The sequence below is a fragment of the Gnatocerus cornutus genome, chromosome 1 (assembly GCF_029298725.1).
Source record: "Gnatocerus cornutus isolate USDA-ARS CGAHR chromosome 1, icGnaCorn1.1, whole genome shotgun sequence".
Classification (NCBI taxonomy): Eukaryota; Metazoa; Arthropoda; class Insecta; order Coleoptera; family Tenebrionidae; genus Gnatocerus; species Gnatocerus cornutus.
Genome location: NC_142233.1, coordinates 28,712,227 through 29,236,303, shown reverse-complemented (window position 1 = coordinate 29,236,303; position 524,077 = coordinate 28,712,227). Strand labels below are relative to the sequence as shown.

At 35.1% G+C, this 524,077-nt stretch overlaps 57 protein-coding genes, 4 long non-coding RNA genes and 1 pseudogene across 74 annotated transcripts; 20 read left to right on the top strand and 42 right to left on the bottom strand.

Annotated features, from left to right (window-relative positions):
* Positions 1 to 1,936: 1,936 nt before the first annotated feature.
* On the bottom strand, positions 1,937 to 8,538 carry LOC148181401 (uncharacterized). The gene is made up of 5 exons (XM_088044502.1): positions 8,356 to 8,538; positions 3,318 to 3,405; positions 3,142 to 3,264; positions 2,253 to 2,390; positions 1,937 to 2,204 (listed from the first exon to the last, which is right to left on the bottom strand). The coding sequence occupies exons 2-5, from the start codon at positions 3,370 to 3,372 to the stop codon at positions 1,951 to 1,953; spliced, it is 570 nt and encodes a 189-aa protein (XP_087900628.1). The 5' UTR covers positions 3,373 to 3,405; positions 8,356 to 8,538; the 3' UTR covers positions 1,937 to 1,950.
* Positions 8,539 to 13,708: 5,170 nt separating this feature from the next.
* LOC148181400 (uncharacterized) lies at positions 13,709 to 15,141 on the top strand. The gene is made up of 5 exons (XM_088042178.1): positions 13,709 to 13,827; positions 13,902 to 14,255; positions 14,307 to 14,523; positions 14,575 to 14,916; positions 14,964 to 15,141. The coding sequence occupies exons 1-5, from the start codon at positions 13,779 to 13,781 to the stop codon at positions 15,079 to 15,081; spliced, it is 1,080 nt and encodes a 359-aa protein (XP_087898304.1). The 5' UTR covers positions 13,709 to 13,778; the 3' UTR covers positions 15,082 to 15,141.
* Positions 15,142 to 15,244: 103 nt separating this feature from the next.
* alpha-Man-IIa (alpha-mannosidase 2) lies at positions 15,245 to 21,010 on the bottom strand. Its single transcript, XM_088050254.1, has 14 exons — positions 20,901 to 21,010; positions 20,636 to 20,793; positions 19,717 to 20,581; positions 19,173 to 19,359; positions 18,760 to 19,122; positions 18,517 to 18,702; positions 18,206 to 18,470; positions 17,991 to 18,157; positions 17,735 to 17,944; positions 17,511 to 17,689; positions 17,331 to 17,464; positions 16,995 to 17,270; positions 16,652 to 16,948; positions 15,245 to 16,597 (listed from the first exon to the last, which is right to left on the bottom strand). Exons 2-14 carry the CDS (start codon positions 20,762 to 20,764, stop codon positions 16,448 to 16,450), a joined length of 3,408 nt encoding a protein of 1,135 aa, XP_087906380.1. The 5' UTR covers positions 20,765 to 20,793; positions 20,901 to 21,010; the 3' UTR covers positions 15,245 to 16,447.
* Positions 21,011 to 21,087: 77 nt separating this feature from the next.
* LOC148181398 (abscission/NoCut checkpoint regulator) lies at positions 21,088 to 22,888 on the top strand. Its single transcript, XM_088050255.1, has 5 exons — positions 21,088 to 21,277; positions 21,323 to 21,495; positions 21,622 to 21,850; positions 21,900 to 22,124; positions 22,208 to 22,888. The coding sequence occupies exons 1-5, from the start codon at positions 21,230 to 21,232 to the stop codon at positions 22,457 to 22,459; spliced, it is 927 nt and encodes a 308-aa protein (XP_087906381.1). The 5' UTR covers positions 21,088 to 21,229; the 3' UTR covers positions 22,460 to 22,888.
* A 23-nt stretch (positions 22,889 to 22,911) lies between these two features.
* Positions 22,912 to 27,435, bottom strand: LOC148181397 (uncharacterized). Its single transcript, XM_088050253.1, has 7 exons — positions 27,246 to 27,435; positions 27,161 to 27,191; positions 26,753 to 26,874; positions 23,766 to 26,702; positions 23,542 to 23,684; positions 23,301 to 23,496; positions 22,912 to 23,252 (listed from the first exon to the last, which is right to left on the bottom strand). Exons 1-7 carry the CDS (start codon positions 27,257 to 27,259, stop codon positions 22,988 to 22,990), a joined length of 3,708 nt encoding a protein of 1,235 aa, XP_087906379.1. The 5' UTR covers positions 27,260 to 27,435; the 3' UTR covers positions 22,912 to 22,987.
* LOC148181396 (uncharacterized) lies at positions 27,281 to 28,992 on the top strand. The gene is made up of 9 exons (XM_088049810.1): positions 27,281 to 27,304; positions 27,348 to 27,371; positions 27,416 to 27,427; positions 27,493 to 27,572; positions 27,618 to 27,915; positions 27,965 to 28,211; positions 28,261 to 28,476; positions 28,522 to 28,757; positions 28,804 to 28,992. Exons 1-9 carry the CDS (start codon positions 27,281 to 27,283, stop codon positions 28,990 to 28,992), a joined length of 1,326 nt encoding a protein of 441 aa, XP_087905936.1.
* LOC148181395 (uncharacterized) lies at positions 28,446 to 30,644 on the bottom strand. The gene is made up of 3 exons (XR_015771032.1): positions 29,281 to 30,644; positions 29,002 to 29,068; positions 28,446 to 28,465 (listed from the first exon to the last, which is right to left on the bottom strand). It is a non-coding gene; the product is annotated as an uncharacterized LOC148181395 (long non-coding RNA).
* A 93-nt stretch (positions 30,645 to 30,737) lies between these two features.
* On the bottom strand, positions 30,738 to 33,150 carry LOC148181394 (uncharacterized). 4 transcript variants are annotated; one of them, XM_088049066.1, is made up of 5 exons: positions 33,013 to 33,150; positions 32,439 to 32,958; positions 32,158 to 32,362; positions 31,749 to 32,072; positions 30,738 to 31,646 (listed from the first exon to the last, which is right to left on the bottom strand). In XM_088049066.1, the coding sequence occupies exons 1-5, from the start codon at positions 33,013 to 33,015 to the stop codon at positions 31,625 to 31,627; spliced, it is 1,074 nt and encodes a 357-aa protein (XP_087905192.1). In that variant the 5' UTR covers positions 33,016 to 33,150; the 3' UTR covers positions 30,738 to 31,624. The 4 variants fall into 4 exon arrangements, with proteins under 4 accessions (XP_087905192.1, XP_087905174.1, XP_087905182.1 ...); XM_088049048.1 differs by having other exon boundaries at positions 32,439 to 33,150; XM_088049056.1 differs by having other exon boundaries at positions 30,738 to 31,491; positions 32,439 to 33,150.
* A 24-nt stretch (positions 33,151 to 33,174) lies between these two features.
* Positions 33,175 to 34,371, top strand: LOC148181393 (mitochondrial GTPase 1). Its single transcript, XM_088049077.1, has one exon. The coding sequence runs from the start codon at positions 33,381 to 33,383 to the stop codon at positions 34,335 to 34,337; it is 957 nt and encodes a 318-aa protein (XP_087905203.1). The 5' UTR covers positions 33,175 to 33,380; the 3' UTR covers positions 34,338 to 34,371.
* An 88-nt stretch (positions 34,372 to 34,459) lies between these two features.
* SdhD (succinate dehydrogenase, subunit D) lies at positions 34,460 to 35,514 on the top strand. Its single transcript, XM_088049099.1, has 3 exons — positions 34,460 to 34,707; positions 34,760 to 35,063; positions 35,169 to 35,514. The coding sequence occupies exons 1-3, from the start codon at positions 34,665 to 34,667 to the stop codon at positions 35,359 to 35,361; spliced, it is 540 nt and encodes a 179-aa protein (XP_087905225.1). The 5' UTR covers positions 34,460 to 34,664; the 3' UTR covers positions 35,362 to 35,514.
* On the bottom strand, positions 35,393 to 37,020 carry PTPMT1 (protein tyrosine phosphatase, mitochondrial 1). The gene is made up of 5 exons (XM_088049089.1): positions 36,803 to 37,020; positions 36,610 to 36,748; positions 35,968 to 36,045; positions 35,703 to 35,915; positions 35,393 to 35,658 (listed from the first exon to the last, which is right to left on the bottom strand). Exons 1-5 carry the CDS (start codon positions 36,814 to 36,816, stop codon positions 35,521 to 35,523), a joined length of 582 nt encoding a protein of 193 aa, XP_087905215.1. The 5' UTR covers positions 36,817 to 37,020; the 3' UTR covers positions 35,393 to 35,520.
* Positions 37,021 to 38,740: 1,720 nt separating this feature from the next.
* On the bottom strand, positions 38,741 to 41,596 carry Hrd3 (HMG-coA reductase degradation 3). 3 transcript variants are annotated; one of them, XM_088049030.1, is made up of 7 exons: positions 41,031 to 41,596; positions 40,571 to 40,978; positions 40,050 to 40,516; positions 39,566 to 39,994; positions 39,305 to 39,511; positions 38,977 to 39,255; positions 38,741 to 38,924 (listed from the first exon to the last, which is right to left on the bottom strand). In XM_088049030.1, the coding sequence occupies exons 1-7, from the start codon at positions 41,284 to 41,286 to the stop codon at positions 38,790 to 38,792; spliced, it is 2,181 nt and encodes a 726-aa protein (XP_087905156.1). In that variant the 5' UTR covers positions 41,287 to 41,596; the 3' UTR covers positions 38,741 to 38,789. The 3 variants fall into 3 exon arrangements, with proteins under 3 accessions (XP_087905156.1, XP_087905147.1, XP_087905163.1); XM_088049021.1 differs by having other exon boundaries at positions 40,571 to 41,017; positions 41,067 to 41,596; XM_088049037.1 differs by having other exon boundaries at positions 40,571 to 41,008; positions 41,067 to 41,596.
* An 81-nt stretch (positions 41,597 to 41,677) lies between these two features.
* HSPBAP1 (HSPB1 associated protein 1) lies at positions 41,678 to 43,369 on the bottom strand. Its single transcript, XM_088038916.1, has 8 exons — positions 43,284 to 43,369; positions 42,923 to 43,227; positions 42,726 to 42,872; positions 42,540 to 42,676; positions 42,374 to 42,492; positions 42,210 to 42,331; positions 42,044 to 42,163; positions 41,678 to 41,998 (listed from the first exon to the last, which is right to left on the bottom strand). The coding sequence occupies exons 2-8, from the start codon at positions 43,100 to 43,102 to the stop codon at positions 41,678 to 41,680; spliced, it is 1,146 nt and encodes a 381-aa protein (XP_087895042.1). The 5' UTR covers positions 43,103 to 43,227; positions 43,284 to 43,369.
* A 64-nt stretch (positions 43,370 to 43,433) lies between these two features.
* On the top strand, positions 43,434 to 47,541 carry Afti (aftiphilin). 2 transcript variants are annotated; one of them, XM_088038900.1, is made up of 6 exons: positions 43,434 to 43,655; positions 43,761 to 43,884; positions 43,935 to 45,070; positions 45,122 to 45,326; positions 45,480 to 45,614; positions 45,834 to 47,541. In XM_088038900.1, the coding sequence occupies exons 2-6, from the start codon at positions 43,761 to 43,763 to the stop codon at positions 47,246 to 47,248; spliced, it is 3,015 nt and encodes a 1,004-aa protein (XP_087895026.1). In that variant the 5' UTR covers positions 43,434 to 43,655; the 3' UTR covers positions 47,249 to 47,541. The 2 variants fall into 2 exon arrangements, with proteins under 2 accessions (XP_087895026.1, XP_087895033.1); XM_088038907.1 differs by lacking the exon at positions 45,480 to 45,614 and having other exon boundaries at positions 43,436 to 43,655.
* Positions 47,542 to 47,775: 234 nt separating this feature from the next.
* Positions 47,776 to 50,877, top strand: LOC148181387 (uncharacterized). The gene is made up of 7 exons (XM_088049742.1): positions 47,776 to 48,013; positions 48,064 to 48,163; positions 48,213 to 48,535; positions 48,581 to 48,728; positions 48,775 to 49,069; positions 49,115 to 49,237; positions 49,283 to 50,877. Exons 1-7 carry the CDS (start codon positions 47,844 to 47,846, stop codon positions 50,866 to 50,868), a joined length of 2,745 nt encoding a protein of 914 aa, XP_087905868.1. The 5' UTR covers positions 47,776 to 47,843; the 3' UTR covers positions 50,869 to 50,877.
* Positions 50,878 to 50,988: 111 nt separating this feature from the next.
* Positions 50,989 to 52,215, bottom strand: LOC148181386 (uncharacterized). Of its 3 annotated transcripts, none has more exons than XM_088037720.1 (3): positions 51,872 to 52,214; positions 51,478 to 51,823; positions 50,989 to 51,424 (listed from the first exon to the last, which is right to left on the bottom strand). In XM_088037720.1, exons 1-3 carry the CDS (start codon positions 52,079 to 52,081, stop codon positions 51,150 to 51,152), a joined length of 831 nt encoding a protein of 276 aa, XP_087893846.1. In that variant the 5' UTR covers positions 52,082 to 52,214; the 3' UTR covers positions 50,989 to 51,149. The 3 variants fall into 3 exon arrangements, with proteins under 3 accessions (XP_087893846.1, XP_087893855.1, XP_087893863.1); XM_088037729.1 differs by having other exon boundaries at positions 51,955 to 52,086; XM_088037737.1 differs by having other exon boundaries at positions 51,147 to 51,329; positions 51,872 to 52,215.
* A 172-nt stretch (positions 52,216 to 52,387) lies between these two features.
* On the top strand, positions 52,388 to 58,344 carry Taz (tafazzin, phospholipid-lysophospholipid transacylase). The gene is made up of 4 exons (XM_088037749.1): positions 52,388 to 52,872; positions 52,923 to 53,051; positions 55,382 to 55,594; positions 55,644 to 58,344. The coding sequence occupies exons 1-4, from the start codon at positions 52,740 to 52,742 to the stop codon at positions 55,982 to 55,984; spliced, it is 816 nt and encodes a 271-aa protein (XP_087893875.1). The 5' UTR covers positions 52,388 to 52,739; the 3' UTR covers positions 55,985 to 58,344.
* Positions 58,345 to 60,254: 1,910 nt separating this feature from the next.
* LOC148181384 (myrosinase 1-like) lies at positions 60,255 to 62,052 on the bottom strand. Its single transcript, XM_088032570.1, has 6 exons — positions 61,976 to 62,052; positions 61,146 to 61,917; positions 60,804 to 61,100; positions 60,620 to 60,754; positions 60,459 to 60,565; positions 60,255 to 60,409 (listed from the first exon to the last, which is right to left on the bottom strand). The coding sequence occupies exons 1-6, from the start codon at positions 62,023 to 62,025 to the stop codon at positions 60,286 to 60,288; spliced, it is 1,485 nt and encodes a 494-aa protein (XP_087888696.1). The 5' UTR covers positions 62,026 to 62,052; the 3' UTR covers positions 60,255 to 60,285.
* Positions 62,053 to 64,425: 2,373 nt separating this feature from the next.
* LOC148181383 (myrosinase 1-like) lies at positions 64,426 to 66,566 on the bottom strand (annotated as a pseudogene).
* Positions 66,567 to 67,162: 596 nt separating this feature from the next.
* LOC148181382 (myrosinase 1-like) lies at positions 67,163 to 68,986 on the bottom strand. Its single transcript, XM_088035012.1, has 6 exons — positions 68,888 to 68,986; positions 68,063 to 68,831; positions 67,718 to 68,014; positions 67,534 to 67,668; positions 67,379 to 67,485; positions 67,163 to 67,330 (listed from the first exon to the last, which is right to left on the bottom strand). The coding sequence occupies exons 1-6, from the start codon at positions 68,935 to 68,937 to the stop codon at positions 67,210 to 67,212; spliced, it is 1,479 nt and encodes a 492-aa protein (XP_087891138.1). The 5' UTR covers positions 68,938 to 68,986; the 3' UTR covers positions 67,163 to 67,209.
* Positions 68,987 to 69,554: 568 nt separating this feature from the next.
* Positions 69,555 to 72,003, bottom strand: LOC148181381 (myrosinase 1-like). Its single transcript, XM_088049789.1, has 7 exons — positions 71,963 to 72,003; positions 71,248 to 71,915; positions 71,106 to 71,200; positions 70,060 to 70,353; positions 69,873 to 70,010; positions 69,717 to 69,823; positions 69,555 to 69,666 (listed from the first exon to the last, which is right to left on the bottom strand). Exons 1-7 carry the CDS (start codon positions 72,001 to 72,003, stop codon positions 69,555 to 69,557), a joined length of 1,455 nt encoding a protein of 484 aa, XP_087905915.1.
* Positions 72,004 to 72,299: 296 nt separating this feature from the next.
* LOC148181380 (myrosinase 1-like) lies at positions 72,300 to 74,218 on the bottom strand. Its single transcript, XM_088038542.1, has 6 exons — positions 74,098 to 74,218; positions 73,288 to 74,053; positions 72,942 to 73,238; positions 72,757 to 72,894; positions 72,606 to 72,712; positions 72,300 to 72,555 (listed from the first exon to the last, which is right to left on the bottom strand). The coding sequence occupies exons 1-6, from the start codon at positions 74,142 to 74,144 to the stop codon at positions 72,444 to 72,446; spliced, it is 1,467 nt and encodes a 488-aa protein (XP_087894668.1). The 5' UTR covers positions 74,145 to 74,218; the 3' UTR covers positions 72,300 to 72,443.
* A 1,107-nt stretch (positions 74,219 to 75,325) lies between these two features.
* On the bottom strand, positions 75,326 to 77,085 carry LOC148181379 (myrosinase 1-like). Its single transcript, XM_088049779.1, has 7 exons — positions 77,045 to 77,085; positions 76,330 to 77,000; positions 76,183 to 76,280; positions 75,836 to 76,132; positions 75,641 to 75,778; positions 75,486 to 75,592; positions 75,326 to 75,437 (listed from the first exon to the last, which is right to left on the bottom strand). The coding sequence occupies exons 1-7, from the start codon at positions 77,083 to 77,085 to the stop codon at positions 75,326 to 75,328; spliced, it is 1,464 nt and encodes a 487-aa protein (XP_087905905.1).
* A 91-nt stretch (positions 77,086 to 77,176) lies between these two features.
* Positions 77,177 to 79,068, bottom strand: LOC148181378 (myrosinase 1-like). Its single transcript, XM_088034831.1, has 7 exons — positions 78,975 to 79,068; positions 78,256 to 78,926; positions 78,114 to 78,211; positions 77,773 to 78,069; positions 77,576 to 77,713; positions 77,425 to 77,531; positions 77,177 to 77,378 (listed from the first exon to the last, which is right to left on the bottom strand). Exons 1-7 carry the CDS (start codon positions 79,016 to 79,018, stop codon positions 77,267 to 77,269), a joined length of 1,467 nt encoding a protein of 488 aa, XP_087890957.1. The 5' UTR covers positions 79,019 to 79,068; the 3' UTR covers positions 77,177 to 77,266.
* A 1,298-nt stretch (positions 79,069 to 80,366) lies between these two features.
* Positions 80,367 to 82,016, bottom strand: LOC148181377 (cytosolic beta-glucosidase-like). Its single transcript, XM_088041422.1, has 5 exons — positions 81,897 to 82,016; positions 81,305 to 81,801; positions 81,162 to 81,259; positions 80,829 to 81,112; positions 80,367 to 80,776 (listed from the first exon to the last, which is right to left on the bottom strand). Exons 1-5 carry the CDS (start codon positions 81,953 to 81,955, stop codon positions 80,686 to 80,688), a joined length of 1,029 nt encoding a protein of 342 aa, XP_087897548.1. The 5' UTR covers positions 81,956 to 82,016; the 3' UTR covers positions 80,367 to 80,685.
* A 336-nt stretch (positions 82,017 to 82,352) lies between these two features.
* Positions 82,353 to 84,157, bottom strand: LOC148181376 (myrosinase 1-like). Its single transcript, XM_088049767.1, has 6 exons — positions 84,041 to 84,157; positions 83,234 to 83,993; positions 82,744 to 83,187; positions 82,591 to 82,697; positions 82,404 to 82,538; positions 82,353 to 82,362 (listed from the first exon to the last, which is right to left on the bottom strand). The coding sequence occupies exons 1-6, from the start codon at positions 84,070 to 84,072 to the stop codon at positions 82,353 to 82,355; spliced, it is 1,488 nt and encodes a 495-aa protein (XP_087905893.1). The 5' UTR covers positions 84,073 to 84,157.
* Positions 84,158 to 84,363: 206 nt separating this feature from the next.
* On the bottom strand, positions 84,364 to 87,627 carry LOC148181375 (myrosinase 1-like). The gene is made up of 6 exons (XM_088031982.1): positions 87,539 to 87,627; positions 86,139 to 86,235; positions 85,311 to 86,085; positions 84,821 to 85,261; positions 84,664 to 84,770; positions 84,364 to 84,561 (listed from the first exon to the last, which is right to left on the bottom strand). Exons 2-6 carry the CDS (start codon positions 86,183 to 86,185, stop codon positions 84,438 to 84,440), a joined length of 1,494 nt encoding a protein of 497 aa, XP_087888108.1. The 5' UTR covers positions 86,186 to 86,235; positions 87,539 to 87,627; the 3' UTR covers positions 84,364 to 84,437.
* Positions 87,628 to 112,105: 24,478 nt separating this feature from the next.
* On the top strand, positions 112,106 to 112,658 carry LOC148181374 (uncharacterized). The gene is made up of 2 exons (XR_015770861.1): positions 112,106 to 112,327; positions 112,395 to 112,658. It is a non-coding gene; the product is annotated as an uncharacterized LOC148181374 (long non-coding RNA).
* Positions 112,659 to 121,929: 9,271 nt separating this feature from the next.
* Positions 121,930 to 123,602, bottom strand: LOC148181373 (60 kDa lysophospholipase-like). The gene is made up of 9 exons (XM_088042544.1): positions 123,383 to 123,602; positions 123,229 to 123,331; positions 123,072 to 123,180; positions 122,901 to 123,026; positions 122,648 to 122,855; positions 122,494 to 122,603; positions 122,264 to 122,446; positions 122,103 to 122,216; positions 121,930 to 122,049 (listed from the first exon to the last, which is right to left on the bottom strand). The coding sequence occupies exons 1-9, from the start codon at positions 123,459 to 123,461 to the stop codon at positions 122,002 to 122,004; spliced, it is 1,080 nt and encodes a 359-aa protein (XP_087898670.1). The 5' UTR covers positions 123,462 to 123,602; the 3' UTR covers positions 121,930 to 122,001.
* Positions 123,603 to 162,332: 38,730 nt separating this feature from the next.
* Positions 162,333 to 272,030, top strand: LOC148181365 (protein prickle-like). Of its 3 annotated transcripts, none has more exons than XM_088031895.1 (7): positions 215,900 to 216,052; positions 219,193 to 219,510; positions 256,680 to 256,938; positions 265,687 to 265,929; positions 269,329 to 269,532; positions 270,163 to 270,755; positions 270,810 to 272,027. In XM_088031895.1, exons 2-7 carry the CDS (start codon positions 219,200 to 219,202, stop codon positions 271,726 to 271,728), a joined length of 2,529 nt encoding a protein of 842 aa, XP_087888021.1. In that variant the 5' UTR covers positions 215,900 to 216,052; positions 219,193 to 219,199; the 3' UTR covers positions 271,729 to 272,027. The 3 variants fall into 3 exon arrangements, with proteins under 3 accessions (XP_087888012.1, XP_087888021.1, XP_087888030.1); XM_088031904.1 differs by having other exon boundaries at positions 215,906 to 215,993; XM_088031886.1 differs by lacking the exons at positions 215,900 to 216,052; positions 219,193 to 219,510 and adding an exon at positions 162,333 to 163,090 and having other exon boundaries at positions 270,810 to 272,030.
* LOC148181372 (neprilysin-2-like) lies at positions 239,160 to 242,468 on the bottom strand. Its single transcript, XM_088031916.1, has 8 exons — positions 241,694 to 242,468; positions 241,494 to 241,646; positions 241,243 to 241,448; positions 241,030 to 241,191; positions 240,744 to 240,987; positions 240,522 to 240,696; positions 240,238 to 240,476; positions 239,160 to 239,961 (listed from the first exon to the last, which is right to left on the bottom strand). The coding sequence occupies exons 1-8, from the start codon at positions 242,396 to 242,398 to the stop codon at positions 239,629 to 239,631; spliced, it is 2,217 nt and encodes a 738-aa protein (XP_087888042.1). The 5' UTR covers positions 242,399 to 242,468; the 3' UTR covers positions 239,160 to 239,628.
* Positions 242,563 to 245,143, bottom strand: LOC148181371 (endothelin-converting enzyme homolog). Of its 2 annotated transcripts, none has more exons than XM_088031960.1 (9): positions 244,939 to 245,143; positions 244,440 to 244,891; positions 244,239 to 244,394; positions 243,977 to 244,197; positions 243,769 to 243,930; positions 243,481 to 243,727; positions 243,261 to 243,429; positions 242,990 to 243,213; positions 242,563 to 242,936 (listed from the first exon to the last, which is right to left on the bottom strand). In XM_088031960.1, the coding sequence occupies exons 1-9, from the start codon at positions 245,048 to 245,050 to the stop codon at positions 242,607 to 242,609; spliced, it is 2,073 nt and encodes a 690-aa protein (XP_087888086.1). In that variant the 5' UTR covers positions 245,051 to 245,143; the 3' UTR covers positions 242,563 to 242,606. The 2 variants fall into 2 exon arrangements, with proteins under 2 accessions (XP_087888086.1, XP_087888095.1); XM_088031969.1 differs by having other exon boundaries at positions 242,844 to 242,943; positions 244,939 to 245,142.
* On the bottom strand, positions 245,177 to 247,563 carry LOC148181370 (neprilysin-2-like). The gene is made up of 8 exons (XM_088049491.1): positions 247,556 to 247,563; positions 247,388 to 247,509; positions 246,747 to 247,345; positions 246,500 to 246,699; positions 246,331 to 246,453; positions 245,862 to 246,283; positions 245,610 to 245,815; positions 245,177 to 245,562 (listed from the first exon to the last, which is right to left on the bottom strand). Exons 1-8 carry the CDS (start codon positions 247,561 to 247,563, stop codon positions 245,236 to 245,238), a joined length of 2,007 nt encoding a protein of 668 aa, XP_087905617.1. The 3' UTR covers positions 245,177 to 245,235.
* LOC148181369 (endothelin-converting enzyme-like 1) lies at positions 247,820 to 250,310 on the bottom strand. Its single transcript, XM_088031947.1, has 9 exons — positions 250,271 to 250,310; positions 250,089 to 250,222; positions 249,553 to 250,040; positions 249,167 to 249,507; positions 248,969 to 249,121; positions 248,675 to 248,921; positions 248,456 to 248,624; positions 248,211 to 248,407; positions 247,820 to 248,165 (listed from the first exon to the last, which is right to left on the bottom strand). The coding sequence occupies exons 1-9, from the start codon at positions 250,279 to 250,281 to the stop codon at positions 247,824 to 247,826; spliced, it is 2,082 nt and encodes a 693-aa protein (XP_087888073.1). The 5' UTR covers positions 250,282 to 250,310; the 3' UTR covers positions 247,820 to 247,823.
* LOC148181368 (neprilysin-2-like) lies at positions 250,452 to 253,012 on the bottom strand. 2 transcript variants are annotated; one of them, XM_088031927.1, is made up of 9 exons: positions 252,829 to 253,012; positions 252,321 to 252,781; positions 252,122 to 252,274; positions 251,855 to 252,075; positions 251,658 to 251,816; positions 251,362 to 251,608; positions 251,145 to 251,313; positions 250,853 to 251,091; positions 250,452 to 250,810 (listed from the first exon to the last, which is right to left on the bottom strand). In XM_088031927.1, the coding sequence occupies exons 1-9, from the start codon at positions 252,947 to 252,949 to the stop codon at positions 250,496 to 250,498; spliced, it is 2,085 nt and encodes a 694-aa protein (XP_087888053.1). In that variant the 5' UTR covers positions 252,950 to 253,012; the 3' UTR covers positions 250,452 to 250,495. The 2 variants fall into 2 exon arrangements, with proteins under 2 accessions (XP_087888053.1, XP_087888061.1); XM_088031935.1 differs by having other exon boundaries at positions 251,371 to 251,608.
* On the bottom strand, positions 253,510 to 256,170 carry LOC148181367 (neprilysin-2-like). The gene is made up of 8 exons (XM_088031994.1): positions 255,665 to 256,170; positions 255,482 to 255,621; positions 255,004 to 255,437; positions 254,801 to 254,953; positions 254,539 to 254,756; positions 254,185 to 254,494; positions 253,966 to 254,137; positions 253,510 to 253,916 (listed from the first exon to the last, which is right to left on the bottom strand). The coding sequence occupies exons 1-8, from the start codon at positions 255,745 to 255,747 to the stop codon at positions 253,570 to 253,572; spliced, it is 1,857 nt and encodes a 618-aa protein (XP_087888120.1). The 5' UTR covers positions 255,748 to 256,170; the 3' UTR covers positions 253,510 to 253,569.
* Positions 262,656 to 263,458, bottom strand: LOC148181366 (uncharacterized). Its single transcript, XM_088041259.1, has 2 exons — positions 263,076 to 263,458; positions 262,656 to 263,026 (listed from the first exon to the last, which is right to left on the bottom strand). The coding sequence occupies exons 1-2, from the start codon at positions 263,406 to 263,408 to the stop codon at positions 262,688 to 262,690; spliced, it is 672 nt and encodes a 223-aa protein (XP_087897385.1). The 5' UTR covers positions 263,409 to 263,458; the 3' UTR covers positions 262,656 to 262,687.
* A 1,154-nt stretch (positions 272,031 to 273,184) lies between the features above and the next one.
* On the bottom strand, positions 273,185 to 274,571 carry l(2)k09848 (WD repeat domain 74 lethal (2) k09848). Its single transcript, XM_088049975.1, has 5 exons — positions 274,487 to 274,571; positions 274,005 to 274,432; positions 273,753 to 273,955; positions 273,505 to 273,706; positions 273,185 to 273,455 (listed from the first exon to the last, which is right to left on the bottom strand). Exons 1-5 carry the CDS (start codon positions 274,542 to 274,544, stop codon positions 273,240 to 273,242), a joined length of 1,107 nt encoding a protein of 368 aa, XP_087906101.1. The 5' UTR covers positions 274,545 to 274,571; the 3' UTR covers positions 273,185 to 273,239.
* A 144-nt stretch (positions 274,572 to 274,715) lies between these two features.
* On the top strand, positions 274,716 to 278,539 carry LOC148181363 (endoplasmic reticulum metallopeptidase 1-like). Its single transcript, XM_088049970.1, has 9 exons — positions 274,716 to 274,879; positions 275,180 to 275,395; positions 275,442 to 276,462; positions 276,509 to 276,726; positions 277,005 to 277,182; positions 277,236 to 277,420; positions 277,469 to 277,621; positions 277,669 to 277,874; positions 277,922 to 278,539. Exons 2-9 carry the CDS (start codon positions 275,195 to 275,197, stop codon positions 278,382 to 278,384), a joined length of 2,625 nt encoding a protein of 874 aa, XP_087906096.1. The 5' UTR covers positions 274,716 to 274,879; positions 275,180 to 275,194; the 3' UTR covers positions 278,385 to 278,539.
* On the bottom strand, positions 278,537 to 279,935 carry ATPsyngamma (ATP synthase, gamma subunit). The gene is made up of 4 exons (XM_088049972.1): positions 279,842 to 279,935; positions 279,330 to 279,639; positions 278,964 to 279,283; positions 278,537 to 278,913 (listed from the first exon to the last, which is right to left on the bottom strand). Exons 2-4 carry the CDS (start codon positions 279,628 to 279,630, stop codon positions 278,650 to 278,652), a joined length of 885 nt encoding a protein of 294 aa, XP_087906098.1. The 5' UTR covers positions 279,631 to 279,639; positions 279,842 to 279,935; the 3' UTR covers positions 278,537 to 278,649.
* Positions 279,936 to 279,974: 39 nt separating this feature from the next.
* Positions 279,975 to 281,859, top strand: LOC148181361 (uncharacterized). The gene is made up of 4 exons (XM_088049971.1): positions 279,975 to 280,641; positions 280,938 to 281,312; positions 281,366 to 281,594; positions 281,643 to 281,859. Exons 1-4 carry the CDS (start codon positions 280,045 to 280,047, stop codon positions 281,840 to 281,842), a joined length of 1,401 nt encoding a protein of 466 aa, XP_087906097.1. The 5' UTR covers positions 279,975 to 280,044; the 3' UTR covers positions 281,843 to 281,859.
* Positions 281,860 to 281,894: 35 nt separating this feature from the next.
* Positions 281,895 to 282,726, top strand: AIMP3 (aaRS-interacting multifunctional protein 3). Its single transcript, XM_088049973.1, has 4 exons — positions 281,895 to 282,058; positions 282,111 to 282,299; positions 282,353 to 282,448; positions 282,497 to 282,726. Exons 1-4 carry the CDS (start codon positions 281,972 to 281,974, stop codon positions 282,644 to 282,646), a joined length of 522 nt encoding a protein of 173 aa, XP_087906099.1. The 5' UTR covers positions 281,895 to 281,971; the 3' UTR covers positions 282,647 to 282,726.
* On the bottom strand, positions 282,678 to 284,013 carry LOC148181359 (uncharacterized). The gene is made up of 3 exons (XR_015771707.1): positions 283,906 to 284,013; positions 282,960 to 283,069; positions 282,678 to 282,913 (listed from the first exon to the last, which is right to left on the bottom strand). It is a non-coding gene; the product is annotated as an uncharacterized LOC148181359 (long non-coding RNA).
* A 2,164-nt stretch (positions 284,014 to 286,177) lies between these two features.
* LOC148181358 (uncharacterized) lies at positions 286,178 to 287,575 on the bottom strand. Its single transcript, XM_088043523.1, has 5 exons — positions 286,835 to 287,575; positions 286,636 to 286,787; positions 286,545 to 286,580; positions 286,365 to 286,494; positions 286,178 to 286,315 (listed from the first exon to the last, which is right to left on the bottom strand). The coding sequence occupies exons 1-5, from the start codon at positions 287,568 to 287,570 to the stop codon at positions 286,251 to 286,253; spliced, it is 1,119 nt and encodes a 372-aa protein (XP_087899649.1). The 5' UTR covers positions 287,571 to 287,575; the 3' UTR covers positions 286,178 to 286,250.
* Positions 287,576 to 290,531: 2,956 nt separating this feature from the next.
* Positions 290,532 to 291,603, top strand: LOC148181357 (uncharacterized). Its single transcript, XM_088039840.1, has 2 exons — positions 290,532 to 290,678; positions 290,971 to 291,603. Exons 1-2 carry the CDS (start codon positions 290,664 to 290,666, stop codon positions 291,433 to 291,435), a joined length of 480 nt encoding a protein of 159 aa, XP_087895966.1. The 5' UTR covers positions 290,532 to 290,663; the 3' UTR covers positions 291,436 to 291,603.
* A 520-nt stretch (positions 291,604 to 292,123) lies between these two features.
* Positions 292,124 to 292,478, bottom strand: LOC148181356 (uncharacterized). The gene is made up of 2 exons (XR_015771731.1): positions 292,433 to 292,478; positions 292,124 to 292,370 (listed from the first exon to the last, which is right to left on the bottom strand). It is a non-coding gene; the product is annotated as an uncharacterized LOC148181356 (long non-coding RNA).
* A 6,292-nt stretch (positions 292,479 to 298,770) lies between these two features.
* On the bottom strand, positions 298,771 to 299,334 carry LOC148181355 (uncharacterized). The gene has a single exon (XM_088050256.1). It carries the CDS (start codon positions 299,332 to 299,334, stop codon positions 298,771 to 298,773), a length of 564 nt encoding a protein of 187 aa, XP_087906382.1.
* A 3,297-nt stretch (positions 299,335 to 302,631) lies between these two features.
* On the bottom strand, positions 302,632 to 303,135 carry LOC148181354 (uncharacterized). The gene has a single exon (XM_088046694.1). The coding sequence runs from the start codon at positions 303,077 to 303,079 to the stop codon at positions 302,780 to 302,782; it is 300 nt and encodes a 99-aa protein (XP_087902820.1). The 5' UTR covers positions 303,080 to 303,135; the 3' UTR covers positions 302,632 to 302,779.
* A 2,316-nt stretch (positions 303,136 to 305,451) lies between these two features.
* Positions 305,452 to 306,164, top strand: JTBR (jumping translocation breakpoint protein JTBR). The gene is made up of 3 exons (XM_088047816.1): positions 305,452 to 305,653; positions 305,715 to 305,860; positions 305,908 to 306,164. Exons 1-3 carry the CDS (start codon positions 305,598 to 305,600, stop codon positions 306,162 to 306,164), a joined length of 459 nt encoding a protein of 152 aa, XP_087903942.1. The 5' UTR covers positions 305,452 to 305,597.
* Positions 306,165 to 306,174: 10 nt separating this feature from the next.
* LOC148181352 (glutathione S-transferase C-terminal domain-containing protein homolog) lies at positions 306,175 to 307,980 on the top strand. Its single transcript, XM_088047802.1, has one exon. The coding sequence runs from the start codon at positions 306,175 to 306,177 to the stop codon at positions 307,861 to 307,863; it is 1,689 nt and encodes a 562-aa protein (XP_087903928.1). The 3' UTR covers positions 307,864 to 307,980.
* A 4,993-nt stretch (positions 307,981 to 312,973) lies between these two features.
* On the top strand, positions 312,974 to 379,398 carry LOC148181350 (ADAMTS-like protein 4). The gene is made up of 12 exons (XM_088041180.1): positions 312,974 to 313,095; positions 333,845 to 333,935; positions 338,006 to 338,160; positions 345,932 to 346,013; positions 346,102 to 346,201; positions 347,096 to 347,259; positions 375,235 to 375,436; positions 376,071 to 376,237; positions 377,066 to 377,321; positions 377,370 to 377,761; positions 377,811 to 378,489; positions 378,695 to 379,398. The coding sequence occupies exons 1-12, from the start codon at positions 313,070 to 313,072 to the stop codon at positions 378,817 to 378,819; spliced, it is 2,439 nt and encodes an 812-aa protein (XP_087897306.1). The 5' UTR covers positions 312,974 to 313,069; the 3' UTR covers positions 378,820 to 379,398.
* LOC148181351 (gustatory and odorant receptor 22-like) lies at positions 331,022 to 333,595 on the bottom strand. Its single transcript, XM_088045085.1, has 4 exons — positions 333,348 to 333,595; positions 332,804 to 333,041; positions 331,224 to 331,925; positions 331,022 to 331,156 (listed from the first exon to the last, which is right to left on the bottom strand). The coding sequence occupies exons 1-4, from the start codon at positions 333,593 to 333,595 to the stop codon at positions 331,028 to 331,030; spliced, it is 1,317 nt and encodes a 438-aa protein (XP_087901211.1). The 3' UTR covers positions 331,022 to 331,027.
* A 13-nt stretch (positions 379,399 to 379,411) lies between the features above and the next one.
* On the bottom strand, positions 379,412 to 380,226 carry LOC148181349 (transmembrane reductase CYB561D2-like). The gene is made up of 3 exons (XM_088049758.1): positions 380,068 to 380,226; positions 379,769 to 379,967; positions 379,412 to 379,716 (listed from the first exon to the last, which is right to left on the bottom strand). Exons 1-3 carry the CDS (start codon positions 380,224 to 380,226, stop codon positions 379,412 to 379,414), a joined length of 663 nt encoding a protein of 220 aa, XP_087905884.1.
* Positions 380,227 to 380,506: 280 nt separating this feature from the next.
* Positions 380,507 to 381,519, bottom strand: LOC148181348 (transmembrane reductase CYB561D2-like). The gene is made up of 4 exons (XM_088049746.1): positions 381,361 to 381,519; positions 381,078 to 381,273; positions 380,732 to 381,027; positions 380,507 to 380,620 (listed from the first exon to the last, which is right to left on the bottom strand). The coding sequence occupies exons 1-4, from the start codon at positions 381,517 to 381,519 to the stop codon at positions 380,507 to 380,509; spliced, it is 765 nt and encodes a 254-aa protein (XP_087905872.1).
* Positions 381,520 to 381,648: 129 nt separating this feature from the next.
* LOC148181347 (transmembrane reductase CYB561D2-like) lies at positions 381,649 to 386,675 on the bottom strand. Its single transcript, XM_088046670.1, has 3 exons — positions 386,420 to 386,675; positions 382,097 to 382,295; positions 381,649 to 382,043 (listed from the first exon to the last, which is right to left on the bottom strand). Exons 1-3 carry the CDS (start codon positions 386,585 to 386,587, stop codon positions 381,736 to 381,738), a joined length of 675 nt encoding a protein of 224 aa, XP_087902796.1. The 5' UTR covers positions 386,588 to 386,675; the 3' UTR covers positions 381,649 to 381,735.
* A 279-nt stretch (positions 386,676 to 386,954) lies between these two features.
* Positions 386,955 to 388,131, bottom strand: LOC148181346 (transmembrane reductase CYB561D2-like). The gene is made up of 3 exons (XM_088041271.1): positions 387,633 to 388,131; positions 387,391 to 387,586; positions 386,955 to 387,345 (listed from the first exon to the last, which is right to left on the bottom strand). Exons 1-3 carry the CDS (start codon positions 387,795 to 387,797, stop codon positions 387,041 to 387,043), a joined length of 666 nt encoding a protein of 221 aa, XP_087897397.1. The 5' UTR covers positions 387,798 to 388,131; the 3' UTR covers positions 386,955 to 387,040.
* A 923-nt stretch (positions 388,132 to 389,054) lies between these two features.
* On the bottom strand, positions 389,055 to 389,844 carry LOC148181345 (transmembrane reductase CYB561D2-like). The gene is made up of 3 exons (XM_088049916.1): positions 389,650 to 389,844; positions 389,408 to 389,603; positions 389,055 to 389,359 (listed from the first exon to the last, which is right to left on the bottom strand). Exons 1-3 carry the CDS (start codon positions 389,842 to 389,844, stop codon positions 389,055 to 389,057), a joined length of 696 nt encoding a protein of 231 aa, XP_087906042.1.
* Positions 389,845 to 390,519: 675 nt separating this feature from the next.
* Positions 390,520 to 392,450, bottom strand: LOC148181344 (uncharacterized). The gene is made up of 3 exons (XM_088048644.1): positions 392,283 to 392,450; positions 390,872 to 391,073; positions 390,520 to 390,824 (listed from the first exon to the last, which is right to left on the bottom strand). Exons 1-3 carry the CDS (start codon positions 392,448 to 392,450, stop codon positions 390,520 to 390,522), a joined length of 675 nt encoding a protein of 224 aa, XP_087904770.1.
* A 6,027-nt stretch (positions 392,451 to 398,477) lies between these two features.
* Positions 398,478 to 400,647, bottom strand: LOC148181343 (uncharacterized). The gene is made up of 3 exons (XM_088032804.1): positions 400,102 to 400,647; positions 398,633 to 398,780; positions 398,478 to 398,576 (listed from the first exon to the last, which is right to left on the bottom strand). Exons 1-3 carry the CDS (start codon positions 400,645 to 400,647, stop codon positions 398,524 to 398,526), a joined length of 747 nt encoding a protein of 248 aa, XP_087888930.1. The 3' UTR covers positions 398,478 to 398,523.
* A 180-nt stretch (positions 400,648 to 400,827) lies between these two features.
* Pex11ab (peroxisomal biogenesis factor 11ab) lies at positions 400,828 to 401,895 on the top strand. Its single transcript, XM_088032812.1, has 3 exons — positions 400,828 to 400,912; positions 400,960 to 401,069; positions 401,118 to 401,895. The coding sequence occupies exons 1-3, from the start codon at positions 400,857 to 400,859 to the stop codon at positions 401,648 to 401,650; spliced, it is 699 nt and encodes a 232-aa protein (XP_087888938.1). The 5' UTR covers positions 400,828 to 400,856; the 3' UTR covers positions 401,651 to 401,895.
* Positions 401,896 to 401,993: 98 nt separating this feature from the next.
* LOC148181341 (glycine receptor subunit alpha-2-like) lies at positions 401,994 to 403,711 on the top strand. The gene is made up of 4 exons (XM_088032796.1): positions 401,994 to 402,663; positions 402,709 to 402,997; positions 403,049 to 403,180; positions 403,236 to 403,711. Exons 1-4 carry the CDS (start codon positions 402,493 to 402,495, stop codon positions 403,703 to 403,705), a joined length of 1,062 nt encoding a protein of 353 aa, XP_087888922.1. The 5' UTR covers positions 401,994 to 402,492; the 3' UTR covers positions 403,706 to 403,711.
* A 24-nt stretch (positions 403,712 to 403,735) lies between these two features.
* LOC148181340 (membralin) lies at positions 403,736 to 445,429 on the top strand. 2 transcript variants are annotated; one of them, XM_088032788.1, is made up of 11 exons: positions 403,740 to 403,811; positions 403,861 to 403,927; positions 404,162 to 404,739; positions 404,927 to 405,211; positions 405,339 to 405,582; positions 405,634 to 405,724; positions 409,457 to 409,514; positions 410,707 to 410,790; positions 420,972 to 421,104; positions 438,876 to 438,975; positions 444,773 to 445,429. In XM_088032788.1, the coding sequence occupies exons 3-11, from the start codon at positions 404,193 to 404,195 to the stop codon at positions 445,184 to 445,186; spliced, it is 1,956 nt and encodes a 651-aa protein (XP_087888914.1). In that variant the 5' UTR covers positions 403,740 to 403,811; positions 403,861 to 403,927; positions 404,162 to 404,192; the 3' UTR covers positions 445,187 to 445,429. The 2 variants fall into 2 exon arrangements, with proteins under 2 accessions (XP_087888906.1, XP_087888914.1); XM_088032780.1 differs by having other exon boundaries at positions 403,736 to 403,927.
* Positions 445,430 to 524,077: the final 78,648 nt, after the last annotated feature.

The window sequence follows — 524,077 nt, the reverse complement described above, 5'->3', positions numbered from 1 at the left end:
TTAGCTGATAATGGAACAACTTTGTAATTTTTAATTCAAACACGTCGCAATTCCCTAAAATTTTAACTTTTTTAAGGTGCCATAAAGATCATTCAAATTTATAATTAGAGAAGATTGTGATTTGAAATATCAAGTTGGTATTACTGACTGTCAAATCAACATATTTGATTTAGAACATGAAATATTTTTCACAGAATGTTACTTTAAGAACGCCACAAAGCAAGAAAATGGAGCTGGGTGAATCGACGATTTCATAGAAAATTTTCCTTATTTTCAAATTAATTACACCAGCTGCACCATGGTCCATCGCATTGTCGATTTTTCGCATCGATTTTTCTTCTCAATCATCAGATTTAACCATACTTGATTAGTACTTCATGTTTTCATGTCTTAAAAACAGTTACTGGAACTAGAGAACAAAAATTTGAATATTTAACTGTTCTTCCGAAGGTGAATTTTTTTAACCGAAATCGAATTTTATTTTATAAAAACGGAGCAGAATTCTTAAAATTTGTTTGAGTTTTTAAAAAAGATTCCTTTAAAACTGGGTAATAAGTAAAATTTCAAAAATAAAAAACAAACTACAAACTATCATTAGGTTTTTAATCTTTTTTTAACTATTTCTTTGGACGCTTGTGGTCTCTTTTGGTTCGGAAGATTCGGAAAAAAATATATAGAGAACTGAGCGCATAAATGACACCATTTGGATTCTTGGAGTCCTGAATATTGTTACGAGAAGATTCTGGAAGCTTCGAGCGCCAGCGCTGGAACGTTCCGCCCTGTTCTAGAGCGAGCGGTTCGTGGAATAATTCTTATTCATACGCGGAACTCCCGAATATTCTCGCAGCGCTCCAGCATTAGGCTAGTGGTAGGGGAATATCTGTATATAGGGGAGTAGTGATAGGATTGGAGGGAGTCTAGTATTTGGAAGTCCTGAAAAGTGGTATAATTGTGAATTACGAAAGTGTTCATAGTGCACAATAAAATTGTTATTGTTATAAGCGAGACTTTTGATTTTTCGGCCAACGTGACAATATCCTTCTAATTCCTAGGACGTGAAATAAAAAAAAAATAAAAAAAAATAAATGTCTACGATACAAAATATTTTTATGAAACTTTTATCTCTCGAAGGATAAAAATGTGGTATTCTATCCAAAATTCTATATTTTTTCATTATTAACGTCACTTTTGACAAAATGTATTGCGTTTCCCACATCAAATTGACAGTAATGCATAGCCGACACTCAAATTGTCAAAATATCAGAGGACTAATGTCCTAAATAAATAGGCCGCGACTGTATAATAGTTTTTTTTCAAATGTTCTACACTCAGCTCCCTAAATTCCCACCAAGTCCGTTGCACATAGCCGAATTTAACATTCAGCGACTGGACAAAAATTCCAAAATGAAATTACAGTCGCGGCCAAATTGTTTAGGACGTCAAAGTCATTTAATTGCCATGAAGTAAAACACCCTATATTAATGTCATTATTACTGTCACTTTTGACAAAATTGATTGAAATTTACACCTAAAATCAACATAACAAAATACATATTTATTTCTAAACTATAATAATTAATTTATTAATTAAACTTCCCACGAGTGTAACTCACCATCCAAATTCGATGTTCGCCACCATCCAATTGTCTTAAATCTTCCGGACGTCAATCATAATAACAAAATGGCATAAATTAATCAGTTTATTTGAAGTGACAGCAAAAATAATGTCCGAAATTCTCTGATGATTTGAATTATGGCCTGTTATACGATCCTCTTAGCTGCTACTATAATTGCCCGCGTCCCATTATTCTCACTCATTAGAATAATTTTTTAAGTCTCCGACATGAAATAAATGCTCTCATTTAGTTAAACGCAGGACGCAAATTAAACGTAGTTTCACAGTCATTGCGTTAATTAAAAAGTACACCTACATTAAGGTTTGTTTTTTTATTAAAATAAATTCATACCATATCTTATAAAAAATATCGTTAATACTCCATAGATAGAGTGCTCTCTTAGTTTAGCTGAACCTGAAGGCGACGGAGAAGCTTTCAAGAGGATGACACTTGGATCGGGTACACACCTGCGACTGTACTTTTTAAAACCAAATTTGCAAGTACACATTCCATTTGCACACTCAATTTTATCATGACAGTCTTGTCCGCAGTAACACTGATGGCTGCTTTCGCACTTTTCGTCCAATACTACAAAACGAGAAAAAATATTAGAAGTCATTGTTAATATAAATTTACCTTTGCTTTTGATGCACTGTTTGTTAAAGAAATGATGAAATGATTTGCAGACACATTTATGGCCTTTACAGAAACCCTTTTGTCCCAATATTGCACCACAATCTGATTTATGTGAGCAGGCGATATGGGGAGTAGCCACTAAAACAGGAAAAAAGTGTCAGATAAAACTTATTAGGGGTTCCTGACAGTTCATGAACCGACAGACGATTTACAGCCGAGAAATGCTACACATTAAGGTTTAATTGCGTGTAAGTGTTGTTTCCTAATTAAAATATACAAACTCATCGTAAAAAGCAATCATAAAATGTTAGAAAAAAGTTGGAATGATGAGGAATTAAGCCAGCGTACATCAGTCATGTGGTAATTATCTGATATCTTGACGCCACGTTCACAAAAAAATTGCATTTTGAATGTGAAAGTAACATTGACGGTTATTTAATAAATGATCCAAGAATCCTGGAGGGTCAAAAAAAAAGAAATTTCTACTGATGCTTTTGTTTGCTGAACAATTATTTAAAACATATTGGCAATTAATAGGTTAATTTGTTGTTCATTCAATTATAAACTCATATCAGTGAAGGGGTAAAAAAGTTCATTTATCATCGTAACAATATCCTAACAGACATTTCCTAACAATGTGTCACAACAAACAACACACTTAATTACCACCACAACTTAATAAATACGTTAACCGCCTCATTTTTTCCTCAAACATGTTGGGTGTGCTTATTAATCTTTCGACGCAACCAAATTTGTTACCAGTAGACACTTGTTAAGTTTATTTTTTAATATATGCTCGTCACATAACAATATTTTGTATCTGACCAAGGTCTTCGCAGTGGCGCCTGATTCATTTTTACAAAATAAATTACTTATTCATTCCACTTACGTTGGATACAATGGTCGTAAAATACCACAAAATCTTCTTTACACACGCAAGTCCCATTTCTGCAATAAGTATCTAATGTGCCGCATTGCTCATTTCCTTCGCAGGGCCCGTGGAGGGCTGATCCTGTGAATTTATGTCTGTTAGACTGGTTTTAATTAAACTTTATTTATATCTACCTGCAGCTGAAACGACCACTACTGTGAAAATTATAAAATGGTTTAGGTTCATCATGTTGATTACGAGAATGGATGACTAGTGATGGATCTGAAAAATAAAATAATTGCATTGCATTAATTGCGAATTGGTTCGGAATTTGGCAAAAGCTGAGAGCAATTCGATATCCATCTATTGACCTAATCTCAGATCGGTATGTCAAGTGGCGGTCGAAAAATTCCTTTTTTTTCTATAGTTTGATGAGTCGGATTTTTTTTACAAAAATTCAAGCTCTGAATAATTCGGAATAAGTAAAACCGGATTCTTAGCAACAAAGGCGCGAGAAAAACCATGCCGCAAACCGCGTCTTTATATCTGTCGTAGTTCCGGGAGCATGAAGTACCGAAAATTCCGGAAAAAATGTCAAAAATATCAAAGTAGATTTTTATTGAAAACAAAAAAACTGAATTTTTGAATTCCAGATGTGTAAGACCGGATTCTTAGAATAGCAACCAAAGTGCCAGACAAACAGTGGCACAAACCGCATCTTTCTATCTGTCGTAGTTCAGGTGATATGAAGCACAGAAAATTTCGGAAAAAATGCCTAAAAAATAAATTTACAGTGAAAATTAAAAAATTAATTCGAATTAGTGGTATGTAATTCCGGACTTTTAAATTAGCAACAAAAGTACGAGAATAATGATAATAAATTAATGAAATATAACTTCTATTTAAAAAAACCTACACCTTAGTACAAACATGGAGCATTTTGTTGCAAAAAATTTTTTTAACATACATATTTAATTTGTATTCTTTAAAAGCAACACAGCAGAAATCAAAAAAAATAAATTATGACACAAACCTCAGTTGGAACAATTTCTATTTAGATGCTCACAAAATAACCCACCATGTACCATTATATTAATAAATTAGACTAATAAACTACCAACGTTAGACAGGATGTTCGTCGGGACGGATTTAATAAACCGCGGACGCTGATCAGCCGATAACTTTTTTTAAGAATATTTTGCACGAGCCAAATGTGTTTTCTATTGGGAAGGTAACTTCGACAAATTACAAAATTATGGAGCAAACAATATAAATTTTACAAATTCTCATTTTGAGGGTGGACTGGTATTTGTGATTTTACAAATTACAGACTTGTAAAAAGTCTAAAACGATAATTTTTGAAATTTTCGTTTTCAAGACGTTTTTAAAGTCCTTTTAGAATTTCTCACTCTCGTAAATTCAACTAAATAAATCATAAAATTTATTTTATAGCCAATAAAGTAGATAAGTACCACCCATAAATTAATTCAACTTATTTTCTATAACAGAATCCAGAATATTAATTACAAAATATTTTTTCATAATTCGACAGAAATCTTGTATTTTTATTAGAAGGAATGTGCCAGGAATATCTTCTCTGATAGCAAAATCGTCAACAGATGAATAACAATAAATTATTACGTTTATGTTACATCAATCAACATGCATAAAAACGTGAAAGAATATAAATATGTTGTCTGTTATATTACACGTGTTTTCGTTTAAAGTTATGATTTCCAGATAAACTCGGAAAATATTTCAGATCATTATGTAAACGCGGACAGTGTTAAATAAGAGCTGAAAACAGATATCGAAATGTTCATAATAATTAATACGCAAGGTCGCAATAAATTACTTCTAGTTTTTCCGCAGAAATTGATGATGCACGCATTGCTCCAATTAAAATGTTTGATCTTTTTTATGGATAAAATGTGGCGGCGGCTTCGGTCATTTACAAAAATAATAAAAATAATTCATTATAACTTAATATATTTTAGTGATGAAAAAACAAAGAAAACAATAAATATAGGATTATTTATTTATTATTGTCGTAAATCTTGCCCGTGTTCTTACTTTGATCAACTAGTAGAATTTACGAGCCGATTGCAATTAGACATTAAACTAGATTAGAAATTGGATTTGATTTAAGCAAAACCAAGCCGGTGCAACTGCCAAGAGGTCGATCACCGACGCGACGTTATTTATGATGCAAATTTGATTGACCAATTTTCGCTCTTAGTTATGATTATGAACCTTATAAGTTGTTCAATGACGTGTATATGCTCCTTGAAGAAAAGTTTGCCTCCATAAAAATCTTTACATAAATGGGTGATTCTACGATAAGAGGTAAATTTGGTGGGAACGCCAACAAATAGAAAAATATTGAAAACATACCTACTAATTACAGTCATAAGCTATTTAAGTAGATTTTATACTTTACAAAGACCATTGATCACTTTGATAACATTTTTGAAAATTAAATTTCAATACCCTGGCGTGTCTCTCACATGTATTCATCTAAACACAATAATGTTTAGTTATACTTTCTTAGATTAGTTTATCATTTAATATTTTTGAATTCATTTTTGTTCCTCACATTTGGTTGTCATTTTTTCTCTAATCTGGCATACTTTCAAACGTTGTAAAAATTGAAATACAATTTATGTGCAACGTGCGTATAATGAGTAGAGTAGAGTTTTACATTTTCCAGCTGTTTGAGTAAAGAATTAGAATAATACAAATAATAATTATGAGTGCCGGCGCGACATATTTGGGTCGATCAAAATTTTCTTGAAGTTTATGTAATGGTGGAAGATTTATTCATGATTTAATTCTAATTGATAAAATAAACAACCCTTGAAAGAATTGAATTGAAAGAAATTATACTTTTTAGTTAGAAAAAAATTACGTCTAAATTTCTCTCTTCTGGTTATTTCCCCTGGCAAGCAAATAACCGTGTAAACTAATATTTTTATAATTTCTTTGATAAACATGTTAGCGTCGACGTCGTATTTTCAAAATTACAAATTTGCGAGAGGTTTAAAAATTTATTTTTTTTTTGTAATTTACTGCTCATAATTTTGGCGCGTTCGATAAAGGATAGGACTTAAGGCCCGATTTCATGTTGAATTGCGGCATTTCAAATCAGAGTTGCGGCGTAGCAACCCCAATCAAACTGTTGCTACCTTAGCAACTCGTCAACGAAATTTTGCGCCACTGACTTGAAATTGGGTCCTAAGATCCCATTTTAATCAAATTTTGATAGTTTTTCCTAAAGACAAAAAATGCTGAGAATCTAAAACTGAATTCATTACACTAAAAATTTACAGAGGGTTTCATTAAAAAAAAATCAAGTTCTGGCCATTTGTAAATCCTGAAAATTAAAATTGTCTATTTTTTACATTTAAGCACAAAATTAATTTGTGGTCAAATCAAGAGAAAGAGCTTGAACGTGTCAAGTTTTATCTTCACATCTCGAAAGACAATGGAGCTGTCAATTTTTAAATCAGACACTGCAACTTAAAAGAATTTCGAAATAAAAAATCATAACTTGACAACGTCACGTCCAAAATTTAAAGGTTGATAGTTTTGAATACGTTACTAAATAACTCATCAAAATCCTTCACTAAAAGTGGTAGATTGCATTTAAAAAAAAAGATGAATGAGGTCCTGCAAAAATGGCGCACTTCAGACAACTGAAATTAATTTTAAGATGTGCATTTTATTCAAACATATACATTCATCTTTTCAAAAGGAAAGGACTACTACGCAAGCTTGACTCACTTTGCATATAGGTCATGAGGTTCGACCCTTTAAAATAAGATAATAATTATTTATTCTAACAAAGCAATAAACTAGCAAAACAATTTGACTAGATACCTCTTACCGTCACCCAAATATTTCACGGATTCAATTTTGAAACTGCCTCATCCTGTTACTCAAAACTTGTGGGACCTACATTCAAGTATTTGGTTACTGCTCAGTTAAAATATTACTTCAATTTGTTACAAGACACAGCTGACACAGTACATCAAATGTACAATACATTTTTTAATTAAATTAAACACTATAGACTTATTTTTTATAGTTTTTTTAGTTAGAATAGAGTAAAATAATGTCCATCTGTTGTACAGTCATCCACTTCATAATTTCAGGAAGTACGAAGTAAATATAAAACTTTTATAAAAAGTAATATTTTTTGTTCCATTTTTAAACGATATAATCTCAAAGCCAGGTTGGCCGCCTAATAAGCCCGGAAATACATGCTGCTCCTGGAGTAGTGTAGGATTTGAGAATTTTTTTGATGACGCTTTGATATAATTTATGAGTACGTTTTTGTATCAAAGTCAGCGACAAAGTGGGATAAGACACATGTGTTTGTTAACTATTAAAATATTAGATAATAGATAATTTGTGATGGTCCGTGTAACCATGAATAGCAAAAAATCCTTTTCAAATTAATAAATTTCTTCAGTTGATGAAGAAAAGGATTAATTGATCATCTTAAGTCGCGGTTTAATTTTATTTTCCACAAAAGTTAATCATGTGGAAATTAGAAATCAAGTAAACGAAAAAGTATACATAATTTTAAAATAGAAGTATTTATTTAACTGAACTTGAATCGTTTCAAAAAATGTGAAAACTTCGGCGATGTATCACACGTTTTTGATAGCAAACAGAAGAATAAAGAAGCCACATACAACTTAAATAAATAAATAAATACACAGAGGCGTTACATGGTTAAACAGCTATATTTTATGGGTTATATAAGATGACGACACCCGGTTACCATTAACACATCATATGTTGTCATCATTGTCTTCTGTGAAAATTGTATTTTTACCTAAAACGTACTTACAAGGGCTTATCGTAATTTTATTTTAATTTTTACATTAAAAAGTTTTAAAAAACAAAAAATATTTCAGGTTTTAGCTACATGGACTTAGATGTCCAAAAAACGATAAAATGGGAGCTCAGATTTTGTAATTTTGTCAACGTTTGTAAAGCATTCATTCATAAGAAATAATTACTGCAATAAATAAAAACAGTTCGTGACCTTTATACAAAACCTGGCATTGTTTATTCTTTCTCCAGTTCATTAACTTAAAATGTTTTCTTGATACGAGCAATTTACAAAAGTTTAGATAATTCCGTCGGCTATTTTCACACAAATCGCAATTAAGTTATTTCCGTTTAAATTAAAGTTAGCGATAACTATAAATTTATACTCACTTTACAAGTCACTATTCTTTAGATCGCAATTATTGTGAAGATAATTAAAATTTCACTATTAAAAGTGTGCGAATGTCACAACTCGTTAACATCTACGTGGATCTCTAGCGAATCCGAAATACCGTCCTCACTGTCTCAGTGATTAAGAGCGACTGTTCAAATACAAAGTTTTCGTTCATTGATAAAGCTATGAAACAATCCTCCACAGCTGGGATCCACATGTACTCTTTGATATCAAGACAAATTGACCAGGTAATTAAAATCTCTTTTAATTTATTAAGCGAAGCGGCATTCCCGAAAATCAAAGTGGAGATTACGAGTTGAGAAGCAATGAATTAAATAGTGTAATAAATTAAATAGTTTAATTTCGTTGACAACTTCAGTAATTTTTACTGCTATTGAACCATCTAACTAATTGATCCTTTTGTTGGAGAAATAAGCTCAATTTAACACACCAACAATCGTTTAATAAGTTTGGGGACCCGTTCTATTTATGCATCCAAACAGCATTTTAGTGGGGCTAAAATAGCATATTTTGTAAATTCACTAATAAGTTAACCGCAACAGTCGCGTGATAACGATGTTTGTTTCCAAATTTACCACTTTTCCCGTTCCAAAATTAGTTTAGGCATTTGTTACGACACAGCCGTGTTGTTGAACTTGAAACAGTTTCCACGTTTTTATTTTCAGTTAAATAATCTTTTCGCGGGAAGGTAGATATTTTAACAAGTGGCAGGAAATCGTGATGGTGGCGGGAAGGATCTGAAAATATTTTTATTTTTAATGGCAAACGCGCGTGAAAATAAGCGCCGCACGTACTTATAAACAGTATCGCGTTTGAATATGAATGAGGGATGACAATTTTTCATTGTCTGTAAAATCAAAATTCTTACCGAGAACCGGAGAATGGGATTTGAGCAGAAGTCGGCAAATAAGGAGTTAAAAACGGCGACCTTAATGATTTTAACACCATCGTTTAAATTAGACCACACAGGATTTTAATTAGGTACTGACATCTGTTAACCGCACGGAATTATAATAATATTTAAGTTACGCTTGTTTAAAAATGTGTGAAATCTGGATTCCCATTTAAATTAATGCAAAAGAGACAAATAATTCACCAAACAAGTCCCATAAATCCTCGCACGAGAGCAGGATAATTCAAGGTAAGGCGATATTTTCCGCATTGAAATTCAATGAAATTTTAGGTTGTTGTGTTTGAAACATAATAGCAATTGCAGTCGGAACATTGCAAACAAAAATAAACAGATGGTTGTTGAACTTGCAATGAGCATTTAACTCAATTGCGGACTAATTTAAACAGTTGTGCGAAAATATAGAATTCTAAGCTAAATTGTTTAGACCGCGCACCTGAAGTTTGTTGAACTGTCATCTTGCATAACTTTTTTGAAGCTTCTATAAGGAATTAGAGGGTCGAGGATTATTGGGTAATGAGATAATGGACACCTTTTAAGCAATGATTTGAAACATTGACTCAAGGATTGAATTAGTATGACGGAAGTTCGCGGTTTCGTAAATGAGTTTGAGTTTGGTACCGCGCTATGGATACAGAATTTTATGTTATAATTTCTTCTTGGTGTGGAAAATTTTTGAACTCAAATTTCGATCTCGGTAAAATTAAATTACACATTACATTACATTACACAAAAAGCGGAATTTGATGTTGGACATTCCTAGATTGTATTGTTTTGTGCCTCTTGGGATTTATGTATTTTCACCGAATTTCGTTAAGCACGTCTTTGAAATTCTTGTCGATTCCTCACGTTTCTCTATTCTGGGGCGAGACATTTTCTAATTTACTTTTATCATCTAACAAAGCAGCACAAAAAGTGTCATTCAATTATTATTATCACTGGCAGCTAATCGAATTCTTCAAATGGTCCATTTCTTATCTTTACATCGAAGCATAGTCACCTAACATGTTTTTATTTTTGGAACTATCAGAAGAACGGGTAGTTTTAAAGATAGTCTATCATATACTTAACGGATCATTAAAGTGCCAACTTAGCAGTTTAGATAAATTTATGTCAAAGAGCTCATCTCATTTTCTGGAACGTTAAATTGACTAATTAAAAATGAGTTGTTGCTAGCAGTGTTTTGATAGGTGTTGTTGACTCATTTCCGTCAATATCAATAGATCACCATTAAAGTTTGACTTTTAAATCGGAATAAATGTTTAACTTCCCACATTTTATTTTTACTTTTAAATTAATGAGAAGTGTCTACATAATTAGTCGGGGTTTTAAATTTTAAAGGAATTTGTCTGTGAAACTAGTGCCTTTCATCTTATTTCTAAGGCCTCTAATTATGAATAAGGGATACAATAAACAAGCGAACTAATGTCGAACGTTACGTAATAAAATAAAAGAAGTGAATGTAGAACAAGATTATTATTAATTTATTAGAACATGAGTTTGACGTCTAAAACACACGATTTACAGTTGTTATCAATTAGATACTATTTAAAAGGATTTGTTGGGATAATTTATTGGCATTTTCGCCCAATTTATTCGTTCTCAATGGGCTGTGTTATTTTTAATTTTAATTCGTTAGGAAGCTCACAGATCTTGAATTGAAGTCTGGACGTCTCTCGTAAAATTTCCTCGAGCTGTTGTAAAGTAATTACCATTATAGTATGGTAATTATAATTGCTGCGTTTTTGCTGTTTATCTACAAAATAAACTACAAGTAAAGCCCCTTCAGAACACTTTATTTTTTAATCATTTTTGCCCTGTTTTTAAGGTATACAGAGTGATGAAAGAAAGGCGCCCATAAGTGGAAGTACCATGTCCTTTTCTATAAACCATCTCAAACCAAAGCAAAATTAATTTAAGCCCATTCCTTTCCACAATATTGGTTTTTTTCAAAGGAAAAACTTGGCAATGCTGCTTAACCATTTCTAATAAAATTTTACATTCGGCAGTCTCCATAACTAAACAACAATGAAAAAATTTCTACAAAGCCAAGAAATGGTATTTTAAACGTTTCAGTAACTTGGTTTAAAGCACTTTTTGTCCTTTTTTTAATACAGAATATCATTAACTGGAAAAAATGTGAGATCCAACAATAAAATTGTTATAAAAAATGTATCCAAACATAGTTTGATCGTTTATAAAAGAAAACTTCCATCTTAGTCAAAAAAGCACAAATTTCGTTTTGGTTTTCAATTTTGGGCTCAGAAAAGAATTAGCTGCAACATGCAGCATGGGCGCCTTTTTTTCATCAGCCTGTATATTTAAATTAATAATAATTAATAATTTTTAGTTAATTCTATTTCGCGACCTGAGAACTATAAGGTTCTAACTAACATTTGCATTAAATTGATCAGTGTTTACGTTATAGTGATATCACTTTATTAAGAATTTATTTGAAAAAAAAGATGGGATCTATTAATATCATTTTGGCTTGTTAAAACATTAAATTACTTCATTTTTATACTTGATAGAAAATGTTTGAAAAATATCGTAAAACAAAGAATTTAAATTTTCACCAAAATCACTTTTAGAACCTTATAATTCTCACGTCGCGATTTATGTCATTCTTTTTTACCTCTATAAATGTACTTGCCATTTATGCAACCATTTATACATGCAGCTGGAAGCCAATCTGAGTTGGGGTGGTAGGGCTATTTATGCACAAGAAATTGAAAATGATTTTAATTTAAAGGTGGAGGAAAATTTAGTTAATTTAAAATTGGAAGAGAAACTCTAAGAATAAGGCGCGATTTCATAATCAATCTGCTTATTGATGATTAGAATGTCACTATATAAGTTTCAGTGCCAGTTGTATAAACGTTAATCAAAATTTGATTATCATCAACTTTTGATTATGCAATTTGATTGATCAAACATCGAATTTTGGGCTATTTGATTGGTCAATCAAAAGTTGATGATCATCAAACTTTGATTAGCCTTTATGCAACGGCCGTCAAAGTTATATCAACTATCACATATCCTAACAGTCAGAAAACAGGGTTTTAAAATCCATTATGAAATGGGCCCTAATCATTATTTTATATTCTATGTTAGGTGTGACGTTAATTTATCAATCTAGGTATCTAAAACCTTTTAGGACGAATTTTATATTGTAGATTTTATAATTCATTTCTTCGATCAGTGTTTGAGGGATTTGTAAGAGTGCCCTAAATGTAGAACCTTAAAAAATTAGAAAAATTTTAGAAAATTAGAAAACTCATAATAAAGATTCTTGTTAATAAAATGCTCATTTTATACATTTATATTCTGCAATATGGCAGATCATATCAAATTTATTGTCAGAAAAATCAAAATTATTTACAAAAAAAGAGTGTCAACAATACATTTTTTTTGAAAATTTTACAAAATATAAATGAGACACGTGAATAAATAAATTTCCACTCAAAAACATAAAATTGCCTTTCGTGGTTAAAATTGATCCTTATTTACTTCTACTATAAATAACTATTATTGGGTAATAATATCGCGACCTGAGAACTATAAGGTTCCAACTAACATTTGCATTAAGTTGATCAGTGTTCACGTTATCAGTGATATCTTTTTTATTTATTAAGCATTTATTTAAAAAAATGGCAAGATCTATTTAAATCATTTTGGCTTGTGAAAATCTTAACTCACTTCTTTTTTATACATGATAGAAAATGTTTAAAAAAATCGCCAAACAGACAATTTAAATTTTCACAAAAAAACACTTAGAACCTTAAAATTCTCACGTGGCGATATAATACATACAATCCAAGAAAAAAAATAATTATGAAGAAACAGCATCACAACAAGAAATGCCAAAAAAAAAAAACAAAAATAGGATTACATGAATCTATGGAAAGTATGAAAAAAGGAAAATTTCTCGGAATAGACGGGCTAACAGCCATGATTAACTACCTCCAACAAGAAAAAATAAGAATGTTGCACAGCGCAATCACCAAAATAGAAACACAACAGTTCAGACTTAACAGACATTTAATTAGAATGAAAGAGAATGATGAGATACGAAAAAATAATATGGAAGCTGAAAATGGAAGGACAAAGAGACAGAGGAGCACTTTAAGGAATGCGAAATTTTCGCTTTGTCGAAGGATTCATTTGGCAAGGGGCGTAAAATAGAAACGTGATGAATAACCAACTTCATTAATGCACCGGAGATAGCACAGATATAATTCGGTAACTTGATTGTATTGTAATAAAATCTACTCGAGATTGCTACCTCTTCCTGCACGCAAGGCTCTAAGAAATAAAGAGTTTAATCGATCACACAATCTCTGATAAATTAATTTGGTTATCTCTATTATTTCCTTTAACTTAGAAAATGTAATCTTATCTAAGATTTATCTATGAAATTCTTATTTCTGTTCATGACTTAAAAATCTCAGTTGATACTGCATTTGTGTTTATGCCAAATAAATAAAAATGGCAAATATATTTGGGCAATACTACTTAATTATATCGATATTTATTTGTAAGTATTGTAATTTTCACTTTTAGATCTATAAAATTGGCAATTCTTTGTGTATATTGTAACATCTGCCGTAGGCTACTCTAAGTCAGTCAATGGCCAAGATCCAGAAGTGGACCCAATTCCTCACCATCTCACTGACAAATCGTACATCTGGAAAACATGTGAAACGACCGACAACCCTATTGTTGTTACAGTAGACGAAGGATATTTCATATCAGTAACAGCCTCAGAAGTTAAAATGTCAGATGGAAATTACCTCCAAATACAAGGTGGAGACGCTTCAAACCTTGAAGCAACTGACGGACGCCTCTTTGCGAATGATGTTGCAGGACCTTTAAAGTATCTGTTTAAAACATCGTCAGTTTATGCATCTTGCAACAATGCACAAACGGGTGACAATACTTTTAATGTGAAGTTTGAAAGAACAGGTAAAATTCAATTTATTTACCAGTACTATTAGTACCAATCAATATTTCCAGGTGAACCAACTACTACGGTTGTAACAACGACAACAACACCACTACCTGTACCAACAACCGATGTACCTGTTTCGCCTTACATAACAGTCAATGTCTTCGGACGATCCTTGGCAGAGTTTAACCACTCTGAAGTTAAAGAGGCTTTCCAAGCATGTGTGGTGGGAATAGCCGTTCCGTACTGCCAAGAACAAAATTTCTCTCTACAGCGCAACATCACGTAATTCTTTTTTTTAAATATAGTTTCCGATATCCAAGTTATTACTTTCAGAAACGAATACGTGATGATTGCTAAAATCAATCAATGTCCCTACAATTGGCCACACAGTGAAAAGTGCGTCCAAGTGGAATTCAAACTGCCAATATTTTACGATGAAACTGCCGGCTATCAATTGAATTCATCACATTTAGAACTTATGTGGGTGCGACGACATGAACTAGACAAAAATACTTGTTTCACAATGAATCAGTTTGAAGATTATGATGATCCAGATTTTGAAAGATCGATAGTGTGGTGGGCAGTCGGCATCACGCTCGTAACTGTGGCTTTTGTTATATTGTTGTGGTTCTTCAGAACATTTGTCGGGAAGATGAAGTCTGCAATTGGAAAGAGGTACGAAAATAAGCGAATTTCATTTCATACAAATTTGTTGATTGTAGGAGTGCCCGGGAGAGTGACAGCGTCTCCATTCTGTCAAGGCAAACAAACAGTGTTTGCTCACTCACTCCACATTACCTACAGGACCATTTGGATACTCCCAAGTTTTTTGAGACTTAAGTTTAGCACGAGCTGCAAACAATTATTTATTATGTATATGAATAAAATTTTTGATATAAATTAGGTTCTTATTGTTTTTACGAATGTTGGATCTCTGAAAATAGAAGGTCTAGAGAGAAGAGTTCCAATAATAGTAATGGTGAAAGGTAATAATACATTATAATAAAATAATCACCCATTTACTAAGTACATTTGAAGCGTTAAAAAAAATTGTTCGTTTATAGTGATTAACATTCTTAACTGGGTAAAATGAGTGGAGATTAAAAGATTTTGTATTTATTGCTTAAATTAAGCAGGTGTTCACACAGTGATGATAAAATGAAAGCGTCCAACTATAAATATTGGCTGCAAAATTGTTATTAATTATTCTTATCATGTTTACATAATAATGACTTCAAAAATAAATCAGTTCTTTTCGTTTCATTGCACTTTTGGTCCAGAAAATGGCAATTATGATTCACAGGTACTTTCTAAAGCGTTTTCTACACAAAGATGAATAATTTTAGCACTAATTTTTCAAAAAAAAACCGTGCTCCTTAATGGCGCGGACAGTCTTCAAGTATAGGAATATAACATTTTATTAAAAAAGTACCCGGCGCATCCACCATTTTTAACATTACTTCATAAATTACGTCACTATTCAAAAAATTCAATAGGAGTAAAAACTAACTAATCTCAAGTTCTATTACAAACACAGACGAGACGTGGAATCTAATAATCCCACAATTTGTAAAATTAAAAAACCTGAAAAACAGAGATCAAAGCCAGAAAAATTGAATTTTTTTAAACCTAAATTATTCCAAACCTGAAAATCTAGCTATGAATCTAAGAACGACACTGGAAAAAATATGAATATGTATAAAGGCAAAGTATTTCAATAAAAAAAGGGTCAATTTAAACCAAAAACTTAAAAATGGAGACAAAATTTCAAGTCTGAGGACTTAAAAATCTCCGAATCTGGCAATTTCAGAGGCGTATCACAATAAAAGAATGTCGCAGCATCAGAATGTAATAGTAGTTATAAAGCTAAGTGTCTGGAAAATAATATCGCCCTCAACATTTCGGTCAAAGGTTCCGTAATTTCTGGCAAGTGCTAAAATTATAACACCTAGTTCCCTCGAGCATTCGAAGAATTTAGTTGCAAATCTCAGTTTTCTCCACTTTAAAACAGTTTAAATTTGAAGCCAACATCATAGCAGAGCAAAGAACTTTTCTTACATTAAGAGTGGAAGTAGTCATAACTATAAAAATGTAACAACCTTGATTTTACACTAACACTAATTAACACAGACAAATTAAACAAAGAAGGCCTCGAACACATAAAGTACTATTTTTTACATGATAATCTCTCAATTGTGCTACAATTTCACCTTTTTAGGACGAATGCTTGAATCTCCATTGGACACATTAATAAATCACCTTTAATGTTGACTTCATTTTTCATTAACATAAACGACAAAGATGTTCTGTGAAGTTTACTTCCGACTTCTGTCGTCAATAATTCACTGATGTTTACCTAAAATCAATCAAAATCAATATTAGGATGTGAAACTTCTTTATTTAAATGTACCGATCCTTGACTTAACGGGAACTGTTTTAACAACGCTTGATCTGCAAAACACAAGTCCACGAACTGACGGTGTATAACAAATCCCACATGATCTTGTCCTTTTAAAGTTACCCCTGTTCTAAGAGTGGGGAGGACAAAATCAACACCAAACTCTGACTTCACACTCAAATATTCGGATTGTGAAACAGAATCTTCATCCTCCGTTCGTAACAAACGAACCATAGGATTTAGTAATGTCTGCGACGCTACATGTGCTGCCAAAGTAGGGAATCCTGAAGGATGTCCCTCTGCCGTTGCCTAAATATAAAAGTAAGATTGTGACAATACTATTAGAAAGAATTACTTGGCATGGATGGGATTTCTGTTCTAAAATAACTCTGAAAACATGTTTAGTCGGATGGTTGTCATGGACGGGTTGTCCAAGACCCAAATTATCATCTTGGTTGAGTCTACGGTCCAGCATTACTTCAATTTGACCTTCAAGTAATGAGCTGGTACCAAGAGGGCTTCCGGTTAAGACACTCAGACGGGTTTTCCCATCTTCAATATATGACATTGAAGGCATGGGATAATAATTCGCTTGAATGGGAAGTTTATGGAAGCGTTTTCTTCTAAGAACCTGAAATTATTAATTCCGTAATGTTAAATGATGTCCCAAATTTTTGGAAACGCAACAAACCTCAAATCCATTCAAATCCGTAAAGAATTCGTCTGAATTTTTTATGTTAGTGGAAAGCCTCATTACCAACTCGAAATTCGAAGTTTTGCTAATATCCACAATGTTTTTAATTTCAACTCCTAAACCATCAGCCCCTGCAACAGAAAACATGTTTCCACAGTCAACAACACGAAAAGATACCTTGGGAATTGTACAAAGTCAGAATGTGGCGGACGTAAGGCAGCTGCACCGTCACCGACGACATTATCGGCCCTTCAATTACATTAACTATCGTATTTTCTATTTGTAAAGGAACAGCGTCTCCATCTGGCAAAAATAAGTAGGCACCACTCCTTTCGGTAGCTTGGCGGACACCATACCTAATAAATCGTTAATTTTTCGTGAATCATTTCAGAAAAACATACTTTGCAAAATCCAAATGGACCGGAACTGTGTTGTTCCCAATTTTCAACGCTTTAAGAAGACCCAAGTTACTGAACGATGCACTAATCCTGTTGTTGTGTAATGTGAATTCGTGGGGACTAGGTGAAACCACCAAACCATCAGCAAACGAAGCTGGAGCTTGGACATCTCCATATTGATTGTAAATCTTAATTGAACTTCGTACAGTTTCCCTAGAATCCACCTTTAAAACCGAGCAAACTCAAAATTGCTACCTACGTCGCTGATTCATATTCCCACAGCGCGTTAATAGTAAAAGTAACTAAACCCAAAGCTGGAATGTGTGGTACAAAAGACAGTTGATACTTCGTATGCGACATGGTGGATCCGTATTCAAATATCGGAGACACTTGACATTTAATTCTGTTGTTCTTCATGTCTAAAACCTGTAAAACTGAGATAAATACAACAGTTCGACGATTCTTCAGACCCACCTCAACGTACGGCGTGGACACATGAAACGTAACCACTTCTTCTCTAGCGAAAGTCAAAGAATTAAAAATTGCAACTCTTTTCGTACGTAATTCTGGCCCGATGGTAATTTGGTATCGTTCAGCGATGGTGTCATGGGAATGTCGCACGTCGTCAATATTGTAAAAGAGAGCGTTATGATCCGGAGTTTCAGCGTCTTTGCCGGACAAAAGGATGTGAGCTGCGTGTTGAATCACATGTTGACAACCTGTTAAAGCCGCCAGCATTCTAAAAAGAAAGTATTACGATGCGCTGAGTCACCAGGAAAACGTACTTTTTTGCGTAGTCGACCACTACATGATCTTTGGCAGTTCCTGTAATGCCATCGTGGTGTTGAAAGAGAGAAAGTGATTTTCTGGCTTCTGAAAGCTCTCTTTCTAAACCCACTTCTCTGTCGGAGATCCAGGCTGAACCTGGCTTGCCGCTCAAGTATGCCAGAGTTAGAATAGTCTCTGCAGCTCTAAAAAATAGAACATTGATATAATGTATAAAGTTAGTTAAGTAGATAGATTTTTACCTTATGTAAGAGAGCAAAATTCTGTCCATTCTCTTGTAAAAAGGCCGTGAAGTGTAATACCCGCTCCAGTAATGATCATCCCGATCAGCATAAGTGAAGAAGTCCCCAGACAACGTGGGAAAGTCCCCATCTTTTTTTTCTTTATGCAGAGCATTAAAATAATCAGTGAGTGTCCCAAACTGCGCTTGCACATTTAAGTTTAAATTCGAATTCATATAATCAAATAATTTCTGATAATTCTCATACTGGACGTCCCATTCAGTCGAATGATCGTATCTGAAATCATCGCCTAAGGGTGCCAAGACGACGTTAGTTTTGTACAACTTCGACTTCTTTCTATACTGGTCCAACAACAACTCCGCCCTGTAACAAACGACAATCATAAAAAGAAATTATTATTATTGAATAAATACCTGGAGGCCACATTTTTGTCTGTTATTTCTTTAGGCGCGACTTTCCAGGGACAATGAAGGCCGTGTCCTGGGAGTCGCTTGAAGTCAAATTGACAGCAGACTTTGGGATCGGGGCCGCAAGTGTGGGGCACATCGTATCCGTAGAAAGGCATCATGTGAGTGAACATGTCGGTGTGGCCGGATTCGTCTAAAAGTTACATAAGTTTTTTTCTTTTACTTGATAATGGAAGAGTTTTTGTGTTTTGTGATGTAAAACCGGCATTCATAACTTTTTAATTAGCCGGAAGTCTTATGTAATGTTTTTTTTGGTCATAAATGTGTAGTCCGTTCTGTGCAAATAATTAAAAAACACAAAATTTCAGCTCCTAATTTCGATTCCGTTGTGTAACTTTTAAAACAATTGACCTGGAAATCCGGTGTGAACGTAAAAAGATAAAATCATTTAAATCGGTGCCAGTATTCTGCCAACACATTACTTCCACGCTAATAACATGATAGATAAAATTTATCAAGCAATTAACTGATTAGATCTATAAAATCTCACCCCACAATTGGCGCCACCGGAATTCCAGCTGTTGCTTGCTCGCCAGTTCTTTTTTCACAGAATAATGAACCCTCTGCATCAACATATTCCTAAATCCCATTTCTTTCAGCAACACTGGCTGAGTTAGAGACATTCCAAATGGATCAACAGCCCAGCTACTTTGAGGAGTATAATTTAGATTCTGTTGTAACCACTGATGCCCTTCCGTCAGTTGTTGTATTATTGAAATCCAATGAGAGTTAGCTTCATCATTCATCACCCAACCCCCCGTAACAATTTCTAGTTGGTTGTTGTGAATTAGTTTTTTAACAACTTCTCTTTCTTCTTCTCCTATATCATCCCACCACATTACAAAAAATGAAATCTCCGCCCAGATAAATTTTCGACGGTGGTCTTCAGGGAGCTTCACTAACATGTTGTTTAAAATGTGCTTAGTTTGGCTTACATAGTACTCTTCTATTGTTTTAATCCAACCAGGATCATTATGGGAATGGGGCACTACAAAAACTTTCAGTTTGTTCTGTCTGTTCCAATCTTTTTCATCAACTTCAATTTTCCAACCCTGCTTCCAGGCACCACCATCAGGATTGTCAAACTTTAATCTCTTATAAACCTCCAACATTTGTATATCAGGTTTAGGAACAAAGTTCAGTTGAAAGGGGCAATTGGTTTCATATAAAATTTCAGTAATAACAGGTTTTGGCTCATTCTTTTGATTCCCTGCTGTGTTTTTGAGAGACTGTGAAAAAGGATTTTGTGAAACCACACTTTTTATAGCATTTTTAATAGACTTGACTTCATTGCCATGCTGGCTCAAGTCATGTTCTAATTGATTGACTCTACTTTCTAAGTTTGAAATTTTTATCTGAAATAATACCATTGGGATTTATAATGAAAAGAAATAAGTACCCACACTCACAGTTTCAAAATCTGGATTTGGTGCTCGTTTTTTCGTAAATTCTGACAAGTCTTTTGCTGAGTACAACATAAACATTACCAGGACGATCAAGACTGCACCGATGAGAGTGGCAGCCTTTTTTAAACGCATTTTGGGGGCTAGAATGATTTCAGAGTATCCTGAAAACGACGAAAGAGAACATGTCAACAGTTTGTCACTACAACATGATCACGACTTTCGGTTTAAATCAACAACGGTTTTAATTTAAAACATTGAAATTACTTACACATTTATTGCTTTATTTTTTTCACAATATTCTCACGACGCAAACACTGTGACAGTTCTCCATGTCAAATTTGACAGCTGTGATAAGCGGTCTGTCAGAATCAGCGCTGCCAACACAAAGTGAAGAAATCTCAGTGAACTTCCAATAAAAACGCTTGAAATTTAGGGAATATTTTCGTATCGGGGACAGAAAAACAATATTGCAACTTAAAAGAAAAATAATCAATTTTACAATCTATTTACCTATTTTTAGTGTCAACACTGTCAACCGTAGTTAATTGGTTATCAGTTATAAATATATCAAATTGCATTTTTCTCGCTATTATTATTATGTCCTGTAACCACTGCAATACCAAGTTTAATTTTTTCCATAAAGAAGTAAGTAAAATTTCCGATTTTCAAAATACTATTTGTTTTCTTCAGATGGGCTGTTCAAACTGCGGACTTTCCTTTTGCAATAAATGTTTAAAACAGAAGTGTAAAATTCCCAACAAAGGCCATAATGAACACAATGTTTGTAAATTATGTTATTCCAAGTTGGCTTCAGGGACTAGTACACCACAGGGAAATATACCACCTCCGGATGCTTTCATAAAGTAATGTTTGCATGACTTGTGTAAGAAGTAATGTAAAGTTATAGCCCCTACCCTCCTGTCCTGTTGGTCCTTGAAACATTGAGGTACTTTACTCCCACGTGAATGTAAATTTACCAATTTTTACAGACGTCTAGAAAGTCTGGAAAATCCCGCAGCCCCGCCTATTCTCATGTATAAACAAGATCCAAAAATCCAAGCTTTACGGACGGGATTATCACCAGCTGATCAAAAACTATTAGACAGATTAGAAAAGTTAAAAGAAGAGAAAGGGCCCCCACCCACTGAGGCTGAGTTAAGAAGAAGACTTGCCAGCCTAAAGGGTGAAAATGATTATGTTGAAGGACCAAGCAAACCTGTAATTAAAGCAAATTGATGGAAAAAAACAGTAATTTTTATTGTTCTAGCTATTTACTGTTGATTCAAGGACAGATCAACAGAAAAGTGACTCATTGTTGGAACAGTTTGTTAATGAAAGAGATATTGAGTTGGCACATAATCCTCAAAATGAGATTGAGGCCAGACTGGCGACTTTACGAGAACAGGGCGTGAGACCAAATGAGGGACCATACATTAGCAACCTACATGATTCAAGCAGTTCAGAGGAGGAGGTCGATAAGATTACTAAAAAGGTATTATGTCAGACAGAATGACTTCAAAAACATAAAAATAAGTATTTATGTAACTGTATGAAATAAAACTTTACGAATTTCAGATTATGGACGAAGTAGCCATAGAAGACCGCTGTCCGAAAAGCGCCCTTAAAAAAATAACGCCAAGTTCTTCAAACGAAGAAGAAATCGACCGATCATCACCGGAGCTTCCGTGGTGCGTCCTGTGTAATAACGACGCCAAATTCCGATGTTTCGATTGTGGAGGTGACTTGTATTGCAGTGATTGTAATACTGAAGTTCATAAAAACTGGGGAGATACCGATCACAAAGTCGTTCCATACAAACCTAAATGAATTTTTATAGGTAGATAACATATTATTACTATTTTTACTACAGAATTACTATTTTGCTTGGAAGAACTCCCAGCTCATTTAAAAATGGACCACGATAGTGGCTGATTGTTGAAATTATATCAACATTGTTGAGTTTTAATTTGTTTTAAGATACTTACATATTTGCTTGTTTTGTTAGATTTTATTTCTGTTTTAAATTATTAGGTACATGAACGGTACGGGCGCGGTAGCAAACCGAGCGCGTAACGTTCGTGTGTTGTATAACGTTTTTTGCGCCACCGATAACAAGTTTTACAAAGGCAGCCAATTGAAAGTAAAAAAGAGCCCAGGAACGGTATAACTCGGTAGTGCAAAATCCACTGTTGGCAAAAGGTTTCCACCAGTTGTTAAATTCGTTTAAGCAAGATACATAACAATAAGAGTTGTAGCGGTAAATGTAAAAGGATTACAAAAAGATTACAATATTATTTATTAATGTATAGTTATGTATAAACGACTCTCAAAATATGGTGTCTTATTTGTACTTAATCACCGTAACTCCTTCATTCTTGGAAGTATTTTCCTTTTTTCCTTCAAAGTAATGTAGTCCTCCAGTTTTTGCCGGAAAGATACAAACAAATCTAAATTCTTCGGACAATTTTCGGCTAGCTGTTTAATTTCATTCTCATTCACTGCACCTATCTCAAATTTTATCCCAATATCTTTCGAATAATTGAAATGCTCCAAATCAGTAACATCCACTAAAACTTTGAAGGCGCAAACTAGCGGTACACTGCGTACCTTGTAAATAACTCTAAAACCAAAACTTCAGCTCAATTCAACGATAAACAAGAAAACTTACCTAAAATCTTTATCCATAGTTAGATTCGATTTGAAAAAATCTTTTTGGAAGGAATGAAACCGTAACATTGACATTTTAACATAGTCCAGGAGAGATAAAATGTCATAACTATCCCCCAAAGCCGATTTTATGACACCACTGCTCAATTTGTTTTTAAATGACTTGAAAATAAACCGTGCAAGTGGTTCCGACGAAACTAAACAAAATTATGATTATTTAATTATATCGATTATATCGTTACCTGCCAGCCTGTTGATAGTTTCAATATTTGTCACTCGATTGGTTTCAACATCGACTTCCACCACGAAGCCAAGGGTTCCAAATAGCGTGGAAAAATGATGAGTAATCCCCTGTGTATTTTCTAGCTTCCAGCAATTTTGACAACTGAAATTAAAAATATAGAAAAATATTGCGGGTCGAGAGGGAGTGGCACAAACTTCCGTTTCCGCGAAGTAAAAACTGTACCTTTTTTGGTGATCCGTAACTCTTGTTTCGATACTTGGACAGGCGTCATCATTTTCTTCAATCGTGTCTGGAGTTGACTCGATACTATCCTGTCGAGTTTTTTTAGTATCTATTAACTCAGGAACTTGCAATGATTTAAAACTGAAGTTTTGAAGGTATCCGAAGATCTGTTTGTTCTGTGTGTTGATATTTTCCATTATATCTGGGACCTCCGATAGTCTCTTGATCTTTACATTTTTTCTTAACTCGATTTTGGTATTTTCATTGCCTTCTGGTTCGCTATCAATGTTTCTTAACTCGGTATTGGATATTTCATTGCTTCCCGATTCAATAACCATGTTGTCTTCAGTTAGTATGCCTATGCTAGACGTGGCTGAATCGTTGGAGCCAATTGGATGTGTATTATCAATGTCTTTATCCCCATCTAATTTCTTTTTCAAAACGTAAGTGTCGTTAATACAAGCGAGTTTATTCTTTGGAATGTCATATAGTGAAGCATCAGGAGAATTTTCAGCGAATGCTTTTCCAATTTCCAAGCTTCCATCAAGGTGACTATCAGCGAGCTCTGGCTTGGAGATATGCGCTATACTTTCGAAATTTAAAGGACAGTTTTCACTCTTCTCTTCCATTCTTGATGTCATAAGCGAAACCAAATCGGGTTTATAATACGTACATTTTAGCAGATGTTGAGTATCGTCAGCACCAGAGCTCAAATTCGTTAAATTGATGTGAAAAGAGGACTCAGGCGTTCTACAAGCACTATTGCATTCGGAGAGAATCCGGGAATTCTTCGGACTTTTAAAAGGCACTGGTTTTCTAAGGGGAATTTTGCATCTACTATCGTTTTTTAAAGGAGTCCGTCTTGTATACCCACCTGAGTCTTTCACAGAATCCAGAAAACTTTGTTGTAAACTTTCTTCAAATTGAGCCTTTTTTTGTGGTGTTTCAAGGGATAAATAATTCTGGATGTGGCTACTGTGATTACCTTCACGTAACGATTTTGACTGGTGCATCGACGAATGAGTGGGAATGTCTGGTGAGTCAAGAGGTGCGAGCTTTAATTGATCATTCTGAGGTATTTTGATATTGTCTTTTCCAAGAGGAGATAACAAACTTAACTCCGTTCCATTTTTTAATTTTAAATTCGATGTTTCAAAAGTAAAGTTAGTACTATCCGCTTTTATGAAATCTAAATATTCCTTTGGATTTGTGGCACGCGAAATTTTATGGGAGGTATCTTTTACCTCATTTACCCCGTTTATTTCTGTTGATTTTCCACGGGTTTTATTGTGGATAGAAGCATCAATTGATGTTTTTATTGGTGATTTTACGGCATTTACATCTTCTTGGTATGAAATGTCCATATCGACCATACTCATTGGTTGATGTTCCATATCGAGCACGGAGTTAGAAGATACGTGTGTCTTCACTGGCATTTGTTCCAAGTTTGCATTCCTCATCTGCACTTGACAAGTGAATTCCATATTAATTTCAGACTGATCCGAAGTTCGAACATTAGCACCGTTTTCATCTTCCAGCGATTGCATGTTTACATTTTTTGTTATTGCTTGACGAGTAAAGCTCATATCATTTGATTTCAACGAAAGGCATTCTGCATCACTCCTAAGTTCAGGCAGTTTGCAAGTAAGCGGTTTTACAATATTCAAATCAACTGGTGTCTCCTGATATCTAATATCCATACCATCTCCTGTCAGTAATTGGTTCTCTTGGCATTCCAGAGCGTTGTTATTCAGTGGTATCTTACGAGTGAATTCCATGTCAAGTGAAGTATTCGTAGTCATATTCATTTGTTCTGGGACCCGCGTTTTCTTCATCTTAACTTGACAAGTAAATTCCATATCAATTTCAGACTGGTCTGAAGCTTGAACATTAGCGATAGCACCGTTTGAATTCCCAAGCTGTTCTACAATTAAATTTTTTGTTGTTGAATGACAAGTGAAGTCCATATCGTTTGATTTTAGCGAAAGGCAGTCTTGTCCACTTTCGGGTGTTTTATAAGGCACCGGCTTAGTATTCGAGTCTGGTACCTTCCGGTAAGAAATATCCATATTTTCATTCATTTTTTCTGGTAATAGCACGTTCTTCGTCTCCCCTTGACAAGTGAATTCCAAATCCGTGTCTGATTTCCCTACACTCATTGGCGAATTTACAAAACTTATACCTTTGGCTGTTTCCTGACATGTAAGATCCAAGTCATTTGTTAAGACTTCCAGGTTTGTAGCGTCATTGATAATATTTTGTGGCAAGTTACAAGTTAGCTCCATGTCAAGCGAAGGTACTGGCAACTTTGGCACCTGACAAGTGAAATCCATATCGTCCACGTTAGCGACAGCTTCAACAATGACATTTATTGGGGCCTGACAAGATAAAAGATCTTCATCAGCCATTTTTGAACTGATTTCGTTTGGAGGCAATTTTCCAGTTAATTCCACATCAATCAGAATTGTGTTATTCTTTGACGGCTTTGGACAGATATTTTTAGCTGGTACTTGACAAGTGAAGTCCATTTCACTTAATCCTAAACTTTCCACAGGATTGGCCTCAGTTAAAGTTTTATCCAGACTGTGTGGTTCTGCTTTGCCAGCGTCGTCTCCACCAAAGCTGACATGTGATACCACACCAGAAGAAATCTTTTTTGCATAATTGACAATACTTATTTTTGAAGGGGGACAGTACGGTATATTTTCTTTATCGATGTAAAAACTTTGTTGTGTTAATTCCATATCCTGGACAAGTACATTTGTACTAATGTCGCCACAAATAGAAAAAAACTCAGTTGATTGTTCAGTTTTAGAACTGGTAGTCATCAAGTGCTCTCGTGATGATTGTGTAGACTGTGTGGAATTAGTATGGTTAACATCTTCTTCATAAGTGGTGTCCCAGATAGTAACCTTTTCTGGATCAGGTGCAAATTGCCTTTGAAAAAACGTTAATTGTGGGATTGTTTTCAAAGAGGCTATACTGACTTTATGAAATTGCTACTTGCAAAGCTAACTCTGCGGGCTGGCTTCGCCATGCTAGTATCATCACAGGGTTCTATAACATCAATTTCCTCAAATGGATTTCGTGATTTGGGGGTTTTAAGGATCTGCAAGCGAAAAATCTTTCAGGAAAGTCCACCATTTTGAGTTACTTTATGAACGTTGGAGTGCCGTAGGAGTTATTCTGCATTTTTTTACTATAAATGTGAATTCAAACAAGAAAACCGAAAAACTCGTTAATGGATGCATAAAGTAGTTTGAAACAGTTTTTGTATATACATAATTATAATATAAGAATTCCGAACAACTAAAATATTTCTACAATTCTCAGCTAAACTACGCCCCTCTTTTATACAACAATAAGTTTAAAACCTTATTGTTGACATTGCTTACCGATGATCTCCGCTTGTTTTTTTCCCGTATCCTTAAAAAATATTGCCATTAACAATTACTACACAACATAACCAAAGCTACGTACTCATCCTGCTCCATATTACACTTGAATATTAAATAATGCACAAAAAACTCTTCACAAACGTAAATAAAACAATTCAAACTTTTGATCGTTGTTGTCGTTAAGTTGAAATTTAAAATGACAATCAGCGTTACCACCACACCGAACGTGGAATCCCTAAATTGACAATCTAGGGACCCTACAAAGTAACTAGCGCGAATTTTAAATTTGTCAATTTTTTTTCTTGACAGGTCCTGAATCTCTTATTTAGAAAATCATGGATTTGGTGGAATTTCATAAATCGTCTCTTGATTCTAGAGAGGAAATTGAACCCATACCAAGCGCAAACGAGTACGATTAAAGTAACAGTGAAGTACGTATTCATTTTTTTTCTAGTATTCTAATTGATAAATTGCTGCAAATCTTAAAAGACTCTGATTTTACTATACAATCCAAAATAGAAGCGTTGGAAAAAATTGATATTACCATACAAATTATCACTTTTAAAATTTATGAAGTGACGCATGATTTTAAAGTTAGAATCAGTGAAGTAGTGGAACAGAGAAACCGAATTTTATCATCTTTTGACAATAAATCGGAATTGTCTCTGATTATCCATGATCTGGATCAAAAAATTTTTGATTTGGAGAAGCAGCTAAATGATAGAATGGCGGAACTGAAGAAACAAAAAATTGCAAGTTTCTTCTTATCCGTGAAGATTTTTAGAACTAAATACGTTGTAGGATTACCAGCAAAAAGCTGAAACTTTCCTGTTCCAACTAGATGGGGATACAGCTCTAATGCAAGACCATTTGAAAGAACTAAAATATGAGCTTGAAGTTACAATTAGTAAAATGTATAAAACACAAGTGCTTCTGCTGAATAGAAGATATGCCCCTATAGTTAATCTCTTAGAAGAACATATGGCTCATTATGAGAAATTAAAACTTAATGGTTGGAAGGTTGAGCAATCCGATTCAAGACTCTCGGGTTTTTAATCAAAGACGATTTTTTTTCATACTAATTTATTAATTTACAGAAATTCTTGAAGGCAACGGTCTTAAATTTACACCTTCTGGGAAATTACTGACGCGCACTGGAAGCCTCCTTACATTTGAGGAAGCCCAAGATAAAGGCTACTTCAAGGAGATACAACATTCTCTTGACAAGATTTTGAAGTTCTTTAGGGAACAAGACCAGAAGCAGCAAGCGTTTGACAATATTGGCTCTGCAGACTCGTCCTCCTACAACGAAAGTCCGTTTTAAAATTCACACTTTCCAATACATATTTATATTACAGCTCTAAGACTTGAGGCCAAAGCGTCATCAGAAGATGTGCGATACTTGAAAGAAAATCTTGGCCAAGCTTTAACTCTTGCTTTGGCCGAGGTAATAGAAAAACAACCTCGCGATCCGATTCACTATCTTGGTCATTATCTATTCAAATATCGCTACAATCTTGAGTTGGACGAAATGCAGAAAAAAGAACTTGAAGGACTGGCTGAGCGAAGGAAAATGGTTGCACAGGAGAGATGGGTAATTTCTGTGTATGTTATTGAGTTGGCCAACGTGATCTTTCTAGAAACGGTTTGTTGAAGACGAAGCTAGAGATATAGTTATTGAGCTGATACTACGTACTGAACAAGCAATTTACGAACAAGAATTGAGGAGAATTGAGCTTGAACAGATGTTAGCAGAGGAGGAAGAAGAAGAAGAAGAAGCTGAAGAATCTCAAGAGTTTCTTGAAGAGGCTAGAGACAAATTTGAATGAAATACTCACGTTCGCTTTTTCAACCAATCTTGTCGCAATATTTCTTCACCATTTTCGACCCTCTCTTCCGAATTACCTGTGAGATCAAATTCTTATTATACTCTTTACGCACAAAACAATGTCAAATAAAAACTGGTAAAAATCGCTCAAGAAGTAAAAAAAATGCCTTTAGTCAGTTTTTCTAATTTGGATCGATGGACGCTTGAATGCGCAAATATGGCTTAAGTATCTTGAGGTAGTGCCTTATTATCTTTCGTGATATTAAAACAATTTTTACAAATACCTCACCTGTAAGAAAACGCTCGTAAATCTTGACGAATGCGGCGAACTGACCCAAAAGATTATTTTTCGAATCGCATTACGACCAAAAACATTACTTGATATCATCATGGACCTCGGCTGGGGACGCAAGTATCTTCAGTTCGTTCGTACATAAACCGACGATGGCTTGGCACTGGTTATTTTTCCGCAAGGCGATATTTCTTTCTTCCATTGTTTTGATTTAACTTTGTCGCTCACAGGGCGGGGAACGTGTTATGAAGAATAAGTTAGCGTGGTCTTTTGGACCATTAGAGCTATGCATTTGAGTTTCCGAAACGATTAAATTACTACTTTTCATCGAGTTGGACTGTGCTAACCAACGATAGTGCTAATCAGATTTGAATGTGCTCAATGTTTTCAATTCTTTCAATATAACATTAGTGAAACATGGGCAAGCCGGAAACACTATTCGCCTTTGCGCGTTTGTTTGGAAAACGAATATAATTTAGATATTTCTAATATTGAATGTAATGTACGCTAGCGCTTGACGGAGTTAAAACTGTATTGAAAGGAGTAATTTCGCAAATTCTTCAAAGTAGAATGGGCAAAAATATTTGATTTAGTTTCGCATACTTTCAACGCCAAAAAATTGTACGTATGAACGCAACTTTAAGTATCTCAGTTTTGTCCTGTAGCTTTGCCATGTTTCTGAACTTTTGCACATCCAAACATCTGCCAGCACTGCAAAATTGTATTTACTATGAGAAAAATGTTTCAGATTAGAAGTTTTGATGTGTAAAGTTTGTTGTTTCATGCAGATTTTGCTTATGTACGCATTCTAAATATTTTTTGTATATTTTCTTTATAAATTTGATTAGAATTGCATAATTCTTCATTGTAAGTTAACCTTCGTTTATTTACAGTTGATAAGATATTTGCACAGTTGCGGATAATTTAGAGTTTTCAAAGAGTATTGACCAACGTCAACGTCATTATTAAAGTATTAAATTTCTTGCCAAACTAATAAAAAACTTGTTCAACATCTTCACAACTAGTATAAAAGTTTTTTTTACATAGGTATATTCTAGGGTGATATTGGACCTATTAACAAAAAAAGCATTAATTAAAGATACAATAAAACTTGAAATTAAACCTTTGTAAAAACGTTCTCTTAAAATCAAAAGGAAATTGGTGTAATGTGCTGTAAAGTATAGCTGATATCTAAATTCTTATCACGGTAGTCACCGTAATTTACAATTTCGGTAAATATTGCAATGGACCTTGAATTCACGCCCTGATATCAAATCATTGAAATGCGTAACGTGGCGCTTAAAACTTGAGCACGTGACCGCTTGTTAATCAAAGGCGATTTGCTAAACTCAGTTTAAGTTTTGGAATAATTCGAGCGCGACTAATCCCGCAAGTGCCGGAATTACTAAATCCATGGGCGCACTGTTAATCGAAGGATAAATGACAAAATCACCGAGATATCAGACAATATTTATTCCAAACAAATGTCAACTATACAACTCACGGATTAAAAGTACAAAAAATTTCTTATGTTGTTATGATTAAAACTAGTAAACGCATTGCATTCGTTAATCTATGGACATTAAAAACGCAGCAGAGTAATTTGGGCGCCATCAATTTTTTTTAGAGAAAATACGCATCTTAAAATTGATCAAAAAATAATTCGTATTGTTTTGCGCTCACGCTGAATTAATAAAATATGGCTACGTAAGATGTACACACAATAGAAGAAAATCGGTTTAGATCTTGAATGCCGTGTCTGTACAAGGACCAAGGCCATCACCGTACGCATTACCACTAAGAATAAAAAGAATATGGAAATGAAAAGAACCGCTGCACTGCGTTTTTTCTCTTTCACATTTATGGGAATAATGCACTTATGAAATAAAAAAAATCTACCTAATCGACACGAAACTAGACTATCCTAGAACAAAAATAACTAAGCTACTTTAGATCAGGTAGATATCTGCAACTGAAAATTTCCAATCTATATAAGGCTAATTGGCGCTTCCATTGCACAAAAACCTACCGCAAATATACAAATTTACCCAAATTTGACTACTGTTGGCGCACTATTTGTCATGTAAAAGTTATGTATATTCACAACTACCTCTACCAAGTCCGTTTTAAGCTAGTATCCGCATGATAGTAAGACGTACCGCACTGAGATGTCGCTCTACTCCAAACGCAACGCCAGCTTAAAAATAACTGTAAATAAAAAAGAAACTTGGGTAAATTACTTACATCTCCTTATATAGAATGAAAACACCATCTAGTATATATTTACACTTTTTCAAATAAATCAATTTAATCTTCATACTAGGCAAAACTGTTTTCAGTCTCAAATCTTGGACCAAAACTTCCTGAAACAACACCTCTTTAATATTTTCAAAAGTTCTCCCAAAAATCTCCAAAGAGGCATCGTTTCGTCATATTTGCTAAAGATACACTCCAATTTGACTTACCCTCCTCTCTGTTGTGGCAGTGGAGGGTAAGCGGCATCGTAAGAACCACGACCTCCTGCTCCTGTACTGTACGAATCTCCGTACGCGCCAGGATTTCCATATGCAGGGGCTGTACCATACCCTCGGTTTTCGCTGTAACCGCCGCTCTGAGGAGGAGGATTTCCGAAACTGCCGCTTCCTGTGCCATAGCCACTAGCTGGGGCACCGGTGGGACCACCGTAACCGCCTGGAGCACTAGCTGGAGGACTGCCGTAGCCACCACTGTAGCCATTGGAAGAGCCCGTGCCGTAGCCGCCGCGATCCGGGAATCCGCCAGTACCACCCCTAAACAACGATGAAATATTTTAAATGACGAGCAATAAATTGACGACCGTGTATTGGAAAAGACTTTCTGCAGACTTTTACATACATTGGTTTGGGTCCTTGATCTCTTCTGCTGTAGAGTTCGCCTACGGGAGCTCCGCGATCGAATGATCCTGGCCCCCTTGGTGGTGGACCCTGTTGATCCAAGAGTGGTCTTCTATCATTCAGCAGTGGCCTCCTATCATCATATTCTGCAGGGGGCGGCCTTCTATCATCAAACTCTCCTCTAGGTCCATCTGGAAACCCATAACCTCGAGTATCTCCATAAGAACGACCATCTGACTTTCAACCCATCGCAAAATACCAACAACCCTACATAAAACTTACCAAAATCGTTACTGAAAGGTCTGCGATCGCCGCCAAATCCACCCCCGCGACGATCATCGTATGCAGGTCTCCGATCCCCATAACCCCCATCGTAACCACCTCGCTGAGGTCTATCATAACCTCCAAATCTATCCCCGCCACCACCATATGGTGGATAATCCCGACCACCGCCGAAACCACCCCCGTTTCTATGAGGCGGTCCGCGAAAATCATTCCTTGCATACGGACCTCCTCTGTCTTTACCGCCTCGCATGGGACCACCGCCTCCAGGACCACGCCTGGGTTTGACACGTCCTTTTTCCACGGAAATTCTACCGCCCATAAAATTCGTGCCATTAAGTTCGGCGATTGCTTTCATAGCAAGATCGTGATCTTCGAGATGAAGAAATCCACATCTGTTCGAGATATCGCATTCTGCAATTGATCCGTACGGAGCAAATAATTGGCGCAAATCATCGGTGGTAACTCCATTAGGAAGGCTTCCAACAAACACTTTCGTTGTGGTTTCAGAACGGCGATTCTGGGGTTGACATATATCACTATCGGTTTTAGGCACAACAGACTGCTCACTTACCATGTTGTGATTTTAAACGCTAATTGAACACCGGCAATATCGTATTAAAATTGAAATGAACCGAAAAGGGCGATTGATGGCGTCTTGGCGTCACCGCAAACAAATACCAACATAAAAAAACAAAACTAAATAAACCTAACATGTGCGGCGCTAAATTTAATTGTGACCCAGATTTTGGTAAAATTATAAATTTTCTGGGATTAAATATTAAAATATAATTCAGGTTTACCTAAAAATAATCATTATAATGGTCAAACTTTTATTTAATCACGAATTAATTCAATCTGTTACATGTGTCAGGTTATAGGTTATATTCCCTGTCAAGAGTTGCCAAAACGTAAAAGTTTCTTGTGCGCTGTTTTACAAAAATGACCCGCCATGTGTCTCCTGACATGTTTAGAAGTGTCTTCAAAACCATCGATAAAGATATTTTGAGGTGGTTCCCAAGCCACATGGGTCGAGGGCTTAAGCAAATGCAACATAAGCTGCGTTCTGTTGACTGCATTATTGAAGTGCATGACGCCCGGATTCCTATTTCTGGACGAAATACTGAGTTCAAGTACACCATAAGTGGAATTAAGCCACACATTTTGGTTCTAAATAAGGTTGATCTGATTGATACAAAATTGATACCAAAGATAACTCAAAGCTTAAGAAACGAGTATGAACATCTCATTTTTACAAACTGCAAGGACCAGCAATGTAAAGGTGTGAACAGTCTGTTTCCACTTACCCAGGATATAATACAACAATCTGACAGATTTAACAGAACAGGAAATGAAGACCACTGTGTTATGATAATTGGAGTTCCTAATGTTGGCAAATCGTCATTGATTAATACCTTACGCATAAGACATCTGCATAAAGGCAATGCGACTCATGTTGGAGCGGCCCCTGGAATCACCAGAAGTGTTTTACATAAAATTAAAATGAGTGAAAATCCACTCTTTTATTTGTTGGATACTCCTGGAATTCTATCACCAAAAATCGACAGTACGGAAGTGGGCTTAAAACTGACATTATGTGCAACAATAAAAGACAGTTTAGTGGGAGAAACGATTATAGCGGATTATCTACTGTTTTGGCTAAATAAGAACGGACATTATAATTATGTGGATTTTTTTAAGCTTTCACAAGCTACTGACAATATTTTAGATGTTTTAACACAAATTAGCATTCAGAATAATCAAACGTTAAAGTTAAGAGACGCAAATAATAGATATGTAATTCGACCAAATTTTGAACATGCTGCTCAGTCAATGTTACAAGCGTTTAGAAGCGGTGCCCTTGGAAAATTTTTACTTGATGAAGACTTGTTAGTGTGAAATTAATGAAATAAATGACATATTCTCATTCAAAGTCGATGTTTGAATTTTCCCGCTGTTCTGGATCGACAGTGACAGTTTTACACATAACCTCAGAATTTGATTCGAACATTATTTATGAAAAAGTAGTGCATTTTTGTGTCGGAAATTGTTAAGTTAAAACGTTAAAAAAAATAAATTTCTCCGATCTTGCGTTTATTACATTAACTTCATATTTTGTGTTTGAAAGTTATTGACGTTTGACAGTTTGACAATCTGACAGAATTAAAAAAATCTCCGAACCTGGAAGCATAAATATCGCAAAATATTCAACCGGTAGACTTTGAAATGGCTTTAACTTTAATTTTACGTAATGCTTCAAAACTGCCAGGTGCGTAATGGTGTTTTTTCCATATTTTTTTTACTGATTACATAACTTGCAGTTGGAGCAGGCCAACCAAATTTTCTGAAAATTGCCGCAGTTATTGTAACAAGAGACCACTCGACTACGTTATGCAAAAATCAGATGATTTTAAGTAAAAATAAGCAGGGGAATTTGAACTTGCTGCCTTACAATGGAGGAATTGCATCCCAAGTGAGAATGATGTCTGCAGATCATAGCAAATTGTGGCCCATTGAAAAGGCTCTGTCTTTGAGCTTGATTGTGTTATTCCCAGCAGCCGTGGCCGCTCCCAACTTTGTTTTTGATAACCTGCTGTCTGTTGTTTCTGTGATTCACTTCCATTGGTAAGAAAAAATGGGTGCAAATGTGGTGTTAATTTATTATGTTATGTGTGTAGTTTTCAACTATTCACATTAACTCGGATACAATTTAAAAAGTTGACTTTGTAGGGGTCTAGAGGCTTGTGTGGCTGATTATGTGCGTCCTATTATTGTTGGAAACTTCATCCCTAAACTAACAATGGGCTTATTGTACTTGATTTCCGCCACAACTTTGGGAGGTCTTATTTATTACAATGTGAGCGATATTGGAGTTGGGAAAACAATTAGGAAGTTCTGGTCCATTAATAGCCAGAAGGCTTAAGAGATTGTTGATGTTTAATAAAGTGCTGTAGTAGAGAACAACGTTTTATTCTAATCACACTATTGTACCAATTTTTTATAAATTGTTATAATAAAATTACCAAGTTATGAAAAGATGTCAAACAATATCACTAATAAATTACTTACAAATACAGTAACGCTAATTATTGTCATTGATGTTGGGAATGTTCAGTTCATAAAAGATTCTTAAAGCTTCTAATTGCTTGGTATGTAGTAAGATATGTGGTCTTTTGTCTTGCATGTGGGTCACTGCTTTTTCTGGGGTCCAACCGTATTTCTACAAGAATAATTTAGTAGTGTATATTGACTTCGTTGCCGTACCTGGATAAGGTAACACCCAACTAAAGTAGCGCTGCGAGTTCTACCAGCTTTACAATGTACATAAACTGTTGGTTTTCTCTCATTTACAGCTAAATTACTATTAGCAAATAAATTAATAAATTTAACGCCGTCTTTAAGTTTGTCTTGACAAGGTGTTGCGAATATATCTGTCGTTGCCAGTTGTAAAAACTCAACTCCGTAAGCGCTCCATCTCTAAAAAGGCAAATCGTTGGTCGTAATTCTAATTTACGATCGGATTTTATACCTTTCCATTATTGGCGAAAAATAATTCGTAATCTTCGTTCATGGAAATTACTGCTTTTACGTTTTCATCCTCTACAAGCTGAAATATAGAAAAGAAACGAGACGGTGAACGAAAGGTGGAACTTATTTGGTCAAAAGAAGTCTATGAAGAAAAAACTGTTACCTACGGAGCTAAAAGTTAATGATCAGTTTAGGAATCCCATAAAACCATGAAAAGAAAAGAATTAACACCCGGACACCAAAGAAACGGATTAGACACAAGCTCGTGATGGAATTTAAGGATTTGTGGCCTTTTTTGGTATGGTTTTCTGCTTCATACATTCAAACAGAACCGTATTAAAAGTTTAACATGGGTCTCATTTTAGAACAGAAAATGTCCACTTTAGTCATTTTAAGGAGTGAAGTGGCCATTTTTTAGTGTTTATTTTGTAATCCATGTTCCCCCTTTCCCCGTGAGACAAAATTTGAAATTGTACAATTTCCACTCCTGTGAACCTTTGTAAGTGCCTCCCAGAGTTCAAGTTCACAGATCGTTCCATTCATGAGCTCTCGGTCAAGGTCACACTATTGACTACGTGTAAAATAGATCAATGTAACATGCACTAAAAGGAACTGAAAAGAAAAGCTGTAAAGATGACTTTACCTGTCTAGTGATACTGGGAAAAGGTAAAGCTCCTAATATTACGTTCTCATCTATCCTGTCATACCAACGTCTTGAAGAAATTTTTTCCATAACCACATTGTAGAACAACGTTGGGTAAAATGTAAACCTCGCAAACATGCTTTTAATTTTTAATATTTTAGGCGGAATGTTTCACTTTTATATGATTTGTCACCTGTTTGTATTCATTTTCGTAGCTGATTGTCTTCCGTGATGAGTTTTGAGCAAATGACAAAGCTGACCCACATTCTTCACTAAAAGTAAGGTTAGGCAGATAGCAGAAAATGGAACAGTAAAACGTTGGTTTGCGATTATTTTTAAGTAATTATGTAAAATGCCATTGCTTGTTTTATAGTAGAATACATAAATGAAGGTCGCAACAAAAAGTTGGAACTAATTACAGCCGATTTTAATTGTTGATAATGACTGGATTTTGTATCATTTTTTATTCATTTATTGCACATTTACACTACAGTGAGGTCAAAATATAAATTTTCAATTTGCAACACAAAGTTAATATTTGAAATTTGGATTCAAACATTTCATTTCAAATTTTATCCTATTTTAAAGGTGTATATCAAAAAACTTTTTTATTTTTCATTTATTGACTTATTCCAATTTATTACATCCAAGTTTCTCGAGTCAGAACTGAAAAAAAACAGTACAAAAAAATTTCATTAAAAAAAAGCAAGTGCGCACATAAAGATAGCCTGTTACACGTAAAACCTTTCATGAATAATTCACTTTCATGCATAGTTTATATTTTTCTTTTTTCTTGTACAAAAAAATTAGTAATTGATGAGAATTTTACCTAGTTAAGCAAATGACCTCATAAAATTCGTTTTTGCGAGAGCCATTGGCAACAGAATTACTTTTCACCAAATCCTCTTTTTCAAGGTGCAAAAGAATTGAAAGCATCTGCTTTGGTCTGTCCTATTTTGATAATTTTGCGGATATATATATGGTCGATTTATACTTCCTTTTGCGCCGAAGGAGGCCCATTTTGACGACTAATACATATTGAAACTCTTTTCCACACAAGCTTATGTCCAGCAGCCATATTACTTCGTTTTTTGGAAATACAAAACATTGTTAACTCGATGTATTTGCTTTCTTTCTAGGTACTTACCGATATGTACGATTGATCTTGGGGAAATCAATTACTTGATACGGCCATAATTAGTAAAATGTAACAAAAAAAAAAACAACAGCCAATACAAACGAGGGTGGGAATAATTTACTACAAAACTGCCCAAGGCCAACACTCCAAAAATCACAGATTTTAGGCGCTACAATACTGATAGCGGTGTAATCGGACAAAAATCCGTTTAGTCTGAATAATTTTTTTATTACTTTTATTAACTACATATTTCTCTCCATGTACCATGTACAATATGTCTTATGTTGCCCTGGTGTAAGGGGCTTAAAATGGAACCCTCACAATGCTGCAAGGCTTGCTGTATCTAACATCAACGTTCGAACACAGGAACGAAAAAGTGAAAGATGAGGTGGTGTCTTCCGAGAGTTAGAGTCCTATGTGTCTTCTGTATCGTCTAATTGCAGTTCGAGAGATCAGTGGTACGAACCGTTTTGAAGTCACATCCCTTTCACCCCCCGTTACAGCACCCTCCAACACTCGGCAGCTCGCTCAGATCAGAGTTAAGGACTTAACTCATGAAGTAATTTTCTAAAACTATCACTGTTATAGTTTGTTTAGCTTTCTTAGTGTGCTTTTAAAACAGGATCCTTTAAAGTGTTGTGTTTTGAAGGGGCCTTACTAGTACAAATTTCAAAACGGCAGAATTCTTAAAATTTTAACTGTTGCTGTAGTGCTGAACAGGCCGACATACTTTGAAATTCAGCATGAATCTTTAAATTCTAAGTGTTTTTCAAAGGTGATTTTTTTGGCTGAAAGCGAAATCTCCTGTGGAAAAAACAGGATAGATTCCTTAATTTTGACTTTTTAAAAAGGCTCTCTTTGGAAAAACAGTGTACATTCGATAAAATTTGACTTTAAGGAAGGGTACTTTTAAAAACAGGGTGGATTCCATAAAATTTGCCTTTTACGAAGGGTACCCTAAAAATAGGGTGAACTCAAAAAAAAAGACCATACTAGTAGTAACATGTGACAGTTCATAAAAAAAAATGTACAAAACGATATCTTAAACAGGTTGCGGAATCTGTGGTCTTCGGAAGTAAACGATAGCAGCCAAGACAGCCGTCAAAGTAGTAATCAAGTACAAATCCCAGTTGGATCCAAACATTTCATTGAAATCAAGGAGATTAGACAACTGACTCTGGAAAGCAAAAATGAGTAAAAATATTCGTATTGATCGAAATTTTCCAAACCTCACGCAAACTGTCCAAACTAAAAATTAAATTAAGTTTGAATAATGCCAGAGCGACGGGAACTTTCGCATCAGCGCTAGTTTCTGCTGCCAAATCGTAGCATCGTTTTGCTAAATGGATGTCTTTCGCCATTCCGAGTCCCTGCTCGTGCATGTAGCCTAAGTTAAACATTGCTTGAGCATTGTGTTGTTGGTCTGAAGCCAGGCGGTAGTGACTAGCAGCAGTTTCATAGTCGACGGGAGTTCCCAAACCGTAATAATGGTAGTCACCCATCTTCACCTGAAAATTTTAAAATAGAGCGATGCTCAAATCGCTAATTTAATTGTACCTGTGCTGCTGAGTAACCTTGAGCTGCAGCCCGTCCCCAGAATAAAAGCGCTCTTGCAAGAGACTCTTGAGTGCTAAACATTGGTACCTCGCTCCTGTCCAATAAAAATGCGGCGTTGCTTTGAGCCACTTCATACCCCAACTCCGCCAGTAACGCGTATTGGACGAAAGCTTCGTTAAATCTATTTTCATTATAATCGGAATGAGCCTAAAAATCGTTTATTTAAAACAACGTGGTTTTCTTATTAATGTTTTACTTTACTTGCATGAGAATTTCTCCCCATCGTCCTCTTTCTGCAACATTCTTAAATAACTCGACAGCTGTCGGACAAGACCTCAACATTCCAGTTCCTTGAGCATGCATTTGTCCTAAATTGTAATAGGCCAAGACATGACCCGATTGAGAAGCCAAAGAAAAGTATTTATTGGCTAGTTTGTAATCTTTTCGTACTCCTAATCCGCTGAAATACATGTTGCCTAGTTGAAGTTGACCATCGACCCAGCCTTGATCCGCCGCGGCCAAAAAGTACTTGTAGGCTTTGGTGTAGTCTTTTTCAACTCCTCGGCCGTAAAGGTACATCAAGCCTAATCCACTTAAGCCCACTGGGTTGTTCAAATCGGAGGCTTTCTTGAAGTATTTGAATGCTGTGTCGTTATCGGCTTTCACCTCGTCACTGCCGTCCAAGTAAATCTGCAAATACAGGAAATTTTAATTTAGTCTCCAGTTTCTTCATTGGTAAAAGTACCTTTCCTAAATAGGCCATGGCGATGGCGTTTCCAGCGTTAGCAGCTTGGGTAAAATAATGCATGGCTTTCTGGTAATCCAAATCAACGCCTCTTCCACCTTGATAATGCAACTGGCCTAATCCAACTTGTGCTTGAATATCGCCTTTCTCAGCGAGTAACTGGTAATATTCAATCAAGTCATTGTCCAAAATTCCTGAGGTGTAGCCGTTTTCTAGTTCATCCAAGAGTCGTATTCTCTGAATTGCAGCGCCTCCACCAAACGATACTCCTTGACTGACTTTATCTGCTACTTGTCTGTAGAAATCCAAAGCTTTTTCACAACTTGGTGCGACGGTAATTCCAGACCAATAGCGGTAGCCCAAAACCATTTGCGCCCAAGTACTTCCGCCGAGCGCTCCAAATGTGTAATGAACCAAAGCTTTAGATTGACTGACGTTTACAGTCAAGCCAGTCGCGTATAGGAACCCTGTAATTAGACGTATTTTTATCAAGTTTCTATCTCTGACTTGCAAAAACCTACCTAAACCCGTGTGGCCATCAGCGTTGCCGGCCTCTGCCAATGACTGGAAAATTTCCTTAGCAGCCTGTAAGTCTTGTTCCAAAGGATTTCCAAAAACCCGCGCCCATCCCACCAATCCCTTAGCTTCATTATTGCCCTTCTCAGAGGCTCTTTGTAACAACTCATAAGCATGTTTCTTATCAGGCCTTGTTTTGTTCAACAGAGCCACCGCCTCCTCGTAAATCAGTTTAGCAGTCAATTCCTCAGTTGTCAATTCTTTTGTAACAACTTCAGGTGGCGGTGGCAATTCATCAACATCTACAGATGTCTCAAGGTCCGTTTCTTCAATCATGACATTTTTTAAACCAATTTCCTGAACCATTTTTTGGATGACTTTTGCTTGGTCAAGCATAAAAAGGTCTACGGCGTCTGAAATTTCATCATTAGCATTCGTGTCCCCTAGAATGCCTTAATTTAAAACCTCTATCCCTGAGTTCCACGTGTACGGTCACCTTACCTTTTCTTCGCTCGCGTTCTTTCGTTAAATCGGGCGCAGGTACTACCTTCAGAACAGAAGCCTCGTCGTCTTCCTCCTGCGACCCCACAAACTTACCCTCTGTCTTTTCATCGTCTTTTTTGTCACTTTTGGAGCTGTCGGGAGGCCCTTGCAATTCCTCTTCTGAGAACTCGCAGCACAGCAAACACACGAAGAGAAAAAATAATAGTTTATGGCGCATTCTGAATACTTTTTAGTAATTTTTGTAATATCTAATCACATACGTGTCCTAAAAACGTCACGACCATTGATTTTTGAGTTTGAGTCTTTAGCTACACGTTCACTTTACATTTTATGGAACACTTCAAGGGCTTTTTATGTAACTCACTTGGCAAAAAGATCATAAATTTGTTTTCAAGATCACAATAATTTTTACGGTTAGCAATCACACACTCGGTCTCGGTGTTTCTTGTTTGTCATATGTGACATTTTCACACTGGAGCTGTCACATTGACAGCACTCTATGTGTATTATTGGTTGCCTAAGTGCAAGAAACTTTTAGTTGAAATAATTTATTTGAAGCCTCAAAACTCCATGATCGGAATTTTATTAGAGTCAAAACACAACACATCTTATTTTAAAAATTTATTTTGTATTAGTTGTACTGTGTCAGGATGTGTGAATGCATTTATTACATCAATTAAATCATTGGCGAAACTATAATCTTCTTCTGGGGTTTCATCTTCCCTTGGAAATCGATTTCTTTGTTTAGTAATGAACATACGGAATTCTTCATCTGAGAGTTCACCTATACGATGTAAAAACGGATTTTTTTTTAAGTATTCCTGTTGTGCAATAACAGCCTTTTTGTCTTTATTGTGACTTGCTTTCATAATATCTTTACATTTTTTAACCAATTTTATTGAACTCTCCATGGTCATGTTTTGTGCATCCTAAAAAAGCACATACGTAACACATAATTTCCGTTTGTATACAACCTCATCAAAATTCGGGTTTAAAATAGTATTCCTCATATCACCTTGGTCTAGATTCATAACTATTTGTGAAATAAAAAATTGAACCAATGATTCCTTCAGTCTGTCCTCATCATCTGTAGCCTGCAGTAAATATAAGAATTCGGACAATTTCCAGAAAAAAACTTACTAGAGGCAACCAGACATTTATACTGATGGCAAGATCTAAATTTTCCACATAATGCCACCACTTGTGGGGCACACACAAAACTTCTCCTGCTTCCAGGATGATTTTTCTGCAACGTTTAACTCCTAAACTTTTTTACGTGGTGATTTTACTTTAAGCTGTTATACCCTTAAAATCCTCAGTTTTGGGGCTGTAGAAATTTAGTCTGGAATATATACTTGACTCTTCATAAGGGACTCTTGATGGTTTCAAATCTTCCTCTGGTGGAAACAAAATCCACTGTTTTCTACAGAAATATGACAAAATTGGTTAAGTGTAATTATTCAATTTTACCTGCCATAGACCTGAGCAATTAAATTACAACCATAAGTGTCAATATGGCATGGAGTGTGAGCTCCTGTTGATCCTATCCATATTGTTGAATCTTCTGAAGACAGCTCAGGAAAACCAAAATTAGCCCAATTGATATTCTATAACTTTACAAATAGATCAACAGTAATAATTAATAAATTTAGTTACATCTCTAAGGGCTTGGATATCATTAAGCCATTCCCTTAGATGTTTGTAGTCAAAGTACATCCATTTATCACTAGTTGATTCTGAATGTGACAAAAACTCCTCAAAAGTAGCAAGTTTTGTGGTTGTACTCCTCTCCCATTGGGGTTCCTTGAATAATTAACTATAAAAAGACGTTAAATGAACTCACAGTTACTCACTGGTGTAAACGACTTTGTTCCACATCGAAATCTCAGCTCATCAGTTTTTAACAGTTCTTGCCAGTCCTGCAAAGTCCACGAAAGAAGTTCCCAGTTCAACTGGTGTTTAATGATAAATGGTTCATTTGAATTCAAAATCAATTCTCTTAACTCGTTGCGGTTACTTGTTTCACTTTCCATAACGAAAAAATAGAATTTCCTCTGGTCACGTGATATATATGGGTTATGTTCTTTTTGTTGTTATTCACAGTTGTTATTGTTCTTTACGTCTTGTCAAAATCGACAAGTTACATTTGTACCAACCCCTAAAAACAAGATTTATTACAAAAGCGTTTTAATTATTTGTGTTAAATATCGCTACAAAATACAAATATCCAACGTGTAGGTGTGAAAGTATTAAAAGTTCTCGACTCATTACCGACGACCTGCCAACAGGTCATCTTATTTAAAATTAGCGCTAAAATTAGTTCACAATCCACGTGATTCCGTACCGATCGCTGATTGGTGACAACTCAATTTGTGGTTAATATGGCGTCTGCAGCTGTCAAGTGTATTAGATGAAATAACAATAATTGTGTAAAAAATAACTTAATGGTATTTAGATCGCATAAGTAAAAAGTTACGCAGTACTATTATAATAAGTTTTCTTAATTTAATTAAAATACCGAGTTAACATTTCGTTTTTGTGTTATCGTGTCTCAGAGTTGACATATTTTACGTTATTAACATTCAGGTAAATGTGTATTAATTGTGGTAATTTTCATTCTAATCGTTGTGGTATTCCTCAAGGTCGTACGTGTTGTAAATAGAATTAAGTGTGTCATCTTTTTTCTCACAGATGTCGAATTTGATTCCACCCTTGTTGAGCAGTTCACCACCTCCTATTGTTGGGCCCATTGATGAAGACGATGACGATGAATTTGGAGATTTTCGAGCGGCTGCAAATTCATATGACTGTGATGGTAAGGTCTCTGCTGTAACTCTTGTATTGGTCTCATTTACTAATTTGTAGAACTTTCTCCACCATCTTCTCCTCAAAAAACACCAGAGAAAGAACTGAAAACTGATAGTTTACAAGTCAATTTAGATATAAATTTCAATAAAAGCCAAAAATTTACGAGTGCGTCAGAAATGCCAAGCCAAAACATAGAAGATTCAGTTATTACAGAAGTTTACAAAGATTTCCAAGATAGAAGAAAAAGTTTGACTGAAATAGATGTTTTTAAAGAGTGTGAAATTCAAGTCAATTGTAGCCATAGTCAATCACAACCAATTTTTATTGATAACAAGGAAGATCTTCCTGACAGTACTTCACCATATGAGGAGCCAGTCAAAGAAATGAACCAAGAAGTGAATGATCAAAATGAGTTTTCTGATCTTCATTGTGCAGCACCCAATTCTTGCAATGATGAGAATTGTATTGATCAAAACACTGAAGTTGGTCAAAGTAACAGCATAATTGAGGAGATCATGTTTGATGCTTTTAGTGAAAGTATCCAGGAGAATACTAGCAATTCTGATGATTTATCAGAAATCAATGAATTCAATGAGATTAAATCAGATAATGAGTGTGTAGAACAATTACATGAAGATATTACAGATGGAGATAGCATGAAAGAAGATAAGTGTGTCTCTGAATCTGGTGATAAATTGAGTGATTTTTCATCAACAATATTACCTGGTAGTGATGATCTAAAATTGAGTGATAATGATGATCATGATGAAGATGATGACGAGTTTGGAGAATTTAGTAAGCCTGTTGAAAATGAAGTTGCGGAAGAGCCAGTCGTTTCAGAAGATGAATTTGATGAATTTGTAAATTCATGTCCTCCATTAACAGAAGATGTTGAACAAAATGATGATGACTTTGGAGACTTTGCAGATTTTTCTTCCCACAATGAAACTCCCACGCTTTTAGCCATTAACGAAAAAAATGCAGCTGATAAAAGCGAGACGATTTTGAAAGATATATTTCCGTCGGTGGATATCAAAATGGATGAATTTGAATATACTGATGAAACTAAAGAAAATACAGTATTTCATGAACTAAAGGATGTGACTGAAACTAAAGCCTTAATTTATCAGTGGTCTAAGTCAAATAGTCAGAAACTATTCTTCAAAGCTTTAAATATTGATACCAGAAACATTGTAAGTGAATTTTTTACTTCACATAAATGGTCTTCAAGGTATGAATTTCAGTTGTATGGGCCTACTTGCAATCCTTCTATGCCCAGGTTTGCCGCCAATCTAGGCTTAACACCATTAGAACCCATGAAAACCGAAATACTCACACCTATTCCCGTGCAAAACGCTTCGAGTCCGTCCAATTCTAGTCAAAAGAACAGTGATATTCCTACAGCACAATTTGATTGGAGCGGTTCAGGACTCATTAATCCTCTTGATTGTAAGTATTTGCTTTAACTTGATCAGATATAGTTGATATAAGTTTTGAACGCTAATATACTTGCAACTTTTTTCCATGCTCACTAAATGGATTCCTTAATGTTTATTTCCACTAATCCTAAACAAAACCTGATGACATATTAAAACACAAAAGACTCACAAACAATGCTCTTAGATTTAGAACAATTGGTAGCTTCATTAGACATTCCTTCAACTACCCGTCCTAACTCTAACCAATCCTCTTCACCATCCAATGAATTGCTGGATGAATGGGATCTTTGGTTGCAATGTAAGTATATGAGGAGGACGTTCAATAGAATGCATGATGCAGTGTATTGATTTTGACTAATTCTGATTTTTGGTGTTCGGTTTCTCAGTAGAATTTCAAATTGCGCGCCTGTAATTTTGGTAAAATTAAAAATTTAATGTTCTGTTTCATATCATTGCATGTATAGTCTATTTTTCTCATTGTTTAACGCTTTTCGTAAAACTCGATGTAATTTTGCAGCAGCGCCATCAGAACTGCGAAACGTACCTGAAGATGCTTCACCGGCACCTGTTCAAACCGACTTCTTGCCACTCAGATCGGACAAAATTGAGACGGCATCAAACTTGTTCGAAACAGAGTTTGCAGGAAAAGAACCCGCAAAAGGGCCAGTGCTGTCAGAGACAGAAAGCAGGGAATTTTCGAAACCATACGAACAATCGGATAATTTCTCTCCGTTTCAATCACCGAAATTAATTCCCTTGCGTGAAACTCACATTTCCGCGGAAGTAAATGATTTAAATAGTAAGCCGGGCTGGTTAGAACCGACTATATTAACACCAGATTTGCCGAGAAAAGAAACTGTCGTAGATCCCGTGGACGACGACGAATTCGACGACTTCCAGATGGTGTTGCCTGAAGAGAAAAGTGCACCAGAAGTGAAAGACAACACGTTTACTTTGTCAGATTTGAGCGAATTCGAAGTACCAAATAAACCAGTTGGTGTAGAAAAAAATGAACAGCCACATAATCATGAACATATCTTTGGAATTGCAATGACTAACAATTCAGATACTCCAGCGGTCCAAAAACAAACTGAGAAGGAGGAAGACGAGTTTACCGATTTTCATTCTTCGTTGCCTCAACCGCAGATTTTAAGCCCACTGAAGCCTGTTGCTTTGGAACCTCTTAAACCAACTCTGCAACACTCTCAGCCTGTAATGCAGATCAATTGGCCTGATCCAGGAGTTACGGACGAAGATATACAAAATATCGAATTGAGTTACTCGCGTAAAGGGGAATCGAAAGGAGTTAGAGAAGTGACTAAAGAGAATTCTTTGGAGGATGACGAATGGAGCGACTTTGTGTCGGTTACCAATCCTGTTAAGGCGATACTACCGGAGAGAACGGCTACTCCAGATCTACCTTTATCAGTATTAAATTTGGGTCAAGTTCAGGCGCCCAAGCAGCCGATTCCGGTTATAACACCCAGCGGTTTGGTTCAAACTAAATTATCGTCAAATATGAAGTCAGTGGTTCAAACTTCGATACAACCTAATCTTTTTAAACCACCACCTACTCAGTTTCAACCATCTACCATTAGCAGTCAATACGCTGCTAATTTCCCTGGGACCACATCTTCCAATAGTCTGTCAACCAACCACGACGACGAAGATGATTGGAGTGACTTCGTTTCAAGTCAACCACCTCCTCAAGTTAATGGGTATCAACAAAAGTCCGGGAAACCGCCCCAAATCAACTGGACAAATGCAACAACTAACATAATCATGAATCCTACGCATTTTGAGACGTTGCAAAATTTCGGAGCGCCCCAAAAGAAGGTTCCAGCAATGCCGACCAGACATGTGATCCCGAGTATTTCCACCATTCCCGATTTAGATTTTATTGCTCCCAAAAATCGGACTAGTAAAAAATGACTAAGGGAGCAAGTTATGCTGTAAGGTGACGGCATGTAAAATGAAATTCTAGTTGAAATGGGTTTAGTGTTGGCTGTACACGTGAGTCGAGTGACATTCCACCTATTTATTTAAAAGCGTGAAACGGACTAGGAAATGTTGAATCAAATTTAAAGTATTTTTCGTTACGTACTTAAAAGTTCTGTTGTATTTACGTTAAACCACCAACTTCTTGTTCTCTTAACGTCCATGTACATATATAAAAGTATTGTTATTTATCATTCCAAATTGTATATAAAGATAATGTTTAATTATGTGGTCTTTTCTCATCAAATCCGCTTGTCCCGTCATATTGACGATCTTGTCATTTTTGATTATCCCTTCACTTAAATTCCAGTTAAAGTACTCAAAAGATATGTGGGGTAGGTAACTTTTTCCTTTCTTTTTTTCACTTTTGCATTAAATTAGTTACGTTTCTGTGGTGTTTGGTTTCCTCAATGACTAGTTCTGACAATTTATTCAAAAGAATGTTTGTAACGGCTAAAATCGATATTCTGAATTCCCAAGTAACGTCAGTCGATACAAACAAAACAGAATGTGTTCATAAAAACCGAAAATGACTTTGGCGAATTTTGATTTATATTATCACATGACCAATCACTACAGAAAAATTAGAGAGGCTAAAGCAGTAATTGATTGTTCGTCTCCTAAAGGTTACAATAAAAACGCGTGTAGCTCCAAATACGTGAATAATTCGTGCAATAGTCGCACCTCATACGGCCCCAGGTAAACTATTTACCACAAAAATGACTTCATTATTCCGTTTTTTGTTTTAGAAAACTTAGATCCTGCTCTCCCACTATTCGACCCTCGGATTGCTGCTTAGTGGACTACCAGAGATGTTTTAGTGCACCTACATGCAAAAAGCCTGATTGGGTATATTACTCTTATGTGTAAACGTTTGGTTTAATAGATATTTTATTAGAAAGATTTTGTTGTTACCAGCGGGACAACATTTCAAAATAAAAAAGAACCAAAGACACCTAAAAAAACACCTCCAGCGCCCAACAATGAAAACAAACAAAATAAATGTTGTGATAAAACATGTATTAAGGAAAAGACAAGGCAAAAAAGTGAAGAACGAAAATCACCGAGAAAGCCGTCGCCAAAACGAGAAAAAGAGGTAACGAAACCAAAAAGGGAAACACAGTCACCCAGACGGAACGAAATAAAAACACCGACGAAACAGCAAAAACAAACAGTACAAGAAATTGAATGCAAACATAGTGATTGTAAACATTGTCAAACGTAAGTTACCCTGAAGAACTGCACCCTTTTAAAATTGGTTGGTAGTTTCAGTAATAATGCGCAAGAATCAGAGTATGTCCATTTCTTATTAAAAATTACCGAAGATATATTAAGAAATAACTTATATACTGAAAAAGAAATGGACAAATTGTTTGAAAGCCACATCAAAGCAAACAAAAATCGCTTAAATGAAGTAAACTGCAGGTCGTTACGAACTTTTATTAAAAACTCAGTTTTAGAAGAGAATGAGGGATCAAATCAAGCAGTTGAAACAAGAACTTAATCTGCCGTTACCTCCTCGAGATGGGTGTGAATGTAAGGAAACAGAATCGCAGTCATCAAAACCGAGTGGCTCTCAAACACCTAAAGCTTCAACTCCGACTGACAAATCAAATTGCGGTTGCGAGAATGGGGCCGATAAACAAAGAGATTCTAGAAGCCGTCCAAAACAACAAGCACAGAAACCGGCTAAATCACCAGAATTTAGGAATAAAAGCCCTTACCGAAAACAGGAAGTGAATAAGAAAAAAATCGGTAACTGATTTGAGTACTCCCACATTGTTTGATTCTTCTTTGTAGATATAACGCCAGTTCCGAAGATTATTCCACCAGAAAAATGCAAAGATCCAGCCCATTGTATTCCTAGTGGGCAAGATCAACCTCTTTCAACCTCTAACAAGGAAATGAACCAGAAAAAAATCGGTAACTGATTTCAGTACTCCCACATTGTTTGATTCTTCTTTGTAGATATAACGCCAGTTCCGACGATTGTTCCACCCGAAAACTGCAAAGATCCCGTCCATTGTATTCCTAAAGGGCAAGACCATCCCCAGACTCCTCCTTCAACCCCCAGCAAGGTCAAAGTGAAAAATAAAAACGGAGAGAGTGACGAAACTCAAATGGTACAATACACAACTCCTGATTCCGAAGATCCGTGCTACTGCAACGTGCCTCTTCAAAGAACTGCGTTAAAAATACAAGTAGAGGACGAAAATGAAGAGTACATTCTAGTAGACGGCCCGGTCTGTATGCCACGGTCTATGTTGGAGACGAAAACGATACCTGTGTTGGTACAAAATGCATCATCAATGGTTATAAATCGTTTTGAACCAGTTTCCAATCAACAAAACAGTCTAGTTTCTGGAGTAAATTTATATCAACAAAGCAGTTTAATGGAGACACACGAGGAGGAGGCTCCAATACAAAGTATAAGTGAAGAATTCAAAAAAGAAAAAGCTGAAAGAGATTATGATATCACACCACAACGTGACACTAGTTTGAGTGATGATAACAAACCACCAGAAACTCGTGAGAAGAATGTTGGTTGTACACCAGAAGATTGTCCGAAGAAACAAGCTTCGTTTAATGACGACAAGTATCACTACTTGCTAGTGGATGTGGCTACAAGCGTATCGAATAATCACATTGGTTCTCCGAATTTAATGTCGTCGAATGAGGTAACAAAACCTACTGTTGAGGACAACGAATATCAGCGGCTAATGAAGGAAGAGTATCAGGTAGACAATACACCCCAAAATGAAAATGAGCCTCAAAAAGTCCCTGATACACAAATTTTGCTTGTAGAGACCGAATTGGCTGGAGAACCGCTACTAACTACATCAGAAAGCGAAAAGTCATCAGATTCTGGTTCAAATATTGAAGATGACCTTATATTTGAAGACGAAATAATGCATGATGAAACAGAAATTAAGAATGAAGAGTTGCCACAGGAAGAAATACCATACAACATATCTGAAAATTCTCCACCACCACGGCCAGAAGAGTTGATGGCCCAACGTCCTTCCATTTTGAAGACTGCAAATTTTCCATCACGTCATGGTGAAGCCCCTAAAGTTAGATATTCTTTGATGGAGAACACAATGCCTGATCTATCTTACTTACAAAAATTGGCGGCTGCTCAAAATCCTGGCGTGGTTAAGAAACATACCCCACTGAAAAATAAATTACTTGACGAAGACAAAGAGTCATTTGAAAAAATTACCAGCATATATGAGAAAGAGAAAGACAGGCATAGTTCACTTAGCCCGGAACATTTAGCGATAATTAATCAATTAGATCAGTTACCTGAAATGCAGGATCAATCAAATGAACATGTTACCATGAATGAGAAAATGAAGGAATTTAGGACCATTGACGAAGAGGATGCTGGAAAGAGGCGATTTCAAATTAGTAAAGAGGACAAGTTTGAAATCAGAAGAGTGAGTGTGGCGGAAATTACAGACCAAGAAAATGAAAAAAATAAGGAGAAATCAAAAACCACTTGCTGCTGGATGGGGAAAAAGAAAGGGAGTTTTAGTTCAGATAATTTCTGATACATTGTTTACACGTAAAGTTCTAAAAAGATTTGTTTGTTAGGAAATAAATAGTTTAAAGATGTTTTATAACTTGTGTTTCTATAAAAATCTGATTAAAAAATTAATACAATAAAAAGATTAGATTTGATATGATAAAAACCATTCTATATTGTTCTAGTATGTACACAATAGCTCTTTTTTGCTGAAAATAAACATTTTACTTCTTAATAATGTAGACACATTACCAACATAATATTAAAACTTTTGCTATTATTTAGCATTGTAAATATGCAAATAATTTAATCTATTATCATAATTTTATCATTTCTAGATGAAGAACAGATACTTGATTGTATTTCAACAACACTGTCATCACTGTCTGAGTCAGAATCTGAAATTTCCAATACATCTGTTGAATTGTTTACTTTTTTTGAATGTTGTACTGTTGGAGTGGTGCCATAAAGGTCCTGCAATAAAGACTGCCACAATTTCAGTTTAGATTGAAAATTCACATTAGGTCCAACTAAGATTTCAAGCTTTTGTTTCACTTCATTTGCACATGAAAGCTCAATCACTAAATCAAAAAAAGTTTGAAATTCAATGTCCAAACATTTATATCATTCTTACCTGCATAGTTTAAATAAAATTCTATAAAATCAGTCACTTCATATGTATCTATGTGCCAAGTTATAGTCCAGTTCAGTTCTAGATACTTGTCTCTCAAATTTTCATTACAACACTTCACAGTAATCCCTCCATCATCCACTTTAGCTATTACATTTCTTTGTTTTTCAAAAACTGTCAGTACAATCAATCTTCTGCTCTCAAATAATTGTGCAAATTTTGTCAAAACTTCAAAGGTTAGATTAATGTTTCTTCTACGTTGCAGGAAATTTTTACACGACGCTATTTCTCTCGAAAGGAGTTCGTTGAATACGTTGATTTCTAGTTTTAAAACTTCTGCATAACTTTCCTGAAAGTTCCAACAGTTATAAATTTTAATTAAATTCTAGATACTTACATATTTAAAAGCAAGGATTCTTAAGGCAATATTTATATTAAATATAGTCAATTCTATTCTATACAGTAAACACACTTTCTCACCAAATTGGTGAGGATGTCGAACAGAATCATATGGCTCTACATTGAATTTCACAAAGTTTATATCACTAATGTCAGCATTAACATTAAATAAGTTCTTGAATTCTTGTACAGTTGGATTAGTACCCATGTTCCTAATCAGAGGAGGTTTTTATCAAAAAATATAAACATTTCTGGGAACCGAAAATAAAAATATTGTTACATTTTTATGGATTTGTTGACAGGTGACATTTCAAATAGTAGTACATAACAGTCAGCATCCATAACATGTTGCGTTTGCAACATTTATCTCTGGTTGATTATCATTTATGTTGTTAATAAAAGATTCAATGAAACGAATTATTTTGTTGTTTTTGATTCCCGTACTCGTTTTATTTTCACTCGCCGTTATGGAGATTCCAAATTATGCCTCATATACGTCCGCGTTTGACATTTCCAAATGTCAAAAGCAAACGTCATCGTCAATGTCGTGCAAGTCGGACAGATCTCGCTTTAATATTCATTCTCGTAACAGGTTCAATATTCTAAATTTTCTCCACAGTGTTCGTGCACTTTGCTCGTTGGGTGGTGCGTGAATACGATTTGTCATATCACTCCGTTACCATAAGTTATTACATAATTCATGTCTGCTCCGCTCTAAATAGATCGTATAAAAAAATTGATTCAACTGAATGATGTGCGTCCGCATGTGCACACCCCCGTATCACATAATTCGCGTTTTAGTGCAAGATTAGTGCTCTCTGACAAGAAATGCAAGTAACAATGACGATATTTTAAACCAATGAAACATGTCAGTTAGTGCGAAAATGGTGTACAATATTGGCTGGATTATTCCCAAACTTCGGGGGCCTACCAAGTTATGGAGTATTGCGAGTACTATTACAGTGGCTGCAGTGGGACTATTTAGCAGAATATTAATTCGTAAGATTGTATTTAAAAAAATTTGATTTGAAATAATCTTTGAGTTTCAGAGTGGTTGAATCGGGCAAAAATACATAATAGCCATATTATAACTTCTACATTGGATAACAGACCGAGAAATGTGCCTCTCATTACGGTCTCAAATCATCACTCGTGTTTTGATGATCCCGGAATTTGGGGTAAGTAGAGTAAATTTCAAGGATCTTAGATGGAGACATCAATGCAATGAAATAAAAATGTGTTTAATGAATGTGGGGTTTGGAGGAATTTTAAATTAAAAACATGATAAGGCATTAATAACAATAAATTATTATTGTTCATTGTGTCAGTATTTTCCAAGGTTTGTTTGTTTTGCGAAAATGTTTACTTTTCACAATTTGGGGTAGTGTTTATTTTATTTTTATTTTTATTCATAAATATTTAACATAAAGACAAATTCCGTCGGTACTCCTATATAAAAGTACTTTTTTATAATAATTTAGTTGTACGTACTTTTAAAATTTGTAGTTTTTTATTAATGAAAAGTTGCTTTCTCATTTAAGTCTGTAGTTATTGATAATAATCATTATTTGATGACACACATTTAATAATGGATGTTCCATTGTGTTCATTGTATACCAGTTGTATGAAATGAATATTTCAAATGAAGGATAACTTGTTGTTCAGGACAGAGGCAATTAACAAAGCTTGAACCTACGGCCCAGTGGTTCATCCGTAACTTGTTGTTATCAATTTTTTTTGTGCAAAACCAATTATATTAATTTGATTGACTTGAATAAGATTGCTGCAGAGATAATAATTTACTTTGAACTGTTTCACATGTGTTTTTCTTCTAAATGTTGAATCATTATCAAAACTATTTTTCTGACAAATTTGAAACAAAGTTAATTTCAAAGATTTTAGTTTTGACGATGATAGAACGATACAAAAAAAAGGTTCTAAAGAAACCGGGCCAATGATCCCATGAAAAGTCCACTAAAATGTTTAAATATGGAAAGTTCTTCATTGTTTTCGAAGTTGAATTTCGATTTTAATTGTAAAACCATTTTTACTACGCATTACCCTATTTGGTAAAAACTGCTTTCTAACATTGAGAATAAATTTTTCTTGAATTCAGTGCATATTTGCTTGTTATTTTAGTTCAAATGATCTCTTTAATTCCATTTTCTTATTGGTTCATAATCTCTTTAATTGCGCCTTTAGGATTATCAAGGATTGTTTTTTCCTGTCCGTCCATAAGTGAATCTAAAGAAATTTGCATGTTACATACCACACTTTGATTATTTTTAAAAGCTAATGAAAGCAGGAGACGAGTTACTACATAATCTGAGTTGAGATCATTTGTGCAAATCATAATAATCGTAAACAATAAAAATAGCACAGTTGACCTTTCATAAAATTCTTAGTCAGTGGAAGAAAGTTCTGTATTTAGTGTAATAACATAGAAATCGATATGCATTTTGTACATATTGCAGCATAAAATATATCATTTTGCGACCACAAACTGCAGGTTATTATACTAACTGTTGACAACGCATTTATTTAAAATTTATCAGTTGATAATAAAAATTACAAAGTTTCTATGGCGTTTTTCGTTAGTTTATTTACTTTTCAACCTAAAACTTTATATCGATAATTATTTATAGATTTTCGGTGGTCGTACTGTTACTCGTGGCCTAAAATGACGCCCCGTCAAAGATATTCTATTTCTAGTGTTTTCACATTTCGTGAAACCACACAATACAATTTCAACGTAATAAAATTTTACGTATGCAACTTTTGTTGTATGGTTTTTCATTACGCTCTTTATTTATAAAATATTGGCTTTTATGGACACTTCTGCTGACCTATTTTAAGTGAAAAGCATCAAAATCAAATTAAAAATCTAACTAAACGGAAAATGTTTTGCTATTTGCCGTAAAACTTCAAGTACCCAGGAGATAACACTCAACTATGTTGTTGCAAGGGCCATAAATGGCGTTGCAAATGGTAAAATAAAATTAACTATAAAGAAATCCAATTCCACGGTTAAAGTTTTTAATTCGTTCATATCAATAAGCGATGCTGATTAAGGTAAAATGAGCGAAAGCAGCAAAAGTGGTCAAAAATTGTCTTGTAACTGTCTGTTTCTTAAAGTACCTACACGACATGCGAAGTAATTATTAGTCGTTAATGAATAAATAATGCATGGTTTTCTTCAAATGAATGACGATTATTATTAACTTTTTAGTATTACTTTAAAGTAGATCATGCCGAAGTTTTTATAATATATTCTGCTTCTGTTTAAATCTCTTTATTATCGATCTTATTGTACTTTTAATAAGACAATTTTTATGTAATATTTTATAATCGAGACGAATGATCAAATATAGTGGTCGCCTCTCAGTATCGACAATCAATTAAAATTTTCCTGCCAAACCAGATTACATATTTTGGTACTCTTTAACTTGTGGACAATTGAAAATAAAATTTTGTATGCAATTCGTACGAATTTTTTAATTTTTTCCAGGTACTTTAAAGTGGCGTCATCTCATGCGTCCAAACGTGATGCGTTGGTCGCTGGCGGCCCACGACATCTGCTTCACGTGCGCTCAACATTCTTACTTCTTCAGTTTGGGCAAGTGCATCCCTGTTATAAGAGGTGCGGGCGTGTATCAGGACGCTGTCGATTTCTGCATAGAACAATTGGCCAAAGGTTCTTGGGTTCACATTTTCCCCGAAGGTTGTCACGATTATTTAAAAAAAATCCGCTTATTTTCGTTTGTCTTTAGGTAAAGTGAATATGACCAAAGAAAACATGAGACTGAAGTGGGGTGTGGGTAGAATGATCTTCGAGGCTCCTATCACTCCGATCGTGATCCCGATTTGGCACATTGGAATGGACGATGTTCTGCCCAACGAACCACCATACGTTCTGAGGTTGGGGAAAAATTTAACTTTTAACTACGGGAATCCCATAGATTTATCTGAGATGGTACGACAGTTGAAAGAGAGAAAAGCCACGGATGTTGAAGCGAGGAAGGAAATTACAGACTTTTTACAAGAGCAGCTATTGAAGTTAAAAGCCGAGACGGAAGAACTACACAAGAAGAATTTTAAATTGAATTTATGATATTTAAACGATTAGTTAGAAGCGTAGGTATTTATTCGATTTTTAATTTTAATAGCGACGTAAAGGGTTTTGTTTGAATTATTTGGGTAATATTGTTAAAAAAGCAATATTGAACGCTAGTCATCTAATTTTGCCATGAATGTTTTTGGAGGTTGATTGTGGGACACTGTGAATGCAATTTACGGTATCTCATAGGTATTATTTTCAGCATTATATTAGTTTCAATTACGGTTTTTAGTCATAACGTCGACGAATAATCTAAAAGGAACAAAAAAAATCTCGACGGCGTTATACGTAGATACAATGGGGGAATTTTCTTGGTTTATGTTTACACGTATCACGACATTTTATGTAATGCCAAAGTTTTCATCACTTCTATCTGAGCTTATTTGCTTTTACATAGCATTACGTTATTGTGATATTTTTTTAGCGGGGAGGGCCAAGCCTAATTGTTAAATTGATGCCTAATATTAACTCTTTTTGACAATTAGACATTTATTGAATTGATAACGCAAAGTAGATTATAGAAGCAATAGAATTTAGAAAATTCTTCTTTTGTAAATTGGGAACTTGAATTACCAAAAATTTTGAAATGGGGCGGTGGAGGCGTGTTTTTTAAGTAAATTAAGATGTAATTGTAATCGTATTTGAGAAATGATTGTTAGATGCATATTTGGAGAAATATTCAGGGATTGCAACAACCGCTTTGGGAAGTAGTAACCAATATGCATTTAAGTGTAGATAAATTGTGAACAAAAATTAAGAAATCGAACAAATTTTTACTCGCATGAGATTCGAAACTTTTCACTGGGCAGTGACTGCGCTACTTTATTGTACAGAACAATGTCCGTTTTCATCATCGACAATTTTGTAAAATGTAATTATGTATGTCGATATAATTTGCCATGACAATCGCACTACAAATGTTAATGGCGGTTCCGTTTTTGATTGTGAAACGTGCCGTTCATGTTCACTGTTTGAAACTCTTTCTGATAGGAATTTACATTTTCAAACTAAAATTGGCTGCGTGTCATGTTTCCAGATTTTGTAGGTTGTAAGCTTATGTAGGAATTTGGGTTGCTTGCAACAAGTTCTTCCAATTTAGAAACATCTCGAATGTGTCTTCTTAATCTTACATTTGTCTCCCTTATATATACTGTTAAATAACTTTGAAAATATGTACATATTAGCTAGTGCTGTTGGTTTTCAACCGTTCGCAATTGTAATGCAACCCCAAATCAAAGTTTTTGTGTCAAAACATCGCTTTGTATCAAAATCAAAACTGCATTTTTGTAATTTTAAAGTTGAAATCAAATTTCACCACTTCACGTTACATTGCTTTATACATACTGTAAATATTTTATTTATTACATTATGTTTCCTGGACGTGACAATTCGACAGTTTTTTTATCATTTTCCCAAAGATTAGATTTATAGCACAAACACAAATTGGGTTCGGTAGAGCCGAACGAACGAGAAATTACACTTCGTTCTAGATAATTTCATTTTATTACTCCATTTTTCATTATCATTTGATTAGCATATAGGTTCGGACGTAGAATGTCTGTCACCAAGCTAAAGATTAGTATTTAAGGCTGTGAACAACAGTCGAACAATCAAGATCAAAATAAGCTATCTAGCCACATTTATTTTGTAGTGGTGCATATTTTATCTTGGATTTGTAGTCTGGCGGATTGGAAGGGAATTGCTTTAGGTGCTTAAACTCGCATTTCTCTAACCCGATACTTGCTAATTATCATTTTATTTGCACTTAATTACGTTCATGTATCGCGTTTCTTGAGGCTAAAAACGGTGCTGTTTATCAAATCGTTCTATAATTGATAATTCTTAGGTGCATTGACCAGTTCAGCCAGACTAGAAATTTTCAATGCACAAGTTCCCAATTACAAAACTAATATTAAAATAGTTTGTAAGGTTTAGGCGGTAACTTATAGTCATACTGGTTCCTTTGGGACTCTAAATAAATGTCTCCCCTATTTTTATTAAACTAGATTTAGTTTTCTCATTTTTATAAGAACAATGTCGATAGTGACGACGAAAATTATTTTGTATGTAATTAGTTAGTATATTTTGAAAGTTTAGCGCGATTTTACGGTTTTTACCCTCGTTACATGTGATTGTTGTTTCGGAACTAGATTTGTTGACATTTGTTGTATGTTTTTTGTTTTTGTACATTCATTTTTAAATTGCATATTTTGATGATACACTTCCATTCCAAAATCATCGTTTACTCGAACAGATTTGTTCGTCTTTGTTAGATCATTTTAGACGTATGTACCTAAATATTTGTTTAGATTGTTGTGCTTTTATTTTTTAAATAAATTCGATTTACTCTATTACTTTCCGCAATTTCGGAAAACGTCTTCGTTATCCCATTGAAAAAAGGCTAATTGAGCAGCAAAAACTCGACTATTTCCAACTCAAATAAAGGGTAAGATACATGTAGGCAACACATTACACACCTGCACAACTTGTTTGGTTTTCTCGTACACCGATGTCATGGAACCTGGCTCAACCACCTGCTTTAGAGCAGTTCTCATGTCTTCAGAACACCTATTCAACTACAACTTGTAGCGCCTCCTCATGTTATGAATTAATTCCGGTCTCATGAATACTTTCGGTATTTGTACAATTGTTGATGTGTAAAATAAATTGTGTGGTGTTGTGAGCATTGTGTGAGTGGTTTTCAAATATTCTTTGGATTACATTGATCAAGACGGATTTTATCAAAGAGAAGAGGGCCTGTAGCAAGTTAGCGGTTTTGAAATCAAGGTCAGCTTTTTTTTAAATAAAGCTCCACTTTGTCTTTTTGAATGGCACCGTAGCTGTGACCAATTGGGTAATAACTAATAAAACCATAATGACGCGGCATTTTCTTAATAAAGATGCGTTTTAAACACGGGTTCGGATCAATTTTGGAGGTATTTGCCCAATACGGAAGAAAGTCGAAAAAATTCCCATATTGAAATAATGAATTAAACATTTTTCGTTATCTGCAAATACGCTTCGTTTCGCTTTACCTGGAAACTGAAAATTTTTCAGCGCCGCGCTAAGTGAATAATTTCACGCTCGTTCGGTGTGAATTAAACCAAAGTGTTAAAAAGCACAAATATGTTGCTAATCTTTGCCTCTCGTAGGCGATGCCATCCAGAAAATTAGTCTTCCCGCAGATGGTATCGCCTGTTCCAGCCTTGATTCATCATAATTTATGATCTGTAATGAGCAGGTATGCGACCAAGAGGCGGCGACTGCCATCACAACGAAGTTTTTAACTTTTTTTACGACGATTTAAATGTAATAAATACTTAAAAGATATTTAGCACTCTATTAAGGGTGGCAATCGCTCGTTTGATTTCGCCGACTAAACTTCTCGTCATGAATTTACGAGCGAAACACTTATTATCTGAATTGTTTTATAGCAAAATTACTTGAGTCAGTTTTACTTTTAAGGTATTGCCGTTTGCCGGTTGTGTGTCTTTTTATATCAAGGGTTTGAAGGAAAAGACTGGATTTATAGGTAGTTAGATATTACGATATCAATAAATTCGTGCTGTGTACGAAGACTAAGCTCATTTAAAATCCAAAGTAGCCTCTAACCGATATATTTATACGGCTGCTTGAGAGCATCAGCTGAGATTTAAAGATTGAGAAACGGGATTGAGGCGACGTTTTCTGGTTAGAAGTTATGTTGCTGAAAGCGAGAGTCATTGTAAAGCAAGTGCTTACACTTTTATATGGTTTCATTATATCGAGATGTATTAGATTGTTCTTTCAAGGAAGTACAAGTATCGTTTGATAGACACTGAGAAGCTCCAAAAAACTTAACTCTATAATTGGTATCGTTTCCAACACATAATTTAGACTTCTAGAAGATCAATTAAGTTAATCATTTCTGTGCCAACAATTAACTGTGAGATATATTGACGTAAATCTAAAAGGAGAAGGAAATTATGTTATTTCAGGCATGAAATGAGTGGCTTTGACGTCTGTCTTTTTTCCTCCGGCGAGCAATTTCTTGAAAAGAGTCCCGGATAATTCCTCTTGTTTTCTTTTTGAAATCTCCAATATCCTCGTCAAGTATATAATTTGGTAGATCACGCGAATGTAATTTGATGTTCAGACAGTGTGGAATTAGCGACGTGGAGGTGGTGCTCCGTGGTTCCCATATACAGCAGTGATTGACCTGAATTTTAGTCTAGACGGACTTGCGGTGTTGGAAAAGTTTTTGTGTTTAGAAAGAAAGAGTGAATACGGTTTTCAATGTTTGTTTTATTTCTGAATTACTTGCAGGTATCAACCACGCATCTAGTCTTTATAACACTTGTGTAATACTTAGCGGAAGCTTTCGGAGTTCTTGTTCTGTTCGGGCTGTCAAAGTCCACTTCGTACAAACCAAACTTCTCCCTAAAAGAGCTTCGTTAGTGAAAGTATGAACTGTACAACGAATAATTACGTGTATCCACTTATCCATTCAAAGTTATCCATCAAACTCCATGCAGTGTATCTTGTAACATTCACTCCGTCTTCTACGATCGCGTCTACTAAGTTACTGAGATACTCCTGAAAGTCAAACATGAAATTTGGATTTTACTCGTAGTTTCCCGCTAAGATTACTCTGTAATAATTAATTCTTCTATCGTCGTCAAGGCCCCCACGGTCTGAGAATCCGTTTTCAGTGATGAAGATTTCTGGATTACCGTAAGTTTTACTTAGCCAGTTCAGAATTTTGCGTAAACCCCAGGGAACCACCTGTTGAAGAACGCATGGTTAATTTATTTACGTTATTATCCGAACTTACTTTGAGCCAAGATGCAGCGGAAGACTCCCAAGATTCATCAGTGTATTGTTTGACATTCAAATCGCTGTTATACCCGATATCGTCAAACGGTGCTTCTTCTTGGGCTTCGGCGTAAAGAGTACTATAATGGTTGAGTGCCAAATAATCATAAGTTCCTTTAATATACACGAGCTCTTCATCGGTGAATTTTGGAAGCCGAGATTGTGGATACCCTTGTTTTTCACTTCTTTCGTCAATACGGTCAATCATAACTTGTGGATAATTCCCGTGGACGATAGGATTTGCGTACCACCCATACTGAACACGCTGAGTAATAAGCGAAGTATTTTATTACGTACTTACCGTAAATTGTAAAGCTCTTTCTGAAGCTTCCAGGTCTTCGTCACTACTACTAGCCGGTTCAAACCACACAGTATCAATGACAATACCAACTTTGCCCCCTTGTTTGGCTCTAAATTCTTCGTCGTAAATGTGATATGCCTTCGCGTGAGCTTGTAGTAAGTTGTGGGTGCATCTGTAGTCTGCGACTCCGGTGGCCAACAATCCTGGAGCTTTTTCACCAGTACCATACCCTTGCAAACACGTTTGCTTAGGTTCGTTAAAAGTAATCCAATTTTTTACTAAATCTCCAAGATTTTCAAACGCAGTTCTTGCAAAATACGCATAATGTTCTGCGATCTCTGGATTTGGCCAACCTCCAAGATCCTCCAGGATCTCGGGAGTATCCCAATGAAAGATGGTAATCAAGGGCTCGATCCCATTATCTATTAATTCTTGCGTCAAGTTTCTGTAATATTGTATTCCTACTTCGTTGATGGGTGTTCCGGCCAAACCAAGAGGAACAATTCTATTCCAAGATAAAGAAAATCGGTAATAATCAACACCTAGGTCTTTTAACATTGCAACATCTTCTTTGTATTTATGGTATGAATCGCAAGCCACGTCTCCGTTGTACTGTTCGGCGATAAAATCCGGAATTACGTGACAGATGCGATCCCAGATATTTTCAGTTTTTCCATCTTCGTTCCAAGCACCTTCAACTTGATAAGATGCGGTTGCGGCGCCAAATTTCACGTGTTCTGGGAACTTGTTTTCTGAAGCTAGCTCAGCTTTGCTGGAATCAGTGAGTAGTAAATTGAGAATTTAAATTTTAAAAGAAATAGGAGTAGTACTTAAGGACAGTCGCCACGAAGATAGCTGAGATGATGATTTTGGCAGTCATCGTGATCGAGACTACATTTCTTGCGAATATTGCAGTATTTATAGAAATGATCTCTACGTTTATTCGTGATTTTTGATTTGTATCTTATCTGGCTAAGTAGACACCAAACAAGTGTAAAACACGGAATTTTTTTTCAAGTACCTTTTCAAATTATGCTTTTAAATAATATGTAACTGACGAAAAATATTTTAAAGGGAAATTTTAATTACCATAAGTGTTACAAAAAGGGAATTGAAATTATTAATATTTTAGCCATAATGACAGTTAGATATTTATTAATATTGCAAATATCTTGCAAGAAAATCCAGCTTACATGATGCTAGATAATGTTATCTTCAAAATTAATTTAAAGTGGTTAGATCAAGTGATTGCTTATACATGTGTAATCGAAGTGATTGATTTTTTCATGTACCATCATTTTAAAGTGTTTTTTGTTTGTAAATTACAATGCGTAATACTCAATGTCAAGAGATAAAAAAGGTGTATCACTGATAGTAGTTAAGTTGTTTATATAAGGTTTATAGGTATAAGGTTTATAAAATGTTTCTAGCATTAAAGGTGGCTAAGAAATTTGCCGCTCATTATAAATGTGAGTTTAGATTTTTCAACCGACATTTGTAGTTAACCTCAATCTTAAAGCAAAGTAGTTTTGAGTTTTGAGTTTTGAAAAGAAAACTGTTCTAATTGTGGTTTGAAACCTGAAAATCAAAAATTTGGACACAAATCCGTAACTGAAACGTTGTTGACGTAAGTAGCATTATGAATAATTTTCAAGATAGTTATAGTCACTATGAAAACAAAGCGGCAAAGTAACAGGTGACAGTGACAGGAATTTCAGAGCCACCCTTGATGCTAGAAACATTTCTAACATCTTGTATTTATCTAACAATACTAATGCCTTTTATTTTATTGTCACAAAAGGTGATTGGTGGTTGTTTCCTAAAATGGAGAAGTATTTGTACTTATTTCGGCCTTTGGCTTCTTGTATTTCGCTCACTCTTGTTTATTTTTCCGACTTATTAGAAATAACGAAAGTGAATTTATTTAATAAATGTTGTCATTACGTTTTATTTTATTGCTTTAACAAAGTTGGCTTCAAAAATAAGCGTGATATCGACCACAATTAATAGATGTACATACATTTATTCGACAGGAAGATATAGAAACTTTTTTTTTCGAAAATTTTCAAATTTTAATTTAGGATATTGTAACATAATTTTTATCAGCAAAAATAATATCTTTCTATGTTTCATAATTCGGGAGATATGTGAAGTTTTAAAAATTGAAAAAAAAAATTTTATATCGAATTTTAAGTAACAAATGTGCGAAAAAAACAATGGCGAAGACCGCATTTTTCCATCTGTCGTGGTTTCGGAGATATTGAATATTGAAAAGTGCGAAAATAAATAACAACAACCCAAAAATTTAATTGACCATAACTCAGTTATTTCTTGTCGTACGTAGACTTTGACCACAGATTTGAAATTTGTATGAAATTCTGCGTAAAATGAGTACGATATAAAGTTTTGCAGATAGAAATTGGTTTTTATGGCAGCGAAATAAAAATTATCTAGTCATTACCACAGCCCTCCGAGAGCTGACCGTACCCACAATAAATCATATTGTTCCGATATTCCACAGGGCCGGGATTGTTTACACGCTGAGAGTACTACCTGCGAGCTACGTTGTAATAGTAAGGGTTGGTACCATCATTCAACAGATAAAAGTGGAACGGCAAAAATTTGTCACAATAAATTCTGCTACAGATTAATGACGACAATATTTAATATTTCTAAATGCATTATCAGATCATTAAGAACCAATAATAAATATAAGTAGGTAGTCTAAAGTAGCTACATATCACATATCCAAAGATCAGACTGTATGAATGATCCAAGATTACAAAAAGTTACTTATTTTTTCAAAGTAGGTGAATTTTAAAATTTTGCGTTAATATTACGCTTCACTACACAATACGGACCTGGGCAAGACCAGCAGCATATTATTTATGACAGGGTAATATTTGCGGTATTGCTCCATTGTTGGCATACTTAACTGCGGCACAATGGGACCCTACCATAAAAACCAATTTCTATCTGCAAAACTTTAACATAAGTTTACTTCAAAAATAGGTGAGATATCGACAGACATAGATTTACTTAAGCAAGAAGAAAGTATACTTTTCCAGCACAAAACCTGATTGGCTAACTCATATTTTTATGGTCGTGTTTTTGGGCTCATAACCAAATAACCTCAACAGTTCTTTATGTTATTGTTGAACTTCGGTTAACAAAAAATTATTTGCGGGTATCGACCAAGCATCTCGCCTTTATTAGGGTAGTATAGTACATGACGGATGTTTGTTTTATTTTCGAATTATCTTTTTTTTTCAACAAAAAATTATTTGCAGGTATCGACCACGCATCTACTTTTTATTACACTTGTGTAATACTTGGCGGAAGCTTTCGGAGTTCTTGTTCTGTTCGGGCTGTCAAAGTCCACTTCGTACAAACCAAACTTTTCCCTAAAAGAGCATTGTGAGTGAAAGTATACGAAGTGGACAACGAATAATTACGTGTATCCACTTCTCCATTCAAAGTTATCCATCAAACTCCACGCAGTGTATCTTGTAACATTTACTCCATCTTCTACGATCGCATCCACTAAGTTACTGAGATACTCCTAAAAGTCGAACATCAAATTTTGATTTTAGTTTTTCGGTAAAATTACTCTGTAATAATTAATTCTCCTATCGTCGTCAAGGCCCCCACGGTCTGAGAAGCCATTTTCAGTGATGAAAATTTCGTGATTTCCATAAGTTTTACTTAACCAGTTCAAAGTTTTTCGCAAACCTCAGGGGACTACCTGTAGAAAAATTTGTAGTAAATTTACTTACGCTACTATTCATGCTTACTTTAAGCCAAGAGGAGGCTGAAGACTCCCAACTTTCATCGGTGTATTGGCGGACGTTCAAATCGCTGTCATATCCTATATCGTCGATCGGTGCTTCTTCTTGGGCTTCGGCGTACACAGTACTATAATGGTTGAGTGCCAAATAATCATAAGTTCCTTTAATATACACGAGTTCTTCATCAGTGAATTTTGGAAGCCGCGATCGTGGATAATCTTGTTTTTCACTTCTTTCGTCAATACGGTCGATCATAACTTGTGGATAATTCCCGTGAACGATGGGATTTGCGTACCACCCATACTGAACACGCTGAGTAATAAGCGAAGTATTTTATTACGTACTTACCGTAAATTGTAAAGCTCTTTCTGCAGCTTCAACATCTTCGTGACTACTACTTGCAGGTTCGAACCACACAGTATCAATGACAATACCAACTTTGCCCCCTTGTTTGGCTCTAAATTCTTCGTCGTAAATGTGATATGCTTTTGCGTGAGCTTTTAGTAAGTTATGAGTGCATCTGTAGTCCGAGATTCCAGTATCTTTCAATCCTGGAGCTTTTCCACCAGTACCATACCCTTCCAAACACGTTTGCTTAGGTTCGTTAAAAGTTATCCAGTTTTTGACCAGATCTCCAAGATTTTCAAACGCAGTTCTTGCAAAATACGCATAACGTTCTGCGATTTCCGGTTCAGGCCAACCTCCAAGATCCTCCAGGATCTGTGGAGTATCCCAGTGGAAGATAGTAACCAAAGGCTGAATTCCATTATCTATCAATTCTTGCGTCAAGTTCCTGTAATACTGTATTCCGAGTTTGTTGATGGTCGATCCGGTTAAACCAAGTGGAACAATTCTATTCCAAGATAAAGAAAATCGGTAATAATCAACTCCTAGGTCTTTTAACATGGCAACATCTTCTTTATATTTATGATATGAGTCACAAGCGACGTCTCCGTTGTCCTGGTTGGCGATAAAGTCCGGAAAGTTGTGACAGATACTATCCCAGATATTTCTAGTTTTTCCATCTTCGTTCCAAGCACCTTCAACTTGATAAGATGCGGTTGCAGTCCCAAATTTTACGTGTTCTGGGAACTTGTTTTCTGAAGCTAGCTCAACTTTGCTGGAATCATGAGTAAAATAGCGAATTTAAATTATAAAAATTAGGAGTGGTACTTGAGGACAGCTGCCACGAAGATAGCCCAAATGATGATTTTGGCAGTCATCGTATTGGAAACTATAGTTGTTGCGAACAGTGCGGTATTTATACAAGTGATCACTTCGATTATTGGTGATTTTTGATTTTTATCTTATCTACCTTAGACACCAAACTAGGGTAAAACACGGCCATTTTTTTGCAAGGGCCTTCTTAAGTTATCCACTTAAATTCTTGACGAAAAATATTCTATTAGGATGTTTTAATTACAAAAGTGCTACAAAAAGGGAAATCAAGTCATTACAGTACAGCCTCGATTATCCGTGCTTCTCGGGACCGGAGCCTGCACGGATAATCGAAAAACATAGATAATCGAGTTGTTAAATTTTTTAAAGTTTTAGCTCTCTGCACTGACTTAAATCTCATTAAACTACACCAACTGTTGCTCGTGAAATTAAATTTTTTTAAGTTTTCTAACATTGGGAACAAAAATACGAAGTATGTAGTTGGTCTTCAATTTGTGTGTTTTTTTGTAATGCACGGATAATCCGCACCCAGATAATTGAGGTTCTACTATATTCTTTTAGCGATAATGGTAGATGTTTATCAATGTTGTAAATATTAAAACTATATTATTATAGTTTTTTCATTAGTTATTATTAGACATTTTGCAAGCAAAATTCAGCTCAATAATGTCATTCCAAGTATTAATAAAATGTGGTTAGATCAAGTGATTGCTTATACATCTGTAATCAAATTATTTTGTGTTTGTAAATTACAATTCGTGCAACTCAATGCCAGTTGTTTATATGTATTATACAGGTGTCCCAGAACTCGCGTCTCAGAGAGAAACGGCTTATGGAGGCAACAATTCTGAACCAAAATTTTGAAACTATAATTTTTTAACTCAAAAAATAATTGAGATAAGACGAAAGGGAGTATGACACTGATACTTTTTTATTTTCTTTTATTGTCTTAATCATCTATAGAAATGTTTACTTTTCCTGTACGAAACCTGGTTGGTTAGCTCATTTTTTCTGTCGTGTTCACGGGTTTGCCAAGTTTTTGGGCTCCTAAACAAATAAACTTTTTTTATTCTCGAACTTTGATTTACAAAAAAATATTAGCAGGTGTCTACCAAGCATCTGGTTTTTATTACACTAGTATAGTACTTGGCGGATTTTTTTGGAGTTCTTGTTCTGTCTGGACTGTCAAAGTTCACTTGGTATAAACCAAACTTTTCCCTAAAAGTACTTCATTATGAATGATATACTAAATCAACGAACAATTACGTGTATCCACTTCTCCATTCAAAGTTATCCATCAAACTCCACGCAGTGTATCTTGTGACATTCACGCCATCTTCTACGATCGCGTCTACTAAGTTACCGAGATACTCCTAAAAGTCGAAAATGAAATTTTGGTTTTACTTTTTCGGTAAGAATACTCTGTAATAATTGATTCTCCTATCGTCTTCAAGGCCCCCACGGTCGGAAAATCCGTTTTCAGTGATGAAAATTTCTGGATTATCGTAAGTCTTACTTAACCAGTTCACTATTTTTCGTAAACCCCATGGGACTACCTGTAGAAGAATTCGTGGTGAATTTATTAACGGTATTACCCAGGCTCACTTTAAGCCAGGATGAGGCAGTAGGCTCCCAAGCTTTATCGTAGAATTGGCGAACATTCAAATCGCTGTTATATCCGATATTGTTGATAGGTGCTTCTTCTTGAGCTTCGGCATAAATTGTGGTATAATGATTGAGGGCTATGTAATCGTAAGTTCCTTTTATGTACACCAGTTCTTCATCGGTGAATTTTGGAAGCCGTGATTGTGGGTACCCTTGTTTTTCACTTCTTTCGTCAATACGGTTGATCATAACTTGTGGGTAATTTCCGTGGACGATGGGGTTTGCGAACCACCCATACTGAGCACGGACTTAAGTAATAAGCAAAGTATTTTATTACGTACTTACTCTAAATTGTAAAGCTCTTTCTGAGGCTTTAAAGTCTTCGTCACTACTACTAGCAGGTTCATACCACAGAGATTCAATGACCATACCAATTCTACCTCCTTGTTTAGCTCTAAATTCTTCGTCGTAAATGTGATATGCTTTAGCGTGAGCTTTTAGTAAGTTGTGAGTGCATCTGTAGTCCGCAACTCCAGTGCCTAACAATCCTGGAGCTTTTTGACCAGTTCCATACCCTTCCAAACACGTTTGTATAGGCTCATTAAATGTACTCCAGAGTTTCACTAAATCTCCAAAATTTTCGAATGCAGTTCTCGCAAAATATGCATAATGTTCCACGATTTCTGGATTTGGCCAACCTCCTAGATCCTCTAAAATCTCTGGAGTATCCCAATGGAAAATCGTAATCATGGGCTCAATTCCGTGATCTAGTAATTCTTGCGTCAAATTTTTGTAATACTGAACACCTACATCATTAATGGGGGTTCCAGCTAAACCAAGAGGAATAATTCTATTCCAAGACAAAGAAAATCGGTAAAAATCAACTCCTAGATCTTTTAACATCGCAATATCTTCTTTATATTTGTGGTATGAGTTGCAAGCAACATCTCCATTTCCTTGATATTTGACATAGTCTGGAATTGTATGACAGATTTGATCCCAGATATTTTCAGTTTTTCCATCTTCGTTCCAAGCACCTTCAACTTTATAAGATGACGTTGCAGCGCCGAATTTAACGTGATCTGGAATTTTCTTTAAAGCTAGTTCGACTTTGCTAGAATTAGTTTTGATAGTAAATGGTTTATTTTAAGTGTAAATATTTGTAGATACTTAAAGACAGCAGCCAAGAACAGAGCTGAAAGGATGATTTTGGAAGTCATTATGAACAAAACTACATTTATTGCGAACCGGGCAGTATTTATAAAAGTGAACTCTTCGTTTATGTGTTACAATTTCTATCTTATCTAGACGGAACAAATGTGTAATTGGCAAAAGAAACATGTTCATAATAGTTATCCACTCAAATTATTGGAAACGTGTGTTTATCGGTATATATTTTTTTGTTTGAAGTTGAATTATAGGTAAAAGTAGTCATAATGATTGATAGAATTATCAAGGATGGAGGGTGACAGCACTTCATAGTTTTTACTATATGTTAGATAATGTTATCTCAAGAATGAGTAAAAAGTAGTTACATCAAATGATTGATTCTACATGAGTAATAGAAATGATTGTTTGTAAATTAATTATAATACGTAAGTACACAAAGTCAAGAGATTAAGTTTCCCAGCAGACTACTTATTCTCACAGAAGATCTTTGTAAATGAGCGACACTTTTGCTCTTTAAGAAAGTACCTCCACTTGACTCGACACTTAGCGCCGCGTACTTCAATGCATGTCTTAAGTAAAACACTATTTTCTGACTTAGAAATTTATTCAATGCATTGAGTTTTATTGCTTTTGACGGTAGATAACAATCGTAAAATAAAGTTCAAGTTTATTCAATTCTTCGCGTTTCTATAACGTTCCTAAAATATGCTGCAGATTTCTTGGGAGTTCTTGTTCTGTCATCACTAGTAAAATCCACCTGATAGAGACCAAATTTGACTCTGAAAATGTCTACAGTAATTAACTGTCGTAGTTACGAAAAAAACCGTACGTGTAGCCTTGACCCCATTCGAAATTGTCCATCAAGCTCCAAGCTGTAAAACCTCTTACTTTAACTTTATCTTCGAATATAGCTTCAAGGGTGGCATTCAAATATTTCTGTAATAAATTAAATTTGAAAATCTAATCAAAAAGACGTAAAAATTACCCGGAAAAAGTCAATTCTTCGATCATCTTCCAACGTCCCAGTTTTGTCAGGGTACCCACATTCAGTTATAATAATCTCTGGGTCATTGTAAGTATTTTTAATCCATTTTAAGCTGTGTCTTATTCCCCAAGGGACGACCTGTGAACCAAAAAACTAACTTTTCTTTCTTAATTTACTTCGATATTACTTTTCCGTCCCATTCCGTTTCGGCCACCCCCTCAACGTGGTGTCGATTCGTCCCAATATCCAACTGAACACTTGGTTTACCAATTGGATCGTCTTCTGTGGCATTTATTAGCCAAGTGTTGTAATGATTAAGCCCGATAAAGTCGAACGTGCCTCGGTTCCTGAGTTTTTCGAGTAAAGTAAACTTGGGGAGGCGAGATTGAGGAAAATTTTCAGCCAAACTTCTAGCAGCGACGCGATTAATTACAATTTCCGGGTAATCACCGAAGACTATAGGATTCGCGTATAATCCGAACTAAAAGACGAGTTATTTATGGGTTTTATACAGGGTGTGTCGTAAGTCGCGGATAAACTCTCAACCACCATGTTTGGAAAGTTAAATATAAAAAAAGTATTTTTGTAAATAGTATGTTTCTTGAGATATTGAGTAGTATTAGTGAGCTAATTTGGCAACACTGTTACTACCTGTGTACCTATAAAGATTGATTTTAATGAATCTTGTTACTTCGTAACTTGCATTTTTGAATTCCGAATTAATAAAATATGTTTCATGATTTCCATCGCACTTCCCAAGCACAAGACTGGTTTGCAGAAAATTCTGCCATGTGAATGTATGCAAACAAGAAAATGAAAAGTTAACAAAAGTCAATTTCATTGACTATTGTTAATCAAATTTTGCAGTTTTCGTAGTTTCATATGTTTTTAACAACGATGTGATTATACGGTGTTGCCATGTTGTACACACCACTTTTTTTTCAAATTTAACACTTTCAATACCCAATACTAATGACGTTTTGATTATTAAAATTGGTTGCATTCGTTGAAAATGCTTTAAAACTTCATTATTGTGGTTACAGCTTTCTTTAAAATTTTGCTGAATTTCCTAATAAAAATGTATTTATCTGCTTGTTACAACTGCTTCTATCTTAAGAAGTGAAACTGATATAAGAACAAAAACCACGTTTTTATGCTTTTTTAAGACCGGCTTTTATGAATTCGTTAAGTTTATCCGCGACTTACGACACACTCTGTATAAACTGAACGAACCTCAAACTGTCTTCTTTGCTCGGCGGCGCGGATGTCGTCAGGACTATCACTCGCAGGTTCGGACCATTCAAAGTTGAGAGTTATTCCAATTTTACCTAAAATATTGAAATAAGTGTGGTGTTTTTATTTTGGTTCAAATTACCTTTTTGGGTGCGCCGGAATTTGGCGTTGTATAAATGATAGGTTTTTACGTGTGCTCTGATAAGAGTGTCTGAACAGAGGTACTCGATAACGCCATTTGGATACACCTCGTTGATGTGCCCCATGAGTTCACTATAATCTTGACACACTACTTTGGGCTCATTGAAAGTAATCCATGTTTTAACTCTGTCCCCAAACAACTCGAATGCTGTTTCTGCATAATTGACAAACAAATTAATAAATGTTGGAGTGTAGAATCCTCCAAGGGCTTTAAACATTTCCGGAGAGTCCCAGTGAAATAGTGTAACAACAGGGTCGATGTCATTCGCTTTTAGTTCGTTTATTAGATTGTTGTAGTACTCCACTCCTTTCTCATTAGGCTTCGTTGCAAATCCATTGGGGAATATTCGCGTCCAAGACAAAGAAAACCGGTAATAATCAACACTTAAGTTTTTGAGCATTTGTACGTCCTCTCGCCATTTGTAATACGATTTACACGCGTCATTTCCTGTCGAGTTATCTGCTGTAAAGTCCGGATTATTGTTGGTTAGAGTGTCCCAGACACTAAGTCCTTTTCCATCGGCATTCCATCCTCCTTCAACCTGATATGCAGAAGTTGCGGATCCGAATTTGAAGTCGGAGGGGAATTCCCAGTTGCCCGATGATACTCTAAATTTGGATTTTTATTAAAGTTATTGGGAATCTGAAGAAGTTACCTGGCAAGGACACAGAGCAAGGTGACCGTTATCACATTCATTTCAACAAATAATGGTTCAAAGTTGATGTAAAAGTTTAAATAATTGCTTTACTACATAATCTATTTTTTACGACAATAGTAAGGGATAACAAACATGATCACATAAATTATAAAGGATTAGAGTTTATTGAGATGGTTTTATTACACATTAAGTATACACGTGATATAATTAGAATTAAAATTATAGCACAGAGATTGCTTTGAATTTTTTTTGACGATAATAGGTAAAGAGTACACTAGCTTTATGGATTTTAATAGGTTTTAAAATTTTTGTGAACGCACGGTTTTGTCTGCACAAGGGCTTCTTTATCAATTTAAGCTTTGGATTTCGACAATTAATTATAAATTGATAAGAATTATTGTCAACACGAAACACAATTTTTTATTTAAAATAAAAAAAGCCACCACTACAATTACATTTTTTTAGGATAGACACTAACCTATTCCAACTTTCTTGTAGCAATAATCCTCTTATAATAGTTTCCGGAATCTTTAAGAGTTCTTGTTCTGTTAGGGCTTTCAAAATCGACGTGGTAAAGACCAAATTTAACCCTAAAACTCATTTTTTATTCAACTTGGCTTAAAAGGAACTAATATCTTACGTGTAGCCTTTGTTCCATTCAAAATTATCCATCAAACTCCACGCCATGAACGCCTTTACATTGACACCATCAAGCCGAATCGCTTCCAGGGTCGCATTTAGGTACTCCTATTATCCAAATCAGTGTAAAATAAATCGAATTCGATACTTACTTTGTAAAAGTTTGCTCGTCTTTCATCTTGCAAAGTTCCGGTGGTATCAGAATGACCGCATTCCGTGATGAAAATTTCCGGATTTCCATAAGTGGTCTTTATCCAATTCAAAGCGCTTCGTAGCCCAGACGGTACAACCTTAAAATCATCGGATAAATTTGGAACTAATATTATCAAAGATCTACCTTATTATCGCTCACTCCTGTGTCTTCCCACTCTGGGTCTTGTGTCCTGTTGACCCTCGTATCGATATAGAAACCAAAATTTGAAGTTGAATCTTCTTCTTTATCAGCCACTTTCCAAGTCGTGTAGTGATTCAAACCCAAAAAGTCGTAGGTTCCTCTAATTTGCAGTTTTTCCGCGAGAGTAAAGCGCTTTAGACGCGACTTTGGAAACTGCTCGAGTCTACTTCTAGCCGCCACTCGATCTTTGACGACTTTTGGGTAGTCAAAGTTGATGATTGGGTTGGCAAACAGTCCAAACTAAAATTATTCAGTTAGGAAAATACTCGCGATAAATTAGGGTAATCACATCAAATTGTCGCCGTCTTTCCGCCGCTTCAACATCATTGGCCTCATTCGTCGCTGGTTCTGACCATTCAAAGTTCAAAGTTATCCCAACTTTCCCTTGTTGCCTTTGTTTGAACTCTCTGTCGTACAAATGGTATGTTTCGGCGTGCGCTTTGAGAAGATGGTACGAGCACAGATACTCTACGACTCCATTTGGGTAGTCCGGTTGAACCGCCCCTAACACACTGTTGAAGTAATGACAGATGATATTGGGTTCGTTGAAAGTGATCCATAGTTTAACATCATCACCGAATTGTTCAAAAACAGTTCTTGCGTAGTTTGTGAAAAAGTCGACCCAGGCGGTGTTGGCGAAACCTCCAAGAACACTGATTTTTTGGGGCATGTCCCAGTGGTACAACGTTACGACAGGTTCTATTTCGTTTTCTTTCAGAGCTTGGATCAGATTTTTGTAGTATGCAACTCCTTTTGGGTTTACTTCGGTTGTGTAAGCTCCGGATAGAATTCTAGTCCATGCTATGGAAAATCGGTAGTATTTGACTCCTAGTTCTTTGAGCATAGCGACATCTTCTTCCAGTTTGTGGTACGAGTCACAGGCAATATCACCGTTACTCTTATCAACAATGAAGTCAGGAGTACTGTGAACTATTCTGTCCCATACGCTGACAGTTTTGCCATCTTCGTTCCATGCACCTTCAATTTGGTAAGCTGAAGTAGCTACACCGAATTTGAAGTCGTCAGGAAATTCCCATTCCTGACTTTGGCACAAACTAAAAGAAGTCATTAAAAAGAGCTGTTAAAAAAGCAAACTTACCCAATAATTAAACAGAGGTTTAAGACTGCTAGTTTTAGTGCCAACATGTTATAATTTTTACTTGATTGATTCTATGAACTTATTTGAACCAATTTGCGCTGTCGTAAAAATTATGTGACAATAATACGAGTTATAGATATAAAATGTAATCCTTCTCAAAGATAACACGTTGGTCATAAAGGTAAATATTTTTTATTTATTTATGAATTTATGAAGGTCGAGTATTCAAAATCTGGAGTTAACATTTTGCTTGCTGATAAAAGTGTTTTTTTGTTTGTATATCGAGGGAGTCGCCTGTTTTATTCCTAATATAGTTAAAAAATTACAAAATTGATTCATCGCAATTTTTCTTCAATTTTTTATAATGGTTTCAGTACTTGTTAAGTCTCTCTTTGTCTCTTCCAGCCATCTTTTCCTTGAACGATCTTTTCTTCTTTTTGCACCAGTTTCTTCTTCCAGGCAACGTTCTAAACAGGACAGTTTTGAATTCGTAATGAAATTCTTTGTAAAGTAATATCAAGACCAAAATTACCCTTCAAACTGTTCAGAAACTGCAGGTTTTAAAATTCAGTTGTAGAATTTAAACGCGATTTCAATTTTTTTGTGGTTGTACCAAATTAAAAGCGGTCCGAATTGAAAAATCAACTCAAAATCCGAAAAGGTACGAAACCATATGCCGATCCAGAAAGTCGGGGAAACGATTTTTTGTAAAGATTTTTTTCTGCCAATTTGAGAACAAAAAATTTATAAAATAATGTGATGAAATTTGTGATTCATCGAGATCAGCTGTTTTATAATTCAGGTGTGAATCATAGCTGCGATTATTTATTAAAGAACTGATCCTATTAATCGGAATGTTCAATCATATATTATCATGTAGGATTAAATCTAATGATAAAATTGTTACTTTATATCACTCAGCAACAACTATCTTGGATCGTCGACATGAAGTTTATTACCTAAGGATTCCATAAAACACGGAACGTTTCGAAATCTACAAGAGTGCAAAATTTATCACTGTTTGTGTTAGCTACGGAGATATAAGATCCCCAAAAAATCTAAAATCTTCTACATTTCGACTCAGTCTTTCAAAATTTTTAATTTCTCAGCAACCACTAATTAAAGTAAGCAAAAAAAGTCACGATTTTTGAACAATTTTTTATTACTGTTATTATAAGTACAAGATATCAGATTAAAATCTTCTTTCGTTCTTTTTTTTTCGCCCCCTTTAAAGAACAGTTCTCGTCCTTGTAACATTTTTAAAGTACTCCACTGACTTTTTAGGTGTACGAGTCCTGTTAGCATCAGTAAAATTGACATGATATAAACCAAATTTAAGTCTAAAATGGTACTTTTAAAACAAAATACGAGTTTCAGGTAAATCGTACGTGTATCCATATTTCCATTCCATGTTATCCATCAAGCTCCAAACCATGAATCTCGTCACGTTAACACCATCTTCAAGAATAGCTTGTAAAGTTGCGTTGAAATATTCCTACAAAGTTTTTGTGAGTACTTAGTACTGACAGAAAATTACCAATACTCTCAAGTAATCAATACGTCCATCATCTTCAAATAGATCTCCCGCGTCTGCATATCCATTTTCAGTAATCATGATTTCAGGATTATGATAAGTGGTTTTAATCCACGTGAGGAGACGCCTTAAACCCCATGGCACTACCTATAACAGTAATTAGCAGTCAATTATATTTATTGTAAATGCTGTTTATATGATTACTTTAATCCAGTCAGCAGCACATCCGATCCAAGTAGGGTCACGATATCTTTCTCCTGCGGCATCTAACTCAATGTCTGGTGTTGTTACAGGCGGCTCCACGCTAGCTTTACCATACATGGTTACATAATGATTGATTCCTATAAAATCGTATGTTCCTTTAATTCTTAATTTTTCAGCCAAAGTGAATTTTGGTAGACGAGATTGATCAAAATTTTCTAATCTACTTCTTTCAGCCACTCTGTCTCTTAAGACTTTTGGGTAATCAAAATTAAGGATCGGATTGGCGTAAATGCCAAACTAAAACGTAAAAATACCGAAGATATTTACTTCTGTCAATTTCAACAAACCTCGAACTGTACGTTCTGATCCGCGGCTCTGACGTCTTCAGGATTGCTTACATTTTCTGGTTCTGTCCATGTAATGTCGAGAGTTATAGATATTCTACCTTCAAAAACAAAAGTTGAGTGTTCTATTGCGTCTCAAATGACAGAAACCTCTTTGTTGGTGTCTAAACTCCCGGTCGTAAATATGGTACGCTTCTGCGTGCGCTTTAAGAACGTTATGAGCACACAAGTACTCAGCAATACCAAGAGGAAAATCTGGAGTAACATCTCCAACTAACCCTTTAAACTCCTGGCATATGAGTCTTGGCTCGTTGATGGTTATCCACAACTTCACCCTATCTCCAAAGAGCTCGAACGCTTTCCTAGCATAATTCGCAAAGTGCTCCACCACCATTGGATTAGTCCATCCTCCCAACGCACTAAATTTCTGCGGTAAATCCCAATGAAAGAGGGTTACCACCGGCTCGATATTATTTTCAAGTAATTTATTTATTAAATTATTGTAGTAATCCACCCCTGGCTGGTTCACGTTTTTTGTGGTGCCATCAGAAAAAATTCTAGTCCACGCAAGAGAAAATCGGTAACAATCAACACCTAAATTTTTGACCATTTGAACGTCTTCTTCCCATCGATGGTAGGAATCGCAAGCCACGTCACCATTACTTTGGTCATCAATGAGAATAGAGCGATTGTGTCCCAATACGTCCCAAATACTGGCTCCTTTTCCGTCAGCGTTCCAACCTCCTTCTATCTGGAAAGCGGCAGTGGCTACCCCAAATTTAAAAGAATCAGGAAATCTCCATTCGAGGGAGTTGGTCACTCTGGAATGATTTTTGTAAAATTTGTCACAATTTCGGGTTTTTACCTTAGTGTGCTAAACAAAAGGATATAAGGTAAGGTCAACATTGTGTGAAATTGTGGTTTATAGTTGGTATAATCCACTTCTTATAGTGGTGAAGATTATGTTAATCTTATCGTTAAAATTCGCACAAGAAAATACGCTTATTGCTTTATTGTTATTATCTAAGTCAGATTATTTTGGTCTAGTTTTTGGAAATAGATGTAGGTTAAATGATTGTGTTAATAACTACAAGACAGTTCTAGCTTTTATGACATTCTTGAAATAATCCACGGATTTTTTCGGTGTTCTGGTTCGTTGGGGGTCTGTAAAATTTACGTGGTATAATCCAAATTTGATCCTGAAAATAAATTTATGAAACTAGCAGGACCATAGTAGTCAAGTACCGATAGCCAAAATTCCACTCAAAATTGTCCATAAGAGACCAAGCGGTGTACGCTTTCACATCGACGCCGTCTTCCACAATCGCTTGAAGAGTTGCATTCAGATATTGCTAAAAAGTAATTTTAACAGTTATTTGTACCAATCAAATTTTACTTGGTAGTAATAGATTCTCCCATCGTCTTCGAAAATTTCATGATCGTCCGCATAACCATTCTCCGTGATCAGTATCTTCGGATTATGATATGTTTTCTTAACCCAGTTTAAGAGGTTTCGCAGACTACCTGGCATAACCTAATCATAAAATTTATTATTAGCTAAGATTAACATCAAGGTAAGTGTAAATTCTGTACTTTGAAGATGTCTAATCCTGTTGGGCTCCACTCGGGATGAATAAACCTTTTTCCACCGCCATCGATTTCTGTGCTCGGTTTTGTTACCGATGGCTCTTCAATATGTCGTACCATTAGGTTAAAATAGTGGTTGATTCCTAAAAAATCGTACGTTCCTTTAATTCGGTTCTTTTCCAAGTAAGTGAATTTCGGAAGGCGAGACTCTGGAAATCCTTCCAGTCTGCTTCTTTCAGCCACTCGAGCAATCACGGTTTTAGGATAATCGTAATTGTAAATGGGATTTGCGTAGAGTCCGACCTGGAACATTCTGTAGAAAAAATTTGGTACTGTGTGGACTTTACATCGAACTGCATGTTTTGCTCGGCTAGTTCAACTTCTCTGGAGTTGTTGGGATTTTCGGGACTCCACCACGTCATGTCGAGAGTAATCGCAATTTTCCCTGTAAAATAGTGTCGGTATGAAATTGTCAAAAATTGTACGAACCGGCTTGCTTGTCTCTGAACTCTTTGTCGTAAATGTGGTAGGCTTCGGCATGAGCTAAAAGGAGATGATGGGCACATAAATACTCAGCTATTCCAAGGGGAAAATGGTCAGTGACTTCTCCAACTGTTCCTTTATATATCTGACAAATTATTCGTGGCTCGTTGATGGTAATCCACGTTTTGACTCTGTCCCCAAACAGTTCAAAGATTTTTCTCGCGTAACTTGCAAAGTGCGGGACAATCATTCTATTCGTCCATCCTCCTACCGGACCGAAAATTTTCGGTAAGTCCCAATGGTACAAAGTGACGACAGGCTGAATCTTATTTTTTAATAAAGAGTCGATTATTTTACTGTAATAATCGACTCCTGCTTGGTTTACTCTAGTAATGTAACCATCTGGAAAGATTCTTGGCCACGATATAGAGAAGCGATAAAAATCGACTCCTAAATATTTTATCATCTTTATATCCTCCTCCCATTTATTGTAAGAATCACAAGCTATGTTTCCATTACTCCCATCGTCGATAAGAAATGAGCGATTGTTGGTGGCGGTATCCCAGATACTGGGACCTTTACCATCTTCGTCCCATGCCCCTTCAATTTGATAAGCGGATGTGGCAACACCAAAGAGAAAGTCTGGCGGAAATTTGTGTGACAAAGTCTCGGTCAAACTGCAATTGTTAGAGAATTATCGAAATTTTTTAACCCAAGGTCAGTACCTGGCTAAAATTAAGAATAATTTGACAAATTTTGATTTTACCATTGCGAACCACTTGCCAGCTGGTTTGCACTGTACTATAGTCTGCAGCAAGACGACAGTCCATCGTTTATCAATATGTTTACATTATTTGCTGATACAGGAGTCCATTCACTGCAGTATTGTTATTCAACAATCGGACAAATTAAATAATTTGGAATCGTTACCCGCTAAGTCAATAGCAGGAACTATAAAAGTCCTTTCAGTTTTCGTTATTTGCAGTAGTTCTGTAATGACTTTTCTTCATTTATTGTCATTATAAAAGTCTATTTCTGTGGAGCATTATTCGCTACGCTTGTCAGAGGTGCTCATAAATTCCCGTTGTTGAATCCGCTATGAAGTGGGCTGCACACTTAATTAACAAAAGGGTAGTCAACTTTGTTTCGATAATTGCATCGACAATAAAATGAAACATGATTGAAAAGTCTGTGTCTGTACGAAATTACTACCCAATTATACAAGTTATTAATTTAAATGTTAATGTTTAGTTTTAACATTCCGTTAAAATTAATAGACTAGACCTTCGTTAACCTTTAAACAAAAACTTTGACAATAATTTAAGTGAATTATTGAATAAATTAGCTTTTCATTAGTAGGTTGGTTATTACGCTATAACAAATTATTCGATTTTCTGTCGAGATTGAAGGCAGTAATAGCCACAACACATTTACCGGACAGTATTGACTTGCAATAATTTTATCTTCGTGTGATAAGTCAAGGACTAAGACAATTTTTGTCTATGATTGCCCTAGGTGACACCATTAAATTTTCTATGTTTGGCAATCATCTACGCCACAGGAAATTACTCGTTGATAATTCTACTGGTGATTGGACAAGAATGAAAACATTTGCAAAGATTAAACTTTTTTTTATTTAATTGGATTTTTTGTTTAAAAATATTTAATATTGCAACTGAAGTGATTAAAGAATAATAAATATAAACGTTCTATAAATGTGAATTGATAAATGGAGATTTATGAAATTTTATTGTTTTGTGTAATGCAGGAATTTTTTTTCAAAAGAATAAGTTTGATAAAAAATTTGTAGATTTTAAACTTTAATTTTTTACTTTACTTAGATTCATTCGATCCGTATCTTCGTTCATTTTTAAATTCTTTTAATAATTTAATAGATTTTAGCTTTTTTTAGCACATGTGAACCATTTCTTTTTATTTTTTACATTCTTCTTAAATTGTGCTCAGATTATTTTATATTTTTTATTTTGAACGTTTCTGATCTTCTTTCTACTCCTATTTTTTAGATTACTGTGTACCATTTCTTGCGTTTTTAGGTCTTAACAATATTTCAGATTGTTTCAATTCTCCGGATTGTTTTATGTTTGATAAATTCTACACTTTGTAAATTATTTATTTCTGATATTTTTGAGAATTTTGTACATTTTTCATAAATGCTTTGTATTGTTTTGAATATATTTAAATTCTTTGAACTTTTCAGATTTTTTGATATGCTGTAAATTATATGAATTCTGCAGGTTTATATGCAGAAGTTAATAAATTCTTTTGTTTTTTTTTTACGGTTATTACAATTTAAGGGCATCTCGTCACTATTGAAACGCCAAATATATATTTTTTTGTTATTCTAGAAATAATTATAAACTAATTACTTGCAATTATGTAACTAAATAATAATTCTCAATTTCAACAACTAAAATTTCAAAAATAACAGTTGTCAGATCGTATTACTACTTCAGCGTCTTGGTAGTTCATTTGAACCCATTGAAGCAAAAGTCCAGAAAGAGCCTCACTATAAAAAATTAGCGTTACGAAAAAAGTTGCCTGAAAATATTGATAATAACCTTTTTTCTTTTGTCCACGTCACTTTCTTCTGTATTTTCCCCCCAGAATCCGCATTCACAGTAGGTTTTCCGTGACTGCCATTTTGATCCTCCTTTATCAAAAAACTGCCTTTATAACTGATCTGCATAAAATCGAAAGCCCCACTGATCTGTAATTTCTCGCCGTAACTAAATTCTGGCAGTCGCGAGTTAGCAAATCCTTCAATTTTACTTTTTTTGGCAACACGGTTCACCACTTTTGGAGAATATCCAAAATTTAATATGGGATTGGCATACAAACCAAGCTAAAATAGTAGAGTCAGAACTACTTTTTAAATTCTGTTGGATATTCACTTGAAACTGCATTCTCTGTTCAGCTGCACGGACATGACGAAGATTGCTCACATCTTCAGGTAGCATCCACTCCAAATCAAGTGTGATGGATATTCTACCTGAAACTTAATTAATTTACAAGAAATAACACTTCCGGAAGGAACCTTTTTGAACGATTCTAAACTCCTTGTCGTAAATATGATAAGCTGCAGCGTGAGCTTTCAAAATATTGTAAGCACACGCATATTCACCAGTACCAGAAGGAAACTCATCCCCCTTTAATCCCTGGAACGAGTTGCAAATACCCCGCGGTTCAAAAAAAGTCACCCATGTCTTAACTCGCTCTCCAAAAATTTTAAATACGGTTCTGGAATAATGCGCAAAGTATGATACCATTGTTGGGTTGGTCCACCCACCTAGTGGAATGAACATTGGTGGGAGGTTTCCGGAAAAGAGGGAGACCATCGGTTGGACATGATGAAGCAATAAAGCGTCGATGGTATTTTTATAATTGTTGACTTCGGTTTGATTGATTCGGTGGGTGAAACCATCTGGAAGAATTTTTGACCAGTCTAGATGGATAAAATGGTAATTTGATATGTTGCGAATTGATTCGTCGGGAGAAAATCTCAGGCATTGGTTCTTCGTTGCACAGCTGCAACTGCAACACCTTCATGAAAAAAAAGTTTTTTTTGAACTGTAAAGGGTTGTTTTTTCTTTCAGAATTTTGATTTAAACTATAAAAATTTACATTACCTAGTTGTCAACACTACAACCAAAATACATTTTTGGAAATGAAACATGCTGTTCGACATTGGAATAATTAATAAAATGAATATGTATTTTGATGCATTAGGTCGCGGCTTGCCCCCAGATAGTGGGGGACAGTTTTAATTTTACTACGAACTATTGATAATGTTTAACAAAATATTACTGCATAATTGGAGTTATGTAATAAGAAGTTGCTTTACTAGTCAATACTAAATTTGTTGCCGTTGCATTTGTAATGGCGGCAGGGAGTTTTGGATCTGATTACAAATTTGCAGAGGGTTAAAAATGATGAGTGGTGGTTAGCGGCTGTACAGCGGTAATTACTTTAATAGCTCGTACATTTTATAGGTGAGATAAGACTTTTATGAGTCTTTTTATATACCTAGCGACAAACAGTTTTTAGAAGCATAAAAATGTCATTTTTTAATTATGTTTCAAATGCTAGTTATTACTGTTGACATAGCAATAAGACAATTTTCATATTTTATTTACTTTTTATTTACAACTACTTCAGGTGGATCTACTTGACGAGTTTGTACCACTTGTTTTAAATATTCTACTGATGTTTTCGCAGTTCTTGTTCGTTGGTCGTCGTCAAAGTCCACGTGGAATAATCCAAATTTTATTCTGCGAAAAAGTAAATAGTTAAACTCCACACAACTGCCAATAAACGTCTTACTTATATCCCTGTTGCCATTCAAAGTTATCCATTAAGCTCCAAACTGTGAACGCTTTTACATTTACTTCATCTTCATAAATCGCTTCCAAAGTGGCGTTAAAATAACCCTGAAAACGTGTGTTATCATTAAAAAAAACAATTTCACAAACATACTTTTAGAAAATCAATTCGCTCCGGATCATCCACCAAATTTACGGTAGAATCATTTTGAGGATAACCACATTCTGTTATCAAAACTATCGGATTTCTGTAAGTTGTCTTAATCCATTGCAGGAGCTTCCGCAACCCCCATGGTACTATTTTATTCCAGTCTGACCCAGAATTCGGCCAGCTTTCGTCTTGATAGCGCTCTGTTCCAGTATCTGCTTTGTAGGAAGGCTCGCCGATCTCCTGATCCGGTACTGCTTTAACCAGCCAGGTACTGTAATGATTCAACCCCAAAAAGTCATAAGTTCCTTGAATCCTCAGCTTTTCAGCGAGAGTAAATTGTGGGAGACGCGACTCTGGAAAACCTTCCTGTGCACTTCGGGCGGCAATCCGGTCTTTGACGATTTGGGGATAATCGAAATTGATGATGGGATTGGCGTACAAACCGAACTGTTGGTAAAATTGATTGATATGAAGTGGTACTATTGGTACTTACCTCGAACTGGCGTCTCTGTTCTGCCGCTGCTTGGTCTTCCGGTGTGTCTGTGGCGGGTTCTGACCACTCGAAATTGAGAGTTATTGAAATTTGGCCTTCTTGACTCGGTCTAAATTCTCTGTCATAAATATGATATGCCTCGGCATGTGCTTTCAATAGGTGGTAAGTGCACAAATATTCGATAATGCCACTGGGATAGGGCTGGCTCGCTTTTCCTAAGAATTCTTGGAAGTCTTGACATACAATTTTGGGTTCGTTGAAGGTGATCCATAATTTTACTCTATCTCCAAACAGTTCAAAGGCTCTCCTTGAATAACTCGCGAAAAGGTCGACTATTGCTGGGTTTGCCAAACCTCCTAAGGGACTAAACATTTGTGGAAGATCCCAATGGTATAGGGTAATAACAGGGTCAATGCCGTTTTCTTTCAGTTTGTTAATCAAATTATTGTAGTACTGCACTCCTAAAGGATTTTCATGGCTTATATAACCATCAGGAAAAAGTCGTGTCCAGGCCAAGGAAAAACGATAAAAGTTAACCCCAGTTTCCTTCACCATTTCCACGTCTCTCTCCCATTTGTGGTACGAATCACAGGCTATATCGCCGGTACTATTATCTGCCACTATTGGTGTTGTGTGTGTGATTCGATCCCAGACGCTCACTCCTTTTCCATCTTCATTCCACGCACCTTCGATCTGGTAAGCAGACGTGGCTACACCAAATTTGAAGTTCTCAGGAAATTCATACTGAGACTTGGCAAAACTAAAATATAAGTGTATATTAAATTAGTTTGATGTTGGAAGTGGTACTTTATTAAACAGCACAGAATTAGGATTTTCATTGTGGAAGCAGTTCTTCCAGTAACTGTCGTTACGAGCACAAAATTTAGTAATTATTTCTAATCTTAATCTTAATCTTGATGTGTTCAAAGGCTTTACATGAATCACACTGGCAGTTTTATACTCTCTTAAATAATAGGTAAGTTTATATTTATTGATTTAATTAGATAAATGCTTATCGGCAAAACATTTAAGCCGTGGTCATAAATTTATAACTGTAATAAAGTTAATAAAGCAAGATTTCTGTCTATTGAGTTTTTTATTATACTCGTAGATGATAATAAAAAAAGTACTTTCAAGTTAAATTTAAGTTTTTATTTTAAACCATTTCTATAATACATGAGAGAAAAGTAAATGTAAATTATTCTTATTCACAATTGTCTACCAGACAACCGGTGGCCACAACGTTTTTAAACCACTTAGCTGAGCTCTTCGCAGTTCTTGTTCGGTTTTCATTATCAAAGTCCACTTGGTAAAGACCAAACTTTTCCCTGAAAAAGAAACGGTTTTGGAGTCTTTTTTGTACAATCAGAGGAAAAACGTATGACTATTATCATTATCAATAGATTAGATTATCAATGACATGTACTTACGTATATCCGCTAAGCCATTCGAAATTGTCCATCAAACTCCACGCGGTGTATCCAGTAACATTAACTCCATCCTCCAAAATAGCCTGGAGAATATTGCTCAAATATTCCTAAAACCAAAACTAAATCTTCCTTCTTCATATAAATTAAACGTTCTTACAGAATAATAGTTAATTCTACCCAGATCGTCTAATTCTCCATGATCTGAAAAACCATTTTCGGTAATAACAATTTCGGGGTGGTTGTACGTTTTGTCAATCCAATTCAGAAGTTTTCTTGAACCCCACGGAACAATTTTAAGCCATCCAGAAGCAGAACTGTTCCAAGAGGAATCTTGCCAGATAGTCACACTTGCGTCGGCATCAAAACTGGGACTATCACCGATCGCCCAATCGTCACTCCATTTTACCAAATTGGTGGTGTAATGATTCAGAGCGAAGAAATCGGCAGTTCCTTTGATGTATTCAACTTCTTCCGCTGTGAACTCAGGAAGTCTGGATTTTGAGTAACCTTCCTTTTGACTTCTTTCGGCTATGCGTTCGATCATAACTTGAGGGTAGTTTCCGTCGGGATGATGAATAGCGTTTGCGTACCAACCAAACTAGAATAGAAATTGTTGTTAAATCTCGTTAATTTTGGCACCACCATACATTGAATTGTATTCTTCTTTCTGCAGCTTCTTTGTCTTGATCGCTGTCGCTGTTTGGTTCAAACCAGTCAGTGTCTATAACGATGGAAACTCTTCCATTCTGAGTGCTCCGGAACTCTTCATCGTAGATGTGGTAAGCCAGAGCGTGGGATTTTAGAACTGTATGTGCGCACTTGTAACTATCAAGCCCATCGCTGTGGATACCTGGAGCAAAACTACCGTACCCATATCCCAACTGGCAAGTTTGTTTGGCTTCGTTGAAAGTCATCCAGTTTTTTACTTTATCTCCAAAAAGTTTGAAGGCAGTTCTTGCATAGTCACCATACTTTTCAACCAGAAGCTCGGTGTTGGGCCATCCTCCTTGATCTTCAAGAGGTTGAGGAAGATCCCAATGGAACAAAGTGACAAAAGGCTCAATTCCATTATCCAGGAGAGCTGTGATCAAGTTATTGTAGTAATCAACACCTGCTTGGTTGATCTCTGAGGTATCTCCTTTAGGCAGAATTCTTGACCAAGACAAGGAAAAACGATAGAAATTTACTCCCAGCTCTTTAAGTAATCCAACATCTTCTAAGTATCTGTGATATGAATCACACGCGACGTCTCCATTGGCGTTATTAGCCACATTTTCAGGATGCTCATGTGTAAAGTGGTCCCAATTGTTCTCGCCTTTACCATCTTCGTTCCATGCTCCTTCTACTTGGTATGATGCTGTGGCGGTACCCCAGAGAAAACCTTCTGGGAATTTCTTGTTAATCGGTTCACCAGAAGTTATGCTGCAAATGTTTCTTTAAAGTTGATGATTAAACGAAAAGAATGTATAGTTTACCTTAGAGAGATTTTAATCAGTAAAACGATTATCAGGTTTAGCTTCATGGTGATAGTTGAATCTTTGCCAGATTATTAACCGAATGATAAGTGGTGCTCTTTATAAATAAATACTCGCAATTATTGAGAGTTTTTGGTGGGGTAACAGATAAAAGTGAGCTGATACACGTGTTAATTTAAGAAAACATCAGTAAATTCGATTGAGATTGATGTTCGCTTTCACGACTCGATTATGAACATAAAATCAAACTGATTTAATAAAAAGACTTTATGAGTAACCATCATTAAGTTTTATGATTTTTGGGAAGAGTAAAGGCTTTATACAACATGAGACTCGAATGGCCTTTTCGGTTTAGTGAACGGGATTAAATTGAAGCTTTTATGGGAAAATCGACGGGGAGATAGCGAAAAACACATTTGTGTTAACCGCAAAAAGTTCGTAAATTAACTAAATCCCGCTTCCTTGTTTCCAGCAGGACATAAGCCTGCGGCAGCTACTAGATAAGAGTGCCAGATTCTAATCCTGGAGCAGGATCAGTGTTTGCAGTGCAACGAACAAAGGAACATTTAACGATGTAGACTGATAACTGGACAAATAGAAGTGAAATTGCTAAAGCTGCATTTTACAATAAAATGCACTTACGTGAAAACCACGAACTATAGAATTAACAGTAAAGATGTTCAAAAGAGATCTATTTTTAGTGCTTCGATACAAGAATAAAATTACAAATCATTGGATATTTAAAATAGGCAAGGAACAATTACGGTATTACTGTAATTTCTGATTGCAAAGAACTTAATAACTCTATCCTGCGCTTCAGTTTTATTTTTATGAATCTTGATGGATTATTTTCAAAAAACGATTATAATGCCAGTGGGAAAGGTGATTGCCTTTAATAATCACGTAATAAATGATGAAGACGTTGCTGAAGCTGTCTTCATTTTAAAATTTAATGTAGGAAACTTTTGTTGACATATTTTGTAGTTTTCCTAACCCATCATCGCTTTGTAACAATCATATTTAAGTGTTTGTGAAGAAAAATTTGATTAGATCCCATCATAACTTTATAATCTTTCTGATAGGATTCTTTTTGGCATTTTCTGTAAATCCGTTATTTTTAGATTGAGTGTTTTTCAAATCTGGATTAAGTGATACTGTTGTTTGCTAAACTTGGATATTGAAGTGGTATTTTGACACTTGACAGGTTGTGTTGTCAATTAGCTGAAGTAGAAATAGGATGCTTTAATCTTAAAATTTTTGAAATCATGGTTTTCTTAAAATATCAAAAAAAAATGTTTTTTTGTGATAAAAATATAAATCGAATTTTGTGGAATTCTTTGAAGTTTTGTTCCATCATATTTAATTAAAATTAATTCATCTTAGCTGTTCAATATACTTACAAAGAGTTCACTTTTCTTATAATTAACTTTATTTTGTATCTACGCTCACAGAGTCACACATAAACAAATTCACTCTTTATTACAATGTATTACTGAAAAATAAAGATCGAAACTTCATCATTTTATAAACAATTAATGACGTAACTACAGTCCTCTAAGTTTATATAATAATTTTTTATAACTAAAATAATTTGTTTTGTACTTCAAGTGTGAAATAGAATAATAACTACTTTAGTTTGCATTGTTTAAGAACAAAAACGTTCGAAAATTTGTACCTTGTCTTCACAGAAAATTAGTAAATATTTGCTAGTCATTGTTTAGTAAACTTGAAAATTGCATTTTAAGGCTGCCATATTGCCTTAATTAATTTAGAATTAAAGTGAGCATTTTTTTTTGCTAAATAAACATTTAATTTAACTCACACAAGTACAAGTACGAGTTGGTGTGATAAAAATTCAGGAAGATCTCATAATTACGTCATACTCTTAATAGTTATTGAATTTATTCTTTTTTTATCTTTCATATGTTGAATTGTTTCGTTTTTTATATACGTTATTTGGCTTATAAACACAAAAGATTTTTTCAGTTTTTAAAAATATTTGCCAAACTGATTACTTGAAATTGATTTACTTCAATTCGATGGTTTAGATTCCTTCGTCCTTCTTTAAATCATCCTAATTTCTTTATATTATTTTCTTATATTATCCGATAGTCCGTCAACTGTTAAATTAATTCAGAATTATTGAGTGTTATTCTTCCATTTATTTAGATTTACTTTGAATATTCGTTTGTTTGGTTCAAATTTCCAGCACATGATCTAGATTCTTCAGATTTTCCTAGATCAAGAAATTTTTGTGTTTTTTTTTTTAAACAATGGATTTTTATTTCATCAATGCATTGGATCTTTTAGGTATATTATAATTATATCTGTAAATTTGTTAAATCCGTTTTATAACTATACCTACACAAAGATTCGTTTTTATTTATATAAGCACAGTATGCCTTTGGAGGTGAATAATCGCATATCGGACAAAACTGGTACATTTCCATTGCTTTCGGTCCATGTGACTTTACTTTATTAAAGGCCTGCAAACATTTTTTGGTCCCAATTTATTTACTCGTTCTCCCAAACAAGGTAAGAAGTAAATATGCCCCAGCACCAACCCAAAAGTGGTCCGTCTGTAACTGCAGAGTTTGTGTATTTCGACTAAGCGCCCCATTGTCTTCACCTTACCATTCCCCCATAATGTAACAAGTGCCTTGCTAAAATTTAGATGAATCTGCTATAACAATACCAATTCACAGGCAGCGTAGTCGCTTTTTCATGTCATCAATGGTTTAACCTCATTGCTTATGCATGAATTGCATAAAGACCATTTATCCCGATAACCGGCTCGAAATGCTAACGCAAAATCCGCTAATTACACGCAAATATCGTTACCGCGGCTATCTGAAGCCCGCATGCTTTTCCATATTGCGAATACAACCCTTGGAATCACGTTTACTTCCCTCACATCCAGACTAATTCAATTAAAAATCACTAGGAATTGTAATTAATTCGACACACGCTCGTCCTGAGATGGAACGTACTGACTCAAAGGACGTATTTGCATAGTGTCACGTTTATGCAGGTATCGGTGGCGGCATTATTTTTTGCCGCCGATTTTCTTTGGAGTGTTGTAAGTGCCAACAGCGCTTCGACTTCAATGGCGATTTATTGCCTTTGATAAACATTAGCACTGCAAAGTGGACGATAACATTTTGAAATTGCAGAAATTGAGCTTTATCTGCGATGGAGGTTACTTGTGGATATAATCGAATGCTGGAATAGTGGAAATGCGTGGGTTTCATAGTAATCCTTCGGTAACATTCAGTGCCATGCATAGATTTAATTGGTCTGGTTTGTACGATAATTATTCTCAAATGATCAAATGCATTTAATTACAGACCTGTTTCCACAGTTGCATTTTTTTAAATATTGCAATTGTACTCAAGAAGCTTGATAAAAATTCTAATTTACTAGACCTGTCTCCTACAATAAAGATCGTGTTGTTATTTCTAAATATCTTCAGTTTTCTTCAATATAAAAAGAACGAAACCACGAGAGCATCCTCACGACGCGACGCCACGCTGCTCCCGGCGCCGGACGTCTAGACGCTACTACACAAAAGGTGGCCGAATCAAATTCCAAGCAAAATTACGTTTTCAGTTTCACAATTTTTGTATTTCTGCGAAAAACATAAATAATCCAGTGAAATCATCCGATATCGTAGATCTTGTTTCATGAGTCATCAAAATGACAGAACAATGGAGCACTGGTGGAGGTTATTCCGGCAGGTGACTTCTTGTAAAACCTGAAAATAATGTCATAACGGCGATTCCTGTGCTCTCACTTCAGTTTCAGGAAGTTCGAATTTTGCAAAAATGACTGCTATTAAAAATAAACATTTCGATATGCTTGTCCAAGGTGAGCGTGCTTGTATCTGTACGACTGAGTAAATAACCTTCCGGATAAGATCTTGGCAAATAGTGACCCGTATAAGTAAACATTAATTTTGTGATAAATTATTTATGATGAATGTGTAAAAGTGCTCGAAGTTGTTTACGACAAATTTATTACTTTTCTAACCGGAGATGATGAAAATAACAATACATCAAGCTGCATGGTTTTTGCGCTAAAGTGTGCAAAGGATGAAGCAAGTAGCTTAATTGTTATATAATGGGCGATTCTAGTAAACTGTTAACTGATTAAAAGACGACATTTTATTGTGTTTTTACCTTGAAGTCAGTTTTAAGAGAAATAAGAAATGACGAAGGAAAAAAAAATTGTGAGACTTAAGTAATGTAGGAAACTTTAATATTGTCTCATGGAGTAGATTAATAAATTTTCGCATACTTTACGATAATAATGCTTTAATTATTCCACTGATTTATGATAGATCCAAAAACGGAAGTCCGTAATGAGACTCTAGGTGAGACCGAGTTCTCATTACATGGCCGTGGTAAAATTTTTAATCAGAAGAACACGAATCATTTGGCAGTTTTTACTGTTAAATTTCATTAATCTTCTCGTACTAATTTCTGGTTGAACTGGTGTTGTTGCCTACACTTCTTGTCTTCTAGTTGGTGTGACATTACGACCTACCTTCCGAAGAATCCTATTTTACATCTTCTAGCGTTACTTCCTTCCACCTGTCCACTGACCTTTACACATGTCGACTACTTGTTGAAAGTTATGTGAACACATTCGGTGTCAAATCCATAATTTATTCGTTCATGAGAGCAGAGGGCATGAAGTTATAGACTAGATTTGCAATGAGATTCAGTTTTACTGAGTACTGAATGGGTAAATAAAATCTAAAAGAAATGGAGAGGTTTGAAAACCTCTGTATATTCGCTTAGATAATCTAATTTAGGGTACTTGAAAATTGAATCTGTAGAATTAAAATTTTAAATATTCCAATGATATCGAACATAAAATATCTAAATATCTATTTGAAGGATCAAAAGATTGGGATTGTAAGCGCATGTGCACTGACGAAAAATAAACCAAAAATAATGAATCTAAAGAATTAAAGATTTTCAAGGACTTCCAAACGATCTAAAAATTTTAAAAAAATAAGGATTCATTGCAAATTTCAACAATCTAGGATATTCACAGTCGCAATGCCATTAAGGAGTATGAAGAAATCCAATTAAATAAAAATATGAAATAATCTAAAAATCTAAATAATATAAAGCCTACAACGGATTTAAAGTGCAGAATATGTAGAATTTGTATTGAAAATACCGAAAAGCAATGATTAATGATCTGAAGAAACTAAACTGAACATCAAAAATTCCAGTTTAAAAGAAACAGAAAAAAATCTTGGGATTCCAGTTCATATTTTCCGCTTTTCAGTTATGCCAGTTTTTATCAAAACTGTCTTTACATTCGATTTCTTTGAAAATAAAGTGAGATGATTTATGCAACAATATAAACGCAAGTGTAAAAATGTATACAAGCGTCTTGGTCACAAAACATTGTAATGTAAAGCGTTTGTCACCTTAGCCACTTGTATAGTCCATGAGATTTTATTGTCATTACAAAGAGGTAAGGTCTTAAAAGGCTATAATTGAGTGGATACATAAAAACATTCTTATTTTAAGAAACAATAAAAAACAATCCACCTCCAGACAATAGAAGTAACACAAGAAGTAATGAAAAAGCTGCATTCCAAATTCGCTAAAGTTTTGCCTAATAATGTTCTCATTTACCTAGACATGATTGCAATACAATAATTTATCCAGTTAATGTTACTTCGTAATTGCTGCAATTATTGCAGTTAATTACTTTGTTCATGTTTTACTGTGTGTACCATATAGTAAAGAAGAGGCATGGGAACCTACTGTGAAGAAGCTATGTAAAATATACGGGTACACAACATATTACAGCATCCAACAAGGCTATGCAGTACACAATTTTGTCGATTTGCAGCCTTTTTCACTGGTAGCAACATAATAAAATTCCAATACCACCTGCGTGGTCGATGAAATAAAATTATTTGACACGTCGGGAGATTTTGGTGTATTTTCCACTAATTGTCCCCCACGGTGTCACCAGCTCGATGGTAAATTATTGACCGGGAGGCACTTAACGAAGTACCAGCGATGTATTTATCACACAATTCGCACTAATGAACCACATGTAACATGGTAAAGCTACAAGTGCACACTTATTTATTTGACCATTACGTTTGGGTGCGGTGAACGGTCATGTTGGACGAGTGCAGTAAATTTGATTGCAAGAACTGCACATGAACATGGATCTGCTTGAAATCGATACCGCCTATTATCGAACACCATCTCAAAATGACATAAAAACTCATTTAAAATTCGATGAATTACCAGTTTGAGAAAACTAGTTCCATAAGAATTTAGTTTTTATGGCGTCGTTAAGGTCTTGCGCTAGTCAGCGTTGGACTTAATTGGAAATTCTAAATTATGTGCCATGTTGCAATCATAATTTAACGTCCGTAAACAGAGTTTTTGTTGTTCATTCAGACGCCTTTATAGGAAAAATTTCGACAAGAAAATCAAATTGAATCGTCGTTTTTAATTTTGTCAATATTAGATGTTCTCATTAATTGGCCAATTTTATTATTGTTTAATTAACTTTAAAATAGGAAAAAAGCGTAAATCAGGTTGTTCCAATTTTCAAACCTTACTTTAATTGGACTTGCATTAAGTATTTGTTTTTTTCCAGAGCTGCATGTTACAAGTTACAACAGACAAAATGTGTTAATATAGGCGGATCTAATTAATCAAATACTCCTATAATAATTAATAATAAGTAAATGGTTTCTTAGGTGCTACTGTTAGATACTTAATCTTAATCTTAATATTATAAATCTACATTACTGAGGGGAGTGGATCAAAACTGTTTCAACTTCCTGTTCTGATTTTTACATTTCGTATTTTTGCTTACTCATATTCCAATTAAAAATCAACATGCAAAGTCCACTTTAAATCTAAAATTAAAACTGTAGGCGTTTTCGTGTGTAAATCTGTCTAATAACAAAATGTTTGCTGCATAAAAGATGTAGGCAACCTGTATAAGGGGCAAATAGGGCACATTTTTTTCGGCTCCTCTTGGAAATAAAAATTTCTAACATTTATGTCTTTCGCTCTATAATTTTGTAATTTGATACAGTAAATAAATAATTCAAAATTAGTAACCTCCACAAATTTCAATGCTCTAGAATGAAAATTGACAGAATTCGGAATTTTAATTAATTAATTTTAATTAATTTAATTAATTTTAATAATAAATGTTAGATTTTTTGGCTCAGTTCTGAAATTTGTGTCTTTCGCTTTATTATGTTGCAACTTGGCACAGTTGATAAATCACTCGAAAGCTTCTCCAAATTTTATAGCTCTAGAATGAAAGTTGACAGAATTAAGAATTTTATTGAAAAATGTTAGAGATCTTTGGCTGATCTGGGACAATGACAATTTCTTAAATTTATGTCTTTCTTTCAATAATTTTACAATTTGATACAGTAATTAAACAATTCAAAAGTAGTAACCTTCGCAAATGTTATTGCTCTAGAACGAAAATTGACAGAATTACGAATATAAAAAAATATATAAAAAAAATATTGTAAGGTCTAAAGGATTGAAAGATTTCAAAAAAATATGTATCTATAAAAGGACAATAATTTTATTATTATAATTTTATCGTTTATTTTAGTTTTTAAGACGACCAGTATTTCATAGAGTTCAAAAATGGAAGTCGTAGTTACTAAGACTCACATGTTTAAACAATTAAGCTTGCATTTTCTTCAGGATTTTTTAACACTAACAATAAGAGGAAGAAATATTATCTTGTTGCCAATAGCAACGTAGTTTAAAAACCTTAAAAAACGCATTTTCATAAAGACTTAAGATTGAAAATCGTTGAAAAAAAAAAAAGAATTTGAAGAATCTAATCTTTTTCAAAGATCTTGCATATTCTTCACTTTATTGTTATAATTATAAACAAATAAACGAGACAGTCAGAACAGACAAGTTATTTTTTTTTCGAAGTTAGCTCACTTTTAATACATAGGTACGTTTAAAAAATTTTATTACACATTATATCTCCAAATAGACATTTACGATATGTAAATAGACTGGAACTTGATTCCTGGGTATGACAGATGTTAGATACAATTAATAAAATCATTTATTAGTTTATTAGTCAGTATGTAGGTAACATCGAAGATGGAGACTGCTTTTGATGACCTTTAAACTTCCTTATTTTCTTGAACTGTATTTCTTACCAGTTTAACTTCTGTAGTAGCTCTTAATTCCAACTGGTAAAATTGAACTAGTTGGTCAACATTTGTCATATGTTAACCAAGATACTGAATATTTATGACTGGAAAAGTTTATGGTCTTTGGCGATTCATAAATCAACTTCTAAATAATCAACAATTAAGAAGCGCATGCAAATTGATTCACGATTTATTAATTTCGTTTTTCTTAATTTCCCATTATAAATAATTTTGCCAAAGATTAACCACTACTTATTAGTAAATACCACTCTAGAACCTTTCATTTTTGGTCAGGAGATATTTATTGCCATTATCTTTTCAAAGAGTCGTGACTGCTTTCATATTTGTAATAATTCTGGCTTGATGATTTTCTAATTTTAGGTATGAAGCAAAATACCTAGCATTAAGATTAAAGACTCGTTGCGTTGACTTAACCCGCCATCTAACCGGATTTAATAATGCATCTGTAATACTAGATGTTAGAACTGTTAGTGAACAAAGAAAATTATGTTACCACTTTTACTTATGGAGCTTTTCCTTGCATGATTGCACACAACACTGTTATGATTTTGATGCGTATTATCTAATTTGAGCTTCAATATATACCATGTATCACAGTTTAAGCTCGATGATCATTAATTTCAAGATTTTTATTGAAGTGGACCGGTGAGCGACCAGAGATGTCAATGCCTGCGAGAATGAATACATTTGATGTTATCAAGTCCGTATGTACACAATACTGGGACATTTCTTTATGATTGATTCTTTGTATTGCCCACTACTCGTTCTTCGCCTTGGAATCGGCCGTAAACTCTTCAGGTGTAGCCAGTTCGCAGATACGCTCGTGTCTTACTCGTTCTCGATTTGTTTACAATAATTGTGTGCTTATTATTAAATTTCTGTTCGTGTTTGTGGTGCTTTGAGTGTTCGTTATGTGATTTGTTGCCAACGGAATATTTATGTGATTTGTAAGTAATAAAATAATCGGTAATTTGTTATGTCAATTTGTAAAAATTTTGATGTTGGCAACGGTACATTCGTTGGGAACAATAGACCTTATAGTGATGGAAATTTTCTCTAACCGTTATCGTGGCAATGATCACCGAGAGTATTACAGTGTTGTAACTTTACTTGTCACAATAATATGATATAAATGTACAAAATTTGTAATTCTGTTACTAAAGATGGTAAGATTATATGCGTTGTTGTACGATACCATTCTTTTAGTGCTTGAAATGGCAAAACTGGAACAAATGGGCAAAAGAATCGGGGCAAATATCTCTATGTTGGTATGACTTCAAGACTATTCAGCTTGATACTGTTGGTATGTTGATATTACATTAACTGTACCAAATTGCAAAATTATTTAGCGGAAGACGGAAGATTAGAAATTTTCGTTTTATAGATGAGCCAAACGTTTTAATTCGGTTCATTTTCGTTCTAGAGCAATGAAATTTGAAGATTACTACTTTTGGAGTATTTATTTACTATACCAAATTGCAAAATTTTACCGCGGAAGACACAAATTTTAGAATTTTTCATTTTCAAGATTAGCCAAAAATGTCTAAAATTTTCGAATAAAATTTCTACGAGTAATTCGGAAAATTTTCGTTCTAGAGCAATAAAATTTGGGGAAGTTGTGAATTTTTATTTATTAATTATTCCAAATTGCAAAATTAAAAAACGAGAGACATGAATTTTAGAAATTTTTATTTGATAGATGAGTCAAAAATCTCCAATATATTCGAATAAAATTTTGTAATTATGTCAATTTTTGTTCTAGAGCAATGAAATTTGGGTAGGTTTCTACTTTTGAATTATGAATGAATTCTACCAAATTACAAAATAATAGGGCGAAAGGCACAAATTTTGGAAATTTGCATTTTCTAGATGAGCTCAAAATTTCTAACTTTTTTCAATAAAATTCTTAACTCTGTTAATTGTTGTTTTAGAGCACTGAAATTTACAGAAGTTACTTCTTTTGAATTATCCATTAATTGTATTAAATTTTAAAATTATAGAGTAGAAGACACAAATTTTGGAAACTTGTCTTTCCCAGATAAGCCAAAATCTCCAAAATTTTTAAGTAAAATTTATAATTCTGTCAATTTTCGTTCTAGAGCAATGAAATTTTAAATGCTTACTACTTTTGGATTATCTATTAATTGTACTAAATTGCAAAATAAAGAGCGAAAGACACAATTTTCAAAAATGAAATTTTCATTTTTCAGATGAACTAAAAATTTCCATCATTTTTAATAAAATTTTAATTTAGTTTTGATAATCCTGGTAGTGGTAACTTATTCGAAGTTAAAGAATATTTTCTCCATTTAATGATTTTGCCATTTTGTGATTTCCTGCAATGATAAAAAAAAGGTAAACAAAATGTCTGCTCAATGTCTAGTCTCTTGCATTATGCAGACAACTGGAAACGAAGCAGATCTATTTAAATGATAAACACTGACGCCGAGTACCAGTTACATACTATAAGGAAGAAAAACATGTTGAATTTTTCAAAATGGTGATGTTGAGTGTTAATTAAAGAGCAGAAAAACCAGATTTTGTGCTAGTCCGATAAGATTGTGGTAAAAATTTATATCTAATTTTCAATTAAAATTATTATCGTTGTAGATTTATAATAATTAGTCTCCTCAAGAAATCTGTTTAAAAAAAGTTTCTTCTAGAACAATCATATTTATCAAAATATATATATATATAAATATATCGTGTGATTCATTAAATTTCCATTCTAGGTGGGTCGTGTATTTTGGACGTGCGTTGACTTCTTGTTTCATAACTAGCAAATCTCGCAAATATTAAGTCGAAACTACTGTAATGGTGTTAGTTACGACATGATTTTTTTTCTCAAAGCCAACTGCGAATGGAAATTTAATGAATCACACAATATATATCAAAATTTGTGCTGAAAGTAAACGTTTTGTCTAAAATGGAAACATATTTTGAAATTTTTCTTTTAATTTCTCAAGTATGTAATTCAAAATAGCCAAACGTCGACATAAAATTTTATAAGAGATTATGCTTATTAGACCCATTTTTTGCAACTTTTATGTAAAACGGCATTAGGGCCGGATTGCTGAAAAAAATAATTGTTGAGTTTGAGCAGGAAAACAGAATTAACGGGAATTAATTAACCATAATAAAGTAAAATCTAGAAAGCTAGTGTTAAACTAATTATGGATAATACTTCCTGTGATAAGGTAAAAAGTGTCCAGAAGAAATACAAAAAATGCATCTCATAAAATGAACAAGGTTATTCTTCTAAGGTATGTTTGATTTATACATTTTTACAATTTGATTCTTTTAAAAAAATTCTTTACTATTGCTCCTTAAAATAATATATTTATTAGAAAAACCTTTAAGATCAAAAACTACTAACAAAGCAAAAAAACTACCAAAATCCTGTCCTGCCAATCAAATATAAATTAATAATTGAGAGAGTCAGAATAAATGCTTCTTTTAAATGACGTGTCTAATTTTATCTAAATTCGATCATAATGTTCCTAAGTGAACCTGTCACATTTGTTAATTACTCCAAAACCACTGTCTTTCGTACAGTCATCTCACGACAATCCCATGCCCAAAAAGCACATTTAGATCAAAGTAAAAAAGTGCTGATGACAACGTGGATTAACTCCAAAGTAGACACATCTCAATCGAAAGACCATTTAGTAGAAAAGGCTCGGTCTGCTTTGAAGTCGTGTAATTGGCTATAAATTCATCAATAAACTTATAATTAATTTAAATATGAAAGACCGACAATATTGGGTTACGTTTAAGATGTCATATGCAAATGTGTAGCCCATGAATATTTATAAACACAGCCATTATTAGGGAGAGAACAGCGAGGAGAAGACCATTTTTAAGATAAATTACATAGTTTGGGTGGTTTCGTACAATCAAAGCTTGTTCCTATCTTAAGATTGCCAAGAACTTGCAGAAATGCGTTGTTTAATGTAGATCCAGTTTGAATACAATAAAGTTGCGGGAATTATTTAAATTGCATGGTTGTTAAGTTATTAACAAGACAAGATGTGAGAATCATTGTTACTGGTGGAATTCTACGGCTAAAGCCGGGATGATTATATTTTGATAAAATTGATGATCTTTTGAAATGCCACAAGAAAGTAAGAATTTTTTGGAATTCGTACTAATTGAGTGAAGTTGGTGTTAATGTGAAACCCGCATTTCAGTTTTATTCACACCATGAAGCATCGCATTTTGTTATTAGCAGACTCGTAAGATTGCTTTATAGTGTAATATGTAAATTATGAAGATAATAAAGAAAATCTGTGTGGGTCTAAAGCAAGCATAAAAAAACTGCAACGCTGCAAGTATCTTTATGATGTATTGCAGTGGTCGCCACGGTTTTCATTTTTATTAAAGATAATAAATTTGTTACAAATAAAGGATTTTCAACACTTCTAACACTTCTTTTCTTTCTGTTGCAGGTGAAATTCTTGTGGGTGCAATGTGACCAATGGTGTTTAAAATGAAACGTACGAAATCTTTAGGTTGGTTACAACAGTGTCGTATTGCAAAAAATAAAAGTAACCATGCCCGCAATTTTGGATATTGTGTTGACGAAAAAAGACCGTGGTCCAGTGCCGAGCAACTTATCAAAAAAAGGTATTAACAATTAGATACGATGATTAGTAAATTCCGTCTTGATAATTGGAGATTAATTTAACGAATTTTGAAAGAGCCCACATTCGCTATCTTGAGTGTTTTGAATTTTTGTCGTTGCGTTCACTGGAAAAAAGCGACGCTAATTATCATAATAACAGTAATTGCACTTATTTGTAAATGAAATTGTTGAATCACCGAGCGTGATGATTGCCGACAAGTGATCGTTAGCGTGATGATAGATTGGAGATTAAGTGATTATAACCATCTTGTGCTTGGATTGGTTTAATCAAGCGTCACCATGTGTTGCACAACTTGGTCGTACAAAAATTAGATCGATGCTGATTGCCGGAATATCAATTAGGCGCGGATTTGACATCGCAGGCTTGTGGATCATCAAATTGAATTAAAATTAAAATCTTTTTGTCACTTCTAGCTTGAGAACGTGTCATTATGTCGTCTGTTTCCAAACTGTGAAATTAAATTTTTCTCTGTGAAGTAGATAAAGAAAGCGTATTTTGGGTTACCTCTACAACACGATCTTTCGGATCTCAAGAAATAATAACGATTTTAAGTCCTTTCATATTATTTCTATCAAATGCCCTCCAAAGAGTCTGATGACTTTGAAATATAGTTTTCGACGCTTCATTGCCTTGAACAGCAACTCTCGATTTCGTTTTAAAAAATCCGCTGTTATATGTGGACGTCTATTTTTCACGACGGCACCAAGCAACACCCACTTCATCCATTCAACTCTCAACCAGTTCCTTCAGCGTAAATCAATTGGATGAATGCCCATTTTCGGAACGAACTCTTTTAACTAATACAGACATTAATCTTGAGCTTTTTAACGAGCCGGTGCACACACGTGAGATCGATGGGTCCGCCATGGTCACTTCCTTTTCCAAAAGATTTATTTCGAATGAAAGCAAAAGTAGAAGAGTGCAACGTCCTGATAGACAAAGTGACATTTGAATAGGTTTGACTTCACAACATTACAAAGACTGTTTGGCTACTCTTGGCGAGGAAACCTGCGGCGATTCAATTAGCATGAAACGCGGCTTGGGACCGGAGGAATCGTCGAAGTGACAAGTGTTTTCTATTCAATCGTTCAAATACCAATTAAACAGATCTCACGATTGCTGCGTGGACGTCGTAACGTAGTTCGGACCTGAATAGAATGGACAAGCGAAAAATAATCATTAATTGTTCGACAAAAAGCTTCGCATTCGATCAATTAGTTTTGATTAGGACGGGATGCAAGTGGGAATTTTTAACAAATTGCCTAAGACTTGTTCTGCCTTCTTTGGGCTTCTAACAGATTCAACCGTTCATTGACAGAGGTTTTAATTGATTTTTCAACAGCCGGGTAAACTCAATGGTTCTGAATAAAATCTCATTCATATTCACTTATAAAAAAGACAATACGAATTACGTTTTCCCAACTGTCGTTCTCAGAACAAATCGTCGGTAATTAATCTGCGGGTGGTCAAAGAATATCTAAAAGTTATGCAAATGCAACATACCTTTCCTAATTAGTGGTAATATAACGAGTATTGTAGACATTGCCGTACTCCGTGAAATTTCTTGGAATTCCTGGAAGGATAATTAAAAATGCCCGTGATGAACATAACATTTGCAATAAACGGATCAACCGCCATAAAAACCCCCAAGAAAAATTTCAAAATAAACGACAATTAAAGATAAGAATGTTAATTTATATCCACGGCGTTAGAAGCCCAAAAGAGGACCAAGATTAGGTTAAAAGCATTCTCGCAACTCGTGCAAAAATGCGGATTAATTCAGTGCAATAATTTAACACCTGCTTTTAAAACAGACCGATTTTTCTTAACTCGCACAATATTATTGATGATCCTTTACTGAACAATTAAGATAAAGTTGTTGGGATAAATGGCCCAATGTTTGCGTTTATTGTTTTTTTTGTATTGTGAACCGTACGCTAATGAATACCGTAAATCAACAGTCATATCTATAGCAGTGGAAATGTTGCTACTGCATTCATTTAAGAATCGAGCACGAAAAAGTGCAATTAACTAATCGAGCTTACGACATTAGTAAAGTGTTTCACATTTGTAAATGTCCGACAGGGATTAGTCCGCGACTTTTTGCACCGTGTGTTGTCAGGAATCTAATTTATGAACTGATTGTTTTTTCCCGATAATTCCGCGGAAACCGTTAATTTTCACACTATTCCTTGTCGCAACACCTGCGGTGCGAGGGCCATCAAGCCAAAAATTACTTAATTAACTCCACTATTATTCGAATTAATTGAAGACATAAATTCCAACGTTTTTTAACTTGCCTCTATTCATGAATCTTTCATTATTTCTTCGAATAACATGATCCAAGCATGATCTGCGTGTCAAACTGCACTTTATTTAAAACATTTTCACGTCGAAACCTCATATGTACCTCATCAGATTTGCTTCTTTTTTCTTGATTTTCGTGCTAATAAAGTAATATAATGGGAGTTGTTAATGATGCAAAGACCGTTCTGTAGTTTTTAACTTGCAAAAATGATAAAGTTACGACCGGACCTAAATGGAAACAGGTCCAGGTGGTCGTCGTTTAAACATTTTTTGAGAGGTTCTTGTTGAAAGGATAATGACAACAGTGATAGTAAAACATGATCTGCTGATTTCAGTACTTGGCCATCTGTTTCCTCTTCTTAGAGCTTGGAGGGTAAATTTGCGATTTATTATGGCGTTTGCAAATTTCAAGTCTCGTTATTTAAATGATTTAACTACAGAGGTTTAAACGTGTCTGCAACTGCCTGTAGGAGTTTAAAGTATACAGGTGTCCCGAAATTAGCCCTAGAGGACTTCATTTAAGTTTTACTTGCCTTTGGTCGTGAGCCTCAATAGTTAAGCTTATTCGCGAATCTCCCAAAGCTATGTTAATAATTGTTTGTATTATTATTCCACGTCATAAATGGGGAGAGAATATCTCCAGCGATAAAAAGCAACTGTACTTTTACGACAGAAAGGAGAACCTCCTAATGGAAACTCTTCAAGCGTTAACCTTAACATTTTTAATTACAGTTAACGACCTTCTTCGGAACGATTAAAAATCCATAATTAAATCGAATCACAAGGTTATGAAGACTACTAAAATTGTAATGGCTTCATACAACTACTTCACCCTCCAACTCTTTACCCTTAAATGGAAATTAAATTATAGGGAGAGCCTCAAACTTGTGTCGTTATGAATTTCGTGAAGAGCTTGGTTTCGAGACACGTGTAAATAATTGGGGAAGAAACAGAAGGGCATTTTCACTGAAAAACAATACAGTGGTGACATTAATCAAAGTTCAGTTTTCTATATCACTATTTTGTCAACGTCAAGGGTTGAAATTTATAAGGAATATGCCAGGTGGTTTTTATTGAATGTTGGGGCATCGAAAAATAGGTTTACACCCTCTCAATGTAAATCCAATAACGGATGAAAGAAATGAAGAGAATATTTCACGAGCCGACGCTCCATATTTTCTTGTCTGCGTATTTTTTTGACATTAATGTTTGTTTTAGCTGCCTGTTCAAATTTGAGGCTGACAGGCTGAAATAAGGAAAGCGCGATGGATAACGATTTCCTTAATTTACATGCCAGCTGTTTGTGTTTATATTTCTTTGGACTGATTTTGTGTGATTGCTGCGTGCATTACTTGGCCATTTTCTTCATTTATCATACTCGGTACTATATAATTACATTAATAATAGCAAGTTCTTGTAAGAATTGAGTTTGTTAAAACCGTTCGGAGTTTGCAATTTTTTAGCCAAAGTAGTTCTTAGAAATCCGCGCACACATACCACTGAAATATGTTTCTCGGAATGCTGTGCTTAATTTTACCAGAACTGTGCTGGGTTCTTGTGCCAGCGGGATTTGGAAATTGGTTAAAAATTCTTTTCTTCTTTAGACCTAGCTAATGAGCAATGTTCCTATTTGCATGCAAACCGTGACTAACAACTTTATTGATAATCGAAACCTTGGAGAACAGGCGCCTTCTTTCTTACCTTGTAAATTATCTGACATTTTCTTCGTCGGGGGAAAGCCAGCGACATTTTAAAAAAGGTTACTGATTCCCTAAAACAATCGAGGGAAGAACCAGTGAATTAAGGAAACGCAACAATAACTCAAGGCAACAAATTTTACAACTTAACTTTAATTGCATCGTTTTAATTAAGAAACCGCAATTTGGTCGCTTTTAAAACTCGCCTGCCATTTGAATTTCATTAAAAATTTTCTCTTCTTTGAATTGTATTAAGGCTTCCGGAGAATCAGTTTCGACGACTTTTTCGTAATTATCTAAATAAAACGAACTGTGTTCTCCCCTTCGTGCTATTCATTTCGGGATGGACGTGGAAACGAAAGTTGGATTGAATGACAAAACGGTTGCGTTAATTAGGCGTTGCAGACAACAACATCGCTGCAGAAATTCATTAATAACATCTGCCGGTAAGACAGGGAACATCTTCGTGGAATCCGTGCTTGGCAAGGAAAATACACGGAAACATCTCCGGGAAGTATTAATCAAAGTTTTTGCTGCACGGAATTAAGATATTTGTTTTAGTTTTGATTTATGGCAGTTCATTCCTTGGGTCATTAAGGGAATGGAAAAAGTTATGGAAAGAAGTGCATGCAACTACAATATTGGGGGAATTGTAGAAATGTTGAAAACGGCATGTTTCTTTCGCAACTGTTGGCTTTTTACGAGGGCGTGTTCAATAATCCCCGGAATGCCATTATAATAACATATGAGCATATCGCGTTCTTTGCTTTTTAATCTTAATGCCTTGCGACAAAGAACGAATTTCAAATAAATACCATTTAATCTACTAAAACGGTTTCAACGAAAGATGAATTCGATAATTTCATACCAGAGCTTTCTACCGGAAAAATTCCGTTCATTTTTAACCTAATTACGTGATACCAGACCATTATTATTCCTCAAAGTCAGAATACCAACTCGCACTGACTTGAAATTTATTATGGCACTTTTTCAAAATAACATTTTTTTATGACGGCGGAAATTTCAAGTCAAAGTTGTATTGTTCTGTGAGAATTAAATTATCTACAGTAACGAAATCGAGCTAATCTTCGGAGGAATGGAAGCTGAAGAGCACTTGATAAGGGATGTTAAAATAATCCACATTCTTCTCCTTAATGGTTTCCCACAGGAATTTATGACGGTGCACCTGTCCATTCCAATAATTGTGCTTTATATTTTCCATTTAGAGTTGTTCTTAGAGGACATTCTTCGATAACTTATCATTGCTAATGTTTCCTTGAAACTACCACAGGCTACGGTTTTCAGAAGCAGTAAGAACGGCACTGCATCTGAAGCAGCTGGAATCGCCCTTTAAATTTGTATCAAATTTCGATTACTTTCGTATGGCAAAAAAACTACTCAACTGGTTCCAATTCCAGTTAAACTTTGTAAAGAAACGGGCGCCATTAAGTAGTGCACAAAGCTCCTATAAATAAAACAAATGTTTTTATTATTCCATCTTGCACATATGTTTCGTTTAAGAACGAAATAGGCGGGTCATCATAACTTGGAGAATGAAAATAGCATTGAATGTGTCATGTTCGCTCAGCAAAACGGTTCCGATATTGGAAAATACTGGTATTTTATTAGGGAAATGTAGGATATTTGCATATTAAGAGCATGTGGGGAAGAAAATAGACTGTTCCCCCTTATTTATAAATTTAGTTGTGTTTTAAAAAACAATATGGAATTGGCCAACGCGCAGGAAAAAAGAGCAATCGTCTAAAATTTATTGCGAGTTTTAATCACAATTCTCGTTTTATTCCTGCTATCTGGACAAGACGCGCTCTATAAATCTAAGGATTAAAAACACTAGCTGGGAGGAAAAGCCGATGGTAATTGCGAGAAATGTCACTTTTTTTCACTTAATATGTGAAATCTTCTAAGGTCTAGTTAAAACTCTCGCTTTAATGAATCGAGGCGAAAGTTCAGAGGTCGTCCTGCTATCAGGAAAAAATATAATAAGTTAGGAAACGGATAAACGGTCCCCAAAGAACGTGCTTAAAAGTTTTATGCTTCCGAGGGGTGAAACGAACTTTTCCATCCGTCATCCCGTTCAAAGACATTTCGCTTTTCTTTCACCCTCTCACACGGACACGTCTATACTTGGTTACGTTGAAATTTACGATCGCCCTAAAACGTTTATATTGCTCGTATATTACGTACTAACTTAGAACTGATTTCATTGTCAAAGACTGTCCCCTGAAATACGTTAGATTTTTTCTCGATAATTATAAAATAAATTCCACGTCAAGGGGAAATTTTGCAGACGGTCGTTGTCTGCGCGACAAGAATAAGGTGGAGAAATGGATCAGGATCAGGAGGGATTAGGACGAGGGCTCGTACAATGTAGGTGCTTTAATGTTTCTATCCCAAACCCCAGTTCAAGCTACATCCGAGCTTTAAACAGTTTAAAGTACGATTGAGCTGTTCAATTCGACACCCTACCTTTGGTAACTCCTTTGTTCCCTCAGGACCACAATTGTATGATTTCACTTAAGGTCCAGATTTAGCTCCAAGAGCAAAAAAGACTAAGTAAAATGGACCACCCTCTTGCGACCTCCCCATTCCTCTTTAAATGCAAAGACTGTAGACTGCATTGAGGCGAAGCTAAAGAAAACGGGCTGCTCCAGTCTGCACAATATTTCCTCGTCAGAAAGACATTGTGGGGAACTCAATGCATAGAATAGTCATTATTTTCAGTTCCTTTAGACTTTGAATTTACAGTGTTGTTTCATGTGTTGCGAATTTCCATGTTTTCGCCGCAATTAAATCTTTCAAGGAAGAAAAAACTCGTATCGATATAGCACATGTAATTCTAGCAACAACCGGTTTGTAATAAGGTAATTGCGGTGAAGAAGCTTTCAGATGGGGTAATCACCTCGGTAATTACTCAAGGTAAGAGCTGGGCGTTTTCAAGACACCACATCATCCCATCTCTACCCATCTGTCTGGTTCCTGCAAGAATGTTTCTCGGATTCTTTGCCGTTCCGCTTGCTAATGGTTTTAATAGCACAGCTTAATACATCACGACTAGACGTTATTGTCTAATAAATAGGAAAAGACGGTTTGTTAAGAGGAAAAAGGTAGGCTACCGCCGAGTGAAATTCCGTGATTGCAGAACACAGAATGTGCAGGATTTTTTCTTACAAGTGTTCGAAGATCGCTAGGAACTGAGTTTACCTACTAGTTTTTAGAGCTACTACTATTAATCATTTCGAACTTTGATTATAAACACAGCAAGCTACCGTCCGAGTTGATAAAACTTGTCTATAATTAATTTATAACACCAGAGTTTATTTATTAATATACCGACTAATTGTTATTGCATGTTGGCCAGCAGTCAAGAACTCGTGAAAGAGATTTTTCTTTTCTCCTACAATGCCCGCTATTCTTTAAATTAGTCCTAGAAACCTATCAAATAATGACGTCTTTGATCCTTCCTTTTTAAGCTTCACTTTTAGGTGCGTCTCGTTCTCTCGAAATAATAAAGAGATCCTTCATGAATATGTTGGATTTGTCGGAGGGAACGTCATCTAAGTCAAACCAAATACTATCATCATCATCATCTCGGTGGGTCGTCCCAACAGTTTTCTCTGTCTTGCGTGTGGAATACTTCAAGTTGTTTTGATCTTACCTGTTTTACCTTTCTAGGCGTATCTGTAGCCACGGTGGTTTTAATACGACTTGTCGTCTTCCAGTCCAACTCATCATCAGACTTGTTCATTTATGTTTATTTAAAGTTAATGGCGAGACTTTGTTGCATTCTTAAATTCTTTAATGGCTGTGGGAAGATTATTCATAGTAGGTAATTATTGTAATAATAATTATACAATAATTCAAATTGCATATATTTTTTGTCTAGATGAAAATATGTGAAAGTGAGTTAGAATAAATTAGCTATAAAACAATTTTGTGAACATTTTTGAAAAATACCGCAAATTTTGATACGAAAATTTTACAAATATGACATGTCAAAATAAATTTTGTTCTAGTTTTGAGACGAAAAACTAACCCTTAAACTGCTTTAATTTTTTAGTTTACAACTCGTTTCTCCATTTTTTAGATTTTCAAATTTTCAGGTCGTCAAGTTTGTGATTCTGTATGTATATGAACTTTAGATCATTTACATTCTTTCAGCATTAAGTTTTAGAAACTTGGATCCTTAAATTATAATAAATTCGTAGATTTCTAAAAAATTAGAAATTCTTAGATTCTTAATTATTAGCAGCTTAGGTTCTTAGATTCTATAATCCTTAGATTTTGACAATTACTCAGAATCAGATCATGATGAAATTTTTAGAATAATAATTGTTCGATTTTTTTTTTTATTTTTGTGTTCTAAAGTTTTCAGATTTTCAGGTTTGTCACTTTATGAAAGCTAAAACTGCATGTGCTTACGATTAGTTAAATTTCTTAGATTTTCCAGCTTTTAGGTTATCAGCATAACAGTTCGCTGTTTTTCTAAACTCTCAGTTTCTTTACGTCTGAAATTCATTTATTATTCTTGGGTTAAGTATTTATATGTGTAAGGAATAGAATCTGAAAAACTGAGGAGACCAGAAAGATCGTGCGTTTAGGACGTTAAAAACCTAAAATTCAGAGGTCCCAAGAAAAGTGAAACAAAAAAATCTAACAATCTGAAATCCTTAAACCTTGAAAAATTAGAAAGTTTTGGAAAAAAGAGTCTACAATGTCGGAAAAGTTACTTAACTAAATCGATTTGAAAGTTAGCTGGTTTTGATAACCTGTTAATTTCTGAAAAAAAACTTTTGGAATTTGAAAATATTTTATTGCTTGGTATTCGTGATGGGCTAAGATTGCCTTATAAGTTGTAAGAATAATAATAATAGTTCTCTTGTGTAATAGTCTACTTTTTCCCAGATATAAGAAATGTGGATGGAAAGCTCTCGTTTCTGTAATAGTTTTACTGCTCCACAATCTGTCTTGACTGGTTTTTCCAGTAAAAAATCTAGCTGACACCACGATGTCCTAACTGGGCACACAGCTGAGTGGAGATCCGATATTTCATCGTCACAAACGTTGAATGGTATTTATATTTAAACCCGATCAAAGCCCGTGTCATGTTTCATTTGATTGATTCTGCTGACACCCTGCCCGTAATTAACAACACAAATACAAAAGCTATGTTTACATCAACACTCGAATAACATTTGCATAAACCAACATCATTACTTAAAAAACTAAAATTCTATCGTTGAACGTAAATCAACATTTACTCATAAACCTTTTCATTCATGAGTCTAAGCTGCTCTTATTTAGACGGTGTTCATGTTATGAATGCAATATTCGCCCCTTAACGTCGCGAAACGCTGATATTATGATAATAGGTTGCGGATTTGCGTCAGAAAAACTGCTATTCGTTGCATTATAAGCGCCCGAAAAGTTGGGAAGAAAACTTATGGCGATAATAAAGTTGAAACTTTTACCTCGACTTAAAGTTTCAAGAATAGGCACTTAATTTCGTTTGCTAAAAGCTTATTATTGTGATAAGAAAGCCGGCTCGATTCGATTTGTGAAACGCGGTGGCTCTCGAACATTGCTCCTAATTAGATGTTAGCTAGTAAATACGAGTCTCGCGGATTTCTTTCGAATAACTTTGCCGACTGGAATGCTGCTGAAAGTCAGCTCTTATTGCAACAGGAATATCTTGATCCGATCGGAGATTACGCTATTATTAATTGGAGGACGCCAGCATGCACCATAGCAATGCAACTTATTTTTAAGATAAGCCATTTGTAAGTTGCTTATTAATACCTGTAACATTATAATTATCTTACAATTAGATGGGAATACGAGAACTTGCGGCGAAAATCCTTTTTCCTGAAGTTTTAACCTTTATTTTTCGAAATGCGAAAATCTCTTCTATCTACGCATCGCGAGTGATTGCCCGAATTTACATAGCTCCGGGATAAGCTGAGGTCGTTACAGTCGCAATCTATCTTGCCGACTTTTCCAACACGATTTTACACTAGCGAGAATCCTTCAGAATAGCTGAAAATGCAGATCGTGACGTTTTAAATTCGCCTCTTTATTTTAGGGGTGGTGAGCGTCGTTACCCTTGATAAATTTTCTTGTTCAATTCGTAAAAAATATACATATCAATACGTGTGCACAGGAAATGGGTATTTTGTTTCAAGTATTACAAATTAATTGCTTTGCATTCTACTTATTGGAGTAAGAAACGTCGCTTTTACAGCCCGCATGAATGCTTGGACAAATAAAATGAAGACTATAACCGTAACTGGTTGAGTTTTTAAGCGATGCCATATTTATTACGGCGACTCAAACCTACTTAATATGTACTTTATGAAGTTTATGATGCATTGGTCTCAAACAGAACCGGAAGTTTTAGTTGCCATATTTTAAAAGCTGCCTTGTAACTTACAGCGCTAAATCAAAGAAATTGCAGCGATGCTTAACCTCGGTAAACTGTAGCAAAGTTTTATTTATTAAAGGTCGAGTTTCCGTCCTCCCTGTATATTCCGCAATTCTTGCAAATGTTGTAAGCTCGTTTCACGCAACATCACGCATAAAATGTCTTTACCACCTTTTTTTAGGTGACGTCAAATCGCAGCGCCAGTCGACATTAGCTTTATCAAGATTATGAAACGAAGAACCGAGAGCCAACAGCAATTTGCAATTAATGTAATGTTAATGATCACGTAATTTATTTGCTCTATCTGAACCCGATTCATAAATTAAATCCTAAGATGCATGTTTCCCGTGGACCCAATTGCCGCGATTAACACACAAAGTGTCCATTGTATGGCGGTTTCTCGTCCTCTAATCACTTATAATAACTTGTAGTAACGCTCTAGCGTGGCCCAAATCCGCGCATATTTCTAAGGAAAAAAAATCAAAAAATAAAGCAATTCAAATATACCGCCACATTCTTGCCAACCCTGGCACAACTATATCTCTAGGCGGCAGCCATGCTTCATTACGTTTTGCGCGCCCAAACCGCAAGTGTGTTTGTCACTATATTCAGGTATTAATTCGTTTTTTTGTAGCTTTAGAAGCAAAAATGGACAAACATAAACAGCATAGAGTCACCTCCGACTCAGAGGATGAGCATGTTTCCCGCAGGAATTTTGCAAAGCGCTTGAAAACCCGGGAATTGAGGTTAGATGAACGGGGCCATCCAGAACCTCAACATCGTGGGTTTTAGGGGGTTCGCGTGGCGATCCCAGTCACATACGGGTAAAGCTCTTGCAGAGTACAAACCCCAGAACCCCGCACTATCCACGTGGCAAACCTCTTTCACCCCAAATTCGTGGATAGTGTTAAAGTGGCATCAATTAACTCCAGTTTCTCAAGATTGGAAATAAAACTGTCGAGTTGCTGGGGCCGGAAATCCTGAACACTCTTGGAGAGGACCCATTACGTCCCCAGCTTTAAGAATTTCAACTGCATCAATCTTCAGTAAAACGGGTCCTATGGTCCTAGGGAGACAATTATGTCCAAAATAGCCACTTGAACAAATTGCTCAGTCCTCAAAGCCCCGTAAGTTGGTTCAGAACGTCCTGCTGTCATCTGCCAACAACTAATTGCTGTCATCCGCTAACAAACCACGCCAGGATTTGACTTTTGCAGGTTTCCAAAACCAGTTGGAAAAGGTAACCGTTTTTCAGGAAAAAACGATGACAACAATTACAATATAAGGAAGGAAACTATGAGTACCATGAACCATGTAGACTCATGTCTTTACTAACTGACCCCTGTCGAAATTATCCGTCGAACGGCGGCAAAGCTTACTTACTTACCCTTCAACATCTGTAGGACAGGTTGTAACAGTAGTACTAAAATGTATTTTATTCAACAGATGTACAAGTCAAAGTAAACAATACAGACAAAGATGTATTACATACTGTTGAAAGCGTCGCTTTAGGCTTATGCCTCTTCAGCGCCGTTGTAGCTTCCATCAAACCAAGTTTTTTTGTTCAGGTCTATGAGAACGTATCAAAGTGGCCAAGGCTATGGAGCTAGCACTCCAAACGTTCAGGGTGTCTCTCAACCAAGGTTTCCAGCTAGGTTTGTTCAAAGAAAAGGGGGGGAGTAAGCGAACCTAAGGAGACAGCCATGGGCATCGTTAAACCGGAGAGCCTCGTCGTATTGAACGAGAGAGTCGCGGTACAAGACGGAAATATACCGTAAGTATATTCGTTGTAGGTGCCACAGCACTCTTCAGAAATGGAAACAAATTACCAATCACTTGGTCATTTCTGATGGATTAAGGGTTAAAAATTCCCTTTCTTAAAACTCCATAACAATCTGGTTCTTCAATCACTAGTCTCTCCAACAAAACACATAGGAATTTCAAGGCCATTGACGATTTAATTCGCAAGGGGACAATCTGATTATGGAACCTCACCCCAAACTACCACTTCTTAGTAGAAAAGCCCTGTGACAGTAATCGGTTCATACTGAACCCTAGAGAGCTGATAAACATTGTTGATTCTTTTCATTTATAATGGAGGACGATCGTACAGAATCAAGTCCATGAAGCGAAGTAATTTTATGGCAAAATTAACCTATTTTGTTGTTTCCGTTCGTAGTGGACACCGAAAGTATCTTTCAGATTTTGGTTTCAGGATATACTGTATGAATTTGGCTGGTTGATTTTGAGCTGAACTCAGCTCTACTGGTTTTTTACTAAAATAATGAGACTCGTTGCAACTTGGCTAGGAAACAAAGGCATCCTCTGTATCATCTATTTAGATGTTACCCCGATAGGATACTTGGAGATACTCACACACAGTGTTCATCCAATCCGATACTAACAACAACTCTATTAGAGGAACTTGGTTTCATTACAAACAGAGACAAAAGTAATCCACTTCTCTTCCAAGACAAATTTTTAGGTCGTCTTTTTTGATACTATCAACATCCTTATTCTTTTACTTGACGACAAGAAAACTAAAATCTCCAAGAAGATTTGATGTTTTCAACGACACTTCACATGTACTGTTGGGACATTTACTTATTGGTTAGCACTTTTGGTATCAGCATATCCAGCAGTAAAATACGGATAGCTCTATGTGCAAATTTTTCAAGGGGAATTTACTTATTTTTCACCAAGTCCTCAGAAAATATAACTCCAATATGTTGATTGCTAAAGCAGTTCACAGGATCTTGAAGGGTGGCACTCGAATATTGCAAAAGCATATAATTCAATACGAAATGAATCACTGGAAATTGAAAGTACGATGCATCCAGCTCAGGTCGGGCATTATGGCTGGTGGAGTTCTATGTTAAAAAGTACGATCTCTTTCGTATATTGTATTGAGAAAAGACTGCTTACAATGTGTTTTATTTCTACTGACAGCTAGGGTGACGACGCAGTGACCAAACTGTTCGTACCGACTGCTGGTTACAGAATCTGGTTTTTAGAAGTTTGCAGGTATAAACTGAGGATATATGAATGGTTTTTTTTTTTTTTTTTGTCTTGTGGAATTTCCACAGTTAGGAACTCCAAAATAGAAACAATAATGTCGCTGAGGCTCAGCAATGAACCAAAAACCCTTTACAACAATGATCTTGAACTTTTGACAGTTATTTAGGTACCAAGTGCTTCGTCAAAATTTACGAAGCTGTAATGAGGTAATGTTTTTCATTGAGAAAGGACAACACAACAGTCTTCTCTTACATAAATTGAAGGGGAATTCACAACTTTTCAGGCTAACAGGAAGGATTGCCAATTTTGCGAGCATAGGAAGATGGTTGGATGCTTTGTACATTTCTTCTAACGAAATGTTTTCGCTGATCTCGATCCTTGAATGATCTCGATGGAAACCAAATTATACAATTTTTAATCAGATTGTACAGGTTTTTGGATCAGTTTGTGTTCAATTTTAAATACCAATATGATACATATTTTTCGTGGCTAAGAGATTTAAATTCCTTAGCGATAGATGCATTTATTTACAGTAACTTGGACAAATTTTTTCTTACCCTAAATAGATCTTTACCGACCAAGCTGAAGGCATATTAGTGGTTCCCAACTGGCCGTTACAAGCATGGTTTTGATGCTGAAGTAAACCTTGTTATTTAGTATCGATTACAGATCAACACACACAATTGGTGGTAGGACTATCGTGAAAAGAAGAAGGAGAATGAAGTCATGCTTGTCTTTCCTACAAAATGTTTTTATTTCCAAAACAATAGTTACGATGTCACAGATCAGCACGTTGCTTTGTTTGGTTATACCAGATTGTCTGTCATTATCCCCTCTTAATAATATATGTACCTAAAGGATCTGTAAGTTGAGAACAGGAAAGTTCAAATATGAAGACGTATGGATGCAGCTTTTCTCCAGTGCTTCAATATATCTTATTTTTGGTTTTAATTCTAAAATCTTAAATTGTTTCATTAATTTGTCCTACAAGCGAGGTAAACACTGACTTTTGGGTACTGCTCATAGGGTGCAAATTTTTTGTTACCAAAATGGAGAGGATAAAATCAAGATTTTAAATGCATTAAACACTAGCTCACAAGCGGATATTCACCCCTGTTACAGCTTCTCTTTTTTTTTAAGAAGATGAAAACTCACTCGTAGCGTCCATTTTACTACGTTACAAGATTTCATTCATGGAGGTATTGAATATTCATTCTTAGGTACCCAGATAAACCTCAGGAAGGCAACTAGTCAAAACATCAGTAGATGGATCAAGAGTACTCTCTCTCTGCAGCTGGTATTGATACTGAGAAATATTCTCATTTTGCAAGACATATGTCTAACTTAGTTGTTAAAAGACAGGGAATTTCCATAGATGTAATTTGGAAGACCGCTGGTTAACAATCCTTGTCCTTCGAAGGGTTTTATAATTGACCTGTACAAGGTACATACCACCTTTGGAAGGAGCATAATTAATAAGGGTAGCATCACTAATTTTTTAGTAAATCCTTTAATCGTATTCACGTATTCTTCCACACATCACTAAATAGTTTTATTTTTTGATGATTGTCTAAGGGAAAAATCGCAACGCAGCTTTAAACATCTACAAGTTATTATAAGTGATTAGAGGACGAGAAACCGCCATACAATTATTTAATCAAATGAATTTAATGAAATTCGATTATAATTGTATTAGGTTTCTCGTCCGAATAATCACTTCCCTCCCATCCCAACATATCTGCCCCAATTGGAGACGTTGCAATTTTAGCTAAATAGGGCTTTATGCTTTAAACATAATGAAGCATGGCTGCCGCCTAGAGATATAGTTGTGCCAGGGTTGGCAAGAATGTGGCGGTATATTTGAATTGCTTTATTTTTTGATTTTTTTTCCTTAGAAATATGCGCGGATTTGGGCCACGCTAGAGCGTTACTACAAGTTATTATAAGTGATTATTCGGACGAGAAACCTAATACAATTATAATCGAATTTCATTAAATTCATTTGATTAAATAATTTTAGCGTAGCTCCTAGCCATTACCTTAAAATGAAGCCCACACAACATTTCTATTAACATTCGGTGGCAGTTACCGGTCAGATTGTAATACAAGCCTAACATTTTGTATTAACTATAAAGTAAGTACATATTTACACGCACCCCGAAGGCCATAACTTCACCTTCGTACAGACGCATAACAACAATGAGAAGAGTTTGATCAAGATTCGACTCACGTGGTGGCGCACTGATGATCAGGCGTGGCGGGGATTACAGATGTTGTCGGTGGTGGCAGAGACGGAATCTTGGGGGCGGCGAACTCACGGAATAATGATGAAGATTAGGATTGGATTTCGACTAGTTCGATTAAGAAATTTTTACTCCCCCGTCGTTTTCTTCATTTTCGTTGCGGATGGGACCGGAATTTTAAAGCGGCTCTTTAAATCCGGGGATTGGATTTTCGACTTTTTGTACCAGTTTTGTGCTTTTCATAAATTCTGATTATTATAGATTATAGACCCCAATACAAAGTCAGGCGTTTTTAATTTTCAATCTATTTTCAATTAGAGCTGATTACTATAATTTAATCCCGGCGGATGGTCAAGGACGGTCGATTTAAATAATGTTTGATTTGGAATTTAAATGGAGTGCGCATTTTAAAACTTTAATCCACTCACAAAATGTCGGTTTTATGTAGTTTCAACGGGGATGCAAATGAGAATTTACGATTATGAAAATTCCTGGTTTTGTGCAAATGCCAGGAAAATATCGAGACCGTACATTTTAATATGATCAACCCAATTCCACACATAATGAAAATGGGATCTACTAAACCTAATTTTTCCTGCAGAGAATTTTTGTAGCCGCTAAATTTGAAATGCAGTTCTGTGATTGGTCATTCAGTGCTGATTTTTTAGACTCTGCAATTTCTGCGGAATGTCGATCAACAACTGTCACATTTGTCAAACTGTCACATCAGCAATAAGCTTGTTCTCGTTATTTTCAGTGCAGGTTTTATGGTTTTTCATCATTATATTTTTCGATTACTACAAACTTGTCGGTTGTTTGTGGAGCCATCTGTTAATCAAAATTGACATGTGTCCTTTACAGGTATCTATTTTATCCCTTTAAAGTTCTGCTGATTTATAAAATTGCTCTTTTGTAAATCGGAAGAAGAGAAAAAATTACACTCACACCTACACGTTATTTTTCCTGCAGAGAATGCGACTCTGATTGGTCATTCGACAGAGCGAGTTACACAATACTGATTTTTGTTGAGGAATGTCAAACAAGAACTGTGTACTTATTATAAAATGATGGTATCGATTAGTAAAAAAATGGACAGATGCTTATGAAACAACATATTAAACAAAATTGACGTTAATTTACTACAGGCATCTAACTTATTCTTTTCAAATTCTACTGATTTCTAAAGTTGCTCCTTTGTAAATTGGTAAATTCCCTGCAGGAAAAATGACGTATATCTGTACCCACATGCTTGAAAATCTCTGTTCATTTGACCTTTTAAAGCCCTCTTGTTTTTAACGATTGATTCATCATAGCCGTCTTTTCAAGTACATGTAGAGGAAAAGGGCGATTCAAATATGAATAGAACTGTTCGTTTATCAGTCAGATTAAAGCACCACACAGACAAAGGCATTATACAGTATCGATCATAAATACACACCGACATTTGGTTCACCATATTTCTTTCGCCTAATTAATGTTTCTCCGTCTTGCCTTTCGCGTCCAAATTCGCGATAAATTACTACAAATCTCTCTTTTTCGCTACTTAACGACATTGAAAGTCCTTATACACGTCATGTCTACTTTTCATGTATTTTAATCACCTCCATTTTTCTTCCTCGAACAAGTTTGCCATTATAATTTGTCTCAGAACGACCGATTTTTTGCGGAGACAGTGTAGGTGTGCGCATGAATAAATTAAAAGAATATTTTAAGCCATAGTGTCAACAAATCTCGATTTTGCCCTTAGGTCACAGCAGTGTGGAAATTATTCACAAGAATCGGTGATTCAGATCAGTGAATCATTAAACCACATTTAATGAAATGCATGATACGACAGACAATTTTCCAGATACCGTCGGATTAATGGGATTTTAAACTCTTAGATGATGTGCACTTTCCGCACACTTTCCTCTTAATCTCCAGAATCACACCCTCGACACTGATACTGATTGATTACGGATAAAATGGCGTTTCATTATTTGAAGTTGCCTAATCATGATTTATGGGACGGTCAGTAGTGATTGGTAAAAAACGTGCAAGTGCAACATTTTATAAATGTTCGGCATTTGTATCATATGAATAAAATAAACATATTAACATGACAGGCAGACCTATCAATCATTGTTTTAATTATTCAGCATTCCTGTTTGGTTGTCTGAAACCAACGGATTTCGCGTATTTGATATAATTAAATGGTAAAAGCTCCAGGAAACATAAATGTGCTACAGTTTTTACTATAAATTCCGAATTGATGGAGAGCACAGGATATTACAATATTATTTCAAAGAAAAGTGCACTTCTAAAAACAACATGTTGCCTGATTAAACCAGGCAGAAATTTATAGAGTTCATTATTCGTCTTCAAGATAATTCCCGCATTTCTTGCCTTTTAATTCACGGTAAATGATTAACATATTTCAAGATTTGGCGCTGAAAGCTACCTGTGGTGAACTGGTAGATTTGTGTTCATGTTTTAAATTTATTTGACTTCGGAGGATCGTGGAATATGTCAAAACTTTTTCTTTGTAGCTTCCTCTCGTGTTGAAACATGTGCACATGAAATAAAAAGTCTGTAAAATTGGAAGTAGCTCGAAGGTGTGGTTGGAATAGTTCATGACACAGCTACATAGTTTTATGAGAACAATTAATATTGCAGACATCTCAAGGTAATTTTCATTGTGCTTGTGGTAAAAACTGGAACAATGCGACCTAGTTTGGTGCAGAAATTTTGAATTTAGATGGCAGATGATACTGATAAATTGCATTAGGTAAAAAACTGTGGAGTTGACCACAGCCATTGATTACAAATCACAGATCATGACCATAACTTTAAAACTTAATCCATGGCATTTCATCAATCGCCGTCACATGGTCCAGTGCTCTTATAAAGAACCATGTGCAGGGGCCTCATATCGCCGTTCAGAAAATTATAGGTTAAGCTCCTCATTTGAAAAATTTACATAATCAGCTCGTAAAACCCAAATAACCTGTAAATGGTTATTTTAGTGCTTATTCATATCAAGCTCAGTGTCCATATGAATATTTTGACACGTATTTAATAAATAACTTTCCTCCGGGTTCACCATATAATTTAATAATAATCGTTTCGTACGCCACACTACAACACAACCACCAAAAGTTACAAGTCATACAACCTGTCGGGTGCGATCATCATCCACTTCAAACTAATTGATTAAATCTCCTTTAATTGCAGCTTACGCCTATCGATGCTCTTTAAAAAAAAATATAAAACTGCCAGCTTCCTCGACAGGAAGACGATGATGTACAAAGATACATCAAGATAACTACTTGGAGGTAGCGCAGTGTCGTGGATTTTTAGCGTGCTTTCGTACGAAGAATAAAACAACTGCGGTAGTTTATCATTTGGAATTATCTTAGATTGTCAATTCTCACAACAGAAGTGAATGTCATGTTAACAGTTTGCTAAGACAGGAGCGCTATCTTCACCAGGAGCACCGATGCAGAAAACAATTTTCTAAATAAAAGCACATGGGTTAGTTACATTCGGAGGCAGGCGGAGGAACAAACCGTGAAATACTTCTGCGGTTTGGAAATTATTGTCGAATTCGGAGATAATGAATACCTGTCGCTGCGCACCTGCAATGAGCCTATATGGAGTTATTAAATTCTGACAAAGAAATTATTCTGGGAAAAGCTGAAGCAAAAGGTCTAAATAAAAGCAGAACTGAAACACAGGCGTTTAACTACTTAGCATTATTAATGTTGGTGCCATGAATTTGCAAATTCTTATCTGGAGCGTTTGGAGGTAATATCCTTCATCTTTAAGCTCCTCGTCGGTGGAGGTATTTGAACAAATATGGAAAAGCATCGGTTGTAGAAAGTGACGGTTTCCATTAACTTGAGTTATAAAAGCCATTTGTTGTAATGCAGTATTTTGTGTAGTGTTGAATTTAAACGGGCGGCAATATAAAAGTGGCTTGCCCTCGGAATACAAATTGAGACAGAGCGCAACAAGAATGCGGTGTACTATTCCAAACTGCCCGAGCAGATTGAATCTATTTACGTTAAACACCTGGGGACATTTTATTTTCTTTTTAGGGGAAACGATAAACATAGAATTTCCACCAAACTCCAACGCGACAATAACTCAGCCTCAGTTTAAATCGGAATATCCTGTTTATTTCGACGGCGCGTCTATAATTTGCCTCTGCACTTTTTTAACGTGCAAATTGCTGTTAGCATGAAAGAGGGAGATTAGCGGTGCTATCGACCGGGTGGTCCTGGAATAGAGCGACTCTTTGGACTTCTTCCGAAGATGGCTGCGCGGACTTTTACAGCTTAGATTCCTTAAACGATTATCTGTTTACAATTAGAGACATTAATTAAAAGAGAATTTAGTTTCGTGAATGTTAACGAAGGAAACGAGTCGTGTTATAGATTTATACGGCCGATTTATGTTAAATGTTACGGGAAGTTCTTGGATGGCGACTGGAGATGAGGAAAAATGTAAGTAGCGGTTCCACGGCTATGCTAATTGCGAACGTTCATTGTGTTCGATTTGTATCTGGTAAATTGCTGAAGGGATTGAAGCTGGGAACGAAGGACGTGTGCAGATAATGCTGACAGAAAGATAAATGCGATCGCGGTTGTATATGGAATGTCGCTCGTTTTGACCAAATATACCAAAAGAGACATAATTCATCGGTGTTAGCACCAATTAGGCCTGCTAAAACCAGCAAGGATATAGCCATAAACCCTTTCAAATTTTTAGTACCTCCTTACTGCTTCCGTGTCATGAGCTAGCTAAAATCGACGTTCTCTCAGTGATTAGGATTTCTTTTAATACCGCTTTGTCTCTTGACCAGCAGTGTGGGTGAAGAATGCGGGGCGAATTATAGCACCGTCCTGCACGGCATAAACAGGTCGTTTACCTTAATTCCGCTAAGGGCAATCGTTTGATACACGACCTATTATGCAAACCCTATCGAGACGATTCTAACAATGGAACTGTTTCGTAATACTAAACAATTTTCGAAAGTTCATCGTTTGTTCTCTTTGAATAAATAACGTTTCAATTATCTCCACTCGATCTCTTTAAAAAACTAATTAAAGGTAAGGGTTATCCTGTCCATCAATCACGAAAATGTGTGACTGAGGCGTCGACCCTAAAGTCATAACTTCCAAGATGCTCAACTTCTCATCAACTTCTGCCGTAATCTTAATCATGGACCTCTCAACTCATTAAGGACGGCTTTTGGAGATGTTCGTCGTCATTGTGTCACAGACAGTGGTTGGAAGGCGCTGCAGGGGGTGTGTGAGGGTGCAGTGAAATTAATTAGATGTAAATGCGAGGTAAACAAAAGTTGGTGAGTTGAGAATTTTATTTGCACGCCATTGTTCTCGTTATGAAAAGCATTTTTGGAAAAAATTACGTACTTGAGAACACATTTCCACAATTTCAATTTAGGGAGCGCTCCTGTTATGAGAGAATTAACATGCACGTTTATTAGAGGGCTTAGAGTTACGAAGATTCTTAGACGAGATTAGGAGAAGAGGTAGGCAACAGAAGCAGGAAGATTTTTATACACAGCCATATTGCAAATATCTGGCGCACTTTGCACCGCATAATTATCACAACAAAGCAAAGTTCAATTTAATTACGAACGGTGCCAATGACTGAAAATGCAATAAAGCCGTTGTTAGTTGCTTTTGTTTGAATATTTTTAATGAAGCTTGTAATTAACTGGGCATTAAATACGGATGTAATAAAGTATTTCATGTAGTCGTCACCTTTCATTAAAATACTGCATAGAGATTCAGCGTTAGGATAAAATTGTGTTTCACACTCTTCTAAGTGAACGTGTGACAAATTATGATTTGTTTAAATTAATAAAATCGTTTTTATATTATTACTTATCACGAAATTACGATAGATTGTAATTATTATCGATTTAATTTATCATTTGTGATAATGTTTGTACCATGAGTACCAAGTAATGATATTTGAGATTAAAATAAATATTGCAATCGTTAATTAATTTGAAATTAAATTGATTTAATTGATTAAGTTTTAATTATTTTTAATTATTTTTTAGGTGATATTTTCCTTGTTGCCAATGCCTTGAACAAGCTCAGATTGGCGTCCAAACTTGTATACAAGTGCAAGACCCACTGCTGCTAACAATGCGATCTTGAAAGACCGCAATTTGTATTAAATTAACAATTAAATTAAAGCAATGAGTTTACTCACTTTTTATGTCTACTTCAGATGTGCCCAGAATGCGATAGTTTGGTGAATCGAAACCATTAAGGTGTTCCGGTCGCACTTTGATGGCTCTTAACAATTTGTTGGCAAAAAATACAAATTTCTGGTTTTCTGAACGTAGCCAGTTTTAAAGAGCATGCGATGCGTCATTGCGGGGTTCAGAAATAGAAATTGGTAATGTAAAAGCTCGCAGAATGTGGACAAAGCTGTTGCACAATGCTTGTTTGCGATCCTGTAACGATGACGCTCTTTTTCAAGCCGTTGAACATAAAGGATAATGCAGAGGATGTATAAGCTAACGTTTGAGTTCCATGCACGATAACAGATAACAAAACCGTCATAGGTTTTGTGTAAAAATTTATTGGAGTGTATTTATAAATGTATGTATATCAAGAATTTTTGAAAATTTATTGATTTTATCAATTAAGTTAATCGCTGTCTACTCTGTTATCAATATTATCAATAAATTCTATTGGAATTACAGAATTGGAAACCCCAATTACGTATTTTAAAAATCAGTCAATTTGCCTTTCCTTTTTGTTGCTTTACTACCAATTTATTGTAGAGAAATTTACATAATATGTAATTCTGATTAGATCTGGATTATGAAGTTGAGAATTTATCAGTTTATCAAGGAAGACACTAATTACTAATTATGTACTAGAATATTTTCACAAGATCTGTCTTTAATAATCTTGTTTTTTTTTTACTTGTCATGGTTTTTATTTACCTGCAATCCATTTATTCCGCCAGCATAATTATGGTAACGCAGTTTTTGCAAATACAGACATATCAACGGCTCAGTATTCGTTTTTCAATCTTTAAGTGTTTCTAAAAAGTAGTTTCAGAATTATACAAGTTCTAAACTCTCATTTTTGTAAGGGCTGATTCTTAGAACTGCCACCTTTTGTTATGTTTTTATTTTTAAGTTTATGCAAGGCAAGAAATAATTCAAACTATTTAAAGTTTCTCCTTTAGAAAATATATTTAGGTAATATTATGTTCCTTTAAAATGCAAAATAAAACTTGAACTTATAAAAGTACTAGATTCATTTGTTTACTGGAGTCAACTCTCCCCGAATGTTGCTCTTCAGAGCCTAAAATTTTCATATGTAAATTACAAGACATTATTTGAATATCCAACTCCTACCAATATTCGTTCTTTGTGAGACAATTTCGGATCCCCCAAAACCACGACCAGTTTAGTAAAAGCCGCTTCTTGTGTCATATCATGCCCACTAATTATCCCAATTTTTTCAAGGACCTGAAATCCAAATTTCTTAAAATGTCACTGTATTTTTTTCCGCGGACCTCTCCAGTTTCGTAGATAGCAATAACTGATCCTTGTAAACAAATTGATGTGTTGACTATTATAACTCCTCTTTTGACTGCATTTTGTAAAACATTGATGATGTCCTCTTGATTTGAAGGAATATTTCCATTGCCATAAGTTTGTATGACCACACCACTCAAAGATTGGAGAAAATTATCAATCTAAAAGTTTTTGTTTTAAGGTGTTTCTATAAGTTTGATTCGTTTACCAAAGAAGCGGTAATTGTGGGAAAGAAAGTTAAGATTCCCACGTTGGTATTCAAAGTCGTATTTACCCCAAAACCGCTTTTGTCTGGTTTTAAAATGCGTTCTCTATAAACTGAAAAAACGTTATCAAATTACAAACTAAACAACGAATTTTACTTGTTATGTCAGCTTCTGTTGTACCAATTACACCATAATTTGGTGAATCGAAAGCAGCAAACAATGACGGATATACTTTAGTAGCCCGGTTCCCTCTTAGTAATTTGTTACCGACAAAAACACACACTTCAGGTATACAGTAAGTTGATAAAATTAAAGACGTTAGAATATTGTTCACTGCATCACTACGATGTTCAAAAATTGAAATCTGAAATTCAGATTACTGGTGCTACCGAATTAAAACTATTATTACCTGGGCACCCGTAACGATGACGGGTTTTTCCAATCCACGAAGCATGAAAGATAATGCGGACGATGTATATGCCAATGTATCAGTCCCATGTAAGATCACGAATGCATCAAAATTTTTGTAGTTATCCTGAAAAAACGTTATGCTTAGAGATAACACACTGCAAATAATTACGTTGATGTCTTTTGCTATTTTAATCCAATCTGTTGACGTCAAGTTAGATGAATCTAGGAGTGGATCATACTCTTTTACTTCATAAATTATAACAGTGTTATCCACTTGGCTACAATTGATTTTAAATTTATGTGTCAAAAAACTGAGAATGCTTTACGGTAAAACCAGTTGAGGAAAGGTGCCCACTTGGGATTTCGGGTCATGAAGCTCAGGAATGCTTCTCAGTCGATCCAGGAAGACACCGGGAATCGGAACGAACACTATAAAAGTGTCTACTTCAAAGCTTTGTAGTTTAGAATTGTTCGTCTTACCACCATCCTTGTTTTTTTTCATCCCAATTGTCCCACCAACATAGAGAACTAGAACAGATTTTTTTTCAAGTTTAGCCATTTCTGCCAAGTGCACGGTTCAATATACTTTGTTTAAATACATAAATGTTTTATTGTGAAGTGAATGATTCAGATCGATAACACAAAGGGAAAAATGAAACTGGGAATTTTGAGCTTATCTAACAAGTGTGATGTAATGAAATGACACTTTCCTTGCTGTGTCAAACAAGCATATGTTAATCAAAGGAGATTGTGAACCCTGACACTGCATGGTGGAAAAACCTGCTGAGAATGGATATATTTAGCACTCACCTTATTTAAGATTATTGCAGGCGTAATTGGTTAGTGCAATTTCGACTAGTAGCACAAAGGCGTGTAAAGAAACAATACGCCCTTAGTTAAATTTGTTGCATCCATAAGTGTCACCTCTCACAATTGCATATAACATTTTAATTTTAAGATTTAGATTACATTTTAATGCTGAAACAAACAGTTATCGTGCGCTACATTTTGATGCAAACTTACTGATAAATAGTATTTGACAGTTTTCAAACTAATTGTCGAACAACTAAAAAATTTAAACTGAGCCAGCCGGAATGGCGGGGAAGTTAATGAGGTTTTCGAGGTTTTCAGCTTTAATTTTCATAAACTTTTTAGCAAATATTTTGAAGTTTTCTAGATTCTCATGTTTCTTGGCTTTCAAGTTCAGAGTTGACCTTTTTAATATGTTAATTTTTGTCTTTTAGGTTTCATATTTTTGAGTTCGGAAGTTTTAGACTTTTTATATTTATTTCAAGTTCCTAATTTCAATTTTCTTTGGATTAGCCAACTTTGAGACATGAAATTTCAACAGATTTTATTTTCGTCGGTGTTTCAGGTTTTTAAATCTGTTGAGCTTTCAAATTACATATTTGGGTTTTAGGTTTTTAACTTCCCAAATGTTTATGTTTTCAGGTACATATTTGATTTGTAATTTTTTGGGAGTTTTACGAGTTTTTGGACTTAGAGATTCTCATTAGATTTAATCATAGACCACGACCTGCTGTATATCTACGGCCTGTGCAAAATCTCATTTCCCCGTAGCAAGAATGTTTTCGAGAAAACGCATTTTTTGCCGAGGAGGGCGCTGCTGCTCGGGCGCTTTTGACAATATTGACAAATTGAATTTTTGGGTTAGTAAGATTTTTGACTTTTGAAAGCTACAAAAAACACAAACGCAGAACAAAGTAACGATCGTAAACAAAGCACACAACGAAAACTTGAAAAAGCAACAAACAACGTGTAATAATTTCAATATTCAAACTTAAAATTTGAAATGTCAAAAACAATGTTGGTAATAAACCCAATATGGTAAAATGTTCCCAAAAGTGCCCGAGCAGCGGCGCTTTCCGAAGCATATGCGGAGAAACAGACTACACGAATGCACAGGTCGTAGATATACAGCAGGTCGTGTCATAGACATTCAGTTTTTGGATTCCATATTTTTTTTTTTGATTCTATGGATTTCTCTTTATTGCATTTCATTTTTTTTATTTCGTACATTTTTTAGATTTTGAGATTTTCTGTACCGCATAGATTACTACCTAGATTACTTTATCCTTTTTTTCTAATTTGCTAATATTTTGTAAATTTTGTATTTACTTTGCTTGAATTTGCTAATATAATCTTTACCAATATTTATCAGATTATTAGTTCCTAAATTTTAAGATTCTAAAATTATGAGATTTTCATTTTCTTATATCTGATTTAAGCTGTATGAAAATCAGAAATTAAGCCTGTCAAAATCAAATAAAATTGTCGAAATCGATGTAAGAAAAACAAACTTTTGAATCCAAGATAGCTCAAGACCTTTTGGCATGTCAAGATTTTGAGGAACTGTAGGAGCTAAAAACAAATAACCCAAAAATTAAAAAAAATCGAAAACAACATTTAGAGAATCACAAAAATTGTAACACTGAATACAGTAGACTTTCGATTATCCGAGCTAATGTGGACTAGCCCTTACTCGGATAAGAAAAAATTCGGATAATGCAAAGGCTGTTTGAAATAAAAAATGTTACACAGAAAATCAACTCAACAACTCAACAAATCAGTCAAACTAATACAGAGCTTTTTTATGAAAATTATTTATTTTTTGGAAAAACTGAGAAACTCAACCACAGGTCGCTCGAATAACGCAGAGACTCGGATAATCGAGAGTCTACTATACCTCTAAATTCGACTTTCAAGTTTCTGCTTATTCTACTTTTTTCAAGATAATAACGAGTGATCAAAAAGTTTTTAGGTTAGGGTAGGCTATGGGATGATTTTTTGTGTCTGTGTTTAATTGCAAACTACAAATTTGTCAAATTGGATTGAATTTTTTGAAAGTTTAGACCATTGAGTTTAACATTGTTAGTATGACTTAATTACAGACGGAAAAAATTGTTCTATAGCCTAACTTATTCTGAAAAATTTTTCATAACTCGTTATTATTCAAATTTAACGTAAAAAGTGACAAATAGTTATTTCGCTGTATTTATTTATATTTATCTTTATGTTATTATTTATATTTGTTAAGCTCTTGAAAAGTTTAATAAACGGAACTAGTTATCGATCAGCGAGGACTTTGATAAAAGATCCGCCGTTAGTCCCACGCGTTCGACGTTTTAATTTAGAGAGTCTACAAAACCAGGAAGTGATTTTTACCAAAGTCTTAAAATTATAGCGCCTCGTGGAACTCTTCTCAAGCAATCATACTATATCATGATCATACAATCGACTTTAATAATAATAATAATAGGTTACATGGAGTTATTATTGTGAAAATCAGCAAGGCGACCGACAATGCGATATTTAACTGTTTGTTTCAAAGATTATATTGTTACATTGTGAAGCTGAAGATACTTATTTATTATGTAGGTATACAACTGAGATTAACATATGATTTAAGTCAGATTTGAGCTGTGCAAGGTGTAAAAATAATGTTATAAATAAACATGATGGTTTAAAATCCAATATAAATGCAGGGCGCTGACATTCTTTAAAAATGCTGTTTCTCATATTGTCGAATAGGTACAAATGTTTCCCGTCAGTTGTTCGTGTCAAAAGAAGCAAGAAATGCATTTTCTGGAAAAATCCGTGCGTTGCGTGCATTGATGATTTATCTCTTTCGCTTCCTTTTTTCTCACTGACGCTGCTTATCCGCGAAAGAACGTCTCGCTCTCTAATAATTCATAACTATAATTATTCGAATACAGCAAAATATTTATCTGACACAATTGTGATGAATGTTTAGAAGCAGCAGGGAACTTTATGTCTAAGTACGTGAACTAGCATTGTTGACTCGGAGTTTCCTGAATATTCAAACGGTAATTAGCTTTAGCAAATGAAAATCTATTATTAATGGAGAAAGGTTAGTGTGCATAATTGGAAAGGCGTCTCTTTACATAATACCTCTCCGACTGTATTTTGTATTGATGCAATGATCTATCTGCAGTTAACACAGCAAATTTATAGAAACTAATTAAATTCAATGGACAGTTTGTTTTGCGGACGAGTCGTAAAGTCTTATCCACGAGGAATGGAGGATGATTCTTTAATTGTCGGAGATATCTCTTCCTAATCGAATAAGATAACGTGGAGTACTCAAACACAAAAAGAAAACGCACCAAGTGCAACAACGTATGTAATTACTACGACTTGACTGTTGGGATTAATGAGGTCTATCTATAATCATATGTAATTTTATTTCTCGACGCATTCTAAAAGCTGCTACAAGAATTCTTCTTCGGCAAGCATTATCCTTTGCTAATCATGTATATTAAACCTGGACAAAATAAAATGTCGATAATCTCCAAGAATGTTCCCTTCGACAATCAAACACGAATCTGGATATTCAACGATGTAGCGTGTAATTTCCAAGGTTTATGCAGACGTAATTACCGCATCAAAATTAGGGTAATTACAGTTTTTATTTGGCGACTTAATGCTAATTATGGTAATTGTTGATTGCTCGTTTAGCCAAAAAACTATAACTCAGCGAGCTAACGAAAGAGGAATTAACGTGCATCCTGCGGCGTCTTAAACTAGCGAGGACAATCCTGAGTTGGAGATTCTTAACTTGCTCTGCTGGAGGTGCTCGGTATCTCCATCATTTTTTTGTCACATAAATTTCAGTTTACTAATTGTAAATTTTTCATCGAGATCGTCCATGAATATTCATGATCCATATCTTTACTTCTCAAGAAAAACATGTCCAATATCCGAGCTAAAGTTGCTTCTTGGCTTTTCTCTTATTTGAACTTATTAGTGAAATAAAAAATAATTTATTTCTCGTGGTGGGCGGACAAGAAAGATGCTCAAAGTCGTCATATTGTGAAGACAACATTATTATCTACATTTCGACGTAAATTATTCTTACTCGCATGTCGAAGGTAATGACCCACAAACATGAGAGTGAAGTTCCATTTCGTGTTTCTAAAACTAGTCATGGGAAGCATTTGCAAGTAAATTTCTTAAAAGTAGTACAGTTCGGGCTGGAATTTTAAGTACAACATGCTTTTTGCATTCACTGAAATATTTCAATGCATCTACCTTTTACATTATCCTAAGAATAAGCCGGTGGTCCAAGTAAAAAGTAAAGGCCTCACATATCTGTCTGGGAACAATTAGTGGCAGAATTCCGAATAAGAGCGATTATTGAACTATGTGAACTTGAGATTTTGGCGTTGCTGACGGAAATAATTCCATTAAATGAAGAACAATGGCGTTGATTGTTACAACAAACCACGTAATGACACTTCAATTCATAGCGTCCACGCAACAAGAGCTGTTGAAAGCTGTAACAGATCATCAACTTCCAAGAAGCCCGATTGTCAGTGACATCAATTAAAAAATTCTTCCGTTTTGTTGGTTTTTCTGTTGACAACAATAAACGGCAAGGACAATGGGAGATTCATTACGAATCGCAGTCGGGAAAACAATGGCCTTTTATGTTGCGCCTCGGGTGCGTAAGGGTTAGTTCTTCGCATTGTCGTAGTTCCACTACTTCCTATTAATCATATGCAATGGATGCAGTGGAGGATGAAGGCAGAATTATACTCTTGATTAAATTATTTTGTAAAACCGGTCGCCATTAAAATAAATTTAAATAACGGCGGCGTCGGCCATAAATGAAGTTCATTGCTGTTGGTTTCTACAGGAATCCGAGTGTAAGAGGCGAGTAAAACAGACCCACATGTTGAGTGGATAAAATAGCGCTTTTCTGTTACTACGTTTGTTATCTTGCACTAACTCTGCATTATATGCAAATGGTCGGTGTAAAAGTAATCAAATGCTTGTTTATAGACTACGATTATGAGCCGGTAACTAACATAAACATCATTGTTCATTCGTTGCAATTTGCTGCGAGTCGGCGAAAATTCAATTAACGGAAAGTAGATAAAGATCCATGAACTTGAGAATGAAACGTTAGTTTTATGAAGATTTTTGTCGCAGGACACGATCTTGTACCGTTAAGGGTACGACAATAACATGCAAGTTTAACTCTTCTAGAAAATCGGATATTTATTGTCACACTTCTTTAAGAGTCAATGGAAATTCCAAACACGTTTTCATCATATTCCTTGATTTTATCTAGGATATTTATTGTCTGCCAGTACAGGTGTGTGAAAAGGAAAGGAGGATCAGATTTAAGACTCTTTCAAGCGCTCCACTGCACACACGGTTTTGAGTAAAAGCGCAAGTGAGCTAGCTAATGATGTTAAAACTAGGTAAAACAAACATTCCGGGAATCCTAATTTATTATTTTTACTTAACTGGATAATATCGTGTGAAATTAACATTTAATGCGCTTAATCTAATAAGAATTAGTTTCCTTAACAAGTTATTAAAATTTCTTTAAATAACTTGAATATGTTACAAGTATTAAATTATTGCAAATCAAATGCACAAGCGACATGCACTCAACACCTCTCCCACGTTTTCTATGCAAGTACGCTTTATTAGAGGTTTTATGTTTTAGCATTTATTTAAATAAAGGTCAACGATTGAATTGCTGAGGTGTGTTCTATTAATATGTTAGGGCTCGTGTCAGTCAGTTTTCCAGTTCATCGTCTTGTACAGAATATATTATTAGGAATACCTATTGATAAATTTGAAACGAAACTATGTATTATAATACACATAATTACAAAATACAGATAGAACTAAAATTTTCAGACAAATTAATAAATTATAATTTTTATGTATCGTATATTCTTGTGGTTGTTCTATTTTTGGATATTTTTACTTCTTTAAATTTGTCTTTATAGCTTCTATTTATTATCCTTCAGATTGAAGTTTTGTGTCTCTCAAGTTTTTTTTATTCTTTCACATATGCTTCTGCTTTGGATCCTCCAATGTAACGACATTTACTTCTTTAAGATTCTTTATTCGTGCGATTTTATAAAAAAAATTAGAAAGGTTTTGCAAAGCCTTTCTCACTAACATACCTTTGACCTTACAAATTCTTTCAAATTTTTAAAATTATGTTGATTTTGTCATTTTCTCGAATCCTTTAATTTTGTTTTCTTTATTATTTTATGGACTCTAAATTTTTCAGTCAAATTATTCAAATTCGGCAAATTCCTTGGATTGTTCAAATTTCTTTTGATTTTTCAAATCCCTTAAATTCGTCATATCTTCAGTTCCTTTTGATCTTAAAAATCCTTAAGATAATTCAGGGTTTTTCAATTATGCCACTCATCTTGCACTTCGACATCATTAGAATATAGGTAGTACCCCCATTCTCTCCATAACACGCACGATATTTAAAGTAAGCAAATTCAAAACTCCCGCCACCCACCCTGTTGGTAGGCCTGCTTACTGGCGGTTCTGTCATTCTTCATTTTCGTGCCATAACACGTTCACGTTTTTTTCCCGAGTTTTGAAGAAATTAGCCAACAAACGTTAGGCAATGGGAAAATATCGTAAAAGAAGACATCGTGACCACAGTTCGAGTTGCAGTCCGTCCCCAGGAGCGAGAGAGCACAGCGAACTTGGTCAGAAATTTCATCACCTAGAAAATGAGGTTATGTTGCGGCGTCACCGCGGCGTCTTCAGGAATTTGACGACACTCTTCGGACTTTCTTGACTCCAGGCTCGTCCCAGAAAGAACAATTGCAACTGCAGTTTATCCTGTTGATTGCGGTGTACTTTAGCGTATACCTTTCCAGTAGACATCGTGGCCACAGTTCGAGCTGCAGTCCGTCCCCAGGAGCCAGAGAGAACTGCGAACTCGATCAGAAATTTCCGTTGCAACTGCAGTTTATCCTGTTGGTTGCGGTGTACTTTAGCGTATACCTTTTCAGTAGACATCGTGGCCGCAGTTCGAGTTGCAGTCCGTCCCCAAGGGCCAGAGAGAACAGCGAACTCGATCAGAAATCTCATCGCCTAGAAACTGAGAAAGAACACAATTGCGCTTTCTTCTTATGGAGATTTGCGTTGCAACTTGCAGTTTATCCTGTTGGTTGCGGTGTACTTTAGCGTATACCTTTCCAGTAGACATCGTGGCCGCAGTTCGAGTTGCAGTCCGTCCCCAAGGGCCAGAGAAAACAGCAAATTCGATCAGAAATTTCATCGCCTAGAAACTGAGAAAGAACACAATTGCGCTTTCTTCTTATGGAGAATTGCATTACAACTGCAGTATATCTTGTTGTTTGAGGTGTACTTTAGCGTATACTTTTCCAGTAGACATCGTGGCCACAGTTCGAGTTGCAGTCCGTCCCTAGGGGCCAGAGAGAACAGCGAACTCGATCAGAAATCTCATCGCCTAGAAACTGAGAAAGAACACAATTGCGCTTTCTTCTTATGGAGAATTGCGTTGCAACTGCAGGTTATCCGGTTGGTTGCGGGGTACTTTTGCGTATACCTTTCCAGTAGACATCGTGGCCACAGTTCGAGTTGCAGTCCGTTCACAGGAACGAGAGAGAACAGCGAACTCGATCAGAAAATTCATCGCCTAGAAAAAGAGGAGTTGCAGCATTTTCAGGAATATTCGGACTTCCTTGGCCTTGAATGAACGCAATTGCGCTTTCTTCTGATGGAGAATTACGTTGCAACTTGCAGGTGTTCTTATTGGTTGCAGTGTACGTTTTTTGTATGACCTAGCAGCGTTGTCTGAGGTGACCTTTCTTCACGTTGCGCTTTCTTCTTATGGAGAAATGCGCTGCAAAATTGCTGATTTCCCTGCTGATTGCGGAGTACGTTTTACGTTACTGAGATTATCTTCTTCAGAGTTGCTTTCTTGTAGAGAATTGCGTTACAACTTGCAGGTTGTCCTGCTGGTTGCGGTACGTTACTGAGACTATCCTAACGGATGAGGTGAGCCCAAGGATGCGCCTGTTTAGAGCAAGAAGTGTTGTCACTTCTTGTGCAGATTCCAGTTGGGGCGTCAACAATAGGTGATCCTGTTCATGCAAATTTGTCGGCGCGTTGGGCCTCTATTCTAACACAAGGTTTGCCTTCTGTATCTCGCTCCACTTTGGTCCCAAATACCCATTGGATGGTAATTGTCCTTTGTTCAACGCGCAAAAATTCAATCCAGAATCAGTCGTCTCTGTCCCTGAATGGGTAATCTATCGCGACACTCGTTAAGCTGGACTTCAAGTTCAGATGAGGCGGCCCTCTTCAATATCAAACGGTTTTATACCACCTTTTGCAAAAGGAGGGGGGGGGGGGGCGACAATGATGTGCAGATTATAGGATGATTATCGGATGCAGCTTGCCTTTTGGCAAAATTACACTCAAATCTGCTTTCCGTCTAGAATTAATTCTCAAACGTTAAAAAGTCGAATCTCGTTCCCTTTTTTGGCAATAATCTTGAAGAACGACTTTTAGGAAACAAAAACACTTGGAAAGACGGCCTCTCCAAGGGATCTGACTTTGTCAAGGCGTCCTTAAAACTGCCGAGGTTCATACCAGCACTGGTCATCCCGTTTGGGCGCACCAATCAGAAATGGACGAAGAATTTTTACCCAAGAAAACACAACTCAAATGATCCGAACCACAGAAGACCAGTCACGGAAGTTTGAGATTAGCAGTGGCGGCCTCCACTGTAAGATTTGCCGAACGATTGCAGTCTTTTATTGATGCTTGACAGTCCATCACCAGCAACTAGACAAATTTGTCGTTGATTTGGGGTTTTAAAATCCTTTTTTTTTTGTTAATCTTCCACACCAAGGTCATCTTCTGCTGAAAGATTGATGTCTGTCTCAGAAAATCAAGCGACTTAGGTCGCAGTTAATGTTACTAAAGAAGGGTGTTATAAATTTATAACCAAGTAAACCAAACCAGTTGAAGTACAATTCGTTACTACTGTTTTACAGTCTGTAAGCCTAATGGTTCTCAGCGACGAATTTTAAATTTAAAACACTTAAGCATTAGGTCTTTGCCCTAAGTTGCTTCTTAGCTTCAATTGATCTAATGATTGCATATTTCTTTGTTTGATTATTCACACTGATAGGCGATTTCTTCGCTTTTGTTTAAATGGAAAACTATGAATATTCGCCTTTACCCTTTAGGTTAGCGTTGGCTTCTTAGCTGTTCAACAAGTTAAAAACTTGTTGTTCTTTGTCAGTTTTATAATAAGATGACTTATTGCTCTTTAATGACACGATGAATCTTGCTCTGGTATCTCCAAGACTGCTAGAATCTTTCAGATTTCTAATTAATATTAAAAAATCAAGTCCATCTTGCAAGGTCGTGAAAATTTTAGGAATTCTTTTGAATTCGGAACGAATGACTGTAGAGTTGCAACCGGAAAAGAGGATCAAAGTTAGAGCTAGAGTTTTCAAAGAAACTTTCTTGCACAATTAGAGAATATACTAGATTTTACACCCGTCTGTACAGCTGTACAGTATGACTGGCTTAATACAAGGTACATGGAAAGAGCGAAGGTTTAGCCCTTCAACAATTTTGAGATAAATATGACGCTCGCATGTTGTTTATCTCCCTCTTTAACAGAAGATTATCTTAAGTGGCAGCTTAAAGTTTCTCTATCAGACTGTCAAATAAAGTCGTTTGACTTTTCAACTGAGACTTACTCTGATGCCTCGTGGACCGGCTGGTGAGTTGTAAATGGAAATCAATGGGCGTTTAGACATTGGATGAAGAAAAAGAAGTGTCACTTCCATTATCTTGAATTCCTAGCACCTTTTGGTCTAAGGTGGTTAGCTTCCGAATCACGTCATGCAAAAATTTATTAAGGCTTGACAACGCCACCGCCGCTCTTAATATAAATAGGATGGGTGGTATTCAATTTCCATTACTTTCTAAATTATCCAGAAGGATTCACAATTTTGTGAGCAGCAGAACTATGGATCTTTGCTTCTTATGCAAGCTCTTTAAATAATGCCATGGCTGTTTAGGAGTCCAGAGGGATACTTGCATTAACAAAATGGTAGCTTCTATTTCCAGTTCAACATACAAACAATGGCGTGACGTGGAAGAAATGTAGTCACGGAGCCACTTTTGCGTTAAACGTTATAGTGAAATCAATAGACAATGTTTTGTCCTTTCTGACATACGAATTTAAGACGGATTTTCGTACGGGAGTCTTAACAGTTTCAATTCGGCTTTGGCCTTTCTTTTTACACCTAAATTAGGTGAGGATCACAGGATTAAACGTTTTTTTAAGCATATCTATCACTTGAGGTCATCAAGTCCCAAGTAGGATAAAGTTTGGACCTCAGTGTTGCCTTAGCACACCTTCGCACAATTTCATTAAACGCAGACATATCTCTCTGTTTTTTAACATTGAAGCTTGCACTTCACCAAACGGAGAAGATAAGACGTTTTGTTTTCGTCTTTTTCCAACTTTCCAAAAGAATGCCTCTTTCGCTACAATTAGTCGAGCCATAAAGGATGTTTTGGAAACAGCAGGTGTTGACGCCTCTATTTTCTCGGCAAATGCCGCTAGAGCCTTTAGGAAAGGACTATTCTTAGGATGGTCCAAAAATCCGTTGTGTGCGGCATTATAACCGTTCTATTATGTAAAATAGATGTGGTCCTTTTGCTAAGGTTGTTTTAAATTATCCCTAATATACGTTTATATTAGGTTAGCCTTATCATTGGAGACACTGACATAGTTTATTTTCATCTTTTACGTTTACCGATATTTATTCCAGTTTTAAATTGAGAATGGAATAAATAAAAGTCGAGTCGCAACGTACTTTAAACATCTACCTATATTCTAATGATGTCGAAGTGCAAGATGAGTGGCATAATTAACAAGATCAAACGAACTTACCAAGTGAAGTTCGATCTTGATTATGCTATCATCTTGCACAGCGACATCACTCCCACCCTTTGCATCTTCAAAAAGATGCAACCCTGATCTTCCCAAGTTGCGACATCGAAGACTTTAAAATAATGACAGAACCGCCAGTAAGCAGGCCTACCAACAGGGTGGGTGGCGGGAGTTTTGAATTTGCTTACTTTAAATATCGTGCGTGTTATGGAGAGAATGGGGGTACTACCTATATTCTAATGATGTCGCTGTGCAAGATGATAGCATAATCAAGATCGAACTTCACTTGGTAAGTTCGTTTGATCTTGTTAATTTTTGTAGTTCTTGAGATTCTTGAGATCGTTCAGGTTTGAAAGATCCTTTGAATCTCTCTCCTATACATCACTGAAGTTCAAACGTTTTTGAATTTCATCACATGCTTTTGGTTTTTGCATTCTCTGGGTGTAGGCTAGATTTATCGGATTCTCCAATGTAACGAATTTGTAATATTTACATCTTTAAGATTTTTATTCCAGTGATTTTATAAAAATTTATAAACATTTTTTTTTTTTTAGATGGTTTTGATCTTACAAAATGTGTTCAAATCCTTAAAATTATTTTTCCAGTCCATCGTATTTTTTTGAGTCATTATTAAATTAAATTAAATTATTCAAATTCAGTAAATTTCTTGAATTGTTCGAATTCATTTTAAATTTTAATTTTTTTTCATAACTTCAGTTCCTTTAGATCCTTGAGATCATTCAGGTCCTTTTAGGATTACAGATATTCTTTCTTAAATCTCAAGTTTTTGGATTATGTCACATGTTTTTTTTTTAGAATTACCACTCGCTAGGTATAGGTTAGATTCTTCGGATCCTCCAATGTAACCAACTTTGAATATTTACATCTTTGAGATCTTTTATAAAATATTTAGATACCTTTGATTTATTAGGTCCTACAAATCCTTTTTTGGTCAAATATTATTATGATATTTTTGATCGTCAAATTTTCTTCAAATCCCTAAAATTATTTAGATTCTACGATTCCCTTGATCCTTTAATTTCTTTACCTTGATTATTTTTATGGACTCTTTAGAAGGTGAAGTTATGTATTCAGTTTTTATAGGTTCTTCGTGTGTTTTTCAAGTCAAATTTAATCAAATTTTTATGATCTTTGAGATGTTTCATTCAGGTCTTAGAGAACCTTGAAATCCTTCCAATTCTCTTAGGATTTTAGGTATTCTATTTTAGATTTTTAACTTTTAGATTTTTACATTTTTTTGTAATACATATAAAAATATAGAAAACGAATGAAATTGAAACTTTAGATTAGAGACTTTTATACAACTTTATAAACTTTTGCCAAGAAAGATTAATTCTACCCGAGAACGTTAAGAATCTGACTATAATAAACATTATCTTTGGACTTTTTTTTGGGTTCTTGATTATTCAAAAGTATACATAATACACTTCAGTTGAAGAGCCTTTTAGGTTAAACATTAATTAACATGCAATTATTCTAAAATTATTCAAGTTTTAATGGAATTGCTTAGACGCTGTTTTTATTTCGTTTTTTACTATTTAATTGCTGTGTTTGTCACACAGAAGCAAGTCAAAAACGACAAAAACTAGTGCTAGCCTATAAGGATATTTTCTATTTTCTGATTACAACAAAGTTGTAATCGAAGGATTATCATTTTGTTTTAATAAAATTAACATAACAAGAAGCTAGCGCTAAATTCCGCAATCGATTACTCATTAAATGTATTGCATAAACCCGTTTTAAGTGCAGATTAATCTTATTCTCTATAAATTATGACTTTATTACCCATGCTGAAATGGTTTCTCTCATATCAGAAATTACAAAGGTGAAGGTAATAATTCATATCTAGGATTACCTGCAGCTCAGGAAAGATGGAATCTCCTTTTCTGAGACCTTTGGATATTTACACCAAACATCAAAACCAGTAGCCAGAAGACTTTCTTCTCCATGACTAATAGTGAAATTAAACCGTGTCAAAAGAATTAATTTAATTGAAGAGATTTTGATTTTAGCGATAATCTCGGACCTTTTCAGGAGCAAGCTAATGATTCACTGATTTAGCGAACTGTTTTTTATTTACCGTTGATGGTTATGTATTTTATGTCAGCAGATTTTTAATGGGATGCTAATTTATGAATGAGATCTTATCAATGCCAAGCTTATATTTAAAAATAGTTCGAGTTGGGTGTGGGAGTTCGCCGATGGACTTGACAAATTTATAATTTGTAGGGTTGAAAGAAGAAGTGCCCGCCCGGAATACCGGATTTTTCGGTATTCTATGCTCAATTCTAGATGGCGCTGCTGTATTTTCGTGCTGGAGACCTTCTTCCACTTTTGAACGTGAGCTGAAAAGATTGAGCAGCAACAAGAAAGCAGACAGGTGAATCTGACCGATCGTGTTTGTTGTAACCGGTTCCGTTCAAGATCACCACATTGTTGGAGTTTCGTTACCCGATCTGCAGACTCCCGAATTAGATAAAATGCTGACCACCAAATAAATTACCACCACTTGTTCTCCTTTTACTTTAAAATTTAATCGCATTTTTGGTAATCAGCACTTGAGTGGGTTGCAAATGTGTTTTTAACAATCTTGTTTTCCCGGATGATAAATCAACTGTACCACCCATGCTACGTATCTTCGAAGTGGTTTCGACTTAACATCGGCAGAATGTTTTTCTTCTTTGTTTTAACCGGTAATTTATTAATCTACCTATCGATTCTCGTTATACGAGATATTACGCTGGTGCTCGTGAAGTATGAGATGGTTGATCCCGTTGGTGGCTAGAAATTGATCAAGACTTCATCGGCTTTGTGGAAATGTTGGACAGCAGCTGCTGTGGGTAATTAAGAGCGGACGAAAATATGTCGCCTTATGTGGAAATTGAAAAACGCGCTTTGGCTTCATTTGCACACTTAATGATTTTCTCGGAGCCATTAACCAGTCCTATAAATTTGCCAGTAATTATTATTGTGATATCACTTCTAAAATTAATTCTTGTGTGGAGAAAAATTGCTGCTACGATAGAATTCTTGCCTCTAAAAATGAATAATTCGTTTGACCATGGAATGATTCATTTCGGATTTTGGAGAAACAGATTTTCATGTTTAGGCGGAAATTCGATTAGACTACGTGCTAAAAATTTTAAATTTGCCAACTTTTGTCACGTATTGGAAATAAAAATACCAAAGAAATGATTATGTTGTCTAAAACTAACATTTTTCAACCTTTAATCAGTTTTGGTTTATCCCCGTTTAGTCGTGCCAATTAACATCAAACACCACTTCTGCGCAAAGGGTAAAAAACCGTTCGAAAAGGGGGATTTTGTCCGCCCTCCAAATCAAAGACCATTAAGCTAATGACAGAATCATGTTTTAAAATTCTAATGCATTTGAAGTTCTGTCAATACGATTCCTAAATCCATCATAACGATTACATTCCTCTTCACCGTTACAACCGTCCTGCAATTTTTCAGTTTATTTCCGGAGAAGCCTGTCCACATTAGGAATGCATCCGGAACGCTGTGTTTGGTGGTCGACAGGCGCTTTAGAAATTGGTTTACGGGTGTCCCCGACCTCATAGCACAGTCGCCCGGAATGTCCCCTGAATAATAATATCGTCGATAATACAGCGCCGGGTGGATGGAAGGGTGACTTTAGCCGACGCGACGTCTGAAATAAACTGAATTCTGGATCAAACCAATTTTCATCCTGCGGTTTTGTCCCGACTTGAAGCAGTCAGAATTATAGTTTGTTTGATTAGGGCTATTGATGTTTAATGGACGGGCTCTTCCGAGCCACTGGCTTTGTTGGTAGGGCGAAAATTTGGTCCCCGGACTAATTTTGTCGAGGACGTAAAACAGTAAAATTCACAGATTTGAGATGAAACTCACAAAAAAAAGTCATGGGACGCAGTCGTTTCTCTAAATAAGCTCCATTCTAGTTCCCTTTCCTGAATTTGTCTTCTACGGGCGTGATCGAATTTCGCCTTCTTATCTGCGAATTGAAGCCTTCTACGTTGGCTGAAAAGCAAGGGCACAGACGAGCAGACAAAAATTGAAACCGCAGGCGTTCTGCATTGTTCTAGAGAAAAGGCTAATAACATTGCCCCGTTTGATTGAATTAAGTGACAGGTCGGTGGGGTTGCACTCAATTAATACAGCTCTCAACAGAGGAAACGAAATCTTCTTCCTACTGTTAACGCGTATTTAATACGACTATTTGCGTGAATTAAGAAATTCCCCGGAGTCGAATTGCAACTGGTCCCTTTCAAAAAATTACCATATGGGACGGGCCGTTTATTATTAAGAACCGAGCAGTAATTCCATTTAGGTCTTGTTTTGGAAATCTCGCGCGAAATTTATACCTCCTTTGTCTTCTTTTAAGGTGAAGAAAGTTACCAAACCGCAGTGTAACGTCTCCCTGTAATTTACATCTTCCGATACCACTTGGTAATAATTTGTAGTGAAAACTGAAATTCTATGGCGAAGACGTGTTGAAAAAACTCCGCCTTTGTTGGAGGCTTTTTCTTCGCGTCACGAATGATTTCACCTGAATTATGTATTAAGTTTTGATATAATTACTGATAATGTTTTATTTATGAAGATGGAGAGCAGGTATTTTGGCTATTTCGCAAGAAGCGCACAGAACATTAATAATTAAAAAAACGTAATGAAGCACACAGAACAAAACGCATGATGAAATTGCGAGATGAGTCTTTTTAATTGAATTTCTTGCTCAATTGGATAAAACAAGCAGGAGCAGGAGGGGTTTTGAATGCCATTATGGAAATTACAGGTACGGGGAAATTAATTGCAGCTTATAAATTAAAGGAGCGCGCGGCCTAATTTTACCAAGAATCTGAACGACATTTTGTATCAAAGTTGAAACTCGTTTGCAATACTTTACTCATCTTGTTGTGGAAATAAAAATATTTAAATGCATGTGAACTTACAAAACAAGAAGTGAAAACTTGCGAACATGAAAATCTTGTTTCCAACGATTATTATCTTTGTTTTGCAGGGAATACCAACATAATTTATAATTAATAACCGCTCAAAATTTGTTGACCGGTCAAAAATCTTGATCTTACCTCTTGATCTGTTGTTTAGTTTTCACAGCGCTACACGTGGGTATGAAAGATTTATGCACATGAAAAAGATGAGATTACAAACTTTTGTCAGTTTGGCGAGTGAGATAGGTACTAACGGAAATGAATTTGTATGGCTTCCAACAAAAAATGCTTATTTTGATTTATTGTTATGTTTATGGCAAAAAACAGTAATTCTGTTTGTAGTTTTGGTTAATTTTATGTTGTCGTAAAGTTACACAGTGCTTGAGACAGTGATACATCTCATACTCAAACAGGAAAGATATAAAACAGATGTAAAATTGGAACTTCCCGTAGCATAACAGGCATTTTATTCCGAAACAAAAAATTCCTTTCAACCACTGATAAATACAACAAAAGAAAATTTCAAAAAAATCCCTGAAAATTATTTAAAAATTTGATCTAAATAGGTAACCAAATATTATCACCTTATTTCTATAGGACCCTAATATCCATAGATTTATTTAGATTAAATTTTCTAGGTCTTTGTCATTTTTTTAGATTTTCTGTGTCGCTTTAGATTCACCAATTGTAAGATTTTCCAGCTTTTCTCACAATTTTTGGTTATTCTCGAGGATTCTTTTGGATTTTTCAAAGTTTTCAACAATAATCAGCATTTTCTCTAAAATATGCAAAGGATGCAAATAAATTGCATTCTGAGACTGCTGAAAGGACCTAGAAAATCAGGATAAACTTTAAATCTAAAATGGTGCCAACCAACGGACTCTGGATTCCCCTTAGATAAAAATTCCGAAGTACAAGAACACCAAAAAGGGGCGAAACTAGTAATAAGAAAAGCTGCGTTGTCTAGAAAGGAGTGCATCCAAAAAGAAAGCAGGAAGTCAGTCAGAAAGGGATCGTCCTGTCAACCTCCAGTCACTTAACAATAAACCGTATACGTCTGTTAGATCTTTTTTAGTATAAAATCCAGCAAATGGCATTCTTTAAAATTCTGTGAATGACCGCAACGAGAAAAAAATTTCAATTGCTTGTCGCGTTCGTCAAGCCAGCAGCAACGCCAGTCAGCGCTCGTCGCTTGGTAATATAAAATACCATGACTCCGGATTCGTCGAGGTTTCCGGTCTAGTGCCAACCTTCTTCGCGTGGGCGTCCCACATCGAGTCTGGTGTCTGCACCGTCGTTGAAATCAATCATCGATCTCGCTGAAAATTCCTCTCCAAGGACAGGCTGTCTTACTATAACTTAATCACCGAACAATACCCTTTCAGCGACTCCTGTGCTGAAATTTGGTTTTGCTGAAGAATACCACCGCATGCGCATACCGGAGCACTCCACGTGGTCGTCAACACGACGGCGCGAGATCCGCTCCAAAACTCCTTCAGTTCTCCTGAAAGCGTTAGATGATGCGGTCGGTGAACCTGATCGGCGTTCCTACACGCGATTCTTCACTCTTTTTCACATTTTGAACCCGTTCTATTGACGATATTCGCAATTGTATAGGCCATTGTGGTGGTCAAGTGCGCGCCGACTTCGATACCATCGACAGAACTCTGGAGGTACAAACAATTGGCAACTTTTCGCTTTTCTGGTTTCTGTTTTTTGCGTTTGTGATGGTTTTGTGTGATTGTGTTGTGTTGAAGTTATCTTTTGGTTGCTGCTTGTTGTGTCTTTTGTTTTGTGTTAAGTGCTTTTTTGACGGAATGACCCCAAAGTCAACGTGGCACCAATGAAAAAAAAACCCGTTCGTTCTTTGCAAAACGCTTGCTGAAACAACCTTTGGATTAATATATTAAGTTACAAGGTTAGTTGGTGTGTGATTAATTGGCGGCTTTGTCCGTCAGACGAGCAAAGGGCATAATCAACCAGAAAGGGTAGCAATCAAAAGTCTGGAATTCATACCGGCGATGTGCTGTAGACGCTGCTATGAATTATTACTGTAATAAAGCACAAAGAACGAAAAGGGTAACTCCCGACATCAGCTTGTAATATTTGATTTTACAGCAGTCACACGTGTCTTGACACGTGTTATTATTCTTTCCTGTGTTCTATTATCACCATGTGCTTTTGTTTGTTGTTTTATCAATCCTGAAAATGGATGGGATTTTCAAACGCTACATTAATTTTTTTATTTACTATTTTTTCACCAGAATAGAAGCTTCAAAGCTGTCGAGCTTTATGCTAATCACTATAATGCTTATTCGACTTTAATTAGTTTTAGCTATTTCGAAAAGTTGAGTACATAAAAGAAGGTTCATTACATTTATTGCTTAAAGTTGGGGTTGCTGTTGCATGCAAATTTTTATTACAATTAACATTCGGAATGAATGAAGAATCCAATTCTACTATTTATTTAGTTACACCTATCCAATGTACCAAAAAAGGTATCAGTTTTCCCTATTCATTGCTAGTTTGTTTCTTCACAAACTGTGGTTCTTCAGGCATTATTTTTAGAAAGTAGAACTTTTTTGAAGATATGCAGCTATTGTAATTAACCTGCATGAAATGTAACAAATATTTTTACATACTGAGATGATTTGAAGAGCGAATCTCATTATCTAGAAAGTAAATTAAAATAGAAAAACAACGTTGAGCAGGTGTCTTCCTTTTGAGGACATACTTTAATTGAAATCTGAATCGAAAAGAAATTTGATGGATGAATTATGATTTTTTTAACAATCATTGGTTTGTAATAAGTCGTGCTTTTTTAAATTGCGCTTTTTGAAATGAGATTTTTTGTGTGGACAGGAAGAGTTTAAATCTCCTCTGATTTATTATGAAAGGATAATAATGGCACCGAATAAATATAACATGTTAACAGTCTGAGGAACTTGATTTCTTGTTAACAGTTGAGGCATAAAAAACCGCCAAAATGGCAAAAAAATTTATTTAAACTGAACCCGAAATTTCGTTGTTGAAATTTAAAAAAAAGTGACAATATTAAAAAATAAAAAATTGAAATGTTTTCAAATTGCATTGAAAAGAAATTACCAGTTTTACAAAATTTGGAAAATTTTGGTTAATTCTTATAATTTTCAAAGTTTCTTTATGAACTGTTGAAACGTTCAGGTTGTTTTTTTTCAAAATTTATGTTAATTTTTTTTATTTATCAGGTTTGTCCACTATAAATGGTGAATGCGCCTACGTTATCAAGTTAAGAATTAAGAAAAATCATACGTCTTTGGCTTCATGTGCACTTAACTCTGAATTGGAAAAGGACATTTGCAAAAAGTGTGTCTGAACGGGCATAAACCAAACCATTTTGATAGATGACGTATTCTCTCGTGATTAACGGGTCGATTTCAAGTTAACGTTAACGCAAAGCATCCGTTGCCAAGGAATGAGCAATGTGATTGGCGTTGCTATGTTGCAAATGGGATTTGCAGTAACGCAAGTCACACTTGAAATCGACCCCTAAGTTTACTTATTTTGTCTCTTAACTTTAAATTTCGCACAATTACTTCCCCAAATTTCAGGTTGAATTTAGCAGAAACCAAACATGTTAGAAATGAGCGAATGATTTTAATATAAAAACTAGAAATTAGTGTTTAGCACATATTTCAAGAAATGACGAGAAGGAAATGAATCTTTTGTTTTAGATTGATTTAGAAAAATAATTCAACCAAATCTGAAATAATTTTTGCATCACGCAATGTTCAAGCACTATTTATAGTTCTTATGTTACAAGTGAGTTGGCCAATCACAGCGCATAAATCCCTAGATAGCTTTCCGTTGCTAAGTTACCTGCGAAAATTTTTTTTTATATTGCACGCGGATGTATGTGATTGGTGAACTTTAAATGCTTATAACTTGAGTAGTGAATACTATAATTACCACATTTTGAGATAAGAAAATCAAGTCAGATTTTGCTGGAGAATTTACCATTAAAACGAAGCGCGAGCATTCTGGGACGCCCATATAAGGTGAATGTAGTGAAATGTCCAAATTTTTCCAAAGACACTGCTTGCGAAAATATTGACCTGAAATTGTTTTTGACCCGAAAACCTCAAGCTCGTGTAAAATTCCTCATTCTTAAAACTTTCTCAAATTCGGAATGTCTCTAAATAGAAGAAATTTTGATAGAGAGTCTGATGTGGGCTAATGAGTTTTAAAAAAAACTAGCCATTCAACACTAATTGTAGCTGCAATTTTTTGCTTCCTTAGCTACGAAGATTCACCTGTACAATATCACAAAATTAGACGGTTCAAATTATTATTTAATGACAGTTTGAAACATGGAAATTACCTGAAAACAAAATTTTTATTTTCAAACAGCAACGACATGATTGGTAAGGAAATGTTAAGTGAAAATTAAGTTTGAATGCACTTTTATTCAGCAAATGTACTACAAATAAAATCTAAATGTGTTTTTAATTCGCGTTGAGTTATTATTCAAATTGGGAAATTACTGCATGCAGACCTATTTGAACTCTCGGTTGTTATTCAGTATTTCAGTCCTAATTTCAATTTTCTTTGACTAGACATCATAAAAAATTCCGGTTCTTACTTTTGAGAGTTTCATAATAAAAATGTGGATTTAACCATGAAAACTGCACGTAATTTATAGGTAATAAAAATGTTCGAATTCTATCCTGGCCAAGTTAATAAAGTCCATTAAGGTACTTATCCATTAGCAGCAGACTTTTATGAAGGTGCAATGAAAATTTCATCGTATTAATTTATTCCATCGTGGTTTCGAATTTATTGTCATTTATCATTCCGCGTTGGCGCAAATTATGATGAATACAACACTGTTATTAACTTGGCGATAATTAACTCGATCTTGTCAATGATTATAAAATTGCCCTGTAATTATTTAATAACATTTTGCCTATTTTAATAACGAAGTATTTATCAATTTTCCGGTACGTTCTCTCTGGCTTTATTGCACTGTGTATACAGCAGACAGTTCGGACAGTGCTTTATGAAGGTAATATTTTAATCCATGGAATTACCTAGCGAGCTGTCTGCATTATATTTCACCTCTTTTGCATGAATAGATGTCCCTGCCGTCGTATTCATTAAAATATATAAATTGGACGCTACGCAGGTGCCAGAGATTGCAAATGTTTCATCCGGAAAGTTGTCAAATCTGATTGGGGGCGGCGACAATGCCGCTTATTTGACGATCAATTGCCATATCGAGAATATTATTCACAGCACTGTACGTCATTTTTCCTACAGATAATTTACCGATTTACAAAAGAGCAATTTTAGAAATCAGCAGGAATTAAAAGGAATAAGTTAGATTCCTGTAATGGATACATGCCAATTTATATTAATAGATAGCTGCCCAAGCGACTGACAAGTTTTTTAGTAATCGTAAAATATAATGATGAACAAAAATTAACATTTCGCAGTAGTTTAAAAAATCAGAATTGTCTGACGAATCACTAAGCCGCATTTTAAATTTGGCGTCTACAAAAATTCTCTGCAGGAAAAATGAGGTTCAATTTATTATGTCGTAAAAAGTAGTTTTTTCTAATTACTTAACGGACAAGATAACAAAAACAAAGCCAACTATAAAAGTGAATGGTATAAAAATTGAGAGACGTAAAGGAAACGGCCTCATTTCTACCACGATAATTAAGTTGTAGTTCTGTGAAAGATGTCGTAACGCTCGTTCAAAGTAGTCGTTGTAAATTTTGAATAAACTTTAAATGACTTTTTTATAACGCGTCGTGAATAGAGAATGAAAACGCAACTAATTTATTACTTTCAATTCGACCGGGCAATCTCTTGACCTCCATTTTCTTCCTTAGATTGTCTTAAAATTTCGGTTTATAAGGAATCGACTTCGTTGCAGTACTGTGAACTCAATTATACAGCTTTCGTTGCCTGTGGTAATAACATGGTGCCATTTGTTGAATGCTGGATCACACTTATCAATCATTACGCCAACGCTGAGATTTCTCGTAAAAGATGAGAAGGTTAGATTTTAATCCTAACTACTGACCTATAACTTGTTATGCCGGTACTTCATGCCATCTTTGAACTGTGAATGTCCGGTGGCTATGCCAAGATCACCGGCGACTCGGTTTCACATGAACGGTGCTATGTGCACTGTTGTGGGGCTTTGACTTGGGGAAAAATATTTGTTTAGTATTATTATAGGTTTTATTGCACAAGGCGATAAAGGTTTTTCATTCTTGGGTGTAATATCGTGGTTTATTTTACAGCCGATGTTTCGATGTAAATAACTTAAAACCAATTATAAATTACCATAGCAAATTTTTTGAAAAGGGGTTTTGGAGATAGATGGAAATGGCTTTATTTACGAAACTGCTGTATACTCTTTATGTTTCATTCTTGACATTAGATTGTTAAAATTCTTTGTATTCAAATGGCTTAAATGTTGGACTGGAATTCATTCTAAAAATATCGTCCAAATAGGGTTCAAGAATCTAGAATATTGATCATTTTAAAATCGTAGAGTACAGTCCACATGCTTACATCTCTTAATTTCTTACAGACTTGGGAGCAACAAACACTTCTCAGTAATTTAGAGCGCCGAAACTGTAGATTTTTTTATATTTATTCAATTACGATTAGTTTGGTATCAGAGATTTTTTGTTTAACTAGGTTGTTTATACCAAAGGTGTATTTTATTGGTTTAACGCGGGTTCCTAATTCTGCGTTTACCGGAGAATTAGGTAGTTTTCTTTTGGTACTTGTTAAATGAATAAAACACTATTTTTATTTTAAATAACGAGGTATATTAATAACGTAAATGGTAAATTGGGTGAAGTATTACAAGAATTGATGTGATTATTGAACGGTGGTTGAATTGGTACTTGTTCTCTTACAACTATACAGAAAAATCTTAGAAAAAAGTAAAAGAAGAGAGGGTAGTTTTATGTAGATGTGATTGGTAGGAAGTGAAGAAGTGGGAATCAGTAGCAGGTGGCTGGATCAGAGTTCGGGAATGTTCATGCTTATTAGTAGTAATTAAAGAAGTATTAATATGGTCAGACCAACAGGATGTAAAAAGTAATAAAATCAGAGTTGGGGATCAAGACAGGGGTGCGGTTTAGACAAGAAGAAATAGCGAAATATTAAGAATTACATACGAGTCTGATTAGAGTCGCAACATAGGTATTCTGTATGATTTTTGTAGAAATGCAATTTTAAATAAATGGGAAACGGTGACGGTGGGTAGAATTCAGTTCTTGTCGATTTAGGGCTTTCTAAAGTAGTTTGGCGTCATTACTGTCACTCTCGAATATTTTGGAAATTTTAATTGACGGACACGACAATGGTGCCCGTGTGACCTTTGTCCCGAAACTGGCATTTTTTCACAAAGACCTCAATCACCTTTCCCACCGACAACCCTTTTGTTTCACATGGTTGATTTATACCATTTTATAAAAACAGGTTGGCGTAGATTCTAGTGTGAGATAATACGAAAAAGTTAACTTGAGCGGCTAGAACAGAAGACGCGTTCGACCTTAACCCACAAGAAAAAGCAAGCGAACCGCCCCTTAAAATTACAACACACAAGAAAATGCCCTACATGTCCAATAATCGATTTAATGGCATAATTGACACTGTAATATTAGCGTTTATTAATTTTTAATGGATTAATCGAGCTGTAAATACATAGAAGCATCGTAAATTAAACTATAATGTCCGAAGCTGGCCGCAAAATGATAGCGGATGACCATAATTCTGTACTAAATATCTCGTAATCCGATGGTAGCAGCCCTCTTGGTCAGATAGATAATTTTGCGATAGGGCCGTGCGTTCTGGAATTGTGTATTATCAATTTTTAGGGGTTGGCGGTGTAGGTAATGTCGTCTAATTAAAGCGTGTGATGGAGGCGGATAAAAGTCAGTTTTTACACTAATCCGTGACGTCCGGTCTTCTGTAATGACGGAATGCTGTTGTAACGACGTGGAATTATAAAAGGTCTTTAGCACTACCAAGTTGTATTATTGACGTTTTTGTTGTAATTTGTATTAGATTTTTATTAATTGATACTAATATAACAGCGTTTCTAGGATGTTCTGAATGTCACTCTCACAGCAGTTATGACTTTAGGTTGCATGAAAGCCATAACATTTGCAAGTAATAAACTACACGCAATTACTTACCTTCTTCTTCATTAGCTTTTTGGTGTTCACTTTGACTGGTTTCATAACTATAAATTCAATTTCCACCTAGAATTCAAAGTCGGTGCTAATAATTTGGGATAGTAGGGTGAATGTTATTTAATTATTCATCCCTTTTAACCATACGGGAGCAGATTAGGATGGATCAGGGGTGTTTGCGCAGGCCAAGGGATAAAATTTTGTACATATCCGCAAATGGTGCTTAATTTTCCCGTGTGTACACAACTGGCACTGGAAGAAAGACTAAGAGTGACTTAAAAGCATGACCAAATATTGACGGCTGGAATTTGAATTTCGCCCTTCAGCATTTACTTTTTCTACGTATAAAGCGGGAGATGTTGAGTTGTTCTTGACAGTCTGTTTAGTTCCTTCTTTTCCTTCCATGTATGTTATTGTCGATACAAGCGTTTTTTAGCCATCTCTTCCTCTTTCATTATGTCGTTTTTATGATCTCATCCTGCCGTCAATTTTTTGCCTTTTCCGTGGCTTTGAATTCTACATTTCCAAGTGTTATAACGATTTTGTGTTTTCCATTCTCTCTGCATTTATTTCCATCTTAATTTATCTATTTTTGAATTATTCTCGTTTTACCTTTTGGTGCCTACAAATGATGCTTTTAAATGATAATAAAATTTGCTCTAAATCTGGCATTCGCAAGTTTACGTCCTTTAAAATGTATAAATTATGTTTAAAAGATTCTGAAATTTGTTCTTAAATACTTCAGGCGCTTGTTAAGTGAATGGTTTTGGTGGTCAGACTTAATAACTTTAAAACATTTTTTTTTTAATTTGAGCTTATCAAATCTTTACAAATAATTAATTTCTAGAATAATTTTAGTTTAATATTTTATTTTAAATAACCGGTTTATTAACATTTACGATTTCAGGCCTCAGTTAATCAAGCTTTACTTCACTTTACCAGAAATTTAGATTTTCAGGTTTTAAACTTCTAACATTCGTATGCAAGCTTAATAAATTGTCGTTTATTAAAATTATCAGATCTTTTTTTGATTCTGAAGTTTTGAGGCTTTTAAATTGATTTTGCTTTTTGGCATTTTCCAATGTTTCAAAATTTTGTTTTTTTACATTAGCTACTTGGATCCTCATTGGATCCTTATTGCACTTTTGTTACATATTTCAGAATATAAAACAGTCGAACTATCAAAAATGTAGAGGAGGTCGAAGCAACCTAAGGAAACCAAAAAATAAAGCTAAAAAATTGCTTGAAATTTGCTATTTATGCAGCCATTCCTCACTGGATCTTTATTGCATTCTTATTATTGCAGACAAATTAAAATGTTGGGAAAAAGAAGTGTGAAAAGTAATTATGACGAACAACTGAGGAATAACTGCATAATTTATTTTTTGGTTTCAGCAAAGCAAGCTGAAGCTTTCGACTTCCTCTACATTTTTGATAGTCCGACTGTTTTATATTTAAGTACCTTTTTTCGATGCATATCTGATGATAATCTGATGACTATCTCCGCACATATTTTGTGAGAAGTTCCTCGGTTTATGGCTGTTGTCCTTTCGTCTGGCTTCATACAGGTTTTACTGTTTCATTCATAAATATTTCATTATACTCTTAAAGTCAATAATTACTTAGTAGTGGGAATATATTATTTACACGCATATCTTGTTTATAGAACCAGTCAATTTCTTATGGAATAGCAATAGTAAATTAACACTTGAGCGGATTAACAAGTAACGGTGTAAGGTCAGAGACGTATTCAAACCGGAATGCTGTATTTTGACTAGAAATTTTGTTTAAATATTTTTTTTAAATACATTTTTGCTATGATCCCCCGCGATAAAATGTTTCCCAACAACTCACGTTCCTACGCCTACATCTAGCGCCTTTTCGTTTCAAATTTGTAAACCAGACACTTGCTGTATTTCGATGATGGCTCGAGGCTTTCTCAGCAATATATTTTCCGTGCGATAAGAAATTAACCGTTTCTCAGCTTCTGGAATCGTTTAGAACTTGTCGCCGTGATCAGATAATGATAATCACTATCGTCATTGGAGATATTTAACATTCTAGGTCTCAGTATGGTGTACTATATGTGGCATTTAAAGATTTAATTGTATGACCCCATCAACTTTGACGTTAATTAATAGAAATCGGGGTTTTGAATATTCTACCTCATCACAAATTTCTAGTACTGACAAATATGGTTTTATTGTCGTTCGTGAATATTCAGAAATAGGAGGTGAACACATGCCATTCCAAATTGGTAACAGATTCATGCTGATCTCACCTAATTAGCGGAAAATGGACGTGTTCTTATTATCATTTTGCTACAAAATGGATTTTAATGATAACGAGGAGACAAAGGTTGGCGCTCCTTGCAAGAGGTTTATAAAAATGCTCTGCGAATTGTTGTTAAATTGTTGTTGTTGAAAACATTTTTTCTTTCCGTAAGTGTCGTGTAAGGTGGATGTAACAATTTTTATTTAATTTAACGACTGCATTTAAGCGTTTATTGTTTGTTGTTAACGTTAGCTTTTATTGCATTTTCCCATCGCAGAGAAGTAGAATAGTACCTAGTTACAAGGAATCTACTCTTTTTTCTTCTGCCAGGCGTAGTTTATGAACTTACTCCCAAGAAGAAAACCGCGAGGTTTTTAACATGGTTCTTCTGCTCTAATTTGGTGGAGTTCCGAATTGCGTGTTTTCGGCTAGTTTTGTCGAAAATTTATGGCTTCCCGGAGTCGGCCTGTGCGTATTAGCCAGGCCCATTCCGATGCATCTGGATTGTCGGGCGCTCCAGGTCAACTCCGGTCAGTAGTATGGAAGTGGGCCATATAGGCCATCGATAAAAAGCACAGCACATGCCACCGTGCTCGAAAACATTTTACGCACGTCCGACCAACACCCCTCATGCTCCCGCACCACCTATTCATAACAATAAAATACTCGGATTTATTAAGTTTCGTGCGACCGGAATCGCCGGATTATACTTTCGGGTAAAACTGCGATGGGGCGGCATGTGCCATGTGAATGGGCATGTGCAACATCTGGGACACGAGTAGACGTTTGAAAATTGAACGTAAATGAGACAGGGTATTGGAACTTCGTGATCATCAAACAAAGAATCGCTCGGATTTTATCCGCGTTGGTGGATTTTCCAAAAAACGGTTTTTAATCCACAACTGGATTTTACAGCCTAATTATCTTTATAGCGCTTCTAATTTGCATATGCGGCTATAAACTCGTACGGGAAAGACGTCAGTTATCAGAAATGGAGGAATTGATGTATTTTTACAAGTACGAGAAGAATTGCTTTTATTGTCTTCCCAAGCCTTTGAAGTTTTCTCGGTTTGTATGTGGGAAACAGAAGTTGAAATTATCTCTCGATTTAAAATTTTTCATTTCTTTTGTTCCAATGTAAATTTATGTTGTTGTTGCACTTGTGATGGTCGATTATGTTCGGTCATGGATGTGGGTGTTGCGAGGTTGTTGTAGAGACGTCTCGACAGAAAATGACTAGTTTTATTGAGGTTTAATGCTAGTGTTACATTGTCATAATAATTCAAGGTTTTCCAATTACGAGAATTTATTTCTAAACGACAAAACAGGTGCATTATGGACGGTAATGTGCAGGAAGATAATTGCGTCGTTTCGACGTTTTTAATCACATCATCCACATTGAGAAATGTTTGGGTTTGTTTGGCACACTTTTTAAAAATCAGTTCGTTAGAATAATTTCGAAGCTTTTAATAAGTCTCTCAAATATTTAATTTTTGCTGAAGTAATGTGACATTTTCCACTGGCGCCACTGCCGTCACTCTTCTCCATTAGTTACCGTGGTCTGTATCCATTAGGTTTCAGCAAGACTATAATTAAGAAAGCTCGCATTACTTATAATTTCTAACAATAATTTATTAAGATGGTAATTGACAGTCGGTGCATCTTTGAAGCGATTTATAGGCCCGCTTTAGATAATTGAACCGCTTATCCGTTGACGTCAAAAAATTAATAGACTGAATATGCATGAGAGTTGGTCGACTTGAGTAAACACCTCGCCAACCACTGGAATTGATCGATTATTAAACCAACACGTTATTTTATGTACAGCAAATGACCATTGTTGTGCAAGAGCAACTTTTCATCAACTCGGGGATATTGCGGATAGTTTTTTGTGTTTTCATTGCAAGCCATTTATCACTGTCTGCCACCGTCACGAGAGTACGAAGCGAAAAAATTCCTTATTTCAACGTTGAGCTTGACTGGCGGTCGTATCGACTATTCTCACATTGTAGTTAAAATAGGAAAAAGTCAGAACATTCGAACAATGGATACAGAAATACTTGATTTATAGAAGCATTGATAAATATTTGATGTGAGGGAACTTTCGGAGTAACTGAGTAAACAGCAAGTAAATTGTGAGAGTGCTCTTTATGCTGATATTTATTAAGCGTCACATGTGTCGGAACCTTGTTAAATTCGGAACTAAATCAATGTAAACATCCAGAGTTTCCAAACTCTGGCACTGGCAAAATAAACAAAATAGTTATTTGCAGTGCAAGCGCCAAAAACACCCCAGCGAAACGAACTGCATGTGAGCTTTTGTCATGAGCTTTCCGCGAGAATACTGTTCAAAAAATATCGTTCTATGATTTTTGGAATTTGATGTTTTTATATCAATTTTACTCTTGGCATTTCATAATTAATTACATTTCACAATTTGGCGCTGTAGGTTCTTGAAAAAATATTTCGCTTCTCTTTGGTCAAGCGCAAATTGTTCTTTTTGATGACAGCAGTATAAAAAAACAGGTTTTCGGTGTCAAGCTTAGACTTTCAATTTTCAGTATTTAAGGTAAGCTTATACATGCCAAGAATGTCGTTTAATAAAAACAGCAATCGTGCTTGAGAATAAATTAAAAATTACGTTTTCTATAAAAAGCAATCCAACCACTAGAGAAAATTAATTAAGTATGTGTGTGTTCTCGGTCTACTAAATTTTGTTAAAATATGTGACTGTTTTATTCCTCTGTTGGAGGAAATATGGCAGTAATTTTGGATTAAAGCGATTAACGTGGCTCTAAAAGTGTTTACTGGCCGGGATATCTTTATTCTATAAAGATTAATTTAAATGCTTGTCGAATTTATTGCATAAACGGCAGATGGGGCTGGAAACAGGGAAGAGAATTTTTTCCATCAGAGTTACGACGAATGCTCGGTTCATTTTACGGACTCTCCAGTCATTTTATGACTGCAATTGTTGCACATACAGGTACAGTTAGAAACGTCATGTGCATCTCAGTGCAAAATTTATCTCTTTGGATTTCTCGTGAATTGTTAGTCTCGGCGGTAAGCAACACAATTTGCGAAAAAGAACAATTTAATTTTTTTTTATTGTACGAATATCACCTTCATTAAAACCGAATTTAATTGACTTGTTGAACATTTGGGGACCGCTGCTCCGCCTTTGCAGGAACAAAATAAACAAACCGTCGTTGAAAGAAACAGCGTTCCTCACTCCATTCCGAACACATTAACTGGTGCATTTCCTGAAACGCTCGTAAATTAAGCACAAATCCGGGAATAGCCATCGTCAGATCCATCGGAAAGGGTAGGAAGAGGAATTCTCTCCAAATATAGCCCTCGTAAATAAACCGATCACAGGTGCGGCGTTGAAATGTCCCGGTGTGTGCCGTTTGAGCCTTTGCCCTCGAGAACTATTCCATTCGCGTTTCGAATCGATCACATTATAGCGACGAAAGCAGCTAGCGACTTTCAATGGCCAACACAAACGGAATTCGAAACGAAGAAGTTCTGCGTGTCTCTGTCGGTGAAAATAACTGTTTCGGAGATCCGAAATTGCGTATTTCCATTTCATGGCGGATACGAAAGACATGTTTGAGGAATTTTCTTGCAATGATTTGGGCCTGTCAGGATGATGGATTGGGCGTTTTTAGGTGGAGTGAAAAGGTGGTTTGGTGAATTACTGCATATTTATTTCAATTGTAAATATTTGCACGCACTGGTGCAATTTTCGCGAAGAACGTGCATATTGTCCGGTTTGTGGAGGGATTTTTGTGGGAACAAACAGCTAGATAAACACTTGGCTCTCAAGTCATTTTACGGAAAAAAGGAGTTGTTTACCTCGAGTGAACGCCAGAAGTCCGGTACGCATTCAGCTTTGTTCTTGTTTTAAAGTGAAATTTTGATTTAGGTGCTTAAAGTGCAAGATACTAAAAAGCAATACTAATACGTAACAGAATCTAGCTGCTAACATTTTTCAAAATTTTATAAATAGACACTACCTTGTGTTTGAATAGTATTTCTTCACCACTCAATAATTTCTTTGTCCCTTTATTTATCGATATAAAAGAAGTCTACTGTATTTGCATACTTCGACGTGCATGAATTCAACAATTCTTCTGCTTGTTTCATATTTGTAGGCATGACAATTAACAAATACGTCAAAGATGATGAATAAATTAGACACTTATTAAAGGGATTTTGTTTAAAAGGTAACGGTAAAATCGAAAACAGCCTAAAAATTATAACCCTTTGGGTCGATAATTTTATTTTTTACAGGTCTGAAGAATTTGTTCTAAATAAGTATGCAACTATAAATAGGAGTTGGATTTTTGATTATTTTATACTTTTGTCAGAATAATACAAGCATATTAATAGTAAAGGAGGAAAATTGAGTTTTCAGATTCGTAGCAAAAAGAAGCGAGGAAAACGATGGCGTAAGCCACATCTACCAATCTGACGTTGATAGTTTCATTAGCACAATTTTTTATAACCCAAACCCCAAACTTTAATCGCTTCTAATTTCGTTATTTGTTGACGTTCTGAAAAATAACCAGATTCTGTGTGAAATTCTACGTTAAATGAGCACACTTAACATCAGTTTGCTTCACAAATAAACGAGATATTGACCGAAATAGGTTTTCAAAGGGTTTTTTCAGGGTAATTTTTAACGAGCTTTTTCGTGACTTACTTATACATCAGTCGAAAGAGGTGCTCGAGATTTATCAACTGGCCAAATCTCATATCGGTAGGACAAGTAGTTTTCGAGAGGCGGTCAAAAAAAGAAAAATTTACCATCAAATTTGGGTTTTTGAGGTCGAATCTTAAAGGGAAAATGCGCGAAAAATACGAAGGAGCAAACCGTTTTTTTCTATCTCTCGTAATTACGGAGATATTTAATTAATGGCAATTTGAAAAACAAAATCCAACTTTCCGAAACTTTAAACGGCCATAACTCGGTTATTTGGTGCCGTATGTGAATTTTGAAAACTACGTGAAATTTTACGTAAAATGGTCTCATATATTTGTTTATTCCAAAAATTAGTGAGATATCGACCTCAGAACAGCTGACATAGTTTTAGTCATGATTTTTTTATCGCCGAAATTAAATGTTTCACTTTCGGAAAATTTAAGAACGAATTTTTAACTAAAAAATTGCGAGGAAAACGATGGCGAAAACCGTATCTTTTTATTTGTCGTAGTTTCCAAGATATGGAGCACCGATGTTTTCTAACATTTGGGCTCTAGCGATTCCCCAAAAATTCAAACGAATTCTAAGCAAGAAAAGCGCGAGAAAAACGATGGCGAAGACCGCATCTTTCTTTCTATCGTAGTTTCGGAAACAAATAACAATAACAATCAATCAAAATTATTTACAGCTTTTATTAAAAAAAAAATTCTTTTGGTTTTCGAGAAATTTAGTTATAACTTTAACTATAAGACGGTTATAATCTCCTTGAAAGAGTGTGAAAAACCTGAACAGAAACACATGTTTTCAGCTTGTTAGGGAAATTGTATTTAAATAAAACAAACACAGTTAATTGATTCAAGATAACGTAATAATTTCTAACACTATTAATGTTGTAAGCCATTTATCCAAATGTCTGAACTAGGAACTATTTCATCGATTAAAATGTTGGCGATTAAAGAACTCCTACGTTCAGCCAAGACACGAAGAAAAGCAGAAGTCCTCATCATTTAATTTAAAACCTACGTCTTAAGAAGACAAATAAAATGAAACCTAAGAAACTTAATAATGGGTAATTCAATAATTTTGTGAAGGCAAGGCATATACGAATTTAATGTCGTATATTTCACGCTCGAGTACAACGAAATTGGAGACTTTGTAAGGGTCAAAAAAGCAGCAGTTTTGTTGGGTAAAAAGTGAGTTTTCTGCTGCAGTTTACGTTTTGGCTCGCTTGAGGAATTCCTATTAGAACAAGCCGTGAATATTTTCCAAAGTCATTACAACTAAAAAAGTACTATGATTTACTGCTTGTAATGAAGTTGTATCGTGGTATTATAAAGCAAAAAACACGTCCGTTTTATTTTAAAATTCACCATAAATATTGCTATATTCTGTCTTGTCGGATTTATGACGAGCCTAGCCGGCAACTAGCTTGTCCAGCACATATAAAATTAAAATATCACCTGCGCAACGTGCTGTTTTCAGGTACTAAATAGATATCTTCACTAAATTAAAAGAGATTCTATTATACTCGATCATTCATTGGAGAAGGAAAAAACCACAAATTTCACGGTGCTCATGTTGTGACGCCTGCGATATTTTTCATGATTAAAAGTTGTGGCGACAGGATTATGTAAATAGTAGACAGGAAGAAGACACCAAGCGGTTTTTAATTGTGGAATTCCATCAAGGTGTCATTTTGAAATATAGGCCTTTACACTTGTAGTAAAAATTAAAGTCTAAATCCCCGAAAAGAAACGCACACGTGGTAGAAACGGTTCACCGTTTTTTGCCACGCCAAAACTGAAATTCGAGAACCAGTAGAACTGGAGAGCAGCACGTATTGGAATTTTTTGATAACCATCAAAACATTTCGAGTTATGGTAAAATTCTTCAATTATCACGAACGACCATAATAATCGAATTAAAAATCTGTAATTATACCTTAGAAGTTCCATATCAAAAATTAATTACTTCTGAAGGATATTTCTATGTATGTGGTTGATGAACCTGTTTCTATCTTTCTTTTAACCTTGGTCGAGATAAACGTGATCGCTTGGTTGCCAGTTGCCGGCAGCTGTTTGCAATCTCCAAGTCCAAGTTATTCAGTCTTTCACATAAATACGCGGAGGCTGAAGAGCTCCCAATAAGACACGTTCCGTCGGATATTGTGATTGCACTTTGATGGAATTGTTGAGACGACTTCAGACGGCACGAACCAAACAACCTTGGCGGCTGTACAAATAAACTATAAAAAAAATCAGGTTTCAATTTATTTATCAAAACTGATCCTTCAATTCGACTTGGTGGAAAGCGGAGAGGCATTTACAAGTTTAGTTGAAGATGCGGAATAAGGTCGCATAAGGTCCGTGTTATAATTTGTTTCTACGTGTTTCAAATAGTTGAATAAATAGCGAGAACTGAAACGGCGTCTCTCAAGTTTGCTCCCATGTTGAAATATCTCCGTTCAATGGAGAGTTTGCGAGCTTTTAAAGGTCTGACGTAATAGATGACCTCTGAACTCTTTTCGGGTTTCACGATGTTTTAATAAATTTAATAAAAGTTGTGTAATTCTTAGATTTGTATGTCAATATGTGAGTAATAAGAATAAGAGAATCGAGTGAAGTGAGTGGGTGGTCCATTATATCAAAACGTTTCTTAATATTGTCGGTAATAATTGATAATTGATATTTAACCTTTTCGATCCGCCTCAGATCCCACCTCAAGGATCGCGAGATTGTTATTATTATCGTTGAATTTTTCGAGGAATAATTTTACATATTATCAGATAACAGGTTGGACGTCGGTACCCAGTAGCCCTTTAATGGAAGAACATGCATAATCAGTTCGTTCCTCATCTCCCATTTTAATAATATGCATAAATTGTAGCTTATTATTACCTACATATTTAGCCATTGCGCTTATGCGTTATTAATGCATTCACGTTCTTCCACAACCATTATTTATGGCGTAACTTAATTAATGGTACCCTGTGAAAACCATAAGTTCCCATAGAACCCATCAAATTGAAAAGAGGAAACGCACGGACTGTTTAGCCGAGTGATACCATCTTGAAACGATAAAAGGGACAGTAGCCGAGAACAACGGTCCACTCAACCTATAAATCGATTTTAATAAATTTATTTCCGTTGTAACTTGAACGACCACAAAATTCCATCGTGAGAGAATCGTGAGAGCAAACATTTGAAATATTTCTCACAAAAAACGTGTACGAGCTTATGTCTTCATTTAAATCGAATAATATCGGTTTTGGTGATTTTGGTATTTGATCGGAGTTATGCAACTTACAATGTCGGAGTGCGTGAAATTACATAATTGCTGCGGTAGTGGTGAACGGATCAAGGATAGTTCCTATTGCTTGGTGGTTTATGTTAATTTCGAGACAATGGAACCCGATTGATTGGACTCATAGCGGTGCTATCAACAGCGAAATTTATTTTATCAAAGAACTGTTCACATTCTACAGGCTGTAATTAATGTTGAAAAAATGCTAATTAGCTTCGCAAAAGACTACAAACTGTATCTTTAATCAGTCTCTGTAATTTTCCTTGTGGACTGGCCGGCGAAAAAACTCGGGTAATTATAGACAACAATTTATCGGCATCAGTTCCGAATCATAAGGGTCATTTTGTAGAGGACATAATGATGATTAATTACTGTATAATCATGTATAATATTTAAATTTTAAATGGAAAGTCTTATTTCCAGCAAGTAGTGGTGCGTAAGTTGGTAGTGGTAGTGGTGGAACGAATATGAGACCATTTGTCACGGTCTTATCGCTGAATATAATGCGATATGAGTTAATATATCGGACTGTCATGTCAGAATCACTGTTATTTAATGGATCCCATTCATTATTGTAACGCACTTAACCTTTGATGGGCTGTAGGTACACTAACGTTGGATTCTGTTCGATTCTTCATTCGTCATGATGGTAACGAGGTGTTCGCTCAGACGTCTTTTTGTGCCATCCGCACAGCACAGCCTCACAATAATTGAATATTAAAATAATAATTGTGTATGCAAAGAGGAGTTTAGCAGTTTTTTTTTGAGATTATTCTAATTAAATTAAGCTCGTACCGGATTTGTGTAATTCCACTTCACTTTCAGGTGTATATCTCTATCTCAAATTCGTAATATATTCATCTATTCATTTATTCATTTTACTGAAATGGTCAGGTACACGTTCGGGTGTTCAAAGCAGTGTAAAGTTTTGATATAATTTATGAGCTAGTTAGTAGATTAAAGTATTGCAGAATGGTAATTATATACGAAGGCAGAGAAGGCACTTTTTTGGCACGAGCGTTATTGTTTTCCGAGAGCTGGAAGGATCGAGGGAAATTAGAAAGCTAGGGTCTAAAAAGTCTTCTCTCTTGTGGTTTATGTATTTACTTTTTTCACTACTAGCACATTTACGTTCACATAGACGAGCTTTCATTATTTAATGCAAATTAATAATTAAATATGGTCATTTGCAATTAGTGAAAAAAATTTTTAGCCTAAAACCAATAAAACAATTTTATTTTTAACGTATACATGACGTTTGTTTGCATCCTCACTAAATGTTTAGTTTACTATAGGCAACCTAACATTCAATTTTTTGTCTACTTGTTGGAGAGAAATTTAATTTTACAGTTTGGAAGCAAACGACATAATATGTTCTCAAGCTATTCATTTTATTTCACTTGTGTTTTATTCTTTGTGGTAAGCAATGCTGTAAGTAAACTCTGGAAATTATGTCCTTTTAAGACTGTTATTATTAAGTAATAAGAGAATTATTCTTGCACATACTTTACATTCGTAATGATTTGGTACTAAACTTGCTGCTGGTCGGAAAACATTAGTACGTTATAACGAGTTGATAAGTGCTTGCAATAACCGATAATGGTCATAATTAGGATCATATTTTCTTCTTATTCTTCAGGAGAGACGTATTATTAAATTAATTTAGTTTTCATTAACAGTATTAATGACATTTCCTGCCAGTCGAACGCTCATATATGTACTGATTGCTCAATAAATTGAGTCCAATATTCAAAATGACTTTTTCTGGTACTGTCAGGTCTTCCATTCTTAGACTCATGTTGTAAATTTATTGTTAAAACTATTTTAATGTGTTGATTTGTTAAATATTGTTTTTAATTTTTACAACAAAAGCACAGCCTTTGGCCGTGCTTGCGCGGTGCTCCGCCCTTTGCTTTAAATAGTTCGCAATCTCTTATAACTGCAGAAAACACTATAACTACGAAAGCGCAGCCTTCGGTGCCGCCTTCTTTAATTTATTTAGCTTTATCCGAACAAAACAAGAAGGAGACTTCAGTTGAACTGCAAATCTACAGTTTTGATCTTTCTAGGATTTGCATACATTTCCTCGGACAAAAATGCCAAAAGTAGAAAAACCTAACAGTTTCGGTTTTACGATTCTCGAATTTTTTGTCTGTCGAACTTTATTTAATTCAGACATGATTCATCACTGTCAGGACGTATAGCTAAAACATTCCAGTTTCTCTGATCGTACTGTATAATCTTGCCATTCGTAATACTGATTATTATTATTTTTTGTTCCAGGTGAGGACTTTGTCATTCCTTTAAGGAGTTCTTAAGGTTGGTGTCACCTCTAATTGGCTTTTTATCTCTATACACATGTTCCTTGGCTCATTAGTCGATCTGCTGTTACTGCAAAGACAAAAAAGTTGCATCGCAGCGCAATTTTCAAACACCCCATTCTTGCATTGAAAGCGACGTGGATTGATTATCGAGATTATTTCGTGCAAGGAAATCGCCTTAAAAACGCGTTTCTGAATAAGTGTGGAGTAAATCGATTGCAATTTATCACCTTTCATAACCAATTAATTTGTCTTAAGCTCGGTGCAATAATAGCAACAAATAAGAGGCCATTTCAGAAATTTGTAACGCTAGTCTCTAATGCTTTGCTAGACTTATTATTATGGAAATTGAAATTGTTCTTAAACATACAGGTTTGTAACTAATCGGCTACAATCATCCTGCCATGTCAAGCGTGAACTCTTGCCTAAGGTTGGGGCTAAATATCATAGATTTTGATTTTTACGGAAGTTGCGGAATTTTTATGGGTACCTTTTACATTGATATTAATTTGATAAGTAATCAATATGTGTTGTAATACACTTGTGGACGTTAGTCAAAACTTGGGGAAACCGTTCACGCGTATGCAGGGGGACGGCGCAGTAGCGGCGATTGGGGTGGGACCACATCGTGGCTCGTTACGGTGATTATGAGATTATAAGAGTGCACTTTCTGGAAGTTGGTAATTCCTCAGATTCGCGAATATTGTTATGCTAAGTGGTAGATGGCGCACAGGTGCCTTCTTGTTATATTCTAATTTCAACGAGTCTTCAAGTACTTCCTTTCTGCGACAGTAAACAACAAACGCACCGTCGTATTTCCAACAGTGAAAATTACCATATAACAGTACTAACGGCTTTCAAACACCGAAACATAATCCTAACAACAGCAATAATGGCACCCGGAATAATACATTCCAAGAAAGGAAACGCCACTGCTCTCGTTCAAAAGTCGTAAACAATTGTGATTTGTTCGCGGTCCAATTGAAAAATCGAGATTCAATCAACTTATTTAAATTTTATGTTAAAGAGAGGGCTTGCATCTTGCCGATATCAAATTCGCCTCTAATCATTGTCGAGCGAAGGCCGGCTTAGTCATCGTCCCCGTGTTTAACCCTCCCGACGCCCCTTTGCCCACACGCACCCTCGGCCACCCCATCACCGGCAGCCCCTCATTCGCGATGTCTAATCACTTTCAGTGTATGTAGAGTTTTACTATGGCCGGTAGTGTTCTCATCGGTTCGGTATTGGAAGAGTTTTTTAAGTGGATGGACGCAGGTGGACATCGCGAAGAGCTTCCTCAATGAGGTGACACACGTCAACAGACCACGTGTTTCAGACAAATCGATAAGGCGGCACATGGGGTGGAATAACCGGCGGTGAAATGTAGTGCGGTGTTACAAAATCATGGCGGGAATGACGCGAAAATTGATAATTCTAGTGTTTACAACGTGTTGAAAATGGAGCACAGACGGTTAATATTTTGGCGATTTTGAAAGAATTTTGTCACCGGGTATGCGATGGTCAGTATCACAGCGACACGGTCATAAGTTCTTAGCCTAGTTTACATGGTAAATCGACCGCCTTCGCCAATTTTTTTCCAACATACAAGACGATCGATCAAAAGGTATTAGCAGTCTGTGTTCCTCTTCAGAAATATCATCCATTCGATACACCAGCTCTGCAGCGTCTCTGAGTCGCCCAAAATCGCCGTTTTATGATAAACGCTATACTGTGAAGTTTGGTTTTATTGGTGGTTATTCGAAGAGAATTCGGTGGGCCCCTTTTAGTGTTGTCCATAAAACCGGCGTTATCGCAATAAAGCTGAAAATTCCATCATTAGACCCACCTTTATGACCCGGTAATTTTTAATGTCATAAAAGAACAAGAACAAAAAACATGAAGGCAGCCAAGCCGCGGGAAAAGACACAATCACCATTGTGTTTGCCGGACTTGCCCCTACCTACGCCGCCGCCGATGGCCAACATTATGATGACTTCACGCTTCGATCTGCAGACTCGAGGTGGGTGCGGGTATCGAAGAATCCTCAGTTCTAGGAGTACTGAGTTCAGGTCGCCGATTTTGAGCAGGTCGAGTTTTCGACCGTTTTATGGGAGTTTGTGTGAGAATTTGGGCGGCTCGCCTTTGCCTCGACACCGGAATTTTGAAGATTTGAGCGACAGTAGGAGTAAATACCTGTCGAGGGACTCGGTGCTTTCGCAGGAATATGAAGAAGTCAACAGTTTAGCGCTGGAATTGCGCAACAAGTTTGGCGACTTCTCCCACTCCACGGAGGTTTCTCCGGAATATCAGAATGTCTTCTTCAATGAGCACTATATGTCCGACATCGATGAAAACGAAGAGATCAAGGAGTTTTCGTATGGTTACAAAACCCCAGAGCGGCGATTGTCGGATAGCACAGACCGCAACTTGCACAACATTGGAAGATATTCGTCTTCGTACAACACACTACCGTCCTTGTCCTCCTTACGCCAGTATAAAAGCCCCCATGGAAGCTTATCCTCGATGAAGTCCTCAGACTTCTGCAGCCCTTCGTTGGGTAAAAAGCCGGAATTTGCAGGGGAACCGTCGAGGGTCATGAAACCACCCCAACGGCCTGTTGTGAAAATTGCAAAGATCAGGTTAGTTTGAGTATTTTTGTCACGTACGTTATTGAACCATTTGTGGATCAATTCCGCACAAATGTTTGGAGGAGATTTTTTCTGCGTAGACTTGGATCGTAAAAAGTTGAAATGACGAAAACAGATATGGAATAAAACAAGTTTATAGATTGTTTTCTTGTTTTGTCTCTCGACGGGCCCTCGTCAGACTTATTTGTATTCGATTGTCGAAGTCTGATGCATTATTTAGGTTCAGTGGACTCGTTCGTATTGGCTATGCAAATTGAAGTCATGCGGAATCACGGCTGACATAATATAACTTCGGCGATAAAGGATGCTTTAGGGTTATGTTATGGTCTCGTTGGGAGCACAGTTCTGATCTTTAATTGATTTTTTAGGCAGTCGGCAGGCTAAACTTGCGCAGATGGAGCTGCTGTCAAGACACTGATACCGTCGCAATTATTTTTTAATTTAATTATAACCCTTTAAAAACACACTTTTTTTGAAACAGGTTTTCGCTTTTTTGCTTTGGTTACAGCAGGAAGTCACAGCCGCAAAAATTGCAACGTGTTTTCAGGTACAAAACAAAAATTATGAGCGCTTTATTTCATTTTAATGCATCTTCGGCAGTTTCTAGATTTAGATTTATCTTTTCTCTCGGAAAAACGATCAGTTTTATGATTGTATTACGCGATTTTATTCCGTTCTTTCTTTTATTCTTGTAGTTAATTACCACAGAGACAGTTCTTGATAAATTATTCAGTGGTAATAAAAAAATAAAGCAACCACTTTCAATGCAAGTAATCCTATCGAGTTTCTTGCGCCAGATTTTATCGCGAGTATTGTTCTAACATTATAGTGCTTCACACATTTTTCACCACACGGGTTTATTCATTCCTTTTAGAATGAAAATAGATTCGCCTCCATTAAAGGACAACAAGGAAAAACCACTATCATTTCAGCGTAGTGAAATAAGTGTAATTTCGCCATCGATAAAGTAGCATACGGTTTTTATGGCTGGCGTGCCGATAAGGTTTTTATGGGATTGTGGTATTAATTTATGTGACCAAATATGGTACATAAATCGCCAATTATTGTTAATGGTACCGCGACTAATCTCAATAAAGGTTATACCTGGAAAAACGTTATTTGCTCGAAAGAGGCGGTTGGTGTTACATTCCGAACCGAATTTATGGGTTTATATAAAACGACGAATAAATTTTAATTGCACCGTTTTATGCATTGTGTGTAATTTAAATTCTGTCTATGGTGAGTCATCGTGTCAAATCATAATATTAACCCCTAGTGCAATACAGCGAGGACCCATCGCACTAAATCTTCATTTATGTCCTTCTACATATGTAGGAAATAAATAGTGGATTGGTCTATTCTAGTTCTTGAGATTAATTCCAGGAGGGGACCACAGTGCGAACTATCATGATAAATACGTCGGAAAATGTCCGTGATGATAAATTTTTAATAACGGAGGGAGCACGAAGAATTCTAATTAATTTGTTGAGAAGCTGTAGATCTTTTGATAGTCTGTCGCGTTGTGTGAATCCTTTTCAAAGCACGTTTCCGCTGCTCTGACGTTGACAAATTAAAAACAAGTTCGTGTGTTTGTAATCCTTTCAAGGGAATATTTTCATTTGGGATTGTCGCAGCTGAATGGAGATAAAAGGGTGAGAAAACAAGAGAAGAGATTTTCATGTAAGATATTTCAAGAATATTTTTGGTACGACTATAAACCGGCCCTTTACAAGATGTTTTAACATAAAGCACCGGTGTGGGTTTTTATAGTGTGCTCGATAGTGTTAACACGCTTCATTGCTGTTTGTAGTGTTAATTATTTAACGGTGGTTTCTTTTTGGTGGCCTTATTTTTTCGTCGTAAAAATCAAACTAATGAAGCGACTGACTAATTTCCCCAGCTTTGCTTATTGAACTCCACTAAAGCGAATGTAAACATCGCTTGTCCATGATGATTTGTTTCCCAAGACATGCGAAATTCATCAAACGCCCATACGCATCAAAGCCGAGCGTGTTTCCCATGCAAAATGCCCAGTTTTTGATGAATGTCGTCCAATAACATGTCTGCAGGAGGAATGTTCCCATCCCTTTGCAGGTTGTGTAACGTACATTAGTCGCTCACGTATGTCGTTAGATGGCAGATCTCTTCTTTAACATGTTGAAGGCTAGCAGCAGTGAGATCTTGTCTAGTCACGGATTGTCATTCCAGTCACGTGGTTATATCGTTATTATACAGGCGATGTAGACGATTGGGATCTCGGGATGAAGGATAGGTTTCCTTATTGCTCCTTCTGGAGCAGGATTTTGACAGGTGATGGGTTCAGGGGTTTAACTTTCGCAATAACTGGTCATCACAACTTGCAGTCGAAAGATGTCATATATGTACGTTGTAGGTGGTTAAAAATAACTGAACAAAGATTATTATTGGTTCTGTCTCGACGTACTGATGCCTGCTGTTCGATTAAAACACAAAGGATAATGTCGGTTGAAAGGACGTTTGTTCATCATGACGATAATAGGTTGCTTGCAGAGAAAAAGTTCTGAATTGTACAATGTTTCATTCATTTCCTGTGGTACCGACTATGAAGTGAATAGTTATCGTTTGATAGACTTGACGTGGTTGTTTTGCCCCAGCTTTGTTTACAAGCAACTATGGTTTATCTATAATTGTGTTCATTTGCAATTTACGTAACTAAATTTAGTAGAATAGAAAGGTTCGCGCGGATCAAAAAAGAAGAGGTTTTAATGGGAGTTTTAATTGAAGATACCGGTTCGGGTACTGCTGTACTGTACTCAGTCTCGGATTATAGCTTAGTGTGCTTAAAGCACCCATAAAGGTCATCTGAACAGTCGAGCAAATGATTTTAAATTACCAAGTTTGCTGAATCACAATGTAGTCATTACCATTTGCTTTTGCTCAGATCTGAAAAGTAAATTTTCCGTAAACGAATCTGCTAAAAAAGTTCTCTACTTTTCTGCAGTGCTAAAATTTGTTCGACTTCATAGAATTTATTATTGGTCTTATTTAGATATAATTATATCGGGGGATTGCCCTTGTGATTTATTCTTATATTAATACGATTATTTTGACAGCACACGTGGGGTTGATCTAACGAAAGCTGTATCCAAATAGATTTATTTTCCCTCACCCTTGTTTCTATTGACTTTGAAAATGTAATATGAAATGTCTATACTGCAAAATAATATCAATATAATAAAATTTGGTCCACGCGTCTTTTAGCCCCAATTTGAAGAGCTTAACTGAATTGCAATCCAACAGTTTTACAGACGTGCAATTGAAGTGATAAAATCATCAATTAACGTAAGCAATGCAACATTTATTTCATATTAGAACAATCATTTTGCATGCTATGTCATGTTGTAACAGCGCAATAAAACTTCACGTTTTGTAACGACATTTAAACCAATGACCTAGTGCCATTAATCCAGCGTACAGAATCGAAAAACCAACACAGTTTATGCATAATTTGGTACTTGAAAACGGGGTGTTAATAACAATGTAATATTCATTTCGTTAAAACGATTTACATTTTATTCAAAGCGTGTAATTTCCGTTTCAATATTTATTAGGTAATTAAGTTTTTTGCATCAGTAGTGGAGTTCAACATTGTGTGTTGAAAGTTTCTTATTTATGGTGATCGTTTAAGAGCATTTTCTTTTGCATATAGATAGAACTGAGTACCGACTTTTGCATTTAGCATAACAACGTTAGTTAAATTAAACTGCAAGGTAATGTAAGATTAAGGCCGTTGAATAGGTTGGCGTCCAAAGCGGCTTTACAATAATCTTCTCATTTTATTGGCCAGCTTGTTGCTTCACCACCATAATTATGATTGAAATTAAAAGAAGCTTTGCCAACAGAATTTATACATGAGAGAGGCTTTTATTTTTTATTGCACAAGCTAATGAGGGATTTTATTGACAGTTGCTATCAGTATTTGCGGACCATTACTCCTACGGTTTGCCGGCATTCCAACCAGTTTTTTTTATCTTTCTCAAATCTTCCAAAAACCATCTAATCAGTTATGAACAAGCTACACGTTTTATATAAGATTAAAATGGATTAATTAATGTTTTGTTGTTAAAGCGAAAGTGGAGCCGTCGCGTTATTAGCCAAGTTAATTAAACATCATCTATGGTGATGGGTAACACAGAAGCTCAAGGCGTATCCGTGGCCGCAGAATTACTCTTCCATCTTCGCATTAATAAAAAATTCCGGACCAAATTCTCATTTGAATTGTGTAGGGTAAAATTCCCTTCTTAGCAGAGCACTGGAATTGAGTTGTAAACTTGATTAAGAAATTAATTCGGAAATGCAAGGCGCATAAAAATCGGCTCCGATAATAAGTTTGATTAAAAAAGCGCAAATCCTGCTTTTGCAAACTTTATGACGTCAGACTGAGTAATTCCGCTCGTTGGGTAATTTATAATTCTCCTTAATAACTCAGGAATATTTCAGTTAGCTTTAAATTAAATATGCAAATGGAAGACAGCTTGTGCCAATATTTCAAGTTAAGTCGTACTGGTAGTGGAAGACATAAGCGGAACTTCTGCAAGGGGGGACAGGCAGTTTTAACTTGATATAATTGCGATAATTGTGGACTAGAAACCATTGCGGTCACTTCACTGATGTGGTTTTGATTTTATTTTGTGTCCTGAAGAATAATTCCCAGTTTTGGGTTTTTCCTCAATTTTGATATTCAATTAGTTTCACCATCTACGCTTCTGGCCTTACATCCGATTATTACGCGTGCAAAAGAGACAGACAGCCTGAGCCCCAAACCCAATGTTACAATTCATTCCCGGTCGAGAACTGCACGTTTGTGTCTGCAAGTCTACCACCACAAAATTTAATTTGGTTGGACGTGACTACACTACCAACTCTACGTGACTACGAAGGCCACCATATTGGAAAAAACCAACCGCTGTGCTATCCCACCGTCATTAGAGGGCCGCCAATTACCGAATTTAATTCCTACAATTTGTCCGCGGCAATTCTTCTTTCATACGCTGTGTTATAAATCTCGAAATTTCAATATCCCGCGGGGAGGAAGCGGAAACGATAGAGGTCTACGCAGATGGAATTGATCCCACACGCGGAGGCTGTCAGTTCAGAAAATGAACTCTTGTCACATATCTATGCTTGGAGGATTCATAAAGTTGTCGCGTACGGCACGATTCTCGTGCATAAATCTAAGCGTGCGTTTATGGCACAGGTGTCATCTGGGTGCTGTAAGTGCCCACGGGGGGCTGGAACTTAAAATTGGTGAAGTGCGAGGAGAAGAATGGCAATGCGTTTGGTAGTCATGAAAACGCACTGGTTTCCATTTATGTGGGGGCCTGAGTTGTATTTTATAATATATTGTTAGATATCGCGCCCTGAGAGGAAACTTGAATGTCTTTTTATATGCGGAAGGTGGTGGAGCCAATAATAAGAATTGCCGAGTCTATAAAAGAATCTGCTCATATGCAGTATCTTTTAACTATCGGGGAAATTTTTCCTTTATTTTTTCCCTGCTTGTCGCAGGCTCTATCGCTCATCCAAAAGTCACTTAAAACACGAAGCAATCGCATCTGCGCCAATGTTGCACATGCTGCAGTCGTCTTCAATTTCTAGTTACTCCGAAACAAGATGGATGTTTTCATCAACCGTTCCAGTCAGAGCACCCTCCTTTTTAATTTACGAACTTAGAAACGGCTTCGCGTAAAGTTAACAAACCCTTCGGAATGGAATATTCGGAATAACAGACACTTCTTCTTTTAGGGACGATGGCAGCTGTCGTAAAAAACGTTGAATTGTCGACACATAAACCTTCAAAGCGTATCTTTACGGCTGTGGATATCGGCATCATTGACAGGATTACGACCGATTCGATCCACAACTGAAAGCGAAATAATGATCTAAACCCACTTCACAAAGGATAAATTCGCTCTGAAACATTTGATACTGTTTCACTTATTAAATCGAAAAGCAGAGAGAGAAATTCGGACCGTGGTGTGAATATTCGTCTCCATTTGTCTCGTCATTTCTCACGTGGCTTGGAAAGCGACAACTCCACCTCTTCTCAAAGAGGACCACGTCGAGTTCAACGACGGCATTCCACAACCGCCAGCAAACCTCATTTACACGAATACAAATTACGTTAATTATTCATCATGTTAGCGCGTTACCTACGTTATGTCGTTATTATTACGGTGCGAATTGCGTCGACGCTTTTACATAAATGACAGAGCACCCGTCACTCCCAAATCTCTTTTCGCATTAACTGAGAGCGAAATGGGGCTCTCGTCTATGACAAAAGGGAAACTGGATTACATTTCCGTACAGTGCACGTTATGCGAGAGATACATATTAATATTTCAGGATGCATCCGATGCAGGCCACACCGGTAGAAATTGCAGTGGATGTGTAAATAGATGTTTTACTTAGAATTTCAAATGAGATGTACATGCAATTATAAATGCTCAATGTCGTGGAGAAAGGAATGCTACATATCTCCTGCTGGGAGCTTCCGCAAAAAAATTGATTATTATTGCTCCAGATTTTTTATTTGATCGGGGAGAGGCAAGGTTCTATGAAGTTATTAAACATCATCTGCTATCGCGACTGCTGTTCGTTGTAAATAACGACGAATATAGACATTGGGCATAGCTAAAGACGCAGCTACTTCTTAAGCAGTTGGTGATAAATTATGAACGCCATAATTCACTAATATGTGACTTCTTCTGTAATAAAATACTTGGATTATCTATTTTACGCATACGAACGACGAGATTTTGTTGTTCAACAGCTCAGTCATGGGGATTTACAGTTTTGTTTTTAAATTTCTTCTTCAAGACTCGTGCGTCTTAGACGTGTTAGATAATTACATTAAAAGCCTTTCCTCTCGTTTTTGCAAAACGACGAGATCAGTTATAACGGTTCCTCTATTGTAGCCACACGTATATCGTTCATGCATTTTAATTTTAATTGCTTCTGGTTTTCTTAGAAGACCCCACAACAATGTCCGGAATATTACCACACTTCTTCCTTTTTCTTCTGGATATGATGGAGGGTGTGTGAGTACAAAGTAATGTAACTCGGAATCAGAACCATAAACCAGCGAGAGATCATCGTGCGATTAAATGTTTCGACGCATTAACGATAACGCTGGAAACAAAAAAACTTGTGTGTTTTATGGTCTCTTGCGTGTTGTTGGTACCATAAATCATCTCATATTGTTAAATCAAGTGTGGTTGATGAATGCTTTGTTGTAGGCTGAAATAATAACATTGTATCCCGTTCTGTCAGAGTTGGAGAAAATGGGACATGTCGCTTCAGGGGGAAATTTTGAATTTTCATTGGCTAATTTGACGCGTAAAAGTGAGAGGTTGTGGTGAAGATTATGAGATTTCAGCGGATTTAGAGGCAACGTTGCCATGAGGAGTTTAGTCATTACTTTCTAATAAGGAACTTCCATTTTAAGAGTCGCGTTTTCTGCACGGAAAAGGATCGAGGAACATCTCAGTTCCAGTACGTGATAAACGACCGCTTTGAGATTCAGAGATATCAGACAAGGCTGTAAGAATGTCAATAATGAAATAACTTATGGTTTACGCCACCTGTGCTCATCCTTTCCTTTAAAAGTCGTGAAAACTACCCATCAACATCCAAACAACTTTCTAGTCGTCAAACTTAATTAACATTGGTGCTAAACCTGCGTTGTTATTCTATTTATCGGAAACGAGATTCGCATTTTTTTATAAACGCCTGCATTTAATAGCCTCGGCTTAAAGCCCAGTTTCTTCACGACTTTCCTCGTTTATTTGTAACCGACGGCCAATGTAATTAACATGTTTTTAAAGATTCCCTCAATGAACTTGCATGTAATGCACGGAGGGCGGCTTTTCTGTTTTTAAATGTTTGTAGCTGCAGGTTATGCGTTCAGTTAATCAGAATTAATGAATCTAGTTTACGAGGGTCGTTCTAAGAGCTGTTACTTAATTTCGGATCGGTATTATTGAGTTACCGAAACTTTCCTTAAATAATGATTGACGATTGTATCGCCTCCCTCTGTCTCCGGTTTAATGAAATCCCACGAATACAACTCGATTTTATTAGTCAATCAAACGGGGAGGCGTAAGAAATTGAGTTTGCGGATTTAAACGGTCGGACATATGCTGATCAAGAACCCTCGTAAAAGCTCCTTGACGAAAGCACACGAAGACTCGGTGCTTTATGAGGAACTATTTCATTTGCATCTTGTTTAGAGCCACTTCGCCCAAATTGGGAGATTTATTTGCTTATTTGAGTTGTACGAACTGCATACTTCACTTAAAATAATTGGAGTTTTAAGACGAGCTTTCAGCGAAATGGTCCTTTCTGTGCCGTTATTTAATAAAACTCGCTAATCGTCGCTATAAAACATTTATCAGATTGCGTCTGCTTGCAAGCGCGTCAAAACGTGATGAATTGCTTTCTGTGTTTGAATTTTTGTACAGTTGCGGATAAATTTTGGTTGATCAATCGGTTTCTAACATGAAAGCGGTGGCGGAGGATAAATTGGGGCACTTGGAAGCGTGAACCATTTCACAGAAGCGGTTCATTCTAATCAAGTGCTGTCGGAATCGTCCCTATTTCTCGACAATCACGATAGATTTCGCCCATTATCTGGAACTCCTGTTGGTATTGAAAACTGGAAAACTCAACAGTTGAAATTAGAGTGAAGTAATCAGTGACCTGAAATGAAAGGAAAGCAGCTTTGGAGCGGCACTCGTCAAGCGCAGCTTCCTTTGTTTCGGTTATTCACTCTGCAGAACTACTTTAAAAAGCTCGTTGTGTCAGTCAGGCTCAGAGAGCTTCGATTTTATTAAAAGTCCGAGTAGAAATATGTCGTTTTGTTGAAGAGGAATTGTCTTTTTGCTCTGTATGTGCAACTTCAACACACGTGCCTCAAAAACGCCTCGTAATCCTCGAAACCGGGCCTGGTGTTGATTGAACGTTGCGTAATCTATTTAACTCACAACACGGCATCGATTCCGGTGCACTCATTTGTGAAAAATAATTACTGGGACGGCCGTAAAATTAATTAACAGTTAATAATGAAACCAGCTTGACAGCTATCATATCTAACAACCAATTAAAATAGTTGCGGATCGATTCACGTATCGAAGAAAAACGATTCTCTATAATTCATATCTCATTCTTCATTGTTCCTGGTGGTGTAGAACATGGTTTGAGTTTGAAGCTTCAGGAGTTTGATTTGTTTGGGTTTGTTTGTCGTCGAATGAAAGGCGCCTCCGGAGGCGCCCGGCATCCCGGACGTCGTCACCATGACGACGGCTAGAATCTGATTTATCTCCTTTCTGTAGCAGTACGTACGTCGGGTTGGCACATCCGCAGAGGCTCTTTCTGGTTACTGTTATTGCTTTCTATCTATATTATTTTCGATATTTCACGGGTAATGTGGGAATGAGCGTTTCTGGTTTTTGTCGAGCCATTATGTGGCGACATATGCTGCAGGAAACGAAAATAATTAAACAAAGCGTAGCAAGGGATTTATACTCAATTAAAATGGTCCGGTAGCTATTTATGGATAGTAAATAAGTCATTATGGGTTAGTTCGATGATCGAAATTTATCGTCTGCCGCGCTATAAGTTATATCCTTTGGATCTAACATAATTGCTTTTTGTGCCCGGTAACTAGAGAAAAGTGTTTATCCTCACTGATGGTTGAGACATCGCTTTTATTGTTCCGGTAGTAAAAGAAACTGCAATTTGTTGCTCCGAGCAAACGGGTTCATGAGAAAAGAAAAAATTGTGGGACGAAAATTAAATCATTTGTGCACAAAAGTGTGTGTTTAAATCTAACTGAGTTTCTAAGTTAATGACAGTAATTCATGTCTGTGTATGGCTTTGGCGTGCATTCTGACGCCAACTTTGGTCTTAAAATGGCAGTATGACTAATGGATCTATTCTCATAATTCTCGGTACCACGCCGCAGCTTACCAATTTAATGAAAACGTGCATATTCTGTATTATGGATGTGGCCAGGACCATAATTAAATTACGACGAAATTGAGAAAAATTGCTATAATAGTCGAATCAATCGGTCATTATTGATAAACGGTTGAGCTAACGGTATAGATTCAAGATTGCACTTATGCGAAATGCCTGGGCAATCTGCATAGACGTTCAACTAAGCCTCTGGGGCCAGAGTGGGTATTTGCAAATTGTCCATTTGCTGATTGTCTAAATTTGCAAAATCTGTAGTAACGGAATCTCATTTTTCTTGCAGAGAATGTTTGTAGGTGTAGAATGTTTGTAGGTTGTAATTTAAAATGCGGCTCTGTGATTGGTCGTTCAGCATCCTGCGGTATGTCAAACAAGAACTGTCACATTTGTCATATTGTCACCAAATTGTAGGAGCAACAGTAGTAAACTAGTTTTTGTTATTTTCAGTGCAGATTCGCAGGTAGATTAGTAAGAAACTTGACAGTTGCTTGTGCAGCCATCTATTAATCAAAATTGACATGTATCTTCTACAGGTTTCTAACTTATCCTTTTCAAATTCTGCTAATTTATAAAATTGCTCCTTTGTAATTCAGTGAATCCTTTGCTGGAAAAATGATGTATAAATTCAAAGAACAAATACTGTTGTCTCTTTAAATCGAAATATGTCGCGTTTCTATAAACCTGTAGCTATGTAATATTTAATTTCATGGTTTTCTTATCTTTACGATTCTTTTTATGGTAGCTGGACATAACACACATCTGTATTGATATCTCGAAAGTTACCATAAAGTAAAACTGAATTAATTTCCCCCATGAAGCGAAAGCTCCTCTCTCTGTTGTCTTGCAGTGTTTTCGCGTTGATTAGCATCCGATTTGATGCTTTCGTTCTAATCAGTTAACGTTACCGACCGTCTCTGGGATTTACATAATTTTACACTTTCGCGAAGAGCCCACACAAAAAGTTCACGTCAATAACAGGACCTCATTTTCACACCATCATTATGCAAACTAGCAGTGTGCACTCCCAGTAAAAGCTGCAGAAGACAGAACAAAGGAGAGAGAGTAGTATATTACCGCGGATTGAAAAATGAGTCCGTATCCTTCAAGTAAATGGAAAAGGTCCTGACAGATGCTCAAATATTCATGACTCGCAACGAAAATTTAATGACAGTCGTCTGCGATGGAAGACATTCGTTGCGCTAATAACACCGACTATTAAAGTTCTCCAGCAAACATCTCGCGAAGTTTATGAAAGCAAAAAGACGCGCAATTAAAGCTCGATTGGCTGTTGTAAGTTTTTTAAAGAAAAGTCAAGCCGACGCGAGCGGTTTTTGTGATTTAAAGTCAACACTTATTGTTGCCCGGAATTATATTCCTATTTTAGACCGTTTGATTGTGACGGGTTTCGCGGGGATATTAATCAAACAGCCGCAGTCGAGCCGGTTTTAACAGTATTGCGGAAAATTCTCTTCTTATGCTAATGGTTTTCCAAAGTCAGGGCGGTCTACAAAGAACCCACCCTTTCAGAACTCTGATAAAGCAGAGAAACTGGCTTGATTATGTTATCTGAGTTTCGCTTCGATGAACTCCTTTGGTCATGCCTTCAGTTTTTTATTGATTATGGCCCGTCTCGAGCCATTCTTTCCAAACTCTATTCAATCGGATCTGATAGAAAATCATTGAGAATGCTGGAGAATATTTAATTTTACCAGACGCAACCCTTTTGCACAGCGCGAAGGAGAGTAATGCGTGCTTAAGTGCCTAATTATATTTAGATCAAAGCATACTTTACATAACTTCACGGTATTCAAGTCTTTTATGTCTTTAATTATAGTAGCTTTGTAGCATTACCGGGCCCTTAAAATGTGGCATTTTTATTTGGGGTTGGCTGGTTTTTGTGCGCAGGTGACTACGCCCCAATAAATACCTGTCGGATGACTTTGAAAACTCACAGATTTCTATAACGAATGCGGCTCTTAAATTTCATCGTGTCATCGGCGTACTGTGTAATTACGTTCGATAAAAAACACTTATTTACAACTTTCCCAATATACAAAGCTGTAATGCTGTCATTTTGATATCTGTTGTTGCAGTGGGCGTGCCGTTTCTTCCTTATCCCGACTTTTTTCTGTGATTAACCAGATTATTTTCGTACTTTGTTAATTTCAACTTGATCGTCATAAAAAGAGTCAGTTTATAAAATTCAATTTTCCACCGCAAATTACACGACTTTAACGAGACAAAAATTTATGACTCAAATTGTGTTCAGTATTATACAGATTCTTGTGCTTTTTTAAAGATTTTTAAAGTACACATTCCAACCTACGTTAGGTACATCGAACCTGCTTCTACGACTTGCTACTTTACAATACGACGAAGTCTTTTATTGCTATTACTATCCTTTGCAGTTCTCGCATATCGCCAGTATTGTGGAACGTTATCTAATTAAAACAATGAAAGAATTGAAATTTGATTATGAACGACATTAAGTTGGTATTATGTACGATAAAATGTTCAAATATCCGGTGTTAAAAGCTTCTAAGATGTTTGCATATGTACACACGTTTAATTTTGTCTCTTTTGTTGTTTGTGGAAGTTTTAGGCTAGGTTTTTTCCCCAGCATAATTTCAAAATTAAAACACTATTGAACTGATTTACGTATATTTATAAAAAAAAAACTATTCGAAAAGTGGAGAGATTTGAAAAAAAAATGTTAAGAGAAACTAGAAAAAGTTAATTTTTATCAATCTACTCAAATTTGAAATTAATATTTTTTGTAATTTATTTACCTGTTGATGCTATTTTTTTTTGTAAAGTTATGGGTTTTTAAAATTTGAAACAGTTTTCTTCTCTTCTGTTCTCGTTTTCATTAAAATTTAGAAAAATTCTGGAGTTTTTAAAAACGTAGTGGAAAAATCAAAGAATGGAAAGAATAATAATATGTATGTAGAAAAAATATGTACAGCATGTCCAGCTGTACAATGTAAGAATATAATTTCGAAATTGAAGTGACAATCAAAATGTTAACTTTATGTAGCGATTGTAGAAAATAGCTATTTTAACAAGTTACGAAATGGTGATAATTTAAGCACTAGTCGTGGTTTGAAGTAATATCCATTTCGCACGCGTTGCAAATAAGATTTTTTCTACAATCGCAGCAAAATGCAAAATTTAATAATACCTAAATATCCTTAAAGTGACAGTTCTAAAAATAATTTTAAAATTGACAGAATTCTCGCCTTGATTTGAGGTGCAGTTCAGTCACGAAAATTTAAGTTTTGACGCAGATTCAACGGTTGGAATTTGAGAAATCGGCGAATAGGCGTGAAATCTGACAAAAATCGATATACCATCTATAGATATAAATGGGATTACATACAAAACGATTTCTTAGGTTTGTACTTACAATTTCAATTGACATACTGTTACGCATTAGTTTGATCACTTTTACGCACTTGGTTCTAAAATATGTTTTGAAATTAAAATGACAATTAAAATATCAATTTTATATAGCAATTCAAAAAAAAATATTATTAAACATTATATTTTTAGGTATTTTATTTAAGGGCCCACTCTTGCTTTATAACTAAATGAAGAATGTGATTGAAATCCGATTAAAACTCGACAAAGAATGCGCTCATTGGCTCGCGTTACTCTTATTAAAGTACTTAACAAAAAACGCACCCAAACAACCAAGTTCATCGTAATTTTTCATTCATTGGCTAGATATCCTAAACTGTTCTTTATTGGATACCTTTTTAAGCTAATTGAAGACATGCACAAAAAACAAACGCTCAAACAAACGAAGTCGAGTTCTGGATTTGATGCTTAACTTTTTATTGGCTTTTGTTTATTGGATGGAAAAGACAACAAAATCTTCTAATTTTTACAGATTTAACGGTTGGAATTTGAGAAATACGAGTGAAAACACTTGAAATTTTACTAAAGTTTATAAAGTATCTATAAATTAAAATATAATAACAATTAAATTGTCAGCTTTATGTAACGATTGTAGGAAAAACAGTTTTTAAATGTTTTATAAGTACAAAACGATTGTCTACTTGCAATTTCTGTCAAAGGGACATACTTTAACGCACTTCTTATGTCACTTTTACGCCCTTGGGTCTTTGAAATTAAAATGGCAATCGAAATGTCTAATTCATATAACGATTGTAGAAAAAAAATATTTAAAAGACATTAACTAAAGAACGAGAATTGCAAAAACCAAAAGGATCTGAAAGGTTTAAAAAAATCGGTAGAATTTGATGAAATTGAAGAATCGGAAAAATATAAAAAGGATCAAGTTGACATGAAGGATCTAAAGTAGGATGCCAAGGATTTCCACATCTCAAAAAATTTTAGAGACAAAAAAAAATTAAGTCACTAAAATGTTGTAAAGAATTCGAAGTAATAATCTCCTGTACATAATAGTAGGTAAATATGGAACAACTGAGAATAAAAATCTGTTAATACATGTTTAATGCATATAACAGTTCAGTAACATCCGTTTTGAATATCATTAATCCATGTTTATAATAAATGGAAATATACCTTTAGATTATGTTAATATTAACGGTTAACATGCTGATATTGCCTTGATCAAAATGATTGTACCGTATTCAATTAATTTTTCGAATAGACACGTGGGATATAATTCACACAACATTAAGTCAGCGGTATTGCTGTTCTCAATAGTTGTACATTTTCAAGTAATGTTGTGATGGATGATGCTGGGGAGAACTATTCCATTTTAAATGTGTTTCCGATTCCGACGAACAGTACCGAGAGATTACATTTGCCCACCGCATCGAACAGACTGTGTTGAATTCCCGAGAGTTATTACGGAAGAAGCACGTTTGTAAATCAAGAATCCTCTTCTAATTAGTGCTTTGAAACGTGGTTAACGATCACCAACGTAAAAACTTTACTGTCGGCTAGAATGTAACCATTCCTGAATTGCAAACCAATAAGCCGCTTTTGTATCTGCTTATCAACTCTGACCGTAAAAATGCAATAGGATATATCAGTATCAGTATAAGGCTCTCCTATCGGTCTTTGCTGAGACATCTAATCTAATCACTGATGGATATTCCTGCCTCTGGCAGACATAGTGAGTGCTAGGCTACAGTTAACTTAGTTACTTCCACCCTTGTCTTGCCACCTCCCTTGCGGTTACTGGAAACGCATTTACCTCTACCGCAAACAGCTCACACGACGTGTTTGAAAGCCCGTCAACAAGTATTTTGTAGCTTCTGAGAAATGGAAGCTGAAGTTGACGGGATGAGTAGGATTCTCAACATCGCGGTATCTAATAACACAAACGGATTCACTGTTTTTGTGAGCTTGGGACTGACAGTGCGTGATTTCTAAACATTCGGAGGGATTAAACAACGAAGCTGGAAATACAGTGGGACCAACTAAATTTAGTTTAAAATACCAACCACACAAACTTGCAGGAATACGGACGGACCAATGTAAGCGGTTTTGAAAGGAAATGAGCTCGGGTTGGGGCTTTAAAGTCCTGAAACGACAAAAAACTGCTTTGAACGTAGTACAGACTTGTGTATTTTTTTTCGGCTCGTTCCTACATTCTTTGTAATTGGAACATTGTTGTAATTACTTTCTAGAAACTGTCTTTTCTTGGATAATAAACGTATAGTTTGATTAACAGTCGAGCTACAAGAATAAGAAGGTACGTATTGTGTTTATGATTCGTGAAACTATTGAAATACTGCCTTTTATACTTTATACAGCTCATTAATTGTACACATAATATTCTAAACAATTAGTAATTTAACGTTGAGAAAATTAACTGAACTTTAAGAACTTAGTAATCGATTTGTTTATCGACCTGAAAGCAATTGTGTATTTTTAGTGTTTGTAATTTGACCCAAGACTTTCTGTTACGGTTTAGCTGATTGTGATTTCACACCTTTCTTTGTAGTTCTGCAATTAAAACAATATTTTTATTTAAAAGAAAGCTACAAGAGTTACTTGGAAACGTACGAAATGAATGCAAAATTTAACCTACTTAACAAAATATGAGAGTTTATGGTTAATGAAAATTTTGAGAATGTCGAAGTATTTTTCAAATGTATCAAATTTCAGATTCTCCAGTAATTTGAACTGATCGTTCAAATTCCTGAAATTCTTCAAATTCTTCATTTAAAGTTCTTTTCTCAGATGCTTTGAGGTTGTTGTGTTTCTACTAGATTCTACTAGATTCTTTCTAAATGCTTCAATTTTTTGAATTTTTTTTGGTCTTTAGATTCTTCAAATGCTAAAGATCTATTTCTGATTGTTTTGAATTCAGGTTCTTTAGTTTTGCTTTAGACTGTATTTTTTTAAGATTAATTGGATTTTGCAATCGGTTTAACCGAGTTTTTTTAATTTCGTCCGATATTTCAAACTCTCACATTTATTAGATGAATCCAATTTTTTGTTTTTTATTTCTCGGTTTTACCTTCTTTATACTTTTCTGATTTACATGTTAAGTTTAAAGTGCTTAACTTTTGCAGCCATAGAGATTGATTAGATCTTTGAAATCTTTCAAGTACAAACTTTTTATATAAGTACATATTTGAGGTTCTTTTGTTTTTACAGATTACTGTTGAACTTTTTTTCTATGTTTTTTATTCCGTAAACTCAAAATTTTAATTCTTTGATTTATTAGAAGTGTTTCAGATCCATTAGTGTCATCAATTTTTTCTTTTTTTACTTTTTCAGTTTTTTCAAATTTATATTTTTCTATTTGAATTTTTATATGTATTTGTCGGATTTTAGGTCCTGTTCGTTCTTTTGTTTATTTGTCTTTGAATTTCTTGGATTGCTTAAAGTCTTTAGATTTCTGAAGTTCATTAGGTTAATTAATTTTCATACAATGTTGTTCAATTATAAACTTTTAAAATCCTTCTTTTGTTCTCAATTTTTCTTAAGTTTGCGTTGTCGGTCTGGTCTATTGTCTTGTTTAATTTTTTCTTGATTTTAATAAAAAAAACTCAAATTTTTCAGAACATCAAAATGGCATCTGAATCTAAAAGCTGTTATTTTCGACATTCAGAACAGTTCACATTATTATTAGATTCTGGAATTTGCTTTTTCAGTTTCTAAGTGTTCTTCCTTCTGAATTTTTCGATTTTCTTAATTATATTAGTTTTCTCTTATTAATTGCACCTGTATAATTCTTGACACCAGCAATTTGTTATGAATAGAAAAACGCGATTCTCAATAATTACGTTCCGCATAAATCTAATACAAACATTAATAAAGTACTTTTCCAGGAAACACCTCGCAATCTCATCTCATCTCAGCCGTTTATGCTAATTAAGAGAACTGTATAAAGTAAATTATAACATGAAAACAGGTGGACTATTTAAATCAACTTTCTTACGAAGTCATAAATTGGAGCGTTTGACAGAGAATTTAATATTATTTAAGCGTCTGTATAAAAATCTTGATGAAAAACAAAACGTACGAGCATACGATTTAATAATATAGCCAATCCTGCCAAATAAACAACGGAGAAAATGCTATTGGCATACCATTATATCTTTGGCGCACGCAATCAGCCAGTCAATGTTAAAATACGTGCTACGGTCGTTGTAATTTCTTACTCCTGGAAGTCACATGCGGTTCCATATATTTTTTTTTTCGAAAGTTCGCTCACATGATGTACGATGAGGTCGCGGTTATTAACTGGTGTATAATGGTCTTCGTAAAAGTCAATTAGACAAAGGTATAGTGTGAGAGATTTACAGGCTTTTAAACGATTTAACTGTGATTAAAAGGACGTAAATGCCGCTGAATAATTATTTAATTTATTTATTTTATTACTGCCGGAAGGACTTAACTGGTTGTGAATGGCGATAATCCTAGAAACCACGGATTTTTTAGTTCTTCGAACCTGAAATTCTCAACTTGGTGCTCAACATCTTCATTACCATATACTCAGTGGCATTCATGTCCACTCAATAAACCACCGCGGAATATCCACAACATCGCTTAAAAATTAATTGCCTGTTTGTTCGGCTCCAACAGCCACGTTTCTAACTTAATTAAAAGGATGTTTTGTTTAGAACTATTTTGTTTGCAAATTCCTCATTTCCACCCCATCGTATTGTCTGAGAATCTCTTGTTTCTCGCCAAAGTCTGCTCGAAACTCAACAACAGTTAATTGTTTCGGCTTATTATGGCTTTAAAGTCAGGTAATAATTTATTAAGGAGAGTGCTACCCTCTTATTATCGACAGACAATGCGGTGGTAAAGATCTCACTAAATGCCGGGGGCAAAAGCCAAAGATCACGGGCTCACATTAATATCATTCTAACGAGCAACTTACACAATGCCAGATTTATCATAGGCAAGGCGGTGGATGCACAGGCACGAAATTGTTTCGGGGCTTTTAAGCCCTTGACGTTATCTGTTAAATGTTGTGTTAATTTTAAGTTCGCAACCATCAGTGGAACGCGTGAGGGCGGGATAATCTGTCAGATTGGGTGCCTCGGGTTCATTAATATGTATTTAGTATATAGAAAATGGTACAAATTACTTCGCTTCTCCGAGAAGTCTGATTCAATTTTTCGAAATTACTAATATTTCAAATTATTCCTCTCGCTCTTATCTGTTAAATGCCGTGTTAATTTAACTCCTGTAATCACTAAAACTGAGCTCGGGCGACGCCTTGTCAAATTTAATCCGCGAGTATATTAATTAAGGAATCATGTGATCCAAGGGCCCGATATCTCTCCTAGAGGAACATAGTTTGCGACGGGTGGTAATCTCTAATCTCACGCTCCCTTCTGATTGATGTCACGTGGCAAGCCGGTTGACAATGTCTAAGGGATGTGAAATATTAGAACGAGGCACGTTTCTTCACGAGGGCTCAGGTGCCATTTCGAAGAAATATTGGCAGGAGAGGTGCACATCTGTCATGCCTATAAACATATTGTCATATTTTTATTGGCGGCGCGCGAATATTAAATTTTATGGTGGCAGGGAGCGATAACACATTATTGTCTTGCGTGGGGTGGATGATCGAATTTCTCCAATTCCGTATTATGTTGTAGGCAACCCATTATACTGCTCAGTTGAGTAAGACATGCGCTGTGGGTGTCGGTGTGTATTTAGTTTTGCCTAAAGTAACGCGAACTGCTTATTTTTGTGCTGGACAGTGTTGCGTTGTAATGAGCATTTTGTTCTTTTGTTAAACTAGCAGCTACTTAAAATACAGTGTTAAGCCTCTGAGCGCGGGCACTTAAGTCTTTAATAGCGACTTATTAATTCAAAGTGTCCGAGTCACACATAACTCTCCGTAATGAATATGTATCATTTTTCTGAACTTCAAGTTTTTGCTTGAAAAACTTGTCATAATGCGACATTAATCTGCGCTCAAGTAGCTAACTACAATCCAAATCACATACATTCTAATTATAGTGTAAAAACTGCACCTCTTAAGGATGTCTAATTCCAGTTCTTTGTTTGCAATTAACGTCCAAGCATTAATTACCAGCTTATAAGGCATTCTAATAAAGTGATATAAATGCAAATCATTTCCTGAATCAGTGCAATAGAACTCCAAGAAGCAGACCGCTTGTACAAATTCGTCGCTTGTTACTATAACCGCCTGTAATTGCATCCACATATCTCATGCGTTTCTACAAAAAAACAAATTGATTCAAATGGCGGTAGGCTCGGAATGAATCTGTTCCAATAGCATAAATAGCTCAGAGCGGTACTTCAAAGGAGCCGCTTTTCTTCTAAGTAAATAATGAGGGAGTTCCCCTAAACGTTTGTTTGGTTTTGATTTGTTGGTAAATAACTCGGGATGATTCTTAAAGGTGTTTGACATGGGGTGGCATTTATCGCCATGGCGATCTAATTCTGGTAAGAAGGGGTGAAGACTCATAGGGACTTTCAAACGTTTAGTTTCATGGAAATCCCACAAAGGCTGTAAATGTGTGCAGAATATGTAAAATATGCGAGCATACAAGCGTTTGATGTTATGGCAGGTGGGAATTTATGGAGGTCTGGGATGACCCTTTTGGACAAGAATTAATAAACCGGGATGTTTAGGTGGTATATGAGGAGGCATTTAAATTCCGTCCTGAGGGAAAACATGTTTTGGTTTTTATTTGAACATTCTGCAAGTTGGCCACCTTATTTCGGATCCAATCCGTCAGAAAAAATTGTTGTTTAAAGAAAAAAATTCGATTTTTTTTAAAGATTCGTTGGCTTCATCATAGCTTTATGGATCCTTTCTTTGATAATTTTAAATAATATGTAGTCAACTTTGCCTTAGAAATGATACACATTCTCAGTACAACATGTTTTTAATGAAAGAAATTGAACAGAATTTTTCTCAGGAGGAATTTTTGAAACTGGACAAATGGCGGAGGCGCCGGGATATATTTATACCCTATTTCGATACGAGTGAAGTTCTGTACCGGAGCCGGTGCCTCATTACAAAGTCCAAATTGCTTTCTGTTATTAAATACATTAACAATTATTCTTTAAAGTTTCCAACTGCTCACATAAAAATCTCATAAAATTTACAACTCGTCGTGAAACGAAATGTTAATGATTATTTAAATTGAAATTACAAGCCGTATTATTGGCGTAAATTAGGGGTTGCTTGTCTTGTATGCACAACGTCTTTTAATAATAATAACTAGTAGCTACAGTAATAACAGTAATTACAGTCAACACCTTGTTACAGAGCTGTTACTGTTCGTGTACGTTATTATCCATTCCTATTATTATTCTGGATATTGTTTTATTGGTCAACCGAGACCTCGGCCCGGATATAACCAACCCTCGGAACGACGGAATTTCGGTCGTTTTATGAATATTAAAAGCACGCGAACAATTAGCCGAACTCATCATCGCAATACAATTCCGTGGCGGTTCTTTTTAATTACATTGCAAATTTGATAATTAAAGCGATGAAAAGGGCCAAACAAAGGTAAAATAAACGCACTGAGGCAATGAACTCACGCATTTATGTAAACAGATTTTCGTTTTGTTTCACCATTTCACGAGCGATAATACTGTTCCATGTGTGATAGCAATAATTTTAATGCACAGAGATAATCTTTTTAGTTCGAGTTAATTGTAATGAATGTCAATGAATTGTTAACAGATACGCAGAATGAGCCTCGTATTAGTCGGTATGGAATAATTTTATTACAATTGTTATAACTACTCGGTTGGGTGCTTGATTTTATGGTATAGGTAGATATAATTTTAGTGCGATTTTTAAACGATTGCACTGCCAATAAATCGTGAAAACATGACGGCTTTCACATAATTATACAAATGCCAGCAGTCGGTAGTAATTATAAAGTTTTATGGCTTGCGCAAATTTATGTGTGTGTGGTTGTTCTTGTTTTCTTAATTTTATAACAGATAAAATTGTAATTAAACCGGCGTAAAAACTGGCCTTGTAAGAGCGAGTTCATGCAGGAATTTCAGGGTGAAACTACACTAAAGGCCATCGATGCAGGATTATTAAAATTTCCACCCTCTCGCGGCATTTATGACTGAATTTTACGTCCGTCGTCACATTTATTCTCGGCGATTTTTGCAAAACTGTTATCATGTAATGCCAAGTCATAAACAAAGATAAAGTACTCCGAACGCATCGTTGTTACGGCGAATGAGATGCTCCTACTGAAAAATGGGATTCAATTTGTCGGCGGCGGAAATTTAGTTTTTTACTCTTGTCGCTCAAGTGCTTCAACCACTTTAACAAAACGTCTTTCCGTCTCTTCCCAAGATAAAAACCGCATAAGCTCGACATCACGACCGTAATTTTCAACGTTGATTCAAGGATTAAACCAACGAAAGAACGGATTATTTATTCAGACAGGATTATGGAACAAGGGAAAAAGTTTAAACTTTTAACATTTAATTTCACAGCTGAGCTGTCGCATATATTGGAAGACTCGCCCTACGCGAAAATCTCCGAAATGATAAAAGTCATGCTGGGAGGATATGAGAATCATAAATTTGTAAAATCCTGCGTCTTGAATATACGAAGGAAGAGTTGAGGATGCTCGAGGAAGGGTGAAGTTTTTGAAAGTTAAAGCTTGACTTTAAGGGTGCTAAGTTGGGCAATAAATTGTGGTCGATGACTTTGAGCTGTGAAATATGGTTCGACGGTTTTAAATTTTTCAGCTGCTTGTGCCGAAGAGATAAAGCGCATCCTGGTCAAATACCCGCTATTTTAATCTTGATTCATTAATATTTTAATGTAGATAGAAGCGGCGATTTAGATTTAATAAGATTTTCATCATTAATTATGATTAATCGAAATTATTATCAGATTAGTTTGCGTTTTTAATATAGTGAGATTAATGATTGGACTTTAATAAATTAGTTCCATGAATCGTCGTGGCTATAATTCGACAAAATTCGTATTTCTCCAGTCAAGAATTATTTACATTCATGCAGGATGCTCGAGTACGTGAATTAGATTTATTTCAGTGGTTTCCGTTGCAAAAATTTGAGGAACAAATAAACGATGTAAGACTCCACAGTGAGTCGGAATAGATCATACCCTGAAGACAAGTATTAAATTGCAATGACTTTATATCAACCTCAAGGCACCGAGCTTTGTGTTCCCATGCCAAGATTTATTCGGTTGCAACACAACAATTCTCTTGTGAAATATTATGTTACATAAAGTACACATCTGCGCAGTTGGTTGTCTATACGAGCTATAAATTTTTCTTAACAGTCCAGAACAAGCTGTGATAAATTCTAGAGAGGCATTAATAAAAGATATTTCTCAACCACTCCTCTCAAATTGATAATTGATACATAATTCAACTAATCAGAGCGAAGGAATTTCCTACCAATTGATTGAGAGAAAAACCTTCAATAGAATTTGCTCATTTACACTTCCTGTAAGTTAATTGATTTATGATATCATCCACCTGCAGGTCTTACAGAAAAAGCTTCTGTTGGAGAAACAAAATTTAATTGAGGGAATAAACAAACCAATCAGTTCGCGCATGGATATTTATGCGATGAAAAGGTCAAAATTAATTAAAACTTTAATTAAACTGATGAGGAAAAATTATTGTTGTCCTTTATTTACTATAAGTTATCTCTATCTATAATGTGATCTTGTTCGGTTGATTGTGATATATTTTGTAATTAACATTGAATTTTTCTTTTCAGGTAAGAATCGCCTTCCAAGGTCTTCTTTAATTACGAAATGGTCGTTTTGGATCCGGGAGCTGTGGTAACTTCTAAATCTTTTATCTGAGTAATTACCAAATTGTTCGTTTCCTTTAAAAAAGTAACCAAATCAGTTGTAATTACTTTCCCAAGCGTGTTTGTCAAAAATTCTATGAAATTCCTCTTTGATTCGACTCGCATAATTTCGACCACACTGTATTGTAATTTCTGATTCTATAACCGTCATTATGGTGTCCACGGCAACATTTTCGATTTAGTTCGTCGTATTACATAGTTCCATCTCATTCGTAATCATCCGCGCTCACAAAACACCTGTACATGTGGAATGCTATTATTTGGTTTAATTCGAGACCTACCAGATAGATACGAGATGGCGGATCATTCCGTCTCATAAAAACTTATTTTGTGGAATATGAGACTATAATCGTTCGCAAGAATCCGTAGAATTTTTTATCAGATCCATATTTACCGCTTCGTAATTACAAAGAGGCGTTTAAACGAAAACTATCTAGGAAATCACCGATTGTTTGTGTAAGAACGCAGACGAATTATCTGTAATAAAGGAAGAATGTAATTAAGACAAGGTAATAATTAGCTTCATGTAGTCTTATTTCGGTCTAATTCGATTTTGCTCCGGACAAATGTCGAGATTCTTCAACGTTTAAAATTGGTTCCACGCTTTAAATTGAAATGTTCAATCGTAGATTAGGAAAAAATTGATCAAGCATTGTTGAGTTTAAATGGATTTAGGAGGAGAATAGGCGAGCAATTCAACGAAGTGATGTCTAAACAAAAATGTGAAGTCAATTTATTGGATTTTGCGGTGGCGAATTAGGACGTTGGCGCCGAATCGCTTTCTTTGATTCTTCTGAATAAGAAAAAATTCTAATAATACTAATTTTTCGACTGTAATAACACACATATGTCGAAAGTTTCAGGACCAATGAATTTAAATAATTTAAAGGGAGAAGAAATCTAGATCGTCTGAGAAAGATGTGAGGACACTAAAATATCTAAAGAATCTAGAGAATCTAAAAATGTATAGGTACAGTCTAAAAATTTGGAAAATTATAGGAATTGAAAAGCAAAGAAACTGAAATACATATTTTTACAAAACATAATGATTGAAATTACGTTTCCTGCAGGGGCCACTGGACTGCAGCCTCCTCGTATAAATATTGTGCTCTTCGGCGTGTACTCAGACGGAAACGTGAAAACAAAATCAATTATCCCTTTCCCATAAAGTAATGCTCAGTTCTATAGCATCACAACTCAGCGCTTCAATTTCCGCCACGGAAATAAGTAATGAAACAGTAAATTTACGTACATTTTAGTTACAGCTACATACCTCACATGAAACGTGAAAATAGATTTCTAACGGATTCCACCAATATATGACTTCTCCTTTCTCTCGTTTTTTGAATCGCGACGTGAAAAAACGGTATTCTAACGGAATCCACGTGCTTTATCCAACTTTCATACTTATTTTAATATCGCCCATTAGTTAGCACTTTATCACTTTTGCTATTTCACGAATGTACGTCGCTTAATTTACGTTTCTCTCTACCAATTTATATGACAACAGATGTTCAACACGTTTTGCGCCATTTAAATTAGTCTCGCTGTTTTGATGAATTGTTCTAATCGCACATGTTTCGATGGTAATTTGAGGTAACTTTGTTGAAAACAGTTTTTGTTGTACATGTGGAGGATTAATCAAATTTTTAACGTTTTAATTTCAGCACTTTTTTTTTTGCTTTACGGTTGCTCATAAAGCGTGCAAAATGTACGCACGGCCATGATAAATTGTTTGTGGTGACAACTCAATTATTATTAAAATTTATTGTGAAATCACCGGAGTAACTATAAACTTTAATCTACACTTAAATTCATGGAAGAGCTTGTAAGGAATTATTTTGTATTATTTGCAACTATTACGTTTGATTGTAAATGCGATAATTGCGACGCTTGACGGTAGAAATGAGCTTTAATCTGCTCAGAGGCAGAAAGTGAGGATTTTAATTATGCCAGAGGACGAAATTATGTTGCAAGTGTCTCATAAATGCGCTTTTTTAGCGAAGCAATTAAAATGTGAGATATTTAATCTCTTTTAGGCAAAACTGAGGATCAAATAAGAAAACAACTTCTTCAACATGAAATTCTCATCATAATTATTGCTTATGAAACACGTTAGCCAAGCGTTACAGTCTAAATTGATTTGTTGTGTGTTCATAATTGAACGATTTCACTCAAACCTACAGAGCTAGTTAAGCAACGATACGAATTCTTCCGTTTAAGAATTCACGATTTAACGGTTTTAAGCTAGAAATGTTCTCCAAATAAACGACACTTTAATCAACACAATTTCCGTTATTTCAGATTGATAGGAATTCGGAATATCCACAGTCAGTTGCTTGTGTGAAGCCGATTGAATTACTTCATGTGAACTGGATTCTTGACGGCAATTGAAGCAAGAAAGATGAATTTCTTCTAACATATTAGAAATAACAGATATTGGAGGGAATTCAGGTCAAGAGTTGTCGGAATGTTTTAATACATAAATAAAGATCTCTCTTTCTTGACCACTTTGCTCATGCTAAAATTATAATCTGTCTGTACTCCGCCCCCATTGAATTTCAGTCAAACTTCCGCACCATAAAAAAGGAGCTACGAGTGCATTCTTTGAGTTTGGTAGCGCAGACTTTCACGGAAGCCACGAGCAGCTACCGATTTAACCTAATTCCTCGCTTTGGTCGCACGAAAAGTAAAAATAGTAACGTGAAAGTGCAACTGTTTCTTATCTTTCGATCTTCTTTAACACGAAAGTCGTAATACTTCGAGTTAATTGGCATTTAAGAGGGCAGGTGTTAAAAGCGTGGCTGGGAGAAGTTATATTTCATAAAATCAGAAAAAAAGTCTTTTGCTCAGCTATGGCTTTAAGACTGCCTTTCAGCAAGTCTTAGATGATCTGTCGTTTGCCGTAAAAGGAAAATATTACCATTAGAAGGCTATTTAATATATCTTGATGACATCGTGATTTATGTGGCTGAAGTATGTAAGTAAGCGCGCATAATTTGACATCAAAATATGTTGGCGACAAATAGGACACGGTTGGAGAGAACTGGACCTTCCGTAGAGCTTTGTTCTGAAAAAAAAACTTTTTCTTTTTATTGTATTTACATTTTTTGTTTTTTCTTTATTCAGTTTCTGTGTAGAAAACGGTCAAAACGCTTTTTGAAATTTTAGTGGCATAGTTTCTTTTGCTTTTTTTTTCTTATCAGCTTGTAGTTTTCTTCATTTCCTGTTTCTGCAAGGTATAATAATTGGCGTCACTTTTTTAATTTGGTACTAAAATAGAGGACCAATTTGAACATTAATTTAAAAATGGTGGAGGAGCCATACCGACTGAATTCATGTTTTAAGTATTTCTAAACTCGAGTCAATTCCAATTATAGCAAGCTGTAATGTGTTGCAAATAGTAGATCGTGCCCACTCCTTCTACCGAGATTTGTCTTCCCGAAGAAAGTCGCATTCTCAGCTCTGCATTTAACCTCCCCGTAACCTCAGTTATGTCAACAACTTTCCTCCCAAACCGCAATATGTCTTAAAATGAGACTGTTTATCTTTTGTCGTTCACATTGTCATAATCTCCCCTTAATGAATGATCTTTGCAAGTGAAGGCACGTTCACGACGCGCCATAAAAATTCGTCCCCTTTTCTTGAGTATGATTAACTTTTATAGTTTCGTACTTATTTCTGTTGGTTGATTGAAATGACGGTCGATATATGTTTCGCTTGGATGCTCGCCTTCACCCAGACTTTTTCCCACCTACAACGGTCCTGCACTCCACTGGGGAGATTTTACGAGCGAACGTTTTATGGTCCTGCAAATCGTTCTCGTTTACGACGATGCTGAGTGAATCAGAGTGTGCTGCGATTTATTTCATAGCGTTTACAAATACGATGGACGGACGTGCAAGAGGTTATTTAGAAACCATAAACTCAATCAATGGAGGGATGTGGTGGACTGGCCTCCATGAATAGGTTTTGCTGGTCTTCATAAAGAGCGACGAGGTGTTGGGAATGTCGCGCTAATTCTATTGAAACAAACCAGAGTCGAAATATAACAAGTGGAACTGTATGTCTTGAAGTGTGGCCCTAATGACCACCGAGAGCTGTTGCAATTGTCGAGCCAGTAAAATCGTCGGCTTCATTAACTGAACAGAATCGTGTTTATGCGACTTAAAAGGGCGCCTTTATGTTTGTCAAAGATAAATTTTCACGATTTAAACGACATCCGACACAATAAATAACAACTTGTACTTTTTCAGTTGACCTTTAGAAATGATTCCATTGCGCCGCTTTACTAATGGAACATTCTATTCAAAACGTAAGACCTCATAACGAGGTGAACAGTTTACAATGTTAACATCACGAATCCGAGCTTTCTGGATGAACTTTCTGCCACCGCATTTTGCACCAAGCATTTTCCTCGTTATCAGTCTTTACTGACCGGAAAGTGGTGAAGCCAGTCGGCGTCGGGTGATAAATTCTGACGTCATGCATCTTCCGGAACGACACCGAGCACAGGTCATGTGACTTATGGCCGAAGAGTGGTTTACGTTATTGCAAACTGTTCCACGCTATTTGTGAAGCGGGCACATATAGGGTGCGGAACTGATAACGACGAAATATACGACATCATTCGCTAACGACTACACCGATCATCAGATTAACTACCGTTTTAATTAATGTCGCACAATTTCCACGGCAGCCATGTTGGTTGGCGGCGCTGGATTTGCTATAATCAGGTAGCTACATCAAATAAGTGTTTTCTCTATGTACCTACACCAAATTAAAAGAATTGTGAAAGTTAATTGTGCATTGTCGCGATTTCTGAATTATGCAAATTAAATTTCACTGTGTGCACTTCGCAATGGACAAAAATGGGAAAAATTAAATTAAATTGTGCATCGGCACCCTTCTTTGTTCGAAAGTTTATAGCCGCATCAAACTTTCGCAGCTCGTTTTTTGGATTGTTTATTAGTTGCTCACCTTTGTGACGCCAGTGAAAATCTAATAGGAGTTTCACATTAAAACACTTATTTACAGTACAAGCGCCGAAAAATCGTCACTGCGAAACGAGCGGTGTTGTGGCTCGACGACGTAGCCGGAGAGCTGCATGTGAGTGAGCTTTCGCTGTGAGCTTGTTGACAGAGTACTGTGCATAATTTTTAATACTGGTTTTTCTATATTTTTTGTCGTTTCATTTAAAATTGGAAAATTTAGGGAATAAAAATAGAATGTTACTTATCTTTGAAGTGGTAACATAAAATTTCAACGATTTATTTGTTTGTTACTTACGCTCTTTAATAAATCGAAAATTTATTTTAGCCCAAAATGGATTTGATAATTTTACAATTTTAGTCGACGATATCTCAAACTACTGAGTTGCAGAGGTCAAAACTTACACAAAAATTTGATCTATATGTCTTTAGGAAGAGACATTTTGCTGCTCTATATCCTTTAAAAAATATGAAGCTTCTCTTTGGTCGTTTTCGATGACAGTAGCATTCAAAATATTTTTTTAGTTCATCCGACATGTAAACAAATGTGAAAAGAGTTTATTTTTAGTCTCGTTTACACAGGACTCATTTAATATAAATACCTTCATCGTTTGTACTCATAAATCGCAGGAATTTCTTTTGTAAATTGTTTCTTAAGGCGGCATAATTGATTAAGAGAAGCCTCAAACAATTCCGTTTCTGTGAGAGGAAAATGAAATTCCTCAATCGTGAGAAAGTGAAAAATTTTATAATTGCGGAATACCGAAATTTCTAAAATTCTAATGTTGTATTTGGAACAAATGGATATTCTCCGAATTATTCCAAAGTTTTAACCATTGATATAAATATATAAATATAAATGAAACTGAAGTTATGACGCTTTAAAACAGGAACCGGTCCACGTGGTTTGTAAAAGAGCGCCCCAATTACAAACATCCGAGATAACAGGCTTCGACCCTCATTTTTCATTTCAATTTATGACAGAATATTTTGTAATCTAAAACATCCAAAATCTCCAGCAACACACCTACAGCACTTTCAGCAACCGACGAGAAATGAAATTTTTACATGTGATAACACGACCCTTTACCCTAATGAATTTTTTATCAAAGCGGGCAAAATATCAATGCGTTTCGCCGGGCAATCCATCACTTTTAATGGCGACGAAAGTCCAAAAAAGAAATGTAAACTGAGCCCCATTAATTTCACCTTTTTACCCTATCCACCATTATAATTCACCCTTTCCGTCGTCCAGCAATAAATAAGTTATTTTGTTGTGGTTATAAAGCAGAAAATTTACTTGGGCACGATTTTTTACATTTTTTCGGACATTATCAGCTACTTGGTTATTTATTTCTTGTTGGGCAGGTTTGACCTCTCGTAAATTACACGTGAAATTTTAAGGGTTCCTTCAGGAGGACGTAGGGAATTTTACTAGTCAGAAAATTAAAAAACCAACAAAACACGTGTGGTATTTTCAGTAGCACGCGAACACGATATTTACAGTGTAGCAAAACGAGCTTTATCTAGGCTGCGCCCTCTCTGAGCAGTTTTAATTAAGCGAGGTATGGTGGTTCGTGCTTCTTGTTTTTAATTATTTTTTAAGTTGGAATGTTTGAAAGTTCTTGCGGAGATTCGATGCGAAGCTCGCTAATTTTATCATGGACAGCACTTTGCTGGGAAGTCTTTGAAATACTATTACACGAAACGTCTTCAAAGCACTCGAGTTAACAAGTTTATAATTAGATAATTGTAAACAATAGACGAGAATCACGCTAAATTGTCTGTCATAAAAGATTTTATTTCTTCGAGTGTCGTTTTTATTGTTGGTGTTTTATCACTACGTTGCCGACGTTTCGTTATTTCCCGCTGGTAAATTTAAAAACAACGTTGATTGGCTGTTACATAACTGGCATTTAATTGAGAGAATTAGGAATTTTCGTTTGAAATTTCTGGACTCTGGCTTAAACTCTAATGAGGCGATTAACGTCAGATTTGCTTTATGGTCTGTTTATGCAACATGTTTGAGATTCTTCGGGTGAAAAAAACAGTAAATCTCGGCTTCCAACAATGAGGCGATAAGCCTTTGCTGTCCTGTAATTCACACGCGTCTCTACAAACACCTGCCTTATGTACACTGACAGAAGAAAACAGAACCGCCGTGGAAATTTCTGTTTGCAGGCACACGATCTGAAACAGGGGTGGATTAAGCGAGAAAGGATCTGATTTCTCTTTCTTTCAACAAGTCAATACAACTCCCAGGAGAAAAATTGTCATTGAAGGTGCAAAAGTAAAATGCCAGTGTCTTTGCAACTTCTTCGCTGTTGAAGAACGGCGCGGAGTCCGACCCTGGCTGCAACAATTTGAAAGCAAACACACCGTACGTCTGATATATATTATCAAAACAAACGTTTGCTAAAGGAGTTCGTGGAGGCGAAGCAAACATGTAGCACAAACATTGTTCCCGTGCGACTTCAGGTCCTTCGGCACGCTGATGACTTACCAGTTCCGAGTTTTATTAGGATGGCACAACTGGTTACCCTTTCATTACAGTTCGATGGAAGTCTGGTTACCTATTAAAATTAGCGAGCCGGCCACATGTGCAAACTTCGTTAAACTTTATAGGTCTTTATGAGTTACAGAATTATGACCGTCTAATTGAAACGAATTTAAGTTAATTAGTTAATTAGAGCCGCGACGAGACTGAAGGCTGTTTTTAATTCAAACTTATCCTCTTCATGGAGGTGGACGGTTTTTCGAAATTTAAGACGAGGTGGTCATTGAAACGGTTTTAATCAGGGAAGGGCTTAACGAAGTTTCAGGTTTAGAGGTTTTCAGCCACATACTTTCCATGAAATGAAAATTCTAGATTCAGTTTCGATGAAATTCGTTAGATATCCCGTCTATGATTCAATTCCATTCACTATTGAGCAAACTAGCGAGAGTGGAATTCGCATAATTCCTGTGAAACTCTTGTCGATCGTAATCTTCAGCGCTTGCTTTATACCTTTACAGCTATTGGCTCTTCGTGTGGAAAGTAAATGATAATTTCAATTTTTAGCGTTGTTATAATTAGATTAGATCCTGCCTTCGATAAACTTTATCCACTAAAAGCTCCAATTATACACAGTTGCAGATTTTGTAAAGGAAATTGCGTTTGTCTAAAGATCACCTAATCACAGCTGTTACCGGTCTTGCAATCAAAGTGCATGTGAAAATGAGAAACGTAACTGTTATGCAGTGAGAGCGGAACGAAAAATTTCGTAATGGCTAATCTCGACGAACTTGGCTCCAGATTATTGCAAACTTCGATGGTTTCAGGGCAAAACAAGAATTTCATGAATTTTACTCGTAATTATAATTATGTTTTAAGACTTTTATTTTATCTCTTTTTTTTGTACAATTTCACATTTAATGATGCAATTAGGGAGTATTTACAACTTTATTCTTATAATAATGATGTAGTGTGGTCATCACCGACACAATTTAGCAACTTCTGTCATTTATTATCGTTGTGAAACTGTAATTTACATTTGTCGTTTGTCGGCTTATGTTAGGTCTATCCATTCACGTTAATTTAACTACTTATTTTGCTTCACTGGTTTATTTCAAAATATGACCATTTAGAATAAATTGGTGGTTTGGTCATGTTTCTACTTTTTCTTGATTTCCTTCTTGATTTTTCTGGGTTTGTGGGTCAATTCTTTATACTTATTTATTTAATCAGACTTCAGACTTTTTTTGTTTGTCTGTTTTTGATTTTTTAAGTTGTTACTGCTAATTTAAAATTCTTACTTCCTTCTTTGGCTTCACTGAAGCAATAGCAGGTTACGGGATGGAAATAATTTATATAGAGAGTGGAAAATTTAGATGCAAGTTTTGTTATTTATTTTTATAATTAATAGTATTTATTTACCAATAGAGAGAAGACACTTTTTTGGCTCGAGCGTTAATGTTTCCCGAGTTGGAGTACAAAACGATTAGTAATTTATTTACAATTTAAATTTCTGTCAAAGTGACATACTTTTACTCATTAGTTTGATCACTTTAGCGCATTTGGGTTAAAACAATGTCATGTTGAAATTAAATGACAATCAAAATCTCATCTTTATTATACACCATATTTCAACTGAATCTGTGGTCCAAACTTCAACACATGCCCAAATTTTGGGACTGTACACAAAATTTTGTATAGGACTGTATCACCTAGTTACATTTTTACTTTTGTTGGGTTTGCTGTTAATATCTGAAATATTGACAAACACGTCAACCTGACAGAAACCAGAAATTATTTTTGATTTTGCACAACTTTAGATCGTCAATGTTGTTCGTTACACGAAGAACTTTTCCTTTCTTAATATTGTGACTTTAGGTTGGGTATAATGAAACCCCCAATGTAATAGCAAACGGGTTGTAGTTGAACCTAATCTAATCGTGCCAGTTTTTAACACTTTAAGCCTGGAATAGATTAGAGAGAATCTTGCGACACTTCTAGCGCGAGTTCTTGCTTATGTGTTTACACTGTTTGCAATAAATACTGCAAGTTTCTCTCTCGAGAATCTGGTGAGTTCTGGCTTTTGCAATTTTTCACAGACCCCTTATTTGAAAGATCTTGATCAAGATCAAAAATGCTTGTATCCAATGCAGAGAAAATCGCTAGCGCGAGAATTTCCGCGGGTTCCAGGGAGTCAACTTGCAACGTAGTTACATTAGGAACATCACTGTCCGACAGAAACTCAGGCGAGATTTTTCGCAAGTCTATTTCCGCCTTTTGATAAGAAGATGCAATGGGTGCAAGTCATGTTTATATTATGACTTGGCTCATTTAGATTTTCAAATTAAAACCCTTACGTTGAGATGTTAATAATTGCCGACCGTTGCACGTTAAACAAAAAAAATCTTCGAGATTTGAGATGTTGATAATGTCGTCTTTTCGTTTTTATTCAAACATACTCATTAGTTCCACTTGCTTTGTTTCTAAACTTACGAGCAATTAAACGAATCCAAAACGGTCAACTCACAGTAAAATTCGGAAAAACACAAGTATTTTCTTTACAATTTTTGTTTTTAAACTTAAAGATCACGCATAGCACATAGTAGAACTTCTTTATTATTCACTTTGCATCGAATGGGACGCAAATCTTTTGCATTTTCAACAAATTCCTGATTTGACAAATAATGTCAATAATTGTAACCAAACTAATTTTGACACCTCTCCCACTCTTTAAACCATTACCAATTTTAAATAAAATCACTAGCTGTCCAGATACACTCAGCACTTACATACACTTGTCGCCACCAAAATTGGGGCCACAGCTTCAGTTGAAATACCGTGTAGCAATTGTAGTAAAAATAATTTTTAATTTTGGAATTTTGTTGTAAATTTTGCCATACTACAAACTTATAGAGATGAATATTCAAATTTAAATATGTATTTTGGGTCAACTTCAAATTTTTTTTTATTAAATTCTATAATTTTAAAACATTAAAAATGGGGAAAGTTCGAAATAGTTTTGAGCTTAGAGCAGAATTGACAAAGAATTTTTTTGGTTGTTTTTATGGGAAGGTCTTTAAGTTTGGAAATGTTGTTTCATTCTGAGGCATTTTTTTTTTGTGATGTTGATAATAATTACAAACAAAAAACAGTGCACGAAATTATAGAAGCAGAAAAAATAATCTTAAGAAATTTTCACTTTTAGGGCAAACAAAAATATCCAAAAATTTTTCACCATAACTTGCACCAATTGTGATAGCTTTGAGGCTCGACAGTGATATTTGCGGTGATTCCCATCGCTTAGTTGTCACCAGCTTAACTGTGGTTTCAATTTAATATCAGCAAAACCCACAATTGAACAGTTTTCATGCTTTTGTCGATGTAATTTCTGCTTATATTCAACGATTGCCTTTATCGTTTTAGATTACATGTACACTAAACGAATATAAAATCTAGATTAATGAGTCAATTGCGTTCCAGTGGTTATTATTATGCAAAAGAGAAGTTAACTTTCGTGAGCAGCCTGTATTATTTTAAATAGAACTAGTTCAACAATGAAAAAAACGTGGAAATTTACAGTATTGCACGCTAACGAAGCAATCACAGAAATTCGTAAAATAACGCTTCCACAGCGGCTGCATGTCCGCACAATTAAAGTTAACTTTGTAGAGGCTGTTGCTTGGACTGGGAAGAAATATGGCCAGCAGACTCCAATACCTGCACGAAAGAATTCATACACGATAAGCAATTAGAGAGTACTTAATAGCTAATTTGGAAGCAGCCAGCCTCTTCTGTTGTCTGGTAAAATTTTTACCATCCATGCATCTTAATAGCATTTATATTTCGATGCAACACATGCGATATTAAACTGCAATTACCAACGCCTCTAATTAAAAGTGGTGATAAATAAAACTTCCATTGAAATTTACGAGTGGGATGCATACGCTTTGTACAAATATTTTCGCGTAAACGAGTTTGAGATTATGTCTGTGAAATACAAGCTTTGAGGTCTTTAGAAGCGCGACATTTGCTTCAGCTGTACTCTCGGAGTTTGTAGATGTATCTATTCTAATTGATAGAAGAGAGGTGTTTAGATGGGTTGTGCTAATCGAGCCATTACATTAATTAACAATCTTGCGAACAATGGCCTGTTTCGCACTCGAAGTGCCGGTGGAACGGGTTCAAAGTTAGCAATATGCACGTCGTTAGTAATGAGCTGATCCTTGATTAGAACTCTATCGAAATGAATAGATGATATCGGATTCTCCGGAGACCAATACTGAACACTATTCCGAGTTGAGAAACTGCCATGTAAACCATCAAGTTTTGTGTGTTTCTAGCACACGTGTGCATTTAAATCACCCATAATGTTGGTACATAATCATTGATTTGTTTCTCAAGTAATCGTCTAACTGCTCTGTAATTAATTTGAAATTTAATATTGTGCCGGATTTCCTAATGAACGCCTGAATCGATTTACATAATTGAATAAATAGATCCACCACACACAAATTTGTTTCAAGTGAAATGAAGTGCACTGGCCGCCAGCGAAGGTATAAAGTCGCGGTTTTTATGTTTTCCTGTGCGATAAAGATTTGCGTGCCGGACTTAGAATTGGATTCATTTAAAAACAATATTGCATTATCGCGAGCGCAATAGAAACCTCAACGAATTCAGGTTAATAACAATAATAGTTGTTCAATCGTTTCATTCGGATAAATCGTTCGTAGGCATGCAAAAATAGAGTTGCACGTTTGGTGTCACCTTCGTGTTTGTTTTTCAGCCATTTTCACGGTATTTATAAGTTTTATTGTGACCACACCTCGGTTTCAAGGTGGTCGTCTTATCTCGGACAGTTTTGTCTCAGATTGATTTTTAAACTTCAATTCTCGTGCAAGCATTGCCCTTTATAAATATTAATTTTGCGATATCCTTGCTGATGATAAAGATACCTGTAGAGCTTTACACAATTACGGAATTCTTGCTAAAAGGCGGCCACCTCAAAGCCAAGTAGAACAAAAAATGGAATATCGCGAGCAAGGCCATTAAAGTATAGTCAAGTTCGACTTAGCGACATTTTTTCGTCACGCTGATTTTAAACGGACCGAACTTGACTAATTAGAAAGTGATTCGCGACTAATAAGTATCTCTGGTGTTTTTTGCCGAGGCAATTCCTCTAATTTCGTAATAATGGCCGAGTTTCGTTCTGTAATTTCGAATTATTAACTCCCATAATGACTATATTATATCGGGGAACAAAGATATCCATTACAAAAATTCGTTGTTTGCACATGGTAAAAACGCGTTTTCCCCACGTCAATGAGGATGACGTGTGAACAAGTTGAACAAAGAGCATTGCATACCTACAAATCGTTTTAATTCCGTTGTATAGCGATCGGCTTCTTCTGAAGTCTTTGTGGTCCTCCAGGAGCAAGTCATTTCTGTATATTAAAGTTACAAGAAAAATTTTCACAGCTGGACGATTTCTCTAGATAAATCTCCTCGTTTTGACAAAAAAAGACGCGTTTTAATTGGATTCTACGCGCGTTTCTTTCCCATCCATAATTTTGATTCGACGACAAAGTTGATGAGTTTTGAGAAGTGGCCGAGGATCGCTGGGTAATTTACACAATTATACGTTTCGAGATATTGTTTAACTGTTGTGTTGCGTGTTTTCACGATTGAATTCCCGAAAAGACCGGAGGTAAAATGCCGAGCTAATTGGTTCTACACCGCAACGGCGGGATAAAGGATTCGAATCAGTGTCAGCTGCACAAAAATGTTCTACTTGCGGTGTGCAAATGGAATTTATCGATATGTTATGGACAATGTTTTGTGCGCTACAATAAAGCTATAACAGTAAATAACTTGGATGCTTAATAAAAAGCGAAAGAATGCTTTGGTTTGAATACGGCACTCGCATTTTCAATGACCTCAATCGGACATAAATATAAACGTACTTTCATTACTGGGATATTTGCCATATAATTAATTTATTATTTAAATTATTTATATAGCGAATAATTGCGATTGCTTTCAGCGACGCGTGATTTATTAAGACTTTTAGCTGCATTTACATATTCAATATATCTTTTTTACGTGTTCTGTGGTTTTACTTTTGCAAATGAATCATGAATACGGATGATTCTAGGTGCAATTAATTTAAAAACTTTAAATTACGACGAATTTCTTCTTGATTTATGCTGGAATTTCTTTTCTTCTCCGGATCATCAATTCTAAATGTAAACAAATTTCTTTGCCACCTACATATATGAAATGAAAAATCAACTCGCAGTAAAATCTAGTTCATTTATTTGCCCACTAATCGCTAAAAAATATGATAATTTAAGCGTAACAATTCCATATTAATATTTTCTTCATGAGAGAAAACAGTTTTGGCCTCATTTGATCGATTAATTCGTCTCGATATCTGCGATTGTGGTTCTCACACTCATGCATGAATGACCTTCTAAAGAGTGACATAAATGGTGTTAGAAATTATGAATTCTAATGAACAAGAGGTGGGAAACAAAAATTGCAGGATATAGCTCAAGAATTAAAAAACGTTTAATGAATTCCGAAGACCACACAAGTTTTTTTTTTCTATCCACTGCTCTTTAAGAGCAGTTTTTTTTTATACTAAAGTCATAAAATAGTGTATAATCAACATTTTTATGCAAATTCTCGCAGAAAAGACTTTTTTTCGTTTCTAGATTCACAATTCCGAGCTCACCCGTAAATTTGGTGAACATTACGTTAATGTAATTTTTATAATTACTTGGCAAGGTTGTCTTGTTCACATTTACTGGGTTCAGGTAATTACAAACCGGGCAATTTTAACAAAATTTACAAGAAACTGAAAAGTCATGGGAACTAATTACAAGAAAATGTGTAGTTAGATGGGTATTCATGACTTGGAGAAGCTTTTTTTTGCTTTTTGTCACCATTTAGCTCACAAATTTCGCCACAATTTACCTTCGCGGTTTTAATGAAGATGGGAGGAAAAATAATTATGCTCCATTCTCCTCGAAACATTGTTGTCGTAAAGTGAGGAAATAGAAATTTATTGTGGTGGCTTTTATTCCTTGATCTATGACATTTTTATTTATCTAAGTTTTTTATACTCGTAACACGTCAAAATTTCCGAATATTTAAACAAAAGAAAAACTTTGAAAATATTAAAATTTATATTATTATTCTAGACCAAAAGGGGCGAATTTTAAAAGTAGGTTCACCTTTTTTTCATAACAAAATGGAGAATGTGATTGAAATCCGATTAAAATTCAAGAAAGAAAGCGCTCATTGGCTCGCATTGCTTTATCAAAGTTTTTTTTATGACGGTCCTAACTTTTCAATCATTGGCTAGATATTCAAATCTGCTGTTTATTGAATACAGTTCCTAGCTACTTAATTAAAGAAGTGCACAAAAAAAATTAATTGATTGGACATTGCTAACAAAAATACACAAATCAAACGAAGTCGAGCTCTGAATTTGATTAGTAATTTTTCATTGGATTTTGTTTATTGGATGGAAAAAAAAACAAAAAAATGTCCCCAATTACAAAATTGTACGGTAATTTTATGTTTGTTTTTTTGCATATTATGAAGTTGTCATATTAATCTTGGTGGGATTTTTCAGGGTGATCACGACTTTTTAAATTGAATTATCTACTATATCAAACAATTTTGCTACATTTTCAAAAAAATGAAGAAAATGATCTGTAAAATTTTTTTTTGGCTTGCAGATCTGACTTACTTTTGATACTGTTATTTTAAACCGAAGCACAAAATGTGAAACTGGGAAAATGTGTTTTTTTTTCAACGTTTGCGCAAAGACAATACATTCATAATTATAACAACATCATTCATCTTTAACTTTGGCAATTATACCTTCATTAACCATTGAGAAGACATCTGCGTAAATGAAATGAAGGTTACTGCTCTTCCGGGACTATCATAACATCATAATTTAGTGGCAGTATATTCGTAAATGATTTATATGCCACAAACACAAACATCTTCTACATTAATACTTGTCATTTATTACATTGTAGTGCTAATCTTCTGTAAACATAACTCAAATTAGACTTGGATATTTATACCAATCATTTTGATCGTGAGAAATAATTTAGTGCAGTTAAACTAACGTCGATTTTAATAAATCATTATAAATTTTCCTTTGCAATTTGATCCTCGCTTAATTAAAAATGAGTGCGTCTGAAACATAAACTTGCACCAGCAAAACAAAATAATGCTCAATTGTGTATGAATTAATGTGAACTTGAACGCAAACACAGAAGTGACATTCATGCTCGATAATTGGTAATTTACAATATGTTTAGGCATACACGTCCCACACAGCGCCAGGTGCATGAATTAGTGCTAACGACAAGAAGTGTCCTCATCGGAATAAATATTCCGCTCACATTTTTATGAATACTGTTGATGTCCACGTCACGGCTAAAAGTGTGAACAAATTTTATCTCGTCTTCTTCAGGAACCGTTCAAAGAACACCTCATCACGCTACATTTTGTTCAGCAGAAAAACGTCTTCGTTCTTACATTATCTGACGGTCTACTGAGTAATGATTAATATGTTTTTAATTGGCGGAATCTATTTAGTACTGCAGAAGGTAACGCGAAATAACAAAACCACCTGTCTGCTCGTGGGCGTTTGAAACAATTCTATGCGAAAATCATGCAAATTTTTTAATTGAACAAACGACGGATTTAATCGTAAAATCGAGTTTGTGTACGATTCTTCTCTAACGTTAATTATAATGTCATGTGTGGAAGTTATATAGGAGGAACGCTGTGAGGTCTTCATTTTACGGTGTCATGGGAAAATGACTCCACTTCTATAAAATATTGCATTATTTGTTTCGGTACATTGACAAAGATACCTTCGAGAATGTTAAATGACAAAAAACAAATCGACGCAATCATCAAACTTATCATTGGTGACGTTTATGTTGTTTCTTTTATGTTTGATCTAGCACCGTGGACTTTTTTGAGGAGATTGTTTCGACATGCTCTATTATCTATGTTTCTGGTTCGTTTCTACCACGTAATAAGATGAATTATGTGCTATTATGAGGTAGGTATATTTGAACCAAGTCTACAGTAAAAAGTAAAAATGCTTGAAGGTGAAAGAACAAAGTTTTCGAGGTACACAAAGAAGTCAGAATCGCATGGTAATTTCTTCACGTGTTGACTTTGTGAATAACGCGAAATTAAGTGTCCCAAGTTGCACAATGTATGTTGTTAACTTTAAGGTAATTTGCGGGTTGTTTTTAAGGAGTTAACATTAATCATATTGAAAACAAGTCGAAAGTGAATAATGTTATGAATTTAACAACAAATTGATATTGTGGATTTTATGTAAGCATAATTAAAATGTCAATAAAAGTGTTTATGATTAATTTATTAGTTTTCATATTTGCATTTTTTTTCATAAATAAATAGGTGAACTGCATATTTTACATATTTCCTGCGTTTTTTAAATGCATGGTAAGTTCAAACGAGTAAGAAGCAAAAGTCGAGTGATCCAAAGGTTTGAAAAACAGGGTTCTAAATAGTGTTCAAAAAAATTAAAACATTTCTAGAGTAATAGAGAATCTAATGAAACTTAGAAATAAAAAAAAACAATTCAAAGTTTCGAAAAATGAAACGTTTTATGGTACTTTTTCCCATTATAACTCCTAAATTGGTACTTTGATTTTTTTGTGTAATATGTCATAATAAAGGTCGAGATCTCTGCTTTCTAACGTGATGTTAAACACGTTATTATCTATCGTCATTTTATAAGTTACATGACATGGAATATGGAGTGTTTTTTTAAACAAAATTCACATTTTGTTTACTTTCTAAGGTACTATAAAATTAAAATTTAAATGTCTACAAAATTGTAGTTTTTTGTTTAATCTCGTATTTCTAAATAATTTCTGTTAAACTGTTAAAAAGTTGTTAAAAAGTTTTCTAAAATGTATGATTTTGTTCAGCATTAAAGTCATTTTAATACTTAATGTGTACCTAGAAATTAGGATTGATATTGATTTTTAAATGAAATCGTTAAGAAATAACTAAAACTTTTAATTTTTGAAAAACTGCATATGAAAAATCAGTAAAAAGGCATTTTTTTTAAGAGGAGATGAATTTTTCAAAAATATAATGGGAAATAGTAAATCTAGCTATTAGATTTATTGTTTTGAAAGCTTATTAAATTACATTGACTTTTTGAAGCACAACTTTGCAACTTTTTAAGAGACATTAAGGAAAAATAAAATAATTCAATGGCCCGAGTGATTGCAGCGAAGTAAAATTATTTAATCAAATGAATTTAATGAAATTCGATTATAATTGTATTAGGTTTCTCGTCCGAATAATCACTTATAATAACTTGTAGTAACGCTCTAGCGTGGCCCAAATCCGCGCATATTTCTAAGGAAAAAAAATCAAAAAATAAAGCAATTCAAATATACCGCCACATTCTTGCCAACCCTGGCACAACTATATCTCTAGGCGGCAGCCATACTTCATTATGTTTAAAGCATAAAGCCCTATTTAGCTAAAATTGCAACGTCTCCAATTGGGGCAGATATGTTGGGATGGGAGGGAAGTGATTATTCGGACGAGAAACCTAATACAATTATAATCGAATTTCATTAAATTCATTTGATTAAATAATTGTATGGCGGTTTCTCGTCCTCTAATCACTTATAATAACTTGTAGATGTTTAAAGCTGCGTTGCGATTTTTCCCTTAGACAATCATCAAAAAATAAAACTATTTAGTGATGTGTGGAAGAATACGTGAATACGATTAAAGGATTTACTAAAAAATTAGTGATGCTACCCTTATTAATTATGCTCCTTCCAAAGGTGGTATGTACCTTGTACAGGTCAATTATAAAACCCTTCGAAGGACAAGGATTGTTAACCAGCGGTCTTCCAAATTACATCTATGGAAATTCCCTGTCTTTTAACAACTAAGTTAGACATATGTCTTGCAAAATGAGAATATTTCTCAGTATCAATACCAGCTGCAGAGAGAGAGTACTCTTGATCCATCTACTGATGTTTTGACTAGTTGCCTTCCTGAGGTTTATCTGGGTACCTAAGAATGAATATTCAATACCTCCATGAATGAAATCTTGTAACGTAGTAAAATGGACGCTACGAGTGAGTTTTCATCTTCTTAAAAAAAAAAGAGAAGCTGTAACAGGGGTGAATATCCGCTTGTGAGCTAGTGTTTAATGCATTTAAAATCTTGATTTTATCCTCTCCATTTTGGTAACAAAAAATTTGCACCCTATGAGCAGTACCCAAAAGTCAGTGTTTACCTCGCTTGTAGGACAAATTAATGAAACAATTTAAGATTTTAGAATTAAAACCAAAAATAAGATATATTGAAGCACTGGAGAAAAGCTGCATCCATACGTCTTCATATTTGAACTTTCCTGTTCTCAACTTACAGATCCTTTAGGTACATATATTATTAAGAGGGGATAATGACAGACAATCTGGTATAACCAAACAAAGCAACGTGCTGATCTGTGACATCGTAACTATTGTTTTGAAAATAAAAACATTTTGTAGGAAAGACAAGCATGACTTCATTCTCCTTCTTCTTTTCACGATAGTCCTACCACCAATTGTGTGTGTTGATCTGTAATCGATACTAAATAACAAGGTTTACTTCAGCATCAAAACCATGCTTGTAACGGCCAGTTGGGAACCACTAATATGCCTTCAGCTTGGTCGGTAAAGATCTATTTAGGGTAAGAAAAAATTTGTCCAAGTTACTGTAAATAAATGCATCTATCGCTAAGGAATTTAAATCTCTTAGCCACGAAAAATATGTATCATATTGGTATTTCAAATTGAACACAAACTGATCCAAAAACCTGTACAATCTGATTAAAAATTGTATAATTTGGTTTCCATCGAGATCATTCAAGGATCGAGATCAGCGAAAACATTTCGTTAGAAGAAATGTACAAAACATCCAACCATCTTCCTATGCTCGCAAAATTGGCAATCCTTCTTGTTAGCCTGAAAAGTTGTGAATTCCCCTTCAATTTATGTAAGAGAAGACTGTTGTGTTGTCCTTTCTCAATGAAAAACATTACCTCATTACAGCTTCGTAAACTTTGACGAAGCACTTGGTACCTAAATAACTGTCAAAAGTTCAAGATCATTGTTGTAAAGGGTTTTTGGTTCATTGCTGAGCCTCAGCGACATTATTGTTTCTATTTTGGAGTTCCTAACTGTGGAAATTCCACAAGACAAAAAAAAAAAAAAACATTCATATATCCTCAGTTTATACCTGCAAACCAGCAGTCGGTACGAACAGTTTGGTCACTGCGTCGTCACCCTAGCTGTCAGTAGAAATAAAACACATTGTAAGCAGTCTTTTCTCAATACAATATACGAAAGAGATCGTACTTTTTAACATAGAACTCCACCAGCCATAATGCCCGACCTGAGCTGGATGCATCGTACTTTCAATTTCCAGTGATTCATTTCGTATTGAATTATATGCTTTTGCAATATTCGAGTGCCACCCTTCAAGATCCTGTGAACTGCTTTAGCAATCAACATATTGGAGTTATATTTTCTGAGGACTTGGTGAAAAATAAGTAAATTCCCCTTGAAAAATTTGCACATAGAGCTATCCGTATTTTACTGCTGGATATGCTGATACCAAAAGTGCTAACCAATAAGTAAATGTCCCAACGGTACATGTGAAGTGTCGTTGAAAACATCAAATCTTCTTGGAGATTTTAGTTTTCTTGTCGTCAAGTAAAAGAATAAGGATGTTGATAGTATCAAAAAAGACGACCTAAAAATTTGTCTTGGAAGAGAAGTGGATTACTTTTGTCTCTGTTTGTAATGAAACCAAGTTCCTCTAATAGAGTTGTTGTTAGTATCGGATTGGATGAACACTGTGTGTGAGTATCTCCAAGTATCCTATCGGGGTAACATCTAAATAGATGATACAGAGGATGCCTTTGTTTCCTAGCCAAGTTGCAACGAGTTTCATTATTTTAGTAAAAAAACAGTAGAGCTGAGTTCAGCTCAAAATCAACCAGCCAAATTCATACAGTATATCCTGAAACCAAAATCTGAAAGATACTTTCGGTGTCCACTACGAACGGAAACAACAAAATAGGTTAATTTTGCCATAAAATTACTTCGCTTCATGGACTTGATTCTGTACGATCGTCCTCCATTATAAATGAAAAGAATCAACAATGTTTATCAGCTCTCTAGGGTTCAGTATGAACCGATTACTGTCACAGGGCTTTTCTACTAAGAAGTGGTAGTTTGGGGTGAGGTTCCATAATCAGATTGTCCCCTTGCGAATTAAATCGTCAATGGCCTTGAAATTCCTATGTGTTTTGTTGGAGAGACTAGTGATTGAAGAACCAGATTGTTATGGAGTTTTAAGAAAGGGAATTTTTAACCCTTAATCCATCAGAAATGACCAAGTGATTGGTAATTTGTTTCCATTTCTGAAGAGTGCTGTGGCACCTACAACGAATATACTTACGGTATATTTCCGTCTTGTACCGCGACTCTCTCGTTCAATACGACGAGGCTCTCCGGTTTAACGATGCCCATGGCTGTCTCCTTAGGTTCGCTTACTCCCCCCCCTTTTCTTTGAACAAACCTAGCTGGAAACCTTGATTGAGAGACACCCTGAACGTTTGGAGTGCTAGCTCCATAGCCTTGGCCACTTTGATACGTTCTCATAGACCTGAACAAAAAACTTGGTTTGATGGAAGGGACAGCTACAACGGCGCTGAAGAGGCATAAGCCTAAAGCGACGCTTTCAACAGTATGTAATACATCTTTGTCTGTATTGTTTACTTTGACTTGTACATCTGTTGAATAAAATACATTTTAGTACTACTGTTACAACCTGTCCTACAGATGTTGAAGGGTAAGTAAGTAAGCTTTGCCGCCGTTCGACGGATAATTTCGACAGGGGTCAGTTAGTAAACGACATGAGTCTACATGGTTCATGGTACTCATAGTTTCCTTCCTTATATTGTAATTGTTGTCATCGTTTTTTCCTGAAAAACGGTTACCTTTTCCAACTGGTTTTGGAAACCTGCAAAAGTCAAATCCTGGCGTGGTTTGTTAGCGGATGACAGCAATTAGTTGTTGGCAGATGACAGCAGGACGTTCTGAACCAACTTACGGGGCTTTGAGGACTGAGCAATTTGTTCAAGTGGCTATTTTGGACATAATTGTCTCCCTAGGACCATAGGACCCGTTTTACTGAAGATTGATGCAGTTGAAATTCTTAAAGCTGGGGACGTAATGGGTCCTCTCCAAGAGTGTTCAGGATTTCCGGCCCCAGCAACTCGACAGTTTTATTTCCAATCTTGAGAAACTGGAGTTAATTGATGCCACTTTAACACTATCCACGAATTTGGGGTGAAAGAGGTTTGCCACGTGGATAGTGCGGGGTTCTGGGGTTTGTACTCTGCAAGAGCTTTACCCGTATGTGACTGGGATCGCCACGCGAACCCCCTAAAACCCACGATGTTGAGGTTCTGGATGGCCCCGTTCATCTAACCTCAATTCCCGGGTTTTCAAGCGCTTTGCAAAATTCCTGCGGGAAACATGCTCATCCTCTGAGTCGGAGGTGACTCTATGCTGTTTATGTTTGTCCATTTTTGCTTCTAAAGCTACAAAAAAACGAATTAATACCTGAATATAGTGACAAACACACTTGCGGTTTGGGCGCGCAAAACGTAATGGAGTATGGCTGCCGCCTAGAGATATAGTTGTGCCAGGGTTGGCAAGAATGTGGCGGTATATTTGAATTGCTTTATTTTTTGATTTTTTTTCCTTAGAAATATGCGCGGATTTGGGCCACGCTAGAGCGTTACTACAAGTTATTATAAGTGATTAGAGGACGAGAAACCGCCATACAATAGATATTTACATAACAAGTGCGGAAAGTGAGCAATTTAAATTGTCATTGTCATTTGTACAGTTATGTACACTATTTTTCCTACGACCTTTTATCATCAGGAAGAAACCATAAGTTTCGACAATAGTTTATTTTTTATCTATTCTAAATGCCATTTTTCTACAACCTCATAATAAAGTGACGTATTCCACATATTTAGATGGTTCATGTTTTTGTACATCCATTTCCGAAAGTAAAAGTCACTAGTGTGATATGAATATATCCGCACAGACCTGTCAAAACTGATTTGTCAAAAATGACCTAACCAACTCATTTTTACCATTATGCATGTGGTTTTACAGTGAATCGTCTAGATATTTGAGACAAAAATTCAGGAGTTACATTTGTATTTGAAAATAACTGTCAATTTTGACAGGTCTGTGCGGATATATTCATATCACGCTAGTGACTTTTACTTTCGGAAATGGATGTACGAAAACATCAACTTTCGGAGTCATTTAACCGTGTGGAAAATGTCACTTATAATAAAATTGGAATAAAAATTATAAAGAATTCAAAGCGTCATAATGATTTTAAGAAGAATTTAAATAATGTACTTAAACAAAACAAATACTTTTTAGATTGTAAAGACTATGGAGAAATAAAAAAGTTTAAAAACGTCGAAAAGCAATAAAAAAATAAAACGGGTCGTAGAATAAGTTTCCAGCTAAGAAAATCAAAATAAATGGAAAATAGATGGATAATAAGAGAAGATTCATAGAATTAAGATAGAATCTACATCTAGATAGAATCTACAAAAAAAAAAACCGAAGGATCTATCTTTATATGTTTCGAAGGTTGGGGGCAAAAGACATTTTACAAAACATTTATAAAATTCAATAAGCACATAATAATTTTCTGCTCTGACCTATTAGCATAATCTGATATTTTCGTAAACTTTGTTGCATATTCTTTTTTTTTGAAAGAAATGAACATTTTCATGAAAATTACTGTTTAAAAATCTTGATGGGAACCAGGCAACGTTTTTTTTTTTGAGGAATCAGCTAGTTCTTGGAAAGCAATTTTTCGGTTGATTGAAATACATGTAAAATTGGCACAAAAAACTCTTTGTTTTGCCGGATTCCAGAACAACTCTCTTCTAAAGATTTTTGCAAAAACAGTATCACGTAAATACAGTGCGGTCGTTAACTAGATACCAACACAATCACCTTAAAGGATGTTACAGAAAAGCATTCATTATCGTAAAATCTTAGAAAATCTTACATTTTATAACTAAAAAACGTACTAAAACTTTCATTATACAGTAATGTGAATTGCCATCGGCATCCATTTCGAGTTCGTATTTGGCGTTAATCCGTCTATTTAGTCTCGTCTGTACCATGATTCCCATCGATGACTTTTTACTGTTTTAAAGTAAAGTAACGGTTGTCTGAAATTATTTAATGTTCGGTTTATTACCTGTGCCGTCAGATAATTAATAAGTAATTAATACCTAGTGGGTATCATAACTTGGAGAATTTAAATTTGTTGTGGTCTTTGGTAAAGAAGAGTTAATGGGTTGTGGTATCGTGTGGTTTTTATTCTTTCTCGTGGTATTTGTTAAGGATGTATTTAAAATTCATACAAAAATGTGGTGAAAACTAAATGGAGCGTTAATTTTCGTAATTTATATTTTCAAAGTGCAAATAATTCTTCTTATGCATTGAGGCGGACAAACGCTTGAATCATTAATATTCCTTATTGGTGGTCTTTATAATGAAAGATTGTTTGCGTTAACGAAGATATCTGCTCATTTGTGCCCCGCTGTACAAATTAATTTCACATCGGCTTCGACAGCTTTCCTCAGGCATTTTCCTATTAAAAATTCTCATAATTTACTTAAACTATTATGTTATCCTCAATGAAGCCGTTGGATAATTAGCTTGTGAAATTTACAATATTTTCTCTAGGCATAGGCCATGTGAAAGCCGTACAAGAACTTTATTTATTAGTAAACGGTGAAAAGAACTCCTTTGTTTGAAATTCATACCTAAACCATATATTTAGTTGTCATCGATAATTTACAATGAATAAATCACGTGATCTTGTATTTTTGTCTTGATCAAAATCGTAATTGGTTGCCACGGTATTATTTATGCTTTTGCGTGTTTTAAATAATTAATTTCATAAATCTATGCGATATTTATTATTGCAAAGATAATAGAAAGCGATAATCTGTGTCAGTATGTAAAAACAACTGTTTCTAATTAGGATGCATTTATCTTGAAACCAACCACCACACTCGCAAGCTAATTTAATTCCACCATTCTCCCCGGTAGAAGACTTAATTGATAAGTTAATTAACTGCATAAATTCGTTTTTACGGAACATTAAAAGAAAATTATCTTGAAGCAAGCGACTATTAAAATATTAGCTGATCCGTACCAACAGTCATAATAATAATTACAACTATGAAATTCATATTAATTAAAGTATCATAACGAGCTTTACGATGTTGTTCTGGATTGAGCATTTAAAAAAATGTTGACGTTCGTACGTGAATATAAATTGAAGCCTCGTTAAATTTCTTTCGTACTTACCATTCTCAATTAAACGCACTAATTGGATACGTAAATAAATCTGTGCGAATCTCTCCGTTATAGTCATCTGGAGTAACCACAGAAAAGTGCAGCGGTTATCTAAATACTGTATCTATGATTACACATGTTATACATTCCGTATTGATTGTTAACATGCATCATTTCTTTATCTAGATAAGGAAGTTGTGCTATTTTATCTACACAAGGCAAGGATAATGCATGGAAAGTACAATTTTTTTGGTCTTATGTAGAACTGATATGTTGGAACTGTATTGATTGCTGTTATTAGCATTAACTCTCTTTGTTGATTACTAAAATGTGTTTTCTGTGCCAACGCCCAATCAGTGGTGAAAGGACCGGATTTTTAATCATTAGGCGTTGAGAGCTGTTTGAGCAATGCAATTACCTCACAGATCTTGATAGATGCACTGAACATAAAGGTGGACGCTTTTTACTTCTAAATTCATTTATTTTCGATTAATAATAATGGATAATGCGTAAGTTTAATTCGTTACCACTTTTCTTTGTAATGACAACGCGTTCCCTTTTGGTTCAATTAAATTGGGAGTCGGTGGGCGGCATTATTAGGATTTACAGAGGCGCGCGAGAGGGGCTGAATTTATCGTATTTTCAATTTCTGAGTATCTAACAAGTACGGAGTCTGTATTTTCTACAGAGGGCTTTAAATTAATTCAAATCTAAGCTTCAGGTTTGACATTTTTTACAAATATCTACGAAACTTTTTCAAAGATAATTTTTGATTGTTTTTAAAATAGCAGCTTTATGGATGTTATTCAAGTTTTTACTTATTTCTGTTTTGTGTCATTTTACTAATTCTTTTAAATACTGTTGACTTGTCAATTTTTTTATTCTTCCAGAAAAACATTTTATATTAATTCATTGATAAATGAAATTGAATCATAATTTAAAGCCTGAGGCATCTAAAGGTTTTAGGGTTTTCTTAGAACCCAATAATCTATAAATATGCAAGCAATAAAAAAGAAGCTAAATCGAATGGAAAAGCTATGATATCGTAAATTTGAAAGATCAGCGGGAATATTTATTAAGAAATCAAAAGAATTGAAAAAATATATTGAAGCAGCAAAAAATTCTGAAATCTATCGATTAAGCTGCAAAATTTCTCAAAGATAGGAGACAGTGGAATTTCTGGAAAGCCAAAAGAATATTTTTGGAGTGCTCGGGGGAATCTAACATTCATAGCATTAAGAAGAAGCGCAAAACAAAGAGGAAAAATATTGGTGAACCGAAGAGAATCCTGAATATTGACGGAAAAAAATTATAAAATATCCAAAAAACTCAAAATTATATTTCTATTATTAGTTCTACTGGTCATTATGGTTTCATAATTGCATAATTTGCATCAAACCTGTGTCAATTTATTCTACTGACACAAAGGAATTTCTGAAATTTACCTACATAGTTCGTCTTCAAATTCAAAGTTGTTTTTAAATGAATTTTTCTGATTTTATTCTTTGTAAACCTTCTTTATAGGTCCATATTTTCTCATTATTTTTTTTTAAACAGTTCTATTGTATTATTTTCTAGAATGACTTTTCTTAATTTATACGTACCGTTGAGACATAATACAGGCTTTCAAATTCGAAATATCTCCATACGCATTTTTCACCAATGTTTCTCTATTTATCACTCCAATTTACATAATCTTGTTTATGTCGCATTTTGACAATTTTTACAACGTGAAGGTGTGTTGTCATATTAGAATGTGGTATCTGATTTAAATTAAGTCTGTTATCTCTGAAAATATTCTCATCTAAGAAACCTTGTTTGTTATTCGTAATGTACCACGTTACTAAACAGGATAATAACTCAGATCGTCGATTTCTATTATCTATTCCCACTTTCCTGCATCCTTCTATCACATCATCTTCATATCTAACCCATCACCATCTCATACATTCACTGAAAGACACCGACTGTTTGTACAAAAGCAATGCGTTATCTTATCGCACTCGCTTTAGTACTTGTCACCATTCTCACATGTAGCGTAGTGTTTGATAATGCTAGAACTAGAAATTTATTGTAGGTGATGAAGCGTAAACTGTAAATCGTAAAGGCGGAAATCGTCGACTACTTTGTGCCCACAACAAGGAAACGTGGCGAGTTTTAGTAGCGGCAGGCGGGCACGAAGAATTTAATTAATTCGCCCGAATACTATAATTATTATAAATTTATGTTTCTTTCAAATCTTGAGTTTTTGATCTTGAGAGGAAGATATTTTTTCTTGTACTTTCTTTTCCAGGAAGTAATCGATTTTTTTGTTTCAGGTATGTAGGCTGCCATTCCCGTTACTTGTCGTGGTTAGTAAGGCTGAAATTAGAAATCCATTATTTTTACGTCATCGTCAAAGGTAATTATTCTGTTTTACGTGCGAAGTGTTTCAGAAATTGCCCAGAAAAACATAATAGGTCGCAGTCACAACAGAATTATACGCGGCATTTGTTAGCCTCAATTACAAAATTCTATGCAATGGTTTTGTTGTGATGAGTGCCGCAGGAATAATGAGACCACTAATCGAAATAATGTGAACTTGATTGACTTGGTTCGGTTTCACAATGAGGTTTACATGTGGCTTAAATGGCTTGAAAGATGCAGAACTGTGCTGGATTTTATTGAAACGTTGGCGAAGATTTTTATAGTTTTCCTGATTCTGAATCTAAAGTCCATTTTGATCCATCAGGTCTGCATTCAGAGATATTCTTGAAAAGTTTTATTGTACATACATTTATTTTCTTTAGTTTTTCTTTAAAATTTGCAAAGTTATAAAATAGTTTGACAATGTTTTAAGCAATTTAATAAGCTTTCCAACGACCTATAAAACTTATTGCTATGGTTAGTACTTTCCATGATATTTTAAAAAACTGATACCATAACCAAAAATTTCTGTTTTTAACAATTTTCATATGCCATGAGTTTTTCTCAAACATCTTGGCAAAAACTAACTCTCCCGATCACTTCTATAGTTCGATGGGAAGCTTATTTAATTACCTTTCCAACAACATATTATACAGTTTTATGATCTTGCAAGTTTTTAAGCAAAACTGGAAAAAACTAAAGTGAATGTTCAGTATCTTCAAAAACAAACTTATTTCACAAATATCTCTGAACCCTGACCTGATGGAGCAAAACAGAGGCTTCGGATTCAGAATTACGAGGTAGTTTTACTTTAGAAATGCCTTTTCACCTCATCCACTTTCCAGCAAACGAACCCCCAAAAGCCAATTTTTTCTCATTCGTCTTCTGAAGGCGACGAGAATTGTTAAATCTAGACACGCTTCACCAGTGCTAACTGATAATTGCTGATCGCTCTTTAACTAGGGAAGACCGTTTTAATAGCAGACACAATTCCACTTTTTGCAAATCTATTTTACAAGTGAAAATGAACAGTTTTCAATCATAACCTGCTCCATTTACGAGAACAGTTAATGCACATAAGACAAAAACATTTTCTGTTATTTCTTAATCCGAGTTTTCAATTTAAAAGTGTACCTACCTACCGTAAGTACCTTTCAATGTACCGTTTTCCATTACCATCAAGTTCTTTTTCTGAAGAAACTACTAATGTTGGTTTGAAATTTTATCTCGAAGCAAAATCTTTGAGCCTCGATAAAATCAAAATAATTATGATTGAGTTTGCTGTCTGGTAGTCACCTATGGCTGTAATTGGTAATGCGTTGTGGTTGCTTATTGAAGAAAATTATTTATTACAATGTATGTCTAGTCTAGGCATGAGTTCAAAACTGTTGTTGTATGCCCAGTAAATCTCGTCTTTGAAATGCCTTGATATAACTTTGAGCAATTAAAATGTGTAACGTTATCCGCGCGTTGTTTAAGATTGTATACATGTCCGAGTATGTAATAGCGTTGTTGTTTTTTTTTTTTTAGATAAAACTCGAGATAATCTTTTCACCAGTATTACTTCTTTTGTGTCGGTGTTTGAAAATGATAACAGTGGCGGCACTGCGAGTCACACAAACATCGAAATAAGTCGATTTCACGCCTTGATCTTCAACTTTTAGAGAATTCCAATTAATATTAATGAGAACATTCACGGTCGTTTCAGATGTAAATGCGCATGTCGTTACAATTACCGAAAACCGCTAATTAGAAAATTCGCAATGCTGAATTACATATTATGTTAATCTTATTACTCTAAATTACACACCGCATAGGAATGTGGATCAACAAAATTGTATCAATTTAACGTTCCCTAAACATCATATCGGTTGTAAAAGTGGCATTCATCGTGAAAAATCCGAAGGAAGTCTGCTGCAGGACAGGAACCGGAGCACATTGTCGGAGACTTCAATGCTGGCGCAAGGTGGTAACGAATCTCTCCGACTCGCCCCGAACCTTCTTCTGTCAGCGTTCCGGTGCGCCAGTCTCGACCGGCATTTGTTAGTTGACTGATGCTATTTTATTTGTCCGAAGCCGGCTTGATCGTGATTTACCAATCGGTCGACCGCGAATACACCTGCCCAAGGATATATAGTTTCAGTGTCATCCCTCATCTGAGTGTGCCGTGGTGCTCAACCGCGCATTCAAGACAGGTGCTTTAAAAACATGTGATAGTGCGGATTTTAATTGAATCTTTGGCGTAAAAATCTAGGTATGCAAAGTTCTTTGCGGACGACGGGCAATTAAAGATGTGATATGGCTCTACATTGTAATTTTAATAAGGATAATTGTCTTCATTTCCTGCAGACTTTTGTTTTTCTTGGTGATTCATGCGAAATTAGCGCTGGGTGTGTTCTCGATTAGGTTCGAATTTTTAGCTTGTCAGGTCTTTATATCATCCAATTTATGATCAAGATGGTTTCTGCTATTCCATTAGAAAATTCTCATCCCGCCTTAAAAATTTACGGCCCCATTAACGAAATATAAGGAACTCCACCAATTAACTCTAACAGAATCAATACTTCATCTCGTCTAATTTGCATCGGAATTGTCATAAACTCAAAGAATTCAAGGGTGTGACAACAATTAATCGGACGTAAATATTTTGAATCGTGAGACGAAACGAAAGTGGCAGAAGCAGAAAGAAGTCAATAAATCTCAGAGCAGGAAATGTTCCACTGATTAGAAATTAGCTACTTAGATTGTTATGGAACTAAAACCGTTCCTCTACTCTCGATTTATCGTTACGGCGGTCCGGAATTATTTATAAAGCGAACAGCAGTCCTCAAACTTGCAAATGGAGCCTTAATCCTCTGTGAATATTCCATTGACTATAAATCAGACAGTTTAATGGACGTTGTAAGCAGATTATGCGTCAAGGGAAGTTGCCCGTCAAGCTATTACTGCCTAACCTAAATAGATGCAATCGACGAAGAGCATGCTTTATTGAAATTGGTTAGTTGCTTTGTAATTAGCATTAATTACGCGAGATAAATGGTGTAACAATTGACACTAAAATTGAATGCGCGAACCAAAAGAAACAGATGCGAAAACGAAAAAACTTGTAGGTGGAATCTGCAGTACTAAAAACGACCATTTTGAAGGCTAATAGAATGTCCACCTTGGACAAAAAAGCAGAAAAACGATTCTGAAATGTCGCGGGACCTATTTTCCCTTAAAATTCGCTGTAAGAAGTGTCGTGTTTAGATAAAATGAAAGTAAATGCTTAATTAGTGTCACCGTTGAAACATGAAAGTAACTTGACCATCCCATAATCATTTTTTAACTGCTCTTATTTCTGCATTGGCAAAGATGAAAGTTCTAACCTGAAGATACAGAATGCGTTTCAATATTAAAGCAATAAAAATTTCTGGTATTTAAATTCTCAATAGGTGATAATCTTGAATAAATTTCTCGATAATTTATTATTTAATTACAGGTGTACCGGTCCAGGTTTTATAAGTTTTTTACAGATTCCACCTTACTTAAATTGTTTGACAACATGTTAATGGATGCTTAACTCTAGTTTTGGGGATTTTATCTCATTTTTATTGATTCTACAAACATTTCTTTTTGAAAAGGTACACTAAATGAATGTGTTTTGAGTTTCTATTTGCATATTCATTTGATTTCACACTTGATAATAAACAACGAGGTGTTTTAAAACTTGAACGAAGGTTAAGAGCAATTCGCCATTAAATATTGCATCATTCGCGTACGAAAAACGTGCTTTATGTTGATTGAATTTTGCTAAAAATAAGAAAATGTTATCGACAATTTAGCTTTTATTTAATTAAGTTTAGTTGCTTGCCTACTGTTTAGACAATTTGCAGTTAAGAGCTCCCGGAAGAAATTTAACAATGCATTGGTAGTTCGGCTATTAAAATCTCTTTTAACGCCTTCAAGTTTAATTTAAATTACGTGAGTATAACAGCATTTTTCGTTTGTCCGAAAAATTTGAAATTTTTAGTACTTTTGTAACTTAAAGTTTACAAACGTGACGAGAGTAGTAACGGCTATAAATTTTACTGTTGCGAGACTAAAATTACAGAATTTTTAAAGATTTGTTTAAATTGTTGTGCCATTTTAACTATCGGAATAAAAAATTGTTGCAATTGTCGAAAATAGAACTTCTCCAAATTTTATTGTTTTCACGTTAGAATAAAAAATTTCTTCGAAATGGTGGAAATATCTGGTTTGTGCTAATGTTGGTATTTTTTAAATTCGATTTTTTTTTAATATGAAAAATCTAGATGAAATAAATGCGCCATCCATATTTTTTCTTCTAGCCCGATAGTTTTATCGAGTTATTTAGCGCAATGCTACCGTCCGCTACTCGCCGCATCCTGTTTGAAATCCTCAAACAAATTTTACACGTCGTTGAATAACGCAATCCTGCAGACATTAAACATTATTTACACTTTCTTATCACTCCGTATTTGTCGTTTCAGTTATAACTTAAAGTAGCGTTTACCGTTCCACCTGTACGTGTCCTCGAGTAAATATCAACATTTACACACATCGTCGGCTCTGTTAATCCTCTGGGTTTTAATCTCGACGTTAACAAATCTTCACGACGAGTTCACAAAAGGTAAAAAATGTATCCTAATTGGGCCCAATTTTCATCCACCTAACGATTCTTCCTTTAAAAACCTTCAAATAGATATGCTTTAGGCCAACGGCTGTAAATCTTCGGAGCGGCGCCGTTTTTCTTGACCATTTGGGTCTGAGAAGGCATGTGAAGATGTTACGAACGGTAGTGGAGTTGAATTCCTTGTAGGAATTCGGAACTTGGAAGAATGAGTATTTCTTCACAAGTGTTAATTGTGTAAATCGAATATAAATTTACACTTTTCCTGTAAAGCGGCCGTGTCTCGCTTATTTGCACATCGGGTCTTTAATTAGATGTTTTGTAACCGCATCTTGAATACGTCTCCATCCCTCATTGAAAAAACCGCTTTCTGCCCTCATGTCCACACAATTACATTCTTCTGGCGTTGTAATTGCAGTTATTGATGACTGCGTCGCTTTTAATCCCAACAGTGAATAACTAAGTAAAGCGCGAAAACACACCATTAACACTCTTTAAAAACCAGTTCGGAGAAAAAATGCAAGTCTGCTCATTTAAAACAGCTGATTATTGCAGCTAACGAAATGTGGTACTGCTGAAGATGCCTCTCGCGATTTATTGAAAACTCATTCGGTCTGCTGTCGCCCGTAAAAGGAACCTGTTGGCTTTCAACGCTAATAAGATAGACTTTCGACAAAAGCTTATCGATTTAAATTTTATTTGCGGAAAGCACAATAGGATTTCACGCGTTAATAAAGCACCTGTCTGATCGATTGCTTCAGATCCAAAATGAAAAGTGCGACGATACCAACTAACGCGTTAAAACGTGAAAATACTAGTGCTTCTGCCAATGTTTTAATGTGTAAGCAATGGTGGAAAGTGTGTTGGATGTACGGTGACCAGGAGAAGTATTATCGACAACTCTACGGCAAGCGAGTGCAGGAGAAGAAGAAGTACGAAAATGTAGACGACTTGCAAACTTCGAGGGTCTACGAAAACGCCATCGTCACCAAACAACAGGGATTTCATTTCGACGAGGGACGGACCGGGGGTGGAACTCCGGGGATTAATTCGTTAGATCTGACCAGGGAAATTGATGAGTGAGTTGTTATGCATTTTACGACTTTTTTTATTGCTCGTATAGCTGCCTAATCACAATGGATAGCCGAATTTATGTCGATAGTTAAAAATCATATCAATTTTGAGCTTCTTCCTTATTACTGATAAGAAGACTTCGCAGATTCTGTTATTCACTTTACAGTGCTGCATAACTACGCCGTGCTCTTAAGAAATGAATTTTAATTGAATACTGATGACTATGACTGTGATTATTACATTCATGCGAGAACATTTACCTACGGTTTAGAAAAAAGCGAATTTTTACCGCCTTATCGGAGGTAAAGCTGCGACTATGAATATATATGAAACTAATTAAACATTCATTCCTTCGTGCGTAAAAACAATCATCAATTGAGGTCAATGTTTCGTAAAAATGTTTCCGCATAAATCTTGTGAATTTTTTCCAATCGTAAAGGCATGAAAACTAGTTATTTATGATTCATAAACTTATAAAGTTTGCATAAATTACAATTACAAGCTTATAATTAAATGTAAATATTGATAAGAAGAAATACATTGGAGATGCAATAAATATATCTTCACTTTTTATTACATGTAAATAGACGGAAGAAAATGGCTCATGCGCTCACAGGATGAGAAAAAATCTGATAATGGCACTCGGAAGTAGAATATTAAAACTGTTATTAACATTTCTACTGGATCACTTTAACTAGTCTTGTGCCTTCATCAGGTGGAACTTCTCTATTTTCTAATAAATTCTTGTTTGGTTTTACTTAATTAGAGTTGAAATTAATGACAGGCTATAATAAATTGAACCCTGCAATTTATTATAATGTGTATTAAACCACTAGTCAACAAATTCTGGAAAAAAATTGTACTGAAGATTTCTTATTCTTTTTTAAATTCTTGTCGACGTTGTTAATATTTTAAGGCATTTTTTTAAACCTTGCTGTCTATGAACTATCCACTAAATTTCATTGATTTAACTTTAGAATTGTCCAATTTACAAAATTTAACAAAAATGAGAAAGAAAATTTTGAATTTTAAGTTTGACCATAAAATGAAAAGAAATCAAAATTCTTAATTTTTGTTCTAAAATTCTCTAATCTCATAGACGTAATAAAGATATCTAAAGTAACAAATGCACCTAATTTTACTGCTTTATCGTTAAAACTGTCGAATTTCCAAGACTTTAGAGAAAATTTATAATTTTGAAGTTTGTAGGTACCTACCTATTTAGGAATACAAGAGAAAATTCCATAATTCTTTCCTTTTGTTCTAAAATTTTGAACAACGATTTTGACTAATAAAATCATATTTAGAAAGATGCGATTTATATAAAAAATCTTAAGTTAAAGTTATCAAAAGGTGTATTTTTTCCAAATGTTTCATGTAACTTCCAAATTACAAGGGATTATATTGTGTTTAACACCACTACAGAAGGCAGATATCTTTATTATAATGCCTTTATTATAATGTAGTACATTAAAAATCAAAGTACTAATTTATGAGTTACATCCGAAAAAGAATCAAAAAGTTTTTAAAAACCGTGTGTTTTCGAAATTTTTATCTTTCTTCAAAATATCTTCGGAAAAACTAACTCTCCCGGTGACGTCTCTAGTTCGTTGCAAGCCTTACTAAATTACCTTTTCAACGAAGTATATTGTATTATAAAGTTTTATGATTTTACAAATTGTAACGCAAAACTTATTTTACAAATATCTCTTCACTTAAGGAACCGAAACGGGCCTAGAATTCAGAATCAGGAGTCAATTTTACCTCAGAAATGACTTTACACTACTCCAGAGCAAATTTCGTGACGAGATCTTTCAAATTTGATTTGAAGTCGGCATCGTGCATTCGACAAGTTGCTATCACTGTTCCAAACTGATCATTTCCGCGATGTGGTCAGGCTTGAGCGGTTTGAGATTGACGGTCTACGTGAATGAATCCAAAGCAAGCCATCGATCTTGTCTACAAAAACTTCTAATTCGTTTGATTGGAGTAAAAGAGTTTGGGAAAACCATCGCTGAAACTTTGCAGGTCTGGAAAGCTTCCAAACTAAGAAGTTTACTTGGTCCGATTTCTCTCAAGTTGGTGGTTCGTAATTGGAAAATTATAAGCAAAGACTAATTCACGGTGGTGCAAGAAACAGTGAAAACTCTTGTATAATGTATAACTCCTTTTCAAAAGTTTGGAAAAGTGACAATAATAAACGAATTGTGTTGAATTTATCCATTAGAAGAAACAAGCGTGCTTATATGCAGTTACATCATTTTATTGTTCAGATCTTATATGTTACACATATTTTGAGCAAGATCCTGCCGATAAAATACCACTAAAGGTGTTCACCCACATGCGGTAACTATTGATTTTTAATAAACTACAAGAGGGAGGCGATAAAACCGCTACATTCGGTATAAATTTTTGCCGCAATAAATGTCCACGGGCTCTAGCTGGAAGGATTTGATCTGGAATTAGCCCGGAAGCTCAGATTCTAATGACCTCAGCCCCATAAAAGCTCCGGTAATTTTATGTAATAATTACCACTCCGGGTCACTATCTGTATTTTATGGAAGTATCAACGATTTAAAGTATCTAAATCGAACATCTTGGAAGTCCAAAATGAGAGCACCACTCACGTTCATGTGATAAGGCGAATAAATCAAAAATTTTCTCTTTGAATTAGGATTCTTGTTAATTGGGATTAACATGTTGTTTTGCGAGCGCGCTTCTAGCTAATTAATTTGATTGATGTGAGAGGTCTGTTTTTTGAGCTTTTGTAAAACTAGAATTGTGAAAGCGAGACGCAAAAAGTGGGCAATCAAGCAGTGACAAATGACTTCTTGAAATGTCCGTTCTTTTGAGATTCTGCGAATATTTCTTCAGGTAAAGATAAACCCCGACTGTGTTGTAACGTTGTTTAACGACAGACTATTTTATTTATGCTAATGTTACCGTGCTTACATGGTTAATTTCGTGTCAAGCGTTTCATCCTTTGTGCTCTTACGATGTAATCTATAACACTATATTCCTTAGTTTCAATTTACTTCAGTTCGTACAGTTGGATAGAAAAACTATTTCGAAACCAACGTTGTTCTATCAAGCGAAACAAGTTCTTCTCGCCAGGGGTCCGTGTTAATTTCAGCAAAAGCAAACTGATTGAACCAACAAAAATGAATGTGGACTCTAAATTAGACCGATTTGGCGGTAATGAAGCTCTAAGATTTATGAGATGCTCAGATTCACGCGGGCTCAAGATTAATTTCCTTCGGAAATGTTTATTGAAATTACGTTTTTATAGCTGTTGATATCAAATATTCAAATTTTTCATTTAATTATAATTAATTTGGAGTCGTAAATTATTCGACAATAATGGTGGTACTAAATTGCTTAATCATGCGGCAAGGCACCTTATGATTAATCACAGATCAATAATTTCAAAATCAATATCTTGTTAAGATTGTCTAAACAGATAGAGGACTAAGCTGTAATTGGATAAGCTTTCATTTCAAGCTTTATGTGGTCAAGCTGTGTGGATTCTTTATTATATTTCGTGCATCACGACGGACAGCATATTAAATTCCCTAGAATTTTTTAATATACTTCCCGTCAAAATAAAAGAAACCACTGCCACATATGTCGCTGAGGAATCTCTTCAGCAAACATGTGGCAATTAGTGTGAAATAGGCTCGTTTTAGATATTGTGCTTTATCCAATTATTCATCCAGCAACAATTTGTTAACCAGCACTTAAATGAGTTAACACGATGTATGGGTGTAAAACCATGAAAAGCGCGAAACCATCATTAATCTTCACACGTGTTGTCTAAAGGCCTAAAGAAAGACGAGCTGTCAATATAATCAATACATTAAAGCCGTGCCATAGTCAAAAGACATTCCTCCACTCGATTATCTCGCGATAATTCCCGTGGTCGCAGATAAATCCGCGAGTAAGTTATTGATATTTCAACCTGCACTGCACTGTAACCTCGTGACCTCTCCTTGTTTATTCAAATAGGAAGTTACTGAAACTCTAAATTCGAAATTCTCGCTTGGCATCGGAATGAGGAGAACATGAACAAAATAAATTAATGGATTCTTTGCGGTTTGCCGTCTCGCTTTTTCAGCAGGCGATCAACGAGAACAGAGAACGTGACAATAAAGAACCCGGGCAGGAATACATCACATATTTCTGCGAGCTTTTCATAAAGACATGTACTAACAACAAGAATAAAGTTTTTCTTTGACTGCTACTATCAGTCAGAGAAAATCTTAGTTATGGACCGGCGAGAAAAGTTTAATTTTATTCCTGCAAGCCTAACGTCTTGTATGATTGATTGATGGTGACGCCAATCTCTACATCGCCATCAATATTGCAGTTTAATCTTTTAATCTGTGGTCACTAAGATTAGTTGGTACATTATCAAAACTTTAAACTGTCATACTATCAAGGGAATATTGGTCAGCAGGAACAGTTTTTTTGGATCTTTAGTCATTCCATCATCTGCATATATTTGACTTGTAAAAATCCCAATGTGGAGGTCCCCGTTACTCCACGTGACCAGTCTTGTTTTTCAAAAGTAGTTTTCAGGTCGCCGATTATAATATTAGTTATCTATTCGTATTTAACAAAACAGGGTATAAATCGTGCACGTAGCGCGCGGTCACCTTTATGAAAATTGCGTTAAAAATCGTTAATAACCGGTCTCAGTCTTAAATCAATTTTTGATGTCAGCAGAATTAAAAAGTCATTTACAAGAAGACGGTCTCGGTGTATTATTAAAGGCAACTACATTCGATACACGAATGAATCGTAGTAATAATGCTTTCCGACTCACACTCGCGGGTTACTCATTATAATACCATTCTTCGGTGACTTGAATTTAACATAATTACCACTTTGAGCGAAGGGTTATGTTTTTAGTTGCTGGAATTAATTTATGAGGACACTATTAATGATATGTGAGAAATGGCTCGATATAGACACCTGCATGAAAGAGGCCTCAATAATAAACGCCGTTCCGCTGAGTCTCACCTGGAATTTTGCAGTTTTTACGTTTTAATTGTGACTGGAGGGTTGTGTGATTGTTGAGTTTACATCAGTCGTGCTTAACAGCATGCGAAGTGTCGAGTTGGAGACTATTAACTTCAGTTGATTCTTTTCTATGTGTAACGGCTTTTGAAGCTGACCTGTCTACCTACATATTATTCCTAATTGATTTATGTAGAAATATTTCTATAGTTGCTACCGGAACCAACAATTTTAATGTTTACACAAATTAATGGCATTTAGCATGTAAGTTTGAAAAGATGTTCTGAATTTTACTTAATCAAATAAAAAACACGTGCGTTTAAGAAATCTCTTGGGAAGTTTGATTTACGAACTTTCTCTGTTGCTTAAGAGCATCTTTTCTTGGTCGGATTGAACTTCTGTTCGTTGGCTTTTTTCTCAACTAGAATCAATAAAAATATTTGGAGTTTTACTTAATGGATTCTATTTTTTTTTCGACATTCTTAGTTTGTGGAATTTCCAAAATGCGTTTTATGTACCTACTTGAGGTATTTCAAAATTTTAATTTGACTAAACTAAAATATTTACATACTTCTGAAGATGACCTACGACTTTACGAAAGCGTTTAGTTTTAGTCGCTAAAATATCATCCCATACTTTCAGAGTTTCTTTCAATGTTTCAAGATTCTTTGCATGATAAATCTTTCATCATAGAACTCGTTCTTCTGACAATTTATTTTTTTCTCTACCCTACACTGTTTGAAGCTTCAAACTTCTTTCAGATCTTTTAAACTCTCTAGATCCTTTAATTCCTCTAGAGTCTTTAAATCCTTGAGTTGTATTAAATCTTTATTAAAATTCTTCAGATCGTTCAGAGATTTTTAGCCCAAAAATTTGAACAGATAAAAAATCCGCACTTGAAAATTTGGGTTACGCACTTTTGGGCTCTCTTTAGATTCGTTGCATAGATTATCCAAATTTTCTAGAATTTACAGTTTTTCGAATTGTCTATATTTTTACCTTCAACGTCACTGAAAACTTCACAGATATTTTATGAATAGTAACAGAAGAATATATGCACACCTGTCTTTATTTTTTCGCCCGCATGATATTCTTGTTGGCTAATTTATGGTTAAACTTTATGATTCTCTTGATGTTTTGACATTTTCTTACTGGCTAACAATCCTATTACACCTTCTGTAAGATACACAGTTTACACAACTAAAAATGGAATAAACAGTGTTGTGTAACCTGTTTCAAATAGCGTTGTTGCAAGATTACGGTTCTTAAGCTTAGAATTATTTCTACAAACCATAAACATTCATATCGAAATAAAATGTGTAAGAATAAAGCTACTGAGTCTGTGTAGTATATGCAGTTTTATATGGCAGATTTTCAACTAATGTCGTTATAGCGCTCTGAGCCAGTTCTAAAGCTAACCGTGGTTTAGCAACAAGAAATTTTATTCAATATTTCGTATTGATTGGCAATAATCGGCAATAAGAATTTTCTTTTATACGTTTCGTCATCTTTTCACGCCATAATAGGCAATAGGTAATAGAATCAATAATGATAATGACACGGTATAGATTCTCGGTTATTGTAGGTACATGTTTTCTTTTCAAACATTTTTGCTTCATTCGAGTCGTTTTCTCTCCGAAGAACATATCAGTGTATGAAATATACGATTGAGGTGTAGTTTCAATGAATAGACAATCTTGTTACTGCCATACCAAGTGCGACATTCACAGTTAATATTTCACATATTTTATAGGCCAACATAGAGATATCGCGTCCATTTTAGCTTTCTATAAGAGAATTTTTTGGTGTCGAGATTGGTAATAGAGATAGCTTCATCACCGAACAATAGTACTCCAGCCCACCACCTGATAAAAATATTCAAAATTATTCCGCTAATTAAGCAGCCCAAATGAAAACGCAAGTAAACGTCCCAGAAAAAAAGGGAAGAAAATCAGTCTGACGTGACGGTGCGACATTTCCCACGGTTGAAGCAAAATGTACGAGGCGATGTGTGTTGTACAGAGTTAAGAATCTAGCTCTTAATCGATTTGATGCAAGAGTAACAACCATTGGTGACAAATAGGTGTAGAAAAGACACAGAAGGTGTGGCCAATTAAGTCTTTTACACCTTAGTTAAGCGGCTAAACGGGGTTGAGACTCATATAGATCAGTAATTGCGAAATAATGTATGCTAATTTTATAGCTACCACATCGAGCTCAATTTACATTCAATGCACATGTTCAGTTCTTGTAGATGTCTTCGGCTGTTTTAATAATTCATAAGAACAGTTATACGTGCGGCAGGTATATGGAAAATTGTGGACGTTGAGCGAATTTGTTGACGAAATGGTTACAAGCTCCAATCAAAAGTTGGATGACAGCTTGGCAGTATAGCGCCTTTGCTTGAAATTATCTCAGGTATTGACCATCTGTACATATTTACATACCGTGCATACGTAACTCGAGGTAATAAGCAGAGCAGCAAGACTTCAAATTTGCTTACTAATATCTTCTTAATCTATTTTCAGTATAAAAGAAGCATCAATTCCTGCGAAGACTGATAAAAACTGTAATAAATATCTTCAGATACTACCATAAATTCAGGTTATTTTATAATAATTTCCCGGTAGATGAACCAGAAGTAACAGTTAAAGAGCTTGATGGATGCATCACTTTTGGGTTAATTTTACTTTCAACTAAGTCACAATTTTAATTAGATCATTCCAAACCAGTTTATTGGCAACTTACAAAGTATGCTACGCTTTTTATTAATTCTAATCATATTCAATTATAAATTTAAAAAAATATGTGCAATTGCGCGTGTTTCGCGTCACGATGAGGTTCTTAGTATCATTAGACTTGATAACTTGCAAAATCATTTTTTCTGGTAACAGTTCAGAAGCAAAAATAATTGGAAATGTTAAATGACAGCTTCAAGATGGAGTAACTCAGGTTTTCTCTATAATTGTGAGTTTGCTAATAAAAGTTTGTTATTCCGAACGGTTCAGAAACCTGTTTTTCCACCTTAAACTTTAGAGAATTGTTACACCTGTGTGCGGAAATTTGGATCGACAACGATCTGCTGGGCTCTAGTTTTTGTCATTTTTACAAGAACTTAAGTCTGATTTCGGAAACGCAGATTAAATTTTTAGTTGAAGACTAGCTTTAATCTAACATACGATTACACAAGTCGGATTACAGAAAAATATTTTTAGTTTGGGGTTAAATGTAATCCGTGTCTAAAATTTAGTTCTGAAGTATAGCAAGAACTCAACGAAATTTGGATTGCAGAAACGACTTATATTGGATAAAACTATATAGTCTGGGACTAAATATAATTCCACAGATTTGCCGGATGGACTATAGGACGAACTAAATTGACAGTTCTAAGTAGAATAATTTAGGTTACGAGGTATTCCGACTTGTGTATATTAAAAGAATAACGAAATAATATTTTTAAGTTAAAAAGATGATATGCATTTTCTTACTAGAGCTCTGGGTGATCAATTAAACGTGATTTTTATAAATGTGCGCTTAATCTGCGTTTTCTGGAATCTGACAAGTGGGCTACCAGCAAGGTCGCCTAAAATCTCGGAAATGTAGGCTCATGTTTCTTGATTTTTTTTTACATTACCACAAATGCTGTGTGAAAACCACTGACCAAAAGATTGTTTTTTCCGATTTCAAATTTTCAAATTTAAGCATTTGTTTAAAAATTTGATATATCTGTTTCCCCGTTCATTGTAATTTTTTAACCGATTTTGTTCTTCTTAACGACTTTTGAAGGAGAAAATAATTCTTAGACCACTTTTTGACCAAAGTTTGATAGATCTATTATACAAAGCGTTGCAGTGGAAAATCTATACAGGATGAAACATTGAAAAAAACTATGTAACTACATATACATCAAATTCTAGGGATAAATTCTCTGCATTAGTCTGGATAATATTTTAATAGGACGTACCATAATTTGTCACTATTTGCAAATACAGGGCGTTGTAAAGAAATTTATTTCCAATTTCTATCTTTTAATCGTAACTTTGTTATTTACTCAACAATTTAGTAAGTTTTTATAGCATTTGGCAGAGAATAAAAGTCTCTAAATTGGTGAATTCTATAATAGTGGTTAGACAGTGAAATTTAGTATCTGCTACATTTGTAAATATTTAATTATGTACTTAATTAAAATTTTACAGATAAAAATTCATTTTTAAGATTTATGAGATTTATGATTTATCTTAATTAGCGTTTCTGCAGTCTGAACGTTCCAAGATCCAAAGGTATTTCTTTCTGATCATTCTCAGACTTCTCGTTTTCTAAAATTCCTTCACCCACGTCGAGTCAGACTGATTATTTTCACACCTGTCGGAATACATGTGCGATTAATTTTTCATTTATTGTAGGTGTTCAAGTAGGTAGCTGCTTAAACATTTATTTATCACAGCGTTCGTTTCCTTCCACATTAAGTTTTTGAAACTGATAATATTTCATCATCGTGAGTCATAAATCATGTAAAGAGCTCGTATAAATTATAATTAAGAAAATACGATATGAATTGAAATTATGTTTAAATTAAGGAAAAGGCTTCATTTGCCTGACTAAACTGGTTTGCATAAAGTTTAGGCGATGATCAATGTCGTGGAACCGCCTTTTATTTTATTAAATGTTACGGCGTGGTTATTCATTATCCCACAGTATGACTACTGTTGTAACTTTAATTAGCGATTTTTTTAAAGTAAAAATGTTTCCGCGCCACCTTTACACACAATTCTATTACCGCCTGTAATTCCGTCTTTAAACTGCTCTAAAATCCAAAATTTATGAGTCGTAAACTGTGGAATTTTATCCTTCATTACCTTAACTGCCAATGAATATTAAAAAAATTCCATACCTGTGCTTTTGTTCTTTCATCCTTGCGTGTGCGTCTGATTTTCAAAAAACCAGACCCCTTTAATGAATGCACCTCTCCGCTTTAATTAACCGGGTATGAAAATTATGCAAATCGCACCTCAAAATTGAAAAATTTAACGAACATTTTTGGCACAATCATCCAATCGATCGCTTTGTGTTTGCGCCGAAGTGCCTAATGGACGCTGGGAAAGCTTTCAAAGAGAAACGATTTAGGAAATCGTTATCTTCTGTTGTAAATAGTGAGGCTCCAATTCCGTCGCTGGCGGCGTTCAGGGAGTAAGTCAGTGAGGCGGTCTCGGAAAGGTTGCTTCTAACCGCCACTTATCTAAATGGACCTCATCATCAGCTAAGACAAAGGCGCCCAAATCGACCATGAATTCCTCTCGTCATTGCCGCAACATTTTAAAACGATTCGGTCACGAAGACGCGATCCGGAGATTCTTGGACGATGCCAACGAGATGTCTTCGTGAGGAAATCGGGCATGGATTTTACTGCGATAACGGGGAGATTCGGAAATGGAACTTGTACATTGAGAATTGTTGCTCAGGGAACGGAAGGTCAGATTTTTTACCAAAAATAACTACGAGACAATTGGAAATGATTAATGATGTGACCTTCAATCGGAGTTTAGAACTGCGCAATTTTGGGACAACAAGAAATTTTAATTAGCTGCAGCGTAGTAGCGGATATTGGCAAGCAGTATTGTAAATGAAAGATCGATATTTCAGCTTTGGGAAGTGAAGACCGTTAGAAATTGTATTGTTGTTTTAATATGTTAATAAAAGAAAACACTTATCAGGTGAAAAGACCACTCCTTGGTGTGACAAATGGAAAGTGAAAACCTGTTTAACATGTCCGCAGACGTCCTTTGTCAAAAATCCTGTCTATCACCGAAGAAGTTGCCAAGTTATAATTATTGCTGTCGTAACATAACTAAACATGAAACTCTTGCGTCAACTGATATAAGTGTATCAAACCGCCTTCAGGACCTTTTAAGAATTCCAAACGTGTAGGTAGGGTAATCTTTGGTCATATATTATAGAGGAGCTATAATTTGCTTCAATTTTCTTCGAATTTTGTACAAACATCATTGGTATTATCTGTTATTATAAAAATTTAATAAGCGCCCCGTTGTCAGATCGTTGGCGACGATAACGGCAGATTGTTCAACGCTTAAAACTCAGAACTAGCCATAGAATCTCTAACATTCCAAACCCGAAACTGCAAAAATTGATATAAATTCTATAGCCTCTCCAAGAGCATTCCAGAAATACTTGTTCATAAAATCCAAACTGAGTCCCTACCTACTTATTTAAATTTCATGACCTGGCGGAACGAGCACAGAAATCAATTACTTTCGCAGTCTGCTTTGCCTTTCTCGTGCCTCATACTTATTGTTCCAAAAGAAATAAAAGCGATGGTAGTTATCTCCAATGCGATAAACACAAAAGTAGTTTCATGGAAACTTAAAATGCTATCTGTCCGTCAAGGATACTAAAGCCTTCACGGAATTCGAGACTTGGTTGCATCAATTTCTTTTACTACCAATGCGACACGCACACGTTAAAATAAAGCACGAAATAACGTCATTTGATCCGAGCAATGACTGTTTCACCACTCGCGGATTTTATTCATTCATGCTTATGGATTATAATTTTTACACTGCTGTCATCGAAAGATTCTTTGTCGATTTTTAGCTCTTAGTGACAAAGTTAATACCAACTTGTATTTAATAACATTACTAAAATATTTTTTTAAATAAAATTGTAAATCATTATAGAATATAAAAAAAAATGTACAGCACTGTTGCGAAAAGCTCATAGCGAAAGCTCGCTCACATCTAGCAACGCTACTTTTCGGTACTTGCGCTGTAAGTAGCTATTGCATAACCGCAAGGGTTATCCTGTGGTACCAAACAAACTTGCGCAAGATTAGGTGTTGAGTGTCTGAGCATTCCTGAAAATGTAGAATTTCCTAATTGACTGGTTTTTACGTTTGGGCGGTGTAAGTGATACCAAGGATTTAGTTTGTCTTGGTTTTTGACCATAATCCGATTAGAACGTTTCATCACAAGACGCTTTAATGATTTGGAATGGTATGCCATAAATTCCGATGATGGTTTAAGCTAATTCATTTTTTACCGCACGTCAAATCTTTTTTTGATAATTAGAAGATTACATTTCAAATTTTTTTACTGGATGTATGACAGAAATTTTTATTGTTACATCATTCACAATGCTAATGATTGTGTTTACAGGGTAATGAACGGGCGCTAATTAGAATCGGACAATTAGCGACTTGGGGTACTTTCCGCGTTTTTCCTAATTAAGATAATTTGTTAGGTGATGTAGAATGTTGATGATTACACTTTAAGGGGCAATTAGTCAAGCTTATAATATAACCAAGGAAAGGAGGCGGAAAAAAGATCTGCCCCGTAGACTGCTATCCATTATGATCAGTAATAATTCATGGAAGCAGTAAAAAATTCAGGAGATCGTCCCCGTGGGCGAAATAATTAGAAGATACAATAATTCTTGCTTTATCTCGAATACATCATTTGATACCATCGTAAATTATTTTAAAATATCGGTCATTATAATAAACAGCGCTTCTTGCAGTATCGCTTTTACGATCTAATATAACAACTGCTGCACGTCTTTATTTCCGTATTTAATTGTCTTCATTTTGTCCATTGAAAAGTCATGTTCTGTCAAAAACGCCTGATTTACACCCTTTGAACTTGTTTGAAAGGGAATCCTTATTTGCGCTTCCATCCTCATTTGCTGTGAACTTGCTGGGTCAACAACCACTACCATATTGACAAGACGACCAAAGTAAACGTTGTGGATTTTTTACATTTCGTGTTTGCTTTCCCAACTGACTTAATTGGAAAAAATATTTATCTCTGTTTGTCGCGCCACGACAGAAATTTCCGTCTCGTTCCGAATCAAGCTCGATTTTCAAATACTATTGACTTTGACCAGACGTGGAATTTTGTTGAGTCAATACTCAGTTTTTCAAACTCACTGTTTACACAGAGAGCTATGAAATTTACATAAATTTTATGTGTGGTCGCACGTGATAGATCTGTAATCATCACGATGACATTAATTTGAAGATTCTGGTGGAGATTACTAATGATAAATTGACTCTTGATACAACTTTGGGCACAGTAGAGCATCGAGCTTTTATGTCGAGATGTCATGATTATGTACTCGAGCAAGTTTGCAGCTCAAGAATGGCTAAGCTTTCAAGGTCTTCACGATTTTTAGATTGAGGAGCAGATAAGAACTTGTATACAACAAAACGAAAATTAAAGGTACTGGTAGTAATCCCGCTTGGAAGATTACATTTTATTTACTCATCAAAATTGATACAGGATCCGAATTTTAACACTTGAGAAATCTTTATAATGATCGTTACGATGGTGTGCGACATCGTGTTACGGAAATCTCAGTCTCCCAGAATGTTTTTTTAACATTATGCGCCATTACCTTCATGTAAAACGGTCATTAGGCCTGAAGCTTTATCTGATTTAGAGTTTTTTCTACTCCGGTAGATTTTTGACAGATAAAACCCTCGAGGACTAATGCGTTCAATTGATGTTAAAATCGCGGACTTTTGTTTCTCTTAATAAGTGGTTCATTACCCAGACAGGCAAATATTTCAGATAATCATCGCATTATCACCGTGAATACATTATCGCGCAGGTAGCCAGTTACGCACCAGGGGCAACGTACGAGCAAGATTTAGTAGTGTTTCAAAATATTTTTACAAGGATGACATGCTAATAGATGAGGTGTTATTAATAACAATTTTACATTATTCGCTAATTATTCCAAGCCGGCACGTTGTAATCAAAATGAATTATCTTTAAGTCTGAGTGATGATAAAGAATTTCCAATCATAACGCACGTCCGATCGTGATGTTTCCAATCCAAATCAAGCTTAGACGAGCACTGATTTCGAATTATACTTGAACGTCGAAGAATGCGAAACAAAATGGCGACAAAGTGGTAAGTCTTCTTTGGTGAGTCGAGGAAGACCGACTTCCTTGTAGTTAATCATCAAGAACCGTCAACAATATCAATCAAGCGCAAGTCGCAGCCTCCGGAGTCATGTAATGTCAAAGCAATCAACTTAATCGTACTTTTAATTACAGACTGGCTCAATACCTTCCATGTAAACGAACCAGTTTTACTTTTTACCACTTCCAGCTTCACTTTTCTTCGCGGCGTTTCGTGCAATTTTGACAAGGGATTGCTCAATCTCTGGTCGGATTCGTGATGGACCTGTTCTACACGATCTGTGCTATTTAAATCGTCTAGAATTCTAGACGCGTGATAAATGACAAGCCATTATTATGTTAAATACATGAGCCTGTTATTTTATAACTTGCTGGAGTAACTGACGAGTATGTACGGCGTTAAGGGCGTTGACAATGCGATGGCAATTTGTCAATTTGGAAGGAACAAGGCCACAAACACCCATTGCCCCTTGCTTTGTGAAACTTTCTATCATTAATAATAATATGTAGACGAGTGTCATGCACGCAAATTAGATGACGGGGTTCTTTAGGTCGCGCACAGGTTTAATTATGCCTTCTGGACAGTAGCGGAGAGATAACTTTTATAAAATTTGTTAAATGATCCTTCAAACATAAGCACGTTCCTTGGAAATTTGTCATTGGCTGTATTTCAGGTCCCTCGCCTTTATCTTCTTTTTTTTTATTTTTGAATATTATCTATTTTTCTTCAATTACTACTTTCCTGCTCAGGTATTCAATGAAGATAATAATTTTGATAGATTATGCAAACTACCGGTTAATAGAAATTAATTTTTTATGACGTGGTAAGTGTGCGCGAGCTTTTATGTTAGCCATTTTCCTTCCATCAACCGAAATTGAGAAGGTCTTGTCATTTACAATGTAATTTTATAAAGAAACTAATATTCTAATAGAGATGAGGCATATCTTAGACCAAAAAATATTTAGAATCAAACTTTAGCTCAGTTAATTCAATTTTTAAAACTTTGATAGTTTAATTCTGGCCTCATCTTCTTGTAAAGATAAAATGCGTGGTACAAGAACTCGCATTGCGATGCCACCACTGTACCCAGACGTAATTAACTAAAAATAAAACAACATTGTTCATTTTATAGTAGCAACATCCATTACACTCTAAAATGTATCATTAAGAGCTCTCGCGTAAAGTGTTTATTATTTAAAACATGGTTAACATGCATCTAAAGAGGCGGTACTTTAACAAAACCACCAGGCGAGAATCACGTGATAAATTATGATCAAAACTGATTTAAAACAAGAAACAGAACCGTCTACTCATCGCATCTGTACCAATAATCTCAAGTCGTACGTAATAGTTAAACCCAACTTGCATTTTTAGAAGGGTTCTATTTTTCACAGATTTTAAGGATTTCGCTATTTTTAATAAGTTGGAAGACATGAGTAAAATTGTAAGACCGGATTTTCAGCAACAACTTTTTTTTATTTGTCGTAGTTCTGGAGATATGGACCACCGGATATTCCTCTGGCGACAATCCAAAAATTTAATCGCTTCTATTTCAGTTATTTGTTGACGTACGTGAAAAGTTAGCAAAGTTTTAGATTCTGTAAGAAATTTTGCGTTTAATGAGCACCAATTCCTTAAATTTGCTCCACAATTAAGCTAGATATCGATTGGAATAGACTTACATACGAAAAAATTGATTTTCAAATCTGGGATGTGTAAAAATAAGCGAAAATTGTTAAGGATTATAATTAGTATTTCTTCTAGTTTGGGAACCCTAGAGATGGAAGCTATGAAGGTTTCTTAAAACCGGAGAATGCTTACCTTTCTCAACAAAACTAACAGTTGTTGAGTAGTTGGACACAAAAAATCGAGAGCGTTGTTCACCTCACATTTTCCATCTGGTACACTCAGTATGCTACTTATCAATCAAGAACAGTAGCCGAACCGCTATTACGTTTTCCACTAAACCGTCTAGAATGTTTTGTTGAAATTTGAATCGGCTTCATCTCCAGACGCTTTATTTGAATAAACCACCCGATTACTGGTTTGGGATGCGTTCCTTCATCCACTTAAAATGCAATATCTGTAGTTTTCATCTGAATTGCCCGATATCCTGTCTAATTTACTCCGAGATGATTACCTCTGAAGAAAAAAGTGAATCTCAACCACTCATTAACTATGCATATGTATCCCCCGATATCTCGAATTAACATAAGAACGCATACCTAGCGGCAACCGCGCTGGAGTACCACAAGAAAAACCATCATTCAAACCAGTGGCGCAGCAGCACGAATTTTAAACAACCTACACAGTCGCATGCAAGCCTCGCACGTCATAAAAAGGAAAATGACACTGGGGCATACAACCGTTCCATGAGTTTTTACACTAAAAATGTAACTGTGGTTACTGATTAGGTGTATTAGCTCGGCTGGAGGATGGAGGATAACGTGTAGGTGTACTTCCAAGCAACGTTTCGTCATTAACATAACAATCATGTAAACACGCGTGATGCTTTTTTTTGATGGATTTGATTTATAGACGAAGACTATTATTGGTACACGTTGTTAAGTCGTTCTGCAATCAAAGTGGTCTAGTCGTAAAAGATAAATGTTTAAGTTCCTTGCAGTTGTTGATGGAATGTTGACTAGAAAAAGAGATGGCTTTTATAAGCGTACGTGGTGCAACAACCGAAAGAAATTAATATTCTTTGCATGATGGAGTCGGTACCCAAAAGTTTCGGCGCGTTTTACCATCAAATTTTAGGCTCCAAAATTAGGATATTTTTGCACTGAAGAACAAAAACAAATAGGGGCGAGAGTTTAGAAATGGAACGTTGAAATTCTAATACATACCTACAGGAGGATATGAAAAGGAGAACAAACCCAAGCATGTTTAAAAAATATTGGATTAGAGAACTCAATACTAAAAAGTTTAAAATCGTGGAAAAATTGACTCCCGAAATTCTTCTTAATATTTCAATTTCTGCTTCAGGTTTTCAATTTTCCAGTTTAAAAAAATGCCTTAAATTTTTGGACTACTTTAAGAGTTCTTCTAATTCGAGGTTTTCAGGCCGTCAATTCTGTTTAGATCTTTAGATATTGGACTCTTATTAAAGAAGAAATTTGCGAATGTCTACAAATAATTCAAAAATGGAGTCTAATAAACAGGAATTTATCGTTTTCCCACACCGGCTTTTGATCTTCGTAGATTTAAGAAAACTGATTGTTTTATCCTGAGAAAGCTTCATAATCTAAAAAGATGAAAACCGAAGAACTCATAAAAATAGAATTTAGAAACTGCCACTAGAATCTAGAAATTTTAGAGGCGTTTGACAAGTTATTAATCTGTAAACGTGAACGGAAACTGTAAAAATACTGTAAAAAAATAAATAAACAGAAATAGTTAGTAGCCGACGTTCTATAATCCTTATTTTGATGTGTTAAGAGATTTTCGCTTTGCTTTTTAATGAATTTATTCATTTTCCGCGAAACTACATAAATGGAATACAAAGAGAACAACCATTTTTGCTGCACGAAGGCGGTAAACAAAGTGTGCCGACAGATAAAAGTAGGTTCTCATATTTAATTATATTCAATTCCCACTATATGCCTTGCCGGCGTGACCCATCAAAAAGGAGAAAGTCCAATCTTTTTCTGATGACTCACAGCATATGAAATTTAAGAGCAAGCTCAATAGTTGATACGAATATAGAAATCGGTCAAAACCCACGCGTTGATATTTGCAACAGTTAGCTGCTATCAATCTTCGCATTCTGACGACCAAACAAAGCTCATCTACAGTTAACCATTTGAAATCATTACCTGACATGTGTTTGTCCTAATGACACTATCCATCTGATTTTTCTTCTTAAACCATTACCAATTTTAACCCATCGCTTCAACGAATGACCCAACATGAGTCTGATTGGACTCCAACTGGGTGACTTATGACCCGAGAAATAGAACGCACAAGGAAACAGCATCAGTGAAACTACCTCAGTTTCTGTTAATTGCATTTTTATTTATCACCGTTTTAACGCTGCTTTCATGTATTAACGCATTCTTCTTTTGTTGCAGGTGAGTGTCTACTAAGGAATTCGGAAGCTGTAATTGGTAAATTCAACATTGGAACTCTCGGAAATCGGACGAAATTACTTGTCAATTTGCCGTTAATTATGTGACTGGTTTATATGTATTTCTACAATTTAATGGTGATTATTCGAATTAAGGATGCTTTTCACTATCTTTTATTATGCGGTCGTAAATTTACGTGCTGGAATTTTTAATATGCCTACATTTTTGTGCGGCACAGTTGAAATACCACAGAGTTTTAATAATATTTTGGTTAATTGAAGGAGTTTTATCCGGGCAACACATTTTTCGTGGCGTCCGAAAGTTAACGATCACCAGACAACAAATTCAATTAAACCGTATTTGGGATTATAGTAAATTAGCTCTGGTCTCTGAACTCCAAAAAAGTGAAAATTAATTAGCGTGTGATTATAGATTTGAACATATTTTCTATATTTATATTTTTATTGAAAATCGATGCAATAAAATGTTTATCAAGGGCGGTTCAACTGATTTGTTTCCGGCTTTGACATAGGTTTGACATTTTACGCTTTGTACCAAAGAAATCATGTACAGTACTCTCGCAAATAACTCACAGCGAAAGCTCGCTCAAATGCTCTCTATCTAGGCTTGTACTGTAAATAACTAACAAAATAAGTATTGTAATTTGAACTTGGAAAAAGTGAAAATGAATTAGCGGTTGATTATAAATTTGAATTTAATTTATTCATTGCGAGATATATATGTATTCGACGAGCAAAATTATAATTTTACGTAATAGTGGCAGGTGTTTCAATGTAAATTTTTATTTTATACTTCTAGTAATCCGAATGCTGCAATTAAAATTTTACAGTTTTTTTGTATTGAACATTGTTCTTATATTCCTTCTTCATTCCACAACCAGTATTCCCATTAAAGAATATATTAGTTCTTTAGGTAATTATTTTAGAATGCCACGATCAGCCTTCTAGCAATGACCCCCATTTAATAGTCTTCAATAATAATCCATAATAACAGCTTTCGCAGAAATGCGAACTATTATCTTGCACAGAAACAAAAAGATAAAAAAGCGCCTTCACTCTAAACACTATTTTGCATACCGACACGCTTATATAAAATTCTATCATCTTCCAATTAACTGTCTAAATAAATTTCGATTCTAGAACGAATCGAAGTCGTGAGATTTATTTATTGCTTCCTTAACGACAACGAAGAAACTGAAAGACTCCGATAATTAATTAAATAGAAAATTTCATACTAATTATCTGTGGTTCTTAACATTGCATGTATGCTACGGTTTTTCGTAACTGTTTCGATTAGATAATGGTGTCTAAGCTAACACTATCATAAAGAATGATGTGTTCGGAGTAACGGCGACCTCTATGGACAAGTTGCACCTCTAATTAACTGATTCCATTTAAAGATGCGACGGGTTCGCAAGTGGTAAAACACATCTGCGGAATGCTATTTCAATTACTGGAAGGCTTTCAGTTGCCGTTTACAATCGCGAATCGTTCCATGTTTGATGCTGCTGTGTCGTTTTGGGAATTTAGCAGCATCGAAGTTTAAAAGGGAGCAAATTATAGTCAAGACACGTATGGTTAGTGTAAGTCTAACCCTGTTGCTCAATGTTTAGAAATTTTATTTTTAAATCCCGACAATTTACTGTCATCGCATGCCTGCTCACGATTATTCAAACAATTACAAAATTATAGAACAATTTTAATGAAGTTGGGAATTATTATAATTCCATTCTCAGGAACCCACACAGCAATTAAAATCATTAGCTTTTGCCGCACCGTTTTCTTTGCTCAAAAGATATCTAAATCTCAGCAATTACAGAAATTTATAAGCACATCTCTACGAAATAAAAAAAATAGAAACCATTTATTAATAAATTGGATAATAATAAGACGAGCATGTTACAACTACATGTCAAAACCATGATTAATCTAAAGAATCTTAGTACGTGTGCGCCGGGTTCTCGTTTTTTTAATATGTACGATTATAATTAATGTGTTGATACCGTTGTTCGAACAATGAGAAACTATGTGTGAACAGCCAAGAACAATATGCTCCATCATCGCAAGAAAATTACAAGATTTGACATTTTTTCTCTGGATTCATGCTCGATCCGGTAGGACAATTGAAATCTGCGGCAAAATCCGGTGAGTTTCTCACAGCGGAGGTTACAGAGAACGATGGGACGCCATGGTTGGGATCGAAACGAAGTCCAGGTTGTAGTTTTGGTTGGTAGCACCTAAAAGTCCCGGAAGTGATCCAGAATAGCTGGTTCGGGGTGTAGGATAATCCGGGAAGAGTCGACTCGTGGCCATGAGTCCGTGTTTGTTTCTGATAGGCTTTATAGGCCAGGTTCGGGCCGATCAAATCCGCGATGTTTTCTTCAAGTGTGGATTTGGCGTCCTTCTAAAAGTTGTTAAACGTTTTAAGAGAACATTCACGTTATTTGACCGACGTGTCATTAAAATAACGTATACATATATAAAAGCTATTTATAATAAAAATGGGTTATCGATTTATACTTTCGGTGAGTGTAAAAGCGCCGTTAAAGTGTTTCCAGTTGAACTGGACGCTGGTAGTTTTGGAGACTCCACAATTAGAACCGTTTATTTTTGAAACCTGTTTTGATAATAAAATTCTTTTTCGCCGACTTCACATAAATATTGATCCGGAAGCACCTACCGTAAACTCTTTCAGATGACCGGAATAGCTCTTGTAATCCTCCAATAAACACTTAATTTTCTCCTGGTACAATTGAATGGTGTTGGACGACCATCTCAAACCATTCCTTGTATGGTTATCCTCAGCTACAAACCCATGCACGAATTCATGTCCAATAATGCTACCTAACGCTCCATAATTCATATACTTTGGTCGTTCGTAATTGTAAATAACTCCTTGCAAGAACGGTGCAGGTACCACTAAAACATTATTATACTCCACGCCTGGCTGCACTGAAAACAAACCTAAAGCTCTGAAATCCCTGTTATAAAAAGCATTAATGCTCAATATCGGCGTAGTTTGTAACGACTCTTCTGTAACTAGCTTCGTATCCTTGTTGACGATCTTGAAGTAGTTGTCGGCTCGTTTAGCAAAGAGCTTCGTTGCCATTTCCATGATATTATCAGTGTATAAATCGAACTACAATTATTATTACAATGGTAGTAAAAGTTACAAGTACGAGTTACCCCATCAAATTCAACAATCTTATCGAAACTCCCACCGTAAGCTTCATCAGAAGCTCCAATGTGCTCTTCGACTTGTGCTATAAGATTCAAAGACACGTTCTTGGAAATTCTGTCTAACCAGTCATTCGTCCGGACTTTTTCAACAAGTTGTGATTTTATTTTTCTTGCCATTTCTTTAATATCGTTTCGTTTCTCCGGCTGTAGGTGTCTTCTCACGTATGCCAATTCAGCGACTGAAGGGAAACTTATCCAGAGTTTAATAAAAACTAACGACAGTCGTACTCACTAAAATTTCGCTTTGTTTAAGCAGTATAAATGCCTGTTGCCCATGAAAGCATAATTTGGATCGAGAGCAATCAGAAACGATTCGTAACGACCACGTACACTTTCTTTTAAATAACTGCGGAAATTTTCTATAATTTTCCAAACGACGTAATTAGCTTGAGTGCTGAAATTAGATTCGAGAAATTATTGGCGTTATGCACGAAGTGGATTTTACGATTTTGGTGTTCTCTCTAGAAGATTGAGTAAATTTCGGAAATAGCGCTGAGCTCGGAAACGGATTGAAGTGTTTTCAGTGAAGGGAACAGAGGTCTTGGTCATTTCGTTAAGAAAATAAACCCAATTGATCGAAGGATAATCGCTCTGTAATTGCGAAACTTTCACGAGCGCCTCTTTACCATTCTCGTTTTCATCTTGTGCAAACTAAAATTTGCGTATTTACCAATTCTCGAATTAATACAAACCAACCATTTTGATTTCTTCTTCGAATTTATAGACTCTGATAAACTCGTTTTTCGCTAAGTAAGAAGGAGCCCCGAACTCGATCGAAATGTTAGCCATGACATCAATGTAGAATTCCCTCAACTGAAAGGGAAGGTGGATAACAGCTGGAGGACTTATCTAGAACAAGAGCTCAATGTTTGTCACGCCAATTTGTGGTTTCTTACGGCGAGAAGAATCGGACCCGTTCCATTTCCTGCAACCGCAGAAATGCTCAAAAAATTTTCGTACACAAAACCTAGTTTTCGGCATTGTATCGATGATGTCAACCAATTGAATTTTCTTTCGTCCCAAAACCGGCCATGAAGCACGGGCCAATCTCCCAGTTGTTGAATTAAATTGGAAAAAGTGGCGGAATTGTCCGTTTCGATGGCCTCGGTGTTCATACAAGTCTTGTAGAATTTTCTCTGTAGTTCCCAGGCCTTGGGCAAGGGTCCATCGATGGGTTCAATAATCAAGGCGTCGACTTGGTTAAGAGTGATTGCTTCGAATTTACTTAACGGAGTGATTTCGCTCCTTGTCGTGGATTTAATTAAGAAATTCCCACAGACAAAACCGTAAAAGTCCTCGCATGGGTCTATCGATGGGTCGATGAAATCTATGATCTGGGAAGCAGTTTGTATGCATTCATGTGTCATACAAATTCCTCCTTTGTGCTGGGTGAAGGGACTGGCCAAAGCATTGTTGCGCTCCACTGACGAACTCCGCTCGGTTTTGTATCGCAAAGAATTATCGCGCTTCCCGTTCTGCAAATGAAGCACAAAAACCGAAAATAACGCAATCAATAAACATAATAGCAGCACAATCACAACGACGAGAATTTTTTCCAAAATTGTTCTCTTCAAGCAGCAGTTTCGCTTGTATTCCTTCATTTTCGCAATCACTTACACTATTAATTACTATGTTAATGTCCGACGCGTTTTATAATTTTTTGCAGAGTACTTGACGACGTCTTAAAACTAACTGTTTATACGCAGGACTGACTCATCGAACCAATTTCAGGAATTAATAGTTGTGTAATAGAAACGATGGTGGCTACGGTTTAATTAACTTTAATTTAATCGAAAGTAATTAAGACAGTTACACTATCTGACATTTATTCGGAGGATTCATGTTTGAACCTAATTCGCACCGAAAATCTTTGCTAAAATAGGGCGAATTACGAAACGGTCCAACGACTCTGAAAGACTGGATCATGTGATCGAAGCGGCTATAATTTAATTCTGGGACCGGCAAATTACACATCGACGTACCATAAGCCAGCCAGAATAGTTGGTCGTTGCTGAAACTCAATGCGGGCATTTTTTTTTCTTGTCGGTGTTGTTTTAGCCACTTTTGATATGCTTGATACGACAAGTTGATTCCAACGTAATCAGACAATGCTTCTAACAAATTGACGTCACAGTCCATCTGCAATCTTAAGCGTTCTTCAACACTATTTTACGCGAAGCTCACATACCTACCTCCTGGAATCCCGTCAAATCTCTTGTGCAGTTTTTTAAACACGCGATCTTCTTGTTGAAATTATTGTACGTGTAGCTCGGCCACGAGTTAATATTCCGGGATAGCCCTGTGTAGACTCCGTGGACTAAATGATGGGCCATTGTTGTACCCATCGTGGCGTAGTTTAAATAATTGGGACGACTGTCATCGTAAAAAAAATCGTGGAGGACTCCCGCAGGTATCCCTACAAAGGAAAGTTACTTTGTTGCATCGAACGCAATGTGATGTTACAAAGCAGGTTGAAGTTTTGATAAAATCCCATTTCTTGTGACAGCACCAGCTCGTAAAATGAGTACTTGAGATAGTTTGTGTCTTCGTAATGTTTGTTATAGAGCGTTTCAAGCAGCATGTGGAAAATATCCACACTTATCTGGATTATATTCGAAGAGTTAAACTCTAACTAAATCAAGGCTAAGTCAGTTGATTGCTGTTGTAGTGACGCTTTATTTACGTTTCTAAGTCCGAAGTCTTTATCAAACTGTTCTGCAAAATACATTTCTTCAGGGCCACCAATGATGTAGCTGATATTTTGCAACTTATTGATAGCCACGCGTCGAAGTGGTTCGTCCATCCAAGCAGCTTTTCGCAGGTGTTCTTCTAGTTCTTGCAAGATTCGTTCTAACATCTCTTCGATGTGTTGACGCTTTTTTTCCGGGACGTGGCGTCGGACGAAGGCGGCTTCCAGCGTGTACTGGAAACTTTAACCAACTAATTTGGATCAATCGGAAAGTGGTCTTACTATGATTTTGCTTCTTCGAAGCAGAACTCTTCTCTGTCGCCGTGCCATAAATCAGTGTGATTAGTCTTGACGTTGTAATTGTGTACCAACTCCCTGATCGTCTTGGAGAGAAACGGCGAGTAGGCTTCAACCAGCTTCCACATAACATAATTGACTTGAGTCCTAACAATTGACACAAATAAATGCGGTCGTTTACAAAGATGATTACCTTTTCGTCGTTTTTTTCAACAGTTTATCAAGTTCTGGCATGTAGTTTTCTGCGTAGTACGCAACTTGTTGGTCGTCGACGAGTTTCCTTCTCGTAATATGGTTTATTAGCTCCAGCCAATTAATATTTTGCCACTTCTGCTGAACTTCCGTAATGGTTATTAATTGCATTGGTCGGCGTCTATATTTCTCTTCATTTTCGTAATGCTGTTGCTCTATTAACTACACCTTTAATTAGTTGCTGTTTTTAATTCCACACTCACCTTTGCTAATTTATTTTCAAAGTACATGACCTCTGGCATTTGCGATTTCGCAACACTTTCTAACGCTCCGAACGCCACTGCCGTCTTCGTCATTAATTCGACGTACGCTTCTGCCATCTCCTCTTCAATTTTATTGGCGTTATCGGGGATGCCGATCTTAAAATATTCCTTCAAAATTATGAGAGACTACGCTAAACCAACCTCGAGTATAATTTTATGTTGTTGATTCGAATGGACGTTAATATCCAAAAACCAATCAAATTGAAGTCCTGCTTCTCTTAACTCTACCATGAATTCGGCGAAATCAAAGGCACTTTCGTTCCAGTTGTTCACACTGACCACCGGCCATCCTCCTAGTCTTGACAAGATTTTTACAAAAGTTGTGTCATTGTCGGCTTCGATTGCTTCCAAGTTCTTGCACGATCGGTAGAATTGCTTCTGTAGTTTTAGAGATTTTGTGTCGTTGACGTGAACGGGGTCTGAGAGAATCTCTTTGAGGATTCTGGTGGTCGATGGAGGTTCGACTGAGCGATTGTACGCATTGCCGCAAACGAAGTTGTAGAAATTATCACATGGTTTAGCCTCTGAATTAATCAGAGAATGGATGTGGCGAGATGCTCGGGAACACGACAATGTGTAACAGTACTCAGGTTCTGGAATTGCACTGAATGTGGTAGTCTTAAGGGGCATTTTTACTTACCGGTGATCAACAGAACTAAGGTAATCAATCCGACTATTAACGTTAGTAGTACGATCAATGTTACTAAACTTTTTTTCTCTAAAACCGTCCGTTTCTTCCAACATTCCATCATGACACTTTTGCGCTCATTTCCAAATTAAACTGGCCACATATTGAGCCATTATATCTCATTACGAATAAGGCGGAACGATGGGTGTAGGTAATTTAACAGAAAACGACACTGGAATAACGCACGGGCTAACTTCAATTGGGTTTTATTGGCTGGGGTCAACATTAATTAATTTATTTATAAAATTCTCAACATTTGGTCGTTGGATTCATCATCGCTGTTTCTGAACAACTAAAGACGTCGGCGAAATGCCGCGAATGCCGTGCGGACAAAACGTTCTTGTATTTTGACACCATTAGTTTGAATTCGGTTTCATCCTCATCCGTCAGTTTTTTATAGCAGTTAATTATACTCGACTTAATCCAGAACAACTGGTTTGGAGTGTATGTTAAGAGTGGCAACTCAATTTCTTCGCCATTTGTGGTAACCCAGTTTTGGTAGGCGGCATATGCGATGTCAAGAGCAATGATATGAGGGAGCACTTCTTGAACCACGTCAGAACTACCGAAATTTGTCTGCAACTTATGACTCATTAAGTAGCTGTGATTCATGCCATACTCACCGTTTCGGACGTGTTTAAATAGTCGTCTTCAAAGCATCGATCGCTGGCCCCGAAAGCGGCATTCGTTACATTTTTATCACTTTCAGTGAAAATCTGCAAACTTCTAATAAATTCTTTTGCAAGGAGAGTCCCAAAGCTGGCGAAATTTAAGAACGAGGACCGCTCGCGGTCAAAGGCAAACCCATGAAGAACGGAGGGTGGGACGACTGTAAAAAACGCATCAGCTGAGGTACAAATTGACTTCAGACCCACCCATTTTATTCAAGGTGTCGTCGAAGAAGATGTTCATCGTCTTAATCTGTTGAGCCAGTTTTTTCACTTCTGGAAGAACGCCGGTCTGATTGATGTTGCTGAAGAGGGAATTGTGGTAGCACCTTGATCGTTCAATTACCATGTCTATCATATGAGAAGACTCAAATGTCAAATTCCCAAGATTCAAGTAATTGGCGTCTAAAAACTCGTCATCGGCTGTCCCCAGATCCAAACCGATATCAATTTCCGTGGTTTCAAAAGTCGACAAATAGACCTCGCCAGCTGTTGTGTTCCACCACGTGGACTCCTTGATGCGACTTAAAAACTCTTCGCGCACTGCAACCGCAATTTCTGCCGCAGAACTCTTAGTTTCGCCCGTTGCGTACTTCTTGGCGTACTCAATTTCTGAAAGAAAGGGAAAACTGGAACACAATTACGCTTTTTTTCGGTGGTTGCTCAAAGAAATTACTTCTGCTTTGTCAGTTGTTCGCAAAATTGCGATCGACCTGCAACTTTGTCGGTTCTGATCGTCTCAGACATGAAGGGAAGAAAATGTTCGATGATTTTCCAAGCGATGTAAGTCGCCTGTGTTCTACAAGTTTTCGGAAATGTAAAGTGTCTCATTGTCACGTTTTTACCTTTTGGGGGTTCCTTTTACCAGTTGGAACAGTTGCACGATGTAGGTTTGAACATCGAAAGCGACTTGTGTTTCTTCCGTAAACTCAAACTTGTCTTCGGTGATGTCGTTCAACATGTGTAACCAATTAAAGAGCGGATATTCCGTTTGTAGTTCCTTCACTGTGTATAAAATTACGTGGGAATTTTGTTTGCTTAACAACTAAAAAGTGGGGAAAGTATGTCAGCTTTTCACTGTATTTTTCTTACTTTTTTCAAACGATTCTCAAACTCCACAATTTCATTTACGTACACTTTCCGTTTTAATAAAGTGCCAAGGACGGTCTCGATGGTCTTTTGATTCGATTGCTGCTGAATAACTGGATATGTTACTCGAAGATAATTCACGTCCTCTTCATAAACATCAAATTTCAAAAACCACTGAAAGGGCAGCCCCAACTTTTTACACTTCACCATCACGTCGATCCAGTCAAATTCTTTTTCGTTCCAGTCGTGCAGAGGCCATCCTCCGATTTCATTAATAAGCTGCAACACTTTATCGTCGCTATTCTCGTTAATTTCCTTCTCATCATTGCAGGCTTGGAAAAACCGCTTTTGAAGAATGACGAGCCGCGAATCTTGTGATGAAATTGAATCCAAAATCATTGAGCTCCATTCGTTATCTAACTCTTTTTCTTCTGGAGCAATTTGGCTCGTGACTTGCTTTTTAAAGGCATTTTCTAGGAAGTGACCGCAGGCGAATTGATGGAAATCTTCGCATGGATCAATCGATGGATCGATGAAATTGTTTATTTCGATTATCGATTCGTAACATGAGGGGTGGGAACATTCCGAAACTTTGGCTAAAAATAATGTAATTTAATGATTGGCTGATTTTTTTCAGTTTTTACCAATATATGGTGGAATTAGTCTCAAATGGATTATGTAGATTGTCGTTCCTATTAAAATTAAAAATAGAATTAACTCAGTTCGAGTTAGTTTGGCGCAAAACCCTTTTTTCTTATCTGAGGATCTAAAATAAAAAATTTGCATTGTGGAATAACACAGTTTAAACTTACTCTTTCATTTTTGGAAGGTGGTGTTAAACTAGTTTGGTGCGAAACGCGTACATTTTCATACTGTAATTTAATATTGGTTTGAAGGGCTTTTTGATTAAACCGGCAGAGGAAATGCAAATGGAAGTAGGTCACTAATTTCGTGTTATTAATAGCACAATTAAATATAACAATTAACTAAATAAACGTGTCAATTATTAATGCTTGGAAATGGTAACTTGGAGAAGATGTAGCCGCGTAATAAGGAAAAATAAGAAACAAGTCTCATAGTTTACAAAATTTTGCATTTATTTATAGGATTCATAGCTGCATCTAACGAGCAACTAAAATCCGATGCAAAAAAATCGGAATTTTTTACAGCTTCGATAATTCTGTATTTACGAATTTCTTTCTCTTGTAAAGCCTCTTCTTCTGCATCTTCTGGTAGTGGTTGATAACACCAGTTCAAGCTAGACCGTATCCAAAATAACTGATTCGGAGTGAAAGTCAAATTGATGAGAGGGCTTTCCTCTTCGTTCTCTTCCAAATAAGTTTGATACGCCTTGTAAGCCAACTCTTGAGCCATGATGGAGTGGTAGTTTTCTATCAAGGTGAGCGACACATTTGAGTGTTTCTAAAAAAAGTCACAGTAAAGTGAGTCTCTGACGTCCTAACTTACCTTGGATTCTCGCAGACTTTCGATCAAACATTTTCTATTTTCATCGAGACCTTTGTACGACTCAAATTTGCTTCTAGTCGTCAGATGTAAACCGCGAATTAACTCTTCAGCTGTAATAGCTCCCAATCCGGCATAATTGAGATATTGTGGAAGATTTTCGTCGAAGATCAAGCTCCCGAAAGCAGACGCAGGTAGAACTACAAAAAAAAAGATAAATATTAAAAAGTTCATTGATGAGACCTTACTTAGAAGCTCCTCAGTTTCGTCCAAAATGACTACGAACTCTGAATTTGACTTATAAACCGAATCCAGAGCTTGGATTGTCGGTTCTCCGATCAGCTTCATTTTGGAAAAGAAAGTGTTCAGAGACCAGTCGATGATCATTTGAATTACATTTTCAAAAAAGAATTCCAGCTGTGGAAACCAGTCGTTAGATCAAATTAAACTAAAAACTTCTCTGATACTTTTCCTGTTTCCACATGGCTTGTCAGGAAAACATCTTCAAAGATCTCATCCGGTCCACCGATTATAAGTTCGAGATTTCCGTAGAAATCCAAGTGAGATTCTCTGGTTCTGTTGTTCCTCCATTCCACATCTTCGATGAATGTCACAATTTGCTCTTTTATAGAGTCCACAAGTTCTTCACCAGTTTCCTGACTCGCAAAATCTCCGTAGTTTTGTAACTGAACAACTTCAGAAACGTGCTTGAATCTGTGGAAACAATCAAAAATCTCTATAAAGTGGTAGATAGCACAGACCGTGTCTTCGTGTCTTCTAGACAGAATTGGAAGCGACTAACTTCTTCCCCAGAAATCGTGTTGAGATACTCTGCGTATCGTTCTCTGATCGGCTGCGATAAATAAGGAGCGAAGCTTTCAATAATTTTCCACAAAATGTAGTTCGCTTGAACTCTGAAATTTTAAACCTAAAAACGTGTTAAACCAGAAAAACTTTACTTCTTAGGAGTCCTTCTCAGGAGTTGGTTTAACTCCGCGATATAATTCTTGTTGAAAGCCACAGGAGCTTCAAATTTCCATTTGTGTGGCAGTTTCGTCAGCGCTTTCAATAAGTTCGCGGTGGTGACATTGTCGAATCTTAAGTACGACATTCTTCTTAAAATAACGTCCGCGTTGCTGTTATTTTCACATATTTGATTCAACTTTATTTCGAAGTCTTTTAAATAGGCGAACTCAGAGTACGTGTCCAGACCTGGCCGTATTAACTTCTCCATGATGTCTTCCCGCATCTCGAAATATTCTTGACTCGGCTTGGGACCGCAATTTTCCGGATGAGAAAGCTACAAAATTACCACAGTGAAAAAGTTACATTCGGGGCGATCTACCTGTAATTCGTAGTTTTCGTCACGAAACAAATCAACTTTGAGGAACCACTCGAAAGGGAACCCAAATTCCCGCGCCTTTAGCATAATTCGCACCCAATTAAAATGTTGATCGTCCCAATCGTTATGTTTTTGCAGGAACGGCCAGTCGCCTATTTCGACCAGTTTTGTAATGACGATTTGGTCTCGATTTTCATCAAGTTCGTCGTTTAAACACGCGCGGAAGAAAAATTTTTGCATTCTAACAGGTCGGGGGTCTTCCGAGGTTGGAGGTTCTACAATGAGAGTCTCAGTTCGACGTTTTATTCTTTCGCGTTCTGCGTTGAGTAAATTGTCTATTTGCTTCTCGTATGCAATTTTTTCGAATTTCCCACAAACGAAGGAGTAGAAGTCTTCACAAGGGTCGACCGAGTCGTCAATTAGATCGCTAATTTGAGCGGAAGCTTTAACACAGACATCAGTTGTACATTCTTCTTTTATTTCTAGGGAAACTTAATTGGGGCGAGATTAGCGGGAAATAAAGGAAGCGAAATACTTACATCCGATGTAGGCGAGAAAAAGGAAAGCCGCGATGACGAGAGCTAAGAGAAAAATTAGCATTAAGCACACTAAACATATCGAAAGTTTATTGCGTTCGCAACATCCATGTGAGCTCATTTCGCTGTCGAGCTGTCTGAAATTTGCAAGTTTTTATTTTAGCGAAAATGCTGCGGATACTTACTCCATTGTCATGTTTATTTTTCACTGCCATGTAACACACTATGGGAATTTCGACTAATTTTAAAGCGGAATTGGAGTTAATTTGAAGGATTTTTTAATAAATTGTGTGAAGCTGTTAATAAAGTTGCGTTCTCTCATTCCGATCCCAACATAGGAGTAGGAAAAAATTCGGTAAAATAATAAAACTTTCAATATTTTATTATCACAACGCGTTTACAACTTAAATTCACAATATCCGACACTGTCTCCGGGTAAACATTTTGGTGCCCTCCGTACAATTATGGTCTGCAGCGAAATTGTGCGAATTTCTCAGAGGACCGATAATTTTAAAACGAGAATAATCCCTGTCGTACTTCGAGTAAATCTTGCTACAAGATAATTTACTCGTGTGAATCCAAAATAATTGTTTGGGTGTAAATTCCAAAGCTGGCAGTTTAGATTCCTGTGGATGCGCCAGTAGCCAGTCCTGATAAGCTTCATATGCAATTTCCGGCGCTACGAAATCTGCCAATAGTTGTCTTATTTTCTTTGGTCTTCTGAACTGTAAAAAAACGTAATTGGGGTTTTCTCGATTAAGATTTACCTCAGAGTTGTGCATATACGAAGTTTCCTTGGACAGGCACTTGACGACTGAATCGAAGGGATTGTTAGAGGAAAGACTGTTGGAATTTTCACTTTCTTTTTCGATCGTGCTTGTATTGTATCGGGGGAAAATGTGTTCAAATATCGCGTGCGCTAATGCTGTTCCTAATGTCGCATAATTGAAGTAATTTGGCAGTTTTGGATTATAAAACACATCCCTTAATACAGCAGCCGGTATCACTAAAAGGGTCGAAATTTTAGTGCTCGTTACCAGAAATATCACTAAAATGTACCTAATGTGTTGCCATTTATAACCGTAAATCTGCTTATATTAACAACCTTCTCATAAAATCCTAGAGTTCTGTTGGTTACCATCTTATTAACTTGTCTGAAATAGCTGTCGTAAAATCGCAGCTTCCTCTCAGCGAGCATATCGATGACACTTCTTGATTTAAATACGAACTGAAATCACGTCGTGAAAAAATTCGTTTTGGTAATTATCACCCTCACCCCGTATACCCCCAAGTCCTCAGCAAAGCCGAATTCATCGAAGACTTGTCGCGGTCCCCCAACTAAAAACTCCAAATTCTCTAATTTCCAAATTGCATTCTGACGAGCGTCCTTATATATCCACGTGGCTTTTCTCAGCATCTGAACGAACTTGTTCCGAATAATAAAAAGCATCTCCTTAACTAATTCTCTCTTCTGTTGAGTCACGTGACGACGAATATATTCAGACTCCGCAATCAATGGAAACCTGTAAGTTAACACTCCGAGGTTAATTGCGGTTAAATGGGACGACTCACTGTTTTCTGCTTTCATTTATGCAAAATTTTAAGCGATCGAGTTCCGGTAGGCGATTGTGATGTTTCTCTTGGAATATTTCGAATTTTTCGCGAACGGGTTGGGAGAGGTACGGCCACAACTCCTCCACGATCTTCCACATCATGTAGTCTGCCACAATTCTAACAAGTACGTCGCATATCTGTATTGAGGGTCTCACCTCTTGGGGGTTCCATAAATTAATTTGTTCAAGTCTCGGACGTAATCGATTACTTCGTCGAAGATTACGTAGTCGGAGCCGATCATGTGCAGCCCTGTTATGTTGTTGATCAGTTCCAACCAGCGGATGTTGGCCCAGATCGCTTGAATTTCGTTTATTGTGGTTTTGGGAAGAGAGCGAAGGGCGAGGTGCTTCTTGCGGCTTCTGTGCTCTTCAGCGAGCTGCAGCGCGGTGCTGGTTATTTATCGTTTATAGAAATTTACTTACGCTGGCCAAGGCGTTCTCAAAGTCGATGGTCCTTCCTGTTTCGTAATGCGCCAGTTTTTCTGGAGACCCCAGTCTAATGGCAACATCCGTGATTAGTTTTTGGCGCGCTAAAACCTCCGAGTTTTTCAGTGGAAACAACGCGGGGACGTCAATCTGTGACAAAAAATTGTCATCGTAGTAGTAACTGAAATTCACTCACTTTTAAAATGTTTAAGCCTGTATCGTTGACATCCTGAAACACGCTGAACTCCAGAAACCAATCAAACTTTAGTCCTAACATCCGAGTTTTTTTAGCAACTTCTGTCCATTCAAAAGTTGTCCCATCCCAGTAAGCCCCCCGTAGCACCGGCCAGTCTCCCACACTAAAAAAGAGATCCAAAAGAGTCTCATCATCGTCCATTTCAATTGACGCTAAATTAGCACACGACGAATAAAAAGTTTTTTGCATAATAAACGGTTTTGAATCTCCAGTTTGCACCATCTCGCGGACCATCGCGTTGACTTCATCCTCAGCATCCAGGGGTGGGTTTTCTTTCCGGTTTCTTGTAAAACTCCCACAGACAAACGCGTGGAAGTCCTCACACGGATTCGCTGATTTGTCAGAGTACCGCATTACTTGCGCTGAGAGGTTGATGCAGTGGTCGGATTTACAGATATTATCTAATTGACAGAAAAATTAAAGGCTGAAGGTCACTGCGCAAACTTACCGTCTCTTTTTCTGTTCACTAAAATCACTGAGAGTGCTACTAGGATCATAATGAGGACGGTCACTAGAAAAACTAGGCACTTGATGAATGTGCTTTTCTGTTTGAAACAAGCGGTCACCATTGTCTTGGTAGCGTCTCACTGGAGTGTCAAGTATTGAGACTGATACTTTTTGGTGTTTTACGGGGCAGATATGCGTAGGAAGAAAAAAATAATTATATTAATCCGACTATTTGTAAAGTGTATAGGTCAGACATAACAGGGAAGTTAAATTCTATTAGAGAGGTTTTCTAATTTACTTAAAATTGGCGTATTCAAATTGGGATGACACCTGCTTTTTAAGATGCCCGGAAATGGAGGTACTGTGGGTCAGAGCGACATTGACATTTTAAAGGATGTTGCAAAAAAGCGTGGACATCGAACTAATTGATGCATTTTCCTTCACACAAGCATAAATCCAAGTAAAATTACTATCATTGATGAAGCTATTACTTTTGCACTGGCAAGTAATTGCAGTAATATAAGGCAGTAGTTTGTCTAACTTCTCCATACTTTATTACTCATGGATCACAATTGGTTCATTTTACACCCATACCAACTGTGTCGGTGAATGCGCACCAATTAAATATGACCTAACTGAAATTACGTAAGAATGCATAATGCGGCCCTGAATTAATAACACGTTTAAAACTGTAACAACTTTTATTGTAAATGCACTTGAATTTCCAGCCTTATTTCCATGTCTACGGACACTGAAAGTCTTTTTTAAAATACTGCGAGCGTTCCACTTCCTCAAATTTCCCGGACTCGTTCTCCGAAGGACAATACATGAAACTCGAATGTATCCAGAAGAGTTGTTTTATAGTGTAATTTAATACTGGGAGCTTTTTCTCCATTCCATTGGCTTGGAGCCATTGCATATAACCTTCATAGGCCAAATTTATCCCCTGTTTACTAATGGAAGTGTTGTATTTCTCTTCCTCCGCTTCAATGATGCCGTCGCCGATAATTCGACCAATGCTAGCAAAATTGACGTAGTTTGGTTGGTCCCACTTGAAGAAGTCGCTGTATACCAAATTAAACGAAAAATCTGAAAGATATTCTCAGCAAAAAGCTCGCAATTTAAAAAAAAAACTAACGCATGATGTTATCCGATGTGTCGAAGTACGTCTCCAACTTCTCCGTGTCTTCGAAGTAACTCTCTCTGACACAACTCTCGGACTTGCGATGAAGACATTTGTAGAATTCGTTTTCCAGGTGAAATTGGATTTGGGTCAACATTCTGATGATTTTGTACGAGTTGAAATTAATCTAAAAATAGGAGAAGTAGCACCGAATTATCAGATTTCACAGTTTACATTTGTAACGCCAGAATTTTCTCCTTCTGGCCCCTCTATGACCACGTCTGCTTGCGCTTCCTCACTTTTATTGTAACTCTGATATATTAAATTGACCGTGTCGTTCAACAACGGGATCGTACTTTCACTTTTATAGCTGCGGACGTATTCTTCTTCGATGACACTGTGGAACCTTCGGATGGTCTCATTGCGACAGTGGTCTTCCCTGTTACCCAGCTCCACGTATTTACTGTAAAGTTCACGAATGTTGTCCGACAAGTATGGTAAAAATGATTCTATGGTTTTCCAAATGAAGTAGTTAGCTTGGACCCTGTAAGAACGGATTAGGCGAGTTTCCCAGGGTTTTGAAAATACCTCTTTGGGACTGCCATCAAGAGTTTGTGCAAGTCGTACAAATAGTTTTCAGAAGCTATCACTACAACAGTTGTGTTCGTGAAAACTGAGTACCCTCTTGTTAAACCGTTGAGGATTTCCGTTAGCAGGTTTTCCGGCCAGAACTCGTTGAGTTTTGCGACTGGTAGTCTGGTGTAGTCGGCATCCTCCAACAAGCCGTCACGAGCGTTTTGAATTATCTGAAAATTATTGTTGTCATTCGTATTTAGTTGAAGATCCATACCCGTGATAAGTTGAGACCAAATATAATCATCTGATTCAATTGTCCCTCAACTGGAGGAGATGCCTCAAGATTTACAGCAAGTTGAGCAATAACCTCTTGGTAATAGTCACTGTTGGACTGAAAGTCCGAAAACTTCGTGTTTGGTGGCTTGATCTGAAAGTGGAGATTCAAGAAGATTGTACTACGCGTGGTATCAGCAGCACCAGAAGCAAATTTGTACCATTCTCATCTTCGTAGTAGTCAAAACCGAGCAACCAGTCAGACTTCACACCGAACCGACGAACTTGTACCATAAAATGTTGCCAGTTGGTGAAACTGTTTTCATTCCAGTCGTTGCCCATCAGCAGGGGCCATCCACCTATTTGAAAAAGTAGACTAGAGAGAGTACTTTCGTTGTCTTGTCCAATAGCAGTGCCATTGATGCACGCTTGATAGAACTCTTTGACTGTGGTAAGAACTGCACTGTCATCTTTGTCGAAATCGCCGGTAATTAGATCATCTTTTCGGTTTTCTTCATGATGCATGTAGTTCCCGCAACTAAATTGTTGAAAATTCTTGCATGGATTAGTCTCAAAATCGAGCGTTTGAAGGAGTTTGTACGACGCTGCGATGCATTCGGGGGTTTCACAGTTATTTTCTGTAAATACTGAAATGAACGAAGGTCGTACCACTGGAACTTACCGTTGATGAAATGGCCAATGATGAAAGCTGCTAGCGCCACCACCACTAGCAGCGCGAGTACCAGGAGAAATAGGAGAACTTTTTCAGCTCTTGACATCACGGACCAGCACTCTTGGGGATTTTTTTCTGCGGCACCCCTGCTAGAAGAGTGGTTTTTACAATATTAAAACGTGCAGTTTTTACCTTTCGATCATTCTGTGTCGATTTTGATGTGAATTCAGATGTAGGGATTGAAACCCAGGTTTTTGGCCCATGTCCAACAACATCGCTGCAAATATAAAACTCGTGTGTGAAGGACGCTTTAAAATAAAATAGTATAAACGAATTATGTCATCTATTAATATTTTCTGTTTACTGTGTCATTAATGCGCCGGTTTAATTGTTACTGACGCAGTTTTACGGCACATTTTTACTTATGTTTTCGAATTCCTTTAACCGATACACGAACTGAGAAACGGATGTGAACCATTAAATACATATTTCATGAAAGTTTTACTTGATGGAACTCAAAAAAAAACGACGAGTTTGCTCTTTACTCACAGCCAGGACTTCTTCCTCAATATTACGTGATCTAATTCCGTTATGGCGTTTTTACTGTTAACAACAACTTTGCCATATTTATCGGCGCAATTTGTTGCGAATTATAGATAATACAGAAATTCACTTTTCACGAGCTGTTAGGTCGCGGCTGGCTATTGCAACTGGACTCCATGGGTATTATTAGAGTTGGCAAGAGGTCAGAAATGTGATAATAAAATTAATTTGAATTTTGAGATGGCGATAACGTGCGTATTTTACACTCACTTTTTGTACGACACGACAGGAATTTATTTTACTTTACATTCACATATTTTATGAATGTCGAATGTTGCAATACTGTTTAGTACCGATCCATTTATGGAATTATAGACCTTTTCACGTGGGGTGTATTTTAAAAGTGTCAGCCATAATTTTTAATATAAATGTAAATTTTTGAATAAATGCTAAGAGCGCGGAGATCTCCGGATCAGAACCAGAGAAAATGCTCGCGGAATGAGTCAACTAAAATCACAGGAATTAAATGTATAAAATGCGATACTAAATTGATAAGACTTTTCAGTTCTGTTATTAATTGACACCACAGAAGTTCTTGAAATTTAATTTATCTCGTCCTTGACTATGCCATTCCATTTTTATTTATTTCCCATTTATCTTGCAGATCCGTTTGCCGCAACTGCCCCTGGCCCGACACCTCGATGTCATCGAACGAAGGAATGAACGCTCCAATTTCACCACCTGCGCTTCCGTCCCCCGGAGGTAAACTGCCATCGTTAGATCCAGCCGATCGGTTTTTAGGGAAAGGTTCGCCCTTTGCACCATCAACAGGCGATCCACAACGTCATTCGCAAAGCGACGATGATTCCGGATGTGCCCTCGAGGAGTATACGTGGGTACCACCCGGACTCCGACCAGACCAAGTAAGTTGTATATTTAACGTCGTTTCGCTTCATTTCTAGGATAAATGATGCATAAATGGCAACCAGGTAGTACGGTTCTTCGTAAGAACGGTCATTGCGTTTTAACCAAATATAGTTAACTTACCACCATTATTTATATTATTGTAATTATATTAACGATCATACTGCCGTTACGTGGAATGTAGATCGCATTATAATTTTAATACTTGGACTAATTACGATTTCTTACACCTCAACGATGGAGGAAATTGGCGATGTTATGGCGAATCGTGACGAGTGAAGCTGGTTACTTGCGAGAAAAATTTAAATGAAAATTGTGGAAATTACTGACCGTTAATTATAGAAATTGAGATTTTTTCCAGGGAGATTACAAGTCTCAACTACCGGTACTTACCTTATAGCATGGGAGCTGTACGGTACTGGACGTACCTCAGATAGAGTACTCCATTTCTTGTATAAATTAATAAAACTTTGAATGATCTAGTATTCACTTGACTCTAACTGAATTATCCCATCATTAATCAAGTAGTGGTACCGGTAATTAATCATTATAAAGTGTTTTCAACCTACGTATTCGTTATAGACATACCTACATGATACAGGCCGTTTTTTCCTTTAGAATTTTTCCATTATTAATTTTTTTTTCAGTACGAACTAGTTCTACGCAATCAAGTTTCAATGCTTGAAAGCTCTCCAGGTCAATTTTCCATTAACAGTTTATCAAAACTGGAAATTAAATCCCGTGCACAATAAAAATATAAACAATTTGATCTCTTGGATTTACCGGTGGCATTTCGCATAATCTGCTGAAACAAGTTCAGCAGCAAGTTCTGTATGCAAATCTGCCTTCAGTTGTCATGTTTGCCGTCAGTCCACCGCCATGAGTCGAACAAATTCGAAGCCATTTTCGCCCAATAGTATATTGTATAACAAGTGTTGAAAATGAAAGATTTCACACGAGTTTTGCAGAATTGAGTCACGAGTGTGAAATCGAATTTTCAACACGTGTTGTACACGATATTTTTCCGACGATCACAAAAATCGCAGAGTTAATATTTATTTTTTTAATTAAAATTTATATTTTACGCTCTTCCACTTGCTAATAACGGTGCAAAAACACGTCAAGTTATCTCTGGGCAAATTAAAACTTGGTGGTCGTCGGAAAATATTTTTTTAGACTTCTAGAAATGACAATTAGCGTTTGACTTTTAAAATATGTAAACATGCTAAAATTAATTATTGATTTATAAACATTTTAATAAAGCGTTTTTGCACATAAGGGAATATTTATGAAATTAATTTGGGTTTGTACAGTACTCTCGCGAAAAGCTCACACACATGCAGCTCGTGTCGCCAAGAGGTCTTTTCGGCGTTTGTACTGTAAATAACTATTGCCGCTAATTATAAAATATGGTGTGCAAGGTTCAATAAATTACTGTGGACTGTATTGTGCAGTGTTATTTACAGGCCGTTTGTCAATAAGTGGCACACTGTAATGAGGAACAAGGTTTGTTACAGCTTGGAGTGTCAACGTGGGTATCCCACTTATCGCGGAGAAAAAAGGACGTCCTAGGAAATTTAAAAAACGCGTGAACGCTCATGATGAGTTGCGATTAATTTTAATAAAATATGCATATTTTGTTGATAGAAATTATATTAACGGTCACTGTATTTCTCGGAAATAACTGGATGAATTGAAAAGTCATAAAAGGAACGACAGTGTTTGACTTGAAGATTATTTCAGTAAGTAATGAGAGAAACTGTCAAGATAACGACCGAAAGATGTAGATATTACGTTGTAATTGCTCTCTAAAATATGTTGATTGAAATGTAGCAGGAAAATTGTCGTTTTTCCACGGTCTGAAACATTCTTTCAGTAAATCTGATAACTATTACACATCGTTTTATGTAATTATAACTAGTTTATATCTTCTCGGAACTACAATGTAAAAATAAGACGGAACAATGCAGTCAGTCATTTCAGTCCGCCGCTTTTCATTTAAGCCCGATAGTTCTTCATGCGCTGCGGTCGCTGCAGACTGCCAAGTTTAATACATCCTGCCATGTTCTGCGGTTGGCTCAGCCATTATTCTCTATTGAGACGCAGGAAGAGCTAGGATAGGACGTATCGAATATCTGTTGCTGAAACGAAAGAAACATGTCTTTCGCCTCTTCGCTTTCCTGTAATGTGCGCTAACCACATCATATCGTCTATCACGTGCCTCAAGTGCAGTATCGAGTTGTAGTCTTTTCCATGGTAATCCGAGCTTGTTTTTACGCGGGATGTAGAAAAAGTTGCTTATCTTAACACACAAGGATGGGTTAAAAGACCAGATAAAGTCTATGACGGGATGTCTTAAGCGTGTTACCTCTAAACGTGTTTCTAGATTTTTAATTTCCAGTATCGAGTACCTCGCAGGAGGTTTTTGTGCAGACAGGCGAGGATAATTAGACGGCTTTATTGCATATTTACGCGCCTTGGAAAAACTTCGCCAAAGTATGCACAAGACACTATTCTCTTTTTCTTGGTAATTAAATCTTTAGCGAAATCTCTAATCATTGCGGTTGATGGGTTTGGAAAATTGTCTCTTTCCTTTGCGGTGATACTGGTTGAAGCGCATTTCGCTCGTTATTAACCTCATGTGTTTCAGACTGATTATCTGTGCACGGTTCTCGTTGACAGCGTAATTAATCAGCAGATTCAGCTAATCGCCTTCAGAGAGCGCTTAATTGTGGGGCCCCAAAGACCACCATGGCTGACAACATTCAAATCGTTAACTTCCTAATTACCGAACGTGACTAAATGAGGTTGCAGGTCACATCCTCCCTGAAAATCATGGCAGGATTGGGAGCAATATTGTCACCTCCACCTGGCACATTACATTCTCATATTCTGACGTCAAACCATAAGTCTTGCCGCAATTGAAGTCCCGTTTTATGTAAATGATTTTTGGAACGAAAAGCGCTCTTATCCCGCTCCGGTCTTTCAGCTCTTCGTGACGGCCCTAGATAGCGTTATTCCATCCGGAAAGCTCCACGTTCAGAAGCGCTAGCCACAAATCGTGCTTCCATTTAATGTAAATTCATATTATAACAATTATTTGAGCATAATAAGAGAACAGCGATGTAAATTGGAATCGTGAGGCTGAGACTTAAAAATGTGAGTTGGACTCAGTGTGGTCCGTCGATATCACCAGGAAACTGCTCGCTGTGCTCTTATTCAAATTAGGCTTTGATCAAACATCACTGAATTAGCATACAGTTTGTATCGGTGCGTTGTTAAACAGAGAATAGTCGATAGGTACGAGCCATCTAATTTAATTCCGTTCGCTGATCGCTCTCTTATCCATCATTAAAATTGCTCGTGTTCTGCTCCCATTAAACCGGATTCGAGACTAATTCGCGCTAATGGTAGATTCCGAACTTATTATGTATCGTTGTGTTGAAAAATGGCGATGCAGAAGTAATTAAGACTCTTGATAAGAGTCAGTAATAGATTATTTTATAACAGTAGGGCTTTATGTGGAATTAGATTAAACTGACTTTTCGCCAAGAGTTATAAAGCTCTCGTAATGATTGCCAAGTCTGAAATTAACGCCGTGTTAACACGAAAGGAGTGCTTTCATCAAACTAATGTAATTTTGATAATAGCTTAGTGATTGGTGCCTCACTACTACATACCGTGCAGTCATAATTTATCTGTTTACGTAAAGCTGTTACATTTTGAGCAAGATTTCTGATAACCCTTTAATTATGCGTTGTTTCGTCATTTACACGATGCAGTTTGTGGTTAAGAACATAATTTGCTTGTGAAACGAAACGAAATAACAGAGCTGCAATTTTCAACTTCAGTGAAAACAATTATCTTTGCATAATTTCGTTTTTATTTTCTTCTGGAGTTTCCAAGTGTTGCGTTTTTTTTCGGCGAAATTTGTAGAAATGATAATCTCAGTAATTCAAAAAAATTAGTTTGTTTTCACTTCACTAAATATTTTGCTTAATAAAGGCAACCCAAAATACTCTTTTTTTACCTAGTTGTAGGAGAGAAATTTAATTTCACAGTTCCGAAGCAGACGACATAATAACGATGTTGTCAAACTAGCAATAAAAAAGAAATTTTAGAAGTTCATGAATCCTCAGAAATGTCCACACAATCAAAACTAAACATATTCCAAATATCATTAGTTTTAATAATATCATAATTTATAATTGAATAGAATAATTACATACATTTAAACGCATAGCTCAGGCTAATTGTTGTTCCCATTTGCCGGAAAATTTACTAATTCAATGACGTTTTAAACTTTGTTGAAATACCAATGATTTGTGTAGAATAATATTTAATTATTGATATTAAAATCAGTATTTATTTTGCCGTAGAGATATATCATGCTCTCATTCGCTCAGTTATGAAATCCGGTAATTATTACGAATTTTGATAGCAGCGCTTGAACATTCAATGCGAATGCCATTATTGCTGGTAATTGCTAAAATTTGCATTATCAGTGAATAATAAATAACTGAAATGCTGCGTATTATATCATTCTAGGTTTATGAGCTTTATGCACATGATTTTGCAATTTCTGCTTGCAACAGTCTGTTTATTTCGATAAAATTGAAATGTGGTTACGCAGCATTCCGATTTTCTTATCAATTTAATCTTCTCAAAAATGTTGTGCCTGCTCCTCCAGCATTATAAAAATAAATGATAACGTAAGTCCTCGCCACTAACATAATTAATAAGTAAAAGGAAAATCGTCCACATCAGTGCCTTCATTTTCGTTTTTACATTCCAAAGCGCTATTCCCGGACATGCAATGCTGGATAAAAAAATGTTTGCATATTAAACGGTTGCTCATCCTGATCACGAAAAAAGTGGATAATTACCAGTTTCCAAGAAATTTCAAATAAGATGCTTCAAGAGTAATGATGTGGCATGTTTTTTGAATCAAAATTTATTTATTAATCTCGTCCACAAATTTATTTACAAGACATGCGTACGATTTATAGTTTTTTCCTAGAGGTCATTACCATATAATTCGATACATGAATTCTCATTCTAGTAAAAACTAAAAGTAATAATCTATGAAGAAATCAAACAATCAGGCATTTATATTCTTTGGACACCTTTCAGTTCTGCTCAATTTGCAACAGTATAAACAAGCGATTCGATGCGTTGCGGTATTGCAATGTAATATGATGGAGGTGTAAAGCAAAATTAAACAAGCAACAACCGTGTCCTGTAAATATTCAAGCTGCTTAAGCAACACTGATAAATGAGCCACATTTAATTTAGATTTTTCATTACTGAATTATGTAAGGAGGGTCAAAGTATATCGCTTGAAAGGAATGTACATAGACTAGTTTCAGGCTTGTATTAATTTTTTCTACCTCCTGCTGTACGATACAAGTTACAAATGTGCCAAGTCAACGCTTAGACAACAGATGAGAGCAAACGATAATGACTGAGAAAGCCCAAATGTGGTGACGAGCGTTCGCACGGTTTTCTTATTCAGTCTTCTTGTTTGCATAATGAAAAACTTGACGCTTCGGTAATTTAACAATTAGAAAAGTGGAGACTCAAGATGCGTTATGAAGTCTTTTTTAAACGTTTGAAATTAAGTCGATCATAATGAGAACTATATTTATACTCATTGTCGAGTGGTAAGATAAGATATCTAAAAAAAAAGGTAATTGAAGATGAAAAAAAAACCTCATCAGGATGTGAAGAAATCTATTTATGGCTTATTTACAAGAAGGAAACTTCAAAATTGGTGGTGTCACAAGTAAAGGTACTTCTTTGGTCATCATAAGCGTAGCTGTAGGCATCGGGGCACCGCTCCTTGAAGAATGCAGCATAATCCACAGGCCAATCGGCAGAATTGCAAGTTTCTGGAGTATCGTGCTCTCCTCGACAACAATACAGATCATCATTAAACGCATTACAAGCTGCCTGGCAACAGACCACCTTCCCTTCATCATTGGTAACCTTCAATTCTTCAGGACAGTCACTCAAAATATCGTAAGTACATTTAGCCGGTTGGCAACTGTACTCGCTACCATCACCATGGCCGCCAAGAGGTGTCATCTGCAACCAAACCATGTCGTATCATAAAAACTACAATCAGAGAACTTACTGTAAGATCGATGTTGAACCCATCAACCAAAGACAAGTCGTAATAGGCGTTGCCATCACCAACGGTGATTTCAGCGAGAGATGCGGGAATTGGACCAGCAGCGCCACATTCAGCGACGCTGTAGCAGTCGGTACGGCCCCAAATTCTACCACTCCATGGATCATTGTACGTGAGATCGACTTGTTCGCCTCCTTGGAGGGTAAAGGGATCGGGGTATTCCGTTCCAAGAACTTGGACGAAGACGGGGGTGTCAGGGGAGTTGTTCTTGATGTGGAAGTCAACTGAGTAAACAGAAGACACCACGTAAAGAAGAGCTAAGAGTTTAGCGAACATTTTGAAGGACTAGCGGATTGGGAGGACGCCACCACTTATAAGCGGTTTGGAAAATCTTATCTTCATGACAAACATAAGTTGAAACACTTGATGTTGTTATTTATAAAAAAGATAACATCTGCACGTGGCTTGTGTTTGGGTACTTTCTTGTTGTTATGTGTGGGATTAAATATTTACATATCAACAAGTTCGGAATGTGCCAAATTTCGCATGAGTGTTGTACAGTATTTTTCCTACAACTCTCCATCTAAAAAAAACAGTGAGGTCACTTTCATGTAGGGTCTTAGGAAAATTTAATTTCAGCCTTTTCGGCTAATAAATTTGCAATTTCCCCCGCAGACCTAATCAAAACCTTTTGGCTCATACGTATATTTTACTGCGAACTTTTGCGTTATATTGGAACGCGTACTGAACCTAAACGACCCTTGAATAGCTCATAACTGCCCTCCAGTGGCTATAACCATAAACGCTGGAATAAAAGCTCCAGACTATCCTTTTATTCCATTATCGCAGAAGTCGGTCTTAACTTTCAAAAATATCGACAGTTATCTTTCGGTGTCGAAGTCGAGTAAGTTCTTCCCTGTGTCGTGCAGCTTTTACAAAGAATTTGATAAACACTGAGTTACGAGGTTATAAAGGACAATTCCCGGAATATGACTCTGACAGGATGCGTGCTACGTTTTTTTATGACTTCTATTTCATTTTAATTAAATTCTTCAGCTGGTTTTCTTTATCAACTTGGAGGCATTAATGGCCCGAAATGTGGAAGGGTAGATTATTTTTATAACGCGCCTTTTTATTAATGCAGGACGTGTTATCAGAGATAATAAAGCAGGAAAGTATAAGTTAATGGTAGAATAACAAATGTAGGCCAGTTCATTAAAGGGAATGAGAATTCATGCTGCTTTCCGTAAATATTAATGGTGTTATGAATTAATAAAAATTTCGCTCGGCTGAAATTCGACGGTGTAACTATTTGTAGTTGCCGGCTATATTAAGACTTTACTTTAGATAAATTAGCTAACTGTAAACGCGTTGATGTGCCTGGATCATAGCAATGATTACGGAAGATAATTAACAATAATTAAGTCTTTTGCAGTCGGTTCCGCCAACGATTGAAAGGATTACAGCTTGAGGAATATTAGCACTAGAAGCTACACACCTCGACTAAAACTTCCAATCACAACGTATTTTGTATCGATAGCATAATAAGGCTCTATCTTTCCCAGTAATTTGAAATGAACATCCCGCATTAATAAATTGACGGAATTGAAAATACCTCCGGTGGAGCAGTAATAGCCCATAAATTACCATTGTCAAATGATATGGTAATAGCTCTTGACTTCCTTCGCAAAACGGTTTGAGGAAGACTAAAGAAGCGTAACCGTGGTTTAATATATTGCACCTTGGATGCAGTTCCATGACGGATTAATTGCAAATATTACCATGAAGCTTTAATTGCACTGCCTTTGAATGCGTATCAAAACTCAAAACAGCAGTTAGAATGTAAATTATTGCCTGTCATTTGACCTGTAGGGCCTTGAATCCAGTTTGCTTGTATTTAAAAGCGTGGCTGACTCTAATCACTACTTCCGCACTACAAAACTGATAAAGTTAATTCGGGTCATGAAGCAATCATAGGTATTTATTATCGCAAGCATTCTGATGGATACAACAAAACTTCTTAAAAATGACGCGTAACGGTTTCGTGTCACAAGTGGAAGCACTTTTGGTTGCATTTTCTCTTTCATGACACTGCATTAATTTTCTGCATATTTTAGCCATTAAATATAGGAACTAGGTAGTTACAACGTAAAAAGTGGTCTTCGATAATTGGGTTTGTAATCATCGTTGCAGTTATTGCCAATTCGCAAAGAATAGTGCAAGTATTAATATTCATTTGATGACAACTTTCATGCAAACTTTATTTGAACACAAGAAACGGCATTACAAGAACTGTGGCGCTTACTTCCTGGTTGTTGAATCTCCGACTATCAAACACACATTTGCCATCTCCATGAAACATTTCTTAGTCCCGCTTTTTTACGACCCACCAGAGTCCCCTAATTTCCACAACCCACCGTCCACACCTGTTGGGTGCAGTGGCCCATCGCCTTTCTTCCCACTTTTCTTATCTATCCAACTCCATTCGTTTATTCGTTCAACTACTACCTGTTGCTCACGTCCGACCTACACCTGAGGACGCTGCTTGACAGGTGGCTCCTTATTATGCCCGCCTTTGTTATAAAAGTTTCACCAATGTTTGGCCTTTTTTCAGGTGCACTTATACTTCAGCGCCTTGCCCGAAGACAAAGTGCCATACGTGAACTCCGTGGGAGAGAGGTACAGAGTGAGGCAACTCCTGCAGCAACTGCCGCCTCACGACAACGAAGTTCGCTACTGCCATGCCCTCAGCGATGAAGAGAGGAAGGAGTTGAGGCTTTTCTCGGCCCAAAGAAAAAGAGAAGCATTGGGAAGGGGGGCCGTGAGGCAGCTGCCGGCTCCCATGCAATGTGATGCTGTAAGATTTTTCAATACAGAGAATTAATTACTTTTAACTGTTACGATTTCTATCAAATCAAAAAGCTGTTTGTAAAGTAGAATGATTTTATAAGATTTCAAGGTTCAAGTTCAATTATAATGTAAGACACCTGTTGCCCTCTCAGTTGTAAATTCGCCCAACAATACCAACACGTAATTTCAAACCGCACCCTACACCCCACAAATGCTATTATTGACAGTTTAACGTACGAATATACCACGCGTAGGTTGTTAAATCTCCTGTTAGAAATTATGACCCAGGTGAAATATGGCAAGTGCTGTACATACCAGCATTTTGCTGTATCCTTCATTTTTACGAAATCCGATATATTCGCGTTTATTAAACTCCACAGCTACTTTCAGACGCGAATGATTAATGCTTTATTGTTATTGAACTGCTGAAAATTCTTTATGACTCTCATTGCTGGGAAGATGGTGGTCCGAGCTAAATTGATGTTCACTTCGGAACTAGTTTTATTCCCCGTTCTAATTGCACCTTTATTAATGGGCCTTATTTAGTCCCGCCGCCTTCCAGTTCATCTATCTGCCAATTTAACCGAAGAACCCATCGGGTGGTAATCACTTAACCGATGCCTCAACCAAACAAATAAATTTCGATCGCAAAAACAGGTTAATCATCGTCTCGTTGTAGGCAAGAAGCCAGTTAAAGGCTCCATTACTTCTAAATACCACCATGGGGCGCAAGCTTAAGACCGTCGAAGCAATTTGACGTGGCCAGTAATTCTTGATTGACGCGATTAATTAAACTTATCCTAATTACGCGGTTGGTGGATCCTGGGGCGCAAGCATCATAAAGCAGTTTATGGAGAAGAAGCTCCAGTTATCAACGAAACCGTGGAGGGTGGAAGGCGGCTGATGGATAATTTCCTTTCTGAAGGATAAAACTTATTAGATTTAGTGAAGAGTATTGTTTGAGGGTCATTAGAAGTAAACGCTTCTTTTATGAAATATTTTACTTCTACCAACTGAATGTAATTCCCGGAGGTATCGTTTTGCTCAAATTGGTGCAGCTTTAATTAAGTTTTTTCCGGTGGTAGGACTACTTGTTTTGTTTGATTCTCAAGAGGACCAAACGCACGTCTAGATGTTGGAACGAATGACCTCTTCAGTTTTATGAGCGTCTTCATTTGCGAGGGCAATTATAAAAATGCAAATTTCGCGTTTTTTTTCATTTGAGCGATAATTGGCGGGCCTCGGGAGCTACCCAAGTTTCTTTGTTTGCAAAATGTTTCTATTTGTTAACAGCTTTAGTTTCTCATTTCATGGATCGACAAATCGTCGCAAATTAATAAAACTTTTAAGAGCTTCGCGGGCTCTTCCGAATCATCGCTTTTCCTTTTAATCCACCACAATAATTTTAATGGTCTCACTTTGCTCAATGCAAACTTTAACCGTCCCTTCGATAAAAGGGAAATGATATTTTAAAGTGCCTACGCATTCGTTTGACGGATTCAAGTGCATTAAGCTCCTTATTAGTCTGCATCTAGACACTTTAGAGCTAATGTAGTAGTTATAATGTCTTGAGATATCCTCCGTGATCGTTCATTTCGGACCATTAATTCCTTAAAACTTCGCCAATTTAAATAACTTGAAAGAATCGTCATTAGAAGTACGACGGAAGTCTCCGAGCGTGACGTTTCACTTTAACTTTTAAAGAAACTAAGAATGTTTAGGTATTTATTGCTACACTTTGCGAGAAATGGATGAAACAGAGAAATGGTTTTAATTTTTGTGAATGTGAGAAGAGTATAGCATGCAGGATGGCGATAATGGTGCACAGTTTATTAACGTCATAGATGTCCTCCGGTTTTATTTATTGCCCCTAATGTGTAACCATTAGGGTTTATTTTTGCATTAATATGCTTCTGCGTGGCTATTAGCCATTCTTATATATTAACATTTTTGTGGATATAAGATAATCAATCCAAGTTCTTTATCGCTTTATTAGTGGCTCAGTTGATGGCCATTAATTGGCGGTCAGGTACAAAGTAGGCGATTTTTCTTTGGGCTACTAGAACGAAATTTATGCGCACTTTACTTGATTTACTCGTTTTAACATCACAAGAACTTGAGAGAGAGTTTAAGACTTTAATTGTCCGTCTCAATTTCAATACACTAAATAGGAATAGTTACGCAAATTTCAGAATAGGAAAACGTAAATGCCAGGAGTAGTTCCATATATGCCGATGGAAGCAAGTGAATAAACTTGGACACGAAGACTTGGTTTGTTTCGCCACAACACCCACAGAACTCCATTGTAACAGTTTATAATAGTGCAATAATTCTGTGAATTTTTCAAGAACACGCCATTATAAATTTTTGCTTGGGTTTTTTAATCTGTAGTCTTAAAGAAATCGTTTTTTAATTGGATTTGCTGGTTCTAAATCGAAAAATAATAATGGAGCTATACAATCAATGGCCATTTCATCGCATGTCCAGCACAATCCAGAACATACAAAGTTAATTAAACCCACCACATTCATTAATAAAATCATCATTTTGCAGCGTCAGATACATCCTGCAACCCTCCACCACCTGTCAATAGCGTAATCCCCAAACACCCAGTTTCTGACACTAAACAACGGGAACTTTTATCTGTTATATCCCTTCGGATTCACATGTGTTTCAGTGCCACGCGAGGATAATTCTCTTCGTTTTGTGGATTTCCGATACGATTTAATTTCGCTGCCGGAGGACAACGCAAGAGGGTTTCTGTATCGTATAAATATGGCACTAATTCACTTTGGACCGCTGATAATACCCAACGTTCTCAGTCTTTCGCTCTGTGGCGTAAATCGCGTCCGTCCTTGTTCTCTTCCTCATCGCACCATTTGTTCTGGACAGATTTATTAGCAACATGAATTCTCGCAACCAGGGCATGTGACAGATTTCTGTGTATGGCGCTGCGCCCCCGATGTTGCGAGTTTTTGCAGCAAAAACTTATGCTGGCGCGTATTGTATGCAGTGTCATTCCTCCTTTTACTACGACGTTAAAAAAAGCACAACGAAGCTGTGTTTTTATCCTGCAGCTAATAAACATAACTGGGCTGATATGACAAGCACAACTTTATGCACGTACAGAATTAATAAACACGGGAACTGATAAAATTGCAAACGTATTTAATTACAGTCAGTTTTTGTCGCCGCGTTCTTTAATTTAGAAAGAATTTCTGCATTGCAAGTTAACAGTTATTTCAGTTGCATTTCTGTACTTCTTTTTTTCTGGTTTGTTAGCGACTAAAACGTTTGCAGGGAAAAGTTAAGAATATACTTAACAGATGTAATCACTTAAGTTCTTGTTTTCTGCTATAATTTACTGTCCAGCTATTTCTATTGCTCATTTCGTTCTTGATTTCAGTGTGAGGAGATGTTGGCTACCGGCGATATTTGCGTTTTCGCATCCAGGGCAGGTCCCAACACCTGCTGGCACCCTGCATGCTTCACGTGCAATGTCTGCAGGGAACTTCTCGTCGATCTAATATATTTCTACAAAGAAGGCCGCTTGTACTGCGGGAGACACCATGCAGAAACCATCAAACCAAGGTGCTCGGCTTGTGACGAGGTAATTATTTTGTTCCCACGCAAAATGCTACAATAACTATGTAAAATGATACGAAAGGGACATTTACATGCGTGCAATTGCACATAAGAGACGGACACTGCGGAAATTCATGCAAACATGGTATCATTTTTCTGAGATGATTGAAGCCGTCTGTAATTTAGAGAGTATAATAGGCAGACGTCTGGTCGTGGAAATTGGAGAGCAGTGTTGACACTCGTGAAGAATTTTCATGCAGAAAACTGGAAGACAAATTATAATCGCATAAGTTATAGAATCGACCAAACCCATCTCATGTCTAAAATGATTACCTGCGTTATAAAAACCATCGAGATGGGTGGTCAGGAAATTCTAATGGGTCAAAATGAAATACATTTTTTATCCGTTTTAAGGCCCCTTTTTTCATCTCATTTTTGTTGCTTCATATCTTTGATAACAATAGGAAATTGGAAGAGTAATTTTAAACTCTCTTCTAGTTTTTTTTCCGGGTACAATCCATTTGACGGATATTAACAAAATTTTTTTGTCTTGTAAGAGACTGGAAATGTGATTTATAGAGGCACCGCCAGCATTCCCGCCTCGGCTACTTAATCACAAAAACGCTTTTTAACTTTTGACATTCTTTATTTCCAGATCATCCTCGCCGACGAATGCACCGAAGCTGAGGGCCGCGCCTGGCACATGAAGCACTTCGCCTGCTCAGAGTGCGAGCGTCAGCTCGGAGGCCAACGTTACATCATGCGAGATGGCCGCCCCTATTGCCTCCACTGTTTCGACGCCATGTTCGCCGAATATTGCGATTCATGTGGCGAACCTATTGGAGTTGATCAAGGGCAAATGAGCCATGAGGGCCAACATTGGCACGCTACTGAACTGTGTTTTTGTTGCCATACGTGCCACACGTCTTTACTGGGCCGTCCATTTTTGCCCAGAAGAGGTGCTATCTACTGTTCCATTGCTTGTAGTAAAGGGGAACCCCCGACGCCCTCGGACAGCTCAGGGCCGGGGACGCGGTTGCCTAGACAAACGAGGAATCGGCCGCCGAGGCCGCCGTCACCTAATGAGTCCAGTACGCCACCGCCGTCGCCTAGTAGAAGACAGAATGCTTCTGCTTCGCCGACAATGTCATCACCGTCGTCGCCGCATGGGGTGCTGCAAATTAGTAGTAATTTGTCGAGGTCTCCGCCTGTGAGGTCGCCGAAGATGGGCAGAAGAGCATTACAAAGGTTAGTTGAGATTTCTTTTGTACCACTCCGATACTAATGTAATTTTTTGTGTAGATCGCCTAAACCTGACCGTTCGATACCCGTCACTCCTACGCCTTCAGACAATGGCAGCACTCTGCAAGCTCTTACCGACATCTCAGTTCCCTGTGAAGATTTGGCTTCTCGGGGTCTCCAAAGTGGCCCTCAGAGTCCTGGAGGTCGAGGTCTAGATCGGGTTCTCCTCGAACGCAACCTGGAGCGCCTCATAAGCGAACGAAGTAATCAAACGCATACTTCTGACCTAGAGAAACTCCTGCACGCCCGTGATAGAAGTCGGGAACCTCTTCATCTAGCTGACTTGAGTTTGGATGATTGGCAGCCCACAAAGATCACCAACGATAATCAAACTGATAAGCCCGACAATAACACCAATGAAAAAGAAAATAACAACACTACCTCTGAACAGACACCTCCACACGCATCATCAATGCCGGAATTAGCCTTGCCCGGTTCCAGCGAAAGTGGTGGTAATTCCACGACTCCCGGGTCCCCGAATAAACGAGGTCGGGGGCTTCTTAGCGTGCGTTTCCAAGGAGATAATGAAGGATTTGAAGCAGATGAAGGAGACAACGCGAGTGTTGAAGCTTCTAGAAAATTCCCAAGAAGTCGGAGTTACGCCGGTAGGTCTCGCCATGTAGATACTTTAGAGAGGAAAGGAAAACCAAGAAAGACCATATCTGAGTCCCAAATGGCCGGAAGCAGCCGACAAGACGACGATGCTGAAAGTTACTGTAGTACGTGCTCATCAAGTAGTTCCAGTGATGATCTGGATTACCAATTGCCACCAAGACGTGCCTACGGAGGCGTGAGAATCTCTTATGTTCCTAACGACGCCCTTGCTTGTGCCAGAAGGAGGCAAGCGACTAGCCAGAAGTCGCCGAGTAAAAAAGGAGCAACGATTGATGATAAGGACAAGAACTGTGTCATATCTTGATTGGAGATTGCCTTCCATTTTTGTAACTGATTGCCAAATATGTATCGCATTATATTCAGGGTATATAAGTTAGGTTGACATTGCCGAATTTGTAGGACCTGCCTTGAAATTGTGCTTCTACATACTTTTGTGTTCTTTTCCATATGTACAAATTTATAACGTATGTATACTTAAATTGTTTTATACCTTTCTATCTACAAAACATGTAGAATTGTAGTTATGTATCATACAATATTTATTAAGATTTTAATATAATCATTGTTTTTACTGTGTATATTGTAAATAAACAGATTTGGTTTTTAATAAATGTAATAAAACTTTGATCTTATTACTATACTAAATAAGGCCCCATAAAATCACAACACTTTTTTAAGGATTCTACCCTGATTTCAAAGGTACATTAAAACAGGAAGGATTTATTAATTAATATGTACCGGCCTTCCGGTTCTAAGCTTATTTTATAAATTAAGTTGAATCAATATCTTCGATGTCCCACATACCGCCACAAAAGCGTGTTGCATATGGAAAAAATCTAGTAACAGCAGTGAAAAAATCCCTAATCTTGAGCCTGCTAAATGCATTCTTTTGCATAAGAAATTAGACAGTATAATAAAAAGTTGAAATTTTTAGTCTCAGAGGCGTTCAAATATTTACCTTCACAGAAGTGACATGTGAAGCAGGCAACTAACAATACAGTTGTCAAGTTACAGTCGAATTTCGATTCGTCTTCTCACATTAGTCCTTTTACAAATTGGAATTTCTTCAAGACTTATGTTTTCCCACATTTGTTTAAGTTTTTGCGCAAAACTAATAACAACAATGTGACGGTCTTGATCCACCGCCGAATAAATGCGAAGAACAGTTTTTACAAGCAGAGGTTTCGTAGTTCTCTTCATTAAATCAGTTGAGCGCTGCGACCTAAAGAAGATGGATGTGACGACAAAGTTGTCTAAAGGCGAACAATTCTTATAGTCTTGTTCGAAATGTGAATTTTATTTAGTTGTGAAAAATGGTGAATGCGCCGGGATAGTTCTGCAGAATTATTGTTGTAATGAACTTCAGAAATATTTAGTTTTGTACTCTACTTATCTTTCTAGGCGTCTCTAGCAATTTTGTTTTATTTTTAGTTAATTCTATTTGCATTAATTACCTTTTTACCTCAATGACTGTGGAATAGTGAAATAGTTCGTTTCTATATTCTAACAACAAGTCGTAAAAACACAAACTTAATTTATTAGTTGGTAATGGAATGACTTACTTTTCTAAATATACGTCAAAAAACATAGCAAAATCCTTAAAAAGTCTTATGTACTCAAACTTAAAATCGACAGATCAAAATACCTTGAATTTCAGCACTGCTTCATGAATCCTTAAAATTTGAACTTTTTATAAAAGAATACTAAAATATCTTTAAAATATTTGATTTTTTAAATATACCTTTGAAAACAGGATTAAATCCTTAAAAAAGTGTTTTAATGGGACCTTATTAGTAGTCTTATTTATTCAAAAACTCATTCTTTACAAGCTTTTCGTTTCCTTTTTTTGATTTCACCATCAGACCCGGACTTCCGTTTCAGTTTCTTTGTGGTATCAGTTATAGTTTCCATGTTGCTGAAAATGTCCTCGTATTCGTCATCAACATCACGTTCTTCTTCCGCAGTTTCTTCTTGCTCTTCTTTAACCATCGGCTTCAGTAGCACCTTTGTCAGATTCTGCTTAAGATAAACCTGAAAACCCACTTTAAATATTTCATTCTTACAAATAACAGAAACAAACTTTATAAACTAATTCTTTAGTTTCTAAATTGTGGATCCTTAAGTAACGGTCTAAACTCGTTGTGGCTACAAACGGATCATTTGGATCACAGGCAATGCTGGTAAGACTACCGGTGAAACTAGTGAAGGTTTTCGCCGATTTTCCAGGCTCTCGCATATCTAATAACTGCATGTATCCTCTGGTTGTACCAACTAAGCATTGTCTGAAAAAAAAAGTTCAAAAAGTGTTTAAAAATTGTAAATTTCTACCGTTGTCTGGTAGTGCTTGTTATACAAGTGTAGCTGGCTTTCTTCTCAAAAAACTTCGCCACTGGTCGCCTTTGCGCTCTTTCATCATAGAGCAAAACATGTCCCTCTTTTGTTGCACAAGCATACAGTTTTTCACATTCTGAAAAACTCGTTATTCCCTTTACAGAAGTTGGAATGGGTAAATTTAACTCGTCGTGGCCCAACTACAAAAATAACGTGAAAAAAGTTGACTTGTGAGACCACTCAACTTACAGATTTAGCCTTAAAGAGACACTTCTTTGTTTCAATGTCCCACGTTTTAAAGTCATTAAACTCCCCACCTGTTCCTACAACATTCTCTCTATTGTTGTTGTGGTTCATTGCCTCCAGAGTCCCTTTTTCTTCCAAATTGATGGAGAAAAAGTCAGACTTTTTCCCGCCCCAAATCGAGATAATTCCATCGTATTTCGCTATGAGGACGGACTTATTAACGGGTGCTAACCCCACAATGGGGCCCTCGCCTTCCAATTTACTGATGGTCTTTGTGTATTTACTCTGAGTGGAGTTGTAGAGATTGACTTGTTCATTCTTGTAACCAATAAGGATTTCGTCGTCGGACCTTCCCCATTCTAACGCTGTAATTTCCGACTGGTGTTCCGGCACGGTAAAAGACACTTTTTCTTCAGGTTTACAGTAACTGCCTGAAATAACGAAATTTTAAAAAACACGTGAATAAGTTGGGTTATGTTGGTTACATTGTAAAACTCCACGAGCTGATCCGACGTAAATACAATATTTGTATGATAAATCCATATTTGGGCTAGTTGTGCTATTCGAAGTTGTGCAATTCGCGTTATTTTAGCAACAAAATGAACATTTTCTCTTGAAAACCAAACAACTGTCAACTGTCAAGCAAGATGTCAGTTTGACACTGACAGGTTCAAAACATAACCCAACTTTTGTAATGATTATTTTGACTTTTGTTTACCGGAGCGGGTCCACTTTTAGAACCATCATTATCATGTCTTTGTGAATGCGATAGGCTCGTAGTTGATAAATTAAGCAATATTTAGCATATTTAAGGATTCCGATATGTGTATCGTGTGTGCCCTGACAGCGAAATTCAACCAGACCGGTGAATAAAACGGGTAAGTTTCGTCGTTTTTAGAACAAAATATGCTTCGACCTCCAGACATTTTGCCAATTTGCACATTTTCGTGTATCCATTTTTTTTGTTGTTTACTTATCATTAAGAACTGTATAATATGAAGAGCTTGATAGCAATCTCGGTCATTATTTGTACAACTGATAAGTTTTTTACTGAACTTAATACCGATACGAGTACTTTGCCTTACATAAGTAATTTACCATCTTTCGTCGCAACATTCAATTCAATTTATGATTAAAACACGTGTAGGAAGCAGTTTATGTCACCATTCCTTTTACAGTGAAATATATTTAGAATGCGCCGGAGAGCAGATTTCACGATGCACGACGACGACGAAGTTGTCGCGTTAGATGGATCAAGAAGAATTACCAGAAACAGCATCCATGGCGTTCCAGCGTTGATCTCATTCGGGCTCATCGCGGTCCTACTAGGTCTGTATGGTCTAGTATACACTATTGATAACACATTGCCAGAACCTCTTAATCTAGATGATGAGGTAAGTCCGATTTGCGTTTTTACCTACTTTAACGCAATTCATGCAGCAAACTCATCCTGGTGCTTTTATAACTGAAAGGGCACGCCACGATTTAAAAATGTTGACAAGTTTGGGGCCTCGTATCGCCGGTGGTTACGAAAATGAGGTCCTCGCTGTTGATTTCTTGCAACGAGAAATCAACTTTATAATACAAAGAGCGCACAAGAATCAAAGACTCGAGCTTGATATTCAAGTTGTGACTGGATCTCATTATATTCATTACAAACCGAATGGGAAAATTGTGCCCTACTCCAATTTACAGAACGTTGTGGTAAAACTGTACGGAATTCACAATGCAACTCAAAGCGTTTTAATCAACTCTCATTTTGACTCCGTGCCAACGAGTCCTGGAGGGAGTGATGACGGGATTAACGTTGTCGTGATGTTGGAGATTCTAAGAAAGTTGTCTCGAGATCAACACAGACCTCTTAATAGTATCGTTTTCTTGTTCAATGGCGCTGAAGAAACGGGTTTACAGGCTTCTCACGGCTTCATAACTCAACACAAATGGGCTAAAGACTGCAAAGTTGTGCTTAATTTAGAAGCTGCGGGGGCTGGAGGGAAAATCATTTTATTCCAATCTGGACCATCAGCTCCGTGGTTGCTGAAGTATTACGCGAAAGTACCACACCCATACGGGCAGGCTGCCGGCGAAGAAATTTTTCAAAGTAACGTGGTGCCATCAGACACCGATTTTAGAATTTTCAGAGATTATGGAGGCTTAGTTGGAGTGGATATGGCGTTCTACAAAAATGGTTATCGATACCATACAAAATACGATGACTTTGAGCACATTCCACTGGGCTCATTCCAACATGTTGGAGACAACACGTTGTCTTTGGTCAGAAGCTTCGCAAATGCTCCAGAAGTTGCGAATCCCAAAGAGAATCCAGGAAAAGTTGTCTTCTTCGATTTTCTAGGATTCTTTATGGTTTCGTACTCACAAACTGCTGCTTCCGTTACGAATTCCATTGTAATCTTGTTGTCGTTCGCCGTTTTTGGCTTAAGTGTTCATAATTTTAAATTAGGTAGGTCTGTTTTAAGTAATTCTGGTTTTTAATGTTGAGAGTACAGGTTACACCAGACAAACTCTTAAATATTTGGTTTTGACCTTTGGGGCGATCATCGGAGGGTGGATAGCCGCTGCCATTGCTGTTTGCCTCACTGCTCTTTTTATTGACAAAATTGGATACTCCATGAGTTGGTATGGAAATCCGTGGCTCATATTCGGACTTTATGTGGCGCCAACGCTAGGGCTGTCTTCAATTCTGCTACCTTTTGTGCAGCACAAGGTAAGTTTGAAGCATGTTAAAACAATTAGAAGGAAAAATGAAGAATTTGCTCTTTGGAACGCTTTTTGTCAAAACGGTGTAATTATTGTATGAGAACAAAGATCGATTTTGATTATGAGTAATAAGTGAACAATGAGCGAAACTGAAAAGTAGGATGCAGACCTACGCTTCCGAGAATACCCATGACCTTCTTATTAGCTATCAATTAAAAAACTAAAACTTTCAAACAAAATTGTTGAAATTGGAAAGACAATTTTGAAATATACTTCTGATTATAGAATCTAAGCCACAACGTCAAAGCACAAATCCAAGCTCACTCTACAAGAATCATTTGGACTGTGATACTTCTGTTTGGGACCATTCTACAAATCAGAGCCATGTATGCCTTACTCATTCCAGTATTATTCAACACATTGGGCTTCATCTTCGTGTACATTTTCAAGTTACAACACACAAGTAATCAAAGCAAAAAAGTTAAAAATTAAAAAACTACACCGTAAATGTTCCAGTACGAAAATGGCAAGTGATGTATGTCATCAGCTTGATAGTCCCAACCATCTTCTTGATGTACACTTCACTAACAACGTTGTCTCTTTTCGTACCAATCACCGGAAGAATTGGACCCGACAAGAATGCAGACTTGCTAATCGGAATGTTGTCGCTGTTGTTCACAATAATAATAACTTCACCCTTTGTAAGTTTATGGAAATTAAAGAAAAAAGTCTTATTTCGCTGCCTCTAGGTGGCTCTCGCGACTCTGGTCCGAAACGTGCGGTACCTTGTAATCTTTTTAGGGGTCATTTTCTTCGCAAGTTTCATCATAATCTTCACTCCGCTCGGGTTTCCCTATTCGGGGAATCCGGATTCCGCGGCTCCGGAAAGATATTGGATTTTAGTAAGTAGTAAATTGGTAGTACCACATCTAACTTAACTCGCTCACAGCACACCAGAAGAGTGTTCCATGATGACCAGGGTTTGGAAATAAAACGAGATTCTGGATATTTTCTGCTCAACATGGATAGAAACTCGCCATACAAAGTGAAAAGTAAAGTAAAAGACATCGCAAAAGCCCGCTCTTTGAACGATGATTGTCACAAATACTTGTTGTGTGGATTACCGCTAGTGCACTCGAAAATGATCCAGATAATGTAATGAAAAGTCTCGTAAAAACTCAATAATTACCTTTTTGTTGTAGTGAACATAGTACCTGGATCCCGGCAGGGCAACCCGTTCTTCCAGAACCGACCAAGTTGGATGTCATATCAAAAGAGGAAATTAGTCCAAATGTACTTCGGTACAATATATCAATAACTGGTCCAGACCGTGTGGGGCTGTACTTCTCCCCTAAAGCTAACGTGAAAGTACTAAATATCAGTCTAATACCGGAAATGCCGGAAGAGTCCGCTGTGTGGAATGGTCGCGAATTGTACTTCATTATACATATTTATGGCAAAGAGCCTGCTCCTCTACAGTTCACTTTCGATGTTCAAGTACCAAATAACTCAAGTGATGTGACGACAGAAATTGCCATTTCCGGAATATTCGTTCATGAAGATAAAAACCATAAAATGCCACATTACGTGCAATTTCTGAACGAATTTCCGGACTGGGCTGACGTCACTGCTTGGCTCGGTAGCTATGAGTCTTGGTGGGTTTAAATGTGCTTATAAAAACTATTTTTGGGACTTTACAATTTTATTGAGATGTTGATGTAACTTCATTTAGACAATAAATTTATTGGATTTTTATTTTTTTAACCAGTATGTAACAGTTAAACCGAAATAAAAATGGGATTGATGTCAGTATCCAGTGACTTTGGGCTTACTTTTTATTCTGTTTGACCCTCACATACAGCGCTATTACTATTAAGTTGAAGATCCCACGTACTTACCTAACCTAAGAAGGATCTTATAGAACAAACGTTTAAAGAGCAGCAGCACCAGAAATAATTTCAATCAATTCTCCGGTGATTACAGCTTGTCTGGTACGATTGAAAGTAAGAGTTAGTTTATCAATCATTTCTCCGGCGTTCTTGCTGGCGTTGTCCATAGCAGTCATACGGGAGGATTGTTCGCTGCAGGCTCCTTCCTTGAGGGCGTAGTACAACAAGGAGGCCAATGAGAATTCCAGGTAGGATTGGATCACCTCATCATCCAAAGAATCGTAAACTGGCAGTTTTGCAGCAGACTATCAAAAAATTACTATGTAAAATCAAACAACTTGTAGTAAACAAATACCTTAACTGCAGACAAACTGAAGACTGGCAAAGTAGAGGTCTGGTATGATACTACAGATTTAAACTGATTGTAAACAATCTGTCCTGAACCAAACTCATAGCCAGAATTCAATACCGCATTAGCAATTTTCGACGCGTCGTTGAAAGTTGGAGGCAAACGTCCGATTTCGTTACAAGCCAAAATAATGTTTTTACCATACAGACGTTGGAGGATCAGCCGGGATTTGTCTCCCACACAGACAACTTTTAAGTTCTGGCTTTCATTGGCCAATTCAGTGCGGATGACACGGGCGACGCTGGTATGGACAGCCCCACACAACCCTGTAACGCGTTTTTAGACAACAATCTTAAATGTTTTAAATTAAACCTCTGTCTGAAGTCATGGCAATGAGGAGTTTGGCTGGCTGGTCAGCCGGAGCCTCAATTTCAGCCTTTTCGTAAAACTGGGCAGCACCACTTCCAATCGGGCGAGTCAGTTTCAGTTCGCGCTCAGCTCTGGAGTACTTAGCAGCTGACACCATCTTCATAGACTGGGTGATCTTCTGGATGTTCTTAACAGACTTCAGACGAATGGAAATGGATTTAAGGGTTGCCATACCCCTCTGTTGTTGTTGGAGTTGCACATTCTGGGTGACCAGAGGTGCCAGACTCCCGAAACGACCCAGCATTGTTGCGATCTGAAAGAATTACAGTTGACCTAAGGATTATGTAAGCAATGTCGTAGAACCGGAATAAAAAGTACGTCAATTCGGGGCAAAACAACCAAATAAGCGTTGCGAAACTACACAGTGGAGGTTTTTACACAATTATTAGCTAGTATGGGCACAAATTATCACATTTTTGGATTAATTAAGAAAATCTTGTTCACGGGATACTAACCTTGTCAATTTCGTTGGCTCAGAAAGAGCCGTGTGCGGACAAAACGTGAACTATTGGAAACCACACGATCCTCGGCCTTATATCCAAGTTCATAGGGGCTACAGTGAAAAATGCAAAATGACGGCAGTGTTACGTGACATGCAGATGGCGTAACGATCGATCTTCTCGTTGACAGCTGTCAGAATTGTCATTTCCATCGAAAAATGTCGAATTTAAAAATATTGAAAACAATTCAGTTTATGACAACCCGGAAAATACTTCCACGTCTTATAAACTACAGTTTCGTAGACAGACGGGCAGTTTTAACGTGTCAGTTATGTGCCAGCTTGCGTCCTAACCTCAAACTGCCACTCACGGCGCTAAATTCAAGAAATCTTTCCACCGAGGTTCCGAATAAATCTCACATAAATGTAGGAACGATAGGTCATGTAGATCATGGAAAAACTACTCTCACAGCTGCTATTACAAGAGTTTTACAAAAAGATGGACTGGCTAAATTTATTTCTTATGATGAGATTGATAAAGCTCCTGAAGAGAAAGCTAGAGGCATCACGATAAATGCTGCTCATGTTGGTTATTGTACTAAAAAGAGGCATTACGCTCATACTGATTGTCCAGGTCATGCTGATTTTATTAAAAATATGATATCAGGAGCCTCACAGATGGATGGGGCTATTTTGGTTGTAGCAGCTACAGATGGGCAGATGCCTCAGACAAGAGAACATTTGCTGTTGGCTAAACAAGTTGGAGTCAAAAAAATTGTTGTTTTTGTAAACAAGGCGGATTTGGTGGATAATGAGGTAAATTTAGAGATTTACATAATGAACAGTTTTTGCACTTTTTTTTTTCAATCGTTTGTTATTCAGTTGTTTGTTGCTTACGGGGAAAAAAGAACACAGTTTTAGATTCTGCCTAAAATTTTTCGTCAAATGAACATTAATAACTGGAGTTTGCTCTACAAACAAACTTGAGATTAACCAAAATACCTTTTTAGGGGGCGTTTTTGAGGCAAAAACGACCTTTAAAACTCCTTTTTTTATATTTTGTTTCAACAATTCCGAACAATGGCTTATTTAGAACTAATTACTTCAAATAGGTTCTAGAATTGGTAGAGTTGGAAGTCAGGGAACTCCTGGATGAGTTTGGCTTTGACAGTGAAAACACTCCATTTGTTTGCGGATCTGCCCTGAAAGCCCTGAACGGCGAAGACACCGACATTGGAGAAAAATCAATCACAAAACTTTTGGGCATTCTTGACGACTACATCCCCGTTCCTGAAAGAGACACAAAGTCGCCTTTCATGATCCCCATTGACAACATGTTTTTAGTACCAGGTAGAGGCACTGTAGTAGTAGGGACAATTTTTCGGGGCATCGTTAAGAAAAACGCCGCGTCCGAATTAGTGGGTTTTGACACCAAATTAAAGACTTCCATTGGAGACATCCAAGTTTTCAAACAGAGTATCCCCGAGGTAAGATTCTTATGTTATGAAAATATCAAAAATGCCCAACTAAAAAATTTTAGGCCAAGGCAGGGGAACACGTTGGAATCCTACTTAGGAACGTTAAAGTAAAAGATCTTCAAAGAGGCATGCTTTTATGTGAAGCAAACAGTGTCAAGTTATCAAATAGGTTCACCGCGAGTATTTACTTTTTATCAAAAGCTGAAGGGGGTAGATCTAAACCAATTACAGGGAAATATATCCAACAGTTGTTCAGTAAGACGTGGAGTGTCTCGTGTCGCGTTGATTTAGGTCTGCAAGTTTTGGTCAGAGAGACTGGAAGTAATATTTTGGTTTTAGATGATGGGGTTGAAATGATAATGCCCGGGGAACATGGAAAAGTTTATTTGACGTTATTATGCAAAATGGTGATGACCAGTGGTCAGACTTTTACATTAAGAGAAAATAAAATCACGGTAGCGACGGGGATTATCACCGAAACCTTACCTGAAGTTGTGATCACAAAGAATTTAGGAAAACTGGAGTTATCAAGTAGTTAATAAAGTTTTTTGATTTAGTTTGTGAATTTAAATACTTTTTTTCTCATTCTAATTCCCGCGTTGTTCTCATGGGATTGGCTAATTTTTGACAGTACTTTTGACGTCTGTCATTTACAATATAACCTAAAAATGGTGGTAAACACAATTAAGCCTTTAAATCAAATTGCTTCATTTTTGAAGGTGCAAGGCGGTAAAATTACCATTGCCGACAATTCTGTATGGTTATTTAAGTATGCTTGTAAAAGGAAAATATAATTTTTTATTATAGCTTCCAACACGTGTCGTCAACAGGAACTCCTGCTCAGGATACATTAATATAATTTTGGATTTACTGAAAGAATCAACTTCCAATTTTCAAGGGTCCACAGACTTGGAAAAAGTTCAAATTAGACAATGGATAGAATACACAGCTGTTTATGCTACCCAAGTTGATGCCTCTTGTAGTCAGATTTTAAGGGTGTGTTTAATTTAAAAGGTTGAGAAACTCATGTTTTATACTTTTTTTTGTAGGAACTAAATGAAGTTTTAGCAACACGAACTTATTTAGTATCTCATAGACTAACAATTGCTGATATTTTTCTGTATTACATCCTTCAGTCTGCAATGGTAAATATTTTAGTTTTTTGGACAAAAAAATAGGAATTACATTTTTAGGAAGGACTGAACATTTTGGATAAAGAGAAATACGTAAACGTGTCACGTTGGTTTGATAATTTGCAACAGGACTCATCAATCCGCCAAACCAATAAATTGATTGATTTTAACACTCTTTATTTAGTAAGTGCTGCACCAGCACGCCACTGAGTACGGGGAGTATTATGTTTAATCAAAAGACTTTTTTTTGTAATATTTAATTTATTAATAAAATACACATCATGATAAGGTCCTCCAGAATTTCTTTGAGCAAACAGAAATATTTAAAGCGTCAGGTAATCTCCAAATATCTCTAGTTCTACCCTTACAGCAACTTTTTATCTGCCAACAAGATAGTAGCCCCAATATGGGTACGCATATGGGTATCCCCAGTAGGCACTCTCGGCGCCTTCAAGATCCTTCGGACCGTCGGGAACTCTGAAAAATGTTCGTTACAGCGTGGAAAATAAACGTGAGGACTTGCCTTCTTGCTACACGAATGTACGGATTCCCAATATGTTTTTCAAGAGGTAAATCGGGGGCTGGGAGTGCCTTTATGACGACTGCTAGTAAGGCGAGCGAAGCGAAAAATACCTGAAAACGTTTAAAAATTGTTTATTGGAAGTAAGGTGAATTGGGGCATGTTTGAACGTAACTAACGGGTCGATTTCAAGTCATTGCGTTAACGCGAATTTGCAACCGTTGCCAAGGTATGAGCAATGTGATTGGCGTTGCTATGTTGCAAATGGGATTTGCAGTAACGTAAGTCACACTTGAAATCGACCCCTTAGACTAGTTGAGAATTCTCAGTAATTTAAGTAATGATAACTTTGATATGTACAAAGGTTACTTAAGTTACTAATATGGTGCACCCATTTATAGTATAAATCCAGTTTGAAGGAAATGAATCAAGGAACGTTACGTTTCGAACTAGCTCATTAGACGGGAATTAACGAAACAACCCGTACAATGTTCTTACATAAATTAATATGAGGCTTTATTAAATTCTGAATTTATCTCGACGTACTTTCGAATCATAGTTTTTAAAATAAATTGACAGATTTTATTATTGCAAAATCGGTGTAAATTCAAACTTAGTCCACATTAGACTTAACCCTGCTACCTGGGGCAAGTTCGAATTTATTTTCGCAACAGAAAAACAACAAAATATTAATTCTGACGCAAAGAACTTTCCAGTACAATAGCAGTTAAGAGGGTAACTGCCAAAAACAATTTCAAACGTGAACACCCCGCTACAACTCTGTTGCTGTCTGCATGTGGCTGCAACTAACCTCGTTCGGTCTTACCCCACGTTCGGACTTACCCCAAGTCACCTTAACTATAATTTCTTGTTCTAAGATTATTTTTCATCAGTAATCGAAAAAACATCAAATTGTACAGTAAAACAGTATTTTTCGTTCAACACTTACCCAAGCTTTCATCTTGATAGTACTGTTAATGCACCAGTAAACTTTGTGTAATACAATAGCAAACCGAACAATGTGAAATCCTTTTTATAGGATCTTCGAAGTTCTTTATTAGGATCCGTCGTGCCACTCATTCATTACATTATAATTGCAAAATAATGTTTTTTACTCTCCCTTCACTTATGAGAACTTATTTAAATGAGATTAATGACGATAATAAATTATTCAACGACATCGGAAGCATACTCGTCTTTCTGTTTTATCAAGGTCTTCACAATTCTAAATTGGACAACAGGGTGGCCAAGCCTCATTTAAATGATTTCTCAAAGATGAGTACGTGAGATACTCTTAAATAAATTAGCGATGGATTACTTTTTATAATTTCCAATAAAAAAAAATATAAACCGTGCAATAAAAAGTTTTATATTGTTTATTGTTCTTCCACAAGGTCATTACAAAGAAACACCATCCGAGTTTATGGCGTTTGTACCGTGTTTAGTCATCTAGAGTCATCCCCGGGTAAAGGAAGCAATTATCAGCTTTTTGTTTGTTATTCAGCATTTAATGGGTGGATTAAATACGGCGTGTAACTAATTTACAAAATAAGAAAAACATCTTGGTACTGCTACTGGATAAAGACGATGAGGTGATGCGTGAGAGGATGGCCTTCGATTTATCCGGATTGGCAAAAAGACAACAAGACAGATGCGCGACAATATCAAGGTCGCAACCATTACCATATAATTGTTGGAAATGATAGAGTATCTGTTTTAACCTTATTCACTTTGCTTAATAATATTAATTTTACCACAATGACTCTAATATGCATGATACGTGCAGTTATGGTCAACCACCGGCTTGTAGGATTGATCCAAGCCTGCGACCGATCACAGTCTTTTGCTAGTAGAAAAAAAATCCTATAAAGGTATATCCTACTTTTTTCATTGTAAAACTTGATTTTTGCAGTCAAATTTTTATTGTTTCCTATTACCAAACCCACCATTCTATTCAACTTCGTGTGCCAGTAAACTTAGCTAAAATTTGAAACTGTTAGTTTACATTGAAGGTGCAAAACTCAAAGGTAAACAAAGAACCTTGCAACTCGACGAGCTAATGGGTTTTTAGAAAAGGTTTAACACTATATACCTACAACAAAATTGTTTTGGTCGTCTGTGTTGCAAAGAGTGTTTTATGATTCTTAATGGCATTCTTTTTGGTTTTATCTCTGTCATTGCTATTTGTTTAAATTGTTTTTAAATCAAAGACTGTGATCTATGGTAAAAAACAAATCACTAAATGCGTACGAAGGAGAATCCAAGAATCAATAAGCTGAGCCACAAAATAAAGTTCAGCGAAATGTATGGAAAGAATTTCACACTCAGAAGAATATGTACATATTTATAATAGTTATGTAAATATCGTAAATTCTGCTATAATGACAGGTTAAAAATGGCTTGAGCTATTATGAAATTAGCTAATTGTTTCTTTTGTGGCATTTTATCCTCAGATTTCCACTTCCTCCTAAAAACAAAATTTTTGAAAATTGATTTACTTGTGCTATGATTTTTTTTATTTGGCCCAGTTAAAAATGCAACATTTTAGAAAAATTTGAATTTTTTTAACTCGAATAAAAAAGCAAAAAGTTCTAAAAATTTACTTGCTTGTGCTAAAATCTGCAGATTAAAATAGTAACTTAAATCTGATTGTTGTAGCACTGCATATAACAAAATTACACCATTTAAAAGAAAATAGTAAAAATTTTTACCTTGTCTTGGAAGCAAAAGTTTCTACAAATCGACTTGCTCTTACTGTAATCTTTTAATTTAGCATAGTTAATTAAGCAGATCAAAATAGTAATCTTTCCAAATCTCATCGGACTAGCACTGCATAAATTTATATTTTATTATTAAAGTAACAGCATTTAAGAGAACATTTTGAAAATTTTTACGTCAATGAATTACAATTTAGGAAATTCTAATGTCTTCAGAAAAGTGTGTGTTGAATAATTCCGTTTCCAAGGCCATATTTGTACCACTGCAACATTTATTTAAACAGAGGAGACGCAGAGTCTGCGTCACTTTTATTTCTGCTAGAACTCCAGACAAGGTATTAAAAAAGTCTCTTTGAATTTTAGATTACAACATTTACAACCATTTCGTGTGCTCACTGTGCGTTTTTATGGAAATGCGATCAGTGTGTGGTGATAAGACTGCCAATTTTAATTAAAAGAGTTATTCAAGGATTAAATAATTTTATTTCTATTCTAGAGACTCGGCAAAATTCTCACATGCTTGAGTAATAAAATAAATAATAAACATATTTTTTAACAATAAAACATAACTTGGGGTTTACTCAAGCTCTAGATTCAAGCATTTAGACAATGATTTGGAAAACTCACATCCATCTTCAATATCTGCAAAAATCAGGACTTAGTATTGACGAATCGCTACAAATATTTTTACCTGAAGTCGACAATCTGGCGAAACATCGTCTCGCTTCACGAAGTGCCCTAATCCGTTTCATGTCGTTCGATAGACGATCTTGAAGCCACTTAATCGTTAAAGTTTCAGACGGAACTCGATTATCATCTAACTGTAAAAAAAATCTATCACTGGTGCGTTTCTCATTTTCACGCAACATACCACTTCCAAATAGCCAAAGACGCATTGACTGACACACTGTGAATATTTACATAATTACGGACGTAAAATATTCAGAATTTTATAATGTTACCTGCGAGTCGTAGTCATTATTATTCGATCTTTTGGCCCGGAGATTTATGTCGAAATTCCTGCTGTATCCTGGTCCAGTGACTCCACGTCTCATATTACCGTTATTTCCATAGTTTCCATAACCATAATTTCTGCCATCGTAGCCATAAGTTCCTGAAAATTGCGGTTTTAGATGGGAAGAGAAGAGTTTGTCTGGTTACCTCCGTATGGTTTCCACTGGTTGCGGTTATTACCGTCGAAGTAACCACGGGTTTCGTCCTTACAGTCGTTACTATATTCATTGTAACCGTTGGTGTACCCGTTGTCGTTTTTATTATTGTAACCATTCCTGTTATTCGAAGAGGAAGTTCTATTGAAGCGCCTCATCCCAGTTTTTCTGTTGTTACTACTATTTTGATCGGACTCGTCTGAATTATCCTCCTCGCTGTAATTCTCGTTATTGTAACGTTTGTTACCGTATCTGTTGCCTCTATTTCTTCCGTTGCCGTACCGGTTACTATTATTGGAGTCGTTATCGTCATCATCGTTACCATAATTGGAGTAACGATTTCCTTGATTATTGTACCGATTGTTACCATACTCGCCGCTTTCGTTACTATCCCTGTTGTTGTAACGTCGATTCGAGTTTCTGCGTCTGTTGGAATTGCCATAATTGTAATTCTTGTTACCTTTCCTCGGCTTGTTTGAGTCTCTATTATTATAATCATCGTCGTCGTAATTATTATCCGAGACCCCTCCACATTCCGACAACAATTTGTGGGTTTCTTGCTTCAGTAAACTTTCTTCGTCGTTTTGTTGAGTCTTCGTAAAGTTATAAACTGACCTCGTGTGGTTCTTCATTACGTCCCCTAGCTTGTTGCCATTGTTCTCTACAGATTCTGATAAATGTGAGAAAATGGAGAAAACCAACAGAAAACTGAGAACGTATGATTTCATGATGGACTAATTTCGAACGCATTCGATGATGGATTTATAAATTATCAAAACAATAGCTGTCAGTAAATTTTAAGAGTAATTGTGGTAATTGCTGATGATGATGGACACTGATGTGTCCTTTTGTTCTTAATTCGGAACAATGTAGTTAATGTAATAACAACAGAAGACAAAAAGGTCGGCCTTTACACAACATTGCGTAACTCGCTGATGAATGGCTCACAAATAATGATAGAGCAACATTCGATTTCGTTGAATGAAGGAAATTTACTTTTACTTTCGTGCGTGCACTTGACTTTGAACTTGCCTTGAAGGAGAAATTAGTTGTAGAAAGAAGACTGGTTCTATTATTAAGCTATCAAAAAAAATCTAACGGGGACTTTAAAGAAAAAATATCGTCATAATAGTTTTGATTATCTATTATTATGATTATGACGTAAAGGTTTAGATCTTAACAGGTTTCAAGCTTTAGTCAAGATCATTATTTTTCTGCAGTTCGTTCAACTATTCACAACACTAAGTAAATATGACGTGCTGAAGATCAGTAAATTGTTCAAATTATTATTCCAATGTAAATTCTTTTTACGGTTATTTTTCGTTATTAGCATTTTGTTTACATTTTCATAGATTTTCCGGAGATGCAAAGTCATGGCACTGAATCATGAAGGTACCACAATGTGAACCGTTTCCCACAAGACGGTACTCTACAAGAATAATTTATTATAACGAATTCAAATAAATAATGTTTTGATAATAGTTAAGCTCAGATTTCCGTTGACATTTTACTTCTATAATTAGAAATGTTAATTTGTCACCATTATAATAAAGAACGAGCTTTATTGAAATAGGGTTTAAATTGTTTTAATGACTTGGAAAATTGAGAAGTGAAAAATAAAAGCAATTCGTATAATGGCAAATACCTACACATTTAATTTGTTTAATGTTAAAAATGGCATTGTCTATTTCAAATATTCTGACGCGTCATAACGAGATTGTTATCCGTGCAAGGAAAAAGAAGCTTCTTTTAATTACACAGTCCATTGCCATTTTGTACATTTACTGGAACAGAAAAAAATTCAATGCGTAAATTCTTTGAAGTCTAATGAAGCTGAAAAGGTTAACTAAATTACTTATATAAAAAGATTTCTCCACGTATTCTTTATCTTAAATACATGTCGTGTAACATATAAAGGACATTTTAGCTATCCAATACATCTATATGATAATGTGAATATGTAATTATGAATCACAAACATTTTTATTACTGGATATTTTACCATGACGGCTACAAGTCTTATTATGCAGGTTACTCATAGGAACAAGCGTTTTATGTAAATTGTTCTTATTTGAATTGGATGTTTCTTGTAGTCTTTGGAGTTCTCAAGTTTCGATGTTTCAAATTTTTAGTTTTATTTTTGAAGTTTTAGACCCTCAAATGTTTGACAGGTTTTTAGACTTTCAAGTTTTGATCTAAAAATAAACTTTTTATTTTCAGATGACATCTCAGGTGCTTTTTTTCTAAATTTTGAGCTTACCAGATTTTATTTTTTTTATTTTGAATCAGAAGTATTTAGATTTTTATTTTTATACATTATCAGATTCAGATATATCCTTTTTTATGGTCTAAACATTTTAGGTTGTAGCTTGTTCAGGTTGAAGATCTTTTGACTTTAAACAAATTTTCTATGTTTACACTTTAAACCTTCTGAAATTCATATTTTTTTAAGTTGTTAGTTTTTCTAGGTTTTTCAAATGTAAGAAACAAAGAACTTTTCAGTGGATTTTCTTCTAGTGTTTTTATTTTTTAATTTTATTTTCCAGTTTTCCCAAAATGATTAATTCTGTTTATTCAATTTTTCACCCAATCTCTAATTTTAAATTTTAATGAAAAAATTTTGTTGATTTTTAACCGAACTACACGCTTGCATTGTTAACGAAGTAAATATTTTTAAAACTTTACTTAAAGCTGGAATGGCCCAACTTGTTTTTGAAAGGTCAATTTTTTATTCCACTTATTAAGTACGTGTAATTTTTTTGACGTTTTATGACTTTCAGACAAGCTTTGTGCTTTTATTATAGTATATTTGAAACCATGACTGTGCGGAATCTGCAATGATTTGCTTGTCTTGATTTAATTGACAAATCTATAAAACTGCTGTTTACATTTCCCTAAGGACATATGACTAATATACCGCAAATCCTTATTATTAAGCAAAATATTATAATTATGGGCCATAATTTTGCAATAGTCATCGAAGAAGACGAATTGCATTGATAAACATCGACGAGAAAAATATCCATTGTTAAGGCGTTAAGAAGAAGAACAAATACCCAAAAATCTACCACACAATTTTTGTGGTACTGTAAACATATTGCTGTAGTGACCAATGGGCTTTTCTGAAGGTTGTGTGATAATTTTTTTAATTTATTGCTCTTGTCTTGTCAACAACCAAATTTTCATTTAAATTCTTTCCTACTCTTTACTACCACTTGCATCACATTTGTTTACGCGTTGCCAAAGCCCGGATTTCCCCGGTCAAGTCAACATAAATCACCAACGTGTCCTGCCTTTTGACGCAGAATATATCCTTGTCTGTCTTATACAAACTGTGAGAAAACCACGCATGAAGAGTATATAAGAGAATATAGATAAAATGACAAATACTGGTACACTGGGAAGAACAGTAATTTCCATATTAATAAAAAGGCTAACACCGCTGAAAATGAAATTTTTCGTTTCACTTACAGAAACCAGTGTTCCATTAAAATCTTTCTTAGAGTTAATTTTATGCTTGAACAATTTCGATACTTCTTCACCAGATAATTAACTTGCAATTAATATTTTAAACATTTAGTTACAATTGACGTTTATAGAAATTATATTAGCGCATCTATCGACGACTCCGGTGAAAATTCTGCCGGTTTGCTTGTAGCAGTTCTTGCAGCATCTTTGTTGAATAGGTGCACTTCTTGGCCTTGACCAGACCCGATTGAAGACAGAGCAGTGATCAGTGGCGGTCATCAGCCTTAACACTTGAATATAAAAGCCTCCACCTCGACATCCACTAAACACATCTAGTGATATCGTCTACAAAGATGGTTCAGAAAATGGTGAGTTCAGTTTTCCTATTTTTTTTTTAAATTTCGGTGAATTTTCTTTGATTTTTGATGATTTTATTATTTTCATATTTATTTTAAATAAATTATATTTTTTTATTTTATTTATTTATTTTTTAAAAGTTAGATAGGTACTTATTATTATTCTTATTATTAAATATAAACCATTCTAATCATTTGTTAAGGAAAAATGGTTATAAATTATTCGAATAGAATAAATGGTTTTTAAATTTTTAAGTTTACCAAAATTTTTTTTATTATTTTACTTTAACTCCTTAAATTTCAGTTTTTCACTGCCTTTGTGGCAGTATTCCTACTCTCATCCTCCTTCGGACTGCCCGTCGAAGATCAAAACCCCCCACAAGCAGTCCAACCGCAGCCACTACCATCGGAAAAGCCACTAGAAAAAAATCCAGAACCACCACAACCACCCATTATTCTTGAAAGGGAACCCGCACAATCAGAAAGTTCAGCACAACCAGAAATTTCTGCACAACCAGAAAGTTCTGCGCCGACAGACTTAGAAGGTGCTCCAGCGGCAGAAGAAAAATCCGATTTAGACGCTGCAAACACGTTCTGGGGTGGTTATTATGGTTACAGACCGTATTATGGTGGTTATGGAGGCTATGGCGGATGGAGGCGCGGATGGGGAGGTTATGGATACGGAAGAGGTTTTGGAGGATGGGGAGGATACGGAGGATGGGGAGGTGGATGGGGTGGCGGTTGGGGTCGTCGGTACTACTGGGGTTAAGTTGTAATTTTTTGTGTGTAATTTATGAAAAACTGGCACCTGAAAGGACAGAGCTGGGGAGAACCGGACAACGGTTGGAAATTAAAGTATTACTGTGGATGTAATTTTAGGTTCATTTAATAAAACGATTCTTGGCAATGATTTTTATGTAATAAATTTTGTAAGAAATTGTTTGTTTTTTTTTATTGTGTGAATGCATTATAATTATAAAAAATAACCAATTAACGAATTTTTTATAAGCTTCATTGAATTCAGTTTTACAGAAATTATGAGATAAGTAACATGCATTGAACTACATTTATAATTAAAAAAATTGTTTCTAATTATGTGCAGCTTAAAATTTAGATGTAGCAGGTCGTATAAAAAACCATTTTTGTGGTAAGTGTTTTCTCAACATCAGTGCTTTTTCTATGCAACCCAAAATACTTAATCGCAAATATCCTTTTTATGTTTGATTTATTGTTACATAACTAGAATCCTTTTTAATTTTTTTTGGCTACTTAAAAGGCTGTTTTTTGAAGGTTGTAAACTCAAAAATATTGTATAGATTCTTTGCTATTGTCAGTTTTCTGAAATAATCCGCTTTTTTCGTCTCTTCCACTGTCTTCACACCATTTTAAATGTTTTATTAACAAATAGGAGTTAAAAAATAAAAGTACAGACTTAAGAATAAATTAAAAAACATTTATTTAAAGATACAAAACATATGAAAACATTTTCCTATTTCAGTAACAAACTTATGGTCTTCTCCGGTTGTTTCTTCGCTCCTGTTGTTTCCTATAAGCAAATAAAGGCTTGAATACAAGCTGCTCTGCCACATGTAGATCGTTCTTTTCATTTTCCTGATTGTACTGATCAATGTCTTCAACGTTAGCAGCACAAATAATTTGGGAAATATTTAGAATACATGTGAAGGTTGCAATAAAAGTGATAATCTATAAGAAAAACACAACGAAGCGAATTATAATAAATACTTCTAAAAGAGTTACGAACTTACCAGAGAAAAATTCATGCTGCAATTGAAACCAAGCCACACTTGTAGATTCGATATTAACAATAATTGGTAATCGACTTTAGTTTGTCGCTTTTATAGCTGCCTCGTGACTTTGAATAAGAAATAAAAACAGAGGTGCTAAGTTATGAAAAAGAAGTTATTTATGAGCTCTGTTCAATATTATGCATGGACCTAGTTGGGTAACAATTCAGTGAAAAATAAAAACAAACCTATTTTTAGTCGCAGTTTAGCAGAGAATAATTTAATTGCACTAAATAATAAAAGATGAAAATTTGTTTAAAGAATTATTACATTTGTATCAGAATTATTTCTCTGGATGCCATGTAATGTGTTAATACAAATAGTGATAGGTCAAATATACAGGGTGAGTCAAGCTTGCGTAGTTTTTCTGTGACGCTTTTATAAATAACTATTTTATATTTTTGAAATGGTAAATGTATATGTCTGAAAGAAATGCATATCTTAAAATTAATTAAAGTTGTCAAAAATGTACCATTTTTGCAGAGTCACATGCAACTTTTTTTCTTTAAATCCTACCATTTTTAGTGGAGGATTTTGATAAGTTATTTAGTAAGCTATTCAAAACTATCAACTTTCAAATTTTTGGTCGTGGCGTTGTCAAGTTATGATTTTTTTCCGAAAATTATTGAAGTTTCCTGACTTAAATATTTACAGCATCATTACCTTTCGAGATATGAAAAAACTTGACACGTTCAATAACTAAACTGCTTTGAGAGATGCTTGATGAAAGTCTAAAACTGAATTCATTACACTAAAAATTTGCAGAAGGTTTTATTTAAAAAAAATCAAGTTCTGGCCATTTGTAATTCCTGAAAATAAAAATTGTCTGTTTTTTACATTCAAGCATAATCAAGAGAAAATGCATAGTTTAGTTATTAAATGTGTCAAGTTTTTTTCTTCATATCTCGATTGGTAATGGTGCTGTAAATGTTTAAGTCAAACACTGCAACTTCAAGAATTTTCATAAGTAATATAACGAGTGGGCTCGAAATTGTCGGAAATTTTTCCGACAGACGAGTAGTTTTTTCGACGATCAATTGCACGAGTGAGCGAAGCGAACGAGTGCCAATTATCTGAAGATACAAAATACAAGTACTGGAGGAAAAAATTCCCACAATTTCGAGCTCCCGAATTATATTCGTCATGAGAATTTAACGAACTGACAAGCAACTGACAGATAGCGTGGTATTTTTGCGTGGAATTGTCACTGGAAATTTCACTAGTGAAAATTTCCAAGAAAAGTTTGCTGTGATTGGTTTATTTGAAAAAATAAATGTCTCTTATTGGTTGAATCTATGGTGAGTTAAATTTTCGGCAAAAAATCATAACTTGACAACGTCACGATCAAAAATTTGTAAGTTGATAGTTTTAAATAGCTTACTAAATAACTCATCAAAATCCTTCACTACCTTCAAAGTAGTAGGTTGCATTTAAAGAAAAAAAGTTGAATGTGGCCCTGCAAAAATAGTGCACTTCTGAAATTAATTTTAAGATACGAAACAGAGGCATTTTGAGGCACTTAACAGTAGATTTTTAAAAAACACTGAGACAGGTAACTGAGACAACACACCTAATTATAACTTTTTACAATCAACTCCCTCTGAGAGGTGAAATATATCCCTTTAATTTTTGAAGATAGATGTAGGACATGACACTTTTTTTGAAAGAAGAAGAAACGAATAATAAATTAATTTTGACAAATAACTCCTGAAAGACTTAAAATGTACAGAATGGTTACAAACAAAATTTGCATGATTGCATGACTGTTAAAGGTAAATACTATCAACATTTTTTTGAACTAGTTTTTTTTAATTGGAAAATAAGTATTGCATGTGTTACCGTAAAGTTCTTTAACAGACCTTTAAAAAAAATGTAATGTCCTATACCTATCTTGAGAAAATGTAAGAAAAAACCATAAAATTAACAAAGTACGTAAAATAAGCTACTACTTAAAAATGCTAATTCATTCTATTCACTAAAATCATAAAAAATGGTTTTGTATGAAACAAAATTGATTTGGTAACAAAATATTCACTCTGTTTTGTCCTTTTTGTCATTATTTTTGTATTTTTTAATTTTTGGGGTGATTTTCACCATTTAGATGGGGTTTTGCCAAAAAAGTTAAAGTAATTAATTTTACCTCTCTCTTGATTGTAAAAATTATAATTACGTGTGTTGTATGTCCCCCTGTCAACTAAAATTGACTTATCTCAGCCTTTTTCTTTTTAATCTGCAGGTAAGTGCCCCAAGGCGCCTGTTTCGTTTTTGTTGGGCCAGTCTGTATTTACTTGACCTAATGATAATGTGTCAGCGTCACGTTCAGTTCTGTTGTAAACACCCAAAACACCAGTAAAATAAATAATTTATTTAATATACATTAATACATTCAAACATTGCATCACTCCGGATCCTCGATTCGATTTTTGTAGATGTAAAACTTCCTCACTCTAACAAAAGGAATCGTAATAAAACTGTGGTCAGAGTACTTCAGATTGTCCAGAATCACTTCTCCTCGAAGTGGATACAATTGACTCACATATCTTCGTTCTCGATGATGATTATCGTTTTTCACTGTGTTTCCAGAAGCAAAATGTTGCAGTTCGCTGTGTGGTCGACAGGAAACGAAACTAATGGTGATGAAAATCACAGTTAACACAAGCAATACTTTCAACATTGTGAAAATCAAACTGTTTAACTTATAACAACGACTGAAGGACTCACATGAACTCGTTGAATATTCATATATATAGCTGCAACAGATTAATGTAATATTGTTAATACTTTATGCTAATATGCAGACTGTTGAGTAACGATTTTTAATAACTCCTTAAATATGAACCATCTAGATTAACTAATCGCGTGAGGTTAATTGCGCAGCAGAAGTCACAAAATCGATTAAATAAAAAATAAGACAGCAAATCATAACTATATGAGATAATAAAACGGAAATCACGCGTCATTAGGTCATTACTTTTAGGAAAAATACTTGTTTATGGAGGAGTGTTTAATATAATTAGATAGAAGCAGTCCTTTTGTGGAATATTTTTTGTTGGTTTGATTCACACGATATATTACACCGTATTTCAACTGAAACTGTGGCCCCAATTTTGGTGGCGACAAGTGTATGGAAGTGCAGAGTGTATCTGGACAGCTAGTGATTTTATTTAAAATTGGTAATGGTTTAAAGAGTGGGAGAGTTGTCAAAATTAGTTTGGTTACAATTATTGACATTATTTGTCAAATCAGGAATTTGTTAAAAATGCAAAAGATTTACGTCCCATTCGATGCAAAGTGAATCATAAAGAAGTTCTACTATGTGCTATGCGTAATCTTTAAGTTAAAAAACAAAAATTGTAAAGAAAATACTTGTGTTTTTCCGAATTTTACTGTGAGTTGACCGTTTTGAATTCGTTTAATTGCTCGTAAGTTTAGAAACAAAGCAAGTGGAACTAATGAATATGTTTGAATAAAAACGAAAAGACGACATTATCAACATCTCAAATCTCGAAGATTCTTTTTGTTTTATGTGCAACGGTCGGCAATTATTGACATCTTAACGTAGTTAAGAGTTTTAATTTGAAAATCTAAATGAGCCGAGTCATAATTTACAAATTACTTGCACCCAGTGCATCTTGTTATCAAAAAGCGGAAATAGACTTGCGAGAAATCTCGCCTGAGTTCCTGTCAGACAGTGCTGTTTCTATTGTAACTACCTCTGCAAGTTGACTCTCTGGAACTCGCGGAAGTTCTCTCCAGTGTATACAAGCATTTTAGATCTTGCTCAAGTTCTTTCAAATTGGGGGTCTGTGAGTAATTGCATAAGCCAGAACTCACCAGATTCTCGCGAAAGAAACTTGCAGTATTTATTGCAAACAGTGTAAACACATAAGCAAGAACTCGCGCTAGAATTGTCGCAAAATTTTCTCCAATCTATTCCAGGCTTTAAAGTGTTAAAAACTGGCACGATTAGATTAGGTTCAACTACAACCCGTTTGCTGTTACATTAGGGGTTTCATTTCATCCAACCTAAAGTCACAATATTAAGACAGGAAGAGCTCTTCATGTAACGAACAACATTGACGATTAGTCTCTAAATTTGTGGAAAATCAAAAATAATTTCTGGTTTCTGTCAGGTTGACGTATTTGTCAATATTTCAGATAACAACAACAAACCCAACAAAAGTAAAAATCTAACTAAGGTGGTACAGTCCTATACACAATTTCGTGTACAGTCCCAAAATTTGGGCATGTGTTGAAGTTTGGACCACAGATTCAGTTGAAATATGGTGTACGATATGTTGTGTTTTCTTGGGTAAATAAATAAATGAATTTTAAAATTATACTCTATTTTTAAGATTCAGTAGGATTTCTTTGCGAAACAAAAAACGTATGTCTTAAATTAAGTATTTATTATAGACGACTGGACAAAAGGTTACAAATTAAATGTTTTTTTTTTGTTTAAGATTATTGAGTATGTAACTTATTTTTGTAATTTCACTAAATAATCAATACAAATGACATTTTAACAATTTATATAATTACAGTATAAGCATAAATTAGTTTAAAGTTGCTCAATTTAAGAACAACTGCGATATTGGATAACATTATCATTTTTATGAAACAATAATCTCTGGAATGATGTTTCGTCAAAGTTTAGAAAACCCTCAGCACACAAATTTGTATAGTATTCTGCCTACCATGATAGTTTATAGACGTTTGAATTTTTAAAAATTTTCTTTAATAGGTAAATATAAAAAAATCAAGTATTTTAAAAAAGTAAAATAAAACAGTAACAAATTCAAGTGACACAAATATTCTACGTTAAGGTAAATTTGGTGGCAGCGTCAACGCTGCTAAAATATTAAAAAATCACGGAAACTTTTTTGTTTTAATTATTTGCTCTAATATTGTGTGTAAACTCCTGATTAGAAACATGCTGGGTTGACGTCGTATTTTCAAAATTAAAAATTTGAAGCGGTTTAAAAATTGAAATTTTGAATAATTTTCCTGCACGCAACTTTATTATTTTTCAACCGATTTTGTACGTTTTTAAAGCGTTTGATACATTACAAAATTCTCTACATTTTATTTGGATCACGTCTTGATAAGCTTTTCTGTTATAGAGGTCATGGAGTTGGGGAATATAAAAGTTAGGATTAAAGAGAATTAATGTATAAAAAAAAACAAATTTTAAGCCGTCGCGTCGGCCTTTTAAAATAGAAAAAAAGTATTTATGCTAACAAGGCAATTAACTCAAAAAAATATTGGACGTTTTTAATTTTTACAATTTCTCTAGATACTTTTAACATAGAATTACTTTTTTTGTATTTTTTTGGAGCGTTTGATAAAGAATAGGATTCTCTATATCTCATTTTTATCAAATTTTGATAGGCTTTTCTATTATAGATATTATAAATTATGTTCAGCTTTGGGATTGGCTATCGTTTTTTCATCTTATCTCGATTAAAAAATTAAAGTTAAAAAATTTTTGTTTCAAAATTTTGGTTAAGAATTGATACCTTTAAATGCCTTTTCTCTCTAATGCGTGAGAACTGGGACATCTTGTGTATTTATTGTATCAAAACTATTAACTAAAAAAAATCGAGTTGAGGTATTTTTTTTTTAAATTTGTCAAAATACCGAAACTTTTACATATTTTTAATATACAATTTACATATACAATATACAATATACAACTCATTTTTTATTTTGATTCTTAAATAATTTTGCATTTTCCATTTTGTAAAAAGGTAAACAAAAAAGTTAATTGTTTAATCTTTTAGAATTAGGAAGCATATTATTTTCAGTCCCCAAGTTTTCAAATCTCTTTTAAAAAATTGAAATTGGACTTAAGCAACTTAATGGCTTAAGCCAACAATATGGCAAAAAACTACAAGATTAACTTAGATTTGGCTTTTTTTTGTTCAAAATTGTTTGTAACATTTCTAGAATACGTACTTTTGAATTAAAACTGTTCTAACTAATTTCTCGATTGAACGCATTTGCTATAAATGTCTATTTTTTCTTTTAAGACAAACCGATTAGAAAAAACTATACAAATTTAATAAGAGAAGTGTATATTTAATTACAAATACAGTCTTTGGGAAGGAAGCAGTATAGAATTAATATAAATACTCCCATACTATCTATTGACATGTATTAAATTATAAAATTATAAATCACAATTGTCCTAGACGTAACTACAATTTATTTTTATTTATTTTTTATTGCACATGCCACACCTTAAGTAATATAAAACAATGACCAATTTAAATTATCATAGGTCCAGGTACCAAAAGTTAACCTCTTCGAGCAAAACCAGGAAGAAAAACTGCCGTTTCAGCGGTATCCATATCTTCTTCGTTAACAGACCTACCAACTCTTCTAGAGAACGATGGTAAGAAAAGCTGACGCTTTTCTCTTTTGAAAACATCGTTTCCATCAAGCACGTCCGTTTCGTATCGAACAGATCGAGTTGGGCGTCTCTTGGCAAATCCAGGTAAAAAGACGTGCCTCCTTAGACGGACGGGCTCTTCTGCTTCCTCAATAGCTCTTTTGGAGATTTTCTCAACTCCGGCTAGTCGAAAGCCATCGTTTGTACGAAGGGATCTCTTCGAAATTTTTTCCATTCCGGTGAGGGATGTTCCATAGTCGCTCTTCAACGATCTTTTGGTGATTTTCTCATTACCAGTCAGTGGTGAATCCAATTCTCTCTGCAGAGATCTCTTTGAAATACCGCTGCTTTCTGGAAGCTCTTCTATCGCCACAACTTCGTACTCAGCCGGGAAATCTTCCAGGACGATGGGGTTTGTCGATGATAGCACAATTGTCGCGAAAAAACACAAAAGCAATAGTGGGCCCATTATAGGCACTATTTTTATATTAAGAGACACTCTCAAGCACAATTTCAGATTTGTTATGATTGACTGAAGAATTTTGGTTCTTATTTATACCCACGGTGAAATTTTGTTAATAGACTCTAAATAGCATTGACGCTTTTCAACAGTCGCTAATGTTTATTAGTTATTAAAATACAAAAGTGTGATAATGTTTTAATTAAATATGGTCTGTACGACGAACGTCAAAGACATGCGATGCTTTTCATTACCTTTTTTGTGCATAAACAAAATTGATTGAAAATGCTTTAGTTCGGGGCGACTTTAGGTCACAATTTTGCTTAAACTAAAGTTGCTATTTAACACAATTGTTCTGACGCGGATTTGCAAGATTTTGTTTGGTTAAACAATTGTAAATTAAAGAACTCGAACTGCGCTCATTTGTAACAATTAAGGTAAGGTAAAAATAGATGTTTTTGTTTATTTTCTGTATTGTTTGTTTACTCAAACAATTAAATGACTAGACTAGTTTAAGAGAAAAAATATTACATTTTGTAGAATTTATAAGCAGTTTCGTAAAATTCGGTATAGATTCATGATTAGATCCTAAAAAATCTAGCCATAGAATTTTAAATAAATTGTACTTCCACCAGATCGTTAATAAATTTAATACATGTTATTGTAATTTTAAAAAGAATTTGAAAAAGTCTAAAAAATTTAAATATTATCTAAAAATAAGAATATTTAAGATTTGTGAAAATCTGGACATTTAAAAAACTCATTATTTGTGTTTATCAATTTTAGAAATAATCAACAAAACGAGAAAGTTTTGATTAATGTTTCCAATTCATATAATCTGTTTAGTTATTTTAGATCTTTTTTCATTAAGTAGCTACAGGCTTTTTATTCTCTTTAGTGCCATAGATTTTATGAAAAATCTGTAAATTTTCTACAATTTTTCTACAAGTTTTTCAGATTTTGCAATTGGATACCTACTCCACAAAGTATTTTTATTTTTGTTTACGTTCTGATTACTTGTGTAGGTACTGTTCAAACTCCTAGAACTTTTAATTCTTAATTTTTCAATTACATTTGAATACCTATTTTTGCGAAGTGGTAATATTTAACGCACTAGACATGGTTTATCCAACGAATATTGAATGAATTTATCCAATGAATATTCACTTGACAGAATTTCCGCACTATTTTTGGCTACGTATTCAATCAGTTTGTACGCGGATTCAAAAGCTGGAATTTGAGAAAAATCGGCGTGAATATGCGTGAAACAAATGGAGGTTCAAAACGATTGCAACTTACAATTATAATTTCTATCAAACTGTCATAAATTATTAAAATTACAATTTATTTCCAAACACCAAATTTCGTCAAAAAATGGTGACGCGCGTTTCGATAGCAAACGCGCGTTCAATTAATCATGATGATTAAACCAGATCGCTCTGATGATGGTTGCATTGCTATCGAAACGCGCGTCAGCATTTTTTGACAAAATTTGGTGTTTAAGAATAAATTGTAATTTTGATAATTTTTGTCAACACCATATAATGTATGTAAACTTATATAATAGTACTTGGTTCCACAAAAATGTAATTTTGAAATTAAAATAATAATCAAAATGTCAATTTTATGTAGCAATTGTAGAAAAAAAAATGATTTTATAGTTTTGTTGTTCCACTTCTTTAGATTCTGTGTGTTGAGTTTTGGATTTTTTAGGTTCTATTTTATTCTCTATTTGTAATATGTACTTATTTCGTAGATTTTTCAAAATATTCTTTTAGAGAATGTAGATTTTTTTGTTTCAAATTTCTTTTTATTTTTTAGATTGTTTGTGTCACTTAAACTGCATTTATTTTTTGACTTTACTTTATTGAATTCTTTAGGTTTCTGCTATTCTTGTGTATTAATTCTCAACTGCAATATTTTTTTATGTAAATAAGTCTCTAAACATAAAATAGATATTAAAATTTAAAATTATATTTCAAGGGAGAGAAGACACTTTTCTGGCCCGAGCGTTATTAAATATTTACCGACATCCGAAGGACCGATGAAAATTAGAAAAAACTATAGAAAGAATTATGTGTTTGCATATTTTATTTATTTTCTCTCGATTTAGAGATGACTACCTAATTTCCTATATTTCTGAATTATTTGTTTTTCCATTTCTATTTTTTGAGCAGGTCTTCAAGTTGTTTGGTGGTTGTATTTTGGAGCCAGGATTTTGGAATGATTAATTAAATTTTACAAATTCTCAACATTTTTTTTCTTTATTTTTTGTGCTTTCTTCAACTTTTTTTTGTATTTAATTTTTCAATTTGTGGTTACTATGTTATGTAGATTCCTAGAAAATTTTTGTCAACGAATAATGTTTGTGGTAGTTCTAAAAAAAGAAGTTACGAACTGTAAACCTCATGCTTTGCTGGAAGATTTGTAAATGATTTTGTCAACAGTGTTATAGCGGATGTCGTTCACATGTCAACAGCCATCAGTATAATCGTATTGACACATTGGGATGATTAGCAAAATGTTACTGTACTAATAAAGTACACAATACGAGAAATGACTGTCCAAAATCTGTAAAACTCAGGAAAAATTCGCGAGAAGAATCATTCATAATCTTGCTAAACCAACAAAATATTCTTCATCGAATAAATCTGACTCGATGATTTCCTCCAATAAGACTACTATTGTTAAGAATTTTAAGAATCCATCAGTTTACTATAAATATGGATAGTAACACGTTTACTCATTGTAGGAATGTCAACAATTCAACAAAAAATCAAAGTTTACAAAAATCATTATCCCGATGTCACAACAGATGAATCATTTTTGTCAAGCACACACCACATGGCTAGAAAACATACTGATTTTAAATTACTTCCAGTTTACCCTTAACCCACTTCCTCCAATGCTACAGATGTCATAGAATAAACTTAAATTGGAAGGCAGTATTTATCTAATTGAGAAGCAATCTTTTTCATTTTCACATGACTTTTATTTGTTCTTGAAATTGATCTCGGCACGAACAGAGCCGACAAAATTGGTTTCTAATTTAATAAAGAAGCGCGGTCATTAGTGTTGAAACTACTTATTAAAAATGACACGCGTTTCCTGAGTGTATTTAAATAAGTCATTTGATGTAGCCCCAGCAATGGAACTTGTTAAAACGTGCTACAATGAAAGGTTGATAAATAAGTGTAGTTTGAGTAAATATCATTAATTATTTCCACGCTTCAGATAATTAATAATAAAAACTTACTTCTCGGAAAAGTAATCTTATCAGGGTTGGTTTAAATCAGTACAAAGTCATTGTATTTTTATAGTATATTCAATTGTAAAAAAATATACAAAACAGTCTTCGACATAACACAATAATAAATAATAATTTAAACAATAACAACTATGATCATGGTTAAATATCAAGAATGAGTATGAGTGAATCGTCCTTCTTCGGAGGTTAAAATCGTGCCCATTTCAGACCTTTTCGGGCGAACCTGAACCTCATGTCATCCATATTATCGTACAAGCTGCTGATGTCCCTTTTAACAATCTCTCCCTTGATCGACGAACTTGCTTCTTCTTCTTCTTCACTGGAAGTAACGATAACTTCACCTTCACTTTCTTCGTCTTCCAGCGACCTCTTCGTTATTTTCTCCGAAGCCGGAAGGGCTATTTCGTTTCCTCTCACAATGAAAAGGTATCTTGCTTGAGTTGCGGTGACAACCATTAAAATTGTAACGACAACGAACGTGTTCATGTTGGTTTTCTTGAAGGTTTTACTAGCTTGAGCGATGATTAAATATTGAAGCTTTAAAAGCCGGCTCCGTATTTATATGAGTTTGCTTACGCAAATGAAGTCGCTAATGTGCAATAATTAATATTTTGTTGGTTTTATCTGTTGAGTGATAATGACTTGTTGCTACAATCTGTGGCAAAAAGTCGGTACCATGAGTTTCCACGTTTTCCAAAAAGGCTAATTTTGGCACAGAAAATTCCAGAAATAATTTATTAGTCATGGCTTTGATTACTGTACGTGCCAGTCATCGCGTCTTACTTGGTGGTGATAAATTGATAACGCTCTAATATGTTGCGAAATTTTAAGACATACTTGTATTATGATTATGCAATCGAATGAATGCATTTTCAATTCTAAAAAAATACTGAGAACATTCGTTTCAACGCTTCTTAAAATAATGTGTGATCAAAATGGATATCCTTGAATTTCTAGAAAATGCAGTTTTATTGTTGGCGATTTTTCGAGAATAAACAGGTAATAATAATAAATATTTGTACAGAGAAAACATGTGATTTTAAACAGTTACATTCTGAATTAAAGTAAACATATTACCAAGGAAATAGAACCTATTTTTAATAACAAATCTGTCTGCAGAGTTTAATGAATGATTACTGCGAATTTATTTTCCATTAAAACTTATCAAGCGATGATAAATTTAACACAATATGCGGAAGATTAATTAATAATTCATTGGAATTATTAATATAAACATTTAAGAAGAAACTTATAAACACGATCGAAAACTTTACAAAAAAAATTATATAATCTACTTGAAAATCCCAAATAAATAAATATTATAAGGCCAAACATTGTACGCACGTATTTTATTTTGCTGCTTTTATTTTATATATTTGTACGTATTTGTATGTTTCTTATTCTTATTGAAATCACCAGTTGACATAATATATCTAATTATTATATTTTTACGCATAAATTCCTCAAAGTTATTTTTAACTTTACGGAATGTTATTTATAACGCTGGCGAAAATTAAATTGTTGACGAATAACTGGTGATATTGACATTAAAAGCTATTGTTTTCTCGTATTGTCTTTACATTCTGATTATTGTGTCATTAGTTGGTGTATGTTCAGAATATTCAACAATTTTCCACCGTAAAACATTTACATGGAAAAATGAAGTATTCATTGTATTGTCTCGTGTTTGGATAAAATTTGGTGTCTATTAGTTTAGATATGTAATATTTATCAATTTTTTTATCATTATTTTGTAAATATGTACAAATATTTTTAGTAGTGTAAAATCTCCTATTCATTGTAACATACCTGTAGTCGAATTTTTATTATTTGTAGTAAAGGCCTAAACGTGATTCGAGAATTTTGACATGTGATTTGGAAAAACCCAGCCGTTAATTAAAATTTGAATTTTAAATGATGTGTAATTTATGAATCATGTGAAGAAGACACTAAAATACTTCTTGATCTTTACTAATGAGTATGTAGTATCATTTGTACAAAATTAAACAATGCTAATTATTCAACAAAGATTGTTTTGAAACCAAAATAATGGCAAATTACTACAAAATTAACAATCACGTAAAAGTAAAACTGCGGATATTTATGTAGAACTCCGGCGGTATCTGGTAATAGAGATTCAAATTAATCTGTTGACAGTTTAAGATTGTGCTAAACGATGACAGATGTTCTGAAGTTGTATCGCAATAAACCAAAACATACCAAAATTTTAACGCAAAAAATATTACGTATTGGCAACATTACTTCAATTTTACGTTTATTCTGCTCTTTAGAAAGATATGATTGATTTTACGAATCAGAAACTACAAATATTTTATTTATATTTTAAGTTGAATTAATTATAGCAGTGTATTAAGCAAGGTTGTGAATTCGTATTTTTTTCTGCATAATTATGACAAGTCTAAAAATCTGCCAGTTTTGGTTTTTAGAGAGTTAGAAAAAAAACATACATTTGACTTCAACCTGAAGCAAAAATTTGGGACTTTTGCAGGGATAGTAATCCTGGCGCATCCACCATTTTTGAAACATCTCCAAATTTATAGGTTTTATGTTTATATTTTATTACATTTATCTAGTGTGTAATAAATTACTTATTATGCATTAATAGTTACAAGCTGTATTAAAACATTGTTAAACTCGAAGAATTCAACTTTTAAGATATCCTCTAGTGTAGAAAAAAATATAAATTTTACCAAAGTGACAAATAAATATGTAAGGCATAATTAAAACGTTTTAAATCTGTGAAAATAAATAAGGCCTAGCACTAAACTATTTTTTACAAACACAAATTTTTTCAACAATGTCACGCCACTGTAGGAGCACATCACCAGTGCGCATGCTCTATTTTGACAAGTATCTGACAAGTGACATGTGCGTACACAAGCAGTTGGCACAAGAAATATAAAAATGCGAATTGTCCTCCCAATAGAATAACGCAACGTGTTGAATTATTTTTTTTTGATTTCTAGTTTAATTAGTTTACAATATGATTGAATCCTGCCCGAAAAAGCGCATGCTACTTGGTATCACATGTCTGGGAGTGTACGTATAAAATCCTAACCTCAATTCTTCCAAAATTTCTAATTTCACGTCATAATTTTAGTTTAACAGTTCTAGTTTTATTTATTGAGTCACATTGGACGGATTCAACTAATCCCAGCAGAAAACGGAACTTCCCAATTGAACAAAACTCAACCTGTTGGGAGAAAGAAAAGTTCGAAATTATCAAAGATTGTGAACCTTGCTCAGGTAAAAATTACTTTACAATATCTGCAAAGTAAACGCGAATGTTTCAGCGTTTGAAATCGCTAGTCAAAGCATTGGAGTTTGTATACACACTCATTTCAAGGAAGTTCTGAGATGTGCTAGTGGAGAAACTGTTACAAGAAGTTGCGATAGAACGGCGTATATCGACGAGAGGACGTTTTGGAGATTTGAATTGTTTATGTCTATAGCAGCTGCCATTTCGTTTCTGTGCGTGTCGGCTAGGAAGAAGGTGCTAAACAAGCGAATGTTGCAGAGAGTACAAAGACAGTTAGCTAATTGCGTCTAAATCAACTAAAATGGATAATCTCTACATCAACGCGTACCAACACGACAAAACCAACTTTTCCGTTGATGTTGAATCACTGATTATCCTTAACATTTACAGAATTTCCGGAAATGATAACATTAAACTGAAAATTAAAGTTTTTGAAGATGAGCCTAGTAGCTCCCACATTATGGTAGACATGAGTCGCGTCACTTTTGAAATTATCGAGGCTTTTCCTGAAGCAGCAAGTTTTTGCATTTGGCCTGTGATTGTTGAGGATAATTATGTAATTGCTGGTCTGTGTTCAGTAGCGCGCCAAATCATAAAACGTTCCGAGAACAAAAAAGTCACTAAATTGTTAGGATTTCGTGACGCTTGTCTCATGGCGTGTAGTGAAAGCTCTATTTGGACTAAATTCTGTGAGGTTGACATGGTATCTACTATCAAAAACGTCCTATCAAACTTACCCGATTATTTCAATACTGACGTTCTAACTCTCCCGCCTGATATAGCAAGATTTGAGTACCACATGGCACAACCTGTGAGGATGCACAACATTTACAAATTTGCAAGAGAACAAAGCGACAAAGCGATCACCAACAGTGTTCCCATTGAGAAACTTGATCTTCACCACACTTTCGGGGAAGGACCGTTTATGACTCTATCAGACGTAATATTGTTTTGTTGCATGCAGATCTTCTTTAAATTATTCCCTGAAGATGGCTTTTCCGAAAAGTTACCTCTAATAATGAGTTGGTTTCAAACAATGAAAGAGAAGAACATAAACAAAATGAAATTCGATCTGAATGTTCTCCAGAATGAGATTAAAGACATTGAAGTGCCTGAGATTGTCAAACAGAGTCTCTACACGGCAGATCCCTCTCGGTACAAACCTGAGAAACGGATTTACACGAAACAGAAAGACATTACTAACTCGTTGAGAATCATTAATAATAACCACATCGAAATTGTTAATTCTTTGTACCCGTACGGAGATGAGGTACAGTTCGATTGGTCTAAAATTCCTCCAGACGCCAACCCAATGAGTGGGGCTCTTCCTGAAAACCGAGCGTACCGGAAATGCGACCAGTTGGAGAACTTGGCAAAAGCTGTAATTAAGCTTGCGGGGTTACAACAGTGTCGTATCGTGGATTTCTGCAGTGGAAGCGGCCACCTGGGGATCCTCCTCGCGCACTTGTTACCAAACTGTACTATTATCTTGGTTGAAAACAAAGAGTTGTCGCTAGTCAGAGCGAAGGAACGAATTCTCAAAATGCGACTAAGTAACATCATTATTTTACAATCCAATTTGGACTATTTTATCGGGACTTTTGATATAGGGGTGTCTCTCCATGCTTGTGGCGTTGCCACCGATTTGGTTATTCAAAACTGCATTAAAAACAAAGCGCATTTCGTATGCTGTCCATGTTGTTATGGTGGTATTCATGATTGTTACCATTTGACGTACCCCAGAAGTTTACAGTACCAGAGTTTGAATATGGACCATAAAGACTATTTGACATTGGCTCATGCAGCTGATCAAACGCATGACCCTAATAACAGGAAAACGACGCAAGGATTTGTTTGCATGGATGCTATAGATACTGATAGACGGTTGTACGCTGAAGGTTGTGGATATGAGGTGCATTTAGGAAAATTGCAACCTTTTTCTTGTACAAATAAAAATAATTTACTTGTAGGAATTTGTGGTAATTGTTAGGGAATAGTTCGTCTGTATTTTCTCTGGTTGTAATTTTGTTGGCAGTTAAAACTAGATGAATGAAAGCATACCTTTTGTATTGTGGAATGTATTTTGATAATATATTATACTAAATGATTCTTGTTTATTAATTTCCGTTTTACCATAGTTTCGTTTTTTGGTTGATGGTGAATTTGATCTGGAAATTAGGCAACACATCATTCTTTCTTTCATAATTTCAATCTACAATTTCACAAGTTATAATTATAAAAGACTTGAGCCATAAGTGGATTTTTTTTTCAAATTTTTGTTTATGAAAGATCTGTACGTAGCACGAAAAATTCCGGAAAAAATATTCATTGAAATATAGATTTACATAGGTACATTGTACATTGTAAATTGAAGAAATGGAATTTTCAAATTTGGAATATGTCCCTAAGACAGGATTCCTATTAAAAAAAAAATACAAGAAAAACGATGGCACAAAGCGCATATTTCTATTTGTCGTAATTCCGGAGAAATGAGTACTGAAATTCCGAAGCTTTAAATTTTTTGTTTTCTAACGACAACTCAAAACTTCAATCACTTCAGATATTTGTTGAGGTACGTGAAAAACAGCACAGTTTTGGATTCTGTTAAATGAATACTTATAACTTTCGCTTTGCTTCACAAATAATCGAGGTATTAACTTAAGTACAAAAACGTCGGTAAATACCTTTGAATTATACACCAATTGAAACAGCAGCTTGAGATCTTTCAAATGGTCAAATCTTAGATCGGTGGGATAAGTAGTTTACGAGAGGCGGTCAGAATACAAAAAATCAACTTATTTCATAATTTGAGTTGTAAATTTATTTTCAAAAAATTGTTTATTAAATTTTGAAAATTTGGAAGCGGATTCTAAGCAATAAAAGCGCGAGACAAATGATGGCATAAATCGCATCTTTCTGTCAATCGTAGTTTTAGATATGGAGCATTAAAAATTTCGGAACATAAAATTTACTATGTAAAATTTTAATCTTTTCTAATTCAGTTATTTGTTGATATACGAGAAAAATTACCACAGTTTTTGATTCTGCGTAAAATTCGGAATTTTCGAAGCCGATATTTGTAAAACGAAGGCGCAAATCGCATCGAATTGAAATATCTTTTTTATTCTATTCTATAAAAAATTAACAATAACAATTAAGCAAAATGTACAAATCTGAGTTCATGTAAAGTATTTACAGCTTTTTAATTAAAAAAAATCAAACATTCCAATTGGTTCTTGAGATATTTTGTTATAGCATATTTTTTCAATCCAATTTCCACAAGCGAAATACGACTGGAATCAGACCCATAAAAATCACCGAAACATCGCAATTATGAAATTGGATCATAAAAATGATAAATCAAATTCCTATCGGCGCAAATAGTGACATATTCACAGTAGAATAATAAACGTTTGCGTTTATCACAGATAAAAAAGGTTAATTTAAAACCTCATCAAGTAATTTCATGTTGTTTATGTGTATAAATGTCCGTGGATGAAAATTATGGTCCTCTGGTATCTAAACTTGATCTCAGTATTTAAATGGGAAATGCAATACATGCACAAATAGAAAAAACAAATAAACATTTAAGACGATTTATCATCTTCTTTGAGAGCTGCTTAGGTAGTAAGTGCTTATAATTTTATTCTTTTTCAACGTGACTGGAATAAGTAATAATCTCGCTCCTCGACTAGCGCGTGATACTGTCAAGAAGCATAACGCATTTCAATAAAATGAATAAAAAGTCTGATAACTTATATCGAAATTATAACTGACGTGGATATCAATATTCAAATTAGAACAATAATGTGTAAAAAACGTCTAACAAATCGTCTCCAGAAACTCGTTAGGAGAAAAAACTAGCTCCAAATTACTAGAAGCGCTAGATATAAATTAAATAATTTTATCATAATAATGTGAAGTTTACTTTTTAAGGCGATGGGGACAGTTCTATTTTACGATCTTTTTATCTGTTAAGGGCCGATTTTATACTATTGTCTTATGGTTTTTTGATAGCAATCCAATAATGAATTCGAGTTTCCGATCAATTACAGCAGCCTAGCGAATGATTTTATTGAAATAGATAGGCCTCATAATAACTTAGAAATAAAACAGTTCGTTTAGTAATTTAGTTTTATGGTTTAATATCAATTGGATATTCATCGTAAAGCTATCTTTATAGTTCGTCCATTCTTTCAATTAAATTTTCTATTTGTTTTTATAGGAATTTCAAGTCGATATGTAGTAACCTAGTGGAGCAATAAAATCAGACATGTGGAATGAATTTGAGGAATTCCGAGGGCGACTTTTCGGACATTTATCATTCAATTAACAACGCTTCCTTTCTAAATTGGATAAAGACAAGATAATAAATGGCCGCGGTTCGCAAACAACTTGTTAATGTTCTGCAGCTTCCCTGTTCGCTTAACCGAATTATATTTCATTTCTGAAAGAATTTCAGTTCGACGGTAATTGTAATATTAAAAGAAACATATCTTTCGTTCTCAATAAACACTACTGCCACCAACAATTTTCAAAGTTCATAGTTTCAGTGTTCGATTATGCGGCACTTATTTTTTTTTATTCTGTGTACTTAATTTCTACAGGGTTTTATTAGGTCTAAAGTTTAAGAAAACAATAAATGGAAGATATTGGTGAACCACGAAATACATTTTAAATAAATAAACACGAAATAAAAATTTAACTATTGAAATCGACAAACAGCAAAACTTGTGGTCTCAAAATAAACAATTTTATTACTTTGATTAACGTCATTTAAATCTAGTATTACACAGATAAAATTGTTAAATTTAGATCGCAATTCGTCTAGAATTTTATAGCGTGTTTGTGGTAGTACTTGAACTTCCTTTATTTTCGTATTGATTGGATTACTTCATATTATCTTAAAATAATTGTTTCCGGGTATGTCTTTGAATGCTTAAATCAATTAATTATTTAATAAATCGCTAAGGCTTTGATATTTTTAGAAAATGAAAAATATTATAAATTTTGAGTTTTAAATGATCAAGAGTAATAAGTAGTTATACAGGGTGTCGGAGAACTCGCGCCCCAGAGAACAAGGCACCCTCTCTACTGAGAAACCCTGTATAAATACCTAGTAAAGATAAATCTTTCAAAAAACGAGAAAAAAAATAACTAAAGACTTAATTTTTGAAAACTAAAATCCAATTTTTTTTAATCTAAAGTAACGTGTTATCCACAAAATTATTATTTAGGGTATACTAAAAAATTTGGGACTCATAATAAATTTTGTAAGAATATGGAAATTTAAAACAGCAAAATTCCTTTTAAATTATTAAATAAATTACTAGACTTTTCAGATTTTCTATAGTTTTTAGATCTTTTTTAGAATCTCTAATATTTTTCTATTTTATTGTTTTCGTTAGATTCTCTTAATTCTTGGATTTTTAAATTTTCATTTTTTTTAGATTTGCCTCAAAATCAATGTTCTTTGTCTTTTTACATTTTTAAATTCTTTCAAGATTCTCGTATATTTTTTTACATTTGTTTGAATCTTTGAAGTTTCGATTTTTTTATGTCATAGAATTTAGCTACATATTAAAATTAATGAAATAATTGTCAATTTTTTTGATTTTTGGGACTTTTCGTGTACAATTTTTTTTTCCAATTTTCAGAAACAAGAAAAAATTGATTCAATAATTCGCGACCTGAGAACTATAAGGTTCTAACTAACATTTGCATTAAATTGATCAGCGTTCACGTTATCATTGATATCTCTTTAATTTATTAAGCATTTATTTAAAAAAATGGCAGAATCTATTAAAATCATTTTGGCTTGTTAAAATATTAACTCACTTCTTTTTTATACATAATAGAAAATGTTTTATAAAATCACAAAACAGACAATTTAAATTTTCACAAAAAATCACTTAGAACGTTATAATTCTCACGTCGCGAATTAATATTTATTAACCGTCATGACAAGGTATAGTTTGCGACATTTCGTACACTCTAAAACAAGCTTTACTCACTCATAACCAAACTTTTAATTTTTGACATATTGATTAAAGTGACATGAGTGATAAGACGCGCTAGGTGCCAAATTTTTCATATTTCAGATTGAAGCAATTGTGGTTTAAACCTTGCTTTGTTGATTAGAGACTGCCGGCATTTTAATATGTAATTGGTTGAAATTTCACGGAGACAGCTGTGAAAGTTTAAAATTGTCAATCATAATGACAATAAAGTATAGATTACAATTATTTTTTTTAAATGTCAGAAAATTTTTGTTTGAAATTCCGTGTCGCAAACAACTTTACGATGATCAATTATTTTCGCCAAATTTCTAGTTTAGCTTGGAGGATACAACTCGCCCAAAATTGTTTGTTAAATCTCAATATTTGGACACATGTCAATCTTGGTTAAATTCCATGATATATGACTTAATATTATCATATTCAATCACTTTGTGTTGACAATTGGAGTTAGTACTTAATGAACCAGCGACAAAAATCAATTTTTTCATGGCCCTGTTGAATGCCGTCACTGAAGTAATAAAAGCACCAAAACCTCTTTATGTGGTCACAATTATCTGACCAAACGGTGTTCACTCTTGAAGTCGTAAATTTAAAGGGATTACTCTCATCGGCCCCTCCTTTTAATCTCCTATAGAACGACATTTTAATTCGCCCATTCCAGTGATTTTTGAGCTAATTATTGCGATTTTCTTGCTTAAATAATGTAAATGAGCCGAAAACCCAGAACCAGTTCTGTTAATTGATCATGTCATTCTCAGTTAGTCTCCAATAATTCACACATGCGCCACGTGTCTCCTCAAAAATTAATTCGAATGGCAATTTTCTTAGGTCGTTCCAGCCACTAAACTTTAGCAATAAAAGCTCATTGTTCCATTTAAAATAATATCGTACGATCTAAGTGCATTAGGTTTGGGCACATGTCGAAATGAAATCTGATTGGACATAACAGAGAAGTTCGTATCGTCTACTGCTATACAACACACGTTTAGTTCCTTTTCGCTCTTCGCGCTGTTAAGCGGACGAGCAAGCTGCGGTGGTCCACTTTTCACACGTGACAGGATATTTCCAGGACGAAATGACACCGGCGGAGATGAGGCTGTAGTTTTGTGGCGGGATTTTTCAAATTGTGTAGTGACTATGTAGTGTTTGTGTTTGTTAGTTTTTTGATCAAACAGGATGCGTTTTCCTGCTGTGATTCTCAGGTAGGTGCGAAAAGGACGACTGTTCTAATTCTGTCGGGTATTTACGAGTGTGGATGGACACAGACATAAAATGCACACCTTCACTTTATGATTTTTTGTTCGGAAGAATCAGGGCATATTTTCATTTGGCATTCCGTTTTCAAGTACGGCACGTTTTCAGTTAATTTTAAAACTTGAGATGTTTACATTATTCTCTATTCGATATTTCGAATGAAGAATTTATGTCGATATTTACAGTGATACGCATGACGCATTGCTCAGTTTTTATATCGTATTTCACCACTCAAATGTCTCTGGTCTTTATTACTTCGATTACTTCAATAATCGAATTAAGAAATGATGAATTTCGTGGTCCCAAGGCCAGGCATGGAAAACGTCAAAGTCAATACCCCAAACATTTTTACTGTTGACAAAACACTAAAAAAAGGAAAACGGAATATTTATAGCTCGCAAAAGTCGCTTAGTTCAATTTACATCTTCACTTGGCTAATCTTTCGTTCGAGCAGAGAACATGCTTTTTTACTTTTACGACAGTGACTAATATCGCGAAACATTTTTTTATTGTTTGTAATTAGTTTTATTACGGCTTGATGTTTACTGTGCAAATTGTTCAAATTTTTGTCGTCATTCGTTTCATTAATAGACGAGAAATTCGTGGTCTGGATTTTACTTTTAATTTCGGTAGAATTAACGCCACATTCAGAGTGATTTATTTTTGCATTATTCACTGTCGACAATTGAAAGAATTTTCTTTCAGCGTAGTTTCTGACTGGTGTGAATATTGATCACGTGTTTATTCAAATAGAATTATGAATTATGGTGTTGGAAAATGACTCTTTTACCTCTTATCGTTTATGGGCTATTATATTGATATTTTATTACAGTATGTTGGTAATTTTTTGGCGTTTTTAGCATTGTTATTTAAATGTTGACAAGTGACAAGGTTTATAATAACTCATTTGTTAGGATTATCAATGCTTGTTAAAAATTATGCTTTTAAGGAATACTCATTAAATGTTATTGTGCAAGCGCAGGGAGTCTCACGATTCTTATTCCTAAAGGGATTTGAACTTTGTCAGCGTCAGGGAAATCAATAGAAGTTTATCGATAAAGATTTTAACTGTATTTGCAACCCACGAGAAGAAATAATAAGAACTGAAGTCTGAAATTAAAAATAACGTTATAACAAATTTGTTTCTTAAAATTTCAGTGTTATAGAATCTGGGAACTTTTATTTGAACTTGAGTTTTGTTGGTTTTAGACCATTTTTATTGGTCATCGTCTGGCACCTTAGAATACTTTGGCGAAAATAAAGTTATTTTAATTTTATTTTAATAAAATTGATATTTTTTAATTTTGAAAATTTTGGAATTTTGTACGCCACACGGAAACCTAAAAATCTTTGGTTTTAAAAACAAGATATACTTAATCTTAATCTTAAACTTAATCTTGAAATTATAAAATCTCCAATTTCCAAATATCAGATTCTAATCTAAGCGTTTATGAAATTAAGTAAATAAATGGAAGAACTTTTGAAAATTCTAGATTTTAAATCGAGACCTGAAAGTCAGTAAAGCTGAATCTTCATGAACTTGAGAATGAAAACCATTTATTTCAATGAATTCGAATCTAAAAACTTCTTAGAACAAATTAATACAAAGTCGTACTAGTGTCACCTACACATTTTAAATATTCTGTCATCATATCAAAGCTGAAGGCAATCTTATTAACATCCTTTTTATGTGACAGTCATTTCGTTATGAGGAGAAATAAATTTCTGAACGTGATTTTATTAGCAACTCCGAACAAACTAACTAAATTCCTCCTCACAAGTGACAAAGTAAAGAAGCTTACAAATTTACGAGGCATCCGGTAGTGCTTTGGTATTTATTATCACAGAATTGTGACAAAATTTTTCATCAGGAAACACTTTATTAATTCCATGAGTGTTACAATCCTACAAAAGTATGGAAAGATAAAAGTTTTACGGTGGGAACTCTTGACAGTTTTGTTCCTAACTTTGTCTAAATTTTTGCTCGCAATAAACTTGTGTGGAATGTGTATTTGTAAAAGCAAAAATATTTGTTGCTAAAATGTTAAATGGCATTTTTATCTCAACATCCTTCATTTTACAACATTTCAATTAGAATGTGTTGTTTAGACGATCCATTTTATTAACGCAATTAGCCTTTTTATGACGCAGTCCGTGAGATTTTCACTTTCCAACACACCACTTCAATTTACACAAACACATTTTTTATACGATATTAAAGTTTAGTGGTGCGATAAAACGATCTAGTTGAAATAAGTTTATGTTGTTTCTCCATTTTCAGTCGAAGAAAGCGAGAAAATCGCATTTCAGGAAATTTGATGATCTCGCTTTCAACAAAAAATCTTATGTGTTTACCCAAACATGTTATCGCAACATGAGATCAACGATTCATTTATCCTCCATTGATGGTGCATAAAAGGCAGAAAAGTTTTCGTAAGTCACGTCGGTGCCATTGTTGGGGAGTAATTCTTTACTTCAACTCAATCATGTGCCATCTACACTTGCTCGTTTCGAAAATAATTAGTTCTTGGTTGAGGCGAACGAAAAAAATCGACTTTTTTTCTATTGTTGTCAAGAGAGCCTGAAATGAATAGTATATCCGACTGCATTTTATGTTACAACTGACAATAAATCACGCAATCATCCGATAATAAGAGAGTGTCAAATAGAGTGGCCCCACATAAATCTTGAACAAAAAGGATCTGTCCGGAATAGGTGCTAATGTGTTTTGACTTGAGGTAATTAATAAAACTCTTCAATCATAGTGGAGCTATTGTTATTTTCCGAGACGAGCCTCAATTAATTTAAAATTATAATTCAAATCGGGGTCCAGAACAGACACCCATTAAATGTATCATAATGTAACCACAGTAATTATCATATCAAATGTTACAGGGACTATAAAACATGCGGAAATATTTCGGAGCGACGTAAAAAATTGATTTTTGACGTTTATAAATGTATCTTGTTACCAGATTTCAAATTATTTGAAGCTGAACAAACATGTAATCATAAATCATAGTTTCCCTGTCGAAATTTTTCTTTAGAAGATTACATTGTTTGAAACAAGCCTGCTTTGTGCGACCACGCAACTGGAACTGAAACGAAAATTTCAGCGACCTTCATTCATAAAACCGAATATTTGTATTAATAGTGTTGTTACGTCACAACCACACATTTTAAACTAGATCGCCTAAGCATCGGTACCACTTTCTTCTTTTAGTATTCCACAATGGAAATCCTGAAACTTTGAAAATCGGTCATATTTCACTCGATGACACAGATTTTTTTGAATAGCTTCGCAGTTTACAAAGTCCCGGAAGATTATTTACAAAAGACAGCTGCGTTGCTAATGTGCAAAGGTGCTGTAACAATTACCGAAGAATGAAAATAAATTTCAAAAGTAAAATTGGAAGATGAAAACAACCTGAGTAGGTTAAAGCAACCACGAAGTGGCAACCACATGGCACTCGCTGAAAAAACGTCGGTTTATCCAAATGAAATGTAACACCAAACACGATTTTTTTGGACGCGTGCTGAGTATACAAATTACAACATTCGCATCAACTTTTCCATTCCGGTCTGTCACCACTGGGTTTTTTTAGTCGGCTCGAGTAGATTTCAGTCATTTTTCAATGTTACAGCCGAAGGTTAGTACTAAAGCAACAAAGAGATCCCATTAATTTAATTCAGACGGTTTTGCATAATTTGGAAATGTGGAGGCGTGTCTTGTTTTCGGTGTGAACCACGAAATTGGGTTGCTGGATATTATTTAAAGAGTTCTTATGAAGGCGTAAAACGAGTTTATTAACAGGCAATATTGCGTTTGTGGTGGAGCGAAAGATGGATTTTACGCTGTGGACATAAAATTTAATAGCGTGTCAATTGTTTATAGAAGTTGTAGTCATTTGGAGTCACTTATTCGTTATTTTTCCTGAGAGGATTTACAGATTTACGACAGAGCAATTTTAGAAATCAGCAGAATTTGAAAGGGATAGGATGTAATACCGGATTCTTAGCAAAAAAATCTGGTTGTTTGTTGTCGAATATGAAAAATTAGCACTGTTTTATATTCTGAGTGAAGTTCTGCGTTAAATGAGCAACCATAACTAAAGTTTGTTTTACAAATTAACGAAATCTTGACCGAATTAGATTTTTAGATGATCTTTTTGGAGTCTTTTGGTGCAAAAATAATGTTTAATAATGTTTGAGTTAAACATTGATCGAAAAAGCAGCTCAAGATCTATAAATTTGTCAAATCTCAGATGGGTATAACAAATAGTTTACGAAAGGTGGTTAAAAAAACAAGAATTAAAAAAAAACATTCTTTGAGTTGTAATTTTTTGATCTCAAAAAAATCACCCATAAAATTTTGGATATATGAGAGCGGATTCTAAGCATCAAAATTGCGAGAAAACTATCGCAAAAACCGTATCTTTCTGTCTGCCTTAATTTTGGAGAATGGGGCATTAAACATTTCGGAACAAAAAATTCACTATCCGAAAATTCAATCTCTTCTAATTTAGTTTATTGTGGGCGTACGTAAAAAATAGGTATTATATGTTTTGGATTCTCCGTGAAATTCTGCGTAAATTGAGTACCAATAACTTAAGTTTGCTCCGCAAATAAGCGAGATATCGACCGAAATCTATTGAAAAAAAATTGAAAATTTTGAATACGGAATAATGTAACACTGGATTCTTATCGGCCCAAGGGCAAAAAAAACACCAATGACAAATGTGACAGTTTTTGTTGGGCATTCCGCTGAAATTGCATGAGTTTAAATATTCTCGTAACGACGAATCACAAAAATTCAAATTTAAAATTTGGCGGCCACAAAAAGTTCTTTACAGGAAAAATTAGGTTTAGCATGAAAAGTCTATACGTTTCGTGAAACACCACAAAAACTTTCATTTTCACATTCCAATTATGTCAAACTAATTAGTTAATCTAAAAACACGTTTTATGCAATGTTCTGAATTCTTATTTATGCTATTCTTGCCAATAAAATTAGATTGAAACACAATTTCTGGCGACAATTTTAATTAACGTTCGCTTTCAGCCCCTCACTGATACCACCTAATGCATTTTAGTACGTTCAGATAAATTTTATGGCCTGCTAAGTCATAATCATAAAAGATAGTCTATTATGATATCAGTCCACGTGTTTCCGTAAAATCAAAAGCTTTAGCGCATTAGCATTTGACGTAAAATGAAGTCCATTTTCTCTAAAGATAACATTTCGGACGAAATGAAAGAACAACGGAATGCATATTAAACAAAATCAATTAAGGGTGATAACCTCTGGAAAAATGTGTCATTAATAGACTTCAATAATCTTTATGTCACCAACAAAACAAATTATTATTTTCGAAGAAAAGAACTGATAATGAAGTATCACCAACATCATAAATTATCACCGCCAGGAAAAAGAAAAAGGAAAGAAGCTTGATTAATCATAATTCACTTATGGTTCGTTATCCTAAATTTGGGGCTTCGTGCGGATAGCAATTTTCATGTCAGCCCGTAAAACCTTTGACCCAGCTGTCTCATCTTTGGAACTTAATACGACTCCTTTAATCCCGTTGTGTCCATGGAATATTAAATTTTGGTGTAATTGAGACAGACGAAAAATAAACGTTTCGATAAGCGAATTACATAAGTCCTGTCGCATCATCGATTGTAATAGGAAATGCACTTGACTTCACTCACAAGAGCCGATGAAAACATTTTAATCTTGTTTTGTAATTTTCTCCTGATAACCTCTCTCTTTACGGAGCGATATTTCACTTCAAATTTATGTCTCTGAAGCCCAACTGTCTACCATTCATAATTCAAACAGATTTATAATAATACACCTTTCCGATAAATCACATTCGTTTCTATTGAACTATCGAGGAAACCCATTTAAAACAATTACAATGTTGCTACCTCCAGACGTGTTGAAGCCACGAGAAAAGTGTAATTTATGGCGGTCACGGAGCACAAATAAATTAGAAATAATGGTACTGATAAAAAAGTACGAGATAAAATCGTTTAGCGTCAATTTTAATTGAGATATTTTATTAACTCGCTGAAACCAAAAATGGAAAACGGGAATTTATGAATGGGCACAGCCACGCCTTGTAGGGGAGAGTTGTTACCTGTAGCAAATCGGGGGATATGGTAATTGCGTCTACCTGAATTTCACACCTGATAAAATGGAGCAAGCGGTTCTATTGCTTTTCTCACGTTGTCAGGTAAATGGGTTTAAAAGAAAAGTTAATTTAATAAACCATGTTCTCTTTGTACTTCAAATGTGTCCAAAAAGGGACTCATTGTCGAGACCTATTGTTTGTTTTAGATGGAGGGTTGTAGGAAAAATAGTGTACATAACTAGTCCGATAGTGTCTTTTCTTAGGTTCCCACTCGTGCGAAAATTTACACTTTTCGCGCTTGTGATGAAAACATCTATTTCCAGATGTGAAATGCCGTGCGTCCGCGCTTCTATTCGCATGAAGATAAATGACTTCTAAAATCGCCATTCATAGCCTTAGAAACGAATTGGTTGCTTAATAACCAATTTGACCATAATGTAAACTAATTGCACTTTAGTTGGGTAATTTACGCAATCAAATTTTGGATTTGTCCCAATTCAATAGAGTTCTATGTGATTATTTAAAAAATTCAATTCGTCCACTTTAGTTAGAAGAACTGTTCCCTTCATTAAATGTCATTCGGTGTTTGGAAATATCTCCCTCTAAAAATAGAAGTTGCGCGATATTCGCTGGTATTTTTTTAAGTTCAGGGTCTGATTCGGGCAATTTTGTGGGTCAAAAATGTCCTGTTTTCAGAGGAGAGCGCTGTAAATTATAATTAATTGCTTCAAATTCTATCATAAAGCAATAATAGTTAAAAGTTTGACGCTGCTCTGGACGATGTAATTAAAATAAGTAAAAAATGCGGGGTCAACGTTCAAATCTCAATTGTGAACTGGACCCATTTATTTATAGTCTCTGCGGGATTACCTCATTATAGAAAACAGGAAATTAATAGCGGAGATAATGCATTGACGTGTTGTTATCTTTAACGTTTTATATCAATAAACCGCACTTGCAATAACGCAATTTTACTCAGACGAAATTAATTAAGTAAATTAATGACGGAAGGTGAAGGGATGATAATTATTTCCAAACCCTTTTTTTGTTGTCGGTCCACTTTTGTCCGGCGGTGAAAAGAAGATAAGTTAGCGGTGCTATTTTATCTTGTGCCAACTACTAATTGAAATAAGCCATACAGCATTTTAATGACTCTCCAAGAAATAAAAGGAAATCGGTACTTCTTTATCGTGGCACCGGTTGAAAGAATGAAAAATTACAATCAGTAGTTTGATTGAAGTGAATTTAGTTGAAAGAGATTGGATCAAGACTGAAGGCACCGAGGCGAGGTGGAAAAAATCGTCTTTAATTCCAATCAATTATAAATCTAATTAATTCGTAGAATTTCCACCAACGACTTTGAACTTCACCTTGAGATCATTCTTTAAGTGGAGGACTTCAGTTATTTTTAAAGACTTCTGGTTTTTGGTAACATTGTAAGCTGGAGACGACTTCAATTTTTAGGCATTCCAGTAATTCAATTTTAAGCTCGGGAAACTTTTCGAAATGGACCAAAAACTATTTAATGTAACCAAATTTTAATGTGTTTACATTTCTAGGGGTCATTAAATTTACCAATAATTTTACAATGAATCCTTTCGGCTTGGACCTTATTGGTTTATTTATGGGCACACTTATTTGGATCACACCTCTCATCGTAAAAATACCAAATAAGGTAATTTCTTTGCTTGACATTGCCTTTTTAAATATGGCATAATTTTGCTATAAGTATGCTAAAAGAGTGTTGTTGTAAACTAAGAAACCCATCAAAATTCCACGGGCACTTGTCTGGTTTTCTTCATGTCTGTATGAGTTTTAATTAAAGAAGGAAGTGCGGATGGGAGCTGCTAGCTGTTGAAATTAGCACAAAACATGTCAGTGATCATTTTTAAAAATCGACACTTGTAGCGGTTAACTTTACATGTGTAGATATGTTAAGTGTATGTAAATGAGGCGGAAGTTTTTCTAGGGAAGTTTTATCTGGTGTTTTTACCAGTGTTATGAAACTATTTCACGCTCGTTACCTCGACTTGTCCAAACAGTTTTATCAACTACCAACAGTAATGCTAAATTAGTTATTTACAGAACAAGACTTCATGGCGAAACGAGCAGTAATGCTGCATGTGAGCGAGCTTTTGCTATGAGCTTTCCGCGAGACTACTGTACATGAATTTTTATACTACTTTTTCTATAATTAATATGTTTTTACTGACTTGCAGAGATGCCAACTTAAATTAATTCCGGAAATATTCTTTTAGTGTAAGTAAAACACACAAAAATGTTAAACTAAAAATATTGATCTATGTCTTTAGGAAAATGACGTTTTTATATCAATAATTCATCTTGGCATGTTTACGTATTTTATAATTGCAGTTCACACCTTGCCGCTTTATATCTTTGAAAAAATATAATGCTTCTTCTTGGTCAAACGCTAATTGTCATTTTCGATGACAGCAGTATAAAAACATTTACATTGAGACTGTCTAACGATATTCAAATTTATTCATTCAAAGTGCGACAGTTCTTGACTTAATTTAATTACTCCGTTTTTGTGACAATGTACAATCCATATTCTACTCTTCATACTAATAAAGCAAAGTTTTGATTTATCGTCGCCTTTGGCAGGCCGTCAGACTGATTCTGGCGTCTAGGGGACTCGTCTCTAAATTTATCTAATTTTTATTGAGAGCACAATTACCACGTCGCCACCGATTGTTCGAAAATATCTCAATTTGCAAGCAATATTGGACGAAGAATGTCTGAAAAAATTGATTTGGTTAATCGAGTGTCACTTCAGTTAATCACAATTTGATTTGTTTCTGGAAGTTAACATCTAAATTCCTTATCTGACGTGTAGATCTGCTTGGAATTTCAAATTTTTCCTAAAATATTTTATGGTTAATATAAATGTAATAAAATATTAGAACACTTTAACGATCTAGAATGTGTGGTCTTGAGATGAATTTAATTTCAAATTACGTTTTAATTTATTAATGTAATATGTTTGTATTGTAGTGGCTTATTAAGATTACCCAGCAATTATTAAAGAGTTATTGGTGCATTCAGTATGATTTGAACCGCTAATTGATCGTTAATTTTTGATGTAAAATTAACGCTATTTTAGAGCGACTTGATGGGATTCTGAGGCAAAAACTTGCTCAGTTTTTTGATTCAGTTCCACCATGAAGTTGATCTTCCCAATCAGCTCTATCTGCGGCCACACAAGGTGCTCTATCATATTCTCCTCGTTGCGCAGGTAGTTATAAGTTGAGCGCGTTATTTACTTGCTGCTGGTTTTCAATACTCGAGTTACTGGTTGTTTTTTCCACCATCGTGGGCGGGTTTCCATATGTCGTGCACCGACTTAAATCACGAAAACGTTGTAGCTTATTGTAAACCGAAGAAGCAGACTGGATTTACAATGTAATCTTGATACGATAAACACAAAAATCGGGTCAAATTTCCTCGACAATCTCGCACTTCCTACAAAATGCTCGTGTTTGTTGAACTTTTCCGGTTTTACAACCTGTTAAAACGCGATGATTTTGATAACAGGCCTCCAGATAACGTTTCGCCGCAGGTTGGGAAACGAAATAGAATCAACAAATAGCGAGACAAAATCCTGGTTGTATCGGCCGCATCTTTGTTTTATGTATACAATATGTCAAAAGCTCACTTGCATTCCTGGGAGAATTTTTTCCGCGGAACTCGTAAAGTTGCTGCTAAAATAAACGGAATGGAGTATTCTGGGTTGGTGTTGCGCCACGGACTCTTTGATGAATTGTCATCTGATGAATTAATGTCGGGTTTTGATGGTGGAAGCTTGTAAACACTTGAACCGAGTTAATTCAAGCGTGGAAGTGCAACGGTCGATCGATCCATCAGAGCCTGTGCTGAACGAAATATCATAATCAGTCTACATTTATGAAGGGATTCTGGAAAGACCAGTATCGTTTCCGCCTCATTCTCTTCGCTGAGGCTTATGCTAATGGACTTCCAATGCCAAAAAAGAAGGCACTGAAGTGCACCTCGCATTTGTATACAAGCCACATTTGAGAATCATTCTGATGCGAAAAATTGAAACTAATCTCCCTTAATGCAAATAAATGGGATTTGTGATGGGCGGATTGTCAGCGTATCTGATTGAAAATTATTGGATTCTGTCGCGAACGTTCAGATCAGTTTGATGACAAGCAGTAAATTTTGCTTGGATCAAGGCTTTTGCTCCTGATTAAATCTTAAGTAAGACGTGTTTCTCCGGGCTGTTTTCGATGAAAATATGTGTCAGTAACGGGGGAAATAATCCCACCAGTTACGTGAAAGAGGTAATAGCTTGGGATTTCTAATTTCAGGAGAAATAAAGTAGATTCCTGCACATGGTACTTATCAAATTGTCTCCACAGGTGTTATTAGGAAACGGTTTTATCCCTATGCCTGTCACGCGATGTTTTTCTCAATTCCTTGGATCTGTGCTCTTACAGGTAAATGATAGGTGGTCAGTAACACCTATAATAACATTTAAATAATGTTGGTGCTCTGTAATAGGTGCTGTAATAAAATAACGATCTTGTATGCAGTAGACTAATAGATTTGGGAAAAAATAAATTACCTCTTGTTTAGTTTTTTGTGATAAGACCCCAAGAGCGTGTAATTTTTATTTGAATTCTTCCATGTTTGCGGATAAGATAATGACAGAGCAAACTGTTACCAAATTCAAAGACAAACTTGAAGTGATAAAAGACTTAATTTGTTTTTTCTCCCAGCTCTGTGTTTATATTCTAAACAGTGATTAGTTTTGTTATTAGAGTAAGTCCTCCTGGCCGTAAATTCGTCAAAGAAGCTCCAAATTAAGAAAATTGAATTACAATTTTGACGTGGATATGTGGAACCTCCCACGCATTTTTCTTTGTATTTATCCTGTGACAAATGGGTTACAAAATACGCGCAACCATCCATCAAAGAAGCTGAAAGATTTATTATCCTTGACCTCCATTTCAATCTTTTTATTTGTAACCATTATAACGCGTTTAATTAGAATGAAAGCACCACTTTTCATTACGGTCAGGTGTTATGAAATTGGAAGAACTGTCACAAGTTGTTGAATGTCGCCAAAGGCCATAAGAAGTGGTTTCATCCACGTGCCGTTTGGGAAGTCCGGGAAATGCAACAATACCTATCAGTCTGTGGGTTGAAAGTTGAATGACCCAATTGATTTCCAGTATGATTAGTTATAGCGATGGCTGTATGAATGAAACTGGCGAAACTACCATCATCCAGATCAATGTGAGGCTGGGCTTCCGGTGATATTCAACAATGATGCGCCAGGGTTTAGTTTAGCTCGCGACCTTTCCTCTAGATTCTTGGGCGCCAAGATTGATTACATTCATTTTTTCATTATTATAATCGATTTGTGGAAGACAAGCCGCCTTCCATGGGCGGGACGAAGATAGGTGTGTTTGGAACCAAACGGTAGGAACGAAGTCTTGCATTCTTTCGAAATGTATTTTTTCTATATCAGAATCTATTGAACCGAACTTGACAAGATCAAAGCCACTTATAATTAATTAACGAGATCGTGGCTCTGAAAATACCGACAAGTATCATTTTCATATTTGTTTGTAATTTTTACCGCCTTGTTTATTCTCATTAGCATCACAGGCAGGAGTTTTTTGTTGTGATTAATATTCATAATTTGGAAATAGCCTTCTGGTTGGTTTTATGGTGAATTTCTCACGTCCATATTACTGATTAAAAACTAATTTAATTAAAATAGCGCTGAAATGGAGTGGTTTTATGAACATATTTGCATCTATTTAAAGTTGACGTTTTATTATATTCCTGAATGTCTACATAATTTATCAAACTGGTCTAAAAGCACCTGAGATACGATTTGTCATGGTATTCATTGTTATGTTTACGCAATTTTTGTCAACCCATAATAATTGTACTCTGTTAGCTGCCATTATCATCTTATTAGCCTACTTTTGTTGTATACACGGATGTCGACATACATCCAAATCATTTTCGACATTTTTAATAAACGGATCTGCCTACGCATCAATCGTTTGTCATGCAAACTGAAGATCTAAAGTACCAAAGAGGATTCTTTGTCTTAAGCGTGTAATTTCAACCTACTATGAAATTTTACCTACTACTATGGTGGACACAGAATCTTGGACAGTACTTTCCTGTCATTTCAAAAAGTCTCGATGTAATCCTAGCTTTATTGTCATTATGACTGACGTTAATACAAAAGTCAAACAAATTTTGAAAACGTATTTATTTCTGCGATATGCCTCCAATAACAATTAATGTGTCGCAACAAGGAAGCTAGAATTGGTTTTGCGCTACAACACTTGGTCATGGGCGAAGAGTTTAGGAGTCGAGTGGTTTTATTATTGCTAAAATGTCAAAATGACAATTGAATCAAAAATTAAAAGTTTGGTTATGAACAAACGTCCTCCGTAAAGCCCGGTTTAGAAAATTTGACAATCAAATGACAATTCTGTACAAGATTCTGTGTCCACCATTGTACTACCCCCTTTTTTTAGAGACGCAAAATTTAAAATGTGGCTTTGCGAGTGGTCGTTTAGCGACTTTTATAAGGCTTATTTTTTAGAAGTCTTGCAATTCCTGCAGAATATTAAACAGAACTATCACAAATTGTTTTTTTTTTTAATTATTTGAAGTGTAGATGAGTGTATGATATTTTGCGATCAGAAAAAAACTTGTCAGTTGCTTTGTAGAGCCATCTATGAAACAAAATTGTCATATATCTTCTACAGGTGTCTAACTTATTATCTCTTCCAAATCTTACTAATTTTTAAAATTGTTTCTTTGTAAATCGGTAAATTCTCAGCAGGAAAAATGACGTTTAGAAAATATTAAGTCAGGACACTAGCAGGAGGTCTTCACTGTTAACATAAAATGGGGTGGGAATAACGACTTGTGTTTACAGGTCGTTGAACACATTTTAATTAATTTAGGAAAATTCTGTCAGGTTTGAAACGGAGGTCTTGTTTGACAAATTGGGTTGCTTTCAACACGCCGACCGCCATTGAAGATTCCATAAGTTTGACCGTAAAGTTACGATATTTCTTATCAGAGGATGAAATAATTAAGATAAATCGGAAATCGGAGCAACTGTCATTCATTCATGTTTTCTAGTGACTGAAGAATGGGTTATCATTTTTATTCAAGATGATGAATGGAGCAAATTAAATCGATTTTTTTTTGTTTTTAAATATTGAGAAGTGGTGCGTTGATGATACGGTAGACGCAATTAAACTAAATCAATCAGTCGGATTTATTACCCCAAAATCGGCGCTTGCGGTGTATTATTTATGAATCTGCTTTTCCGTTTTTAACGAACCGAAAAATTAAAGTCATCGTTTTTCATGCTGCTTTGATATTCCTGCTCATCCTCCTTTCATTAATCAGAGTTTGTTGACATCCCATATATGGTAAACATCGAGTCGCAGAAACTCAGTCACTTCATGGTGGCCTTTTAGTTTTATTGAATTGAAGTTGGCCCATAACTAGCTGGAATTCTTGAGTTGCAATATAGTCTGATGTGTGGCGAATTAGCTGGGCTTGGATCATTCAGTATGAGTCAAGTTCAATTGAGTCGAACATCTGTAAAGAGAATATGTAGAGCAATAAATTTAATCATTTCTAATACATCCAATGACTTTGCAATATCTTTCACGGATATGTTGTTAATATACCGTGTCGATGGAATTTTTATTATCCGCCCATCTAAAATTATAATTGCTGGCTGGTTATTGACGAGTCAATTATAGTTTTTAAATCAACGCTGCCTTCACCCACAATATTTACCATTTATTTAATTAGTGATTAACTGGGACCATGGGTGGTACGAATAAATCAGTCGCATGAATTACCATGGGATCCACTGGGGTCGTCTCGTGAAATCTCCCATCTAGGATCCTCAAGCGGTAGTTATTAGCATTTATGGAGTGATAAGAGTTATGTATTAGCATTTCACACCTACTGGGAATGTGTCATTACATCACAAGACCGAAGCGGAAGATAAAGCTACCGGTATTCATGGTAAACTCAAATCCATTCACGGGCGTAGCCAAAGAGGACACGTAGTACACACGATGGCTTTTGGTCATTTTAGGCCAATGAAAGTGCCTGAAATGTGTTAAAATAAGCGAAAAGTAGAACTCCTTTCACACATCACTGCATTTTCGTGCCTGCTTACTTAAAAAAATTGAATTGATCTATAAAAAATTCGCTCTCTAAGCAAGTGCAAAATTGTAAAGTGTCCAAATGTAATTGTGATGGCTGACAGCGGGTTGCAACCGAAAATTTTTGGCAAAAATTTTGTATTAAACTTTATAGGGAACCTATTTCTACAGATTGTGTAAACGTTTTAAAATAAATTATGTTTAATTACAAATTTTGGTTCTTGAAGTTATGATTTGTTTTATAATTTTCTAATTTATTATAAAATCGATTTTAAGCGAAGTCAAAATCGCAATTAACAGAGTTTACGTTCCTTCTAAAACTAAGTACTTTGTCATAATATAAATAAATGTAATAAATCTAAAGTTATATTTTTATGTTCTGTTTTGATTCGCCTGTGAATCAACTGAACATTGCTCAAGACAGAACTTTAAGCTTTTCTCAAGCTGACCTTTTCCAATAAAGCTACTTTATTCTCTTTGACATCGAATCAAAAAGTTTAAGCAATTATAGATATCAATTCTTCAATCTGCCCACTCCAGCTAACAATACTAAAAGAGCCGCTAACTGACCATTACCTCGTTTGAATCCTGAATAACCAACCCAATCTTGTTTTCAAGATTTATTTCGACGCTCTCTGTGCTTTGTTTTAATAACCACTTTTAGCTACGTTAACATCCAATTTGTTAGAAAATTGGATCGAAAAATGTTTCTTGGAACAGATCACTGTTTACAGGACGGCGTTAATTAAAAAAAATCGATTTAAGACGTGGTACCAAACAAAGTTTATGAGCCTTTTACCTGAAAAAGTTGTCGCTGTTTCAGACGCACCGTTTTATTTGGATATGTAATGTGCTTGATGTTCGTTAACTGTTTAGTTATTGTAGCATTAAAAATAATTACACAGGTGATCATAAACCAAGTTAACGAACTTTTTTAGGTTAGTTATTGTTGTTTTTAGGTGTTCGAACAAGCTATTGGAAAATATTAAGCAAATTAGAAGACGCAGGACTCTTCAAACTCGTATGGGAACTGTTTTAATTCAATTATTATGTAATTTTATAGCCTATTTGAAACCTACTGTAATTGTAGTCTGGTGTTGCTGGAAACATAAGTAGTAGGCAGACAGACGTCTCTCATATCAATGCTTGAGAAGATTAAAGACTGCAGGATGGTCGATTAGAGGCGAAAAGCCATATAATTAAAACTTAGTACAGTTTCATTTCCACCAGGCGAACAAATAACTTGATAAAGCGCCGTCGTGACCAACTATTGTTAAATTAGCTTGAAATTATGTCAGTGTATTTATAACTTCTTCATTGAAATATTATAACGGTGAAATTCCATTTCGCTGCATATTGAAATTCACAAAGCATTTGAATGGCCTATAAACGTCTGTAACCACGTGTGTTTATAAACACGTGCTGCGAAAACTTGAATCGTTACATTCTTGCACACTTGCTTCTTCGCATCAGGCGCCACTTTCATTCTAAGTCACGCAGCTTTTCCTTTCAGTGTTGGATACATGTAGCAGCGCCGCCACTATTTTTATTTTTACGATTTGGCTTTGTTAATGGCACGCAATGGCCAACGACGTAATTTTGGTTTGGGACAAGTGGTCGATGTCTTTTCTGAATTACTGTGCTTTTGGCCGATCTCCAAAAGTAAAAACGAGAGTACGAACCAATCGGTTTTTGTGGTGGAATTAATTAAATAATATGGGAGTCGAAGAATGCGATCAATCATGCAAGGAATAATTATCTGGCGGTTTAACATGTTCCGTTAGCTTGATTCAATTTCACAATCCGGAGCAATCTGTCAAAGGTGCCGTCAGAGCCTCGGAAGATGAGTTAAATGAAATTAATGCAAGCGGGCCGATCGGCGATAAGTTGCTTAAGTTGCTGCACGTAGAAAAATCATAGAGCAGTGAAGTGGCGGGGGTAATGAAGTCGATAAATTATTGTCTTATCTGTTCTTAAAGTGTTGATTTAGCGACGTGTTTTGAGATAAGTAAGTGCAGGCTGGTGTGGTGGTGCCACAACATAAGATAATGTTATGCAGTCATTAGCAAGGGTGCTTCCAAATTTACGAGGGAAAAGCCGCATTTGTATGAGTAAACACCTACCTAATGTAGACCTTTCAAGCTTTGTTTATATGAATTATGTCACTCGTGTAACAATAGAAACAAAATCTGGTTTTACAGAGAGTTATTAACTTTTTTCCAAGACCCATTGAATTTTTGATTTAGTAAGAGAACTTATAATCCTACCGCGCGCCATGTATGGAACGGCCCATGCAACATGATAAATGGGGTAATAGCACACTGTATACCTATTTAAATTTAACAGGATGGTGGAGTCAACGGGACATAATTTAGTTCCTACAATCTTCTTGGATATTACCTATCGAGCACGACAATTCAATACACTACTCAACAAATTTTGGAAAAAAAATGCACCTTAGAAGTCATTTCTAAAGTGGAATGGTCTCTTCTTATTCCGAAGTCCGTTTTGTTATTCGTATTTGCAAATTGTTAAGCAAAACTGAAAAAAATCAAAAGTAAACAGAGATGTAATTAAAAAAAAACTTATTTTGCAAATAAATATCTGTGTCCTGACCTGAGTCGGATTCAAAATCAGCAGGCAATTATAACTGTTGAAATGACTTTCCTCTGCTCCAGTACAAATTTCGTCCAAAATTAGTCGATTAGTGTAATCAATGAACTTTTTTAAATCTCGTTCTCTTGTCCCGTTAACACATTGACATGAGCTCCGAGAATGTAGAAAATTCATAGTCTTTAAGAACCTTATCTTCGATCGATAGTATGTAAATACGGCTTTAATTTTTTTGACGCATTAATAAATGGTTGCTGTAGTATCGAACAGATGCGTCGAAGTCTCAGGGGTTTATCTATGGTAAAATAGGTACCTCTTACAGGAGTGTTAATAACGTGATAGATTACCATCGGAAATTGTTGTCCTAACTAATAACTGAAATAAATCAAATGTACTAAAATCGCACTACAGGTAATGGAGGAACATTCTTCGTCTTCAGGTCGACACTCCTGAAAAATTTGAGAATGGCTCCAGTTGCATATTATGTCTAAATTTGGTTCTGGTGGGCCAAGAGTGGGCCGCGTTGCAAAGAACGGTTTCTTTTATGTTTGGTGAAATTACTACCATTATAAAATTATTGGATCGAAAACCACGTAGGAGAAAAATGTTTTGCTATAAGGAATTGGTAGTGATTTTATTGTGTTCCATCTCTATAAATTATTGCCATTAAAGATTTGGTGGTTTGATAAGTTTTTGTAACCGATGACGCGATGTGATTCGATGCTAATGGCTCTAGATGTTTAAAACATGCAGCCAACATAATACGTTTCTACACCCTATAAATATTCAATCAATCAGGGAATCACCCCGCTGATATGTAAGCTTTTGTATTATGAATGATCTCTAATTTGACCGTACATGACCTACACCCAAAGGTCGTGCAAATATCAGCCATTGGTATTATAAAGAAATGACTAGGACGTTGTCGCATTCCCTAAGGATAAAGAAGCGTTGGCTCTTCTTGCAGCCAGCAACGAGTTCCTCATCAAAGTTAATCGGAATTGCATTAACATAACTAGATATGTAGCTATTGATGTCACCGTCTGAAGAAAATAAAATGTTAAACCATTTCAAAACCAATCACAATTAGACCAAATAAGATCATCTCACCGAGGATATTAATTTCCTGTTGACATTGGCATAACCGTTAAGATTCATAATCGGCGGGTTCTTCTCGATGGCCGTCAAGAACATGTGCACCTCCTGTCGAGTCCGTTGATCGACAGCGCTCAAATTAACATTGAGGAGTCTTTCCCTGAATTCTGGTCCCATTTTTCTCGTGGTCTGATGCCCCTCGTTGCATATAATATAAAGCAATGTCATGCAATAAAAAGCGATAATAAACAAACCAGCCTCTTTGAAAGACAGCCCTTGGTCCATTATCTCCGTCACAGAACCGTAACTTGCCACGATGGTCGTCAATAAAATCAGCAGGCAGTACATAGAGTACATTCCACTGTAAGCTTTACCTAATTGCTGCATCATGTGGGATAAATCCACCCATAAATCGCGATAAGAACCTAACAAGTTTGCGTCTGCAGATTCTAAAGCTTTGTTCAATTTTTGTACCATCCAACCAGCCACGCGCCCTATAGCGAAACAGTTTATGTACCACAAGGAACATAGACCGTTTAACATGGCGAGGATGTGATAGTACCCGAATGTGTGCCAAAGTTGCAAGTCGGTTTGGAGGTAGTACTGGGCCAGCATTACTGCGACACCCATCACCCATGACATCAGGCATAGGACGTACGTTATCACTGTCAGTTTGTAGAACTTTACCGGAATTTCCGTCACTTGGTAGTACTTTAACTGTAACAGATTCGAAAATGAGCGAGCTTAGGGCAGCGTGAATAAATCCAAAATGATGCAAATTGGAAAAAAAACACTAACTTTTTCTGCAATTTTTTTTATAGGCTTTAAAATTTAAAATGCGGTTCTGTGATTGGTCGTTTACAAACTGTCAAATTTGTCAAATTATCACCAAATTATGGGAAAATCAGGATCTCTGCAGGAAAAATGACGTACATTCGGTTTTTAGGTTGCAAATGTTCACTTTGGCAGCTAATTTATTATTATTTAAGGTTGGAATCCTGATGAAATAACTTTAAGATTAAAAAGTTGGTATAATTTTTTCCCCAAAATTTGACATTTATCAATTTTGACATGAAAATTGCTTTGTATCAAGATTATGTAATTAATTTGTGGGAGCCAGACCTTTCACGATCGTCTTTTGTACACCAAAACCTAATTTACAGATACGAACTTTGAAAATTTGTGACATTTGGTGGACAATTGCAACCTAAAGCTAGTGTATAGTCCGTTTAGATTGCAAATGTCTATTTTGACGGCTAATTTTTTATTTAAGAAGTTGAAGTTGGCATCATGGTCCTCCACGAATTTGACATTTGTCAATTTTGACATAAAAATTGCTGAATTTCAAGATTACGTATTTAATTAGTCCGAGTCCTTTCATGATCCAAGTGAAACGAAGTTTTTTTCTTTAAAAACGGTAATAAAAATTGAATTTCAACACATTACAATGACAGAACTTAGTTGATCGCCGTTTGTATTCTAAAACCTAATTCACAAACAGCATTTGCAACAGGAACAAATTACACGATAAAAATTTTGTAATTCGTGCCCTTGGGTGGTCGTTTGCAACCCAAACCAACTGTATAGTTGCTAACCTGAAATCGTGTCCACATATTTTTAAACTTGGCCACCTCCATACCATTCGTCCAGGCCGCCACGGGCAGCAGAAAATGTGGAATTAAGATGCTCAAGAAAATGATCCCGTAAATATACTCATCAAATCTCTTCCCCGGTTGTAGCATCAAGTTTAATCTTTCTTTAAATACCATAGTGACAAAAATTGTTTCTCCTGCGAAGAGAAAGTAGGCGTAAATCGATGTTGACGAAAGCCATCTGAAAGATATTAATTTGTAGCTGATGTCTTTATTATTTCGGTGTCTTAGACGTGTTCGTATTTCACCATAGGAGATAAAATTTATTATGCAAAATGATCATCAAAACCGAAATGCGAGGGTGTAACTATATGTTCAACAACATATTAAAGTTTTGATAAATTGGTGGCTGGCAGTGATGTACTGTGTGTTTTAAAAGGAACTGATTAAGTAATTTTGGGTAAAATGTGATGTGTTTTCTCGTTTATTTTTACCTCCGGGAGCTTGAGAAATCGTGTTAATTTGTAAGTCAAGTGAGTGAATTTACCTGAATGTTGTTTTCCCCTTCATTCGTTCAATCGGCATAATTCCCATGATTTGAAACAGTACCAACAGACTTTTGGTTGTCTCGTGAAAACTGTCGTATTGTTCCAACATTTCTGGATCGGGTTCATTATCCGCGTAAGAAGTCGTTGCAGTGCCCGCTACTTTTACAATATTTTTCCGAACCTCATTTCGCGGATCTAAATAATTGCCCTGTTGGATATGATCATTTTTCTTGTTGGTTTGATTCATGATATCCCGTGTTTTATTGGATATTTCAGACTGAATAATATTCGAGTTATTGGACAGCAGCCTTGCGTGCTGCACCTCATTACAAAGGTGTTGCCTTTAAAAAAATATCATCTTTAATTATTTCGAAGCTTTACAATACGAAGTGATCAATCATTTTAATAATTGGCCGAATTGGTCTTCACCTCCTGTAATTAATTTGCTACACCTTATTCAAATCGTTCCCATGCATTAATAATGTTTTTTTTTCAGGGCGGCGGCAACCCTTATTCTTTTTGATGTCGGAATGATGTACGACTATAAATCGAAGATAGTGAAAGCGCCAGGGACGTATCCTGTAGATGTGAGTATGGTTTTATGGACTAGTTAGTGTGAACATCTCTATACAAATACACCCACTGCTTGTAACTTCCTATCTGATAAATTGTTTCTTCTCGAATTACATGGAAAGCTGCTTTGTTTTTTGTCTTTGGCGAGTAACTCGCACGCCACTTATCATTCGTCTTTGTAGTTGGTCCATCGCGTTCAATTTATCAATCAATCACGGCTCATAACTGTTAAAAATTGAATTCTAGGTTCTGTGTCTTTCTCAAACCAAATAACCGGTTCCCTGCACAACCCACCCCATAAATCACCGAAGAAAGGAGCCAAAACTACAAGAGGGACGTGAGCTATCCTTTCAAACTCCTTCCCGTCAGAGGACGAATTCTATTTGAATGCGTAGCGAATGAGCGACAAATTTCTTTTGAATAATAAAATAAATGTGAAAAACGTTTGTCGAGACAGTCGGAAAAGATTAAAACGGACTTAACTTGACATGGGCGCGCATTTTTCCTGCTTCTCCAATTCTTTCAAAAATCGTTAAGATGTAAACGAAGCATTCGCTCCCTTTAATTAACATTTTACCTCGTAAAATGTGGATTGTTTCGTAACATCAAAGCACAACTGCACACTGAAAATAATTAATTAGAAATCGATTTTCTTGGCTCTAATCGAAGGAAAATGTTTTACATTCTAGCGTCTAATTATCACGAGAAGGAATTTTCTTTCAAAATAACGACGCGGTTCTTCGAAAGTCGTCAAAAGCTCTCGTGCATGCAAATTTTACGCGATCTTATGACAAGCAATTTATTTAATAAACGAAAACAATTTATGACTGCTGATTTTGTGTGGAAGACGAGGAATAAATTTTACACGCACTTTTTAAAGGTTTAATCAATGGAAAGACCTTGACTTAGAAACAGCTGGACGTTCTGAAAATACACGGTGTGTGGGTTTTGCAGTAATTATATACCGCTGTTGGAGAACTAGTTGATGTTGATGGATACGTGATAATGGTCCAATCAAAAAAAACCTAAATACCTATTTTCTGGTCACATTAAACACGGAAGACCGTCATAAATAAAGAGCGGGTTTTGTGGAAAATGTTTGTGGGTCAATTAATTTGAATGAAATAATATTTTTGGGCTAATTTTTATTTTTCATGAAAGAGAATTTCCAGATAACTTAACTACAGAAAAATCGAACCGATTAAGACACTACGACGGATTGAAGGAAAATTGTAAGAAACTAAAAGATTGCATTTAAAATTTGTAGAATAAAAAAATACGTATTATGCAAATATCTAATTATCACTGGACTAAAGAATTGCAAGAGTAACAATTCTATCTAATAATTTGTAAAAAAATTGCAAAATCTAAAGGTTCTCAAAGGATTTAAGGATCCAAATATTAGGCATTGACATCTAAAAGATTTAAAGGCTTCATTCAAGTCATCTAAAAACTTCAAGAAAAAATCCGAATAATTGTAACTATTTTACAGAGAATTTAAAAAAAAAACACTTTATGTCTAAAAGTCTTATTTAGAGAACTTAATGAATTCATGAAGTTACAAGAAACTTTATCTACGACCACCGAAAAATTTATTTTTCTTTAAATTTAAATAACGATAAAATATGAATATTAAGTATGACTTTTACAGTATTGTCCCAAATTCTTCAGTCCATTGCACTTTACAATAACATTTTATCAAACTGCCAATTTTGCTCCTTTGCGCTTACAAATAGGATCATTCTATATTCACATTTAGATTTATTGGCTAGATTACGATTCATCGTTCTAACAGACAGAAAAATCGAAATAAATGGTTCAAAGGAACTGCCACTTTGCATAATTTTTTAAGTCACGTGTCTATTCATCATTTCTTTAATTAATAGATTACATTTATCAAAACCGTTTGCAGGAATAAGCAATAAACTTATAAGTACATGTATAAAAAACGAGAATAGAACAATTAATTTATAATGTGTGCTTCTTTGATTCAGAAGCGTGGATAACAAGCTGTTTTTATGATTGGCTGAATGAAAAATTTGAAACGTGATTCAACTAAATTGGCAAGCCACAACTTGAATAAAGCAGCATTTGACTATTATATAAATTGTTGCTTCATTCAAAGCCTCTGAAAGGTACATCAGGTTAATGAGCTTTACAAAGGATCGAAACCAATTACCAGTTTAATACAATATAACAGCTTTGAGTGAGACGGCGTACTTCATCGATATAATTTAGTATTCTCCATTAAATGTATTATAACTGTACTCATAACAGCTCGTTTCTCGCACATTAAGCTTTATCAGCCGATATCATCTAAATTTGAAAAATACTTCATAATCAGCCTATTGTTGCGGTTGTGAGTATTCCTTCCCCGCTGTTCCACTTCGAAACCATCAAGGAAATCACGACAAATTTTCCTCATTACCATAGAATTAATATCAATCTGAACAGAATTAATTTGAATTAATCTGCTGCTCGGATAAAGAAACCAGTTTTGCCGAATTTTCGGTTTCAGCTTTTCTCTTATTAAAGAGACAAAACGGACGAATTTTGAGGTACGTCGAAATAAATGACAATGAAGATGAATGTGCTACCGTCCACCGGTCACAATGTAAAATGACTCGTCATTGAAGTATTGATTGATAGTGACATATCAAAGGCTTAAATCAAAAGAACAATGGCTTTGTGGTGTTTATTAGGCTTACAGGTTCGAACAAGCGGAGTAACCACGGGTGCTGTCTTGTTACCTGTACATGTTACAAGCACCTGACGCCTCGTTCGTTTTTCTAATAAATTCTCGTCGGGTAAATAAATAAATCCGAGGATTGTCAGTGTCAGTACCGACTTTTGGTTTATAATACCATAAAATATTAAATCGAAGAACGTACATGACGGGCTTGGTAATGGCAGCATGCAAAATTAAAGTTTACCTGGCAATAAATTTTTCTATACATGCATCAAAGACGTTTATAATTTGATTTCTTGTTTCTGTGGTTTAAAACTATGTTGGCTTTCTTAACGACGCTAAATTGTGTTTTATTTTATTAGCAGTCCCGGTCGTAATTTAACTATTATCCTGGATCCTGGGCGATATCTGCGTGCTTTTTCTCATAAATAAACGTGAAAAATCGTGTTGTAATTTATCGGTACCTGTAAATCTGACAATTTGCAGTAAGGTGTTGTGATAAAATATTCCATTTTAATGATAGAAAACGACGTGCATCGATTTTAAAACGTAATTGATGTCTCGTGCATTGTTAGTTTTGTTCTTTTTGCCTTCGATTTGTATGGGCGCTGATGGTTGCTGTCCATAGATAGATAAATGGGTCGTAAGTCTCGTTTATAGCCGAAGTAACGAGCATAGGAAGGCATTACTTCAATTCAGGATACCGCAATCTGTAGTTGTGCACTGCTTCTCAAATAAGAGATGTCACAGTAATGGAAACCAAAGGGAGTCGGAGAGAAACGTTTAGGCACAGACGTGGCGGTTTTGGGTTAAATTTAGCAGAACACATCAAAGGCGCTTTTTTTCTATTGTAAAAATAATTATAGTCTTTGTTTGAGGAGAGTGACAGTGCTTTGGCCAGCACATTGCGCGGTTTCACACTTTACCACATTTTTTGAGTTTGTGTCTTCCGATACATCGAACTTTGTTATTGTCGTCGAACGCGAGATGAATAGCCAACAATCCTCCGATATTCTTTGCACAAAGCTGCCATTATTTATGCTTAACGAATGTACAATGCACAACTCAATTGCGGTTCGCTTTGTATGGATTAAGATGGATAGTACGCATTACAGCATAATTTAAACGGAATAGGACGCGTCTATCTGTGCAAGCGACATCAAACAATGCAAAGGACTGTTTATATGTCCGTTAAGAGGTGTTGTCCTGCACGAAAAAAATTCAATTTCAACGCGACATTTAAATTCACAATAGAATTCCGGAGTGCATTTCCTACAGGCACAAAAGACTCATTATTTTGTCTTGGTGACACTGCAGAGTCGGGTGAAATTAAAGAAGAATTGTTAGATACGCCTTTTGGGACGGTGAATACAAAATGTTTTATGTATTTTCAAGGTTCACAACATGTACCGGGACCGCCAAGTAAAGAAAACACCAAAGGCAGTGGGAGTTTGGTCAGCATGGAGTCCATGGACGCCGTGCTCGAGAAGCTGTGGGGGTGGCGTCACGCAACAGACAAGACATTGCGTTAGTAGGCCTGCTGATTCGAGGTTAGTTGTCCAATTTCGAATTTTAAAGAATGAATAAGGATAATTGTTCATTTGAGAACCTCCACTGATTTATTACATCATTTTCTATTATCATTTTCATCGGTCGGTTCTATATCATAAATCACATTGTAGAGCGCACCGAAAATAACAAGTCTGTCATAATGATTTTCATACTGAATTTATTATTACTATTATCAGTTGCTGGTCAGATTAGTTCGGTTCAAGTCAAGGTGTTCTAAGAATTGTTGTGACTGCCGCTGAAGGATCGCTTAATCTGATCGATCTATTAATGAATTATTATCGATTGATCGGAAAGGAAAGGTGGAGTCTGAATATGCGTAATTTATGACTTAGAAGTGCTTTTTTTATCTGAAGTGATGTTTGATGGATGGTAATGTAGCAGCAATATTTTACATTTGTATAACTGTATAGCTATGGATTTTTTGGGCCTGCCATGATGAAAATCGGTTCAATTTCTTCTAATTAAATTTTGATAGTGTTAGTGCTAAAATTATAAAATTTTGGAAGCATTAATACATACTTCTCCCTTGCCATATTGTGAAATTAGAAACAAGGAGAGTTTCGATTTTTTTATGTATTTTTAGGATGAACTAAAGTAAACGGAAATTTTTGAATTTTTATTTTTTTTATCTACTTTAGTAACTCTATTAACTTGAATGTTATGTTAACAAAGAGATTTACCAATGCTACTTTTTTTTTGTAAGCGTCTATTATGTATCAATGGAAAATTATGAAATTTGGAACTAGAATGATAAATTTTTAATTTTTTTGATGAACTCAAAATTCGTAAATTTTTTGGAGATTCCAAAATTCTACCTCTGATTTTTTATTTTTAAGACGTGTATCTGCTGTGACAAATGAAAAAAAAGTCATTTTAGAATTTAAAATTTAATTTTAGAATATATTAGTGTCATCAAAATTTTCAATTTTTTCAAAATTTATTTTTGTCTTAGAACAGTATAGTCGAGACAGCCAGATTTTGATGAAAATTCGCACAAATAGTGCCTAGATCTCCAATAGAGATAGCGCAAAATAATAACAACTTTAGGGTAGATCAATTTATAATTTTAAGGTAAAGAAGAAAAGAATAAAAAGGAATTTTGGGCTTGGAGTTTAGATGAAATATCGAATTTCAGATTGCGAATAGTAATAATAACTAATAAACATTGTATTGTTTAAACATTTCCGACAACCGCTAAAACTCTGACTAATTAAACTCAAAACGATTCGATTTTTTGAAAGACTTGTCATTTTTAAATGTATACCCTTTGATTTCAAGAAAAATTTTATGAAACACCTTGAAATTTCTTAAAAGTTTAGTTTACTCCAAAGTTTTATTGAATGCGAATTAGCAAATATTGAAATTTCTGGATTTTAAAACATATATCCAATTACGTATTACTTGCAAAATCTGGATTATCGCAGGTCCGGACCACTGCATATCAAATTTTTACATATCAAACTTCTAAAAATATGAAATCTAATAGAGCCACTGAAAATAGTAAAAATGTGCATCAAATCAAAATTAAAATATTGGAACATTGTGTTATTCAAATTTCTTTTTGTTTATTGGCAATTAAAACGACTTGGGCGTTTGCGCTAGTAAATTAATGATCCAGTCTAATGTAATTCCTCACAGACATATCAAAAGTAATTTATGAATTATTATAACTGGTAACAATATTATTACATTAAGAATAATGCCCCTTTAATTAATGTATCGTTGCATTAAGTCAAATTAATAATTAGTCACTTAATGAACCAGTTTGGGCTTGGTCGTATCATTTAGACAGTGGTAATTAATTAGTAGAGAATTCTGGTCGAAAATATCGAAATTTGGAAAAATAAATTTTTAATAACTGATCAACATAACTAATTGCTTCCTCTAGCGTTTACAACACTACTGTCTCTGGATTAGGCGCGATTCGCTACCTTCAGGAAAATTAATGATTTTGTAATCAGACGTTTCAAACAGGTTTCTTATAGTTGGGCTAATCGTGCGCGATATTTGATGTTCTTTGAATAGTCAATTCATAATAAATTAATGATGCAATTAAGATGTATTTTTAAACGTACTGACATGTGTACAAATTGTTGGCAAAGTGAAAAAGAACATTATGAAAAATTGTTGAGGAAACGCAGTACTGAGTCTGCTCTTCTTTTTCACACCAAGCCCATCAAACAAGTCAGCTAAAATTGTATAGGAGTATCTAATTTTTCGGTTGAAATATTTACCTGGTGATTTTCAGGATGACGTTCCGACCTCGTTTCTCGCTAATACATATTTATTTGTTTATTGTGGGGTTATAAATGTCTATAACAGGTAATAATCATGTGTAATGGTAATTGAAAATGCCTTCCAGTGGTGCTTAGTAAGGACTAAATAAGCAATGATGAAATTATAGGTCTGGGAACAACCTTTTTCTTATTACACAAGTGACATGGTACTTAAATTCCAACTAATTCGTCTAATTACAGCAGTCGTGTTTAAAAATGAGAATAGTCATCTAGGAAGATGGACCGGAAAATTGTGTGTAATTTTAAAAGTTGCACTTTTGTATCATCTGGTGGTCGAATTGTGTATTCATGTGGTTGGTCACGCTTATAAACATTCTGAACAACACGCTTGTTCTCACTTTGTGTTAATGTAAACAAAAGCATTAGATGGTTGGTGGAATACGACACGAGAGAGTATTTTATTATTCATTTCCTGCAAAGAACTTCCCTTCAGATAGGCAAAAAGTCTATGAATAAGAATGTCTAAGCTTCTTATCAGACAGAAACCGTGTGATCCTCGCCAGTTTTCCAGTTTCATTAATAGCAGCAGTCACTTCTTCGATCTCATCTCCACTATGAACAACGATTAAATCCATCCAACAATGCAATAAAATAACTACAAAACTTAAATGCGCGGCCGACCATCAGATTGTCGAATTACCAAGATCAACTGCGCGGAAAATTGGGAATTTATTCTGGTTTCAATACCGCAGAGACGGTTTGAATACAAGACGAGATAATTTATCAGCGTTCTTCGTCCTGCTGGAAATTCTACACTGTTCATTTTGATCCGTCGCCAACAGGTGACCAAATTTATCACTCCAACACTGACTCTCAACCAATCTTATCTTTCACGGAACTTTATTGGTTACAACAAAGTTAGGGATTTGTCAACAGCTCGAACTTTTTATTACGAAATGTGTGTGGCGCATATTTTATTACCTTGCTCATATTTAATAAATCGTAAAATTACATCCTGCAAACGATAAAGCGCTTCAGGGCGGTTCAAATTATACGGATGTCTAGTCCGAAACAAGAGTGATGTTTTCTTGGTTTTATGGAAACTCGGGAACACGACAGGAAACTGATGCGGTATTAAAAAATCCTCGAGGGATAATTTTTCATTCTTTTCGGGCTTGGCGCGTCTATTCCTGGAGATTTTTTTTCGGTCTCTTTACGGCTTCTTGCACTTTCCAGGACGTAATGTCTTCCAGGTTTTGATTTCTGAGTGTTTCTTTAACTTTATGTCTTTTTCGACGGCTACTGTTGTTTGAATAATATTACGTTTTCTTCTGTCCAAGATAGTTAATATTGGTTTTCAGGAGTTTGTTCTTTTCTTTTAATAATATTGTCTTCTCCACTTAATTTTAAACTTTTTGTTCTTTATGCTCATATTTTTTTTATCAATTGCCAATTTCTCAGTTTTGGGTTTGTCAGCTTTTCAGATTTATCATTTTTTTCTGTATTCGAGAATTCCTAGATACTTAGTTTTATTAATTTACAAATGTTCTAACTTTTAATTTCTTGTCTTCAGGACCCACACTAAAAAGGATGTAAAAATTTAAACACTAGGGAAAAACGGAAAAAATCAGGAATTTAGATACTAGAAAAATTTAAAACATCTTAAATCGCAATTTCGTAGTTTTGGTGCTACAATTATTAAATTGCAGAGCGAAATACATAAATTTTCGTAATATTTATTTTTAACATTAAGCAAAATTTTTTGTAAAACATTGTGAAATTTAGGAAATTTATTTTCTTTGAGATTTGAGAAATTTTTTCCGAATAAAAATTTGACAATTTATTTTTAAATTCTCGAGGCAAACAGCGAAATTGGAAAAAATATTTTTGCAAAAACTCACAAATTCACAAATAATTTTACAATTTTTATTCGTAATAATTTGGGAAAAAATGTGATCGTGTCAAACTTTACCAAATAGCAACATTCTTGATCAAAATACATAAATTTTAATTTTTTTTTTAAGGTGAAGCATTTTCGTAATTTTATTGGTACAGTTTTTAAATTTCGGAAAGTTACTATTTTTGAGTCAAGGATTAATTCTACCAAATCTTGAAATATTAATCTTGTAAATTTGTATAAATTTGGAAACTAAAGAACTAAAAGACCTAAGGAAAAGAAAAAATTCAAAATGTGAAAACTAGAAATTGGAAATCCAAATATTATAAAGTTAAGAAAAATTTAAGAGTTTCTCAAATTGGAGCATCTAATTCTTCGAAAATCTAGAAATGTCAGAAAATAAGAATTTTATTTTTTTCATGTAAACTTTGGAATAGGAACGAGAACCTTATCACCCACGTCTTGAAAAAAATCAGACTATTAACAATAAAACAAACAGTGCTGCAAGCAATTAATGCAGCGGAAAATGAACCGCTAGGTCAATGTTTCATTTCCTCCCACGAATATTTGCAGGTTTTAAGTGCAGCAGAAATAAACTCACGTGCCTCTAAAAATAGGTATTTGCAGGTGAAGCTAGACTTCCGTAATAACTAATATCTTTAACTAGATGATTGACATCGTACCGCGGAAGTCCTGTTGGCTCTTTTTCCTTCAGTTACATGATTCTCCAGGGGCGAGGCGCCACTTCATTAAACATACAAACACTTGTTCTGATGTGAGATCCGTGGTTTCTTTAAGCGTGCTATAATTGAGGCTGACAGCAAAAGGAACGAAATGTAAGCAGATAAAGGGAGCCCTTTATCATCTTCCAACGCGACCGGTAATTAACTGGAATGACCGCTGCTAAAACGCAATATAATAAAAGTTTAATAAAGTGACGTTTGATGATTAAATTTCTTATTCTTATTAGTTATGACCATCATAACTTGTCTTTAAACACTATCACTGCGTTTAGTGTCATTCGGTATTTTACGGTCTCGTAATTCCAGTTTATTAACTTATTGATTAGGCAAGTATGTAATGGGAGCTCTACAATTAATTGGAATGTGCCATTTTAATTTTATTGTATGTAACAAATCGTAACTTTCGCGATGGTGGTTTATTTGCACATGTTTATAAATAATCCCATAAATTTGCTTGGCAATTAATTAACACGACAGGATGAAATGATAATTACGTGTCATATAAATTCATTTTTGTTTGAAGGCGGATTAACTTTAAGTCAAGAACAAAAAGAACATGAACTTAAGCCGATAAAATTTGCTTGACTTCACTGCCTTTTTGTTCAAGACTTAAGCAGATGAAGCGGATTAAATCTCTTCATTGTCGAATTTGTTTTTTTCAATACACACAAAGCGATGCTGATTAATAAAATTTAACGTAGCGTAAGTGTAAATTGTGATAACAACCCACCATAAAAAAATTATCGCGAATGAGTAGTACGTTCATTGTACTAGACCTTGAGGTGATAACATTAGAACAGGAAGTAACCTAAAAGTTCTAAAAATATCTAGAGGACCTAAGGGGGTACAATTTTATTGTTTCGAGATACAACAATTTAAAAAACTACAGTTTTGTGGACACTTAATTAATTTTTTACAGTTTTAAAAGTTAACAAAACGTGATTTTTTTTCTACTAAATTACTTTCCATTCTTTGTCATATAACTTTTAAATGACAAGAGATAATAACGTGTTTAACACCCTATTTCAGCCTTTATGATAACTTATTATTATTATTATTACATACATTACAACATTAAAGTACAAATTTAGGAGTTTTTGGTTTTTTAAAAATTCTCTTCCTGCGACTACTACAGTTCGTTGGAGGGCTTATTAAGTACCTTTTCAACGATGTATTATGAAGTTTCATGATTTAGCAAGTTGTTGAGCAACACTAAAAAAAAGTAAACGCGGTGTAGTCAAAAAAACTTATTTTACAAATAATATATCTGAGTCCTGACCTGACCGAGAGAACGGGCTTCGGAATTAAAATCAGCAAGCAATTCCAAAAATTGTTGTCTAGTGATTTGTAATAAAAATTTCTTATCACGCATTCAGCATGGAGATAGAATATTGTTTTGTAATTAATGTAAGAGCTGCGTCACGATATGCGGTCTTCTTATAATGTCGGTAGTCAATTTCCGAGGTAATTAGTGCCACATAATGTTGCATCTTGTAAGAAGACAGCATGGAGTCTCATTTGTGTTCTAATAGTAAAAAATAGTAAAAGTTATTAAACATGCAGACAGCAAGAACTTGAGAGATGTTCAAGTGTCTAGTTAAATTAAAATCTACTTTGTCTTAAAGTGGATTAAAGTGAACCTATGCATTTGATGGGTATGTTATGACATAACAGCATAACAGCTTCATATCCAGAGCTTTAAGTGTTCAAAGAGTAAATTCGCTTGTGACAATGTAACAAAAAGTCTTTTTCTTCTGGTAATGAACACCTGTTGAGTCCCGATAAAAAATCTTAGAGCGCTGCTATTAAATTCCTTTTGGTACCTTCTTCGCAAGATATATCCGCATAATCGGGCGTGCAGAATAGAGGAAATGACGTTATCTCACGCCCTGACCACTTCACTGCTCCGGAACAATAAGGCATTAAATCAGTATCGTTGTCAAATGCCAATGTTGCTCTCCATACCACTTGCACGATGTCATCTCCTATTATCGAGTATTTCATTCGTATACTTTTGGTCGGCAATGGTTTCTAAAGAGTTTTAACAAATCTGATGGTACGGTTTAACTACAGTATCAGACATGGATCTTGTTACAGGCCCGTCATTATCGCGGAAAAAATTAATTATTTACTGAAGAGATCTGTCGGTGGTTCCCACCAATAAACATGGCCTTTTTGTAACCAGAGGCGAGACCTCTTTAAAAGTGGTCGCGAGATTGTGCCATGATTACACATATAAGATGGGCGATAAATCACATCTGATCTGTTATTATATCGCGTTTACACATAATTACCGCATGGACGTGTTCTAAGCGACGACTAAATTAGATAAATTTAATTTATTATTAAACTTACTTTGGCGTTTGAAATTTTATTAAGCGAATCTAGCGGGAAATTATGCTTAATTGGGCACTTGTTTGCTTTGATGATAAGAAAATCGTTTCTTTCATGAATTTTTATTAAATAAACACAATATTTTTACTTCCGCGAGAAAAATCTGTAGGATGACCTCCCAAAGTATATTTTTAAGTCTTATTTATTTTAGGTTCTCGCTAATTCGAATTAATTACAAATCGTCCGCCAATTCAGTCCGAAAATAATGAATCTATTCTTGGTCAGCCGGTACTAAAATGTGGTTCGATTCCATACTTTTTACAGCCCGAGGTAGTTAAACAAATACAATTTCTTACTTGTGCACGTTGTTTAGTCGATCAAAAAATCCAAACAGTTCGATCTGTGTCAGTAGTTCAAAATTTTATGACTTTTTTAATTGATTTGATTAATGCGTTTACGCGGGAATTTAACATGACACACATTTCTATTTTCGGTGTGACTTAAATTTTTGTTTAATTAATATCACATATCATTACAGATTTGTCCGCAGACAAAGACGAAGGCGACAGGCTAATAGTTGCGTGGGATTGTATAAGCGGATTCACCTCTGCAATACGCAGGTAAACAAATTCTTTTCCTGATTAATCTGGTATTAAGTGTTCTAGTTTGTTTAACTTTGTGTTGGCTTTCAAATAAATGTTTTTGCAGGATTGTTTAGGGGGCAGTGACTTTCGCTACGAGCAGTGTGCCGCCTTCAATAGCAGGCTGTTTAAAGGGAGAACTTACGCCTGGGTGCCCTTTATTAATGGTAAGTAAATATTACGTGAAAATGTTTAATAAAATACAAAAATACTCCTAATAATCAATGAGTATGTTAAGGTAATAAATAAATAATTATGCAAGTTCAGTTTTTTATTTAATTTACGGTTTGGTAGGACTTTTTTAATGAGACAAATTGTCCCCAAAAACTAACTTAACTACTATTTTAATTTCAAAAATTTATTTATACCTGCGACAAATGCGATTTGGAAGAAAGCTTTGCTTTCCTGCAGCTGTCGATGTATGCAACCAATTATGCGCAAGAAACTGCGGTGCATCTAATTATAAGTGTTGAACGAACTGAAAAGCTACCGAAACGCTGAACAGTCAAACATTAAATTAGATTTTAGATTCTAGGTAGACGTAGGAGCTTTGTTTTATGCATGTATTGCTATAGATATTTTCCAATTTGTGATAGACAGGTAATTTAGGGAACATGAATGTTCTTGAACGTTCGCAGACCGGAAAAATTCCAATTTAAGGAGCTAGGCAATTTATAATACAATTGAGAAAGAATTTCAGTTTCATGAAAAATGGGTTTAGTTTAGTAAACAATGGGATTTTAATAAAAATATAAGTGAACGGCTACTTTTTGAAATTTTGGGATTATCTATCTTTGAAATCTTCCGGTTATTAAAGGAAGGATTTGGAAAATCGAAACTATCAAATTATAAATTTTCGAATCCTTTAATTTTGAAGTTCTTAAATCTTTAATTTCTGAATTAAATGGAAAAAAGATAAAAAAAATCGAGAAAATATAATATAAAATTAAAACAGTCAACCGTCGCTTCGTATTATTCTCAAAAATTTTAGCCAACTATACTGAGAGCGCAATTTTCAATTTTTTTCCACCAACTCAATTTACATTCTGTGCTTTTTCCAGCACCTGACGAATGCTCTCTCAACTGCCGAGCGTCAGGATTTAACTTTTACGCCACCCTCAACAAAACCGTGATCGATGGAACTTCTTGCAATCGTCCTCTCACTTCATACGGTAGATTAGCCCCCCGAGGTACGAAAGGCATATGCATAGAAGGATCGTGTAAGGTAAGTTTGAAAATTTCATTACAAAGTACGTAAAACGCCTACATCTAACACGATGTCTCATTATAAAAGCTGTTTTAACGAGGTGTAACGCAAAACAGCATTATGCTGGAATCTCGAATTATGTCCCGCATTTCGCTTATGATATAAACGGGCATAATTTGCTTGATAAAAAGCATTGATAACGTTAGCCATACTGTATTGTTTCTTGCGTAATCTTTGCATCTATGGCTTGCGGTTAGCGCGATAGTCGCGACCTACAGCTACCACCTCGTTAAAATTCAATCCAGTTCTCTCATACTAGTAATTATTAATACCTTACTAGTGTAAAAATAAATAAATAGCCGGAATACTTCCCAAACGATGCGGAACTTTGTTTTAACGTGAATGTGATAATATTTATTAATAGGTAACAATGTTGTACACGTCGTATTTGATTCGTCTTGAAAATGAAAATTACTAAAATTTGGAATTTAGTGGAGTTAATAGCTCAAAAATAACAATTACCCTAATTTTATTAAAATGACCAAATTTACGAATTTTAGTGTAAGTTGTCGATAATTTTTGCTTCCTCTAAAAGATAAAAATTTCTAAAATTAGTGCTTTGCGTTCTAAAGTTCTTGCAATTTGGTAGAGTTAATACATGGCTAATAGTACCTACTCTACATTATTTCATAACTATAGTATTCAAATTACTAAAAATTACGAATTTTAGTGAAGGAACTCGGAAAAAATGAAATTTTTTAAAATTAATGTCTTTTGTTCCACAATTTTGCAATTTTGTAGAGTTAATAATACACGACTCCAAAAGAACAACGATCCTAAATCTCATAGCTGTAGCACTAATATTACGAATTTTAGGGAAAAATCTCGGAAATTTTTTGCTTGGTCTTAAAAATGAAAATTTCTAAAATTGTGTCTGTTTCACAATGTTGTCATTTGGTAGACCTAATATACGACTTAAAACTAGTAACCTCATTCAAATTCATATCTGTGGCACCAGAGTTACAGAAATTACAATATTGATTGACGGATGTTGGAAATTTTTGCTTCGTTTTAAAAATGTTAATGTACGACTTAAAAGTAATTTAGTAGAGTTAATACACGACTCCAACATAACAACTATCCTAAATTTTATAGCTGTAGCACAAAAATTACCAAAATTACGAATTTTAATGAAGAATTTCGGAAATTTTTGCTTCGTCCTAAAAATTAAAGTTTCAATAATTTGTGTCTTTTGATCTACAATTTTGTAATTTGATGGAGTTAATACACGGTTCAAAAACAGTAACTACTCCAAATTTCATGGCTGTAGCACTAAAATTACCAAAATTTCGAATTTTAGTGAAGAATCTCGGAAAAATGTTGGTTTTTCCTCAAAATTAAAATTAAAATTTAAATTAAAAATTTGTGTCTTTTGATCTACATTTTTGCAATTTGGTAAAGTTAATCCACCGGTCAAACATAGTAACTTCTTGCTATTGCTATTGCACTAAAAGTGCAGAAATTACGAATTTTGTAAAGGACATCGCAAAAATCATCGTTTTAAAAATGAAAATTTCTAAAATAATTGTCTTTTGCTCTACAAGTTTGAAATTTCGTAGAGTTAATGTATGATTCAAAAATAGTAACTACCCTAAATTTCATGGGTGTAGCACTGTAATTACTAAAATTACGAATTTTAGTAAAATCTCAAAATTTTTTTGCTTAGGCTTTAAAATTAAAATTTCAAAAATGTGTGTCTTTTGATCTACATTTTTGCAATTTGGCGGCATAAATATAGTAACTACCCCAAATTTTATGCCTGTAGCACTAAAATTACAAAAATTATAAATTTTAGTGAAGAATATCGGCAATTTTAACTTCGCCTTAAAAATGAAAATTTTCAATTTTAATGTTTTTCGTTCTACAAATTTGCAATTTAATAGAGTTAATTTGTGGCTCAAAAATAATAATAGCCCGAAATTTCACACCGGTAGTACCCGAATTTCTAAAATTACGAATTTCAGTGAAGGATGACACAATTTTGCAATTAGGTAGAGTTAATACGAAATTAATTTATATTTTTTCTTGCATTAAAATAATTCTACAAGCGTAAAATGCGTTTTGTGACTGTCAATGTAATTATTTGTATTCAATGTCGGTGGTAAACTATCAATCGATACAAGCATAAATCGCGTTCGGAATTCATTTATTGCTTTGACTTTCTGTCGTTCCGATGCTCTTATTAGCATAATACTGCCGCCATCCGGGGCAATAATTAAATAAATATACGAGTAATAACTAAGAGGGATAGTAGAAGAGAATTCCTGTTGACGCCTGCGGTGTATAATCGGATCGAGTAAATCCATTGGGTACATAAAATGTTATTTATTGCAGATGAAGTACAACGTGCTGCTTAGATTAGAAACCGGAGGCCGTTGTAATAATCAACTCAATCATAATCGCGTCGGTTGTTTGCATATTATGTTTATCACATAATCGAAGATGGACTAGCCGTTACGCAGTCCGGGTAGGGGCGGTGGTCGTAAACAACTCCGGGTCTAAAGCCGAATTTTTAGATGAAGAAGCTAGAAAAATCTCCACCTCGTAGCTGCGGACGCATTATATGCTCGTATTCCTTCAGATAATGACAGTTAACTGCGTTACAATTAGACCAATTTATTTCAAGTGCTAATAGGCGCTGTCCCATAAATCTCGTTGAAATTGAAAAAAAGAAATAATACCCAGCAATTTGCCAAGACTAATTGCCACTATCTCAAGATAGCCGCCTTCCGCACAGACACCCGGCAAAAACCATCGGAACTTTACACCACCGCGGAAAAATTTTTCTTCAGTTAGATTCATTCTGTTACCTTATCGAAATACAGTTATTTTTACGACCTTGTGTTCGATTTTTTTTTCCAACTTACAAATTTTAACTGGATGTCCATCCTAAAGGCTATTCACCTACATAAACATACGTGGAAAGGCGGCCACCTGAATCTTAGAGTGACTTATCAATGGTCGTTCTGGGTCGGCGGGGGCTAATTTATGGGACTATCCCGGCTTTGCCCTTATACGAACGACTCAGGGACATTCGATTTTAACCTTTCTGATACCTCCGACAATGTGTGATATCATAAATTAGGTAAAGTGGAACGTAAAATGTAGCGGTCCGAAGCCCTAGGACGAGGATTTCTCCCGTTAAAGGTGTTTTGAATTTAAATAACGAGCTCTCGAATGGAACTACCTTAACAATGCAGCTGATAAAAAAATCACCCGTTTGGTCAAAGAAGAGTGTAACATGAAGTTGCATCAACTCAATAAAGGATGCGTGGAAATCTTGAATTTCTTTCAAGCTGTGACATAACTTCAATGCACCAGTAACTTTAAATTACCCATTTTTGCAACTGCTGTGCATGAAAAAAGTACTAATGGAGTCCATTACGTCAATAAAATCTTCAGTTTTTATCGCATTCTTGAAGTTTTTTTTCAGGGAGATGTATTTAGAAATTTCCAAGCACGCGGCTTACATGAAATTAATCGTTATGTAAGTAGTCTTAGACAACTGTCGTATATTTTACCCCTTATACATAATTCAAGTATCGTAGCCAATCAGCAACCAGATGACCCTGGTTCAACCCAATGAATGTTGCTGTTTTTCTGTTAAACCGCTAATTTATATGCACATTTTCTTAATCATGATTCAGTCATGTCAAGCTAAGAAGGATTAGAATAAATCGAAATAATAACACACCATTCCTTTCCTGAAAAACTGCTCCAGTTACAACACCGCCTGAAAAAAACAGGAACAAGACAAATCCTCTTACACGCGGATAAGTCCAACTCCTATTGTTGGTAAGCTGTCGATAAATACCGAAAACAATTTAATTCGATTTTGTCACAAAAGCTTCCAGCCTTATCTTGAAACGTTTCCGTTAAATCAGGTCGAAACTAGTTTATAAATGAAGATTCGATATTTTTATCGAGGAAAATCGATGGTTGGAATTTACTGTTAAGCTTCTGTCGGTTCTGGTAATTTTGGCATGGCCATAAATTTCGATTTAATTTACTCAATTTCCATTCAAACTAATTCCGGATGTTTCAGTGGTCACCTGAACATGTTTAATTATGTAATTTTTCACCGAACGGTCGTAACGATGGAAGCTTTTCTCCAACGTTGTAATTATGTGATTAAGGAAAATATTATCACGCAGATTTAGAAAGGAAATTCCTCGAATTAATTTGCATACATAAAGAGAAAAATGTTTATGATATTTTAATTAATGTTTTGCATTTGTCATCTGTATGTTATTAGCTTTACAATAAATCATAAACAATTTCATGACAAACAGACAAAAAAACATTTACACGTTAATAACTTGTGTCTTTGGGTTTATTGCTGACTTGCTGCCTTTCAGTTTGTTTTAAAATGATTGCGATATGAGCAAAACGACCATTTGGAAAGTCGTAAAAAGGACATGACAAGCAAATCGGCAGCAAAAATGTTAATAAATTATTACATGTTTAAACTTTAGGAGTTTCAAGTGAGTGTAATTTGTATTTCTGGTGTTTCATGAAGACATATCTTTTGTAGTAGATTTATTGAAACTGTGCCATTAGTGTGTGGTCTATTATATGGCTATAAAATGCAAGTTTTCATTGCTTAATGCAGTTAAGTTAATTTGCGTTAAATAACAGCACATAACCATTTCCTATTTGTCGATTACTTAAAGAATTTTTAGTATTTCTTTAGCCATTTTACGTTTAATAGATTTGCCCTAAAAGCGGTAATAAGTGCAATGTACTGCTCTTTTTGTATGTTAGATTGTACAACTTATAATAGTTTCATAATCTTAACAATCAATAACAACCTCATTTGTAATTTCCCCGCAGATTTTGAAAAATTGCCGCCCAATTAAGAACCACGTTTCAGTGACTTTTGATTCGCGAAATTGTACAATCTATAATAACCAATTCGATTCGATTCCCGCTGAAATGTAATCTATACCACTTCCATTTGATGTCTATATCAATTTTCTAAGCAAATGCGGCACCGAGTCGTCACTATATTAATTGCATTTGGCGGCGCATTCAGATAGAGAACAGATGTGAGCTTACATTTTTAGAATTTCGACCAACATTCGTACATTAGATCAATATGCATTCCACTTATTTATAACCGTTCTGTTCTGTTGCAAATTTTGTCTTCACCCCATTATCACCAATTTGTTTATGATATCAACGAAATTTCAAACAGACAAGGACGATGACAGCTTCATCAGACTACGACGAATTATGTCTGTGTGCTTGCATAAGACGAAAGCCAGCGTAAATATGCATGGTTAAAGTAAACACAGGTTTGCGTTTACCGATCGGTTCAAGTAAAGCAAAAGGAAGAACGAGACAAGATCGGGTTGATTGCAGTAAGAAAATCTCAGATTTCAATTCACTGTCAGAGAAAGACGAGGCTTGGAGGCATTAGATCGTTTAAATGCTGTTTACTCAGTCATCTTGCACAAAATACGCTCGACAAGTTGTGGATTTGTCGTTCGCGATTTCACGAAGACCAGGACGTCGATATGTATCTGAATCTCCAGAAAAAGTACTTGAAGGGATAACTCAAAGACACAAACAAGTCTTTGACTTCGAGTTTTCATCACTCGGTGGATTTTTATTTGGACACCCGTTGCAGTTTACGTTCGCCGGCTTCTTTAAGTGTTATTTTTCTTTGTTTACAGTTGCACTCAAGTAATTAAATTGTTTTCAGGAGCATAAAATAGATAAAATGTAAACTATAGAAGTAATGGGTTCATCAGGCACTCATTCAATCAAGCTAAATTTATTTCGCACACAAAGAATATTCTCTCATTTTTGGTGTGCGACTTTATTGCTTCTTTTGAGTCATTATAACTTGCAAATTCATCGCGGAAACATTAACAGTAGTCGCGCCACCATAAAATCAACAAGTTGTGACCTATTTCATATGTAAATATTCGAAAGAAAGGCACTTTTCGTATTTTTAGCAAGGCGCGTGTCGCTTAAGCGAATCTCGAGGTAATGCACTAATATTATTTTTTACGTTCAGTAAACTGAGGAGACAGAGTCAAGTCAAAATATTTAGTCTACGAAGAGGTTTACAATCTTTTATAAAAGTGGATATTCACGTTTGATTTTTAATCGGTTTTATAGCATCGGAAAACAGTAAAAGATGCGTTTATTTCCAACGCTGATGAAGACTTTTCTCGGTTTACTGACCTCTCATTTGCAGGGGTTTGACGTGTGTGATGACAGTTGTGAAGTTGAGTGAACACTTCATTTGCAAAAAGAGGCAGCGAACTGTTTAGACAACTTTTCCAGAGGAATAGCGCTCCGAGAATCTTCTAAAAAGAGGCGAAACCAGAAAAATAAAACTCAAGAAGTAAATTTATTCGTCGGCGTTTGTCTTCTCAGACATCTATCGTGATTTTTTCCAAAACCCACAGGTTCGAACCGCATCAGTTGACAGGATTATTAACTGAAGTAGTAACTTGGTTCGCTTATTAGAAAGCTCTATGCTACCCTAATTGGCCGATTGATATCTTCTTACGTGTATTTAGCTATTTACAGACGCACCTTGCAACGACCACACAGCACTTCCAATCCTGTTCTCGGCGCCACAATATTTTCAGAAGAAATGTTATCGTCGTGCCCTATTATGGCAAAGTTGTGCTTTACTTTGTATCCAGAATCCCCGCTGAATATCTTGTAAATCTCGCCCAACCGAAATAAATTCAATTCTGGTTGTAATTTGTGGCGGTAAAGCGCGATCTCTTGGCTTCTTGATTCATTGAACCGGTTGCTTGAAATGTCTTTATTAGTCCGGGTACTAATGGAATGGCAAATTAGTAAACAAAATAGGGGGCCCTCGGACATCGGTGGACTTTTCAATCCGAAAAATGCGTTGAAATTAATATTTTCTCATTTCTAGAAATTTTGGGAATACGGTTCTATATGGTACGTATGGTTTATCTCAAATATCCAGTGGTGCAATGGAACAGAGGGCAACTCAAACTGCAGAGTTGCGTCTCTCACGCGAAAGCCAAAAGTCCGAAGGGGACGAAACTCTCAATCGCTTTTCTGTCTGAAAGGAGCAGAAAAGGAAGAGGTAGAACGCGTTTTGCTCACTTCATCAGAGCGAGGGAGAGCGCTCAGAATTTACTGAAATAGTAAGAAACTGTTTTAGTGGTTGTGAATATTTTCATGACGAAACAAGTCTGAGAATGTGTTTATTACGGAGTAATCCTTATTAATGTCTTTTTTCACCTGCATATTTTATAGGAAAATCCCGGATTAGTTCTGATTAACTTGTAATCACAACTTGTTTATGTGACAAATTGTCCAGCGTCCGATAAAATAATGTCCCAATCACTCTAACACGGTTCAAGCTGATAGAATTGATTGTTTCCGATAATTCCGTTCGTTAGAGTGACAATTTGAGAAAATGCCTCCGATAAGGCTGTTGATCTTTTGTAATAGATATAATTTTGTAATTTAAGCCCAAGATCAGATAATAGAGGCGATTGCTTAATCGCTGGTGCGGTTTCCGTCATGTAATCGCCCGTACTATCCGACACTCAATATAAATTTATCGGTAAAGTTATTAGCGCCCCGACAATTCAGAAAATTGAGAAAATGTGCGCCTGTTTTACATAAGAGTATGGAGCTTTTTACCGTGAAAGTATTGAATGTTAACGCCGACATTGATGGCTCGTTAACTGTACGTCGGCGGCTATTTAACTTTTGTATTAATTTACGATAGAATTTAAATATAATCAATGCCAATAACCGCGACATTAAAGAATTTCGAAGCGGGAATCTTCCGACAACGCATTCTTAGTCCGTGGGGGGTATTTTCAATGCTAATAGAAATTGCGACAAAAAGTTTCAACATAAAACGAATTTGGATAAATTTAACTGTATTTTGTCTCGTCACTGCTGTCACTTTGCAAGGTCTCTGTGTGAATTATTTCTCGCATTAGAGACATTAATTTTGATAAGTGTTTATGCATCATTACTTTGCAATAATCGCAGCCTCCTCCTTTTGATTCCCACAGGCACAGAAGGAAAAAATGATTTAACGTTGAAATTGCGTTACTTGACCCATTGTGCCAAAGGCCCATTAATTTTTTCCGCTGAAGGGATTTCAACCAAAACAACTTTACGCCGCTAATATCCGATCTAGCTTCTTCACAATATGCCGCATTAAAACTCAATAACCATAAATTTCCTGCGAAACCCGCTGATGAATTGCAAGTTCCGCGTCAAAAGGACAATAAAGACAGCCACTTAGCGCCGTAGCGAACTCGCACAACACATTTTATGTCGTGTTTATCAGTTTATTTATCGTTTTATTCAAATCCCATCACTGGAAAACTTCTTAAACAAACTACTCTGAATAACAGTCATTCGCAAATTATGTGCATCTGGGCGGTCTGTGAAAGACAGGTTCATAATAAGCCAGCTTTTATGTTAATATTACTCTTTATCCTCTAACAGTTTTACCATTGATGTTCGTGGATGAACTTAATTATAAGTAAAATCATTACTTCCATGACATAAATAGCTTTTCCTCATTCTTTCGTTGCAAAAAATCGCAACACTTCTCTAATCACGTCACGGAAGTGGACATTGTAAAAATGTAACGCTTTAAATTGAACAGGTGTCCAGTTAAGACATTTCAATTATCAGTATATTAATGCGGTCTTCTTCAACTTCAAAGAGAGTTTCGAGTCTTGACAGTTAAGTATTAATAACTATTCAGTTACATAATGAATACGATATCTATGTTGACGATATATGTCATAAAATCAAGGCTCAGGACTTTGAAAACAGTTCCAATACCTCGGTCAAAGGACCACAGAAGCGCCTAACTGTTGTTTTATGAAGAACTATATTTTAGCAAATTCTAGTCTCTCGCTCAACCGTAATGACTGATAAATATGCAGAATTCTTAACAATTCTATTGTCTTGTCTTATTGTTATGAAGTTTAATGCACAAAGTCGTAACATTGTGAAGTTGTGTTCGTTTAAAATTCCATTACGTTTGCTCGCTATTTTTATTTCGACTGTGTGAGTGCTGCAAAGGTGCTTACAGATTTGTTACAACAAACGAGCATGTTCTGTAATTGTTTTTACTTCCCCATTCTCTTAATTATGTTCTGGCTACTTCTTTTTGTGTTAATAAATAACTCAATAAACGAGCTTTACGCCATTGAGTTTTTCGTCTCGCAAGTTCCGTGCCATCAACTGCTTAAAAATAATTCGCGAGGAATTAATCACTCGGTTTTGCTTTAAATAAATAGAATTTATAATAGTCACACAACGTACTTAATCTTTCAGTTTTTTTAAATAAGCTAAATCTTCTTTATTTGTGTTTTTACATGTCAGGTTTAAATTAATCAATTTTTTATCAATTTAAATTTGAATATCATTCTGACTATGGAAATTTAGTGATTTTATTATTAGGTAAGTATGCCAAGTTATGACATTTTAGAATTTAAAAGAGCTATTTTAGAAAATTTTTATTTTTAGGGCTTTCCAAAATTTTACAACATTTTCAACAAAATGTCGCAACTTTGATTGTTGTAATGTTATGACAATGGAACTTGCAAATGTTGTTACTTTAGGCCCGTTTATTAATTGTACCAAATTACAAAATTGTGGAATTTAAAAAAGAAATTTTAAAGGAACTGAAAACTCACCATTTTTTCGAAAATCTTGTAGCTTTGTTAATTTTGGAGCTAAAACAATGTAATTTAGTGGTATAACTACCTTTGATACGATTATTAATTATGCTAAATTTTGACATTAGAATAAAAAGGAGTAACTTTAAAAAATTTTTGTTTTTAGGGCTGTCTAAAAATTTGCACTATTCTCTACAAATTCTCGCAATTTTGCTAGTTTTAATGCTATGACAGTGAAATCTTCAGAATTTACAGAATTTTATGGGATTTGATTTTTACTTTTGACCAAAAATTCCCACAATTTTCAAGAAAATCCCGTAGCTCTGATAGTTTTCAAAGTAAAACAGTAAAATTGAAGGGGATTACTACCTTTGATATAATTATTATTAATTAGGCCAAATTATGAATTTTTAGAATGTGAAGGAGCAATTATAGATTTTTTTTATTTTTCAGGCTGATCAAAAATTTTCACAATTTTTATAAAATCTCGTAACTTTGCTAGTTTTTACAGTAAAATATTGAAAATTTAAGAGTTTTCTATTTAAATATGATGGATTTTTTTTTCACGTGAAAACAATTAAATTTGGTGATATGACTATCTTTAAATAGTATATTAAAACACCGAGTTTCATAAGGCAATTTTTTTAGGCACGAATCCAAGTTTATAAAACGAGCGGCAAAGCCGCGAGTTTTATAATGGATGAGTGCCTAAATGGCCTTATGAACGAGGTTTTTATATTATTTTTCCTAATTTGTTCTTGTAACAGAGCTATTTTCGCTATTTTCCAATTCGTTTTCAGTGCTAGAATATCCATTTCGATACGGAATGTTAGAATAGCTTTGTTTCCATAGCAACTTAGGAATTTTTAAGATACAAATTAGGAAAATAATTATTAATTGTGTCGAATTTAAACATTTTTAGAATATGAAAGAGAAATTTTGGAAATTTTTATTTTTGTACAAAATCTCGAGTTTTAATGTTATCACAATGAAATTTAATAGTTTTGTTGGAACTTTACATTCGCTTAAAATTATCAAATTGGACAAATGTGAGACTAAAAAGAGCCAAAGAAAATTAGGTTTTTGAGATCGACTAAATTTCTGCTAATTTTTTTCTTAATTTTATGACAATTTTCGGCCTAAACTAGACAAATTGAAAAAGTGGAGTTGCTATTTGAGACACTCTTCCACGTCACAGAATTTTGGAATTATATAAAGATTTAGAAATGATTTGATCAAATCGAGCCTTATTTGAACGAAATTATCAGTATCAGTTGAAAGTTCTTCACAGCGAAAATTCTAATTAGTGTACAGATTCTTTCGAACGATGAGCGCAAGTGAACTGTATAAAGTGACCTCTTTCTGCTAAAATAAGGAAACTTCACAGTCTCTGACCTGTATCATCAAGAGAACATACACAGCAATTGCATTATATTTGTTCAATGAAATAATCTCTGTTGAAATTGCATTAGACCCTTGCTGTTTATTGTCTCTTCCAACTTGATGTTTGGTATAGATTCCGTCAATCACGTGGCTTGCATTGTAATTCTATTTGCAACTCGTCAATCAATTTTATCAACACCACAAGAAAAATTGTTAGCGATAATAATTTACACTTATTTATCACGCCAACACATGTTTTCACTGCGACTTTATCTAACACAGTTATGAAAAATCTCTGACACTGATCATTTACGAGGAAAGTGGAAAAGAGCAATTTATAAAGCGGCAATAAAGAAGAGCACCATTCTGAATATTGCACCCGCGAATAAAAAAACTCGTAAAGAATTAATAGAAATATAAGCCGAGAGAAAGCAACAGCATTTATGTACAAAGTCTGCCGGGGCTGTCTTATAAATAATTTCGGAGGCAGAGCGGCAGTCGTCCCTTTTTTAATATAAAATATTGCCTTCTTTTAGAGTGGAAAGCGGTTTTGCGAAGGTGCAGTTTCTAGCTCTCTTTCTTCAACAGAAAGTAATTAATTGAATTCAAGTTAATTAAATAATTCTGCGTAATTTTGAAGTTATTTTCTTCCATATGGAGCTTCTCTTTCTAATTTATGTAAAGTGCCCCAACATATAAGTCAACACGATTAGCATAAAATAATTAGACACCATTCTTTAAGAAGTTATAATTTACTGAATTGTCATTGAGTCACTGCACATCTATTTGGTAAATAATAAAATCGGCGTCCCTGAAATGTGCAATAAATTACCAAGTAGCGCAGATAAATATTCTAATCTTTTGCATGTGAAGCGTAATTCTGTAGAGACAGCATAAATTTCACTTTATTGGTTCCCATCGAAAGTTCAAGTGATAAAATGAATGTAAATCGTGCAGGTCCCTATAAATACTTACCAAAGTAATCCCAAATGCAAAAGTGCCATGAAAAACCTGAAACTTTGACTTGTGATAAATAAAAAATACGAGAGAACCTTTCAAACGACGGATGGACCCACAAATTGAAAATTTAGGTCATAACTCGAACTTTTACGAGAGTTTGTTCAAATACTTTTCCTAGTTTCATTGTACCAACTAAATATTTATCAATGGCAATTTCGACGTCTCTTGGTTAAACAAATTCGTCCGCAAAAGCTCGAGAAACTTGTACTGATTTTTCTCCCAAGACTCTTGAAGTCTAACCACGGTATAAATACACAAAAAAGTTGCTCAAGACAGGAATATTTTTTGGTTAATTAACTTATTAAGTGTTTTATTTATCTCAAGGCGGGACCGAACTAGTGAAGTGATACTCTGAAGGTTCTCAATTAGGGAGCTCGTACCCTTATTATTGAAAAATTATCATATCTTCTAGTGTTTAATAGGGAGCAGCTTCTTGAGAAGTCGCTATTAATGATGTAAAATATGACCACTCAACAGAACGAGATTTCGGTTCTTTGTCTTAGAAGTGCACCGTCTTTGGATAACCACGTAAATAAAATAATCTTTGCGTCGCTAATGTAATTATAATTACGAGTAATTGATGTGTTTATAAACAATTCATGCAATTAGTAGCAGTGTGGCTTAGGGGGTATCGGTGTTATTGGCGATTGATAGTATAATGTGATTCGCGACATAAAAAGCATAATTCTTGTAATTTATTTCCATTTTAAACAGCATTATTTTACACTTAATCACACTTTATTACACACAAAAATGGGTAATAATAGCTTGCATAATGATAATTGCAGTTTAGAACTTTAAAGGACTAATATTTGAGGATCATAAAAACACTGCAAATTACAGTCGTAATTTAAAGTAAGTACATTTTACCAATGAAGTACTTGACAGATTAGGTACTTTATTTACGGTATTGAATTAGCGCACGAGCGAAGCGAAATTTGATTTCTTTAGTCTGAAGTCTATAATACCAATAAAATTTCCCAACGAAAATGTTTAAGTGTCTAATTAAACTTCACATTTTTAGGTCACTGTAACAGTTGGTGTTAATTTGTGATTTCTATTTTTACAAAACGAAATGCACTTTATGTCAGTAGTAAAGCTCGTATTTTTATCTAGTCTAAGGCGGAAGGTATCGCTTACAGTAATCTCCTATTTTGTCTTACTTTATACATAATTTACTGTTTTAAGAAGCCGGTAACTACTTCATTATGTAGATCTCCTAAGTCTAAAACCCTCTAAATAAACATCAAGAGACCGGAACAAAATTCCTTGTTCTCCTAGCTCCCGTAGTTCAAGATAGCCATCCTCTCATCTTTTATTGATAAAATGCAAAGTTTTGGAACAACCTCACATCTCATTCAAAACTTAAACGTCCGGAAATGTATTCAGAGGTTATTTTACTGAAAACCACTTTCCGTTTAGCATAATATTACTTTTTATTGCCTCATTTTAACAAGTGAAAACAGCATAGTCAATAAAAATTGAGTACGATGTTTTTACAGTTTCACACATTTAACGAAGTTTTAACCATCAAAAAGTGAAAGAAATTGCGCTGCTGGGAATCAAGCTAGTAGATGTAGCAATGTGCAAATCTTGACGGGACTCTGGAGAATCCGGAGACGAGTTTTACCGGAAAATAGAGTAAAGTGCTACGACTTCGTGTTGTTCTAATTCTGTCTTAATGCAGAGGAGTTTTGGAACTTTCAGAGCAAATTAAGTTTACTAACGTTGCTATAAAAAAGGGAAATTAGCGGTTTAGACATGTATGTTTGCTTGGTACCGAAATTTTGTTGCAGGAGTTGTCAGAATTGCAGGTTTTAATAAATAAAGATTTTTGATTCGTTCTAAAAATTAAAATTTCTAAAATTTGTCTTGTGTTTTGAGATTTGACACTGTAAAGCAAAAATGGTAATTTTCCTGATTTTTCTAAAGTTTTTGAACTACCAGAGCTAGAGATTTTGATAACATTTTTGATTTTTAGTTCACCATTGTATTTTGGTATATAAATTTTCGGCTCTACAAATTCATAATTCGAGTTTTAATTATTTTAAATCGTCGCTGAACCAGAAGGAGGAACATATGAATTAAAAATGAAAATTATGTACATTAGAAATTTAAATACTCGAAGAAAGCAAAAAAAGGAAAAAGGATGAAATTATAAGTTTTTTTTAAACGAGGAGAAATAAAGAAAGAAAACATAATCATGAAAGAGAAGAAAGCAATCTGACATCTGAAAAATTATACAGTCGAACCTCAATAACATGACCAAAGTGACGAATCATAAATAATTAGCTTAAACCGAACTGTCGGCGGCTGACTATTTGTTTGTGTCTCAAAATGTTCCGGTTTAATTCCGGAGTTTCTGAACTAACTATAAAAGTTTGCTATTCTGTTTTGATTAAAATAGTCCTGCTACGTTGTACATACTTGCAATAAAATATAGTCGAAGATACGTTTCGATTATTAAAAAGAAAAATATCTCCACTCGTCAAAAAATTAAAAAAAATATTTTTCATCCTGTGCCATGTTTATACTACATGTCCCCATAAAAAAGCCCACAGCCTCCAAAACCGACCACAAACTTGGCGTCACCGATAAAATGAATTTAGTACCAATGAATCAAAACTGCCAATTTCCTCCAAACGCAATTTAGCTCGCCAGAAGGCATTTTCTAACCCAACCATCCTTTTAATAATAGTGAATGTCTTCCATTTCTGCCCCCGGAAATTGTTACGTATTGATCGAACTTCCGTGACCACAATAACGGATAAAAACAATGTTCCTACCACTCAATTTTTGCCAAAGCCGTGTTTACTTGCGTAGGTAAACACTATAAATTAAGAAGAAGCAGAGCAAAGCACGTGAATCGCCGAAGTAGCGGAGCTTGGTTTCTTGTGGTGTGCGAGCGCGTGCTGTTTGTGGTGTCAGTTCTGTGCTTCGGTCTGCTGCAGAAAGACGCTTCGAATCAGCGCTAGTAGTGCGCGAATTTCCGAGTGCTTTTCGGAGAAATGTAAGGGGGCAATTCACAACTTTTTGCTAAAAATACTCGTTTTATTTACTTTATACATTGTTTTTTTAGTGTCGTTTACCTTCAGAATTTTTTCGTACGCGTTGCTCTATCAAGTTAAAAATAAATTTTGGTGCCTATTTTTATAACTTATTTTAACGTAATATTGGAACAGCTTATCTAAACAGAAATTAATCAAACCCGGGCGGTTTTACCTTGTGAACGTCGCAATTCGATTAAGTGACATTAATTATTCGGAATTGTCATGAATTATTTAAAATACCTTTAAAGTTTGCTTGGGATAGGTCGGGGTATCGATTCGGGTGTGGAAAATGTCAACATGAAATAACGCTGATTATATACATTTTTATATTTTATGAGGCAGTAAAATAGTATTAAAAAATTTACTAATAATTGTTGTACAGATTACACAATTAGTATTACGGTAGTAATTTGCACCGTAAGTACATAATGACAAGTGTTTAACAAATAATCCAATTAGATCTCTAGTTTGGTCAAATTTTTAACTCGTTCGTCGAGAGATAAACACAATACGTATAATTAAGCTTTATTAATAAACATTTAGTTACAACTTTGATGTTGTAAACTCCGTTGTTGAAACCATTAGCATGCGGACGTTGTAATTTGCTAGTTTTTTTTTATCAAATCAATTGAAATTAACAACCGTCACTATTGACACTAATTAATTTATTTACTGCATTACGATTTATTTAAATTTGTCAGTAAATAAAAGGATTTCCATAATTGAAACAATAAATTACGATTAATTAGACACTGTCATATTTTATACAACTTGTATTTACTTTTCTCTTTGTTGATTTACTATGTTTTTTCAAGTTAAAAACAAAATTGGAATTTTATTTTCAGCATAAAACCAATTTAAGTCGGAGTGAACAATATTGTGGGAAATTAATATGATCACTGCGTTTTACGCCGGTCTACTGAAAAAAATTGTACTAGCGAAATGACCAGTCGTTTGGAATAAAATTGACCTTTGATTCCGAATTCGCCGCCCGTTTTCCTCATCAGGTCAGGCTTCAGAAATGTTAGGATTATCAGAGAAATATTTATTTTCTTTGTGTCAAAAATATGAAATTGGTCAACTAGTTATCCGTGGTTGCAAGCCAAAAATTTCAGTATATAATTTTATATTTTTTACAGTATAGCAATTTTTGATCAATTTTTACTTTTTTAAAATAATTTACATTTATTTTTTAAATCGAAATAGGTATCTTTACAATAAGTTGCGAAGTGGTAATATTTTCTGTTTCGCACGAGTAGCTAACAAGGTTTTTTCTACAAGCGCAGCAAAATGCAAAATTTAACGATAAATATTTCAAGTGACAGTTTTTATAATTATTTTAAAATTGACACTACAATTGACAGAATTTCCACACTTTTGGGTTGCGGCTTCAAGCCTTTGACTAAAACAAATAGAAGCAGTATTTAAAAACCATTTATATGGGCGAGCGCAGGGAGCAACTTGCAGTAACGAAATGGACTGAATTATAACAACGTGATGCACCTTGTGGAATTGCATTTATTTCCGCCATTGATTCGGTGTGCTTCTGAGTAAAAATTCCCAAACATGAAACCGATAAAGTATGAAATTTTTATTTTAAACTCAAACGATTTGCCGACGTAACTGGTTCTCAACAAAATAGACGTCCTTAATGACTTGATTAAAATTCCAGAATGGGTGAAAAAACATGAATTCATTTTTAAAAACTCCACCTCCTTATACGGTATATTTACATACATAATTTTAACAAAAAGTGTTAATTTCAAGTCACCAAAACGGTATTTATGTACAATCTGTGACAACAATTTATTGGTGCGTAAAACTACATGTACAGTTCATGTGCACGCTTACGATATAGAGTGTATAAATCTCTGTTCCCAAAGAACAAAAAGTCGGAATGCGTTTTTTGCGATTTTATTATAAACCGACAAATGTCTTCAATTTGGGGCAACGATTTACATCATTGTAGAATTCAATTAAATCTGTGTCCAGTCGGAGATAAGTCGAGAACTAATTTACAGATTGTGCGGATTTATTTTTATATCTCAACAAATTTCGAATGTTTTTTAACACGCGTTATTTATTGAGGTTCAACAAACTTATTATGCGATAAATTTATGACACAATAATTCAATTATTTTGGATTGTCAAGGTCGCGAAATTTTTGCAAGTCAAACTTACGGGTTCTCTTATTATAAAGAAAGTTATAATTTGTTACTCTGCAGGTTTACTTAAATAGAGTTGTTTCGCGAAGTTTTATTAGATACACACTTCTTGTCATGACAAATGAGTTTTCATCCTTTGTGCATTCCGCAGCGCGAATTTAGCCGCAGCATAAAATTACAGTGAATTAAAAATAATTAATTGTACAAAAAATGCAGCCGTGTTAAATCAACCGTGAAAATTATTACAGTTTAGACATCGTAATTAAATCTGACTTGAGTTAAATAGTAATTATGTTTTTGCCAATGTATTAATATGGATTTTATAATTAATTAATTGATTATTTGTAAAGTGTAGGCGATTAATTGAATATTACTAAATCATAATTGCTGTGTTTATTTAGCTCTGATTTTCTATTGAAAAAGTTTTTTTTGGCGACCAGACGTTCCATTTAATTCAACGAACTCAGAAACCAAACTTCAACTTCTTCCAAACAAAAGTTTTATTTTTGTCACTCATTACGCCGATTTTTTGCTATAAGAAAAGCTTGCCAATTTATCGCATATTTCCCGGCTAAACCATAATGCAATCACCACCAAGTCCCTAAATCAGCTCTTTTTATTGAGTTAGCAAACTTGAATTTTTTAAAGCGTAAGCGCCCCTAAATTGCGGTAACTTTCCCAAACTTATGTGTTTTAATCATGAGCAAGTTTCCTCGGTATAAATTTTAATTCCGAATATTGTAATTGGAGGAACCCATCATATCAAGTTGTTTACGTTCGTTTCTCTGGATTTTTTTATTCATGAGAATTTTCACAGAACGTTTAAATTAGAGCAGTAGTGCCGACGCCAACAACGAAATTACTAATTAATGAAAATTTTCATTCAGTGCTCCGAGTTGTGAATTGCCAACTTGACACATAATATGGTCCAGTGCACTGTGAGGAGTGTTTAAATGACGATAAGTTTTCTGTTTAAATGATAAAACTATAAAGTTAATTGAACGATTTGCGCTAATTTAATTTAATTACCATGTGGCCGTCGACTTTTATCGCCTGTATCACTCTCTATTTGGTAAGTAATGCATTTAATGTTTCCAAACGCCATTAAAATAGCTACTGAAAACATGGATATAAAACCAAAAACTTCTTTTAATTAAGACCTCTATTTATGTTGTGCTTTGTAACGACATTTTCGATAGTGTCACTTTATTATTATTATCTAACCCCAATTTACATTTCTCATCCCGAAATTTACGATTTTTCGATTTATTGACGACGACTCCGTCCCCAATTAACCCTCAAACTAATTTCTTTGCTGTATTAACGTGTCAGCGATATTACAGTAGATGCAATCATTCAGCCTAAAATTTTTTCGAGTAGTGCTTTCTAACGAGAACTGTGCGATTTTTTTTTGTCTGAAAATGAAAATTTATAAACATTCTATTTCTTGATCTAAAATTTTATATTCGATACAATTGAACAAGTTAGAAGTAGGAAAGTCTCTAAATATTACTGCCTGCCGATTAAAAATGCCAAAGTTTAATAGAAACTTTTATTTTGAGAGAAACTAAAAATTTCTAAAAATTGTGTATCTAATTTAAATTTTTGTTATATCAATCATTTGGTTAACAAGTTAAAATTAGGAAATTCTCCAAATTTTTAATAGGAAACGGCAGAAATGTGTGGTTTACCTGAAACTAAAAATTCTGTTTCTTGCTTTAAAATATTGGAATTTTACACATTTTTAATAAACAAGTCAAAAGTAGTATGACCTCTAAATATTACTGTCTACGAATTAAAAATATCAAAGTTAAGTTACAATGTGTAATAGAAAAGGTATTTCCTCTAAAAATAAAAATTTTGTAAAAAAATAGTTTCTTATTCTAAAATTTTCTAAATTAACAGAATTGATGAACAAGTCTAAAGTAGTAAAGCCTATAAATATTACTGTCGGCAGATTGAAACTACCAAAGTTACAGAATTTAAAAGAAAATGATAGAAATTTACGATTTTTTCAATTTATTGACGACGACTCCGTCCCCAGTTAACCTTCAAATTAATTCCTTCGCTGTAATTAACGTGTCAGCGAAATTACAGTGAATGCAATCAATTATCCTGAAATTTTTCCGAGTGGTGCAACTCCTCTCCAGCGTGAACTGTACTTTGAAAAAATTCCTACAATTTGAACCGGAGCATGCAATATTATTTTAAGCTGACAAAAAGAATGTCGTGAATTTAAATTGCTAAACAAACTTAATTTCAAAACGTGTTATTATCCTGTTAAAGTCCTTAAAATATAGCCTGAGGATTATTATTATTAAGTCATCGAGCTATTAAATAAATTGATTGCGTAACGAATCCGGCAAGTTGCACTTTTTGAGGTGTGCATAAATCAGTGTTTATTGTCGTCCAATTTTAGACTTTTAGATTAACGCGTTATACAGCGAGACAAGTTTACAGCATGAACCGTCGTAATTACAAACAGTTTTCATTATTCTGGCTTATTATTAACGTGATCCATCTCCAGGGACATCCGCGCCTTTTTGAGGAGTGTCAATTTTTTCTTGTTTGTGCACGAATGACGAATTATTTCGAATCATTTACTGTCAATTGACGTGATAAACGTATAATTCATTGTCAAAGTTTTTTTTCTCTTCGCTCAACACCGTTGGATTCATCAGACGTTTCCACCTCCTTGTGATACATTTATTTTTTAAACTCTCTCTTTTCCAATAAATTACTGACAGTGAGACACTTTTTTGAGTCCTTATTATGGAAAGGAAGATACATCAAATTTAATGAAGCTTTTTTCCTCGCGTTGTTCCCGATCGATACACCTCGCAGAATTTTTTTTATCTGATGTCTTATGTTGAGCAGTAGCGTCAATTTTTTATGGAGCACGTTGAGTGTTCCTTAAAAATTCATCTGCTCGCAAATTTCGCCCGGAAACCAAATTCAACTTTTGCTCTGGATTCTGCACTTGCAGCCTATTTCTGGAAGTGGTCCACAACTGCAAAACATCAAATACGAATTTTGACTCGTTGATGCAACTTTTTATCACATCTCTCATCATCCGAGTGGTGATTCACCTCATCTCAAACGATTTAATACTGTCTTGATGATAACACTGATGCAGTTAAAATGCATCGCTGCATTTTAGTGAAGTGTTAACATACGTATCCATCTAACTTTTTCAAATAAACTGAATTCGAATAACTAAAAACGAGCTTTCTTGAGTTCATTCAACTAAAAGTATTTTACCCTAGTTAAACTAACATTTTGCAAAGTACCCATTTTGCGTGGGTCTTCATTGCTGCCTAGGCGGCACCAGACTCACACTAACCCGCCAGGGAATTACTGTTATTTCATTATTATCTTGCAAACGTGCATCATTAATTCTCCTAAAACACAATGCAAGCTTTGTGGTAAAGAGATAACCACTTGACCGTGCGCGAAACTGCAAAATCTACGTCAAATTCTTGATGCAATTTTTTCTAATCTCTTCGATGCTCTTGCAGCGTTACATGTGTTCTTTTATTATTAGATAGATTATATTTTATCACTACTTTAACGATTGTAAACTGTAATAGCATTTTATGTCTCCAATTCGTTGGTGGTATACAACTGATGTATGCTAGTCGTAAAGATAACCAGCCGAATAGGTAAGGATATTGATCATAAAGCAAATGTCCCATAAAGTGTGTGTGGTGCGTGCCACGATTATTAATTAGATTAATTTCGGTTTATTAAATTAGTAGGGGAAAGGTCAACAGATTTGTTGGTTTATGACTGTTTGAAAATTAAAACTGGCAAAGTTACAGTATTTAATAGAAAATGTAATTAGAGAATTTTGGTTTCTCTAAAAATAAAAATTTCTAAAAATTCTGTTGTTTGTTCTAAAATGTTGTAATTTACTACAGTTCATAAACAGACTTAAGGTAGTAAAACCTCCAAATTTTACTGCCTGAAGACTAAAAGTGTCAAAGTTACAGAATTCTGCCTCTGCAAAGCTGCTTCTATTTGCTTAGGTTTTGTACAAGAACGTATCAATTTTTTGCACTTCTTTCCTATCAACCAGGAGCTATTTAAATAACAATCCACGCCACAAAGTGCATCTTTCTCTTCAATCAACTTTACGTAGGTTTATCGTCGCTGCAGCTTTTTTTTGCTAAACTCCATCGATATGATCTGCATTTTCCAAGCTTACAATGGAAAACAATTCAGTGTATAAAAAACTGACTTTTGAAGTGAGCTCTCTGAAGATTGGTTTTAAAAATGCTAAAATAATAAATGTCTTTCACTGCGTTTCCTTTGTTATCAAGCCGGTTTACTATCCTTCAAATTGAGCAACTGTTAAAATAGCAAAGATTTATGGCAAGTAGGTACCTTTACATAGCTTCGTTATAAACGAGATAATGAAATTATAGTGCAACGACTCTGAAAAATAAATAAACAAAAAAAGTTCGATGTTCGATTGAAATGAGTTCGGAATTTATGGTTTTTACTTGTTCCTAATATAGAGGTATTGTGCTTGCTTATTTATGTTGGTTAACAATTGGGTATTTTCAATAATAAATTCAGTTTGTTTAAAATGTATTCAAGGTTGCACCCCATTCAGGCTTGTTTCGGATGATTTATTTTATGACCTAATAAGACGAGTGGAAATGAATCAAGCTGCAGATTTATTTGGTATTGTTACGCAAAACTGTTTTGTGGGAAGAAGAATATAGCCGAGTAAATTTCAAATTTTAAGAATACAGTTACCGTACAGTTATTTTTTATTTTATGACGCATCTATAGATAAGCTAAATTTTGAGCCAATTTTTACAAGATAATGAGAATGTTTACAAAGCCGAAATTAGATTTCACCGTGTGAGTTCCATAATAAAATTCGTATATGGGCAGTTCCGACAATAAATTTTACATTTCAGTTACCATTTCAGCGCTTTAATGCTGTATTATGGATGTGTTTTCTATTACAAGCGAAAGGAGGTTATATGGTGTTTTATCCTTATTTGTAACAATATACAAACCATTTTAAAGTTTGCACATAATTTACGTATGTAGTTCCATTAGGTATAATGTTGCTCGACAGCTCCAATTTTGTATTTGCATCTCTTCATTCTTGTTGAAAACTTCTCGCCGCGGAAACGCTGCAATTTCATTGTATCCAATTCTGAAGTCACTTTAACAAGTTGTAGTTAAAAATCGCCACTTGTCGCTTATAAAGACAACTTCTACCATCTGAAACGTCAGTTCTTCCAAACAAGAGCTCACGCTGAGCCTTCCCACTGAATTATTTAAATTGAAAGTGTAAAGAAAGCCTGTCGACTAGTCTCTAGATGTACCGAAACATCCAGATAAACTGTTATTTTTTCCACGGCCATGTGTTGATAAAATAAAAATACTAGAGCATGAGAATCACTAATGCACATTCCTATAAAAGCATTAATTATTGCTTAATGCGGCGAATTATTCTAATTCTACACCACTCAATAAAGACCTCTGAAAACCAATTACCGTCCACACACACATGTTGGGTCTAATTAGATGTCCCATCATACAATACAATGTGTTAAATCTGGGCTTAACTGTAGCGATAAAGACGTTTCCTGTGCGCCTCAGGTTACAATTAACATTACAAAAAGTTGGATTTTTTCAGGGGTTGGGGCGGATACACTGATCTTTATTTATTGGTTTACTTCATGGGGAAGGTGCTTCCATAGTTGTTACATAACAAGCAAACGAAAGTTATGTAGGGTTGCACGGTTCTAAGAATGATACTTCCTTGATGGAACTTGAAACCACCGGGTCGGGGAATTAATTAAATATACAGAGGGTGCACGTCGTGGTGGGACTGGAAAATGAGGAGGCAAGAAAAACGAACTAGGGCAACGAGGACTCATTATTAACCTTTTCACTGCGCAATGTTTTTTGAAAATTTTTTTAACTGTGCGCGGTTTGTCAGCTCCTGCGACAATATACGTTCCGAGCAGTTGATCGGTGTTTTGCCTTGGCGTATATTAACGTCTTGAGCACTTGACCGATTAACTAGTTTTACAAATGTTCATAGAGATTTTAATTTTCCACAACGTCAATATATTAAACAAGGTAACATTGAGATGAGAGCTGATTATTATGGTGATATTACCTGGCCCTTAGTTCGTATCTACTTTTAAACTGCGTGGATAAAAAGATGCATGGAATAGATTTCAAATGAATTTTAGTCGTAGACGGATACAGGGTCCGGCAACACTTGTGTCCACCCCTAAAATCGTCTTTAATTTTAAAGATAAAATTTTGAAAATTTGCATACGCTTATAGTTGACCAGGCTCTAGAAGCTGATACAAAAATTTGTTTTGATATCACGGTTTCTTTGGCGTCGCGACGCCTAAAAAGTTTAATTTTTAGCGATTTTTGGGTTTTTGCGGTAATATTAGCGGATTCAATTTTTTTTCAACATAACTGTAATACAAATATTTGAGTTTTTATTTTAAATCTACTTCAAATGGTGTTTAAAATTTGCGAAAAAAAAGCTGTTTTATCAAGTTATTTTTCAACATTTTGACGGTGCAGTGACAAACTACGTTTACACCAAAATTTCACAAGTCACTTCATTCACTCATATGAAGGTGAATTTTGATTAGCACGTTCTGGACACTAGAAATCGTTAATTAACATCGACAAAGCGACAATTTCGCCAAGTAAGACTTTTGTTACCTTCTAAAACGAACCAAAGAATAGATGTCATTTGTGACACAAGATGTTGACAGATGGGTGTAAACGTAGTTCCCAATTTTGACGTAATAAAATTGGAAACTAACTTGATTAAACAGCATTTTTTCCTCAAATTTTGAATACAATTTACATTAAATCTAAAATGTCAACTGAGATATTTTTAACACATTTATATTGAAAAAAAATTAAATTAGAGGTTCATTTCATAAAACTTCACAATTAGCTAAAAAATACACTTTTAAGGCGTCGCGACGCCAAAACTATAAGTGATAAAAATAAATTTTTGCGTCAGCTTCTAGAGTTTTGTCAACTGTGAGCGTATGCAAATTTTCAAAATTTAATCTTTAAAATTAAAGACGATTTTGAGGGTGGACACAAGTGTTGCCGGACCCTGTATATACGTTCTGAGCAGGGAACGGTAAAAAAAAATGTATTTAAAAAAATGAAAGCTATTGTGACTGTGTATTTCTAAGAGGTAGATAACCATATTTGTGTCTTCAAAAAATTATGTTTTGAGCAGTTGACCACTTCTTAATCAATGCGAATATATCCGTTCGGAGCAGTTTGAGCGAAATATTATTTTGCGGATTTTTCCGGGCCGAGCAGTGTAAAGGTTAATAAAGTGCATTCTTTGTCGGTGTTTGCTTACGTACTTGCTTCTGAAATATCAACCAGAAAACTAATAAACTTACAAAAACTTTAAACTTTACGACCTGCGGCTATACATAGATATCTGCTCGTAATGTGATTTTAATCGCACGTCTGACGTGATCAACGAAATCGTGATCGCCAGTTCATTGAATATTTTTCAGTGTTTACTGAATGGAAACTAGCACCCGTTTTGTATATTTTCTTTGTCGTCGATATTTCAGGAAACTAAAATAAATTCGGCGAGTGTTTATTAACAAGAAGCTAATTAAGTTAAACATGTATAATTAAGTGGAATGAAGTAACTTGTCACTAAAGAAAACATATCCCATTGACTAAATTTGCGCAGTTTGAATACAATTCCTAGGCAAATCTGTCCGGGGACCCGAGAGTCTGCAAAGTGCTTCGGCAGCGTTGTGATTAATTTTCCATGACCTTTGGGTTTTCATTTAACGATCTCTACTATTTGCAATCGAATAAATACGACAAGACCATCAATAAGACGCGACAAGGACTTATTGCTGAAATCGTCGCATTGAATTGTCGATATTATCTGGAATAATAATGAAACTTTAATAATGTCTATTGAAGATAATTTGCCATTTTCGTAGGAGAACCGATGACACAACCGCATAAATAACTATAATCTGTTCAGTTTTGTGGGATTTGGCGTATTAAATCGACGTTTTGGGAAAACGCTTGAAGGAGACCCACTTCTCTTGATCCTAGCTAATAATATTACCATGTGTTTAAATCAGTAGTGGTCCATAAATTTTCCTCCGTTACAAAAAAAAACACATTCCAGGTGCTAATTTTAACTACAAGACATTTTCCATTCCCAAAAGCGATAAGTCAACACGTGTAAAAATTTTATTGCTATTTGTAAACGATACTTGTTAACATTTAACTACTATTAATTAAACATTTTTCTGTACAAGTTGCCGATATTGAACTTTGTCGTTCCATTACTCAAGACCGCAAATTGACTTTAAAATCGTACGAATATTTGCACAAAGACTAATGGCGCCAGCTTTACGTGTAAATAATTGCGCGTAAACGATTCCCATGGTTCAAGATCCTACTTTCCTAGTCACACAAGAAAAATCGACAGGAAGCCGTTTAGAAAAATCCAATCCGTGTTGCGATGAATGGGTGAAACGAAACGAAATTTTTTCAGACACCTCTTGTACTGCTGTTTCCAATTAGTAACGCATTGTTGGAACGAAATACGAAGTGCAACCTGCTGAAAATTCGAACGCGCCGCAAAGCTCCTGCTGTGGCGAAAATACACCGGTCAGTTATCCTGCAAGATGTTAATTAATTTTGGTACTGTTTGTACTTTCTCGAAGAGAATTATGCTAAAAAACATAAATAACACACCTAAAATGTATTCATGGCACAACTTGGCTGTAGGCACTTGTCAGCTACTACACATTTAAAAGAAATGGACTTAGAATGGTAGAATAGTCCAAGAGTTATGATTTCAGCAAGCTCTTTCGTCTGGAACTCTTTTTTCCTGTCGTCCAATCTAACTTGACATGCAAGTAAATGATCAAAGCATTTACCGACAAGCAGTTGACAAGTAACATTCCAAACATTCAGTGCTTGAAAACGGCAATCTTTTTGTATTTCATTGCATATTAAATCAAATTATATATTCATTAAGTGTATTTCAATTCAATCTTATTAGTTTCTCGTAAGACTCCTCTAACAATCGGCAGTGACAGCGTCACGTCAGATCAAGTGGTCTGCATCTGGTTGGCGATATCGTAATTCAAACGGAAGTCTTCCACACTTGCGGTATCTAATTTTCATTTCACTGCTGAAGGCCTTCAATAGAGTTATTAAAATGATCAATGTGTCCAAATAATACACTTCACCTGCCAGTCATGGAATTCGATCAGAATTAATAGCGTGCTAGTGGGACACGATGGGCCAAGAATGTTGTCGCAAACGTTCCAATTATTTAGCAGACGGAGGCGCCCGTAATCATGTTTCCGCAGATAACATCTTATTAAGGTGGACGCTTTCTCTTTAATTCCATTTGTGGCCGAATTTGCGATATTTAAATGTGTGGCAGATTCGTTTTGTCTGAACTAACGCCGGAGCGCCGGAAATTCCACGTTTTGTCTGAACTAACGGGCCCATATGGGGAGCGCCAAGACATTTTCCACTTACAGTTTTCATGTTGCCGAGTCGCATTTAAAGAGTGAAAGTGGAATAAAATAAAAAATTAGTTTCTTCAAAACGTTGTATAAAATTTATATTCTGTCGACATTTGGCTGCCATCCGCCCTCATTTTTCGCCCCACGAAATGTCAGCCGTTGTGGCAACAATAACAAAGATTTTTCACGGATTAAGCGTGCGAAGTATAATAATATAATGCCTTCATTATTAGTCGTAGATATACCGCACATAATAAACATGCAGTTCGGCCCATCCCAAATCATGGTATCTCGACACCATCGATTCGACTTATCTGTTCAATCATGTACCGCCCTCAAATTAGCATATTTTTTATTTTCCAAACTTGTTGATGGAAATATTTCGTGCATAATTTCGACCCATTATGGGGTGATCTTGTCAAAATGAGCTTTGTTGGTGAGAGATACAGTAATTGTGCCATTCTTCAAGTTCCATGATTGGATTTTATTAGATAAAGTTTGCTAAATAAAAGTATTGAACTGTGAGCTTGAAATGGGTCAAGTTGGACCGTGTGGTATGCGGTGAAGCCGACAATAACGTCATTTAGTTTAAATCTATTAAGTTGTTAGCACTTTTCTGTTTGTACAAAGAGAGTACTTGTAAATTTCAGAAAGGCCAATCTCTGAATATGGAAGAATTTAACACTGCCATCTTCATAGAAACTTTGCCTTTCTTCTGTAATTATTTTCTCGTGATTTCGATAATATCGACAAACGATTCAACTCGAGCCTACATCCCGATCAGCACAAGCGTCTGTTAATTGATCTAACGGCCACACATTGAGCAAACAACCTAACCGAATACAAATCGTCCTAATTTAAAATGTTGCTTTTAAATTGAGCCATTTGTCTCCGACAATTCGATTAGCAAACGTCGAGAGCTGCAGCCTTCAAAATCAATTTTTCTATCACCAATTACGCCCCATCTTCATGCAAATGAATGACGATATTCAAGACAAGGTACGACCTTGCTGCTAAAGCTCCGCTCAATTATGTAATTACGCTTGATTAACTTCCACTACTCTTAGCCAATTGAATAATGATGTTTTGATCTTATTGCAGAGCGTTAGTGCTAATGGCGTAATCGGCAGCGTTGACGATAATCAGGAAGAGTGTACCGCTTGTTTGAAAGGGAAATGTAGGAGTATCAATGGGCTATACACAAGACCGGATTTACCGCCAGGATACTCTCTGGTGGCGCAGATTCCTCAAGGAGCTTGCAGGATCTTGGTGCAGCAGTTGAAACATACGAGGAACCATTTAGGTAAGACCGACTCAATCAAAATTGATCATAAACTTTGATAAGTTAGTTTACGAGGATTGTCGATCTGCTTGGACAAACAAAGGAAATGTGTTTTCGTGGCGCCGAAGCTCATTTGCAACAATGTTCGAGTCGAAGTACTTGAATTCGGTTGAATTGGAAATTAGAAAAAATATCATGTCTATTATTGGAAAGAATTCTTTTTTTATTGATGACATGCAACTTCTTTGCGCTACTAAATGTCCATTTTAAAATATTGTACAATAAAAGTGTCGTTAAAATTTATAACTATGACTATTGTTAATGTTCGACTTTGTAAATTTTAACGACATTTTTATAGTACACACATAGTATTATTAAACTGAAAAAAAACTAGTAGTAAGCAATTACATTCTGCATTATTAAAACAATATTAAAAGTCCTAGACCACCTTTGACGTTGGCATTATAAAAAACCGTTTGACCGCAAGTGCTATCAAGATCTAAACTTACTATTTATTTAGAGCCGTGTCTATAAAGAACTAAATGGTAGAAAGCAATAAATTCATTACGACTAATGTTTTTGCAATCATCCAAGCAGTTTAGATAGCTTTAGGATGCCAGGCTGACGCTTGATCTCTGTATGATTTGCTTTATAGCTATAAGGAATGCCAATGGAACATTCATAGTCAACGGTGATTGGAAAATCAGCAATTCAGGGATTGCGAGTGGTGCCGGCACACGTTTCACTTACGTCAAACAGGATGGATCGTCCTTCGAAACGATTAGTTCGCCAGGACCTTTGGCCAATCCTGTCGATATTATGGTAAGTTTGCTTGTTAAATTTTATAGAGTTACGCGACAAATGATTTCAATTGAAGGTCTCGGTATGATTCTTTCGATGCTTATTATTTATGGGACTGTTTATGGCCGGTTTAAGTTAAGATGTGGTGGCGCAGGCCAATTTAGTTTTATTATTATTAGAAGAGGGTTAGCTTAGGTCGAGTTTTTTCATATAAACAGAATCAGAACACTTATGGGCTATTTATAGTTTGCTTTGTGGCGCTTAAATTTTTATTATCAATTATTTGACCCTCACAAGTAGAAAAACATTAGGAAATCGCGAATGCTTTTAAACTCCAAAGAGACCATCTGTGGTAATTAGTGATGATCAGTTTGAGATTTTAATTGTAGGAAATTTAGATTGCCAGTTATAAATAAATTTGCTAGTTGCATGCATTTATAGAATTCTGATACTGATGGTCCTTGAACTTGACAGAATTATGGAGTAGAAGCATAAAATTAAGTTGGGGTTGATAATTATTGCGATGTTTACCGCAGGCTCTTCAAATTGTAATAAATTTTTGCGCAAATAGGCATCTTCTAATTATAACTTCGGCCTTAGTTCTGAGCCACTATGCAAATATACGCGTAGATATGTAATAAGAGTTGATGTTTTTTTCTTAGAAACCTATCTGAGCTAAAACCAAAAATTATTTCATCTTAATCGTATTTATTAATCTAATAAATTCCTACATTACATAAAATAAAGATGGGAAAAAAAGATGCCGTCACTTTTAATAACATCTTATCGTAAAGAAGTCGAACACCTTACTTAACGACATAAAAGCTGATGATTAACATATTTTCTCAGATTATTAACTTCCAAACAAACCTCGGAGTCAAATACGGCTACTCCCTGCCCATGGACCCTAACACCCCTCAAATAGCTCCACCACTTATAAAACGGCCCGAAACTAGCATCCCGGAGCCTCGTCGTCTGGAAACACCTTTGAATGCTCTCAACCAAAGAGACGAAGCGCGGCCGATTCACCGACGCACCAGACTACGCCGCCGCTTCGCCTGGAAGATCAGTGGAGTTTCAGCGTGCTCAAAATCCTGCGGTGGAGGTAATTTAAAAGTGTCGTCAGCAGTTTTCACTACTAATTTTCTTGCAGGTTTGCAAGCGACGGTGGTGACTTGTGTTCGAGAGCACACGCAAACACCAGTACCTGATCGGCGATGTGCTCATTTAGAGAAACCCATGACTCAACCCATTCGTTGCAATGTTAAAGACTGTCCGCCTCATTGGGAAGCTCATTGGACGACGTGCAGCGTGACTTGCGGTGAAGGAATTCAACATTATGTTCCTCAATGTAATCAGGAGTTGAGTACTGGAAGGAGTATTGTAGTGGGCGAGGTGGCCTGTCCAAGGCCTAAACCGCCATCTCAGGCTAAACCTTGTGTACAAGAACCGTGTGAAAGTATCAGAGATAACGAATTACCGCAAACACCCGACACCTCTTTAAGAAGTAGTCGCCAAGAGTGGACAGTCGGGCCGTGGACACCGGTTTGCTTTTTATTTTTACCATAAAAATTAGTACCGTTTGTGTTTTCAGTGTTCTGTGTCTTGCGGGACTGGTCATCGCACCCGCACGGTAACCTGCCCTGGCGGCCACTGCCACCCTGAAGACCGCCCAAAATATGCAGAATACTGCGAAAACGGTCCGTGTTCTGCATCATTAAGTGGCGAAATTTCTCCATGGTTGCAATCCGAATGGTCCCATTGTTCCGAATCCTGCGGTACCGGAACTCAAACCCGTTTGGCCTTTTGTTCCCATCAAAGCAACTGCAGCGAAAACAGTAAACCGGAGACGTCCAGGGCGTGTTCCAGTGACAAACAATGTGGAGGGCAATGGTTCACAGGTCCATGGAGTGTTTGCACTGACTCATGTTCCGGAACTGCGAAACAAAAACGGGAAGTTTTCTGTGTTGTGAAAATCAGAGGCCAGTCTCATATCACCAACGAAATGACTTGTTCTGCGGCACTTAAACCACCGACGGAGCAAATGTGCAGTGGAAGGTGTCCTCCGAAATGGTTCTTCGGCGAATGGGGTACCTGCGAGGGTTGTCCCAACGGCGTACAAAGAAGGGAAGTGAAATGTTTAGATGTGGATGGACGACATTCTAGTAATTGTATTGAAAGCGAAATGCCCATTGCCAAGAGGCAATGTGTCTGTCATAGAGGGGAGGAACATAGGGAAAGGTACAAACCGGCACAAGATGAACCAGCCGATCGTAAGTTTTATTCACATACAAGTAAATAAAAAAGATTTGTTAAGTAAAAATGATCACTGTAAATTTATACATCAAATAAAATTATCCCGGCGCATCCACCAATTTATTTTTTATGTTCTGTGGTTGTTCGTTCATATTAGTTCTTTGTGAAAATTGCCGGGATCTTGAAATCAAATTTTAGATAGTTAACAGCGCAGTTTTTTAGGTTCTTGCGTCGACCGAATCCGAAACTGTTACCTAGCAGTACAGGCGCGACTCTGCCAGTACCCATACTACACTAATCACTGCTGCATCTCTTGCAAGAGGGCGCAACAAGATCTTTTGGAATAATCTGTGATTGGAAGAATCCCCCGTAGTCAAAACCCACGTACTGACTTTAAACAATTTAGAATTATTTTTAGCGAAAGTGATGTACGAGTGAAAGTAAAATAACGTGTGCATGATGTTTTCCTGATAACATTGCATGTAGGTGGAATACATTGGTTACTACATCTCTATTTATTTGTGTTAATAGTTCGACTTTTGTAAATATATTTTTTATACTTTGAAAATCCCAGTAGATTCCAATGTATGAATTGTTCTTCCATCACCAATAGAATACTCTTACATTTATAGATGTCTGTGATTGTTTTTCCACTAACTATTCTAGTTTTAAGACGAATGAATGACTTATTCATTGTACTTCGCTTCAAAAGCACTGCCAAATTTTTTTTCTGAATCTTTTGTTATTTTTAATTGTATTTTGCGCTAATGAGCGCGTGACTGCGCACTTGCCAAAATGTGTGTTACGTGTAATTAATTTAAAAGAATAAAATTTATTTTTAGGCACTGTATTAATTTTAAGTGTAGACATTACAAATAAGTATTATAATTTTAGCTTGTATGTATTTATTAGCATAATATTATAAACAATAATAAAAACTTAAAACAACTTCTTTAGAAGTGTTTTAATCTGATGGTACCCGGACACTAATGAGCCGTTTATGGTCCACAACGTTCCCAAAATGGTAGCTATTAATGCAACGAGTCGAGATTCTTTAGACGTGTAAAAAACGAACCAATTAGTGTAATAAGAATAGCACAAAGAAACTACACCTATTACATAACCGGCGAGACCTAAGAAATTATGAATAAATTTGTATAAAACCGGCATGTTAAGTTTATGTGAATAATTTGCAAGTCCTCCAAGAAACACTGATATAATGAAGAGGATCATTGAAACTAGGCCTGAAATTATTGTTATTGATAATAATTGATAATATACAAACAATACAAATACCAGTTATTCCGTGAACTGTATATAGATGATAACCATCTTCTAGATAGATAAATGTTTCTATACATCCTGCAGTCACCAAAATTGTACCTGACAGAAATAAAAACGCGTGAATTTTGTATTTTAGTTTACGTGACACTTGTTTGGACCACAATTCATCTGAAGGGAAGAGCATTAAGCCTTCGGTCATTAAGGGAATCATCTACAAAAAAATGATTAAATTCGAACAATGAATTTCCCACGAGTACTGAAAGATGGTTCAGTTAACACTAATTTAACTTCGATGTGATGACTTTTCTTACCCCTAAAGTGCACAAGATAACATGCCAAGAAAACCAGTAATTGTAGTACACTATTGGAAGGTAACAACAATACAACAGTACACCCATAAGCATATTTCTCGTTAATAAATTTAAGAAAAAGCGGATCGCGTTTATACTCAACTCTTCAAAAGGCTTCATTTTATTTAAACTTTGACTTCAAACAGATGGAATATAACTGAAACGGCATTCTTTTAAAAAATATTATCTGGAAATTGATGATTAGACTTCTATTTTTAATTGTACTGGAATTAGTGGATTATAAATAAAATATAAATTTTTTGTCACATTCTGAGAAATGATTGATCTGTCAACTTTTAGTTTTTAGTATATTATAAATAATAAAAAAATGTAACCATTTTATATTTTAACCACTGATAAAAACATTCAATTTGATTTTAAAGTTTATTTACAAAAAATATCAAATATCTAAACCTAAACTGATTCGAAGAGTGGTTCTTAATGCGTTGTTATGAATAAAATAAAATTTTCCCGGCGCATCCACCAATTTATTATCCATCTTCTGTCTTTGTACCTGCAATAAGAATAGAAACTTTTACCTAATTTCAAATTCAGATGTAAATAAATATTTATTATAATACTATAAATAACACAAATATTATTTTTTTCTGTAAAAACGTTTAACAATTTTCAACGACGATGTAAGCTGATTAAATCCAGACACTAAAGATCCTTTTATAGTCCACAACGTTCCCAAAATTGTAACTATTAATGCGATGAGTCGAGTTTCTTGATACGTGTAATAAACAAACCAATGAGTGTAGTACGCATAGCATAAAGATACCATTCCTACTAAATAACCAGCAAGACCGACGAGATTATGAATAAATTTGTAAAAAACTGGAATTCCTAAATGTTGTGAATAATTTGCGAGTATTCCAAGCAACACCGAAACAATGAAGAGGACCATTGCTGCTAATCCTGAAATCATTTTATGTTCACGATGATGAACACAAATGTAGATTACCTACCTGTTTTTCCATGAATTGTGTATAAATGATACCCGTCTTCTAGGTATAGAAATGTTTCTATACATCCGAAGCTGACTAGAATTGTGCCCAACAGAAATAAAAATCCATGAATCCAGGATTTTTGTTTACGTGTTATTTTTTTTGAGTCTAATTCTGGAGAAAACAACATTAAGCCTTCAGTCATAAATGGAATTAACTAAAAATAGATCAGTGATTTAATCTATGAAAAACGACGAAAGAAAATGAAATAATACAGAAAAATCATAGAAATTAGATTACTTACTCCTACAGTACACAGTACAACGTGCCACATAAACCAACTATATTCAATCGATAGAGGAACATGACAAACGTAAACCACCACAGCCATAAGCAAATTTCTGGTTAATAAATTAAAAAAGAAGCTAATTATGTTTTTAATCAATTCCACAAAAACCTTCATATTGTTAATCTAACTCTGCACAGAAATAATAAATATAGATCGTAGGACTTTTGTATAAAAATACAAATCTATTATCGGGACGTGACACTAAAATTATTGTGATAGCACCTAGAGTAAAGTTTATTTAAAAAAATCATAACAAATCTTTACGTACTTGAAACATTCAGATTGCTGAGATTGATTTTTATCTTTCAAACTGTGAGAGGTTATGAAACATTATTTTTCCAACAATGTTTTCATTTGGTTGTATCCAGAAACTAGAGCAGTGTTCATACTCCACAAGCATCCCAATATTGTTGCAACTAAAGCTGCAATTCTCGATTCTTTAGAACTGTACGAGATAAACCAGTTTGTATAAAAAGAGAAACAAAGACTGACGATTCCTATTATCAAACCCAAGACCCCGAAAAGATTGTGATTAAATTTCAATGTAATTGGGCGTCCATACTTTGTCAGTTTTTGTGAATAAGTCGCTACCAGACCTAATGCCAGGGATAAAATGAACAGTATCATTGAAATTAGCCCTGAAATGGTACTGATTGTAGAAAATGATACCGATTAAAATTTATTTTTTTACCTGTAATTCCGTGCGTTGTGTATAAGTGATAATCTTCTGGTAGGTAGTAAAATGTGTCTATGCAGCCCGCACTTACTAAAACTGTTCCAAAGATCATTAGAACTCCGTGGATCCAATATTTTTGGGTTCTTGTTAATTGTTTTGACCATAGTTCGTCGGTGGCAAAAAGCATCAGAGCTTCTGTCATCAAAGGAATAATCTGGAATCGATTTAAATATAAATATTAAATAAGTAGATACATAATTTTTAAGTGGGTTTATATTGATTCAATTAATAAAGAAAATCTGAGCCATTTACAAAGTCAGAACCACCAGTTGCTTAATAAGAACTATAGAAGAAATATAAGAAACAACAAACTGAAGCGCAATTAAGGTAAATATGTTTTTCTAAAAAAAATGATGGTTGATTTTTCTTGCATCAAAATATACTTTTTTGAACATAAAATTAAGAAATTGTCAAATTAATTAAAATACTTTATCAAAAAGTGTTACGAATTAAATGATTTTGGAATAGTAGTAATAGTAGATTTTGTTATACGGCGGAAAAGTGGTACTTTTTGTCGAGCAATTAAATTGCATTAGCAAGGCAAACCGTAATGAGTGAGCGCAGTTAGAAGTAAAAACATGGATGGCAGTATACTGATGACTATGCATGTAGTTGTCATTGATGACATTTCCTGTAAAAAATATTGGTTTCAAAGAGTTTCAAAGTTAAGATCGTGCAAGTGCCATACAAAATGTAGGTCTCAAATAGTAACCGTCACAAAAAGTACTTTTTCTGCCTAGGGAGCAAAAATGTTTCTATGTCAACAAGTGCTAACTGTCTAAAAACTACTAAAAAATAGTGACTTTTTGTGACGTTTGGAAAAAAAAAAGTTTTTTTTGTTCAATGTAGTTCTTGATTACATGAAATCGTTTAGAAGCAACTGCTTAAAAAATAGATGTAATTGTCACAGAGAAGCCAGAGTAGAAATAATTATATCGACTAAACTAGAAGTTTGTCCATATTTTCTTTTCTAGAGACAAAAGTACAAATGTATTGAGCTTCGGTTTGATTTTAAATTAAAAAAATAAAAATTTGTCAAACTTTTAAAAAAATTGAATTTGTCATTTGGTCGCCATTTTGAAATATACAAGTGACCATTAATATCAATAGGATATTTGAGCAGTTATTTTTCAAAACGCAACAAATTCAGTTATAACTGACATTGGGTTTGATGTGAATTTGAAATTATTTTGGGTAAATCTAACAATGCGTATTTTTTATTTAGTGAAAAATCTCGTGCTAAAACATTGTGTTACCCTCTTATGCTAACATAGTTGAAGTAAATTTGAAGAAAATTGAACAAATTATCGTTTTTTCTAAACCCTTATAAAAATTTATGAAATGATTTTATTGAGTTTTGAAAAATAACTCATTTTTTTCTTAAAAGAATATTTCTTTGGCTATTACATCTTGTAACGGTACAAATTTTCTTTAAGGGATTTGTAGCAAAAGCGTCGCAGTTAGTGCACTATTTTAAGTTTAGGTTTGTTATGATCTGTTGGCGGGGCAGGAGAATACGCTGACGCTAAAATCTGGCGGGAGTAGAAGTCTCCCAAAGTAACACTGCTTTTAGAGGTGCAACATCATCCAGGAATCCTTCAGCGCTGAAATAATGCGTTAGTTTGGCTTGGTTGAGGAAGTTGTTTGGAGCCAAGCAACCACCACATTCCTCTTTTACCCGCTCCAGGGGTGGCTGCCTGGATACCAGTCACCTCAGTTTTAGTTTTAAGTTTTGTCATCTGTGTCAACTGGTTACTTTGGGTATGGAAGGTTGGCAGTACTGTCCTTCGTGACGTACTTCCCCTTTTTTATAGAGGTTTTTGGGAGGGCGCGAAATGAGTACCGGATGGGCAGTTATCTTTGGTCTGGTACTCTTACAAGTGAGTCGGTGGTGATTTTTGGGAGCACCACGTCTCACCCTTTTTGAAGCCGCCCTCTACCAAAGGTGAAGATCTCGAACTTGAGGGACACAGCGTTTAACATACTTTTGTTTTTATTCAGGCTTCTTTTCGTTTCTTTCCTGCTTCGTCTTTTCCTTCTCCGTCGCCTTCGTTTTGGTTTTGGACGAATTGTGCTACTACCCTGACATCGTGGCCACCCTTATCGATTCGTCGTCGTCGTAGGAACAACCGGACGTCGCCGTCCTAGGAATGTCATCGCCGAGGACATCGACGCCGATAAGTAGATAGTTGTACGCCCGCACCTTCGGTTGTAATTTTATTTATTTATATTAATTGTATACGCGTATGTCACCTCTAAGTTGTTGCCTAAGGGTCCGATTTCATGTTGATTTGCAGCATTGCAAATCAGAGTTGCGCCTCAGCAACCCCTATCAAACTGATGCAATTAGCAACTGCGTCAACGCAAATTTGCGCCACTGACTTGAAATCGGGCCCTTAGATCGTTGGGCCGTTTGTGATTCGGAAACGCTTAAGCCCCTGGAATTATGAATTAGAGGACCTTCAGGGTAAGAGAAATGGAGTTTCGAACATCAAAGACCTTAAGGAAGACTCCGGAGATCCCCCAGACGTGTAAACTCGGACTGTCTGGCCAGTGATGAGTTTAACCTGCTACGGTGATATGAATAGTCCGTACAGCCAGCTTCTCCAGTGTGGATTTCTGTAGTGTCTGCACCAGGGTTGGCTACTAAAATCACCCACTTCGGTGTCTGTCTTTGAAGAAGCGGTCGTGTGGTTCTGTCTGATAATGAGCTGTTATCGTGTCTGTCTCCAGCGGAGGGTCGTTAATAGTCTCATCGTTCGTGTATTTTTGTATCTTTGGATGTGTGGTTTTCTTAATTGTTTTGGTTTTGATATTTGTAGATGATGTTATAATTGTCGTAAAGTCGAAGTAGTTTGCAACGCCTACAAACCTCTTTTGTTTAAGGTTAGGGTGACACCAAATCTTCCTGTGTGGAGTGGGGATTCGTTCTGCTGTGTGGTACGTTGATCTTAGTTCTTGTATGAGGTGTAGTTTTGTTTTCATCGGCTGTGTTATTACTGTATTGGGGATCATTTGCAATTTGGTTTGGTTGTTCTTTGGTATATTATGATTGATTCCGTTTTGGTTTAGGATTTGACAGTTTGTACGGGTAGGTGCGATTCATTAGGATGTTTTCCGATACAGTCGGGATGTTTAGTCGTATCTAGGTCTTCCATTTGCTACACATGTGTTCCGCTATGTCTTCTTTTCTTTTTGTTGATGACAATTATGTGTTGGGAGCTTTTGTCTCACTAAGGAGCTATGATTCGAGGGTCCGAGCTTAGCCTTTGACCTCACGTTGTGATGATCCGGTCGATTGTTGGTGGTCGTCGGTGAACTTTTGACACTTCGTGGTATTGTCCTTTCGATAGAGTTTTATTATGATTTTATTTAGTAGTATTTTTTTGACGCGAGGATCAAGCGCCCAACCTTAAGGTAGCTGCATAATTTAGAGTGTAGTCACATGTGTGGTCCGATCGCTTGTATCAAATTTAATATTGTCGGGTTTTAGAAATTTGTGGATAATAATTACGTTAAGAAGTACAAATTTCGCAAAATTTACAATGAGAAATTTTGGAAAATTTTCTAATGAGTAAAGGGTGGGATTTATCTGTAATGGTACAAATTTTCTTTAGAGATTTTTAGCAAAAGTTTTTTCTGGTCCCCTCGATTTCTCTCCAAAAATTGAAAAATTTCAATGTATTTTATTTAAAGTAAAATCGAGAACTTTTTTTATGTCAACACTCGATAATTAGAATCTTTCCCTCCCGAACTCTCGTTACCTCACGTGGGCGTACAAGAAAAGCAGAAAACTTTTGAAGAAGCCATTCTTAAAAATTCCATTGCAGCTTTAAAATCAGATTTAACATTTTTTTGATTTTTTTAATAAAGGGTTCTTGCAATTTTAGTCGTGGAGTTAGTGGATTGTACGCTCTCTTCTCTGATTGGTTTGTTTATTCTCTTTCTCTCGATTATTTGAATTACACTATATTTAGAACTATCGATAATTTGAACTTTTTGCCAGGTCTCTTGAATTTCAAATTATCGAGAGTCTACTGTTGTTAGAACCTTATACATAGTTCTCAGCTGGCGAATAGTCTTCTAAAAATTATTTTTCTAGTCTATGCATGCAAGAAATGGGAAATTCCAACACTCCGTATATTCCAAATTAAAGTGTTCTGTTCAAAATAATTTTTTGAAAATTTGTCACGTACCATGTTCTTAAAGACACCAAAGTTTCGTTGAAATTGTACATAAAAGTAAATCCTCTTACAATTTTATTTATTTATTACTTACTCCGAATGTACACAAAATGACGTGCCATGAGAACCAGTAATGATAATTCACAACTGCTATCCAACAAGAATACGCAACAACACATGAAAGCAGAAATCTCGCACATAAATTAATCACAAATCGAACAACATTCTTCCAGAATGGACCCAAATCACTGAGAACCATCATAAGCAAACAAAAATACCAAACTATTCCAAACACGCGTTATTATATGAATTTATAATAATATGCGGCGACACAAATGGAATTTCCATAGTTTCTGTTCTTTACAGTCGTATCAATAGTACGTTGTTATCCTTACAAAAATAAATCAAGTTGTACAGTTCTAATAAAAGGTCACGATTTTCTCCATTCCTCTACAATATTAAAATGATAAGAAAACGATAAATGCAGAAATTATGAACAAAATTTGGTTATTGATTATTAATTTATTAAATACTTCTATTTTTTAATGTTCGATAGATATGTAGATATACATTGGAAAACACGGTAAAAATTCATTTACATTTACTCCAAGTAAGAAGTGAGCGCTTTATTACCTTGAATTTAACCTGCGGGAATATAATAAATACTTAACCTGAATACAAAATCATTATCTTATCTTTTGTTTATCTACTTGAACTATTTTCCTATTAAATTACGAATCTGATTGAACATACTTTTGGCGGCATCAATGAGAGACCACGCCCAAACTAACGCCAATGTTACAATAGCCGCAATAATTATATCCTCATTAGAAAAGTACTTAAAATACTCTTTCAATCCATAACCTAAAGAAACAATTCCTAGCGTAAATCCAGAAACTCCTATCAACGTGTGGCATAGTTTGATCCAAGCGGGTTTGAGCACCGATTTGAAAATCTGCGCCTTCGATGTGGCAATTCCCAGGAAAATTGAGCACCACATTAAAATCCAAGCGGTTAGTCCTAAAAAAATCCTTTGTTTGAGGCCTTTTTACTGTTTTCGCAAACCTAAAATTCCATGAGTCGTGTTGAAATGTTCTCCTTGTTTCGCCTTAATACGAAAAGCGATTCCAACCGTTACAAGGATTGTACTCAAAACTTGCAAGCTGCTGTGAATAATATACTTCTTGGTTCTTGGGATGTATAACGTGTAAATGTTATCTTTTGTGAAGAGTATCAAACTTTCCGTCATAAGCAGAATAATCTAAAATTAGTTATAAGAGACTAGAGAGAAGTTAGCGCATACTTACACCAAGAGGAGTTAATGCCATGTGCCATGTTCCTAAACTATCGACTTTTTCGTTTGCAAACACGACGCACAAAATGTAGACAATGAGTACAGCAACGGCTTGATGAAATAAAATGTTTAAGCACCATGACACTCTTTTTGTTAAACTGACTATCTCAGCGGTCATTTTTCTGTCAATTGTTTACTGATGGTTGGGTAAAACTAATTGTTTCGCAGGTTATCAGTTATTGATAAAGCTTAAAATTCTGTGGTAATTGTAAAATTAGAAGATGCCGCTGACACTGATAAGAATGAGTAATTATTGACTAGGATTTAGCCGAAATTTTACAATAGGTACATTCCTACATGACGAGTAAATTTTTTATCAACTCGTTTAATTGTTTCTCCTAGAAAAGCAGTGGGGGATTGTAAGTATTGGCAGTAATTGGAATTACAATTTTTTTTTAGATCAATAAAAACTTCCTCCAATTACACATTTTAATACAATCGTTTTAGTTGCGCAAAAAAAGAAAGAAAGAAAGATAAAAATTAAGCCAACACGCCCTGTCTACCGATAATATTGTTTGTAGATTGTAAATGAAATTATTTGGCCAATTCGAAGTAGCAATTTCTTTTTTGCTACAACAAAAGCGTCCGTGCCAAAAAAAAATCATAATATTGTCCTACCTGCAGTCAGAAATCCCACCGGAAGCAATTAATTAAGTACAATCAATTGGCACTACAATAGGCACCTGTAAATCAGCGCAATTTTTTATGGATTCTGTATTTAAAATAAGAATAACAAACTTGTTATTTCAGACAACATATTATTATTGGTAATTTCCAGGATGTTTGTGCTATGACGCTACTTCAAGTCCCTAAGTGTTTTATCAGAGAGAATCTAATAAACTATTAAAGTTAGATTATAGATTAAACAATGCAGGACAGTGATTACAATAATTCGTTTTAATTACAAATGATTATGAATTTATTTTTGGTTGAGACGTATTATCGATTTTTAATTCTTTTTCACTGGACTTTTAAATAAGTCGGTAGATCTGCCATCTTTGGATAACTTTGCATATCAATTATTTATCTTCAATCTGATACGTTTTGATAGAAATGCATCCATAGATTATACAAATATCTCTTGAACAGACAGCAACGGTGCCCAAAATTTTGTCCGTTTATAAAAGAGGTGTCCATTAAGAGGTGGATCAAAATGTGTACGACAAAATTAAAAAAAAAAATAACAATTCTTAGGTAATCTACTTATGTAATCTGAGTTTCATCTGCAGAAAAATGTGGTCACATAAAATATAAAATTTTAAAATTCTCTAAAGATGAACTAGCAAAAAGTATTTTTTTGATTTAGTTATATTCGAACTTCAAACCTTGCAAATAAATATTGCATGAAAAATCTTCTATAGTTTTGGGCTTAGCACTACGAGAAAATAGCTTTTAATTGATGATAACCCGATTTCAAAGCAGCAATAACACTCCACGCCGCAATAATAGCAATAATGACCGTGGCAGCAGTCCGAGATTCTTCACTCGACGCATTTTTAAAATTATGTTTACTTAAACCATAAATTAAACTCGTCATTCCAAAAAGATACCCAAGCAATCCAAAGAAATTGTGAATAAACTTGAACCACACCGGCCTCAAAATCCCTTTCAAAGATTGAGATTTCGCCGACGCAACGCCCAGAATTTGCGACAGAAGCACAAAAATCCAAGACACTAGTCCTGAAATAAAAACTGTGATTGAGTTGTATTAGATTTTGGTAGTTCTACCTGTCCAGGCGTGGATTGAAACGAAGTGGTTGCTTGTTTTAAGACTGATCATGAAGCTTATTCCTATAGTTGCTAAGACAGCACTGCAGAAGAGGAGACCTCCATGTATGTAGTACCTGGTGGTTCTCGGTATTCGCAGAGTCCAAACATTGTCGCTTGCGAACAACACGATTGCTTCTGCCATTAATGGAAGGTACTAAAACGAACTTTTTTTTTTAATTCACAACGTTTGGTCAACTTACGGCAATCGTCGTCAAAATTGTGTGCCATGTAAACAACTTATTTTGAAAATTATAACATAGCGTCCACAAAACGAAAGTTCCAGCTACAGCCACTAGTTGATGAAATATTGTGTTACAGATCCAAGAAATACGTTCGCAAACTGTGGTTTGGGGTGCCGCTGATGGCTTACCCACTTTACTCGAAATGTTAGTCATTTTGTTTAACTTTAACTTAAAAAACAGCGCTTTTATACCAACTATTTAAAGATAAAAAATTATTGCATGATGTCAATCGGTACTTCATTTCGTCACGTACGGATTGTCTTTATAGTAGTTAATTTTATGCCTAGATGATAAGAATAAACTCTTAAATGTTGTATCAAAGTTCCTCTGATAAAACAACATTGCACAATTGAGCTTATTATATTGCCATTTGTGGGAAAAATTGATTTTAATAGCAACACGTGTGGGAAAAGCTGCAACCGATTTTCAAAAATTTCAGAACTAAATACAAAAGTAAAAATAAATCTGTTTCATTCGTTGAAAAAGACCAAATCGTTTTCAATTGAATAGTTCCATTTTTATGGAGCGCATTTTATTGTTTTACTGTATCTTCATAACCAGACGTACAATAAATTAATAATATATTATCTATCTCTCTTATAATAAGTGCAGTTCCTCACCGCCCGTTTTATCCGTTACGCACTCTCCCATCAAAGAAACCGTAAGAAAGATAGATAAGAACTTGAATATTGTTATAAAATAATAAAAATTCATTGATCGGCTTTTGCTGAATTCCAGATCTATAATAATAATAATTAGTAATAATAATTTACAAGCAATGTTTTACCGCAATATATGTATGGCGCAATATAAATAAAAAAAAAACCTTTAGAATAATATAGTTTTTACTTGGTTGTAAAACGACTTTAAAGCTGCCAAAATGCTCCACGCTGTAGTAAAACCTAATAAATAAAACGTCGCTATCCGTGCTTCCGTGCTAGCAACTGCTTTAAAACTTTGAGTTTCAAGTCCATAAGCGAGACTGACTATTCCAAAAACGTAACCCAATAAACCAAGGAAATTATGAAGACATTTGATGTACACCGGGCGCACAACACGACTGAATAATTGAGTTTTGGCTGCTGCTAGACCAAGAAATTGAGATAACAAAACGAATATCCAAGATACAAGTCCTGGAATTTATTTATTAGTAGTGTGAACAAATGAGTAATTTGAATACCTGTCCATCCGTGAATACTTTTAAAATGTATAACGTGTGGTCCTTTAGCGTGAGTTATTAGACTTATTCCAACTGTTACTAACACTGCGCTTACTAGTAAGAGGATACCATGAATCCAATATTTTGTTGTGCGTTCTATGTTTCGGGTCCAAACGTTGTCGCTTGCGAAAAGTATTATTGCTTCTCCCATTAAAGGGACATACTGAAAATAAAATCATTTTAATAATTATAAGGTTTTACCACAAATTTATTAAATTGGTATTGTCCGCATATACAAAAAATTATTTATCAAAAAATGTAGAAAGTTTGGAGCAATTGAAAAAATCTGGAAACCGTAGAAAACCAATAAAACTGAATAAAGAATTATAGAATTATATAATGAAGACAAATTTATTTTTAAAGTCTCCTGAAGTTTCTTGTGCATTATGCATTTAAAGCTATAATAGATATTTATTATACAGGCTGTCTCAGAACTCGCGCCCCAGAGAGCAAGGGCGGGTGCCGACAACAATACAGATGGTAGATTTCAAAACAAAAATTGACTATGTTTAATAGCATCCGAAAACGGATAAAAAATTAACAACCAATTTCGAAAGCTTATTCGTGAAGTGGAATAAAAAGCCATGCTAATTTCCTAGGCAACAAGAGTGTAATGTTCATCTGCCCAATGGATGATAGTATGTGCCCATAGTTACCGACTTTTAAATTATATTCAGCTTCGGGATTAGCTACCGTTTTATCTCGATTATTTTTTGAGTCAAAAAATTTTAGTTTCGAAATTTTGGGTTAGAATTGTTGCCTTCATAAGCCCTTTCTGTCTGGGACGCGAGTTCTGGGACACCTGTATAAGAGTGTATAGAAGCAAATTATTCACGACAAAAATCAGTTATTATAAAATTTTTAGAGTGAATAATTTGCTCTTACACTCGAACGTAATAATACATTTTATCTAAAGCCTCCGTTGGTTGCACTTAATGCACTAAAAAATTGACAGAAGTGACCGGAGTGACCAATTTTACTACATATTTAGAAAGCTATGCCTGTGTTGTTGTTGGAAATGTAGTAAAATTTTCTTTATGGTCTCTAGAAAGTAATAGTGTACTTTATCTGTCTCAAATGAGTAAATAAAGACCATTTTATTCGTACATCTTGAACAAAGAGTTTTTAACAACATGACAAGCGCTTTTTTTATTGTGTTTTTAGATAACTTTTCGAGTTCAGTAGAAAAGGAAATTCCCACTCAAGAATAACACAATTTCACAATTTGTACCTATGTAAGTTTCTAGGTTGCAATTCAGGGAATTACCCGGTAAAATAAATATACCTATTTAAGACAAGTAGTTTTTTTGCGAAACTGAGCTTATAATATAATAACAAATTTATTATCTAGAACTAAATTGGAAACGCTTACCGCTATCGTCGACAGGACTGTATGCCAAGAAAACGGTGTCGACATAGTATTACCATACATAAGAGTCCACAAAATAAAAACAGTAATAACAGCATAACTTTGATGAAAAATTGTGTTAAATATCCACATAAAGCGTTCAACGATTGTAACTTTAGATTCCACCACCATTTTGTACTCGTAATTATTCGGTATAGTTAATCTACTAACTCTAAACTTAATAATAGGGAGGAAAATTTCTCAGAGCTTTATATACCCTCGGTCTGAAATGAACTAAGAAACCGTCAAAATAGATAATTAAATTTTTGATATGACTATCTTTCTGTGCGCTTCTAATCAGTCATACGTGATTCAGGTGATGTTAGTGTGGAAGAAGAAATCAAAATTGCCCAAGTAACGTGATTATTGACATATAATAAATACTTTCTATCTACTCGAGTTTAATCCTTCTTTTCTAGATTTATTGAGAGCGAACTTTCCAAATCTGAGTGTTTCGCGATTGAGACTGCAATTCGATTTTGTAACGGAAACGGAGCAATAAATTCCATTTTTTATAGTTATTGAGAGGAAATTTACAATGTTGTAATTCTTTGTTTGATTTTGTTTTATTGAAACATAAATAAATTGGATGATAAAACTTAAGACGATTAAAAGTAACGTCAAATTATTTTATTAATTTTACTTTCTGTTCTAAAATTAATTTTGTCATTTCTAAAGTTAGTTTAGTTTTATTGTTAGTTGATTTTGGCAATATTTATATACATATATTCATTACTTTAATGTTCTCCATTTTGTTTTTTATTTCGTTTTTTTTATCGAAAGGTTTTTTTTTATTTCTGCCTCATCTGTCTTATTCCTCCATTCAATGACGTTCTTCGTTTGTCAATTTTATGTTATTTTTTTTTAACCCAGGGTTCTTAGAGTTTGTTTCATCTTAATCAATTTTTGCCCTTTCCCATTTTTCTATTCTACGACATTCTTCATTTTTTCATTTTAGTTTTTATCTCATTGGTTTGTTTCAAGTAGTCTAATATGTGTAATGTTCTAAGTCAGATTATTATGCCAAGTTTTCTTAGTCATTTTTCTATTTTCTATGCATTTTTTTCAACAAAAACCCGTATTTCAACTAAAACATCAAAAACCACTCTTTTTACTCTTTTTTAACCCCTAACTTCTAACTCAGATTTTCCTAAAAACATCAACTTTTTGGGAAATTGAGTCGATTTTCAAGTTTTGGTCGTTGAAGTTGAGTTTGAAAAACAGCCCATTGAGTCTTTTCAAAAACACAAAAAATTGTGTAAATGACTTGTTTTTAGGCTCAATTTGCCTACTGAAACATCAATTTTTATTGAAACTACCCCATTTTTATGGTCTTTTTAAAAATGTGAGCCAGATTTTTTTTGACAAGAAATAAGGAAAACTACCCTGTTTTTTTACAATTTCGTAAATATGTGAGCCAGACGTAACAACTGAATCTGTGGTTTTTGTTGAAAAAAAAAATCATAGAAAATACTACTACTTACTACTAAATACTACTTTTACTAAATAAAATACTACTACTACTAACAACTACTAAATACTACTTTGCTACGCGACGGAAGTAAAAAGATGAGAATCAAGCACAAAGAAACAATTTTTAAATATTTATGCTTTTTACCTGTACCCTATGAACATCCTAAAGGCTAATTCACATTCTTTTTTTCTAGCCACATCCGCAAAGAATATCATTTGATCAGGTTTTTGTGATTCTTCTGTTAAATTAACCTTCAGATTATGCTGGTCGCAATTGTATGTTTCGACTTCTTCAGCACAGAAAAGCAAGTTACGGCGACGGAATCTATACAGCAGTTTGTTCAATTATGGTAATTCCCCTTTCTGGCGTAATTGTGATATACGCTGCGGAAGTGGTCAATCCTGGTTCCATTTTTACTGTGGCAGAAAATTCCATGTTCAATGGTTTATTTCGATTGTTGTCGCTTCTGCGGTGGGCTTGTAACTGACGAAATTCGTCAATTTTCTTCTTCAAATCGATTTTATCTAAAATAAAAAACTAAGTGGTGTTTTCATCAGTTTTTACACATACATATCAAGATTGCAGTTCTACAATACAAAACTTAAGAAACACGAGGTCACAGCTACAGATAAAAACCCAAACACCATAAATGCCCTAAACAGAGAACAAGACAAGAAGCATTGCACTTTGGTCATTGGTCGTTTTCCGCATGTGACCAAAGATCTTTTATACTACTTTAATGGTAATATAGTATAAGATCTTTGGTGCGACCCCTCGGAAATAACTGTTTTCTATGAACGACAAGTACCATTTATTCTATAAGAAAATCCCGGAGGCAGGCCGACCTGCCCAGAGTCGAAGACGAAGGCGATTACTGAATGTCTAGAACAAAATTTTAAGCACTTCCCATTAAAATTTATAATTGATTTAGCTGATTTGTGACGGAAATGCGAATATTAAATATATGTATACTTAAATTGAATCATTTCCAGCATTTTCTTACGCAATTAATAAATCAAGACGTTTTACCATTTCATTCGGATCTGAAAAAATACTGCTTCCTGTTTGCCAGCTACTATCCTTTTCATAGAAAAGAATTTTTCGAATATCTTCTAAAACACTTTTATATTTTTTCAACTGTGAATACGCATTTTGTAAATTATCAATTTTTTCTTGTTATTGTGATCTCTTTGCGTTTGTAATGTGTGCATTTAATAATTTTAATGCAGTTGATATTTCGGGTATAGTTGTATGTATCAATTTTTGCATTTCGATTTCATATGTTTATTAATAATAAATGTGAAGGTTTTTCAAATTTAAATTATTTTTTAATAATATCAAAATTTAAATCTTTATTCGGATCTAAACTTATTGAGGGTGATTTGGTAATGGTAATAAATGATCTGATTCGCTTACATCATCGGTTTTGGCCTGCGAAGCCTTTTCCTCTTCTTCCTTTTTTGATTGCTAAAACATTTTTTTTGTCCGAATTAAGAATCTGTTGCGTACGTTCGGGCGAAGCCCTCATGAGCGAAGCGAGTTCGGTAGTTTTTTAATTTCTTCCTTCGTTAAATGTTCTTTAAATTGTTTTAAAATAGATTCTATTTTTTATTGTTTTACCATTTTTTAAAATAGTGTCAATTATTTCAGTTTTACTATCGGTGTTAGTAATTTATATACATTATAGTGAAAAAAAACATAACTATTGTATGTCTTTATCAGAGGGGGATAACTAACTAAATATAGGCAGGGGAAAAGTATTTACATTAACGAAACAGGATTATATGCACTTATTTTAAATTGTAAATTAGAATCTGCAAAATCGTTTAAAAAGTATGTTGTCATGAAAGTCGAAGGCCGAATTTTGAAGGTTAATTTCATTATTATCTGTAGATTGATAAACTTCTTTAAGAAAGTTTGGAACACGTTGACCAGAACTTGATGCCATTGCTCTACCAAATTCTTTTTCAATTGTGATGCATATTGTTAATAAAATAAAATAAGCAGACTTAATAAAGAAATCTGTAATTCTGTCTGTGGATTTTTTTTCCCCGGCCAAAACTGTTCTTGGGTCGAAGTGGAGAGGAAACCCTTTAAGGAGCCTCCGCACTGGAGATCTAATGTGCGGGGGAGTGTGGGAGTTTGAGCCAAGGGGCCCCATACTCACTAAAACCTCTCCCCTTCTATTCCCCTTCTGCGACGGAACCACCTTCCGGCATTACTTTGTCGCAGTCGGTCACACCTCCTCCCCTACTGCCTTCTTCAACTATTTTCTCGTCTCCTTTTCTCTGATTCCTTCATGGCCAGAATTTTTGAACAGATATGCTGAACTGTCGTCCAATTTTTTTCGCTCTGCAACATAATTTCCACCAGGTCTCCTGCCTCTGGCCAAACGCTGATCTTTTTGAACAACTCCAATTTTTCTAGGTTCCACCGGGGGCACCGAAACATGGTGTGCTCTGCGTCATCTTTCTCGTATTCGCAAAACCAGCATCTGGGATTTTCTTCTTTCCCAATTCTGTTCAGGTATATTGAGAAGCATCCGTGTTCTGTTAAGGTTTGGGAAAGATGGAAATCTCCATGCTTTCGTTGCAACCAAAGTCGTAACCCAGGTATAAGTGTCCTCGTCCACTCTCCTGTTTCTTCCCGGTTCCATCTTCTTTGCCAGATGGCTATTATGCTTTTGTCAGAGATTATGGTCTCAGGGTTTCTCCACTTTTGACGCCTTAGATTTGCAGCGATGTCAACTGGAATCGTGCAAGCCAGCACATCAAGAACGGCACCCGCGACTGTCCTGTAACACACAATCACTTTAATAAGTATTCTCCTTCGTGCCGCATTTAAAACGCCCCAGTCTTTTTTTAGTTTAATTCTGTTTGCCCATATTTCAGCTCCGTATAGCAGGTGACTAAGTAGGCGACTCCCAGGTTTGGTAAGATTCTCCTAAGAGCTGTTGTCATGAGGTACGATTTCTCGGCAGCCATTTTAGCATGTACCCCAAGGATTATTTTTCTATCCAGCATTACTCCTAAATATTTGAGCTCAGCCTTTGGTTTAATGGTTTGCCTTTGTTTTTTCTTTTCCCCTTTCTGTCTCATTTCTGAGATATTCTTCATTTTGCCGTTTTGTTTTTTTTTATTTTTACTTCTTCAGTTATCTCATGATTTTAACGATGTGATTCTCCTTTGTGTCACATTTCCATTGGAATTTTTACCTTTTATGTCGTTCTTCGTTATTCATTTTGCATCCTAATTTTAATCCCTTTTAATTTTTTATCTTCGTCCTAAGGGTTAGTTTTGTCTTATTCGATTCTTGTCCATTTCTCTATTCTGACATTTTATTTTTCTGAAGTTTATCTCTTCTATTATCTTAACAGTTCACCACGAGGTATGTTTCTTTACACTCCGTTTTTGCTCTTTTTGATTGTTTTCCTCTTCTTGTTCTCTAATTTTCTATATATTTTCCGGCTGCGATATCTTCAGTTTGTCCTTGCCTTAGCAACTCAAAGAAGAACGAACCCCTGAAATCTGTCTACAGTTCACTCAATTTTATTTCTCAATTCTCAGTTCTCTCATCATCAACAAGAATTTTTCCATTTCTCAGTTTGTTGCTTTAATTCTTTCTTTCAAGTCGCCCAAAATTTAATATCAATCATCTATGCTTGACTGTTGACTCCTTGACTGTCTTCGTTTTAGTCGTCGAATTTTTTCGCAATTTTTCCATTTTATCTGTTCTTCTATTTTATTATCCACTATCCACAGAGTTTGTTTTTGCTCTGGTTTAATTTTTCTTAACAGTTCTATTCTATTTCATTAAATTTTTCTCCATCCTGCCCAGAAATCTACCTTCAGTTTCAGTCATTTTTTATTTTTTATTTTCAGTTCTCTCATCATCGAAAAAGTTTTGCCATTTCCTACAGTTTCTTGCTCTAATTTTGCTCCAAATCACCCCAAATTTCGCTTTCCTCCCTAATTTTCATATTCTTTTTTTTTAGAAAGCAAATTTGCCAAAAAGAATGAAGATGCTTGTCTAGAGAGAAGATAACACACCGGTCTAGTGAATCCTTCTAAAAGCAGAAGAAAGTAAATGTAATTTCGTCAGATGTAGAATAAAATAAAAGTTAAGAAGAATATCACAATGTTTCTAAAAGTTTGAGAAATTAAGAAACGAAAACCTCCCGAAAATTGGAATTTTGAAAATTAAAAACAATTTTTTCAGTTTAAAACAACTCGAAACGAAATGTACGTAAGATAGCTTTCTTCAAAAGTTCGTCCAATTAATACGATTTAAGTACATCGAAGTACAACCTCTTTACAAACTCATTGGATACACACATTTGAGATATCTGTAAAGATAAAGCAACAAAACAGTAGTTCATGTACTGAGAGTCGCTACAAGATCCATAAGACAAAGGCGAAATTTTATCTTGTTCATTTCTGAAATCACGTCTGATATCAGATTAAAAATAAAATCAAAACATAATCTTTCGAAACACATCTTTTCTTTCCTCTCTTCCGATTGCAATTAAAACTAAATCAATAGTACATTATGACATTAAGAGCAAAAATGAAGTTTTGTGTGCCGAACATGTTCGTGTGTCTGCCAAACTTAGTAAAAGTGAAACTTTTTCCTTGACAATCGAGCTAGATAATCAATTTTTTGCCGTTTAAAAAAAAACAATAATATTATTGCTAAATTTTTTTATTAACAGACTCATAAGCTGTATAATTATTATGAATTTGGCTCTAGCTGAGATATGATAAAGTTGGTGATGACTGCTTGAGCTAAAAACAATACATACTTAATAAATGTATTAAGTTTATCAACATTATATTTATACCCAAAGTGCTGTTATTTTCTACAGCGATGACATGAGCTGTATCTCCATTCAAATTGTTAAGTCGGAAATCGCCACCATGAAGCAACAGTTCTTGACAACTATGAGGATGGTTACCTCTTGCAGCATACATCAGAGGAGTGTTACACAACTGCAAAAAAATGATTTAGCGGAAAATTAGCGGAAAACAAGATAACAACCGCACGTATTTTGATAACCTAGGTCTAGCTATTTTTTTCAACAATGTTACAAAATAAGTGGTTCAAATTTTAAGATCATGGACTTTAACATTCATTCATCTAAGTATAGCAATATCTCAGAAAAATTTTGAATGACCATTAGTTTAGTTGTAAGCACTTGAAAATTCGAGTGCAATCTTGAAATAGTGATTTAGCCTAACGAGTTGATTGTTTCAGGTCTTTATTTAGTCACGTAGTAGTATTTTGCACAATATCTAATTTTGTATAAGTGTTCAATCAAGAATAAAATAGCATTTTATTTAGTAGAGTGTAAAATAAAAGTTTGAAGTATAATGAACTCATCGAACATTTATTTGATTCTGCTGATACGTAAATCGTCGTCTAAGCGGCAACATCCGTCACCTCAGTTGTGAAAATATCTTATTACAACTTTTTCTCAGATGAATTTTTTGCGGGAAACTTACTGGTGGAGGTTATCTTTTGTATTACTGAATAGATCTAACCTTAAGCTAAAATTTGATATCAAATAGTCATTGAGAAAAATTATTTACACTGACGCAAAAACAGTATTTTGCGCTCCCGTATGACTTTGTAAAAATTGAGATTACGGTAGTTGCCGCTTAGACGACGAAATACTACGTTCCTGTGTAATGTAAGGCTTTAGTAGTAATTATAAACCAAGGAAAAGACCTGCTAGTTTTCCTCGATCTTTCGGATTTTGGGAAATAATAACGCTCGGACTAGAAAAGTATTTTTTAATGCATTGCCGATTTAATCTAACTTTTTCATTTTGAAGACAAAAGTTGAGGTGAGATAGATAAGCCCAAGGCCTAAATATCGTAATTTGCAATTGTTGAACAAAAATCAGTAACCTAAACCAATAAAATATCTTTATTTTTGACGTATAGATGACGTTTATTAATTTCCATCCGAACTGAATATTTACTTGATATAGGCAACCCAAAATACGCTGTTCTTTATCTACATATAGAAAAAAAAATTAATTTTCCAGTTCGGTAGTAAATAGTGAAAAAAATTACTAATTACGCCAATGTTCCTAAAGCAAAAAGTGTTACATACTTCTACTAACAAAAAAAACCCAAAAGGATCTTGAAAAAAGTAAATAAGAGAATCTAATAAAAATATAAGGAATACAGAGAATTGAAATAAGTTATTTTGAAAATTCAAGAACCATTAAAAATATGACGGACTTTAACAATCTAAGGAATATACAGGATGATTTGGAAATAAGTATGAGACACGTTTTTTTACATGGTCTGCATGGTTGACATTGGCTCCCTTATCAATAAGAAGCCTTATCACATCGTGGTGTCCTCCATTAGCGGCCAGCGTCAAAGGCGTTTCTTCTTCAGGGCCCAACTTATCAATTTCCGCGCCATTGTTCAAAAGCAGAAGAACAGTATTATACTGTCCATACGCAGCAGCCCAATGCAACGCTGTTAAACCGTTACAATCTCTAACATCCACCGATTTTTCACAATTAATATCATATTCACTAATTTCCCCCTGTCCAGCGCGCGTATGAAAATTAATATCAGCCGACCGCGGCACTGGTGTCTCAGCTTGGGTATTTCCCCTCTGCAAGTTTGTCAGCACTGTACACAAACTCTGCCGATAAGGTTGAAATGCGCTTTTTCGATTCGCGTCTTGTAAGGAACCCGGTGACCACTTTTTGGGACCGCTGGATAAGTTCGGCGACAAACCAATGGGGCTATCACAGTTTTCGGTTGTCGGTGAGATAATGGGTTTCACGTCTTTCTCTTCATTTGAGGAATCATCTTGAACTTCAGTATTCATTGTAAAGTTGAAAAGTCCACGGATTTACACTTTTCTTCGCACGTTTTAGTCACTGACCTTGTTTACACCATCTCACTTTCACTTGAACTGGTTGTGTTTTTCCGTCTCTGTTGATTGCATCAAAACAATGATTTGTCAAGTGGTGGCGATAAAATTTTGTTACTTTGACCAGTTAATTAGAGTTGGCAACAGGTTTAACACATCGAAAGATGGACACGTTGGTCAAGTTGAACAACCAAAGCGCTGGAAGAGATAAAATTGCTAGGTATAATAAATTAGAGCATCTTTAACGATTTTAACCTAACTTTTCAGGTTGCTCCAGTACTTGAGCAGAGTGCTATGGAACAGATTACAACACACCAATAAAGATCGAGTTAATGCATTTAAGAATATCGAATTTCAATTAAGCACGTTTAGGAAATGTGAGCTGAGTATACCTAATTGATTTTTTATCGCAAAATTTATTTTAGTGCTCCGTTTCGGAAAATGCATCGACGTAATATACTCGACGACAAAATTAATGGACCATCCGGACTCAACAGTGCGACATACTATGGTCCTGAGCAAAATCGCAATGTCGCTCTTTCTGTTAGGTGACCATTTATTATGGCTAGGGCGAGCAGATTTATGCAGTATTAACACTCAAAAATGGAGTAGAATGTCCAATAAGTATTGGTTGTATTCAATAACTATGAACTTAGTCAGGGATTTTTATGAAATTTCTTGTATTATTAGAGCCCAGAAACAAAATATTGTGCCGCGAAGAGGCGTTAATAGTGTAAATGATATTTTTACCGTTTTAACAAGAACTTTGATCACTTTACAAAGTAATAGGAGTATTATGATTGATACGGTGAAAAATGGGTGCGATTTCTTTATACCATTGACAGCTTTAGGTCACGTTAATTTGTCTTCTGGTACAGTTGGGTGGTTGGGGGTTGTATCGTCGATTGCGGGACTGCTGGTTGTGTTGGAGCCAAAATTTAAATTGTCGCCATCCTAAGGTTTTTTCTACTTTCTGTGATTGTATTTTTAATATATTTGTGTAATTTTTTTCATTTTGGGAACAAGTTGGGAATGAAGTTGTAATTATATTGGAATTTCAGGTAAAAAGAACTATAATTCTTTTAAAATAAATTAAGATAAAGCACGTTTATACTAAGTACATTTTGATATGTAAGTTGACGACTTGAACTAACGGAACAAAAGATTAATGTTCATGACAATATACAATATTTTGAACGAAAATCTTGTTTCTTTACTAGGTTAATATCATTAAAAGTCATTTTACTATTATTTCAAAACCGCTTTTGGAAATCCATAATAAAATCGTCGTCTAAGCGGCAACATCCGCAACCTCAGTTGAAAAAATATTTTATTACTAGTTTTTCTCAGACGAATTTTTCGCGGGAAACTTAATGGTGGAGATTATCTATTGTATTACTGAATAGATCTAACCTTAAGCTAAAATTTGATATCAAATAGTCATTGAAAAAAATTATTTACACTGACGAAAAATCAGTTTTTTTGCGCTTTCGTATGACTTTGTAAAAATTGAAATTGCGGTATTTGCCGCTTAGACGACGAAATATGCCTTCGAATTAACGTCACACGTCAAATTAGCATGCGAAATTTGAAACTTGAGATAACAGTAACTTTTTAGAAGTGATTATCGCCTCTTTTGGGTAAGACTTAACATTGTTATAGTTTTTTTTTCGGCGCGATCCTGACCCACATGTGCGCTTTTTGCAGTTATTACATCATTAATTACTCTACCAAATGCGTTATCTTGAAGAATTAAATTTCATCTCCGCAGTGTGTAAACAAACCCGGTAATAGGCAGTAATGACTAAAAAATTCGTTGATTGTTTTATGCTTATGAGTACCGCCCTGTCTATACGAGGCGGTAACAAATTACCAGAAATGGGTCGTCCGCTTTTGCAAGATTTTTCTACCACCAGAGTAAATCTATCTCTTTCACTACAAGAAATTAAAGTTGTGGACTCCAACAGCTTGGTAAGATCAGAAGATGAGGTATTTTATACCAATTTTTTATTTAAGGAAATTGAGGTAGCGGCACTGTTGAATCAGAAATGGAGAGATCCACGGCTGGGAGCTAATATAAAAACGCGGAAAATGGCAGTGGCTGGACAGATATGGAAACCAAAAATTGTCAATCTTAATGGAGAAAATACTATTTGTAATAATGAAGATACTGTTTTTTGGAGAGGTTTTGGAGATCAAGGAAATATCCTCTTGAGTGAGAAAGTGATTATTAAAACATCATGCACGTCAGATTATTGGAGATTTCCTTTTGACGTACAAATGTGCCAAGTAAAATTTGGATCTTGTAAGAAGCTAAATTAGCTCAAGAGACAAAAAACTAGATATTTTCTTACAGACAGATTTCCACAAGATGAAGTTGCGTTAGAATGGGATACAGTTCCTTTACACATAACTGCGGATCTTAATTTAAATGAATATGATATTAGCACTATAAAAAATTACATGGAAGTAGAAGTCCGTTGCTCAGGTAAAAAAATCCACAATTTAATTTTTAATTGTTCCATTAATTATAATGATTTTAGGTAATTTCAGTACAGCTGTGGTCCAGTTCACTTTTATTCGTCATTGGCAACACTATTTTCAATGTATTATGTTACCTTCTTTCATACTCTCAGTACTGAATTACGCAACATTTTGGTTCAGTTTGAACAAGAGGTCAACGCGCCTTTACACAAACTTGTTCGTTTTCGGTCTTATGGTCAATTTTTGTTATATTTCAGCATGCTTTTTATACAAAACTCAATACTTGAAAGCCATGGACGTCTTTGTGCTTGTAAACACAATATTTTCCGTAATTACTCTTCTGGAAACTCTTCTTATCGATTCCATGTGTGGCTTAGAAGAGTTTCGTTTTCATTTAAAAACTGTTGCGAGCTCCAAAGAGTATCCGCCAATAGTGTTTTGGGTAGAGTGCGTCACAAAAGGATCATATCCGATTTTCTATTTATTTTCTTTATTTCTGTGGTGGGGGTTGTATAAAATAAAAGTTTGATGGTCACTGCTTTTTCTTTCGCTGTCGTTCTTGTCGGTAAAGTAGGCAGCGTAACTGTCAGTGTCAACTTGACGTTTGACATATTGTGGTTTAAATCTGTGCTTTGGTAATAGGAAAATATAAATAAATAAAATCTAAAGCTTACATGTTTAAAGCACCACTGTGAAACATGCTACTAGGATGTCTATAGTCCCTTTGAGCGTTCTTAGTTGTTTTATAAAGGTAACATGTGGATATAAGTGCAAATGATTACACGTTTCTGTGCTGAATTTTTCCATCTTTATGAAGTTTTACGTCAAATGAGTTGTTATTTTTAATGTTAATATCATGTGTAATTAATGCACGTTGTGTATATTTGAATAACCTAACTACAAACGGACTATTGCTCTATTTTGTGATTTGTGTCATTCATTTGGATGTGAAAGTTGTGTGCGTTATATCTTTTCCGTGTTGCAGGATGAACAGACGATATAGTATTTTATAAAATATGGCAGGGAATAATCCAGTCCAAGCCATTCCAGAAGGGGTGAATCCAGAAAACAACCACATTGGTGGAGGACCTTTGATCAATCCCAATAGATTAAGGAATAACAATAATCAAAATCCTCTGTTTAATGTTAGAGATCGGCTGTTTCACACCCTATTTTTCAAAGCAGCGTTAGCATACGCCAGGACTTTTCCAAAGCCAGTTAGGAGAATTTTTGAATTTCTAATATTAATTAAGGCTATAGCAGCTTTCTTTGTATTAGTGTATATACATATAGCATTTTCTAAAACACCAACCACATGTTTGCAACATGTTAAAAATACTTGGCCCCGTGACGGCATTCTTAGGGTAGAAATTGTTAGAAATGTAGGCAAAGATTATAACATTGAACAGAGCTATGCCAAGGAAGAGAAAATCAAACAGGAAAAAGTCGACGATATCTCCAGTGTTTTGGGACTGCTGGCCAGGGATGGTTTTGTGAACATTGAACCATCTACTGTGGAAGATGCTGGACGGGAGACTGAACCACTGGGTCCAGACCATCAAAGTAAATAAACTAATAACGCGTAGCGTGTAAATATGATAATTATTGTGTAATTACTTCCATTGAACCGGAAGTTTGTTGTAATCAGTAGAAAGTATTTTAGACTTTCTACAACCTTCAGGGTGTAGATGAACTTTGAACTTGTACAATCAAATTTGACACCATTTTTATGTATTTATTTTTTTTCTAGATTACGTCAACGATAACAGTAACGCCTCACATTCCACAGAGAAACAGTTGGTTCCGAATTCCCTCTTCAACGTGACCCAAATTTCCTCAACGATATGGGACGGTTTTCAACGCTTAACCCAAATCCCTGCGTCTTCCTCTGAAAAAACGGTGCCACCAGACGAATGTTCCGATCCTGAAGATCCAGGAAACTACGACAATTTTTCCAAGAAAGTAGCTGAAGAGGAATCACCAACCACCGACGTTCTTGCGGACGCTAAAAAAGAACCACAAAGCAAATCATCAGGTTTGTATTCTTCATAATTATTTACTTATAGGTTTTGAGTTAATTGAAACCAACCCAAAGAATATTGATTGAGGGGTGTGCCAATGAATTATCACGTTTACTTGTTTGATGAAATGGACTGTTCTAGATTGGCCTGATGATGAGTATATTGTGGAGTATTCTTTGGAGTATGGATTTCTACGGCTATCCCCAATGGTGCGAGCTAGGTTGAAGATTCCCGTTCAGATTGTCACTTTAGATCCTGGAAAGGATGAATGTTTTGGGGATACCTTCAGTCGGTTCGTTTTGGATGAGTTTTTGGGGTACGATGATTTACTTATGGCGTCGATAAAAACTCTGGCGGAAGAGGAGGACAATAAGGGCTACCTTAGGTACTTTTTAACACGTAAATTTCGTTGGTGTTTTATTTAAATTAATTTCAGAAATGTGGTCACTGGTGAGCACTACAGATTCGTAAGCATGTGGATGGCGAGGACGTCCTATTTCGCAGCTTTCTTCATCATGATTGTATTTGTAAGTATAAAGACAGGTTGAGGACACAGAGGAAGGAAATGTGCAAAATAATTTCGATACTACCATAATAATGAAATAAAGCGCCATGTTTCTATTTTTGCAACATAAAAAAGGTGCAACCAGCATTATTATTAAATATTATTGAAGTGCTCACCGCTGTAATCTACAACGTCCTTTAAACTCTTCAGTAGTAGCAACAAACTGATAATAACTTTTATTGGTATTGAATTACCTTGCGATTGAAATAACTTTTTATAGTTTTACTAATCCGGACTTTTTACAAGCGGATTTTTCCTGTTTGCAGTATAAATAATTTATTTTTTTATTGTACTTGATTTTTTATTCCGGATGTTTCGAAATTGGGAAAAAACTCGTGCACAGCAGCTGACTTTCTATTTTGAATATAAGTTTTTATAACATAGCCCATGTTAACTGCAAGGTAAAAAGGCACACGCGGTAATATGTTGCTCAATATAATGGAGAGATTTGGTTTAGCATTTCGGAAGGTGGAAGTAGGTCGAACCGGTCAGGAAGTTGTACATACTTGGGATGTACAGCTCGGAGCGTTTTCGGTTTAATTAAGTTAGTCGGAGGATTAGAACATGTAGGTTTTTATATATCCAATAGGATATTCAGGCAGGATATTATGTAACATTACATTTTTATCCACGAAGAAAGAAAGAAAAAAATATTTGTAGAGCAGCCTGTTTTTGGTAGTACAAAATAACGATTCGACAATGGAACTAAAAACTAGAGAAAAACAGTTTTCACATAAAAGTAATTCATTTTGCAGGTAGGAAAATGCATTTTCTGTGAATTTCTAACTTTGATTGGCGACTTTTTACCTTTGATTTTTACAACGTTTTCATACAGCTGTGTTTTCCAGGAAGAATTCTCTATAAAAAAATTAATTTGAACTCACGTGTTGTAAGGTAATTCTACGTAAATAATGTAACGAGACCCATCTGTATTTTTGTAAAATTACGGAGATTCACCGCTTTTGGTAATAAAAATTTCCTTCATAAAATGAATAACTTTGAACTCGTCTAAATGAATAAAAAGAATGATAGTTGCTAGTTTTCGCTACAGTTAAGAAAATAGTTTTCAGGATTGAAATGCACGTCTCTATTTTATTGTCGTTTTTTTTAGTTTTTTAATTGAATAACGGAGAATTAAGCGCGATTTTTTAATAGCCTTGATCATAAAAATTGAAAAAAATTACTACCAAAGACGTCAGAGTCAGAGTTCGTTGATATCCCTTTGCTTAATCAGAGTTGAATTCTCATATTTTGAAGTGAAATACGAGTATAATGAATTTAAAAGTACATTGCTTTGACTGTTAAAATATCTCTCCAGAAATAATTATTGTTTTAGATCTTCTCCCGGTAAAAATTCAGGCACCGTGTACATTTCCCAACCCCCTATTGTGCGAAACGTTGTAATTTGGGCGTGAAAAAGGGGCTCCCCGATTTCAGGTTCGCGTCGTCCGGAACGCGCTTTTTCCAAGAACAAAGGTCGTCATTTTCGCTTCCGATTTTCGTGTCCTCATTTCCAATGGATTGATGCAGCGACAGTGACGACAGCAGCAACGATGTATTAACGATTCGTCGTGTGTAGAATTTCATATAAATTACTTTAACGAGTCGTATAATTTGGAAAGGGGCGGTGCGCCTCGCCGCCCCCACGTGTCCCAGGCGTAGGCGGTGCAGGACAACGGCAGCAACACTTGTAACGAGCGACGCGGCCTCTAGTGTCATACGATAGGTGACATAATTACGTGATAGTAGGCCACTGGGAGCCTGTTAACCCCCGGCTTCTGTCCCGCTGATTTATATTCGACGAAATATGATCAGTCTGATTAACACCCGAGAACGAACCACTAGGCGACGATGCCGTCGATGTTTCGTTTCTCCTCGTCGCGACGTCGGCGACGTCATGACGACGACGCCATGATTATAGGCGAATAGAGAATTTCTCGCTAACTGGATTTTCTCTAATTATGCGCATTCATATTTTTACAGCGATTTCCTCCTTATTTTCCACTCACGGAAATTTTCCTTTGATCAAAAACTTTTTCGGGGTCTTCTAGTTTTAACGATTTCGAAGAAAATACGATTGCTAATTTTTTGTTGCGATAACTATAGTACATCTGGAAGTGGCTGTGGCTAATATTTTAGTAGTGCAGGCAGCATTCTCAATATACCTAATATATTTTTGATTCGGGAGATATTTCCGTCGAAAATATGCATTTCTGCACAAATAACTTCTTTGACTACTTTCGAGCGCTATTCAAACTTGAAGTGTGACGCTGCATCTCCAGGTAGTCGTTTATCGAGGATGCAAGTATTATATATTTCTCAGAATATTTTCCTGACAAAAATGTAGCGACAAAATTGATGGTTTCTGGTTGCTTCCTTGTCTCTAAAGTATTAATCCTCGTGATGATGGACCACGTGGCAGGATCATCAAGAGTTCAGGTGGTCAGAACCGGAAGCGTATCCATTAATAGTCTTAAGAAAACGAGACTATTGTGAAACCGAACGAATCTATTTAGCCACCGTCTCTGGTCGATCTGGATTTTTGCATGTCTACAATGTTCAGCTGCCGTCCAAGCCTTTGAAGTGCGTTGTGCCGTATCTGAGTCGTTTTATATAATTTTGACGTTTTCAGGGGTTGCAAGTTTGTGCGCCCTCTCCGCGTTTCGCATCGGCGGCCTCGTTCATGACGGAAATCTGATATTTCAATTAGGCTCCGACATGAATGGGTTCGTGCAGGTTGTACACGAAATGAATTAATATGTTTCTGATTTCGGGCGTCTCCCTCAAGGTTTCAAAGAAAATGGGAAAGATCGATGCTCGGTTCTCCTCGCTTGTTAAATTAGGTTAAAAAAGGTTTTATAAGCGGAATGTATTTATTTCGGGTAATGTGCTCGATCGACTTGACGTCAGATTTTAATATTTACTTTCGTTTTTATTTATAGCATTAGGTTTTTTGAATTTGTGTTTTTATGTATTTCCAAGTTCGTGTTGCGAGCGAATTATTCCGGGAAAGGTAATTATGGTGCTTATATCATCACACTGCATCGACCTTAAAAAACTGTTCGTTTTTCATAGTTTTTATCTTAACGAAAATACCGAAATTACGACATTGAAAATTGTTTTGGTGTGTTAATTCTTACGTTTTTCTGAATTTCGCAATATATTTTGTTATCTCCGCCCTTAAAAGTTTTTAAGCGATTCGATTTTGAATAGGAGCTTCTACATGATTATTTGGTATGTGTACTCGTTAAAAGTTCTTGGAGACGAGTTGAGAAGGTAGAAATATCACGAGTGTGATTTACTTTTCCAAGGATTTTTTTAAACAAGATATTAATTTGATGTGGTTGCTGATCGAAAAATGAAAAGTATTGAATAATTACGTGTTTTTGGAATTTTTGGTCGGTATTCGTGTATTTGTACATTTGTACGTGTCGCATTACATTATTGACTTTAATAAAACTTTGCGTCTATTTGCTGGCTGGTTTTTGAGCAAAAAGTTGGTCTTTTTGGCAAAGAGAAGTAGTGGCTTGTGGATCATGCGGCCACAATTTCCCGTTTCTATTTGCCAAAAAGAAGGTGAATTTTCTGGCAAAGACGGATACGGCATCTATCTAAGCACAAAGCTCCTCTGTGTCCGTCCACACAGTTTGTATAGGGATTGGGATTTGTTTTTGATCTGTGGTTTGTTTTTCAGACTGTGTCCGTGTCCATGCTGCTGCGCTATTCGCATCACCAGATATTCGTGTTCATCGGTGAGTCTTTTGATTTATAGTAGCTCACGCTCGTCCCGAGGGATCGTCCCGTTGACCTGTTATTTGAACGGGACGATGGATTTGAACATTTGCGCCAAGCAATAGAGCACTTCCGACAAACGTCATCAATGGAATTAATCGGTCTTTTGACGAAAATTGAGCTGACGGAAGCCATGTTGGATGATGGAAAATGGAAGTGTTTCGGGAAAAGACGCGTTACTTTTGTCGTCGCGAAGGATTCGGGGTTTATAATTTGCACACCTTTTTCGGGGTTATTGATTAGCCGAAAACGTCATTTTTCCGCTTCCTTCAACTTCCCCACTTCATCAATCTTTCTTTAACGATTTATGCATATCTGACGGGAGCGCACCCTCAACTTTTATCATTACCGAAGTATCTTCGACGCTAATTGTAAAAAGACGACGGCGATTAGTTTTGGAACCTGGACGAAGATTACTTTTATCAGTTACTGGCGCAGTAAGAGTGGAACAAATATTGTGGGGAAACGCGATTTTGAACACACACTTTTATTCCAAAGTAGGAATAATTAAAGTTGAAGTGGTATTGTTTGACAAACTGTTACAAATCAAATGTACGTTTTGTTTTCTTTCTACCGTTTGCGGATGCGATTGGTTTGTGAGCAACTTTTATTTTCAGCAGTCAGATTTCATCAAACTACCCATTTCGGTCAGCTTCTTATATTTTGGGTTCGAGTTAATACTTTGAACATGAAAAGTCTCAAGGGTCACAGCCTCGGGCTGTCTGGCCGCAGTCCTCCAAACAACTGCTCATGTTGACCGAAGTTGCGGTTAGGCTTTACATAAGAAAGTATATCCGTTTTATCCGTATATCTATCAAAGTCATCCTTTCTGTTTTATTGGAAATATAATGGAGGATAAAGTAAACCGCTTTGCATGGAAATACTCATTTATCTGCAAGTAACAGATTTTTTTATGTTTTCGTTTTTTAATTTGAAACGGAAACACGAATATTGGACGTTAATGCAACCGCATGAAATCGTATTCCTTTTTGACGTAGAAAACTCGAATCTACGTAAAAGAGAAAAATCGCCAAAACCACAATAATTGCTTATAATGAAAGCTGATAATGGATAGAGCGTACGGCACTAATTTTTAAAAAGCGAAGCTTACGCGATGTTGTTACATTGACTGAGATTGCATTTTTTTTCCAGTTGACCTATTGCAGATGTTGGAGTTCAACGTGACAGTGAGTTTCCCGGCAGCTCCTCTACTGACCGTAATTTTGGCCTTAGTTGGTGAGTGTTGTTTGTTTTCCGTCTTGTTTCGCGAGAAATTTTCTTTGGGGAAGCTAAAAAGTTACTTTCTTGGTGTATAATTTAACTTTGCTTTTAATATTGAAAGAAATCCAAACCGCCGAAAGTTTCTTCCGAATAATTTATTTGAGATTAAAGGTTCGGAAATCATAAGATAAAGGGGTTCGTTCTAATCCCGATTAAAGCGCACCTGTTTTGGGCGTTTACCAGCAATTATCTCTTCTGATGTTTCACTTTCTGAAATTTGTTTCAACATCAAAACGAAACACGAGTAATCACGAAATCGTCTTTTTGGGAAATCTTTTTCTCGACGTGATCATTAACTTCTTATTTTGATAGATAGTAATTGGACGAATGACATGTGAATAGCGTTCATAAGGTTTTGATTTTGATATATTAAGAGAAAATGTTTCGTTTCATAACGTGGAACCGAAGCAGCAAGATGAACATTTCAGTAACGACGCTTTATTAAAAATACCCGTGTACAGTGTTTCTTCTGAAAAGAATGTTGTAATTCCAATTTAAGAATTCGTACGATAATGGAAAGTACGCGACATATTTTCTCGGGTCGTGTACTTCTTGCTGGTACATGTCAGCAATTCGTTTGCGTATTTATGGTGTCGTCAAAGAACTATTGTATAACAGCTGGCATATTAACCGCAAAACGGGCGTAGAACGGCTGTGAAAGCGACAGACGAAGAGATCTCGATTAAAGCAGCTCATTGAAGCAATTTGAATAGCACGATTCGATTATGGAACTCAATGGAGCGCACCGCCAATACACATCTGAGGCCTAATGACTTAGAAACCCATTAGATCACTGACCGCCACTTCACATCTCCGATATTGTCCATCATTTATACTTTTCATCACATTTTACGATGGGACATTTACATAATGGAATTGTTCGAACCCCTCGAAACATTTTTTACACCAATTAACCGTTCAATGTAAAAGAATATGAAATGTTTGTCATCGAAATGATTCAAGAGTCGCGCCCATTTAATCTCCTCCATCCACTGCCGCCTAATTTGATCCTTTCTTGAAATCCACGGAGAAAAAGAAAATTAATGAACTGTCTCGATCCACCGGAAGGCAAACAAAACCCTTTCTGCAGATAAAAGACCTTCGCCATAAAAGTGTAAATCGTTGGAAGGAGCATCAAGACGGAAGAAAAAACGACCGCTAACTCTTCAAGACCGGAATAAGCGAAGGGATAAATGACATTGTGTCGTTTCCCCGAACGTCTCGCCATCAGCAACTGGTTGTTGGCGCGGAGCCAAGGCGCGACTCGGCGCACCAGGACTCGTTACTTGTTGATCTGCTCCGGGTTCGTCCTGAGAGAACGACCATCGTCTCGTTCGTTGCCTGTTGCGCCTTCGCTCCTCTTTCTACCAGTTGCTTCTCTACTTGTTGCTACACCAGATCGACGACGAAGGCGCGGATTTATGGCAACGAGCCGCTTCGATGGCGGTGCGAAGACGATAAATCAGGCGTGGAGGCGAGGAACGACCGCTGGCGGTCGTAATTTTACATGTTTGTGGGACGGAAGTATTTGCACTTGGGTACGGTAGTCGATGATTTGCGGTGCTTGTGCAGACGGGGGCACACCTTTAAAAATGGTTGATTCCACGATTTTTTATTTTTAAATGTTAAATTCGAAATTGCGTGACCTATTGCGCGGGAAATTCTGGAATTTGCCATGTGAAAATTGGAAAACGTGAAAATATATAGTTCAAAACGTTGATTACTCTCGGAAATTGCTTGTCCGTATTAATTTCGGTATTATAATTAATCAATGCCAATTCGGTAATCTCCAGTGATGCATTTTCCTATGCACGGCGAGATTAACATTGTTCAAAAATTTATCGTCAAACAAACTGAGACAATAAAAACAGTTCTAGTCGAATATGTCGAACACGATTCAATTAAAATTTTCATCAGATGAAAATTTTCCCATGATTTGTTGTTTACAATATGATTCCATTGGTTGTGGAAAATTTCGTTCTAATTAATTTAGTACGTCGAGTTTGTACTGGCTCAGGTTGCCAATTCACCCGATATCTATTAGGGTCGCGATCGTGTGTCGCATTTTGTCATGGATTTGATGGATGCGGTCATCCGTCATCCACTTCGACAGATCGTTTTTTTAAAATGACCCTCATCGAGTGGCATTAGCGCTAATTAACCATCATGATTAGGATACAGTTTCATTGCAGTTCGAGGCACGCGATTGAACGGGACTTTCTGTTCAATTTGGCCCAATAAAACCAAGCAGAAATTGTTGGAGGAATTTGTAATAACCCGACGAGCAAGCCCTTTATGGTGCTGTTTATATACCTGTAACGAGATATTAAATAATAAAATAAAACAGCTATAAACTTTAATTTCCAATCAATCGCACGCTTTCTCTTTTTATACCTAATCCTTAATACTGGTTTTCCCGCCCTCAAATTCAATAAACATTTTTCTGAAAAAATTGCAGCTGTTTGTCCAGGCTTCGGGCTCATTAATATCGTTGAAGGCATGTCGTCGTCCCTTACAGTTTGCCCACGTTTCCCTGAAAGACAAGCAATTTATCTGGGACACAAATTGTTCTTCGCAATTAATGTTTGTAGTCGGGAAAAATTAAACAAAGCATCTACTCTTTTACGATAATAAATATTTACAATTTAGTATCGTCGGTGTTATGATGAAAGAACAGAAAAAAAAATTCGCTTGGTGTTTCCACCATGACGGGCGGTTGAAGAAGCCTAGTCAACAATGAACTCGTTTAGGTGGCTGCTTTGTCCAGAGTTGTGCCACTTTCAGGAAGCACTGCTACTGGTTTCTCCAATTAACACCACTCCGCCAACAATGAGGGGCTGAACGCCAATCTCGACGTTTGGTGATATTTCCCGGGAACATCGTTATGGAGCGTTTTTATACAGTCGGCAAAACATTATCGTAAACTTGGCTTCGGGGAAACTTTGCAAAAACGTATATAAAAAAAAATAATTAATTCCGCCGGTTGTCTAAGAAGAGTGTATTTTTTAAATCTAAACTTCAAAATTTTTCTTTATGACTTTTAGTAATTATATAGGCCGCCAAAATCACTAAAATTCCATGAATTTTATACACGCAGTTTTTATATAATTGGGAGCAATTTTGGGGCTAGTTTATTGCTTCAGTTCAAACATCCATAACAATATTTCGTCGTTGGAAAGCCTATAATCTGTGTTTCATCTCGTGTTAAAAATAGAAAATTATTTGATAGTAAATCTATAAAAATAGTAGATTTTGTTATAAGCAGAAAAGTGGTACTTTTGTCGAGCAATTAAATGGCGAAGCGTAGCGTAGCCCAGCGAATGTAAAACTGCAAGACACCAAAAGTCACTTTTCGGTCAAATAACAAATACTACTTTTTCTCCAAAAGAAAGATTCATTTCCACAAGCGACACTGAGTAAACTTAAATTGAACTATAAACATGGATGGCTATACAAAGTAGTTGTCATTGATGAATCATGACATTTACTGGGGAAAATATTGGTTTCAGAGAGTTTTAAAGTTAAGATCGTGCAAGTGCTATACAAAATGAAAGTCTCAAATAGTAACGGTCACGAAAAGTACTTTTTTGTCTAGGTAAAAAAAATGTTTCTTTGACAACGGGCGCTTTTCATTACTTGCATATAACAAAGTTGCCGACTTTATTGTCTCAAAACGACTAAAAAATAGAGACTTTTGTGACGTTTGGAGAAAATATATTTTAATAATCTTTTTTTTTGTAGTTATTTTTGATTATTTTATAGTTAAACTTAAAGTTAAATTTACGTTCAGATCTACACGAGTCTAGTTCTTAATGCTAAAATGTTTTAAGGATTTTAATATACAATGCAATCATTTGGGTGCACTTATTTGCACCTTTTTCTTAAAATAGAAAAAAAAAGTGCTTTGATGCACGGATTGCTGTTGTTTAAGCAGATATTTGTAGTTTATAACATTCCAATTTTTTTTATACGTATAGTTTTGTTTTATGTATTATTATTTGGTAATGATTTGTCTATTTTTGTATATACACATTATAATAATAAATAGTACCGTATGAGCAACAAAATTTTAGATAATAGGAGGCCATGAAAAACAAATGAATTTGTCGTTGATTGTCTAAACTAAGCCGTCAAAATTTGACAGTTCTCGGCATGGCATCTTTGGATGGTGATTATTTTATTATGGTATGGATTGGTGTGCAGTTATTTGAAGAAATCGGGAGCGTGCATCGTAGCAATGGTTCTGGCAGAACAAGAAGTTCAAAGAGCCGAAGACATCAAAGATTCAAGCACATATGATTGGGTATGACAACAAAAGCCGACATACGTTTCCAAAACAAAAGTTTGTAGACAGCCACCCTTTATCTAAAGTTTTTTTGCTCATATGGTATATTATGTGACTAGTGGTATAAATTTCACTTTAGACACGAGCGAGCATAGTGAGTGTCACCAAAATATGGATATTGTTATACACATAGGTATATATAATTATGTTTATATTGTTTTCCAAGATTTATTTAATAACGAATTGAAATGTCTAAAAATTGTCTAACTTCTTTTATAGATGTCGTAATTGGAATTTTTATACTTTTGATCATTATGTTCTTATAATTCAAGATACAAATTTTTTGTTCATCCAGAGCGAATTGCCCAATTGCCCAAAATAACTTTTGGTTATGGTTTTTATTGAAATTTCGAGAAGAAATCGTTGCGAAATATGACGCGGTTTGCTTAGTGTTTAATCCAATTCGATTTAAGGATGTCGTTAAAGCCGTGCTGCCAAAAATTTATTCTTCTCGACTTTCCCCGTCGATAAAGCCAGTTTGAGTGTTACGGTTCTTTTGCAAGTCAATTCTTAAGAATTTCATAAGCTGCGTGACTCAAATGATTTATGAGATGACGTTTACATCTTTCACTTCTTGAGCTGCATCCCTTGCGAATTATAAAAAGAATGGAGTTGTCAGTGGTTGCGTGCTAGCAAATTAAACATTAGTGTTGTTGAGCCACAGTTCCATGTAATTAGGCTCTCTTCATTTGAAACTGGCTTCTGTTTTTGAGACACTTTGCTTCTGCGTTAAATGGAGCCGATTTAAGAAGATAAAACCATCCGCCAGCGTTCAATTTTGGTCCTCATTGACGCATTAAATCCGGTCTTGTGTTAATATTTTGGTTTATGCCCTGAAGAATCCCTCGCCGCCTTGACGACATTTCATTTCCCATTTATTTCGTTTAATTCCCGGATGAATCTCGAGTGTCTTGGTGACAAGGCGTGATATTGTCTTTCCTAACTCGCCATTGTCTTTTTCGTCTGTTTTTGGATTTAGTAAAAAAAGTGTTGGGGAACTAAACTGAGCATGAAATTTTGTCCAGAATAAGCAAAGTGAATGCGAAATTCAATTCTTTTCTTTAAAATGCAAACACGTAAAATTTCAGGGCGTTTATTCCTGTAATAGGAGCCCTGTTGGGATGCTAAATCTAAATCCGTAATGAATTTAGTGATATTCAGGAGTTGGAATTTTGCGCGGGTCGGAGGTTCCGAGGGGTTTGTTTATTCGCGTTAGTTATTTGTTGGGATTAAGCGCAGTGAGTTTTTAATGCTTAATTAACCGAGAGTAAATAAAACGAGATCGATTCGACGTTGTTGATCAAGTAACCTAACATTGCCAGTAAGGGTTGTTTGTGAATCGTATGCCTCGGGAAAGCGATTTAATTATTGTGCCATGCGGAAAAATCGTCGTCCTCTTGTTATTATGATGGCGACGTCGTAGAATTTCGTATTCATAATGTTACGACGAGAGGAGAGGGAGACTCTTAAAGAATGAAATTAAAAATACATTCACATAAGAAGTCGCCCTGCCTTCGTCGATCTACTTTATGAAACTAAAGGAAGGAAAATTATCGGGGTCTCCAGAGGAATAAAATCTCTTTCTGACACTGTAATGCAGTTTGCGACGCAGCTCACCAACGACGGCGACGGGGCTCGACTACATATTTTCGCTTTAAATGAACTACAAAACACCCATAAATCAGACTTTCAATAAAATGCGACGGTAGGTACTTTCGCATTGTGCAACGTTTTGTGCGTTGCAATTGCATACACCCGAATGGAATGATGATAATAACTTCTAATAGATGAGTAAAATTCTAGAAAATATTTTTTGCTTTTTAGTAAACCATTTCTAAGACGAATAAAATCGGATTTTGAATTTGACTGAATCGGTCAGAATAACACTCCAACATCTCATTTATAAATCAGTCTTGGTCTTACATGATTAATCTAGATCGGGTGCGCGTCCGGTTGACAATTTTACTTTTTTTAAATCACACGTTTTACATTTAACATTTTTTACACATCCCAGTTTTAATTTGAAATAAAATGAATGAAAAAGTCTAGAAAATCTACAATAATGGAGACAAAATAAAAATCCAAGGAATTTTAAAGGAAATGTAGAGGAGAAGAATAATAAATGCACAACAAATAAGGGAAATCTAAAGAAAATCTGGAGAAACTAAGAAGCAGTCAATTTGTGCACAATCTAGAAGAAATCATGAGATAAAAGAATTTAGAGAAACTAGAAAGAACGTAAGCTAATCTTTAAGGAATCTATAGAGAATCGAAGAAAATTTGTGGACAATATAGAGAAAATGAAACTTAAATGTAGAGAATCTGAGAAAAATAAGGAAAAAATACAATCAAGAGGAACTAAAAAGAATTCAAAATGAATGTATGAGCAATCTAGTTAAATCAAAATAAAATCTAGAAAATCTAAGGAGATTTTAAAATTGTATGTAATATCCATTCACAAAACATAGAAATTAAGTTACCTTTGATTTCTGTAAAATCAGAGTGTACTTTTCAATCATCATTTCACGGGACTGTACTTTGAAGTTTGTTGTAAATGTCAGTTCAGTTTGTTTAATTTTAGTGTACCTTAGAGAACTTCTTAGTGTCTTGTTGAAACTTCCCAATGCAGAAATTATCTACTTTTTACGCTTTCTTGCAGAGTGAGTCGAAATTAAAGATTTTATTTTGAAATTTTGGCATTATAATTGTCAAATGTCCATTTGGTTACCAATCTCACCAACTGTTCCGTTTAGGGTTATTTTTTATCGCCAACCATAGTAATTTTTATGTTTTGTGAATGGATATTATCTAGTATGTACATATATAAAAATACTCATGGCTCTAGAGAAGTGCGTCGGACTGTCTTTCGAAACATGTATTTTATACTTACAATTTTTTCTGTTAAAGAGAATTGTAGGCAAAATCTAGAGTACCTATCCAATGAAAGTCGAGAGAATTTGTGGCAAATAATAAAAAATATGATAAATCTTATGTACATTTGAAAAATTTATGAATTTAGAGAATCTAAAGAAAACGTAAATAACTTAGAACAAGCTTTTAAAGAATAATAATCAGTAAAGAAAATTTAAGAAAAAATCTAAACCGAATTTAGTCAGAATAAAAAAAGCACAAAAACTGAACAAAATTACCTAATTGAAATTCTAAATAGTTATTTAAGTTACAAGGTTAAAAACTCATTCTTTATCGCATGAGTGACTGCTTTATAACACTCGAATGCCATGAAGAGGCTTTTTAAAAGTCTATTTTACAACGTTTTATCTACGATTCTTTTGCCTTTCTAATTTATACAAAAGTTAATTGGAAATCATCGATCATCAAATGCCAAAATAAATAAAATTTAACAACTCATCAGTCGTTTCTAAGCAATAGGCAAAGTTTACTAAATGTCGAATTATTGAACTAAAATACATATGTTCAAAAAACATATTTTTTATACTATTGTATATAAAATAATAATTTATTTATAATCTACAAAAAATTTGGAAGGCCGTTTAGCATACATACAGGGTGTTCAAAAATGGCGGACCAACTATTCACTACGTGAATCTTCAGATAATAACTAGTAGCTAAATTAATTTTTTTCAATTATTGGGTGTTTCGTTGGAAATCTACAGCCGGTTAAAGGGGCGCTAATTATGGCACAAAAGTTTCCTTATAATGAACTCAAGGTTTACAAAATTCTACTAGACTTCATGTTTTGGGTGACATTTACATATTTACAGTCTTTAAATGCCTTAAATGTTGATAGAAAACGTTATTTTGTACTTTTAAAATTAAGCTCAAAAGCGCAAAATTAATCTGGCAACATTCCACTTCAAGAATTCAGTAATTAATTGTTGCCTAGTGCCTGACAATGACCATTTTTTTAGAAAAGTCAAACATTTTTTAGGTGTCACAAACTAGAGGAGTTTATTTCTCTAATGATGTATAATTTTGCTGAATATACCGACATGTGAAGGAAACAGGCGAGATGCAGTAAGGGAGTACGCTTGTGAATTTCTTAACCGGCAAATTTCCCCCCAAGAATACTTTTCAACGAGTTTATCAACAGATATGTGAGATGGGCCGATTGGAACCAAATTTATCAGGATCATGGACGACCCAGGACTATTCACACACCAAGAAGAAAACAAATGGTTCTTGATCTATTGTGATTTTTACTAGTCAGGTGTTATCAAAGCTAATTGCAAACCATAGTAACCAATTACATGATTTATTAATAATTGTAACTACCAAAGTGTTGCTCTGGTATCAAAATTATACTCCTAATAATTACCGAAAGAATTGAACACTGTTGCCGTTTTTCGCAATATTTAAAGTTATTTTGCTCCCGTACAAAGCTTCAAATAAAAATTTTAAACTGCATTTCCAATTCACAGCGTCTTAGAGTTTGACGTTCTTATCAGTTGGTCCGCTATTTTTTGAACACCCTGTATAGAAAATTAAACAGAACTGAGAAATTGTCTCGAAAACCTGAGAAAAACATGAAATATGAAAACTTTCTACAGAATTCAAAAAGATCTACCCAATAAGAATGAATCCAGAAAGTCTAAAATGCTAGTTAAGTAAGTCTAAAATCCTTACAAATGTCGGTTGAAAAATCTAAACCCACATTTATAATGAGCGACAAATTTCTTTGACATTTCATAGCCACCCTTGATGCTAGAAACACTTGTAAACACCTTGTATTTTGAAAGAATCTAAAAAGTGTAAAATGGAATTAAATAAAAAGTTTATATAGGCAAGCTAGAGGGAATCAATCGAAAGAAATATTTAGCGAGAATGAACAAGAAATCTAGAGAGACTGAAGAGATAGAATGTAAAGGGTATGTAAAGAGTATGTGAATAAACCACAAGGAAAATGTAGATATTGAAGAGGTATCTAATCTAAAATTAAAGTTAGAATTTGGCGCCAAGGATTACTTTAATTTTTTCTTTTTTTTTCTTGTCTGTTTTCTCACCGCCTCTGTTAACACTGTAAAAATGAAACTCTAAAGAAATTTATTTTCTTAGAAATTTTAATTTTTAGTGTGTACTGAAAACTAGCAGTGAATTATTACCTAAATTTACAAATTCTTCCACGTATTCTTCCTTGTATATTTTCCGGTAAATGCTTTCTCGCTATAAAATATAAATAAAGCCAGGAAACTTAATTAAATATAAACGTCTAAATTTTGTTGACCAGTGATTTCAACGACCGACATTGCTTTTGCTGGCTTCAAACAAGTCAAATAAGATTTTATTAAAAATGATTACATATCTCTCATTATAATCCACAGCTCCGGTTGTTTACGCTAAGAAGAGTTGATTCCTCATTTTACATCATTAGCTTGTCCTGGGAGCGTATTTTTCATAAGATTCACTTCCATTTTACGTTTTCTGGAAAAACAAAAGCGAGATGCATCCTAATTGTTAAAACACACTTCATTATACTGACTAGTTATCATCCAGCTTATTTTCCAGCGAGCTTTTTACCCTAGTCAACAAAATACCGTCGACTAGAAAAGCGCAACTTGTTACGACTTGAAAACTTGCTCGCCGAAGTTTTTATTTATTTGACTATTTTTGTCGCTTCTTGCAATGTGAAGCGAAAGGTAATTCTCAAGCACTGTAGGCAATCTCGAGTTATCTGTATGGGTTTGCTGAGGAGCTTTTCTTGGGGATATTTATTTGCAAGGATTTTTTAATTTTCTGAGATGTTTGCGGTCGTTTTTTCTTATATTAAAGGGAAACACGGCCATTTATTTATCTACGCCCACTTTTGTTTCAGGCATGGAGGCTATAATGTCCGAATTTTTTAATGACACGACTACAGCTTTCTACATAATTTTGATCGTATGGATGGCTGACCAGTATGACGCGATCTGTTGCCATACCGCTATAACGAAACGTCACTGGCTGAGGTAAGTACTCAAATTTTACAGGATCGTATTAAACCGCAGTTAGAACACTTTATTGTCGCTTGTTCGCCACCAATTTAGCGGATAAATGCAATTATATTTTCCACTTTCCAGACATTGCTCGTCATTGAATTTTCTCTTTTTCGCGAATTTGAATATTAAATCTACGTTTACGTTCATTCTTGGAAACTTTGCGAAAGAACTACTTAATACTGTCGTGAGCTATGCTACTGGCACTAATTAATTAGTATCAGATGCGAATGCTGTAGCTATTATAGCGTAGCATTGCATTGGATGGATTTACACAGCTAATTACTTGGGCATTTTTAATTGAGTAGGATCAAAGTAAATCCCTGTGCAAGGGTTTGTCCAAAGAACAGACGGTGAATTTTCATGGAAGTGCTTTGAATTTGGTGAAACGAACATTTTTTACCTTTATAACGAATTCAGCTTGCTCTCTATTGTTTTTTCATTATTTTTTTTGACCGGGATTTCGCTGAAGCCGAGAACAGATATTTTGTAGTTGATTATGACCTCCTGCTAATTTTAATGAAACTCAGGAGGTCGAGCAAAAATAGCGCGCATTTTTTTTGGATTTGTAGTCTTTGCTTCTGCTCCTCGTCGGGTCACCAGCCTAGTCGAACACAATAAGCTTTTGTTTACGATAGCAGTTAGCATGGAATAAATGTTGACGGGTTTATAAGAAAGCAATCAGGCCTAGCGCCGCGGGTTGCGATCAATCCGGCCTCCGCCTGGATACCAGTCCGCCCTCGGGGGTGGGCATTCCAATCTCCGCCGCCATCTGCCGTTCGCGGCCCGTCCCATGACCGTTGCGGCCGACCTGGATATCTCCGCATTTCACGAACGAAACCTTTGATACGGTTCACCGGTGAGATTTGAGATGAGAAGACTTGAATGCATACGAGGTGCGACAGGTGGAACTGTTGACACGGTGGTGGTTAACGTTTTTTGTTTTTTGGTTGGTTGTATTTATTAGAGGGTGGGTCGATCTGGATGATGCTTTTGCTTGAATGATTTTTTTTTCAAAATGGAATTACGACGTGTAATCAGGGGTTTATATTGGGTCCTTCGATGGACGAAATTGTACGAGTCAAAGTTTATTATAAAAGGGTGACACGGGTTTGGGAAAGTAAATTTGGGAGAGAAAGAGAATAATAGGGAAACGACTGGGAAAGCGGAACGATTGGGATTTAAGTACGATGAATTGGTGCGGACGAAAATTTACCCCTTTCTAGTTCTTCTTCTTGTTATTTATTCTACCACAAATTTGGAGCACTTAAAGACATGACGGACGTCGCGCTAATTGATTTTTATCAAAACTACTTACATATACTTCATCTTTAATAATTGAAAATTTTAAATTTTTGAGTTTGGCACCGGAGCACCGAATATTACGGACTACTACTTTCTGGCGACTACCCAAAATTTCAATTGCTTCTAATTTAGTTATTTGTTCAAACACGGTAAAAATTGGCACAGTTTTAGATTATGTCTGAATTTCTGGGTTAAATGAGCACCAATAACTTACAAATAAACAGATATTGACCAAAGTCGGTTTTGAGGTGATTTTCAAGGAACACTTTCGGGGCAAAAACGACATTTAATTCTTTCGAGTTACAATCAATTGAAAGAGCGGCTCCAAATCTATCAACGGGCTAAATCTCAGATCGGCAGGACTAGTAGTTTACGAGTGCTGGCCAAGACTATGTGTCGTAGTTTCTAAAGCAAAGGCCATTAAAATTTCGAAGCTTAAAATTTACTCTCGGAAACAATAATCATTCTAATTCTCTATTTTAATAACTTATAGGAAAAAGTAGCAAATTTTTTGATTCTGCGTGAAATTCTGCATAAATGAGAAGCAAATTTTCTACTCTATAAATACTTATTTCGGTACAAGGCCGCAACAAAAGTGCAAGAATCACGATCGCGAAAATTTTGTATTTGTCGTAGCTTCGAATATATGGAGCATCGAAAATTACGGAATAAATTTCCACCGAAACAGACTTTTAGTAAATAACTACTTGATTAAAATTGGTGGATGCGCCGCGCCGGGTTAAAAAAACTTTCTCACTTTAACAGATATAGACCACATAATTATTGAGTGAGAAACTGACCACTTTACAACATTTTAAAGGAGCTTTTAAAGATATTATGGACGCAGCGGTCTGGGAGAAATTTTTGATAAGTTGCATAATTACTTACGATGAAAATTGATGGATGCGCCGGGCCAATTTATAATATTTAATTACACTCTTGCAAGCATTAGATTCTGTGGAATAAATGAGACAAACAAGACAATCGTGCAAGATCAGGATGGTCTAGTGACGATTTTAAGAGTGATTGTCACAAGATAGCAGCGGCTAATGGGGCGAGCAACGACTCGCATTTGCATGATTGTCACCAAAGACAAGGATTAATAAGAGCAGCGACGACGGCTGCATCTTTCGTAGAGACGGCAGTCTTCAAAATTTAGGAATTTCAATTAACATCCGCCATAAATATATTACGATTGTGGGGGAAAAATACAGCCATATGGTTTCAATGGAGATGAGGCAAATGAGATAATTACAAATTGGCTTTGGGCACACTTAACTGCGTACATATGCAACATAATGCCATAATTTATTGGATTATTGGATGTTTAAGTAGATAATGATAAATGATGATGCAGCGAATGTGCATAAAGTTTGGATTTTCGTGTCAACTAGTTCGTTCAAAAATTGTAGTTTTGTAGAGGACGTAATTTTTGTACGAAAGGCGGTAATATTAGAAACCTAATCCTGTTGGGGATTGATATTTTACGGTTGATCTTACATCCATTAAAGGTTTGTTTGCATAAAATATTAACTTAATCTCCCTTTTCGAGTAACCACTTTGGCTGAAATTTCATGGAACAACTCTCATCTGTAGTTGTTGTTTTCTCTTTTTGCTGCTGTTAATTTTATTTTGCTGAAATTTTATACTATAGTTCAATTCTGTTATTAGTTTAGAAATAACATTTTACTGCATTCACGGATGTTTGGGTTTTACCGTACTAAACTTGAGGGGATTTTCAATTTGAATGTATCAATTAGCCGTCGCCGTCGAGCGAATTTAAACTCATCATTCTTCTGCACGTAACTGCACCAATTTCGCCTCTTGACAACGAAATGATAAAACGATGCCTTTCGTCAATAGTCCGAAGTATCAATTACGATAAAGCTAAGTGGTACATCTCAAAGCTTCACATTAATTTTCTAACGATGTTATTATGCAAATTGCCAAATATTGTATGTTTACTTCGAAGTACCGGAATATGAGGCTCCCTAATGTCATTTTCCACTATGAGATCTGCATTTAATCGAATAAAGACACCATCACAAAGGGGAGAAGCTGGAGGTTTGTAAGCGATATCTGGGCGGATGAGGGGCTGAAACCGCCCAGGGGAGCACCGCGTCCCATAGATTAGACTCCGGCGATCCGTGCTGCAAACAATGACCTCTCAGACTTTCTCAGTTGCTAGATGACCAGCAGATTCTCCATTCGACACTAATGCGACCCTTTTACAATCGAACAAAGGGCGTCAGTCATCGTCGACCATTCGGAGAAGTGCTCCCTTTTTGGTAAACTGACTCCTAGACGTTCTCGTAAATAAGAATAATTAGTCCGCACAATGTACACATTGAACTAACTGCTTAAAAATTAAAAAGTTCTCGTAATGCGACCAGCGCTTAATTAAGCCATTCCGGAGTATAAAATCGGCCATTTCCCTAATTATCGACAATCTCAATTAAAATCCCATAACAATATGCACGCGACGTGTTCTAAACAGTCCAGCCCATATCTTGATGAGCCACCTAATTAGACGTTCCCACGTGCCCAATTCCACAATTTCAATTCGGTCATTGAACATCAGTGGGCGGTCGTCCTTGTGTCTCCAACCGCCACACTGTCGCCTGTTCTGATCAGGACTTTTTGTCCTTGCCGGTTGATGCTTGGTAATTTATGACAAGAGCACCATCTATCATTAGCTAATGAAGACTGAATAAACCCTAATTCACCCGAAATGATCCGCTTGTTTGTTCGAAAGGACATTATTATAATTTGTTTGATTTGCGAACGAGTACGGCCTCTCGAATAAAACCACGGAAATAGTGATTACTGAACACTCAAAACCGTCATTATTTCTCGAGCAAACAAGCGATCGTTTCGATGTGGATGAAAAACTCCGATGCGAGATGACACAAAGTGCTTATTACTGGACGGCGATGCTTGGCGCGATACCACATCACTCCCTGTATGTTTAACTACATGTTTGCTGAAGGGGAGGAGCGAAATTTTTCCTCCCAAAATGGAATTCTGCAGTTGCATGCTAATTCACCGCCAGATTCTACTAGATTTAGTTCATCAACACGAGATGTTGTTCTCTCCATTTCTCTTTTGTTGTTTACGATGTTTGTAGCCATTATTCTCGAGATCTTGAGGAGTCCTTGGTAATTTCTTTTAAAAAACGCATTTTTAGTTTAACCTGTGCCCTCGAAATAATAAAATTTCGCGTTTGTGCTGTGTGCTTATCGCTAGACGGCTCTCGTGTAAAAATGTACAATCACTAAAGCTTCCTGTTAATTGTTCCATCAAACATCGTCCCTTTTGCAACAGCGCTAAAATAATTTGTAAACAGATTAGGAAAATTGACTCCTATAAATCCTTACAGCGCATCCGAAATTTCAATTGAATTCGGCTTAATCCTCACGTACAAACAAACAAACAAACTGCCGTATTGTCGGACATTATTTGTATCTACGAGGAAATTTATATTCGATTTTTAAACAGGTTTATACGAGTATATGGATGCAACTAACGAAATTTAGGAGACACAGGTTTTGTGCACTAATTGGGCTGCAGTTTTGTATAGTTGCTAAATAAGAGGATCAGAATAGTACTTCTAATTTATTGTATTCGTAATCCTTAGACATTGTTAGAACGACGAAAAGAGGCAATTTAATGGTAATTTTTATTTTATTTACGTCTGCTTTCTCATATCGTGGGTGAAATATGTTTGCTATATTTTATTGGAAAATCACGTCGTGGCAGTTTTAGGGGTAGCTTTAACTTCTTTTTATTTTTTTTGTGCTGGTCTAAAAAGAAATAAGAAATTTTCGAAAATTTTGGTTGGTGTTAAAAATGAAGATCTGTTTTCTAAAAATTAATTTTTGTTAGATCAGTTGGTAAATGTTTGTAAAACAGTGCATTCTCTTAATTTCAGGACTGCTGTTAAAATTAATAAAGTTACGAATCTCAGAATTTTGGCTTTCTCTTAAGAAGGTTTTAAATAAAAATTCTTTAAAATGTCTCTGTAATTATAATATTAAAAATATCACACTTTTGCGATTTAATAGTAATTTTTGGAAATTATTGGTTTGCCTTAAATTTTTCAGGGTAAAATTAGACGTACCCAATTATAAAAGTCGAACATAAATTAAGTACCTATAGAATTTTTTATTATTTTAGGAATCCAACATTTGGAGATTTAAAAAAATGCCACTCTGGTAGTTTTAATGCTACAGTAACGAAATCTGGAAACGTTACTACTTTCGACATGTTTATTAATCGGGCTCAATTACAAACTTCTAGAGAAAAGGGACAAATTGGAGAAAATTGTATTTACATAGTCAAATGTAGAATGTCATTAAATGCCAAAATGAAGTCATTCATTGGCTCGCATGATCTTTATCAAAGCAGTTTTTATAACAATTGTAGCTTTCCACTCATTGGCTAGATGTCCAAAACTGTTGTTTATTGGATAGGTAGGTACATTTGTAAGCTAATTAAATCATGCAGAATAAAGAATCATTTCATTGGATTGTGACGCAGATGACAAAAAAACGTTCAAAATAAAAGAACTAGAGCTCTGGATTGATAGCGTTATTTTTTCTGGAACGGTGAAAACCGACACAAAATTCTCGTCCCAAAAAAATCAAACTACATCGCAGGAAATGGTTGGTGTTAAAAATGCTGCATTTCTACAAATTTTTATTTGGATGAAATCATTAGATTTATACAATTGAATGCTATGAATTTAAAAATTTTTGCTACGGCTTTAGAGGAAATCTTTAGAAAATTTCTTTGTTTTTACATTTTACCTGAAATTTCGTTGTCGTAACTACCAAACTTGCACCTTTTAATGTAAGTGGAAGGTAGTTATGATTTTTTGCTGTAAAATGTAACATTTTTAAAAATCTTCTTTTTTAATTTGAAACAGGTAATTATTGTACTGAATTTAATTATTGGGCTTCCAAAACATTTACAGTAGGTAATTTAACAATTATTTGATATTTTTGAATATTTCGAAATGTTATGGTGAATGAGTTTAAAACCAATGGAATAAATTCAAGAAATACAGGGTGTTTTTGAAATGCATGCACATAAAGAGTGCGATAATTTCTTATCACAAATTGAATTTTCAAATGACATATTTTTACACCCAAGTGCCTAAAAGTGACGTAAGAGTGCGTAAAAGTGAGCTTAAAAGTAAGTGATTTTGACGGGAATTGAAATTGTAAGTAAGCAATCGTTTTGTATTTCCGTTTATAGATTTATCGGCTGTTGTTATATTTCACGCATATTCGCACCGATTTCTGAAATTTCAAGCGCTGCATCTCTGTAAAAACAGTGCGGAAATTTTGTCAAATGGAATGCTAATGTTAAAATAATTGTCAGAAGCGTCACTTGCATTTTTTGCTGCGATTGTAGAAAAATTGTTGTCTTCTATTCGTGCGAAATGGATTTTACACGCACAGAAAATTTTGTTCCAAATACATCTAGAGCGTAAAGTAGTACCACTTCGCAGCTTGTTGCTAAAACAGCAAATTTTTCAAAATTCCTCTTTCGGATTTGAACATTTTGATTTACCATGATTAATAAGTTTACAATACCACTAAATTTAATTTCTAAAACTCCGGAGGTTGTCTGTCTTAAGAGCGGTCGCTACCTAAAATCCTTATGGGCAATGCAATGTAAACTAGAGCCATCATAACTCAAAATCGGTTTGGACTAGAAAACTGAAATTTAGAATATATACTGTCCTTGTAGTTATCTACAAACTGCATGCTTTTTTTTATTGATATCGCCCCTGGAACGGTAATTACACTGCATCAATTTTGGCTGAAGACTGTAATTTCGGTTTGCGTTGTTGTATCAAAAATGAATCCAATCGGATTGTAAAGCAAGTCGTTCTGAATACAACGGTTATAAGTTTTAAAAAATATTCCAATAATTAAGCGAGTATTCGTAGCGTAAAATTTTAGATTCTAAATCGAAGTTGAAATTTTGTAATTTACATTTAATACATTATAATAGCTCTTTCTTGGAAATGGCAATAGGAAAATAATAGAACGGTATTTTCATCTTTGCACTGCATTATTGGACCAAAGGAAAAATGTTAAAAAAAACCTCTTATATTAATAAGGATTTCTGTACTAGGATCAACAGCCTATTTCACGTTCCTATGCATTTGTTATACAGAACCGGAAGCCAAAATTTGTTTTTTATCACCAATAATTTTGTCGTCGCGACGCTTTAAAAATGTAGTTTGTAAGTTTTAGCGATTTTTGAGGCATAGTAGAACCAAACACCCAATCCCATTTTTCAAAATAATGCTCACATGGCGTAAGTTTTTTATTGTAATCATGATATATTTAGTAAAAATTTTTTGTTAATTCCCATTATTTTAGAATGCGTGACTAATTGATTGTTTAGTTTTCCACTATGTCCCCCTCCCCTACATATAAATGTGTTAAACATATCTTTTGTCATTTCAGATTTGATTCAAATTGTTTTTAAAATATAAGGAAAAATGCTTTTTTATTAAATTAGTCAAAATTGGAAACGCATACACCAAACGATCTTTTAGTTCGCTTTAGATTGTAACAAAAGCCGTACTATCTCAAATGCAAATGACCTCGACGAATAAATGAAGTGATTTGTGAAATTTGTAATAAATGTAGTTTGCAAGTGTTTCGTCATGATATTGAAAACTAGCGTTTTTTTCTTAAATTTAAAACACAATTTGCATAAAATTTAAAATTAAAACAGAGACTTTTTTATCACAGTTATGTTAAAAAAAAAGAGTTAGCGAAAGTTTCCACTAAAACTCGAAATTTCACTTCTTGGACGTCGCGACGCCAAACTGACAGTGATAAAAAAGCGTTATATTCTGGAACTTAATCAACCATAAGCCGTAAGCATTTGAACAAAAGGCGCATATTTGTTTTCCAACTAATTCTGAATTTTTTTTAATTTAAAAAATACAAATTAGGCAATTTTGTGCTCTCATGTTACTCCAATCAGTTAGTCGCGGTTTTGATCACTTCTTTCATTATTAAATATATAATATACCTCAAATAATATGACGCACTTTACTTTATAAAATGCATCTTACTTTATAAAAAATTCCGGTATTTTTAAATGGTAAAGATACAAATAAGAAAGTGCATCTCTAGGTTCTATAATTTGCTTTGAAAAATTTATTATGTTAAGCTGATTGTTTTATGGCGGTTATTAGACCCAAGCTCTGGCCTGGTCATTTTTGTGACAGCTCACTGCCGAAACCGAAACCTGAAAAGCGGGCTGGGTTTTAAAATTAGAACGATTTAGTTCAAATTATAAATTGCTTTAGCTTATTAGAGGGGATAAGCCGTTATTGATGTGGTAACAAGGGCCATAAAAGAAAAATGTTCTAAAGTTGATTCGGATTGTTGGATTTTCTTATGTAACAATATTCCCGTGATTTTGCTGTCTCATTTAATTTATTTTATGGCCTACAGGATCCTTTTCGAGTGACTTGGCCCCTCCTTGATGATGTTTGTTATACATCATAATGTTTTCGTTGCGTGGATACCTTGGCATTTTTCCCCCATTCTTGTTCACTTCTAAAATCCGTATTCGTACTTACTCCGTATCCTGGCACATTGCTGTAAACATGCTCACTATATTCCTCCAATAACAAGATCCATTGTTTCGAATAATCCAGCAGGTTTGTCATTATGCTAATAACGAATCATCAAAATTCCAGTCTGCTCTGACGCTCTCTCACTGTAATTAATGGGGGTATATTATGTGTTCGATTTAGATCTTAGTTTCCAGTAATCAAATTTCTATTAAAAGTTTCACTTCTCTGGTACGATTCCAAACCGCCGCCCAATTAACGTTTTTCGAGCTTGTCTTTTGTTTTTAATTCGGATCGTTAATTGGGACCGAATCCTGTGAAAGGGTTCCGGAAATTCGAGCTCTCTATCGGAGCTACTCAATTTGCAATGTGATGAAGTGAAAAAATCTTTTAAAAATCGGGCCCCATTGTACTAGATTTAATAAAAGAGGTTAAATTTAATAAAAACGGGGACCGAGCATGATGAGTATTAATGCAGCGACTGAGTTTTCAATATATTTATTTGGCTCTAATGGTCGAAATTTCATTTCAGTGTATCGGTGAGGTATTTGGGGTTATCGAATTTTTTCTCTTCGTACCCTATAGCGGAAGAAACATGGATGTAATGTTTCCGAATTAATTTATGAAATGTTAGCATCAATAAATCCCGCTCCGAATGTTTTTCTGGAGTGCGCTTGTTTAGCTCTGGATCGTCGCTGGAATTTTTTATTTAATTCGAATTTACCAATAACGTTTTTTTCTGGTTTCCTCCTCAAAAGCGTCTTATCTTTTCTTCATTGGAACTATTGAAAGTAAAGTTTTTCCGCAGGGTGAAAGTGTCTTTTTAACGATTTTTATACCTCCGCGTTGAATTGATTCAAACTCGTTATAAAGTTTTCTTTTCGGGATTTCAAAGTATTTAAGTTCATTCGAGGGCTGTGAATCCTCGAGAACTACAGCGTTTGTAACTTCTAACTGTATGACTGGTCTTCATTAAACTGAGGGGTCTTTAATTGTCCACTTGTGATTTATGGTTCGAATTTACAGGAAGTTTTTCACGAGGGGTGTGGCCAGGACTCGTTACGCATTCTTAGAAACTCATTAAAATATTAACATAAAAAATAACTGTCTTCAGATACAATCGCTTTTGATCATTGAATTTCACACGTTGATAACAGAACTATCTTAATTAACCAAAGTTGCGCCATTTAATAAGTTAGATATTGTGGTTAAGCTTATTAAAAGTTTTAGGGAAGTCCTTGTAGGCAAATAGTGATTATATACCAAAGGTGAGAAGACACTTTTCTGACACGAGCGTTATTATTTCCCGAGATCCGAAAGATTGAGGGAAATAAGAAAGCGCGGGTCACAAAACTCTTCTCTCCCGTGGTTTATATTCAAAGACGTATATAAGACGTTTGTTCTCATCTCTATTAAATATTTAGCTTACTATAGGCAATCCAAATACGTTTTTGTTTATCTACTTGTAGGAGAGAAATTTAATTTCACAGTAGTGAAAAAAATTACATTATGACGAGTGAATTTTCTAACAAACTGTTCTTTCAGTATATGTTAGGTGAAATAAATTAGTAATTTTCGTAATTTCCAATGGCGTTATTAGTTTTGAACCCGAAACAGAACATTCCAGTCCTTTGCTAGCAAAGCATCTATTGGAAAAGTTCTCAAATAGCAACCTCGTGAATGGCTTTAATAGTTGGGTCTCTTGGTGACGAGTTTCGTGGCGACGGACGCCAGAGCTGAAAGCAATCAGGGCTTTAGCGACGTACGTGATGCCGTCGAGGTTTGTTTGTCCATAAACACTATAACCTGGAGATCATCTCCGGCCTAATGAAGTGTGTGCTGTTTGCTTTTGAGATGGGGTTAGCGTCGAGATTATGTTTATGAGATTTCCCAGATCGACTGAATAACCAATCGAAGCGGGATTTGGTCCGTCTTTCGTCATGCATAAAGCGAATCTCAAATTTCAGGTGACGGCATCTTCTTAAATTCATTATTAAAATGGGACCGGGGCTTTAGTTGCGAGGATTAAAATAACACGAAGAAGAGTCAAAAAGCTCGGGGTTATCTGCCGCTCTGCATTATCCTCGCTGTTTATTCGCTGCGATGCGAAAAATAATTAGTAGGAGACATCTTAATTTCTTAGCAACCCAGTCGGAAAAGAAGATTCCTACTCGGCAAAGGAACAAACAAATTATTTTTAAGTCCGTAGCTACGGACGAAGCTCGAAAAAAGACAATTCTAGTAGAATTGCTGAAATGCTTCAAAATTAACTTCAGGATAATGAGACAAACGTTTTCATTGGTTCGTAATAAAGTTTATTTCGGAATTGATGGCAAGGAGTGGAGCTCCTCCCATGCATGCACGAATTTTTGTAAATACTTGTAAATAATTTAACTTGAGCGAAAAATGCGGGGTGCTTTACATGAACTTTCCAGACATCTCTCTAACTTCGTAACTAAATCCTGCTTCCCACATGTTGTCCTGGCCGGGCAAACACAAGCGCATTATATTCATTTTGATTCCAAAGATATCTGATGTTCACGTTCACGTTCAAAGTAGAAAAATATGTATTCCATTGTGGAAGGGAACAGTGTGATTTAAATATGTCTTTGACACAGAACTGCGCGCCATTGTCCAACAGACGAGCTTTGAGAGAGGCAACTCTAATCCCTGCGCTTCTTATTCTTTATATACGCATAGCATATCTGGAAAAATCGTCCGAGAAAAGAGATACAGAGCTGATATATTTTCGTCACAATTCAACGGTCGCAGCTCGTCTGAAAAATGAGATTAATGCCAAAGAATTGAGCGGATTTATTCGTATTGTAGGCAAATCTTGGCTTAACAGTAAATAATTCCATTTGCAAGTGGATACCGGCGACGTGAGTAGCGTGAAAATACTTCGATGGCCAATATTTAAAACTAAAAATGATAAGTAGAGCTGCGGCTACACATTTCATCGAAGCAAAGCTTTGATCTTGATGTCATAGAAAGAGGATATTCCTCACTCCTCACTGGCTGCAACATCTAAAAGTCCATATTTACTTATCAATGGACAAACAGCAATAACTTTAATACAAATCAAACGTTCGTTATTACGTTTTCTCTTTTATTAAGTGCTATATTTGTCCGTTTTGTTATTTGCAACCCTAAACCAAATATTGTGAGAAATGAAAAAGATAGTGAACACGAGTATAACTCGATATTATGTTACAGTCAAGATTCGAGATTGTTAGCCACTGGGGTGCAACCCTTCGGTTAATACTTTATACAGTAATCACTTTTCCAGGATGACTGTGTTATTGATACCAATGCTACCAAAATTCAATCAATTCTGGTATCCCGCGGCGATGACTCGCCTCTACATCACGTAGAAACTCTGCTACATAACATGCCACATGGAAAGGAATTAAATTTTATCATTATTATTGATGACAAAAAAACACAGAATCATGCTTATAGTTAATATTTGAGAATGAAGGGAGGTATGGAGAAAACAATTAATTTATTAAACTATCTTGAGTTTGTATTTGTTATTATTAAAAAATTATCTGGGAGCAATTATAAAATTTTTAACTAAAAATAATTATTTTCCTACGCTCCCATATGAAAGTGGCGTTTTCCACGCGGTTAAATGACTCCGAAAGTTGATGATTTCGTATATTCATATCTGAAAGTAAAAGTCACTAGTGCGATATGAATATATCCGCACAGATCTGTCAAAATTGACAAATGTAATTCTTGAATTTTTGTCTTAAATATCTAGACGATTTACTGTACACAACATGCATATTGGTAAAAATTAATTGGTTAGGTCGTTTCTGACAAATCAGTTTTGACAGGTTTGTGCGGATATATTCATATCACACTAATGAGTTTTACTTTCGTTAATGGATGTTCAAAAACATCAACTTTTATATAAGGTCGTAGAAAAATCATATTTAGAATAGATAAGAAATGAACTATTGTCAAGACTTATGGTTTCTTCCTGATGATGGAAGATCGTAGGAAAAATAGTGTACATAACTAGTCGGAAAGTGTTTTTCTTGCACTCGTACAATATCTGCACTCGACTGACGCCTCGTGCATCTACATTCACACTCGTGCGAAATTGGTCACTTTTTGTACTTGTTATGTACATTATTATAGAACACCGAAAAGACCTCATAGCGAAACGAGCGGTGATACGGCTCGACGGCGTAGCCGGAAAGCTGCATGTGAGCGAGCTTTCCCTATGAGCTTTTCGCGAGGGTACTGTACATGATTTTTTATACAGCTTAAAAAATAAATTAGAGAAATTTGGAGATTACAAAAAATGTATTTCTGGTGATTTTACTGCTTTTGACATGTTAATTAATCGTGCACAATTACAGACTTCTAGAGAACAGGGGACAGCTGTTAGAAAATTGTATTTAATGGTTTCTTCTTTCGTCATAGTAAAATGAAGAATGCGATTGAAATCGGATGAAAACCTAAAAAGGAATTCATTCGTTTGCGTCTTTATCAAGGTAGTTTTTATAACAAAAAACGTACCCAAGTAAGCAGCTCGATCGTAACTGTTTACTCATTGGGTGGTATTAATAAAAACTAGCAATTGCTTATACTTACGATTTTATAAGTAAATACTTATATTGGTATTAATAAAGTTTTAGCTATTGCTGATTGCTTTTTAGCATAAGCTTTTGCTTGTAGTAAGTACTTACAAGCATAAACTACTAGATGTATTAATAAAAACTAGTAGATACTTAATGCTATAAGTAAATACTTATAAATTTACCAGTCTGCTCATCAGCCTGTTGATGCACTGGTATTCAAGATGTTTTGTAAATTATGAGAAGTAAAAACATATAAAACCCGACGAGAAGACCTTTTAGAACGTGAATTCATAAAAATGTACCGATTTTTACCCCATCACATTCAATGGATGGCTAAACATTTTTTGGGAAAACATGATAGAGAAAACTAGTAGAGAAGCGCTTAATTCATTCGAAAAAATTATTTTTTAACGATATACGGCAAACCCTTGTAAAATTTATATTTGTAAAATTTTTTGACATTTTTTAAGCGGAAACGAGTTTTCAAGTTTCCAACTAAGTGTCGGGGAAGATGTTGGGAATAGCCAACCTACGGTTTCAAAATATTCTAAATATTTCTTAGCATTTTGGAATAGGTGTCGGGATTTAATAAATACTGTAGGTATTCAATTCCATTACGATTAATTTGTTCAAACTTTAACTTTTAAAGGCTCCGAAATCACTCAAAAATAAATAATTAGCTGCTAGGCAACTACTTCTTTTGGTTATAAGTAACCTATAATCCATAATATTTAATGATTTAATAATTTACTAATTAATATTTTCATTTAAAACTCATAGAGAGTAACAATATTTTTGAAATATATTGCAGCTTAAATTTGTAACAATTAACATTTACTAAATAATAATAATAATAATTGTATTATAGTAGACCTATGTCTAAGCACTTTCTGAAAAACCACTAGCATTTACTAGTAAGTATTAGCAACAAGTACCTTCTTATTATTAATACGGATTTAAGTAATTGCTTTTACTACTTGCTAATGCTAAAAAGTAGAAGCAAATGCTAGTAAGCATTTACTTATAAGCATTTACTAGTTTTTATTAATACCACCCAATGACTAGAAGTCCGAAACTGTTTATTGGATAAATTTCTAAACTAATAAAAATATACAGAAGAAAGAGTAATTTCATTGGATGGTGATGACAAAAAACGCATAAAACAAAATATTTAATTCGAACTCTGCATTGATTGCGTAACTATTTCTGGTATGTTGAAAACCGCCACAAAATTCTAGTAACAGAAAAATGAAAACTACAGTTCCTGACTTTTGTCGTATGAAATTCCTTCTTCTCATCATCAAAGGGTGGGGTTTCCCGCTAACCCAATTTAGAAAACCGCATTAGCTTATTTTCATTTCTTTTTCTGATTTATCGGTGTCGTCCTCTAGGACCCACTTCCTTTTTCCTCTTTTGTCCTGTCCACAAAGCCGAATTGAAGCCACAAAGGTAATAAGAGACATGTTTTGCTTTAAAAATATCATTTTCGACATAATACGCAAACATAGCCGCCCCGTGAAATGAGCGATGGATCCATTCATTCGTAAATGAAACAAGAAGCGTTTGTTCGGTACACGTGAATAGGAAGGCACATGTCGTCGACACGTGACGACATAATCGAGCGCTGTATGCAGATCGAACTTTGTGTATTCCACTTCCAAAGCGTCACTTACAGGTACTCCACTGGGATTAATTTGACCGTTACAATGGTTTAAATGCAGTAATCAGGCGAAATTTCTCGAGTAAATGGGCGTGTTGCGTAAACATCCGACTTAAATTGACATTTCCTCAAATTATTCATTACACTAATTGGTGTATAATGAGGCAGAGATTATTGTGATCAAAGCGTTTGATTTGAGATGTTTCTTGTTGTGGGGAGATGCCGAGATTGCCAATTTGATGTCTTTTATCGATAAGCGCATAAAGCAAGGTAAAGGGATGAAATAAACAACATATTAGACACGTTTGTTGCGTTAAATGTTACTTCGAGTCGTGCTCTCAGATTTCTAGTTCTACTTGGGCAAACCTGGGGAATTAACTTAATGTGCACTTGCAGCTCTCATATTAATAACTAGTCTTTTTGATGCAGCGCCTGTGTGCCTGCAATCCAAATTAGTTTCGCACAGGTCGCTCACTTTGACAAAAATTTGAAAAAAAGAAACAGCAATGTCAATCAGATTTGCCAAAATGTGTTTTACTTTGGGATCAATTAAATTGAAAAATTATCCGAGACCAATTACAATATTTTCTATTAAAAAATTTGGAGGAACCAAATATTTGGAGATTATAAAAAATTGTAATTTTGGTAGTTTATATCTTTCAGTAACGAAATTTGGCAAGGACTATTGTTTGAGGAAGTATAAGGGGTAGAGGGTAGATGAAATGAGATAATCAACCGCTCTCGATGAATGTTATTTTAACACTGTCTATTCTGACTATTCAACAATAATTTACATACTATTGGCTTACTTATTTACAATTATTTCTACACATTAAACTACGTTTTGCTGAGTGGACAAATGAAACTATTGTTAAGGTGGCAATAATGCCTTAACAACTATTTTTTACACGTTTATTTATCCTGCCTAATTACAAAGTTTTAGGGAAATAGGACAAATTCTAGAAAATTTTATATTAAGATATTCACATTTTCTTAATAGTAAAATGGAGAATGTGATTAAAATCGGATTGAAACTCAAAAAAGAATTCATTGATTGGCTCGCATTATCTTTATCAAAACAGTTTTTATAACAAAAATGCACTCAAATCACCAGCTCGATCGTAACTTTTCACTCATTGGCTAGATGTTTAAAACTGATGTTTATTGGATACCTGCATACCTACATTTCTAAGCTAATTAAATCATGCAGTATAAAGAATCATTTTATTGGATGGTGATGACAAAATCGCACAAATCAATAGAAATCAAACTCCGAATTGTTTGCGTAACTCTTTCAATCACTTTTGTTTGTAGAATGAGAAGGCAAAGAATGTGCCCAATTACAAAATTCTAGAGTAAAAACTAAAAAAAAGTTTAGGTTTTTGAACCATAATTTCATTTTGAAGCTATAAAATGGTTATTATTTGCGTTGGGTGAAAACGGGCGAACTCCGGTTATGATTAAATCATAAAATATCTATTTGTATTTGACTTGTCAATTATTTGAAAAATTTCGGAAAAAAATGGGTCAAATTCGATGTGCAAATTTTTTTTGTACTGTAGATATGAATTCAGAACCTCAAACTTTAGCAAAAAAAAAAAGTAGTGTAAGTATGAACTTCAAGGCGATAATGAGTGCCGTCCTGGAAGAATTGGCAAATAAACGGAGGTGAAAATACCAAAGGCAAATATTGTTATGGCCTGCAGTGCAATTTTTACCAATTGTTATTGCAGGGAGCACGGCAGCACTAGTATCTTATTTAGCCATCAGCACTATCTACTCGAATACTTATCTATTCGTTCTTTCAATAACATTTTAAATGCTTGTCGGAGTAGGGTATTAAAGTTTTATTATAATTATTGTCGATATTTTGCTATTCGAGTTGATTGAACATCGAGCGTAAACAGAAAAAAATCAGTGCATTTTAATTGAAGTAGCTTTCCATTGACATTATTGACTGATCCGAATTAACCCGTTGTAATAAAGGACGGCCATCGAACCAAATTAGATCAAAAAATGTCCGCTTGAATAAAACAGTCGTCCAAAATCAGTGCGACGCTTTGGAATTAATTTCCGGCATGTTTGCGGTTAAAAGTCGAAAATAATCAACGGTCGCACAAAACCATATCTGAATGTAAGTTGTCGGTTGGGGCGCCGTTATTGTTTTAATTAACCGAATTCATGTCTAAAGCGAATGTCTTTTATGGCTGCATCGAGCCCAAATGTTTACTGCTTTTGCACTGCGGCCGGTAATCGAAATGCTATGTAATGCTGCATAAAGATAAATGGGGGTGCAGTTTACCTAACCGCGGGGAGTGACGCCGGCGGCGTTTACTCCGCCGCCACCACACCACATTCTATGCTGCCGTCGACAGACGAACCGCCCTCCGTGTGACGGAATGCGCACCAAACTAGATCAAATTGCTCACTTGTTGACTTTGCTTCTGGTGATGTCTTGGAAAAACAAACGCCGCTTTGCATTTTTTCGGTTCATACTTTGGTGGAGAAAAGCAAACAGATTACGAGCGAGTCCCACACACTATTTTTTCCACGTAATGATGTCTTGTTCCAGGTTCTTCTATTTATACCACTTCTCGTTCTACGCTTACCACTATCGATTCAATGGCCAATACAGCAGCCTGGCTCTAGTGACCTCGTGGCTCTTTATACAGGTAATTATTTTTCCCATTTCAATAATTAATCGTCTTGGAAACTTCGCCACCTCTATTCCTAACTTATTTCACGGAGTTCTGGAGCGTACACTTTATCGATAAGGACCAAGGCGTGTCGGAATCGCATCAAAATTCAACAGTCGACCGGTTGTTTTTCGCAAGTGCACGCCTGCGGCTGAAAGATGTATTAGGAAATATGATTTTTTAATAGTTCCAACACGTCACGAAGATTGCGTTAGATAGCGGTCTTTTCAAGGGTTCGACATCCAACTTCTGCTCGTTGCCAATTTAAAAGTTCCGCTGGTAATTTTGTACTGAGATAATTGGATATGTATAAAATTTATTTTCTCGAACTTTTGCGTCCGGTGTCAGCGGAAGAGCTTTATTAAGCGAGCTTTTGCTTTTGTACTAACATTTTTTACCGAGACGACGTTACGCGAATAATGCAATTAGTGAGGTATGTAGTGAAGTGTGAAGTTCTAATTAATAATGTAATTGTAGAATAATTCGCTGCAGCGTGTCTCTTTTATAAAGATGCAGAATTTAAAGGTGATACTATTTCAGAAAAAGACAATAATTCTCCTTAATTAAATAGTTTATTTCATTTAAATGAAGTTCATTATTAAAAAAAATCGCATTTTTGACTCTTTGACTTTTTCCGTTCCCCATTTCTGGCACTCGTTTCGCTTTTAATTTGTTGTTTGCAACAGATCACAATTTGATTTTTAATAAGGTAACTTTTATGAGTGTCGAGTTTTCTTTTGATACTTTGGTAGTCGCTCCGACCGCTATTCATTAATTCCCTCCTCTTTCAACTTGGCCATACTCATTGGCGATCTTTGCAATATTTTACTCGCTTTTCTCTTCTCTCTTTCAAACGAAACGCACACAGGAAACAAACAATTTCTTCCGGTCACTGATTAAAAATCAATCAAGTACGGCTTATTCCGTCTGAAGAGGAAATGATTCCGATGGGGGACGGACGCTTCCTCCCAGCAACGACGTGGTGAAATTTTTAGGTGGAGCAAAAATACGTTTAAATCGTGACATTTCCATTTTCTAAGGACAACGTGATCCAGCCGCCCAGTACGGCGCCATATGTGGCAGGAAAACAATGGAGGCTCTTGCTTCTCCCGGACGACTTTGCCCCCGACCGTGTTTGTTATTTGCGAAGCTGAATCTGACAAGTGTATGATATTGTCACGTTTTAAATGTTGATGCCATTACATGGGGCTACTTATTTCATTTTGGTGCGAGAGTGATAGGGCTTTGTGTTTTACATTAGCGACGAACTGACACTTGTAATCGACAGGCGCTTCTTCGAAAAATAAAGTCAATCAAATGGAGATTTTAGAAATAAACTGAGACGAGAGTCTCGCATAAATAAATGATTACTTCTTTGATGAAAACAAATTTGGCTACGAATACGTTGTGACCCAAAAAATCTTTTTACGCAAAATTTTATGCAGAGACAATTCAACAGGCAGAAATATGATACGAGCAAAAATTGTGTTTTTAATCTCATCAGTAGAAATTTCACCGTTCAAAAAAACATTTCTTTATTTCTGTTCTCAAATATGAGATTAGTGCATTTCTGGTTTTGCTGGTTTAGACACTAAATAAAAATATGTTTCTGCAATGTTTAGCGCTTTATTGCCAGTCACATTTATTTATTAGCCGAGATAAAATACTAGTATTAATGATTATTACATTTTGTCACGCAACCACGAATAAGCCGCATAAAGTCCTTTTGTTATTTCGTAATTTATGAGAGGTGTACTTTTACTTTAATTAATTACTTAAATTAACATAAATTAATCGAAAAATAATAAGACTAAGTAAAAAGTGATATGTAATAAGGAAATTATTTTGTCAGTTGGATAGATCACGAAATTAGTTAATTTATTAATTTTATCAGTCTTCTACATTAGAGGACTAATAAGTTAGTGTGTTTGTTTATTCTTGTCTAAAAATATCTGCAAAAAGTAAAAACCTTAGAAGCTGAAAATTTTGAAAATAAAAACGAGAACGTGAAAAATTGGGAAATTTAAATCAAGATAATTTTACAAACTCTCTCGAGTTTTCGATTAGATTTTGTTACTTATTTTCCGAAATTCAGTTCGAATATAAATGTATGTATTGTACAGACTCCAATCGAAATTTGTAATCTACCTAAAGAGCCCGGACACAACCTGAAAAATTTAAAGAATTTAAATAAAAAGAAATCAAGTTACAAAATATAGGGCCGGTTTACAGAAGCTAAGTTAAATAATTAATTTCGATTAAATAGTTAAAATCATGTTAAAGTGCATGTGATCATTTTTCCGCCAATCAAATGTCAGCAATCGTCAAATTAGTTGCAAGATTAACTTAATTTCAATTAAATTATTGTGTAAACCGGCCGCTAAATTTTCTAAAGCATTAATATGATTCAGAGTCAAAAAAATACAAAGAAAATCTGATAGATAGAAAGAAGTCTAAACATGTTCCTATAAAAATAAAAACAAACGAGGATACAATCTGCCTTGAATTTAAAATTTTTAATTTAAGCTGATGGAAAAACTAAAATTCTAGTAATTTAAAGCATCTAATAACAAAAAAATCTGTAAACGGGAACGGGAGAACTGAAAATTAATATGTATGTATAGTAAAATTCGACGAGGATCTGGAATAAATCTAAAGATTCTAGAAATCCTAATCTGCCAGAATAAGAGAAATTATAATTTTAAGATAAACATGAGAATCTTTAAGGTTTTAAGTTCTAATACAGTGAAGATGTGAAATTCTGAGCACAGGAACTCTAAGCTGGTAAAGTAACCCAAAAGGTATAAGGCTATATAGCAGCAGTAAAATTATCCCATTGTGTAAAAGTTAACTTGTCTACAATAGAAAACATCCCAGAGTTGTAAACCATCTGGTTGTACCGCAGCGCTTACTTTGGTCACTTCGACCAGTCCCGGCTTAATAATATTTAAAAATTACAGAAACATGTGCATGAATTACATCAAACTTGGACAAAGAGATTATTATTAATCGCAGATTACCCACATTTCTATTGTTTTTCTTAAAGAATGTAATAAATGGTAAATTTAGCACCGCAGATAAATCCTAATTTTATGATTACTAAAATATTTTAAGCCGGTTCTGGTAAGTTCAGGCAAACCATGATTTATTGTTGGGACACGCGCTTGCCGATAAGGGTACAAAAGAAATGATAATTGACGGTCAAAATTTTTATTAGTGCAATATAGCCTTATAGCTTTTGGGTTACTTTACAACCGATTAAAAATTTTAAACCGGCAATCACTTTAAAATAAAATATGTATAATGTTACTTTTAGGTACACTGACCAATGCTCTGACATTCTCCGAGTCAACTTTAATTTATTTTGGACGACCCTCTTATAATCAAGCAATCCACAAAAATACAGGGTGTTAAGTAACATTACGACCAAAGCGAAGCGAAAGGGGTGATGGAGGCAGCCGTGAAAAGTAATGTTTCGAAGTTTTTTTTCGGGTTTTCTTGAACCGTTCAAGAGTTAGAAGGGTTTGTTTGTAACCAATCAGCGATCAATTTGCAAAAGACTACCGAATTTTGAATCAGAATCATTCTAGGAAATTTTTTGAATAATGCTAGACTGACAGTTATAATTTTATACCAGTGGCGTAGTTGATTTGCAATTGTGAAAATAAACTTATTTGCTGCACAATACGGCTATTGTTATTAAGGCGGTAACATGTTTGTAATTATACAAAATTTTGATCATTTTGAGAATTTATTAAAAATTTGTTTCAGCGTCGTTATTTAAACAAAATTGCAGTAGTTTATTTGATTTTTTTAGTTGATTCCAAAATAGTTTACCTTCCTTGTTTAGCCATTGCTGTATGGCCGTAACGTTACTTAACACCCTGTATTTTAAGAAACTGAAAATTAGGAATTTTGAATATGACGAAGATTTTAAGAATAGAAAAGATTAAAAAAATTAATTGATTTAAAAGAACTAAACTGAGGAGTCTAAGCAATTTAATAGCTATTTAACAAACAAGTTGGTAAATCAAAACTAATAATAATTGAGCGACTTTAACCGGCACGAACGTAGTGAGTGCCGTTAATAAGCCAGATTATTAATCGCCCATTAATCATAGAGTTAGTTACAAAACTTTTCCGGTGATCGAATATTGAAAAATTCACCAAAAAAAGAAAATTGGTACAAAGGTGGTTATGCAACTAAAAATGGTTATGCAACGAAAATAAAAGTGAGGTTTTGTGTATGATGGATGTGCCTGTAATTCCAAACGATGTCTATTGAACTGGGAGTCTCTTGTTAAGTCTAAAAATTGTCATTTTGATTTGGTATTAGTGAACAAACAGATCCAGGGCCTTCAGAACCGCGTCTTCAAATCATTATTGAATTTATTTTGAATTGCGTGTGAAATTGGTTGCCTATAATAAACACATTTCATGCATATCATGCATTAATGGTACCTAAAAACAAACGATCGTCGGAAAAAAAAGTTTAAACAATTTAAATTCTGCAATAAAAGAAATCAATCTTTTTTTGTCCGAAAGCATTTTATTCAGAAATTAAAGCTTTCTCAAGATAATATAAAAAAATTTAAAAACACATGAATCAAGTTCCATTGTTAAACAAACGAGAGTATGTATTTGTTAAATCTGTCGTAAAATTTGTTAAATTGAAAGGATTGGGTCAGTGTCGCCACTAGGTGCAAGAAACAACGAGAATATAAAAAACAAAAAACAAAAAATATAAACAGCAGTGTACAACATGAGCACATTACAACAAGTGTTCTTAAACTATTCCAAAATCTTTGAAGTCTCTGGTAGAACTTTGGTAAATACCATGTGATGCGGTATCGACCTACTGGGAAAATTTTCTTGATATTCTCGAACCGCTTGCTGCTAGCTCATTGATCAAGTATCTTCTTGTTCCTAAACGAAAGACGTTAGGACAAAAAAATTCTGCCTGTTTTCTCGATCCATAAAGTTCCCAGTCTTACAACTTTACAGACGGCCGTCTATTAAATAAAAACTAAATAATCTGAAGGATTTCAAGAATTTGCAGAAAAATTGACAGAGTTTGAAGCAACAGAATCTGAAAGTTTATTTTATCTTTTTGTTTTTTCTTCTACTTTAATTTTAATTTCGTGTTTTTTTTTGTGTTCGCCTAGTAACAGACATATTGGAATATTTATTGAGTAATTGAAATTGCTCAAATAATCGGTTCGTTGCATCTACCGAACGTCGTCAGTCTTTGTCCTAATCAACCTTATAGGTACTTCTCTCCATTAATAACATAACTAATGCGAAGCGTCTTGTTCACATTAGACAATTTCATGCAATGTAATAATAACGTCGGGACGTTAGTTTCAATGGTTGAGTTCAGTATTTTAGTGTTTCTTTGTACCAATTTAGAATCCTAACAAACATATATTCGGAGCGATCACACTTTCCTTCCATCATTAAAATTTCAGAACGGTTAGTTTCAGCAAACACGCCATTGTTATTAATGAAACAATGAACAAACAACAAGCCCTTGGAAGAACTAAAAACACTCATTTATCGACCCAACTGAAAATAATACCGGTTAATTTTTTTCTTTGTTCTTTTCTAATAAGTAAATTAAAAATGGATTAAAGGTCAGGCTCCACAATAGAGAGGCGCAACTGAGCGGAATAATTCAGGTTTAAAAAGGGTTTTCTAAAAAAGTTTCATTACATCATATCACCTCTCTTCAAATTCATGTGTATCAAAATTTGACACCTGTCACTTGTTCCAGCATTCGATGGTGTACTTTTTCCATCACTACGAATTACCAGTGATCTTACAACAAGCCCACTTCCAGCAATTTATAATCCGAAACAGCCAACAGCAGCAACAGCAACGTGAAACTCTTCCCGCTCAGGTTCCTCAGAATACAATTACAGTTCGTTTGACTGAACTTTTTTCCGCTGTGAGGCCATCAGCGACTACTCAAACGTCGAATAGTCAGGTGGCCACGTCCACTAACACGACGTCTACAGTGGGCACCACAGCCCAACCAGTGACCTCGAGCCAAACAAGCCAGACGACGCCGGCATTAGTGGAGTCGGCCTCGGCGCAGACACCCCCAAGTGCAGAAACGGCTGTAGCTGCAATCCAAACTAATGATTTGACGCCCAGGCTTCCCACTGGAGGTTCTGATCAACCATGAATGTTTTTAAACTGGATCTCTGTTGGAAAACGAAGCGTTTAGAAATGACGGCTCCTGGAAAAAATTCAAAAACGGAGTCGTTATTTTTCAACGCGGCGCTTTAAGATGGAGGGAGTGCTGAGGTGGAGATGTAAATACATAGACATTGTCTTTGTTGCTTTGTAATGTATATAATTGTTATTTTTTTCATAGGTGGTGTAGAATGTATAATTATATTATAAATTAATAAAAGTTTCAACACTTCTTTGTTGTTTATTGTCTAGATTTATGAATGTTCGAGTAAAAACAAAAAATTATTCGAAAAATTGTGAAAAATATTTTTTTCTATTTTGATCTTACAATAACGATTTTGTGCAACTGTTTTGGACTCAAAACAGTACTACAATGAACAACTTTGTAGCATCAAAAATGGTAACTTTGATATAATATGGTTGGTACCAAGCGAAGCTACACAAAACATCTACTGAGCTCTCTAGCAACCCGCCACTACACAGGGTCCGGCAATACTTGTGTCTACCCCAACATAGTCTTTAATTTTGAAGATAAAATTTTGAAAATTTGCATACGCTCATAGTTGACAAAGCTCTAGAAGCTGACGCGACAATTTGTTTTTATCACCGATAGTTTTGGCGTCGCTACGCTTTAAAAATGTAATTTTTAACTAATTATGGGGATTGTGAAATCAAGCGCTAATTTAATTTTTTTCAATATAAATGTGTTAAAAATATCTCAGTTGTCATTTTAGTTTTAAAGGAAATTGCATTCAAAATTTGAGGAAAAAATGCTGTTTTATCAAATTAGTTAGTCACAAATGTCATCATCGTTTGGTTCGCTTTAGATTGTAACAAAAGTCTCACTTGGTGAAATTGTCGCTTTGTCGATCTTGACGATTCATGGTTTCCAAAAAGTGCAACATGCCCGAGTTAAAAACTTTTGAGCTTTGTCAACTATGAGCGTATGCAAATTTTCAAAATGTTCTCTTAAAAATTAAAGACGATTTTGGGGGTGTTGCTGGACCCTGTAATGAAGCTGATAAAAGTCAAGGATATAAATGTCATTTCATCACGTAAAGCAAATCAACAGCAACAAGCCTAACCTCAAAACGAAATAAATAACTTTTCTTAAGTTTGAAAAAACGCCGAAATAGAAAAAATAGTATACAAATACGTGTTACAATGACTAATTGTAACACTCGTACCTTGTTGACAATCGTGCAACCAGATGTACTCGTTTTATAAATTGAGTCAAAGTAGCACTTGTTTTTTAATATACAAGGTGTTTATAAATGTTTCTAGCATCAAGCGTGGCTTCGGAATTCCTGTCGTAGACTATTTTGCCGCTTTGTTTTCATTGTGAATATAACTATTTTGAAAATTATTTATACTGTTACTTACTTCAATGACGTTTTAGTTACGGTTTTGTGTCCAAGTTTTTCATTTTCTGATTGTAAACCACAACTAGAACAGTTTATTTCTCAAAACTTACTTTGCTTCATGTTTGAGGTTAACAGCAAATGTCAGTTGACAAATCGAAACCCACATTTGTAAGAAGCGGCACATTTCTTTGACATTTCATAGCCACCCTTGATGCTGGAAACATTTATAAACACGTTGTACTATTTTAATTTTGATAAATTATAAGTGTTCAAATGAATTCAAAGAATCTTGATCGTGCAAATAAATTTAAACGTTTAGACACAAATTTACGAGTCAATAAAATTTGTACGTATTCACAGACCTGCAAAGACAACAAAACTGAGGAACACTGCAGACATTCAAAGAATCTAGGGGCCAGTTTCATAATCATTTTAAAGTTTCTTTAAAATTTAAAACGAGTTTTTGTCATAGAAACAGATTGTTGTAACAATACTTTAGCTAAAGGCGTCTTTAAGCGAAGATTATGAAATTGGGACTAAGATTTAAGAAATTAAAAAACAAATATATCAAGTTTAAAGAATCTAGGAAATAACTTACAGAAATTGAATGGTGTTATGCAACAAAGATCCAACCAACAAAAAATTTTTAATGAACTTTATCGGGTTATTAAATCGATAAAAATTGTCACCATCTGTTAAGCCTCACATGGACCTTAAATTCTTAAAGCTAATAGTCCAACTGAGGTGCTACATCAGTTTTACTACACTTTTACACTACAGAATCGGTAAAATTATGGCTTGAATAGCCATGATCTCCGTTTTTAGACGACACTGGCTGGAATTTAAACTTAACTATTTAATTTGTAATATGTGCCAATTCTGAAACAGAACATTAGACGATTTTCTGGACGAACACGACGACGGAATTCCAAATTCAAATGTAAACAAAGGAGACTCTTATTTAAAAAAAAAAGAGTAACTAGGGTACGGATTTCCTCAATTTTACTCGAAAATTAAAAGTGTCTCAACCTTATTTTTCCTCCAGAAATTTGTTTGTAGTCTTCAAATTTAAAATGACCGAGTTACGTACGCAATGCTGATTTTTTTGAACTCCTGCAATTTCTCCGGAATGTCTACAAGAACTGTAAAATTATCACCAAATTGTTGGAGCACCAGCAATATGTATTTGTTTTTATTATTGTCTGTGCAAATTATTAGATATTTTATCATCATATTTTGTGTTTAGTAAAAAACAAAGTCAGTTGCTTCTAGGGCCATCAAAATTGACATTTATCTATTACAGGTACCTTACTTATCTCTTTTAAATCTTGCTGATTTCTAAAATTGGTTCTTTGTAAATCAGTAAATTCTCGGCTGGAAAATGACGTTTGTTTCATTTATGAGTGCTCAAATCTTCCTGTATATGCTACCATGTTAAAAGGGTAATGAAGAATACTAAAGGATTTATAATATGTACATACGATATAATTAGATTTTATACTCTTGTACAAGGAATTTTTGTTGCAAATATTAAAAAAATATTAAGATTTTGCATACCATGGTAACCTAAATTTTTAAACCATATGATGGCAGAATATATCATCTACTTTTAAAATATAGAGCGAGATGAAATTGATATCAATGAGATTAATGTTAGGGTCTACTCTGCACGAACACTAAACGTGCTTTATGTGAGCTTCATTGAATTAAGTGAACAGAAAATAAGCTTCAAGCATTAAAATAACTTTTTTTTCAATTTTCTTTCATACAAACTGCAGAGTAATGTGCTTATTTTTTTTACTACGAGGGAGCTCTTTTAAATAGAGATATCTTTTGCACAATCGCTAATTTTTTATGTTTAAAACCATTTGGAAGAAAACAAATTAGCTGATAAAAATTCGTACGGTAATGATAATGCTGAAAGTTTAAAATTGAGTCGTCAGTCAGCAGCGCGTGCAATGCGATTTAAAAAGAAAAAGTTGGTAATGAAGAGAGTGTATGGAGGATGCCAAGCAATCGCATACACGAAGAAGTGAAAGCCTGAGGGTGTTGTGGGTAATTATGTGGCTCAAAGGAAAACTAGCGAGCAACGCAACGCCAGCCGGCAAACGCAGTAATTAGAAATCGGTTTGAGCTCAGCTGCCTTTTGTTCGACTCCTACAAATGATATTGCCTCTTTCATCCTACAAAGGAAACTAAAATATAAAGTAAGTCACTAGTAAAATTAACTTATCTCACCCAATAATGAAACTGTGATCGACAAGCAATATTTGCCATTTCGAAAGCGGATACTGATCATTTCTGATCGAACAAATTTCTCAGTATTTCGGACTTTTCTCCTGCCAATTCTCGTGCTCATTACTGAAACCTGGCGAAAGAAACAATAAATGGGAAATCTTTCACGTATGTGCACTTATTTTGCTGTTTGCGCTCAATTATGAAAAGAGCAGCCGGAAATATTTGCTTTAGAAATTCGATATATTTTCAAGAAGTGTATTATTCGGTCTCAATACACTTGTAGGTACACACTTGAGGCTCCGTATTATTGTGTTTTGATATTTTCTTACAAATTGTGAATATCTCATTTTTGTGATGCCTTAGAACTCGATAACGCTTGTTGCAGTTACAAAGAGGTCGAACTCTGGCTACAATAGGACTTCACTTTGTGCTTTTTAACAGTGCTTGTTTACGAAAATTGGGTATTATCGATACTGAATTCGTTAAACCCAGTTTTCTTTCGCGGAGGCAACTCGCTATTGTTGAGGAAACGAGGACGAATGCTTCTGTATCAAACAAGAAGTTGCGAAAAAAAATCAAGCAGAAGAGACTATCGATTTGCTTTCGCAACAGATATATTTTCACAATTTTTTGGAGCGCACATGGTGGATGATCGAGTGTTGGATCGATGACTGCATTATCAGAAAATGCAGGCCTTCCAGCTCAGTGACCAAGGTATAACACTCTTAACCAACGGACCAGCAGAATTACTGATTGACGATACCGCAAGCTCCATTCGTTAAACCAAAGTATCCCCGATCCATTTCCGAAATGTTCGAAATCATCCAGTTCAGACTGTTACACCCTACAAGATCTGCCAAGATAATTACAAGAGATATTATGTGGGGCTGCTGAGAGCCACGAAATCTCAGAACTTTTTAGACTATAATTCTTGTTTCGTTAGTTAATTAAAGTGCCAAAATTATCTACTCCCGCAGTGGATATTTACATAAGTGCGGAAAGTGCCAAATTTCGACGAGTTATGTACACAATTTTTCCTACGACCTTCGATCTAAAACACACAATGGGTTATGACAGTAACTCATTTTTTACTTATTCTAAATTTATTTTTACAATTACAATTATATTTCTGACTTAAGTCAATTTTGACAGGCCTGTGAGGACATTCATATCGCACGTGTAACTTTTACTTTCGTAAATCGACGTACGAAAACATCAACTTTCATCTAACCGTCTAGAGTACGCCACTTTCATATGGGGTCGTGGAAAAGAGATTTTCTATTTGTCGAAACCATCGTATCTCGGATTCCTCGGAAAAGTTGGATGGAAATAAAAATCACGCACATTATATTACGTATCAGCGCTTCAATGCCTCAAGCAAATAAAACTCTCAACAAAAACACAACCTAAAATTAAATGTAACTACTATGGAAACTTTGGTGACGTAAGGTTTCGTTGTTGTTGGCCGCAGGAAATCGTTACCATAGCGACTAACATGCTCTACCTGGGCATCCGACTCTTCAGATGACTCGTGACTGTTACCAGCATTAGCTCCGTTACATTATAAACAAATTTGTAGTGTAAAAAATTAAATTCTCTCTGCGCCCAAAAAAACCAACCAATTTAAACTTGGAACGCTCTTAGCGCTTTCCAAACTTATTAATTTTTTCATAAATAAGGGAAAAACACCACTTCAAAAGTTAGAGTTTTGCTTTTTGGGGAGGCATTTTGGCCGAAAAACTCAGTCGTGCACAATTATCAGACCCCCAGTAGAATAAACAGAATTTGTTGTATGTACAGATTTTTACTTTCATTTTGGAATAATGAAGCGTTGGAATTATAAGCACTTACTTGGCGCCGCTTATTAAGGTGTGCTTGTAAGTTGAGGGCTGGGAAGGAACAACCATTGTTTGTGCACAATGTTGAGGTGTTTCCGGGACCGGAATGCTGCTTCCGGTTACAAGGATCAATTGCAGGATCGGTTTGTTTGCTTTGCCATTACTGGATGAAATCTATGCTGACAGATAGGCAGGCACTTTCTTCAAAGAAAATCTCACATAAAGACCTGACAAAAGGCGGGAAACGTTACACAAAAAGTAAATTATCTTTCGCTGCGTCTCGGGTTTGTTTCGCAGGTTTTCTTTTTAATGAAGCGTGTTTGAGAAAGCATTTCATTTTCTAGTCTATTAACGAACATGTTCATTTTTGGGAGTCAGGTCGCGGAAAAATTCGAATTTAATTGCAGGTGAAAGCACTTAGTCCTAATTATTTTTTTAATACGTTCACGTTCCACGTTTTTTTCCAAAATTAATTTGATTACGAAGCCGGAAAATGTTATTAAAAATCCGGTTTCCGATAAACGAAGTTATTGAAAAACCATACGCGCATTGATTTAAGGAAGTGGCGAAAGTTTGTGGTAACAACCCGGAAATGAGAGAGACACTATATTACTTTAATCTCGGACCCAGCAGCCGTTACGGCTGTCAAAGGGCACCGCTTCCTCCCCTTCTGTCTTAGAATACGCCATAAACGATTGTTTGATCTTTCGACTCATATTTAAGATTTCCTAGAATTTTTAGCACGAAACTTAGATGAGCGAAACCTTCCAACTCAAAGAGTTTTTCTTGCGAGATTTTTCCAATTACCGCAAGGTAAACTCCTCCGGGGTCGGCGCAGTAAGGGCGTTTTTTCAGCGGCGATCGAAGTGGCCAATTTGCGGTAACGTGCAAATACATCTGTAATTTCCACTTTAATTTTGTTCCGGGTTTTAAGCAAACTGGAGGAAAGTGGGAAGCTGAGCCAAATTGCAGTAACCGGAGACACTCCTTTGTAATTCATGGGATTTCCCGGTTTATTTGTCATTCATCCCTCCAACCTTTTTGGATCTACCGTCTCACACTGGTCCCTGATACCGGCAATCTGGTCTACTCTCTTGCAAGCTGCACTGCGTTTAATCTCTCCCTGCTCCATTTGTCTCAATCCCAGGAACAATGTATTATTTAAAGATGCTCCGCTATTTGGAATTTCAGTTTACTTTTCTTGTGGAGTGTTAAACGGCCTGCAGTCTTACGACTTTCTCCAAGCAACATATAATTTTAAGTAGTCATCTCAATAATAGCCCCAGTTTCGTGTTTCCTATAAGTCTGATACGAGACTAAAAAATAAAACAGATTAGCCAACGAGAATTTCTGATGAAAGAGGGCTGAAAAAAAAATACTCTTATTCAAGAGTCGAAAATCTTTCAGAGGAATTGCTCTCCTTACAAAAACCCTCCTCATCCCGATTGTCCATTGTGTTTCCAACCGCACGATCAATCTGCTATGCCACTAAATATCCTTCCAATAATTGCAACATTCCTTGGCTTCCCTTGGAATACGTTACCGTTATCCCTTATTTAAATCTGTCCAGCGTGTGGTTTACCTGAAAAACGACTCAATTGAATCCGGTGGATTCCTGTATGCCGAGTCGAGAGGTGGGTCTTGAGGGGGCTTAGGGGTGAATCAGGATGTGTGAAGGATTCGGGAATGCGAGGACACTCTGGAATGTGGATTATATATGTCGCTTTATATTCAACACTGTTTCTGTTGGTCTTCAATATGAGACAACGCATGCAACATTCAGAATTTCGAATAAAAGTGTATATTTCAGTGCCACCAACTTTCACGTTTGTTATAAGTGAAGCATTCTTGGAATTTTTCGTTAAAAAATCTTTTTTGGGGTTATTATTTACGATCCCAATTAATATGTCTGAGTTAATGGGCTTACACACCTAACTGACAGGAACATCATCTAAAACACGTAGCTTTACCACGAATTCATTAATTAGGGTAGAAACAGAAGCGTGATTTTATTGAACAACATGTTAACGTCGTTTGTGATGGGCACGGAAATTATAATTTATCGACAATTAGAATAACGGGAAGAAACAATTATATTTCGCCCGACGCATCCACCAAAATTGCGCGACTTTAACCGTAAAATTTAATTATTCTCGAGAATTATTTACTGTCTTTTAAAGTCAAACAATTTCGTAAACGTCCGAGAAAACAAATTGAACTAGTCAATAAACCGTGTTGTTTAGAAAGACAAGAGCAATCTCAAGTCGCCATTTTGTCGGATAGCAGTGCACTCCCTTCACTAGCAATGTGGCTAACATCTCACCGGTGACAATTTGGATGGCAATATCCGGTTAACGCCGCTATTTAATCAGCCCGCTGTGGGATATTGATCGGTCTCGCATTTCATTACGTGCCCACTTACCCATTGTGCTTTTCACCCTTTTCGTTCTTTGCTACCAAATACGTTCACCTTATAAAACTTGCAACTTTGATAAAAATCGTGTACGGTTACAATCGGTGTAGAGAAATTCCCCATCAATTTTCACTTAATTAAAATACGTCTGAAATACCACAGAAGACTGCTAAAATTCGAGCGGAAATAACTTTGCAAAAAAATTTAACAGCGAAATATTTTAGATTGCGAACGGTCTTTTATTATGTTTACCTGTTCCATGAAGTTTGTCTTCTTTAAATAATTACTATCAGGTTTCATCCAGATAAGGGTATCAACATGGAGTTTACAAACTACCCATCATTTTTTCACCAAAGTTAAATTAATCAACGTTTTCAAAACTTAGAGAGTGATTATGTTACATTGATGAAATACTTTTAGTGCCGAATTAAATTCCTCCTTCCTTGAAATCAAATGTTTGAAGTGAAAACTGGATGGAACACAATAGACAAACACGACACATTTATTTAGCTGTTGTCGATCGATATCTTAACAGTCATATCCGATATAGTTGTTAGTTTGAAGTTGAAATATTGACCTTTAAGGAGAATTGGTTCCATTAGTCGTTACTTTTAACATTTAGGTACATTTGTAAATCAATATATAAAGGTAACAAATTAATAATTAAAGTGTAAACAGTCTTTTATTTCCTTTGGCCAAACTTTCTCGTACAATTATTTGCGTTTATTTCTGAAATAAGCACAAGTTTGCATTTCCATTTCCACCCCAGAAAGTTTTTTTTCTGTCTTGAACATCTTAAAACTTTGGACAAGCTGCCTCTTCTATTGAGGGAAATCAAGTCTGGAGCGGTCAACTTATCCATTTTACCTTAACATTTATCAAAGTTGGACGTCGACACGCGTGTCGGCGGCGGGTCAACCGCCAAACAGACGGTAACGGTGTCGCCTTGTTCAATAAGTCATTCTCGCTCCGGTGTTTCCGGACGCTGACAAATCAGTACCGGATCTGTAAATACAATCCGGGCGTTTAATTTTCCGAGCTATTGAGGCCGACAACAGCGCTCCCGTATTTCCGCACATGATCTCAATAAAGACTCGTTTTCACTTTTTCATTCATTTTGCATGTGCTCGAGCTTCTCATTTCACTTGAGCCAAACTAACCGTGTAATCAGTGAAATCGGTCGCTCACAACGCTCAATTTTATTTATGTTTATGATGGAATGATTCGCAAAATTAACAAGCGAGACATCCACGTCTTCCGGTAAAATAATTATAACAGAGCCAACGGGAAACTCGATTATTACTTCCGCATCTTTGCACTCCGACATTTCGACGAAGAGTAAACATTCTTCAACCTAAAATTGCACAGCTTAATGCGCAATTATGGTAATGGCATGGTATAATGGACCGTTAATCCCAAGTACTAGCAGAATTCAAAACTTCACAACTTGGATAAATACACCTCGAATTGGGGTTTTTGTTATACCGTCTATTCTTTTCAATGCGCAGCAGATGAATTGATACCACAACTAAAATATATACAGTATGATAATAACATGTAATGTATAAAAATGGTGTATTTATAAGGCTTTGTATTATGGCAGTGTGGCATCGCTTTGAGTAAGTTACACCCATTTGTAAAGATTTCAAGAAACTACAAATTATTTAAACAGGGTCTCCCAGAACTTTGTCTCGCAATTTAGTTAACAAATCAAAAGATAGAGACAAAAATAAAAGAAACTGTATGTATTGAGAAATAGTTATTTACAGTAAAAGCGCCGAAATGACCTCATAGGTAATGTGAGCGAGTTTTCGCTATGGGCTTTTCCCGAGAGTACAGTACATGATTTTTTTTAACTGTTTTTTTATTTAAAATATTTTAGTAATTAAATTCATATTGGTATTAACTTTATCAATAAGCGCTAATTGTAAAAATTATCTGAAAGCTGTCGAAGGAGCAGGAATTTTTGTTTTAAATTTTTTCCGATGTAAACGCAAATTTACGGAAACTACTCTATTGATTCCGTTATGTTTTGATCTGCGTGAAGCGAGCGCAGCGTGCGAGTGTTAGAAAAATAACTATTATAGTCACTTGATTACTACAATAATAATGTGGTATCTAAATAAGCCTCTTTGGTTTTTAGAGAGAATAGATTCAAGCGTTTTATACTGTTTTTATTGGTGAACGATCGACAATTTATGATCATTTACCCTCTCATTTTTAACAAATTAACATGAGTTTCCGCAATAATAAAAATTTTATTTTGTTCTAAATATGTACTGGTAACAAATGCATTCATATTTTAAATGAATTTTAAAACGAAGTTTAAATGAATATAACTAATATAACAGAATAGTTTAAAAACGCATCCGTTTGTAACAAATGGGATGTGTCCGTTGAAAAGATAAATTGCATTTACATTTTATCTAATTGCTAATTAAGCTGTTGTGTTATATTCAAATATAGTTACGAGGCTTCAACTATAAACGTAAACAAACACCTTCAGCTAGATATTCGTTTGGTTCTTGATGGCGAGTTAAATTAGTTTTCTAGAAATTAATTTACTTAATTTTACAATAAATTTACAATAAATGAGAATTACTTTAACAAGATATTTAACTGTGCAATAACTTTAAATAATTGTTTGACTATTTTGTTTTCGGGAATTGTCAATTTGAGAGATGGGACATTTAGGCTAAGGATCTTTTTCCTTCAAGTTGAGCATCGTTTTTTGAACTTTGTAGCAAGATATTGCTTTAAAGATGTAAATAATAAAAGAAAGTATTATTTTTCTCTTGAGTTCTTAGCATATGGATGCAATGAATTATTTTTTTACTATTAGCTTGAGAGCTGTGAAATCAAATTTCTTTTCTATAAGTATATAAAAAGAGTATTTTGGGTTGCGTATATTAGGCTAAATATTTTGTGCGGTGGAAACAAAAATAATGGATATTTATTTTATAAGAGTGTAAGGACGCAAATTATTCGCGACAAAAATCAGTCATTCTCGAGATCGTAGATCGAGAAAATAAGATTTTTGGAGTGAATAATTTGTCCTTACACTCAAATATAATACTAAATTTTACCCAGAACCTCTGTTGGTTGCAATTAAGGCATTAAAAGAATTGTCATAAGTGACAGCAGTGACAAATTTTTAGCTTTTAGAAAGCCATGCTTGCATTGTTGTCATGGAAATGTGGCATAATTTTCTTTAAAGTGTTTAGATAGTAAAAGAGTACTTTATTTGTCTAAACTGAGTGAATAAAGTACTACTTTATTAGTGCATTTTGGATAGAGTTGTTTTATTAGTTCTAGGTTAGAAATTTTTAATCAACATTTTCAAATGATGATTTTTTATCTTTGGCCTCTTTATCTCATGTGGACGAAAATGTACTAGTAGCGTAAAAAATTAATATTTTTTAAACCACGAAATAGAAGAATGTTTTTAGTTTCTAATTCTTCGGATCTCGGGAAATAAATAAATTCTGAGGCAGAAAAATGTCTTCTCTCCTTAAGATAAAGAATAAAATCAATATTATATTCGACTAGCAAATCGAGCGATCAACTGAAGTATAAAAGCCTAGCCGCCTTCGATCGACTAGTAGCACCTTAAAATAGGGATCTAACCTGATTTTAACCTTAGCTCCCAGAGTTTGCTTTGTGGCTGCACACAAAGAATGTCTGAGATGCTGTTTCTCTGTTCACAATTGCATGACTATTAACAAACCAACAAAAGCAAATATTTTTAGTTTTAAAGACGTTTTGTGAGAGTTCTGAAAGGTCAAGCCGTGTAGACAACAGGGCTACCAACTCATTTAATATTCCAAAGCCCGTTCCAACCTTGTTTTATTGCTGACTGTACTTTATTGCTCATGGAATGAAATTGAAACTCATCTTCGCTGACCTTTGAAAGTACAATTCAAGTTTTTGATCAATAAATAATTTACTGTCTATGCTAAATAACAATTTTAACAAAAAACTTCGCCTATTAAACCTGTGACGTTCACCTAATAAGCAAGCATGTATTTGATCTCTTGATAATTATCCTGAAATATCTTAAGAATTTGTCTCGTTGGATCACAAGATTCGATGTAGTGAATTTCCTTAAAGAAAAACCGTGAAGCTAGACAAAAGCCTGCAGCGAAAGCAATTTCGTTGTTAATACAGTCCTATGTAGCTAATTAACTCGGTAGTTTGGAGCTCATTATGGGAAAAAGGCAGCGATACTCCGGTGAAAGGGTGAGTTGTGCGATCCATCATGCGTCGGTTATCGCTTGGCGGTGAACCGACGATGAACCGAAGCCGCCACCTCAACATCAATCAAACGTGCCACTACAAGCGGTGCTCTCAACATATTTAAACATCAGAGTGACTATAATTTTTTATACTGCAGTTAGATGTATCGCACTATAATCTAACAACTCTAAACCTTATTTTTCCTGCAGAGACTTATTTGCAGGTGCCAAATTTAACATGCGGCTGTGTGATTGGTCGTTCAGCGGAACGAGTTACACAATCCTGATTTTTTTAACTCCAGTAATTCCTGCGGGATGTCAGACAAGAACTGCTATATTTGTGAAATTGTCACCAAACTCTCAGAACATCAAGAAAAAAATATTTTTAGTGCAGATTTGCATTATATTTTTCGATTACTGAAAAAATTGTCAATTGGTTGAAAAGCCATCTATTAATCAAAACTGACATGTATTCTTTATAGGTATCTAAATTATTCCTTGCAAATTCTGCTAATTTCTAAAATTGCTCTTTTGTAAACCGGAAGATTCTCTGCAGGAAAAATGACGTATTGAGACTTAGTGAAACAATTCTACGAGTACTATTCTACGTTAAGTTTCTGGCGAGTTGCACGGTTTCTTTTAATTGAAAAACAATCAGAAATGTTGATATTTCCACCAATTAAGCGAATTCAGTTATTGCGAAAAGCTCCGGTAATTGAACCGAAATTCCGAAATGTTATCTGTTTCCAAATAAGGTAGCTTTAGGCAGAAAGTCCGCTAAAACTAAAGCGTATATATTAACGAACTATTTAATGAGGGTAATGTTGTATTAAATTATTGATTTTCACACAACATATACACCCAAGTAAACCATAACTCTCTATATTATGTTAATTTGCTTCTGCTTTGATTTAGTGGAGTTATTTCTAGATTAATCCTGATAATTAATTAGATCCTCCTTGTTCCAGCAGTTCTCGAATATTATTCGGATGTAATACGAGCATATCCGCTCATTATTTGGTTGTTGCTACCGGGATTTAGCTAACGGTAAGGCGGAGTTTTTAACACATGAAACTCTCGTGTAATGGAGGGTTGGCACGTGTACACAGACTTAAACTGTTATCACATAAAGGACATAAAAATATACTAATACTTAACAGCTAACAAGTGCCACAGCGATCGATTTACCGTGGAAATAAAAATATTTTTGCAGAATTGGAAACTTTATTAGGATGTTTCTCAATACATCAATAGAGCTCGAAGATTCGTTTGCAGTAATGCGTCTTTTATTGGAACGAGCCTTTGACGTTATATAAAAAGATTTGTGCGACATTATCGTATGTTACCAACCACTAATTGGAGATCGTACAATTTGTATTGGTTTTGGTCCAGTTGTAGTTTACTTGTCCTTCCACTGAAACTAATGGTAAATAGTCGATTGCTTACTCCACTGAAGACGTTGCTTTCAGAATTGGTGAAAAGAAACCAGAAGCAAACAGGTCTTGGCCCACGCTCGCTCTGATAACAGTTCATCAACTCTTTAGGGCTAAAAGTGACGAGAAAACGATTTAAAAAAATCTTTAGATTGCGAAATCAAAGGGCAAGAAGAAGAATCCATGTGTTGTTATAGACCTACCATGTTAAATATAAAATAGTCCATTACAGCACAAACTTGGAGAGTGGGAGTTTTATAAGCCGAGTACAGAAATCCCACGAGTACTGGCGAGAGTTTCCGGTGGTTTATGTCGGCTGTTCAAAAAAGTTTTAATATTGGCGATGCTGTTTTAGGTTTTCAAGTAAAATTTGGAGCTCTCTGCCTCGCTCTGATGAATTGAGCGTGTCTTATTTTGGCTGTTATTTCGACCTACTCTTTCGAAAATACGGTTTCGACTGAAAGGAGTTTTGTCCTCTTTGGACTTTTGGCTTTCGCGGGAGTACCAGTATGAATTGTCTACTGTTCTATTTAAGCTCGCGCTGACGTGTTGTTGCACCACTAGATATTTGGGATATAAACGGGCAATAAATCTCGATTTTGAAACTGATTATAAAAGAAATGCGATTTGACTTTATAAAAACAAATGCGATGTATTAAACCACCCGATTAGATGTTTATACATAATGTTTAAATAAACAACGGAACGTCACTCAAAATCGGTCCAAGCGATGAGGAAAACATAATAATCGGAGTTTAATAAAGCAACAAAACCGTACTCTGAATTTCTCAAAATCGTCCAGAGCTTTGAAATTTGCTTTGAAAATCTCATTCATGCTACATCGTTCTAATTTCCCATATTAGACATTCTCAGTTTCCGAATCTCCATAATTTTATATTTTTCTTAGGAGATAATTTGATAATTTTAAGATTTTGTATTTGTGGTGTGTGAAGACTTGAGCTGACGAAAATTGTCACTCTTCTAACTCATGTTCAACTCTAGACTACCCTCCATGTTGACTTGACAATCTTAGACAATCTTTGTTTAATTTGTCAAAATGTTTGTATATTCGGAGAAAATAATGTTGCAAGAAACCCCTAAAATTTAACTTCAAGAACCCTCCAAGTATTCCAGACATCCAGAAAATTGCGAATCTTGTAATCCCTGATGTAATTGTACCAGCCGCCTACAGTTTCAACTTCAGATCGGCAAGTCTGCTAGTAAGAAACGATACAATCAATTTCCCTTCTTTACAAAGGAAAACAAATTAACATTCACGAAATTTGTTTTTTACTTGAAATTAAACGTTACGTTTCATATACAAATACTATTTCCAGTAAAGAAAATACTTCAAAAGAGAAAATAAATGATTATCTTATTTTGTTCTGTTGATCCAGTGAAAACAGCAAATTTAAATAAATTATTAGCAATGCTATTCCTCAAGCATGGTAAAGGTTTTCTAGTGTTTGTACAGCCCAAATGGGAATTACTATCTCTAACAATGCCGCCACACACTTAAATAAAGCACCCAGAAGTGGTCGTTTGAGCCGAGATGTATATTCAAGCAGATTTGTATTTCAATGTGCTACGTAAATGTACAAGTGATATCCGGTTCCGGACGATGACGATGATGTTGTCACTTGTCAGCTACGTGTATTCTCAAGCAATAACATCCCTGAATATGTGTTAATTACCCAAGAATACACGTGACCAACCAAGTTACTTTCCCCAGTCTTCTTGCTTCTTTCTTCGTAGAAAAATTATTTTAATGTTGTGTGTGCTTGTGTTATAATAATATTTAGTCGGATTAATTAGTGCGTTTGTAACTACACCCTTTGACTACGGGAAAGCCTAAGAACCTGAGGCTCCGTCATTTCCATTCGTGTTTTACTAGATCGATCCCAACTTTAAGGTTTCAATTAATATGATTACTTTCACATATTAATTAACCTGTTATTGTTTTTTTACTCGGTATTTAAAAATGTAGCCCCTGGCACTGCAAAATGGTTAGATAAACATTTTCTGTATTCCATTTTTACATGAAAATATTAATAACAACACGCTATGGAAAGTAAACAAAAATTACTGGTTTTGTTTTTTCACAATTCCACACATGTAATGTTTGGGGAAATTATAAATTGTAGCTATGATAAATGGTAATTCTGTTTACACAATGGTATATTAATTACACGGCCTAATGTTTTCAAATTTAGTCATTTCGAAAATTCGGGAATTGTGTGGGGATTTTAACTTTGATTTCCAATGTCGCTACTCTACTCGAAATCGGTCACAAATGAAATTACAGTGGTTTGCAATTTGCATTAGATGCAAACGACATTCGAGCAGGCACTGTTTTAAATCCAATATTTTACTACTTAAGCAATGAAATCGTACGTTTGATGCGAAATATTTATGAGTTTGCAACTTTATAAAGTTAAATGAAATGAAACAAACATGTAAGCGAACTTGTATGACAAATTTTTATTGTTCAGTATGAGAATTTGCACTGAAAATCTATTTTTGTTTTTATTTTACAAATATCTAAGAAAATAAGAAAATCAAACAATGTAAAAAATATACAGGGTCCGGCAACACTTGTGTCCACCCCCAAAATCGTCTTTAATTTTAAAGATAAAATTTTGAAAATTCGCATCCGCTCATCCGCTTATATTGAAAAAAAAAATTACCGGTACATTTCACAACTAGTCAAAAATTACATTTTTAAAGCGTCGCGACGCCAAAATTATCGGTGATAAAAAACAGCTTTTTGCGTCAGCTTCTAGAGCTTATTAGTCAACAATGAGCGGATGCAAATTTTCAAAATTTTATCTTTAAAATTAAAGACGATTTTGGGGGTGGACACAAGTGTTGCCGGACCCTGTGTAAAAATACAAAAATTTGTCCTAATTGGGTTTTCAAAGAAAATTTTAGGTAGGAAAGTAGGGGAGAGGGGGCATAGTGGGGTACCGGAGCATAGCGGGGTAACACTCCTGCTGCTCAAATCAAACGCCGTGAAAAAAGTCGAATAGCGTGTTTTGACTGGTTGTCAGTTGACAGTTAACCATGTGTGTTTTATAAAACAAAGTGTGAAAACCTATATGTTTTATAAAACAAAATGTGAAATTCACTGTTTTCGTTAAAAAATTCGCGAAGTTAGGGAGCAAGTTTTTTTCAAATCTAGTCATACAAATGTAGTGGCTAAATATGATGAACCTGCTCATTTATGTGCAATATGCATTGATGCCTAAGTAATTTTAAAATGTTACTTTTTCTAAGTAGGTACGTACACAGTTATTCAAAAATTTGATGTCCCCATAGGGTACCCCACTTTACCTCTAGGTGCGGGGAAAAGCGGTGCAAATCTCATTTTTCAAAATAATGCTCACATGTCGTAAGTTTTTTATTGTAATCAAAAAAGTACAACAAAAATCATCCGCAATACATTAGTCTATGATATTTAGTAAAAAAAATTGTTAATTTCTATTATTTTAAGATGCGTGGCTAATTGATTGTTAAGTTCCCCACTATGCCCCCCTCTCCCCTATATTTAAAATTTATCAACATATTTTTTATTGTAAGAATTTTTTATAAAAAGTTTCGAAAGGTCCATTCAAGCGTACAAAATTTTTTTATACTGCTGTCATCAAAAGGCATAATTAGCGTTTATTTTTTCAAGGAGCAAGAGTAATTATTGAACCAAAACATTATATTTCTAAAGGCATAGATTGATCATTTCTGTTTAACATTTGGAAAATGCGTTTTCGTGTGAGTTTTAATTTTACTTTATATTTACGGAATTTATTTGATAACATTATTAATTTTTTTTATTAAAAATAAAAATTTTAGAAAAAGCATTATAAAAATCATGTACATTACTCTTGCAAAACGCTCATAGCGAAAGCTCGTTCACTTGCAGGTCGATTTGCTATATGAGGTCTTTTCCGCTTGCACAGTAACTAACTATTTCATAATTATAAATATAAACGACACAAATAGACATAATATCAAAAGTTGGTTGTTTATATACGACTTCATAAAACTTGAACAATTTGTCGAATTGCAATTTTCCCCTTCAAATGTTTGTAGAATCGTAACGATCGCGCGACAAAGCGTCGTTCTTCTTCTGTCATGTGATCTTACATTACATTTACTCTCTTTAAAGTGTTTTTTTATTCATCACACAAAGTCCCCCGGCGTGTGACTGGATACAAGAGTTGTATAATTTGTCAGCGGGTTGTTAGTTGTGTGGTGGAGTGTGTAGAAGGTACGGTTGCGTGCCTCGGGTAATTTGTTAAATTCCCATGTGTTCCGGTGGTAACTACATCGTTCCGGTGACACGGGTTAAGGCGTCATCCGACACCTTCTATTGCAACTTTCTTGAGCACGATGTTCTGACACCACCAACAGACCCACGTTTCCTCCTTTGCCACAATAAACTTCTCTCTGATTTAATATTCAACCCCGTTAATAAAGGTTAGTTTTGTCGTAGTTTTTCGACTATCTTGACAATGCAATTTCAGGCGCTAAAACGGTCCAATTGGTGGAAGTTTCCTGCGAGTGTGTATCATTTTTCGAGTTCAAATGAGATTTATCGGCGCATTCAGGACGATTGAGGGCTGCATGCGTCTCCGTCCTGCTCCTTCAGGACGAATCAATAAAGTTTTGGTGGAATTTTATTTACGAGTGTACGATAGTAGGACACTCAATCATATCAAACTGAAGAAAACGTCATACGAAATCGAAATAAATTACATCTTGCTACTTCATATCCTCTCAACCGCCATCAATAATAACAAATAGAAAAAAGTCTAAGGGAGCGTCGAAATTCTCAATTGAACTGGAAGTCCCACATGTAATAAATAAGTTAATAAGTAGAAGGAATTTTTTGATTTAGATGAGCAGAAATTCCAGATTCCGGCAGAGCTTCCTTAATTCGACACAAGTAATAAGCGAAATTTTCTGACGTAGAAATAATTAAAAGGACTGGTATATTTAACATTTATGACAAATGAAAATAATAAATTTGTACTAATATTAAAACACCTACGTTCTGAATATAAATACCTTTTGTCTCTATTCAAGCACAAAAGCCATTGTCTAAAATAGAGGCGCTAATTTTAAACTTTATTAAAATTGTTATGTTTCGGTTCATTGAAGCTCCTGTCCGGTATGATTGCCACATATTCCAGTCGCTGAAAATATTAAATTCTATACATTCTAAAATTATTTATTTGCGCATTTCTGGATTTTGAAATGTATAATTATAATCAGAGTAAATTCAAGTGAAATGGGCTACCCGCAATTTTTATTATCCAATGTTAACGAAACTTTGGTAAGTATCTTATTTTGAGAACATGTTATTTTATAATTTTTTTGAAAATAATTTTAGGAAGAATTATTTACTTTCAAATATACGGTGTATTGAAATTTCACATTTTTTGCATGCAATAAAATAAATTCTAGAAATTTTAACAAGACTATAATTGAAAATGTACTGGTAGGGTATAATAGTCAAAAAAATATAGTTTTAAGAAACAAATACTAATGTCAGTAAAGAATTTATAAAGCATTACGTTCTCGAAGATACCAATGTTTTGTTGAAATTGGACAAAAAAAATTAGAGTGACCCATTTTCCTCAATAACCTAAATTAGACGAGATTTTTATTTTTGTTTCCTCTAATTCTGTTTTTAATTACTGTGCTAATCTCCAATTATTAAAATAATTTACCGTAATAAAACAGTTTCGTTCAAAAATTTGAGTCCACTAATCAGCGTTTCATTTTAAACTCTATAACGAGTTAATTACATCCATTAATAACTATGCAAATGAGCATTAAACCAGCTTATATAAACGATCGACATTTTATTTGCATCATCTGCACCGGATCAAATTAATATCCTTTTCATGATGTCAACTCGTTAAAATAACAAATCTTTTAGAGCAGAATTTTGAATAGAATCATGACAATTTTGATTTTATTTTTTATTATTCGCTAACCAGAATTTTTCATATTTTGTTTCAATGCTTTAAGCACGGTAAAGTATATTTTATTCAGTGTTGGAGTGTTGCGTGAAAATTTTTAATCTCGATGGAGTCGTTTTGTCGTTGCTGATCGTACCGACACCATTTCCCGAGCAGCGAATGCAAAACTTAAAAGAAGCTTCAATGCAATTCAAGCGCAAGATTTCCGAACCGCTGAAACTTTCCCAATCGTACGGAAAACCGTTTTATTCTTTTCCCATCTTAAAATTGGCTGATTAGGTGGTGTCATCTCCACAAGCTTGATAGGTGAACAATGCGAGTGTAATTGAGGCGAATCGTGACCGCATAATTATGCTAGCCACCCCTGTCAGCCAATTACAAAATGCGCAATCAATGGTCCTCTATGATGTTACAGCATCAATGACAGGGTTAGTCCCTTTGGGACCGACCGAAACACCCCCAACTATGAATATGTGGTAACGAACTTGCTCTGTTTTCACAACTAGATATGCTAATTAACTTCAATTGTTCGCCTAGTTTCGCCAACCATAAATACGTGTTGACAAATGTTCGTCTTTCGGTGCGAATTCAAAAGTGCAGGAATTAAGCCAATTGTAGACAAAAACGACGAGGTGAAAACTGAGAACTCGACTGCAAACGCAATAAGTTTAAACATGATTTTGTTAAAGTTTCAAATACTGCTTTAATTTGAAGCTAACCAGTTATACTGCTTCCTACATTCATTAAAATGGGATTTGTGGGAAGTGTCGCCGAAAATTTCAAATTCCTCTGCCGTTTGATGGGAACATTTAATTGTAATTCATCTCCATCTTTTGATAATGAAAGTAATTGTGCCACGCAACGGGGAGAATGAAATTTGCCACTTCGAGAGCTAATGTTTTATTGGAAAAAGGTACAGCTTCACCGATAAATTTCTCATTAATTTATTTGTGCTGTAAATATAAACTGCACACAAAATAGTAACAAATCTTTACACATATCAATTTTGAAGGCACACGTATTCCGTTTACAGCAATACGATCAAAACAAGCCGCTGCAAATTGTCAACACAGCAGGAATAGTTATTAAGAGGAGTGTAGGTATAACTCTGTTCAAACAACTTACATTGCAATGTACTATGACGTGTGTGTGTGTACTAACTTGCTCATTTCAACAACCTCCCAGAATTGACATTTTGCAAGAGTATTCAGTGTTAGAGTCTCAGAATATTTCCCATCGTCATAAATTAATTTATACGAAAAATGTATGATCAATTAAAAAATCGAATGCCTCTGAAATTTCTCAATTTGAACACCCAAATATGTTTGACAAGCATAAGGTAAACAGATTATCTGGTGAACATAGAATATCGACAAAAGTGGGAGAAAAATGTTTTCGCATATTTTCAGTTTCCGGGCAGAAAAAAAGTGATTCAATAATGTAATTTTATGTTATAAGTGAGAGAAGTGCTACAGTATAAGCAATTGATGACTATATAGGGCGAGTGATACAATTCTCACGACCTTTTAATGAATGCAACTTTGCTCACGTATGATATATGTACAACGTTTTATCTACGACCGCTCACGTCTAAAAAATAGAAATTTTTTTTTAACCTAACAACTTTGGCAGGTGCTTTATTTTTTTTGCGCAAGACGAATACATATTACCAAAATGTTTTAACAGTTTCAGGTTAGAAAGTGGTGGGAAGTACTCAAATAAGTCGCATGAAATAACCATTGTTACATCTAGTCGGTCATTAAAACACTTTGAGCAGCAGTTTAGTAAAGGCTTAACGTTTTGGCCGAAAGTTTTTGCCATGCAGCGAAAATTTGAGATTATGACCAATTTGGTAAATTCTCAGACATGACTTGAATCAAAGTCTCATAACCGCTTAGATCACAAAATAAAATGATCAAATGTTACATATTATACAATGTGGTATAAATAATTTAAATTCAAACTAAGACAAATAAAAATAACGTTTTTAAGAAAATGGTGTCGTCTGCACTACCAAATCAATCTACTACAGGTATCTTGGTATTAAAATCCGCCTATAAATAACATTAGGTCTGAAAGTGTTAGGTCGGCCAGCTTGTATAACGCATTTTTAATTATACAAGGTGAGTCGTCTAATAACGAGACCTTAACGATACCAAAATACAGGGTGTCCGGAAAGTGGCGCACCACCTTGAAAGAGGGCAATTGGGTGATCTCCCAGAATACCAAAAAAATGTTAAAAAAAATTCCAGACTCTGTTTTCGCAGGAGGAACAAAACAAAATTAAGAAAATGGCAACATTGCTGAACTGTTCCCCCAATAATTTAAATTTCCAGTATTCAAAGCCATAGTAACGTTGCTGTTGTATTGTTGGCGTTAGTCAGGTCGGTTCATGAACGAGTAATGTAACTATAGTTTCATGTCAACGATGCCACACTGATTGACATTGTTGATTCGAAAATTTTGTTAACAGTTTTCAGGAATTTCTTACAAGATTTTTCCGATTTTTTTTGCATATGCCTTTTCGCAAAATGTCATTTAGGTAACAAATTTATTTGAACGTAAAATTATTGCACAGAAATCGTTAATTTTGACATTAAACGTTTACTCTTCAATCCATCATATCTCAAAAAATTGAAGACATGGATTTTTTTTAACATTTTTTCGGTGATTTATGGCATTGTCCGATAATACAGTATCACGGTGGTGCGCGACTTTCCGGACATCCTGTATATAAAAAACAAATTAAGGATCTACATAGGTGATCATCTACTTACAATTTATGAATTTATGAACTAAACATTTTGTTCTAAAAGGTGCTACCAGATTATCGTCATTCAGAAGGGCTGGCAGTTGCAACAGCATTTATTGAGCATTCACCGAAACATGACAATCATCTCCACAATAACACAAATACTTGCAACAGTTTGCTTCGTTTATTTGACAGAATTATTGCTAATGTCAAATTTATCCACGATGTTTGCTAGTTTTGTAGAAAAAAAAAATTACAAAGCGATGGCTATAAAATGTGTATTTTGTGTTACAGTGTTAATTTGTTAGGGTATGTAATGTAATTATGTGACTTACTTATAAGTGATGTAATAGTAGTCATTAAACAACTAAGATAAGTCGTAATAATATACTGTTCCTTAATACGACCGTATTGTAAAACAGCAATTACAACATTCGTTATTGTGGTGTAATGAGCTCCATTGTAATACTTCTTGTGGAAAGCAAATCGTTGGGTAATGTGCTCACTACTAAACTAAAGCGATTTTTTTCATTACACAACGATATTTTATGATACCTGACTTGTCAACAATATAAAGTACATGAAGTGTGAGCGGTCGTAGAACAAAACTCGTTGCGGAAATTATTTACCTACATTCGTTAAGCCTGTTAAGTCATACTCGTTTACTAAAATGACAGTTTTCTATACTTATTTTCTAAGTGTCCATTGAAGTTGAATTTTGAGTTATTGCTTGTTTAGAACAATTTTTAAATTACCGAGAACACCGTTTCAACAAACAAATTTAAACAACTCCAAGAGCATATCTCTCTTTCGCTGAAACATCTTGCTTGTTTGCAAAACATTCCACTTTAATGAATGATAAATGAATAACGTCAAATTAAAAAATAAGCCTCATATAACGTTCACAAATATCAGTCATAAAATTCTTGCTTCGTTCTTCTAAAGCCTGTTATCTACCAGTGAGCTTTATAATCATTTTTATGAAAGTTGGCGTATTCTTGCTTGATGAAGGTAAATGGTCCTTATCAAGAAGTACGTTTCTGTCTAACTGAGCCCGAATTAATATTCATTTAAAGAGAAAGCAAAAATAATATATTTTAAAATCGCATAAAGCGTAGCTATTCTGTGAAGCGCTGCAGAAAGTGGGGAGGCTCTCTTTGATGACTGCTAATTCGGCCTGACTTGCCCGGATTACACTTCCCCTTGTCTCGCAACGCTCCAGCCGCCCCCAACCCTGGCTTTGGCTGCTCCATTTACCCGTGCAATAGTTTACTATTTCCGATAAGAAAATTTTCAATTTGAAATCGTACACACTTCGTTCTGATTTGCTTCCTGTCACTGGCGGAAGAAGTAAAAGAACTAGTTTGATTAACTCTTCGTGTAGATTAGTTGGAGAGATTTACTTCCAAGGTTGTTTATTAGACGAAAGCAAAAAGATCAAAACAACGTTATGAAGGTACAAAGAGAATGCATGAAAAATTCAGATTGCTCAGATTGAATAAATTACAAGGATTAGTCTTTGAGGAAATAATAATGCGCGTCCTTATAATACACCAATAAATCAATTTCTATTACAGCGAGATATTATTATGAAAAATGCAGGCTATAAATATCTTGTTTCGTTTCCACTTTTCAATTTGAATAGTAATAAAAACAACCTGGGAACGCAATTTAATTAATGAAAATTTTATCAAAATGAAACTAAAATTTTTCAATTATGTTTCACCTAGATATTTGCAACGCTTATAGATTCGCTACTCTCATTAGGGAATCAAAGTTGTTACAGGTGGTCTCTATCAACCCCGTGAAATGTTGATATCAACCTAATTAAACATAAATAGCTATTGACTCCTTTCGAGTGAGGCATTTATGAAAAGACTTACTTAAAAGCTCTTACTAGCAAACACACAGCAAACTTACCCGAAAAAGAGCATCAAAGACTCTTCAGCGCAGATCAAAAAGATTTATTATGCGATATGATTTTATTCATTTCAATTCCGAGGACGTTCTCGGTGCACTTCATCATATCCCAGGCCACAATATCCGTCCATTTCAGCTGAACTTTATACCCTGAAATAAACATGGAATATAATAATTGGGGGCAGGTCTCGTGTGGAATTCCGGATATGCCGCCATTGCTACGCGACGTCTCCCTCATTATTCCATGCTATGAGTCCGGACTGGGCATCCGGACATCCGGAGCCATGCCGAAATGTTTTCAAGCCGCAGACAATTTGGCAAATAATAAGTTTAGAAAATTGCTTTCAGAGTAGTTTGAGGGAATATTTTAATCATTTTGTGAAGATTGCATGGGGACTGCGAACGCCATTCGCATTCTTACATCGAATTTTAATTTCACAACTAACGCAACTTAAGGCTGCGATATTTTTATTCATGACGAAACTGAAAATGAAAGAAACTTCGTTAGCTCTTAGCGTAAAAATATCCTCTCAAATTTCTGCAAACAGGTTTAGTTACTTACTAAAATTAACTTGCACAAATCCTCTTAACTTAATTTGCTCGAAATTCTTAACAATTTTGCCCCTCGGGGGGCACAATTGCGGTTTTTGTGTTGTTTGAGATGCGTTATTGCTATTTAAATACTGATAATAATAAAATATTTGGCAGCGTGTTTCCGCTTAGGAAAAGGGTCTTTCAGAGAAGTGCTTGAGGAGTAGAAACACGGCCTGTTGAATATTCCGCATAAACAGTTCGGATCTGTTGCCGAAGGTTAAAATGCATATTAGATTTTCCAAACTTGAGTAAATAACTAAATGAGTTGCTTCTAAATTGTTACCGTGTTTTATTTTACAAACAGCAGACTCGCAGATATTTTAAATGTGTAATTTATGATGAAATGGATTTGCTTCAGCACAACAAAGACGGAAACGTAAATAGTTTACATTGTAATTTATTTAGGATCATTGGTTGTGGACAAAAAAAATCAGCATAAGAGCTGCTATTTCAGGCAATTTTTTACTCGAAGTTAAAATGAGTTCATTGGCGTGCTGTGTTTGTTTACAGTTGCACGTTTATTTCTAAACCGTTGAGTTAACTTCTTTTGAACAATTTTCTCGCCCCGGATCATTTAAGAATCGCTCTAGTTTTTCCACACACTTTGAGATTTGTAATTTCTCCAAATGAAGGCGAGTGAAATTTAGCAATTATGAGCATTTCCAGGTGTTAAACGAGCCGCCACAGTAATCCCGCGCTAGCGAGTTTTTGAGCTTGTCAGAATTACGAATTTTTGCTTTTAAAATATTCCCGTTTTAATTTCCACACCGACCCTTCGGTTGTTTGCTGAAGAATCCGGGCCTCGAGCCCGTTTTCATTCATCGCCTTCTCCGTCTCGGAAATGTTATAATTGACACACGAGTTAGAGGCATTCGAAGTAAATATTTAGCATACCAAGCAAGCGATGAAACAATTTACTTTGATGGTATTTAATTTAAGATATGGTGTTTTGTTACAGGTGCTCTCTTCTTTTGATCTGAGCACTTGAGGGCTGGAATTAATTAAACACAAATAATAATACGAGACCCAAAAAATCCGACAAATTTCATTACTATAAATTAAGTGTTGAGCGCGAGCGGCAAGTTACATTAATGAGGGGTTAAGTTCACCCAAATGAATTTAAATATTCATGACGGCGGTGCATAATACGAAATTATAATTTACACAGAGGCAATCATGCCAGCAGATATAATAAAGTGGCTGGGCAACACCACCTCCCATTTAATATGAGTTTAATTACTGCATTCTTACTCCAAAATACGAAGCTTAGATCCTACAAGCTCGATTTTCACCGCACATTCGCTATTGCTCTATTAAGAAAACAGGCAGTCTGTATTTTTACCGTCAACTCTAATTAACGTTGTAATAAGCCATTGTTGCTTGCCTAATATTATTTTAGTGTCACTTCATGTTTATGAATCATTTAGAAAGGTACGGCCAGAACTAAATCAGATTTTTCATAGAAAATTGTTTCGTGTCTTGATGAATTGTCGACACGTCTAAAAACATTTTAATTTGAGTATGAACAAGCAAAGGGTGGAAAAAGTTGAACCACCTCAGCCGTACGATATTCATCATTCGGATTGACGGACACACCTAATGTTTGCCCAGTGTTACCACAACACTACATACAATATTGTCAAAATATTAGTACATTCATTCTGAATATTAAACTCGCTGACGCAGATCTTCACCTCGGGCGAAAATAAACATGAATGCGTGAAGTATTTTTCAGGTTCTTTTCAGGTGCCACAACAAAATTGTAACTGTTGCAGGTATTGATTGAATTCGGAGTGATTGCATTTTTCTTTAAAATTCAGTGGGAATTAGTCTAGTTTGCATCTATTGGGATGGAACTGTAGAAAATGTCGCTTTGAAATGAATATTTATCAGTCTAGCCACAAACCCTTCATCGCCGCCACTTCTCAATCCATTAATAAATTTAAAACGTTGCGAAACGAGCAGCTTGTGCTGTTTATTTTTTTTAATGATCCGTTCTGACGCTTTAATCAACTAATTGTGTTGGAATCGCATTTGGTTACTAAAAGTGACCACACGTCGTCCGGTGAGTTTCCGGACTTAAATTTGAACGTAGAGCAAAGCTCCAAGCGAGCATATCTATCGCAATTAGTTAAGTAACACGTCCGTCGCGTGTCCGATAACATCAACATTACCAAAATGCCGTTATAAGTTCCGTCCGTGAGCTAACATCATCACTTGTCACTGAAAAATGAGTATATATGAATATTTTTTCGTCTGTCTGGCAGAGTTATATATCACAAGGAAATTACGGCAAATGCGGCAGTTTATAGGCTTTGGAATTTTACTGGCAGTGACACTCTATTTTCCTTCTGCTAACTTATTCACTTTGCAACAAGAAATAACTGCAATTCACGGTTTGATCTAGAAAATGGAAGCGACGACGTTTCATATTTTATGGCGCGTGCTTTTCCGAATATTTCAACGAAAAATTCGACGAAGTGCACAAGGGTTTGCTTCTTTTCTTGCTTTGGAAATTTCGACTCTTGCGCAGCAAGGTGTCTATTCTAATATTTACCAAGCTCTTGTAAAAGGATCGAATGACAAAATTAAACAGATATAAATAATAACTATGATTTTGCGTGACTTTAAGCAGATGTAATCTGATCGGAGTAAGTACTTAAATTAGCATAAACAAAATGGTCTCTTAATTTATTAGAAATTTTTTTTCCAGCACGAACGATGATAATACAACTTGAAATTTGTGATGGTTTTTAACCCGGCCCATCCACCATTTTTGAACAAAAATTTTTCGACTGGATTTACAACTTCTTTGTTTTTAGGGCAGTTTTTCTCGTCATTATTTCATTCTCTTCTTGTTTCTAAAGAAATCCATTTGTGAGCTAGAGTTTTCTGCTCTAATCGCACAATCGATCGATTTCTCTCTCATCGAAAAATCTCAGAACATTTTTATAGAGAGCTTTCACCAAAACACCGTTAATGTATAAATTGTTGAGTTTATCTTTATGAAAATTTTATGAATGAACTTGAGAGTAGGGCATTGTTTTCTTTAAGTACGGGTTTTTGGTTTTTGAGTTAAATTTTTTGGCACTCTTGAAGTAGACTATAATGGTTGAATTGTGAAAACTAAGGTATTGACAAACAAAAATTGAAATATTGTTAAAAATTTTGTAAAATTATAGTTTTATTGCAAAACAATTACTGCCCCAGATTCTTCAGTTCTTCCAGTAAAAATTTTTTTTTGAAAATTGAAATTGAAAGAAACATTTCTGATGCTGCCAACGTCGTTATCAAATTTGTTGTTTAATATTTGACCATTTTCTTAATTTGTATTGTCGTCCCAGTTCAACCAGCGCTCGGTTTCTTCATTTTTTTCAAAAATTTTTGGACTGATTTATTGTTCGCTGACAATTTCCTGTTTTCTTAACTGCAGTTAGATTCTTTCGCGGCTCACGATCGATAGAGGCTGCCGCCCCCCTTTTCGTGACATTTTCGATGTTTTCTATCTTGCCGCCCCCACATCTAGTCTAGCTCAGTGGTCTCAAATACCATAATCCGAACCTTGAAACTCTGGCACTGCGTGTGAAGAATGGAGCTTCGTTGAAATTATCTATTTTTTTAAACGAATCCGACTAAATTCTAAAAGCCACTTTAATAACGATAAAGCAAATTCTCCTGTCGAAAGATTAAATAACGCTGGTCATTGGATCAGACACTGTTGGTGCCTTTATATAATTTTAAAGTTTTGTAATCGAATTTAGCACTTGAAGAATGTATAATGTCTGCTTGGTAATTTCAATCGAAGTAAAATAAAGTTGTTTGATTCGTATTTTTACGGCAAACACTCGACAACGATAAATTTTCTTTGGCAATAAAATTCTCCGATGTCTGGATGTATCGTCGTACTAAATGTGGTTTATTTGTTTGATATCCGGTAACCCACCGACCTGCGTGTCTCGTCCTAATCTCCTCTACATTTCTTCATTTGTCTGTGCGTCGTTTTCCGGACGCACTGGATTTAATCCGAATTTAATTGATATTATTGCGGTCCGAAGTAGTCAGTATTTTACCTAAAAATAAATTTCACTTTGATACTACTCGTAGATAAAGTGGATTATTTTTAAATGTCGAAGCGAGTAAATTTCTGAATAAACATTCAGAAAATTTTAAATGATAACTGCAATGAATACTTAAAAGAGTTAAAGGACCTTTAACGTTTGAGCGGAGCGTACTCTTATTTACAAACTTTTCCGAGCAAATAAACGCGAGAGAGCTCAGTTACTGCGAATACATAAAACGGAAGACACAATTCTTTATCGCGTGTTTATGATTCATAAATGGCTTTAAAGCAGCGCCTCGGATATTAAGAAGAATCCGTATGCTGCATAAACCCTCAAGACGTTCCATCAAACGACGGTGAAAAAGCGCATCCCTCGGTAGCGTCCGTCGCCGGTCGTATCCCCACGACTCGGTGTTTTTCCCCGGAGGCGGCGGCAATTCGCCAACTTCTTGCAGGTAAATATCGATTGTTTTTTGGTGAGCGTCTGCGGCCGGTTCTAGTCAATTCTCTTGACTCTAACTCAAGTTTGATTAAAACAGTGCACAGCATTAAGGGAAACGGAGCTCGGGGAGTTGTTCCGGCAATTTTCCCTCATACATTTTCTCTTTTAAAATTAAAAGCATTTAAGTGTAAAATACATTTTTCAACCTGTAGGGTTTTACCGCTAATCTCTATAAAACACAAAGTTAATTTCGACGCAAATATTCATCAAGATTTATACAAATTCTGGGACCAAATAAAGAGATATGAACGCGTTGCCTTCAAGAGCTTTCGTAATTTCACGCTTGTTAGATCTTCTATCGGTGATAAGTAAAAGGAGCAGTGCACAGTTTTTGACATTTTGGGTCTTGGATACAAAAGCTTCAGAAATCTAACTAAATCCTCTAAAGGTGTCATCGTTGCAACCAATCGCTGTTTTGTTAGGAACTCTCTCTTCGGATTTTCTAAAGCGAGATAAATTATATTTTGACAATCCTAAGCAACCGTCTCGAGGGCACTTTCTTAAAACGTTATCTGTAAACAGAAAGTTGAAGGGACGCAGTAATACTTTTCAAATGCTTTAGTGGATTTCGGCATTGTGGGAATGGGGATATAAAAACTGTCTCATTTAAGACTCGGAAGTTGAGCGCATATCTCCAAAAAAAATTTCATGTTAATGTGAACAAATACGCACGCTCAAGTTGTGTGTACTTTGAAAAATTTATTTTAATTAAAAGTTACATTTAAAATGTTTATGTTGGGGGCACTAAAAGCAGGAAGAACTTGTTGGCAGAGGAGAAGTACAAATTTTAATGTTCCTACTCGGAATAAAAGTACAAATAAAAATCCTAGGACCAGAATGTAAAATTTATTCGTTTGCATTAAGACTGTTTTTCTAGAAAATAACTTTGAAAAATGGTGGATGCGCCGGGTAGATTATTAAGTTTGAAGCCATGCATTAGTCCGGTAATATTACTTAAAACTGCCATTCGCTTTAATTAATTATTAAAGCGAACAAGCCTTGCTTTAGTTTAGAAACGTCTCGTTTAAATCACCGCTAATTTAGTTAGTTGCACTTTGTCTCCGTTCCTTTGGTACAACAACACTAGATGGCGCACAAAAACGCCGTCTCGACAATAAAGTAGACGTATCCCGTTGAGCATCACCCGGTGTAATAAGGGATTGAAAGCGAGACCGGAACGGGACAGTAAGAGATGAATATCAATTTGACGCGGCCGTTATTGGCGGTGCTGTAGCGCCACCTGGTGTTCGGTCGGAACTGTTCGTGTTACCTAACTCAATTACCCGCTTTCCCGCCGAGAAATGTCATTACATAAACCCGCGTGTCCCCCATGCAACCCTCGGAAGATCTCTACTTGTGTCCGACTAGAACCGACACTGACAGATTGCGTTGTCGTAATAAACCGTAATAAGTATAGTAGGGCGGGAGATTATTCCGGGACTCCGGGACAGAGAACAAGATGGAATTTTGGGACAAAGTGGGTTAGCAATTGCCGACGGCTGAAATACGGAGTGCATCTTCTTATTTAATATTAGATCATTTTCGCGACATCTCTCACATTTGAACAGATCTGAATCTAAAACAGTTCGCAAAATTAATTTACAGCCGGAATTTTGGTTGCGCGAATTACAACGCTAAATAGGAAATATTAGGGTCGAAAAAACCATTGACTAAAAGTTTAAATGTATATAAAAACTGAACACGCTATATTTTACTTTAAAATCTCCAAAATTTTTGATATTTTGCAGATTCCGGAACACCGGAATAAAGGCAAACAATGAGAAACAGATTCACTTTTTACATTTTCTAGTTTTAAGATGAACTTAAAAATTAATACTCAGGATAATGCCAAAAATCCAAAGACTTTGATTTTGTTTATAACAATTCTCGCTGAATAAAATATTTAAAAAAATCCGGATGACCAAAGGTCAGAAAGTTTTATTGAGTCTAAAACATGCCCGGGGAGTTCAATAAATAGAAAAGATAAAACATCTTAAGAATTCAGGACAATATAAACAAGAGGAGATAAAAATTTAATAAATAATTTGAAGAATCTTATGATTATAAAGCCGTTACTCCATTATGCAGATCCGAGAGTTACAAGAATTCAGAAACGCATAAAATTTTTATATAAAAAAAACAGAATTGAGAATTCAAAATTAATTGCGTTTTTAAGAGGTGTAGAAAATTTTTATTTTAAATTCAATACAAAAGTTTGTAGTTCTAAATTTATAATCAAGTCAAAAAACCCAAAGAATTTCAATAATTCAGTTAATTTGAAGAACTCAAAATTTTTCAAATAATGAGGAAAAAAACTAAATTTGAATTTGAGTCTTAGAAAAGCAACATTGCACACCTGGAGTAGATAAAAAAGTCCTAGAAAATTATGTATAAAATAATGATAATTTTAAATAATATATTATTCAAATTATACAAAGAAATTTAAACTTCTAAATAAACTAAGAGAATGTATGGAAAAAAAGGGCCCCCCTTAGTTTAAATACATAATTTCAAAAAAAAACTATGTATAAAAAGCTTAACATCAAGAGATTTTAAAATAATATGATGGTCGGGTCAGGTCAGGTCGGTGGATCTCGTATTTTTCGTAGATCTAGTTTGACAAAAAAGTTAAAATCAAAATCGATAACATTGTTCAAAATGGACACCCAGTATTACGTAAGATAAACAAACACATGTTCTCCGCCCTTAAGTTTCCGTCTAAATGGTTTAACATAATCTGGTATGAGTGTAACATTCAAGCGACTGTTAACTTCTCCGAAACTTACGCAATCAAGTCCACCCCTGTCTGGATTATCCATCCCGAAAGGAGCCAACACTTTGCAGCTATTCATCGCCTCACAGTCAGTTAGTTCTCCTGATTACATTTCATCTAGCTATGTTTGTTTAGGAGCTAATTATGCGCCCACCAATTACGCTGATTAATCGTGGATGACTGGACACAGGGGAGGAAATAAATTAGTTATAAAACATTCAGACGCATCCGTCAAACGAAAATCGTTTCCGGTACAATACCCAATAAATCGTTCTCGACAAATCGAAACGAAATATTAAACGGTTTTTCAACTCTTTTGCCTGCTGAAATATGAAAACTGAAAGAATCAGCGAAACTGTATTGGAAGGGTTTTGTGTTTTCAATGCTGACAAGCTTGAATCAGGTCAGAATTCGACGATGGAAATAGTAAAATGGCAAAGTTTCATTTAGTAGAAAGCGGAATTATTATTTTTCTGAATTAGAAAAGCTGCTCGGTGAACTAAAATTATATGTCACGGGATGTTGAGTTCAGTTGAAAGATTTGTATATGCACACAGCTTTTGAACAAGACGTACAAAAATTGTTCATACTTACATGCCGGCGAAAATATTAGAAATTGCAATCCTATTATATTTCGAATTTTCCTAATGAACTAATAAAACATCGTCATGGTTCGGAAATTAATCAATTGCGTTTTTTTAATTAAAACTGACTAATAAACTTAAACATGAGTGACACACCTAATGAATACCATTTCATTTTCGTAAAAGCTCGTTTCTAAAATTGTACAAAAATAGTTTCTATATTACGGCATTTCATTATTCTGTGTTCAAAAACCATGCTAAAACGAACTTCATTTTTAAACGATTTTTGAGTAATTTTAAAGCTAAAATTTGTTTTTTTCAATACTAGCTTGAGAAATTAAATTTCTCTCGTACAAGTACATAAAAAATAGTACTTTGGGTTGTCTATATTAAGCTAAACATTTAGTGGGGAACAAATTTCAGGTATACGTCAAAAATAAAGGTGTTTTATTGTCTGGAAAAAAAAATTGAATCACAGGAGAGAAAACTTTTCCGGCCTTTGCTTTTTGATTTTCCTCGATTTTTTGGATCTTGGGGAACAACAACGCTTGGGCCAGAAAAGTGTCTTCTTTCCCTTGGTATATAATAACTATTCCAGGTCTAAAGTTATAATTTTAGAAGTAGCTTTCATTTGTGGTAACTGTAGAGTTACTCAAGCAAATAAAGTGTCCTCCGGTGTCAGAAACAGATGTATCTAAGTTACGGCTTCCAAATTCCCTAGGCATTATCTGCTAACCCGAGCTTTAGACGACCCGGAATTCCATTGTTGATCACTCTACTGAGCCAATTGTCTATTGTCATCAAAACATAATTGCAGTACACCGTTGTAAGCACCACATTCATTCGATTTTGATGTAAAGCACACCGTAGATGTATTGACGATTATTATTAACAGCGAAGCAAGCGTCTTTTTGGGCAAAATGCAGCACTAGAGCGAGCGAATGGAAATTTTCTTAAATCAATAAAATGTTGAAAACAATCTCACCCTTAAAGATCAATCAGGGCCAAAAAGAAGTGGAGACAAGTGTTGGTTTTTATATATCTATATATCAAAAAGGTTGAAGTTGTACGGCGTGTCCATCATAAAGTTGTGGGGCTATCGACGGTCGCAGCCGCCTCTTATCGCCATCTGTCAACACTCAATCAATACTCCTGTCTACCGGAAGTTCTCGCTTCCACCAAACAAAAAAACAAAAGTTTTTAATGTAAAGGAAGATTTCTGTTTGACGTTTAATAATGTTAAAGGGGGTAAAAAGTGAAACGAAGTAGAGAAATTTCGAATGGTTTCATCACGTCATGTTTCCAAACCTAATCAATTAATTGTGTTAAAAGTTGGTGGCATGTAACTAATGATATAATGGCGTGCTGCTGTTTATTAGGCGTTTACATTCGGGTCTCCCTCGTTTCATCAAAATTATTAATGCGTTCATCGCTATCGTTTTGCTTGACAGAATGCAGACATATGTATTAAGAAATATACTGTTTTTTTATTGAAATTGTTTTTTCAAGTCGTTGTCATGCGTAAAATAGACAGACAGATGTTACACTACTGTTGGGAGTGCAAACTTTTCATTTCATTCTCTTTGAACCGGCAGAGAACTTGCAGTTATTTTTATCACTAGAACACAAATATAAGTTAGCTTTTATGAAACTTTGATTATTCATATTTTATGTCGTTACTTTTGAAACCAACAAACAATTCTCAATTGAAAACTGAAACTAGAAGTTTATTATTTACTGTTGCCGTGAGAATCCTCGTTCTAAAGTTTACATGTCAGAGACATTTCACCAGTTATTCCACAGTAGAAAAAAAAACACAACTATCGAAGTTAATGGAACCATAACTGAATTTCAGTGAATGAATAGTAAATGTGTTTTTAAACAAAATGTTTTGAAAATAGAAAAGTTAGTGCAAGTGTAAATAGATAATGAAGTCTACCGGTTAAACATTACTTAAGAAAATTCTGTGCTTATACATATAGTCATTATTTAAACCGTAGGTTCAATATTGCTAGTCATATACGAGTAAGATGCGAGAGTGGAACTTTTTGCAGTTATAAAGAAATTTGAACTTTTTTTTTCTTGTGTCTTTGAGACCCACCATTAGGTTCTTATTGGAATTCCTAGTTTTTACGTCCTTCCATACTAATTCTTCAAATTCTAAATACCATAATGCATTAGTTATAAATTATCAATTGATTTTGTTAAAAATGCTAAAAACCCGAAATGAAGTAATAGTTATTTACATTCGAGCAACTGTAACTAGGATTTAACGGGTCGACAGCGAGGTCTGCTGTAGAGACGTAAAGTCCTTAAAATGCTTCAAAATATTGATCTGACACATTTGATAATTTTTTAGAATATTTGAATACATACAGCCGCGGTCAAATTATTTTGGATGTCATTTTTTTGACATTTTCAAAATTTGAGTGGTCTATGTATGCATTACTGTCAATTTGCCATCTGAATCTCAAGCAATTTTGTCAAAAGGGACAGTAATAATGAAGTAAATCTGTTAATCTGTAACTATAATATTGTCTTTATTTTTATACGGGTTAAATTAAACATTGTTGGACTACAAAAAAGTTATTGCGTTTTTATTATAATGCTTCCAAAACTAGAAATTATAGCAATACGATTTTAACGCTACTTTTTGTATTTTTAAAATCTCTGAAATCAATGCTATTTTCACAATTTTTTATGTTTTTGGAGTATATTGGACTAAATTTTTTAGCTTTTTAAATGGTGTAAACAAATATGTGAATCATGAGAGGAAAGACATCTGAACCTCTCTTTCTAATTTCCTTCGATCCTTCGGATCTCGGTAAATAATAACGCTCCGGGTTGCCTCTTGGTATGTAATTATTGTTGTTTAAAAAAATCTAGTGAGTGGTCTTAATAAATTTAAAATTTCTGGAGCGCCAAGTAATTCGGCAGGACTTTCTAATAATCTAAAAGTAAATTGGTCTATCGAGAAATTTCGTCACAATTAAACGTAAAGTAAACATTTTCAACAAAAATGATTACCGAAATTGAAAGAACTCAAAAAGGGAATCTTTTATTTGTTAATTTTGAGCTTTACATTTGCTTTACTAATAATAAATTTAATTTGCTCTCAGAGGATTTCATTTTTTTGTGAGAGTTTTTTTAAAGCACATAATACGAAACGTTCTCATTGGTAAACTCGATGCGAATATTTTTTCAAATCAGAGAAAGGCCGGTAGTTTGTATAGTGTTAGAAACTAACTGAATAGGAATTCTAATCAGTCCTTTGGGGTCTAATAATTACAACATGAGGTCGTTTAAGTTGACATTACATTAAAGTTAATTGCACTTACGCAGCCATACTAGAAGACCTTTAAACTGTTTGATAAGAAGAAGAAGAAAAAGAAGAAGAAGCAATAAATGCCCATGTTCCGAACCCCCAAATAAAAGCTGAAACTGCAAATTTGTTAAACCGTGTTCCTCACGCATCGAATTAACTCCGAATGACCCTATTACCCATCTCATTATTCATTCATTAAATTTTGTGCGACCGCTCTGAAGCAAGCACCCCTGAAAAAAATGACCACAATTAGTTAAGTTAATCATCGAGTTCATCAGTTTTCATCTCAAAGTTCGTTCCATAGGGATCCGAGAGAGTCAAACGGATGTGTTCCTTAGAATTCCCCCACTTATCGATTATATTCGCTTTAACGCGCTTAAAAAGTTGGGATATTTAGGCGATGCTATAGCATCTGCGGGATATAACCGGGCTCGAAATTAGCCGGATCTTTTATCCTGTGAGGATAAAGAAGCGGAAGGAGCGTCCTAGCGCGGGAGTGGCTGCGACGGGGTAACTTCCGGTACACTGAGGGATTTCCGCAATACCGATATTCATTATTTACCGACAACTGCCGCATCCTCAGTTCAAATAATCACACAATTGCCGGTTCGATTTTACTTGGCGTTTACGTTGCGGAAAGATACAAGCGTTTTCTGATGTAGATTAAATAGAGTCTCGTAGCTATAAAGCTGCCGTAAAGCTATTCATTAAGTCAGGTCTAGTAACGTGGCGTGGATTTTATTTGGTTAGTCGGAAAGCTATTTTTATCTGCACTGCAGTTTGATTTATTTTCTACATGATTTTAGATAGGTCACTACACGGATCAGGAAAATACAAATTGTACGAATTTATACAAAAAGTAAAATCTCATAGAAACGGAAATGGCTCAAAACAAGCAACATCCATTAGAGAATCGTGCAAAACGAAACAAAATAAGAGACAAAAAAATGTATTTTTACTAAAATCCATTACATTTGAAATTGGAGATCACATGTCTTACATTAAAGTTTCAGAGCAAGCACGTTTTTCCATTAAAATATACATTTTCAAATTCAACGACTGCATAATGAAGACCGTTTTTCATGGCTTCCAAAGTTAATTCCGGGCGTGAATTCGGGCATCATGCGGACTTTAGTATAATGTTAGGGCCCTCATTAGAGAAGCGTGCCCAGACATGACGAAGAGGGATTTAAGACATCGTCCCTCGACCCGCATAAAATCAAATCAGAAATGAAACTTTCAAAGATTAGTAACGAGCAAAAATAAAAATTAATGAATTTTTCAACAGCTATAGAAAAGAGGAAAAATTAAGCTCCAGAATTTAGACGTGTCTCATTTCGCTTTTCGTTTTCCGTACAATCTTTGTGCACTTCTTAATATTAAAGCTCTCGTGTTTTTATTTCAATTACGAAAGATGTACGATGAATTTAAAGCAAAAAGGCGACTTCATTTAGCGGCTGAAGAATGAAATAAATCGAGGCCGTAAACAATTTCCTATTCAGGTGAGTTTCTACATTTCCACTTGACTTCCGTTTCATCGCTTGTAATATCTTTTCTGTTCTATCTTTTCGTTCATCCACTGTCTGGAAGGAAGTGAACGTTATACAAAAGCACAAATCCGTTTTCGTGGAACACTGACATTCTCAAAGTCTCAATGGTTTTATTGCTCGATTCAACGCTATTGCAGGATTTTTGCGAAAACTTGTTGCTTAATTACACAAGCACAATAAAAATTACACAATTTTTGACCGAAATTTGTATTGGAGTCATTTGTAACGTAGAATTACCTCCTCCAAATCCAAAGCCCGTTTTGTTTCATCAGGTCAGAGCTCTGAGATATTTGAAAAATAACTTACTTTTTAGTAAACCATGTCCTTTCCTGTTTTTTTTTTTAATTTAGTTTAATAATTTACAAAATCATAAAACTTTATAGTACATATCGTTGAAAAGGCAATTAAATAGACTTCCCAACGAACTATAGAAGGCGTCCGTAGAGTCAGTTTTTGACAAAATATTTGAGAAAAACTTGAAAATGAAACCAAACGGTTTTTCAAAACTTTTTGATACATTTATGCATAGAACTCTTAAATTCGCGTTTTGCTAACTTTTGCTGATTTTATAAAAAATTTAATTTGATACAAATTTTTTCGATAAATACCGCATTTGTAAATGATAAATATAAGAATGAAAGATCATATTTTGGTTCAATTTTTTATAATTAAAATAAATTTGAAAACATTTTTGTATCAGGCTAGATAATTTTTCGCATTATTTTTGTAAAACTAAACATATCTTTGTCGGTTACTGCCAACAGAATGTCCGGAAAAAGTTCAAATGAAGACACAAAAATTTACAAAATGATTTACAAAAAATAAATTTTCAGTGAGATTCCCATTAAGTACAAAATTTCCAACAGATTGTGGAGTTTTTGAGTTTCACTTTGTATTTCCCAGAAAATTCTGAATAATTCCTTTTAAGTATCTACCCTCTCTTTTCTTTTGGTGCATAAGGAATCTAAGAATTATTGATCAAAATTTCTTGAACAATTATTTATTAGAATGCATTACAATGAAAAATCGGTGTAATAATATACTATGTAAAATTGCATAGGAATATCACTACAAAAATGCGTTTTTTGAGATAAGTTCTAACCCTATTGGTAAGTTTTATAGATCGTTAGAAAACTTATTAAGTTGGCTTTCCAAAACACTGTCCAGCACAAACTTCGGAAGTTTAAAAAAAAAAACAACTTTGTGCACAGTAGAACTTGAAAAAAACATTTTTAGGCGACCTTAACTAAAAACTGAATTTTCAGTTCTGAAATGCGGACGAAAAATGACCGTTTTCTGGCCGCTTTCATTTGTGTCTGTACTAGGATGGCGCCATCTGTCATTAATTTTTTGAATTGCACCATGATATCCACATTATCCTAAATTTTATAATTATTTGGGTAAAATCAAATCGACAAACTGCTATAAAGTGCAACAAAGACGTGTTGAATTGTTGCAGATGAACATGTCTAAACTTTTGTGAAGGATCCATAAATATTTACAATTATTCAGTTGTGATAAATGATTACATCAAGAAATCATGAAGAAACATTAAAAAACTTGTAAATTTAATCATGTCGCTTAAAAAATCTTGTATGTATCACGGCCAAAAAGTGGCATTTTGCCCTCACCTTTTTTACATAACAAAATGGCTCGGCCAAAGCACTTTTTGGCATTGGTAACTATTTTAAGAGTACCTCTGAATCTCGACCTGATGGAGCAAAACGGACTTTTCATTTTTTCAAAATTTGTTGACTAGTGTTATTAGTATTAGTTACCTTATTGTAATTTGCGCGCTGGATTAAATCAGCGTGTTGTAGTGCACACGCGACAATGAAGCGAGCGATCAATTAAAACCACAAAAAGAACATGTAATTAATATAAAACACAGTGTAAAGCTCCCAATAATTTTGATTAACAAAGACGTATATTAACAAAATATTAAACTACCCGAGCAAGCAAGGCGGAAACATTTCAGCATTTTATTCACCGGAACTTCCCCTAAACAAAGCGAGCGCAGTCAACACTTGCACGCGCTATTTCGCTATTAATTTGGCCCATTTATCCCCGGAACGACGTTCAAAAACAGAAAAAGTCACAAGTTGGTCCATAATTATCGTTATTTAAGTGTAAATTTCCAGAAATCTTGTTAGTTTAGTGCAAGTAGAGCTTCGCCTAATTATCAAGGTAGGAAAATACATGTAATGATGCGTTCGGGGAGTAATTTGGCCCTGTCTGTTAGGTAGTAAGAATGCAGTCATTATCAGGAATAGCGGGTGGTGTTGCATTAAACATGAGGTATACATATTTCAGGATAACTTTCGACACGTTCGTTGCACACGGACTCGTTTCGGTGCGATGAATTTTATCACCGTTCAAATTGGTCGTTCTCCCCGCGTTCTCACTTCACACCGAATTTGTAACCGACAGCGCCGAAATTGGAGAGATTTATATTAAAGTTTATAAGGCATCTCTCCTCAAGGTTCCACTGATTGTATGATGTTGACGCCACTTCAAACAGACTCCGTCGACTAATTTATTATTGATGCAGCGACCAAGACGCTAACGTCTTTCTATGTGTGCTTGAATTTTACTAGACGCCAATTCTGTATGTAATTTCACATTTGACTTAAGCGGGATTTTGGATTTATTTACTTGACGGGATTGGGATAAATCATTAATTTTGGCACTGCTGAAATTAAATACACGGTGATATACCAACTAGCTGTTTCTAGTTAGTTGCCGAATCAATGAACGTCAAGTTTAGGTTCCAAAGTGCCGGTTTTAATAGCTCTAAGTACACACTGTGGAGTAATATGTAGGTACAAATAACATCTATGATTACAAGAGAATGTAAATATCTGTCGCTAAACATTGACCTTTTCAGGGACTGGTTATACGAGCGTACAATACGACTCTGGTCGAATCGGTTTGTCAGTGAAATAAAATCAAAGTTACACAGTATAGCTGAGGCGAAGTCGAAATTAAAAAAAACTACAGTTGACTACATTAACTCCAATTAGCAATTTTTGTATTTCATACTACAAGGTGTTTCTAGCATCAAGGGTGGCTATGAAATGTCAAATCAATTTTCCGCTCATTACAAATGTGAGTTTAGATTTTTCAACTGACATGTGTAGTTAACCTCAAACAATATAACAAACTTAGTTTAAAAAAAAACTGTTCAAATTGTGGTTTGAAGCTTGCAAAGAGAAAATCGTAACTGAAAGGCTATTGACGTAAGTGAGAAATTAAATAATTGAAACCACAGTTATATTCACTATGAAAACAAAGTGGCAAAATAGTGCTTAACAGGAATTTCAAAGCTCCCCTTGATGCTACAAACATTTATAATAAACAACTTGTACATAAAAACATTGGAATATCGACAAGCTGATTATGAACCAAAAGGTAATAAAAGGAGGCAATTTAAAGAATTCGAACAAAATTCTCCAGCTTCTTGTGTTTAATTACACATTAGCAAATCAATACCATTCACTACCAATTTTTATTCGAACTTTTTTTCCATTGGGATTTGATGTACAAATTTGTATCTGTAAGCTAGCATACAGTACGTTTTTTTAATAGTGGAATTCCTATGTTCATTTTTGTTAGGATAAAAATTGGGAAAATGTTTTTTTTTATACAAAACCACTTCAAACTGCACTTACAACTGCAGTTAAAATTCTAGTTTACCCAGAAAAACATGGCTTTTGGAGGCAACAATTCTGAACTAAAATTACAAAACAAAAATTTTTTAGCTCAAAAAATAATCGAGTTAAGACAAAAAAACGGTAGTCAATCTCAAAGCTGAACAGAATTTGAAAATCGGTAACTACTACATACTATAATACTATAATACTATAACTACATACTATAATTCATTGGGCAACATTACACTCTGATGATATTGATTGAAATATTTGGTTGACTTTTCCTCGGAGCCACGTAATTATTTGTTTTATTCATTTTTTTATAAACTTACCAAGTTATGAAATTGTCTAAAACTATAATAGTTGAAATAGCTATTTTTGCAACAAATTGCTTTACGCCCTAGACATCGTTCCGCCAATAAGGCCGTACTCTGACTTTGGACTACGGTACTTTTAGCTACAATCTTCAAAATAGATGAGAAAAACAAGTTTGTGGGTTTGACTTCATTTAAATATAATACAAACATTTTTCTTGAAGTGGTATCATAACCTAGAAATGCAAGAAACAAATTAAAAAAAAGTTTTTTACTACTCTCTAAAATGTCTACTTTAAATTACTAAACTAGAAAAATGGTTTTGATATCGTTCCAAAATTTTTTTTTATTGTTTATTTTATTTGATTGAGTAGACTCAGAAAAGGGATGAAGCGCCGCATTAAGAGCAAAACTTTTGAATACGTTATTTAGATGAAGAAACAAACATAAACGGAAACCTCATTTTAAATTCTTCGATTTTTTTCTTAATTGTTTATGTCTTTAGTTGCCCTAAAATCTATGAAAAAAATGCTGGAATGTCCGATCCCATTTTTAAGGTTTTTAGTTCGCAAATATCAAAGTATTGTACAGCATGTTTCAAAATGATTTTTATCTAGCTACCTTTGGAATGTAATTCCTTTTGTGCCGCTCGCATCATACCGTGTTATAAGTAGTTCTGTCACTTTGGACTTCTGTTAGTTCAGTCACTTGTCAAACGTCAAAATCGCCAATAGGGAAAGAATGTAATCAACAAACCGAAAAATTAAGCGGAGGTTAAGTCAGTCAATCTTTTTGAAGCACGATATTTTTGTATAGTATTGTATTATCAATACACCGCTTAATTTTTTTACTAGTTAGAAAACCATTTGATTTCAAATATGTTTAAAGAGACGATTTGCCCGGCATAACATCAAAAAAAGCAACAGTTTCTAATTAAAAACATTTAATTAGTTCTTTTGCCTACGTCGATGGTGATTTCTTCAACCTCCTTGGTTTAGTCAGGATTGTTTTTCGACCTTCCGCGAATAGCGTTAACATCAGTGCACGTGAGTTCAGTTATAAATCTGCAAATCTGTTTAGAACTAACTCCTAGGATATAGCTAAACAAGTCGAGTTGGAAATCAAAGGAACTAAAGCTACCACAGTCAAAAGCAATGTCTCTACAATGACAACACCAACGAACATGTAGACAACACAACATATTCTTTAAAGGAACCCACTTTGAATATTTACCACAAATTCCACCTAAATTATCTTATATCGTAGACAAAATTAAACGTAGCAGCAACAAAATACAACACAAATGGGGTCCATAAAGGGCTTCGAAATACTTGACAAACCGCAATTTGACAAGAATTTTATACATTATAAAACAGGTTTCATCATGACGAAACAACGCTTTGAGCTTTTGCAATATCATGAAGTAGTTCGAATGGTTGTTATGTGGCCTATATAGAACTGGTCATGACAAGGGTTGCTACATCGTAACTCGAACAAGGCCAATCATAGGTTGAATTCACGTCAATATTCGACTATAGATTACCGGAACTGACCTGTTAACAGTTGTAATTAGTGGTTCATTTATTATTTGCGGTTTATAATTTGCATGGAAAGTTATATACGCTCAGTTTGATACTAATATGTATTGAATTTATCGACAAAAGCGCAGACTAGGAGTAAAGAGCTAAATTATTTACGAAAAGTAAACAAAATTTGGTATTAACAATGACATCACTTTGTCTGGTTTGTTCCTAAACGTGCTTGTATACAAATATGGAAATGGGAGCACTCATAATTGTTCTCACAGTCGTTCGGGCAGTTTAACGAACTGTTATATGACACAGTGCGATAAAAATTTGTAATATTAAGATCAGCAATAATCACGTTATAACCGTTGCCCGAAACCCCATTTATCGATAAACTATAAATCTGAAATGAAACATTAACCGTGTAACACGCGGCATGTAATTTATCCGGTACAAAATCTCCAACCGTTTACTGCTGAAAATGGCTGACATCTAAAATTCAATACTTGAAAACAATGAACTCTCTATAAAATAAAATAAAACTACCTTTTATTGGGGTGTCAAAACGTTCATAAACAATGATAGGAGTGTTCCGATCAATCGGCCGCCATATTGAATGCCTTTCTGAAGGAATGTTGGTTTGAAAGTACCCCAACCAAGTGCTGAAGCTACAATCGGAAATGAAGGAGGACAACTGACGATTTGGTCGGATGCAGCGGCTCCCGAGCGCGTCAATATCTTATGTGACACTTGGGGTGCGATACACTGCAGTTTAACCGTGAATTATTACGTCATGCGAATGCCAGAACTGATGGGCCTGCAGGATCATATTGCACGATTGAAAATATGTTACTTTAATTGTTGTCTATACAGCGACAATAAATAGCGCGACACGTCGACAACTTTCTTTGTTCAAAGCGGATATTGTCGCAGGAAAACGGATGCCGTGCTTTGGAGTTTAAGATAAACTTCGTGCTTCATTTCACTTTATTTTTAAGTGTCGCGGAGAAGAGTTATTGCAAACGAAGCGTCTGACCTGCTAATATCATTGAACGCGTTGTGGGTGCAGTTGAACGGACTTGCTTTAAAGGAGGAAATAGCTATTTACAATACAAGCCCGAAAAAACCTCATCGTGAAACGAGCTTCTCATCAGTATAAAAGTAAATTGCCTATAATTAACTAGCGGACGGCGTTTTATACATTTTTGTAATTTGATACAAATGGTGAAGGCGCCGGGTTAACTTAGTTTCCAAAAGCGCCGATATTTAATAAAATTGGGAATATTTATCTTGCAAGTAATTGCCGCAGCTCTTTATTTCACGTGGGGTGAAACTTTTGGGCGCTCTTGTTCCCAAATAGGAAAACAGTCAAATAAATTAAATTAGACCCACACTTAACTCGGCAAAACCGCGCGCGACTATCTCGTTAGTGTTGGCTCACGTCGCGAATTAATAACTGCTCTGTCAACACGACCAGGCAACCATGCTAAAGAAACACAGAAAATTAGACAAGCCCCACGACAAAAACCGAATTGGGCCAGTGGTTATGTTAGCACCCTGGATCATCTATGCTTCACTATTAATACTTCAGCAGACACCTGTTCAACACAGCCCTTATCACACTTAATTACCAGCAACATCTGCACATTCTGGCCGCTTTTGTATGCCGGTCTTGTTAGTCTTGTATCGCCGAGATTGTTGCCTTGATGCGTACATAACACGTCTCCAACAACAAGGGTCATACATAAAACCGACTAGCGAACGCAGAAAAGGATACATGACAGTCATTTATCTTCAGTACTTCACCTTTTTAACGACCTGTCGAAATCTCACCCAATTTTCGATGTAATCTCGGAAATGCACGCCACTTCAATGCATCGTTGAAGAATTGATCGAGGTGGGGTTTTATTATGAGAAATTTTAATATTTGTAAAAAGCAAAAGGAACTCAAATGTCAGCGGCATGTGCTGATCTTTTTCCGGCAAGGATTACAGGATTACTTCTGGGAGTTTCTGGATACGCTCTGATTCGTTTACTTTTTAGATACACGTATACAGGGTATACGAGAGATCGGTTCTAATTCTTTGTAGCGTTAAACCTGCAGAGTAATTTATCTCTGCGTCAATTATGTATGTCTTCTTGAAGCTTCCTCTGATGTTTCTACTACTTAATAGAAATTTCTGAAATTCGATCCATTTCGGCTTCATTCTTTTTGGTATTGATTGATTGATACATTTCCCACTGTTTTGATATTCCGTTTTCTATAAACTTTCTGCAACAGAACAAGTAGAAACAGTAAAGTCATTCCAGGTAAGTGAGCCACTTTAAAAAAAATAATCGAGAACGTAACGCTTTATAAGTTCCCTGTAAATAATTTTGACAAGAATGCTTTAGTTTGTAATATACTGAATGTAAAAATTTCGCATTTTTCGCATGTACAGGGTAAAAAAATTAATTCAAAAAAATATTAAAAGTGTGTTTGTGCAATATTATAGCCAAAACATATTATTATACGAAATAAAGTCTATTAACGTTATTTTAACATTAACATTAATATTAGTGATTATTAAATTAATTTTTGTGTGCGGATATTCGAAACTAAAGTATTCTACTCAAAAAAGTTTTGTTGAAATTGGACAACAAAAATTCTACATAGCCCACTTCATCCGGATTTACTCAGTAATAGATTCGTCTTAAGTCATTCAATTAAGAATACGAATAAACAAACTGTGGCAGAAATCTTTATTTTAACAAGACATCTCTTTTCTTTTCTTTGTCTTTTCTCCATTAGAAGTTGACATAAATTATTAACCCCGCTATTCGTCGCTAGCACTTCCCGAACGTGCCAAATTCCCCAGACGAAATTTCATCACCTATGTTTGACAGGTGTGAGGCGCATCTCCGTCGCATACATCACAAATGTGTTTTTTAGAGACGTTCATCTTCTGAAATATTTACAAGTAAAGTTTTTATCCTCTCCTTGATTAACAGTGGGCGCTCCCTAAAACTAAATTAACGAGAAATAAGTTGAATGAAATATTAATTGGCTCGACTTTTGAACAAACGCGATTTTTTCAATTTGCGAACAAAACAGAGTAATAACTCGACGTCTTTAAGATGTTCAAAGATTCAGGAGAGTTTTTAAGGAATGGGCGCATGGAGCTCAAATCCAGTTGTTTTTTTCTCAGGAAATACTTCCAATTTCCTGCGACGTTTTCGACGACAAATCCCTCCGAAGCGTATGAACGAAAACGAGCAGGTAACTGTAATAATACCCATAATATCGAACGTAAAAGGCTTCGAAAAGAATTCGGTAAGTGGCATTAGAAACATCTGTTACGACCGAGTCAAAAAATGCGCGACTAGTTACTCCATTATCATATCGACGGGTAAACTTTGCCCCATTGTGTCTCATGTTGAAAGTTTTTATTCGAATAACTTAAGGAGATTTTACAGAATTATTTAGATTCGTCCATTTAACTTTAGTTAGAGTTACGTTTTGCTTGAGTCGGTCTTAATGTTGGGGTGCATAAAATACTTTCATAATTTATGAAATTGTACAAGTTTTATTTTAGGCGTTTCGCGGTGAGGAATCAAATATAATAAAAAAACTGAAACTGATTTATAAAAATATCAGTTTTTCCCATTTGCAAAAATTACTTACCTAAATGAAAAGTTTCTAAACCAACAAGTTCACAGTGCAGGTATTTTGTGAGCTCAGACTGCAAGTTTTCAGAATGAAAATGTTAATCCAGCCTGATATTATTCCACTTGTTGGTAGTTTTAATAAAACTTAATGTAGATAATTGACGCCAACATTGCAACTAATTTAAACTTTTGCCAATGCTTACAGGAGGGTTTAGTAACGATTTTAAACACATCCACTCCATGTCTCGCAGTGTATTCATGCAAGTAAATAATTCCGTGTATGTGGGTCTTATGCAGTTATATTACAGCATAACATTATAAGCACCCATTCTCTGAGGATCTCTAAACTGCATACAATTGCAACTCTATTAAACTTTTATTTAATTATTGCAGTAATTTGACTGAAAAAAATATCTGCAACGAGAGAAGTTTATTATGCCTAAGGGGTAAACATATAAAAATATACTATTTCCACTCATAGGACATTTAAGTAAGTACATTTCACACTCTGCAAGGACCACTAGAAATTATAAAGATGACATTTTTGCAAATGTAGTTTGAATGCAGAAAATTTCTCTCCCCTAACAGGTCATATTTTCTTGGAGTTTATTTAATGGTAAAAGATTAATTCATGATTTAATTCGAATTAATAAAATAAACAAACGTGTGAAAAAATGTAATTGAAAAAAGTCAAACTTTTTTAGTTATTTCAAGGTGTACGTCAAACTTTTTCTCTCCTGGCTATTTTCACCGGAAAGCAAATCACAGGAATGTAAACCTAGATTTTTTTTAATTCTGCACTCAAATTAAATCAGAAACAAGCGGGAGTCGACCTCGTATTTTCAAAATTACGGATTTTTGGGCCTGTTTTAAATAATTTTCTCTTTCAAACGCCCTAAAAACAAATGACATTTGTTAAAAATAAAGTAGTTACTAGACTATTTCATTTTTTAACAGATTTTATTCGTTTTTAGTGCATTTGATGGAAAACAAGATTTTCCCAATCTCAATTTTATCAAATTTTGAATGGCTTTCCTATTATTATTATAGAGGTCATGCGGTTTGTAATATAGGGATTCGGTTCGGTTTTAAAGTATTAAAAATTTAAATACATTCCAATTTTAAGGTTTATTTTAATAATTATATTTAATACGAAGTAACAACATTCACAACCTGTAAATGCCAATTACATTTTATAATTTTCCAATCCATATTGTTATTGAGCTATATTGAACTAAACCGTATAATTTAGCTTTATCTAATTATTGAGATTCCAGAACTAATCGTTTGAACAACAATGCGCTGTCAAAATGAATATTTACCGCAATCCAAAATCAACATACATTCTACAAAAATAATTACCTCTTACATTTCGGTTTGTTAAAACTGCCACAAGAAGATTACAATGGCATTAGCAATGTTCAATTCAATACATTACAAAAATTCGCTTGTGATGATTGTCCACATGTTCATTATTTCCACCGGTTTTGTAACCAAGCCTATAATAAGTTTTCTAGTTAAAATTACCATCTCGCGCTCTAATAAAGCCAATAAATCTACAATATTGGCATGCCACTATTGCAGGCGAACAACCGGATAGAGACATTTGCATTTTAAGTGTTTTCTGCACATATTGGCGCTGCATTGAACTCCTGTCGTACCAGACAAATCCGAGCAGGTTTTATAAGGGTAATATCGCTGGAATTGTGCGCGATTACCCAACTCCCAAACAACGACCATCCAAACGATCTCAACAACGCCGCAATAATAATTTTACGTGAGCAAAGAAACGAGCTACAGACAATGTCTCGGCAAATAGAACAACCCTTTTAAATTAACAGGTAAACGTGGCGGTTTTAAGGAACTCCAAACTGCATTTCTACGTAGATTTTTTAGAAGTAAAATTCTCTCTAGTTACAATCTGAAATACGTAAAAACGTTTATTTCAAAGGTTCTTAAAGTGCCAAGCGCTAATCTCATGGGGACATTACTTTGAAGTCCTAAAAGATCCCCAAAGAGTGCAAAAAAGGCAAGGCACAACTTATTAAAGAAATATTTACTTTAGTGCTCCCTCGGTTGTGGTAAACGATTAATCAAGAATAGCAGCTTTTTCGAAGAGAAAGTGAAACCATGACACCGGAAAAAAATTACTTTCCCGGCGCATCCACCATTTTTTGAAAATATTTATAAAAATTGTGCGAGATGGTACGGCTCGTGGCACATATTTATTACCATAGAGAAGCAACCACTTACCGTAGACCCTTCACATTCACCCCAACTTCATAATTTATTAAGTTTAAACGAACACATCTAACTTCGATTGTTTCAAATACAGACTATAGAGCACGCAAGGCCAAATATTTGTCTCTAACCTCTGCCATTAATTAGTTTGAATACCAACCTGCACTGAATTTCTACCATGTCCTAGCGGTGGCAAGTTCGCGATTCATTCAATTATCGCCTGCAAAGTAAAGTAGGGTTTTTTCCCCTAAACGTAATAATCAATACAACACTTCAGGCAAAGATAAACCACTTCCACGTTATTTAATTAAAATATTTTGAAATGAAATCAGCCCAGAGCGAGAGACCTTATTTTTGATAGGTATAATAGTGCTGCTGCAACTCACGGTTTGTTTACATTATTTCCATTGGAATTAATTAAATTAGTCCGTGAAACTAATTAGCAATTAGTAAAACTCGAGCTCCGGGTGTGAAATACAATAATTTGTGCTTGATGTATTCTAAATTAGCAATTTTAATTAACTATCATTCTGAATTTCACAAACATTTGTCCCTGTAGTCAATGAATCTAACTCATTAGCCATTACACTAAATTCGTCTTAAAATAAGCGGAGTTGCAGCCGGTTATTGCTTGAGAATACACATGGCGTTTGAATAAAGGGAAAACTTGAAGACTCGGGCGTTCCCTTAAGAATTCTTTTGACAATTTTAATTAAACGAAACTAAAAAATCCGCTGCTGCAGCGAAATGGAGCCCCCACATTTCCAGATTTATAATCCGATAAAAAAATTCGACATAACATCGGAACGATGGCGTCGCCTATTAAGGACATATTTATAGATGGCGCACCTCATAAAGGGCGCGATCGAAACAGTTTACTCTTATTTTACGGTAAACCTATTAAATATACATTTATATCCATTTAGCGTCATAAAGCTGCCGCACTCGGACCATAAATATTGCATTACACAGCACTTGCTCTGTCCGACATTTGGCCACCAACACCTCCACAATAATGCCGCGAAAATTTGGCGCTGAAACGCTATTAATTCATTAGAAACTTGCAAAACTTATCTCACTTATTGTTCAGCGACAATTTATAGCCAACTCGTTAACTGTATTACACATTCATTACCGCAAACGCGCCGTAACCGGGAAAGGCAGAAAAGCAGAGCGCAACTTGTGTACGCGTCATTTTTTTTCTATTTTAATTAAATACGATGCAATTCAGCCACACTTTAGGAATTTGTTTTTGTCGTAAATGACGACACATTCATATTCAGTCACCGAATCTGGAGTTCAAACCGAGAATTTCTTAGTTAAATTGCCTGAAAAGTACCATCTGTAATATTAAACGTTTTATGGTACTTTTTATGGAACGTTTTGAGTGCAGAAGATACTGTAATGGTACGACTTTGCGATCGCGAACGGAATTTTTTCGGACATAATTTTGTTCAAACTGTACATTTTGTCACCACGACAAGTGTTGCAGTTTACACGTGTTTCCCATCTGGAGACGCTGTCCGAACCTTTTTGTTTTGGCCTGCATTCCTCTTGTCCCTTCCGGGAGCAGGTAGAACTGGAAGACGCTCTTTGCGTCTAGCCAGATGTGGTAACTTTCCATTCAATCGCGCTTCGATGACGCGTTAATTGAAATAAGCAAATTAAATGATTTAAGTTTTCAAAGACATGTAAAGCAATTGGAGTCGTAGAAGAACTACTTGCATGTAGAGCGTAGCATGATCTTCTCTTCTTTCGGATTAGCGGTTAATTAATTAAATTAATTAGTTAATCGTTTGTTCTAGTAGTTCTAATAGTGCTTGCATTGAAACCAGTAGGAAAACAGCATGGAAACAAAAGAGTACTAAGCGTGACATAAATTGCATCAGCGTAGTGCGATTACTAATTAATTAATTAGTATTTAATTCGCGTCGAATGCTTCGAAAGCTCCATTGCTGCAGGATGTATCTTTCTTACAGGTTCGCGACAAATTGTTTCGTTTGGTACGACCGTACCAATTGATGTAACAAAATTAATTGTAATTAATTTAATTAGATAAGCAGGGAGATCTGAGTTGAAATGTTAATTCAAAACCACAGATTGATCGTGTTGCCATTGTGGTACTCGGAGAAGATTTAATTAAGTTTAACCTTTTTTTTTTTTTGTAATTTTTGAGCATTGGTCGATCATCGTCAATCAATCAAAAATCAATCGAACAATTTGAAAGAGACACCAACAAAACATAAGTAAATTCGGGAGAACTTGAACAGCCAATAGGGAACAGCGTCCCCTTTGGAAGGGTAGTGCTGATTGGTCGAAAGATAGCGTCGGGTACGACCGAGCTTTTAAAAGGGCTGCAACTGCAAATTTGGGGGAATTCGGTTTTTCTATTTCGGGTCATAGGATTCTGTTGGACATTTCAATTCGATTCCATTCGGTCATTCGATTCTAAGTTCTACAGGAGACAAATTCGGTTCTGTTTTCTAATTCGGACTGGTCATTCGATTCTTCTACACGAGTCGATTCATTCGATTTGTAATGGTGAAGTGTTTGTGCAATTTGCCACGTAAGTTTGATCACACTTCCTTACTTTGATTTTTGTTTGTAAATGTATCGCGAGGATGAGATTTAACCTGTTTTGGGGTCTCCCATTTAAAGCGATGACGAAATGAAGCAATCAGTTAGGGTGAAGCCAACGCGAATATAATTCGTTAGATAGGGTGAAGCCTTCGAAACAATAAGCCAATAGATTTGCTAAAACCTCGAAGCGATCATAAACCTATAGTTAGGGTGAAGCCTTCGGGAAATTTAAAATAAATTAGCTAGGGCGAAGCCTACGCGAAAGATTAAGTCAATTAGGGTGAAGCCTTCGGGAAATTCATTAGCTAGGAGAACCATGCATTATCTTACGAGTACCGCCAGCTCGAGATGATGACGCCACGAATATTCGGCGCCATTTTGTACTTGCAGTGTGATGTTCTAATTCTCGTTAATTAATTCATAAATTAATTAACACAATAATTTTAATTTCACAATTTCCGTGCAGTCGCCAGAACTATGAGTTCTGTTTTTTTTTTTTTAACAATCAAAATTTATTCCGAGACTAATTTTTCTTGTCTCATTTTCATTGATTTCCTCCATTTTATGCTCCTTCTGAGTGCGAGGCGATCAATAATAAATGATCAGATTCTATTCTAGCGTTCACAAGAATTTCGATTCTAGCTCTTTTCTAACAACGCATCTGACGCTATGAATATTTTGATTTGTCAAACAATCGTACGCTAAGGCGTTTGGCTTGAGCTTGCTCGTCAATTTTACTCGATTCTATTGACTTCTGACCAACTACAATAGAGAGAATTAATCGATTACCATGTAATTCCAATCAAAGACAATTTTTCCTAGAACTTGTCACCAAGGTGCAATTCTAGATGCATTAATTGAGACCGGACTAATCAGCGCTGCTTAGCAAGTCCGATCGTCTCCATGTTAAAACGCATTCATAGTCAAAATATTTGACTGCAACTTTATTTTGTGCATTTTGATCCTGAATCAAACAACACCTAAACCTAATGGCACTAAAAGGTTCTGCACAGTTGTGAGCGTACAGGTCCGAGCCTCTGATTGCCGCCTTACGTATCTTCTGGCCAACCGTTTACTCTTTAGCCGCCTCTGATTGCCGCCACTGGCCGCCTCAGACTGCCGCTACTGGCCGCCGCTTATTGCCGCCGCCACACCGTGTCGCTTTGCCAGGCGAAAAACTGAACATCCCAATAATCAGTACCTTAATGTTACGCGAAAGCTGTAACTCCTTTGCACATCCACAAAATGCGAAACTTTCCAAAACTCTATTGTAGTACAATTTCAAATTTATTCAAATTTAATTCTAATTAATAATCAATTTCAAGTGTCTTTCTGACACGGCTATTTTCCACGACTGTACACGTGATTAATTCAATTTAATCTAATTTTGACTTTCGAAGTCCGATTCTGTTTGAGTCTCATGCAAATCCATTTGCAGATTTAATTCCATTCGAGACCAAACCAAATTCTATATTTTTCTTTCTCAAAGTCTTCATTTAACTTCATATACTTTGAGGATTGAACATTGCAAGTCACACGATGCTCTGATATTCCAGAGAAGGCGATTGCGAGTGAAAACACACACGCAGAACGAGAAACAATGCTAAATTAGCAACAACACAAAATTCTTAAGTTCCGAACCGTTCTAAATTTCTAAGAACTGCGACAGAGTGGTGTCTCCGACAAAGCGTTTAATTTGAAACAGTTCAAAATAATTGACGGCCAAAACTCAAATCATTTTGATTTGATTTTGTTAATAAACAATAATTGAACGAATTTCTTTGTGTTTCATTTGTCTTGTAAACTGCGGCCTCACTGAATTTGGGGTTACACAACATAAATGATTTAGAATTTGATTCTAAATATTTCTTTTCTTTCTTTCTGAGCAAAAACACAACGTACATTTGGGTCCATTCCAACCAACATTTAAACCATCATCGTTTACCATAACCACCAACATCATCGTCCAAGGAGAGCATTTCAAAACGCTTTCATTTGGTGCCGTGACCAGGATTCGAAAGGGTCACAAGTTAAGGCATCATCCCACCATTTTTAGAACATCAAAAATTCCAAGGATGGCAACTTCAAAACGTTTACATTGGTGCCGTGACCAGGATAGTGAAGGAGACCACGCACTTACAAGACCTCCTCACCGAGGAGACAACACCAGAAAAATTGGAGAAGACCACCCGTTGCAAGGTCTGGGGGGCGACGAGGAGACAACACCAGGAAAATTGGGGAAGACCACCCGTTGCAAAGTCTGGGGGGCGACGAGGAGACAACACCAGGAAAATTGGAGGAGACCACCCGTTGCAAAGTCTGGGGGCGACGAGAAGAGAAAACATCAAGGAAAATCATGGAAATGGGGGCGGAAAATTTCACCGATTGTGCACACACAAATTGCAAACTTCAGCACAAGAAAATCACATGCGGAGCAAACAGAGTCCGAGTTTCCAACACAGGACTAAAATCCGAAAAAAAAAAAAATTCGTCAAAGAAACGAGAAAATCCAACCAGAAAAGAAGATTCGTTAATTGAAAATTAGGGGGCGAAAATTCAGACGCAGAAGAGTTTTCCGTCGAATCGAACGGCAACCTCGACGACGAAGAGGGCCACAGCTGTAACAAATGATCAGGGGGCAGCGCACTTTTCACGTCTGGGGGCGAAAGGAATCAACCTGAATCACCATCATCAATTTCGAGCGAAACCGATCAAGGTGCAAGTTGAAGAAATTCACAAAGTTCCGAGAATTCGTTCGAGCTGACCAACAGCTGACAGCAAAAGTTCAATCAATCAAGCAGAAGTACGACTGGGTAGCTGCATACTTCGTACACAGAAGAATCAACACAATTGGTTCTAAGTCCACAAGATCTGATGTTTGGGGGGGGCGACAACAAACTCAACATGAACACCTGCGAAGAAGCTTTCCAACCGGACCAAGAGCAGCATCACCTGAGAGGATCGACAAAGACGTCGCACCATCACAAGGTAGTTTGTTTTCCGCCTTTCACATAGCTCGACATAAAACAAAGGGGGCGGATGTAATGGTACGACTTTGCGATCGCGAACGGAATTTTTTCGGACATAATTTTGTTCAAACTGTACATTTTGTCACCACGACAAGTGTTGCAGTTTACACGTGTTTCCCATCTGGAGACGCTGTCCGAACCTTTTTGTTTTGGCCTGCATTCCTCTTGTCCCTTCCGGGAGCAGGTAGAACTGGAAGACGCTCTTTGCGTCTAGCCAGATGTGGTAACTTTCCATTCAATCGCGCTTCGATGACGCGTTAATTGAAATAAGCAAATTAAATGATTTAAGTTTTCAAAGACATGTAAAGCAATTGGAGTCGTAGAAGAACTACTTGCATGTAGAGCGTAGCATGATCTTCTCTTCTTTCGGATTAGCGGTTAATTAATTTAATTAATTAGTTAATCGTTTGTTCTAGTAGTTCTAATAGTGCTTGCATTGAAACCAGTAGGAAAACAGCATGGAAACAAAAGAGTACTAAGCGTGACATAAATTGCATCAGCGTAGTGCGATTACTAATTAATTAATTAGTATTTAATTCGCGTCGAATGCTTCGAAAGCTCCATTGCTGCAGGATGTATCTTTCTTACAGGTTCGCGACAAATTGTTTCGTTTGGTACGACCGTACCAATTGATGTAACAAAATTAATTGTAATTAATTTAATTAGATAAGCAGGGAGATCTGAGTTGAAATGTTAATTCAAAACCACAGATTGATCGTGTTGCCATTGTGGTACTCGGAGAAGATTTAATTAAGTTTAACCTTTTTTTTTTTTTGTAATTTTTGAGCATTGGTCGATCATCGTCAATCAATCAAAAATCAATCGAACAATTTGAAAGAGACACCAACAAAACATAAGTAAATTCGGGAGAACTTGAACAGCCAATAGGGAACAGCGTCCCCTTTGGAAGGGTAGTGCTGATTGGTCGAAAGATAGCGTCGGGTACGACCGAGCTTTTAAAAGGGCTGCAACTGCAAATTTGGGGGAATTCGGTTTTTCTATTTCGGGTCATAGGATTCTGTTGGACATTTCAATTCGATTCCATTCGGTCATTCGATTCTAAGTTCTACAGGAGACAAATTCGGTTCTGTTTTCTAATTCGGACTGGTCATTCGATTCTTCTACACGAGTCGATTCATTCGATTTGTAATGGTGAAGTGTTTGTGCAATTTGCCACGTAAGTTTGATCACACTTCCTTACTTTGATTTTTGTTTGTAAATGTATCGCGAGGATGAGATTTAACCTGTTTTGGGGTCTCCCATTTAAAGCGATGACGAAATGAAGCAATCAGTTAGGGTGAAGCCAACGCGAATATAATTCGTTAGATAGGGTGAAGCCTTCGAAACAATAAGCCAATAGATTTGCTAAAACCTCGAAGCGATCATAAACCTATAGTTAGGGTGAAGCCTTCGGGAAATTTAAAATAAATTAGCTAGGGCGAAGCCTACGCGAAAGATTAAGTCAATTAGGGTGAAGCCTTCGGGAAATTCATTAGCTAGGAGAACCATGCATTATCTTACGAGTACCGCCAGCTCGAGATGATGACGCCACGAATATTCGGCGCCATTTTGTACTTGCAGTGTGATGTTCTAATTCTCGTTAATTAATTCATAAATTAATTAACACAATAATTTTAATTTCACAATTTCCGTGCAGTCGCCAGAACTATGAGTTCTGTTTTTTTTTTTTTAACAATCAAAATTTATTCCGAGACTAATTTTTCTTGTCTCATTTTCATTGATTTCCTCCATTTTATGCTCCTTCTGAGTGCGAGGCGATCAATAATAAATGATCAGATTCTATTCTAGCGTTCACAAGAATTTCGATTCTAGCTCTTTTCTAACAACGCATCTGACGCTATGAATATTTTGATTTGTCAAACAATCGTACGCTAAGGCGTTTGGCTTGAGCTTGCTCGTCAATTTTACTCGATTCTATTGACTTCTGACCAACTACAATAGAGAGAATTAATCGATTACCATGTAATTCCAATCAAAGACAATTTTTCCTAGAACTTGTCACCAAGGTGCAATTCTAGATGCATTAATTGAGACCGGACTAATCAGCGCTGCTTAGCAAGTCCGATCGTCTCCATGTTAAAACGCATTCATAGTCAAAATATTTGACTGCAACTTTATTTTGTGCATTTTGATCCTGAATCAAACAACACCTAAACCTAATGGCACTAAAAGGTTCTGCACAGTTGTGAGCGTACAGGTCCGAGCCTCTGATTGCCGCCTTACGTATCTTCTGGCCAACCGTTTACTCTTTAGCCGCCTCTGATTGCCGCCACTGGCCGCCTCAGACTGCCGCTACTGGCCGCCGCTTATTGCCGCCGCCACACCGTGTCGCTTTGCCAGGCGAAAAACTGAACATCCCAATAATCAGTACCTTAATGTTACGCGAAAGCTGTAACTCCTTTGCACATCCACAAAATGCGAAACTTTCCAAAACTCTATTGTAGTACAATTTCAAATTTATTCAAATTTAATTCTAATTAATAATCAATTTCAAGTGTCTTTCTGACACGGCTATTTTCCACGACTGTACACGTGATTAATTCAATTTAATCTAATTTTGACTTTCGAAGTCCGATTCTGTTTGAGTCTCATGCAAATCCATTTGCAGATTTAATTCCATTCGAGACCAAACCAAATTCTATATTTTTCTTTCTCAAAGTCTTCATTTAACTTCATATACTTTGAGGATTGAACATTGCAAGTCACACGATGCTCTGATATTCCAGAGAAGGCGATTGCGAGTGAAAACACACACGCAGAACGAGAAACAATGCTAAATTAGCAACAACACAAAATTCTTAAGTTCCGAACCGTTCTAAATTTCTAAGAACTGCGACAGAGTGGTGTCTCCGACAAAGCGTTTAATTTGAAACAGTTCAAAATAATTGACGGCCAAAACTCAAATCATTTTGATTTGATTTTGTTAATAAACAATAATTGAACGAATTTCTTTGTGTTTCATTTGTCTTGTAAACTGCGGCCTCACTGAATTTGGGGTTACACAACATAAATGATTTAGAATTTGATTCTAAATATTTCTTTTCTTTCTTTCTGAGCAAAAACACAACGTACATTTGGGTCCATTCCAACCAACATTTAAACCATCATCGTTTACCATAACCACCAACATCATCGTCCAAGGAGAGCATTTCAAAACGCTTTCATTTGGTGCCGTGACCAGGATTCGAAAGGGTCACAAGTTAAGGCATCATCCCACCATTTTTAGAACATCAAAAATTCCAAGGATGGCAACTTCAAAACGTTTACAATACTATTTTCAATCTTTGTTTAAAGCAAGTTATTTTGAAATGTGCTATTTCATATTTTATTACACAATATGCACCTTAAACTAAAATACCGTTTTGAAAAATACTTACTAACTTGTTGAAGCAGGTGTTTTAATTTAGTAAATGATATATATTTATAACAGTTAGTATTTGTTTTTATAAGAGGACGGTGAATTTTACAAAGGTTTCTATGTTTATTAAACGAAAATACAATTTTTGTCTTAACAGACATTTTGCTGCTTTTTTCATTTTTAATGAACCTAGCAAATTTGCATTTAAATTTTTTAACAAAATAAACATTATTTTAACACTGTTATTATAATGAATGATAAATATTTCTTACCATGATCTCCTCGGGGTTGTTCCAGTAAACACAATCTGGAAAAAAAAGTAGAAGTTAACATTATGTACCTCACGAGTGTTTGAACTTACAATGATTCAATGTGTTGAGAAATATGATGTAGAAAACGGGCATTGTTTTATTTAAAACCGCCGAATTCTGTGTAATACTTCGACTTCGGTTTGGTAACTTTCAAATAAAAATATTCCAATAGATAACAACAAAATTCAATAAGAGATAATAATTAATCAGCGTTTTGAGCATGCGCTGTTATCGCCGTTTCCAATGCAGCCAACTAAAATCTCACTGCTCAAAAATAATTACGAAAGAATTTTTGCGAAGAAATTGTCGAAGACGAGATTTTTTGTAAGTCGTCTCCAGGAAACGACAGATCTAGCCGAGGGTAGAACAACATTTAATCCGTCGAAAAAATTAATTTGTATTTTAATACGATTTTTTCTCTACCTCCGGGGAGGAAGTACGTTCAAGGAACAGAAGCCGAACCGTAGCACGCAAAAAAGACGGTCCCGATCCTCCTGCAACACCCGCAACGACGAAGATAGTTCCAGAAAAAGGGACCTGTTTTTCTGGCTTGCACGTTTTACTGCAATATCAACTTACATAACTTTACAGTTGATTGGTTTACTTCTAAAAAATAATCTAACCTTGAAATAAATGGATCTAATCTACAAAGAAAGTTAATTAGCAATTAGACATCAACTGATTTATCTTTGAACAAGTCAGCCATATTCTTTGTCGTGAAATTAAATCGGAATTTTACTGAGTTAGATAAACGAAGGTCAGGAAAAAACAAGCGTATGTAAGTGCTTGAAAACACTGGAAACAAGAAAGTTAAATTAAAAATTGACATCCCTCTTTGTACAATTTATTACTCAGTCACACGTAAAGGGTGAATTTTCAAGTCAGTTCGTGTTTGGACTAGCGTTATAAAATTTTCAAGATTTTAATAACGATTTTGTATCTATTTTATGGACATAATAAAAAACCTTCAGGCATTTAAAGTTCTATAAATTGTTTTGTGCGCCTCCGTCATTTTTCATAGCATTTGTGATACTCATTTGCGGCAAGAAAATCACCTTTTGAATGTCTAAGCAGTCAAAAGTGACATTTCGAATAGTTGGTTTTATTTTGCAGGTTGGCATCGCTGCATAAATGTCAATTGTGTCAGTTTGTGTGCCGATTTGGAGGCCAATGACCTTCGAAAATAATAAAGGTAGACTAATTAAGCAAAGATACCACAAAAATTTGCTGAAACACATTTGAATTTAAATTAATCTGCAATCGTTTGATTTGAGTGGGATGCTACCAACCTATTTCCCAGCTGATAAAATTCCCCTAAATGAGGGAATGACGTTTCAAATTCAAATCAAAAGTCAAAATAAATAACTATTAATAATTGTCGGCGCACAAAATTTCGTGTTTGACACGGCTAGAATATGTTTTGGAAATGCTCGGAAATTGAATAATTTCTTTCCTATTAATACTTTCCTCGCATTTCCAAAAGACCATTTTCTAGCCTAGTGAAACAAATAACTATTCTTACCCATTTATATTCAAGCTTTCTAGATTCTTGAATTTTGTGCAGCGTGCTGGATTCAGCATAAAAATCTGCATTTAATGAGCTTTACAAATAAACTAGATATTGAGTGAAACAGGTTTTTAGGAAGTTAGACTATGAGCCTGAGTTTAATGCTTTAATGAGTTATAATCCATCGAAAGAACAAGTCGAAGTCTAACATTTGAACTAATTTCAAATGAGTGTAGTTTACAAGAGGAGATCAAAAACGAAAAGTATAATTTTTTAGATCGTTTGAGCCCCATTTTTTTTTCGAAACAAATAACCATCAAAATTTGGATATCTAAGAGCAAAGAAAATGTTGTAAAAACGGTGGTAAAAAGAGCGCATCTCTCGATCTGTCGTTGTTTCCGAGATATGGAGCACGGATATTTTCGGACGTTCCCAATTTTGGTCTTCTGGCGACAACCCGAAATTCAATTATTTCTTGATGTACATGAATTTTGAACACAAATTTGTATTCAGTGTGAAATGCTGCGTAAAATAAGCCCCAGTAAAGTAAGTTTGCCTCACTAATAAACTAGATATTGGCCAAATTTAAAGTGGTCTCTTTGGGGGTGATATTTAATGTCTTTGGTTTAACTGTCGTGTGGATTCTTTGCATTTCTTAATTTTTTTTAAAACATTTAAATTTTTTTATTTCTGAGACTACATGCAGTTTAGCGTTATTTTATGCTTTGAGTCATTTTCAGTTTTCATGACTTTCTAGATTAAATTTTTAGTTCTATTTTTATAAGTTGACGATTTTATTTAATATTTTACGGATGAGTTTGTTTATTTTTTTGTTGCTGTTTAAGTCCATAATTTTCAAATTAATTTTAGGTCTTCTTGAAATTCTTAAAATTTCTTTATTACCCTTAGATCTCATTAGTTCTTTGAATGATTTTGATTCTTTATGTTTAAATTCATTAATTTTTGAATGTTTTTTATTTATTTCTTAAACTAGTTTGAGGTTGTTTTAGTATTATATACTTCAAATAAATTAATATAATGCATAATGCTTCAGCTTTTTAAGTTGACGTTTCTACATCTTCTTAATTTTTTTATTCATTTAGATGCTTAAAATTGCATATAGGTATAAACTTTTAATTTTGCAAGCTTAAAATTTTCATCTAAAAATCAGATGAAGAAACTTTTCAAATATTATTAGAACAGAACATTAAATTTTTGTATGTACCTACTGCTTTGTAATTTCGCATAACCAATAAACGTATTAGAAAATGAATAGAAAAGTTGCGATAATAAGAAAAACTGCAAACCAACCAATAATACGTCCCATTTTTGAAAACTAAACTCCATAGTTCAAAGTAGGTTATTTCCCCAAGTCAATTAGGATTTAGCCATACGTGACCTGAAACCAACAGCTAAATGGAATACTTTAAGAAGCTATGGGACCATTTCGGACAATGACGTCATCTGATCCTCCGAGACCAAACCCTACCTTCACTCAATTGTTTTCTTATTTCTTATAAATTGTTTTGTTCCTAAGACACTCCCTAGAGAGTAAACTCTCATGTCAAATGATGTCTTTAATTTAATGCTCTGTATCTTTATATCACTGCATTCCTTATCTCCTTAGTTTCCATTAGAGGGTTCCACGGGAAATCTGGTTCTAGAACCGATCAATAAGGGGAAAAAGTACCTTACATAATATGTAGTTTAGTCATATTAAAAACATCAATATTAAGGTAGCGGGTTCCGTAAACTACAATATAAACTTGACGATATTACGCTCTTTCCTGGTGCAAGTTGGGAAACGAGAGAGGTCCTTCAGCCGCTTCGTTGACAAGTACTCTTCACCGAAGTTGCGTAACAAGTATTGCTATACACACGTTCTTTGGCTATTATTACGGCAAGCATTAGGTGGTCATGAGTTCTTATTTGCTTTTAATCATGTCCGCCGGTCCGTATTCGAACTGATACGTTTAATATAGTTCAGCCACGTTCGTCTGAGCCACCATAAAATCATAAACATTTGCGGGCGACCGCAACGGGACAGCTCGTGGTATTTTTAGATTTACGATGACGACCAGACAGCTGGCCTGTTTGGGGATGATTCTTATATTGCAGGGTGCTTTGGTAAATAAAGATCAGGTAGATATTTTAAATATTTGCAGATTGGGTTGTAATAAAAATTCTGTATTATACAAATGAAAATTTAATCCTCCACCTCGTTTTCGCTATCGTCACTTTCATCGTTTACATGTACAATAATTTCAGGAAATTGTGCTTCTGACAGATAACTATTTTCTATATTAACAATATGGTTGACGCAACTTTTCCAAAGTAAACTATCTAATTTTTTACATTTGGCCCTAATTAGGTCAACGAACTAAGTAAAGTTGTAACGCAAAGATACGAAAATGTAAAAGTTTAGTGGGGGATAGCACCCCGAATTAATTTGAATGTAACGAGCATTTCCACCACTGATTTAACTTTCATTCCCTAGTATTTTTTTAAATGACATTTAACGGTCCTTAATTATCTACTTTGGGTTTATGTATGTACCTGAACATCTCGGTACCTTATAAGCATAAGAGTCAATCTCAAATTTTTGTCAAAAATGAGTTAAATAACGTTATTTATTACTCTTTACGTTTTCTTTAAGACAGAGAAAAATAATCCCCATTAGATAAAAAACAAACGATTTTAGGTTTCTATAATAAAGGAACTAAGCTACCGCATCATGTTAGAAGCTTAAAGCCAACTCTTTGGAGTTTTTTTTACTCAACTGCTCCAAATTTATTCAAGGTAATGCAACCATGTTGTTAATATAAAAAATAGTTATCTGTCAGAAGCACAATTTCCTGAAATTATTGTACATGTAAACGATGAAAGTGACGATAGCGAAAGCGAGGTGGAGGATTAAATTTTCATTTGTATAATACAGAATTTTTATTACAACCCAATCTGCAAATATTTAAAATATCTACCTGATCTTTATTTACCAAAGCACCCTGCAATATAAGAATCCTCCCCAAACAGGCCAGCTGTCTGGTCGTCATCGTAAATCTGAAAATACCACGAGCTGTCCCGTTGCGGTCGCCCGCAAATGTTTATGATTTTATGGTGGCTCAGACGAACGTGGCTGAACTATAAAGCCTCATTTCCACGGTCCGTTCTAGAGAGAACAGAATTTGATTTACGATGGAATTTGAGTTATTGCACCATATTTTGCGGTCAGAAAATTTGCAAATCCTATTGCACCCTTGGTTTACAATCCTCTGTTCCGATTCGGGCGGACAAGCTGGTTGAAACGCCGAACCACCACACGGACTGCTACATTTGATGATAACTAAACAGTTTTAATTACTCCAATTCTTTTAATTTGAACACTAATTTTTTATCATATGTTAATATAAGGTAAATAACACATATAAATGTGGATTAATTTTAATAAAGATGGCGATAAATGCAGATATTTATTTCCTGCATTGTAATTTACAAAATCATTGCATGAAAAAAGGTGGATAAATACAGGTAGGTTTCTTATCTATGTAAGTGGATTAACCCTTTTGAAGTAATTGGCAGGTCTCTGTATTCTTATGGATTTAGTTAGGTTTATTACCTGGAGAGTTAAATTTTTTATATGATCCTGTAAATTAAATCTGCTAAATAGATTTTAGGAGAATTTACTTACACAACGTATCTGCGAAATAAGAAACTTGAAGGATCAATGAAGTTAAATAAATTCTGTACTGGTTCAACTCAACGAATTATCTTGTCTGTTCGACATCGGTTCGACGGACATTTCAACACAAAACCAAGGCAGAACGGACAGAACCAACTTGTTCGTCCGACGTGTTATAATTTTTAGGAGAAATAAATAGCTACGTATCAAATAAGCCACGTTCGATATTTGAGAATGACCTTAAATTTTATGACTTGAACTTTTTTTTGGCCATTTCATAAATAATAATCTGAAAACTGCAGCTACTATTTGATGTTAAATAACTTTCATTTTTACCAATCAATTGTCAGCAATCATGAAGTGCAATTAAAAAAAATTAATTAGGTTCTCTGCGTTTCGTCTCGGTTCTCTGTCGAACTGTCCGGTGCGTTCTGTCTTGGTTCTGTGTTGAAATGTCCGCCGAACCGATGTGGAACAGACAAGATGGTTCGTTCGTTCAGTTGAACTAGTACAGAATGTTCTTAAATTTGTTTCATTTTATTCATAGTTCAAGTTACTTATTACGTGGATATGTCAGCTATGGTAATTTTAACTAATATTCAGAAAATTTAATTCTTAGAACAAAATTAAAAATTTAAATCTTCAGGTAATATCTCTGACCAAAATCCAAAAGATTCAATTCATAGAACGCAGACCAAGCATACAAAAATCCCTCTTTTTCGAACGTACAAAATAATTTCATAAGTTAGGTTCATTCTATGCGACCAATTTTATTAGTGTGCGTTCTGTGTTTTGTTCTGTGTTGAAATGTCCGCCGAACCGATGTCGAACAGACAAGATAGTTTGTTCAATTAAACCAGTAAACTTTGTATTGTAGGTAAATTCTCATATAAACCGTCGTAAGTTAGAGATTCAATTTATAGAACGAAATTAAAAATTCAAATCTTCAGGTAATAAGTCGGACCAAATCCACAAAAATACTACCTGTCGGTTTTTTCAAAAGGGTAAATCCACTCACAGAGATAAAAAACCTACATACCTGTATCCATTCACGCCTGTTTTCATACAATAATTTTGTATATTTCATTGCAATATTTAGCTTGATGTTAAAATAACTTCTCCACCAGTAAAATAATGTCAGGAATAATCAATTGAAATACAGTAACATTTTTTTATTCCTATTTAACGAGATTAATTATACAAAAATTCTGAAATGCATTGTTTATTGAAAGTTTTCTCCAAAGGAGCGGCTAATTTCAATTATTCTGTGCGTTCTGTGTTGAACTGTCCGGTGCGTTCTGTCTTGGTTCTGCGTTGAAATGTCCGTCGAACAAACAAGATGGTTCGTGCATTTGAACCAGTACAGAATGTTAATAAATTTATTTTATTTTATTTATATTTCAAGTTACTTAGTTCGTGGATATGGATGGTATGTTAACTTTCACTAATATTCAGAAAATTTAATTCATAGAACAAAATTAAAAATGCAAATCCTCAGGTAATAACTGACCAAATCCACAAAAATACAGACCTGTCGGTTATTTCAAAAGGATAAATCCACTCACAGAGATAAGAAACGTACCTACCTGCATTCATTCGCGCCTGTTTTCATACAATGATTCTGTACATTTCAATGCAGGAAATAAGTATGTTCATCTATCTACATTTATCAGCATATTTATTAAAATTAATCCACATTTATATGTGTTATTTACGTTATTAACATTATGATAAAAAATGTAAATGTAATGTAATGTAATGTAAAAAGTGTAAACTTTCCGAACCGATATACAAAATAAAACGACTATTGCTTCATAACCCAAAATCATTTTAACAATATTCTCTTTCACACCGGAGGTTCAATTAGAGTTTGAGGTTTTATGTATAGCACTACACTTAGAAACTCTGAACGCTAAAACAGTCATATAGCTAATAAAAGCGTTAAACTAAATGAAGGGAAATAAAATTCTTGCAAATGGACAGTGCTGAAATCTAATTAAAACTTGACCAAAATTGTTATCCTTTTTCAAAAACGTAATTTCACGTTGAAAGACTTTTTGTGATTTTAACTGAAAATTCGGCGCAGAAGAGATTATTCGTTACGTTTACCTGTATGAATACCTAATTAAATGATATGTTTCAACTTTAAACCTACTGGAAAACATTTTATTTAAAATTTATTTCAACATATTCGACTTTTATTTAAAATAACGTTATTTACAGAACATATATTAGGAGTAACTGTATTATACTCTACATCTCGTAAAATGGATCTTCATAGCACTGAAACATTTACATAAATCATATTATTTTTTGTTTTTTGAATAATATGAAATGCTTGCAATTTTTATTACAAGTGTAAGTTGTGTAGATTTTATAAATATACATCACGCAATTGCGTGTACGTTACAAACAACGACGACATAAATTATTATGGCGCAATTTAGAAAAACTGATGCACCAGAAATTTCAATCTGAGCGATATTTCGGCTAATAGCCAAACAATGTGTGTTCCGATTACATACGATTTTTAATTTAGAGAGTATTTTTATAAAAATTGGGTCACAACGATTATTATCTCTTGTGGAGCGTAAACTGAAACAGTTTTTACCTGCTATTAACGTCCATCATATGTTTATTGAACGCACATTATGGCGGATGCGCCGGGTTATAATTTACATATTTACTAATCAACCGGATTTACTACACAAATTAACAACCCAATTTCTCGATACGGGCTTAGATAAGTTGTGTTGATGGAGAGTTATCGCCTTCAATAATGCGAATCCTTTAGACAAACTAATGAACACGAACTGTGCGGTAATGGCGTTTTTAAACCAAATCGATATGCAAAAGAAAGAGACGACACACATTTTGTACGGTGGAAAATTGAAAGAGGGGAAAAGCTCATAACAATACGGGCGTGGGTAATAAGCCTGCATCTAATGACCCACATTACAGTAGACCAGAGCAGAAAAAGTCCCAACAGGCTTTATAATGAAAGGTTTTTAATGGGGTGGGCGGCTCTATTATTGCATATACTAATTGATTAACTGTTATTTAAATCGCACGTTTGGTTAACAGGTGTTAATTATTTTATGCATTTTGCTATTGAGGTCACAAGCGTTTAATATCCGCCGGAAGATATTAGGTTTAGGGTTTAAATTTTACGTTAGAAAGCATTTATAGCTAAAATGAATTGTTTTAACCTCTAATTAGTATTTGTGAGTAATGCTTTCACATTTACTTTATTATCTGCATCCACAAACTGCTGATTATGTTAACAACGTAATACCTGACTGTTTTATAAACAAACGTAGAAACGCAAACAGAACTCCGTTGAAAATTATTTTTAATTGAACAACAAACACATTAATGGACCTCCATAAGTCAAACCTTTATAAATTCATTCAATATCGGTACAATATAAATGTTTACACGCGTTATAATGATAGAGACAGATAATATAATATGATTACTGACACATTTCTACAGTTTTACAACCAAGTCGAACAAAATGATTATAGTCAAGTTTTTTCTTTTCGGTTTAAACTTTTTGCCACAGAAACAATGTATAAAGCAAATATTACAAGACTAAGATTCGAAAATTAGCATAATTATTTCTCAACGTATTACAAAGCACTTATCGCTCTAACTCCTTAATCTACTATCGGATTTATGTATGATTGCATAATCTGTTTGGAGATAGATTCCTGTAAGCTTTGCTATGAAGCAACAATGTTCTCTAATTTAGAAAGTCAGATATTCAAGTGCAGATATCTTCAATTTTAACGGATTACAATCTAATACGTCTCAGAATTTTCTATATCTGAAAGCAAATTCTTAACATCTACGAGAAAAACGAGTGCGAAAACCACATCTCTCTTTTTGTCGTAGTTTCCGAAATGTATGTTTAGACCTTTTGCCCCTTTGGTAGAAACCCAAAATTTTAATTGGCCATACTCAGTTATTTGTCGACGCATAGATTTGAATTCATCGTAAAATTCTGTGTAAAATGAGTCTCAATAACGTATGTTTGCTTCACAGATAAACTAGATATTGACTGAAATAGATTTTCAAAAGGTCATTTTGGTTTTATTTTCAAGAAACTTTTTCAAAGCGACAACAACGTTGCATGCCTTTGAATTATATATCAATCGAAAGAGCAGTTAGAAGTCTATCATATATCTACATTATCGGTAAGACAAGAAGTTTACGAGAGGCGACCAAACAAAGAAAAATTCAGTTTTTTTACTTTGATGCGGCGGGTTTTTTTCGAAAAAATTTGTCATTTTTGACATTTGAGAGCGGGTTCAAAACTACAAAAACGCGAGAAAAACAAATTCGAATATTTAATCAATCATAAAATTAGTTACCTAGATATTTGTTCTTGTACTTCTACGTAAAATTCTGGGTAAAATAAGTACACAACAACGTAAGTTTGCTTTACAAGTAAGCAAAATATCGAGCAAACCTACAACTTTGGTGTTTTTTTTAAGCAGATCTGAAAAAGCTTAATTCAAAAATAAATAATTTAATAATACAGTGCAACCTCGATATAACAAATCTCAAGGGGACAAGTAAATATTCGTTATATCAAGTAATTCGTTAATCTGAAGTTTGTTATATTGAGGTAAGGTTGTTCTAAAATTTGTTATAAAGAGGTAAAAAAATAGTTTCATTCACATTACATTAAGTACTCATCTTATAATAGGGAACAACTTCTACTTATAAATGATAACACATTATTTTTAGAATATATATTTAACAATAGGGACAAGCGGCACTGTTTACATTACTGTACATCGCACGGCTTCGATTGTTTTACGAAAAAAACGTGTCGAAACCTGTCGCGACTGAATCACAATACTATGGGTAACTACCATATTATTGGTGGGAACGTTTTAAAGAGATTTTGAGTTGACAAAATTCGTTAATTAGAGGTATTTACACTTTTTTTTTGATAGTTGAGATTTTGTTATAAGGTTGTTCTGAAAAAAAATTCGTAATGTAAAGGTATATTTTACATTAGGTCTTATGGACAACTCAAGGAGATTACGAAAAATTTGTTAAATCGAGGAAGTCGTTATATTGAGGTTTGGTATATTAACGTTGCACTGTATTGAATTAAAAAATGTATATGTTCGTATAATTAAAATAATGATTTAATTAAAAAATTAAAACGTTTAAAGAATTTACACTTTGCACTAAATAGAAAATTCAATCATTATTTCAAAGTAAAACATTTTTCAAGAACATTCTGAAAAATAAAGACTGCAGAAAGAATATTTATTTACCTGCTAGGAATGTCAATAAACCTACAGAATTTAAAGAATTTAAACCTTTTGGTGCCAAGACTCCTAAAATGTAAAGGATCTATAGCAACAGAACTACAGCAGATAGAAACATTCTAAAGAGACTGCATAAAATCTGTAGAACTAACAAATTTACGATTCTACACAATGACAAATAAGATTTAGATACAGATTATTAGTCAATTACAAAATTATGTCGCAATGGTCTAACGGGTAAAAGTTCAAGGACACCAAGGAACCAAAGATACAATTTCTGACACATTTTCTGAAGTCTAAACTTTACACGAAATTCAATGCACACGTGACCTTGCAATTTTTAAATGTTATTATGTAAAAGAGGATTTTGCAGGTAATTAAGTGGCTGAAATTATGCTGTGTGGACTTTGTACTTACCATAAGGCTCTTTTATTTAAAAAAAAATGGTAAATAAAGGGGAGGCTGACAACTTTCTTACCAATCCCCATGATAAAAATTTTAATAGTCTCTAATGTGAGCAATCATGAAATAATTATTTGGTTTACGCTGGTTTAAGTGTGTTAGAACAAATCTAAAATTTCCAGGTTTTCGAACTAAATCCGAGTCCGTTTGAAACAAATTTTCAAAACTTTCTATGTAGACACACGACAAGCGCATGTAGAGATTTCCGCAAAACAATCAATTTCCCAACTTCAAACGATACCACCGAGATACCATGCATAAAATTAAACTTAATTAAAGTATGTATCGCGGTTTGAAGCAATTGATGCGGGCAATATCTTTCCGAAATTTGTAAACTCCGACCGGTGATTAGAGCAGCATTTTTTCACCATCTGTCAATAAACTCCGCAAACTATTTAATCAAACAAATAAAACAAAATAGGAAGGCAGGTGGAGATTCGAGAGGGAAACTCTGCCAACTGTTAATTCGGTAAAAGCTTTCCTATAGCGGCTAAATGCGACTATGGAATAGCGTTTGCGTTAGAAAAACGACACACTTTATCCACCCTAACCTCTCTAAACAGGACACAAAAAAGTCCTTAGACAAACGAGATATCCCGGGATGTTCGGGAATCGTTTAGACAGTTTTACAGGATAAGTGACTGGCATAACCGGCAAACATATACGAAATGAGACGTGCCTTGTCTTATTGCTTTGGTAAATATGCTTTCGGTGATCATATGAGTCGTACGGCTCTGTTCAATGAAACGAATAATTTAATATGAGCACCGTTATCTCGACACACAGCTAGTGCATTTTGTTTCCCGATGTTTGGAAAACTTACCCTCAGCAAATGTTAGATCATCTGGAAACTTGTTTAGCTCATGCAAATAACTGGGCCAACAATCAACAATTTTTTTATTTAATTCAAAAATGTATCGTTCCGACGACTAACATTTGGAAGGTAAAATATTCTGTTGATGATCTCTCAATGAATAATGTTACCTGCATGCAAATGAAATTTTGATTATTAGCGAATGTAAATAACATGCAAGTTGGAGCATGCATACATGTGAATATTGAATAAAAATAAACTAATTTATTTGTTAATACAACCGAGCTTCATGCAAAATTAAGCTCGAACAGAGCGCTTCAGTGAAAATAGTCTCCATCCAATGCAATTTAACGAGGTTTTTGTCATGATTATCCAGTACCGGTTAATTCTCGATGAGCAGTTTCGGAAATAAATGTAAACTCTTACATTACGTTGATTGGTAGGCTGCACTTTAATTAACGTTATAAAATTCAAATTACACGAATTCCCATTACACACAAGACTTGTTCTGTAAACATGTAATTGACAATTCGGTCAATGAAACGATCGGTTTCACAAAAAGAACGGTTTCCGAACGACGAAATATTCCCCAACAAAGGCAAACATTTTAACTGTTTAAATCCATTAGTACATTAGCACGCCATTCGTGCACCAGATACATGAATTTATAACAAACTTTTCAATTATGAAGAGTAATCCCGCAAGGGAGATCCTCAAATAAAATTCTACACGGTGTTCGTCTCAAACCTAGAAAAAACTCATCCGGAGCGGCTAATGCAAAAATGAATTAATTCCGCCGCACCCCTCTAGAGGAAAAGGGCGCAAACACTGTTCCCGATGTGTGTAAGTGAATTGCGGGAAATCTGATTCTTCCGAATTCGAATTTTAAATCGGTCGAAGCTAATGCATTCGATGTTTATTTTGTATTGTGGTTTCGGGTGGATGCAAGAATTCGATTGATTTTTTCGGAGGAAATTACTTCCGGAACCTACAAATTGGAGGCGTTTAACCGGAGTTTTAATTGAGCGCACCCGTCAAACAATCAAACGTTACGCTCGATTCTGATTTCGCTTAATTAAAAATAAACAGCTAGTGCGTTATTGAATTGTAATAAAATTTCAATTGGAATTTAACACCACAAGTTTATTACAAACGTACCAGCATTTTAGAAAAAACAGGGTATTTAATTATGTATTCGTGTTGCCCGTATGAGAGATACATTTTAATTAAATTTTGAAAAACATGCATCGACAAATCGGGGAATTATTGTTTACGCGGACGCACGTCATATCGAGGACGATGATAAAAAAGTCAATATTGCAGAGGGAAAAAATATAATTTAGTGGCAGGTGAACGATGTCATGTGTGCACAGTCTTGCTATCACAGCCGTTATCACAATCGACAAACAAAAGACCCGTGCCATAAGCATCTGCCGAACAAACGGTATCTTCATGACTCTGTTACGAATGTTATAAAGTAGCGATAACGTAACAATTTGTTGACTTACTCGGAACACCCGGTATATTCCAACCCTTTATTAAATTAAAAACGCAGCGTATCGGAAAAATTAAGTCACGCGATAATTCAACGATCAAAATTTAATTACGCGACTAAAGACACGTTGCAACCGAAGAATGAAGCATCCAGCAGCAATCTGCTCTCAAAGCTTCCAACCCACGTGACCCAACTTTGCTCCATTTTTAAAAAGAAAACCGTCGGGGAAAAAAAGACGGAACTTGAAGCGATCTTTCTTCGAGCGCGGAAGCAATTACCAAATGGATTCGCTGGAAGTTTGGTAAACCCAAATTACTGATAATTTAGCCGAAGCACTCGAGAAAATGAATTTGGGAGAGGATTGTATTTTCACTGTCACTCAACATCAGCACTGGACTTACCGAAGATTCTTCTTCACTGGTAAGTGCTGTAGGATCGAAAATAGCAGAGGGTGGCCGATGGCAGTCCGTTGTTGAGGCTTCAGCAGACGCACGACCAACTGAGATGGTTGAGAGAGCCGGCGCCCGCCACACCCCAGCTGCCGTCACGGCGCCGGCGTCGGCCCCCACTTTTCACCCCCAAACCTACAAACTCGGAAAAATTCAGAAATGCAGGTGTACTTCCACAATTCGCTCCTACATCTGACGGCATATTATTACAATTCCTCCAAATTTCAGCCCTCTTCAAACGCTCTTAATTGCAGAAGTTGCTACCAAGAACACACCACCACTTAGACTAAAAACATCAAACACTTTTGATAAGCCTAAATACCTGAACCAGAAAAGGAAGCCTTGGAGGAACCGTCAGTGGTTTGTTGCTACAGAGTGGCGGCTAAAAAACCGAAATTCTTCTATAAAGCAAAACTACGAAAATTCCCATTTTATCTGTGATTCTTGTCACAAACAAACCCCGATCTATTTCCTAATGCAAATACCATAAAATCCTATCTCATTTTCGATTGCCCACTCGGTGATGGAGAAACCACCCCCCTAGCTCCAGATGGCGCTGTTTCTAGCCAAACAAACCCTAACGAGAAGGTGAGTTAATCGCTACTAATACCATGGGCATTATTATGCTTAATTGGGCTCTCTCGATATTATTTAACAGCTCCCTGAAGCGAAGCACCTATGAAAATACGAACACAGAACTCTGCAGACCCAAAACTGAGCAAGTTCTAACGAACAACGGTTCATTATACCGGTCGTGTCTCATTATTGAACCGAATTTTAAAACGAAAACTACTGAAACTACAACGGCAAACAGCAACCCCATCGGCGTCTTGCTTCGATTTAATCAAACTCAGAGGCAGAGTTGTAATGTACGATATCGAAGTGGAGAACTTCACGAAATTAATTTCGTGCTATATTATCTAACATCAAAATTGTAATTTAACTAAAATGAATATCACAAAAAATGCAGTTAACTTGTCTTCTCTACAATTCACACATTCACGAAAGTAAGATTATGGGTCGCTAAAACAAATTGTAATTTTCTTTGAAGAAAATTCCACTTCTGATTCGAAACAAAATTTCAGCTTAAATAAATTGGAATGGGGACATCAAACCTCATTTCTGGAATCGATGAGCCAACTTTGATGGTTGTACAAATCGTATTTGCTTGAGAAGTAGGTGTCAGCTCTCAAAAATGTTAAAATGATTTTCCGAAAGTAATTAAAGTTGCGAGTGGGTAACTTAATGAAAATGAGCTGACGATATTCTTAAAGCATGGGTTGCAAAAGACAAGGCGTTAAAGATGTGGTTTGTTTGACGAATACGTAATCAAACCACCTGCCATCGCCTTGCTGGGAAAGTACCTGTCATGGTCGAGATTGAGCGTTGGAGCAGTACAAAGCCGAACTTCTCTATCATGCAAATTTTAAACAACATTCACTTTATGAATATCTAATAACGAGAGGTTTAGTTTTTACAAGTTTTGGATGATTACTGTGCTTTAAATTTCCGCCGTGACTTTAGAAGCCGCAGATGGAAGAACCAGAACATCTGCTTTGGTTCATTACTAAAGACTTCACGTCATTTGTCACAAAGTCCGCGAACGTATCTTAAAACCGCTTGCATATAAAAAGTGCCCACGCTACTGTTTCTTATTCCTCGAGACGCATTTCCACATTCCGGAAGATCTCAAGCAAATAACAAGAAGCTTTAGACCTATACAATTTTCTTTCCCCTTCCGACTTAGTTTTAAGTTGTTTCATCTTACAATATCTGCACTTTATTTAACTTGCGGCATCAACTTATCAAATCTGTCTTTGCTGTTTCAGATTCTTAATTAAATACTCTCTTTAAGCCGTTAATTATCGTAACAAAAACATATGTTTATTGTAAGAGAGCTGCTTTTTGCGCTTTGTGAAAAGTACGCGATTTTAGTTAGCATCCCTTCTCTAAATTACGGGAGCTTGCAGGATCCTCGTCAGGAATATGATCCGTGCCGGAAATGTGATGAAGCGATATATTATTAGTCAGTTGAATATGCTCGCGACCCTAATCCGCGGTCCGCTTCGAGGGTATTATAGCAGAATTAATAATGAATTATTTGTTGGTGGTGTACAGATGTTGACAAGCTTCTTGAGCCCACACTTCGGCTTCTCCAGGAATTCCCATTCACTAATCCCAAAATTATGATAGTGAGAAGTGCAAGGATACCCACGCTCTGCAAAATTAATTCCTGTAGGTATTGCATTCCAAAAGAATTTCAACCAATTAAAAATAAATAGACAAAGTGAACTTTATCAGTGGTAATTTTTTTATTAAATAAAACATGACTCGTTTAAAATTTAACTGCGTCAAAAGCATTAACATTTCATACGTCTTCGAAGCGAAAAATGTTTGCTAGCTGGGAAATTCTTGAAGGGTTAAAAGAAGTGGCTTCCTACTTTGTATTTTAAAGTAATACGAAAATTAATTAAAATGCGTAAAGTTTTAATTTTAAACCGTCTCCTGTAAAAAGAAAATTGACCAGACTCCGATTAGATGACGTCGGCGTATGCATAAATAAAACTTCCGTTCGAAGTATGTAAATGACTCAAGTTCTTCGATACATAATCAGTTCTTGTCAAGACGATGGCTACGCCTGGTTGCACATTAATGTATTGACAACGATGTCAAAAACATTCTAACTGAACACGGCCTCTCAAATTAAAACAAGACGGGCGGTTATTCAATAATTATTCGAAAACAGAGGCAAATGCCGCCCATAAATTGATTAAGTCTGCTGCAGATTTTGCACAGCGCTGAATATTTACACTTCCTTAATATCATTTCAAAACATCGCCTCTACTTGGACCCTCTCAGCTTGCGAAGAAGATGAAACGTATGAAATTACAATCAGTTTTAAACGTGAAGCTAATTGCAAAGTAGGAATAGTCTTGTTCAACACTAAATTTCACAAGAGATGAGCTCAAGTGCCGGAAAGCACGACGTGAACAGTTTAAATCAAATTTAGCGTAATTCGGGGTAGAAAACGAAATGTCAAAAGCGCTTTGTCGGTGGAAAAAAAAACAGGAAAGCAAGCATGGATTATAGATTTTTTGTTTTTCTCTAATATATCGAGAAAATATAACTAAAATTACCGCTGAGAGAAATTTAACCTCCACATTCGTAATTAAAAAGAAAATCAACTGTCACTGAAGCTTTTCATCTTTGCTTAACAAAAACACTGCTCTTTCATATTATTCACAAAACACAAAAAAACAATTTATTACTGCATGGAGAACATGGTTCGTTTCTACTCTTATTACTTATTTTGTAAAAAAAAAAAAATAACATATACTACTACAATGCAGTTACTGTACATTGAGTTCAAATGTCATCATTGAGTCGTTTTTCTTGTAACTGAGTGTTCTACTATTTTACACTACAAGGTGTCTCAAATTTAGAGAATTCCGAATTAAGAGCGCGATAGGGGGAAATCAGTGGTACCCGAAACTACTTAAAAAAAAATTCGCATTTCCTGAAGAAGATGTAAGCACTTTAATTTTGTTCAATGCGACAACATTGCAAAACTCACATCCTGACCTATCTTATGATTTCTATTTGTATTGCTTAGATGCGTTCGAAACCTCGTAACTGACATTGTCAAGTAATGTCAATTTTGCCAATTTTAAGCAGCTTGCTCACTAAAGAAAAACGCACATCTTACTGACGACCCAAGTTTCGTGTGCTAATTTTTGGATTGTTGCGGTAAGCGGCAAAAATCTGCTTTTCCATGTGTGGAATCATTATAATACTAGCGCGTCCAGTGACAAAAGACTTCTGGTATTGGAGTTGACGCAGTCGATTGGGCTATCGCTCATGGTATAGGCGAGCAGCTACCACAGGTCTGTTATCTGATGCCTCCTAGACCAAATACATGCCTGTGTATTCATTATTTGAATACAAATCCATCATTTGAATCAAATTTTTAGCGGGGTGACAGATTTTGACAAAATTTATAATTGCCTGCATCCATAGTTAACAGACTAATTTCTAGCCATGTTGCCGTTCCATTTTTAAGAAAAATTACAAAAATTTAAGATTTGTTTACTCTCAAATAAAGCAAATTTTTCAAGAAATTGTTTTACATTATTATTATTCACAATCATCTACACCATAAATAACAATAAATACTGGAATTTTTACCCTGCATTTGAAGAAAATGCAGTTCAAAAAGTGCACATTCAAATCAATGTATCTTTGTAGGGAAGTCCCAAATCTTTTTTTTTCATATTTGAACTACTGAAGTGATTCTCTACAACGCTTTAAACTCGGAATTCGCGAATTTTGAGACACCCTGTATAATAATAATAATAATAATAAAAGGTTGCAATTTTTTAGTAAGTTACAGCGTTCACTTTTTTTTGGTTTGCTTAACAACTTACAAAATCATGAAACTTTATAATACATTGTTGAAAAGGAATCTAACGAACTATTAAAGTCTATATTTGAGAAAACTTAATGACAACTTCAAAAAAAGAACGGTTTCTAAAAACTTTTTGATAATTTTCTGCATAGAATTCCTAAATTGGTACTTTGATTTTTTAATGTGATACGTCATAATAAAGGCTGGAAGCTCTGCTTCTTAATGCGGTTTTAAACACGTTTTTATCTCTTGTCATTTAGAAGTTATATCACAAAGCATGTGTAGTGATTCATTGAAAAAAAAACACTTTTTTTAACTTTTACAAAGTAACTGTCCAAAAAGATTTTCAGTAAATTACACGTTCATAAATGATTTCAATGATCAGAATGGAATCAACATCATGCAGATACTATTAACAAGTTGTTGGTCGAGATTTTTTAAATTTAAACAAATTTGAAGACGATTTTCGAATGTTTGCTCCAGACGAAATTTTTCTAAAATTGGTGATCATCGGTTACTGCCACCAGATTATCCAGAAAAATATTAATTTTCAAATAGAACCCTCATTTTGTGCTAACTTTTTAACAGATTGGCGCATATTTGTGTTTAATAGTTAGTTATAGAGTTTCCCAGAAAATTCTGAACAGTTCCATTAATTTTTTTATGCATTAGCAAACTTAAAACTCTTCAACACAAATAAGTTTTGTAAAATGTATTATTCTAGACTGCGTTAGCACTAAAATCAATTTAAAACAAAAGATGTGCCTCTAAAGTACGATTTGTAAGCAATGGAATCGCCAAAAAATAACAAAACATGTTTATCTTGAAAAACTTTTCAGTGTTGTTTGTCTTGTAACTTCAAAACTTTAATGATGCATACTATGAAAAATTGATGTAATAATTCTTGAGTTAAATGAAAAATTGAATAATAAAAATCACTAAAAAAAAGTTTGTTTGGGACACGAGATCAGTTTTTCAAAGATATAATAGAAAGTACTAAATCTATCAATGAGTTTTATAGGTCGTTTGAAAGCTTATTAAATTGTTTTCCAAAACACTATCGTGCATTTTCATAACTTTGCAAGTCTTCTAAAAAATATCCAAATTTTTAAAACTGTTTTTGGGATTTATAATCGCGGGTTTGAAGCATTTGCCAAACCCGGTTCGATTACAGTACGCTCGAAGGACCATCGAATTGAGATTTATTTTAACTAGTTTATTACTAACTATTTACACACTCGACTAAGTACTTAAATAAGACATCTGCCCTTGTTAGATGATTTAGAGGGAATGAATAACTCTGTTCGGGAAGAACCCAGGTAAACCCTGGTCGGGACCTTTTCCCTTTCTTGGGTCTTTACCCGAATTCTCCCGAACAGAGGACAAATCTTCGGAACAAAAACAGAACCTATAAAAAACATTTTTCAAAAATATCTATAAATTTGGACCTGATGAAGCAAAACGGACTTCAGAATCTTTTTTTTAAATTGGTTAAAAAAAACTTATTATAGAGTATTGTTTCGTTAATCTGAATTAATTAACAGAGGGGTCCGGAAAGTCAAAAGTCAGGATTACCAAAATTAAAAATTTTTAAAGCCATTTAATTTTATATTCCTATAAACATATGTACATGTAAAATTGTAAGTAACCAAACATTCATCACAAAACAAGAAAAAACTAGTTTTTTTCTGAAAAATTATTTGGTTTACGAAAGTTTATTCGCTGTTTAAATTAAAATTCCTTTTACTTTACTGTACGTTTTATTAAATACGTTTGAACTGCATAGTAAAAAACTTAAAAAACATGTCCACCACAATGTAAGATTGTTTTTACTATTATCCCGAAATACGTCAATTTTCGCACAGCTTTGATCAAACCAAAAAACCTGAAAACATTTTCTAAACATATTCTTAAAATTTTTCTGATCATTCTGTTGGTTGTTATGTTATTAAATATACAGGGTCCGGCAACACTTGTGTCCACCCCCAAAATCGTCAATAATTTTAAAGATAAAATTTTGAAAATTTGCATACGCTCACAGTTGACAAAGCTCTAGAAGCTGACGCAAAAATTTGTCTTTTATCACCGATAGCTTTGGCGTCGCGACGCCTTAAAAATGTAATTTTTAGTTAATTGTGAGGGTTTGCGATATCAACCTCTAATTTAATTTTTTTTCATATAAATGTATTAAAAATATCTCAGTTGTCATTGTAGATTTAATGCAAATTGTCTTCAAAATTTGAGAAAAAAATGCTGTTTTATCAAGTTAGTTTCCAATTTCATTACGTCAAAATTGGGAACTACGTTTACACCCATCTGTCAACATCTTGTGGCACAAATGACATCTATCCTTTGGCACGCTTTAGATTGTAACAAAAGTCTTACTTGGTGAAATTGTCGCTTTGTCGATGTTAATTAACGATTTCTGGTATCCATAAAGTGCAACATGCCCGTGATAATCAAAATTAACCTTTATAAGAGAGAATGAAGTGACTTGTGGAATTTTCGTGTAAACGTTGCTTGCCACTGCGC

Excerpts from the sequence above, each read along its gene's own strand:
- LOC148181401 (XM_088044502.1), bottom strand. The coding sequence starts at position 3,372 with ATGATGAACCTAAACCATTTTATAATTTTCACAGTAGTGGTCGTTTCA. Across the intron at positions 3,265-3,317 it reads AGTGGTCGTTTCAGCTGCAG|GATCAGCCCTCCACGGGCCC; the intron begins GTAGATATAAAT and ends ATAAATTCACAG. Across the intron at positions 2,391-3,141 it reads TTACGACCATTGTATCCAAC|TGGCTACTCCCCATATCGCC; the intron begins GTAAGTGGAATG and ends TTCCTGTTTTAG.
- LOC148181400 (XM_088042178.1), top strand. The coding sequence starts at position 13,779 with ATGGCAAATATATTTGGGCAATACTACTTAATTATATCGATATTTATT. Across the intron at positions 13,828-13,901 it reads AATTATATCGATATTTATTT|GCTACTCTAAGTCAGTCAAT; the intron begins GTAAGTATTGTA and ends CATCTGCCGTAG. Across the intron at positions 14,917-14,963 it reads AAGTCTGCAATTGGAAAGAG|GAGTGCCCGGGAGAGTGACA; the intron begins GTACGAAAATAA and ends TGTTGATTGTAG.
- alpha-Man-IIa (XM_088050254.1), bottom strand. The coding sequence starts at position 20,764 with ATGCGTTTAAAAAAGGCTGCCACTCTCATCGGTGCAGTCTTGATCGTC. Across the intron at positions 17,945-17,990 it reads TGGGAATATGAATCAGCGAC|GGAAACTGTACGAAGTTCAA; the intron begins GTAGGTAGCAAT and ends GGTGGATTCTAG. Across the intron at positions 16,949-16,994 it reads AGAAATCCCATCCATGCCAA|GCAACGGCAGAGGGACATCC; the intron begins GTAATTCTTTCT and ends TTTTATATTTAG.
- LOC148181398 (XM_088050255.1), top strand. The coding sequence starts at position 21,230 with ATGTCCTGTAACCACTGCAATACCAAGTTTAATTTTTTCCATAAAGAA. Across the intron at positions 21,496-21,621 it reads CCTCCGGATGCTTTCATAAA|ACGTCTAGAAAGTCTGGAAA; the intron begins GTAATGTTTGCA and ends CAATTTTTACAG. Across the intron at positions 21,851-21,899 it reads TTGAAGGACCAAGCAAACCT|CTATTTACTGTTGATTCAAG; the intron begins GTAATTAAAGCA and ends TTATTGTTCTAG.
- LOC148181397 (XM_088050253.1), bottom strand. Across the intron at positions 26,875-27,160 it reads AAAACAAGCGGAGATCATCG|ATCCTTAAAACCCCCAAATC; the intron begins GTAAGCAATGTC and ends TTTCGCTTGCAG. Across the intron at positions 23,685-23,765 it reads GTTACGGATCACCAAAAAAG|TTGTCAAAATTGCTGGAAGC; the intron begins GTACAGTTTTTA and ends TTTTAATTTCAG.
- LOC148181396 (XM_088049810.1), top strand. The coding sequence starts at position 27,281 with ATGCACAAAAAACTCTTCACAAAC. Across the intron at positions 27,916-27,964 it reads AACTGAAGAAACAAAAAATT|GATTACCAGCAAAAAGCTGA; the intron begins GCAAGTTTCTTC and ends AATACGTTGTAG. Across the intron at positions 28,758-28,803 it reads TGGTTGCACAGGAGAGATGG|AAACGGTTTGTTGAAGACGA; the intron begins GTAATTTCTGTG and ends TGATCTTTCTAG.
- LOC148181394 (XM_088049048.1), bottom strand. The coding sequence starts at position 33,015 with ATGGTAAGTGAGCAGTCTGTTGTGCCTAAAACCGATAGTGATATATGT. Across the intron at positions 32,363-32,438 it reads ACCTTTCAGTAACGATTTTG|GTTATGGGTTTCCAGATGGA; the intron begins GTAAGTTTTATG and ends GAGATACTCGAG. Across the intron at positions 31,647-31,748 it reads CTGCCACAACAGAGAGGAGG|GAAGTTTTGGTCCAAGATTT; the intron begins GTAAGTCAAATT and ends GTGTTGTTTCAG.
- LOC148181393 (XM_088049077.1), top strand. The coding sequence starts at position 33,381 with ATGACCCGCCATGTGTCTCCTGACATGTTTAGAAGTGTCTTCAAAACC.
- SdhD (XM_088049099.1), top strand. The coding sequence starts at position 34,665 with ATGGCTTTAACTTTAATTTTACGTAATGCTTCAAAACTGCCAG. Across the intron at positions 34,708-34,759 it reads TAATGCTTCAAAACTGCCAG|TTGGAGCAGGCCAACCAAAT; the intron begins GTGCGTAATGGT and ends CATAACTTGCAG. Across the intron at positions 35,064-35,168 it reads TCTGTGATTCACTTCCATTG|GGGTCTAGAGGCTTGTGTGG; the intron begins GTAAGAAAAAAT and ends TTGACTTTGTAG.
- PTPMT1 (XM_088049089.1), bottom strand. Across the intron at positions 35,916-35,967 it reads TTTTCGCCAATAATGGAAAG|AGATGGAGCGCTTACGGAGT; the intron begins GTATAAAATCCG and ends TTGCCTTTTTAG. Across the intron at positions 35,659-35,702 it reads TTGGGTGTTACCTTATCCAG|AAATACGGTTGGACCCCAGA; the intron begins GTACGGCAACGA and ends TTATTCTTGTAG.
- Hrd3 (XM_088049021.1), bottom strand. The coding sequence starts at position 41,286 with ATGCGCCATAAACTATTATTTTTTCTCTTCGTGTGTTTGCTGTGCTGC. Across the intron at positions 41,018-41,066 it reads AGAACGCGAGCGAAGAAAAG|GCATTCTAGGGGACACGAAT; the intron begins GTAAGGTGACCG and ends TTTTAAATTAAG. Across the intron at positions 39,512-39,565 it reads GGGGAGAAATTCTCATGCAA|GCTCATTCCGATTATAATGA; the intron begins GTAAAGTAAAAC and ends AACGATTTTTAG.
- HSPBAP1 (XM_088038916.1), bottom strand. The coding sequence starts at position 43,102 with ATGGAAAGTGAAACAAGTAACCGCAACGAGTTAAGAGAATTGATTTTG. Across the intron at positions 42,873-42,922 it reads GAACAAAGTCGTTTACACCA|GAACCCCAATGGGAGAGGAG; the intron begins GTGAGTAACTGT and ends TAATTATTCAAG. Across the intron at positions 41,999-42,043 it reads TAAACCCGAATTTTGATGAG|GATGCACAAAACATGACCAT; the intron begins GTTGTATACAAA and ends GTGCTTTTTTAG.
- Afti (XM_088038900.1), top strand. The coding sequence starts at position 43,761 with ATGTCGAATTTGATTCCACCCTTGTTGAGCAGTTCACCACCTCCTATT. Across the intron at positions 43,885-43,934 it reads AAATTCATATGACTGTGATG|AACTTTCTCCACCATCTTCT; the intron begins GTAAGGTCTCTG and ends ACTAATTTGTAG. Across the intron at positions 45,615-45,833 it reads ATGGGATCTTTGGTTGCAAT|CAGCGCCATCAGAACTGCGA; the intron begins GTAAGTATATGA and ends GTAATTTTGCAG.
- LOC148181387 (XM_088049742.1), top strand. The coding sequence starts at position 47,844 with ATGACTTTGGCGAATTTTGATTTATATTATCACATGACCAATCACTAC. Across the intron at positions 48,536-48,580 it reads GATTGTAAACATTGTCAAAC|TTTCAGTAATAATGCGCAAG; the intron begins GTAAGTTACCCT and ends ATTGGTTGGTAG. Across the intron at positions 49,070-49,114 it reads AGTGAATAAGAAAAAAATCG|ATATAACGCCAGTTCCGAAG; the intron begins GTAACTGATTTG and ends TCTTCTTTGTAG.
- LOC148181386 (XM_088037720.1), bottom strand. The coding sequence starts at position 52,081 with ATGGGTACTAATCCAACTGTACAAGAATTCAAGAACTTATTTAATGTT. Across the intron at positions 51,824-51,871 it reads GAATCCTTGCTTTTAAATAT|GAAAGTTATGCAGAAGTTTT; the intron begins GTAAGTATCTAG and ends TGGAACTTTCAG. Across the intron at positions 51,425-51,477 it reads ATTTTATTTAAACTATGCAG|TGATTGAGCTTTCATGTGCA; the intron begins GTAAGAATGATA and ends TTTTTGATTTAG.
- Taz (XM_088037749.1), top strand. The coding sequence starts at position 52,740 with ATGTCAGTTAGTGCGAAAATGGTGTACAATATTGGCTGGATTATTCCC. Across the intron at positions 52,873-52,922 it reads ATTTAGCAGAATATTAATTC|AGTGGTTGAATCGGGCAAAA; the intron begins GTAAGATTGTAT and ends TTTGAGTTTCAG. Across the intron at positions 53,052-55,381 it reads TGATGATCCCGGAATTTGGG|GTACTTTAAAGTGGCGTCAT; the intron begins GTAAGTAGAGTA and ends AATTTTTTCCAG.
- LOC148181384 (XM_088032570.1), bottom strand. The coding sequence starts at position 62,025 with ATGACTGCCAAAATCATCATCTCAGCTATCTTCGTGGCGACTGTCCTT. Across the intron at positions 61,918-61,975 it reads TTCGTGGCGACTGTCCTTAA|CAAAGCTGAGCTAGCTTCAG; the intron begins GTACTACTCCTA and ends CACTGATTCCAG. Across the intron at positions 60,410-60,458 it reads GAATGGATAAGTGGATACAC|GGAGAAGTTTGGTTTGTACG; the intron begins GTAATTATTCGT and ends AAGCTCTTTTAG.
- LOC148181382 (XM_088035012.1), bottom strand. The coding sequence starts at position 68,937 with ATGACTTCCAAAATCATCCTTTCAGCTCTGTTCTTGGCTGCTGTCTTT. Across the intron at positions 68,015-68,062 it reads AAAGAGCTTTACAATTTAGA|TATGGGTGGTTCGCAAACCC; the intron begins GTAAGTACGTAA and ends GTCCGTGCTCAG. Across the intron at positions 67,331-67,378 it reads GAATGGAGAAGTGGATACAC|GGAAAAGTTTGGTTTATACC; the intron begins GTAATTGTTCGT and ends AAGTACTTTTAG.
- LOC148181381 (XM_088049789.1), bottom strand. The coding sequence starts at position 72,003 with ATGAATGTGATAACGGTCACCTTGCTCTGTGTCCTTGCCAG. Across the intron at positions 70,354-71,105 it reads AGCAAAGAAGACAGTTTGAG|TTCGGATTATACGCGAATCC; the intron begins GTTCGTTCAGTT and ends CTCGTCTTTTAG. Across the intron at positions 69,667-69,716 it reads GAATGGGGTCAAGGCTACAC|AGTCAAATTTGGTCTCTATC; the intron begins GTACGGTTTTTT and ends AGACATTTTCAG.
- LOC148181380 (XM_088038542.1), bottom strand. The coding sequence starts at position 74,144 with ATGTTGGCACTAAAACTAGCAGTCTTAAACCTCTGTTTAATTATTGG. Across the intron at positions 72,895-72,941 it reads CAGGAGTGAGCGATAATAAG|GTTGTACCGTCTGGGCTACG; the intron begins GTAGATCTTTGA and ends GATGATTTTAAG. Across the intron at positions 72,713-72,756 it reads GACGAGCAAACTTTTACAAA|GAGTACCTAAATGCGACCCT; the intron begins GTAAGTATCGAA and ends TTTGGATAATAG.
- LOC148181379 (XM_088049779.1), bottom strand. The coding sequence starts at position 77,085 with ATGTTGACCTTACCTTATATCCTTTTGTTTAGCACACTAAG. Across the intron at positions 76,281-76,329 it reads GTTTAGACACCAACAAAGAG|GTAGAATATCTATAACTCTC; the intron begins GTTTCTGTCATT and ends TTGTTTTTGAAG. Across the intron at positions 75,779-75,835 it reads GTGCTGCTGACTGGATTAAA|GTAGTGCCATGGGGTTTAAG; the intron begins GTAATCATATAA and ends TTACTGTTATAG.
- LOC148181378 (XM_088034831.1), bottom strand. The coding sequence starts at position 79,018 with ATGGTAAAATCAAAATTTGTCAAATTATTCTTAATTTTAGCCAG. Across the intron at positions 78,070-78,113 it reads AGCAAAACATGCAGTTCGAT|GTCGGACTCTACGCAAATCC; the intron begins GTAAAGTCCACA and ends AGAATGTTCCAG. Across the intron at positions 77,714-77,772 it reads CAGGATTAGACATCTTCAAA|GTTATGCCAGGTAGTCTGCG; the intron begins GTACAGAATTTA and ends TTTTATGATTAG.
- LOC148181377 (XM_088041422.1), bottom strand. The coding sequence starts at position 81,955 with ATGTCGAACAGCATGTTTCATTTCCAAAAATGTATTTTGGTTGTAGTG. Across the intron at positions 81,802-81,896 it reads GTTGTAGTGTTGACAACTAG|TTGCAGCTGTGCAACGAAGA; the intron begins GTAATGTAAATT and ends AAGGTGTTGCAG. Across the intron at positions 80,777-80,828 it reads ACGTGGACAAAAGAAAAAAG|TGAGGCTCTTTCTGGACTTT; the intron begins GTTATTATCAAT and ends AATTTTTTATAG.
- LOC148181376 (XM_088049767.1), bottom strand. The coding sequence starts at position 84,072 with ATGAAAATCCTAATTCTGTGCTGTTTAATAAA. Across the intron at positions 83,994-84,040 it reads ATTCTGTGCTGTTTAATAAA|TTTTGCCAAGTCTCAGTATG; the intron begins GTACCACTTCCA and ends CTTATATTTTAG. Across the intron at positions 82,539-82,590 it reads GAATGGCAACAGGGATATAA|AATAAAATTTGGATTATTCC; the intron begins GTAAGACGTTTA and ends ACTTTTTCGCAG.
- LOC148181375 (XM_088031982.1), bottom strand. The coding sequence starts at position 86,185 with ATGAAGCTAAACCTGATAATCGTTTTACTGATTAAAATCTCTCTAAG. Across the intron at positions 86,086-86,138 it reads CTGATTAAAATCTCTCTAAG|CATAACTTCTGGTGAACCGA; the intron begins GTAAACTATACA and ends AAACATTTGCAG. Across the intron at positions 84,562-84,663 it reads GAATGGCTTAGCGGATATAC|GGAAAAGTTTGGTCTTTACC; the intron begins GTAAGTACATGT and ends TTTCTTTTTCAG.
- LOC148181373 (XM_088042544.1), bottom strand. The coding sequence starts at position 123,461 with ATGGCTAAACTTGAAAAAAAATCTGTTCTAGTTCTCTATGTTGGTGGG. Across the intron at positions 123,027-123,071 it reads AAATAGCAAAAGACATCAAC|GATAACTACAAAAATTTTGA; the intron begins GTAATTATTTGC and ends ACGTTTTTTCAG. Across the intron at positions 122,604-122,647 it reads AACAGAAGCTGACATAACAA|TTTATAGAGAACGCATTTTA; the intron begins GTAAAATTCGTT and ends ACGTTTTTTCAG.
- LOC148181365 (XM_088031886.1), top strand. The coding sequence starts at position 162,348 with ATGAAGGCAGCCAAGCCGCGGGAAAAGACACAATCACCATTGTGTTTG. Across the intron at positions 163,091-256,679 it reads GTGAAAATTGCAAAGATCAG|ATCCGTTTGCCGCAACTGCC; the intron begins GTTAGTTTGAGT and ends TTTATCTTGCAG. Across the intron at positions 270,756-270,809 it reads GGCAGAAGAGCATTACAAAG|ATCGCCTAAACCTGACCGTT; the intron begins GTTAGTTGAGAT and ends TTTTTTGTGTAG.
- LOC148181372 (XM_088031916.1), bottom strand. The coding sequence starts at position 242,398 with ATGAAGGAATACAAGCGAAACTGCTGCTTGAAGAGAACAATTTTGGAA. Across the intron at positions 241,647-241,693 it reads CGGGTCCGATTCTTCTCGCC|ATAAGTCCTCCAGCTGTTAT; the intron begins GTAAGAAACCAC and ends CTCTTGTTCTAG. Across the intron at positions 241,449-241,493 it reads TCGAAGAAGAAATCAAAATG|TTTGCACAAGATGAAAACGA; the intron begins GTTGGTTTGTAT and ends CGCAAATTTTAG.
- LOC148181371 (XM_088031960.1), bottom strand. The coding sequence starts at position 245,050 with ATGATGGAATGTTGGAAGAAACGGACGGTTTTAGAGAAAAAAAGTTTA. Across the intron at positions 243,931-243,976 it reads TTGAAAAAAACGACGAAAAG|GACTCAAGTCAATTATGTTA; the intron begins GTAATCATCTTT and ends GTCAATTGTTAG. Across the intron at positions 243,430-243,480 it reads AAGACTTCGGACTTAGAAAC|TTAGAGTTTAACTCTTCGAA; the intron begins GTAAATAAAGCG and ends GCCTTGATTTAG.
- LOC148181370 (XM_088049491.1), bottom strand. Across the intron at positions 246,454-246,499 it reads GTAAAAGGAACCCCCAAAAG|AACACAGGCGACTTACATCG; the intron begins GTAAAAACGTGA and ends GAAAACTTGTAG. Across the intron at positions 245,816-245,861 it reads CGACACCTTGAATAAAATGG|TCGTCCCACCCTCCGTTCTT; the intron begins GTGGGTCTGAAG and ends CGTTTTTTACAG.
- LOC148181369 (XM_088031947.1), bottom strand. Across the intron at positions 249,122-249,166 it reads CTGAGAAGGACTCCTAAGAA|AGTTCAAGCGAACTACATTT; the intron begins GTAAAGTTTTTC and ends TTAAAATTTCAG. Across the intron at positions 248,408-248,455 it reads CGAAACTGAGGAGCTTCTAA|TTCTACCTGCGTCTGCTTTC; the intron begins GTAAGGTCTCAT and ends TTTTTTTTGTAG.
- LOC148181368 (XM_088031927.1), bottom strand. The coding sequence starts at position 252,949 with ATGGTGACCGCTTGTTTCAAACAGAAAAGCACATTCATCAAGTGCCTA. Across the intron at positions 252,782-252,828 it reads AGTGAACAGAAAAAGAGACG|ATAATATCTGTAAATCCGAC; the intron begins GTAAGTTTGCGC and ends TCTGTCAATTAG. Across the intron at positions 251,314-251,361 it reads AGGACTTGGGGGTATACGGG|TTCGTATTTAAATCAAGAAG; the intron begins GTGAGGGTGATA and ends ACGTGATTTCAG.
- LOC148181367 (XM_088031994.1), bottom strand. The coding sequence starts at position 255,747 with ATGTTGTTGGACATGGGCCAAAAACCTGGGTTTCAATCCCTACATCTG. Across the intron at positions 255,622-255,664 it reads CGACACAGAATGATCGAAAG|CAGGGGTGCCGCAGAAAAAA; the intron begins GTAAAAACTGCA and ends CCACTCTTCTAG. Across the intron at positions 254,138-254,184 it reads AAAATTCTGGCGTTACAAAT|ATTAATTTCAACTCGTACAA; the intron begins GTAAACTGTGAA and ends TCCTATTTTTAG.
- LOC148181366 (XM_088041259.1), bottom strand. The coding sequence starts at position 263,408 with ATGTTCGCTAAACTCTTAGCTCTTCTTTACGTGGTGTCTTCTGTTTAC. Across the intron at positions 263,027-263,075 it reads GGTTCAACATCGATCTTACA|ATGACACCTCTTGGCGGCCA; the intron begins GTAAGTTCTCTG and ends GTTTGGTTGCAG.
- LOC148181363 (XM_088049970.1), top strand. The coding sequence starts at position 275,195 with ATGCGCCGGAGAGCAGATTTCACGATGCACGACGACGACGAAGTTGTC. Across the intron at positions 275,396-275,441 it reads CTCTTAATCTAGATGATGAG|CAAACTCATCCTGGTGCTTT; the intron begins GTAAGTCCGATT and ends CAATTCATGCAG. Across the intron at positions 277,183-277,235 it reads TTTCAAGTTACAACACACAA|TACGAAAATGGCAAGTGATG; the intron begins GTAATCAAAGCA and ends TAAATGTTCCAG.
- ATPsyngamma (XM_088049972.1), bottom strand. The coding sequence starts at position 279,630 with ATGCTGGGTCGTTTCGGGAGTCTGGCACCTCTGGTCACCCAGAATGTG. Across the intron at positions 279,284-279,329 it reads TGCCATGACTTCAGACAGAG|GGTTGTGTGGGGCTGTCCAT; the intron begins GTTTAATTTAAA and ends AACGCGTTACAG. Across the intron at positions 278,914-278,963 it reads TCAGTTTGTCTGCAGTTAAG|TCTGCTGCAAAACTGCCAGT; the intron begins GTATTTGTTTAC and ends ATTTTTTGATAG.
- LOC148181361 (XM_088049971.1), top strand. The coding sequence starts at position 280,045 with ATGTCGAATTTAAAAATATTGAAAACAATTCAGTTTATGACAACCCGG. Across the intron at positions 280,642-280,937 it reads CGGATTTGGTGGATAATGAG|GTTCTAGAATTGGTAGAGTT; the intron begins GTAAATTTAGAG and ends TACTTCAAATAG. Across the intron at positions 281,313-281,365 it reads TCAAACAGAGTATCCCCGAG|GCCAAGGCAGGGGAACACGT; the intron begins GTAAGATTCTTA and ends AAAAAATTTTAG.
- AIMP3 (XM_088049973.1), top strand. The coding sequence starts at position 281,972 with ATGGTGGTAAACACAATTAAGCCTTTAAATCAAATTGCTTCATTTTTG. Across the intron at positions 282,059-282,110 it reads TTACCATTGCCGACAATTCT|CTTCCAACACGTGTCGTCAA; the intron begins GTATGGTTATTT and ends TTTTTATTATAG. Across the intron at positions 282,449-282,496 it reads ACATCCTTCAGTCTGCAATG|GAAGGACTGAACATTTTGGA; the intron begins GTAAATATTTTA and ends TTACATTTTTAG.
- LOC148181358 (XM_088043523.1), bottom strand. The coding sequence starts at position 287,570 with ATGAAATCATACGTTCTCAGTTTTCTGTTGGTTTTCTCCATTTTCTCA. Across the intron at positions 286,788-286,834 it reads CCAGTGGAAACCATACGGAG|GAACTTATGGCTACGATGGC; the intron begins GTAACCAGACAA and ends CGCAATTTTCAG. Across the intron at positions 286,581-286,635 it reads ATAATGACTACGACTCGCAG|TGTGTCAGTCAATGCGTCTT; the intron begins GTAACATTATAA and ends AAATATTCACAG.
- LOC148181355 (XM_088050256.1), bottom strand. The coding sequence starts at position 299,334 with ATGGGCCCACTATTGCTTTTGTGTTTTTTCGCGACAATTGTGCTATCA.
- LOC148181354 (XM_088046694.1), bottom strand. The coding sequence starts at position 303,079 with ATGAACACGTTCGTTGTCGTTACAATTTTAATGGTTGTCACCGCAACT.
- JTBR (XM_088047816.1), top strand. The coding sequence starts at position 305,598 with ATGATTGAATCCTGCCCGAAAAAGCGCATGCTACTTGGTATCACATGT. Across the intron at positions 305,654-305,714 it reads GGTATCACATGTCTGGGAGT|TTTAACAGTTCTAGTTTTAT; the intron begins GTACGTATAAAA and ends TCATAATTTTAG. Across the intron at positions 305,861-305,907 it reads AGATTGTGAACCTTGCTCAG|CGTTTGAAATCGCTAGTCAA; the intron begins GTAAAAATTACT and ends CGAATGTTTCAG.
- LOC148181352 (XM_088047802.1), top strand. The coding sequence starts at position 306,175 with ATGGATAATCTCTACATCAACGCGTACCAACACGACAAAACCAACTTT.
- LOC148181350 (XM_088041180.1), top strand. The coding sequence starts at position 313,070 with ATGCGTTTTCCTGCTGTGATTCTCAG. Across the intron at positions 313,096-333,844 it reads TTTCCTGCTGTGATTCTCAG|GGCGGCGGCAACCCTTATTC; the intron begins GTAGGTGCGAAA and ends TTTTTTTTTCAG. Across the intron at positions 376,238-377,065 it reads CCAATCCTGTCGATATTATG|ATTATTAACTTCCAAACAAA; the intron begins GTAAGTTTGCTT and ends ATATTTTCTCAG.
- LOC148181351 (XM_088045085.1), bottom strand. The coding sequence starts at position 333,595 with ATGAATCAAACCAACAAGAAAAATGATCATATCCAACAGGGCAATTAT. Across the intron at positions 333,042-333,347 it reads AAGGGGAAAACAACATTCAG|ATGGCTTTCGTCAACATCGA; the intron begins GTAAATTCACTC and ends AATATCTTTCAG. Across the intron at positions 331,157-331,223 it reads ACAGGAAATTAATATCCTCG|ACGGTGACATCAATAGCTAC; the intron begins GTGAGATGATCT and ends TATTTTCTTCAG.
- LOC148181349 (XM_088049758.1), bottom strand. The coding sequence starts at position 380,226 with ATGAAGCCTTTTGAAGAGTTGAGTATAAACGCGATCCGCTTTTTCTTA. Across the intron at positions 379,968-380,067 it reads TTATCTTGTGCACTTTAGGG|ATGATTCCCTTAATGACCGA; the intron begins GTAAGAAAAGTC and ends ATTTTTTTGTAG. Across the intron at positions 379,717-379,768 it reads TACAGTTCACGGAATAACTG|GCCTAGTTTCAATGATCCTC; the intron begins GTATTTGTATTG and ends CAATAATTTCAG.
- LOC148181348 (XM_088049746.1), bottom strand. The coding sequence starts at position 381,519 with ATGAAGGTTTTTGTGGAATTGATTAAAAACATAATTAGCTTCTTTTTT. Across the intron at positions 381,274-381,360 it reads TTGTACTGTGTACTGTAGGA|TTAATTCCATTTATGACTGA; the intron begins GTAAGTAATCTA and ends ATCTATTTTTAG. Across the intron at positions 380,621-380,731 it reads TTACATCGTCGTTGAAAATT|GTACAAAGACAGAAGATGGA; the intron begins GTTAAACGTTTT and ends TTCTTATTGCAG.
- LOC148181347 (XM_088046670.1), bottom strand. The coding sequence starts at position 386,587 with ATGATGGTTCTCAGTGATTTGGGTCCATTCTGGAAGAATGTTGTTCGA. Across the intron at positions 382,296-386,419 it reads TCATTTTGTGTACATTCGGA|ATTATTCCTTTGATGACAGA; the intron begins GTAAGTAATAAA and ends AATCGATTCCAG. Across the intron at positions 382,044-382,096 it reads CACAACGCACGGAATTACAG|GGCTAATTTCAATGATACTG; the intron begins GTAAAAAAATAA and ends GTACCATTTCAG.
- LOC148181346 (XM_088041271.1), bottom strand. The coding sequence starts at position 387,797 with ATGACCGCTGAGATAGTCAGTTTAACAAAAAGAGTGTCATGGTGCTTA. Across the intron at positions 387,587-387,632 it reads TGGCATTAACTCCTCTTGGT|ATTATTCTGCTTATGACGGA; the intron begins GTAAGTATGCGC and ends AACTAATTTTAG. Across the intron at positions 387,346-387,390 it reads CACGACTCATGGAATTTTAG|GACTAACCGCTTGGATTTTA; the intron begins GTTTGCGAAAAC and ends GGATTTTTTTAG.
- LOC148181345 (XM_088049916.1), bottom strand. The coding sequence starts at position 389,844 with ATGACTAACATTTCGAGTAAAGTGGGTAAGCCATCAGCGGCACCCCAA. Across the intron at positions 389,604-389,649 it reads CAATTTTGACGACGATTGCC|TACCTTCCATTAATGGCAGA; the intron begins GTAAGTTGACCA and ends AGTTCGTTTTAG. Across the intron at positions 389,360-389,407 it reads TTCAATCCACGCCTGGACAG|GACTAGTGTCTTGGATTTTT; the intron begins GTAGAACTACCA and ends TTTTTATTTCAG.
- LOC148181344 (XM_088048644.1), bottom strand. The coding sequence starts at position 392,450 with ATGGTGGTGGAATCTAAAGTTACAATCGTTGAACGCTTTATGTGGATA. Across the intron at positions 391,074-392,282 it reads CAGTCCTGTCGACGATAGCG|TATGTCCCTTTAATGGGAGA; the intron begins GTAAGCGTTTCC and ends TTTTATTTTCAG. Across the intron at positions 390,825-390,871 it reads AAGTATTCACGGATGGACAG|GACTTGTATCTTGGATATTC; the intron begins GTATTCAAATTA and ends AATAAATTCCAG.
- LOC148181343 (XM_088032804.1), bottom strand. The coding sequence starts at position 400,647 with ATGAATACTGAAGTTCAAGATGATTCCTCAAATGAAGAGAAAGACGTG. Across the intron at positions 398,781-400,101 it reads ATGTCAACCATGCAGACCAT|TTGTGTAACACTCCTCTGAT; the intron begins GTAAAAAAACGT and ends ATTTTTTTGCAG. Across the intron at positions 398,577-398,632 it reads AGAAAATAACAGCACTTTGG|CTCAAGCAGTCATCACCAAC; the intron begins GTATAAATATAA and ends TATTGTTTTTAG.
- Pex11ab (XM_088032812.1), top strand. The coding sequence starts at position 400,857 with ATGGACACGTTGGTCAAGTTGAACAACCAAAGCGCTGGAAGAGATAAA. Across the intron at positions 400,913-400,959 it reads GGAAGAGATAAAATTGCTAG|GTTGCTCCAGTACTTGAGCA; the intron begins GTATAATAAATT and ends CTAACTTTTCAG. Across the intron at positions 401,070-401,117 it reads ATTAAGCACGTTTAGGAAAT|TGCTCCGTTTCGGAAAATGC; the intron begins GTGAGCTGAGTA and ends AATTTATTTTAG.
- LOC148181341 (XM_088032796.1), top strand. The coding sequence starts at position 402,493 with ATGACTAAAAAATTCGTTGATTGTTTTATGCTTATGAGTACCGCCCTG. Across the intron at positions 402,664-402,708 it reads TTGTGGACTCCAACAGCTTG|GAAATTGAGGTAGCGGCACT; the intron begins GTAAGATCAGAA and ends TTTTTATTTAAG. Across the intron at positions 402,998-403,048 it reads CCAAGTAAAATTTGGATCTT|ACAGATTTCCACAAGATGAA; the intron begins GTAAGAAGCTAA and ends ATTTTCTTACAG.
- LOC148181340 (XM_088032780.1), top strand. The coding sequence starts at position 404,193 with ATGGCAGGGAATAATCCAGTCCAAGCCATTCCAGAAGGGGTGAATCCA. Across the intron at positions 405,212-405,338 it reads ACCACAAAGCAAATCATCAG|ATTGGCCTGATGATGAGTAT; the intron begins GTTTGTATTCTT and ends GGACTGTTCTAG. Across the intron at positions 438,976-444,772 it reads CCTCGTGGCTCTTTATACAG|CATTCGATGGTGTACTTTTT; the intron begins GTAATTATTTTT and ends CACTTGTTCCAG.